The sequence below is a fragment of the Falco cherrug genome, chromosome 3, assembly GCF_023634085.1.
Source record: "Falco cherrug isolate bFalChe1 chromosome 3, bFalChe1.pri, whole genome shotgun sequence".
NCBI lineage: Eukaryota > Metazoa > Chordata > Aves > Falconiformes > Falconidae > Falco > Falco cherrug.
In genome coordinates, this window is record NC_073699.1 from 113,219,212 (window position 1) to 113,785,368 (window position 566,157).

At 44.2% G+C, this 566,157-nt stretch overlaps 11 protein-coding genes and 2 long non-coding RNA genes across 45 annotated transcripts; 5 read left to right on the top strand and 8 right to left on the bottom strand.

The window, feature by feature from the left end:
• The first annotated feature begins 23,144 nt into the window (after positions 1-23,144).
• CASZ1 (castor zinc finger 1) lies at positions 23,145-231,287 on the top strand. 7 transcript variants are annotated; one of them, XM_027802272.2, is made up of 22 exons: positions 23,145-23,354; positions 59,335-59,478; positions 120,242-120,301; positions 160,105-160,265; positions 179,244-179,813; positions 186,590-187,430; positions 190,225-190,293; positions 195,148-195,238; positions 197,295-197,459; positions 200,017-200,189; positions 200,960-201,828; positions 203,659-203,803; positions 205,010-205,073; positions 207,623-207,783; positions 211,218-211,340; positions 212,703-213,038; positions 214,769-214,967; positions 215,511-215,682; positions 218,448-218,596; positions 220,445-220,679; positions 222,087-222,380; positions 225,795-231,287. In XM_027802272.2, exons 4-22 carry the CDS (start codon positions 160,247-160,249, stop codon positions 227,042-227,044), a joined length of 5,925 nt encoding a protein of 1,974 aa, XP_027658073.2. In that variant the 5' UTR covers positions 23,145-23,354; positions 59,335-59,478; positions 120,242-120,301; positions 160,105-160,246; the 3' UTR covers positions 227,045-231,287. The 7 variants fall into 7 exon arrangements, with proteins under 7 accessions (XP_027658073.2, XP_027658075.2, XP_055560024.1 ...); XM_027802274.2 differs by lacking the exon at positions 160,105-160,265 and having other exon boundaries at positions 120,242-120,327; XM_055704051.1 differs by lacking the exons at positions 23,145-23,354; positions 59,335-59,478; positions 120,242-120,301 and adding an exon at positions 136,101-136,228.
• On the bottom strand, positions 203,743-236,115 carry LOC114015322 (uncharacterized). Its single transcript, XR_003559175.2, has 5 exons — positions 232,547-236,115; positions 224,769-224,846; positions 223,608-223,746; positions 204,042-204,221; positions 203,743-203,870 (listed from the first exon to the last, which is right to left on the bottom strand). It is a non-coding gene; the product is annotated as an uncharacterized LOC114015322 (long non-coding RNA).
• A 6,506-nt stretch (positions 236,116-242,621) lies between these two features.
• On the bottom strand, positions 242,622-322,978 carry PEX14 (peroxisomal biogenesis factor 14). Its single transcript, XM_055704075.1, has 9 exons — positions 322,430-322,978; positions 315,324-315,371; positions 285,286-285,370; positions 260,979-261,101; positions 253,994-254,079; positions 251,306-251,408; positions 249,939-250,036; positions 246,647-246,738; positions 242,622-244,444 (listed from the first exon to the last, which is right to left on the bottom strand). The coding sequence occupies exons 1-9, from the start codon at positions 322,463-322,465 to the stop codon at positions 243,979-243,981; spliced, it is 1,137 nt and encodes a 378-aa protein (XP_055560050.1). The 5' UTR covers positions 322,466-322,978; the 3' UTR covers positions 242,622-243,978.
• Positions 322,979-323,238: 260 nt separating this feature from the next.
• On the top strand, positions 323,239-326,934 carry DFFA (DNA fragmentation factor subunit alpha). Its single transcript, XM_055704076.1, has 6 exons — positions 323,239-323,398; positions 323,656-323,817; positions 323,933-324,063; positions 324,524-324,713; positions 325,106-325,260; positions 325,981-326,934. The coding sequence occupies exons 1-6, from the start codon at positions 323,302-323,304 to the stop codon at positions 326,182-326,184; spliced, it is 939 nt and encodes a 312-aa protein (XP_055560051.1). The 5' UTR covers positions 323,239-323,301; the 3' UTR covers positions 326,185-326,934.
• A 4,062-nt stretch (positions 326,935-330,996) lies between these two features.
• Positions 330,997-334,766, bottom strand: CENPS (centromere protein S). Its single transcript, XM_005437076.3, has 5 exons — positions 334,590-334,766; positions 334,213-334,336; positions 333,827-333,860; positions 332,536-332,602; positions 330,997-331,558 (listed from the first exon to the last, which is right to left on the bottom strand). Exons 1-5 carry the CDS (start codon positions 334,626-334,628, stop codon positions 331,403-331,405), a joined length of 420 nt encoding a protein of 139 aa, XP_005437133.1. The 5' UTR covers positions 334,629-334,766; the 3' UTR covers positions 330,997-331,402.
• Positions 334,767-336,545: 1,779 nt separating this feature from the next.
• Positions 336,546-348,545, bottom strand: PGD (phosphogluconate dehydrogenase). The gene is made up of 13 exons (XM_055704074.1): positions 348,417-348,545; positions 347,868-347,943; positions 347,249-347,428; positions 347,050-347,115; positions 345,798-345,916; positions 344,374-344,443; positions 343,887-344,021; positions 342,946-343,135; positions 340,195-340,325; positions 339,571-339,704; positions 339,117-339,216; positions 337,462-337,584; positions 336,546-336,834 (listed from the first exon to the last, which is right to left on the bottom strand). The coding sequence occupies exons 1-13, from the start codon at positions 348,422-348,424 to the stop codon at positions 336,715-336,717; spliced, it is 1,452 nt and encodes a 483-aa protein (XP_055560049.1). The 5' UTR covers positions 348,425-348,545; the 3' UTR covers positions 336,546-336,714.
• Positions 348,546-349,646: 1,101 nt separating this feature from the next.
• Positions 349,647-446,494, bottom strand: KIF1B (kinesin family member 1B). 20 transcript variants are annotated; one of them, XM_055704058.1, is made up of 51 exons: positions 446,167-446,494; positions 440,578-440,765; positions 423,999-424,075; positions 421,822-422,001; positions 419,679-419,744; positions 417,645-417,823; positions 416,840-416,951; positions 415,715-415,792; positions 415,406-415,471; positions 414,615-414,632; positions 413,015-413,090; positions 412,634-412,712; positions 411,958-412,100; positions 410,763-410,804; positions 408,156-408,289; positions 406,979-407,058; positions 405,515-405,590; positions 402,543-402,622; positions 401,040-401,146; positions 400,476-400,559; positions 398,720-398,900; positions 398,230-398,302; positions 385,592-385,682; positions 384,674-384,822; positions 383,920-384,098; positions 382,806-382,943; positions 381,799-382,047; positions 376,247-376,365; positions 374,376-374,461; positions 374,103-374,232; positions 373,617-373,776; positions 372,888-372,978; positions 372,189-372,307; positions 371,286-371,341; positions 370,566-370,766; positions 368,482-368,590; positions 367,796-367,862; positions 366,292-366,376; positions 365,924-366,029; positions 364,418-364,444; positions 361,512-361,626; positions 360,814-360,947; positions 360,233-360,294; positions 359,386-359,531; positions 358,773-359,012; positions 358,304-358,375; positions 357,573-357,694; positions 356,626-356,775; positions 355,936-356,128; positions 355,198-355,316; positions 349,647-354,390 (listed from the first exon to the last, which is right to left on the bottom strand). In XM_055704058.1, the coding sequence occupies exons 2-51, from the start codon at positions 440,681-440,683 to the stop codon at positions 354,348-354,350; spliced, it is 5,595 nt and encodes a 1,864-aa protein (XP_055560033.1). In that variant the 5' UTR covers positions 440,684-440,765; positions 446,167-446,494; the 3' UTR covers positions 349,647-354,347. The 20 variants fall into 20 exon arrangements, with proteins under 20 accessions (XP_055560033.1, XP_055560029.1, XP_055560030.1 ...); XM_055704054.1 differs by having other exon boundaries at positions 408,156-408,367; XM_055704055.1 differs by lacking the exon at positions 414,615-414,632 and having other exon boundaries at positions 408,156-408,367.
• Positions 446,495-451,222: 4,728 nt separating this feature from the next.
• On the bottom strand, positions 451,223-491,874 carry UBE4B (ubiquitination factor E4B). 5 transcript variants are annotated; one of them, XM_055705985.1, is made up of 29 exons: positions 491,621-491,874; positions 485,969-486,155; positions 481,319-481,454; positions 480,691-480,778; positions 478,185-478,329; positions 477,145-477,373; positions 476,274-476,684; positions 475,288-475,401; positions 471,976-472,117; positions 471,377-471,477; positions 470,145-470,259; positions 468,191-468,274; positions 466,564-466,620; positions 466,074-466,190; positions 465,864-465,962; positions 465,269-465,382; positions 464,101-464,299; positions 463,727-463,865; positions 461,468-461,567; positions 460,612-460,739; positions 460,174-460,272; positions 459,127-459,362; positions 458,274-458,400; positions 457,831-457,975; positions 456,622-456,756; positions 456,044-456,235; positions 453,575-453,749; positions 452,941-453,087; positions 451,223-452,523 (listed from the first exon to the last, which is right to left on the bottom strand). In XM_055705985.1, the coding sequence occupies exons 1-29, from the start codon at positions 491,642-491,644 to the stop codon at positions 452,462-452,464; spliced, it is 4,047 nt and encodes a 1,348-aa protein (XP_055561960.1). In that variant the 5' UTR covers positions 491,645-491,874; the 3' UTR covers positions 451,223-452,461. The 5 variants fall into 5 exon arrangements, with proteins under 5 accessions (XP_055561960.1, XP_055561958.1, XP_055561959.1 ...); XM_055705983.1 differs by lacking the exon at positions 475,288-475,401 and having other exon boundaries at positions 491,621-491,873; XM_055705984.1 differs by lacking the exons at positions 475,288-475,401; positions 476,274-476,684 and having other exon boundaries at positions 491,621-491,869.
• A 317-nt stretch (positions 491,875-492,191) lies between these two features.
• LOC114015313 (uncharacterized) lies at positions 492,192-508,718 on the top strand. The gene is made up of 3 exons (XR_003559164.2): positions 492,192-492,273; positions 495,321-495,392; positions 508,626-508,718. It is a non-coding gene; the product is annotated as an uncharacterized LOC114015313 (long non-coding RNA).
• On the bottom strand, positions 495,745-499,438 carry RBP7 (retinol binding protein 7). The gene is made up of 4 exons (XM_005437073.4): positions 499,314-499,438; positions 496,673-496,851; positions 496,307-496,408; positions 495,745-495,979 (listed from the first exon to the last, which is right to left on the bottom strand). The coding sequence occupies exons 1-4, from the start codon at positions 499,384-499,386 to the stop codon at positions 495,929-495,931; spliced, it is 405 nt and encodes a 134-aa protein (XP_005437130.1). The 5' UTR covers positions 499,387-499,438; the 3' UTR covers positions 495,745-495,928.
• Positions 503,019-510,797, bottom strand: NMNAT1 (nicotinamide nucleotide adenylyltransferase 1). 2 transcript variants are annotated; one of them, XM_055705986.1, is made up of 5 exons: positions 510,646-510,797; positions 507,233-507,407; positions 506,624-506,807; positions 505,794-505,939; positions 503,019-504,498 (listed from the first exon to the last, which is right to left on the bottom strand). In XM_055705986.1, exons 2-5 carry the CDS (start codon positions 507,354-507,356, stop codon positions 504,098-504,100), a joined length of 855 nt encoding a protein of 284 aa, XP_055561961.1. In that variant the 5' UTR covers positions 507,357-507,407; positions 510,646-510,797; the 3' UTR covers positions 503,019-504,097. The 2 variants fall into 2 exon arrangements, with proteins under 2 accessions (XP_055561961.1, XP_055561962.1); XM_055705987.1 differs by lacking the exon at positions 510,646-510,797 and adding an exon at positions 510,308-510,421.
• On the top strand, positions 510,314-518,958 carry LZIC (leucine zipper and CTNNBIP1 domain containing). 2 transcript variants are annotated; one of them, XM_055705988.1, is made up of 7 exons: positions 510,314-510,428; positions 510,994-511,136; positions 512,226-512,361; positions 513,439-513,537; positions 514,210-514,305; positions 516,093-516,174; positions 517,622-518,958. In XM_055705988.1, the coding sequence occupies exons 2-7, from the start codon at positions 511,036-511,038 to the stop codon at positions 517,678-517,680; spliced, it is 573 nt and encodes a 190-aa protein (XP_055561963.1). In that variant the 5' UTR covers positions 510,314-510,428; positions 510,994-511,035; the 3' UTR covers positions 517,681-518,958. The 2 variants fall into 2 exon arrangements, with proteins under 2 accessions (XP_055561963.1, XP_014133776.1); XM_014278301.3 differs by lacking the exon at positions 510,314-510,428 and having other exon boundaries at positions 512,183-512,361.
• A 6,637-nt stretch (positions 518,959-525,595) lies between these two features.
• Positions 525,596-558,094, top strand: CTNNBIP1 (catenin beta interacting protein 1). 2 transcript variants are annotated; one of them, XM_055705558.1, is made up of 5 exons: positions 525,597-525,790; positions 541,613-541,702; positions 544,539-544,660; positions 545,159-545,249; positions 556,457-558,094. In XM_055705558.1, exons 3-5 carry the CDS (start codon positions 544,565-544,567, stop codon positions 556,513-556,515), a joined length of 246 nt encoding a protein of 81 aa, XP_055561533.1. In that variant the 5' UTR covers positions 525,597-525,790; positions 541,613-541,702; positions 544,539-544,564; the 3' UTR covers positions 556,516-558,094. The 2 variants fall into 2 exon arrangements, with proteins under 2 accessions (XP_055561534.1, XP_055561533.1); XM_055705559.1 differs by lacking the exon at positions 541,613-541,702 and having other exon boundaries at positions 525,596-525,790.
• The last annotated feature ends 8,063 nt before the right edge of the window (positions 558,095-566,157 follow it).

A 566,157-nucleotide genomic window follows, 5' to 3' on the forward strand; every position in this document is an offset into this window, starting at 1 on the left:
GAGCACTGTACAGGCTGGCAAAGGTGTAGGCACCTGAAGAAAAAAATTGGCAGTATGACTTTCCTGGGCATGCTCTGTGAAAACAACAAACAGTTATTTAGCTTTGGGTTTAGAGGTTTTTTCCTTTCTTTTTTGAGAGAGAATTGCAGAGAATGTACTTAGACTGCAGGTTTTAATTTATAGACTTCAGGTGACCCTTTTCACCCTGACCCTTTTCCACATCAGGTCAGTCTTGTTCAGATTGTACTGCTCGTTCTGTTTAATCAGAGCACAAAAAGAATCCCAGAACAGGTTGACCAAAAGAAAGCGAAGTTTACAACATCTTTGCCTATTCATCAGGTTTTCTATTCAAGCACAAAACATAACCTGTTTATCTGTCCACCTGAAATGTTTTGTACTGCTGCCCATCAGTGTCAAATCTTAAATACACTGGCGATCACAAATCCTGTGCGGGGTCTCACAGAGGCTTGTTTCCCTACCACGGGTGTAGAGAACTCCACTTTATGTGGGGTTGTGTTGCACTGGCTAAGAACAGATCTGGGAAGATGAGTATGATGAATATAATCTTAGTTATAGAACTGCTCAACCTCACCTCTTTAACAGGGAGAAAGGAAAAAAGGAAGAGGTAGGAAGCAAGAATTCATATAGTAAATAAATAAACCCACAAAAGCCTGAGCAAGTCCTCATCCTATCAGGCTTAAGGAAACGGCAAAGATACACAGGAGAGAGAAAACAAGACAGAAAGATAATACTAGGGAACATTTTCTTTTTCACATTCCTCATTTTTAATCACCCTTCTCTCCTTGATCATTAATCTTGCAATCTTTTCCTTTCTTTGAGACACTTTTCTGAGGTGTATGCTCATGACTGCAGTCAGTGTTAATCGAAACTCTTCCCAGCAGGAGGAGGGGAAAACTTGAAGCTCTCTTTGGTCTCTATAAAAACTCTGTTCCTTCAAAGGCTGTGGGTACAAAAGGGCTTTTGAAGCAAACTCTATGTACCAGATTGCAGACTAGACTAGGACCCTGACTGTAATTAGTAACAATGCTGAGGGAAGGAGATACTATTGTTATATGGTCCAAGTTTAGGATACATCCAGCAGGGCATAAACAGAAACAAACGGTGAAGAGTCTCCTGTGCTAGTACGAGATTGGAGCAGTTCATTGAGAGATTGGACAGGCGATATGCCTTAAGACCCAGAATATCTCCTTTATGTCTTTTCTACATGTATCACTTCACAATATCAGTTGCTAACATCCATCAATGACCCAGATGTCTACTGACCTACTGATTTAAGCCACTGAAATTTCCTCCTGCAGTGTTCAGTGTAGCTCTCTACTCCCATTACATGTCCTCTGTCTTTCATAGTCTTGAATCTTTTTCTTTCTCTCTCAGATTTTTCCCCTCTTCCCTCATTTTTTTCATCTCCTCCCTGTAGCAGATAGATCCAATTCCTGCGGGGGGGCAGGGGGAAACACATCCCACAATGCATGAACCCACCAGCTCAGCAGATTTTACTTGGTACTGTTTTGGCATCCAATCCTACCCATATTTCTGTGAATCATTGTGCCATTCGTGATCAGAGCTCCAAATGAAACTCATCAGGAATTTTTATTACTCCAAGAACAGTGAAGTAATAGTCCGAACTACCAATCACTGGAGTTGGCAGGACGGGGCTCCCAGGGGAGCGCTGGGCAGCACAGCTTTAATTGTCTTTTTTTTTTCTTTTTTCCCCTTTCCTTGACAGTAGGAAAGGAACCCCAACCCCCTTACAACTTTCTCATCATATATTTTCTTCCAAAAGCTCAGATTCTATAATTTCCCTTTCCTGTGAAAAGCATTCTTCAGTTTTGGAATAATGCTGCCTTTGTGGCTGAAAATAGTTGCTGAACTGCTTGCTGAGAGTCTGATTGTTACAAATCATTAATAACATCCTCCACTTGGATTGGCTAGTAAGAACACCTCATGGTTGTTATCCCTAGATCTCAAAGCTTTGTGTGAAGCAGGTCAGGATCATTATTTTCATTTCACAATGATTATTATTTTCACAGAGGTACTAAGAGGTGGGATGTCATGCCTAGGGGCAGAGCCAAGCATAGAGCCCAGGTTTCTAGCACCTTATTTCTTGGGACTACACCCCCTCATCACAAAGATAGTAAAGGGTGTTCCAAACCATTCTGGATCCAGATTTTACCAGGAGTTAGAGGCTGACATAGCAGAGGGCATCAGTGAAGGCTTGGTACAAGGAACAACAGAGAAATGCTGGTTTAGGCAAGCCCACACTGGTACAGATGCCACAAGGAGCTCTGGTTGTGTTGAAAGCCTGTAGCTGCTGCAGGCTGAGGCTCAGCCTCTTCCAGATGAGAAATGCAATAAGGAGGGATGTAATGCCAGGAAGCAAAGGTCTGCTTTGTGCCAGCTATAAGTCTTGGTGAAAAGCACACAGCTCACCTCATCTCTGCTAGAGTCAAAGCTGTGGCTTTCAGGGTTGAGATGGAGCACTGCTACTCTGCAGGGGGAAGGTAAAATAACTGTCAGTAGGAGAGATTCCCAAATAGAAAATGAAAGAGTTAATGAAATATCTTACCACTTGAGGCAGACCTTTCTGGTGAACACCAGAGCTTAACTTGACCCACCTGGTTTTGTCCCCATCATTTATGTGGCTGGGATAGGTAGGTTGCAGGGGAGAGGAAAGCTGGGGAGGATCAGGTCTTCCCTCCACATATTTAGCAGTGAGATTCTAGCTTGGTTTGGTGGTTATGGCAGGGGAACCTCCATCTGAGTGAGTGCTGTGTCAGGAGCTACTTTCAGGAAAAAGAAGACAGTGTGGAGAGTTGGGATAGGATGTTCTTGGAAGCTGATGAGGGAGAGGCACAGGAAAGGGTGCTGCTTTTTGGGTGACTTTCATCACAGCAGAGGCCCCCGCTGTTCCCATGGCCTTCTGGCTGGCAAGTTCTACAACCAGCATCTTTGGGTTAGGAGACAGAGAGAATGGTCTGATGCTACTGCTGTGCTGTGGGTCCAGCTTCCCCTCCTGAGAGGAATGCCCTTCACTCTGCACACAGGATTTTCTCTCGTCCCATTGAGAGTGGGCTCTGTGCCACTTTATACTTTGGAGGATCATTAGCAGAAATCATTAGCTATAATACAACCTCCCCCATAAATCTCCCCTGCACCTGGATCATTTGTCCATGCCTAATTTCCATCTCCCTAATTTTATGATTTGTCCCTCATTTGATGAGGGTTCCTTCCATTAATTGTGTAGTAAGTGCTTCCAGATAAAGGGCTGAGGAGTTGACCCCATCTTGGAAAGACATGGTTTGGGCTTTTTTCCTGAAGGATAGAGTCCCCCTGAAATATTCTTGCTTCCCTTTCAGAGGGCATCACTCCAAATCTTAAAGGCACCACAGCAGCTTCCCATAGGGAAAATGCCTCTTTCAGATAAATCCTGTTCGCTGGAGGCACTGCAAGGCAGATGAAAGCAGCAAAGCTCAAGTCCAAGGTGTCCTCTGCCAGAGTTAGAAAAGTCTTGTAGGCATTATCTGTACAATTCAATTCAAACCAAGGAATAAACCTCTGCGTCCGCCCCTCCCCACCCCCCTCCTAATTATCATACTTTGCTGCCCAAAAGCAATTCTGACCCTCCCACAAAAATCTCCTCTGCTGAACTATTTCATGTTATGTTAGGCTGCAACAGAGATCCTTAGCCTATGTGATAATGGGCAGGGAGGGAATTGGTTGAGTCAGTGGAAGAAGGAACTTAGCACCAGGCCTGCAGAGCTCTTTTTCCAGCTTTTCTGCAGACCTTCTGGGTGGTCCAGAATAAGGCAGCTCTTTCTCAGTGTCTCTGTTGCCATCTAAATAAGATGGTGATACTAGCAGTAGGGTGCCATGAGAGTTTAATTAATTAATTTGCAAACGCTGTGAGATCCTCTGATGAAATTCACTGCATCAGCACAAAGTCATATTTAATCTATATTACATACGGAGATCCCAACAGCAGAAGCATCCCAAATGCACAGGAAAAACGAACCAAAAAAGGTGTAGCCAAACTTTCTGAGCACCTCACTGAATATGTCTCTAGCAAATAGGAAAATTTTTCCAAATCAAAATGCTTGTCCTTGAATTTCTCACTATGCAAGAGTGTGAGGCAGCTGAAATGGCTCACACTGGGACAAACACAACCCACTGGAGCTCTCTCAGAGCCAAGTTTGACACAGTGGATCTGCTCTGCTGTGCTGACTTCTGTGTTTTCTTTCTCCCAGACTAATCTCCCTCATCTTTTCTCATACCTATCCCATACTTGACATGGATGTTAAAAATCCACTGAGATAAAGCTTGATCCAAAACTCAGTCAGAGGGTGCAAAAGCTTCCCTGGAACCATCAGGGCTGAAAATGGTGCAGAATGCAAAGCTGTTGGATTCTCAGCACCTCTCTCACTGCCTGTTTCCTTTAACTGTTGATTTAGACTTGAGGGTCTCTCTGTAACATTCTTGCCCTGGTGCTCTTTTCTCCTGAGTTTCTGTCCACTGTGGGGGTAGTACAAATTCAGAAGGGTACAGGAGTGGGGGGAGGCACAGTGCTAGAAGCAGCTTGCAGATTTTACAGGTAACATTATCTTTTATTGGCATCCTAAAAAGAATGTCAGGCATTAGAGTGGATTTTTTTTTAAAAATTTCTGCTTCACTGCCATTCCGCTGCAAGATTTTTATCACATCGATGATGCCAGCAGAGGCAGGCAGTGCTCAATGACACAACTGGCCGTTCACAAGATTTCCAGAGACCTTTTGGCACATCCTCTGGAGCAAACTGTGAAGGTCTCAACATAATTCCTGTTCAAAAGCTGGAAATACTCTGAGCAAGGCACAGGTCTTTCCAGTGACTCTCCAGCCAAATGGGGCTCTCTGCTAGTCAGCCAGACCTACTGAGAGAGATCCTCCCATTGTTTTACAAACTGAAACAACATTTATAGTAGTTAACCAAGACAGGTATTTCTAGCAGTCATCCAGGCCATGGAGTGTTCTTGCTCTCTCTGAAAGTCAGAAAAGATATTTAAATTGATATCTGGGCCAGCAGGAGCATTTTCAGTGGCCAGACATTGCTTTCTGACTGAAAGACCTTCTCAGAGTCCAAGCAACTCTTCTCATTGATGTATCTCATGTGACAGTGATGCTGATTCTTGTTTTCACAGCAGGTCTGTTCTCTCCGGTCAAAGTTTACGGTAAGATAAGACCTTTTAGACCAGCAGCAGAAACTCTGGTACCAGTAGACAGGCCTTGCAATCTGTTTTCTCTTTCCTTCCAACCTCCTGATTTTCCTAACTGCCTCCCTTGCAGTGGGCAATAAAAACACAAAAATTCTGAGCTCTCCCTTTGCCAAACCCACTGGAGAGCAGGTAAGTCTGTTCTGTAAGGACAGCTGTACTGTTGCCACAGAAAGCAGGAGTGAGAAAGTCTTTGCCAGGTTTTGGATGGCTTGGCTGGTTTCAGTTGTGGCCTGGAGAAAACACTGTATTGTGATTGCCGGAAAAGAGCACTGGTACTGGAGCACTGTCATCTCGGCTCTCCAAGACAGCAAGTGCAGTTCAAAACCTGGGCCTTAGAACCTCTGTGCATTTGCAGAGCCCTGTATGACAGAGCCAGACCACTTCAGTGACTGTCACTCCAATGACTGCCACCCCAGCCCCAAGCCAAACTGTGCTGTGAGTGCTCCAGAACTAGGTTTTTGCTCTGTGACTCTTCAGAGCCTCAGCAGCAGCTGCAGGCAGCCTGCAGTTGAGGTTTCTGGGTGTGTGTAGAGGTGGGCGGAGCTGGACTGTGGGTTTTCATCCTGAGTTTTGCAGTTGCTGTCTGGCCCTGCAACGGCCTTTCTTCTTGCAGAAGACAGCAGAAACAAGTAGTTGAGCACCTGATCCTGCCCTCTATTCTCTCTGCCTTTCAATCTTCCCCTTTTTGCATGGAGCCATGCAATAAATGCTGATGTGTTCCCAATGGAAAGTGCAACGGCATGAGAAAGAAGCTTGTACATGTGGCCATGATAGCACCTCATGCCCTTCAAATTCAGGTATGATTTTTCCCAGATATCAATGACTGCAGGTAGAGACACAGCCAGATAGCTCTCACACAAGTGCCTTTTTGTTTTACCAGTCTTCAGACAAACCTGGAAAAGACACACGAATGGTGTAAGCTAGCGTAGTACTGCATAGGCTTACTCCCACCTGAGAGAGGATCTTAACAGGACATCAACCCAAATTTTTCTTCTCCTTGTTGCAGTTCCGAGAACTGTGGCCATACACTAAATTTCTTTCCTAGATTTCTTTTGCCCGAATGAGGCTATTTTCACTAGCTGATGTTAACTTTTTACTAAATGCCACCAAAATTCACAAAGCACTGAATTTTAGGCCTTGTGGCTATATGTAAAATATAGAGTAATTGTATTGATTCCATTGCATTTTCCCAGAGGATGACTTTGACGCAACAATGACACAGATCAGAGTTGAACTACAGAAAAGTTCAACATGAATACTATCCAGTCTTTTGAAATTAAGCTGAGTGAGTTCCAGGTGAGATATGCAGTGGCACACCTGGTTCTGCAGTAGAAGCAAATGCAAAACCAGCTATAGCTGTACCTTCCATCAAACTCACCCTCTATGGAAAGGATGAAATCATTGTTTTCCCTAGCAGGGAGGGACCCTGTATATTATCTAATGATTATAGTGCGATCTAGGAAACAGGATTTCTGAGTTCCTCACTCTTCTGTGCCACTGCTTTACTGCATGGTCCAAGGGAAAACATTTCCATGTTCTTTTCCTCATTTAACATACTTGTGAAGTAATACCACGCTTTATATAATATTTTCTTTTCAAAATATATGCTATGTCCATGTTCTACAGTACAATTACTTTGCCTGAGATAACAGGCTGGGATAGGAACTTTACCACTGTCTATTTCTGTGCTGTGAGGTGAGCTGGCATGATCTGCTCTTCTGAACTAGTGAACACCTGTACCTCAAGTCAAAATCACTATAGTCAAGGTGCCAAATACATCAGAGAATAAGGCCACTGACTAAGTGCATTGAACTTTGAGGTACTCACACAGAAGGCGGCACAAGAGCAGACAGCATTGCTATTAGCATTGCCAACATCCAGCTAATGTTGAAAATCATAGAGAAGGATGTTTGGCTCAGTTGATTCTGGCAAAAAGAGGACACAGTGGGTAGCCGTACCTTCCAGCTTCAGATATTTAACTGTTGTTAATCAGTTAAACAATCAATAAGTTGTTCTGAATCTCCTCCTTGGCTTTGGTACTTCACATGATCACAAGCTGGATGTGTGGAGTAGCAGCTGGAGGATCGTAGGTGTACTCCCAGAACATGCAGACTGCATAAAGGTGGCCAGTCACACAATCAGAAGTAGATGAGAGAACAGTCTTGCAGATCTGCCCCAGTGTCAGATCAAGGGCTTGATTGCGATAGCAACATCCTGCAAAATTCTGCTTTGGATGTGAATCTCTGCACAGTTAGCGAATCTCCTTAGACAGGCGTGCACCTCTCTGAAAGTGTTGTTAGGATCTGTTGCTGATCCAGACTGCCTAGAAAGCTGGATTTGAAGGGACAGGAAACTGCAAAAGTAAGGGCTTTTATTTTTTAAGTAGTCTGATTTTTAACTATGTAAATTCACAGGATTACATTCTGATGATCCAAACAGTCTGGGTATGGAACAAACACTGGAATTCCTTTCCAAAATAAATTTCAACACACTTAGCATTGAGAAGCCTGATCTTTCTTCTGCAGTTATCATACTGTGTTTGCGTATTATGCTTTGTGTGTGTGCGTGCACATGAGAGTGCTATTGCAAGTGCGGAAAAACGTGTGGAAACATGAATGTGGGCAAGTGCCTGTGCATGGGAACATGTGCAAGAGTCTGCGTGTGTGTGAGAGAGAGGGCATAAGCATGTCTACAAGTTTGTGTTTATGTGGGAGTATATACGTGTGGGAACATGTGCATGTATGTAATTTCGTGCTTGTGTGGGAGAGAGGAAGGGAAAGCATGGTAAAGTTATTTGAACCTGTTTGAAGGTCAGGTCTCCCCAAGGTTATCTGCTTTTTTTCCCTTGAATCTGTAAAGTAATGGTATTCACACTCACTACTTGAGAAGTGTTTCTTTTTATAGCTCTTCCAGATGACAAATAATGCCTGTTTTTTAAGTCCTTTTTAAGTCATTGTTCCCTGGATGCAGATACCATGTTTGGGTGCAGGAGAGGAACAAAGCGCAGAGATATTTCCCCTTTCTGTCTGCAGGGAGCTTTACTGGGACTAGTGAAATTCCAGGCAGGATCACCCGAGGGGCTGCAGACTCACAGCATGTGAGCTAATAGGACATCTTCTCCTTCAAGCTCCATGACACAGTGAGAGAGGAGCCACCACAGTAAGCTGTTCAGGTCTAGGCCATGGAGGCTATAAAACCCAGCTGAAATCAGTGGCAAGTTTCCTGGAGTAAGCCTCCCCCAGTTGGCCCATTGAGAATAAGCCAAATTCAGACTTTGTGAGTGGACAGGTGTCTGGATCAGAGCCACCCCCTGCTGGGGGCTGGGTTTGCTTAAGTTTTGCCCATCTTCAAATATTTTGGGTACTGTTGCCCCCTGTGGGCAGTATAGATGTGTGGGCAGTATGGCTACGTGGGCAGCACATACAGAGTTCTCGCCACTTCCCAGAGAAGTACAACTAGGCTGCTTCCCAGCAGTCTTCTCAGCAGACTAATGCAACGCTACCGGCACTCGATGATACTGTTCTCTGACCACAGTGGCAATAGTTGCGTTTTAAAAACTAGCCCCTTCTTCCTTGCCTTCCCTTAAGCCTAAGTGTTTTGGCTAACATCACTCTGTCTTGGTAGCAGCAACAGCCATTCTGTGCCCAGAAATTGTTCTGTACTATGTAAGTACAGGAGCGTGGCAGGAAGCAGTATTTTGTGCTGCTTTGCCCAGGGACAGGCAACTCATGCACGTCACAGAGCACTCCCATTCCTTGCTGTCGTAGTGGAGATTTTGTGCACTCATCACCGATGGACAGTGAGCTTATCTCCATCTCTGGAGTCTGGCCACTGATTTACTCTCCTCCTTGCAGATGGGATAACTGAGCTTTTTCTGCTGGTCAGATCCTGAGATGTGCTGGGAGCACAGTGTTCCCAGTGGCTATGACAGAAGTTTTCTGGAAAATGAACTGAATGGGTCTCTCAGGATCTGAGCCAGAGGGAGCTGCAGGTGCCTATAAAGGTGTTCAGCTTCATATTGGAAAAAGCTCAGGGGAAACGGTTTGTGGGAAAAATAATGCACACAGTGGGAAAACAGGAACAGAAAAGGGGCAGAAAGATTCAAGAAGTAATCCAGAAGAGGACAAGGAGAAAGCTTGGTTGAATGGATAAACGGTCTGTGAGCAGGAAACGATATCTGACTTAATGTATTAGTCAGACAGAAAAATTAGATGGTGTAAGCTGATCCTTCCTGCAAGGGGTGCTGAACTTTTTTGGTGACTTTAGAAGGCCATGTTTACAGTAACTTCAGCTCGTGACCAGGCTATAAAGGCAGGCTCTTTGGGGCAGGGAGGAAGGAGCATTTCATTAACACACACACCTGCCTCCATGGGCAACATGGCCTTGCAGTTACTGAGCTTTTTATTATTATTATAAGATTGTACTTTGCTTTTTAACATAGAAATATAAAATATGCATGCATATGGCTTATCAAAGATGATAACATTCACAGTTAAGGGAACGCAAGTCCACTTTATAGCAATAAATTATCTTCCCCACCCTTTTGGACTGATTAGAAGCTGCGTCTCACCTAAGCTTTCTAGAGCTTTCCTTTTAATTTTTCACCTGAATTGTTTTCTCCATTTTAGCTTACACTTATAGGGGGTGTTTTTATAAAAGTGCCTACAGGGATTTTCCATCATTGTTCCCACTGAGCCCCTGAAATTACACAGTCAGTTTTGAGATGCTTGCCCTAAGTGTTGATTATCAGAGAGTTTAATTTTAATAACAAGAGGCAAAAGCTACTTTGCACTAGATTTCCATTCATCTGCAGGAAGTTACCCCAGTTTGCTCTGGTTTGCACATTCATTGATTAAGTGTGCTTTAAGTCTTAGGGAGACTTTAGGTTTAAAATTTAGAGCTCTTCAGCTAAAGATATGATTGAAAAAGCTGGCTATATTAACTGGTGCAAGTCTGCTGAGGACAGTTTGATATGCACCATTATATAACCCAGGTTATCATTATAAGCCGTTGAAACTGATAAACTGTTTCAATCCATGGAAAAGCTGTGTGTGTCCAATAGCACCAAACTGAATTTACTGGTATTAGGGTATGATTCAAGTCAAACTTCAGCTTAATAGGTTACCAGTAAAGTTGCTACAGTAATTATCAGTGCAGTTCCAGAGTAAGATTTGCCTGGTTGAACCATGTTGGCATTTGCGTTGGTTCAGACAAATGTATTTTAATATTCCAGCTGGTCAGGAGTATGGTCAGGTGTTGTGTCTCAGCTGGGGAGAGGGGAACATTAAGCTGTAATAATTCAGACACTTGAGATAATTTGTACATACCTGTAGTGTACAGGCAATCCCCAAACTTCTCCTACAAATTTTCATGACATAACTATAATATCTACTTTTTCAACCTGAAGCAGTTATGAACATTCAGATTATTTCGTAATGGTCCCAGAGAGAAACAGTTTAATAACAGAGGATAGGTAAGCAAAACCAAAACTCATAGTTTCCCCCTAAATCTACTGAAAGGAATAGCTGTGTCTGTGAATCATGATCCAGGACTTAAGAATGTGAGATACACCCCCGAAAGCAGCTGGTTCAATAGTTACTCAAAACTCTTTGATACCACTTGGGACCTTTCCAGTACTTCTGGTTAAGCAAGTGCTCAGATACTTTTCTAGTCTGTGGCTGTCATGTGTGTTAGAGTCAATGGAAATATAAAGATGTCAGATGCTTCCCACTTTAAATATCCTGTCTGACTTTGGCTGTATAAATGGCCCAGCCATTTTACGTCTAAGGCCTATACCCTGATTCCTTTGGTCAGGTTTTGTACAAATTCAACTTCAGCAACTTCCCTGATGCCTGAATTAGAGCAAGGACTTCAGAACTGAGCCCAAAACTGTTCAAGAGGCATTTATAATAACTGCTTCAGCACGTGGAAGAAGCAAACCCAAGCTGGGGTTACCTGGGCCTGTGCTTTCACCTTCTCCCAGGACTGAATGCATCACATGGAGATCATACTGAAGCAGGTCCTTGGGTTTGCCAAGTGTCCCTTCTGCATGCGAACAAGCTCTGGCAAACACTCACACACAGCAGCACAGTGACCTTTGTATTCCATAGGTCTCAGGTACAACATGTTTGTGCTGTTAGAACAGAAAGAGAGCTACCTGGAGCCAGAGCAGAGCAGAGACAAGGAAAGGCTGCACAGGTCTGAGTACCGCACAGACTGAGAGTGCACTGAGGTGGCCGCTCTCTGTATGGCATCCCCAGGTGGAGCTAGGACTGGTTACATAGAGCTAGTTGTGTTTTCTCCCCAGGCTCGCAAATGACCTGTAGCTCCAAATACTAAATAGAGTCTGGGATCTAGTACTGTTCGCTCTGCTAGTTTATGTCCTGCTGTTTTCAGAGGCGTCTTTCAGAAGGAAATGGAACTTCTAACGCCAATAGAGCCAGATTCCACGGGCAGATCTGGGTGGCAGAAATGTGTGGCAAAGTCAGAAGGTCTGGGTCTGGGAACTGAGAGTGGGAGTGTGGGCCATGAGTTTTTATGAAGGATCATTTTCTGAAGGTGAGGAGGCTCTGCTGGTATTGGTATCATACTAGAGGACAAATGTTCCTTCCCTTTGATCTGTAGCCTGTTTCACTCTGTAGGATTTTCACAAGAGGATTTATCAGCCTGTACGTTTGTTAAGTTGAAGCCGGAAAGGGAAAATAGTCCCTTCAGTCTTTGCTAGTGGAAATTGCTCTGTATGAAAACCCAGAACACAGTAAGAAATAAATAAATTGAAACCCGGAGCTGAGAAATAAACAATCCCTGTGGGAATAGTGTGATCACAGGAAAATAAGAACAATAAATTGCCCTTCTCTGAGGTTTCAGGGCTCTTAAAAAACATCAAATAAGTCTCATAGCGCCTTCTGAATGTGGTGATGATCTTTTCCCCCATTTTACAGATGAGAATGCTGAGGTACAGATGACAAAACAGTAGAAGTACCAGTTGCAGTATTTAGTACATACATACACCGCACAGTCCCTTTTAGAGATACCTGAGCTAGCTTGATATCAGAAGAGTACAGTTCTATTAGTACAGTGATCTGTCTGGTATAATTTTCCACTGCTTGCTGTACTTATTCAGCAGTAGCTTGGGTATCTTTAACCAGCATTGTACTGTGCAGTGTCGTCATACCTTGTAATCTGATTCATATATTCCTAGGACCAGTGTGATTTTCTGTCTGACCTCTTTAATATCATGGGCTGAAGAATTGCCCCAGCTTCTGTTCTTTACACCAGTAAGCATGTAGCAGAAAACAGTCCTGCCCTGGTTTTAGCAAATGAACCCAGGCGGTATTTAGCAGTGTTTCCCATCTCTTCACTTTCAGGTCCTAGGTTCATTTTTCCAGAGCAAACATTCCAGGCTTATTCTCTAATCTAGCTTCTTTTTGGCTTTACCATGCTACTTAAAAGCAAACATGGTCTGTTTTCTACAAGAGTTAAGAATATGAGAAAAACTTTCTGAAGAAGGGAGAAATGAGTGGCTGTCAGATGAAATCAGAGGGAGGGGTGTTTCCTCTTGTTCCTTGAGACTGGCCTCTGGGGGTCACTGTAACTGCAGAGAAATGGGTTAACCAGTGCATTAACCAGGCAGCAAGGAAAGCAAAGCTTAAAGGTAACGTTTCCAAAAGTCATTCTGGTCTGAACAGGGCTGTTAAACTGATTCTTTGTGTGCATGAAGGTCACTGTCCTCAACCAGGTTACAAACTGAGTCTCTTTCTGAAGTGTAGACGTTTACTGTTGAGGCAAGCAAGCATCTCCCCTGCTTGCAGAAGGCGGCTGTAAGCTTCTTAGAGGGCAGTGATTTATAAGTAAAATAGCCATAAATACATCAGCCAATGGATTAGTAACTTGTGTGTGTGGGTGTAGTACATGTGCATACATATACATATAGACATGCATATACATGCATTTCTTTCTCTGCCAAGCTTATGCTAAGTGGTATCATTGAAGTAAAGTGCCAGAAGAGTTAGGATCTTTGGGTGAAAGTGTATATGTTTGAAAATACAGCAATAACAATATTTCCTTTGAACAGACCACTGTGAAAAGATACAATTCCACTGCAGAGGCTCACCAAAGAGTGGCTTGAATCAATCAGCATGCTGAATCTGGTGAAACAAGTCTACAAAACAGAATTTGTTGGTGAACTGGTGGTAATTACGTTGCAACTGAAGGTTGTTTGCAGACTCAAGGCTAAACTAAACATTCTGAAGCATGTTAATTATCATTATCTGCTGCAAAGCCCCTTTCACTATGAGTTGGTTGCACACTGCTCTGGGAAGGAGGGAAGAGGTAAATTTGGAGACACAGAGCGATAAAGTGTATTGACTAAGAATCAGCATTTTAGACTCCTCATTACTTGGGAGCAGTGGCCTCCATTTTTGAACACAGATTACAGAGAAATGCTGTTCTCATAGAAAAATTTGACAGATTTCAAAGGGAGAGGAAGATCCTATGCGTGCTAGGGAAGAGTACCATGCAAAGATGTAATGCAGAGATACAACATTTAAAAAGAGAAGAGTAGCAAACATCTATGGGCTTGATCCAAATGCCTACTGAAACTGATTAGACTCCTTCCCCAGACTTCAATGGGATCAGGCCCTTGATATTTTATAAACACAGATATATATTTAAAATTATTTAAGAAAGTTAAGATGATAGAGAGATTGCCAACTTACAGCAGTGGTGGTTAGATAGTGTAACACCATCCTCCTAAGAGATGCTACATCAAGATGATCAGGGAATTATGTGCATAAAATAAATCCTCGGGCTTCAAGATAAGAACACACTGCAGTTTCTTGCCATATGGTTCAGACTAAAATTTCTTGCTAGCCCAGCTCAGATTCTCTTCTTTCTCCTTCCTGATACACTCCAGCTGAGCTCAGCTATTCCTGGGCTGGTTCTAAGTATATTAAGAAAAATGTGTGTCAGTGCCCACTGTAGTTTATTTTCAGTAATTTGCCGAGTTTCACGGGCAACCCCTTGTGCTGCTGTTATGCTCTGCTGGCTTCATGGGGTCTCTGTCAGCGTCTTGGGTCTGCCCATGTGCAGTAAAGAGCAGAAGAGGGACCACAGTCTGCTCTTTGTGGTGGACTTTTGCAGAAGCTTAGCCTCAACCTAACTGTGCTCCCACTGGAGTCCGCCAGAGCTTTGCTGTGTGGGAGATTTAATGTTGACTTCAGCAGGGAGCAGAATACTGGAAAAATCTCACAGGAAATAGCTGATTAGAGAAAAGTGGTTGTTTAGGCCAAAGTGAAGAGGAATCTTCTCATTCAGTTAGGATAGATGATTTTGATCAATTTTTGCAGTGGCCAGTGCAATGTGTCTCTATTTTACATGAGTGAGGAAGAATGAGGCGAGGGCGGGGGTGCGGGAAGAGAAAGAGAAAGCAGTTAATTTGACTGAATAAAGATAAAAGAATGCAAGCGCCACCGAGTTTGCTGTTTATCTGGACATTGTTTAATGTTGCGGAATCAGATGTGGCACTCTGGCTTTTGCACAGAAATGCCCAGGGAGAAATCCAGCCTTACTGCTAGCAACAATGAGAGTTTTTTAGAGGAGACTTCCTGATCTCTTTTCTCCACAAGGCATCCACTTTGCAAGCAAACTCATGGCACTCTCGGCTTCCTAAATAAGAGGATTTTTCTTTTGATCTGAGGAATTAATTTCTGTTTTCACCCCACTGCAGGGCAAAAAAGGGCAGGGGAATGCCAGGGTGCTTGAACACAGAGACTGTCCCTGCAGGGGAGAATATGGCTATTTGGGAGAGGCAAGAGCCCAGCTGGTTCAAAAAGACAATGTGAATTCATCCAAAGTTAACCTAATCCTTTTTGGTTGGGATGGAGGACTCTAGGTGTTTAATTTAGAAACAAAGGAGGGAGGGAAAGCTGCAGAGGTTGTAAGGAAGAGCAAAGCCCTGGGATTGCAGAAGGTCTGTGAGGTCCCGCCAGGTCTGGATTGATTAGTATTCAGTATTTATAATATCTCCATAATGGTAAAACAAAAGAAAACAAGCCCAGAGAATGCATTTTTAATCATCAATCATTGTTCTTTGTTTGTCATGAATGAGCGGCGAGGGGAAATAGTCTCCCATAATCACCTCCCTTCACATCTCCTGCCACACAGGCCTCGCTGGGCGTGCTAAAAGGAAAATAAATAAACAAGCAGCAGATCTCAAAATAAATCCCAAAGACATGGGTGCTACGTGGGTTATCACAACAGCACACAGGGGTCTTGTTGGAGATAGGAAGTGAGGGAAGGACACTTAAAAAGCAAGAGACAAAGACAAAGCATAGATAGGGCATTAAATGCAAGGAAAAAGGATTTGAGTTACAGAGGAGCAGCAGGTGAAGGAGGAAGAAGCTTTTTGGAAAATGACCAGTGGTGAAATAATGTGTCCAAAAGCATGGCAGAATAGGGACTTCCCATGGGACATAGGACATTGGGATGGAAAGCTTGAAAAGCCACCAAATCCAAAAGAATTTCAACTTTTTCAGTATCTGAGGATCACATACTTTTAGGATTTCCACATGAAAAAATTATTTTTCTTCAAGGATAGCATTCAAGCTAGAAAAAAATACTGAAAAGCCCATAGTTTCTATTAAGAGCCCCCAAAATCATATCTTATCAGGAACAGCACTATGCTGAACTTCTCCAATGGGATCCCTGCTTTGATCTTGCAGCATTTCTCACAAGGCCTTTATTGTAGTCCCAAATGCCTCTTGGGAGGAAGGGAAACATTATAATTCTCCCTTAATAAGTGAGATAACAGGCTGCTGGGAGGGTAAGGCCCAAATTTTCTAAAGCAGGGCTGGTGACTCCACACCCACTTGGTACGTTTAGCTGAATGTTCTCAGAGAGACGGGAGCCTGCAGCCATCAGGACAGCCTGTAAGAAACAGACATGCTACAACTGAACCCTATTGAAAAATAATAAAAAGGTAATGACTTTGTCATTACTGGACATGGGTTTGTCTGTTGGTGAGGGGGGAGGAAGGGGAGGTTTTCTGCATTTAGGCTATAAATAATGTTTCCTATTATCCCATGTAGTTCTCATGCATTCCTTATGCAGCCCTGGGTTTTCCTCCACCTCACTTGGCCAGCCTATGAAGCCCTCCATGCCATCCCATCAGGCTGGCACACAGTGCTGGAAAAAAAGGAGGGGGTCAAGGAATTCCTTGTGCCCTAGTGCCAGTGTAACCACAGAAGACACTGAGCAAGGCAGAGATAATAAAGTGATCTCCTCTTGCCCAGGACATGGGTGCAAGGTGACCAAATGGGAGCAAGTGTCAGCCCAGGAGACATATTGAAAGGGATCAAATTTCAGAAAAGTCCATAGATAGATAGGCCTTGATAAAAGCCTTCTGTGATACCTGAGAGATAGAGTGTAGAAGGGTTGTCATCTTGTAGTTAACTTAGCTTTGCACACTTAAAACAGAGCAGCTCAGCTGCTTAGTATCAGCTCCTTAAGCAATTGAAACTTGGCGGCAAAGCCTGACTTTGAAGAAGTTTAAACTGTTTATTAAAAGGCCAAATAAATTGCAGTAACTCTGTCTTTAACCAAAATCAGGGCACTCGCCAACATTTGCACTGTCTAGTGAAAGACACTCAAAATTGCTCATCTCAGTTTAGTAGATGAAGTTTACTGGTGAAATGTGGATGGGAAGGACTCAAAGAACTGTTGCAACTTGGGACCTATCTGGAAAATAGCAGCATTTGAACTAAAGGTGTGTTTTTAAAATCAATGGCCTGAAATGTAGATGCCTACAAGGATATTTTTAAAACTGCATTTATATAACTAGCTTGATATAATTAAGAACTGATTTAAGCTCAAACAAAATAACTCCCTCTTGCACCCAAATTGGAGTCTCCACACTGAGAATTGCATCTGTTGAACTAAATTAGTCAGAAAATCAGGGCAGCTTTATGCTGTAAACAGACTTTGAGCTGTGGAGGATATTCCAGTTCTGTGTCCGGCTCCGCCACTGATTCACTCTCTCCCTAGGCAAGACTCTTAAGTTTTCCATCTATAAAGTGTAATAAAACCTATGTACGTGCCAGGTGATGTAGTGCTTAATTAATTAGTGAATTAATATAATGAACTCTAACTTTAAGGTCTGTATCAGCACAAATTAATTGTTAATATAAATTTTTATTATTTATTGCTATTTAGTTGATTATTTTCTAACACGGGCAGGCTATTACAAACATACAACTTCATACTTGAATTCCAATTTTATTATTGTTGTTGCTTATTTATTATTGTTTTCTTCTGCACTTATTTATCGCCTTTAGTAGCCTCCCTTAGGACTAAGCCCCAAAGTGGTGACTATTACCCAGACACACAGAAGAGTGAAGTCACTGGGAAATTTTGGGACAGAACTGAGGTTAAATGCCATATATTTCTTGCTAAATTGCAAATCTTTTGCTTGAACTTTTATACAGATTTAAGGCAAATAAAACAGATAAGGACAGATTCTGAGCTGAGTGAATTCTTGTCTACCCTCATTTATACTAGCCAAAAATCACTATCAGTCTGTATGCCTATAATTTGCCCAACAGGGTTTCAGTGTTTTTATTATATACTTACATACTGATAGTTGTCATATATATTTCTAAACAAAAGTTTGAAGTTTCAAAACACAAGGCCTGATCCTCTTCAATATAAATAAGTCTTGCTCCACTGCTGTCAGTGTGAAGCAATGCCTACACTGCTCTGAGGATTTGGACCAGGGTACAATGGAGATCAAATCAATTTCTTTTTTCTTCTGAAATGTGCATATTCAAAAAAATATTTGCCGTTGAGAAAACATCACTTGACAAACAATGACCACATGATATTCTCTGATTACTTGTGCCACTCTTCTGATGAAAAATGAAAGTAGATACTATTATACTTGCAGCTGAAAAAATGCCTCCTAGTTCTTTGCAATTACTTCTCATTTTCCATTACGAAACTAAGTAAATCCACAGGATTTTTCTAGTGCATGTCTGAGTGATTTCTTCATTCTTCCAGTGAGCTGAGAAGCGGGATGAGAGGTCCTGGATAGCACCTTGGTCTACACTAGGTTTGGAAAATGTCACTCATGATGCCTGCTGGCCATTGTGTAGAGTCTATATGAAATAGCTGACTGTTTCAGTGCAGTTTGGTAGACTGGTCAGCTTAGGCCTCAGCCTCCTTCTCACTTACCAGAGATTAAATACCTCTTTGAGGAATTAATGTGGCATGTAGGCCTCTGTAAAGCATGCCGTCTGGTCTGAGTGGTCGAGAACAAGGCATCTAGACCTGATTCTCTATTGTCATGTGCCTCAGAGCAACAGGAACCCTTCTGCAAGCCTTCATCTTCCCCTCTAAAAAAAGCGATAGCCAGGTCACAGCAGGGTGAGCTGAAGACACAGTTAGAGTCCTCAGGATGTATTTATCTGCTTTTCTAATTTTAATCCAGGCCCTTCTCATGTTGTTTTAGCATCATTTTTCTTGTGTGAGTAATTTTTTAAGGGTATGCAAGGTTTTCTCAGGCTGCACTTACACAGCTTAGCCAGATGGAGCATGTTCAAGGGTATGAACCGGGTGTGAATAAAATACATTAATGTCTAGTCTACAGTAAGGGTGTAGCCTATACTCTTTACCAACAGCTGTCCTGTCATCAGTCTAAATATTCTGTTCACTTCTATTCTGTATGGCTTGTACTACCTCATCATGCTCATATCTCACTGCTGCCCAGCAGCGCAGGAAGGAATGTGACAGATATTCGCTATCTGTGTCCTTGCACCCCATAGGTAATTGCAGCATGCCTACACAAGCTGCCACCACCCCACCGCAGCATGGAAATAAGAGGACCCTGAGCAAAAGGAGGGACCATTCACAAAGTTTGGTTTAAGAGAGAAATTTCTGGCTTTAACCAAGAGTTGTGGACAGCGGACATAGAGGACGACCTAATAATGAGTTTGGATGCTATTATTGCTAATTGCTGAATGATAAATAGCATGAAAGGTGTCCTACAATTTCAGTCCATGGAAATTTATTTGAAATATGTAGTTCAATACAACCAATGTCTTATGGGCAGTAAGCTTGCAGTTAGCAGGATGTCCTCTCCCCAAGGGCAGCAACTAATAATGGTATAGCTACATGCTATGGTAGCTAAAGAAAGACTGGGAATAGATGCAACCTGTTTGAAGATGGAGGAGCACATGGAATCTGAGCTGCCAATGATCTTGTGCAATTGAACTGTTCATTTGTTAACATTCAGACAAGCAGGAAATAGCAAAGACAGGAACCGTAACTGCGTAAGGTCTCACTGGCCTTAATAAATGCTGGTAAAGAAAACCAGGCAAAGGGAATGATAGTGATGTCCAAGACTCCTTTTGGTTTTTTTCCACTGGCGTGTTGTATACATAAAAAAGAGAAGAGCAAAAATGAGAGACATTTTGGTTAGAGATCTTTGGTTAAACGGTCTTCAATCCCAATGAGAGGGAGGTGGTCTGGTTCAAGTCAGATCCTGAGCAGTGGGCAAAGAACCCCCATTGGCAAGAATAAAACTGAATCTGCACTGAAGCAGCCCGCTCCCCAGGTACCTCTCACTCAGTTTCTGTTAGAGATGGTTTCTTGCTGAATTTGCCAGTGCTGTTAAGCCATAGTATAGATTTGTTGAGAAAGTAAATTGTATTTTAGAGGAAATCTGGATGAAATTGGGTATGTCCATAATAAGTAAAAGGCTTTTGAGATTGCTCTGCCGATGGCCGTATTGTTCCTTTCTTAGTCTTTCTGTGTTTCAGACCCACTTTATGATAGATGCAGATGCCAGCACTTATGGTTTGGGGGCAGTATTGACACAAGAACACAAAGGACTTGTGAGGGTGGTGCCTTATTACAACACTAAATTAGCTGGAGAGAGATTACTGCACCACTTAAAAGGAACTCCCGCAATGGTTAAATCTATAGAACATTTTCATCCACTGTTCAACACGGAAGTAAAATTGCTTTGGGTTGATGACAGGAAGATGCTGCATAAATAGTTAAGTATGCATCATTTGCAATTTGCTAAATTATTTTCTTTCTATCTAGAAAGGGCTGTGTAAGGTGTCATTACCTCATGTTCTATCTGACTGAGGAGCCATGCGCTCTGGGGCCTTTACTGGGAGCTAGTACAGCAGACATCAGATGGGCTGAATGGGGCTTTGCACAAGCAAACTTCAGAAAGCAGGGACTACAAGGTCAAAAGACACAGGTTAAGCATGCAGAGTGGGTCTCTAAAACACATGCAGAGAGCTTTTGGGCAAGGTGTGGTTTGGAAGGAGGCTTGAAGCTGTTGTCAGAGGTACAGTTTGTAGGGTGTCTGAGCCTCATGCTATGTTCAGGGGAGCGCAGGCATGAGAGCTCTTTGGCGACAAACAGGACTGCCTCAAAAACACTTGACCATCCCCAAGTTCTCCTCCTAACTAGGCCAAATCCACAGCACTCCAAAATTAGCCAACTTCCAAGCTGAAGGAAGACTATTCAGTCTGTGTTCAGCACCTCAGATGAGACAAATGCAAAAAAGTGAACAAGAAAAAATAATAAGTAAATGCAATTAAAAGCAACGATGCAGATTTAATTAAAGGGCCCTATTCTCCCAACCCTTCATTCTTCAGGGATGCCTCATAAGCAAGAATTCATACCTTGGGACCTGCTCTTTTATACTTCTGTACTCGAAGCTGGGACATTTACTTTCAGAAACACATGGGTTTTAACCTAGCAGTGTCTCTCCAGCATACAAACTCCAAAAGTTTCATCTTTGTATTTTCAGCAATTTATAAATACTTGCCACAGTTATTATAACAGTCTCACACAGTCCTATTTACTTTAATTATCCCATTTTCATCCGTATTTTCCTGCTTTCTTATTGTGAGCAGGTAAAAATAAATAACTACAGAGTGATGAATACCAAATAATATTCAAGTAAACAAAAGCCCAGATTCTGCAAAGACACAGACACTTTAAATACTCTGAGTATTTCCACAGAAATATATCTCTCCACTGTAAATTTGTCCTGCTTAGTAAAAGTCTAGTCTTTACAGGGACCTAAATATTTAACTCAATAGATGTATGTTGTTAAACTTGTCTGTTCAAAATTCATGAGTCAGACTCCCCCCCTCCCCAAGCTGCCAGATCACAGGATTTTCTCAAAAGCTATTAAAAATCCATTTCTTTGGAAGTTTCTTGTTTGTCCTCTGGCTTCCAAGGCTTTGGGGAGCACTAGGCCACATTTCCAAGCTTCCTTGTGTAAACACAAGTGCTAGAAACATGTCATTCCAGGAGCTGGGGATCAAAGGAGAACACCAAATATTGGAAGACTCACAATAAAAGCTCAAGAGCTGGCAGCGGTCCTGCAAACACTCATGTATGTGAGTCACTTTTACTCACATGAGTAGTCACATCAAAATCAGAGGAATTAGTCTATTATTATTAATTATTGTTATTATTTTTGTGTGTGGCAATAGCATGTAGGAGCTGTGATCATGGAGCAGGGCCCCATTGTGCAAGGCACTGAGAAATACAGAGACAAAAACACAGTTTCTGCCCCAAAGACCTTACGGTGTAAGCATCGGACAAGAGGCAACAGGTGGAGAGACAGACAGGGAAGCGCACAGGAAGAGCAAGACGGTCTTGCAAGGGTTTCTGTGTGGGTGTGCTGACGCAGAGCTCCCTACTCCCAGTGAGTAAAGTTATTCAGGAGTTTACAGGTTTGCATGGCTTGGGCCTAGGGCCCAAATCCCAGGAGCTCTGCGATGGAGGCAGATACGCTCACCTGCACGCAGTCCCACAGACTTAATTCATGCAGGGAGTAGGGGGCGGCAGGCAGGCAGGCAGGGAAGCAGGCAGGCAGGCATACCGGCATACCTCCAAGCCCCAATGCAGTACAGGGTGCCAGTGAGCCAAGGCTCTTGGTTCCCATAGAGGGAACCAGGGTATGAAGGAAAGGGTCTCTGTGGAGGGTTTTGCACAACCACCACTACAGAATGTGCACACACAACTATAACATATACTTGCTCTCTCAGTAAGATGGAAGATAGAGCTGAGAAAGAAAAGGTAGAGCTGAACAAAGTAATTTCTTAACGTAGAAATGTGATGCCTGCCTGAATTTCAGGCGCATGCAAATGTATGGGAGCCCTTGGCTCTGATCCTGCAAAGGCATTCCCTGAAACCAGCCCGGTCCCCAAGGCTGCCCATGGCTTGCAGATCTGTTCCTCGACATTTTCTCTAGGATCCAGAACTGCAGAAGTTAGTCCTGTGCATAAATGCCAGCAAAGTGAGTACTGCAGACTACCAAGCCAAGGAATAGTACAGTTGTAGATGTAACAAGACGGTGGTTAGTTCTAAACTTGAGTGAAAACCAAGTCAAGAGCATGAGCAAAAGAAAAGTACCAAAGTTTATAGGTTTGTAAAATAGAAGCTGAACATTGTGCCTAGGAAAACCAGCTGGAGAATAAGGAAATACAGGCAGCCTAGTTATTGTGATCTCCATGGAACTCCGTCTCAGGGAACTAAGGTGGGCAGAGGTCACCAGGCTGCAAAATAGAAAATTTCATAAAACTTCCAGTGCCTCGCTGGGAGGGAGGACAGGCCGGAGGGAGGAACCGCCTGGTGCAGGGACAGGGCAGGAGACAGAAAGCTGCCCGCGCGGGCTGGGAGATGGGGCCGTTTTCTCGCCTTTTCCCTAGCCAGGGGAGGCTGATCCGGTCCGGGTTTTGCAGGCGCCCCTCCCTTGCCTGCCTTCCCTGCCTGCCTGGAGACCGAGTCCGCTCCGTGCCCGCTCCCTCACCGCTGCTCCCCCCTTCCCCTCCTGGGCGGGCCGGGGCAGGCGGCGGCGTGATCCAGGCCGGGTTTTGCGCGCCGCCCGCCCTCCTGTTAGAAATAGGAAAATTCAATAATCAAAGCAAAGGGGAGCGCGAGGAGGAAAAATCCGGGATCAGGGCAAGTTTGATGGCGCATGCGCGCTGCAGCCTCCATCCCAAACACACACACATTTCCCTTGACTTGGAAAGTCACCCAAAGCAGCCCCAAGTGCAGGTAAGCCCGTCCGCTCCCGCCCGGCCCCGGCCCCGCCGCCGGCAGCCCCGGCTCAGCGGCGCCGGGGCCGGGGCGCTGCGCGGGCGGGCGGCCGGCGGCGCTGCCCGGCAGGTGGGCACCGCGCCGCGCTCCGCGCCCGGCTCCCGCGGGGCAGCGCTCAGCCTGCGCGGGCACCGGCCGGCGGCGGCCCCCCGCTCGGCGGGAGGCGGGCGGCGGCGGGGGGTGCCGCGGCGACGGGGCAGCGCCGTGCCCGCTCGGCGGCGGAGCCGGGGCTGCGGTGGCACCCGTCAATTCCCCGGACTTTGGCAGGAGCCCGGGCAGGGAACGGGGGAACACGTGTTCCCGCTCCGCGCCGGGCGCAGGTAACCGCGGCCCCGCCGCGCCGCGCCGCCCGGGGGTCCCGGCGCGGCCGAGCGCAGGCACCGGGGCGGCGCGGCGCGGGGAGGGGGGGGACGGCGGCAGCAAAGTTGGGCGAGCGGCGGCGGGAGCGCTCGGCGGGCAGGGCCGGGTGCCGGCGGGGCGAGCCGTGCCGGGGAACTTTCTGAAAAGTGGCCGGGCCGGGCCCGCCGGTGCTTCACCCGGCGCCCGCGGCGGGACAGTCGCAGCCCCCCGGCAGGGACGGGGTGGGCAGGGGCCGCGGCGGCTGGGAGCGCGGCTCGGGGCAGCCGGTGCCCGGCCCCCCGGGCGAAGCAGCAGGTTATTTTTACCCGGTGGCATTTGCAGAATGCGCAGCTGATTTGCCATCCGGAGCCAGGAAGTGTCCCCCCCCACCGCCTCCTTCCCCTTCTCGCCCCCTTTCCCCCTTTCCCCCGTGCGCGGCGGGGCAGCGGCGGGCGGGGGGGGGCGGGTGGCCGGGGCGGTGGCGGGCGGGGGGCGCGGGCCGGGGCTCCCGAGGGAGCCGCTGCCCGCGTCGGAGGCTCGGGCGACGAGGAACGGGGAACAGGTGTCCGAGCCGTCACTCAGAGCCGGGCCGGCGGGGGGGGGGGGGGCGGCGGGGCGCGGACGGAGGCAGCGAGGAGCGGTGCCGAGTCGGCACCCTGGGCGCCGCCGGGCGTGGAGCGCCGGTCCCGGCAGAGCGGCGGCCCGGGGGCAGCGGGGCGCGGAGGGGGAGCGGGGCTCGGCGGCGGGCCGGGGCGGCGAGCGAGCTGTCAAGAGGCTCGGGCTGGCGCGGCCGGTCGCCTCGGTGCCGGCGCCGGGGCCGCCCGGCTGCGCGGCGGGCAACTTCTTCGGCAAACTTTTAGGGGTGGGTTGCGGCTGGAGGCTGCTCTGAATCACGGCGGTTTCGATCGATCGGCCCGAGCCCTCCTGCCCTTTGGGGCTGGAAAGGTGAAACTTTTCAGGAGCTGCACGTCCACCTTCTGTGTGCCCCCTCCTGTCCGCGCTGCACTGCACAGCGGGTCCTCGCCGCCGGCTCTCTGGAAGAGTAGCTGTCTCTCCCAAAACTTCATTGATGAATTTATTTCCTCTATTGATTTGCTGACTCTTAGCCTGGAATAATTTCCTGCAAAGGTTTTGGACTTCTCGTTTCCAGAAGTCCTGCCTGTTTCCCACCTACCCTTTATCTTTGTGTGGCTGCCACCTTGTTAGCTACCCTAAAGGTGGTTTGGAAGAGTTTATGGGGGAATATTGTTGAACTTCAGTAATCAAGTTTCCAGATCTTATGCCTCCTGTTTAATTTATTAGACTAGTTATTTATTCTGTTGATGATAATCTGTTGCTGGTTTCTATGGAGATGTTAAACTGATCTCTTTCAGAAATCAAACTCCATATGCACTAAAACGTTTAAAGGAGCAGCGTCCCCTTTTGTTTTCAGACTTTGTACCTTTTCAGTGCTTTTATTGGGCTCCTGTATATTTTATATATTAAAGCCTGAAGTTGAAGCTTTGTGCAAGACAGAGCTTATTATGGCTAACAGAAAGTCAGGGCTTTGATCCTTTTTTTGCATCATCATTTAAAACAGATCATTTTTCCCCCTCATCACAGAAGATAGCAGAACCCTTTCAAGATCAAAGAGTCCAGCTAAAAACTATTGTTTAAAAAAAAAAACAGAAAAAGAGCCAGTTAAATTAGGGGGATGTTTCCTTAATCTGCTTGTTTTGTTCTAAAGATTATTTTTTTTTAGCAGTGAAAACAACAACAACAACAGAAACTTGTGGCAACTATATTGTTATTTTTATACCTCCCAAGTCTTTTTAATGTTAAAATAAGTTCAAAGTCAAATATCTCTAAAGATAAAGTGCTTGTTAGGGTGTTTTTATTACTTGGTTTCTAAATGTGGAAGGTCAGAATCCAGAAAGCTACCGCATTAGAGAAGGTTTTAATAGTCTTTGTCTCATCTTAATGAGACAGCAATCTAAAAAACATTTTCCCCGCAACATTTATAAATTATTTCAAAGAACTCTCTCTGCATATAACTCAGTTTTCTTTATTTCTTAACTTATCCATTGCATCATTACATGTGATTCAGTGCAATATCACTTTATAAAAAGTAATTGAGGTGAGAGAGGAAAATTTGCTTTTACGCTTAAAATTTGAGAACTCATGGTACGCTGCTGTGTTGATCAGGCTGACGCATAGTGCACACCAATTGTGGGGTTTTTGCTCATCTTCTGGAGAAAAGTTAAAAGGTTTGCAAAGAAAATAGTACCAGCACAATGCATGTTGAACACAGTAAAAACCTTCCTTGTTGTACTTTCTCTTACTGTACCTTCAAAATGTTTCCACTCCCTAGAGCAGAGACGTTTGTCCTCTCTATGTGCTTCTATACTAATCTTAAAAATAAAAGAATAATCCTAGAGGAAATAGTGCATGGAACTCTTATAACTCATATATGTTTGTGTGTGTATGTGTCTATACATTTATATTTCACAGATACATATACACATACATGTATATGGAAAACACATAGGTTTATGATCTGTCCATACTAGACTTCATCTTTTTTCCTTGTTAATTTTTCTTCCCCCCCCCCTTAATTTTTGTGATTCATAGTGTGATGGATCATTTAAATTTTTTTTGGTAAATATTCTGTTTATTTGTTTGATTTGAATTGCAAACAGAATTGACTCTTGACAAGTAAAAAGAGGAGGGGGGAAAAAAGGAAACACTATGGCTTTAAACTCAGGAGTTTGCATATTCTCCTTGTATCTTTCCCCTTTGCTAATTATTGTGTTGTTTTCAGAGCAAATATGTCATATCCATGGCGACCAGGCAGGTTTATTGTCTTTCAGAAGCAATAGCTCACATAAGTAATTAATGACTTCTTTTTTTTTTCCTCTGGCTTAGGTTAAACAGATCATTCAAGGAAAGTCATATCTCTCTCTTCCTCTCTCTCTTTTTTTTTTTAGCCCAGTGACATAAGAACATGAGTTAGAACAAGAAAATACTTTAACCAAGAAGTCAACAGCTTATTTTTCCTCATTTCTTTTTAAAAGCTCCAAGTGTCAGCTTTCCACACACATGACGTTGTCATTCTTGCAGTTTCAGAGCGAAGCCTTGGTACAGGGAAAAGCCACTGAAGGCTGGAGTTCAGTTGGTGGTTGTACAGCTGAGCAAAGTGTGTGCGTGTCTGTGTGTATATGTGTGGGGAGGTATTATTATTGCTTAAGGGTTTTGCTGTGTACTGGGAAAAATGTTTCCCTTGCTACCCCCCCCCCCATCTGTATTAAAATCAGTGCTAAAATAAAGGTGTGTTTTTGTATCTTGCAGATTGTAATTCAAACAGTTTCCAGGAAAGAATTAGTAATTCATTTTTATATACAGCATATATACACATACGCTTGAGCTCCACCCGAAACAATCAAGCTAGCTGGAAAAAAAAAACTTATTTCCTTTTCTTTTTAAGCCCAAGCAAACTTGCACAGTGACTTTCAAAAGCTTATTAAAAATAGTCCCCTCATTTTTGCAAGGAGTTTGCTGCAGGTATGAATCTTGTCCTTTCCCTTTCCAACTCTGTTTCTTCCTATTAAAGCTGAATGTGCTATCTGTCCAAGCCAGGGGCTGGTTATCCACTATGATTTACTGAGGTGGTGATTTTCAACCCCCTGCCCCCCCCCCCTTCCCCCAGCACCTTCACCCCTGTTTTGTTTTTGCTAATTTCATTTTCAGAAGGATTTACACACAGTCCAGCTATATAAATTCCTTGGGAGATAAAAGCGCCGCACACTTCCATAAACAAAAGCTTTTACTTGCATCCTGTCTTCCTTTTTTTCTTAAAGTAAAAAGGAAAAAACCCTAAAAACAAAACCCCAAGCCATCTGATTGAAGCAGGTATCATAAATGTATGCTGGTAATGATTCTGTATTCCACAATGCTGCTACTTTAACTTTTAAAATCTGTTTCCTTTCTGGTTTGTAACATTAATCAAAGAGCCGCTTCCTTCCAATTTTTCCACAGACTGGGGCTAATTAGAACCACTCGAATCATATTTTGTAAATTCCATGTGGATGTTACTTTAGGTTTCAAGATCGTGAATGCTTCAGGTTCAGTCTGGCTAGACACTCTTAGGGTTATTTTTATTAATGCTTCTGTCTCCCTAACCAGTTCACGGTTTCTGTCCATTTACCCCAAACAGATTTGTGGGTTCACAAATAGGTGTGTCAGAAATAGACATTACAAGTTAGGAAAAAGAAAAGATGAGAGGGAAAGGGATTTTGCAGTGTAGTTTCCGAAGAGCAACAGAGAACCCCCCAAGTAACGTGAAGCTGAGGATTCAACAGACTTGATAATTGAGCCCTTAACCTCCTGATGTCTGTATCAGAAAAACAGAGTCTAGCAGAGGGAGACAAAGAATAAAAGCAAATACTGTGTAGGAGGAAGCTGGGGAGATGACTGAAATATTGAAGTATAGTTCAGGATATGTATAGATCAGTATATTATGTTTCCTTAGGTTCAGTTTTTCCCTCTGGCGAAACGTAGCTGGTTTAAAGGTGGCTTTGGGAGAACCTCATGTTTCTAATGCAGCGGAGAGCCTGGTGTTTCAATGGTGTGAGCAGATGTAACTTGGGAGAGACTTCTCTTGGAATTGGTGTTTATGTTTCCCTGTTTCCTTTTGTTTTTGAAGGACTGATTAGTGGTGGTTGTTTGTTTTTTGGTTTTTTTGGGGGGGGGGGTTTTGGTTGGTTTTTTTTTTTTTTAATCTTCATGGGAAGTTAAATAGCTAGAAGTTGGGAGTTTTCAGGTTGTAATTATTAGGTTGTGCTGAAGGGGTTTGAATCAAACCACTCTGAGCACCCGGCAAGGCGACTGCTTCCATGCTCAGCTACAGTATTTCTCTTCTCTGTATTTGTGTACCTAAATAGGGCATCCAAGAATTAGGGGGCAGTGGGATCACAAGAAGGATCTTAAAGTTAACTTGCTTTTGGTATATAAGACTGCAGCTTCAAAGAAAAGCAAGAGTGCATCGTAAATTTTGCTAAAATTAATCAACCGTTTAAGAGCTCCACATTAACGAGGTTTTCCAGGCAAGCAGCTTTCTTCTCCTCTTCTTCCTCTTTCTCATTCAAAGTCCAAGAGGGTTGGGGTGGAGGGGGGAGAATATGAGTAAGAAGAGGAAAGGGTGGAATTTGAGTAGAAATAGTAAAAACAAAAAAGGCTGGATTTGTAGAATAGAAATCCTCATGTGTCCTTGATCCATATTGTCAGGGTTTTTTTTTTTTTTTTTTTGGTCGGATTTGTCCTGTGTGCCTTTGACGGAAAAGGCACGTAGAGAGAGAGAGAGAGAGAGCGCGACAGAGGGGGAGAGAGAGAGACGTGTCACTGCTTTGGAGCTCATTATCATTCTTAATAAGTCTTAAGGAATAAAGAGGAGCATTGAGTGTAAATGCTGGGTAATCCTAACACTCCTCAAGGTGAGAGGAGTCTCGAGGACACAGAGAAAGAGAGTGAGGAGGAGGGGGCTACTGCGGGGGCAGGAGAGGAGACGTGGATGAAAGTGGCTTTTTAGGGAGCAGGCATGGTTGACTGGGCCTTGTGGCTCTGGGGTACTTTGGTTTTGTCCTGCAGGCCTGTGCTGGTGAAAGTTGTCTCCAAGTTTGCGTACCAGCAACGGTAAGCAACCCAGCTGGACCTTGGGGCTGACACATTGGCCTCTAACGGCGAGGTTCGCTGACAGGCTTCGGTTTGAGGAACAAGTCTGCTGTCCTCTCTTCTTCAGCCTGTGCTAAAGGGTCTCAGTCCCCAAGGGGGAGCGGTGCCCCAGGGCAGGGTGTGAAGCCGGGAGCTTTGCCCTGCCTCTGGTTTGGCGCCTGCTTCCTCTGCTCGGGGTGAGACCTCGCTCACTTCTCAACCTATGCACCCAGTTCTTAGCTCCTTTCCGTTTCTGTCTTACTGGATGTCACAGCTCCTCTTTGCCCGAATTTCCTAAAGCATCTGCCTCCCCGCACCTTTCCTTGCAAGGGAGGACGCACCCCTGCGCGGCTCGGACACTAGGTGGCTTAAAGTACAGGCACGGCTCCGTAAGGCAGCTGCCGTAGACGTTCATTCACTCTTTCTGGTGGGCTCCTTTATTCAAACTTCAGGCTGACAGCAAAACGTGGAGATGTCTTTGAATCCGTTGTGGATTCAGATATCGCACGACCTCCTTGGCAGTGTGTTCACAGTCACGTTGGAGGATTTGAGCCTGTGTGGCAGTAACGAGGAGGACACCAGTGAAGGGAATTCAGGGGCAGGGCTGAGCTGCTTGCGCTGATGATAAGGAGTCAGGAACCTGCCTGTGTTGCTGGGTCCTTCCTTCTCCAGGCAGATTTCACCATATCCATTTTAAAGGGTGTGCGTGTTCTTTTGGAAAGAAACATTTCAGGGTTGGCAGAGCCCTTCTTACTATGCTGATGTGTGGTGGGAGATGCTTTGCCTTCAGTGATGCCCACTGGCCCTTCTTCCTGGTCTCTTATCTCAAGCCCAGTTGCAGGCAGAAGGGACTGCTGGAATTGGGAATTTGCCTACAACATCCAAAGCCTGAGGAAAGGGGGGGTGAATTTTCTCTTTTTTTCACTCCTGCAGTCTGTGTTGCCTCTTTGGTTCAGCCCATAGCTTCTGGCTGGGGTATGAGCTTTGCCTTTCTTTGTTTAAATGACTCCACATACCTTGAAGCAGGTGGGAAGGAGTTGTCAATGTTGAGTTTTGATCACTTGGCAGGAAAAGCCAAATACAATGAGGTGGAAGTGAAACTCTTGCTAAATGCTGGTTTTTCTGGGTCCAGATGCTTGGCTTCAAGGTTAAGCGTTACATTGGTGATATTATTAGGTATTAAGTTATTAGCAATGGAACTGCGGGGCTTGCCTGTACTTGGCAGAGAACCACTAAGAAACTGTATTAGGGCCGTGTTCATCCTGGTTTCTCCAGTAGTGCCCTTCCAGCATGCCTCAACCCTGAGCTGCAGGGAGCAGTAGAAAACACAAATGCAATTTTTGTGCTTCATCTGTCTTTTGAACTCTTTCCTGAGACAGCTAATGAGTTGTAGCAAGGAGGCATGGGCTCTTGTACTGAGGGATCTGCCTGCAACCCTTCATGCTTGCTCTGTCCAATGGCTGTTGATGAGGTGTCAGCTAATACCTTTCACGCGTGATTGAGCTGGTCTAGAATAGGACCGGGAGGTACAAGAGTCTGTATTCCCGGGATGAGCTCTAGAGCCGTCCAGCTGCAGAGGCCTTGTGTGTAATAAGCGCTGTAGGAAAAGGGTCTGTGTTTGCAAAACTGTCAGTTGTTTGGGGCATTTGGCTCCTTGCCCGCCATGGCATGTTGGGGTAGTTTTCTCTCCAGAAGGTATCCTATTTTTGGTTTTCTGCCAGCAGTGATGCTGTTTTGAAACAGAATAGGTTGCTTCCAAATTCCGAGCCACAGGGCTTGTCATTTCAATGACAATACAAGAAGTCACCTCAGAGTTGGTCTCTGAGGCTGGTCCTGAACCTTCTGCATGCAAAGTCAACTGGCAAGGCTGGTCCCAGTGCTGGGAGGGCAACACAGCATCATGTGTACCAGCATCCATCAGGCTTGGGAAGGAAGGAGGTAGATGAACTCTACAGATTCTTCAGGGGCTTTTTAGTTTTGGATACTATTCTTTGGAAGGACGGTGTCAACTAGAAAGCTTAGAAAGAGAATACGTACATCCTCTTGATGGGAAAGGACTATTTGAAATGGCAAAAGGGGTCTTATTTCAGTTACGTAATAAAATGCTTTGTGTAATGTTGCTCAGGAGAGGCCTGTGGTAGTTCTTGTGGAACAAGTGTTAAGTGTGACCCTAGCACAAGTTTGCCCAGTGTGCTGGGGAGAGAAGTTCACTGGCCAATGTTTCCTGAAAGTACAAAATAGTCTGGTTCTGGTCCTGGCTTTGGCTTGAAGGTAGGGATGGCAGTTGGCTCTCACCTGTAAGCCAGTTCTTTTCTTTCCTGGTTTTGCTTCTGCTTCCAATGGTAAAGGGAGTATGACTCCCAGCCCTATGCCTTTCCCAATGTGGCTAGGTAGGCCTTCTAAATAACATGACATGAATGTAGTTGGCATAAATGCAAACTGAGCTGTGTGGTCACAGCTATGGCTTCGAGGTATCTCCCTCCTGCCCTGCTCAGCCCATCCCCATGCCAGTGAGAGCGAGGGCTCCACAGAATCATGCTTGTCTGCTTGTTGCATGATGAGGCTGGCAAAGCAGCTCCGAGGCTGGCAAACAACTCCCAGCCTGGCTGCCTCCCTATGGTGGCTGTGTCTGCAGAACATCCTCTCTGTAGGGCTGCTGGTGACGAGCCCCTCCCTCCACCAGTGCCTCAGGCCGGCCCAGCTTTATACCAGGGGAGCAGTGTCCTTTCACATTGGTGAGCCAGCAAAATCTCTCCCAGGGGTTATTGTAACCTCTCAGCAGCGATTTGCAAACAGGCATTCGGAGATAAAGTCTTGGTGCCGAGCTAAGGGCCAGTAGGGCAGATATGAAATGCGGCAGGTTTATGAAAGGGAAGGTGTATGAAATGCAGCCTGCATCTCCCATTTCACTGCACTATGCCAAAACACACAGTTTCTTATTTCAGTCACTGTGATCTTTCAAGGAGGTTAATTTCCATGACGAACTCCGGGCCACGTGCTTGGAGGATTTATCTAATTAGACTGACACTTTTCTTTTTTAAAAAAGAAAATTAAGCTGCACCTTGGAGGACTTAAGTATTTTAAACTGTGGGAGCGGCAGCAGGCAGTGTGATCCCTGCTCACAAAGCAGGGAGAGAGGAAATCTCCCCTTTTTCAGTCTCCTGTTCAAGACTTCACCAAAGGTCCCCATTTACTTAATTTTCTTACATGGTGGCTGGATGCTAAAGAGTGTTTTATCCTGCTTGAGTCCCTAAAGCCTCAGCTGCCTCTTTAACTTGTGTAAACTATTGATGTTCTGGGCTGTTACGTATTTGGGATGGAGTGGAGGGTAAAGGGGAGACCTGTTAACGCTTGTTAGCCATGTCCTAGAAAAATTGCATCCTCGCAGGGCAGTGAATGGAGTGCCTGCAACTGTGTAATGACTGAGGTAGGTATATGTCCCTCTCATCATGCTTGAGCACCTCATGCTCATGAATGTGTGTACCGTTGAAGCTGGTGTGACTGTCCTTGTCTTGTCTGTGGTCACAGAGAAAAGTGAGCCCTGGGAGAGCCCCCTAGCCCTTCGTCCAGTCTTGCTGCAGTTGGATCATGTTTGGGTTTCCTGCTGAAAATGCCTTTCAGACAAGAACTGGAACCATGCTGTAATAAAAATAGAGGATTTTCAGTTGAGGCTGTCACATGCAGGCAAGCCCTGTACTTTCCTCAGACTGGATAGCTCTCACAATTGCAGGCACAGTGAATGATGCTGAATTTGTTCCCATCAGAGGGCTCCTGGAGTCCTGCTTTACACTCACTGCCTGCTGCCTGCCCGTTACTTGGCAGACTCCTTGTATTGCTGTTTGTGAATCCAGGTTCAGATCACTTTAGGTCTGATATTGCTGCAGCTGTTTATCCTTGCAAAGGAGATAGAAGGAAGGTCTTTGCAGGGCACTGTATTTGCTGCATTAAACTCAGACAACTCAGACCACATTTTCTTGCAGCCTAGGCTGGAACAGAGTAGCATTTGTGGGGTCTGGTACAAATGCAGAGGAAAGTGTCCATGCATAAGGGGCCAGCATGAGAGTCGCCTTGCTAACTCTGGTGGTAATACATTGATCCCCTTGGAGCTGTTCACGTTGCGAGACTCTGCACAGAGTGAGAAAAATACGGTAGCCTTGTCCAAGGAGATGGTCACTGTGTGTGCTGCAGTGCCCAGCTGATATGCTGAGGAATCCATGGTGGATCAAACTTGAGATTTAATTTCTGTTTGTTTTTGGTGAAGAAAGGAACAAAAAATAGATGTTTCCTTTCACACACACACACACACTGCAAAAGAAAAAGAGAAAGAAAAATAATAAAATCTACCAGGCGCTCAGAGGTCTAACCAATAAGAGCGCTGTCGGCTGGGGAGCGATCGTTCTGGCTTGGTCAGCCATCCCTAACAAGTTACGGGTTGTATAAACTCCCAGCTTACAGCTGTAAATTTACTCAATTTTGAATACAGCCACAAGCTGGCTCAGCAGGATCTGAAACAGTCTGCTCCAGTAGTTGCGGTATGCTTGAAATTCACAACTCCTGGGGGCCCCAGCTTCGGACATATGTAACTGTGGAGGGCCAGATCCTGGACCACACCACACATAGCCCTACTGTGCCCTAAATTGAAAGGGATCTCAGCAATATATGCTGCTGTGTTAATTTATCCTTTCTTAGCTTTTAGCTTCTCTGCCTTGGGTGAATGCCTCTTGATCTCCATAGCAGCAGGGTCCACTGCCCCTGTGCCTGTTCCTGTCCCTCACCTAAGACAGGAGCTTGGCCAGGGGAGTCTCCCTTGCAGAAAGTTTCAAAATGCCGCCTGTTGCAGCAGTGAGTGCTGTCTCTGCTGTATTGTGTGGCAGATGGGCAGGATTTGGCCCGTATGCAGTCTGGGGCCCTTTCCTGCAGTGTATACTCAGCCCTGCGCTGAGGTGGAGTCAGTGGGTGTTTGCTGGAGTGACTGAGAGCAAAAGCGTAGTTCTGACTTCAGTGTTCGTTGCAGCAGAAGGGACCAATCTCTCTGAACACCTGTAATGTTGCAATGTGTGATACTCCTAGAAGGTTGAACTTTCGGCTTGTCGGCAATGAACCCTGCTGCAAATAGGAGCGTGTTAGTTGCATTGAAAGGGAATTTACCCCGAGTACGCTGTTAAATTTTGATCACCTCTTATGTGTTCAGAAATTGGACAATTAACAGCACCTAGGTGGAGACAGTCTAGGGGAAGAGGGGCATACCTGCCAGATCCTGATCCCAGCTCTCCTCTTACTGCTGGCTACATTTCATCATGTTTCTGATGGGGAAGCATTTTGTCCAAGACAAATCCTTTTATCTTGGAATGAGGCATCAAGTACTGCCATATTACTGTCATTGACACCATAGCCTTCAGCCAAACTGATGTGGTACTTTCTGTTTGCTGGAATGGACTTGGAAGGTAGAGATGGCTTGAGAGATGGCTAACCCCAGACCTCCTCAACATGCACCTGGCAGCCTCTGCCCTGGGCTGCTATCCAGCTCTTGGAATCAGCTCATGACCATCTTCACTGGAGCGGGCAGGTTGCCTGGTTCAGGCTCCTCCAGGTATGAGAATGGTGAGGGCAGAGGTTATGGGGATAATATGGCTCCAAACATGCTGAGCGTTCACTCCTGAATTCAACTTCCTACAAATAAAAGAAAATGAGTGGATGCAAATGAAAGGTTTGTGAGAGGTTTCCTCTCTTGTCTTCCTCTTCTGCCCCGTGGAATTGTGCTGGCTCTGGCTGCCAAAGGGTTAAGGTGACTCATGCCCCTCTCACCAGATCTGCTGGCAGGAACGCTTCATCCCAGCCTCTAATTGGTGGTGTTTGCTCTGCACTTTCTCGCTCTGGTTTTGATGAAAACATTTAACCAGGAGCTTAGTGTGCAGAGGCTCCCAGCTGACAGCCGCTGCACTGTCTTTACCAAGTTGTCCTTGCTGTGTAAATTTAGCAGCTGGGCTTAGGGGTGGCAGGGGAGGACAGACATACACAGTATCACAGCCGTGGACCCCTTGGTTTCAGTCCTCAGGAGGCTCTGACCTACAGTAATCTTTAGGGTCCAGGCCCATATTTGCTGTAGTCCGCAGGTGCCTTTCTGTACCTGGACAGCCAGCAGCATTGGAAGCCAGTTCAGAGCCTTGAGGCTAGGCTGCAGAGGTGGGAAGAGTGGCCCTGATAGGTTCTGCAGGGCCTGGTCTTACCTGAGCAGGGGGACAGCTCAGTAGGGCTTGGGAGATCTGTTCTCAGACCCTCCAGCTGTGATCTTGGGGGATTCTTTCCCAGAGAACAGGCTCCGACAGGCCCTGTGCTGCAGAGGAAAGGTGAAGCTACTGGTTCTGTTACGTGGAGATGACCTACTCATTCCTTCCTATGCCATTTGGGAGCTTGTGCAGGATTTTCCCAACACAGTCTTTCATTGCAGCTGTTTCAAGTAATAACGTGTTCGTCTATAGGCTCTTCTAATGGGCTTCACTCTAAGAAGTCTCAGCTGATTTTAATTTTTGCCATGCAAGCGGCAGAGAAGTTACCACGTCCTTACGGAGACAGTCTTGAGAGCGGGCATGTCCAAGCTCCTCAGTTCCTACGTCACAGAACCCTTAGGCAGCAGCAGAACTGAAACAGCCCCTGGGGGAGATGCCAGTTTATCTGTGTTGCTACTGGAAAACACATTTAAATTTTTGCCCAAACAGGAGATTGTGACATGCAAGAAATTCATCTGAGCCCGTTGGGGCTGCCACTGCTCTGATATTTCTTTACTTTTCTTTCCTTATCTCTTGGTGATCTACCCTATGAACAGCAAAACAAATCCAGATGGGAAAATTTATAAACCAGAAAATCTGGATTCCCCATTCCTGGAAAAGCATGATTCCTTGTTCTCAGCCGCCTCCGTGTGTCATGGGGTCTGCCATGAAAAGATGCCAGAACTGTTGAAAGAGGCCAGGCCTACGTCTACATTAGAGAAACTTAGCAGCAGCATAACACGCTGTGTGAGTGCGGGTTCCAAAAGGAGATGTGCTGTACTGAGGGAAGCAAGATTTGGCCTAGGTAGGATTGATTGACAAAGACATTTGTCCTCTTTAGATGCATTTGAGGACCGTGCTGCGTATCATTTGGCTGAACCAATTATGCCTATTGAGAGAAGTTTTCTGCCTGTTCCCTGACCCTGAGTATTGGAAGTCTGGAACCAAATACATGTGTCTCATTAAAAACGAAAAGACGGGCCAGGCCCTTGCTCTGCACAACATACTGTCTGTTATCAGCCCGGAGAAAGGGGAGCAAACAGGTGTAGGATAACAGTGCAACTGAGAGAGACCAAAGTGCATCATAAAATAAACAAACAGCCAGTGCTCCAGCTCCCCCAAATGCACCATTGACTTGCAGGGTCTACAGTGTGCTTTTGAAAGTGCTCTGAGCAAGTGCCCGCTCGGGGCACCACTTAATTTGCAGCCAGAAATGGGTTGATGATTATCTGCACTGTGGTAGTGCCTGGAAGCCCCCTGCCCATCTGGTCATGCTCAGCACTGCGAGAGCAGTGTGAGCTCCCTGCCTCAAAATGCTTAGAGCTGGGGGAAGGAGGCTGCTTATAGGGCTGAGCAGCTGTGGGTCTGACTTGTGTTATGAAATCGAAGAAAGTAGGCCTGGGTGCAGAACCAAAGAAGGCATCTTAGCCTTCCCTTGTCGTAAGTAGGGATCATAACTGTCTTTACTACGACCTTCACTGGGAGGAGCCCATCCAGCCTCTTCTGTCTTAACAGTCTTTCCTCCTGAGATTTCTTAGGTCAAGATCTTTGTACCAGGACTATATGTGATTTCCTTGCACTTTTTCTTACTGTGAGAATCTTCCATTGCTGCTTGTGCTTTAGGGCTGGCAAAGCTCACAGTGGTGCTGCTGGCATTTTCATTGCATTTTGTGAAGCAGCAGCTTGGCTTACTTTATCCCATCAGCAGCCAGCGCTTTAGTGTCTTGGAGTGACTCAGCCACTGGAATTATGCTTACCCAACAATACCTTTTGTCCTTTGCCCAAAAATTCTGGCCAAGAAAAAGGGAAAAAGGAGGAGGGAGAAAAGAAAGAAAAGACAAAATTCTGCATTTAGTTGTCCTTTCAGCACAGGTGGTGCCAGTTGGTTTTTGCTTTATTTGTACAGGGTGGGGAGAAGAGAAAAAGAAAACAAGGTGGAACTCGGACAAGGCCCAGGAAATGTTTGAGCCTGACAACAATTTTCCTTTGTTCAGGGGAGCGGGGGAAAGAGAACAGAAAAAAGGGGCAGAAGACCAGCTGAAACCAACCTCAGCCCTGTGCTCTTGGGCAGGTTTCTTCTTCCTATTCTTTATTGTTTGGGTTTTTTTGTTTTGCTCAGGTGTCTTGTGATAATTTTGTTTACGCTAAGGCCTTTGTATGCTCCTTTCTAGAAGGTGGATAGATGAAAGGCTTTCTGTGACACATTTGTTATTTGGATTGGCAGGATTTACCATTTATTCTAGGGGTATCCTATAGACTAATGCTTTGCATGATCCTTCCCGTCAAGCTGTGAAGATCAAGATGGCTAGAGGGGGAGGGTGAAGGACCATACTATTCTGGAGGAGAGACAGATGCGTGGTTTAGGGCATGGGCATGCAAGTAATGGATTAAAGTGCAGAAACCAGAGGGATTTGTTGATGAAAAAAGAGGACCTTGAAGGCAACTGTCAGGGACACTGCCCTAGGGAGTCCCGAGTGCCACCAGCTGCTAGGACATAGGTCTCCCTGTCACAGGAAAACTCTGACCAGGAGGTTCTTGTTGGCACAAAATCTGTTGACTGAATCACCTGCAATGTTCTTCTTTTAAAGTTGAGTTGTGGGATAGCTGCCCAAGGGGCACTAGAAATTGGAGTGTGCTACATGGGACAAAATGCATTCTGGTGGGGTTGGATTTCAGCAGGGTCATTACAGCCAGTTCACTGGTGCTTACTCTAGGTATGATCAAGGCCGCGCAGCACGCCAGGGCTGTCTGGAAGTTGGTGAGAGCAGTTAAAAGTGTTTTCCCATCCAAATGTGTGGTGATGGCTGTCTCAATCAGGCACTCACATGCAGTCCATGTGTTGTATGTTCAGTACAATTGGGCTGGGATTGGGCAGCGCTGAAGTGATCTGTTACTCTCAGGAGATGCTCTTCCTTTGGGTGCTGGCTGGTGCGTTCCCAAATTGCCCTTTACTTCTCCTTAGCCGTTGACTCTGTTCAGTGTTGTAGTGGTCCTGTAATGTCGGAATGGCTGGGTAGTGAGCAGATTGGGATGAAATGGGATGAAAGGCTGTTGAGTCTTTTCTTGGCTAGGTTAGAAAGATATTACACAGTGCTTAAATAATCTCCATTATTTCATTTGGGTATCACAAAGTGTTGTATCAAAATCAATGAACAAAGTTGTGGGTATCACCTGTAAGGCAGGCGCTGGCCATGCTCTCCAAAGAAAGGTTAAATGGTTTTACTTGGTTTGTAAGAGGGAAGGTGTCCAACATTCAGTATGTGAAAAGGAAGAAAAAAGAGCAGAGAATCAAAGTCACTGCATGGAGCTGGACCAGTGCGGCACTTCACTGCAGTATCTTATCGAAGGCTTGCTGTTCTTCCAGTAATGGCCAAAATCACTGACATGCCTCGTATATTAAAGTAAAGCATCCAAAGATGCTGCCAGTTACACCTTTTCCCTGATACTGGGGAATCGGATTCCCTGTATTGCATTTACTGGGATTTGTATCCTTAGCATCCTTTCTTTTCAGGTTCTCTGAGTTTCACTGGACAGTCCTGGAGCTGCTTTTTTCCTGAATGTACTGCTGAGCCTGTGGATCTGGGACCCCTCGGTTGCAGGACAGGATCCCAGTTAAATAGGTCCAGAGCAGAGCAGAGTTCAGTGAATCCCAGGCAAAAGGTGGAATACTTCCACTACAAAATACACTATTCCAGATTTACACTGGGAGCCGCTGCATTCAGTCTTCGGTCCTCAGTCTTTGCCTTAGTATTTGTATCTGTACAATGGAGATAATAAAACTTGCCTGCAACACAGCTTGTAGCTGAAAATTAAGGAACGGTTTTCAGAGCCAGATGGAAGGCAGCTATGGAACATGGGCTGTATTTTTGCTGCTAGTCTATTTGTCTGGAGTTTAGGAATTAAGGCCTGAGTGAAACTAACAGAGAAAGGTGAATGCACTTGCTGCTGAGGCTCTCTGGAGATGCTCTGGGGAAACTTGCCCAGGGATCTCGAGGGAAGAGGCTGGCACTGGGGTGCTGGCACAGGAGCGGTGGTGGCAAGCGAGTGGCTTTCCTGCCGTCCATTCCAAATGCAGGAATGACTGTGGCGAACGGTTTCAAAGCCACCACTATGGAGATTAAGGGGATGAGAATGTAAATCTCAAGTAAAAAGGTAATTGAATGTAATAGCAAACACTGCTCGGTCTATGTTAATTTTAGCTCTTCCCCTGGATACAAGGCGCTGTATTAGTGTTTTATTACCATTTTGTTTGCACTAATAAAATAGTAAAATTTATTTCAAGGAAGTTGAAGGATGGTTTTACAATGCAAATTTGAAGAAATTGGACTTTTCATTTACGCCACTGCTATTTTAAACCCTGAAGGGTGTAAATTAGCCTCCTGTGCATGGGTGAAATCCACTGCTTCCACAAGCAGGGGGAGGATTTGATGTGGGGGAGAAGAGAACAAAACCAAATCATCTGAATATTTCAGAGAGACAGAGATATCTGATGAGGAGAGAGAAAAAACTGACTGCCTGGGCCCACTGAGAGGAAGAGCTGAAGCGGTGTGGGGAGAGCTGTTTGACAAGCAGGTTTCTGCTGATGACCCTCTTCAGCTGTTGTGAGCATCAAGAAGGGGCAGAACAGGCCAGCAGATGTGCCAGTAGGCACAGTGCACTGTGCCCCATGCTGGCTATACAGCTCCTGCTGGTAAAGGAGGTGCCAGTAGTTGGGGCTCAGCTGATTAACAGATGTTGTCGGTGACAGAGAGTTCCTAGAAGTGTGAAAGCCTTGAGCAGGTCTTGCTTTCTGGCCCAGGGGACCCCCACTTTTCATGTTGCCTATGCTTCTCTCTTTCCCTTGCTTTGCTGTCTTCATCATCTTGCTGTAGCCTGGCCCATCCGGCAGCCAGGCATGGCCTGCCTCTGATTCACCACTGAGTCATGGTGCTGCCAGCAGAGGTGCCTCCAGCCCAAGAGGCTGGTTCAGCGACCTCCTCCTTCACTCAGGACTCCTCTTTGGCATGAAATGGAAAGGGATGGGCAGATTATCTGGTCCCTTTCACCTTCGTAAAGTTGTTTATAACAGTGCTGTACTCATCACACTGTTTTGCCACTGCTTGGCCTTGACATAAATGATGCTGTAAAGGCCAAGCTACACAGAATCGCGTCCAGAAAGCCATGTTTGGTTCCAAAGGTCCTGTGCTGAGTTGGCGGCATGCCTCTTGGTGGCAGGTGTTGCAGGGTGTAGAAGCATCCAAAGCTTAGTTTCTGCAGCAGGTCTGAAAATCTCACAGGGTAACTTGGAGAGGGCTTCGTTCTCCTTGTGCAAATGGAGGTGTGGAACAGGAGTCATAGCATCACTTTTTTCAAATTCCAGAAGTCCCATTCTGCTGCTGGGGAAGCCTTTTGAGTTACTGTTTTTGAATCGTGCTTACCTTGTAAACACCTTGGTCTTCAAGCAAAACTGGCATGAAGGGAGCCATGCTGTCTCCTGTATAGGAGAATTAGATGATTAGATGATCTTGCTCCACCTTATAGGATGGGTTGCTTTTTTTAGAGCAAGTCTATGTATTACATACCTCCCCAATCCACATCAGGTTTTTGTACAATGACCGAGGTATTGATTTGAGTGTGAAGTCCTCAGGGAACCCTTTTCCTTCTGATATCCAGTGGACTAATGGGCACCTGAAACATTGTTTGATCCTAGGCAGTTTCTGTCCACAAGTATTAACAATTTTGCTGCCAGCCCAGTCACACTGCTGTGGGCTGCTCTTTCTGTGGGATGTAATTTTTAATGTACTCATTTGGTGTCTGGCCTACTGGTCTAGCTATTGTCCTGCATTCTTGGCCAAGTGGTACAGAGTGAGCTGCAGAGGAAAAACCAGCTCCGGTGATCTGATTTTACGGAGAGGTAGATCTCCCAGCTCTCCTTTGGGTTATGAATATTGTCTATTCATTTTATCCTCAAGAGGCCTTTCAGGACAGAAACCACTGTTTACCCCACGCGAAGGCAGGATGGAGCTTCGGCTTGTTACTATTTATGGTACGGATAGTAGCAAATCCACCGGGAAGGTTGAGGCCAGGCTCCAGATCCTGTGGTCTCACTGCTGTGTAACCTCTCCTAGTGTCTGGGTGTTAAAGAAAGCCTTCAAAAGTTTTCAAACCCTCTTGCAGGTTCAACAAAGCCACTAGACCATGGGTGGTATCAGGCAGCCTTCTTAAACTCCCTGCCCTTCTCCTTTGGTGCATGTAGAGGCTGAGCCAAGACTGAGGGCGTTACCAAAGAAAGCAAAGACTTATTTTTGGCATTGAAATGGTTTCCTATTCCAGGCGAGTCTGGGGAGCAGAGTGGTTGTGTACCCAAGGATTTAAGCAGTGCATTAAGCAGAGGGGTTACACTCCGGGTGGATTTCAATCAAAAACTATAATTACATCAAATAGCAAACGGAAATGGAAAAAGAGGATTACTAACTCGACCCTGAACGCTGTTGGCTGCTGAACCTGCTCCATTATTCACACCCCCTCTATTGCCTGAGGTGGGGTGCGTGTAGGCAGTAAGGCCCCCCCCCCCCCCCTTTTTCCATTTCCTTCATCCATCTGATGAAGTCAGAGTCCCTGTGTTGGTATCAGTGCTTGGAGGAAGGCTGGAATTTGCATGACTTGGATTTGGGACTTTGCAGGGCAGGTTTGATCTCCCTGTGCAACTCTTCCTGGCTCCAGGCTCAGCTAAGGCAGCCGTGGGAACCCCCAGGCCCACAAGCTTTCTCTCTTTTTCTGTTTCGTTATCAGGCTAGTGTTTTGGACTCATCACTGTTCATCCTCAAGGAAACTGGAAAGCTCTGACTGCAAACAGGAGATGCTTTCTAACCATTTAAAACTCTTCTCGAGCTAGTAGATCTGTTCTGCAGCTGGGTTTGGTCTCTGAAAGAGACTGTTTTCCTTGGTACAGTTACCAGCCAGTCCTCCCCCAGCTGAAGACTTAGCACACACCTGCACCCAGAGTTTGGGGCTCCCAGTTTTGCTGTCTGGTTCAAGGTGGAATGTGACTTCTTTGCATTACTTCCGAGATACTTTGGTGATTCCAATTTACCACTTCTGTTGTCTGGCACTGCTGTACCTGTCACCTGCCTCCTGGTCTTTGTCTGCCTTGTTTCATTTGTCCTGCTCTCCTGGTCCCTCCTCATGTCTCCCCTCCTGTCATCGGCAGGTTGTGTCTCTACATGCCTGTCGCACACCTGAGGTTGGGAGGATGTGTAGTGAGCGCGCTGAGGTGGCTGGAAGTGTTTACCAGACAGGGAGGATAAGGTATTCAATCCCCCACTGCCTTCCCAAGCCTGCTTTCTCAGATGGTTTTCCAGATGTCTAATCCCAGATTTCATAGCCCAACCCAGCTCCTGTTTGATGGGATCTCTTCTCTGTTCAAGCTAAATGGGTGAGATGGCGTGCTGGAGCTAGGTCTTAATTTAAGCTACAGAAAAGTACTTACTGCTTGGTGCTTTGCTGTTAGAGCAATCTGCTACATCCTGATGAAATTTGTTGCCCCTTTTTCACTTGTGGCAGGTTTGGATCTGGGGTTAGCAATCTGGTTAGCATAGGAGAGAAACTCCAAGACATTCAGTGGTGTAGGGGAGGCCAGAGGTTCGTGCATGCTCTGGGAAGAAGCATGGGAAAAGGACAGTAGTCTTTCCATGAACTGGATACTGGCAAATCCATGCAGGGTGAGGCTGCCAGGTTCCAGCTGCTGAATCAGAAACATTTGAAAAGCCAGCATCTGTATGATTTTGCTGTGCTTAGCCTTGTGCCTGGCATTGTCTTGTGCTAAGGGATGGCATGGAGATGTGGTCAGAGCAGCAGGCTGGGATGCCTCATCCTCTGGTGACTCATTTTGATTCTCGCTTGGGCTGTCTTTCTCATTTGTCTTAAAAACTAGGAGCTACCCTGTAGTTTTCTTGCAGCCCTTCCTTGGGACGCTTTTGAGAATGAAAGGTCTGACTGCCTTCTCTTGTAAATTGGTGTTTATTCTAATGACTAAACAGGCTTACTTACGTTTCTTTCCTATAGGACAGGCCCCTAGATTTTGACCCAGCCTGAAAGTAGTTACATGGCACTGGCAGTTGTCTGCAGACAGTCACTAGAGATTGTAGGGCTTCACTTCTTTTATTATTTTATAATTTATGAGTGTCCCTGAACTGCTGTCCATAAGGCTAAGCTGGTTCCCTGCACAGGAGGAAATTTCACTCAGCAGTGGGGATCTGTCCCTTTGCCTTTGACCAAAGCTGCGTTCCCACCTCCCACTGACCAGCCTGTGCTGCTTCTCCTGCCGTTCAGAGGTGGCTGGCAGCATTTCCATGGCAGGGACCTTACCTTATCATGAAACACTTGGGAAGGAAAGGTGCTTTGTAACTGTAACATAATATTTTCTTACAGACAAAATCTTTGATTTTGTAATACAATACAGTGAACTGTAAAAAAACCCAAAAAACAAACTAGCCAAATGTAGGTTTCACCAAAAAGCATTTGAATATATTAAGGAAACAGCCTTAGTTAAAAATCGAAATCCCTTTTGGCAGGTAGGGGAAAGAATAATGTTACTGATTAGACCAAACTTTTCTTTATTACACAAACAGGGAAAAAAAATCTTAAAGACTAAAATATAACCAAAATACTTTTCCAATTTATTTATTTTCTTGTGCATTTTACTGACTTTAATTATAAATTTATTTCAGGCTCCCTCTGCAATATCTACAGTCCAGATACAATGGTTTATGGTGCTAGTTCAAGAAAACCAAAGCCTTAAACAAACTGGTTGTCACTGTCCAAAAGACCCACAGTGGGAAAAATAAATGATGACAAATAAATTACATCAAACATTCTAAATTTTATCTTGATTTCAGATTTGGTTTTGTTACACATTGTAGAAAATACAAAAATCCAAACATTAGGAGAAAAACCATAGGAGACAGGAAGGCTGGAGTTGTCTTACTTTGGCATGAGCCTGAATTTACTTCTTCTCACTGTGCTAAGTCCTCTTTCTGCAGCTGTGAATGAACTGGAGCCAGTGGAACTGCTCGAGTGTTTGTGCACACGTGTGTGTGTCTTTTCTCGTCCAGGGCCTTAGTGGTTTTCATGGTCCAACTGTGACTTCTTTCTGCTTCTTTTTTGCCTTTCCTAACAATATTTTGGAAAGACAACCCCTTCCTGTTCTCTTGTCCTTGTGTAAGGCAGAGTTACCTTTCATCAAGGCACAATACGGTCTCTGGAGATGCAAAATAAAAGGTTTGGTTTTAAAGGAATATCATTTGCAGGTGTGGAAAAATATAAGCAGAGGATGAGGTTGAAAAAGAGGAGCAGAATGTCAAAGTTCAGGCACCTGTTTTGGAGAGGTGTTTAAGACTTGCAACTCCAGCTGAAGCCTTCCAAAGCTGCAGGTGCTTAGAAATTTGGAGGAAACGGGTCTCTGCTTTTTATAAGAGAAATATGCATGTGCATGAACATTTCTAGTTGCCATAAAACATATTCTGTTATTCCTGCCTGCACCAGCTCTCCTGTTACAGCACCAAAGGTCCCACTGGTTTTAAGGGCCCAGCTCAGAGAGCAAGGCACAGCGTCTCGGGGAGGAGGAAGGGTGTTAGGCTATAACCCCCTGAGAGCAGAAATGCTGCCAGGAGGCATCTCACCTCGGGGAAGTGATCTTCATGGGTTACTAGTTTTATCAGCAGTACATCCTTTTATACAGAGAGAAGGAAGAGGGGAGAGAAATTCCATCCGGCTCTGCTGATTCAGTGGAGTAAAGAGGTGGAATTCATTAGGAAAAAATTGTTTACGGCACAGCTTTAGTCAGAGGTTCTTCCATTTCAATGTCCTGCTTTTTTTATGATAGATTGAAAGACAAAGCAAGCACCAGGGCTGCTTGGTGTTTTTGTTTTTATTTTTTCATTAAAGTTTAATTGCATGACTTGTTATGTGATGTAACTTCTGGAAATGCCTGTTGTAGTTGCTTGCAAAATGATTTTTGATTTGTTATGTTTGAATCTTAGGTGCAGGAGTGTTTAACCTCAGAGAGGTATTCAGACATGCATATATAGAGAAAAGGTATATATATAGAGAGAGGATAGGTTTTGATTAATGAAAGAAAAGAACTGAAACTGCTGTGAGAGAAGAATCTCCTTTATTTGAAAGCTCTTCTGGTACATCACTAGGACAGAGACTAAAGGCCTTAAAATTAGTATAACTGTAATTTATATCCACCTTAAGGACACACTTTGCCTACTGATCAGTAATGGAGCCTTAAATATAAATGGATCCTCATCTTGCAAACACTCAAATGTTTTCTTTACTCACATGAGGTGTCAAAGGAAGGGTTTCTATAAGGAAAATAGGACATTTGCATAAGTACTCACAGCATCAAACAACAGAGAATTTGTATTGCATAAACAACAACAATCATGTTAAAATCATACTGCTTTAGTAGTTCAGAAAAAATGTAACAAAAACATTGAACCTGTAATAGATGTTGCTGTCTGTATTGGTATCGATTTCATAATTTGCGTTGTCTTAATCTTGGGTGGGTGAAGATTAAGAATCTCCATGTAGAGGTTTGTGTGTGCAATAAGCAGGTAACATCTTAAGCAGCTTTCCTTTGCCTGGAGATGATGATTGGAGGACAAAATGTTTCCTCCATAAAGCCTAGGTTTTGGAAAACAAAAAAAGAACTTGATAAATAAAAATCTGGGAAGGAAAACGTCCATTAAACAATGAACTGGGAGAGAAGGCACTTATTTTAAGCAAGTTTTCCAAACTTCATCTGCGTTGTAAGCATGACAGCAAAGAGACCTCCGAGTGCACACGTGAAACTGACTTTTTTTCCCCACTGTCAAACACATCAGTTCCCAAAGGACATCTGGAGTGTAAGTGCTGAAAATTAAGGTAGAAGATGTGTTTGTATTATATAATCTAAAGCCTTTTATCTATAAAACATTTATACTTGTTTAACTTGAGATATGGTAGTTAAACTGATAGCCTGCATGGAAACAATTATTTTGGCTCAGTTAAAATTAATTAGTAACAAATTTCTACAAAATCCAAATAAAAATAAGAGAGGTAGCCCTGCGTTAAACCAGTACATGTTTGCATGAGGTAGCTTCTTATGCACATTTTTAAAAATCCATATCTTTGAAATACTGTTAATCAAGTAGGAAAAACGAAATATAAGGAAATACACTCTGCAGAACATTTGTGAATTAACGTTAACATGTTCATAAAATTATAAAAAAATTAGCCATGGTCACCTTCAGCTGTGGTTCCTTTGAAAGAGAGCTGAGCTTCATCGAGTAAAAAGCAATTCACTCAGAGCTGGGTAAAGGAATCTCACATAAAAATTTCGCAGCAAATGGTGGGTCTGAACTGCTTTTACCTAAAAAGAAGTAGGGATTTCTTGCTTCCCGTTGGGTTTCTGCTCAGCGGTGAGGACTAGTTTTCACAAGAACTATGTGATGAGCATGTCCCAGGATGTGCTTATGCACCCAGAATGTATGGTTGCTTCCTGATACAGGTAAGTACAGGTTTCTGAAGAGGCATACACTTTTTTTCTCTAGTTATCGTCTCTGAAAAGTTTGTCCCTCTGATTTTATTTTCATGTGGGATTTTTTCAGATTTTATTACTATGCATAATTTGTACATTTGTATTGTCTGTAAATAGTTTGTTCTGGACTGTAAATTACTATCCAGCCCATACACCAGATCAGGTAGGTCTAGAACTGGACTTTGGGCAGTTTTGTTCACAGGGCATCTGAACTTGCGGGGATGTGTTTGCAGGGGTGGTAGACTCAGACTGTCTTGCTATTTCAGGATGTAGAAAATGTTTCTGTTCTTGCTGGCCATCGTTCTAGTGAGTCTTTCTCTGAACCGGATAGTAACCTAAGCATGGTCCTGGACTGATGCCCTGCTGAGCAGCTTCCTTGTTGTAGGGTGTCATTTTTTAAAAGAAAAGCAATTAAAAAAAATTACAAACCAAAATACCAGTCTTTAAGTGGAAATAGCAGTCTCCCTGAGAAGTTTATTTAGCAAAGAAGGAGGTAACCTAGTGGTTAGAGCACAGACAGAAATCTTATCTTCTAGCTCTGACTAATTTGAGTTTGGTCAGGTTACTTTAACTCCTTGTTTTCTCACCTTCAGTGTGAAGAATTCCCCTGTGACATGTCATGCAGGTAAGCTGGAAGTTTGACTGAGCAGCAAATATACCTGCATATGGTGATTTTATGTCAGAACTCTGAGGATGTCTCTGAGTTCCCACGCATTTGCTCTTTTTTTTCAGTGAAATAACTCTGGCTTTTTAAACTAGTAAAAGCAATTAGTTCACTCCAGGGACCAATAGGTGGAAACGTGTCATTTTAAAAAATGGATTTGGTTGTGGGGATCTCTGAGGCTTTACATTAGGTTAGAATATTTCTGCTGCAAGTGATGCCTGTAGACACTGGGTATGCTCTGTGCTCTGAGAAAACCAGGTCTTGTTCAGCCCCGTGATCCTCATGCAGCTGGTCTGATGGCATAATAACGGTCTTAAAGTACTGCACATCACTTCAGCATAAGCATATGTATGAAATGGACCTATAATGCATAATTGTAACAAGTAACTAGAATACTGCGTATGCACTTCTAAAATTGGCTGGGTTAATAAAACGTGCTGATTGCTCCCTGAGGATATCAAGGGACTGGATGATATTAGTAAGGGTCACCAGTTCAAATCTGGGGCAAGTTAGCAGTGGCTGCCAACAGCCATGTTACATCCCTGCATGCTTTTCTGTAAGTTTCTCATAGGCAGGTATCTGTATAAGTACAAGACCTACTTTGTTGGCAGCTGGATTAAAAAAGAAGGATGCCTGTATGTGGTGCTGACACAGGGCTTCAGAGACTGCAGTGCTTTCCCAGTTCTGCTTGGGATTTCAGTCCCTTTTCCTGTGTAAGTTTAAAGCACAAAACTGCTCACCCACGTCCTCTGGATTCACAGTCCTTCTGTCACATATCTTGCAAATCCATCAACTTCTTTATGTATTGGAAGCAACAATTAATTTGAACATTGTGTTGTATTTTTTAGAAAAGGATGGTAGATTTCTAAGTTTCCAAGAGAAAGGAAAGGTGGAAATACTTGGCTATTGCTTTTGCTGACAACTGGTTACAGGGATTTAGGCTGCCAGTCCAGGACAGGAGAGCATTTTCTGCCTTGGGAGGTAGAGTATCACCAGTATATCTGCACAATGCTGCTAAATCAGTTTTGTAAAGGAAAGGCAACAGTAAGATAATATGTGATCACCACCTGCACCTCTTGGTGAACAGAGGCTTCTTGGCTTTCCAGCTTATGCCTCAGGGCTGAGTGCTGTTTAGCAGGGGTCTCGTGAGGGTGTCAGTACGCTCGTGTGTGTAGAAAATTGGTGGTTTCTGGCTGTGCTCTCTGCAACATCCTGCTCCTCCAAGACACATGGGAAGCTGAACAACATGACATGCTGAGCAGGAGGGCAGGTTCTGGTCAGGTGCTTGTATTTTTGCTGCCTTAGCTGCTGTTATAAATTCCTCACTCTGGCCTTTCACTTCTGATATTTTTCCCTTGGCCAAATCAAAGACGGTTTTGTTACCTCCGGCTCCCTGCGGACGTGGCAGCTTCAGGCAATGAAATATGCTCCAGCCTTCAGAGGGAGGACAGGGGACCCGCTGCTGGGAAGCCAAGGTGGAAAAGGGTTCCGGGAACAGGACTGAGGCTTTTGCCTTCATTTCAGCCCTGGCTGCATCTCTGTGTGTGTGCGAAAACAACAAACCTGCTAGGTATGTGCTGGGAGAATAGATGAAGATGCTTGAAAGTGTTGTGGGATTTATAATGTGGACTGAAAAACACACAGCAGCATGTGGAGGCTGGCACTGAGATGTGCTTGCTCCTCCTTGCCACTGCCCACCTGGGGAGGTAAGGTCAGCACAGCTCCTAAATTAATATGTACTGTAGTAAAATGGATGGATTGGGGAGCAGTTGTAATGTTTATGCCTAAAAGGAATAAAGAGAGGTAGGTAGGATTGCCTGACATTCCCCTTGGTCTAGATGTAGAATAGCATGGTCCTAGTGACTGGACATGGATAAGCTGCAAGTGAGAATGTGCTTTAGGCTCCTGGCACCTTTTCCCCCCCCTGTTTTTCCAGTGGTGCTGAATAAAATTGGGGTTCCATATTCCTGTTTTCAAACCATTCAAAAGCTCAAATGTAGCCATAGGGCTAATACTGAGACCCACTTTGACAGTCCCTGATGCACGGGAGGGAGAAGAGATGAGTGTTTCGCTGGAGTCTGAGTGGAGCTATGGAGTTTGCTCATATGGCTGCTAATATTCAGTGTTTGGAAATGGAGAATACTGAGCCCACCGTGACCTCCTGTACGTAACTGTGTTGCTGCTCATGAACCTGGGAGCCCCAAAGTGCTAGTTTGGTCTTTACTGTCAATGGTCAGAGCCCTGAAAGGCTGCAGTGCAGCATGGCAGGCTCTAGACTCACGCTGTTCCTGGGGGAATCCCTCCATTATTTCCCCCATGAATGACTGCCCTCACTCTTGGCTGATGTTTGGGAGGAGCGTGAAGCCCAGCTTGACTGAGAGGCAGTGCCAAGGATTGGGGACTTACTGTGAAGAGTAGAAATAACTCTTCAGATCCTGCAACATGATCATTGTATTCTCTCCAGGGTCTGGTTGAGGGCCATAGGACTCGTTTCAGAGCTGAGGAGTTGAGGGATGCTCAGGAGGTTCCCCAAGGCTGCTGGGTCAGGGGCCTTTGCACTCTGTAGGAACTTCCCTGTTCCTCATATGTACATCTTCAACTGTGGCTTGAGCAGCTGCTGTTTGAAGTAGGAGGGGAGGGCAGGAGTTTCTCCTGGAGTGCCTGTTGGGCGGGTGGGTGGGGGAATCTGGCCAGCAAACAGGCGAACGCACACAGAAATGATGTTGGAAGCCAAGGCTAGTCCTGCTGATGTGGCCCTTTCTCCTGCAGTGGATCATAAAATATGGCTCAAATTTTCATTACGGCCTCTATTGATTATCTTTTGGGACAGATGAATTATAGGCAACATTAAATTAAAAAAAAAAAGGGAAATATTTGAATGAGTTTGGGAGGTCGATGCCAGAAAGGCTGACTCACCAAGCTTTACCGGCACTTGCGTTGTGGGCCTGCTGGGCCCTTCCTATGGTCCCTCTCCAGGGAGAGCCTGTCCAGGGAGCTCCCCTTGTCTCTGTCAGTTGCCCTTGGGGTGCAGCAGGCTCTGCAGTGGCCGTCAGCTATGCCTGGGGACAGCCCAGACATGGAGGCGGTGGCTGGAACACCTGGGTGCCGTTCCCGAGTCCTGCCTGATGCCACATGCTCTGCCTTTGCTGGGAGGTGGCCCTGAGGACCTTCCAGTTAAACAGCACTCAGCGGGTGTCTGGCTGGCACCTACCTTGGGATTTTCTAGCAAAAGGGGAAAACAAGGGGCTGTGAATGGGAGAAGGCCAGGTCACTGCATTTGGAGACAAATTCAGATCCGGTATAAATGTATGTGTGGAAGCCAACAGTGAATCATAAAAGAATCATAAAAGTAGTGATGGGCTTTCAAAGGTTTCCCTCCTTCCCTGCGCCAAGAGAAACATCGCTGCCCTCATCTCTCCTTCCTTGAGGGGTCTGTGCTCCTCTCTCCAGGATTCATTGAGTACAGGAGCCGATTCTTGATGTGGTTTGTGGTCAGGGACCTTTGACTCCAGGTAAGAGATGTGCCAGGATCGAATCATCCCACTGTTAATGTGGCAGACTGAAGTCAAACCAGAGGAAGAGAGATCTGGCTTCCTGCTGGCTCTAGCTAGCTCTGGTTTTGGGGATGATCCTGAAACTTTGTTCTTAGGGACTCTGTGCCTGTTCAGCTTTTCCAGGTTTGTACTCTATACCACATAATGCTCTGTGCTCATCTGCAGGAGATGGCCTGGTAAGGCTTTATCCTCTGCTCGCTTCTCTGACTGTATTCCACCAGTGGGTGAAATCCTGTAACCTGAAATGTCAGCACGCTTTCAGCAGCTGACAATGGGGAATAATGGATGTTACCTCTTTCAAAAGAGCTGCTTTCCTGGTGGTAGCAGGAGAGTCCTGGAGCAGACACTCGCAGAATCTGGGTGGCTTTAAAATCTCTTCTCTGTGCTCTGTTCTGGGGTTGTTTTCTGTCAGTCAGGCCAGCAGCCAGTGCTTCTGAGGAATTCTCTGTTTTCTTTTCCAAGATTGAGAAGAATGCACCCAGGGTCCCTCTCCAGCCACCTGCCTTCACATGCCAGCTTGTAAGACAAAAACACACAAACACACACACCCCAAATACCTGCATCCGGACATGGGGTCCTGCCATGGCACGGTCCCCCCACCCCACTGCTTCAGACTGACCTGGGGAGGCACTCCTCCCCACACTGATCCCCGTGCCTGCCACCACTGCCAGCTTTCCTTCTGCCAGTCAGAACAAACATCCAAGGCGTGATCTCTGCTTTTAAGCCATTAGCATGTGTTGCGGTGGTGCCTTTTATTCACACGTGTGCAGATTCCCATTTGTCTGGTCATGGGGCTGTGTGGCAGGGAGTTTTTCCAGGCTGCGCATCTGTGTGAGCCTGAGCTGCAGGGGCAGAACTGTCTGCCTGTGCCACTGCCCACACTGCCAACCTGGAGGAGCACAAGTGCTCCAGCTCTTTGGCTGCGTGCAAAACACCTCGTGCATTCGCTGGGGTGTTTGTGTGACATTTCAAATAAAACCCCCAGTATTACTGAAGTGTGAACATTCACCCTTGCTTAGGTGCTGGTGGATGGGGCCACCTTTCTCAGTGTTTAATGCACACTTGAATGTATGTGTTTCACTTCCTTGCAGATCTCTGCTGATTTCACAAGCCATCCACAAAGCTTTGGCTTCACCTGGGCAAATGTAAAAGGTGGTGGTTTCCATGGCTCCACGGCCTCACTCGAGCGACACACCCTTTTTGTGTAAGCTGGCTCCCTGGAGTCGATTGTTTTTTGGCAAACAGCTTCATAAACTCCTCCAACAATTAAACTGAAAAGAAAAAAAAAAAAAAACCAACAACCACACAACAAAACCTGTGCATTATGGAGTGAGACAGCAAACAGGTTGGAGCAACTCCCCCAGCCAGCTCCGTCCCCACCAGTTCTGGAGCTAGCCCCAAGCCCCCAGTGTCAGGCAGGGAGGAGAGGAGAGAAGCCTGGGCTGCACTTGCTGGACTTCGTTTTGGGAGGTGCCTGAGCTGCTCCAACCCACCAAACTGCAGTGAGCTAACAAACATGAAGGAAAAGGTCATGTTATTCACTTCTATTTTTTCAAAGCTGCAAACATCCCTCTCTCTGGGAGGGGAGGCTGCACAGATGCCAGCTCTGATTAATTTAAATATTTACCAATCCCATTTTTTTTTTAATTGTGTATGTTTGCGCTCTGTTTGTGTCCCATAAAATACCTGGTGTTTTGGGCGTACCCCTTTTGCAGGGTGCATGAGATCACACTGAAAAAATGCAGTGAAAAACATTTTCATGCCACGACACATCAAATAGGATTTTGAATTAAGATGAAGATTTTTTCCCCCTTTTTTTATCTCTGAAGTTTGGGTGAAAGGGTTTTATTTTTCTTTTTCAAATTCTTTTATTTAACTAGGAGGAAAAATCGCCATGGAAATCCTTTAAAAGTTTCTTTTGCCTCATCTCACCATATCGGACAATGAAGGCAACTGTTTGTGCTGGTCAAAGCACCCATTAGTGTGTATTTCTGTGCTATTGTCTTGATGGTGGTTTGTTCCAGTGGGCAGGCAGTGAGCAGGGGAGAAGTCTTGAGTTTGAAAGTCAGTGCCAGCTCTGAGCTCCTGGGTGAGCGATGGCAGCTCTGCTCCTTTCCCTGCCCGCCGCTCGTCTGTCAGACTTGTTCTGAAGCAAGTGCTGGCTTTTACTGTCTGTGCATCCCTGGCACAGGGGTGTCATCTCATTTGGAACTGTCAGGGTGCTGCTATTAGACTCACAGGCGGTTTGCCTGTTGTGCTTCTCAGGGGAGGTGTCTGAGATGAATGAGTGACCCCTTGGTGGGCTGCCCAGCACCCGCTGGGCACAGCGACTGGTGGGTTTGTGTGTCCCAGAGCTGAGCACAGTACAGGAACCAGTTTGGGCACAGGCACATCACGGCACGTTGTCCTCTTTGGTATGGGAATTTCTATATGCTTTTGGCCACAAGGCTTGCACTCCTCTGGGAGGGAAGTTTTATTTGCGGGTTCAAGCAGTGAAAGCTCTACAGACATTCACCCCACCTCCTTTTAATTGTTTTCCATGCCCATTGGGTCATAGTCTGATCCCAGCTACATCTGGGGAAGTACAGAGCTGTTCCTTGGAAAAATAGCGCATCGCAAAACTGAGAGTAGTGCTGCTGGGATCAGGGTCCAGCCACCTCCTCTCTCTGTTGTATGGCTAGCAAGCCAGGCAGAGTTTGGCCCAAAGCACAAGTCTTTTGCAGGGTTTTTTGTTTTACTGCGCCTATAAAGGACCACAGCTCGAACCTCCCTGACTACCAATAGCAGGTCTTGAAGCTCTGTGTTGGGAGAGGCTTACAGGGGTGAGGGGCAGAGGCAGTAAGGCATCTGTACGGCAGCTGGAAGTTGGCACACGAGCCATATATCTGTGCTGGGAACCAAGGGGCACAGCTGCCTTGTTAAAAGCTTTAAGACTGTCATTGGGGCATGTATGTATGTGTATGTCTGCTGGAGGGGGGTACGTGCGCTGCTAGGGTTTGAGGGAGTCCATATTTCTGCTTTGCTGTGGGGAGAGGGAAAGAGAAGGGGAAGAATCAGGGTGGGTGTGCAGGGAGGGCAGCAGCTGTCTCATCTGAGCCATTAGCCACAATTTGAAATTGGACCTGTTACTTTTGAGGAATGTAGGGCAGTGGAGGAGAGATATTGTGTGAATGTGCACGCGGCTCTTGCTTCAGTGTCCTAGGAAAATGCCAGAGCGTAGGATGGCAAGGAGTAGTAATTACCCCACAGCTTCAGCTCCACCACTGCACTCTTTGATCACTTATTACTTTTCTATTCCTTCTGCTTCTTGCTGTAATTGTTACAAAATCTCTCTGCTTTGGGAGGGGTCCAGGACTCCAGGGCCCAATTGCATCTGCCCTGATTCAGAAAGTGGGTCATGCTGCTTGGTCTGGGAAGAAGATACTAATCTTGCTTAGCATGATATTTATTAGGAGATAGGGAAGGGAATGCAACCGCACTGTTGCCTAGAAAATTGCTCTGGGGGGATAGCAAAGGACTTGTGAGGGCAGAGCACAGAAAGTTCTCGTGCACCCAGTGCCTGCTGAAGCTGTGCCACATTCTCTGCGCCTGTGTTGCCTGCTTCCCTCACAGCGAGACGACGTGGTGCAGATAGATGGCAGGATGATAGTGGAACTGGAGACGAGGAATGGATTTGTAGCTGCTCACTCAGCAGCTGCCAAGTGGTGATGGGATCTTTACCTTCCTTGGAGTAGAGGCTGGTGGGAGTGGAGGGAGGGGCAGACCAGATCTGGTTTGCTCATAAAGACATGCTGTTTTCACAGTAGCAAGTGAAGACCTAACCTGGTTGGACTTTGCTGCTGGACAAGTGACCAGTTCTGCTCCTGCACCCCATCCAAGTAGATGGCAAGCCTGGTTTCTCGGTGTGCTATATGACACAGTGCCCTGAAAGGCAAGAGCTCCCCTGCTAAAAGCAATTAGAAAACCTGGATTCAAAGCCTAGAGTAATTTGCTCTGTGCTGTGTCTATCTCTCATTAAAGAACAGAAAGAAGGAAACTCAGTGTAAGAAACATGACAATACGCCCAGTGTTGCTCCAGCAGGGTCTCACAGTAGGGACTCTGCCACAGACCGCCCTACTCGTGGGGGGTAGAAAAGCACAGCTGATCCTGCCAGTCTGGCTGGGCCTGTGCTGCTGCTTGCTGTGAAATCACCCTCAGGATTATCCAAAGGAAGAACTGGCAACTCCGGTAACTTGGAGGGCCGGATCCTCAACTCGTTTAAATTGGCATGACTTCACTGAACCACTGAAACTATGCTGATTTTACACCAGGTGAGGATCTGGTCCAGAATCTTCCGAAAGAAGAAGACAAAGAGGGCATGGAACAGAGGTTTGATAGAGTCCACTTAGAAGCATGAGGACTCCTGAGTTGTCCTTAGTGGAGAGTGGGTCAGCAGGTCATTTACTTACACCTTGGATAACTTTGAAGGGCTCTGAATTATTGTGGCTCTGGCAGATGCCAAAGCACAGTTCCCTCGGGAGGATGGGGGACCCACATCTTTGCCTGCCCTTTGAAATGCATGTTGGCAGGGTTTGGTGAGAACATCCAGTGTTGCCCTGCCAGTGTTTCCTGCTCATGGCTTTTTAGTGGCAGTGTAGTGAGAGGGGTTGGAGACACAGTAAGGACCCTCACCTTTTGATTTGGTCTGCCATGAACCCTGCTAGGCTTATTCTCGTGGGTGCTTTTAGCCCGACCCATCTTTTCCTGTACGTTCAACACCACTAGTATCCCTTGTGGCATGTGATGCCGCTGGCTGAGGCAGACCAGTGGTTGTGGCTTTAGCCTTACACCGCTACTACCGCAAGTTTGAATTTCTCTGAGCCCATGAGATGGTGCGAGGAGAGTTTCCACTTCAGGGAAGGAGAGTAGCCCGTGTCCCTGTCCCACATGGCTGCTCCATTGGGCGGTATTAAGCACATGCCTCCAGAAATTTTTAGTTCCTGGTAGGGCAGGCCAATTTTATTTTCCCAGCTCTGCACCTCATTCTTAAGTGGGGGTATTATGGGATGTATGTGAGAAGGTACGTTGTTGTGGGTTTCTAGAGGAGGTTGTTTGCTGTAGCACGAGGCTCTTGGGACCTGCAGAGATGCACAGAATTCCCTCCAGCCCCTGGCACGCACTCACATCCGGGGTGGATCTGGACAGAGTTGTAGCAACTCCCAGTGCAGCAGCTCAGGGCCGGAAGTGAAGCAGGGATAAAATATCCAGCTGAAACTCCTGTAGGATGTAATTACTGAGCTGGAAGCTGGCCAGGACAGCAGGTATCATGCATCATCTGCTGGTGCTATCAGAAGCACCCAGCATTGTGGGAGAAGTGGTCAGGACCAAGGAGTGACGCTGTTTGTGCGAGAGACGGGACCGCTCCCTCAAGGCTGCCTCTGTGGGCATTCAGCATAACGGCTTTTGAAGTCACTTGGTGTTTGTTTCCATGGTTGTTCTGTGCACGTACCATGGTGCCTGTAAAAGGCTCTTGGGAAACTGCAGCCCATGGATGGATGGCCCTGTCCTGACGCTCATTCAAATGCTCCTACTTTTCCATTTAAAAGAAAAGAGGAAAAAAGCTTGAACAAAAAAAAACCAAACCAAACAACCAAGGAAAAAAAAACCAAAGGAAATTGACTTCCCAAAAATTACACTAAGCTAACATTTGAGGCCTGGCACAAATCCATCACAGCCAGGAAACTCAGAATTAACCAGTGCACTCCCATGGCTGCCGGGAGGGGCTGCACTCCCAACAGCGCAGGTTGAAGCTTTAGAAATTGGGGGCTTGGAGGTGAAAGCCCTCAGCATGTGTCTGAATTCAGCAGAAGGTGTTCTCATTCACTTCCATGCATGCAAAAAAGCAGCATTAGATGCGGGGGCAGCTTTGGGGAGAAGGTTAATGCCAGGCTTCTGGTGCTCAGATCTGACAGCTGATACCAGCACCTGACCTGGGCTCCTTGCACCAGGACATTCCCCTTGGGCTCTGCATTGGTGGAGCAGGGGCAGAGTGATACTGCAGGTACCTGCAAGCTGCTGCTGAGGAAGCTGGAGAACATACACCCTAGCCCAGGTTGCAAGTGAGGACAAAATTGACTCTTCGTTCCCACTTGCACATGACACAGCATAACATAAATCATTGCGATTGACAGCTTCAGTTCAGTTCAGGTTAGAGGGGCAGGGAGCGAAGCACAGGTCAGGCTGGGGGGCAGTGCTGGGGCTGTGCGAGCAGCAGCCAGGAGCAGGTCACAGGAAGAGGCTCTGAGCAGAAACTGTGGCTGGTGCAGCAGGTCAGAGGTGGCCTGAGCTGGCAGAGTGGGATGGAGGGAGGCTTACAAAACACCTGCTGCATGCGCCTTGCCTTGGGCTGATGCTATCGGTGCTGTGTGTTTGCAAGGACTCGTTTCACTCATCAGTTTTGAAAAATAAAGGAAGAGGCTCCTGTACCTACTGCTGTAAAGAGCCTGGCGCTGTGCTGAAAGCAGGACAAAAGTCCAGCCGGGCCTCTGCTATCCCCAGCCATGGTGGGTTGCCAGCCTGCTTTTGCTGTGAATTTTCACAGCTTTTGGGGTACTGCAGACTGAAGACTTCATGTCAGAGCTTTGATAGTATCTCATTTCAGAGGCTGGGGGAGGTTGGGATGTGTTAAGGCTGAAAATATTTACAGGTTTTGAAGTTTAAATGCAAACAGGAAAAGCCCTTTAAAAAGTGAGTGTAGTGGATATTCAAAACAGGGATTGCCATGGAAACGCCACAATATTTGCTTAAATTGACACAAAGGTTGTTGGTTGCAGGGTTCTGGCTTCTTTGGCTCCATTTTCTTTGGCCCGGCACCTATCACAAATTGATCTCAACAACCCTCTTTTGTTTTGCTTCTTTTATTTTTGTCTGATGGAAATTTAAAAAAACCACCGCCAACAAAACCCTTCAGTCTACAAATCCCACCTCACAGAAGTCTGAAGCTGCTGAGCTTCTGTCAAATGTTGGAGCTAGGACATTTTTTAATTTTGTAAGGTAAAAGTTCTTGTTCTTTCACTCTGCGGGTTTATTCATTTCCTCCAATGCAGGAAATGGAAGGAAATTGTCTTAACTGTCTAGGGAGAACAGGGAGAAGGGTGAATGAAACCTGTTGCAAAGGTAGCAATATGCATCCAAGGAGCACAGGAAGGGAAGTGAGACTTTGTTGTCCAGCTCTTGGTCCAGAATTTGATTTAGTTTTGGTTCCCAGTTCTGCCTCAGATTTGCCAAGTCACTTAATTACTGTGTGCCTCACTAAACTGGAAATAATAATTCTTCCATTGTTTCATCTGGTTATATTTGTAACGTCTTTGGGGCTGAGGAACTGCATTTGATGTGGGGGTGCACTAGACTGACGGTAGAGTCTGTGTTCTACTGGTGGTTGTAAGACAAACACAAGTGAACGATTCCTCCACAAAGGAGGGATAGCATCATCACCTCACGTGTGCAGAAATGCTCGGCTGGCTATGGGGGGAAGCTCTTTGCATTAAGTGGCTTAGTACTGTAGGCTGCTTCTGCAACTGATTGACCTGGATTTTTTTCTGGGGAAAGTTGAAGTGCGTGGCCCACCGGATGGTCACCCAGGTGGTTTGTACCCTGACCTTTGAGTTGCTAGCACCACACATGGCAGAGAAGATCGGGATGCAACGTATTTGTCAGGGTGTGAAATGCCTTGCTTTGCTGGAGCTGGACTGCTGTGTGTGACCAAGGACTGAGGTCTGTGGGTGGCTGTGGCATTTGAGGCCAGCGTCATTGCTTGTGCCTGTGATTCACCTGAGCTCTTGTACTGCTAAGTAGGGAATATTCATTTCCTTTTGGAACTCTCCTCAGGGCAAAGAGACTTCACCAAGTGAAGGGAGGCCATCAGATTCACACAGTCTTCATCTGCAACCACCTCCAAAACAAAGAATCTGACTTCTCTCCTGGCTTTGTACACTGGAATGGACCTTGACGTCTGTGACTTCTCAATGCAAGGTACTGGCTTTTGTTCTGTGATGAAACCGTCTGCTCTGAAGTAGGACTGGAGCGAGTGATTTTGGCTCTTCAGAGCCTCCATTCCAGTTCCTGGGAAGTTTCTAGCCTATAAATTTTAGAAGAGCTGCTGAAAGCCATTGGTTTGGGTGCTAAATGCATGGTGGGCTGTTGGTTTGTCTTGGGCTGGCTTACGAGTAAGATTGGGTTTACGACATTGCTGCCTGTTTCTGCACAGACATAGGCACCCAGCTGACACAGCAGAGGGCTGGTTTAAACAGCTCCCTCTGTTAGCCTCCTTCTTCCTAATGAGCTGGTGTGCAATATTAACAATTAGCTAAGTAGTATATCAGAACAGGCTAGCATGGGAGTCCCCTGGGTAAGTATTGTGTGGGACAGTTTCTGATCAACTTATTTCACAAAAGAGGAGGAGTTTGAGGATGTCTGTGGTCAAGGTGGGAAACTCAGAAAGGTTGTGAGGGGGTGGGACTCTGTGTTTCTAAAAGCCATTTTATTTTCTTCACTGCTTGGCTCCCATCACAGCTTCTCTACAAAGAAAGGTATGGCATAACTTGGCCTAGAAGAAAGCAAGTGTAGGATAAGAACAGTGGGATAATGTATTTCTTCTCAATTGTTTGGGGATTTGGGAGGTACCTGGTGGCACTGCCATACTGCTGCAGATAGAAGGGGCCAAGGAGCCTTGCTGTGTCTGGGGTTTGTGTGATGTTATGTCTGCTCTGCAGGGGCTAGAGGTTTTGTCAGGGGTATCTCCATACTGTATTGGCACCATTAAATGATGATGATGCCTGAATGAAGATCAGCAACCTGAAATGCCTGTGGGGATTTTCTATCACCATGTTCTTCTCTCTTTTGCTGCTGTGCCATAAATGATAGCTGGGCAAAGCAGTGTATCCAAAGAGGTTGTGAGTCACAGGTACAGCTGAGACTTGAATTAGAAGGATCAGGGTGTAGGGAGTGTATTGGCTTAGCAAGAGGGAAGAGAGAAAAGTCACAGGGCTAAGGTGTTGGTCTGGGGCTTCAGCTATCCTTGTCCATCCCTGGCTGCATGTGGCACGGGGGAATTTACTCATGTTCTGAGTGCCCTACCTTAAAGAGCAACAGCCGTGATCCTCTAAGGCTCAGCAGGGCTTAGTGATTGCCACGTGTTCAGAGCCTACAGACCTGAGTGCTTTCAGTAAACCTGCCAGTAAATACAGTATGCTTCAGGATGGGATATGGGTGAACTGTACCTTCCCACACCTTCCTAGTGCTGAAACTCCTCCAGGGTCTGGCATGCATTATTTGGAAAGCTTGGGTTTGAACTATTAATGTAGGGAACCCTGGCCTTTATCCCTGCATGAGCTTCTCTGGTGTCTGTGTCCCCTGTTTTAGAGCAGTGGCACATGTGTTCCCAGGTCTCCAGAGGTGAGGGATCTTCCCAAATCAGAGCTCTGCCCCAGGGAATAAGGTAGTGGAACATGAAGAGCCTTGAGGTTTTACAAAATAAGATACAAATTCTCAGGTTTGACTGCAGCAGGTGAATTTTCCACCAAACATCCTTATGTGCCTCTCCAAAAAGGCCCAACACCCAGGGGGGAAAAACTGTTTAGGAAGCTGCTACATGGGTTCTGATTTCCATCAGAAGGAGCTTTTCCTGTGACCCCTCTCACAGGTTTCTGCTGGTGTAGCTCCTGATATTGAAAGACCTGCATGTCCATCTGACATTGACCTGGGATGAGCAGGACCTCTGAGACAAGAAGGCAAGAGGAGGAGACTGATAAATCTGGAATTCCTGAAGTGCTGAAATGAACCTTAAGGTTCAGGTTCTTGCAGATCAGTAATCCTTTTTGATGTTTACCTTCTCCTAGTACCTGCTGGGTGCGTTACCTGTACAAAGTTGAGTGCCCTTCAGGGGCTGTTTTCTGAGGGACAGAAGCTCATTAGAAACAACAGAAATATTTCCCTTGACGCTAGCTGTTTTCTGAGGTCCCCCTAGTTCTACAAGTATCACTTCAGTGAAGGAGATGCATTTAGCCTTTCAGGCATGTGGCTTTGTGATCGCTCATGCTCTGGACTAGAAATCCCTGTGTTCCAGTCTTCAGCCCTGGAGCAACTTGTATGGCTTCTACTTTCAAAACAAGCTCAATTTACTTTGGGCTACAGAGGCTGTTTGCACGTTCTCCAGAGCCCATCCGTAGGCTGTGATTGCTTTTTCACTCTCTGTTTATAAGCACATGCTGGCTGTTTAGTCCTAGAGCTATAAGGGTTGGAGGGAGTTTTCTTGTTCAGTTGATAAAGGGTAGCCTTTATGCAGGGAAAAAAGCTTAAAAAAAATGTGGGAAAAGGATTAGAAATACCTGTGCTGTCTGTTTGAATTTACAAAATATTTCCCCTTGCTTCAATCCTAAAGCAAACCTAAATTTGGGGGTTAATTTGGGCTGACTGCATTATTTTTGCTAGGATCCTTGGGATCACTGTATAGGCACAACTGCTAAGGCAGTGAGGTGGGAACTCTGCCTTCCACAGAACTGCAGCTGGCCCAGCCCAGCCAGCCCTGATGGCTCAGATCCTGAGCCGGGCTGGAGAATATGAAACAGCCTTGCAAAATCATTGTGGAAATTTACCCGCCTGTGTATGAAATCAACTTGCCTGCCTTTGCCAGGAGGAGTTTAACTTGCCCATTAAAATATACATCTATTTATGTATTACTTGTTCTGTGAGAGAAAATTTTCCCAGGCAGTTACAAAACTCAGTCTAGACTGTAACGTGTGGCATCTGGTGGTAACATGCCATATACATATATCTGAATACAGTATCTACTGTATCACCCTGGTTGGGAGTTAATAGCATGTATCTGGATTATAGCGAGGTCTTTCCGTTTACAGCACGCTCTCACTGGATAGAAGTTTGGCCCAGTTCCTGCCTGCACTGGTCTGAATGGAGCTCTACCCTGCCCGCTTCCATCCAGATAAAGTAAGGCAGGCATTTCCATGCTGCCTGTTCTGACCTGTGGCCCTGAGGTCCACCTAAGCTGGAGGCAGCGGTTCCTGGGTAGAGCTCTTCCGGTATGGCTGAGTTGAGGAGAAGGGAAGATGTTAAAAGCCTGTCTGGGATAAGAGCAGGGTTGTCACATCCATCTGCTCAGGCCCTGACGAGCAGCTGATCCATATTGTTAACATATTGCCTGCCATATGGGCTAGCTCAGCTCTCCAGGAACGCTTGGGAGACCTGACCTCTAGTGTGACAAGATGTGAGCATGAAGGACGGGTTGACAACAGCCCTTGGGTCTCAGAGTGTGAAACCATGTTTCAGCCACTTCCGCTGCCTTCCCCTGCGCTCGCTTGTGTGCTGTCTCTGCATGCCTCTCTCTTCTCTCTCTCTGAGGGTTTTTTCCTCCCTCCCCTGTTTTCCGCATCCCTGGTCTGTGCTAGATCAATGACCTTCACTCATAACCAGACTGGACAGTTCTGACTCCCTCCCGCAGGCCTTCGATCAGATGTTTGGTTGGCGGCTGTGGAAAGCTGAATGGGGGGAAGTCAAAGGAGGGGAAAGAGGATCATGTGCTTGGCAGGCCTTATAGCTGTCCTTACCATATCTGGTCTGGGAATGGGACTGAAGCCTGATCCACTAAGGTCCTTAGCATCTCCCGCTCACTTGGGTAACAGCAGACACTAATATAGCCTCCTAATTGAAGGCCAAGTCCAGCAATGGGATCTAAGCAGGTTGAAAAGGCTCAGAGGTTCAGGGAAGGGCCTTGATGCCAGAGTTCAAGGAGCTGACACTTACAAGGCTTTTGGGAGACACAGAATGATTTTATTTCCAACTAAAGGTAGGTGCAGCCCAAAGCCCTTTCAGAAGCCCTGCTGTGCCCATCCGCTAGTGATTTTGCACTTACAGTCGTCCACATGAGGGGGAACAGTTGTCTGAGGTGCAAAAGCTGAAGAGGTTTTCTGGCAATGAGGATGGCATCTGAGCAGCATCCCTCCCAGGTGTTGAAGGAGGTCTGAGTACAGTTTGTGGTGCAGTGAGGTACAAGCACAGAGTTCACAAGTATGGATATGTGGAGCAGCTTAGCCCTAAAGAAGCCTGGTGCTTAAGTGAGGGCTGACAGTTGCCTGGGTAACTGTCACGCAGGAGACCAGCCTGCCCCAAAAACTCACATGGAAAAAGGATGTTCCTTCAGTACTGGAGGAGATGGGGCTGGGCCAGGCCTTTGTGGGTTCAGACCTTGCTTTCCTTGCCTTCTTCAGTTCTTCTGACTTCATGGTGTTCTCTGTCTCCTAGAGCCATTGCTGATGAAGGTGGCTATCTCTTTCCTAACACTTCTGTCTTTACACTTGAACTTTATGGAGGTTAAATCCTGGCACTATTAAAGCAAGCACAAGTTTTGCTGTAAACCTCAGTGGAGTCAGGATTTCAGCCTTGGCTCCTCAGAAGAGGATCAGGATGTTTCCGGATCTTTCTTACCCATCAGCTCATCAGACCTGCAGGCCTGACTTATTTGTCTTTTAGTCTTCCCAGGTAAGGGCTGCCCTTTTTTTAAGTGCCTGTCCTGTAAAAGTCAATATCCTCAAAAAAGCTGTGATTTTGCCCTAATGCTCTCCATAAAGGTTTTAGACCGGTTTAGGGGCTTTTATCACTCTCCCTCCCCATATAACTCCAGTTGCAATGAGCATTAATAGTGTTTATTTGTAGAGAGGAGCCCACTGAGGTATTGCAAAATAAAACACAATGATGAGTCGTGGTTTATTTACTCAAGCTTCACTGATGTAACAAACCTGATTTTATGCTAATAATGACTCAGAAGCAGAGTTGGGAGGAGAAGCCAGATCTCCTGATTCCTTTAACCATCTGACAGTATTTCTTCCTGTCCTTAGTAGATCCAACTGCAGTTCTCTCAGCTGGGATGCAGGCAGTCATTCTGTGGCACCCTGACGAAACAGCTAGCTAAAAGGGGTTAATAGTGCTCTGTCAGTTCACAGGGTTCCATTAAACATTTAGGAACATCTTCAAATCGGGCAGGCACTGTATGTGGGACTGTCTTGTCTGTCTGTCAGGCAGCTGTCCAGCGAGAGCCAACAGGGACGCTGACCTGCTGGAGTTTCTTAAGGAAAACCAGTTGGAAAGCACTTGGAGCAATCAGTGCTAAGTATGCACATGAGTGTTCAAGGGAAATGCATGTTCAAAATGTAGTTCTTAGAAATCTGTTGATAAAAAACAAAAAATTTGAAAAATGAACAAATACTGTAAAGTGAATGTGATCTGTTCTCTGATGTCTTCTACTGGGGGCTCATTCCAGAGCTGGTGCTCAGCCCATGGAGGTGAGGCTTATCTCACTACTTGAGCTGAATATGGAAAGACTGTTTTAGCATATTGCCTCTGACAAATGATGTATTAATGCTGGGGCTTTTTTTTTGTTATTACTGCAGTTATACATTAACCATTAAGAGCCACAGGTAAGCCATCTGCTGATGTAAAGCAGCAGAGCTGCATTTTCAGCCAGCAGAACTATCCTGATTTTTGCCAGGGCAGTTTATGATCTGTCCCAGTGTCTGTCTTGTGATTCTTGCTGAGTTTGTCTTAGCTGTACATTAATAGAACATACAAGAGAAAAGAGGAGAGGACAAACTAAGGTGAGTTTGAAAGTAAAATGAGCAAACAATATTGCTAGCCTTGTCCTTTCAGAAGTCAAAAGCTACTCCCCTCCTCCCCCCAATTATAAGACAGTAATACTGAGGTTTCTATGTGTTTAGGATGCACACAGATCACATTTCAGGTTGCTGTGCTCTGCTAGTGGGAGAGCAGAGGAAGCAAGAGGGAGGGATAGCACTGCACATACATTGTTGTACAAAACAAAAATCTTACGTAACTTGCAAGATCTCAGGCTTTAAGAAAAACATGAAGCATTGCAAGGTTGACAAGAGTTGGCACATGGGAGCAATTCCTACTTGATTAACATGTCCCTGAAGTGTGCTGACCTAGAGAACAGTCTACTCAGGAACCTGGTTGCCATCCTCCCTCACCAGGGCTAGTTACAACAGGAGCTGAAGTCAGTTGCCCGAAGGCCAGGAATGTTTTGGTAGACTTGTTTTACCTGGGGCCGTTTGGCAGTGGAGCAGTGCAGATCCTACCTGAGCTGGTCACATATGCTGTGGGGCAGAGGGGGCTTGTCCTTTCTGACTTCCGATCTTTGAGGAACTTGGTAGCTGCACATTCTTGATCCCTGAAACAGCTAGGGCTAAAGGTAAAGAGCTGTCCCGGGGATGGAGTGAGGAGAGCTTGGCATTTTCTACTGTAGCAGCACAGCCCAGTGCTGCTGCCTGCCCTGCTTGTTCCCTGGAGCAGCTGGACTCTGGCTTTCCTCCCCAAGAGGCTCCTTCCTTCAAGCATGAGACTGTTGTCCCCTGGCTTTCCCAGCCCAGAGGAGCTGCTGGTCCACGCAGGGTGCTTCCCTTGCCTCTCCCTTACTTCCCAGCACTCCTAACCTGGGGGTGACCAGCCAGATGCCCTCCCTCGGAACCAGCTATCCAAGCAGGGCCTGAACAAGGAACAGGGACCATTCCAGGTGCATGCAGAGAGCACTGAGCTCCCAGGCTTTTGGCCCAAACTTTGAAAATCTGCACAACATTCCCCTGGCAGAGCTGCCTCTCGCCCCTTTCCCAGCTGCAGAGAGAGGTGAAGGTGCTTCCCAGGACCCCACCAAATCAGTCACCCAGCAGCTTCTGGGCTTGCTCTTTTTGAACCCTGCCACGATGGCTATCCTTCCTTTATCGCGTTCTCTTCTACCCACTTCTTGCTCATCCCCCTGTGCTGCTTTTTATGGGTTCACCAGAAAGGAGAGGAGATTTTTCTTTCCCTTGTTTGCTTCACTCCATTACTCCCATCTGTTCATCCAGGCCCTTAGTCCCTTTGCTTTTCAGAGTCGTGTGGATTTGGGAGCTCTGTTTGCTCTCTGGGATGCTCTTCTGGACGAGGCTGGTGTGGGAAGGAGGTCTGGCTCACAGGCCAGCACAAGGGGTGGGGGAAATGTGCCTCTTCAAATTAATCAGAATTTTCTCCTCCAGAAATGCTAATGGGTGAAAAGCAATTAAAGCAGCCTGTTTTTTATTAAGTAATCTGTGTTAAGAGCTTGTAATGAAGTTTAGTGCCGTTGTGACTCGATATTTCAGCTTCATCGGTTTGAGTCAAAACAATCCAAAGTGGGAACGGAGCAAGGAGGTGAGCTGCTCCCCAGCATCAGTCGCGCTGACTCTCATTCCAGCTTGCTCTTGCAGGCTTTCCGCTACGATGCCTATGAGACCGCTCACTCTATCCCACCCAGGAAGGCTGCACTGCATAAAAAAGGGGGCTTTAAACCCTACCCATGCAAAGTGGACGGCTGCTTCTGGTTTAAAATACCTGTTCGCAAGGTGGGGATGACCATGGCCCCTTGGAACAGCCTTTGGTCATTTTCATGGGGTGGTTGCACAGACCACATTTTCTGTAGGGAGCAATGAGTGGACAAGGGACAGCAGGGGCAGGGAGGTGGCAGGGAGGAGTGGTGAGACCCTCCAGCTGAGTGCTGCATGCCTCTTAACAGGTTCTTAAAGCCTTTCCAACATCTGGAAAAGTTTTAGCTGCCACAGGGCAAGGGTGGAGATGGTGTCTGCTGTTCCTCTCCTTTGCATCTTCAGGCCTGTGATCAGGGTGGCAAACTGCTGGGGGTTGCAAGCAGCTGTGGAAGTAGCCTGTCTCCTCCTCCTCTCTTTCCCCCCACCCCAGGAGAAAGAAAGAGAAAAAAGGGACAATATCCCTTTAAACAACTACATGCCAAGCCTCTGCCGTCCTGTTTTATCTGAAGTCCAACCGCATGTTGTTCCAGGGCCGATCCGCTTTAGCTAATTAATAATCTGACAGGAGCCACCCAAGGGATTAGCTGCTGAGACGAGCTAGACCAAACCCCCAGCAAATGAGCCCCGCGCTCCCTGGGGACTCGGAGGTGACTTTGGGGGGCAGGGGGCTGTACCACATGCAGAAGGGTGTCGAGGCCCTGAAGGGGATTTATGGCATCTGGGAGGGTGAAGGGGGAGGTGAGGGGTTACAATTTATGAGATGTAAACTAATAAATCAGTTAGTTGAGGAGGGGAAAGGGGGAGCACCAAATTAAAAGATAAAGTCTTAAAGGAACAGTGTAAATTGATGGTACTCCTTGTGGCGGGGAACACCAGGAGAGTTCCCAGTGCAGACCAGTTGTAGTTTCCTCTGCGCTCGTTTCCTGGGAGAGAGGAAGGGGGAGACTGCAAAGCAAAAGAAAAAAGGGTTTTAGTGGGGATTGAGGGGAAGAGAGATGCATCTTTGAGCAGTTTATGCAAACCAATGATGGGTTAGCTTTTGTGGCAGAGACGGCAACATGAGGGAGGACATGAGGCCACCTCTTTTGATCACAGGAAGCAGGGGCTCTAGTGCCCCAGGCCTGGGAGGGTTTGGTGGGTAAGGGGGTGCATGGTCATCATCTGCACTTCTTCCTCCCATTTGATTAGGCTTCCGGCTTTGCAGGGAACTCTGGTTCCCTGTGTGTTGAATGAGATTAGTGGAGTGGGTCAACTTGGAGCAAGAGAAGTTACAAGAGCTGTCAGAAGACAGAGTATGGTATATTTTGTTCTCCAAATTTGCCTCTTCATTGACTCTTCAGGCAGTGATAGTGTTTGGAGTATGCTCCTGAGGCAAGTGTCTGGTTTTGTTCTGGAGGCTTGCAGAGGTTTGGAACTTCCTGGTGGTTGAAGGTCCATTTCAGACGCTCTTCTGATTTTGAGAGCCGTGTGCCTGCTGGGTGGCCTTGGGCATAGGTTTTGCCGTGCCTCTTCCACTGACCAGTCCCAAAGCTGTTCTGCCTGTTGCCTTTCCATACCAATCTCCTCTGGTGCCTTGAAGCCTCTCCTGGCCTAAGGTTCTTTCTGAAAGCGTGCCCAGGCCTCAGCTCTCTCTAGGGGCTGCTCTAATGCAAATGGTAGTGCAAGATGGGATTTCCAAAAGCCTTCTTAGGGAGATTTGTAATCCCTGCCCCATGACGGTGCTAGACACAAGCTAATGGAGAGGGACCTGTGCAAGCTCGGTCTGCAGATCCAGAGCAAACCTCTGAACCCTTGCCAAAGGCCAAGCTTTTGGCATTGTTCCCTTCAAGAACAGGAGACTCCTTTTTTTTCTTCATCCCCACCTAGCCTGCTGCAGACCCAGGGCAGCATGGCCCTACCAGGGCTGGGGAGTGAGGCAGTGGCTGTGGAGTGGCAGGCAGCCCCAGGAGCCAGGCGAGCTCCTCCTGCCCCACCCCACCCTGCAGCACCCCATGGCCTGAAGCCAGAGCCCCCGCGGCCAGCCCAGCATGAGCCACAAACAGTTCTGAGGTGGTCACTGGGGAACACCTCTTTGCTGAAGGGGTCTTGGTTGGGCTCATGTGGGAGCTGCCCTGGGGGAGCTTAGCGCAGAGTCTGCAAATCGCTCTTCCAGTGGGGCAACTGCATTAAGCAAACAAAACTCATCTGACTTCTTCTACATATTTCCATCTAGAGAGCTCCTTGCAGCTTGCAGGGTCCCCAACACAGACATGTTGGGCCAGGGCAGCTTCTTGTTGTGATCTCAAAAGGCAGAGAGTTGAGAGGGAGCAGTCCTGTGCCTTGCTGGAGCTGAACCGTGATGCTGAGCCACCTTCCTTTCTGGGCAGCTTTGGTGGGCAGTTAGCTTGGGCCTGGGCTGCCAGAGTGGTCTAGAGCTGCTGCAAATCTCTCTCTGCCCTCCTGCCAGCACTGCCCCATCCCATCCCATTGGGTGGAGGTACCCCTCCTCACCCTGCGGTGCTTATGCAGTCTTGTGGTGGGAGTGTGTGGGGAAGCTCTTCCGGAGGCTGGGCTGGCAGTCGCGCCGTCACAGCCTCTCACACACAGCCGTGGTTTGGCCTCCCTCCTGCAAAGCTGCCAGTGGCCCACGCTGCCTCCTGACCAACATCATTAGTGCGGGTATTTATATTTCATTAACAACATTAAGCCAAAATGGTATTAAAAGCAACACCAATGATAAATAGCTTATTAATAAACAGGGAACCGGCTGCACCACGCACAAATTCAATCCCTTCCTAAACGTGTCTCTACCGCTAAAACCAGCCATTTAACTCCTGCTATCCTGGAGAAATTTGACAGATGTTTTGGGGGAGGATGGGGACCAGATAAAAGCAGGGGGTGTGGGGAGACAGTGTCATGCAGTTTGGTTCTTACTGAAGCAGCTGACTGGGGTGGTAAGAAGGTGTAGCTCTCTCAAACTACTGCTGTGTTTCCACTACTGGGTGGGACACCTTTGGTTCTGTGTTTCTAGTGTAATTTTGATTGTGTTGAAACAGCAATAGTATAGACAGCATGAAACAGAAAAGCAGAGAGCTTGAAGATCCAAGTGAGTGTCTACCTTTGATTTTACCATCCTCTGGCCTGTTTCCCCTCCACACTTTCACACACCTCCTTCTAGCTTGGGCAATACCATACACAACAGCCACCAGCACAAAATCTCTTGCCTGCACCAAGCCCAGTCTCTCCCAGTGATCTCGGAGGACAGCCAGCCCTGTCCTCATTCCTCCCTGTGTGTTTATTCTAAGGATTAAGAATGCTAAAAATGTGGCTTTTCTTGTAAGCTTGTCAATCAGTTTATTATTTTTATTTTTTGTTTTTGTTTGCCCCCAACTCCTTATTCTCTGAAATGACTTTCCATGCTCCAGCCCCACCCTAAGTACAAAGGCTCTTTTATTGCTCTTCCTTCTCCTTCTTTCAGCAGTAAATTAATTACCTCAGAAACTTGGATGACTTTGGAGTCAGAGGCCCCCCTCAAACCACCTCTGGGTTTCTCAGAGGAGATGGAGAGGGGAACACAGCTCATGTGCTTTCCCACTGGGGAGAACGTGGTGCAGCGCTTTGCCTCTCTTGATCACTCTCCTGCCGTGGCGTCCCCACGCACTCCCCTGCTCCCAGGCCATGTGGGTGCCCCTGCTCCCCCACATTCAGTGTATGGTCAGCAGCATGTGCAGCCTGCAACCAACACCCAACGTGTGTTATCTCCAGAGAGCAGCTGCAGATCCTGGGTGTGCTCATGGCCCATGCTGCCTATGTAGGCACGCTTTGCATGCAGCTCCCAAAAACTGGGCAGTTCTCCAGTTGGTCATGCTGGTCTGTATTGCTCTGACTGCATGCACCTTGCTGGCTTAGGTTGCAGCAATCGCAGGTTTAAGACAGTAGCTTTGTGGGCTCCCTGCTGTGGATTGTTCAGCATGCATCATGCAAGGGCTTTCTTTACACGAAGAACAAGACCTCTTCCCCTGCCTGATCGTGTCAGATCTCACTTGTGAACAGTGCAGCATTAAGCATAATTTTCTGCACTTCTGTTCCTAAGCACAGTGGTGGTCCTGAATTTAGGATCTGAGGTGCAGCTGGAGTCTTTCTGCCTCTCCTTTCCTAGTCCTTGGGTCCTTCTGTTACAGGCTGAGCACAGGTTGGATGGGAAGGGAACATGAGAAGATTGCAGAGCTGGCTGGACTTATCTCCATGACCTGTGTCTTGCACGTGATGGAGAGCAACTAACCAGAAAGGATGTTTTATCATTTGTTTGCATGCTAGTGTGTGCAGTATCATGGATTGGATGTCTCCTGGTTAGCTGAACTGTGAATTTTGTGTCCTGACAGAATCTATAAGAACCTTCCTGTTCCATGCCCAGCTGATTGTCGCAGGGTCTGTCCCTTACTCACGTGAGCATTAAGACACTCAGCTATTCAGAGCAGGGAGGGGAGGGGGAGAGAAAGGAGAGAAACCAGGCATCAAGATAATCATGATTTCTCCAAAGCCATGTAGGGAACTCAGAGGCTGATATCCAGCAGTGTCTCTTCTGTCTCACTCTTGCCACAGTGTTGAGGATAAACAAAAAAAAACGGGTGCTGCTTACGTTCTCTGGTCCCCAGCCCTCATCCTGGGGCATCCCCTCCTGCAGGGAGCTTGGCAGGGCAGGGTCAGGAGGGAGAATTGGCTGTACTCACACCCTTTCTTGTGGGGACTTGGAAGGGCTCAGAGAGTGGGAGATGCAGCCTGGGAGTTGGCCATAGCGCTGGATGAACATCTTGTCTGTAGATGAACAGAGAACACAGTGGGGACCCAGCAGCCTGGGAGCCTAATTATAGGCAATAGAGCCAGCAGAAAGAATAGATTGGAGAGAAACACCCTGTACAACCAGTAACTGTGAGCTGGTGAGGGGAGGGTTTCTGAGGAAAAGCCTTTCAGATTTTCATCCTGAAGCCATTCCTGGAAATATCCCTGAGGGAGCTCTGTTAAACCCTCCTGTCCACTGGGAAGACCACCCCTGCCTGGTGACAGTTGGTGCCGTGTAAGGATGGTGCCAAGGCTTCTTAAGACTGAAGGTGATAAAAATGGTCTTGTTCCTTAGTTCTTCTCTGTTACTATGCTTCCTTTTCATACTTTTGGAAGGATCTCTATTACATAAATTACTGTTGCCTGCCAGATCTCAGGCTTTCTCTCCATTGAATAAGCAAACAAGGATGTAAGGTCTTGAGTCCTGCTTTTCACTATGGAGAAGACTAGCCCCTATGTAAGAGACTCATAGGTGGAAGGGAGCATAAGCTTTCCCCCATCTGCTGAGGCATATGTTTCATAGGAAGTTCTTACACGCTCCTGGGAGGACCTTCTCTGCCAGTTAGGAAGGAGATTGTTGTGGAAGCTGTCTCACAACACTCTGTGTCTGAGGTGTGAGGGATAGGGGCTGTGTCCTATTTTGTACCCTGACAGTGTGAGAACAGGTAGACCTGAACTGGTGTTCGGTCTCAGAAGAGCAGCCTCTCATGGGGCATGCACCCGTGTTGGGGCGGGGGGGGGGCTGATCTATACCCAGCTCCCAAGCTATTGCACTTAGTGCCCACCCCTAGCAATTTTGCAAACTTCACAAGCTGCCTGTTCCATTGCAGGTCTCTCTATGGAGCGTCTTCCCTTGAAAGGAATTTTAATCAAACTTGACTGAGGAGTGCTGAAAAACATGAGGAAGTAATTAGAAATATGAATTTACAGCCTCTTGGAGTACCTCCCTCTCTTTCTCTCCCTCTGCATAACGCCTGTGTTTACCTCTGTTTCCTACTGTTACCAGTCTCATTCTTCAAGCCCTCCTCCACTTCACTACCTTTGTCCAAACCTGGTGTGTGACCAGATTTGTGACCCTCAGTGCTGCCTCAGAGAGAAGAGAAAAGGGAGAACCTGTTCTGAGGAAGACTATGGCCCTCACCTTCTTGTGTGAGGCAGGAATAAGCCACTGGGAGGACGGTCCCAGGAGGAAGTTGCAGGTTCCCTGAAGGAAATTGGCTGGAACAGCCTCCCTGATTGTCTGTGATTTCCCAGCTAGATAGGCCCCAGGGGAGGGGGTAGGCTGGAGCGGGGTGGAATCAACCTGGAAATTAGGATGGGCCAGATGCTTCCTCAATAAGGTGTTATTTTCTCCTTTATGCTGTTCTTGAAGGTCTTTTATTTTTCATTTTGTGCATGAAACCATTTTTCTGGGAAGGCTCTGAGCTTGGATGATGCAGGATCCGTAACCAGCTCCTAGGGATGGTCACATACTCCAGTGCCATTCACAGGTCACATACTCCAGTGCCGTTGGCTCTTGCTCCCCAGTTCCAGCTTGTGTGTCCTTCTCTTTTTGTCCCACGTGTGCACACAGTGTCTGTATAGAATGGAGAGTTTTGGCTGTCTGCTCAACGCACACCAGAGATGTAAGCCCTTCACAGAGGGGAGAGTGAGGAGAATTGCGTGGGTGAGACTCCAAACCCAGTCCAGTTGCCTTGGGCAGGAATTAAGGGGCAAGGTGTGAACTGTATGTGGGGGCAGCAGAAGAGCTAAAACACTCAGGCACTTCTCTCATCTTCACTTTGCTTTCTTCTTAAAGCAGTAAATGGCTGGCAAGTTACTGGGCACTTGGGACTGTGGCCGTTCAGGCAGATGCCAGCCTGTGTGGGGATTAGGAAGAGCTCTGGCTTTGTTGGTGGAATTTAGCAGAAATGGGTAAATTTGTCTGGATGATCCTTCAGTGCATTAAAGAACAAGCTGCTTCTAACCTGTAGCTTATTTTCTCGCTTTTTTTTCTTCTTCTTTTTTGAGGGTTAAGCCCTAGGGACAGTTTCTTTTCTTTGGCCCTAAAGGGGCCGGAGAGCCAGCTGTCTCAATGCAAATAGTGGAAGGCATTCCCTGTGTCTCCAGCAGGCATCTGGCATGGGGTTGAACGGAAGGCTCTGAAGCCCCTGGGGTCACTAGGTGCCTGACTCAGATCTGAGTTTCCCTGGCTGGGGCTCTCATCTTCTGGACAGTAAAAAGAAACCAGGCCCAAATGCTTTTCCCAAATCTACTATCAAAGAGGCTGCTACCATGGCCTTACCCTGGGCTGTTTGGTGATGAAGGAGAGAAGGGGGAGTAGCATAACTGCTCCCTCGGGATCCCCTCTTACACTCTCATTTTCCTGTAACCACTTTGTTTTTTTGGCTAATTAAAGACACTGAGCAGTTTTCAGCCTGTGGGGTTTCTTTTATTTGGTTCCTCAGCAATTAACATTTTTACTGAACAAAGTTTTGTTTGAGCTGGGTAGGATCTGGGGCCCATGCCTTGGTTTAAACTTCCAGGTCCTTTCTCCTTAGTCCTGTGAATCCATGCCCTTTCCTATCCTGTCCGTGGCCCAGGACTACCTTCTCTTCCTTCACTGATAATTCCACTTAGTGGTGTCCACTGCCTTTGTGTTTTCTTCTCCACCTTTGCTCTCACCAAACCCCTTCTTCTGGAGGGAGAAGGAGGACCCAGGAGCCTTTTTGCCCCACCTTCAGTGGGCCAGGAGGCCTGTTTGCTCCCAGTTGCAGAGGCTTCCCTCTGTGCAGCGGTATTCCTGTGACATAGTTCCAATGGGCTGGGAAGGACCTGAGCTGCTGGACAAGCCTGTCTGTGAGCAGCTGTGCCTGTTCTGCTCCAGGGTCTCAGGGTGTTCGCGCACTTAGATCCCTCCTTGCCTCATGCCTCATCCCTTTCCTCAGCACATCTCTCACTTTCCTCACATTGAGAAGGACCCTGGGCTTCCCCTCATGAATGCCAGGCCGAGGCTGCCCAGGTTGGAGGTTAGATGTCCATGTGCCTGAATCAGCTGGCACAGGTCCCACCTGCACCAGGGGCCCCACAGCACCTCTGTGTTAGCTGAGAGCCTGTCCTCTGCTCTTAGAGCTGTGCTTGCCCTTGCCTGTCAGGGACTTCTGTTTGGATGACCAAGGTCATAAACCTCCACACCTGGCTGGAGGCATCAGCCTCCCCTCCTGAAGGGCCTGATCCTATCTCGAGGTCTTTGCTGACTGCCTTGGCACAGCTGAAAGCACCTGACACACCACACTGCACCAGCTCCTCCATTCCCTTCCCCATGGAGTGAAAAGGTGGCCTTCTCCCACTCGGCTCGGAAGTGCTTTGCCCAGCTCTTTTGGAGTCCTGCAACCCGCTGAGCTCCTGCGGAAGGTAACAAGTGTTGGATGTATTTGTTGTTCTGAGGGTTGGGGCTTTTGTTGTTGTTTTCCCCGAGAGCTGTTTCCTTTGCTGTTGTGTGGCAGTGTAGGCAGCTGTCCCTTTCAATAAGGAGTGTCGGCACCAAAGTGCCGCCCCGTCCTCGGGCTGGTTTCACCCTCCCTCACCCCCCCCAGCCGATTCCCTGTGGTGAGTGTGCCCACGCCACCGGGGCATGCAGGCAGGCGAGCATGAGCTTTGGCTTGCTGTGTGAGCGCACCTGCAGCGCGTGCACACACACGCAGGCACTGGCAGGGTGTGCCAGCACCACCATGCATGCTCCCCTTGGCACTGGTTGAGCTGTGGGTGTGCGTGCCGCTGTGCTTCCCATCCGTCCACCCATCCGTCCTCTCCTGTCCATCCTGTCTGTGGGCACACATGCTCGTGTGCCTGCATGCTCTGCACTATGTGCTCTTGCCCTGCACATGCAGCAGCAGCTCTTCAGCATGCGGGAATCTGTACAAACTTTTTTTAAAAAGGGAAAATGACAGCTGTTTGCTTCCAAAAAAAAAAAAAAAAAGGCAAATGAAACACAAATTAACCCCCCAACCTACCCTGTGTGCATGCACCAAACTTTCTGTCATCTGTAGAAAATACCCAACCCCATCCCCAAATGCTGGAGGTCTGAAACAGTTGGAGTGCAGGAGGGAGAAAAACCGTGGTTTCCAAGGACTGATTAGATGGCATGCCAAGTGTATTAAATTTTGCAGACATTTTAACAGCAATATGCTAGATAGTTGGGTGTCCCCTGAGGCTGCTGGATTTTTTATATCCTTCACAGAAGGTCAAAGCCCTCTTCTGCCTGCCCCCCTCCCTCTCTCTGCTTACTCTCGCTCTGTCTCATTCTGTGTCCCTTTTTCTCTCTGTCACCATCCCTCTTTCCCTTTCTCTCTCTTATTTTTTTGTGCACTTTCTCCTTCACTTTCACTCTGTGTGTGTAAAATAAAAGATCAGTCATTTGTGAGTTCCCCGGTGAGTGGAAACTCTCGCACTCCCTGTGGTCTCCTCGCACAGAGATGGGTATGCTGGGGCTTTCCCCTCGCTTTTCTGCACTTTGTTTTGGGGAAAATATGTTTTCCTCCCTTCGCTCCCCAAACATCGATGCTCCCCCCTCTTTCTTATTTTTGTAGCAAAAAAAAAAAAAAAAAAAGGGCAGGAAAAGAATCCATCTGGCATATGAATAATTGAAATGGCTCAACTCTGTTCCTGTTGCTGTTGTTTGCTCTCAGTTCTTCCTCCCCCGCCCCAACCATAGCATCCCCCCCGGGGTATGGGAGTCGGAGGTAAGGATGTATTGATTCGAGGGAGGAGATATGGGGGGGTCAGCAGCTCATACCATTCCTCCAGAGTTTTGTCCTGAGGACAGTGTGTGGTTTGAGGGGCGCAGGGTGCGTGAGTGAAGGTTGCATTTCCCAGCGTGTGTGAGGCCTCCCCTGTGCCGCTTTGCCTGGCTGGCCCCGGGAGCCGTTCCCCAGGTGACTTGCACTGTTCGCCCCGCAGTGCTGCTGGCCTCTCTTGCAGGCTCAGGCTACCAGAACGTGCTCCTCATAAGCGGTGACGGGCTTTGCTATCCCCACAGCATCTTCCTCTCTGCCTGCTTGCTTCTGTGCCTCCGAGACTTCCCGTCTGATCCCCGCTCCATGGCAGAGCTGTGCCGGATGGGGACCTGCTGTGCCGGCCCTCCCTGCAGCATTCTGCAGCTCTCTCCAGCTGCTCTGTAGAGCCAGTGCATTCCCATGTTGGTCGGTGCGGGGGATCCCAGTGCTGATCCCTCTCCCACAGCACTAGGACAGAGCTGCTGACAGAGTAGTGTAAGGCACTTGCCTGGCACCATGCTCCCGTTGGGTGAGTGCTGTGAGCGAGCTTACGGGTTAAACTTTTTAGGACATGTGTAGCAGTCTAAAATAAAATACCTTCCTCCTTCCAACTTAGTCCAGGTTCTCCAGCGCATGCATGGGTTCTCTGGGCTTGGCCCCAAAATGCCGAACCTGCTGCCTTTTCAGTTTCAAAGTGCCTGAGCCAGCCAAGGTACCCATGCACCTGGCATCCAGAGCACAGCTTCTGCTGTCTCGTTAAAACCATTTAGAGTAAAACCAGAGAACTTTAGTGCATTAATTCTGGATGAAGATGGGTCTCCAGATGACAGCCTGATCCATATTCTACCCCACAAGGCAACTTCCATTTTCCTCCTCCCTATCGCCTCCTGCCCAGTCTCTCCTTACCCTCTCTGTCTGTCTGTCATTTTCCCCACTCTTTAGAAAGGAAAAGCTGACATAAGGTGTTGAACCTTTAAATATATACATTGAGCTCCTTTTTTCTGTAGTTAGTAGTCTGCCTGTAATGAGTTGTATGTTTTGAAGAAGGTATTTGCTGTGTGTATTTGTGATTATACTTGGCACACGTTTAGTGTGCACGGTGTGTTTTTGGGGGATGTTTGTGTATTGTTGGGGAGGAGTTTATATTTAGGCTCTGTTTTTTGTGGTTTGGGTAGGTAATGTATGTATGGGTGAGATGTCTGTTTTTATCAAGCTGTTTGTGTGTGTTTTTATTCTGTCTTGGTGTTTGTTGTGTGGGCATATGCCTGTGTAGTGTGTATGTATATAGACTTGCGTATGTTTTTCCTTGTGTGAGGCCAGTGTAGGAGTTTGGGCTTGAGTCATAAGGATTTTGTGTGTGTTTTAGGATACAGACTCTGTGCATTACTTATGAGTTTTGTATGTAGTGTTGTGATGTTTACTAATTTTATTAATTCTGGTGTTGGGAGGCTTTCATGAGTCCTGAGTGTGTCTGGAATGTGTTTTTCATGAATGTGCCTTTACGAAATTACAAGAACAGCACTGAAGAGATGTTAGAAAAGTGATCAAGGAAGAGAGCCTGCTGGAAAATGCAGAGGTGCAAGCATCTCACTGATAATGTTACTGGAGTGGTAGGTGTTCAAGGCCAGGAAGATCCCTACAAACTGAGAGAGAATTTCTTCTTCTTCTTCTTTTTTTTTTTTTTTTTTTGTCTCAATCTTTATTTTAAAAATACAGGAAAAAGGAGAAAAAGAAAAATATTTCAGATGGCATTCAAATCGGGTTCATTTATATATATGTAGATATGTAGGTCTTTATATAAAAAGACTCCTACACATGATAAAAAAGTTGCATGTAAAATCTTTGGTAACCCAGCACTTGGTAGAAATAATTAGATATTTGTATCTAATAAAACTGGTTTGATGGGGAAATCATTCTCTTCTGTGCAGATTTCCATTTGAAGACAAGTTTCGGTGCTTGTGTTTGTTTTTTCTGACAGCAAAACCTAGGGTTTGGCACTGACAAAAGATATTCCCTGTAAATATCTAAATATCTGTTCTCTGCCATAAACATTCAGAGATGTGCCCAATCATGTCAGAGGAGACTATTTATCCACTTTGTGCTTTCATGTTACTTACAGTGCGCATTGTGGAGAGGAGAAACACGCAGCGAACTGTAAGCAAACAGGACAATTACTGTCCCTGGGACAAAGCAGCAGAGTCCATCGTACAGCCTGTTACCGTATGGGCTAGGTGGAGGCTCTAGGGCACACTCGTGCTCCATCAGCGAGCCCCTTGCAGAGGGCGGCCAGAGGCCCTGAGCATGCAGGCAGATGCCAAAGATGGGCAGAGACCTGTAGATGCGCCAGTGGGCTGGCACCCCCGGCACGTGGTGTGTCTGGCATCTCTGCATCCAGTCTGGTGGACTGTCAGCTGCTTTGCTGCAGCTCCTGGAGGTGACTGGTCGCCGGTTAGCTTGTTGCCATCCAGGTTAGATAAAGAAATCTGTTTTACTTGGGCTTCCGTGTGAGCTGCCACCTTGGTGTGGCAACAGAAGGGGATGGCGAGTGGCATTTGGCAGCAGGGTCCCTGCTGGTAGAGCAGCCGCCTGGCTGGCACAGCGAGAGCTGGAGTAGAGCGGTTGATATTCCCTTGTCTCATCCAGGAAGAACTGTGTCATGCAGCCAGTTGCTTGTTCTGTCTATCGATCATTGTTAACACAGTTTTCACTTGAAAATGTTGTGCTTGGGGCAGTTCGAAGGACGTTCAGCAAGGAGCTGAAGGGTAGGGGCTCGTGCTCTGTGCAGGGACAGGATTCTCATCCTTGCCTAGGCTGTGTAAATCCCTGAGTAACAGTACCATTGCCCTGGGGGGAGGCTTTGATCTTGATTTACTCTAGTGTTGCTGCAAAAAGAGTCTGGCCCACTGCCTTGTGGAGGAGGTAAAATTACCACAGATAAAACCCAGTCAGCAGAGTGGAGTCTGGCTGCTTTTGTTCTCCGAACAGGCCTTGTGGCACTAGTTGTGCAAAGCTGGGGGAAGGGGCTGTGTGGCAGGTACGGCTGGGTGAAGAGCAATTTCCTGCTTCTCATTAAAATATGTGTATAAATATGATTAAAGTTGCTTTGGGTTAAATGGAGGCAACCATTTAGATTTTGCACAATCCCAGACCTTAGATTTTAAAATAAAATTAAATGACAGTTGTAGGTGAAAAGGTGGTAAGCGAAGAAAGTTTTCATTTAGAAAACAGCCAAATGAAATACTTGAAGAAAAATGGTGTTTCTATCTGTAAATGAACAACTATGTAGAATTGCTTTGGATTTGTGAAAAGTTTGACTGATACTTCATTTACATTTTCCATCTCAAGAAGTTTTGGTAAAAACCATGATTCTGCTTGAGTGGAAAGGTTTGTATTTGAAACATTTAAAAAAAGATGAGTCATAGTTTATTTTCCTGTAGACTTTCACAGCATTGCTAACATAATCTAGCATTGCATCTGTTGGGTTTTGGAGGTTTTTGTATTTAACTAAGCTTAAGCATATTTTGAAAAGGCTGGGAAGACTAATGTTGGGATTGGAGACTTCTCAGGGAATGGGAGGCCTGGAGATCCCATGGCAATAGTGTCAGGTTTTAGTACCATTGCAGCCCTACCACCAGGCTTTAATTACAGCTCCCGCAGCCCCCAGTCAGGATATGTCCCTCTCGTAGAATCAGGATGGTGTGTGCATCACTCCCTGCTGCTTTTCCACACCTGTCCCTCAGAAAAGTGAGTGTAACCTAACATGCGATAACATCTTTATGGATGTGATGGGCTTCATTCCGCACCAGGTTTATACTGTTTGAGGTGTGGGGGAGACTATGAGTGAGAACAGGGTAGCTGTACCATCAGTTTTAATAGCTCCTTCTAAAAAATAGAAGAAATTAATTCACAATCCTCCCAGAATAAGAACAAGATCTTAGTAATTGGCACCTGGAAATGTCAGTCAGATTTCCCCTCCTTGTCTCCAGCACTTTGATGGTGTGTTTGCTGCTGAATGTGACTTTAGCGAAAAGTTAAAAAAATCAAAAAATAAATAAAATAAATTAAAAAAACCCCTTCCTTCATGCATATGGAGTTTTTGGGGAAAAAAAAAAAAGGTATTTTAATGCTTTCTATTAAATTGGGACTAAAAGTGGTGTCTTAATTTGCATTCATTAGCATATTTGCATATAGATCACTGAAATGGTGGAAGAGGAGAAGAGCCTATAAATGAAAATTCTTTTAAAGGCACAGGCATCCTTTTATTTATTTTCAATCTCTCTCTCCTTTGCAAACCTCTGTTTGACCACTGGCTGAATAGCATTTGCTGCGCAGAGCGGGACGCAGCTGGGAAGGAAGGCCGTATGGGACAGAGGTGGCTGGGTTCGTGGTGGACAAGTTAGGTTTGGGTATCTGTGGCTGGCCGCAGGCACCCAGGACAGGCTGTGGGAGGAAGCTGTGGGCTCTGCGTGGCTGTGATAGAGCAGGCGCCAGCACCCGGGAGCTGCGGGTCTCTGTTGCCAAACCCTCTGCTTTTATCTCCACATCTGCCGGGGCCTCCTGCTTGAGGAGAGCAGGGTGCTGGGCTGGGGATTCTGGTGAGTGACGGGTTGGGCCACGCAGGTCCGGTGGGTTTTTAATTAAGTTGTTTGGCCCCTTAGAAAAGATGCACTCGTGATTCAGAACTGTCCCCTGGAAATCTGTCACTTGCGCTTTATTTGCTCTGCTCTCACATACCTTTCCATATATTCTCTCCCGCAAAAAGATCTCTTTTCCCATCCTGAAACAAGGGGAAAAGCATTTAGAATTTTCCCCAGGCATTGCGCTGATTTACTGGTAGTCACTTATAATAATAATAGGAACAATTATTCTTCTTAAATAAATTTCCCAATTTATTGGGAAATAATCCACCTGTGATGCAATGTGCCATGCAACTACATACTGTAGTTCGTAGCTGTAGAACTGTGCTACGCTACAGTTCTTGTCTTACAACAACTCCGATGTGTTGTCTGGCTATTGTAAAAAGTAGTTTGAGTGCTTCCCAAGTGTTTGTTCCACGCTGCAGATGTTTGTATTACCCTGTAGATGGACCGGCTAATTTGAGATAAAGACTGTAGTGAAGACAGATAAATCAATAATGAGAAACACTCCTTCCTAGTTGAAAACTGGATGGAAGGGGGGACTAGGAAAGTTCAGTGGGGTGTGACATACCCAAGGAGTGCACAACAGGTCAGAAATTGAGAGTAGAATTGCTCTCTTCCCAAGACAACAATACAGTGGGGACAGATTGGATGTTCAAGTCCAATTCCCAAGCAACAAGAAGAAAACAAGGCAGAGAGAAGACAGTCCACTGAGATAAAAAGTGGAAACTCGGGCTGCAGTTTACACTGACCCAGGCTGTTCTTAACAGCTGCAGTTTGATCCTGACGACAAAGCCCACTTAATAAGATTCTCGTCCATGTCACAGGAGGTAATTTGGCTGGGCAGAAGCATGCCAGGGCTCTGGGTTTGGCTCAGAGGGCTCTGGGGGCAGAGCTCTCCTCCACAGTGAGAGACCCTAGGGAACTGGCCAGACGTCCTCCATCTCTCCCCCACCCACGTACCCATGCATATCACGTGCAACAGTGAAGGTCATGGTGGCGTTAAGCCAGGGTGAAGAAACAGAATGGCCAAAGGACCGTTTGGTCTGTCCTGTTGCCTAGTGCTGACATTCAAATCTTGGCTTTGGCTTAGCTGTGTTTGGGGAAGGGAAGGCGAAGGTGGCCTGAGAGTAGACAGGAGTGTCTGTGACCCAGCCGGGGCTCTGCTCTGTCCCCACCACTGCTCCCATTGCCTCTTGCCAGGACCTTTGGGCGGAGAAAATCCCAGGCAGCTTTTGGAAGGAAGGGGATGGCTGAGAGCGCTCTGAGGTGTCCTTTAGGCTCTAGGCGGTTTTGTTGTGCTAGGCAGCCCCAGCATCCCGGTGCTTGCGTCTCGGGAAGCCTATTGACACAGAAAGGGGAGGGCGAGCAGGGAGAGGCTCCCCCCAGCAGGGCAGGCGCCTGCTGGCCGCGATGCGGTTCCCTGGCCCACGTGGAGGTGAATGGGATCGGTGTGGGGAGGGCTGGGGGACGGGGGAGCCGGCGCTCCACCGCTAATGAAAATCGGAAACCGATTGAACAGCACAAGGTGCCCAGGCAGCAGGTTGTGGAAATGAGGAAGGGAAGGGGGGTGTGGGGGGGGGCTAATGGAAGCTTCTGCGAAGCGGATGTCGTATTGATTGCTGTGTGTCTATATTTATATATTATCAAGTATATAAACTTCAGCAGATGTATGGCGCATAGATAAATAAAATGCATGCTGAAAAATTAATGAAATGTGCATGCAAATCCACGACCATCGATCATACTGGCTGCCAGGACCAGAGGGCTTTTTACTTTTAGGTTTTTCCTTCCTTTCTTTCATATGCTCTCCCTCATTCCCCTCTAAAAAAATACCACAAACCTCCAAATTCCCTTACTTGAGAAATTCCTCAGCCCAGGCCCAGATGAAATGTGGCAGGATTTCATGAGAATCTCAGTATTCAGTCTGAGTGCTGCCGGTGCTGCGAGTTGTGTGGGCAGGAGGCAAGGCAGTATGGCAGCAGAGGTGACCAAGAGGGTTCCTGGGAGGTGTCAAAGTGGTGTTTTACCATGAGCAGACAGCCTGTGAGAAGATAAAGGAGTCTGGGTAGATGCAGGCTAAGTAAAAAAACATTTTTAAAGTGGGAGGGAACTATTATTTTAGGGAAGTCCCCAAAGAGCCTTATGCCTCCAGTCTGGTTGTGGCTGACAGGAGGGTTGTTACAGGCATAGTTAGCGGGACTGGGATGGGATGCCAAACCTGCAGTGTAAGGTTTTGGCCTGAGAGTAGCCTCTGGGAGGTTTGTCACTGAGTTCTGCAAGAGTTGCACAGTGGGAAAGGTTCCTGCATGCTTTGTCTTCAGGGATATCAGATGTCTGAGGAGTTAAACATGGGGATCTCCCTTTGTGCTGCAGTGAGTCCTGCAGGGCTATGGGAAGCCTTGTTGGCTCATGGAGCTGGGAGGGCAGCTCACCCTGCTCCTTCTGACATCAATCCTTGTCTGTCTGTACTGCAGGTATGTCCCATCTGCCCATGCCCATTGCAGACTTTCTCTTGAGGTTTTCCTCACTCTGCTCAGAGAGGCAAGAAACAGAGGACTATACTTGGAGGGTTTGGCTCCGGTGTGTCCTTTCCTGACAGATGATGGCCCCCTTTCCTTGAGTGGACACTTACCATGTCCCCTTTCCTTCCGAGTGCAGTGCTGCAGCTGGCAGGGGCTGTCCAGGTGCAGCACTGTGGGCCCCATGCAGAGCAGAGCTGCATGGTACCTATCATCACCCAGCCTAGAAACAGAAGCAAGGGCCTGAGAGGAGAGCGGCACCTGGCTCTTCAGCATCATCCCTGCTTGGGGCAGGGCCTGTTGGCAGTTAGACTGCAAAATGGTTTTACATCCCTGCAGCGAACTGAATGATTCAGGGCATTCTGAACTGAACGACTACTGAATGACCATCTTCTGTGAGCCCCTGGGAGGAGACCAGCCTCAGGATGAGTGGCTGGAGCTCCTGCAAGCACCCAGCTCCCAGGGGCTGCCAGGCTGCACAGGGCAGGCAGGGGCCGGGTATTTTTAGACACTCTTTCTTTAGTTGTTGTTGGTAGTTAGTTGTGTCCCATTGTGAATGGCAATGCGCTGTGCTTGCCGAGGGTCACCAAGAGTTTAATAGAGCAACCACACAGCTTCTTAGTGTTGCAGCTGGCGACCCACTCCCAGCTTTGCTGCAGCCTCTTCCCATACCAGTCCTGCTGCCCCAGAGCAGAGCTGCTGCCTCCTGCCCGTGCCGCAGCCTTGCGCTTGCAGGGCATGGGGCTGGTATCCAGGCATGAGCAGGGCTTTGCTCTGCATGTATTTGGCAAGGTGCTGTTTTGAGACATCTGAACTGCAGCTGGGCACTAATGCCCTTCATTTACCTGCTGTTATTTCTTAGCAGCATAACGTGCTTTCTCCTGCTCCCTTCAGCCTCTGATTTCAGCGCTTGGTTTGACCTGCTTTTCAGGGTGTGCTCCGGACAGAAACTGCGGGTGAGAGCCGGTCAGAGAGTGCCTTTCTCTCCCTGTCCTATGTCAGGTCAGTCTGTGCCACTCCTCCAGCCAGACACTCTGCCAAGAATGGATTTCCTCAGTTTGGCAGACCACATTTCATGTTGTTGCTGTGAACCAGGCAAGAAGTTAGAGGTTAGAGATGTGTTAGAGCCTGGACAGCTGCAGTGTGACTCCAGAGGTGTAAGATGGCATGTGGTGACCTGCACCAAGCAAGCTGGACTGGCCTCGAGGCTACTTTCCTGGGCACAAAGATCACAGGCAGTTCTGGTGTGAGCTGGCCCCTCGTTTTGTCCCGTGAAGAGGCCGGGGAGGTGCTGAGGGCAGGCAGCCCACGCACTGCTCAGGTCAGCTTCCCCTGGTTCAGAGCTGCAGTGCTGGGGTAGGACGGGGAGCTGCAGCGCCTCGTGGTGCGTGGGCCTGGCTCCTCTCCCTGCTTCCTCCGAAAGCCACCAGGGGAAACTGAGGGAGAGTTCAGATGACAATTAAAAAGCCAAAGAAAACCCCACAGAAAATGAGCAGCAAGGCAGTGCGTTTTTTTCTTTGACACTTTTTCATTCCCCCCCTACTCCATCTTCCTCCCGGTGTTTCCAGGAGACTCTCTCGTCGGCTCAGAAAGCTGCGTAGGCCCATGGCGGCTCAACCTTTCCCTCTCCCCGAGCCCCGGTCTAATCAACCCCTATAATTTATGCAGAAAATATGATTTATATTTAATTTCACCACACTTGCATTGTTAATTTGAGATGTAATTAACCCGTCGCTATGACAACTAATTTCGTGATGCCGTAAATTACCGCCGTCTTTTCATCAAAATTCAGTTACTTTGGCTCCTGTGTGCAATGTACTGATGCAATTAGGTTGCTAAGGGCAACCCAAAAGTGTTCAATTTCTTTTGTGTATCTGCAGTGGGGTAGAAGCTCTGGTGTGTTATCCCAAAGTCCTGTTTTCTTTGGTAAAGAGCAGGGCAGACGAGTCCATGGAGGAATGTGCGTGAGGGAGACAGAGCGGAAGAGTGTCCTGTACTGGGGTTTCCCTGCGTGAGCCTCTCTACCTCTTGGTGTGTTTATTTCTCTAATTGTTTTAAAAGAGCCGGGCTCCTGGTCACGCATGACCCTGTTCATCTTAAGCCAGCGCTCTCCGTCTTCTCCATTCCTCTCCCAGGCTTTCCTCCTTGATGGTTTGGAGAGAAACTAGGCAATGAGAGAAGGCTTTCACTGCTGCTTTCATCCTAAACACCAGCAATGTGCCTCAGTCCTTCCCTAAGAGTTTGTGTCCCTCTGAATTTGTGTGTGTGCGCAGAGAGAACTTGTTTATATAGATCTCCCCCCCCTTCTTTATTTAAAACAAAAACCCTCTGTGTTGCTTTTGTCACGTTAATTCCCATTTTGCCAACACCAGGGGCCCAGGCAGACGAGTTACCAAGGAACACAAAATTTTAATTAGTGTATTTTAATCATTCAGGCTTTCCGAGCTAATCCACATACCCTAGAGAATTCCCGAGATGCAGCACTGCTCTGCTTTACCATTTATTGTTGAGTCTATTATAATTACTGTTAGCAGGTGGGGACTGGGAGATGTTTATTATGAGTTTTTCATCTTTAGTATAATTACCGAAAAAAAACAAAATAAAAAGATGTCGATGCATTTTGTTTTCCTCGAGGTTGTTGGTTGGGTTGTTGGGATTTTTTTTTTTTGGGCGGGGGGGGGGCTGTATTTTTCCTGTTCCTTGTAGGCAGGTGCTCACCAATTAGTGCCTTTTTCTGCTTTTATTTATTTTGTTGATCACTGACTCACCTTTACTTTTTCAGGATGGAAGCTAGAAGCCAGTGGCTCCTGGATGGAGTGAGTTTACCTAATTTAAGGCAAGAGATTAACTCGGGACACCAGTAGACACACTTATGATCCCAGCCACTGTGGGTGGATAGAGTGTGCTAAGGAGGGACGTCTCCATTTGGGGCGAGTTTGTTTGTGTTTTGCTGTCTTGTTGTTTCTTAAGTGGTATTTCATCAGCATGAGTGATAGGGCTCATGAGCAGGTAGGAAAGAATACCTGTGTGCATTGTGTGTGCACACAACTGCCAGTGCCATGTGTGCAAACGTGTAGGGGTGCACCTTTGTGTTCCTACAAGGATGCAGTCATGATTGCATGGATATGCAGAACCCTTCAGTGAGTAGTGGGGTGAGGTTCTAAATCTTTGGTGCACAGGGAGCGTTCAGTGTAGAGATGGAAGGAGGGTGATTCCCTGAACTCTGAAGTATGATACTTTAATGAGGTGAGCCTTTTACTCATCCTGGTCACCACAGAAAAACTACTACTGCCTTTTGAAGCCAAACTTTTCTGAATCTTTGTAATAAGATTCTGGCCTCTTGTTTTGCAGCTGTAGCAGCGTGGGGATTGTCTGTGCCTGTTCTCTGAGACCAGCTCCTAGGCAGGCAAGTGCCTTCTCCAAGTGCAAATGCCTGGGAAGGGAGGGAGGCGGGGGGATGCACAGGCTGCAGGAAGTACTGTTCCACTATTCTCTGTAGTGGCCTGGTAAAAGTTGGGAAAGGTGAGCCAGTCTGAGAGCATTAGTTCCCCATTATATGTCACGACATTAGCTAACATTTTTAATTTTATATTCTATGGCGTTCTACTGGTTTTGTCTCAGTTTGGGGTTCAAACAGACTCTCATACCCCTAAGCAAAACCCCTTCAGAGAGGCTGAGTATCTGCTACATCTATCTCTGCCTGGGGACTTCTGCCTCATTCAGTGTCTGCTCCTGTACCATTTGAGGAATAAGCTTGGTTTAGACCATCCAACCACTAATTGGGCACCCCTCACCTCTGTACTACTGGCTCCTTGAGTTGGATGCTGGATTGTGAATAGCTTAATTGAGAGCTCAGACAGGGTTTACAGCTGTGTGTGTATTTAAGTCTCTCTTTATCCATATCCAAGTCTGCAGTTAAGAATCCCCAAGCCAAACTTCCCATGTTCAGAGGCCTTTCCTGGAAAATGCCATGCTGATTCCAGATGGCTCTGGTCAGGGAACTCCCAGAGCCGTACCTTGCATTCCCTGCCTCTCCGCACCTCACAGATGAATCAGAGAAATGAGCCCCTTCTCCACCTTACACTTTAAAGACTGAGTGCAAACATTTTCTTCTCCTTGATGACGATTTTCAAGTTTTCCTGGAAAATTCCACATCTCTGCACAAGGCCAGGGCCCTGGCTGGGGTGAGACCAAGCAGGATTAATTAATAAAGCTCAGTAGCTTACACAGGAACTACGTAATATAATTATAGCTTCTGTAAGAAAAGGCCCTGGAGTCGGAGAAGTCTGTGAGAATTGCAAGGGGTTGAGAAGAGTGCCCTTTCAGCCCTGCACACTTCCCTGCGCCCCTGGCCTGTTCTGCCCCTTGCTTTCCAGTTCAGGAGGAGTATCTGCCCCCCAGAGTGCCCTAGTGTTCTTTGCTACTGAACCGGTCCTTGGTCTTTGCTGCCGGCTGTTCACACTGCCAGTTTGCGCCCTGGAACTGCTCCTGGGGCTCTTCCCACTGAGAGTGGCATCTGCTCCCAAGCTCAAACCTGCCAGCTTTGGGGGCCTTTCTATCTTCTGGCTTCGGCACAGCCCCGGTCAGGCTCTGGCTGTTGGCAGGGACAGCTCCTGGGAGGTGTGGGGGGGATCTCTCTCTCCTGCCCTGTTTTCTCCCTTTGAGCTCTTTCAGCTGTCTTCGCCCTGCTCTGAAGCAGCCCGAGCTCCCGGAAAAACCCTTTGTGTCCCCTCCTGCACCGTCCCCAGGCTCTGCCATCCTGCTCTGCTGGGCAGCACCAGCCCTGGGTGAGATGTAGGGAAGTGCTTGGAGCAAGCTCCATTGAAAGGGCCAGGGCCGGCTGGGGATGGATCTGTCCCCAGGGAGGCAGCATTTTGAGCCCGGGCCGCGGGGGGAGGCTTTTCTTCTGGTTCCTCCAAACTTTCCCACCCCAGCCGCGGCTCTACAAAGAGGCCCTGGCCCCGTGCGCGGGGCCTTCCGCACGGAGGGGTCTCCCAGCTCCTCTTTATTGAGTCTTCAAGCGCTGGCAGGACACTCCATTAAAAAGCCATTCGCTTTTGTGTCCCCAGGCCCCCAGCCGGCTCCCGCTCATGTGACACTGGCCACAGTTGTAAAACAACAACACAAATAGTTGGCAACTACTGAGGGTTTTTTCAAACCAGGGTCGTCATAGCAACTTTCCCCAGTCAATCATGGCGAGGCAGCCTGCCGAGGGGTGCGCTGAGTGGCAGGTCAGCCCAGCTCCGCAGCGAGTCCGAGGAGGGAGCTCCCAGGGATCCTTGTCACACGGATTCACCAGCCTGCGCTAATGCTTTCCACCTCCTACGTTAGTGAAACGCAGGTGCCTTTGCTGCACAGAGCTGGCACGGGAAGGGGAGAAGTCCAGTTCTCGATCCCAGAACTTACCTGAGCTGGGACCCGGGCTGCAGGGTCCCTGTTCCCGCTGGCAGGGTGCCACAGGGAGAATCCCTCAGCACCCGGCATCGTGCCAAAGGGGGCATCCAACAACCTCCCCCCAGTTTGGCACAGTGCCGGGGGGCATCTGAATCCCCCCATGACTGGCACAGTGCCGAGGGGCATCTGAGTCCCTCTGCCCATGGCGCTGTGCCCGGAGGATCAGAACGTGGTACATTGTCCTTGCATGTGGCTCCGCGCCAGGTTTGATCAGCAGTATCAGCCACTGTCACGTCTTGCAGGATGTAGGACCAGGAAATGACTTGACACTTCTGTAAACTCCTTAGTTTGCAGGAGGCTGCATGAATCCCACAGGTTCTTGTATGAGCAAAGGAGATGGTGCAGCTGGGAAGAGACAGTTCTGCTTAGCAAACGAGCTAGAAGTCTCTCCTTTGTGGTACGGGGGTTAAGTTAGGGGAGCAGGATGGGCTCCCCCACCATGGCGTGGAGTCCAGCTGCCACTGGGAGCAAAGGGAGCATCTCCTGTCCTCCTCCTGTCCCTTGCCCTTGCTCTTTCCCCTCCTCCCCTAGTGGGTCTGCAGGACCGATCAGGTGTCAGTGACTCTCCTGTCACCTCTTCTGGTCTTTGGAGCACCTCAGTGCTGCCAGGCTTTTACAACTCAACTTTTATGACTTTGTTGCCTTTTCCTGTACAACCTGAACACTTCCCCAGTCTTGTGAGATGCTAGCCTGGTATGTGACTTACCCAAGAGCCTATAGCCGGGCAGTGCATGCAGCCAGCTCCCTTGGCTGTATTGCTGCTACCTGTGCAGGTAGCTACCACAGCCTGTGCTCCCGAAGACGTTGCTTGCTGTCACTTCTGTCCTGTGGCAGGGTTTCTAAACAGAGCAGACTTCGGGCTGCCGTTGTTGTCTTCGCATCTTTCTGCTTGAGGTTCCCTGGCTGCCTCGAGTGACTCCTGGAGGGGAGGAATGTTAAAAATCTGCTCTTGTAGTAAGTTGGCACCATATCCAGCCACCGTCTGCTCTGTGCCAGAGCTTAGTAAAATGTTGGCGAGGGCTGCAGCTCTGTACTCAGGCCCCCCCTTCTCCTTTTGTCTCGGTTGGTTTGGCAATTGCACGGTGGTAACACAGTTCAGGGTGGCACAGGAGCTTTGCTGCCCATATGCAGCTGGAAAATGGAAAGGGATTTCCAGGCAGAGCAAGCGATAAAGAGAAATGGGATGTAAGGGTCTGTGGCAGCAAGCCAGGGTCATGCCAGGCATTGTGCTAGCCCTGGCACCTTTGCAGTAGTGGCTAGAGAGACTCTGAGGATGGATGTGCCCCATACAGCCTCAGGAGAAGGTGCTGGGGATGTATTGCACCACACAGGACGCAGGGGTCCCTTGGCTGCTAATGAAGTGAGGCTCCGCAGAGGGCTCGCGGAGGAAGGCAGGGCTGCTGCCAGGTTTCCGGTGTTGCAAATCCCATTAGTTGGCACTGTGGTTAAATGCACGGGAACTGTTGGCCTGGGCAGGGGCGGAATGATGCCGTCTCCTTCACTTTGTTGCTTTGCATCTTTGTCACTCTGTCTCAGTTCTCTCATTCATGTCTTCTTAATTATTTGTTAATTTCCTTCCCTTCTTTCTCAATTTGTTCTCTCAGTCGTTTGCGCTCTCATTTGCTTTTCCTTTCTTTTGCTGCTGTTGTTTGCCGCTTAATTTCCTTCTTTCATTCCTCTCCCTCTTAGTTGTTCTTTCACTCATTCCTTCTGCTTTTTTCTCTTCTTCTCTCTCCCCTCCCCTGGGCATTTTCAGTATCTGTGGCTTTTTTTCTTGTGTTGTTTCTAATCCCAGGTGTGTTGCTTTCCTTCAGAGAAACACCTCGCTCTTCCATGCAGAGCGTCTAGGGCCACTGCCCCTTTTGAGCAGCACTTGGCAGAGTGTCACCTGCCTTTGGGCTTTGGGGTTAAGCTTTGAGGGGGGCCCCAGTAAGTGAACACCTGATGGGGACTAGCGTTTGGAAGGGAGAGAGCAAACAGAGGAAGGAGGACAAGGTGCTGGGGCTGGGGCTGTGACCTGCGCGTGAGCAACGTGTGCGTACACATGGGTGTGGGCAGGCCTCCCGCGCATGCTGGGGTGGGCACTGGCTGCAGGCGCACCTGCACGTGCCGGCACACTCATCTGTGCTGGTGTCAAGGTGCCAGCACCTGCCTCCCACCCGCCTCCGCTCGTGCTTCCCTTCACCTGCCGTCACGCCAAGCCATTTCTCCCAGGCCATGGTGCTTTCAGCCTCAGGTTTGCCTCCCCGCGCATGTGTGTGCACGTGTGCTGACGCCTGTGCGGAGGTGTGTGCCTCTGGCCAGCCCGCGGGTGTGGGGTGCCTCTGTGTGTCCCACTCCTGGTCCTCCAGCAGCTCCCACACACCTCCGCCATCCTTGGCACGCATTTTGGTAACGCACATGCCTGTGCACATCTGTGCTCACATGTCGCCGGCACACATGCTGCTGCCGACATGCGCCAGGGCTGCCTCCCCCATGCATATGCTGCCATGTGCTTTCCCATGCGCTCAGGCTCACATGCTGCCATGCAGTAAATTACCTCCCCCCTTCACCCCACAGCTGCCCCCCTCCCCAATACCCAGGCCAACTAAAGTGCTGTAACATAGTAGCTGCCTGAACTCCGATTCAAAGGTTAATATCAAAATCTGGAGCGGATTACCTAAAAATTACTTACAACACCATTAAAATTCTGAACTCTTTTTGTTGTGGCTGTAAATTAATTTAAAATGTCAGTTTTTTTGAGAAATCCAATAAGAAATTGAGCCAATGGAGCAATCTGTAAACTGTCTGGCACAGAGGAAAGTGTGTCTTTTCAATCGACAAGAAAAAATATGGGGCTTAACTGGAACCATATGGCAGCGCACTTGAGAGAAATCTGCTGAAGAGGAGGGAGGGGAGGGGGAGCCCATGCAGGCAGGAGCAGCGGGAGAGCTGGCGGCTTGTGTGGGAGAGGAGCAGGGGCCGGCAGCACGGGGACCAGTGAGACAGGTGCACGAAGGTGGCCGCACAGGAGGGGGCAGGCCCTGGGGAAGCGGGAGAGCTCTTTGCTGGGCAGAGACCCCCGTGGCTGCCCCGTGGCCCGGCATCCACCGCGGAAAGTGGCAGAGGTGTTCCCAAGTCCCCGTGGGCCGATGCTGCTGTGAGGGGGCATTGTGTTTGGCGACAGGGCTCGGTGGGCTGTGTAGGGAACACTGAAGGGCTGAGCAGTGAGGGCAAGTGGAAAATGAGGTTTAAAGTGGATTTGCTTTGGCATCTGTGCTCCTTGCTAGCTCAGCGGTGTCCTGCCATGCAGTTCCTTCAGCAGCCGCCCGCCCGCCTTGCCAGGAGGTGTGGATGGCGTGGCCCAGGAGTGGCTTCTCAGCTCCAGCCCACAGTAAAGGTGGGCATTGGGAGGCTGGTGGGGAAGGGCTGCAACTCCACATTCCCTCTCCCAGCCCCCTCTCCTTTGGCTCACATCTCCACAGCATTCCTCGTGCTGGTGAGAAACCCTGCTTCCCCTCTGTGTCTCCTGCCTGCCGACATGTGTTACCCATTAGGCCTTAATTTCAGAAGATTTACAACACATTAAGTAATTTGTAGGTTATTTCAACTTTAATCTGCTGAAGTCAAGAAAATCAAAATTAAATTCAAGACACACGGATCTTCAAAGTACTGGGATTGGAGATGGGAGGGGGTTGTTTACCAGCCCTTGCTTGTCTCTTCTCCCATGCCACTGCCTGTGTGTCTCTTGTCCCCTCCTACGATGCTTTCCTTCCTGCCACCTTTGCTGGTAGCAGGGGTGTGAGGGCTGTAAGGATTGGACTCAGGGACCTCCTGGTTTTGATTGAGGGGTCACTGATCATAGGAGGACGCCTTTCAGAGGTCCTCAGACTGATTGACCACGTCCATGGCACTGAACCTGGCAGTTTCTGCACTCCCTGTGATCATGTCTGTCATTAGCTCGAGTAGCAGATGCACCAATGCTCCCCAGGCTCTGGAGGCAAAGAGTTTGCCCCCTGTGCCTCACTCCCTGCCTCTGTGTTGGGAAGAGTGTCATGCCTTGTGAGAGTGGGTGTGCTGAAGCTGTAAGGCATTCAGATGCTATGGAATGGGAGGCTGTCAGCCCAAAGGAGCCAAAACAAGGGTGGGGACCTGGGGACAACTGTTGTTACAGCCTTTCCTGTTGCTTTTCTGCATCTACTGGCCAGGGACATTTGTGCAACTCTGTCCCTCTCAAGAGTACTCCTCTTGCTGAAAAGCGAATGCCATGATCCCCCTCACCTATTCTTCTTCCACCTGCAAGTAAGATCACAGGAATGCTGCCCATGTTGTGGATCTATGGTTGGAGATGTCCCTGTGGGGTTTATCCAACATTACCATCAGCGTACTGAGCATACCTCCTGCCCATAGCAGGATCCGAGCATCGACAGCTTTCAGAACTGGTCTGAAACTGGTCTAATCATTCATTTTAATGATTAGAAAAGCCAGAACTGAGATCTTCCATAAACTCTTGGGGTGGGATAATGAACTAGTTGAATCACAGAACTGGGAGTCTTTTCTGATGTACAGAGGCTGTTAAGGCATTATCTTGGGGCTCAGGAGATCTGAGATTTGTCTCAGCTCTCTACTGTGCCAAGTTTTGTGTTGATCTAAAGCAAATCACTTACCCCATTTGTGCCTCAGTTCCCCGCCTGTGTAGTTGAGATAACACGCTTGGAGGAGAGTTGTGAGGATGGATGTGGTGGGTGTTAAAACTGCAGTACCGAGAGGCTGGGCCTTGTATGGCTCCTAGAGTAGAGTCCCCAGGTGGTCTCAGTGCCTCAGTTCCCCCATGTGTGCAGGGAAAATAATAGCTTTTTTCTCTCCCCGGAGTTTGATGAATGGAAAGTGTATGTGTCACAGCTCTGCTATTTCGCACTGATCTCTCCACCCACATCCCAGACGGTTTCCGGGTTCCCAGCCCACCAAATCCCTCAGGCATCTCTTCAGGGGCCCTTTCCTCTTCCAGTTTAGTGCCGCCTTATCCCAGAGCTGGGTGGCGGGGTGCAGCAGACATCCCATTTGGGAGCAATCCAGAACTGCTGAAAGGATGAGCGTGCTGACTAGTTGGTTTTCATGCGTCCCTGCATTGCAAGGGTGCTCATCCCAGAGCTGACTCTATTGCCTTGACTGTCTGTGAGCCAGATCCCCTGGAAGTCGGCTTTATCAGGAAATGTGTCATTGAGTTACACTTAGGGATACAAGCACTTTTGAGGGCGATGTCCCCAGTTTTGCTCCGGCAAGGAATCTGGAGGTGCAGGAAGTCTTCAAGCACGTTATGCTTCATCTACATCTGTAGGTTTTCCTGCTTCAGGCCTGAATACCTGGCTCTGTCCATCTCATATTCTTGCCTGTGCTGGGAAATTTTTATCAGTACCATCACAGATTTGTATTTTCTCTAAGATTACTTCACACGCCTTACACAGCTGCTCTGACCTGTTTAAGGGGGTAGATGTGAATACAGATGTGGAGTATGGCTCCTGTATTTTATACAGACCACTGGGCAGTCATCAGAGTAGTAACTTTCAGTCCCTTTTGGCCTGGGTTGGTTTTAAACCAGATGTCAAAGCATGTGTGGTTTAAAACAGAAAATGTTTTTCTAGTCTCTGCAGAGTTCATCTCCTGGGTCTTCTGTTTGCGAGGAAGAAAGGAAAGGATTTGTGTAGAGTAGTTGTTTGCTAACCCTTATGAAAGTCTTGTGTAAAAAGGTAAAAATTAATTTTAGGGTGTATCAGCTGGTCAAGCTAAACCCTAGAGAGCACCTCAGATTCACACTAATAAGCTAAAACATGTTAAAGCTGCAGCCTGCCTTATTCGTATGAAGTATGTCTGTTAAGTGGATGGCAGAACTCCTAGCGACTTCATTAAGGCCCAGATTTCACTTCGGTTTTAACGGTGTCAGGAAACTGCCATCTTTCTTTGTGCAGACCTGACCTACAACCCTGCAAGTTAAATTAAATACTTTGGCCCACTGCTCACTCAGCTACAGGTGGTGGTGCAAATCCATGTTTCTTTTTTGGTAGGGAGTGCTGCAGTTGTGGGGGGGTGCAGAGAGATCTCCTCCCAGCACAGGAACGCCATTTAGCAATTAGTCCTGACTATGGGGCTGTGATGTACTTCTGTTATACCCAGGCCTCTCAGCTTTCTCCCACCTCCTGCACGTAAGTGTGTAGGACGGTAATACCCCCTGCCTTGCAGGGGCTGCTCTACTGAGTTAATGGAGATTTGCGGAAAATGTAAGCATCCTCTGGTGGAAGGCAGTATAGTGGAACATGAGCGCAGACTCGTGACAGTCATGATTTAGTTCATGTCTAGTGCCCTTGATCCTCTTGTGAAGATCAGTGAAAGTTCAGACTTTATGCAAGGTGAAGGAGCATTATTGCCCTCTTCAAGCCAAGAGGAAATCAAGTCACAGGAAAAGTTAAATGAATAATTTACAGGTGTTCATGAGCCTTTGGCAGAGCAGGGAGTGGTGCTTGAGCACCCGCCTCTCAGTCCTGTGCTCTAACTTCTACATCAAACGTTCCCAGACTTCTTTCAATGGATGGGAGGCAGCTGAATAGAGAGTTGGCCTGATTGATGCCCTTTCTGTACATAATCACAGAATCTCCCTGTGGCAATTCCAGCAATTGCTTATGTGGGAGGTAATGGCAGGAAAATACTCACAGTAGGATTTGTATGTGCTTTGTGTTTGCCTAAACCTGATCTCCTTGAAGTCCCAGAAGTTTGACTAGCCACTTCAATGCCAGCAGAATTGACCCTAGTGCTGGGCAGTTTTGCAAATTCATGTCTTCTCAGTTGCTTTGAAAGCAGGTTGGTAGCTGGGGATAGAGGAGGAACTGTCCATATGTGAGTAGTCAGCACTCCATCAGGTGATTTTCTAGGGCCAGTATTACGATAAACACCCAGCAGCTGGGAACCTCTGCTTTGAAACCCTGCTGCCCTTGGGATCGGTCATCCCTTGTGCCCTCATGCATTTTGCACTCTAAAATATGGCAATCTTTGGGCCTTCAGCTGACCAAATGGTGCAGGGGAGTGGGATGTGCACCCTTGGTCTCCAGGGGAAGCGCAGCGTTGAGTGAGGTGGCAGCCTCCCACCTCTTCTGTGGGCTTTGACTAAGTCTAAGGCCTCACAGCTCATGTGGGTGTACTGAGCCATGGCTTTCAATGGGCTAGCCACAGTGTGGGCAGCACGGAATCTGGTACAAGCGAATGGCCCAATTGCTTCCAGCTTCTCTGGAAGGTTTTGCAGCCCTCACAGAACTGCTGTGGCTGCTAAGCCTGTGGTACCCAAGCCAGCTCTTTCAAGCTGCAGTGTGGACATAACCTTGCTGACTTGCTGTGCCCTTTCCTGACCTCTCCCTCTTGCTATCCTCTGTGCCTTATCCTCCCTGGTGGATAAAGAGATGGTGCGTGCTGTAACCAGTGCGTGCATTTGGAGTATGCAGGATACAGCTAAGGCTGGGGTAGGTAATTTGTCCAGTTAAATATGTAAGGGCACATGGGAAAGTTTTGGTGTGCTCTTTCCAGTCTGGTGGTGTTTGGCTCAGTGTCTTTGGACCAAAACCACTTCCTGGTTGAACTGCTGAATTAGAATGAGTTATCGGAGTGAAGAATGTGATCCAGAAGTGCTGATCTGGGCAGCAAGCAGCGTTGAGATCCCAGGTAGGTGCATCTTCTATGGGCACCTCTCTTTGGAGGTACAAGACAGTATGATGCTTTCTATGCCCAGTTTGTGATACTGCAAAGAGAAGACCGACATTAGTAACTTCTGAGGCTTTTGGGGAATAATGGAACATCTTGCCTAGAAAGCACAGAAGGGGCCATGAAAAGCTGCTTCCAAGTGACTCTACCAGTTGGTCTGGGGAGGGGTGCACGCTGGAGGGGCTTGGCGTACAGCGGGAAGGAGGCCCTGGCTCATCCGAGCGTGCCAGGCAGGTAGCTGGTTGCCCTGTTTCTCCTTGGTGTCTGCTAGTCTCCGAGTCCTGGTTCACAGCTCCCTGCAAGCCAGGGATGGAGGAGATCCTATGAAAATGATGATATGTGACAATCAGTCACAGCAATTAGTGTTTTGGTTAACAGGCCTTTTTTGTTTTCTCTCACCCAGACAGAATGTCACAAATAAATCCTCGCCTGCATTTGCATATTAATTGGATCGGAGACGTCAAGCATCTTTCATTAAAGAAAATGATCTGCATATTTGGAGACATAAAATAGTTATTTTGATGGGGTTTTTTCATAAGATCAGGGGGTGGGGGAGGAAGGTGATGGGAGCAGTGGAAATTGAGGTAGAGTGAAGGCAGAGAAAGCAGCTTTTGTGGTTAACCCCTTGTGGCCCAGAACTAGCTGGTGCCCAAAGCAAAAAATAATAATATAAATAAATAAATAAATAAATGATGAGGCTTGGAGTAGCTTGTAGAGTACTGCATCATTCTCTCCATAGCTTTGTTCTTGGGGTGATGGTGGTGGTGGGTAGCCACAAATGCACTTCCAAAATTTCTTCCCCTGCCAGCTCTGTCCAGCCAGCTCTGTCCAGCCACAGAGTTGGGTTGCTACAGGGCCCTCCTTGTCATCTCTCTTTCATGAGAGCACACTGGCCATCCTGTTGGCTGCTCCATTTCTGGTCACACCAGCATCAGGCCTTTTGGATGGCTGGGCTGCAGGATCCATGTGCCATGGCCACCGTCAGTGCCTGAAGCAAGCAGTAGCTAGCAGAGAACCGTTGTGTGCCTTGGGGGAGCACCCTGGCTGCTCAGGCAGTGGGGCTGGTTGGGCAGTTTGGTCAGGGAAGGAGACCTTCATGTTCAGGTCCTGCTCCCATTTCCTCCAGCTTGGGTGAGTGAGGTGCCAGAGGGCTGGGGCTGGAGGTTTAGCTCTCCTGTCGGCTGACACAACTGTGACCTGGGTCTCCATCAGCCCTCTCTGTTCTTCCAGAGGCAGTTCTTCTCCTTCCCTTTCCAGGCAGCCCATGGTAGTGCCTGTGGGGGACATGGGAGATGAAGATGTGAGTTGTGGCGGCAGCGGTTTCTCTGCATGCCTGCGTGTTTGTGCTGGACTGGGAGTCAATGGGAGCTGTGCACAAAGCTGCTGCCATCCTGCTGCCCAGGCCTGTGCAGGGGCCGCGGTGGTCCTGTGTCTCTATAGGGGGGTGTGCCTGGTGTCTTTGCAGATAATGCTGCCTTTTGTCTGGCTGTCCAGGAGTAATGCATCTGTTTAAAACCATGGGGCAGCTTGTTCTCTGTTTGTCTGGTCTGCGACTGGCTTAGGGAACCAAAGGCTTGATCCGAGGTGGGGAAAAACTTTCTCAGTGCCCCCAGCCCAGATCAGTGTTGGTGTACATGGTAAATAGGAGGGCTCACTCTTTAACTCTTGGATTTCTATCCCTACCCTAGACTCTGAGTAATTTTTTCCTTCATGTTGGCAGCAGCAGTGCCCGGCAGCCCAGGGCAGGATGTCAGGAACCTGACCCTCTACTTTCGAAACTGACTGGGGAATTTGTGTAGGCAGCATGCAGTGGCTTGAGATGGATTTTGGCCAGGACACTGAGGTTAACACTGCAATGGGATCCAAGGGTACATTCACATGAATGTAAATGATCATGTTATGGCAGATTAGCAAGTTACCGCTTGTTAGTCGTGCTGCGGTATGGGACCGCGAGCACACTCCTTGCCTGTTGCAAATTCCAAGTAAAATGTATTAACTTGAAACCACTGCAAACGTGGTCTGAGTGACTGGGTTTTCCTTTGTGAGTTACCATGGCATCAGTGAGTGCCCATGCCCCCCTAGTGACTTGAGTAGCACCTGCTGACACAGGGGTGTCCCTCCCTTGATTCTAGTCCTGTCCTCGCCTGCTGCTCTGGTGATGTGGGCCAAGACCCTCTCCAGGCTCATTTCACTGGGGTGTCCCCAAAGGCTAGCTGCTCCAAGCTGGCAGGTTGTAGCAACAGCTTTGGTTTTGCAGGTTCCCAATCCCTCTCCCTTCAGAGCTGCCCTCAGGAGTCTCAGCTGAGCATTGCAGAGGAGCGCAAGCTTGGGATTCCCTGCCCAGTGCTGCGGGTGACAGGAGCTGGCAGCCTTGCCAGGCACAGCAGAAAGTGGCCTCTGGCCCCAGGGATGCTTGGAGAGGAGCCCGTGGAGGGCTCCCTGCTGCTTGTGAGCAGTAGCTTGGGTAGCACAGCTTTTAACTCTTCATGGATTTTCCACTCTCCACAAGAGTGCTGCCTAAGGTGGGGTCAGGGAGAAGGTGAGAGCCAGACACTTCTGCAGTCGTGGCACGTCATCTGTGACATGTTTTGCTTGATTCTTCTTTTAAAGGTCAATCCAAGTCAGAAGGATCCCTGAGGACATCTGCTGGGGTCTTTTTTGAGGACTTCCCATTCGTGTGCTTTAGAAAACAGGAGATTTGGTTCAGAAAGCCCACCTGCCTTTTGGGCACAGCACTGAGCTACCAGGGGACAGCCTGGCATGAGCAGACCTCCCTGAGGCTCATTTGCTCGGGGGAGTTTCACCACATGGCAGACGCAGCTCAGTCCTGAAGCTGAGAAAGTAAGGGCAAAGCAGAGGCTCTGGTTAGACAAGTACTCCAGAGTTGTCAGTAGCGTGGGGGCTGCTGGGGTTGGTTTAAGGAAATCAGCTGGGAATAGATGAGAGATAATTCGCCTTATCAGAGTGCAAGGGAGCAGGTCTCTCTGGGCGTCTAAAATGACTGCCAGAAGGTGGGGAAGACAGTACAACCCAGAGCATGTGAGTGCTGGTTTGGGGACACAGCTTCTTTTCTTGGCTCTGAGACAACCCATATAACCTTAAACAAGTCATCGAGAGATGAAATCATCTCTCTCAGCCTTGATTTCCCTTTGGCTGCCTCTTATATTTTAGCCCAGCTTCCTTGGGCGGGGGGCTGTCTCATCCTCAGTATTCACCTGACGCACAAGGGTCAGACCTCTCGGAGCAGCCGTAATGGAAGGTGTAAGGCTGCTTTTCCTCCGTGCTTGGAATCTCAGCAGGAAAGGCTTTGGCACTTGATAAAATCTTCAAGGCACTTCTTCAGCAGAAAGGTTCAGCTCCAGGCTCCAGAGAGCTCTGTCCTAGACGAAGGGACTGTTTCACACCCCTTATACTGCCTTGTTTCGCAGAAAAGCTGCAGTTAGCCATGGTTCCCCTCTTCACCCCACACATCAAGGCATGTTGCTGGGTTTTTTTCAGAATCCTGATCCTAGGAAGCCATCAGTATCCAGGGAACTTTATCACACACACTCGAAATAACCCAGAAAGCTGCCAGCCCCATATTAGGGAATGAATCCCTGTCGGAAAGTAAAGTGAATGCAAAATTTATTGACAGGCTACTGTGACTGCAGGCAGTTTGTGACCCAGCCCCCTCCTTTACCTCCACCCCTCCCCATGGACAACAACACACAAACCCTCTTCAGTCCTGCAGCCTTTATATTTAGCATGTCTGGGTCCCTTGTCTCAGCTCCCAGCACTTGCAGTGCATGCAGGAGCCTTCCCAGGGGAATGAAGTACAAACTGTGGGCAAGGTCTGCACAGCGTCCCCCCCATCTGCCCCACATCCAGTCCCCTCCATCCTCTCCAGCAGCTTAGTACAAATGCAAATATTTAATGGGAAGTAAACCCACACACAACAAAAACTCAGCATCTGTCAGCCTGAAAATTCTTTTCCTGAGCTCAGACTGTAGCAGAGTTTTGCTGTCCTCATTACTCCAGTGCAAGGCAGGATGATTTGGTGGTTAGAGCAGGAGGTGTACAGAAATGAGCTCCTCCCGGCTCTGCCAAGGACGGTGCTATCTCAGTCAATCATGTTAATCTTCAGTGACTAAGTTTCCCCATTTGTAAATCTCTACCATCACTGCAGCCTCCAAACGCCTTTCATGTCTGCTGGTGAGTTTCCTGGAGAGGTTCGTGGAGCGTATGGAGCTTCTGTTTGAGTGTAAAATTCTGCTTGAAGCGGGCATTTGGGATACTTGGTTGTGACTTTTAACAAAAGGTTTTGTTTATGAATTTTGTTCTGCTCTTCCTTACGAGGAGGGACAGGCATTCAGGAATATCTGCTGTAAGATAACATGGGCTTAGGCATGAGTTGCTGTAGAGATGTGAAATGTCGCTGTGCTATATATGTATTAGGTTCTAGACAAAAGAAGCGAGGTGTAGGATGTGTGTTAGCACTTGCATTGCACACAGTCATTTTTCCCTTGCAATTCTCATGAGAGGCAGGTAACTCTCAGGATCACGCTGTACCGAAGACAGAAAGGTTTGGTGTCAGACCATGGCAACCAAGGGACTCTGTATCTAGTGAGGACTGGAGCTGTGACCTGCATTCCTCCTTTCCTGCTAGGCAGTCTGCGTGTGCTGCTTTGGGGCTCTTTGCCCTGCGGATCTCTCTGCTAGAGGCCCCTGCTGTAACAGGGAAAAGAACATGGGCAAGCAGAGAGGGAGCATCTTACAAGAAAGTATTTTCACCAAATTTTGTCCAAAAGGCAGAGAACCCCAAAAGACTCAGTAGAAACTTGTAGCCTGGTAGATAGGCAACAGAAGATGCACTTGGTGTGCAGCTCTTTCATCTGTCTGCTAAGGTAGCCAGAGGTGACAGTCTGTGCTGGTCAAGGTGCCAGCTTCTCTTGGGTGGCTGTCTACCTCCCAGGAGCCGGCCCAAGCCCAGTCCCACCTCTTTGATTCACTTTGCTCCAGCAGAGGACAGCCATCATCTGGAGCTGGCCTTTGCTCTGTTCCAAAGCATGGGCTGACTCTGTCCTTACACCTGGAAGCTGCAGAGGGCTTTTAAGTTCACTCCTAATTTACCCTTCCTGTTATGGATGGAAAGGAGGATCAGCCCTTGGCTAGCATTCAGACAGGTGACCTCCGTGGCCCTGCAGATGCTGCCGGCACAGCCACGTGCCGGGGCTCTGTGTGCTGCGTACCTGTCCCTGCGTCCCTAACACCCTACCTGACGCTTGAGATGTGTGACTTCACTGTCTTTCCACTGATTTAGCCATCCAAATCACCACATGTCAGCACTGGGACAGATACTTTATTTCTTAAAAAACTTGAAAACTAGAAGGGGCAGGGAGGTGTGCTGCTGGAGCATGGGGTCAGCCAGCTCAAAGAAAGGGGTTATGTGGGAGAAGCAGAGAGCTCAGGCGTGAGGGCCAGGTTGGTTTGGGGAGGGCCACATCTCTCTGAGCAGGAGTTTCTAGCAGAAGAGGGTTTTGTGGTTTGTGGTGTGTTCAGCTCAGTGGACGGGAACTACAAATTGTCTCTTTTCAGCGCCTGCTGTCCTTTAGCAGTCGGCCGGCACCATCAATCATACCCAGACACCATCAGGAAATGATTCCCAATCAATTATAATTGCTCTTCACCTACTTCCTGTATAAATCACTGATGTTTTTCTGCAGATGCCAATGAAACAGGGGAGCAAGAATCTCTTCCCTCAACTTTGTGTGTCTTGGGCCACCCACCGAGTTCCTTGGGATGGCCCTGCCACGCTGAGAAACAGCAGGTGATTGGGATTTAAAAGCGTCAGCATGTTTTATTGCTCCTGGAAGCAAGGGACGGATAGGAGGAGGAGGATGCTGTGTGCTCTCCACATCTCTGGGATCCGTCCACAGGTGGGGAGAGGGGCTGGGAGGCAGAGCCCATGCCCTCAGTGTTCAGCTGGTTGCAGAGGTTTTGGGCACAGGCAATGGAAACAGATCTTGTTAGCACTGGATTAGGTCCTAAAACAACCTTTCCCAGTGGGATCCCGTGTGGAGTTTACCAGACAAGTGTTCTCACTTTTTTATTTGTTCTTTTTCTCCTTCCTCTCTTTCCTTGTTTCTTCATCTCCTCTAGGCCTAGTTGTTTGCTTAGCAAGGAGAGGTGCTAGTGTTCAGAGCTGGATTTGAAGCAGAGTATGAGACCCAGCTAAGTCAGCAGAGACCTAATGGTGTTTGATTTTTATGGTATCAAAACATTATGAGCTCTTCTGTTGAAATCTCAGCAGTGTGTAAGATGGGATGAAACGTGTTTTGGGAAGGGGAGGTCAGAGACTGAAATATCCTTTCAGAGAAGGGCAGAGAGCCAAGCTAGAAAGGAGAGCTGCTCAGGGACTGTGGAGGGGGACGAGGAGTGGGGAGAAGGAGGGTGAAGAGGCTGGGTGCGAGTGGTATGGCCAGGAGGCCAAGGCTGGGCACAAAGTGGGATTGCATGCGGCAGTGGAGCCGTGCCAGCGTGGATCCCGTTTGGGCTGGGCAGGAGCAGCGAGGAGCGTGCGTGGCTGTGGGTGTGTGGCGGCGGGGGAGCCCAGCCAGCCGGGAGCGCGCTGGGGCAGGCGCGGGCGGGCGGCTGCAGCAACTTCCAGGCGGATGATTATTTTATGGAGTCCTCAGAAGTCCAAAGTTATGTGTGTTTGTTAAGCGCCGTAACGCTGAGTTTATTTAATGTGGTTTTAACTGCCGCACGCTTTTATAAATCAAAATAATTAAAAATAATAAATTTGAAGGTTAAACAACAGCCTGCGCTGTGGCAAAGAGGAGAGGGAATGTCTCCGGGCTGTGTTTGCGGGGAGGGAAGCAGGGGTTCCTGACGGCTGCCCACACCGCTGTCACACTGCTTAGGGGACGGGGGCAGATTTCAGGCTGGTGTAGCAGGGGAGAGGCAGTGCCAAGGTCCAGGCTGCGGCACCCTGTCAAGGCCGCCATGAGGAAAAGCACATCCAAGGGGCAATGGCAGGCCCAGTTGTGTCTTCGTGACAGCCCAAAATCTGAGGTTCTCTTCCCCTTCTCCTAGTTTAAAAGCACCTATAGACACTTGGGTTTGCCATCCTCCTCATAGGATTTTCCGGCTATCGATATTCTTCTTGTTGCAGGGCATTTCTATTGATGCCACATCTCAGCTTGCATTATTTACACAGAGCTATTGAATCTGTCCCAGTATTCAGGACAGCCTGACAGAACCCAGCCTCCCTCTGTAAAGGTTAAACAGGCCAGGTCCCCTCACAACGTGGGCTTGGTGCTTGGGAAATCCACGGCTCTGAAGAGCTGCCTCCCCCCACTCACCCCCTTTTCATTTTAGCTCAGAAAGGTTACCCTGCGGCGCCTGGGACTGGGAAGTGGAGGGTGGTGGAGAGTGTGTGTGTCTCTTTAAATGCTCTTTGTGTCAGCGTGATAAGGAATTTGATGGCTTTATCAGAAATACCAAAGCTTTATTTAGCAGGGTGAGGCGAGCGCCACTCGGCTCCACACAATCTGCTGATAAATTGGGAAAAAAAAAAAAAAAAAAAAAGGAAAAAAAAAAAGCAGTGGGAGGAGGAAAGTCTAAACTTTCCCTGGTTGCCTTTGGGCATGGCCCAGCTTCCAGGGGATGTGGAGCTGGGCATTCCCTGCCCAACAGCAGCCGCTCTGGATGGTGAGGCCAGGTGTGTATTAGTGTCCTTGCTCAAGACCATGAGGCCAGGGCGCTTTCAAAGGACAGAAGCAACTTGGTTTTATCTCATTTCATCTTTTGGTGTCCCCAGTGTTCACCTAGTTGTCTCTCTCACATACTCCCTTTTCTTATCTTGTCCCCAGTTTGCTGCATGTCTTATCTTCCCTTTCACCTCTGCCTATGGTACTCAAGCATTTTTGGCCAACATCTGGTGTATTATACATGCCTTTGGATATAAAAGCCTTAGTATTCTTTCTGCATCCCTCAGGCAATGGATCTCAACAGGTTTGGGTTTGACTGGTCTCTGGGTCTTACCTCCTTTACCTGGAGTCCGCCTGCCAGATCATATAAGTGGGAGGCACAGGCAGCAAGGCGGAAAAGAGAGGTGTCTCATGGAGTCATTAGGCACGGTGCAGAGGGGACTTTTGCAAAGCATCCCTTCAGCAGAAAGATGAGACCAGCATGGAACTGGCAGGGAGCGCGCAGCTGGGATGAGGAACACCCCCATTAGACCCAGACTAGGTCTCTGTCCCAGCCCAGATTAGTAATCCAGCTGCAGGAGGACAGGGCATATCCATCCACCCTTGGATCTTGCTGTCCTCCCAGTGTCTTGCTGAGCTGTGGGAGGATGTCTGCTGGCGCTAACTCTGGTGCTCCTGCTGGCAGTGGGCATACCTTGGGGGGAGAGTGGGCTTGGTTGAAGGGCTAATTTGGGTGAGCTGCTGCTCTCCCAGAGAAGATACGTAGTCTGATTTAGACTATTGCAGACCACCATATCGCGGGGACCCCCTGCAGTCAGGGCAAAAATGAGTCTGAGAAATCTTCCCTTCAGTCCGCTGTTGATGGGTTTAGGGAAGGCAGTGCTGAGTGAGGAGGCTGGGATGCATGACCCCATCCTGCTAGCACTGTATAATGTTTATGCTGCTTAGCTTCTAAATGGGCTAAACCTTGATTTGGTGGCTAAATTGCAGAACTGGGAGTCAAGCCTCCTGGTCTCCAGCCACAGCTTTTCTACCAGCTCCCCCATGGAAATCTGCTGCCTTCTCCTTGCCTCTGAAAGCACTCCATGCACGGGAGTAGAGCAGCACCCAGGTTTGCAGCAGAGTAAGAAGGAGCATGCAGTTTTTCCAAAGGATGCACATTGCCCTGGCTCCACCAAGGTCAAAGTAATTGCGCTGCCTTACTGAAGCAAGTCTGGCCCCATGTTTCTGTAGCACTTTGAGGTCCGAGTTGGGAGGAGCTAGAGACAAACCCAGTATTTCTCCTGATTTGTGTTTATCATTAACACATGCCATCTATTATATATTGTTACCATGTTTTGTTGTTCATCGCGTGCCTGCAAGCAGGCCACACACATTGTGACAGTTCTGGTCCCTTCCTGATCTCGTGCCTCTACACCTTTTCTTTCCATCCTTCTGTTCATTCTTACTCCTCCTCTTTCCTTTCTCTCTTTCTTTTGATTTTTCCTCTCTTCTCGGCTTGCACGCACGCACACACACAAACACATACACACACAAAGCTCTTTCACAGTTGGATCATCTGTTCCTGGCTCTCACCCACGTCTCTTTTTGATGTGGTTTCTAGAGGGTTTGGGCCAAGTCCCCCATTTTTCTCTCTGTCATCAAGAAGCCTGCTGCAGGCTCTGATTCCAGCCGGATCTGGTTAACTCTCTTAGGAAACCTTGCCACCTACCAGAGTAAGACTGGTGCTGTAAGCTTGGCCGGAAAGGAGAAAGAAGGCTTGAGCTGCTCTAAGTTACAGCCTGATGTTCTGGACAGTTACTCATGATTTACGCTAATGTCCCTGAGCACAGAACAAGGTCCTGAGTTGATGCAGCATGGAGTATCTGGAGGCACTGGCTGTGGAGCTGCTGCTTTAGAAGGTCTGTTTCCCTTGTTGGGGTTGTGTGGTGCTTCTCCTCCACAAAGCTGGCTGCAGAGGGGCAGCACCTCGAGCTCTAGGCAGGGCTGTGGCTCTCAGCTCTCGTTCTGGGGCTTCTCATAAGGATATAAAGCACATTTGGTCTTGGTCTCGGCCTGGGGCATCTTTTGGCTTGCTTGAAGGCCTGTCTAGTGCATTGCTGTCCCTCTAGCTACTGTATGGGAAGGCAGCCTGTTCACTTGCGCACCGAGTCAGAGAGAACCACGGTTCTTGGGACATTCGACTTTCAGTCCTACAGGCAATTCATCCTCCTTTGGAAGGCAGTGTAAATGTGGTGGAATTGTGCATGTGAGGGGCTGAGTAGACAAGTCTAGAAGAGGCTTAACAGCAATGAGTTTTAAATAACCACTCTTCGCTGGAAGATTTCAAAGATCCCAGGTCACTTTTGGGAAGAGAGGCTTTCCTGAGTGCTCCTTGTCTGACTTCTCTCTCTGCGCTGCGGTAGCAGAGCGGCTGCATCACAGCTGGCTGCGCTCCGAAGTGCGTTGGAGTCCCCTGGGGGCTGCTGTTAATAGTTGTGCTTTCAGCACAGAGCGGGTGGATTGGACAAGAGGACAGAGGCAGGGGACACAGCACTCTCTTCTCAACACCCTTCTTGTGAACTGCCTGCTCAAGCTGTTGTTGTGGCTTGACTCAAATCCTGTTAAGTCAGTGGCAGAACTTTCACCAACATCAGCCCATGGGCCAGTAAAGAGCAAATCTTGTCAGTCAGGTCAGTTCCAGGGCCAGGGATGGGTTTAGGGAAGAAATACCTGAGAGACAGTTTGCTTTAATAAAATAGGGAGGGAAGTGAGAGTAGATTGCTTTGGGCATGGGTAATGGGGCATGGAGACCTCGCTGACTCAGCCAGCACGGCAAACTCTGTCCTGGTCACTCAAGCTGTGGCTGCTTGTCCTCTTGTCTGAAATAAGCCCATCATCTCAGCCTGCTACCCAGCAAGCTCGTGTGCCCTGCCAGAAAGCATCTTTCCATGTGGCACTAACTGGCCCTTGCTGGCTGTGCCAGCCAGGAGCTGGGGCTGGAGGGGCTGTGGAACCTGGACCCCTTTGCCTTCCCTCGCAGCTCAGTGACGAAGTGAGGACAGTTTGCCCCATGGTTGCCCAGCGCTGCTCTGTGCATGCAGCCTGCACACAAACCTTGTATTTTCTGCAGCTGGTGATCCTGGACTAAATTTGTTCCTTTCTAAAGGGAAAATTTGCATAGAATGGGCTAAAAGGCCTCGGACTCCCCCAGTGTGGGCCTGGGGTGCTGGGACAGCACAGCTCCTCCCTGAAGCTGGCTAATAGAAATCGGTCCTGATTAGGATTAGTCCAGCCAGCACTGTGCTGGCAGCCTGATAATCTAATAAAAATTCCCAGGATTGGTTTACTCTGGGGAGGATTTGCGCTGGACGCAGGAGGAGCAGGATTAGCCCAGATGTGTTAGGGAAGGGAGGGCAGCTGAGGGAGGATGCAGAGAGGGTGGGGGGAGCAAGACAGACAGCAAGAGTAAGTGGAAGTGACAGGGTCAGACCGGGCCTTTGTCCTACAGCCTGATTAGAGAGTCTGCCCCCAGTTTCTTACACTTTGGGATGTTGTCGGACAAACTGGAGCTTCAGTCTGTCAGAGTGCAGTAGAGATTGGAGTTGACGTCCCGGGAACATATTCCTTGCTGTGCAGAAATCCAGCCCTGCTGGGAAAATGTAAAATGCCCATCCCAGCCCCCTCTAAGCAGGAGGAGGTGTGAGCTCAGCTTCTTCCTTCAGCTATGTTGGGTGATCGGGGATAAGCAGCAGAGAAGCTTGTCCAAAAGCAGATATCTGCCATGGTCCATATCCAGTTCCATACTGGTCTCCCCAGCTTTATCTCGTCATGGAGAGGAAGTCCTGGAAGCCAGATTGTGGCTCTCCAGCTTAAATCACCAGGCTTTGTTTGACGTGGTGGCAAAGGCACCCACCATGTGTGAGCGAGAACTCAGCAGGAGATCCTTGTTCCTCCAGGGAGTCACAAGGTGGGCAGAAAAGCGCCTTTGTAGGCAGGAATGAGGCCTGAGGCTGCAGGCAGTGACTCTTCATACTGGAGGTGCCAAGGACTTCCTTGGCTTTGGTCATTGAGGAGGAGCCTTAGTAGGGAAGGCAGAGCAGGAAGGTCTTTTGCAGGCAGTATTAGCCAGACCCCAGCTGTGCAGGCACTGAGGTACATGCTTCACAGTGTTGCTGGTTTTTAGCAGCCCTGAGAGCGCTCAGTGTCCCACCTTGAGTTGCCTGGGGAGGTGCTGGTGTGTCTGGTGCGGTGCACAGGCATGGGGAGCTCCTGTCAGCCCTCGTCTGGCTGTGCGGTTGGTTAGCAGAGGGAACCCAAACTGCCTTTTTGCTGCAGGGCTTCTCAGCCTGTAGCCCCTGGAATGACTGTGAAAACTAGAAGTAACCCTGAAATGTGCATAACCATTCCCATAATTTTAAAGCAAGAATATGCAGGGGAAGAAGAACAAAGACTCAGAGTTTTCACCTAGGTGTTGCACAAGATGATCTGTGGATTATTTCACCCATGTTCTAGTGCATCATCTAAAGGTGTCTTGACAGTGTGCTCCAGCTTCCTCAGCTGTGTTATTTAATGCTCCCTAGACAAGGCAGGAGAGAAAAGAGCCCCACAACCTTCTGAGGTCATCCTTTAACCCCCACTGTTAGTCCCTTCTCCTCCCCTTCAGCTCATCTGGACTGCCTCATCTGTTACTTGCCTGGGAAGGTCATCACAAAATCCAAGACTTTAAATGTATCTTATCCCTCTGGGGACACTGCAGTTGGGTCAGGATGCCTGCAGAGAGAGACCCTTCAGAGCACTGAGTGAGGAATCCTGCCTGGAGCAGAAGGACCAGAACAGCCATTCCAGATGTTCCTGGACACAAGGCAGTAGCTGTATAGGATGCAACCCCCCTGCTGGTGTCTGAACTCCACAGAGAAATGCCCTCAAAGCTCCAGAGTCTGCAAATTGTGTCAGGGGTTTTTCTCCCCCTTTAACAGCTGCAGCTACTGTGGATGGGTTGGAGCATTTCCCAGCTGAGTGCATCTCTCTAGGGACCAGCATCCTAACAGCTCTGGGGTCTGGCAATTGTTTGGGAAGTACCCCCTAATCATCAACCCCCACCCCCAAAAAGAAAGAAAGAAAAAGGCTCTAAGATGAAACCAAGATAACTAAATAACGAGAGCACTGTCCTCTCCAGGCTCGGGTAGCTGCATATATGATTGTCAACTTGATGAAATCCCCCCGGATGTAATGAGCTGATTTTCTGCTGTTAATATTGCATCTGCTGATGAAGGATTCGTTAGGATAATGGAACGAAGCTAAAATATAAATGACTCGCTGTCAAGAAGCAGCTTTTGCTTGTGTTCTCCTGACAGTTCATCGGCCACGGCGAGGGAGTTTTGTGTGCTCCACACACATTTCTGAGGTGTGTGCGATTATTTGGTCCTGCATGTACAGGAACACATGTGTCAGAGTATGTTCCCCATGAGCCAGTTGCCCTGGTGGCCTGGAAGCCCACAGCATGCACCCATCCTGACTTGCTGGCACACTGCTGGGCAGCTGAGGCACTGGTGTTTTGCTCTGTGCCAGTGACTGGTGCTTTTTGCCTGCCAGTGGGGACCCAACTGTGCTGCTGTCAGCAGCGGTCAGAGAGTTACTCTCTTGCTGGGCTGAAGCTGCCAGGAGAGGTGAGGGAAGATGTGCTGCTGGAAAAGTATCTACTCCTTTATCCAGGTCTTTTTCATATCTGGCATGTTCCTTTTTTCATTTTGTTTTGTTGCCAAAGTTGCTGGATATTCGTTCTGAACAAGAAAAATCAGTTTAAGCATGTTGGAAAGTTAAACTGATCTTTGCTCACAAAGCTTTTTGAAATGCAGAGTATTATTTTCATTGGAAAATGCAAAAAAGATTTTGATAAAAGTGGTATTATTGCTGAGTAGCAATCTGACATCTGTGCAGAAAATCTCAAGGTTCCACTGTATGTTTTGAGAGATGGGATTGTTTTTCCTGGCAGAAAGTAAAATGGAACCAGCTCCGTCACTGAAGGGATTTCCACTTTAATGGAATTTCGCACACTCACCCCAACACTAGTTTGCTCATCCCATTTCAGGGTTGTGTGCACACATCTGAGCGTGCATTAAATCTTTGTTATCAGATGTGCAGGGAGGAAAACCTAAGAATATGCTTACAAGTATCTTTGGTATCTTAGACTTTCTGTACATTTCATGACGGCATTAACCAAAACATAACATTGCCAACCCCTCCTTTTACCCTCTGCTTAAGGACATTTGGTGTTTTCCCTTAAAGCCCGTGTTCCTGGACGCAGGAGACCAAATAAGAATTTTGGCTTTCATTATTTGTTTGGGTTTTTTAGTTTTTAATCACAGTTCTCTCTCTTCTGATTACCAAGGATTAAAAAAAAAAAAAAAAAAAGAATGAAAATGTGGACTGTAATGGCTCAGAAATGAAATTTAAAAAGGCCTTGTTTTCTATTATTATTTTTCAAATTGCATTTTTCAGCCAATAATGTTGGGGATTGGAGCAGTGATTTTTTATTGGCTTTTTTTTTTAATAGCTGGAGCTGACACTCTCAGATGTGCTGTTTTTCCAGAGGTGTGAGGTAGTGGTGTCCCAGCCCCTCTAACCTGCACAGCTTTGGTGGATGCTCAGACTCCTCTCCAGTCCAGCAAAGCCTTGCCTGGCCCAGCTCTACTTTTGGAGAGTTCTTCTCACTGTTCAGACTCTTCTAGCGAGGAACATCGGTGGTTTAATTGAATCATTCTTTACAAAAGACCATGAATATAAATGATGGGGGAGGGGGAAGACACATGAATATGATGCTAGAAATTTTGCATTGAAATATATTTGATGGAAAACAGCTTTCTGATGAAGTGAAATTTAGAGCATGTGCCTGTGTGTGTGTATGAACACGTATGTATCACTTTCTCAGCATTTCTTATGAAAACATTTCTTTGCTCTTCCTCATGATAAACACTACATTTTTAGAAGAAAATTTTCATTTAAAAAATTACTTCCCTCAAGATATGTGGCAGGAAGAACAGTCCTTTTTCCGACCAGTGTTGCGTGCATATTTGAGCTACTTGTGCAAACTTGAGGAGGTGGGTGAGGTGGTGGTTCCTTACACTGGGGCGAAGTGCAAGGGACCGTGAAGTGCAGTGCTGGCTGCATGCATCTTCCCTGGCCCTTTCCACCCGAACCCCTAAAGATGGCTCTGTGGCAGGGCTCTGGCATGCCCGAAAAGGCAGACCAGGGACACTTTCCAGGGGTTCAGAGTTACTCTGAGTGGGAAAAGTTACAGCCAGTGCAGAAAAGGTGGAAAGCTTTTTGTTTCCACGCTTTCTATTGCACAAGCCTGAAAGTCCTGGACTCACAGAGGAAGAAGTTGGTGAACAATTTGCAATTTCTTTGCTGCCTCTTGGCGATAGTAACATAGCCAGTCCCAGGCAATTGAAAGACATAATCTGGGCTCCAGAAATGTGAGATCAGCTTAGAGGTTTTGAGATGGAGTAGGTAAATAGTGAAGGGTATGACATTCTTGGACCTGCTTTCTGAATCCTTCAGCCGTTCTGTGCTTTTTTCTGCAGTATTAGCCTTGGCAAGGGAGAGGAGGTGGGCAGGGAGATCCGACCAGTATCCTTCCCCCTTGGCATCTCTGAGGCTTTTTATACCAGTTGCTTAAAGGCAAAGAGCCAGATCCCAGGCCAGCATAAACCAGCACAGCTCTGTCGGTGTCAGCAGGGCCTCCCTGCTTCACACCCACTCGGGCTTTCCTCCCACTGTCAGGGAAATTCTTTTGAGGAATTTGGTTGCAAATTCAAGCACTGCTTGGCTGGGACAGAGTGCCTATGTTAAGGAGGGAGCCCCTTGGCTCTGGGGGCTTGTTGGCGTTGGGCAGGCTCGACCTACAGCAACCAGCCTGCAGGGAAACCACAGACCCTCTCTCCCCAAATCCTCCACTTTGTTTTTTCCTCCATTACCACTCTTGTCTAGGTACCCCCAGGGCCTAGCAAGCCCCGTCACCTCTTCCCACATACCAGGTCTCTTGGGCCACCACTTGGAGTGTATATGTATGTTTCTGTGTGTCACACTTTTTTTTTTTTCTGGGGTCCCCTGCTTCATCATTATCTTAATCACTGTTGTGTTAAGTTTCATGCTTCCTTTGACCTTTATTTTCGGCCTGGTTATGCTGTTTATCTGCCTCTGACACTTGTCCCCTGGTGCTATTGCCAGGGAAACCCAGCACAGAGGCCTTTCCCTTTTCCCCCACCCCCTTGTCCCTTTCTGTTTAATTTTTTTCTTTCCTCTTTTTTCTTTTTTTGTCTTTTAACATGGTTTTCCTAAAAAGTTTTTTAATCAATCAAATTTGAGGCAGAAAATAGGCTTGGTCACGCCTGGTCCTTGGGTCGTGTGACACTCACTCAGGGTCCTGACAGCTCCTCAAAGGGGGCACCCGGGACGAGGAGGGGGGGCCGGCAGCGCGTTTCCCCAGGAAAGGGCCCGTTTCCATGGCACTGCCCCCACCTCTCCGCCATCCGCCAGCCCGACATGGGCCTGAGGCTCTTCAAAAGGGGCGTTGGGAAGCGTGCGTGTGTGTGGGTCTGGGGAACAAAACGGTGGTGCGGGGGCGGCGGCGGCGGGGGCATGCTGGCTGCGCTGACAGCTGCTGGGGTTCTCTGCCGCTGGAGCTCGTGGGGAGCCAGCGGGAGCGACAGCGATTGAGCCAGGGCCCCAGCCAAATCCGCATAATCAGGGGCTTTTCATAAATGCCCCATTTTTCATCCCCATCTAAAGCATTTGCTCCAAGAGAGCCGGGAGCCCTGACATGGAGAGACAGCGCTCCTGAGTCCTGATGCACGTCCCCGGCTGTGCCCTCCTCACTTGCTCTGCTCCCCCTGCACCCTCCTCCTCCTCTGCGCTCATCTCCGTAGGCTGGCAAGCGCCCGCTCCTCTGCTGAACTGCAGCTGATGCCCCTCTGGGTTTGGTAGGGGCCTGCCAGGGCTGGGACGGTGGATGGAGCGTGGAGCCAGCCACATGGCTATGTATGTGGTGTCAGGTCCCACCACAGCAGGACCTGGGTGCTATGTGCCTTGCCATCCTTGGCACTGTGGCTTTGCCCTCAGGTCCCCCCTGCTTCTGTCACCTCTGCCTCTCCCCACCCTTCCCTGGGACACCACTTACCCTTCTGCTACCTTCATCCGAGGCACTGTGCTGAGGATTTTAAAGCCCTTTTCTTCACCCCCCTCCCCTTCTCAAGCTCTCTTCTTTCACTCTGCTCCCTCCTGTCCTTTTTTTCCCCATGCCCTTTCCAGTGCTCCATTTGTGCAGGGTCTTTTTCTCTCTCTCTTTTTTATAATTAATGATTAGTTTTAATTGGTTTGCTTAGGCAGCCTGACAGCAAATTAGCAGGAGCCAGCCCAGGGCTGTGAATGCCAAGTTTGGGGACTGCTGTGCTTTACAGATGTCAGGGCGGGAGGTGAGCTCCTTGGGAGCCTCCCTCGGCCCCCCGTCTCCTGCTGTGCTTGGCAGTGCTGTGGCTGTGCTGCAAGGTGGGGGGCCAGGGCCTTTCCTGGTCCTGGGTGCCATCAGTGCTGGGAAGCTGGGACTGGCAGTGGACTGGGATGAGCAGAGCTGCTGCTGTCTCCCATCCCTCTGTCCCGTGCCTGACTCCAGCACTCCAGAGGTGACCAACAAGCGCTGAGATGCAGGATTCCCTCCAGGATGGCCACTGTCCTTTTCTACTGCCCAGCACCAGTTTTCCTCCTTCTTTCTGCGTCGCCTTATTGAGCTGGACTGGGCTCTGCTCAACAGGTCTGAGCAGAGGGGGAAAGGGTGAGAGGCAGGGCAGGGTTTCCCTGGGGAGTGCTGTGCCGAGGGGGAGACCTTGGCAGCAATGAAGCAGGCGGCTCTACCCAGTGCTAAAAGGCAGGTAATGGGGAAGGGGTGGGAAGGGAAGGGGGGCTTTGCTCTTTTCTTCCTTCGCAGTGATTTCCCTTTGCTTTGCTTTTCTTTTCTTTGCCTTTTTTATAGCTCCCATTTTTCTTTTTTATGAGAGAGAAACTGCAGGGTTCTCCCAGGGCTGGGAAGAGCGCTCGGTCCCAGGCTGCTCCCAGCCAGATGGAGGGGAAGAGAGGGGGGGGGCAATGGGCCTGTAATCCTGGCAGGAGAGTTTTCCTGGTTAAAGAGGATTGGGGATGGAGTCTAGGACATTTCAGCATGTTGTTTTAGGAAGAAGGGGCAGACCATGACCTATTCGGGATGCCTTTTGCCTTCATTTTCACCACAACTTTGCTGAGAGCACTGGCGACTGTGTAGCCCTAACAGTCAGTGGATGTCGCTGGTTTGTATTGCGCTACTGGCATTGCCTCGTAATGGCAGGCGAGAAAGGGGAAACAGGAGATAACACAAGCTTTCCCTCTCCTTCAGCCCATGCATCTTTCCCTGAGCAGCCCAAGAGCAGTAGGAGATGATAACTGTGTGTGACTGTGGTGAGACTGTGCAGGACTCTGTCCCAGCAAACGTGGGGTGTCCTTCAGCTGCCCCTCGCTCTGCCTGGTTGGTCGTGCTGGTTCCTCACCTTGGCTCACTAGTTTCTCCCCCTGCACAGGCCAGCCTTGGCCCAGTCTGGGGACATTTCTGTGCCACCATCCCATCCCCTCACTCCTGACAGAGGGTGTGAGTGGCATTCCTCTCAGCATCAGCGCCTGGACAGGGTCCATGGCCCAGAGCCCAGGCTGGGCTCACATTGGAAAGAGATGAGGTTTGTATCTGCCTTTTGTTCTGAAACATCTACTCAGCAGATGACAAGGCCCAACTGTATCTATAGAGCAGCCAGGATGTTCCAGCCCTTCTTCAGAACCAAGAAGGCTTGCCAGGCTGGTGACAGTAGTGGGTATTTCTTGTCCTCAGCAATTCTGGACCTTCTCAGTTGTCCTTGCTTCAGGTGTTAATGGGTGCTTTTGCCCTTTCTGGACACCAATCCAACCCTCCAGTTGAGTGCTAATAGCTACTTATGCCTTCTTATGGAATCCAGGGCACGTGTAGAACTGAAATCAGAGGGATCTGATGTCTTCCTAGAATTTCTGTCATGGAGGAACAGCCTTTTTGTCAGTCACAGAGGTCCCTGCTGCATTCCAGATTCATGAAAGATGGAAGCCAGTGCAAACATGTCTGCTGGCAGATCTGTGTGTTGTTCAGCTGTGAGCGTACTGGCAAACACCATGCTGTGATACCTCGCTGCAGCCTGGCCCCTTCCCCAAAGACTCATACATTTAGAACTCACTCAGGTGAAAATACTGATAATGCACGTAGAGACTGATGCTGTGTAGGTGTCCCCTGAGGCTCAGAGGCTTTGGTCGCAGTACTTTCTCGACTGCCCCTGCCCTGTTCAGGACATACTGCTGTGCGCGCACACAGAGCTCAAGTGTCACTCCCTGGGCTTGCTGTGACCTCAAGAGAGAGTCCTCACATGGCTTTCCCAGTGTCGTCTGTTGGTCAGTCCCATGTTGGCTGGTGCCAAGGAGTAAGTCACGCTCAGACTTCATTTGCCGGGTGAGGCTTGGGCCAGGCCAGGCGTGTGACCGTGTGCCCAGACCCTGTGCCACAGCTCCTACAAGGGAGGCACTTGCGGCACTCGGCAGGGAGCTCAGGAACCGGCAGCGCTGTGGTGCTGGATTCCCACCCATACAGCTGAGCTCAGGGTGAGGGGCACTTGCTTTGCTGCTTACCAGGTTTATTGCTGATACTAGACTGATCAGGTGTTGGTAGTGCCACTGGAGCGTCGGGCGCTGTACAAAGTTAAAGGAAGGCACAGCTCCTTCCCCCTGAGAGTAGCCACTGCTCTCCCTGTTGTCAGACCTGCCTCCTCGCTAATCATTGTAGCAATGTGGGTGCCAGTATTTGATCTCGCCCTTTGCAGTTTAGGGGACTCTATTATTGTAGTTCCTTACAACTGAAGAGCAGCTGAGGATCACCAGTTGTTTCACCATAGAGCTATGGGAGGGAAACTGAGGCATGGAGCTGAAGGTGCCTAAAGATGCCCTCAGAGTTCCCAGAGTGACTCGCTGAAGGGTTATCCTGCCTGGGGTCCTTGTTTGCACACCCCACAGGCTGACAACACAACCCATTGGTGCAAATGAAAGCGAGGGGAGCAGAAAGCAGTGATGCCTCCTGCCCTGCCATGCAATTGGCTTGGCTTGCCGCCCTTCCTCTCCTCTTCTTCCCCTGGCAGTCCTCGCTGCCAGCACGTGCCCTCAGTCCTGCCTCGGCCGACAGCCCGAGCCGGCTCCTTTAAGGCAGGCACGCCAGGGAATTGTGTGTGGTGCCAGCCTTCACTGCGAGTGCCTCTCCCGCTTCCCCCTCGGAAAGTTTCCTGCCCAATTGTTATGTGCGATCCGATCTGAAAGTTGCTCTCTAAGCTTCTTGTCACATTTTGACTTAATGAAGTGCAACTGGAGTGGGAATTGGGGTTCATCACGCCAGTCTCACTGCGCTCCCTTGTTGTCAGAAAACAGGGGCGGTTGGGGACCGTAATGCAACGCTGCAAGTCGTTATCATTCCGGTCAGTCTGTTTAACACAAAATTAAACAAAGAACTAATTAGTGCCTCATGAATTAATAAATGCGCAGTTGCCGGGTAGGAAGGGGAGGACGGAAAAAAGGTTGTTGAAGGAAAGATACTGAAAAAGTCGAATTAGGATGTTGTATCAAGGGGAAAAAAAAAGTCTGAGTCCACTTTGGTGAAGAGTTTGGATCCATTGGTTTCCTTGGAATAAGCTTCCCTCCTCATCCTGCATCCTGCTTGTCAGCTCTGGAGCAGTGATGTACAGTCAGGCACAGCGAAGAGGCAGCCTTTCAGTACTTAAAAGGGTCTTATAAGAAAGATGGGGACAAACTTTTCAGTAGGGCCTGTTGTGGTAGGATAACGGGTAATGGTTTTAAACTAAAAGAGGGTAGATTTAGACAAGATATAAAGAAGATATTTTTTTCAATGAAGGTGGTAGGACACTGGCAGAGGTTGCCCAGAGAGACGGTAGATGCCCCATCCCTGGAAATGTTCAAGGTCAGGTTGGATGGGGCTCTGAGCAACTTGATGAAGTTGAAGATGTCCCTGCTCACTGCAGGGGATTGGACTTGGTGACCTTTAAATGTTCCTTCAGACACAAACTGTTCTGTGATTCTGTGATTTCTTCACAACGTTCCCTAGAAGCTGGAGCTGGGATCCACAGGCCAGTAGCCAGATACAAATAATTGTCTGAAGAGCTTTATGCTCAGATGTTGGAGCCGAGAGGTGGAGCTGGGGGGACGCACTTCCTTGGAAAGGAGGGAAGCTTTGAAGATGGTAATGGCGAGCAAGTCTCTTCTTTTTGTCTGACCGCTTTGGAGCTTTTTACTTGCTGGTGATGGGTATTGTGTCATGGCTGGGGCCTGTCCCCAAAAGGTTCTTCTGCCTCTGACTCAGGGGAAAGAACCAGCACTTGGTCTCCCGAAGCAGAGGAGCGGGCTGGAGCACGTAACAGGGGAAGTCCCCCAGAGGAGGGCAAGGAGGCAGGGGCAAGGTGGGAAGAGGAGGAGGGCTGGCAGTGTGGTAAGCGGGAAGAGGGACAGGGTGAGGTGGCAACCATGGCTTCAAGAGGTGGCAACACGTTGCTCATTTTTCTGGAGAATCCAAGATTGTCACAGTAACAGCATGTAATCTCAGATTAACTGTGTCCCAGCAATGCTCCCCCTGCTCCTCACCCTGTCGGTGCTGGCCAGCCTGGCTTCCTGCATGGAGGAGTGCAGTGCCGGGGAGGACGGCCGGTGCTCTCACAGCGGAGCTGGGCGCACGGGCTGTGCTGGGCGCCCACCCGGCTGGCCAGCCCCGCAGGTGCCGTGCCATGCCACACTGCAAGCGAGCGGGCTCTGCTCTGGCGCATTGTCAGGCAGGGAAGCAGGCAGAGCTGGGGGAGGGAAGAGTCCATCCTTAAGAGGACATGTCAAGTACAATTAGCGTTATCTGTCTAAATATGTACTGGGAACACAGAATACAAGAGGAGGCCTGGCTGGCTTTAATGGAGACATATGCAAGGTCATATTGCCTCATACAATCCCCCAATCTGATTTGGGGATTACACATTCTAAGTAAATTGGCGTTATTCCTCTTGCATCATTGATAAGCTGCAGCTGAAAGAAGGGGAGTAAAAAAAACAATTAAAAACTCAGACCCAAGAATTGACTGTGCACAGGGGCGAGGGAGTGAAGCCAGGAAGGCAGAGAGAGTTACAGGCAGAGAGCTCAGGAAAGGGGGAGAGAACAAAAGGGAAGGAGAGAAAAAAAGAGCGTGACAGAATGGCAGAGAAAGCGATGGAAAGAGCAAGGAAGAAAGGGAGAACAAAGGGAAGAAAAAGGTGGGAGAGAGGATGAGAGTGCCAGAAGGACAGAGGGTGCCAGGGTGGGAGAAGGGACCTCAAGTGGGGGAGCTGTTACTCCAGTCATGCCCTCAGCCTTGTTAGCACCAGAATTTGAGTGTGAAAGGAAGGAGCCAGGCTGGTTATGCGTCTTCCTCACCCGAGGGGCTCCCTGTGCCCCGTGTCCATCCATCCATCTGGGATATCTCACCAGCTCCTTCCCACTCTGGGTCCCAGCCAACACCAGGCATCTATCTTTGGCGCAGCATGCAGGCAGTGGTGGAGTGTGAGTGATGGGAGGAGGCCATCCACACACATGGTGCACCAGGGCCCCACAACACAGGGGCAAACCACAGTGGCAGCACAGAGTCCCCAGAGCCAAGTCCCTCTCACTTTTGCTCTCTGAGGGGCTAAAGCTGAACCCCTACAAGTGGCTGAGTCGGAGTCGCAGCACACACTGCTGCAGCCTGGAGAGGGAGGCATGCTGTGAGCCAGAGCTTGATACAGATGGTTGGGGCTCCTGGATTCAAGCAGGGCTCACTGTGTGTGACCTCGGGCCAGTTTTTCATTTTGCTGCCGTATCTCAGGCAGTTGTGATGGCTGTTTCGGCAGGGTGGCAAAACCGAGACTGCAGGAATGGGCCAAGCACTCTTGCCATTGTGCACGAAATCACCCTGTGCTTCCAGCCACCTTCCAGCTCCAGGAGAGGGAAGTCCCTGGCTGGCTGGCTGGCTGGCTGTGGAGCAGTCCTCCCCCTCCTGTGAGCTCTCCTCCCACCCTGCCTCTGCAGGATCACCCCCTCCAGAAGTCTCACAGCACGGCTTTTATGCTCTGTCACATTTTTGGAACATATGGTTTTAAATAATTCAATTCACTTTTCGTGTGTTTTGCTGTGACTTTTTTTCCTGGTCCCTTTTCTCTTTCCTCCTTGTTCTGCATTCTCCAGGAAGGAAGACACATAGTTGACTGGATAAAGGGGTTCAGTGCCTTGGGACCCAGTGTGGCACCACATCACCTTGTGCCCCGTTGCTGTGCAAGGGAGGTCTCAGCGTTAGCCCACTGGTGAACCTCTGGGAGAGAGGGCCAGCAGAGGAAATGGGAAGATTGGAAAGGGAAAAATTTAGCGTGGAGAAGAAGGCATCTTGGATGTGTGGGCAAAGTATGGTACAGACCAGCATGAGGGCTATCTGTGGTACCTGGGAGGCAGGGTTCAGGCCAGTAACAGCTGCTCTCTCTATGCTAAATTATTCCCAGCCCGTGTTAGGAGTCTTGTGCACAGTGAAGCGCTGTGTCTTGTGGTGTGCATGGCACGGCGTGGTGCAGCCAGGAGCAGGAAGGCACTTTGTTCCCGTGTGAAGTCTGAATGTCCCATGCAGCTGGGTTCTCACCCAGCTTTTGTGAGTGTCTGTGCCTTGGCTCGTGGTCAGGTGTGCCCTGTGTATTAACTGGATCCTTTCTCTTTTCCTTCCAGTATGAAGTGAATTTAGAGCTAAAAACGAGGCAAGAAACCTGGTCTTGAAATCTCCGAAAGGTAGGAGAGACTTCAGACTGCAATGGGTATGTCACTACACCCTCCTGGGTTCTCTTTTCCTCTGCGTGTCTCTCACACTTTATGGCCTGCTCACTGTGGCTGTGTCTGCACTAGAACTTCGGGGTTTGGACTGTTATAGAGGTGAAAACAGAAGAAGGTCTAATGCAGACATGGCCTATGTGTGTCCTAATACTGTCTTTGTCTTTGTACACTAGTTGTTCTGGGCAACTGGTTTTGTCACTGTGGGTTTTCTTGTATACCTTCTCTACTGCCTCTGTCTTTACAGATAAAAAATAGTGTAAGGGCTTTAACAAGGAGAGTACTGCTTTGTCTTCATCCATGTGGGCTAGTGGGAGATCAATAAGGTCCTTTCACTGAATAGGATGCAGTCTCCATCTACTGTGAAGTTTTGCTGAGCTCAGTTCATGTAATTTAAGATGGTGATGTACATGCTTTCCTCCTCTGGCACATTTTTAGCTATTCAGGCTGCTGCTAGCACCATGCAGGTAGGGTGGAAGCAGCTCTGTGTCTCCAGCAGAATCCTGACTTATCTGGATTTTCCTTTTACCTAGACCCTCATGGTCTATGTTACTGCAAAAAACCCGCCATCTTCACAGCCTCCTAGATCTGGACGGTCACTTAGTCCATGCCCGATAAGAGTTAGAGGCCTAGAGCCCAAGGAAATGAAAAATTACTGCCTCTCTTAAAAGCCTTGTCTCCATGTGCTGGGTAAGAAGGTCCCTATGTCACCTCAGGTGATGGTTATGGAGAAGTCCGTGCCACACCAAGGCAGTTCCTGCTGCCCTTGCCTCTTCCTCGTGGCCCCAGGGGGACCACAGGGCTCCCTTATGTATCACCCAAAGAGCTCCCACTCTCTTCCGTCTCTGCACTGTACCCTCTGCAGTGCCGCCAAGTCTCACTTCTCCCTTTGCTCCTTGCCCTCCCCAGGCACCAAGGCAAATCTGAGACCAGGCCAGGGCAGGAGTGGCAGTGGTGGTGGGGAGGGGAGGGGGTGCTCTGCTCAGTGAGACATCCCCTCAGAGGTGCTGGGAGCACTCACTGCGGTGTGCCTGTGCTCAGAGCATCCCTGCAGTAGTGGGGACCCCTGAGCCCAGCGTCAGGGAGCTCATGGGCTTGAGTCCAAGTGGTATCAGAGGGGCCCAGGCTGGCTGGGGTGGGAGGGGGCCCCAAGCCGGGCTGGGCAGTGTCAGAGGTGACCGGTGGAAGGCCAGTGTTATGTAAATACCGCTGCTGTAACATGGCAGGCCTGAATGGCCCTATGCGTCCATCCATCATTGCTGGGGAACAGAAGCCTCCCTGGGAGCACAGGGGGCCAGCAGCGCAGGGCATGCAGACACAGGCAGCATGTGCCCTACTCATAAACTGTTTGTTTTCTTTTTGTCTCTCTCATTTCGGGGCACCCCACCGAGAGCAACTCTCTGTTTTGTCCTTGCAACCTCTCCTCCAACCTTCCCCCCACCACTTCAGCCCTTCCTTTTCCTCCCTCCTTCCACTGGCCCTTAAAAAAATGGGGGGAAAAAAAAGAAAAAAAAAAGAAAGTCCCCAGTTCACATTGCGGCTTCTTTCTCTGACTTCAAAGGCTCCCCATCATTGTTTGGGATCGGCAGGCAGTGGCCCTGAAAACGTGATCACAGCCGGGCACAGTGTAGGTCACCACCGAGTGCCATGCTCCAAGCGCTGAAAGGAACAGGCGGATTCTTCCCTTTTCATGCTTCACAACCCTGGTTACAGCGCTCTGCCTTGCCCGCGTGCTCCTCACTGCGTGGCTATTCTTGCTCTTTTCTCCTCCTTTTCCTCCCACCCTCCCTCTCTTTTTCTCTCAGGTCCCTCATTTCTGTGTCCATTTGCACTCGTTCTGCCCTTCTCGGTGCCCAGCATCACACACTTTGCACCCTTTCTTCTTTCCATTACTTTTCTTCCTCACTTTCCACTGCCTGGTATGGCACTGCTGCCCCTCCCCTCCCCCCCCCCCCCCCTTCCCCTTTGGTGCTGTTATATGAATCACTGTTTTCTTTCTCCCTTTTCCCTCTCCCTTTTCCTTTTCCTCATGCTCCCTGTTTCTGTTCAGTAGCAGCCTTCCTCTGACATTTGCCCGCGTTTCTGTCTTCCCTGTGATATCTCACTCACTGTGTCCAAAATTGCGGAGGTTCTGTAATCTCTTGGATTAGCCCCAGGCAGCCTGCAGTCCTGTTCTCCCCACAAGGTGCAAGCTGACTGCTTTCATGTGTAATGGGCTTAATCCCCCAAAATTCAGCGCAGCCTTTTGTGGGGAGGCAGCACACGATGCCTGCCAACAGCGTCAGCTTCCGAACTTGCTCTTTGGCTTTGCTGGTTAACCTGAAAGGAGCTAGCAAGTACAGGTGGTGTTGCAGACAAATTTGTGAAGCCAGGCACTGACTTCACAGACATCACAGGGAAATGGGATACATTTGAATCTTGTAGGTCTCATGTGGAACAGAATGCTGATGGTAGTGCTGGAGGGCAGTCAGGCAGGGATAAGGAAGAGTGAAGCAGGCCCAGCGGTTTGAATGGGCATCCCAGAATACTTTTGCACTGGATTTCAACTGGGGAACATCACCTCATTGTACTGAAACTTGGGCACATGTTGGGCTGCACGGTGAGCCACAGTCAGATGGCAGCTCCTTGCTTGCAGAATATCCCCCCTTGGTGCACCAAGAGTTTTGTTTTGTCTGCAGCAGAACAGCACAGGACTCTGCACCCCTCCAGCACCCACCGGGGTGCAGCTGCCCTGGCCTCCGCCCCCAAAAGCAGGGATCATGGTGCTTGTGCCTCTGGTGATTTGTGAGGTTGTTTTAATGCCGAGGAGCCCACCAGGACTTGTCTCTTGCTAAATAGGCATATTAAGGGACATTGCGGCAGGGGTTATAGAGTAATAATTTGTCCTAATGAGCTGGTGTCACGTTCTCCTAGGCCGAGCTGTGTGTGAGCAGGAGCTGTGGTAGGAAGGGGCTGCACTCGCTGACCTGTCAGCCCAGGTTAATGAAGTACTGCGCTGCTTGGGGGGTCAGAGAGCAGGAGCTGAGCCAGCCTGCAGTGCCTCGGGGGACGGAGGGAAGGACAGGGCTCTCCCCTGAGCTGGATGCCCCAGGGAAAGGCCTGTGCCCTGCAGGACAGAGCAGCAGGATGCCCGTTATAGAATGACACTGGGATCACTGGGATCTCCATGCTGTGCTGGTGGGCTGAGTGCCGCTGCATCCTCATCAGACTGTCTGCAGGCAGAGGCGAACCTGCGGCAGCTGGGGTTTGGCAGGGGTTTGTCCTCTGGCCTTGCAGGACAGCCCAGCTTGGCACACGTGGAGAGAAGCTGAAAGAGAGAGGAGATCTCACCTTTTACACGTGCTCCCAAGACTGGCAGGGCTGAGCTTCCACACAGCCACACTAAAATAAAAATTCCTTATGACACCAGGGGAGAGGTACAGGCCAGTGGCCAGTGGTCATGACTGGTGTCTAGCTAGGAGGTTTACAAAGAGCTGCCACATGTTCATCTTCAACTTTCCTTGTGCACAGAGTGTATGAACAGCCAGAGGAAGCTCTCTGTCCTTCCTGTTCCCTATTTCTCCTCCCCTTGTGCTTCCCCATGGCTTGCTGAGATCCTTGGCCTTGCATGGCAACTCTAAACACAGGCAGTTGCTTCCATCCCTTCTTGGTAGCTGGGCAGCAAAGGCACAGGGAGAGTTCTGCCATTCCCCCAGGTGAGCGGTGCTAGGGAGCAGGCGGGCAGCAGGACATCCTGGGCAGCTGTGGTAGGGCAGGAGGAGCTGAGAAGGGGGAGTCCTGGTCTGCCTGCTGCCTTGGGGATCCATGGCCTGCCTTGCCCCTGTGGATCACACTGCCCCGTCAATGCTGGGGCAGGACGGTGCCCTTGGCCACACCAGTGCCCTGTGGTCTACAACACAAGCCCTGTATACCATCTTCCTCCTCCTCCCACTCCTTTCTTTGCTCCTTCCCACCTCCCCCCGCCCCCGTCCCCTGCTTCCCTTTGCTTTTCTCTGTCTCCATCTCTCTCTCGCTTTCATCTACTCAGAAGGCTTTACTCTACTTCCTTGTCACCCTAATTGATTGCATTAACCTTTCAGCGTATTGGATTTCCCCAGCACCGTGCAGAGAGCTCTGTGCAATATGCTTATAATCTGGGCTGTAATGGACAGGGAGCAGTCAACGAGCCCCTGCTCCGACAGGTTCTGCTGATAACTTCTTCTCGGGGAGGGGGCGAAGGGGTGCGCCCAGCAAGGCCTGGCTGGCACGGCCGTCCTGCAGCCTGCACAGCCCCCGGCCTCGCTGCTCCGCAGCCAGCAGGGCGGTAGTGTTAGCTTGGGAGGAGGGAGTTCTTTGAAAAGGATTCAGCTTGGGAAGCAGAGGGGAGATGCCGTATTTGACCTTACTCCTGTAATTTTTCTTTGTGTTTGAGTCCCCCTCTCCCCCATCTGCTCCGTCTGCGGTTTTGTTCCATCTCTCCAATACTACATTAATGTACACTCTACATTTAGACACTTGTTGCTAGTAGCAGGATGAGACAATATCATGGAATCTGCATGTTTTCACATCATGCTTGCCTTTGCCTTTAATTTCAGTGTATGACGTGAGGGAGGTGGACACTTTTCCTGGGGCTTCAAAGATGAAAGCATAGGAATATTGTGCTCATGAGGAGGACAGCACCAGGGTGCAGAGAGATCAGGAGACAGAAGGCCTGCATTGTATCTCAGGCTTGGCCTTGGATAAATCCTTTCACTCCCTGGTACCTTATTTCCCGCCCAGGATGGCAGAGCTGTGATTTTGGCACTCTGTAGCATGCCTTGTAGCCTGCAGGAGGGCTGCGGGGAGACCCAGGGTTGTTATCTGTGCTCGCTGGGCAAGGATGGGAAAGTGGCTGCAGACAGGCAGTGAAGCTACACGGCCAAGTGTCACCGCTCACGCTGGCTGCAAAGCAGGAAATAAACCTACAAGATCAGTGGCAAGAGCATGCAAGTCTGTTGAAGGCCTGGCACAAACCGCTGGCGGTCAGGGACAGAGCCAAGGGGTGTTTTGGTGTTCGTTTTATTTTAAAGGACTGCAGTGGTGGATCTGCCATGATCTGCTGGCAGTGGTGCACACTTTGAAGTATCCCAGTTTAGGCTACATTTCAGCAAAACGCTTTGAGCACCAGGTTGAGTTTTGCTGAAGTCAAAGTCATTTAAGCACATATTTAGAAGTTTCATTCAACGTGGACTGTAGAATGAGACCTAGACCCATGGGAGGCCCTTTTATAGTTCTCCGTTTTAAGCAGCATTTAGCACAAGATGAGTCTTCATTTATGGTTATGGCTCATAGTGTAAAAAATAGCAATAGTGGAAGGGTTTCTGATCACTTCATAGGTCTTTAGCGCAAGAGTCACATAATCTTGTTAAAAGCAGAGTTACTTCTGCCTCTTTAGAAAGTGGTCCACTCTGCCCTGCGGATGTTTGGAGCTGGCATTTAGAAACTTTGCAAGTTCCTGGGCACACCGGGAAGAGGGGACAGGGCTGTATCATGAAAAGTGAAGGTAAATCCCCAGTCTCTCATTGTTTTTCCAGGAAGAAAGGATAAATGACAGGAGTCAGAGGAAAAAACTTTATTCCAGGTGATCTTTCCAAAAAGCGGGAGGCTCCTTACAAGCCAGGAGGTAGTTGAAGGGAGGGACTTTAGGTAAAATAGAGAAGAAATAGGAGCAGGAAGCAAAGGATGAGAAATTTAAAACAAGCAGGAGAGAAAGAGAGTGAGCAAGAGCAGCACCTCCTAAATGGAAGAGTAAACAGGCACTCGGAGGCATTAACTTAATTGATTGTTCTGCAACAGGCTGAACGCTGTGTTATTCTGTCGCTGTGGCAACAACCCAAAAAAATTGTCAGCCTGTTTGGATGAAGTGAAGCGAAACATTCTCTAATTTGCGGTGATCCGGGTGTTTGTTTTCCTTCCGAAGAGGCGGGGCTCTATTGATCTATTGTTTGCACAGAGCTTTTTTTTAATGGCGATATGGGGAAAGCAGGAGGCTGGGGCGTGTTCCTGGGGCAGGTGAGGCAACGGGGGTGTCTCTGCCATGTTTCCCCAGATCTGCCTTCTCAGGGCAGCCACGCAAATCCAGCAGAAACTCCAGCAGTAGGAACCATCCCGAGGAAGCCTGAGGACAGGGGAAAGTGGCTGTGACAAGCTTGTGCCAGAGCTACTGCTTTGGTCCCTCCTGTTCTCGTCCCTTTGGGCACTTGCAGTTCCTTCTGTACTGTGGTCTCTGGTGTTAGGATAGCTCCAGCTGCCTCAGGGGCAAGAGCAGCCCTGTCCCCCCCCAGTTCCCTTCCCACATCCATGCTATTCCATTTAATATGTGCAGACCTGCACCTGTGCACACCCTGTGCAGTGGAGGAGTCATGTCTGAGTTTTATCCTAGATGTGGTAAGATACCGAAGTGCCCACTTTGAGCTCTTTATTATAGCAGCAGAGGATTGAAATCCCTGGGCCAAAGGATGGGGGGATTTTGTCCCCTGGGATAGGGGGCCAAGCTGTTCCAGGGGACTGTGGGGGACAAGAGGTGGGGACACCCACAGTGGGTTGGGTAGGAAGGGTGAATTGCTGCAGGCACAGCTTGGGCCAGACCCCGGGGGGGTGGCATGGATGGGAAGAGGCATCACAAGTTGTGCAGTGGCTTGTGCACCTCATCAGCTGTGTCTGGCTGTGCACAGCCCTGGGGGCCAGGAAGGAGCTCCTGGGGATGCCACTCGCTGTCAGCACATGCTTGGTTTCAGCGTGAAATGTCGCTGCAGCACTTGCTTCAGCTGGGAACTGTTCAGTCAGAATGGGAAAGCCCAGGAGACCAAGGAGCAAGCCCACGTGGCCAGGGGTGAGCAGCAAGGCCTTGGGCAAAAGACATGATGCCAAGAGACGGGTGCTGTGGCAGTGGAAGGGAGAGCTGGAAAAAAGGTGCCTTATAGGTCTGCAGCAGGGGAAACAGGCAAAGATGCCTCCAAACCAGCGGGAGGGTGGGTGGCAGAGGTGAGACTGGGCCAGCAAAGGACAGCAGAGAGGGTTTCCTCATGATGGGGGGGTCAGTAAGAGGGATGGGCTGCTGGCCGCCTTTGTGCATGGCCCTGCATGGAGGTTTCACCCTCTCATTTGGGGTTTTCTGCACTCCCACGGCCTTTGGGCACCCTGGTAGGAAGCCCCATGTTTCCCATCCAGGCAGATTGTCCTCATCATTCTTCAGCAGTGTTCCAGCCCACGCACAGCTAGTCCGGCTGCTGCGCGGAGGCTGCCTGGTTGATCCCTGAGATTTCAGGGAGAGGGAGAGCTGTAGAATATGTTAGTGTCAAGTGCTCAGTGTTGCTCTGTGGGGTGTGCAGGGGCAAAATACCACAGTACATCCCTGCGCTCTTCCTGCCTCCCTCCCCTGCTCCTTCCTGTCTTGTCTTGGGGGTCCTTCCTCCTCTGTTTGTACTGGGTTTGCTTTATCACCCTTTTCCCCCCTCTCTCTCTCCCTCTCTGTCCCCCTTTCCTCGGTTTCACCCTCTCTATTCGGTTTTTAACTCTTCTGCTCTGTTGCTCTTTCTCACAGTGTAGATGTGGGTGGGGATAAGAGACTGTCACTGGCGGGTGAGCAATGTCCCTAGGCACTGTATCCTGCTCGGGGATCTGTCCCCTGTGCTCCAGGTGGGTGTGCATGGGTGGGGGCACCGTGGGCAGGTGAGAGTGTTTCATGTCTCCTGGGAGAAAGCTGAGCTGCCAGTGAAAGTTTGGTGGTTATCGGAGTCAGGAGAAGCTAAATAACCCTGTAACTGGTATGAAGGTGAATTCACGGTCTAGTGAGCACTGAAAATATGAGAGGGCTCTGAGACAGGCAAAGTGTGGAGGGGAATACAACTCGCCGATGGCTCAGGGCAGTGCTGTGTCTCTGGAGCGGTGCGGGGACATGTGCTGTTGCCATCCTGAGTGTCAGCGGCAGCACACCGCCTTCTGGGGGGCTGGCTGGGATGAGGAGGGTGCCCCATACTGCAAGTTTGGAGACAAGTGAGGCATGCAGACATAGACATGGCAAGAATGCCCGCGGAGAAATTCTGTGTACCTCTGGCTGTGGACAGCCATGCCAACATCTGACTGCGCAGCCCCTGTGCACACGGGTGGCTGCATGCTCACACAGTGCCATGAGGCTGCGCACATACATGTGCACAGACATGTAGGCAGCTGTACCCAAGCAGGATTTCGCAGGTTCACATCTCTGCGTGGCCTTACGTGTGTAGAGGCATCCACAGCTATGCAAACATAGGGGTGCAGGCACACACAAGCTACAAATACAGTCTTCTACTTCTGCATCGGCTCGCAGTCAAGTCAAATTCCTCTCTGGTGTAAGTACAGTCTAGTCAGGCAGCACAGACAGATTTATCCCAGCGTATCTTGAATGTCTGTGTGGTTACCTGCTGTGAGCAGAAGAGTTGCAGGAAATCTATTCTCCTTCCAGCTGGGAGAGGCTGATGCCTTGGAGTACCAGTAGATGTGCAGAGAGGAAACCCCCTTCAGCTTTTCACCTGGAGCTGGTAATCTTCTTGTGCCGAATCCCTGGAACAGGGGAATTGCATTTGAAGCTCAGCCAGTGGTGATTTAGTGTTAGACGTTTGCAGAAGAGGCTTTGATTAATTCATAGTAAAATCAAGTAGCACTTGGGTGCCAGCACCACATTCCAGGGTGAGCCGGCGACCGAGGTGCACACAGGGCGGGCTGCCAGGTGCCTGAGCAATCCCCACGGAGGTGGCAGCGCCATCCAACCCACAGCCTCTCCCTGCTTGGGCTTCTTAATTATTAATTTATTTTTCTCCCTTCCTTGGCAAAAAAATAGTATTTGGTAACGACCTCAAATTGCAAAATGCTGATGATTTGGAGAATGTGTCACAGAAGCTCCAGGGTGATAAAGGGGAGATGAATCCCAGCCAACAATCCGGCTCAGCCAGTTTGCCTATTTATTAAAGAAAAAGCCCAGATCATTAACTTTTTTGTTGTTGTTCTGTTTGCGGGCAACTCCCTGCTGGCAACTTTCGGGCGCCCAGTAAATTAAACCGAGTATCGGCCTGGTTCGGGGCAGCCTGAGCACCTAGTTAAAGCTGTGAAATGCGTTAGAAACTGGCTTCGTTTATGTTAGCGCATGAATAAACCCTTTAGGGTACCACGCAAAAGTGCTCTCTGGCATAAAAGCAGTGTCAGAAAATCCTCACTCGCTGCCTTGTGGAGGGTCAGGTATTGTAACTGAAGAGCTGAGCTTCACTTCTCCTCCCACTGCTTGTTCACAGAGTTAATTGCCCCTCGACACGTCGCTGTGCCGTGTTGGTCCCTGGAGAAGCAGGGCTGGAAGAGAGCATCTGTAGGCACAGGTTTCGTTGGTTCCCCATTTGCCTGCTTGGTTTGGTTGTTGAATAAAGAACAGTTTAGAGATGGGCTTGCCTGCCTGGTGCTTCTGAACTCAGAGAGTTCCCCGTGCTATCAGGGAAGGGTGATTACGTCCCCCTCCTCTGGAACATCCCACGTGTTTGCTGAAGTAGTGCTTCAAGCTAAATCAGTTTGCTGAGGGCTCCAGCTTCCCTTAATTCAGTGTCAGGACCGGGCTTGCATGGCTATTATTCAAGAAGCTTTATCAGAAGCACAAAGCTAGCATCTGCCCTCCTGCTTCCCTCTGGGCATCACCAGCTCTCCTGCCCTGGGTTTGGCGCACAGAGACTCGAGGGACTGCCTCACCGAGCCCATTTGCAGGCAAAACTCGTTTCAACTCCTCGAGAGTCTCGGCTGTTACACTAGCTACAGGAGTGCAGTGGCTTGTCACTAGTCACTGGTGGAGCAGCGCAGAGGTGCCAAGAACCAGCCAGAACTGAGGAGCTCATGTGAGAAAAAGGGAGCAGAGATGCTGCTGAGATTACTAGCCTCTTCCCTTTCCTCTTTCAACCCAACTGAGTTGTAATTAGGGCTGGATTTTAGGTTTTAATCTCAGCTGATGTCTGAGCTCTTTCCCTCAGAGGTAGCCACCTTCTTCCCTAGGCCTGGTTCATGTCCCTCCACAATCATTTCTCTGGTTAAGCCTGCCCAGACCCGTGCTCACGTGGGTGCTGATGGGAGGAGAAGGGTATTTTTCAAGGTTTCTGCTAGGTTTTTTTCTTCTGAAATACAAGGATGTGCAATTTTTTTAGTTTCAATTTAGCATTGGAGAATTTTATAATTTAGTAATTAAAATCTCTGATAGGCTTTAGAAATTGCAGCTAATTGAATTTAATGGGAAGATGATTTTCAATTTTATTTGATTACCCGGACCCCTGGCATTGGTATTTATGGGAAAAAAATGGGAAATGTGCTGTGTGGGCTAAGATGGCATAATTGAATTAGGGCTAATCGGATTTCTTCGTCATGAATTTCACTATAATTTTCCTATAATTTTCCATTAGATATCTAGTTTACAAATATTCACAAAGAAATGAAGCTCTTTCGGAATGGAGATTGCTGGCTAACAGGATTACAGGGACGATAGCTCGGCACTGCCAGCCTGGGCTCCTTCAGTAATGCAATCGCTGCGTCTGCCTCACACTTACCGCCCGCCGCTGCTCCCCACACCCGCTCCGGCCCACTGCCAGGGCTCCCAAGAGGCCACAGCCACGCTTTCTCCGGGGTCTTTGCTGCCTCTTCACGGTGGTGTCCGTGTGCCACTTCACTGCACACATGCCCTTGTGCACAGGCACATGTGTCCCTGTTGGTGCTGTGCCGGCGTGTGTGCACGCGCAGCGTTTGGTGAGACCCGGGCTTGCTCAGAGTCACTTGCGTGCGTGCTTGCATATCCCCTGTGTCAGCACCGACGATGCTCAGGCAGCCTGGTTGCACAAGCAGGGCCAGCGCATGCGGATGCACGCGTGCTGCATCATGGGCATCTCTCTGCAAGTGCTCATCACTGTGTCTCATGCACAGGGGGACACTTTGCTTTCCCTCCCTGTTGCTGTGGTGGGGATGCTGCTGTCACATCCCAGAGGAGGGGTTACAGTCAGTCCCCACCGTGTGCAGTTCATAGTGTCCTCTCTCTGCTCTTGCTGCCCATTTCTTACCTCCTCCATCATCTCCCCTCACTTCTCTGCTGTCAGTCCTAACGACTGAGTGTCTGTCTCAGCTGCTCCATCAGGGACAGTCCCCAGCACCCCTCTGTAGCCACCTCAGTGCCCCCCGCAGAAGCAGGGCTGACACAGCCTCTGTGATGGGGCAGTTATAGGAGAGAGGATAACGTGCCAGGCTCCCTCTGCCTTCCCTCATTTCTGCCTCTCACTCCTGCCCAAGCTGGGTCAAACCCACAGTGAATTTATGGAGGCCATCTCTACTCCACAGCGTCAGAGTCCTGTAAAACCCATCCTGCCTCTCTGCCTGCCCCATCTCTCTTGCTTGCTGGGCTGCATGCTGAAAGCCTTTCCCGTCTGTTGGTGTGACCCAGACCATTTGAGGAGACAGTTGCTGGGAGGGCGAGTAATTACCCTGGGGGCTAAGTAGGGTAGCAGCTCCTCTCGACCCAGAGCCACCTGCCGTCTCCATGGCATCAGGCCTTCCACATATGTCCAGAGCAGGACAGTCTCTGCTAAAACATCTGTGACAGTCCAGCTCTGTTCCTGGGTGCCCAGGTGGGCATCACACCAGTGTGCTGCAGCAGCCATACACAGAACCTCTCGTGTTTGTACACTTACGTGTGACCATGTGTGTGTGCACATGGCATGTGCTCGTGTTTTTGTTTGCATCCAAGCGTGTCCATGCAGGAGCACAAGCTGGCTTGCAGCTCTGCCAGACAGAAATCACTTTTTTGTTTTGTGCTTGCCCCATGATCTGCAGGAATGGGTCTTGCCCAGCCTGGGACCTGCCCTTGAGCAGCCACTTCCTGGTGCGTCCGGAGGCCATCGCAGTGCCTGGTGTGCCGCTCTGGGATTCAGAGGCTTCTCTGGGCAGCTCCGGGCTGGCACAGGGTGGCATTTGCTGGTTTTGCACGCAGAGCGCCAGCTCTTCAGTGCCAGGTACCTTCCCTGTTGGATGCAATGCCTGGGTAGGACTATCCCCTTGCCTCCTCGCCTTGAAATCCCCAGGCTGCACTTTTAATAGCTGTAGTAAATTGTAACTAATTGTTAGTGCATTCAAACCCCTGCCACTCCTTCCCCCTAAGTCTTCTGGGCCCCTGTGGAGCACAAGGACGCACAGTGTACGTTCCTTGCTGTATGGCCCATTCCTGGTACAGTCATTCCCTCTGGGCAGTGGTCAAGAGATGAGCAGCATTTGGCTTCCAGCAGATGCTGGAAGCTGTGGAGTGCCTGGAAGAGCAGCAGCCACATGGTGGGGAGCTGGTGTCAAACTGAGTAACGCCAAGGAATAGTAAATGGCAGAAGCGATCCTGGCAGAGCCCCACCCAGCACACTGAGACTCTGCACAACCGCTTTGGCAATGCTTTCTGGGCGCCATGTGCCAATAATGTGATTGAAACTGAATTGAGAAGGAAGGAGAGAAAGAGAAGGAAAGGGAAAGAAAGCACGGATTGTCTGCTCCTGCCGCCCAGGCCCTGAGGCCTCTGGGCGCCTCCCTTGACGAAACAGAAATCAAACAAAATTACAGAAATAGGGCAAGATCATTTGCCTAATAGACTCCCCAAGCAGGAGCAGGAGGAGGAGCACGGCGCTGCCAGATCTCCAACCTGCAATCTGAGAGCCAGCGCCCTGAGCCCACATGAATCCAGAGCACGGCCCCAGGCCCCGGGGTCAGCTCCAGCTAAGGAGGGGGAAACTGCCAAGAAAATGGGCTCAGCATGAAAAACAAAGGTAGAAGAGACACAGAAAGGGGGATGTCCCACATATCAGCGTGACTCACCCCATGCTCAGCCCTGGCACACTGTCTGCGGGGAAAGCATTAAACTGTAATAATAATAATAAATTAATCATCCTTCCCCCTCCCATTGCACTTTTCATCTGAGGATCTCTGAGCACCTGGCAAACATTAATTACTGAGAGCTCCCAATGCCCCTGGGAGGGTAGGAATGGTCAAGGAGAGATCTCTTCACCTGCCACGAAAGGGCAGCCGTGGCTGGAGTGGACAGGGCAGCTCTTGCCGTGGCACAGTGGCACGGTCCAGAGAAGGATGAGGAGTGCTGCCTTCCCTCGAGTGCTCCTGGGGTCTGGGCGTGGGGCAGGTCTGGGAGCTGCTTCTTGCCAGGGCATGGTCAGAGGCAGCCTTTCCTCAGAGAGCATCCATACGTTGGAGGGATGGGGGAAAAAGGGGGGATGCTGCCCAAACAGGGGGCACAGAGGTCCCCAAGGGAGGAGAAAGCTCCACAGCCTCTGAGAGAGGAAAGAAAAAAACTTTCCTTGGGTAAGAGGCAAAGGAGGGAGTATGGGGAAATAAAACCCGATCCTGTGACTGGAGATCGCTGAGATAGGAAATCAGGCCTTGCCGTTGCGTCAGCTGCAGGGCGTGGACTTCACCTGAAAAAACACCTTGGCAAGTTGTTACTGCAAGGAGGAGTGGGAGGGACAGTGGGAAGTCTGCGGAGGGGATCCTCCGGGTGTGTTTAGGTTGGGGGGGGGTTCATGTGTGTCACGCTGTATGGATATGTGTGTATTTGAATCTAAGTGAGCACAGAGTATAATTTTCTGTGTCGGAGTGCATATGCATGCTGTGTGTGCGTGCTGGGATGGGAGGGGTGGGGAGCATTTGTATACTGATGTGTGAACGTGCTCAGCTCAGTGCATGTGGAAGAACAGGTATCTTTAGAGGGTCTGTGTGGCTCTGTATGTGCTGTGACACATCCGTGTTACAGTGCGTGTTCCCCCTCATAAGGAGTTGGGGATACAGCTGGAGCCGCCCTCTTAGGGAACAGTGGCAGTGAGCAGAACTCCCGCTGGTTAAATATTAAGTCCATAGGAGAAGTGAAAATGGAGAAATCTGGGTGACACAAGGTGCAGTGAACTTACGGGACCTGTCAGCAACCTCACACCTGGAGGAAAGCATTGGGTCCAAACTGAACTATTACAAACCCAGGGTGAAGCAGCACAAACGTTTCTGGCACTGTTCATTGCTTCCCAGGGTAGGATATTCCCTGGCAGGTGCTGTAGCGTCTGACACGGACTTAAGGACCAGGGCAGGCTCTGATGAGGATCGTGGGTAACGCTGGCTGGGCTGGTGTCTGTCTTGGGGCCAGTGAAACGCAGACAGGCAGGATTTTAAAGGCAGCAGTGGCTGATGGTGTTGGTTGGTGCCTACGGCAGGGTTAGAAACCCAGAGGGGAGGTCGGGGCAATGCTGCTGATGTTTTGCCCATCTCCCTTAAAGCAGTAGCATGACTGTTCCAGGTGGGAAGGTGAGCTGCATGCAAGGAGCGCTGCTTGGCTGGGCAGCCCACTAGGCAGGGCACACTTGTCTCCTGCCTGACACTGCCGTCCCCACTCAGCTTCCTGGCTCGGAGGGTCCCTGGATGCCTGCGTTTCACTAGACTTTGTTTAGATTTTTTCCTGGAGAAGCCAGAACACTTGTGGGTTTCACAAACGACTCCCCCCTCCTCTTCCTTCTCCCTGCCCTCTGGCCTGGTGTGCTGCCTGTACGTTTTGACACATGCAAATGCAGTGCTTGCCAAGAAGATGAGTTGCGGTTGCAGCGCTGGGTCTCTGGGCTCAGGACACTCTCGGGGTGCAGCGTGTCCAGGTGCACAGAGCCAAGCAGACCTGGGCTTCTTCCAGCCCCGTGACCAACCTGTCCAGCCACTTTCGGCGAGTCACTTCCCTTGCTAGTGCCTCAGTTTCCCCATCCGTGCAGTGGGGTAATGATGCTGGCCTCCTTTGTCAAGCACATTAAGTTCTGCTTATAAAAAGGATTTAAGAGTTGGTGAGTTCATGTACTGCTCCCCAGCCCCGGTGAGGAGCCTCACTCTGCCAAAATCCACGGAGCCAAAGGTGGTGTGTTCACAAAAACAGCCTACAACCTGCTCAAAATACCTATTTAATCAGGTAAATAATCTGTTCGTTTGTTTTAAAGAAAGAGGCTTATATCTGTGTTTACCCAACACGCCTCTTAGAACCTCCCTCGCATTCTTTGCTACTTAGAAAAATAAAGCAACAAAAAATGAGGAAATTCGCTGCAAAAGAAAAACCACCCCTCCTGTGGGCCAGGCGCTCCCGCGGCGGGGCGGTGCGGGCTTCCTGCGGGGCATTGGGCAAGCTGCTGCAACGGGCAGCCTTGTGACACCGGCGGCTGTGCCGCCACCGCCGCCGTGCCCCTGGGCGCCCGCCCCTCCGTGCCGTGCCCCGCACCGCGCGGCCGAGCCCGCACGCTGCCGCCGCCCCCGCCCCCGCCCCTGCCCCAGGGCTGCGGGTCCTGCCGCGCCCGGGCCCCGCGCTTCGCCCCGCGCCGGCGGCTCCCGCCGCGCTCCCCGCCCGCCCGCAGAGCCGCGCCGCTCCCGCGGGGCAGGCGGCGGCGATGGCAGCGGGCACCGCGGCCGGGCCGGTCCCGGCGGGCGGCCCTGCGCTGCTAGCGCGCCCCGGGTGCGGGCTCCCCGCGCCGTGCCGTGCGGGGGCCGCCGCTGGCTGCGGGGGCCGTGCCGGGGCCGGGGCCGCCCCAGGTGAGCCCGCCGCCCCCCGGCCGGCCCCCTGCGGCCCCGGCCCCGCACCTGCCCCCGGCGGCGGGCCCGGCACGGGGGCGTGTCCGCCGGCTGCCAGTCACCGCCCCCCGCGGCGCCCGGCGCCCGCCCCCGGCCCCGCTGCCAAAGTGACTCGGGGAGGACCGGCACGGCAATGACATCAGTGCTTTAAACAACTTGTTATTCGGGAGCAATCAGCTGCAATTAGGTATTAATTAAGTATTATGAAAGTTGATTATTTAAGTGAATTCGGCTTTCGTCTCTCCGACTATGGTAAGTACAGCACAATTGTCCTTTTCCTGCCCCCGGTCCCCCGCCCGCCGCCCGGCGCAGCCCCCGCTCGCTGCGGCCGCCGGTGCCGGGCCCCCCGCGCCGGCGGTGCGGTGCGCAGCTCCCCAGCCCGGCGGCCCCCGCCGCGCGTCTCGCCCCTCCGCCGCCGCGGGGCTGGGCGCTGCGGGCAGTTCCGCCGGTGCCGGGCCGGGGCCGCCGCCGAAACTTTTACCGGCGCCGCGGCGGGATCGCGGTGCGGGGCGGTGCGAGGGGCGGCCGGGCCGAGCGGGGTGCGGGGGCGGCACCAGGTGCTGCCGGGGGCTCGCAGCCTCTTTCACTTTTCTTTCACTTGTTTTACGGAAGTTGGCTGCCGCCGCCGCTCCGGCCCCGCTCCCCCTGCCCGGCGGGGGCGGGCGGCGAGGTGAGCCGGGGGCTCCGCTCCGCAGGGTCCTTTCCGCAGCGCGGCGGCCCCCGCGGGCCGGGCCGGGGCGGCGGGGCACGGCGCGGGCGGCCGGGGAGGATGCGGAGGGGAAGTTTACGGGGGTTTTGAAATGATGCTGCGTTTATATTTGTTGTGAGTTGTGTGGGCTGTTTTCTCTTTCATTTCTTTCCCCTTCTGAGCTCTGGCGTCTCGTTGGTAAAGGTTGCTTGTCAGGTTCCTGTGCTGTCTAAATGAAAAGGAATTTAATTTATTTGGGACAAGGCAGTGTCAGATGAAGAGGCTGCTTATTACATTTAATGAGTATTTTTTCTTTTTTTCAACCTGGGCATATCTGGGATGGGTTTGTTTTTGTCCTTCCATGTGAGGTGTAAGAGACCTCCCCCACCCCTTCACATCTGGCTGGGAGGAGGAAGGTGGCCAGGCTGGGGCAATGTTATGGTTTTAGATTACAGGCCACGGTACTGGGGCCGGGCGTGTTTTTGGTTGTAGCTTTTCGTGGTGCGTCCATGGTTTTTGGTCAGGTATCAGGACGGGGAACAGGGCCTGGCCTGGTGGTGGGCTGGGCGGGTGCGTGGGCTCAGCTGGGTGGGGTGGTGGCCAGGGCTCCGTCAGGCTGGCCCCGATGGCAGCCGGGCTCCTCAGGGCTCAGTGTGCCAGCCCTTGGCCAGCCTGGGGCAGGGTCTCCTGTGGATTTCACAAAGTGGGCAGATTCAGAGCGTGGTAGGGATCCCTAGGGCCACATTACCTCCCTCTTTGGGACCCAGTCCCACCACTGTGGACCCATACCTGCTAACACAGCCGTATCTGCTCCTCCAGAATGGTGTAAACCATGCTCTCCCATTAAAAAACTAAATGGCAGCGATGGGCCAAACAGGCCTGCACTGGCGATGCGCTGTGGTCTGGGTAATTACTGCTGGAGTGTATGTGTACGTGTGTGTGTGTGTTGCTTTTTTTAATAAGGAGTAAGATGGTAATAAACTGGTTGATGATTGACTGGGCCTGAACTATGTACTCTGATGTTGTGATTGAGAGGATAATTTTGTCATCGTTTATTTCATTTATGTATTTATTTCTATCATTGATATCAGGAACCAAGCGGCTCAGGAGCTGCTTCCACCCGCGAGTGTGACACGCTGGCTTTGGTTGGGTCCAGCCGTGGGCGTGTGGCTGCCTCCCTTCTAGATCAAGGAGCTGGGAGGCTGCGTGGGCAGCCCAGGAGTTAAGGATGTGGTGAAACTGCAGGAGGGCAAATGCTTTAAAGAGTAGTAAACAGTGATTTAGCTAGCCCTGATCTCCATCTCCAGGAGCCGTGGCAGTGCGGAGATGGGATCTGCAGGCAGCTGCCTGGATGCTGCCGGCGGGGCTTGGCCCGGGGCGGCCGTGCCCTCCCGGGGAGCAGTGCCCCCTGCCGGCTGAGCCTGGCGCTGCCCGGGGGCCCCCATGCCCGGCCCCCCAGCCCGGCTCCCCCAAAAAGGGACGGTAGAGCTGGCCCTGGTCCCCCAAAAAGGGACCTTCCCTCTTCTTGGGAGTGCTGTGAGCGCTCGGCCTTCCTGCCACTGCACCCAGGTAGTGCGTGGGCTTTGGGGCGCCGGTATGGGAACCTGGGCCTGCAGTGAGCCATGGAAATGAGGATCTGGGAGATCTGTTTAAGTCAGCATTACGGTCTGTGTGTGGGTGAACCCGTCTTGTCATGATCTTGGGGCAAAGACCTGCCCCATAATCACCACCTCTAACCCTTATCTACTCGGGCCAGCTTATCTCCCGCAGTCGCTGCCTCTTGAATGCTCTCCAAGCCCCATGGCTGTGGCTCCCCCGAGGCAGTGCCCTGAGGGCTGCTCACACGAGCTGCCAGCTGGCAGAGGCAAGTCCAGAGGGGTTTCTTTCCCAGAGGGACTCAGCATGTGGGGTCTGACAGTCTGCTCTTGTGGAGGGCTTTCTCAGCCCAGTCAATCCTTGCATGGACCTTCTAGGGCCAGAAGTGGTAAAGGGCTGGAAAGAATTCATGGACTGAGTCCATGTGCCCAGGATCGTGGCAAGATGTTCTATGATTCTATGTTCCCTACATGTGACTTTCTGTAAGTCTGGTTGTAAATATCTTGAGTGACTGGGCACCTGTCACTTCCTTTGGGAAACTGTTCCCCAGCCTAATTATCCCTGGTATGAGATTGCAGGAACTGATCTCAGAATGGAGACTGAGAAACCTATGGTAAGTGGGTGGAGAAACACCTAATTTTCCACTCAAAGAGCCGTTTTGTGTCTTTGTTCTGTCACATCACTGTTGTTTGAAACACCCAGTGGATAGGAACATCACCTCTGGGCTGGTGCCAACTCTTCTGTTTTAAAAAAAAATAAAATTTAAAATTATTTTTGGCAGCGCAGATTTTTGGAGAGACGTTGGCTCGGTCAAGGTTGGTATTCCTGTGCTGAGCTCATGATCTGCAGAAGGTTCACAAGCAGTTTGTTTGGGTGTTGAGGCCGCATTCCAGTAGTCCTGTGAGATGCTTGTTGGGTGGAAAGCATTCAAGTGCTTAAGTCTACCTAGTGAAGACCCTTCCTTGAGAGAAGGGTTTACCCAGGCAGGGATTAACCTTCTCATCATGGTGGTAAGCAGGGCCCAGCTATTACTTGAAGAAGGTGCTTCAAAGCCACTTGAAGTGTGTAGGAGTGTTTCTACTGGTTTGGTGCTATAGAGCGATAACTCACAGAAAGACCGGAAAACTGATCCCTGAGATAATAAACTTCTGTTTCCCTGCCTGCACCCTGGCTGCTGGGTCCTATTCCTTCCAAACCAGGTCTGCTACCAATGAGTGGGGTCCGCTAATGCGTGCAGGTACTGCATCTTCCGCTGTGAAACACAGTGCCCAAGAAAGGGAGGGGCAACTTGTACTAAAACAGGCTCTGAATGATACAGATACCTCAGCTGGAAGGGATCAAATATTTAATATGTAGCTTCCGTATCATGGGTTTCTCTTTCTGTTTTCCTGGACTATTTATGCTTCCACTCCGAGTCCTCCGTGCCACTATGGGAAAGGCCTATCTGATCTTGGAATTTATTTCAGGGCTTTTGCCTTGTCTGTCCCACTTCTTGTGCTGCCAGAGCGCTTGGCTGCCTTCACAGCAAGAGCCTTTGTGGCCACTTTGACTCTCCCTCTGACATCAGATCATACCCCTAGGCTGCTGTGTAACGTACAGTTTAGGTTTCCCTCTGAAAAGTTGATTGAAAGTATGTGGAAATTAATGCAGAGTCTTGTGGGAGGTGAAGACAAGCATTGCTGTGCTGCATGTCCAACCTCCACCTGGGCTCCTTCCCTCCCTCCCAGGGTTTGAAGACACGGCCGTTCCCAGGGTTTGGAGAGCTCAGGTGCCACCCAGGGCTCAGCTCCCAGAAGCGCTGACATTGCAGAGGCTGCGCTGGCCGATCCAGCTGGGGTTTGGGAGAACCAATGTCCTCGTCCTCAGCTGCACTTTGCAACGCAGAGGGGGCAGAGGAGGCTTGGCTGGAAGCAGGGGAGGGGCAGAACCTACCGCCAAAAGTCCCACACGGCACCGTCTCCTCCCCTCTGGTTCAATGCGGACTGGATCAATTTGGACGTCTTCAGCAATAAAAAATGCCGATGTCGTCCTAATTCACCAGGCCCCGAGATGACAGCAAATTTACATTTTTTAATTAAACTAGCAGCCAGTTTTTATGAGAGGGGGCTGGGTTATGCAAATCAAATGGTTGTGTACGAAAGATTAGGAGAGTTTGGGAATAAATTCCACAAATGCTAATAAAAAAAAAAAAAGAGAAAATGAGAGGGGGGAGAGAGAGGGACATTGTTCCATTAGCCCCTTTTAGACTGATTTCCCTAGGGAGAAAGCAATGGGGGGTGAGAGATGGAGGCAGCTTTCAGAGACAGGTAAAATCCATTTTGAGGATTGAGAGCCCCCTGGACCAGGACCTTGTTGCTCCCCATTTCCTCTCCCAGGGCTCGCAGGGGAGATGGAGGCAGACATCAGTAGCAAAAGAAAAACTTGCTAGCTTCTAATCCCCGTTCCTGCTTGACCAGTGATCTTACAGGCTGAGGCTGGGGAGCTGCCTTGGGTGACTGCAGCCTGGTTGAGGACATGGAGGAGATGCGTGGTGCATAGCTGCTGGAGGGGCACGGGTGGGTCGAGGGCCAGGCCAGGTGATGGTGGTGTTGCAGGAGGGCAGACGTGGCAGGGTAACAGAATGGTCCCTGGATGGGCAAAGCCCAGACTCTGGCCATAAGTGAGCACTGAAGCAGCTACCCAGGGCTGCTTCGGATGGGGAGCGTCCTTGGACTGACAGGTGGGACACGGGGCAGTGCCAGTGGCGGGGATCAGGACCCTGGGGCTTCCCCCTTGCTTCTGTGCAGCGTTTGCTGGTGGGCTCCCGGTCCCTGGCGGGAGCTTGCTGGTTAGGCAGACAGTAAAACCGATCACAGGTGCAGGGCTGGGCTGCTGTTCCACATAAGCACAGGCTTCATCTGTGGAGCAGAGTGTGTTTTGGAGAGGGCTAATGATGCTCTTCCCTCCCCAGACTGTAGGACCCTGTTGCCCATTCACAGGGTTCTCAGTGGCCGAGTCCAGCTGTTAACTTCTCTTCCCAGTGTGTTAATCCGGCACCAGCCTTCTCCACTTTCTCAAGAGACTTCCCATCTTTCTTCATATGACAATTCCAGAAAATAAGTTTGTCAGGCCTTTTTGAGAACAAATAGTTACAATGAACCAAAACCATGTACTTCACTTCTGTAAAATATGTTCTTGTTCAAGTTTCCCAAAGAATTCTGAGTTCTCATTGCCTTTTGGGGGTTAGGTGTGGTGGCCAAGTACCAAAGCAATTGTTTGCTCTGCCACGGAGAAACACAACCAGAAAATGTCTGGAGGCTGGGAAACTGCTTAAAGCTTCCAGTCCTAAGGCAGTTTCATGCTCAGAATAAAAGCTGAACAACCCATGTAGGCTGGCAAGAGAGAGCAAGGGGTGGAGAGAAGGAGATACAAGGGAAAAGGATGGGAAGATGAAAAAGTCACTGGGTGCACTTTATGGCAATCCCCTGAGGATTTGGTGCCTCACTCGAGAATTTTGCCATCCATTCCTGGTTTTGGGGTGTGAAATGATGATTCATCTACATGCACATGTTTTGCTTTGGAGAGGTGACATTTTAGTAGAGCTTCTTGTGAAATCAATAAAAACACCATGCTCTACTAGAGTGTTTCTGGAGGTGTTCCCCACACCCAACACCTACGTCCCCGTCACCCTGTCCTGCACATGCACATCCGCCCCGGACACTTGCGCACCCCTGTGTTCCTGGACACTCGTGTGCCCTGTGTCGGCACTGTGCTGAATTTCGTGTTTCCCAAGTTGCTGTCTCACGACATCGCCTTCCTCTGCACATGGCTCTATGCCCTTGCGTCATCGTGATGATGAGAGGATCTTTCTTAGCAGCAAGGGGAGATTGGTCTGGTCTGTGCCCTGCATGTTAGTGCTGCTGCAGTGTGTCCCCCACCGTTCCTGCTGCCCAGGGGGAGCGATGGCCTTGGCGGTGGGCTTGGTCCGCAGCCGCAGGCAGGCAGGCAGTTGTGCGGGGGATTTTTGTAACGCAAGTTTCTGAGCTGAACTAGTGCCAAGTTCAGCCTAAATCTAACAAAGAGAGTTCCAGAACAGGTCTGTGAGATGTGGCAGAGTCTGAAGATTTTGGTGTAGGATGAATAACTCCTGATCTATGAAGTGGGCATAATCATACTCCCCTGTGCAGCCCAGAGCCAGGGCTGGGCACTTCAGTGATGGAGATAAGTGAATGAGGCCTGGCTGCGGTCCATGGATGAGTGCGGGGGTCGGGCTGCAGCGCTCCTCCCTCCGGCCGGGGTGTGGTGGCTGGGGTGTGGGAGAGCGGAGCCAGCTCCCACTTCCCGGGAGCTCCTGCACCCACCTGACCCGTGGCACCCTCGACGTCCCGGCAGCTGCAGCGCCGCAGGCTGCAAGCACCCGTGGGTCCAAAGTGAGCTGTCATGGACCCGCAAGGGGGGCTCTCTGGCACCTGGGCAAGGAGGTGCAGAGCTCCAGCTGGGCTTTTCCGTTGTAATGGTGCCGTGGTGTCAGCCCCTCTCCCAACACTGGCTGGGCCAGGGCAGAGCAAAGGAAGAACCAGGAACTTTTAGCTTCCATACATGGGAAACTGTCAAAAGCCAGGTAGCAACACCAGCTTTCGTCTGGTATTTCCAGAAAAACCCGGCAGGGCCTGGCATCCCAGGGCATAATTTATTATGGAAAAATAAAATAATAAAGTCCCAATCCCTTTGAGGCCTGAGTCATAGAAGCATCTTCTCATTAAAGCAGCTCCACCTCTCCGCATGGTGTTTGCCAGCACCATCCATGCCTGTAAGAATCCACTCCCTGAGCCGGCTCGCCCAGGGCAGCCCTCCTCCTCCTTGCTGCCTGTGCTTCCCCAGCACCCCTCTCCTCCAGCACCCCTTCCCCTATCTGGAGGAGCACGAGCAGCTCCACACAGCAAGCCAACTTCTCCCCAGGCCTCCCTTCTTGGAGCCAGTGGCATGTTTTGATGGTGTGTTTTGTAGACAAATGTCTTCATCTTTTCACCCACCTTCCACCCCCTGTGCTATCATGTTCTCTGGGCATGGCCCTGGCTCCCGCATCCCCCTCTCCCTGCCACGTGGTGTGGAGGTGTGTGTGGTATCTTTCCATGGCTTGAAGCTCTCTTTCAAGTGGCCCTCTGCAAGCAGGGAAAGGAGAGGAAGCTGCTCCTGGAGTAATTACCATCTGCATGTCCCGAAGGCAGGCAGCAGATGTTAGCAGAGGAGGACCGGATTGGAAGAGGGTGAGGGAACAGAGGCTGGGGAGAGAGGGTCTGATTTTTCTTCTTGATTGCGTATGAGTATTTTCAACAGAAGCTCAGTAGGACAAGAATCAGAGTTTTGCAAGCTGATCCATGCACTTGGAAACTTTCAGAGAAAGTTCCTTTGCTTGCTCTTGCTGTGCTTTCAGTCATTCACCCTTGCTTTTCTCAGCCTTTTTCTATGCTGCACTGTTTTAACTTCTCTTGCTAAATAGCTTTCCTTTATGTCCTCCTTCCTCTCCTCATTCCCACAGACCCGTCACTCTTTGTCACCCTCCTGGACTTCCCATTCTGCCTTTGATTCTGTCTTGGTTTCCCTTTCCTTCCTCCCCCCTGGCCCTCCACCTCCCTTCCATTATCTTACTCTCTTTATTTTTCATTTCCCCATTTGTCTGTGGGCTGATATTCAGATGAGCAAACTTCTTCCAGTTAAAGGAGGTCATGAATATTACGATTTTTCTATCAAACAATGAAATATGGCTCAAATTACTCTAAAGAATAGGGCCCTTTTCATAAACCACCTGCTGTTTTTTTTGAAAGAAAGCACAACCACTCGCCTGTGTGCTTCAAGCAGTTGTCTCTCATCTCCACCTCGCCAAGCTTTGCCATTCCAATTTCTTCCTCTGAATTTGCTGCTCTTGGTGGAGTATGTCTGCTCTTCCCAGACTGCCAGCACCCAATGAGTCTGGGTTTGGGCAGGTTGGGACAGGAAGGTGATTCTGGCAGGATCCTCACTACTTTGAATGATGGTTTGTGATTGTGCTTTTTTGATTGCGGTGTGTTTATTTTGGGGTTTTATTTTTGTTTTCAACAACATTTTGGTCTGAAACTCATTACCTCTCAGCTTGACAGAGAGAGGGATCTCATATTCAGATGTTAGCACTCAGCGGGGTGTGGAAATGCACAGACACCACTGCCTTCTCCTTGTCTTGCTGCTGTGGACCAGCCCTCTCTCCCCATGGTGAGGAGGGCTGTGGTGGAGGTGTCCTGCTCAGGCCTGGACACCAGCCTGGGGCTGTGCCTTCACGGTAAGCCTCTGTGTGTGCCGAGGCTGAGCTGAGCTCTCGTTCCAAACTGATCTGTCAAGGCTGTCAAGGCTCACTGCTGAGGCTGGGAGTTCAGTTTGTCTGGCTGTTCCCAGTGAGGTGAGGGCCATGTATGCAGCACCCCAAGAGAGAAGTTAGAATAGATCAGTGCTGGAGGTGAGCCCCTGAGCCAGGCAGGTCCCCTGGTGGGGACAGGGGTCCGCACTGCTGTCCTCTTCCTCCTGGCCACGTGGCTTCGGAGCAGGAGCAGTGAGGACAGCAGCTGCAGATGCCTTTCCTCCTGAGACCTTAGAAAGCCAGGTATGTGCTCCATGACATCCTGCTTTGCCTGTGGTCCTGGCTGGGCTCAGCCGGACAGTGCCCTGCCTTTGCCAGCACCGGTGCGGCTTGGCCCTTAGCCCTTTAGTGGGGATGAGAGGAGTGGTGGAGCTGTGCCCCAGGGGCTGGAAAAGTGCGGGCAGAAGGGTCTCTGCACTCCCTCGGGAGCTGCTGCAAGGCAGGTGGGCAGTGCCACAGAAGGGGACAATAGAGGACACCAACTTGTCTCAGACTTGCATTTTGTTTTCAGTCCAGCCTATTTATATTCATCACAGTTGCTATTTTTTCCCCCAGTTACATGAATGTGTCTTGCCCTTGCTACCTTCCATCTTCCCTGAGCAAACCTTGCCATTTTTCACATGTCTGTCTGGGAGGTGCATGGCATCCTCCCGCGTGGGCAGAGACCACTCTTCTCCAAGGAAGCAGCTGCCCCGGCGGTGTGCTCCTTCCAGGAGCCCGGCCCAGCCCTCCCGCCCTCTCCCACCTGGCCCCACGTTTCCCTGGACAGAAACGGCATACACCGCCTGGGCTGTGTGAGCACGGAGTTTGTTTTGCCAGGGTGACCTGTTTAATCATCTCATTTTCTGGTGGCCGTTTATTCCTCGTTTCCACGGTTACAGCCCCATTAAGAGGAGAAGCAATAAGGCAGCGAGTCAAACAGGTAATAAAAACATTAAAGCCATGTGCGCATTGGGAAGGAGGGAGGGCGAGCAGCACTCAGTGAGACGAGACAGGCCATGCCAGGGAGACAGAAGGGTTGCAGGGAGCTTGTGCTGCACAGTGTGGTAACACCCAACTCAGTTCCCAACCTCTGCAGGGGCCTGGCTGCCAACACAGCATCCCACAGCATCCTACCCCTCTCCCTTGGATTGTGCTGCCATGCAGGACAGTGTCACTGCCACCGGTGCACTGCTCACACCATTGCTGTGCTGCTAATGCAGAGCTGCGAGTAGCCAAAAGCACTTGAAATCAGAGTATTTTTGCAACTATATTATATCTCAGGGCTGTGGCTGGAAATGAGTCTGGCAAAACTCATAACTTGCTGTTTCTGTTTAGTTACGGTGATGCTGGTGGACCCAAACATTTGCCATTGTAATGGCTCTACCATGGTACTCATTGAGGTACCTGTATTACTGATGTCAGCTGTACTGGTGCCCTGAGGAGCGTGGCTCTGCAGAGCTGTGCTTCTGCACAGTTCCTAAAGTAGTACTAACTGTTAAAAATACTACCCTAATGCATTTACAACTGGCTACCTAAGCCAACACCACCCAGAGTATCACGGCAGTGGTTTGAGGCTTTCCTAGGTAGAATAAGTATCTGTTTATGGAAGGGTGTATTTCTGCAACCTCCAGGAGAAGGTCAGGCTCCATGGAAACAGGATAGCTAGGTCTCTGCTCCGTGGCGGCATGGGGGTTGCCAGCCTGTGACTGCAGTGTGGGGAGCGGTGGGGGATGCCTTATGACCATAGCTAGAAATGAAGGGAGAGCTGTGGAGGGCAGGCAGCATAGCTGTGAATTACCTCTCTCCTGCCAGCAGGAATCCCCAGATTTCTGCTTTTCCATTGTGGGCTCATAAAAGGAAGGTAGCAACATTAAGCAACCTAAAGCAACTACTCTAGAGTGAGGAGAAGGCAAAGAGTCCTGATGTCTCAAGAAAAAGGAGGGAATTGCCTTCAGAGCGGCTCACTTTCCACCAGGCAGTGTTCCTCAGGGGTCTCAGTAGGTGGGAGCCTTTTTTCACTATATGCTTGTTATCCCAAACCTGACTTTGTCCACAAGGAGATTGTGGCCTGTCTCTCTGGGGAGATTGCAGGCTAGATGTGCTCTTGGGCATAAAATCTGACTACAAAAGCCAGCAGAGTTACTTTTCCTTATCATTTCCCAGTGGCCATGGAGGCCAAGCGGCACTGGCTCTCAGGTGAAGAGATGTTAGTGAGTGAATTGACATTTTTAATACTTGTCTTTCATGTGAGGGCCAGTAGCCATCTCTGATGGTCGAATGGAGATTGAAGTGATGTCACTAAGAAATAATTTTAAAACTTCCTTGGACGCTGTAAGCCAGAAGCTTGGATTTTCAAAGTCACGCTGCGTTGGCCAAATTTTGTTTCTTTGGAGCTGGAGGTTTATCAAAATTGCCACATCTCGGAGCAGCAAGGAAGGTTGGGCTCTCTGGAGACCTGCCCTGGGCTGGAGAATATAGACTTTGTGAAGCTGCTCTTCGTTTCAGACAGTCTGTAGGATTGGTCTGTGAGCTGACTTGGTAATTATGAAGACGATTCTCCAGGACTCACTCCCTCTTACTGTAGTGATGTGAAAGGCCCCATCCGTTCCTGAGAGTGGGGAGAGGGGTTTGACCTTCCTCTGTGTGATCTCTGGCTACGCTGTGTTGTGCTGCGTGTTACACAGGGTAGGTACAAACTCTGATGCTTTATGCAAGCTGCTTATAAGTAATGGGCTTAGGAAAAACAAGCAAACTGCGTAGCTGAAAACTCCCCTGCTCCAGATGGGTTTGAGCTGCCAGGTCGCTGTCGTAAAGGAGCAGGTGCCTACAGGCTGGAAGGGTTCTGGCCTTTGAACGAGGGTGTGTTTCACTGTGGATGAAGAGGTTAAATATAACAGTCTCCTTCATATAGGGAGCATATAGCCCTAACAACAGAACAAAAATAACTCAGAAAAGCAAACAAGAGAAGAGAGCAAGAAGGTAATCATGGAAATGCAGGGAAACGGAGTAAACTAACTGAAAGGATGTTTTACCTGCTAGCTTTTCTCTGTGGGAATAGTCTGCCTCATTACAGCCCCACTTTGCCATGCTGGTTTTTTTATTTTATTTATTTCTGTCATTGTTTTGGGTTTTATAGTTTCTTTTCTCTGGACTTTATCAGGAAACATATTTGTGGTGAGTGCCTGTGAAAGGGCCTGGCTTGCTGAGTAAATGTTCAACGTGGAAATGAGCTGTGTGACCTTGAGGGGGGGAGAGGGAGGAAAGCTGAGAGAAATTCATAAAAAGCTGAAAAAGAAAAGAACAAGGAGAAGGGAGGGGAGAGGAAAAAAAGATAAAAGGCCTGGCCGAACTAGAAGAAGTCACACAGGAGAGAAATATTGGTCTTTCTTGTTAAAGCGGTGATTGGACATGTAGTATTAGACATCTTAAAGAGGCCCGATTCTCAGCTGTGCTAAGCACTGACACTTTGAAAAATAGGCCCATTTAAGGTGACTCCAGTTGGGCAACAAAAGTCAGTAGTCACTTTAGATCATCTTGGCCTGTGTTCAGAAGGGTGAATTTTATCCTTGGCAAAAGGCCAGCGGGAGGCCTTTCTGTGTACTGTTCCCGTTCCCAGAATAGGACCTGGGGTGGCTCCTGGGCCTCACGCCGGTCCTTTGGGGCAGGGGCAGGAGCCTCTGTCCCGAGGCGCTGAGCCGAGCCTCGGCCTGCCCTCCCCACGCCGGGGGCAGCGGTCACCAGCTGGCCTCATGTGGCACAGCCCCCGTGTTCTCGGGTTCATAAACTGGGCCTGGATTTATTTGTGGAGTTTTGTGGGAGCTGTGGGTGTTTGGGAAAGGTGCCAGACAGCAAAGGCCCCTGTCCTCAGTGCAGGGCTGGTAAGGAGCCACAGTGCAGGCTTCCCCGGCACGCACAGGGTCCCTCTGGTGTGTGTGGTGGAGGTGTAGGTACTCACTTTTGGGAACTGGCAAGGATCTCAGTCAGAAAAGACCATGAAAACACTGTTGTGAGGAAAATGAGTAAGAAAATTTGGGCAGAAACATGCTGCCATTGCTACTGGAGATCAAGATGTGAAGTCCAAACACACTCTGGAGTTTGGGTTTCCAGAACTGCGAGGTTTGCACTTGAAGGCTTTTACTTCAGTCCCACATCTAGTCCTGGATGATCTAAACTGGATTTTAGAATTGTATTGTAGGGATTGGAGAGAGGCGAGCACTGAGTTTTTGCAGGTTTGTATTTTTCTTTCTGTGTGGGATGTTCTCTAGGGTGTCCTTAGTATCTTGATGACACCAGTGCGGGGAAGCCCCTCGGCTCTTCAGCTGCAGCATTTAGCTCTCGGCTGCCCGTTCCGTGCGTCACAGCAGGGAGCTGGGCACAGGAGGAGCTGGCACCCAGCAGTCATGGGGGACTGGAGCAGAAACCCTTGCACTGGTCTCCGGGCAGCTGATGACTTCAGCTATTTTTTTGTTGTTTGAATGCATGAAAAATGTTTGGATGCGTTTAGGATCCCCTTACAGCTCATCATATTGTCATTTCTTCGGCTCCCCAAATTCTCTTCATTTTCAAGAGGGGAAGTCTAACTTCACTGGCATCAGCACAAAACAAAATAGCTGCACTAACGATCTTTGCATACACATCTTCAAATTTTTCGTCATTTGGCGGGGGGTGGGGGTGTGTGTGATTTCTTTCTGCAAGCCTGAAAATTGTAGAATTAGATTTTCATTGCTCATATGGGAGAGCCCTACTGTGTAGAGGAGAGCGTTTTTTGATTTCTTTCCAGTTGGAGTGTGTGAAATAGTAGTGAAGAGTCTTTTCTAGCGATGACCTCAAAGTAATTTCTATAGCAGTGCAATGTGATGTCAGACAGACAGTATGCAGCTGGGTGGGAAGTGCAGACAGTGGGGGCATGAGTGCCTGACACAGGGGAAAACCAGCATAAATAAAAAACATTAGTCCAAGGCTTTGGGGGGGAACTAGAACAAAGTCACCAGTGCAGGTGCCAGCGCAAGGAACTGTAACTGTACATTTAATAGCTTCGGATGTTTGCTTTTATGTGACAGTTGCTGTTCAAGCAAGCAGATTGGAGAATTCCAGACTTGCATGGATTTCAGGGATTTTATTTGTATGTGTTCTGTACAAGACATTAGTGGGGTGGGAGCACAGGGAGTGCATGAAGCAGGAGGAGGGCCCAGGATCCTGCTTCTCCCTGCCCTCGCACTCACTATCCCACACACCTTGATTTATCCACACATGTTCGTTTGCTGAGCTGAGCCTTCCCCGCATTCCTGTCTCCTTTCTGTCCGCTGAAGTCATTCTTCCCCCAGACTCATCGCACTCACCTGCTCCCTGCTGCTCCTGCACCCCCAGGAGCATCCTCTGTCCCATTCCCGCATAGGCACATCCTCTGCCTCTCTGATGATGGTGCCTGGCACTGACCTGCTCAGCCAGGGAGCTCTGCAGCCTGACCCCATGCTGAAAGCCCCAACTGGAAGGCAAGCGGCTGTGCCCCATGCACCTGCCCTGCCTGGCCTCCCCTGCCTGGCTCTGGGTTCAACTGCAACTGTCCAAAGAGAACTGAAAGGCAGAGGCATGTTTTCACAGTTTATTCTCCAAAAGGAAAGCCTGCAAGGGGTGAGGGGCAGACTCCTTGCAGCGAAGGTGTTAACAAATAGCAGGTGATTAAACATGACAAGCAGTGACATTTCTGTGTGGGGTTCTCAGTACCAGCAATGCCAAGAATGAAGCTATAAACCCTGACATTTTGTGTTATGCACTGAGGTTTTTAATAGACATCTTTCTCTCCCTCCCCCCTGTTTATTTCTTTTATTCCTTTTTTCTGTTCTGTCCCCTTCCCCCTTTCCCTCTCCTCTCATCCTGACCCTCACCCTGGCTCTGCCCCAGCCCAAGTGCCCCACGCCTCCTCTTCCCATACCTCCCTCCCTGCCCTTATCTTTGCTTTCTTGCTTTACCAGACTCATTTGTCTGATGGCTTTCACTTTTTCTTTTGTTCCTCTCTTCTTCCCTGTATTCTTGTTACACTTTTCCAAGCTTTTTTGCTTTTTGTGGTGCCATTCCCCCTTCCTTACTCTTCTCTTCCTTCTCCTAACTCTGGTCTCTGCCATATGCACACACTTGCAGTCTTTCTCACACATATGCACTCCCACACTTCATTGCACACACACCGCCACTTTCAGCACACTTTTCTGCTCTCCCCCACGCACTCGCGCTCTCTCCTGCACCGTCTCTCACATGCGCTCGCACTTGCTCTTTTCTTTCTGTGCTTTCCCTCTCCTGCTCTTCTTTGTCTTTGTTACTCCCTTCTGCTGTCACCCTCCCTCTGTTCTTTTCCACTCTCTCCCCTTCTCCCTCCCTTTCCTTTCTCTTTTTGGGGCCTGATGTAATACGCTAACCATGGGCAGCCAGGCCAGTTGCTTGTCAGGGAGCAGGTGTCCCACCCCTGAGTGATGTTTTTGTTAATAACATTTTTGCCCTGACTCAGAAGCTGGCGTTTTGGAGATCGGTTGTTGGGTTTTTTTTAAGGACAGTAGCTGAGGAGGCTGTGCTTTTGGGAACAGTTGCTGGGTTCGTACTAAAAGGACTGCAACAGTTGCTCTGCTGAGCAGCACACGTTGGAACAACTGCGGATTCTCCCCCCGCCCCCCCCCCCCCCCCCCCCCCGCCCCCCATATCTATCCAAAGGGCATTTGGAGGTGACACCCAATGCACCGTCCCCGTTGCAGCCAGCTCTAATTGGAGCCAACAGGCTGCTGCAGGCTCTTGGCTTTAGGAACAGGGTGCTCCTGCCACCGGAGTTGGCCCTACCCAGCAGCCGGCTGTATTAGAAAAAAACTTTCCTCCTCTGCCTCTGCTGCCTTCTCCTGATGGGGCTGTGGGCCCAAAATTAGCAAAATGCTGGGGGTGACCCGAGCATTCAAACATAGAGCTCTCACAGAGCTCCACATTGCCAAGTCACCTGGTCTCCAGGGCTCAGCGGTAGTGGCCTGGCTGCGTGATCTGAACATAAGGAAGTGGTCTCCAGGCACAGAAAGGTAGAAAGGTTTGGTGGCAGTCGTCTGCTCCCCAGTACATGGCCTGCCTGGCTCACTGCATTTTACCAGGCTGTGATCTCCTTCGTGGAGAGGCCAGGGAACAATGCATGATGCTTCCCACTCAGCAGGATGGAAATTGCGTGGGCTGACCCATCAGAGCCTGTCTTCTCTGCTGAATCAGCCTGGCTATCAGCACCAGGGTCTGAACCTTCCCCATCTGGTGGCCCCAGTGACAGTCACACTGCCAAAGCCATCGTGAAGTGCCACGTGGGGACTTGAGGTATCTCCAAGAGGCTCTTTGAGCTGCACGGCAATTCCTTCTCATCCGGCTGTGGGAGTCTCTGCCTCTCTCCAGGTCCCTGGAGAGGATCTGTATGGAGCTCCTGGAGAATTACCATGCATGCGCTGTCTGTGATGTGTGTTGGTGGCTTACTGGCCCATCGCTATAGCTGGCACATCTGTGCTGAGAGCATCCAGGGCAGGCAAGAGGCTCTCGTGGGCAGACAGTGAGGACAGAGGCTTGAGGCAGCCTCCATATGCAGGAGATCACTGGAGCCCAGTATAAAGGGCTCAGCAGGTATTTGAAATGAGTCCAAACTAAACTGCAGCTTCAGTCCTAGTATTTTCTCTTCCTTGACTCTGCAGTTGCTCTAAAAATCAAAATACTTCCCCCTAAAGGCCCCACCTTCCCATAAATGTGCCTCTCCCTCCCTGTCCTCCCAGGTCTTATTGATCAAGCGCCACAGACGGTGGCTGCAGTTTGAGTTGCCAAGTAGGGCAGATCGATAGAGAGTTGGTATGGGATTTTTGGCAGCTGGGACATATATTTGTCCCTCCTCCCCTCCCACCACCCCTCCAGGAAACGGCCAGCATCATAGTGAAAGCAGGTGGAGCAAAGCTCCGTCCTTCCACTTTCCTCACCTTCTCCTTCCCTGTCCTCCGTGTGCTGCAGCCACCGGGACTGGAGGGCTCTGCAGGAGCGTGTGTGAGGCCGCAGAGAGCACGCAGCACACGGTGCAGGAGTGGTCCACTCCCCTGTGCTGGCTCCACCGGCCCCTCATTGCTGTTTACCCTTTGCAATGGCCAAGTTCACCCTTTTGTATACGGGGGCAGTCCTGTGGGTCATTCTGGTGTCCCCAAGAGCAGGATTTGGCCTTCATTGTTTGCACAGTCCTTTTATTTGACAAGGGCTTCTTCCCTGTCTGGATCCAAAGTAACTCCCCTCTGCCCTTCTTTCCTGCTGTGGCCATCAGTGCTGATGTCACCTTTCTGCAGATGGGGAAAGCAAGGCACGGTGACATGGAGTGGATTCCTGGAGGCCAGAGAAGGAGTCAGTGCTGAAGCTGGGATTAGGGGCCGTGTTTCTGGCTGTCCTTCACCAGCACTCAGCCCCTTGGCCGTGGACCTGGGTTGGTGCTTCTTCCCCACTCATGGGGCTGCCCAGGGCGCCCCATCTGTGTGTACCCAAAAGCTGTGGGCGAGCTTCCAGCATGAGCTGGGAGCCAGTGGCAGAGGGGAGCAGTGGGGGAGGATAGGGGTGCTGTGCAGGTCCTGTCAGGGGAGAGCGGTTAGCTCTGCCTTAAGATGTCCTTAACCCTTGCCACCCCTCCTGGCTGCCGAACCTCTGACAGGTGCTGAGCGCCGCACACAGTGAAGTTAATGAAATGAGTATTTCGGGGAGGGGGGAAGGGAGGCTCTGTACTGCACCCTGGGGCCCTGGGTTTATTAATGGTGACCTGCCATTAAAGACTAAAGTGCTAACCTGGTCATATTTAGCAGCTTTCAATGGTATCCCAGTGGCCTCCGCCTGCAATATCAACTCCTGCCTTCCCCCGGCAGCCCCAGGCCGGCAGGAGCTGACTCCAGAGTTTCTCTGCTAGGATGAGTCTGGTGGGCAGCACTAAGAAGTCTCTGTGCTGCTGCTGCCAGACAGATTTCCACCCCCTCCTGCTGCTCTGAGCAGCCTCCCCCTCTTACTGCCAGGTCTTGCCAGGGAGCACTTGGAAAAGAGGACCAAATCCTGGCATCTTCCTTTACTCAGACAGAGCCTGGGGGTCACTAGGAGAGGGAGACGTGCCAGTGTGAAGCTCACAGGTTTTGGCCATGAAGGAGAGGCATACTCAGGCTCTGCAGAGTGCTTCCACAGAGCTCTCTGAGAAAGCACTGGCAAATTATCCCTCCATCGTGGCAGGCTGGGAAATGAGGCAGCAGCTCTGCCAGACCTGATTAAAATAGGACTAGAGGCTAACAGCTTCAGGTCAGAGCAGTGCTCTCACTGCTACTGTCCCTCTTGCTCTGGTCCAAGAGGGACTTGGAAAACCCAGGCATGGGGGGCAGTCCCCCAGGGGATGACAGCAGTTGGACATTGCAGTGACAGGCACTTTAGAAAGATGCTGGGGGCTGCTGCTGGTCCAGGCAGGCATCAGTGTTAGCAGAAGAAAAAAAAAAGCCCCAGAGTCTCCTTGGAGCTGATTCTGCTCTTGATGCCTCCCCAGAAGCAAGATCCTGCTGTGCTCTGTGTGCCAATTGAGATTATTGCCTTCCCTGATCATTTCTTCCTGGATTAAAAACTCAGCACAGAGTATTTTGCCCTGTGTTATTCCAGGATACCCATTAGAAGCTCTGTGTGGTGTGGACCCTGGCAGAGGGATCGGGGAATCACGGGCCATCTCCAACTCAGGCTGATCCTGCTGCTCAAGATGGGAGGTGGAGATGCACCTGCCCCCTCACACCTCTGTTTTGCCTGGGGTGAGGGCATGAAGACTGAGGCCATCAGGGATTTTCCTCTCTCCAGCAAGCCCTGTGAGGCACAGATCCCTCGTCCTCACAACCCTGCCCTTCATGTGGGCACGTTTGTCAGCGTGGGCTTCGGGCCATTCCCCAGCAGAGCCAGCGAGGGCAGGGGCCTTGTTCCAGCAGAGCTCCAGCCCTCGCAGCCTCCCAACAGGACGAGTGCCGGTTTGGCAGCCAGGCTGGGGGCAATCCTCGCTCTCTCGTTTGGCTCTGTGCCCCACTTGATCCGGAGCCAGGTTTTGCTGTAATCCCTACATCCTGTTGCAGGTCCTTAATCAGCTGGAGCTGGCCTGGAAAAAACCCAAAAACCCAAACCCCAAACTGTTGTGGTTAAATCTCCCCACTCCTGGGTGGTGGGGAGGAGTGTGCAGCAGCCTTCCCTGGCACCAGGAGGCTGGAAGGGCTGGGAGAGATTGCAGCTCCCTTGCTGCGGAGAGAAAAGGATGAGCGTGTGTTTCTGCTGGGGGTCTCCGCAGGACCTGCTAGTTGCTGTTACCCAGCGAAGGGGATGGCGCCGGGTTTGAGGCACTGGTTCCTCCTGTTCCCCCACCACCAGCACAGCTAGGGATGCCGCCCCTTCAGCCCTTGCTGGGTAGGCTTGAAAACTCTCTGGGTTGTTGTTGAGTTGTTTTTTTTCCCGTTTAATGCATAGAATAACACTGATGGGTCTGAACAGCTCCAGCCAGGCGACGAGGGGAAAGAATAACAAGCTCCTGAATGTCAGGCGAAATTATGGGCCATTGCTATTTAGGGTGAGTCTGGTGGATTTAGGGCCTCTCTGTTCTATTGTCCCAGCTGCTCTGAGCATTGGAGCAGGCGAGACACAAGTCGGGAATTTTATTGCAGAGCATGTGCCGGGGAAGGCTGGTTCTGAGCGTTTCCGGAGCTGAACAGCAGCAGTGGGGGTTAGGGGACAGTTTCTGTTGGAAAGTTGGTGCGATGTGATACTGGGAGGGGGTAGGAGGCTGGAAGTCCTGGATAAGTGGTCATCCAGGAGAGAAGAAAGCCCCTTTGCTTCCTGCTCTTTGTCAGGATTCAGCTCCAGATGTACATCAGACTCCCCAAGCTAGCGTAGCGTTGGTCTCTATCATCAGCCCTTGGCTGGCCGTCTGGCTGCGGCTCTCCGCAGGAGCTTCCCTGGGCAGACTCTGCTGGTCCCCGACTGCATCTGGCGAGCACACTGCTGCTCAGCCCCTCGTCTTCTTGCCCATCTCTTGTGAAGCATTCAGGGAGGTAGTTTGTACGAAAGATGGTGCATAAATGTGTGCGTTGGATGGGGATTAGGGGTTCTGGTGCCTTCTCTTGGATTGCTTTTGGCTGGCGCTGGTGATGTAACCGGGGCTGGCACTGCGCTTGCACGGCCTGCCAGGTACTGGGGGGAAGGGCCAGATGAACAGCATAAGAGAACATGGAAAGGATGAAGAAAGTGTTATATAGATAGATGTGGGTCGTCCATGGGAAAGTGAAGCCTGCAGGAGCCGTGAACAGGGTGTATCCTAAGCTTCCAGATTTTGGCAAATATGTTATGTCCCATGCCAGGGTGGGGAGGAGTTGCGGAGAGTAAGAAAGCTGTTCCTGCCTGGCTGTCTTCACAGGCATGAGGCTCGGCAGGGTAAATTCTTTGCTTCTTTGGGGCTCTTTTTATTTGACCGGATTAAAAAGCCTATTTGAGTTTCTTAAACCATTTAATCTAAAATCCCCAGGTAGATGCGCCACTGGATTCAGTTTTAAGCTTATAAACAAAATAGGTCTGTGTTTGTCTTCTCTTCGTTTTGTTCTGAAGAAGCAAGGGTTTGACCTGTCCTCCTTGGAGTCGGGGGGTAGTTGGGCTCTTGGGCTTATGAATCCCCTTGAGCTTTCTGAAGGGCGGGAAGGTGCGGAGACCGGGGTGCTGGTGGGACCTCCTGCAGCTCTGGGTTCGGTGTGCGTGTGGCCTGGGCAGCAGCGGGAGGAGGGAGAAGGGCCGAGTTCCACTGGGCAGGTTAAATGACTGAGGCAGTTCCCAGGGCTCAGAACCTACATGGAGTGCTGAGCGTATGTAAAATCCCATTAAGACCACTGCTCTGCAAGGTAGTGTGGGGAGATGGGAAAGGAGGAGGTCATAGGCAATTGGAGAAAATGGGAGGAAAGCATGCGTGATCCACTGGAGCGGTCAGGGTAATTCTTTCCCGTTCCCACAGCCCTTTGAGAGGAGCTTGTTCTCCTCCTCTGCTCCCAGCGTGCCCAGCTCCTGCCAGGTGTTCCTCCCGCACCCGTCCTCTCCACCTGCTTGAGGTTCTTGTCTCCTTTCCAGTTCTGTATGGCTTTATTGCTGCCACTCCCTGCGCTTCTGAGGAGGTTTCATGGACATGAGACCGGTTGGGACTGCTCTCAGATCAGCCCAGAATGGGACAGTTCATGATTTGTGTTTGGAGAGAGGTGCTAACGATGCCTACAGGAGCTACAGGAACGTTGCAGCTCTGTGGTCCACAGTGTCACGTTTCTGACAGTGGCTAGTGCCAAATGCTCTGAAGGAAGGTACCAAACCCCACAGCAGGCAGATGTAAAACGATCTGCCCCTGTGCCCCCTCGATATCCTTTCCATGTGTCCGGCAGAGACAGCTCGAGTTAGTGATGCCTGCGTGCCTGTGTGGGACGACAGCAGCAGCGCTCGGCCCAGCCCCAGTGGGAGAGGTCCTGTCCCCGGTTCCCCGGTGCTGGCAGCCGCAGCAGAAGGGAGGCCAGCTGCCCCATGCAGCCGTGGAAATGCTCGTTGCAGCGCGGCCGTAGGAAGGCCACGAGGGCAGGCTCTCCTGCTCGCCTCTGGTGGTCCTTGCTGTGAGCAGAGAGGCCTCCCGTGTCTGGGGCTCTCAAGGAGATGCTGTGTGAAGGGGGATGGTGGCAGGACTGTATCCTTCTCCCCCCTGCTTCTCCCAAGGAACTGGGGACAGACAGAGGGACAGGCATCTGTCCGATGGCAGCTTGAACGGGAGGGAGCCCTCTTGGCTTTGCCAAGGGAGCCTCTTTCTATATGGAAATGAAGAATTTAGGCTAATGGAGCTCAACCATCTCTAATTTTGCGATGGCAGGAGGATTTTGATTGAAAGTAATTAAGCAAGCTAGCTGTAAAATTAATTAAAGCAAAAGGGGGGGATTTTTTTATTGGATTGGATAGCGATATAGCGGCTGTCAAATGGGGGACGGATGGGGGTGACCTGAATTCTCTGCCCTCCCTCCTCCCACTCGGGACGTTTATGTCACTTTAATCTCCTTACAGCGGCTGGTGTGCATTTGTTTGAAATAATCAAGGAAATATGGTCAGAAATTGTCAGCTTTCAGATCTAATTTACCTGACAGCCCTGCGCGGACCAGTAAGCCTCTGTGTGCGTGTGTGAGAGCGTGTGTGTGTGTGGTGTATGCGACTGTGTGGTCGTGGAGGACTCCTTGTCTCCCTTCTTCCCACTTTTTTTCATTCTGTCTTCTCTTGATTCCTAGCAAAAATACTTCTGACACATCTGGGACCACCCAGCACCTCGCAGGAAAAAAAAATAAAAATGTTTGAGAATTTTCCTGTGGTCCCTTCTCCACCCCCACCTTCCCATCCCTGCCTCCTCCCAACCTGCCGCCTCATCCTTGCACCATAACCAGCTTTAGGGTTTAGGCAATATAGGATTAGGGGAGGTGGCTGTAATTCTTTATTCCAGATGGCTGGCAACTGCTAAACCCACTGTCACAAGTACTGAGTTACAAAAATACTTAAATTAGGCCCTTTGTTTCAGCCCATGTCCCTGCCAAGCAGGTCTCCCTATGTCCTGCCGGCAGCTCAGCTTGCATGGAACAGGTGGGGGACTCTGAGTCAAGACTATAACGATGCTGGGGAGAGTCTTCTCCAGACTTGCACCTATCTGGATTCCCTTGCTCAGCACCATCTGCTTGTTTTTGCCTTTAGCACTTAAAGAGAGATCCTGCAGTAAGAAAGAGCTAGGCATGACTTGGTATACATGTGCTCACTTAGCAGGTGACAGTCCTGATCCGGGGACATATGAAGGCTGCAGCTCTCATACGTCTTACTGGGGGGTGAGTGCTCTTGACAGAGATCCAGGTTCCCCCCTCTGGACCTAATCCTGCAGGTACCTGGAGACCTGAGCTCAGTGTACTGGAAACTGGGGAGGGAGGGCATCTGCTATAGGGCCAGTGTTCCTCAGAGCTGCCCTGGTGCCTCACATCTGTCTTGCTAGGTTGGCTCTTAGGGTTATTATTTATTATTTATTATTGTTCATTAAGTGCTGACAGAGTTGGGGCTTTTGTTTGTTTTGTTTGGGTCTCCCATTTAGCGGCCTTCGCTGAGGCAGACTTCAGTGCCAAGACCTCAGGCGCTTTTACAATTACAGCCCGTGATCCTATTGTATTGTTTATGTAATGACTCTCAATCCCAAGGGATTCTGCAGCCTTTCTTAGACCCAAGCACCCAGCACCTGGCAGGGAGAGTGCAGGGCAAGTGCTGGCCCCTGGTGCCAAGGAAAATCTCTGGGCTTTACATGCTAGGGGATCATTAATACGTAGGCAGATGAGGCTGGACCTTGCTGCAAGGATCCACATGCAGGGAAGTTGATTAAGCTGCTTCAGGAGGAGGAGCGGATGATTCATCCCTGCCACGGCCTGTGTGGTTGCGGGGTATAGTGGTGGCTCAGACCTGGTGCTCTGGCTGTTGGGTGGCTGCAGCCCGCCAGTCTGTCGCTGATACAGTGAGCTGAGTGACTGGTTTGTGGGCCAGTTTATGTGACCAGTCCCCTGAGTGTCCCAGAGCATCCGGAGCCATCTCAGCACTAGAACTGAAACTTTCAGTTTGTTAAGTAGATGTGTGGAGGGCACCTCGCCAGCTCTGTAACCTGCTGGACATGGGTAGGACATGGTCTAGTCCATGACCGGCTGTGTGTGGCTATGCTGAGGTGGGTGATGAGCTCATCACCATGATTCCCTGGTTTAATTCCAGCTTTGCCACTGATTCACTTTGTATCTGTAGCCATGCGAATGCATAGCTTTGTGCCAGTGCTTCCTCATCAGTATAATGGGTATAATTAGGCTTCCCTGATTGAAGATAGCACTGAACGCTTAGCGTGCTGGCAGATTTTTTTCTTTTGTTTCAAAGTCCTTTCCAAAAAAAGGGGGTAAGACCTGATTTTAGAGTGCTGGTTCCCATATCGTATTTCAAATATATGGGGATTAAAATCTCTGGCACTATCAAACCCTTTCCTTGTGGGACAGGTCTGCTGTGAAGTGTTGGTTTTCCATAAACCTACCAGAAGCATAGTTAGGTGAAGACTTAAGTCCTTCTGAGCGCTCAGTCTCCTCTGTATTCGGCAAAATACGGGAGTTGCAGGATGTGGCACTGCTGATTTTCTGTGTTAATTACAAACATAACAGAATTTTAATATCAAGAATAGTCTAAATAATTTCATGGCCTGTTAACCAAAAGAGAGCTTGAGTTCTGGGATGTGGACCAGGCTACCACTGATAATGGTATCTAGTCAGGGGTGTCTGGAAGAAGGGCCATGCTGGACAGGATGCTGGATAGGATGGGTAGGAGCTGGCTGCTCCTGTTTCCTTCTGTAGATTGCAAGACCAAATGATTAAGAGTGCATTAGATAATTTTCTAACATAACATTCCCTACAGGCAGTTACTGGCATTGCTGTAGAGGCATCCTGAACGACGGTGTTGGAAAAGGAAGTGCACAGGACAGTCATTCTGCATTGTGAAAATGTTTGAGACCCCCATGCAAAGCTGTGCTCTGTTCTGACTCCAAGTCTCCTCAGACATGGCCGAGGAAAATGCATGTGAGTGCTAACCTGGGGGCACCTTCTGTTCTATTTGTACCTGCTTGTACCTGTTCAGCACACCTCCCCTCTCAAGCACTGCCGCTCTCACTGCAGATGGGTCTGGAGATCCAGGAGCTAGAAAACATCCTGTGGTTGGGTGAATGGGATGAAATGTTCAGATTTGGGTGGTGTGTCTTTTTTCTCTCAGTTTGGCGTGAGTGGCAGTGGGAGGGCATAAGCTCAGTCCTCTGGTCACCGGCGTGGTGTCAGCTGGGAAAATAATTCTTCTGAGCTTAGCAGAGTGATGTTAGCATAAGAGCAGTCAGAGAGGGATCAAGCCTAGCAGGTCTGGAAGAGGAGAGCCTCAGCGCTGGTCTGAGAGTGTCAGAGATATGTGACACATTGATTTTGCTTGCTTGTGCTCAGGACTGGAGATGAGCCACTCATCCTCGGTCTGTGGGGCAGGAGAGTCCTTCAGAAAGCAGACTGGCAGCTCAGCTCCCGTCAGTTCAGAGAAGCCACGGGAATGTGCAAAGGGATCCCCAGGAGTGAGACATGGCAGAGACACCTGTATCTGCCTTTCCTGGGGAGACACTTCAGGCTGTGGAGCTGCTGAATCTCACACAGCATCTTGCTCCAGCACTGAATCCTGGCTGCTGTTCTGTGCATCCAGCTGGCTTGGGGCAGTGAAGGGAAGAAAAAGGCAGAGCCAGCGACTCAGCTGATCGGGGGTTTCAGGCAGAGGTTGCCTTGCCTGACTTGTGATGGATTCGGGGGCTTTCTGTAAAAACTGTCTCCAAGGGCAAGTCCGAACAAGCCGGTTACTCTTAATTTCCTGTGGAGGCAGAAAAGCCACCGAGAAAACAAAACTGCTGCAATAGAAGGTTTGGGGATAAAAGGGCATAGTGTTGCTGGGCAAACAAGACTGTGTTTGATGATATATCTGTCATCCCAAATGCCTCCCTGGCAGCGGGACCCAAGGACCTCATGAGGATTCAGGACAGGCTTTTGGGAAGACATCCCCAGCAGTGAAGTGGGATGCTGAGTGGGGCATAAGGCAGTGGGGGAGGCATGGAAAGCTGTATGTCACACTTCCAGCTCATCTGCTGGGGCCCAGTTAAAACACAGGTGTAATGGAAAAGGGTGTCAGTATGTCTCCCACTCAGCCTCTCCCTTCCCCCTTCTTTCGATCTCATGCCATCCTGGGGCATGCGAGTTTATCAATTTACACCAGAATGCAGTAAAACCACTGAGGTTGCCAAGGTCTTGGTTTCATTAATTCTGAACCCTGATATGCCAGCCCCTTGCTCTGGCACTCGTTTGCAGGGCTGTTGCTGCTAGTGCAGGGTCGCCTCACAGCTTATTAAACCAGCACCTTTGAAACCTACACTGAATGCATAGAATCGCTTAGGTTGGAGAAGACATTTAAGATCATAGAGTCCAACCGTAAGCCCAGCACTGCCGAGTCCACCACTAGACCATATCACAGTTCAGATTCATAACATCAGATTCTGCCATGTCCCTCACTCCCCTAGAAAACAGCTTATTAAAAATCACCATTGGTAATTGCCTGGGAAGTCATATTTTTAGTGCTTTCCTTCCGTTCTTGGGAGTTGAGCTTTCTCCTTTCCCAGACCATGGAGTAAATCATGACCATCCTTGCTATTTACTTCAGACTACAGAGGACTTGAAAATGTTCCTGTAGGGCCAGTCTGCGCTCAGGAAAGCCAGTGGATCCATCACAGTTGTCTTTGGGAGGGAGAAGTTCTGCATGATGCTGAGGGTTAACAACTCAAAGGCAGTGATTGCCCATCCTGGGCACGAGCTGCTAGCAGCTGCAGTGTCAGCAGGGACCCTCAACCCACCACTGCTCTGCGGTTTCAGTGCCCACAAATCCCCCTGGTCCATGGTGGCTGGAGGTGACTTCTTCTCCCAGCCCTGGTGGAAGAGAGAGCAAAGGCTGAGAAATGGGTTGCTCAGCAAGCGTGCCTGTGCGTCCCCACAGGGACCCGACGGTGTTTGTGGTGGGAGGGCAGTGCAGGAGCAGCAAAGTAGTCCCAATCCCTTGTCAATGTTTGTGTCTTTTTGCATGTTGGTGGATATTTGTCAGTAAGTGATAGTGCTGAGCTGGATACCACTGAGCTGCTGGAGGCAGAATGAGAACTGTTGACTTTGAGGAGCTTGAAACGTGTCTTTGGTGCTGGAGGGTCTCCTCATGCATCCTTGCAGCAGTGGGGCTGCTCCCCAGCCCTGGTGAGAGCCACACTGCTCCCCAGCTGGGCTGGCCAGCCCAGAGGCTGTGTGGGAGAGGGCTCAAGGCAGCGCTCCTGGAGTTCACGCTGCACAGGAGATACACCCTTACGGAGCTGTCTTTTTATTTGCAAACTGAGCAGTTGTACTGGAAGAGATTTAGCAAACATGGGACTGCACAATGCTATGTGTACTGAGTCACACATCAGGGCTAGAGCCAACTAGCACTGTGAGCTACTGAGGCAAACATTTGAGAATTGTTACAATAGGCACCAAAAATATCTTGAAGTGAGATCTTTCTGCATCGCTGCATGTTGGGTAACAGGGAGGGCTGACAGCCTAAGCTTAAACTCTACCCACATGCTCTAGAGCTCATCCTGGGCAAGGCAGGCAACTGGGGTGGGAACAAAACAGAGAAAAAGCAGTTTTGCTCCTAAAAAGGGAGCCCTGATTAGCCAGTTTCACATAGACTGGAAAGGTTCTGCTCTGGTGGGGGGACAGGGTTGTGGTCCTGCACAGCGAGTTAGGCTTTAGTGTTTGGCCCCGTGCTCCTGGCTGACTGCGTTTCAGGGCAGGATGACCCCAGAGTTACTAACATGTTGGATCTGCAGCTCAGAGCTCCCCACACCTGCACAGGGCCAGGGCAGGACCAGTGCCTACAAGATGTTTTCTCCTGTCTGGTTTTGAAGCTCCCAAGCAAGGGGGCTGCTCTTGAGGTCTCTTGTAGAAGCTGTCCCTGTTGCAAGGTTTTCTCAGGGGGTTGCTCTGTGGTCGTCGTTTCCTCCCTGTCACTCCCTTGTAAAGGAGCTACTTCCCCAAAGCCCAGGTCTGGTTTCAGAGACGCAATCCCCCAAACTCAGATCTTGGGGGCTTGTCCAAGCCATCTCAGCAGAACTGGAGAACAGGCAGTGGAGGCTTTCAGTGCTGCTGGTACATACTCGCGCAGACTGAGCGCAGGGCTGGTAGTGAGCGCTGGATCTGACTCAGCCTCCTGCCAAGTGACCTTTCAGCATCCTTCCTCCAGTCCTCCCATACCCTTCCCTCGTGTCCTGCAGCCTGCTGCTCTCCGCAACCCTCGTGTGGGCTGGGATCGCACCTCGGCCTCGCCGCGGCCCCTTCCTGGCTTCGAGCGCTTGCTCTCTCCCACTGGTTTTGCAGCCGTTTTTTCTGCCAGCGCAGGGCACTGAAAAGTGCTGGCACTGCCAAAAACCCTGTGTGCACTACGACTCCCCAAACATCCCTTTATTTTTATTGTTCTGTTAATTACTGTTTAAACTTTAATAAGTCACTTCGTCAGGAGGGGGGACCTGCAGTGAGGTTTCTGTGCAAACACTGGGCCCGGCAGTGACTCTAGTGTAACATAACCCTTTATACAATGTGGGAATGTTTAGACTGTAACAGAAACTTGTTATTTTAATGACAGTTAAAGGGGGAAAAAAAAGAACAGAGCGAATGAAAAAGGGAAGCAAGTTTGTTGGGGAAATGGCTCATCTCAATCTCTCTGTCTGGCCTCTTTTCTCTTGGCTTTAATGATAGCTGGATAAGGAGGCTTTATGGCTTCTGTTGAAGCAAGTCTTGTTCCCAGAGATGCCCTATACAAGGCAATATGTCGTCCCCTCTGTTCTGCGGGGTAAGGCTAACAGCAAAGAGATGCTGATGGAAGCAGCATGGCTTGATTTTGCTCAGAGGCAGCAGCAGATGCCTAAAGCCAATTTGAGCTCAGTCTAATTATTCTGACCCACACAAGAGACTTTCCCCTTCTATTCAGAGCTTCTTCCACTGTTAAGTTTTTAAGTAGCTATGCTGAAACAGATGCTGGCATGCCATAGGTAAGAGGGTCCAACATCCCATGGAAAAATGGACCTTGAAGCTAGAAAATGTTGCCTGATTTTGACTGGTCACCACTCAGAAGAAGGAACCATCGTGGATGCTGAGTGAGGGAAAGGGGGAGAGAGAACCTGGCTCATACTCTCAGCAGTGGGAGGGTAGAGGGTTTGCAGACATCCTCGATTTTAGATTGTGACTGTTGACATCTGTATTGCTCTGAGGTAGCAGAGGATGCCCGTGCAGCGGCTGATGTCCCTGCATCACAGCACTGAAGTCACCTCCAGGTTTGGCTTGCCTTGTCTATATTTAGCACTCACTATAGACAAGACCATATAGAGTGATATATATGATCTGAAAACCTTCAACTCATGCTGACCTCTCTGCTGCTACAGCGAAATCCCCAAAATCTGTACAGTTTGAATGTGGAGTGACGCAAGGCCGGGAGAAGGGAGCGCTCCCACCTTATCCCTGCGCAGGTTTTGTGTTTCCCTGTCCCCAGGCTGGTCCCTGGGGTGCTGGTCCCCGGGCAGCCCAGCTTTCACTGCCAGCGTGGGTGGTGGGCCCGAGGGACTGAGGGAGGAGAGGTGTGAGGGGAGTCAGGGTACGGGCTGGAGCAGAGGCTTGGCAGATGTTGAGGAGGAGGAAGCTGGGATGGTGTTGGGAACTTGGGGGAAGAAAAGGGGAGAGTAACAGCACACTAGGGCAGCTGGGAAGGGAAGGGGGACACAAAGGGCAAAACTTTGGAGGGGAGGTTAGGAGGATGTGTGGTGTAAGGAGCACTGCTGGAAGAGGAGCCTTTCATAGCATCGAGAACCTTCCTCGGGCACCAGCGCACTGCCAGGACTCCTGTTCCTCTGTGCAGAGACCCTCTGTCCTCTCTGCAGAGTTTCTGATCAAAACAGGAGCCTGGGGGACTTGCACCCCCCTAAAGCTTTTTGGTGAGGGCGAATGTAGGGTGGAGCGGGAGAGGATGAAATCATGGGCCTCCGGGGGACTGTTTTCCCAAGTGGGTGAGCGTGCAGGGAGCAGGCCAAAACGGTTCACGCTTTCCTCGCCCGCTGCTGGGGTTGTGATTGTTATTGATTGGGTTTGCTGTTCTCGGCACTTTGTGTTTTTCCAGCTGAGCACTGGCTGCCCCTTGAATATTTTTTTTTCTTACCTCTGCTTTAGTTCAAACACCCACAGAGGTTGCAGATGGGGCAGGTGTGTGCCCAGCCCTGTGTGGCGGGGGTGAGCCCGCACCGGGGCTGCACGCAGTCGGGAGCATGCGACGTCTGTGTAAGGTACCACTAACATGCAAGCCTGCTGTCAGTAAGATTAAATTCACAGGTCTGTGTTATCTCTGGAAGTGTGTCATACAAAAAGGTAAAGGAACGTGCTCTTGTAGAAAAACCAGCGTCAGGGCTTCGTGTTGAAGCACATAATAGGAACATGCACAGGGACTTCCCACGCTTGGGCATGTATAATGTATATCTGGCTCAGGGTGCATAAGCTTCAACCTCAAAGACAGAGGGCTAAGGGAACTGCTAGCTGGAGAAATAGTTTTATTTCATTTCCAAGATATGGTCATGACTTTCAGACCCTGCCGAGCCCCTCGTGTTGACCTGCTCTCACACCAACCGTGTGGTCACGTCCCTCCTGTGCCTACTCATGGGGCCAGTGGCAGGAGCCGTCCCTTTAGGAATGGCATTTTTCAGGTTCCTCTATGAGGTTGAACATGTCCCAGCTGCAAAAATAACTAGCCTATATACCCTGTGGAAACAGGAGCAGCAGCGACACATCTGTCTGGTCTGGGCAGAGCCAGCTTGTAACTAATGCCCCAAAGGGGCATCGAGCGGCTGCAAGCACTTGTCAGTGTGGAAGCCCCACATGGCGACCTCTGGGGGGGACTAGCCCATCGGAGGGGCAAAGCTTCATGGAGGGCAGAGCAACAGATACCTCTGGGCCTCTTGTAGGACCGGTGGGTTCCAGCAAGACATTAATATTGACTGGCTGCTCTAGACCAGCTGCAGGGCATGCAGGCTGCTGGCGGGGCGAGGCGAGGGGCCGAGGCTGGCACTGCTGGGCGCCCGCGTCCCCAAGAGCAGCCCCAGGCTCTGCCCCCCCCCGGCCCCTGCTCCTGCCTCCCCCGTGGCCGGTGGGGTCACTTTGGTTGGAGAGCGCAAGCTGAGCTCAAGGATAGAGCCCCCTGGACGGAGCCAAGGAGCCACTGTATAAAAAACGCTGAGGTTTTCCTTTTCTGTACAGCGCGTTTCCCTAAATTGCCTTTGACTGTGTGCATCGCTAATGAAAGTTTATGCCCTTGTTAGAAGGACAGGCAGGTCCGTTCCAGTTAGGGCTGGGTCTATCCTTCTGCCAACTGCCCTCCCCAGCACACACACACGCTCGCTCGCTTGCTCGCTCTCCCTGGTGAATAAGTGGAGGCTGTTATAAAAAAAAAAAAAAAAAAAAAAAAAAAAAAGAGGAGGGGAAAAAAATTTCCATATTTGTGTAAGTTGCTTTAAAAGCATTTTATCATGTCATAAAAAAAAGGAAAGTACTCTCGGAAATTGATCCTGCACACGAGCCCATTGGACAGAAGGACGTCGGGATGTTAATGGCTATTTTGCTCCAGGGTGGCTTATTAAAAAATTTATACATAAATGCTTAAAATTGCATAAATTATTTAAAAAAAAAACATAGTAAGCAATTTGCAGTCCCGATCCACTTTTCCTCTTTTTCTTTCCCTTGTCATCCTTTTCTTCCCTTCTTTCCTACAAAAAAATTCCTTCCCCCTGTTCTCACCCTTGTCCCCTCCCTGTCTGAAAATGTGATGCATCCAAAATTACACACGTATGTGTGTAAAATAAATATGATTTTAAATGTGACCCGCCACTGGCCAGTGGAGCTGGCTGCGAAGGGGAAATAAAAAAAAAAAAAAGAGGGGAGAAAAGAAAAGAAAAGAAAGAAAGAAGTTTGGATATGATGAGTGTTTCTCGCAGGCGTGGAATGTCACCCACATATCCTGGAGATTGTACTGGGGAGGTTTATGATGGTTTCCCATTGATTTGTTTCCCCGACGCAGCTGCCGACCTCTATTGAGGGACAAACATAATCAGCACTGACGCAAATTAGATGGTTATTCGTTTTGAAAATTGACAGAAAAACAATAAAAAAGATGAAATGCTCCCAAATCAATAGATATAATGAAATTCAAATAATCCGAGAGATGAGGTCTCCATGGCAACTGATAATGTGGAAAAGAAAACAATTTAATAAAGGACAGACACACTTTGAAAACAGATTGGGCAAAGGGAAGGCGGGGGGGCGAGGGAGCAAGGGGGGCCGTGGGTTGGGTGGTGGTGGGAGGGGGCAGCGGGAGGAGGTGGTGGTGGGGAGCCGGAGCCGGCTGCCTCTCCGGTTGGTTAGCGGTGCTGTAGTGAAGGATCACTGTCCATCCCAAGGACGCTTGCCATAATTAAGAGAGGCTTTCGGTCCAGAAAGTGCAGATTCAGGTTTTAATACACAAAATTATTTCAGGAGCACTGAATCGGAAAGTCGTTTGTTATGACCTTCCTGAGAGGCCTGGAGCAGGGCATGTTGGAGGCGCGGCGGCTGAGCCAGCTGAGTTATGGCATATTTGTGTTTTTATAGTGCGGAGGGGAGGGGGAAGGGGGGAAGAAGGTTAAACAGTATTTACAGCTCAGTTGTTTTCAGAAAGGAAAGAGAAATAGAGTTCATGAAAAGATGCGAGTGGAAGCGAGAGAGAGAGAGAGGGAGAGGGAGAGATCCCCTGCCCGGCACAAACACTCCGCTGGGACGCCAGCTCCAATGAGACACTCACCGATGCTCTTTTTGCCTTAAGGTGTGAGGTGCAGACGGGCTGGGGGTAAAGAGGGGCTCTGTGGTGGGATGGGGAGTGTGGCTGTCCCTGCTGCCAAGTCTGTCTGCAGGGTCCGGCTGGGAGCCCACTGTCTTCTCACTCCAAGCTGCAGAATAAACTAGGCATGTGGGCTTGTGCTGAAAGCGTGCATGCGAGTGTGTGTGTGTGTGTGTGTGTGTGTGCGTGCAGGGTGCTCTGCGCTCACACGGGTGGCTGCCTGTGTGCGTCTGCATGTGTGGCTGCTAGTGGGCTGTATGTATGTGGGTGCTCTCCGCGTGTGCAGGGCTGAGCAGAGCTCGGTGCATGCGGGTGTGCGCCTCTGGGGAGGTGCATATGCTATATATCTGTCTGTATTGCAGAGTGCGGGTGTAACACTTGTACGGTCACAGGTACATTGACGTTTGCATGCATTAGCATGTGTTCTGTGTGCATACTGTTTCATGAGCACATGCACGGGCATGCAGTTGCGTGTGTTTGTGTGCTGGGTCATGCGTGCCCCTGCATGTGATAGTGCACCTGCATGGCCACGTTTCTATACACGTGTGTGTTCCCACTGATGGGTGTTTGTAATTAGTGATAGCACTAGCGCATGGATGGGCTCACAAGGACAGGAGAGATAAGAAGATGAGCTCTAATGACCAGAAGAAAGAGCAGCAAAAGGCAAGATGGAGAATTAGTGTTGGTGTGAGCACTGGGTAGCGTGGGGTGAGTGCCCGCACAGCCCGACCAGTGGGGTTCCTCTCCCAGCTCTGACAGGACTGCTGAGTTAACAGGCTCGGGGATGACCCGCTGCTTTCATGCCAGAGCTCAGCTCTCCTCTGGCCAGACTGAGCCTTTGCCACACAAACAGGACGGACAAGCATTTCTCCTAACCACATTGCACAGTAAGGGCAGGTGACAGGCATCTCCGGGGATTAGAGAGCCCTGAACTCCCGGTGCTGCATCTGATGGGTGCCTGCTTTGTGGGTTCACAAAAGACTCCCGGCCCCACTTGGGGATTACAGAAACCTCTAAGGGACCTGAGTGCCCCCTTTGCATACCAAGCCCAGAGCACTTTCGCCTGCGCACACACAGCTCAGGCAGCGGGGCTGTGGGGAGGACATTAACACAAGCTGGACAGCTAAGATGCTTTGGTTTGCTCTCTGTCATACAGCTCTTGCTGAGGTCTCACTTACATTTGCGGGCTAACACACTGATTTACTTTGCAGGACCTTGAAAGACCACAATAATGAACTTTTTCTGGCACTGTGTTTCTTAGTGATGCATCAAGCATTCAGGCTCCCAACTCCCATTTAGCTCCTGACTTCCCACTGCAATTAATTAGGGGTCTGCATTCTTTGTTGGGTCTGAGCTTAATAGTGCTGAAAGGGATTGCAAATTGCTCTTAAACTGCCTACCAACTACCAACAGGGTTTGGAGGGACCCTTTGTAGGAGGTGGCTCACTTAACCCCTGCCCTTGATTAGGGATGACTCTTGAGGCCAGCCTGAAGCCGGAGCTGCTCTCCACTGACTCGGGTCACATTGTGTTTGGATTCTCTGTGAAGTAACTCATTAAAGACAGTCACCAAGAGGGACTGATGAAACTTTGAGCAATTCCCTTCCTCATCTGCGTCCTTTAAGAGACCAGTTGTCTCTCCCAGGTCCTTTTTATTCCCCCAGCATCAGGTACTCACAGCTAAGTCTGGTTCCCTCTCTGCCACCTCGATGTCTCACCGCACCCCCTGCCCCATCAGCGGGGTCTGGGCAGCGTTTTGGAGAGGCTCACACCTTGGCCTCTGCCTCATTCCTGGGGAGCTGGCTCCCGCATGGGCTGGCGGGCCCTGCTCCAGAGGCTTTCCCAGACCTTTTTGCTCTCCACCAGCCCTTCTCTCCCTCTCTCTGCATCCACCATGTCCTCCTGGCACAGCACCCAGTGCATCTACAGAGAGGTGAAGTTTGGCACCGTGTTTGCATTTAGTTGCCCTGGCAACGTGTCTGGCTTCATAGGGAGTTTTCCAAGGGCCACAGCTAGCCTGCAGGGACCTGGTGGTGATAAGCTATTACTCTTCACCCTCCCTTTTGCGTCTTTCCTCTTGGTTTTCTTCACAACCTGTGGGGAGATTGATGGCAGGATTGTGATGTAGATGTTAGCAGTTCTGGTTGATTTATAGAGTTACTTAGGCTGAGTGAGGCCACTTAGGCTCATCTGGATAGTAAACCTTTTAACTGGACTGAAAAATTAATAATAAATAAATAAATAAGGCAAGAAGGAGAAACTGGATCAGAAAAGCTGATCCTCTTGGCTTTATGTTATCTGAAAGAAAGACTCTGAAGACAGAAGGCTCTGAGGGAGCAGCCCCTCTCAGCCTGGGGAGCAGCGAGACCCTGCTCTGAGAGCTCTGAGAGCAGGTTTTTGTGGGACCAAGAAGAGGAAACTGTTGAAATGTCTTATCAAAGATCCTGCATTGGCAGATGAACTAGAAAGTTGGCTGCATGACTCAAGGGACTTCTGAGCTTCAGACTACCCTGAATCAGTGCTTTTCCTCTGCTGTTGAACTGCAGTAGCACCTAACATTGCAAGCGAGATACTGGGCCTGCTAAGCTAGGCAAGAAATCTTTGCCCAGATGGCTGACTATCTGAAGAGACCCAGCAGGTAAAGGACAGAAGGGCAGCCTGCCTGATGCTGTTTGCCCAAAGAGAAGGAGCAGGTCAGTAACAGAGCAGGGAGCAGAACCAGAGTTTTGACTCCTGTTACTCCCTTTTCCCCCTCTTCTTTCCACTCTGCTCCTTTCGTTAATTCTGGAAGTTCCCTGTGTTACTTGTGTGCAGAAAAAGGGGCTTGTTTCTTGTCTTTTGAAGGTTCAGGGTACGTGAGTGCAGAGCGTGGCAAAGGGAAGGGCAGAGGAATGGAGCTTTGTCTCGGCATTCAGGGGTGAGCAGCAGAGCCGTAGTGGCTCTCAGAGTAAGGAGGCTGGGGGTAGACAAGATCAAAGCACGTTTAGGATCATTTTTGAGATCTGCTCAGGAAAAGGTTCAGACGTGCGTTACTAAAGAGCTGTGAAGAAGGATTAGTCCTGTCCTTGCTCGCAGTTGAACCACTTTCCCCACCAGCTGTGCCAAATGCTTGTGAAGAGCTGGTCGAGCGGCGGCAGAACAGGTCAGCAGCAGGTGAGAAGGCAGTGTCACAGAGGAGAGTGGTGCGGTGCAAGGGAGTGGGGCCAGTGTGGAGGCTGTCACGGTTCAGCCATGCAGGCGACAAGGGCCCCGAGTGGGGCTGAGCTGGGGTCGGGTTGAAGACGGGTTCCACGCAGGCTGGGGTGGTGCAGGTGAGCAGGTCTCTGCAGTGGGAGAGGGTCAATGCAGCAGCCGAGGCGGCAGCGCAGTGCTGAGTATTAGCAGGTGTCCGTCCTGCTCTGCTGCCTGCCAGCCGGGCTCGGCTCTCCAGCGGGGACTCTGCGGACTCTGGAGGACTTTGAGTTGCAGCCCATTGCACCATTGCAGCAAAGAGGCTGTGCCTGGGCTGTGCTAGGGCCAGCTCACTCCTAGTGTGAGGTCTGTGCTGCCTTTCTCTCCCTGGCCAGTGATATATGGCATAAATTAGGCCTCTGAAGGGGGATACTGCATCCTTAAGAAGAAATATGTCCTCATTTTTCTTAAACACCGTTTGCACTGAGTGAAATGTTTAGAAGGGACGCTGAGGGATAACTTTATTTCTTACTAGGGAGTTCAGAGCCGTTCAGTTAAACCCATAAAACACTGGGAGTAGGGAAGCTGACAGCCTGCCCGTGCATTAGAAAAGCCATTACTCATCTAGGGGAAATTCACCCCATGCCGGAGCCTCACGTTACCAGTGGGGTGGTCCAGGGGAGGACACAGGATCATCTCCCATGGCCATCTAAGGGGTCAGTAGGATGCTCAGGGGTTGAAAAGACTCAGTAACAATCCAGCACAGTGACAGAGTGCTGATACAGAGATCTCAAAGCACAGAGTAAACATGGCTGCGTTCATCCCGCTGGGTGGGCAGTCATCTTCATCCCTTCTTCTCCTCCTCCTCCTCTGCAGGGGGAAACTAAGGCACAGAAAGCTGAGGAGACTGATGGTTACACCGTGATTGGAAACCAGGCTGGAAGCCAGCATTCCTGGCTTTTAACCCCCAGCTTAAATCACTAGAACCAAATTCCCTTCCAGAGCAAGGAGTCTTAAGTCAGGAGCCCTGACCCCCTGCTCCGTTTCTGCCGCAAGGCCATGTTCCCAGGGAGGCGTCAGGAGCCCTGGCTCCACCTTCATTGCTCCGACGTTCAGCCCTTTCTTCCCAATGGGATTTAGAAAATCCGCTGGAAGACAAAGGCAAGGACTTGCAGGTGGCAGTAATGGGAATTCCTGTCTCGGATGATGGTTGTTGGTGCAGTGGGCTGCGTTACAGGTGTGGCTGGGTGGGCTGCTGCTCTTGCACAGGCACCTGGCCGGTGCAGGCTGCCATCGCTCCCCCGCAGCTGGCTGTCTGAGGGGACAGGGCTGCAGGCACCCAGCATCGTGGTAGGCAAGGCATCAGCCACCAAGAGGGTGGTGACTTTCTATTTGATATTTATTTTGGAGGCTTGACACCAAAAGATTTAATATTTGTTGGAAATGAGAAACAGTTCTCAAATGAATTTGGAGAGCCTGGGAATTAATGTCAGCCACCCTCCCCTCCCTAAACACCCCTCCTCCCCGTCAGCTCAGGCCCCCCCTTTCAATTTCTGAAGCCTGCTGATTTGAATATTTATAAATATCAGTAAATTATTTATTGTAGCAATCTGCTGTGCCATTTCACCAATCGCCGTTAACACTTTAGGGCTCGCTCTTCAGGAGGACGCGACTGGAGAAAACGGGCACCTGGGGGCTGGGAGCGTGCTCTGGGGAGAGGACTTTGGTGCCAGGGCACAGCCTGTGTGGCTGTGATGCCAAGAGGGGCTGGCTCTGTATGTGACACAAGAAGAGCTGGGGGTGTTTGCAGGAGAGGATGGGGACCCTCTGTGCCCAGTACTAGGGGAGACTGCAGGGGGACACAGGGAGAAGACGTGGCTGGAAAAGGAGGCTTGTGTTAGCGGGGGAGGGCAGCAACGGGGACAGCCTGATGGGGTGGGCTGTTCGCTGCAGCACCCTTGCAGGCTTTGCCCTGTGGTGCGCAGGGACCTCGCTCTGGCTTAGTGCTCAGCACTAGCCCTCTCGGCTTAGTTTCTGTTCCCTTGAGGAGGAAAATTTCTCTCGGTTTCTCCTGTCCTGTTCCCCTCTCTCCATAATTACACTTCTGCACTGAAAATACACATCATTGAGAGATACTGTGGCTGTTTCCCATTTGGGAAAGAGGGGGCTCCCCATGTTCACGAGCTGTTCTCTGGCGAAACCCTGGCGGTGGCACCAGAGCAGCCAGGTGGCAGGGTGGGAAGCAGGAGCAGCCTGGCTGGCCAGCAGCCCCAGTGCAGGGCACCAGCATCTCTAGAGCTGATGCAGCTTCCCCCCTCTTTCAGGATGACTGCTGTTGGTCGCAGCCCAGTGCGTACACCGCCCCTCACTATCACCAGAAAATTACAGTTTAACTCTGTAGCTGAGAAGGTTGAGCAAAGGGAAGCAGGACAGGCTTGCTGAAGGGAACCGGTGCTGGTCTGTGCCCATTTGGGCCAGGGTTGAACCAGGCTCTGGGAGCTGGAAATAGGGAGAAAAGTGGCCTCTTGTGCAGCTGGAGATGCCAGTGTGGCAGGCAGGAGAAGGTCAAGCAGTGCTGAACGCAGGCAGCCTGCACTCTGACAAGCGCTGGCCACGGGGACCAGAGCAGAGTCCCCAGCTTTTCCTCCACAGTTTATAGATGGGTTGTGTGGGGAGCGCCCTCACGGCTATTGCAAAGCAGGGAGTACAGCTGGCGGTGCTTCAGTAAGGATGCCCTGGCTGCTCGCTTCGTTTCTCCTCCCCCGTCTTTGATTCTCCTTCTCCTCCCTGCCCAGTGCTGAGCTGGAGCCTGTCAGGTCCGACGACGTTCTCACTGAGGGCTTTCCCCGGCTTCACACAGACACACACAGGCGGGATCCATGCTTGCAGGGCAGAGGAGGTTGTTAAAGAGCCTTTGTGAACTCCCCAAGGTCAGCCAGAAGAGACAGCATCCACTAATCCAAGGTCATTTCCTGGGCTAAAAGCTATAAAATGTTTTATTGATAAACTGAAGAGGGGAAAATATACACACTACATCCACTCGCACACACTGTGGCCATGCCTGGGCTGTTGCTGCCTTCGCCTTGGCCCTGCCTGGGATAACACACAAGTCTTCGTGCTGGAGGGGCAATGTTTTCTGGAAGGGGCTGAGTGTTTGGCTGCCTTCTCTGCCTCTTCCCAGCGTGTGGCTGGGCATCGCCAGGGCATTACTCCAGGGAAGCATGTTCCCAGTGCCCCAGTGGCCTTCTGCTGTGAAGGTTTGGCTCCATCTTAGGGACCGCAGCTCAAGTGTGGAGAGGCTCTGGTGTGCAGCACCCTCACCCCCCCTAGCCCAGCAAGCCGTGCTGCTCACCCTGTTGGGGCTCCTGGGCAGACTGGAGTCTCTCCAGTCGAGCTTGCACCACAGTGGTTAAAAAAGAAAAGGACTGTGCAGCATGTTGGCCCTCCCCCCCCCCCCCCCCCCCCCCCGCCCCAAATAATGCTGTTAATAATTAATCGAATGAGAGCTTGCAGCTCCTGGAAAGCTGGCACTGGGACCTCCCTCTTGAACGGAGCTGCTCAGCTGGGCTTAAAACTCTTCAATAGGAATATGAAAGCTCCATCTGTTCAACGTACCGGGCTCTCTGAAGTGACAGTGCGCTGTCCCTCCCCAGCCAGCACCCCTCTCCCCGCAGCACGGGCCCTCCTGCCCCTTGTCTCCTACCCCTCCTCAGCCCCTGCCCCCTCCGGCGAGGGTCCCCTCTGCACCCCTGGCTCTTCCCATACCAGTAAGCTCCTGCCGCACAGCCAGGGCCCCTTCTCCTCCATCTATGCCAGCTGGTTCGTCCAGCTTCCATGCGCCCCTTTTTCACAGCCGGGACCCTTTCTCCCCACTACCAGCATGTGCTTCTGCATGGACCCCAAGCCAAAGCCAGACTTCGGCTCTTTTCCTTCCCCTACAAAGCCAGGATTTCTCTTTGCCCCTCGGCTGGGATGCCCTATTTCTGTCTGTGCCACAAAGCCCTTTGTTCCCACACATGACGTGCCCCCCCCGCAGCCCCTCTTCTCCCTTGGGCGGGGGCAGAGCCCACCTTGGCAGCACCCCACCGCGGAGTTCATGGGTGAGAACGTGCAGCTTCGGGATGGTGTGGAGGGAGAGCGGCTGAGGCTGCACGTGGGGCACTGGCAGCACAGAGGGACCAGGGAAGGAGGGGCAGTGGGGGCAGCACCCTGGGCTTGTAAGCAGCAACTGAAGCGGTGACAAGGCAGCAAAATGGCAAGGCGCGTTTTGTCCTCCTCCTTGCCAGGCCTGGGTCCAGCAAGCCTTGTCTTCACAGGGAGGTTTGCTCTCACGATGCCACGGCGCTGGGTGCGGAGCGGAGGGAGCCGGTGTCTCCTCGCAGGGTGTTGGGAGGGGGCAAGCGGAGTAAACTCCCAGTGGCATTGTTTTCAGAGGAAGTGCTCAGTGTAAATAGAGCATGTGGGAGAGTTTGTCCTGGGCAGAGATGAAAAGTCCGAGTGACAGGCTCAGGTTATAAACAGCTTCCTCAGATTGATGTGAAATCAAAACATTTCTATTTAGACGAAGAAAATGAAGGGGGATGTTTACTTAGCCTGGAATCTTTAAACAGTGCGATGGAGACACAGGGTGATTTGGGGTGGGGAGCTCGGCCTGGGGGAAAGGAGCCTCTGCCTGGCTTCAGGGATCCCCCGGCCTGGCATCCCGGCCTTGGGCAGATGCAAGGGTCCCTCATTCAGCCGCTCAGTTCCTCTCCCTCTGCCCCAGTGAATGAAGCACAGATGCTCTGGTCCCCTCTGGCCTGATGGCCATCTTCAGTGTTTCTTTGTAAGAAGGGTTGCCCTTCTGCTTTAGAAATTGACAGGCTAAAAGAGGGGAACAGAAAGGCTGATAGAGGTAACGCCCCTCCCGTTCCATAGAAAGGGAAATAAGGCAACGGAAAGATAAAATTATGTGTCCGGGCTTGCGGAGAGTTGGTTGCAAGGTTGGCAGAAGCAGCTGAGATTTCTGATTCCGTGCAGCTGTACGTGCACAGGTGGGATGGGTGGAGATGTGTAAGAGCCCTGGTACTACAGAGCAAATCCCACCTCAGGAAGGTCTCTGGGAGGATTGGTTTTATAGATCAGGGAAAAGGTGCATTTTGAGAACTTGCTTTATTTCTAACTCAAACTTTAAGAAAAGATTCTCAAAATGTTAAAGAGCAGTGTTGCTGTGCTTGAAAAAAATCCTGAACACAAGGAGAAGGGACAGGAAAGATGCAGAGGGGAAGGGCAGGAGCTGGGGGCAGAAGCTGGGGAGGCAGAGAGGCAAAGCCGGGCAGGAGCAGGAATGAAAGACAAGTTGCAGGCTCCCTGAAGTTGCTGCGTACGCAGCAAGTGCAGCCTCGGGAACGTCTGTTCCTCTCTTCCTTTGAATAAATATTTATATATTCATTTGCTGGCTGGTGCACACACTTGGCTGCTCACCTCCAGACCAGAATAATGGGACCTGCCCTCACTGCAGAAAGGGGGAGGGCAGTGGGGATCTGGGCTGCCGCGTGTCTGCCTCCCGTTTATCTCCAGCTGGGAGCGGTGCTGATCTCACCAGTTAAGCAGGGCTGGGGGTATTGTGACAACGTGGACTGGGAATCACCAGGCGGCGTTGGGAGAGCGGGCTGGTGATTCAGTGCTGACCCAGTGCCCCGGCCCTGGGCAGGCACCACACCACGCGGGAGGCACCGTCCTGACCACCTGCAGCCGTCGAGGCTCCGCTGGCCCCTCGCCCGAGCATACAGGCGTGAGCTGTAGGTGTCCTGGCCGGGCTCCAGTTGGAGCTCACAGCAGCCTCCTGAGATTCCCTCTGCAGTACCAGTTGCGCACAGGATCGGGCTTCGCTTTCTGCCCTAAATAGAGTGGGAATGTGGTGGGAAGGGAAGGTGCCAGCACACAGAGACTTCTGCAGCTTCATGGGTGTCTGCCTGTGCCCATCTGTATGCGTGAGGACTCTGTGTGTGTTGGGGGAATGTGTGAAAGGGAAATGCGTAGGGAAATGTACAGGAATGTATTTGGGGGAGATGGGACTTTTTAACCCATGCATGTACGACTACATTTATGGAGCATGCCAGCACATACATACAGCTCTTGAACAGCTATAATTTCTATATGGTGAGGTACGTGTTTAGGGGCAAAGTGTGCTATCCCTTCAGGAAAGCATGATTGCACGTAGGTGTTAGTGCCGGGGGTGTGTGCGTGTTTAGAAAGCCCAGGAGTACGTTTTGCCTCCCTTTGTGTGGGGGGCTGGTATATTTGTTGGGGGGTTATTTTTCTTGCACTCCTTGACAGGGAAGCGTGTCTGAAGCTGTCAGGAGTTTATGCTAAGCAGCCACTCTCTGGCTGTTGGACAGCAGGTCTAAAGTTTCAGTCTGTTTGTATTGGGCTGTCATGTTATGGGATTAGGGTCTGTCACGATGGCTTCTGGACGCATTGTAGGGGGTCTGATTAATCTCACGGTGCTCCTGTGGAGCAGCACCTCTGTGCTGGTGACAGGGGGGTGTGGGCTGAGCTGCCACAAGGGACTCCTGTGCAGTGGAGAAACCCATTCTCACCATTTGGGGTTGGGAGATGGTTTCTGTTTGCTTGTGGTCTGATGGGCTTCTCTTTCAGCACAACATAAAGTCCAAGAGCACATTTTGAAGGGACCTCCAGTAGTGTGCCCACAGTAACTCCAGTGGTGTGTGTGTCTGGCAAGTGGTTTTTTGTGTGCTCTTCCTGAGCCCTGGGACACAGGGCAGGGTCTGCCTTGGCAGTGTGCACTGAGGGAACCAGGCTGTGTGCACATTTCTGGCCTTAGCACCTTTAACCCTTCTTAGCCTGGGTGGCTCTTGGAGGCATCATAAATAAAGAGGGAAATGAGACAATGCTACTGCTTTAGAGTCAGGTTTTTGCTTTTATTTGCAATTGAATCTTGTTAATTGTTGGTGCAATAATTATGCAGGTGACTCTGATAGGGACCATTTAGTTCAAGATTCTCCATGACCTTGAAGTTAAGACCTTACCTTCTTCCTTTTTCCCCCCACTTTCTCTTACCCCTCCTTTACTAGCTGTCACATATGAATAAACTACATTAAAATAACAAACCCACACTAATTAGCTGATTGTGCTGGGAAGTGTGAGAGCAGAATTTCCTGTATGTGCAAGAGCGAGCAAGTGAGTGAGCAGGCAAAGGGGCCCCATCAAGTGAAACCAGCCCACAAGCGATTTTCTCCCATATGACTGCCTTCACACCAGTCTGGCGCTCCAGCAGATGCATTTGCCAGGGCTTCGGTCCTCCGTACTGTTCTTTCTGGTGCATACTGGTTTTCTTCTCTGAGACTATGTGCAAACCCCATTAAGTGAATTCCTCACTGTCCCTAGGGTTAGGCTTGGCAAGCTGTTCTCCCTGCTGCAGGTGCTTTGGTGCAGTTACTGGCTGGTGTGGTTTTGGCAGCCAACACACCTGGGATGGAGCTGGGGACCTAAAAACAGGTGGTACTGCACTCTGAAGGAAAGAGCAAGTCAGGTTTTAACAGACCTCATATGCTGCCTGAGCCAGGAGCAAAGGCTGGTCTGTACGACGTTTACCTGTGAAATGTCTGGGGCCTTTTGAGCCTGGTTCAGTCCCAGCAGAAAGATGTGGCTCTTTCTTGAGGCCAGTGGCATCCTTTGGTACCGGCAGATTTGGTGTGCCTCTCACCAGGCTCTCCTGGCTGGGCTTCCACTCAGAGCTTAGAAACAGAAAGCAGTCCCACCTTGCAGAGGATGATGTTGGCCATGCCTGAAGGCCTGTTGGGTTGGGACCAGCCATTTGCTGTTTGGGTTCCAGTTATCTGATCTCACTAATGCCCTTCTTTGCTTCTTTCCCGTCTCTCTTTCTAGCTGAAAGAACTATATGCACTGACGCAGCCTCAGGAAAACCCACAATGGCTGCCAAGCGCAAAGGCGGCCTGAAGCTAAATGCAATCTGTGCCAAGCTGAGCCGCCAGGTCGTCTTTGACCACGGGGGAGCCGAACAGGCGCGAGCGGACAAGGGGCTGCAGCGGGAGAGCAGCAACAAGGACCTGCCTCAGCCTGGGTCCAAGGACCTGGGAACGGAGTTTTCAGATGGACTCAGCCGCGTGCAGAAGATTGAGGAGGACAAGAGGAGGGAGGTGATTGAGAAGTGGGTGAATGGGGAGTACAACGAGGAGCCCTTGCTGGGGCGAGTGGAGGGCAAGGAGTGCAAGAGCGCCGACAGTACGGAGGTGCCCCCCGAAGGGGTTTACATGGTGCAGCCCAAGGGCTGTAGCGAAGAGGAAGATAACGGGGATGAGGCGGATGCGCTGAGGGGCTCGCAGGACGGCACCTTCTTGGACGACAGGGATTCGGATGGGCCGGCCTCGAAAGACGATGCCTACCGGTCCTCCAGTGGTGAGGCAGGCTCCAAGCTGGGGGCAGGAACCGCCTCAGGTAAGGCCTGCGCGCCCTCCGCGCCCCCGCGGTGGGACAGACACCGCCGCTGCTGGCACCCCGGGGCCAGCCAGGGCCGCGGGTCCGGCGGGGGCCTGGCGCTTCGTGCCCGGGGCCGCGCCGTTGGCCTCCGCCTGAGCCGGCCCGCGGGGTGCGCAGGGGCTGCGTGGGGCACGGGCACGGCCGCCGTGGCGGGCAGCAGCGGCAGAGCGCGGTGTTGCGGCCCCGCCCGCGCTGCAGCCGCTCGGGGCCGGGCCCGCGCGCTGGCCACGGGCGGGAAGGGGCTCGCGGCGCCTCGCGGCCGCACCTGAGGGCACGGGCCCCCGCGCAGCGCGGCCGGCCGGCGCGAAGGATCTGGCAGACGCGGCCGCGGCGCAGGCAGGAGGTAGGCGACGGCTTCCCTGGTGGCAGCCGGGCCGGGCGGTGCCGGGAGCGTGTCCCGAGCAGGGCCGGGCGGGGAAGCTGCCGGTTCCCGGCCGAGCGCCGCCGCTTCCTCGGGCCCTGAGGCCTTTCCCGCCGCGGGGAGCGCGGCCGGGCCCGGGGGCAGCTGCCGCCTTGTTTCTGCGGCCCTTCAAAAGCCGGGTCCGGGGAGAGAAGCTGCAGAAGCCCCAGGTGATTTTTTTTTCTCACTTTCCGGTCCTTGCCCCCCGCCCCCGAGATTGATTTTGGGGGAACATGAGTGCTAAGCCTTGGTGATAGCTTAGGGTAAATTGAATTCTCTCCATTAGGGCAGAGCAGCTCCCTCCCCCGATCTGTCACTCAGCTGGGCTGGATCTGTAATTGAAAGATCTCCCCCTAATCCGCTCCACCTGCACGCACCCCTCCCCTGATCTCGGCACTTTGTGAATCCATCAAACTTTCCTCCTTTTGTGTGCGCGCATGTTTTCCTCCTCCTGTTAATAACGCAGCTGAAACTCATCTCCGTCTGTCCGTTCCCCTTCTGGAGAGGCACATTCTCTAGTCTTCACGAGTTCAGTGGCAGCGCACATAATTATGCATATAAGATATAAACAGAGCTGTTTAATTATCCTTCGCCACATCAGTGACAGAGTAATTAACAAACATTGCAAGATCAATGAGGAAAAGTGTGACCTTCAGTTTCCTTTGATAGGAAAGCCCTTGTCGTTCCCAGACACAAGGTGATTGTGCCTGGACTCTGTTTTTAGTTTGTTTTAATCACACACACCCCCCCCCCCCCACCCCCCCCACACCCCTTGCAGCTTTTATTTGCTACGAAAACTGAAATGTAAAAAAATACATTACCGAACTGGGGAAAATGAAAAGGAACTGAGGTTTCTCACTGAGGTAGGAGTTCTCAGTAAAATGCTGTTGTAAGTCTGTATTGTCAAAGGATTATGCAAAAAATGTATAAGCATTCACGGGGGGCTGAAGACTCATCTGTGTTGAAGGCAGGTAATCGTACATGTGGGGTCCGGTTTACATAGATGGCCACATGGGATTTGACTTGCAAACAGTCCCGCTGCCAGGTCTTGAGTGTCTGTTTCAGGAACCTTGTTGTAAATGTTGTTTGCAACATTTCCCTGGAAAGCACAAACTGAAACATCCCTTGCTTTGGAGAGGACAAAGTTCTTTTCCTCGTCTGTCTTTTTATGTCAGTGTTCTAGAAAATTGATTTTAAGCTGTTCATCGAGTCCTCTCAGACCTCGTATTACTGGGTGCAAGTGAAATTTATTCCAGTGAGATCTGAAACTGGCTATACCAAAAAGGAGCATTTTTTTCCAGGTAGCAGGAGGCAGTCAGATCAAAGGAGAGGAATAAGCCCTGTCCTGGGCAATGCGGCTTTGGGGGAGTCATCGCAGGAACCTGGTTTTGAAGGTTCTGACCACCAGTGGCTCCCTCTGAGGACACAGAAGATACAGAGCTGGCAGTGCTCAGCAGCATTTAAAGTTGAGCCTGTACTACTTTGATCAGCTGGAAACTTGGGTAAAAAGCAGGAGTCCCACAGAAAACTGGATCCTGTCTCTAACTAGCTTTCTTGATCAGTGGGGAAAGTGATCCTAATTGTGGGGCTGAGAAAGGTTCCTGCTTCCTGGAGTCATGATGTGTGCACACATGGCCTGCTTTATGGGACTTCAGCTACTGCTCATGTCCTCCATCTTCTCCTGTAGTCTTAATGCCAAATCCCTGACACCTTTGTCTCCTTCCAGGGTCAGACAGGCTTGCCATGCATCAGGCAGCAGTTTGCAGAGACTTGGTCCATGCTGTTTAATCCTCATGCTTTGAAACAAGATGGAGAACATACATGTATGGCATCCCTGTTTCTTTTTCTGAGCCACCCCTTGGAAACAAGGGACTAATGAGTTGGTGCTCAGTCTTGCCTTAAGTGCCTCCCTCTCTGGTACAGCTAGGAAAGGTGTTCAGGAATCACAAAGGTGGCGTCTGTTGGGAGATGGTGTCAGAAGCTGACCTGGGCATACAGATAGGTTTCTTCATTCATTTGTGCACCCTCTCCTGCCTACTGACTGACCCATACTTCTCTACACACATTTATATATGGCATTTAGATTTCCCCAGACAGTCTCTGAAGAGATCCCTTTCCACAATCTCTGGCTGACGCACACATACCCAAGGAAGTTTTCCTATACAGTCCCATGTTCCTTACTCTGCCTGTTTCTTACATAGTGAGCTAAAATAGTCACCAGGAGCTTTGCCCTGTACAAGCTTTCAGAGTTCTCCCCTTTTCTTAGCCTACTGGCTGTGTCTCTTAGGAAGGGAATATTGGCCCCGTTTTCAACAAGGGGGGATTTATCTTCATAATTTCCTGGGGAGACCCCACTTGGGAGGATGTGCATGGTGAGTTCCAGTTCCTTGCATATTATCCTATAGCCCCCTAGTCTACATGCTTTCCCTCCCAAGCAGAATAAAGGACAGAGCCCTGGCTGGGATGTCCCATCCCCCAGTATCCAGACCTTGCGCTCCATTTGGGCTGTTTGGCTTTTCCTTCCATATATAGTGTGCTGCTGCAGGCTATTTTTAGCCCCTTTTTTGCTAGCTTCGGATCCTTTGTGATACGATAGCTGCTCTGAGACACAGAGATCTCTGCTCTTTGGCAATGCCCACAAATGGAGAGCAGCGGCAAGGGGAGAGGGAGCCCTTTTATTATCACTTAGAAAAGGAGAGAAAAATGCTGTGCAGGGGAGGGGAGGAAGACCCAGGGACAATGCTTCCTGTGGCTGCCGGGGCTGTGCACTTCTCACAGGGATTTGTTTCCCAGCCGCTGTCCTGCTTCACTTCTGTCTGCGTGTGGGTATCAGGAGGGTTTTCTGTTGATGAGGTAATAATAATTACCTCTTTCTTCACTGCTGTTTGAAAGTGTATGTGAAATGAGTTGGCTGGTTCTCATACTATCTTTGTGGTGAGACAGCTCCCTTCCATAAGGTGCCTCCACCTCCAGAGCCTCTAGCCTTCTGGTTAGGTGCCTGGGCAAGTAAGGGAGGGTTGCCTTTGACTTTAGGGGATGTGTCGGCGGGCTCACACTGGGATGAGTGAAGGTGCACTTGCTAGGCAGCGAGTGGTGGGAACTGGCCAGGGTTTCAACTCAAAAGTGGATAAGGAAAGACTGAGCAGCACTGGCAAAGCTGTTGATCAGGGAAGGTATTGCAATCATCTGGAACCAGATTTGAGCAAAGGAAAAGCAGAACGCGAAGTGTTTTGGGGGGTGAGGGGATTAAATCGAGGGTAGTGAAATCTGAACTCAAGCTCAGACTTCGTAAAGATCAAAAAGAGGTCTGACGACTCCCCTTTTCCTATGGTCTTGGGTTTTGCATCTAATTGTTTGCACCAGTTGAGGTCTGGCTACATGGGTAGGTAGGTAGGTACCAAAGGTGCTTCCAAGAGAGGTGTGCAGGTGAGAGAAGTTTAAAAAGGAGGTGGTCTCCTACAGCATTCCATTTTCTGCAGTATTACAAGGAAATACTAGGTTTCCTTGCATCTCCTCTCTGGATTTGTATTGTCTGTGGTGCTTGAACTGATCTGAGATTTGTAAAACTGATTGGAGATGTGGCGTTGAAAAAGAGGGTCTCCTCTCTTTTTTCATATGCTGCAGGTTAGGATAAAGAAGGAAAGGAGTTGGCTGGCTTTCAGGGCAGCTGTTAAAGCTAGTAAAAATCACACTTAATAGCTTAAATTTCCTATCAGGTCCTCTCTGTGGTATTCTTGGAGTTTGGCACAGGCTGGCTAGAATTTTTCTGCGCAGTGCTTGGAAGTCAGGGCATTGTGAAGGAGGCTGGGGGATTGTTTTACAGGTCCAAAAAGAGAGGAAAAGCAGAACAGGGAAAGCAGATTTAACAGAAACATGGAAGTGTTAGACCCAGTAGGGATTTCATGGGTTTAATCACTTTTGTTGGGTCATTGGGTTACACTGAAATGGAGGTGGAGAAGTGAGAAAAAGAGGTAAAAAGGAGAACTGCTTTAAAGCGAGATGAAATTATTTAATATGTCTGTGTGTGAAAGATAAAGTTGATGGCTTTGGTAGGGTGTTGGAAGTGCCGCAGGAGAGGGTCAAGTGGGGAAGCAAGATTAAATGATCCTACCTCTGAGGATCGAGTAATACAGCCTTTCCTTGTGGTTTCCTTCTGACAAGTCTTGTTATTGAACACTGTGGGGCATGATTCTGCATTTAACATCCTTTAAGATTAATGCTGACCCATGAGGTTGTACTACAAAGAGCTACAATCCAAGCCAGACACTGCAGGGGCATTGCTACCCATTCTGTAAATAACAGGGTGTTTATTCTGAAGTCAGGCATCCCAAAATCCCATGCAGGATGCTGGGCCTAAGTGCTCAGAACTGGAAAGTCGTTTTGGGCTAAACCAGGTCCCAGCGCTTAGCAAGTATGTCTTTGTCCTTCTGCTTGCAGGCTTCAGGCATGTTCTTTGCGTTGCCTTTCTCACGTACAGCATACGCAGGCAGCTAGCGCAGCAGCACTTCTGCTAGGTGAACACTGCTATACCAGGCAATACTGAAACAGGAGTATGACTTTCATGGCCTTGCGCAATTTACTGCCCGTTGCAGGCAGTCTTTTCCTCCATATAGTCCAGTGGAAACATTTGTGGAAGCTGATGGCTATTGAACTTCGACCTTGCTCATTGACTGGGTCTTGTGTGCGCAGGCGCGCTCTCCTGTCTGTGCATGCCTGTGTGTATGGCATCGTTGGCTGTCAGATCCCCCAAATTGTAGGGATCAGTTTTCATGGTTTGGATTTGTGGATCTCTTTTGTGGCTGTGTCTTGGTGCCTTCCTTTTCCACTGCGTTTCAAGGTGGTGCTGATTTGGTTTGAGCTGGACCCAGTGCCCAGAACCTCCATTCTGCAGCCAGTGTACCTGCCTGTGCTGGCTCCCTGTGAATGAGCGTGCTTGCCCGTGAGAGCTAGAGTGAGTGATTGGAAAAGATGACGAGGGAGGTTTGAAGGACTCCTGCACACAATAAATCTTTACTCTGCAGGAGAAAGCAAGAGGGAGAGGAGGAGCAGCGCTGTGTCAGGCTGAAGCCTAAATGAGTCCAAGCCGGCACATCAGAGCAATCTTTATTTCCTCCTTTACACTGATATTGGGTGACCTCCAGATGTGTGTTCTTCCCCTCCTGGTGGCCTGTGAAACTGCCTGAGGAAGGGAGGGAGAGACCCAAGGAAAGACAGCTTTTGCGCATTTTTCCTCCCTTATTTTTCCTATGCTCAGGTAGACTAACCCCTTCCTTGCCCCTTCCCCATCCCACACTCCAGAGACCACATCAGGACAACAGCTCCTTCTGTCCTCAGTCCAAATCCTGAGGAAGAGAAGGCTGTTCCTGACCTATTTTGCACCTGTGTGGACTTTTCCCTTTTGTGGTCTTACTGGAAGCTGTTCCGGGCTGCTCAGGAGGCTGTCTGTGGGTTTCTGCAGCCTTCACTGAACTGTGGCCCCTTTTCACGTGAAGAGTAGTAGCTCTCTGGTCATTGGGGTTGAGAAGGAAGGGAGCAAGCTGGGTGAAAAGAACTCTTGCAAGATTGACAGGGAAGAGGACCGCAACACCTATGGGGAACTCTCCTGTCTTTGTCTTGCCTTCTTTTCTCCACATCTTCCCCTCCTCTCCTCACTGCCAAGCTGCTCATACATGTAGCCTTTGCTGCTCTTCCCCCATCTTAATTCATCTCCACCTCTGCTGCTTTCCTGCTCTACTCTGCATTTCCCATTCTGCCCTCCCCCTGCTCCACCCCATACATCGTCTTGCCCTGTCTCCCTTACCCATTTCACACCATGCTGTCCTGCCTGCTCTCAGCTGGGTTGTTCACCAGCACACGTGGCATACCTTGCGTGTTTCTGCCCCTCCTTGTGCACGCAGACACACTGCTTGCTGTCTATCCTCTGTGCACCTCCTTCCATATACAAACATACACAAGGACAGAACTGTACAAACCTCGGCATATTGGCATTGGTTTCGCTTCCAGTAAAATTACTTTTTCTTCATATTAGGCCAAGGCAAGAGTGCAGAGACATTTATGAAACTTTGTTTAATGTACTGAAAAGCCATCGGCTAGAACATTTAGGAAATTGATTTTCCTGGCATTGATGAACTCTTTTTATTTTACCCCGGTATTAATTACTTTTTTTTTTTTAAAACAAATTAATTTAAGAGTCGTAAAACCTAACAAGTGAGCCAAACGTCAGTAGATCATGTTCCCCTCTCCCCTTACCTCCCCCTCCCCGCTACTCGTGCTGGTATGGGAGGAGAAGAAAAATCAACGCCTTGCGTGACTCTCTCACTTTGGTTCTCTGTAGGGGAAGCTTCATCGCTGCGAGATTATGCCGCCACCACCATGAATGAGTTCTTGGGCATGTTTGGCTATGACGACCAGAACATGCGGGATGAGCTGGCCCGCAAGATCAGCTTTGACAAGCTGAATGCTGCTACCTCAGAGGCCACTGCGACCGCTGCCTCTCTCCCTGGTGAAGATGCCATGAGCAAACGAGCCCGCTTCTCCAAGTATGAGGAGTACATCCGCAAACTGAAAGCTGGAGAGCAGCTCTCTTGGCCCATGCATTTGGCTAAATCTGAGGAGTTGGGCTCCAAGCTGGGCAAAGAAACTTCCTCAGTGCTGGCACAGCCCATTCGGGTGCCAGGTCCAGATGCCTCCATGCTGACGGAGACCAAAGCCACCATCCTGCCGCTGCCCTCTCCCAGCAGTTCCCAGATGCAGGGCCTGATGTCACGGGCCTCCAAATATGACTTCTTCATTCAGAAGCTGAAGACGGGTGAGAGCATCAGGCCACAAAATGGCAACACTTACAAGAAGGCCTCCAAGTATGACCTAGAAAACGTCAAGTACTTGCACCTTTTCAAGCCTGGAGAAGGAAGCCCAGATATGGGAGGAGCCATTGCCTTCAAGACAGGCAAGGTAGGCCGACCTTCCAAGTATGATGTGAGGAACATTCAGAAGCTTACTCCAGTTAAAGCTCCAACACCCAGCCTGGCCCCGGCTCCTCTCGCCAGTACCCCCAGCAGCACTCCCGTAGCTGGGCCAGAGCAGTCCGTCTCATTGCCATTCAACACTCCTGAGTACCTGAAATCAACTTTCTCCAAGACAGACTCCATCACAACTGGAACAGTCTCTACAGTAAAGTAAGCGTCCTTCCACTTTTCTTACCTTTGTATTAATGGGGGATTGTACCTAAAGTCTGTGTGTGAATCAGTGGGCAATTCCAGTTTGTGTGGTGATAAATACTGTGCTGTTCATGTGATGTTTCTTTTTGCTTTCTCTGTTGGAGTGTCGGCTCCTTTGTTGCACCCTGCACCTCTATCTTATTTGCCCTAGGGATGTGGCCTGCCATCAGCAGTCATAGCCATGAGTGTAGAGCCTACTAGCTCTTGGGTTTGTATGTTAAAATGAAAGGTGAGGCAACAGGGTGCTGTCAGCACTCTAAGGGACAAGGTTGTGGCCACGCTACTTTCTCTTTCTTCTGGTTCCCCAGGCGTCCAGCTGTGTCTGTAGGGGAACCTAATCCTTGCTTCCATTTAACTCAATGGTGAAACTCTTCTGACTTTCCTGTTAGCAAGATGGGGCTTCTTGTTTGTCCCAGAACTCAGAAGACTTTCCCATCAATTTTCATAGGAGTTAGGCATACACATACTTCTGTGGGGCCAGGCCTGGGTCTTCTTAATTTGCTTGTTCTTTACACAAATAGAGGTGATTCAATTACCCCTCAGACTGGGCAAACTCATTAGCCCAGTTACCACTTATAACCTCCCACAAATACATTGCTGGCAGTCTCTTCAGTGATGCCATTGACTGAATGGAGATATCTGAAGGCCTTGCCAAACCTTGGGTTACTTTTTAATGTGGCTTCCAAAGGTGATAGCTGTGGAAAAGCTACATGTGGACATGAGGCTGCAAACAGGGCGGAAGGCAGGGACTTCTCTGCTTGCTTGTCATGGTTTGGATTTACTTGTTTCTCCCTGTGGACCTGGGGCTGTTGTGAGCTGTGAATACTGTGGAGTAATTTCTAGCAAGTCTAGGACCTCTGTCCTGCACTTCTGTGGGAAATATCATCACATGCACCCTACTACTTTGCCCCCTGGTAAGGAGGAAGGCTGTTTTGTGTTTAATATGCAGACCTAGGAGGCTTGGGGCTGAATTGTCACTCAAATGCTCTTTGCCGTCTCAGGCGAGTCTGCATCCCCCACTTTCTGTGTTTCCCTGCCTGTCTTCCATGTGGAGCCGTCATTTCCCAACTGCTGGACGACAGATTTAGGAGCTCTATGGTTAAGGTGTATGAGAAAGGGCAGAGGATTATTAACATTTGCATCTGGCCCCCAGTCAGGGTGCACCCTGTATGTGCTCCAGATGGCAGGCAGGGACTCCTATTACTAAAAAACACTGTGTTGTAAATATTCCTGTAGGCACAGTGCCTTGTTGTGATGGGTGACTTGGCCAGGGACTCTGTGCCTGAAGAGTCTGCAGAACACTGAGCTGCCTGGAGTTCAGCGGCCAGCCTACAGCTGTGCTTGGGGGGGCTGTGAGCCTCTTCTTACCTGCTTTAGTGTTGCACTTGGATCCCAGTTTGATTTCCTTTCTCTTGCTCATTTCCTGCCACTTGCAGATGTGGGTTTGTAGCACTGTGGTGATCCCTCCTCTAGCCACAGGACTTCCTTAGCTGGGGCATCGTCATGGGGCTGCAACAGGAATGGGGGTGACCAGGGCCTTCAACCTGGCAGTTCGCAGTGTCCCAATCACATGTTGGAGTACAGGAGGGGCTCTGGTCCCTTCTCCTTTAGGCTGCTTACTTAGGTACAGGCTTTCACGATAAAAGAAAGCAGCCCATTAATTGTGCTGGTGGAGGAAGCGCTAACTGTGGTATCTGGGACCTGGCTTTCCATTCACAGTCCCCATTGGGACCAAATAACCTGGCAGGAATTACCCCTTACTCTCACACATAGGCATGTATACTCTAGCCATGGGTTTAGACTCTCCAACGCCTAATGCTATTAACCCGACCTGAACTAATCTACCTACTTCAAGTGAACTCTGTGCGAAGGTGTCATTGTTGAAACCAGGCTACAGAGCTGTCACGAGGAGGAGTGGAGGTTGAGTGTGGGCAAAGCTGAGAAGGAAGGCTGCATGCAGCCTGTCTGGGGCTGTGGTGCTATGCCACTGTCTCTTAGGCTGGAGTCTGGTCCTCTGTCTCTTCTTCCTCTTGCTGAACTCACCGAGTATGTAATTTTCATCTGCTTGCTAATGATGTTAAGTAACCCAGGCTTATGTGACAGTTGCGTGCAGTTGGGTTGATTTTGTCATTGATTAAAATACATAAATACCTTTGCTGGGCCACCTGTCTATCAGAGTTAGGCTATCTGTGTGAAAGCAGAGGCAATTAAAGCCCCACCTAGGGGGCTGTAGCATTGCTGCCAGTACCCCAGTACCAGGTAGCAGCACGCTGCACCTGCTGGCCATAGGAAATGTGCAGTAGCTCACAGTGCAGCTGAAGCACAACTGAGCCTGGGGCAGATGTGTCTTGAAGGCCTTTCCATGCCCATAAGGGCAGTGTTGCAAGGTGCTTCAGGGAGGTGTTTGTTTTCATGTGGCCATCACTTGTTTGTAAACGGGTATTCAGTTTTTTTCTGTGGAAACAGGTTTTCATGGTTGGTCTTCTCAGTGTCTCCAGCAAACTGAACTGAGTCCTGCAAAGAGGGAATGTGCAGGCAGGGTGGTAGGCAGACTGTATGGTTCCCTAGGAAATGAAGGTACCGGATTTGAAGGGAAAGGGGGAGCGAGGTTAAACCTATGGGTGTCTTTGCTGGGTACTCCTCGCTGGACCCTCTCTCCCGATGTGTCAGTGGTATGTGAGAGAAATGAGGAGCTTAGACTGTGCCCTGTTCCTGCCTGCTAACCAGCTCTGCCGTGTGTGTTTCTTATTAGGAATGGATTACCCACTGACAAACCAGCTGTCAGCGAAGACGTAAATATTTACCAGAAGTATATTGCCAGGTAGGCAAAACTCTTGACTTTCTTGGGGAGAGGGCTGGAAGTAAGAGGGTGGAGTGGTGGTGGGAGAGATGAGGTCTTGCCCATCTGGATCAAGTGTTTAAACCAGTCATTGGCACTTCCATTTCCCTCTGGCATCTGTACTTGCTCTGTTCGCTCTGTTCCCTTGCTTGGGAGAGCGGTAGCTGAGAGTGGTATACAAGCATGCCAAGAGCATGCTCGGGTCCCCAGAGCTGTGAGATTTTGTGACAAATAGTGGAAAAATATTTCACTGCAGAAGCCCAGGATTTAAATGGGTGTGCTGTCTCTGGACTGTCCTTTCTGTCCATTGCTGTGCTGTCACCAGCCTTTTCCCCCTACCATATTCAGTGCCTGCAGGAGGCAAGCAAAGAACATCTCACCTCTGAGAATTAGGCTGGAGAATTCACAACTCACTCAAGTTTAGGCAGGTCTTGGCATCAATCCTAGAAAATATCCTAGAAAATTTTGCAGAAACTCTCACTGAATAAGGTGCAGATTAGGGCATCTTATCGCAGCTGTGGGCAAGCTTGGGTCAGGAATGAGTTACGCTGAGAGGGAGCCCAAGGCTGTTGTGGTGAGACAGTCAGTAATGCCATGAGAGCCAGAGGAGCAGAGGAGATCAGTGCATAACACCTGCCTGTTCTATAGCTCATGGTAGGGCCTTTGCCCCTAGCCTGTTGAATCCTTCATCTGCACTATGAGAAAGCTCACTACGAAAGCCCCATGTATACAGAAAGACACCAGACAGGGAAGCAAGCAAACACTTCTCTCCAGAGACAGAACTGAAGGGTTTGTTCCCACCAGCACTTGGGCACTTACTAACAAGAGGGCGGGGAAATGTGTACTGTGCCTTCCCACCTTGCCAGAGTCTACAGAGAGCCTCCCTGTGGGAGGCAGTCAGCTGCTAGGAAGGTGCAAGGGAAGATCTTGGCACATCAGCAAGGAAAAAGTGTGGGAACAGTGCTCTCCTGAGTTAGAGAGTGGAGCGAGAGGTGATTTCTTTCCTCCCTTTTGCTCAAATCCTCATGTAGGAGAAGGAGGCAGAAGACCACATGGGAAGAGAGGACAGCTGCACCACCACATGCAGCTCCTCAGGCAGCAATGCCTCTGGTGCAGGTGGCAACTCACTGCTTCCTGGGAGGGTACAGGAGTGAAAGCAGGGGTTCGAGCCCATCTTTGCACGGGTCAGGAGGGGCAGCATCCTTTTACTGCTGAGATTGCAGGAATTGTAGAGTTTGCAGAGAGAGGAGATGCCACCCTTTCCGTCCCCAGTTCCCCTCTCAAGCAGAGAACTGCATAAACACTTCACCCACATCCACTCTTTGTAGCGCTCTGCAAGCCCCTTCCCCTGGGTCAGGCAGGTAACTGAGGGAGGCTTGTGAGATAGCTAAGGGACACCACATCCTGCTTAAAAAGCTCCGCAAGCCGCCCGTTGGCAGCACAGCCACTTCCCTTCAGTTTACACACAATTTTAAAAACAGTCTAAAGCCTTAAAATCAAGGGGTGGTGGGGGGAGAGAGACACGACACTCTTATGTCTGTACTGCATAATTAGCTTAATGAGTTTGCCAAAGCCACTGCCAAAAGCTACCCAGGGATAATCCATTCTCTCACACAACAAAACAAAACCTCTTACTTGGCTAGTTTGGGTTGGGTTGTTTCCCCCCACCCCCCGTATATTTATAATTAAAAAAAAAAAAGACCACAGAAAAAATTATTATTATTATTATTAGTGCCTCAGCAGATGGTGCTTCTGGCAGCACTTACTTAAATATTTATTTCTGTGTGGGTTTCCTCCCCCCTTGTAATTGGGGTGGGTTGTTTTTTTTCTTCCTTCTTTCACATCATCGTTACAGGGTAATGAGTCTGTAAACACTCTTTAAGCATGCTGACTTCTTTATTTATTATTTTTATTATTATTTATTTATCAACTCTTGCCAGATCAAGACTAGTTCTTTCTGGCCAAAAAAAAAAAAAAAGTGAACAGATTAAAGTAAAGGAAGGGGGAGGGGGTTGTTCTTGTGAAAATGAATCTATGTGCCTAAATGTGGACAATTTAGGAGTCTGCATTTGCATATCAGTGTGATTAAACAGTCTGTGAGTTTGCTTGTTTCAGGTGCGTGTGTTTGTGTCTGTTTGTGTGCATGGAAATTGTGGGTACATTCATGTAAATTAAGAGGGGTGTTGATGTACCTTAGAGTATGTGCATGTAAATGTGCGCGTGTGTATGTGTGTAAGTAAGTGTGTGGTGTGTAAGCTTTCGCTGTTATGAAAAAGCTAAACAGATGCTGTGCTTTAAAAATTAATAGCTTTGAACTGTTTCAAGTGTCAGAAGAAACACAGGATAAATATAACCCTTTAGGAGCCTAACCTTACAGACTGAAAGAGCAGAATTTCTCCTTTGTGCTGTGTTTGCCGCTTCCCTCCTTCCCCAAGCACACACTCTGGTGGAACACTTGCCTCTCCTTTCCTGCACTGTAGACACCCCACACACACACCTTTCTGTGGCACGTGGAAGGGAAGGTAGGAGTTTGAGGTGCTAGAGTGCTTGTTTAGCTATTGCTTTTAAAGCTGAGTCTGTGAGCTACTCCTGCTAGGATGCTTCAAGTAACTCATCCCATGCAGGCATGGTCTCTTCAGCCTCTGGCCCTTCTTCTACTGCAGTGGGCATCTCTGGTCATTTTGCATCCTCACTTTTGATAATATTTTGGACTGCTTTGCTTCAAAGGTGTGTATTTTTCAGCAAGGTCTTTATCTTCCTCTTCTCTCTGCCTAGTCTGCACTCCACAGTTCTCCAGCCCTGCACAGCCCTTTGCTCTCTCTCTCCCCACCATCTCATCAGTGGAATAGGGAAGAAGCTTTCCACAGAGCAGTATTTTTTTCCTTTAAAGCTGCTGGTGGTTCTGCTGCCAGAAAGCCTGGGACTAGCAGGACCAGTTGGTTCTATCTACTGATGAGCTGCGTGTACCTGGTTAATGTCACAGTGACTCAGGCTGCTGCCCTGTACTAGCCTCACAGTTGCTCAGGTGTTTAGCAGGAATCGCTTCCTCTGCTTGCAGTTCCACACCTTTGTTTGTGCAGCCAGCTTTGCTGTTTGCCTTGTGGTTTGTTTCTTCTCCACTGCTGAGGTTTGTTCCAGTTTCTCAATCACCTGTTCTGACGTGATCCTGATTTCCTGCAGTATTTCTTCTCCTTCCCCAGGGAAAGGCATGTCTGCTCCTGGCATCTGTCCCTGTCTCCCTTTGTGAATGCTGAGGCAAAGAAGTCACTTAATTTTTTAGCAATGTCTACCTTGTCTGTCAATTAAGTCCCCTTTCCATCTCCTGGAGTCCCTGCTGTCTCCACAGTTGACCTCCTCTTCCTTACTGTGCTTCAGAAATGCCTTATTTAGTACTGCTTTTCATCCTAACTTTTTCTATCCTGTAGCTTAGCGTTACCTCACCTTATGGTGATCCATAATCTTCCCTGCTCCTGCTCCGATCCTTGGTTGTGGTGGGACACCCTCACTCCTCTAATTTTTCTTTTTTACCCGTTGCCCGCCCTTCTTTCTTTCCCATGCCCTTTATCATATGCACTCCTGCTGTGTTTAGCACTAAGTGACGTGAGGAACCTTTGAGGAACCTTTGAGCAGATGGTACTTTATCTTTGAATGTTTCCCCTCTGAGTCCCCTTCTCTCCACTGCTTTTCCCTTTCAAGCACTTCCAGGGTCCTGTAAAGTATACATCAGAGAATTCATTGCACTGATCAGCCCGTTACTGGATCGTCTCTTTTTGCCAATTACTGATGAGTCTCTCAGTCAATACATTCTATATACAGTCTGTTTGTATGTAGATATCATATGGCATTTCTGCTATTCTGGGGTTTTTTCCACCCTGCATATCAGGAGTTTCCAGATTTGCTGTGTGGAATACTTGGTAGTGGCCTGCAGAAATGGGTTGGGTGCATGTTGTTGGCTGTTGCTTCTTGTGTCCTACTCTTAATTGCACTCAAAGGCAGGCTGAAAACCCTGTTCTTTTGCATTGCATTATTTTTTGTTGTGAGCAAATCCTGTATCCACATGGAAAATGAAGATTAGCAGGGCTGTCATGCATGGGAGAAGATGCACGCACAGGGTTGAGGTGGTCTGCCTGTAATGCTTTGTTCTGTTCCTGTTGATCCATCTCACCTATCTTTCCATTGATCAGTCCATCTTATTGAAAATTCCTATGTCATCTTGCCATGACCATCATCTCTGTGTGGCTTTCCATGTAATCCACTGGTTTACAATCTTCCCTGTAGTGTGACACCATGCTGTGATTAAAAAAAAGCCTCGAGACCTAACTTGTACAAACAAGTGAATACCTGAGCTCTTCTGAGGTCCTGCTAGACAAGTGTATAGCTAAAATTTGGAACCCGTATTTGACCGATGTTTATTTGTCTCCTTCTGGCATGGGAGATTTCTGAAAGTCACTGCTGTGGTATCTAAACTCACACATGAGAATTTCAGAACTGTATGATGTTTAATTCAAGGATCCCTCCTTTCTTACTCTTCCTCAAGTAAGCAACTTAGGTAATTGAGATGCATTTCAAAGGGAAAGACAGACAGATTAGGGATGTACAAGACCCAAATGATCCTGCTCAAGAAGCACCTTTAAGTAGTGACAAATAAGAAGAGAAAGGCAGGAGGGTCACCATCCTTGGAGGGGATAAAGGAGGTGGGGTTTAATGCCATAAACATGTGGGGTGAAAGCAGGAATGGGACTTACTTTATTTGTACCTTGCTTACAGGCACTATTGTCAGGACACTGTTTTATTCTTTCTCCTTTTCTTTTTTCTGTCCTCCTCCCATGTTTGCAGGTTCTCTGGCAGTCAGCACTGTGGACATATACACTGTGCATACCAGTACAGAGAACATTACCACTGCCTTGACCCAGAGTGCAACTACCAGGTAAAAGAATGGTAAAAAGTTACCAGCACAGCTACCTGAATGTAAAGCGGGGGGAGATGGCTGTTGTCCTCTGCTTTCCTCCCCCACGTATACACATGCCTCTTCGCTTTTCTGTTCTGAAAAAGGGCAAGATATATTTTGAACTTACTAGAACCCTATTTTGTTCCCGTTTAACCCATTCTAACAGTACTTAACCAAACCCAGACCACTGTAACAAAGAGCAGAATATAGATCAGCTCGAGTCAGTTAGAACTACTCCACATTTATATCAGTGAAACCAAGAGAATAAATTCTGCTGTGTTACAAATTGTGCCCGAAACCAGGGAATGCTGATCTGTTAGTCTGTCTCTTTCCCTCCTGCTGCCCCAGTGACATTGGAGCAGCAGTAACTGCAACAAAACACCCAGTAAGACCAGCAGCAGTCCGGGATTTGTGGGGAAAGCATGGGGGCAGGAGCATGTGCGATGCTGTAATTACTGGGAGAATTGCCAGGGTAGCAGCGTCAAGCCAGCCGAGTCACGTGCTGTGTTTGTTTACCCTCTTCCCAGGTCTGTGAGTTTGACACTGCCATTTCTGTGGTCAGGCTGCATGTGTGTGAGCCCCAGAGTTTGACTCTTACTGTGCATCAGACACAACTTCCAGCCCTGCCCCAGGAGACCTTTGGGTCTCAAAGGAATGTCTGACCACAGCATAGGAAGTTGATCTGGATCTGCTGAGCTTGACTGTGGGTTTCTGTTGATCAAAGGAGAGTTTGTCTCTAGGATGTATGTAGTGGTCCTCCTCGCTCAGCGTTTGGTGATTGAGACGAGTCTGTCCCAACTGTGACATGGGAATCTCTGCATCAGAAAGAGAGAGACACAAAGGATGGAAAGACAGAAAAACCTATTATTATGATTGGCCTCATGATTATTTCCTAAGGAGTCTGGAAGCTGCTTGCAAAGGAGCTGTCTGGTCTCGCAGGGAATAAGGATTTAGGCTGCTTTTTAAAATGCAAATTATTTTATGGCTGAGATATATTTTAGAATAAGTAACGCTCTGTAATAAGTGGGCACAAATTAACGATGATTGGCAATAGCAATCCTGGATGTACGCCCTGGGAAATCATACCTCCAGCCTCCAAGGGATTCCTGTTGAAATCTATATCCATATATTCCTGTGCCAATACCAACAGGATTGATCAGGATTGATATTATAGGAGGAAAGAGTGGAAGCGATAATCATTTGTTTCCTGTGAGGGAGACTAGAAAAGTTGTTAAACATTAGAATACAGGCCTTTTCAATTACTCCTCAAAATAAATGGATATTGATTTCTTTTTTTAAAAAATCAGATTTACTTTCCCACCTTCACTGTTAAATATTGATGTCTGTGGGAAATAGAAATGAAAAGCTTCATTTTAAAGGCACTTAGCCTGCTCTGACAGTGGGGTACCCCTTCATTACTTCAAGTAGGTAGAGGATGAAAAGGATGTTCTGGTCATACAGATTGAGCTCTGAGCTCTGCTACCATCTTTTTCTGTGACTGGAAGCAAGTTCTGTGTCCCTGTTTCCCTAACAAAGCCATCCTAACTTGTAGGGGAGGCAGAAGACTTACAATGGGAAGATACTGTAAGAGAGTAGAGTGTTCTTCCCAGTTTCTAGTCTGACATGAACGTGGCAGCCTGTGTCTTGCTAACCACTACAGTGAGTGATTTGGAAGCTTGGATTACTCTCTTGTAGGCCAGTTCGTTCACTGGTTTGCTTTCTAACTATAGCAGTTCTTGAGATAGTAGCAGCTAAAATTACGTTAGAAGAATTGCAGCCTTAAAGCTGCAGGGAATGTATTCCGGACACCACCCCAGTGACATGTTTACCACTTTTCATGCATAGATACTTTCCCTTTACCAAGAAGATCCATGCACACAGTTCCCCTTTAATCTGACTCTTGGGGTGATTAGCGCTGAGCTTTAAACTCCTGGTACCATAACTTGATTAACAACAACAAAAACCTCTGTGCTCCCAGGATTGCTCACCCACTCCCATCACTTGTGTCTCACTGTCTGTCTCTGTATCTCCCCAGAGATTCACTAGTAAACAGGATGTGATTCGGCATTACAACATGCACAAGAAACGTGATAATTCCCTCCAGCACGGCTTCATGCGCTTCAGCCCCTTGGATGACTGTAGTGTGTACTATCATGGCTGCCACCTGAATGGGAAAAGCACACACTACCACTGCATGCAGGTAACAGCTGGACTGGGGAAGGGATGGGAGCACAAGGCAAATGAAGAGCCATTGTTTGAGCTGTGTTGTCCTTTTTGGGGTGGACTGAAAGGATTCTCGAGTTCAGGCAGCCCAGCACTTCCTTGTTAGAGAGTGGGGGGCTGTCTTGAAGCAAAGGGGTGACATTCATAGCTTCTCCTGCTCGCTTCTGATCCAGGCACCTCTTTGAAGAGTCTGTGCCCTGTCCTCACTGCGCTCGCCCAGCCAGGTGTGAGGAAGGGTGAAGGGAAGCACCATTCTCTGCATTCATAAGCCTTGTGCATGCAGTGAGGCAAAGCAGGTCTTCAGGTTTGCCCTCAGTCTTGGACTTCACTTGTTCAAACTAGTCCCATTCTCTGAGATTCAGGGAACCTCTCTGCGATGCCACTGCACTGCCTCTACTCAGATCTGATCTGTCACTCCCTTGAAGTCAGACTTTTCAGTGACACATTTGCCTTTTAACACTGGGTTAATTTCCTCCATAATCAATTTCTAAAGTAATTAAACTTTAATGTCACATATCTAGACTTAACACCCCTGGTTCTCCATCTCCTTCCCTGGTGGCATCGGTCTGTGGCACAGGCTGGGAGCTTTGTTGCAAGAGCCAGCCAGGCTTCAACAGCAGTGTAACCAGAGTTGGAGTTGCTGCATAGATGCCACTCTGACGCACTTACTGTTTTTAGACACGGACATACCAGATTGTTCAGGTCTTACCCTGATCATTCTTCAGATTAGAGGGTTTGATACGTGCTTGTTTCATCAGAATTGTGGCCTAGACCAGTGCCATGAGAATGTGCGGTAGTTACAAACAGAATAATAGGACAAACCTAGGGGAAAGCTTTTCTGTTCTGAAAACTCGGGTCTTGCCTCCTGCCCTATCCCAACAGTTTAAGACCCCAAGCTGAAGTCACAAGGCCTTAATCACATGCTTAAATGCTTTGCTGGGATAGACTTCAGCGTATGTTTAACTTGAAGTCAGGTGAGCTTTCTGAAGTCAATGGGGCTTAAGCACACACTTAAATGTTAGGCATGCACTCGAGTACTGTCCTGAATAGGGGCTGGTTTAAACACGTGCTTACAACATTTGATAAATTGGGAACTTCATGTGACTTTCTACTGAGGACATTTTCTGTTATGCTTCCATAATATTGATTGTTTAGTGTCTTCAATTGACTAGGATGGCATTTGTTGAGTTTTTCTTTAGAGCACGAGGAGTGTTTTACAGCTTTAAGCCACACCAAGTTTGAATAGAGACCCTCGTTTACACAACTATATATGGCTAATTCCATCCTGTGCCCACTGTCTTCCAGTAAAATAATGCCCATGTAAGCAGTGTCTTACAGGAAAGGTGTCTGAATATAAACACCCAATTAAAGAAAATACTGCTTAAATGGCAGAATTTGTGCCATCCATCTCATGGGCTTTTTTTTCTTTTTGTCCATAATTGGTGTGGATAAAATTCAGTTAGTTGTTTATATAAACTGACATTTTTTTAGGCTTTAGCACCAAGAGCTGTATTGCAAATTATTCCTAAGGAGGTTTTTGTTTAATTCTTTTTTTTAATGCCATGCAGGGTCTGTCTTTTTTCAAGGTGTCAGTGTGGAGAGAGAAAGGCTGTTTTATATTGGAAATAGCTGGAGATCCTTTTTTTTTTTTCCCTGGGTATTTGTCATGGGTTTTGTTATTGCCTGTTTGAATCAACCTGGGCTGAACTAAGAGGTGGTGTTTTCGTTCTCCTCACTTCTGAGATGGTGCAGGCATTGGCACACGTTGTGCTAGAGAAGAAAAGGAAAAAAAAAAAAATCCTCCCTCAGCAGGGCTGAGGACATTTTCAGATTCCAGTGTTTTTTTACTCAATATGGCAAAGTTGCCCGCTTTACCCAGAGGAAGGCAGGTTTTCAGCATTCTGTCCTTGTCACACTATTCTTGTTTGCTGCATGAGTTTTAAAATTATTGAAGTGATAGTCTTGAACAGTGATGGGGACAAAAAGTCACTGGTTTCCTAAGATCAGCTGAACATAGGGTTTATGCTTTGCTAGAATGAAACCCTTATGTTACAAGTTCAAAAGATTTGCCTCGTGTTGCACCACCCTGCCTTACCTCCCAGAGGGACTAAAGAGGTAAATAACACATTCCCACTCAATTCTATATTCTCCAAACAGATTAAAGTCCTAATTCATTCCGTGTTGCTCCAAGATAACAAGGAGTAATGGCATCTGTCAGTGTTCTGGTCTCCTTAAGAGCAGGAACCCTGCTTACTGCCTCCCTAAGCAGGAATGGTTATCTGTAGCTGCTTTTTTAATCCCTGTGCATCCTTCCATTTTTTTCTTAATGTTTCATGCCCAGAGAGTTGGGTTTTTTCACAGCTGCTCTATCAGTCTTTAGGTTGGGAATTAAAGTGATGCTTAGTACTCCTAGCAGAAATGCATAAATGGAACTGTTAAATGTATATGTGCTCCTTGTGTGTTTATTATTGCTGGTAATAATGGTAGGCTGCTAAAACGCTGTGCTGACGACTCCTTGTTTTGGCCTGGGGTAGGTGGGTTGTAACAAGGTCTATACAAGCACCTCTGATGTGATGACCCACGAGAACTTTCACAAGAAGAACACGCAGCTCATCAATGATGGGTTTCAGCGGTTCCGTGCCACGGAGGACTGCGGCACTGTAGAATGTCAGTTCTATGGGCAGAAAACCACTCACTTTCACTGCAGGTGAGACAGCAGGGAAGGGGAGGAATCCTGCCTCAGAGTTGCATGGTCTGTTTGCCGCCTCCTGCCGAGTCATAAATTCAGGAGTGTAGACAGGGACTTGATTTTTTCCTGCTGTGACCTTCTCAGTACTGCTCTTGAGAGAACTCATGTTCCAGAGCAGATATGATTTCCGGGATCTTGCCACAGACCACTCTGAAGGCAGGAGTGTGATCTGAGGTGATCTGAGGGAAGGGTACCCACTAGAAAATATATCCTAGAAACATTTGGGAAAGAGATCAGAGGGCTTTTCAGAGTGCGGCTGAAGTAGGCCATTAATACACTGCTAATGGCACTTCCATGCTAGAGTTCTCTCCTGCCAACAGTCAGCCAGCTCTTCCCTTTCAGGGCCAGACTCTGCCTTCTGTACACAAATGCTCTTCTATTGATTGCTCCTGTTCTCAGGAAGAGTAGGAATCCAAGCACAGTTTGTACCTTAGTCCCCTTCAGCTGCTATTTTGATTGGAACTTTCCATGGTGGGTGCCTGCATCCCCATGTTACCGTGGCTGTTCCTCAGAGCAGAGTGAGCTTCCCAGCTCTCTCACACGGCAGCATTTTTGCTTGCCTTGGTGTCAGTGGTTAACCTGCATAAAGCTCCTCAACCCCTCTGCTGCTGGGGCCATTGCCTCCTACTGGCTCTGGTCCTTACCCCGGAGGGAGGCAGGTGACAGCAGTTGCGTTGTGCTCCTGGCCCACACAGCCAACCACCCTCTCCTCCTCGATGCCCTTGCAGGCGCCCTGGGTGCACATTCACCTTCAAGAACAAGTGTGACATTGAGAAGCACAAGAGCTACCACATCAAAGATGATGCCTATGCCAAGGATGGCTTCAAGAAGTTCTACAAGTACGAGGAATGCAAGTATGAGGGCTGTGTCTACAGCAAGGCCACCAACCACTTCCACTGCATAAGGGCAGGCTGTGGCTTCACCTTCACCTCCACCAGCCAGATGACCTCCCATAAACGCAAACATGAGCGCCGGCACATCCGGAGCTCAGGAGTGCTGGGCCTGCCTGCCTCTCTCCTGGGGTCCAAGGATAATGAGCAAGAGGAGTCCAGTAATGATGACCTTATTGACTTCTCTGCTATGAGCTCAAAGAACTCCAGCCTGAGTGCCTCCCCCACCAGTCAGCAGTCTTCCGTTTCTCTCATAGTCCCAGCTGCACCCTCCTCTGCTGCTGAGCTTGCTTCCTCACAGGCCAGCAAGTCTGCCAACAGCTTGACACCAGCCACCAAGATCTCCGGCCTGCTCTCCCAGGCTATTCCCAGCAATATACCCTTGGCCCTGGCACTCTCCAACTCAACACTTCCTGGAACAGCTGGATCCTTCTTCCCCATCATCCCCAGTCGGGTCTCTACACCGCTTCCTGCCAGCTCAGCTAATATGATGACTGCTGGTTCTTCTGGCACCAACCCAACATCATCTGCTCCTACGGATTCCTCATCCCAGGCCATCTCAGGATCTGGTGAGCCAGCAGCTACTTCTTCTCCAGCTCCAGCAGCATCTATAATGGAAAGGATCTCTGCTAGCAAGGGATTAATCTCTCCTATGATGGCCAGGCTGGCAGCAGCTGCACTCAAGCCCTCTGTGGCACTTGAAGCAGGTGAGTTACCCTCATCGGTTTTGCTAGTGGTGGGAGGAAGAGCACTGCCTGATGGCTTGGAGAGGAGTGAATGAGAAGCCACCCAGTTGTCCATGGGAATGGAGGTGGGGAGGAGGCAGCAGAGGAACATAAGTAGGAGAATAAATTTAGTCGTGCCCAGTGAACCCGTGAAGAGGTCAGCCTTGGCACGGCTTCCTGGGGAGCCTGGTTGTGCTCGCACGGCCAGAGAGAGGCAGGGAGTGCAGCTTTGCCCACAAATGGAGCAGGCGCTTACCAGCTGTGGAGGAGGAGTGTTGCCGTGTGTATTGCCTGGCGTGCTGTAGGCTGAAAAGAGAGAGGCACTGTTTTTAAAAACAGAAATGAAGATGCCCGGCCAGTACTTGCCAGCTGCACGGCAGCCTAAGTTGTCTGCAGGCTGTGTTGAGTTTCAGCTGGGCCTAGCGGTGCAGATCCTGTAGCTCACTGCCGGTTGTATTTCTGGTCTGCCGGGTTGGTTCTGTGCTGCAGCTCCTGTCCCAGCTGTGGGTTCGGAGACAGCGCTGGTGCAGCCCACAAACTGGACCTTTCTCCTGTTGCGTTCCTGCAGGCTGTGCTTCTCTGTCCCTGCAGCCCTGTCAGCAGGGATGCGGGGCTCTCTCCAGAGCAGAGGGTACCGCCACAATCTCCTGCTGAACACGGGCAGCTCGCGGTGGGTGACGGGGCGTCACGGAGGGAGGCTCTCCCTGGCAGAGCCCGGTGGCTCTGGGCTGCCCCAAGCCTCCCGCCCCAGGGCAGGCTGCTGGCCCCTGGCCCCGCGGGTGCTGCTTGTGTCCCCTTCCTACCCAGAGCAACCGAGGGAGTAGGATGAAGTGATCTGATTAAAGAGGGAGGGGAACTTTCACATACTTTTAAAATTATTATTTGAAAAATTGTTTCCTAAAGCAGAGAAAGGTCATTGAGGGAACTATTTTCCTTTATTCTTTAATAAAATGCCACTTGCTGTCTGAGAAGCAGCTCGCCGTCAGCTGTACTGCCGGAGGGTAAATTAATATTTTAGTCACTTGGGGATTGTGGAAAAAAGCTCTGCAGACATGTTCCTGTCAGCAACTTTTTTTCCCTCCTTTTTTCTTTGCTGTTCTTCCTAATTTTTTTTTCTTTGATTTGTCCTCCTGGTTCCCCCCCTTCCCTCTTTTTCTCTTCTGTTAATTTGAATTTTTCTTTCATGGGCTCAGCACTAAACCTCCTCCCCAAAAAGAAGAATTTTGCGGGGGACGGCGTGATGGTGGTGGCGAGAGGTCGCGCAGTTTGAACTGATCCCATTGGCTGTCACCTTCGATAGCCCGGGCCGGGCAGATGCTCCTGCTGGGCAGGCGCAGTGGCGGGCCATCGCTGTCGCTACGGCAACACTGGGGTTGGGGATGAGAAAGGGGGCTTGACTAGCAGTCGAAAGCTGCCACATTGCCTCAGCATTAACAGAGTCTTTAATAAACGCTTAAGAGGCAGCCCCGCAAATTAGTTATGACAGTTTGTGCAGAGAATCAGGTCTCCCCCACGCTCCTTCCGCCCTTCTCCTTTAAAGGGCCCATAGCCTGGACAACTTTGACATAATTTTGCAATAATTATCACTTGAAGAATTTCCACGCTGGAGTGGACGTCAGAACCCATCATGTCAGCTTGGCAATAAACGCTGACCAGCAATCCCAGCACTTCCCTTCCCCCACACTTCTTCTTTGCTTTTTCCATTTATGCACTTGTGCTAGTAATTTAACTTACTTATTTGCCATTGTAACCTCATTTTAGGCCTACATTTTTCATTTAATTTTTGCATTTAATTTTGGTGTTTTTCTCAAGCAGGGAATGGACAGCCAGCAGCTACCGGACGGTTCAATCCAGTTCAGGTGAAGCAGGAACCTGTGGAGGCCATGGGATCATCATCTGCCACCAGTCAGGACTCCTTGCAGGAGCACAGCTTGGACCTGAGCGTCAAGGATCACGGGTGAGAGAAGTGCAGAGGCAGGCACACTTAGCTCTTCCCAGCATCAGGCTCTGAGAAGTTTCCATACCTGTAATAGGAGAGGACACAACGTGTTGGTGAAAGGCAGTTTCACAGTGGCTGAGTCGGATGCCCCCAAACTGAAGGCAGGGAGGCTCTCTTTCCTCCCTCTCAAGCACATGTTCTCCAGATGTTTTTTTGGGCTCACAAGCACCTACTGATTCTTTGACAAGAGCCTTACCTCTTGTGCTCCCCTCTGCAAAACGAGCTACTGGCAAAGCTTCTTTCACATAGATATTCCTGCTGTCATCACCAAGAGCTGGTCGAAGGCTTCTCCAATGCTGCATTTCAGCATGCTCCCAGCAGGAGCATTTGCATTGATGTAACAGGGCATTGAATCAGGTCTGAGAGAGGCACCTTCCTGAGAAACGGGACACACAAAACAACTGAGCGTCAGGCTGACTCTGGTCTGGCGGGTGCTGACCTGTGGTTACAGGTGATGAATCTGCACTCGCGCAGATGTGAATGCATCTGTCTCAAAGTGCGTATCCCCCTTGTCCAGCATCTCTGCTCAGGATAGGAGTGTTTGGGGATTGTCTTTTATGGAAAAACTGTGGAAGAACTGATACTGGGGTTAAGCGAGCCCACTCCACTTTGACCTTTGTGTCATACGTTCCATTTAAACAAGCCTCAGTTTGGGACCCCAGCACTTGTATCAAATGTAACTGTTATTGATGCACGTGCAATACTAAGGTTGCCTTTCAGCATGCTTTGCTGTGGCCCTAAGGACTGTTGCCTTGCCTTCTCTGCTGCCGAGGGGGCCTGTGTCCCTGGCGGTGTGAGTCTTCCATTGACATCCCCCGGGTTTTGTGGCATATTTCTGAAAGTTCTAGCGGGATGAAGAAGTAAAACATGGGCTGGGTTGTGAGTCAGCTAATGAGAAAGTGTGATGGTGTGGATACTGGAGAAGGGGTCTGGACTATGCAAGAGCTGAACAAACTAAATTCTGCAGACTTGGGGCCCTCTTGCTCTCCATCTTGGCCATCACGAGTAAATGAGTTTGGCCTGCCCAAGGGAGGGTGGGCACCATTCTCTTCCTCCGGATGTAGCAGGTGAGGAGTGAGGCAGCTTGAAGGGAGAAGGATTAATCTCAGTGCTCATAGTCCCTGTGCACATCTTAACTAAACCCTGTTGGTTTGTGTGTTCCAGTAATGAATCAAATGGCCACACAGTCTCGGCAAATTCATCTCTTTTATCCTCGCTTATGAATAAGGTAAGAGCCATCCATCAAACGCCTTTCATTCCCCCCACCAAGAGAAATTAAAGCTGCGATAGCGGGGAGGGGGGGAAGAGATGCGTTTGTTTTTTAATGTTTTGCCTCTAATAAGATGAGTTTGTACCATTTAAATTTTGAGACCATTTTTCATCGGGTATAATTTCAGAGCCACTGCTTACGAATTAATTTAATGAACTGGCTGAAGAAATATATTGCAGCCTCTGACACCTTTTTTTTTTTTTTTTTCATTCCTTTCTAGACAGAGGAGGGCTCCGAAAGATATTTTTTTTATTATTATTATTTTTTTCCCTTTCATTTTTATTTCCAGAACCTGGCAACTTCTGTCTTTTTATAGTTACTCGTTTTGTTTATTTACTCAAAAACATTTTTTTTCACTGGGGGAGGATAATAATTTGTTTTTATGAAAGAGATGAAAAAAATTATAAGTTTTGAGCCAAAATCATCAATTTCTGTCTTTCTGGTGTGAGTAATGGTGTCCAACAGAGCCTCCTTTACCATGTTCTAGAATATTTATTTTGGATAATGCACGGTTTCTTTTTCCTTACTTTTTCCTTAAATTATACATCATCTCAAATATATATTTCCCTTTCACATGATAAATTCTACTGTACCAAGATTAATTTTGCCGTTGTATACAACTGCAGTAGAGATCAGGGCAGCCTTTGAGCCATGCTTTAATATTCTGCTGTGTGATAGGTTTTACAGGCATAACTATTGCCATCCCCGTGGCTCTGGGCATTACATGCATCGAGGCCATATAACCCTCAGGAGGGGGCAGAGTGACTTTGCCTAGTAATCTCTCACCTCCTTTCTCTCTTATTTCATCACTCTTTTTTTTTTTCTCTGTGTTGTTTAATTTCTGCTTTTATCCTTATGCCACTTTTCTCCTCCATTGGCTCTCAGTTACACTGGGGTTTTGATGTTCCCTTTTAAACTTAAATTCTTATTCATTCCTGTGTATTGTCCCCTCAGTGATTCCAAATATGCAGCTCTTTCTCTAGTGAGTCTGGGGTCCTGAGTCATTTTGAAGGTCCTAGCTCAGAGAAGTCCTCTTTCGATAGATACATCACTTGAAAAAAAAAAAACTCCAGGAGAATATGAGATTTAGGCATATGCTCAGAAATAAGCATTTATGTGCAGTCCCACGTAAGACTCTGTAGTGCAAAGTAAGTGCAGCACAGGTACAAAACAAGAGTTCTTCAGGCCTGCTCCTTTTTTAAAGGAATGGGATTAACCGAGGATGTAAACCAGCAGAGAATAGAGCCCGCTGATTTGAAGGAGCCTATTTCAGGACTAAGGATTGCAGAATCAAGCTCACTGTGCTCAGGAACACATCACGCTTGCTTCTTCCTCTTGTTGCCCACAATTTCTGTTTGTGGAGGAGCCCTTCATTACTTATCAGGAAAAAGAACCCTTTATAGGAATTGAATGCCCAGCAAACACCAATGGAAAAAAGACGAGCTGAATTTCTGACTCCAGCCATAAAGAGCTGCAGTCTCCACATAGCAGCAGGGGCTTTACCTTCAGGGGGCATTAAGAGAGCCTCGAATAGCCAAGGTTCCTGTAGCGCAGTGCAGTTTATTTAGGGGGTTGTCAGGCTTAATTAACTGATATTTACAAAGGGCTTAGAGATCCTCAAGTGGGGTGGAGTTTATAACACAAGTATTGGGCCAAATCCTGCATTTTATTCATGCTGTGAAATTCACTGTTGTTACTGAAGGTAACTGAGAACACAGCAAAGCAAGAAAGGGTCTTGGAAATTGCGTTTTTATTCTGAAAGAAAATTTTCTCCCTAAGCACTCTTTTCTGTCCTGCACATCATATGCCTGGACCTCTAAACTGTCTCTGTGCAGAATCTATTTGAAGCCTTTCACACAATGCAAATTGTGAGTCCCAAGTCCTGCTTTGCAGAGGGTATGTCCATTTAGCACAGAAAGTGACATAATTTCTTTATTGAAGTTAGTAAGAATTTTCCAGGAACTTCAGTGGAGCCAGAATTTTTCCCCAGTTGAGTGAGATACCCTGTGCCCCCCCTAGCCCAAGACATACCTGACAGTCACTTTAAAGAAGGAGACATCCTTGTGGCTGGGATAAGATGATTTGAAATAAAAATTAGAGCTTACTAGTTCTATCGCTAGCTCTGTACTAAGAGATCAGCATTTTATAGGAGCTGTGTAGGGCTGGTAATGTTTAAGCCTGCACACCTTTTCCATACGCCAGGAGGGTATGTCTCTCTGCACCTCAGTTTCCCCATGTATCAAACAGACAAGTTGTGTCACTGCTTTACACAAGAGCCATGAATATTAGATGGGCAGCCGCGTACTTTGTGATATTTGGGTGGAGGATGCAGAGGTGAGGTGTTACTAAGTTTTGCTGATGCAGTTGAGGCAGCCTGCGCAGACTTCTTGTCTTCTCTCTTAATCTTTGAAGACACAGCTTTCTGTGGGACAGTCCTGAGGGTATCCAGACTGGCAGTGTCCACGCTGTGTGCTGGGCCTGATGCAGTGTCTGTGTTCTTGTTCCAGATGTCCAAGACCAGTGCCAGCCTTGGCAACCTGCTGAACATTAAGACAGAAGGAGATGGCAGCCAGGCTGGGGCTGGAGAGCCAACACAGTACTTGGGCAAGGCAGTGAAGGCACTTGTCCAGGAGAAGCTCTCTGAGCCATGGAAGATGTACCTGCGCCGGTAAGGAGAGCATGGAACTGGGAATAGAGGGGAGGGAAAATCACTTCCTTTGCAAAGTGTCTGGCTCATTAGTTCTCACTTGAATGCAGAGTTCTCTTGAATGTAAAAGCCTTATTCTGTGACGTGCTGATCACCTTCTGGAGTGCATTTAGTCCCTGGTCCCAGCTAGCTGCAGTAGGGGTTAACATCCTGTAAGAAATATCTATCCACATAGAATAATTTTGCAAAGGGATCTTGAGAACCACCTATGAGCATGGATCTTCACGTTAACCTCCACTGTTAGCCTAGACATCATCATAGGCACCTCTTTACAGTCTGCAAGTCCAGGGGACCCGCTGCACCTGGCTCTTAGCACTGAACTTCTGTTTGGCCATGTTTAGTTATTACACACAGATCACAGAAGCCTTAACATGCTTGCTGTGGCATTTCCTCTGATCATGGGAGCAGCCCACTGGAACTGAGTATAAGGGGTATGGGATGGTTTCTGCTGGTTCTGTTGTAGAGGAGGAGGCTCAAAAGAAAAATGGAAGAGATACAAAACTCACCCACACACAGACACATGCACATACATGCCCAGACAGACACATGCTTTGAGACAGACACAGATACACCCAGGCAGACATATAAGGGTTTGTGCTCTGACACAGATAGTTGCCTGCAAATGCCTGTGGACACTTTGGAAATCACAGACTTTGATAGGAAGGCTAGAAAGCCTTCTAGTCCATCTGCCTCTGGCCAGTGTGAGATCCTTCCCTGCAGTCAATTTGCATTTTGTCCAGCCTAGTTGTAATTATGCCAAGCAGTGTGGCTATTTTCTTGTCTCTGGGAGCATTATTCTACCACCTAATATGTTTCAATGTCAGGATTTTTTTCATGGTATGCAGCCTGAATTTCCCTTTTGTAATTTTGTTGCAGTTATCCTGGTTATATCCCCTTGAACCACAGCAGATAATTCGTCTCTGCAATTGGAGTTCACCTCGGTCAGATAGTCGCAGACTTTTAGCATACCGTTTAACCAAGCTTATTTACTTTAATCTGACTTTGTAAATTACTCCCTTCAGCCTGCTGATCATGTTGTTGCTGTTGTTGTTCTTGCTGTTCCCTGGATGGGTGCAGAACTGGGCTGTCATTCCTGTATCGCCAGACCAGATAGAACAAGCTTTCTGCCCCCATAATATGCAGTTTGCAATTGTGCTACCTTGTTTGCATCTATACTGCATAATGTATATGTATCATGTTTACCACCCCCTGTTACACAGGATTGCTTTTAACGTTGCTCTCATGAGTCCCCTATGTGTAAAAATAGACCCCCACCCCCAGATGTATTAGCTGTGTGTTTCAAAAATGACTCGTGTTCTGAACCTTCTCCCTTGTCTTGCAAGGCCTCTCAGTGTTATTTTCTCCTCTTGCACTGGTGTTGCCAACTCCTCCCAGTTTAGTATCTTCTGTGAATTTCATTAACATGCTGTTTACTCCTTCTCCTAGATTACTAATGAAGATGTTAAATAAGCTCAGACCTAACCAAAGTCATCCTTGCAGCACTCACAAGATGCCTCCTCCCAGCTCAATACGTTGCTGTTTGTCATTAGCCTTTGTTTACAGTCCTTCAGCCAGTTTTCAATCCATGAGGTAGCATTCACATCCAGGCCAATTTGAATTAATTCTAAGCATATGTGAGACTGTATCAAAATGCTTTACTAAAATCCAAATATATTGCATCCCTTCATCCACTAATTTTGTAATTCTATCAAAAAAAGCAATTAAATTTGTCTGGCAAGATTTATTCTTTATAATCCTGATGCTGTTTATTGCTCATGGTTCCTTTATCCTCTAGATGTTTAATGATTTTCTCCTCCCTCTTAATATTTGTTCCATTACTTTACTGGAAGGAGAAGTTAAGACTAGAGGTATGATAATTGCCAAAGATCACTTGTGTGGGGTTTTTTTTTTTTTTCCCCTGAATGAATCAGTACCTAGATTTTTGATTTTTCTTTTTTTTGTCAGTTTCCTAGTACCTCCCTCTTCTCTATGGCTTAAAAAATAGCAAATAGTAATGAATCAGTTTGTGAGTTAATTTCCATTGCACTTCAGGACATACATCATCCAGACTGGCTGATTTGTGCATATTTGTATTTTCTAACCAGTCCTTTTATTTGCTCTTCTAGAAGCTCTTCGTTTTATCCCCGATTGTCTGCTTTGTCTTTAGTTTTCCCATCCAAAGCAAATTTTATAAGGCAGTCATTTTTGACTCATCACCTCCAATTTTTATTGGACCCTCCTCCTAAGTACAAACACTCTCGTCCCTGATAAAACAACACCTTTGGCTTGCAGTAGCTTGGTTTCTTATCTCTTACCACACCTTTGCTTTCCTTCCATCTTCTCCCTGCAAGCCTTAACTGACTGCATGTATTCTGTATCCGCTGACCTTCCTTCTCCCGTACAAGTTTTATTTTCTTTTTCCTTTACTCTCAAATTGTTAAGGGGTCCCTCCTGGGACCACACAGGCTGCTGTTTGTTTCTTGCTTTCCTGCTCATCGGAGCAATTGTAGTTTGTTGTATCTTAATTATGCAAGAGTCCCCTGTTAAGTTTCAAATCCTTCCTACCGGTGTTTTTTACTTGACTTCTATATTCCCTGTGATTCTGGAGTTTCCTGAAATTACAAGTGTTTGTGCTGTTCTTACTAAGTCCAGAGAATCTCAGCAGTGGATAAGCAGTGAAACGAGGCTTAGTTGGTTTTGCCCTCTTGATCATTTCCTCCACGATGACAAGAGGCAAATCTTAGACAATGGATTTTGCTCTGGTTTTTGCAGGGCAGCATTGTTTATTCTGTACTTCAGGGATCGTGCTTTTCAGTATTTGTGCATACTAGACTGTAATTGTTATATAGGTGATACTTTGTCTCTCCCATCAGTGTGATAACCCTGTTGTTTCAAGGTGTGGGGGTGGGCAGATTCTGGGATCTAGATTCCCTTGGACCTCTGTTGTTTCTTCCTTTTGCTACTCTCAGTAAATTGAAAGGGGGAGAGGGGGAAGACCTGTAATGTTTCAGCAGTGTCCTTTTTGTCTGGATTGCCTTTAATTTGCTAACCTTCGATCGTTCCTCAGAACCTTGGCTTTTGTATGTAGATGTTCAAGATCACTAACGATTTTCATCTTTTGTTTCAGAGTAGTTCTGTATTTTGTTCCCACTAAAAGTGAATGGGAGTTTTTCAGTCAAGTTCAATTCGAGAGAAATTAGGTTCTTGTTCTGCATGTTCAGATCTATATAACAGGCAATAATCAAGCAACAATGCCAGCAGTGCCTTTTGTGCAGCAGGGACAGTGGTGTTAGAAAAGAGAATGGTAGTAGTGTTGAAAAACAAAATCTGTGTGTTCCAACACTGCTTCTCTTCTGGGGCCTTCCGTAAGATGCCTGCTTGTCTGCTTTGGCCAGGTTTGGTACCAAGGATTTCTGCGATGCACAGTGCGACTTTCTTCATAAGGTGCATTTCCATTGTGTCGTGGAGGAATGCGGTGCCCTCTTCAGCACCCTGGATGGAGCCATCAAGCATGCCAAGTAAGTAGGAGAGTGCGAGTCTTGGGAAACCTTGAGAAAACCGTACAAGACGCACACTGCAGGACAAGAAGAGCCCTTACTGAGTCACTATTCAAGAGCAGGAATGGGGGCAGTCCTAAGGGCAGCAATTTGGGCATCCACATGCTTCCTGGGCAAATGTGCTCAGCTAAAATTTTTGCAGAACACTATGTCCTCTTCAATTTTGTTTTACAATACATGTCCTCAACTTGTGAAAAAGTGTTGGCAAGGCTGGGAATTGGACATTTGTGTTTGTCTATAGCCTGTTCGACAGACAGTGTGTTCAAGGAGACCCATATTTCTCACAGCACACAAATATACCATACAAAGAAATAAGCAGGTACGGGAGGGAGAAGATCCTGTAAACACAGCCATTGTCGCTGGATACAGACTTTCCGTGGAGCAGACAGCTCCACGGTTTAGAAAGCATTTTAGTGTTCTTTGTCTTGTCATGACAAATGTCTTTTAACAAGTTTTCCCTAGCCCTTAGTTTATATGGTTTTGTTTAAGAGGTTCATACCATGTGGCTAAGAATCTGGAAACGAAGCAGTCAAACTGTCCAGCAACCTCCTTCTCACCTTGCCATGTTCTTATATTGTAAACCCTTTGCCATTTCACATCATTTTGGAAAGTAGTAGACAGCGCAGAGTTTAGTAGCTGGAACTGTAGGTGAGGTGATTTGGCCTATATTACAGAGGCTGTACAACAAGCTCAGAACTCTAGATGACTCTTGGGTGAAGAATGAATTTAAGATACGCTCCCACTGTTACAGTGAGGGGACTAGCAAAGGAAGGGTGGGATACTGGAAATTTCCCCTGTTGCAGATTTCTACAAAGCATAATCTGCAGTTCAGTACCACGCCAAGTTCCTTTTACAGGCAATGGAAGATTTGCCTGAGTAAAGAATGAGTAAGGCCTTCACCAGCTGGCCACATGACTGATTCTGAAGGGGTTTAAAGGGAAGGAGATGTTGCAACAGAAAGATCTGTTGGCACAGTTGGTCTCTGGCATTGGATGGTTCACTGCAACAAACTGTTGGCTTCTCACAACAGCTGTGGGAAGCTGCCCTCGTAGGCATATCGATCTTACTGACTGCAGCAATTCTCGCGTCTCTTATTTCAAAACATGGTTTTTGCACCTTTCTGTCTCCACCCCTCTTAGTGAATTGCCTTCTCTTCACAGACAATCTAGGAGGCCCCTAAATCAAGCCATCAAGTTTTCAGGGCCCTTTTAGAATTTAACCTCACCTAATTTGTAGACTCCTGCCACATTCTTTTTGGTGCTTGATCAAGTTGAATGCAATGGTCAAGAATTTATGTCTGAATTACACTGTCTTTTTTTGCAGTTTTCACTTCCGAACTGAGGGTGGAACTGTGAAAAGTAACTCTGAGTCTCCCTTCTCAACTGCTACTGAGAATAAAGCTTCACTGGCCCCTTCGTCACCATCTGCTACTTCTGTCACCATGGCAAGTGCTCCTGCCCTCGATGTGCCCACTCCAAGTCCAGCTACTGTGCCCTCTGCCCCCACACTGCTAGCTTGGAAGCAGCTGGCTTCAGCTATACCCCAGATGCCTCAGATCCCAGCATCAGTGCCTAACCTGGCAACTTCACCCTTGGCAACAACTTCGCTGGAGAATGCCAAGCCTCAGGTCAAACCCGGATTCCTCCAGTTCCAGGAGAAGTAAGTTGCAGTGCTGCTCGCCTCCTTATGCCCTCTCCAGCCTTGCAGTCCCCTCTTTACCACTCCTCAGAGCTGTAGTACTACCTCTGTATTCGCCCACTGAGAGACCTTCTGTCTAGAAAGTGCTCTGGGTTTTATCTCACATAAAATTTACTTCTATAAATTCTAGAAAATACCTTCAGTTATTGTAGGAAAAAACCAGGATTTTCAAGCACATCTGGGAGCACCTTTAGGTATGAGTTTAGAGAGGAAATAAACTTGCTGACATACCACTGAAGCCTTTCTCATACCTCACGAGATGTGTAAAGAAATACATGCATCTTTGCAGTATTTTTGACACTGAAGGCTACAGAGGAAGCATAGCATCTTCAAAGTGTTCAGCAGGACACCTGACTAGCCCACCTCCATCCTGCTACATGTCTGAGGCATACCATGAGTTTCTGTGGTTGAGCAAACTTTGGTGGGCAACGGAGTGCTCAGTCATGCAAAGATGAGGTGTTACTGCAGCAAAGTATACAGAACTAACTAAGAGTAGATCTTCACAGATTGCTGAAAAGGAAGCTTGCTGGATTTCTGCTGGATTTGTCCCCAGTAAGCTCTGTGACCTTTTCCTAGGAATGCCATCTGTATCTCAGTATAATGCAGCTTCATTTTTTTTTTCTCAGTGAAGACAACTAGGGGGGTCAGATAGTACAGGGGGCATAAGTGCTTGACTCTGCCATACTAGCCACGGGTCTCTCAGCAGCTCAAGGAACAGAGAGTGATTCTCCCTTTACCTCAGATTTGTGGAATTTTGCTGTCCTGGCTGAACTTCTGTACAAGTGTAATGCGTCCCCTTAAATTCCTTGCCGCTGGTTTTGTAGTGTTGGTTTACAAAGTAATTCACAAGGGAGGTGTCTGGCAGAAGGTAACAGACCTTGCTGCACTTCTTTTAAAACATTAACGAAGTTCCACAGTGTTGCTGTGATGTTGGTGTTATTTCTGTTACACAGAAAGAGGCACGGAAGTTACATGGTTTACAGGAGGACACGAGCCCATGATCAGGTTAGGCATTACAGCTCAGTTAGTTAGTCAGGCTGGTGGATTATCAGTCTCTGGGTGGTCTACTGACAATGGTTTGTCTGCTTTCAAAGAAGTACATTCTGTTTCACGTATCTGAGTAGGTACCATTGGGTAAAGAGCTTGGCATCCAAGGGATCAATGTTCAGCTGCCTCCAATCTGGCCTCTGTTTGTGCAGTCAGAAATCCATGGAATGGGTGGGGGGAGCAAGGTACCAAAACCATTTAGCTGGTTAAAGAGGCCACTGCTGATTTTTGTCTAATCAGGGGGAAGCCCTGCCATCTTGCAATTGTGTGTGCCCAAAAGTTTCATTTCAGTTACACAAGATTGAGTTGGGAGAATCCGTTGAGGTAAGTACAGGCAGAAGGGGCAAAACAGCATTGATCCAGATCTTGAGAGAGCTTTAAATTGGGAGTGTGGCCCTCAAAGAAAGACTACAGAACCCACCATGCATTGCTGTATTGTAATAATCTTAAGAGAGTGCACTAGCTTGGTGGAATTGCAGTAGTGTTGCCAGCATCAATTACTAAAGAGGAAGGTGGCTATGGGAGATGTGTAGGCCACGTTTGGAACAGAGGCTTCAGCTGGGCTCCCCTTGAATTAAATTTTGGCAAAGAAACAAATGTGTGAAATGAGTGAAGGTGATGATTGTATTTTGGATGTATTCCAGCGATCCCTGCCTGGCAACGGACTGCAAGTATGCCAACAAATTCCACTTCCACTGTCTCTTTGGGAACTGCAAATATGTGTGCAAAACCTCTGGCAAAGCTGAATCCCATTGCCTGGACCACATCAACCCCAACAATAATTTGGTGAACGTGCGAGACCAGTTTGCTTACTATTCACTGCAGTGTCTCTGTCCAAACCAGGTAAGAGCATTCAAAAAGCAGTGTTCTAGCCGGACTGTGTGTGGGGGAGAAGAGTAAGAAAGATAAGTAGACCACTCAATAGGAAATGAGGCTGAGTGTTTCATTCCTCATCTAACTACAGAACCATGGAAGGGTCTTAATTACGTGATCAAGCAAAATGCTTGGTTTCCATCAAAATGAAAATTGCAGTGCTTTTGTGTTTCTTTGACTTGGGTGAAGTGGACAAGGCAACTGGAATGATCTAAGAGACATGAGATGAGATAAAAATCTGTGATGAATACCAGGGAAAGCCACGAGTGAGTGAGTTAGGTTTGGGATATGTCGATGTAGAACAGTGCAATACAGAATACATGACAGCAATACAAAATGCACAACAGGGAGCAAGGTTGCGCTGCAGAATGTGGAAGATAAAATGGATGTGATCTAGAGTATCAGTTCAGGCCTCTCTCTCATGTCTCAGAGGGACAGCGTTAGGAGCAAGCAGATGAGAGTGTATTTGTTTTAGATATGCTTAAAGCAACCTGCCTGTTTGCTCCTCTCCAGCACTGTGAATTCAGGATGCGAGGGCATTATCACTGTCTTCGTCCTGGCTGCTACTTTGTGACTAACATCACCACCAAGCTGCCCTGGCACGTGAAGAAACACGAGAAGGCAGAGAGAAGGGCAGCTAATGGCTTCAAGTATTTTACCAAGCGCGAAGAGTGTGGCAGACTAGGTGAGTTTTCTTCTTTTTCCCCTGTCGCCTCTCTCATGTGGTCTGTCCCATGTCCAGGCTAAAAATGCCATGAGTTAGAGCCTGCGAGTTATGCTTAAGATGTATTTGGTCATTAAATCACTGAACAAGAAATGGAACAGAACAGAAAGCAGTTCCTGATCTGCTTGAGTTGAAGGATGTTTTCCCAAATAAACCCACGTTAAAGGGATAGAAACTGTAATATAGAGGATTTTATTTATATATACACATCTTGAGGTGCAGCTTCCCCATCGTTTTTCCTTTTTATCTATTTGACAGTACCTTTTCTTGTACTTTGTAGTCTTTTGGGCCTACTGCATGTGTTGGGTAGAGTTTAAGGGTGAGCTTAGGAGTAAAAAAATGCATAGGGGTAGTGCCTGTTCTGATGAGTGCCTTGTGCAAACGTTCTTTCTGTATCAAGGAAGTTGCTGCTTTGCCTGATTCCAGGCAGTTTCAAATGAAACTTCTTTTTAGCCATTGCCAGTGCAGTGTACTGAAGGGCAAAGGGCAGATAACTGGAGCCGCAGGTGTGGAGAAGAGCGTTCAGTAGCCTGCTCCCTCCTCCAAGACGATTCCCGCAGCCCCCTGTGAGCAGCAGGGAGTGCGGCGCTGTGCCTTTGTGCCGGCCTCCCACCAAGGCCCGGCCAAGGAAGCGCCTGAGATGCAGCAGCACAGCCTCAGACTAGGGCATGCCCACTTGCCAAAATTATTAGCAGCACTGCAGTAGTTATTAAAGCTAGGTGCCTCTGGTGTAAAGATGGCAAAACGAATTTGTAAGAAAAGAAAGCAGAATGCATTCCCAGGGAGGTATCTAGAGCTGAAATCTCACAGCTCCAGCAGAGCTCTATCCTGAACTGCCTGGATTCACTTAACCCTTCAAGTTGTGTTTTGGCTTTACGGTATCACAGCCCCAGTCCTCCCTATCACTCCTGGTTGGAGCAAAGGCTGAACCAAAGCAGGGTTCAGAATAACACTTCTACAGCTGCTGTTCTCTCACATTGCAGGGAAACAGCCACAATAACCAAAACCAAACTTTTCTTTTCAGCTTTGACTACATCATGAATGTATACCCAAATGGTAGCTTGTTTGTGGTAACCAGGGTAATGAGTGTCAACACACCAGAGCCAGTACTTACCTAGGTCTCATTTACACGTCAGTAGGTTGAGCAGTTGCTGTTATTTACTCAACTTTAGGTGTTTCAGGTGATAGCAGGGGCTAGACAAAGCAGGACAATGATACATGACACCCAGCCTGCTCGAATGCCCTAGCAACAGGCGAGCCTTCACCTGCCCTTTGCTGATACTGTTTCAGTCCCGCCAGCACTGTTTGTTCTCCATCCCAAAGAACAGCACTACGTGATGGGGAGGGCACATGAGGTGGGGCTGTGGGGGAGTGCAATACCTAAACAAACATAAGCTTGGCATGCGCGTAAAACACTATCTGTGAGCTAAAGATGGGCTGGGTGATTCAGGAGTCTTTTGGCAGCAAGGCATCTACAGGCTGTGCATGTGTCAGCAGTGTTTATTTTGGGGAGTGATGGGGCACATGCATCCAGCAGTATGTAAATATGCCTATAGGCTGGGCTTGCCATGCAGTAAACATACCAGGGGTCTGCATTTGCCTACGTAGATAGAGGCAGCATGATGGGCTGCTGTAGCTGGATGTGTTTGTATAGGTGTATATGGTCATACCAATATATAAATGCATGTCTGCTTCTCTGTACATCTCTATGCTTCTTATGTTGCATATGTATATACAGCAGGTGCAGAAAGCACTGGCCTGCTTTAAGGGCTGTGAATGTGTCTGAACACAATAGATTTTTTCGTATGTATGTCTGTGCATGTATAAATACATACACACGTGTATGGGTGGGGAGGGAGAGGTTAAAAATACATACATGTGGAAGTAAAGGTGGATGGATGTAGTCAGGTGACAGACGAGTAAAACTAAGCCTGACTGTAGGTCTGTACCACTGTGTATATAAGGATACAGCCAAGGGATGATGGACAACCCAACGATTGATATAGCTGCATTTTAACTGTAAAAGGCATTATTTATCAGCTATAGAACGTAGCTCCCAGCATGCATGGTGCTATCCACGAGGAGCAAAATGTGTCAAGTGCTGTATGCCAGAACCCATATAAATTGCTTGTTGTTTAGTAGCTACCCCTATTACACAACAAATTTGGAGTGGCAATAAACACTTCCTGGCTCACTTCTGTCTGACCAGAGAACATACACTGTCCAGAGCTAGAGCTGTTAAGGGACTGCTTTTCTGAGAGCACACAGTTAAGGGGGGGGGGGCAGGGAGGAAAAGAACTTTTCATTTCTAATCTAATCATGAGCGTGCATTTTTTATTTTAACTTTATGCTATAGTTAAATATCTTGGGTTTGTTCTCTTTGTAAAGGAAAAGGCACTAGCTAAGACTGGAGACCATTAGGCACTAATAGATGTAATGTTCCTTTCTAACAAACCAAAGAGGGATGGAACTAGTCTGCAGCTCAGGCTCACTTCTTAGATCTGTGTCCATTGTAATAGTCTCTTGCAGTTGCTCACAGGCCAAAGGTCATGTTTCTTTCATTCAGGACTGTTCCTGAAGAACCTGTGACCATTTATAAATCTTCAATCCACCAGAAATTCATGTAGGAGCAGCCTTGTCGGGCCCATCTCCATATCATCTTCCCTACAGTCCCTTTCCCTGTTGGTACCTTTCACGTACTACATACAATGGTTTTGTGTCTGTAGGTTGCAAATATAACCAGGTGAACAGCCACTTCCACTGCATTCGAGAGGGCTGCCAGTTCTCCTTCCTGCTCAAGCACCAAATGACATCCCACGCCAGAAAGCACATGAGAAGGATGCTGGGGAAGAACTTTGATCGTGTTCCTACTCAGGTGACTCACTGGTTATTTAAGTTGTAGATCCACAGATAGCGTTGGTCCCTTTGGTTGCTTGATGCAGAACTGCTTTAGTGCCAAGACACTTGTACCCACACTGTTTAAGGATCTATGTCTCCACTGGGGGACGCGACTGGGGTATGTGAGTTCAGCCAAGGTAGCTTTACCTGGTTGGATTTCTACAGTACGAGGCGAGATGATGAAACATAGACATCAAAGCATTACTTAGCGTAAACAGCTTTTTGTTATGAATTATGGAGAAAAAGAACTGAGAAGGATAAGACTAAAATACTCATATTTACAACTTACACTCCCTCCTGGCTCTCTCAGTATATACCAATTGGCTTATTAAAATTAAAACGCTTAGGATGTGGAACAATTGAATGTGCTGGGTAAAGCAGATGTTTCCTGTTGTACATAAAAAATTATTTGCTGCTTCTACCTAGGATGGGAGAAATACCAGCCTCAAAATTTCTCTTCCCTTACTGATTTGGAATTAGTTTGGGGCACTCCTTGTCCTCTTTCAGGAAGTAGCAGACCAATGCAGCTGCATCTTTTCAACGGCAGCACTGAGCTGCTTCTCAGAATAGCAGCAGTCCTGCAGCCTCCTGCTTCTTCTTACTCCTTCGTTGCTTTAACTCCTGTTGGCTCTGGAGATAAAACAAGCTAGCTTTATTTAAATGCCTGTGACTGATCTGACCCTAAGGACGTCTTCTCGTACATGAAAAACAAAAGGGGCCATCTGTAGAAGCAAGATGGGAACCCCCTTCCATTTCACAACATGGGAATGAGAGGTCCCTATTAGTTATTAAGTACTGCCAGTAAGTTAATTGTTTTAGTCTGCTGCTGTGGCATGTAATGAGTTCACAGATGCCAAGGAACTGGTGTTACTGTTGTGGTAACTTTTGTTCTTAACAGATAAGCTTAGGTAGAAGAATCAAACTTTGGAGAGATTTAACAAATAGGTTTGTCTTCACTACTCTTCCAGTACGAGCCAAGTCTAGCTCCAAGAAATCTAGTACATGCTGAGCAGAAAATGCTAGTTTTGACCTCCACCTCCTTTCTCTGGCAATCCTGTGTTGCTTCAGCAGTGGAGAAGTCGTGATCGTGGCCTGAGCAATCCTGAGCATACAGTGCTAGTCGTACACTATTGCTGGGCTTAGCCTGTGGAGCAGTCCAGCAACAAAACAGGGATGAAACCACAAACCAGGGCATGTGGCAAAGCTAACCACATTGCTGTACTGCCACTGCCTTTCTGCATTTAAACTTACTGCTTCCAGTTTTTCCCATGCCTTCGTGGTGTGTTTGGATATGTGTTGCTCCTGGGTACCTGCCCATGTAACTCTCCTGAGAAGACCAGGCCAGGCCAGGCTGCAACAGCTGCGTGTGAACACCGCATAGACATGTGTCACTGGTTTCAGTCTGTGCTCCCCTGTTGCAATGTCTCAGCATGCAGGCACTAGGACAGTCATGTCAGTAGTCGTATTTCCAGTCTCTAAATGCAGCAGGACCTACACAGTAAGGTAGTAATGCCAAGATTAACACCTCCTGTTTTTGAATGCATCAGAATCCACACACCAGGATACTGGTGCCAAGATTAACACTCCCAGCCTCTGAGCGCATCACAATTTACATACCAGGATACATGTGCCAAGTTTAATGCTCTGAGCTCCCAATGAAGGAAGATTCATGCTCCTAGCCACGGTGCCATGGGTTCCACTCCCGAGCATGTTCCAGCTATCCCTCATGAACAGTGACAGAGAGAAATAAATGTGCAGACAGATGGTTTTGGTCTTGGCATCTTGCTTTTGGTGTTAAAGTCCCCATCCTGTTTTCTTGCTGCAGGTTATTGGCCACGCTCCAAGAAATGAAAATCTTCCCCAGGTTGGCAGCATGGCACCCAGCCCAGCCTCATCAGGAACCCCAGCTTCCTTTCAGGGACCCCCAAGCATGATGGACACTGAAACAGATGAGTACATGGATTACACTGGCTGTAGCCCTGGGGGTATCTCCTCTGAATCTTCTAATATGGACCGCAGCTGCTCCAGCACTCCAGTGGGCAATGAAAGTACATCAGCAGGTAAGAGAGAGGGGTGGGGTGGGGTGAAATGAATCACCAGTTGTCTGCTGTCTTGGGAGATAAACTCATGAAGGGAGGCCAAAGGACAACTGCACCTTAGAATGTAAACTGTACCAGCTTCGCAGTAGTGCCTCATACTAACCTAGCTCCCTGCATCATTTGTGAGAAGAGATCCATCAAAATCTGTGCCTCAAGCATCCATGAACTAACAGCGTATCTTTTTGCTCCCCTCAAGAGAGGTTTTTACCCTGTGTCTTGGAGTTGGATCTATTTAATAACTGATTTTTTTTTTAAAAAAAGTTGTGGGCCTCTCCTGTACTTGGCATTTTCCCTGGTACTTTTTTGTATTTCCTTGTGCAGCATCTGGAGTCAGGCACTTGCCTGTACTGTTGAGTTACAGAAAGACTGTACAACAGCAATTATTATATATAGGGGAAAAAAACCTACCACATCTTTAGAAAGCAACATATAAAGCAGCTCATTGAGCTCCCTTCCTCCTGCAAAAACTCTTGTTCCACTTTGTGCAGTGTTGCACAGAGACCTCCATCATCCCCTCTTTGGAAGTAAGTTTCTGCTGTTGTTTCCTGTTTGCCAGGGTCACGTGTAGCCATCTCCCACTGACCTGTATTATGGGGTTATCTTTTCAGTAGTCAGTTATCTTTTATGATTCTGTTATCATCTAGTGGTGATCCAGGGATCTCTTAGCTGTCCTTCCCAGGGTTAAGTGTTACATTCCAGATAGGCTGCCTCAACTGAGTTTGCTTTAATTTCATACACATTTTGCTACTTTCCTTTCCCACACCAGTCAGATGAAGGTTATCAGATAGCACATCTAACCATTTGTCTGAACACCACTGGGTCATGACAGTGGTTGCCCCATGACATTAAAGCTCCTCCAAAGAGTTGTGGTGGGACAGTGGTTCCTGGTCCTCCTTGCCAGTATGCCGTCTGGTCCAAATCATGCTTCCTAGGAAATGGCCCCGCCACGGCTATTCAGGTAGTGAGCAACTCCACTGGCCCAAAGCGTAAGGACCACCCTCACAGCTATTAGTTGGTAGAAGCTGGCACCATATAGATTAACAAGGACCAGACAAGCAGGAATTTCTGTGTGAAAGCCTGCGGCTCTTGCCCTGTGCCACTAAAGCCACCTTACCTTCTGCAGAGACAAGCTGCCTCTTCCTGATGCTGTCAGTTCCTCACCTTCTGTTCCTTCTCTGTTACAGTTCTGTTTCATACATTTGTGAATGTATTTTCCATTTTCATCATATTGCTTCTGCTCTTGGGTTCTCATTTCAGTTCCTTTTTTTTTTGTTTGTTTGTTTTTTGTTTGTTTTGCTTTTTGTTTTTTGGTTTTTTTTTTTCTTTTTTTCCTTTTTTTTCTGCTTTTTTTCTCTCCACATTCTCCAGGCTGCCTGGTTCCTTCTACTGCTACCGCTGCTGCCGATGATGCTACCCACAATGCACCACAACCTCAACCACCATCTCTGCCTCCATCTTTCTCACAAGCCCTGCTTAGGTCTCCTCTTCCCACCCTCCCCTGTCTCTTCTCTCCATCTTGTCTCTCATACTCTCTGCTCAGTGCCACTCTTGGATCCAGCAGAGGCATTGTCATGCCTGCCGCCAGCACCACTGGGTTTTCGCCCATCATTGCCACTCCAACTCCAGTAAAAAGTGACGTTCCCTTAGTTCAGGATGCAGCAGGTAACACTTCTTTGCTTTCTCTCTTAGTGTCCTGTGCCCATCTCCTTCCCCACTCACCCTGCCCACACTTTTTTCTCTGTACCTTTGGGTCAGTAAAAAAGCACACGTCACTCTGTGTCTTATTTAACTTTACCCAAGGGCCCGTCCATGCCTACTCCTCTTGTTGGCTGACACAGTAACCGCAGCTAAGGGTAACCAAAACTGCAGCAACCCACTGAGACACATTCAGATACCTGAGAGCAATTTCCACCAGTTCTAAACTGTGAGAAAAATCTAACAAAAATCCTTAGTTAAAATGCGCTTTCAGCCTCTTGGTAACAGCAGGGTGGCCACAAAGCAAACTTCTGCTCATGTAGCATTAATGGAGCTTGGAATTCTTGTTTAGATTTTCCAGGCCACCCAGCCCAGTGCCCTACCATAGGCTGCTGCACACATCTCAGCAGGTAAATGAACCCAGTTCCCATATTTTTATCGATCTTGTAAGCTTCACTGCTTCCTATTCATATACAAAGCCATAAAATTCAGGGCAGCTTTCCCCAGCACAAGTAACAAAAGAGTGAAGTACAGTCAGTGTCACTACGATGACATCATCAGACAGCTCAGGCTGTTTCTCACACTCACTGTTATTTATATCTGCTTTTAACAGCTGCAGAAAATACATCTAGATTTTTAGTTTTAAGCTGCCGTGTTTCCCATGTGTGACTAAGATGAGAGATGTCTCAGGCTGGGGATTCTCATTCCAGCTGGGAGTGTTTTTTAGGGTGTGTCTCAGTTTTGGCTTCTTTTCCCGACTCCCAGCTCTTTTCTAGTTAATTAAGGGCATATTTGTGCTTAAAGTTCACACTTAAAAGAGGATTCTGGCAGCCTACAAATGTCCCAGTCATTCTTCCTGCCAGTTTTAGTAATGCACAAATCCAGGGTAGATGGTTGGGAGTGCAGCTGGAGGGCCATCTCCCCTTGGAAGTTTACAGGCTTTTCTCATGGGACTTGGCAGAAGGAGGAGTCTGTCCGGAGGACTGTGTTCAAATGAACAAAATTCACAAGAAACTGTATTTTTGCTGGGTTGGTTTTTTTTAACTGATTTGCATGTAACCTGAAACATCTTAACCTTGTGCTGTGCTTTCCTCTATATATTAATATATTTTTCTTTTTACCTTTGTATAGTGACATCATTTTTTTGTTTACATCATTAGCAGTTGAAAAGACAAGCTCATGGCATGCACTTACCATTGAGATTTCCTTGGGATTACATCTGTTGAGGCTTGTAATCTTCACTCGGGTGCTAGGGACTGAACGTTGTCCAGTGGCTAAAGGAGGAGAGCAGACCAAGTTACACCTCTTTCATGCCCTTGCTGTGAAACTTTGCCTGTATGAGAAAACAGAATTGGTTTAACTAAAGTTTTAAGCACATCTGTTTGAACTGTTGTAAAAGCTAAGCAGAAACACTGAGTTTAAACCAGGTAAAATGTAATTTGTACTTATTTCCCATGCAGAGTCTTTCCCTTAAGATGGCTTATGCTTATTTCTGTCTGAAGGCAGACGAGCTGAGCATTCATACTAATGATAAAAGATGTGATGTTTGGCTGTAATTTTTTTTTTTTTGAAGGAGGAGTTGATCTGGTTAGCAGCAATTTGTCCCAGCAGCGATGCACTTACACTAGTCGCCTGGAAGCGGACAGCTAGGTTTAACAATCCCAGATGTTTAGAGGGGGAGCAGACAGTTAATTGGTCACAGATTCTGTAGCTAAGAGCTTGCTAATTTAAAATCTACAGTGACAGAAAGCTATTCTTTCACTGGTAGCTGGTTAAATTAGCCTTAACGTGCAGTTTCCACCAGCTCCGTATCACTGAGATGGTCGCACCATAGATGCCCCAAGCCAGCATCCTTATTTCAGTCCAAGCAAACGTGCCGTGTAACAAATGGCTGTGGAAAAATCTTTTGTTCTTTGCTTATCCTGCAATCTGTATAGCCCAGCCATGCAACGATGTGGGAGATTACGTTGCTGCTACCATGTCCATTGACTTGTATCTTTCCGTACAGTGCCAGTTTAACTTCTGGGGGCTTCTTCAGTGACTGCCACCTTCTCTTAAAGGGTTGTCATTGGAAGGGCCAGATAATGCAAAAGTATAATTAATCTCTTTTAATACCTGCTTATCGGCCAGAAAAAAAAAAATTTATACAACAGTCAAACAGATGACTGTTTCTTCAGTCTCCTAGGCAAGGATGCAAGCTGCTCTGGATTCTCAGGCCCCAGGCACTGCATGTCACAAATCATGCCTGTTTTTAGGAGGATGGCAGTTTCAGCATGAAGAGAGGTTTAAAAAAAAAAAAAAAAAGAGTAAGTTTTAGGGTTTTAGTTGCGAGCTATAATTTCCAATTACACTCACAATTCTGCACCTGGTGAAAAATTCTTGCCTCCAACCTTGTCTGTGCTGCATGTTGATACTGGAGATTGTAGTTTGATTCTGGAAATAGCAAGCAAAGAAGAAAAAAAAAGTTAATAGATATAATGAGGTCGAGTCCTTGATGTCAGCTTGATCCTAGGGGACGTGAGCACTAGCCAGTTACGCTGGCCCCGTGAATGAAAGTGGAAGATAGATGAGGGCTCTTTATTTACTAGGGGCATCATGTGATTTTTGAGACCCAAGGGAAAGCTGTAGCACTGGTATTTTCTCTCAGAGTCCACTGGCTAGTGATGATGAGAATTAGCCCCATTGAACATCTGTCCATCTGTCTTTCTAAGTGCACTCATCGTAATATGTAGGCTCATTACAGTGAGGGATGTTGCAGTCTCCTGGCCAAAGTCCATCCTATTTCTATAAATTCCCCCCCTTGCAGTTTTAATCACGCATGGGATCTTCCTTTACTTCCTGCCTGTCCTTGGCAACTGTAGTGTATTACAAGACCCTGGATAGGGGAAAGCTGCATACACGTACCAGTTTTTAGCATGCTTAAATGCTTCTACCACTTCAGCCCAGGTGAACTACAGTAATACACCTCAGTCCTTGGATTGGAACAAGCCAGCTCGTCTGTATTAAAGTCTGAATTGAGGAAAACAGGACTAGAGACTAACTAAGCAGCAGGAGAAACTGTGAGAGTAGCCAAACAGAGAAGCAACAGTTAGCATTCGGGTAACAGGAGGTACACCAGAGCAGCAATTAGAGGCCAGGTGGGATACACGATGTCCGGCAGGCATCAGCCAGCCCACGATCCCAGGGTTCAGGCTTACTTGAGGGATGTTCCTTTAATGAGCCATTAAAGCAGCCTTGAGAAGTTCAGAGCTGAAGGGATGAGCTGCTGGGTGGGAGCAGTTGCAGCATTGTGTCTTGGCAAATACAGAGCTTGCCGGGCTGGTTAGGAGTTGAAGAGAGACCTGGCTGCCAGCAACATCACTCTTCGCTTTTTCTCCTCAGGGAATACCATCACTATGCCAACTGCCTCGGGGGCCAAAAAGCGCTTCTGGATTATTGAGGACATGTCCCCGTTTGGCAAGCGCCGCAAGACCGCATCCTCACGCAAGATGCTGGATGAAGGGATGATGCTGGAGGGATTTCGGCGCTATGACCTCTACGAGGACTGCAAGGACTCCAGCTGCCAGTTCTCTCTCAAGGTTACCCACTACCACTGCACGCGGGAGAATTGTGGCTACAAGTTCTGTGGCCGTACCCACATGTACAAGCACGCCCAGCATCACGATCGTGTTGACAACCTGGTATTGGATGATTTCAAACGCTTCAAGTCTTCACTGAGTTGCAACTTCCCAGACTGTCAGTTCTCTGGCAATAGCACACACTTCCACTGTCTGCGCTGTGGCTTCCGCTGCACTGACAGCACCAAGGTGACAGCCCACCGTAAGCACCACGGCAAGCAGGATGTCATCAGTGCTGCTGGCTTCTGCCAGTTCAGCTCAAGCGTGGACTGCGAGGTGCCTGACTGCAAGTACAAACTCAAGTGCTCCCACTTCCATTGCACCTACCCTGGCTGCAAACACACGGTGGTGGGCATGTCACAGATGGACTCGCACAAGCGCAAACATGAGAAGCAGGAGCGAGGGGAGCTTCCTGCCATCTCTCCTGGCCCCGAGGGCCTTGCCCACTCCACCCTTGAGTATGACATCCAGAACTCTTCCATCAACCTGGACAGTTCCCTCAACCTCAGCACTGACAACAACAGCTCCCTCTTCTTCCTGCAGAACGCGGCTGGTGTGGGCCTCAATGATTCCCTGGACCTCAGCAAGAAGCAGTCGGAAGTCACTGAGGGTCCCTCACCGAGCAGAGCCGGGACTGCTTCTCAGGAGAGGGGGGCGGTGGCATCTGCCTCAGGTGATGTGGAGGATGAGGATGACTCTTCCCAAGAGGATGAAGAGGATGATGAGGAGGAGATGAATGAAGAAGAGGAGGATGACGAAGAGGAGGATGATGATGATGATGACGAGGAGGAGGATGAAGAGGAAGACCTGAACACAGATTCTGAAGAATCGCTGCCTGACCCTGAGGGCCTGGCCACTAAAGAAGATGGAGAACCAGAGGAGGCTGCTTCTTCCACAGACCATGGCAATGCTTCCAGGCCACAGGGTGAGCCAGCCCTTACTCCAGCCCCAGCTCCTGCTCCAGCTCCAGCTGCTGCCCCAGCCTCTACTGTTGCTCCAGCAGCTTCTCCTTAATCTCAGAGACAACAGCGGCAGTGGTTTGGTTTTCCTCTGACACAGAATTACTAAGAGGACCCCATATGAGGCAAGAACAAGGATCAGGATGGCAAGTGAAAAACAAACTCCGTGCCACACACATGAGAGAGAGAGAGAGAGAGAGAGGAAGGAAGGAAGGAAACCCACGCTCCTCCACAGGCCCCCTAAGAGAGACAAGTTTGCAGCAGGACTGGTGCTGCATCACTTCATTCTGCAGATCACAGAACCTGGGGGCAGGACACAGCAAAAAATACCCTTTTGTATGGACACGAACCCTGAGGGTACCAGCTGCTTTTCCTTGCTCCCTGCATGGTGCGTGGGGCCTGCGCCCATCTGGGGACCCATTGTTATGGGAGGGGCTCTATCCCCCCATTTTTCTTTCTGGTTTGTTTTTTTTTTCCATGTTTTCAGTTGTACGATACTAATAATAATCTCCACTTCTTGGAGGGGGGTGGGTGGGAACAACAGGTAATGAATTTTAGAAATATATATTTGTGTGTGTGTCTCTCTATATATAATGTATACACACACACACATATATAAAATTCAAGGAATTGGTGTCACAAAGACAGCTAGCTCAGCTTTTGCCAGTGGGAAGGAGGGGGTGAGGGGTGCGCACTCTCTCTCTCTCTCTCTCCCCCCCTCCCCCCCTTCTTTCTCCAGCATTAAATGAATGGCATCAGACAGCAAGGGTGGGAGTGGGTATTTATTGTCATATAAATGAGGATGCATTAATGAATGAGCAGGGGTGGGAATGGGACACTCCTCTGTTCTTCCAGATCCTTTTTAATATTAATGATAATAATTTTGAATGCTATTTATATTGTAAAACTTTCTCAGTCTACACTTTCTCTGTAGGATGCCTCTCCTCATCCCTGCTGTTCTGCCTGTAGGGATTTAGCTGAAGTAACTTGGGAAGAACGCAGCGGGCAGTTACAGGGTCTGTCACACTGGAGGACTGGGGTTAACCTCCCATCCAGTTCCATCTCATCCCAACCCCGCAGTGCTTCCTCTCTGTTGAGGGCGAGGCGTTTTTGTGGTGCTTCAGTATCCCCATCTCAGGAGGTTGTGAGCTGACCTCTGTCCCACGGTGCAGCACCAGGAGCACCGTGCTCACAGAAGAGCGTCCTAGCCATTAAAGCAGCCTTGAAAATACAACTTGCTCTCTGACCAAGCAGTCATACGATGACAGGTATGTCCCCACTCCCCGAGCCCTTGGCCCCAGCCTTTCACTGGGGGCGGGCAAGTCTGTCTTTCCACGTGGACCGATACAGATCTCTGGTGACATCTGGGAGAGGGTGAAGGCACCACTGAAGAGGGAGGAGGCGGCAGGCGAACATTCAGGATCCCACTGTGGGATGTCCTGCTCGGCACGGGGCTGGGGGGCCACAGCTGCTCCACAGCACGGGGGCAGCTACCGGCCCAGTCATGACTCTTACAGCTCCAAAGCCTAAGGCTGCCGCAGCCCACGCAGCACAGAGAACTCGAAGATGGGGGGAGATGCTAGCTGAGGCCGGGATGTAGCCAGCTAAGAATTAAGGGATTTCTGGGTCCATGCTGATAAATTTTGACAAGTAGGGCTAATAGCTTGGGCACTGCATAAGCAAACGCAATGATACTGTGTTGAGAGCTACAACATTCAGAAGCTTGGGCTTTCCCCTGGCTACAAGCTCTTTCCTGCTCCCTTTTCCTAGTCCAGTCTGGGAACACACACTACAGAATACTGTCCCGGACTCCTGACAGGTGGGACAGTAGCTTTGACCCCAAATCCTCACCTGAGTCAGAGAGAGGAGGCTTGTCTACATACACCTGCACTCCAGAAGGACTAGCCATATGAATTAATTCTAATAAGTTATTTCAGTGCCAGTCTGTAAGTATACCAGCCTAGCAAAAGGTTCCTTGTGTCTGAAGTTTGTCCCTTTTTAAAAAAAAAAACCCTAATTATTTTTTTCTAATGTCATGCAGGCGCCCCCTCCCCCCCCAATTCCATGAGCACTTCAGCTCCAAGGGATCCCCATAATTTGTTTTTACCCTTAACAGATAAAAGCCTCGAGAAGTTTAGGTTGGTTTTTTTTGGTGTTTTTTTTTTTTAATTATTTCCCTAAGGAACTGGTGCAGATCAGGTCTGATTTATAAACAAGCAGCTCAGCTGTGTAAATGTGGGGACAGAATGTTCAGATAATGTTTCAAAAGGAAAGGCAAAAAAAAAAAAAAAAAAGTTGTACAGTATTTTTCCTGTAAAGGTTATTACTATATATAGAACAAAAGAGAAACCACCAATGCCAGAGGGATGGTGTGGGGGGGGGTCACCTGCCTTCTGGGTAGCCCTTAGATTATGGTTAATTGTGTGCAAATTTTTTTTCTCTCTCTTTTTTTTTTTTTTTTTTCTCTTTTTTTTCCCCCTCCTTCAATGTAGTGTTTGTTTGTAGGGGGTGGCAGGGGATGGGGGGGGCCTTAATGCTGCGGTTTGAGGCTGACTTCACACTCCTAGCACTGACCGGAGCTGCACGATTCTGAATTCTAACTTGAATTTTGTAGAGATGAAACAAATGAAAACAAAACAAATGAAATATTGTTATTACTAGTTTGTAGTTTATTTAATTCTTTGGAGTTCTTTTCCTCTATCAGCTATTTGTGTGGCTTTTATTTTTATAGGGGTGTTTTTTTTGTTTGTTTGTTTTTGTTTTGTTTGGTATATCCCCTGCCCTCAACCGTGTGTTTTCTAGCACAACCCAGTTCTTGCATATAATGAAGCTCATGTTCCTGGGGCAGAGTGAGGGAATGAGGCCCTGGAATTTCGAGAAATTGCATGGGGCAAAAAGATTTTACTTTTAACGGCATTTGCTGCAGGTTCTGTACTTGTACATTTTCCCCATATTCAACTATTTAGATAGTACGGTGATGGGCTCCAAGAGGAATCCTTGGCTGTAGCACAAGCCACATCTTGCAAAGCAAATGTGTTTCTGTTGTACCGCTGCAATCAACATGTCTGTCAGTGACTTTTGTGGGAGCAGGATCGAGCCTACTGCCTTCAGTACAACACCCCGCGAGGTTCACCTGACACCTGCCTGGGCCCGCTGCTGGCGCCGAAGGCGAGGGGGGGTCTGGTTCCAGGGGCGAGGCACGGGGCTCGCGAGGGCCCTGGTTCGGTGCGGGAGAGACGGGCTGTTTCCCTGCTGTTAGGAGCTGGGAACCTGCACCCTGACATAGCGGTTTGACCTCTCCCCTTACACATCTCACCAGACTCCACTGGCTGAATCACTGCACAACAGTGGGAGAGAGCAGAAGTGTGTGGAGAAAGGGGTGAAAGACCTACTAGGTAGCGCTGCTCACGCCAGCCTGGCGTGCTGGGCGCTGGACGCAGCGCACCGTCCCAGGAGGCAGCCTTAGGCAGGTGCGGTCCGTGCTGGATGGGGCCCTGTTCCACATGTCCTTCTGGGTGGCTAAGTGTGCCAGAAGGGCCTGTGTTTATCTATGCACACCATTTTCTCCCCCAAGGCACCCTACTTCTCCCTAACATCTCAGCCTTTCTCCCAAACTTCTATTGCCTCCTCTCCGGGAGCTGGCACAGGGAACGAGCTTGCTTTCCCAACAGGCTACTGCTGAACGTGACCAGCGAGCAGGGCCTGACGCGCAGAAGGTCAGGCACCCTCGGAGGACAGTGGCCACTGCCCTTCCAGACAGGGCCACCCAGCAGGCTGGCCCGACCCCCAGAGCCTTTGCCAAGTCTTGTTTCTGTAAACCTCTTACTATGTCTCTATTCGCAACAACAACAACAACAACAAGTCAGGAAAGTTAAACCCGTCTTTTTATTCTGCTGTGTTCAGGCTTTAATCCAGCAAAACTCTTAAGCAGATGCTTTCTGAACGGGCACAGGTCTGAGCCCATGCTTAAGTGCTTTTCTGAACAAAGCCTCAGCAGCACAGAGATCCCTGTTACAGCGAGGTGGCTTTTCACTTCAGGCTATCATATCAACAGGACTGTTAATACAACGCTATTGAAATATGTGCTTAAACGAACGACCAGAGAAAGAGAGGGATCCCACTGTGTATGTGTGGGGGATCTGTATGAGGAGGGGGAAAGAGGAGAGAGGAAATGGAACTATTCTGTCCAAAACAAGATAAAAACCAAACAAAATAAACCTTCAGATGGACCCTCCTGATTCTGCTACCATTCACTGCTGAAGAGCAAAAAAAAAAAAAAAAAAAAGAAAGAAATAAAAACTATTGACTAGATTGTTCATTCTAGCCACAAACTCAACTGGATTAAAGTCTGCGTGGAAGGAATTTTGTAAAGAAAATAAAAAATAAAAAAAAATTTCCAATGTAGCAAAAAAAAAAACTTTAAAAAACAAAAATAAAAAAAAAGACAAAGAGGGAGGATTCTAGCCTTTTGTAATATCCATATTGCACACTAGGACTATAAGCCATTGCTAGCTCATTTTGAATTTTAAATGTGTAATTTTTTTTTGTTTTGTTGTTGTTTTTTCTTTCCGTGGGGGAGGGGGGGGAAATAAATGCTTGAACCACCAATGCTCTTTTTAATGTTTTATAAATATGTATGTGTATATATATAAATATAAAAATAATATGTATGCACATATATATGTGTGTGTGTATATATCTATATGTATATACATATATATAGATATATAGATATATATATAGGTTTTGAGACAAAAATGCAGAAAGTGAAAAAAAAACACCCTAAACAGGATGGTGTGCTCTGATTTACTTGAATCTGGTCTCTTCAGCACCTGCGTTATTAAGAACTGAATATTTTTCCACTTGAATTTAGTGCTATTAGAAATTTAATATATGTGTTTTATTTATTTGATTTTTTTTTGCATGACTGATGCAAGGTTTGACATTTTCACTCAATAAAAACTGGAAAAAAAACCCCAAAGTTTTAAGTGATCGAGTTGTCTTCTTGATTGAAGGGTTTTATTTTTTTAAGAACTAACAAGTCTTGTAGCGGCTGGGGTCTTTTAAAGCACTGGAGTCCTATTAATGCCTTGCACCCATTTTAATATATATGGACTCTGGCCTCGAGCTTTTTATGCAGCCCTGTAGCTTTACTTGAAGCGCTCACTGGGGCCCCTGACAGAAGCGATACTTACGTGTCCATGATCTGCTAAACTGGGACCTGGAAGGAGAGAAGTGACTACTCACATTTTGACTTTTCCCTTCCTACCTTGGCCTGCAAACTCAGGGTGGTGGGTTGGGACCGTGGTGGAGCCGTGCTTGCTGTAACCCACCTGAAACCTTACAATGACATTCCAAGCCCACTAAATCAATCGACGGTTGACTGTCACCCTAACGAGAGAGGTGAGGCATCCTGTCTGCATAGAAGGGCTGGGGGGCTAATAGACCCACTAGTCACCAAAACGCAAGGTTGAAGCCGTATACTTTGGCAGAACTTGGCAAGAATGCACAAAGCTGTATGCCATGCATCTAAGATCTGAGAGCAAGCACCCCTTACCTGGCCACTCCATAGGTTTTCTCCTGCTGCAGAAACTGGCATAGCCCACGCGGTTGTAAAGTACAGCGAGGCCATCGGGGATGAGAACGTCTCTCAGGCAAGAGCGTGTCCTGACAGCCAGAGCATGACACAACACTGCCTTGGTGCAACTGATCCAGCAGTCACAAACGCTGACTGTAAAGGAACAATAGATTAGATAAAACCACTGCACGCTTGCGGCAGCTTGTCCCCACCGTTCTCCTGCCCAAGACTCACCCCAGGCCTGGGCACTTCCACACTGGAGCTGGGGCTAGAACAGCTTTCCATCACCAGCATCCCTGCTCTGGACGAGGCAGCTGGGGACAGGCAGTAGATGCCATTTTTACGTGGAACTAAGCAAGTTACTTTGCGGGGGAGGAGGGGGGAAACGTGCATGTTCACAGCACTTCATGTGCTCTAGAGCAACTGCCCTCGCGCTACCTGCCAGGTCCCGACATGTCCCCGAGTACTCGCCCCCTCAGTGGGAGCCCACAGCAGGCACCATCCCAGTGGTCCTCGGGGAAATTTGTAAACGGATCAAAACTGCACAAAAGCTGCCTCTGTGCCGACCCCCGCCTTCCACCCTGCCCACTGCTGTTCATCCACTGGTGAGGCACCGAGACTGCACACAGGGCAGCACGCACCCAGCCCTCCTGACAAGGCTGGGCTCGAGCACTCGGGAGCTGCAACTGGTTCTGCACCGATGGCAAGTGTCAGGGTGTCTGTGCATCCACGCCCGCGCAGCCGGTCGCGGGCTCTGCGGTGCCAGCTGAACTGCTCCCAGGCACTGGCCTGGCACGAAACACTGCCCTGACGCCTGTCCTGCCAAAGTGCTCCTGGGGACCGGGGGTGGGGGAAGCAATGGCAAAGTTCTTGTTCTACTCAAAGAAAGCAAAGAAAACCCCTCCTGTGTGGCTCTTCCCCTACTATCTCAAAGCAGCTGGGTCTTTGCGCCTGCCACCCGCCAAAAGAACCCAGAAGCAGCAAAGTGGCGCTTGCCAAGCCTGATGCACTGGCAGCAGCTGCCTTCTTATTAGCAGAGAGGATTAGACTCCTCTCTCTTTCAAAGCCCCCTCACTGCTCTGCTGCAGCTCCCAGCCATCCTGTTTTCAGATGTCATTATCTGAACACGCTCCTAATCCGACCTTGGAGCACAGAGGTTTGTTCTCACTGGAGCTCTGCCCACAGCACATGGGATATTTACATGACTCTGTTTCCGGGGCGGGGGGGACCGACAGGGGATGTGAACGACATTGACATTCGCTGCTTGAAAGCTCTTGCTGGAACTTGCCTGCTCCCTGTGGAACTCTGACTGCACTTCATAAAAGAACGACTAAGTCATGGGAGAAGCTGCAAGATGAACAAATTGAAGCCTCACTGTTGCATACATTCCAAGCCCTCACAACTGGTGACACTGCAGCTGTGCATCTGCGGCTCTGCACCCTGTCCCTGCAGCTGGCGAGCCATGGAAAGCAGCAGATGCCTAGCGAGGCTGCTCGTTCTAACGTCAGGACAAGAACTGGGCAGTTGTAATACTTTGATTACATCAAGCGTACTCTGTAACAACATTTTTTTTGGTGAGACCAGGACCCTACGGTTACACACAGAGCCACAAACCTACACTGCCTGCTTTACGTAAGACACTGGATATCCGCTTTTCAGCACACTACCAAGTCTCCTGCAGCACCCACCAACATATGCACCCACAGCAGGAGTATCCCCTGGCACCAGCCCAAACATGAAACTCAAAAGGAGCAGCACTGCTTTCCCCTCTCCGAACTACTCAAGACTTTAAACCAACAGAGGCAGCAGAATTTCAATTGCCTCAAACATAAACAAGCAGCATTCAAGGTATTCTAGGACACAGACCAGGAGACCAGATGGTTCTGCTGCTGCTTCCAATCATCCTGGTTTTTAGATGCCATTAACCAAACATGCCTAGTCCAGCCGCAGCACATGCAAACCTGTCCTTGCAGAAGCCATAAGAGCTGCCCAACAAGGACAGAAACAAAGACAGCAGACTGTCAGCGCTGGCTACAAATGAAGGTAATAGCCATCACAGTGGCTCAGAAAGACTATCATCGCTACTCATCCGAGTGCTTCTCACACACAGTCTAGCAAGCATATTTTTAGAGATTACTAGGAAAAAAACCACTGTGGGTTACACCTCTCCTTATGTCCCTGACCTACAAGGAACAGTTTTTGTACTGTTTTGTAGGCATTCATTTAATTTGCAGGAATCTTTCTTACTAGCTCTTATTGGCTCCAAACCTAACTCCTCTTCAGTCCAGCCACCACCTCCCAGGGAGCTGTGCAGACCAGGACGCAGCGCGGCCGGTGTGGGGCAGCCAGCGATCATCCCTGAGCCACACCATCAGGTGTGCAGTGCTGGCGCACGTGCCCAGCAAAATGCTCCTCACAGCTTGCTCAGCTGAGTACAGAACACAGCAAAGCATGTCCGACTGGGAGGATATTTACTCTAGTAGCACAATGCCTCCTACACCCAGACAGAAGGAAATTCAGAATTCTGATGCTTACTGGTAGAGGAAAAGCAGCTGTTATGATGCACAACATACACAGGGCGTAACTTACAGCTTCCAAGGACCAATGCTCAACACTGCCTTCCTAAGGCATGACGCCATTAACAAAGACCTGAAGACTTGCTAGGGAAATAGGTCTGTTAAATTAGCCCATATTTACACCTCTAGACTTGAGAAGCAAATTTGCAGCTGAGCAGGATCTTAGCATAGAAGTGGTCAAGTCCTTGGGTATGAGCGTGGCTGAGATGCCCACAGGAGCGCGGTTCCAGGGGAATCCCTAGGGCAGGAAAGGGGAACCACACATGTGCTGCTGCAGCTTTAGAGAAACCTACTGCTGAGAAAACAGGGCACGCCTCTGATCAGGTGGCAGGACTGGCAACTCCTAACTCTTAGAAGGCTCGCAAGAGTTAATTCTAACACATCCCCTTCCCTGCAACAGCACAAGAGAACAGAAGTAGAAATTTTAACAGAACACAGACAAAAAAGGGGAAAAAACATTCAGACAATGGAGAAAAAAATTAATTGAACCAGCTTTTGGAACTGTCCGTGTTGCTCAGGTATGGGAGCCAAGACAGAAACCAGCCATTAACAGGTAACAACTAGCTAATCGATATAAACGCCTTGAGACTTCCTGGGAAAAATATTTTCACTGGGCACTGGGTGTAATAACACAAAGCAAGAGAGAAGTACTATGACATAGAAGTGAACAAGAGACTGTGGACAAAGTGTTTAAAGCTAAGACTTTCACTTGACCTCTAAAACTTCCTTCACAGTCCTGCACAAGCCCTTTGCAATAAGTAAAGTTCTGAACCATGGATCCTGCTACATGGTACATACAGACTGCATCGACTGCTTGTGTCACAGCCACTCTTTGCATTTGCACTTCTGGGCTGCTGTGCACAGGCGCAAAATTGTGTTCACAAACCTGCAGGTGGCTTATTTGAAGACCATGGGAAGCCCTTTTAAAGAAGCAGCTCTTGGGAAAAGGGAAGGAGAGAAGCTATAACCAAATATCCCCACCCCCCACCCCCAATCTGCATGCAATCTACACAGGAGGCTGAAGCTTTCAAACATGACAATAAAATCTCACATTATCTTCAAAGGGAACATGAACTTTAAAGACTTCTCTGAAAGTCAACAACCAGCTTGTACCTATTCCAAACAGCAAAAGCATGTAGGTTGTTGGGAATGGTTTTTGAGCTTCACACATGCATGCACACACACACACACACACGAATAAATAAATAATTTCTGCCTTTCTCCACAAATCAAGGCAGAACTTAAGTTGAATATGACCAAACTTGGAAAGAGTGAGAGTGTGCATGAGAGTAAGACCTGCACATGCATAGCTACAGCAAAATACACAGCTTTGCCTAATACTTGTGTGGGGACAAGAAAAGTGTGCCACTTTCGGTGAATGCACGCGTTAGCACGAGAAGGAATTGCACGTGTGGTATGTACTACACCTGGTACATTTTACGGATATCTATAAAAAGGTAAGGAAAGGCAAGATGCTTTTGAGTCCTTCTGTTGCTGACACTGTTACGTGGAAATACAACATTCAGGCAGGAAGACCCTGCTTTTTGGGTTTCTTGTCTGCTGTCTAGACGAAACTTCACCAGTACCTGAAAGCTGGCAGCACCTAACTCCGGGGGCCACAGTCTCTACCAAAGGGGGGAGGGCAAAGAGGGGACAAAGGCACTGAACAGCATTTTTAGGTACAGTAGGTGTTAGAAGGGATGACAAGTTCTTCATGCCAGCTCTGGGGCAAGCAGCGGGCTCTCCAGAGCCCCTAACATGCATCTTCCCTTTCAAGGGCCAAGCTTTTGCTCACACAGCCCCTCCAGAGGCAGACCCCTTTATCCCACTGGGGGGAGGGCTGGGTGCTGTGGCCCCTAGTCCTGCTCTTGCCCCTGAAGTGCCCCAGGCCCATCCTGGCTGAGGAGGGGTGGCCAACGGAGGCAGCTTCCCTCCTTTCTTTTGCTCTTTTTTGGCAGGGAAACTCTTAAACAAACAAATGAAGAAACACTGAGGATTTAAGTAAACAGATGAAGATTTATCTGACAGGCAGACTGAGCCTTTCCCTGCCCCCTCCCCTTCCCACAGGGCAGGGTGCTGCCTTGTGCTCTCCCCATGAAGCCAGCTTCACCGTTTGCCGAGCCCTTGCTGTCACCTTGCTGTCACCCTGCTGTCACCGGCAGCCCCTAGGAGCCTCCTGTGGGTCCCAGCCCACAGCCAAGCTCTGCCTAAACACCACAGCTCTACCGTCCGACGCACTGAAGAGGGTAAAGCAAAGCCGTTTGGTCTGTGGCCAAAGCAAGCCAGAGCCTCTGGCAGAGAGGCAAGCTGGTTTGTTCAGCTGGGCTACCAGGCTCCAGCCCCGCGAGTCACATCTGGGCTAGAGCCAGCTGCGCCCACGAGATGGAGGGGGACCAGCTGTGGCCTGTGGCTGGGGGCAGCACCGCAGCCACCCCCGCAGCCACGGAGGGACACCCACGGCCGGGGCAGTCACTGCGCTTCTCTGGTTTATGCCAACCAGCCAACCCCGCCCATGGTTTTTAGAGCTGGGGAAAAAAGTAAGTAAGAAAGAGATGCAACAGTGTGATGCTCCAGTTTCAGTCAAACATCCCCAGCTCGTTCTGGGGCACAGAAGACACTGGGAAGCAAGCGGGAGCCCCAGCCTCCCTCTCACACCCAAAACCTGCTGGCTGCTGCAGTGCGAGTGTTGATACTATTGCACAGCAATGCACACACACAGAAACATGCAACTAAGCGAGCAAACAGGCGTGCAGAGATGAAATCTACTGTAGATACTGTATGAAGGCAGGAAGCAAAGAGTAGTTCATCTGTGTAGGAAAGCTGCAGCAATTTAGTCCATGGCCTTTTGTGCGCACACCTCAGCTGAAACTGCTTAAGTAAAGCAAATCCGTTTAAAGAGATGGAAGAACATCCGCCCAAGATTTTGCTCTGGTTTAAAGAAATCAATTAAAGAAATTCATTCTAAAGAGGTAACTCCAGCTCCAAACAGATAAAACCACAGTACTAGCTTACAGAAGCAGAGGGATAAAGTTGGAAGCAGTCAGTTTCTGAAGTGTTAGAAAAAAACAGGAAACTAGGCACTATGAGACAGGCAGGCATGACGGAAGACTGAAAAAACAACAGGGATGCTGCACAAAACAGGCATGCCAAGCAGACAAAGTGACTGAGAGACAGACAAGCAGGCTGGCAAAGTGACAGACACAGAAAGAAAAACAGGCAACAAATAAGCCAGTCGTACTTCTAGATCATCTGAATCAGCCCTATCCAGCTAATCACCTTTTCACTCAGGAGACAGAGGCCTAAGGAAAAGCCAATATTTTACCTAAAACAGAAAAAAAATACAATGTCAGATCCTCCCCTACTCCTCTTCAGGCATGTTCCTGCAGCCATCATCATAAAATCTCTCTCATTATTTGTGCAAATATAGAATTAAAAAAAAAAAAATCCTGAAGGGTTAAACCCTTCAGCAGATGCAGAAAAGAAGGGCTTGGTGGGAAAACAGGGGTGTTCTAAGATGCTCCATATTGTAAGTAACCCCTGAGAAGTCCTTGCGAAGCATTTGGGGAGATTTTTAGTCTGAAAGACACTTTACAAAAATAAATTGTAATTGAGTGTAATAATCTTCCCCTTTTCAGAAAGGGCCTGACAGATGCTGCCTAGTGCTCACTTCTGCCCCATTTCAAATATTTTTACCTTATTTGGATGAAATATATTATTTTTCTAATGAAAGGAGGTTGGTTTTTTTTTTTTTTTTTTTTTTTTTTTCCAAAGAGCTGGTTTTCCCTTCGTCCAGCTGGTGCCTTTATTAGGTTAGTGCTTGCTCCCTTTTGAGGATGGGATTGTTTTTTTCCCTGAGCTGGGAGAGCCCATGCCAGCCCCTCAAATCGACAAGTGCGCAGTTCAGAGCTTCTACTACACAGCAAGTGGAGGAGTTGGGCCCTGCCCTCCATCTTCCATAATACCCCAAAATTCGTCTGAGGTACATTTCCATTATGTTATTTCATTTGTTTAGAGTTACATAGTAGTAAGAGCCAGCCTTTCATGAGCATAATAGGTGGACACAGCTCTAGAGATGTGGCTGGCTCTGGAGGCTGGCTCCTGAGGAAGCAGCAGTGTGGGGATAAGACAATAAAAGGGAAAATGAAGAAAGCTGGACACTCTCCTGTGCCCTTAGTAAATCACTGCCTGTGCTTCACCTCCCAGCAACCCCTTATTTACGTTTTCAATGCCGGGAGGCCAAGCCCCTCGCTTGCTTTGCACTTGCACACGACCCACCAGGATGAGAAGTCCAGTCCTGGCTGGCAGACTCCAGGTTCAAGTTTACCCCAGGTTGGGGCGTGCAGGTTCACCACCACATACAATTTGGGCTTAACATGAAGCACCACTAACAGAAGGGACCTTACAAAGCTTCCTGTTGTCAAAGCCCTTGGGAAACACATGCCCCACAGCCTGCTATGTTGTGGGCTATGGAGGTCTAGCAAAGCACAGAGACCCTGAATTCCACACAAAAGGGTTTTCCACAAAAATCTACTCTGGACCTGCTGTCTAGCCTGCTTTCCCCAAGCATCACACTGCCCCACCAAAGGAAAGGCAAAGGCAGCCTCCGTTCCTGCAGCAGGCACTGCAGACAAAAAGCAGTGGAGCAGACCCAGACCGGGTTACCCCAGCCCCCCCCTGCGCCGGGCAGAGCCCAGCTCATACCGTGCTTCCCTCCACCGGCACCCACCAGGCCAGACCCGGCAACCCTCCCAGCAAACCCCAGACCGGGGTGAGGTGGGTACTGGAAATGCAGCCAGGTCCCCCACCCTACTAAAGATGAAATCAAGAGGAGAACACAGTCACTACAAAGCACGCACTTGCCCGAAGAACCATACCTGCCCCCCTCCGGCGCCGGCAGCCCCTCTCCCACACCTGGGCAGGCTGGGCTATTAGGGGACAGTGGCTACAGCTGGGCGCTGCAGCCTTGCCCGGCTCTCCCAGCCCGCAGCGGGGGATGGGTTCTTGCCCCAGGGTACAGCAGGGTTTAGGTTTTTGTCTGAGCTGCAGGACCCGGCATGAAACCTGGTGCCCAAAGTTGGCTTTCTCTGCAACTTGTCTTTATCGCATCTCTGTATTTACCAGCCAGTGTTTTTTTACCATCACCTGTGGAAACTGAGGTGCACACATAAGTAAAATACTTTACAAAACATCGTGCAGCAAAGCAGCAAGATCAGAAGGGATCCCACAGCCCATCCTCTTCCTTCTGATCCCAAACACTGTTAGGTTACACCCCCAACACACAAAAGGCAATAAAAAAAATCCTTCCTGCTTCTGACGAAGATGCACATAGGACTTATTTATCACATCTGGGCATGAGGAAGGCTGGACAAAGACGACCAGGAGACATCTCTTAACCCTTTCCCACTTCATCACATTTTTTGAGTTCCTCACATTTCTCTTGCCGCTATTGAAAAGGGAGCTTTTATATCCTCAAATGACTGGAAAGCACCAGCCTGATACCGTTTCCTCTTGGACAGCACAGGCTCACAGGGTTTCACTGAAACATTTTCAAATGACACCATTCAGAGGAACTCCTTCCGCCTGCTTTCTGTGCGCTATCAAGGACCTATAGAAACCACATTACAAACCCACTGAACTTACCAGCCAGGGTGTTGTTATTCTTCCTGTGTCAAACCAGAGGCTGATTACACAGTAAAATTGAGTACCTGAATAAGCCAGACGGTGTGTAACTGCTGCTGCCGTCTGTCTTGTTCTGCAGAAAAAAGGTTCGCTACCTGCTAATCTTTCAGCTAATGTGATGCCATTCTCAGTGCCTACTGGCCAGTAGGCTAAACATTTCACAGGGCAGCTGACCTAAGATCTTTGCTTCTAGGGGGAAAAAAACCACCCAAAAAACCCCAAAAGAAAAAAAAATTACAAGTTAGCAGTGAAGCTACACTGTTCATAAAAACCAAAATACTCACCCTACAACTGTTGCTATGCTGGAAAGACAAAGAACATGAGACAGAGGAACAAAATTTGTGATTCACGACAATACCTGCTGGTAGGAAGGTCTGGTGTCTTCCAAATTCTCTGCTGGTGGCTTAGGTCTCTTCAACAAAGTACACAAAGAGCCCATCAGCAGCCAGAGGCCGAGAGACTTTTTTGAGCAACAACAGCTATAATGGAGTTTTCTGGGATTCATCAGGTGGGGGAAAGGAAAAACTGTGACCTACCGAACTGGTAAAAGTTGTAAAAGGCAAAACTAAGGGAGGGAAAAGGGCAGCTGAAGAAAACTGCCTTTTATGCTGCACCAGAAATCTTGAGGTAAATGAATTGAACACTGGCAACATGGAGGAAAAGGGGGGAAAAATGAACCCGCGGGGATGCTTGTACTGTAAACCTCGTAAGTCACTCTGCAAGGCACATACCTCAGCAACATATTTTCCACATTTCACCAACTGCTGTTGTCCAGGCACTTTCTATTTTCAAAACCTTCTATGTATATAAAATGTACACAGGCAGGACAATACTTTTTCATCACATCTCTGCGTTCAGTTGTGTTTTCTTTTCACAAGGATTCTTGGCTTGGAGAAATGAAAAGTGCCATCTCTTAAGAAAAGCCTTTCCTTTTAAACACTTTCAAATTTGCCCTGTTTTAGCTAAACGTGACGTTCTTTCTGAACGTTAAACAGTGGAGAGAGAGACTGAGAGGGAGAGGGGGGGAGAGAGAGAGACACACACACTCACTCACTTACTCCTGGGGAAGATATTCATCCATTTAAGGCATGAGAAATCATCACATTCAGCAGCAGGTCTAAATACAGTAATATGAAGGTCCCTTTCGCTCCCCCTAAGCAGGAAAATGTCACTGTGTACCAGACACCCAAATACTCAGGAATCAAGTAAATCCCTCATTTTTAAGAAGGGAGCCAAATACTTCTGTTGAGCAAAGATGGGACTGCAGTAGCTACAAATTACTTGCCGAACGCCATTTGTTTCGATGGCTTCAGTACTGACATGGCAGGGTCAGCCCAGTCATGGGATACTGCACAGCATTCCCTGCTGGAAGATAAGACCAAGGGGCTGTGGGATATCTCACAGGCTCCCTTCAGCACCTCCTGCTGCTGGGGGTGGAAAGGAGCGGGCGCTGCATTCCTCACCCAGGAGAGCCTCCTGCTGGGAACGAAGGAACCGGAATAGCTGCATTTTACTCACTGGTTTATAGATCCATCTCACCTTCTGCAACATCAGAGGAAACCGAGCACTACAGTGCTGCTGGAGCTACGCGCATGCACCTGGTATTGCACTACGCCATCCTCTACACTGCCTCCTGCTGACAGAACCTAGTATTGGAGCAGTCAGAAAATCAACCATAAATGTCCATCAGAAAACATTTTATAAGGACTCAATTTCTGGAATAGTTCCTTTTCATGCCTTGACCACCCTGCATGCATATTTCCTCCCCAAAATAAGAGCCACAGTAATCCAGTAATAGCTTGGTGTTAAATAGTGGTAACTCATATTTATTACAATTATATACAATCATATTTTATATTTGAAATCTATACATGATCACACGGACGAGCACACTTGCTTGGTGAGGACAGTGAGACTCAGTTGTTACAAGAATTGCTCTGCTAAGAGGCTCTGATGCAGTGAATAATATAATTGGATACCACCATTTTACCAGCTGAGAACACAATGCTGCAAATGAGAGGTCTCAAAATTCACCGATTTAATTTGTGTATAGCCCAATGAGGGGGAAAAAGGCTGAACTGGGCAAGAAGGGCCAGTGGCTAACCTCAAAACTGGAACCGTTCTCTGTTCTGTAAAGACTGCTTTGCTGATCACCAGGTAGGTGCAGGTCTCAGCTGATCATTTAAGATGGGTTTTCTCCTCATTTAGGGAGAAAAACAGGCTAAAAAACATTGCAAAGATTCAGAATTAACCAACTATTTCAGCATCTGATATCACCTCGTTCATTCATTCAGGGCAGCTACAAATAAAATGTAAGATGTCAAGAACTGATGTGAACTCCTTGTCTTTGGAGGAGGAAGGGTAGTAACTGGGATGAGTGGACTCAACTTCTTTTAAAGCCGTCTTTTACTGGGGAGCAATCAGTAACAAAGCCACTTGTTCCCATGGATTTTACTGTGGGCATGAAACCTGGACTTGGTCCCTAGCAAGAGGCCACTTGGATGAGCATGTGGGGTGGAAATAGTGTTCTTTGGACCCCACAGAAATTTACTGGTTTTAGATGCTAGGTAGTTTCAGTAATTTGAAGCTTGATATAAGGCTTGGAAGAGCCAAGACTGAGATCTGGTGAGGAATTCAGGGTTAAAACCTTCTTTTTTTGGCAACAGAATATCAAGTAATTTGAGAAATAAAACAGAGGGTTATTTTGGGAAACAGAGAATCAGAAGCCTTATGTGGGGATTAAAGGCTTCTGAAATCAAAGAGCTCAGGACAGACTGGTTTCTGAAACTGGACAGGACTCTAGGATGCAGCGAAGAGGCTGACTGTTTCAGCAGTGATAGTGTTTTTGTAAGAGGGATTATTCTGTAGCTGTGGTGCATGGTAAGGCGATTGGTCTTCCAGCCTAGGCAATGACCCCAGCTCATGGGGAGAAGGTGGGTCTGGGAGGGGAGAAGAAGCCACTGCAACACTGCAAAGCCCTGTGGTGAAACAGGACCCACCTTGTTCACTGGGCAATCATGACCCTGCTCAAGGTCAATCATGGGAAAATCACTGGAGGGGATGGTGGCACCTCTCTCCACAAAATGGGAGAGGCACCAGGGACAGTGCAGGAGGCTAGGGAAGATGTACAGCAGCAGCAGCAGAAGTCAGAGTGCCTTAGTCAATCTCATTCTCGTTGCTGGCTCCCTCAGGTCTTCGTAGCTTTTCCACCTGCTCATTAATCTGACCATCCCCTCCTCGCCGGTCCTCAGTCTGGACACCCAGACATTCCTCCTCATCCACATGGCTAACATCATCATCCTCATCGTCCTCTTCCTCCTCTTCATTCCTTTTGGTTTCTCTTTTCTCCTCCTCACCCTGCACTTCCATCCGCACTTGACTCTTGACGTCGATCACTGCCTTGTTGCCCTCCTCTGTGCTCAGCAGATGGCAGCTGACTTTCGAACCCTCGGGGCTATGGCTCTCCTTGACTGGTGATGATGTGGTCGACTCATTGCTGACAGGTGAGATGTCACTGCTGCTGTTATGGTTGGCAACAACAGGGTTGGAGGGTGAGCTCGGCTTCACTGGGATCTGCCATGACGGGATCTTAGGAGCCGAAGGGGAGGGAGGGAACTGCCTCCTTGGGGGAGGGGAAGAAGGGAAGAAAAGGAGAGAAAGGGGCTTTTATTAAAAACACTGAGGGGTTATCATTAGAGAGAACGGTATTTGCCCTGGGGAAGTCATGTAAGGGAAGACTGAAATTGCAAGGCTCCTTTGCCATAAATGAACAAAACCAAGGCCACTTCACTTCTTCAGCCAGAATCTCAAAGTGCTTTACAAGCACTCAGTTAATCGAGCCTGCACACAAGGAAAATACCACAGCTGGGCAACCTGAAGTACTAAAATGATCTGGTTTGGCCAATTTCACAGAGTAAGTTAGCACTCTGAAATGCTGCCTGTGGAAAGACATGGTGTCCCTTTATAAAACAATCACTAATTAATTGGTAAAGAAAATTCCCACCGGAGCAAGCAGTCAGACACACCAGGTCCTTGTGCCTCAGCCAAGGAATTTCACCACCTGGCTTTCACCTCCACTGTGATACACAGCTATTGCATTCCGGCTCTCTACAGTCCAGGGCCTATCTCCCAGTCCCAGCATGCACTTTACATGTTTGGGCCAGGTCCTGGCTGCCGCAAACTAGTTCAGCTTCTCTGACTTGAATGGAGTCATTACTTGCTTGCACCAGCTGAGAAAGCTGGCTGCTCTGTCCTCAGGTCCCTTCCAGGCGGGCTTTAAGGATCTGACAGTGGCAGTGGCCCAGCCCTAACAGGAGAATCCAAGTACCAAACAGGACAAATGAAAGTGCCGTGGGGAGCACTGGTGCCCTCAGAAAGTCATCAATCATGAAGAGCAAAGGAAAAAAGCACGTCTGACCTAGTACTCCCTCTGCATACCCTGCTTGTGTATGTGAAAAGTGGAGTATGAAGAGGTATCAGATCAAGCTCTGGAAAGGACGTTGTGTGGCTGGGAGTCCTTGTGCCCCTCAGGCGAGCTGGCTAGTGCCATGGACAAGACCAGAGCCGGTGAAAGCCGGCTGCTGTCCTACAGCAGGTACTCAACCCAGCAAATTACGTTTCCTTAGACTGAACTAGGAACAGTAGTTGCTCTCACCTCCCTCTTCCTGCTGCTAGCACCAGCCATCAAAGAACTCTGCTGATCTAACCCCCACCTCCTGTGAGTGCAATAAGCTAATGTCTGCATTATTCAACCAGTATCATAAATGCAATCAACAAGTTCAATCTGGAGACTGAGGCTTTCTTGGCTCCGGTGTTGCTGCTGCCTCCTCACTGCAGAAAGATTTGCCTTTTTGTTAAAAAAAACACCCCCACAGAAAGTTTTCTTTACTTCCAAAAAGCACTTACCCTCAACTGCAACCTTCCTACTGCTGAAGAGGTGTCATTAAGTAATGCTCTCTCCCCAGCAGGAATGCTAGTAGGACCCAATTTAACAGACAGTAACTTAAAACATGTCCTCAGTCCTTCAAAGCTTTCTACTGTGACTCCTGGGAGTAATGGGAGGTGTAGCAAGAATTTAAAAGGATGTTAAAGACTTCTGAAAAGCCTGCTTGCTGAGATCCAGAACATGTCCAAGCCAATCTTAGATACTTGAAGTCCATCTCTTAGGAAAAAGACGACTCGAGACTTAGTTACATGTAGGAGGCAAGGGAGTTTGAATATCAGAGTGAAAGGATCAATAGCTGGAAAGCTAGATAAAGTCTTAAGTAATATACTTGGAAAAAAATGAACTTCCTCAAGAACTGAGATCTGATCTCTGTTCTTAGGACTGTCCCACAGACTGGGATTTATATCACCTCATTTCAGACATCTACACATTATAAGATGTCTATACCTGACCTAGCTAAGAGAGAGAGAAACAGGCTATGCTGAAGTGTGGTTCTTTTCATCCTGGTTATGCCCTAACCATGAACAGGTCAGCTGAACTCTCTCTGTGACAGAATACAGGTGCAGAGGCAGTCAATACCTCAAACTAGGCGAGAGGCATCCTGACTGTGGTGAATGACAGAGGATTCCTCTATCGTAAACAAAAATGAAAAATCTTATTAACTACCCAAAGCAGTCTGTGATTTTAAAGCAAGTTTGAAAAGCATTTTGAGACCTGCAAATAGAAAGCGACAGTGACATGCAAAGTGTTGTTATTATTAAAATAGCAATAACAGGGTATAGAGCTAGCTCCTGTTGGAAATGCCTTTCCATGACTGAGAGAATCCCAGAAAGCAACCCTTTCCCCACACAATAATCTGTTCACATATTCCACCCATACCGGTTCAGAAGAAGTCCTTTTAATGAGTAGATCTCAGATTTCAATTCATTAATATTCTGCGACTCCAGAATCCAATTGGTGGAAGTTGTGGCCTAGAACATTAAAAAGACAACATAAAGATCCAAGTATGAACTGGGAGATAGTACACAAATGTAACTTTTTTCTGTTATCCTTCTCCTCCTCGCATCTGGGAATCTCAAGCCCTGGGGATAACACATGTAAGATCTATCATCCAAAATCTCGCAGATCTGAGCAAAACAACGTGCACAGTAAAGAAGGACCTGAATGGATCCCCATGATGATCAGAGATAATAATTGTCTCAAGGCGGCAAGACTATTCAAACATTTGCTTTCTGTTTGGGGGACTAATTAATGTTGTCTCCAACATACCATGCACAACCATTGCTGAAGCATCTCAAGGGGACATTTCTTTTTCGATTAGAAGGAGGCCAGCACTTAGAAGAAAGTTAGTCTACATAAGATGTTTTCCACTAACATATCAGATGGAGACCAACACACAGAGAGGTAAACTAAATCCTTTGACACTGACCTAATGAACGATTTCTAGAGAAGAACTAGAACTAGGATCCTGAAAGGCAGTGCCAGCTGCACTGAATCAGGTCCTTTACTCTTCTTTCCTGTGACTGCACTTAGCTGAGGCAACAGATTCAAGTATTTCATATTAAAAACTTTGTTCATTTCTCCTACATCATGAAATAAAGAACCTACCACCTGCACTCTGTGGTGTTTAGAGGTGGGCTGATAAATCAATGCTTGAAAGTCACAAAACTTTCCCCTACTAGATCAGAAGAATTAGAGCTATACTTGGGCTACCAGATTGTATCTCCAGGGAGCAGCTGGACTGGGCACTGTCTCTCGAATATTTCAAAGTATTGAATGCAATTTGGCGGGGGAAGATGGTAACTCACCCACAGAAGCCTGGCGCAGCTGCTGTCGGCACTGTATCACAATTGGTATGGGATATCAGGCAAAATTAGAGGAAGAACATCCGAGAAGAACATGCAGCAGATAATACTTTTGGCAGTCTTTCTTTTAACCCTTTTGGGAATTTGAGAAATGGGAGGAACGTTCTGAAAGAAGTATCATGGCCTATGGTTACCCCATCCTATCACTCTAGTGACTCCTGTAGAGATGGGCTGAATATGGGACCAAAGAACACTCATGTCTAGCACTTCCCATAGTAATTTCTGCTAAAAGCCATCAGGAATGAACCCATTTGTGCGCACCGCTCCAGAGATACTACTAATAAATCCCCTGTCAAAGGAAGCCACAAAACTCCTCCTCAGCAGTTCCTACTAAATGTAGGCAGAACTGGTTGTTCCTACTCATTCTTTAAACAGACTTCAGCTAGTGCTGAGTAACCCCGAACACCTTCACAGCCGGCGCTCCTCAGAGTGACTTCTGGGCTGTGAACCCAGTGAGCTGGGAGAGGCTCAGTCTGTAGTAGCTGTGATATACACAGATGCGTCCCCTTGGGATTCACACTCCCAGCCCTCAGACAGCAAGAATCCAGGAGCCACTGTTCTGGCTTTCCAAGACCTTGAAAGCTACAGCAGCACATTAACAAGGGAGTGATTTCCACTCACTGGCCTGCAAAGGACTCAAATTTCCAAAACACATATGGTGCCAGATGCCTAGGATTCGGAAATAAAATCTGACATCTGGGGCTTTTTAGCCAGTCTCTTTAAAAAACATTTGTAGAAAATTCAAGCCTTGAATTTTTATGTACATTTTTTAATTACTTAAAGTCCCTCTTTTTAATTTTTTACAGCATGCCAGTAGGAGTTTGAAAAGCAGATATAAAAACTTACATTACAGCTGAGAAAACACAGCTTTTATTCTTTGGTTTGTGGGGTTGCCCAAGTTTTTCTTTGTACACATGAGGTTTAGATATCCTAACAATGTGTGCTACCATTTCAGTGCAGGGGGTAGAGAGGGGGGAGGAAAAAATTCTTCAAGACTCTCTAAACCACCAAGTCTCTTATGCCCTTTTTCCTTCTTAAAGCTCAACATGTGGTCTTAATCTTAACACTTAAGACCTGAAAACAGTTTTCCAATTTCCGGACTGGCTCCAGGCCACTGACAGGCCACAGTTCCCAAGGAAAATTGAAGTAGAGTGTTGTGACCATAAACTGACTTTCATGGTTGGGTTTACAGCTGTGCCACTGAGGGATTCCTACTGTACAGCGCGCACACCACAGAGCCAGCTGTGGCCCACCAGTTACACACCATCAAAGGGTTTGTATGAGACTAAAGTATAGGTAAGGGGAGAAGACAACAGTTCGTGCTATATGTAAAAGACTGTAAGTACAATCTAAGGGATTTTACACTAAAAAGAAAAATCTCTCCCTGTACAGAGAATACCACAAGACAACTGGACCCTGAATAATCACAAGTTTGTCAGTAAAAGCAAGGCTTCATCTCTGTGTGACTGGTTCAAATCCATCCCACCTCACCTGTAACCACCACTTACTGACTGATAGAACGCTTAGGCCAAAGGCTGCAAAGTACTTTGGAGATGAAAAGCACTAACTCTCATGGCCAGAAAGAAAATCAATTTTGGTTAAAAGTGGTTACTTGTAGTTACACTTGTAACAACACAAACTAGTCAGAACTGATGGTTTTATTGCCAGGGTCAAGTCAGGAGTGAAGAGGAATGGGCCACTGTGCACCACTAATGTGGTTGTGATGAGGCCAGCTGTTACATCAAGATGACCAAAAACATTGAAACAAGAAACCACATAGTAAGAATGTTTGGCCTAGATCGGAACAAGTGACTCAAATAGAGTATTTCCAAGTGTGTGTTTGGCTGAACAGGATTAAGTGATTGTTTTGACAATGTACAATGGTACAGGAAAAATATAAACATGTAAAATTACATACGACACACAAATAAAACATCTGCACAACTGGCCTTTACTGCTTTTGGTCAGCGGACTAACAGCACAAGCCTTTCATCTCAAATGCAATGCAGAAGATACCAGAGCTGAGAACAGGTCTGAGGCCTCAGGCATACAGGCTGCACACAAAGCGATGTAGCAAAGCCCTCTCAGAAGTCAGATACATTTCACTGAGTACCCAGTTAATATCCAGTGCTTTAAACAGACTGCCTATGGAGAAGTTAGGTGCAGAGACACCGGCTGGGGATATCACAGAGCTGAAGGTTGGATTGTGAACCTAATAAGGTGCTGTCCATCTGCCCACAAAAGAAGCCATGCATGTTCCGAAGAAAATAGCGATGTTCTAAAGGTGAAGTGTTGGAAGTGGATACCTTAGAAGCAGCCAGTTCTTGGGTGAGCTCCTGGATTTTCTGCTGTTGCTGGATTAGCAGTTCCTGGACAGCTGCTAAAGTTGTCTGTAACTGAGTCACTGTGAGGGAAAAAGCAGGAGAGTGTGTTAAACTCGGATACATGCACATATCCGCACTCACACACGCCCTTCCTGCTGTCTAGCTACAAAGATGCCTCTATTCCTACTATATTTAATTTATCTACACCCGCCTGCTCACTTTAATCCATATGATTTATCTGCACTATGGGTAATCTACCTGCACTGCATCTAACCTCCAGTATTTCTAGTTTATCTTTCCATTGTATAGATGTCTATAGCCCACAGTATATCCGTCCAAAACCTCTCCCTTCTAATTATATTGGTTTATGATTTGTACATCTCCCTGAACTTACACAATGTTTGTATCATTTATCTATCTTGGGCCTCACGCAGGCAAACACCAGGGCTAGCTCCAATCTGGGAAGATGCTGGTCTCAGGATTGACCTCAGGATATCATGAGAAATGAAAAATGTTTTTTTGCTCACCCTCCACTAAAAAGTGTAATTAGCATCCTCCCACTCTCAACCCACCAGCTCCTTCAACCCCAACATCTTTAACAAACTTACTGCTGAAAATCACACTTTTTTCCATCCTGCCAACTGAATATACTTTGCACTTTTCCCTTTTCACATTTCAATAGAATGTCCTGTACTCCCCCCTCCTACACCCCAGCAAACATTGAAGAACTTCTGCTGGACTCCAACTCCAGCTGTAGAACTTTTTCTGCTTTTAGTACTTTATCCAAAGCTTCCAGGCGGTAAACAAGCTGATAAAATAAAATTAAAAACTCTATTGCTGTGACAGGTAACAGCTAATCCAGACCATCATTAGGGCATCAGGTAATGAACAGACACCCTATAGAGTCAATAACAGAGAAGGTGGCTAAGGTCAGGAAGGCACAGTAATTACAGACTCTCCTGACCCTTCCTTGGATTTTCAGATGGAAGGTGGGGGGAAAACACTAAAAAAAAGCCCCTGAAAACATCAGAGAAGCAGAAATTAAAAATGAACTTTACAGCCCTCCGAAAGGCTGTCATTTTATTCCCCTTATTAATATTCTGAGGTTGGGAGCCTTTCCGTAAAAACATAATTAATTGAGGCCGCGCCGACAGTAAACAAGCAATTTCAAATTAAACCGAAATGACGGCGGCTTCATTTGCAAATGTGAACAGATTCTCAGAGCAGATAAATGAAGTCACCACATAAAGTGGAGATGGAGGGAAAGAAAAGGGTGGGGGTCTTGGCAGAATGGAGGATACAGGGAGAAAGGCTTTGAGGGGTGAATTGATGGAGTCATTAATCTTTACCTGTCTGTGTCACACTGCCACTCATCTCAGAAATGTTTGACTCAATCCTCTGAAGTTGCTTCCTGTCTTCTTTGCCTCCCATGATGAGAGGAAGCAGGTATTTCTGCATGGAGTACAGAAACTTTTTTAGGAAAATAGGGATATGCAAAGCTGTCTTTCTAACCTACCTGAAACATCCTCAAAGCCCACCACCCAAACCTCAGCCTTTATCACAGAGCCAGTGACCATTTACCCACACATCTGGCTGAGAAAAGAAATTCGCTCTACAGTTAAGTGTTAAAAGAAGTTGCAGAAGAGAAGATATGAGTTCTGTGGTTTCATTTTTGGGGGTCTTAAAAACCAGTGCCTAACTCCATTTAAGGTTTCCTGGGCCCAGCTTTCAGTCCAGAGAAACATCCATCACACACAGAGTACAACGTCAGACCTTCACACTGACGTGTCACAACATCTGAGCTACATGCACAAGGCAAGAAATGCAGAAGTGGGAAGAAGAGGAGAACGGCCCAGGAAAGGCCAGAGGAAGCACAAGCTGAGGAATAAGGGGTATTATAAAAACCTTCTGAACCTTGGCAGGGGAAGGATTACAAGTCATGGAGGGGAAAGTGGAGATCTGAAGCACAGGGAGAAGAAAGGAAATGGAGCCGTTAACAACAGTAGGAGAGAACTAAGAAACCAGGGCTAAAGGAAGTGAGAACCAAGCTAGTATAGGATGGGAAGCACTTCAGTGACACCTGTACACAGTCACGAAATCCACCTCACTCTGCCCTTGCAGAGGATGGACTGGATGTAATAGGTCACAATGCTCCTCTAACTAGCACAGACCCTTCCGCAGCACTGCTCCTACGAACTGAACATGCACTTTAACAAGGGCACATCCAAGCACAACATGGCAGGTGAAAAAAAAGTGAGAGAAGGATGGTCTAGGGTGTGGCAATAGCCCTAGTAATGCCTATCAATTCTTTTTCATCCTGGCTTTTGATCCATGTACACCCACTGCAGGGGCATATATACTGGATGGTTCCTGAGACAGAGCTGATTATCCAAACTGACATGCATGGGACAGCCTTCTTTTACACTTAATAGCACTGGTTTAAGATTTCTGTGTTGCTGTACACAGCTCTTACCCTCACAAAGCACATGTGCACGTACCTATTTACACCCAGACATTCTGAAAAGCAAGTAGCTTTTGATGACTTTCACAGAAGTTCTCTATTATCTTCACAGAACACACATGGACAGCTATGTTGCATCCTAGTATCCTATCTTTCTTATATATCATATTTTTTTTTTATTTACTGCTTGCAAACTCCCTCAAAATCCCATGAAGGGCAGAGGGAACTTATCAACTGTTTCCTAAGATGCCCTAAGAGACCCAAAAGAATATGGGTCTCTGCTAGGCACATAATATGCCTTATGATGTTTGGACAGAAAGCAGAGCAAGTTCTGTAAACAAAGAATACAACAGTAGGATATATTAACAGCATCAGTGACATTATGCCAAAAAATTTATGTAAATCATCAAAAAGTGTTAGATATGTGTCATTTACTAACAGCAATATGTTCAGGTCTGCAAGGCCTAGCAGCTGTTGTCTGAACATCTCTCTGGACACTTACCAGCTCCACCATTCTTTGCAAGAATGAAAAGATCAGTAAGGTTAGCAACACTAGTTTAATATAAAAACATAGGGAACATGTATCTCAATAAAAAGCCATTCTCTTTAAGTCATGTAAATTGCAGAGATGGAACGTGTTGCTTAATCTGGCCTCTCTCTCTTAGCCTGAGACCCAGAAAATTAATGACAGGATAAGCAAAGTAGTTTTAAACTAGGAGGCTAACAATTTTACTTGTAAAACAGATTTTACTAAACAAGGCAGTAACTGTTACAGAACAAACAAATGTGAAAACCATCAACCTCTTGCTAAGTCTTCACCTCTGTCCCTTTTTCAAAAATAAACCACAACTTCTACTGGACCAAAGCTCTTTACACTCTGCTGTGTTGACCTGAACCACTTATGTCTTTCTATGTAGCCACAGAACATGATTATTTACCAAAGACACCTAATTCACTCACCACACTGCTGGAAAGCAAATCCAGAGTGAAAGAATATGTTCAACTGGAGAAACATCGCACAAGAAATAAGAAGGGGCTGCTGTCTCTGCAATGCACAGACAGACAGACACACACATGCCTGACCTTGTTCTAAGCACACTGGAGCAGAACTACAGGATGTATGGCAGACCTGGAAACTAGCACCTTCTTTCTGATATTCTGATCAGTCAAAAAAGATTCTTTTCTACCCACAGTGCAGGATTACCAGTGGACCAATCATTAGTCTGAGGCTATGACAGCAATGCTGGCAGAATGCCCTTACTGAACTGTGCTCAGTTTCCCCAATTTAAAAAAATTCCAAAACATATACATGATGAAAATGACCTTGTTTCTAGCAGTTTGAGATCCATTGCCAAAACCCAGCAGTTTGAGACTCACTGCTAAAAACTAGTTTTGCTTGCTTGCCACTTTTTGACTCTGCATTTTCATGTTGTCCACATTTCTCAAATATACCAGTGGCTGTGCCAGTAAGAACAGAGATGCTTTGCCAACTTGAAACCAACACGATCATTTGGACACAAGCAGCATAACATTGTTCTCTCAGAGTACCGTGTAAGAGTAGTATGGGAGATACTACCTTGTAGAGTTGGTGGAATCCAAAGGCAATTCCTGCCATTATGATAGCCAAAGCCCCATAATCTCGCCATCTGGAGCCAGGTGGACCTAAAGGCCAAAATCAAGAAACAACCATAGTCAGAACTGCAGCTGACAACATTTTCATACACCCATTTTGTCAGAGGAAGGAACAATGAACAATGCCAGTTCTGCTGTTTCTTAGCAGACATCGATTTACTGAGCAAGGGGCATTAAGATGCTGGTAGTACCTCAGGTACAGCGTGCAGGCTTCTGGCCCTAGGACACTGAAACATCTGTCCCAACCTCTAGCACTGACACTGCCTTGCACAAAGTGTCCAAGGGAGACAAATCAAAATGTTTTGCCCTACTCTTTCCTTGCAGAAGACACTCTGAACCCTACTGCACTTTCCCCAGATAACTGTCTGTGGTGTTAGTACTAGCTAAGGTTAACTCATAACTTGAATACCTATTGTTCTCCGCTGTCATAATTTTTGAAAACGGGGAAAGAGCCAGAAACCCAGAGGAATGCAGCAAAATAGAAAGAAGGAAGTGTTTTGAGAAAGAAAAGAAATCTGTCAGGGCAATAAATGGGTTTATGAACACTGTCAGCAATTATAGACCATTTCAATAAGGAAGGATCCAGTGTCTTTCAACCCTGCGTTATGAATAGAGACCAAAGCACACAAACACAAGACAGCAAATATGCAATTAAATATCTACCGAGAGAGGTAAAGAAGTAGATAAAAGCTTGAGATATTTAAGACATAATTCTGCACAGAAGCTTAGAGCCTCCACAGCGCAAAGCAAAGATATAGTATGCTCTGCTCCTTCAAGCAGAATCAGAAGACACCTGTAGTTTTCCACCAGCTTTATCCTTTCACCTCCCTCGCAGTTTCCTTAATGAATCTTGTACTGCCCCCGGTTTTCTTTAATAATAAAGAGGATGCAGAGTGATCTTTCCTAAAGTTCAGTGGCAGGATGTGGGCAGAACTGATGAGGTGGAGGCCGGTGCACAAACTCCAAACAGACAGAACCAAATCTGCATGTGACCTACAATGTCTTGGAAATTCATTCTGTTCTCCAAACTTTCAATTCAGGTTTTCAAAGGGAGGCTTAACTAACTCAAATGGCTGGAAGCGTGTCTCCTTTCTGCTTTGCTCACCTACTGCCATTTTTCCTGTTGCTGAGACCTTCTACAAGCATTGCATTGCAAGAGTTATTCCTAATCCTAGCCCTCAGGCTCTACAGACAGGCACTGACTCTCAAACGCTGGCACTCATCACTTCTTGCTACATTTTACGACACAACTCCTCAAATTATCCACTGGCTAGAAATCTGAACAAATTAAAGCAGCTCTGTCAGAATTGGTGAATAGTGTCACCAGGAGTATTTTGGCTTGCTGCAGTTGCAGTTTTGGAGCTTAGGCACATGATCAAATTATCATAACTTTTTAACTTAATGAGTTAACACACATCAGCTAAGCTGCAGTAACTGGCTGTGTACATGTCAGGATTTAAAATGATCTCTGACTAATCTTGCTGCAAACCCCAGTCATTCATCGCACCTTCCCCTCCTCACCCTGCTCCCACCGTCATCTCTGGTCTCTGAAGTCTCTTGGTTGTCCAGTTTCTGCCCTGAACTTCTGACTAACACATCCTTCTATGACAACGTAACTCACACCAGGCTGAGCTGCCTATTGTAAGGGGTTAATTCATCTCAGAGGGTCTGTGGGTCCAGCTGTGCCCAGCCCATGGCAGCCCGTGACTGGCTGTCCCCAACTACCTCCCAGCTGGGGTGACCTCTGAGTCGACAGAAGAAACACCTGTAGGACCCTGTCCGCTTTGCCCTCTCACCTCACTCATCTCTCCCCTCCATTCCTGTAATGCTCGAGCTAAGAACATTTTATTGCCCCCTGGTTTTCATTATTAATGAAAAGGGACCAGAATGATCTTTCCTAAAGTTCAGAGAGTCTATAAAGACAAGAAGCTGAAATGCCATTTTACTCATTTTAGAGATGTGTGAAATAATTCTGTCTTGTGGCAAAAAAAAGTGAGGCGGGTAGAGAGGGAAAGTGAGTGAGTGAGGGATGCAGTAAAGGCTCTGCATTGACCACATCAACTTTACAATGTTATGAAGAATGTCACAGCTCTACCTAAAACCCACACTCAATCTTCCTTTTTCTCTGCAACGCTCTAATCTATAATGTGGGGTGGAAAGGGGGTTAGAAGTTTCTCAGTTGTAACCTCAGTGCTCACACCGACTTCTTTGCATATCCTCAATTTCTTCCCTTGTAAAACCAGACCAAAATTCAGAGAAAGTGAAAAAGCACCAATAGCCCAGTTACTCTTCAGTTTAGACACCGGGGAAGCAACAAACCATTCTATGTAAGAGACCCTCAAAAGGCAAACGGAAGGGATACAGACATCTTCTCCAGCTGTAACTCTGCATTTTATGTAAGTATATTTAATTTTTGCAGCAGCAACTGTAAATTGCACTGCCAGAGTAAAAACACTTACTATTTTTAAGATCCCCATTCATCTCAGAATTAACTTTCCTGACATCAATTAATTAGGCCTTATGCATCCACTAAGGTCAGACTCACTAGTATCCACAATTAAAACTGTAGAAACCGAGGCTGGAAGAAGTGATTTTCCAGGAGCAAACAGTGAACCCATGGAAAGAAGTTGGGGGGCGGGGGGACAGCAGAAAGAGTTTGGATTCTAGTTACCATTTCTAATTGTAAGAGGAAACAGTCTGTATTCCACAGCCTCCCACATTATGAACACCGGGGTGGGAGAAGAAGATCCAAATGGCAAGAAAAACAGTCACTGGAGCTGATTTTTAAGCAGGTGTAAAATCTTCACAAAACCCCGTAAATGGAGACCGTAAATACCATGGGGAAGAACACAGACAATACCTGGATGATAAGCATGCATCTTTGCACACCTTGCTCAAAAACTCCCCTGAGTTTGCCTGTAATTATAGGGGTTAGAAAGGTAAAAAAAAAAATAAACCCAATTAATCATTTAAATATTTAAAGTCAGATTTTTGTCCTCACTGCTGGATTAGTATATTTCATAACGCCAACAGCTGACAGCCCTGGTTTTTTACTGGGGGTTCATTTTAGAGCATGTTTAAACTAGTCAGATTGAGTGATGCTTCCAGCAACTAATCGCATGTCAAATAAAAGATATTTTATGTAATAAATTACTGCTACAAGTAATTCAAATGTCATTTATCAGTTTTATTATCAGTCAGGCAAAGTCTTGTTTCTCTATATTAATCAAATTCAAGCTTTTTTTAAGCTTTTTTTTTTAAAGCAGTTTTGACACCTCTTGGCAAAAGTACAAACTGGAGGGAAGGAATTACTCCTCCAGAACAGGAGGAGAAACAGTAGAGATGGTACTGAGCTAAAATACAGTGCACAGAAACTTAATTCCTGTCTCTTTCGCCCAAAAGTTATTATTGTTTCTCTTAAACCAAACCCAGGAGTTCAGCATTCAAGAAAAGAACTATGCTACTCTGAAGGCTTAGAAGTATGTTTCTTTCTCGTTAACTCTTCATGAATAAGGAAGTACTTACATAGGTAACAGCTATTTCCAACAAAACATTAGAACCTTAAGTAATACCTATACTAGCAGTTTAATTTGTACAAAAGGAAGTATTTAGGTGGCATGAATTATTTCCTGCAGCTTCAAAAATCAGAACAGACTGAGTTTACAACAGCAGGAGATCAGGCAGGTAAAATCAAAAAGTGTGCACAGGATTTATTGCTCTGACTCACTAAAGTGGACATCTTACTCTAGTGTTGCCGCCCAGATCACCAACTCAGCTGTTTACTTCATTCCTGCTGAATAAACTCTTGAGATGGTTCTGAAGCCATCCTGAACTTCTGTACTCACAACCCACTGTTTTAACGTAATTTTTAAACATTAAGTGGCAACACCTTGCGGGGAGGGAGGACAGAGAGAAATTAGGTTTCTTAAGACACTAGCCACTGCTTTTCAGCACAGTACCCTCCTCAACTGTTTCTCCTTTTTGCTCTGTGCGGGGTAATTATCTTCCTCTAGTTTTGTGATTCTGTATAGAGGTGTCAAAAAAACCCAACTTAAAAAGAGTCAAAGATATCAAGCACAAAGTGTTTCACAGTCTTCGAGACCTAAACTCCAGCAGATTGGATGCTGCTTCATAAGAAACTCAGGTGTCTTCTTTGGGAAAGGCAAATATAGCTCATAGTCTTTTTCAGTATAAGCTCTTCCAATACGAGTTGTTCCCATCAACTAGTCAACTTACAGCTTCAGCAGTTTACCTATCTCATTAGTCCTTTAGTACTTTTGAACTTCAAACCTTGAAGCATTCCAACACTAGCATCATGAATACTCTGTAAGAAGATGAGCATAACGGATAGAAAAAGTAGTATCTGTCATTCTCTGTACGTGACAACCCCTGACAAACCTGTGAAAGATAAATTGACTTAGTAAACTATCAGAGAAACAACTGTCCTGGAGCAGATTTGGACCAATTCAGAAATAATCATTACAGGATTAGCATCCAACTGATGAAATAACCTACAGCAAACAAGGCACCTTGAAAGCGCACTGAGCCTTCGCACAGTCTCATCCATCAGCTCTAGAGAAATTCACATATTCTTTTTGCAGTTCTGATACCATGAGGACACAAAGATGGTTAACAACATAATTAACAACACCAGAACTACACCAGTCAAGGACTAGAACAGGGCACAGACAACAACTAATCAAAACAAATACTTTGGTCAAAGGAATACCGTGTATATTTAGCTATTTATTCTCTTTATACATCTATTTAAAGGTTACGCTTAAATAGGTCTAAAAAGAACAGCTAGAGAGGGGAGGAACAATACCTAATGAACGTATTGTCATCATTTCCCTAATTTTGGAGGCTGCTAAAATGGACTTGCTCACAGGCAAAAGCTTTTGGTTGAAATTATTTAAAAAGCACCCACCAGATCACCAGGCTAGAGCACCAGTTTACAATTACAACCCCTACAGCTTTACATTGGTGGTATTTTTATTCAGCTTTGGTTTCTGAGCATTACAGAGTGGTACTTTCAGACTTCTCCTTGGAGCTGTTACTGGGAACACTTTTATGTTTAAATATTAGTTAAGAGTCTTAACTAGTAAGAAAAAATTGGGAGCTGGTGCTTTGAGGAAAGCCAAAATAGTAAAAGGAAAAAAAACCCACACAGTAATAAAGCTGCAAGGGTGAACAGTGATGACAACGTTTTCCAGTCTGAATCCCATACTTCTTTCCTGCCCTACTCATATTAGTGGAACACTATAAGGGAGGATTAACTCTTCCAATTTGGGTTGTCATAAGGGTTAGCTGAATAAGCAATGAATAGCACTACGAGGGATCTAGCACTGTTTCTTCGGCAAGAGAGCAAATTTTGCTTTTCTGGCATTTTCTGTGAACTACAGCAGGCAGGTATTAGCCCAGGAGGCAGAATTCAGTCCTGGAGTTCACCAGCACACCAAACACAACAGTCTGAAATGTTGCAGTTCTGAGCCCAACTTCATCACAAATGCTTTTCTTCCCACACTGTGCCAAACCAGAGTATTTAAAAACTCAGAAAGCAAGTCTAGTATTTTCTATAGCAATAGCAAAACTACGTCATAAACTAATAAACACAGCCCTAAGTGGACTGTTACATCAGTCAGTATCTGACCGAGAGCTGTTTAGGAGCAATATCAAAATCCTATTCTTAATACTTGGCAGGTAAGTGAAGTGATTTTCAAACTGCCACACACACATGTGAGCTGAACAGCTTTTTTTGATGGATTTTTAATGGTGTGTACTTTGGTTTTTATTGTTTGGAGCTTAGATACTTTTTTGCGAGGTTTGTTTTAAAATGCAAATACATATGTAAATTTTGAGTCTACACAGATTATGTTGGGACTTTAAAAATTCTTTGAGAGTGTACTTTGTACACAAAATCATACAATCACATCCACACGGTCTACACAGAATTTCTGTTGTCACCCTCAGATTATTTAAGATTGGAGAGAGAAAGCCTGTTAAAATTAAGGACACATATTAACAGTTTATTATTATTTGTAACCTGACAGCGCTCTTAAAACTCATTCAAACTGGGGGTCCATTGAGCCAGACCTTCAACTCACACAGAGGAAGTAACAGACTAAGTCCTGCAGACCTTGTATTCTAGCTTGCTGTTTGTGCTGAAAATACACCTCTTTCAAGTAACTGCTCAAGGCATTAACAGAGTTCAAGGAGCATCTGGATGACACTCTTAGTCATATGGTTTAGTTTTAAGTAGTCCTGTGAGGAGCAGTGAGTTGGACTCCATGATGCTTATGGATCCCTTCCAACCCGAGACATTTTATGATTCTGTGAACTGATCAGTTGCCTGACTAGTTAAGAAAGTAAGTCCTCTAACTAAAAAACTAAACTCTGTGATGCTGTCCAACAGTTTCTTGAACAGAGTCTACCATTGCAATAACTAAAGACGTAATAGTGTTGCACTTTTATAATACCTTCTATCCAAGAATCTATCAGCTCTATCATGTATTAGCGAACTAAATATTAGAAAACCCTACTGATGAAGGGAAGCATGACCTGACATTTTAGAAGGGAAGACTTAGTCCTGAGTTGACTAAATGCTTTTTTCAGGTCCTTACAGTGGGTCAGAATCTAATTCGTATTGACTGTACACCTTCAGGTCAAGAGGTGTCACAAGCTAGTACTTACAATGTTTGTTTGTAGATGATGATTGATTGTTTGTATCTCATTTTCCTTGCATAGTATGATCTTGTTACAAGCATCAACAACCATGAAGTGCATTCAAAAGTAGCACTTGGTGTCCAATTCTGACAAAGTATGGCGTTAGCCGAATTAAAATCTAGGATCTGGCACAGAAATCTGTGAAAGTGCTGCAGAAATCACTGCAGAAAGCAACAGGACCAGATGTTTTTCAAAGTATTACTTACTGTACACCACAGGATGAGAGGGCTGAGTTGGCACCAGCTGTGTAGAAGGACCCGGGGACTGTGGCTCATCGGTGCTTGTGCCCGACTGCTGGAAAGCCAGGTCAATTTCTTCATCTGTCAGGCCTGGGGGAGCAGAGGAAATGAAATCAGTTTAGCACCTTTACCCACTTGATGCACGCATAATTAAATTCTGAAGCCAGGCAGAACCCTTTCAAGCTGCAAAGAATTTTGGCAATGACTTGAGCAGTAATGCCTCCCCAATTTTGGATTCACTGGAATGTCTCCCTCTCTCTTTCTCTGTTGCAATTTAACCTTAAGCGACAGAATATTAGCCTCAACGCTGCTTCCAAATGTGGCTCATTCAATTTCCTTAATTTATCCTTGAGTTTATTGCTGCTTTTGAAGTAGCTTTCTATTGCAATTCTCCATTCTTCCCCCGAAAAAAAGATACCATCAACTGCAAATGTGGCTCATTTTAATCTGTAATGGTGTAAAAAAAAAAAAGAGGGGAAAAAACTAACAATAATGCATGAAAACAGACAGGGAAACAAAAAACTAATTATTGGGTTAGACGACTAATTAGTCTAGATCGTTTCCGAAGACGGGAATAATTTGCTTTATTTTATGACAAATGCAGAAATAAAAAGAAAAAATCAGGACTGACTGTGATTAGTATGAATGGGACACAGAATGTAAGGAGGAAATAAAACTATAACAAAACAGATCAAAACAAGGCCAAGCCCAAACTTTCAGCTTAGCATTGCCCCGGCCTATTGCTGCATGATTAGATTGCCCTAGGGCAGCCTGGATTTTATTTCACGCAGAGCTGTAGTAACACTGCACACATGGTACATGTTGGTGCAGTCACTCCTGCCATCAGGAAATGCCAGGATGACCATCTGCAATTGGCCACAACATACGGAAAGGATTTGGCCAACACGGGGGAAAAGCAAAGCAGCTAAAGGATTCACGATGACCAGCATCTGTGAAGAAGGAAGCACAGCTGGATTGTTTTTTCCAACAGAAGAAAACAACCTCTAGAAAAAGAATTTAGTCCTCAGATGGCCACCATGCTGTGGGGCCTGGACAGCTCTGCATCATTTATTATGTTATTCTCCTGCACAGAGGCAGACAAAACCCAGTGTCCCTGCTATGAGGAACACGTGAAGTGACCCAGCACCTTTAACTATACATGCAGCACATATGCAACAGCATTCAGAAAGGCTGGAAGCGAGAATACAGATTTAAGGAAAGAGATCTAGAAAAGACAGACCACTTGATCCTCACACAGTTGTTGTAGGGACTGAGCACAGTGAGGAAAATGGTATGAATGTGACAGCAGTGGGAGAAAAACGGGGCATGCTTTCTCTCCATCCCCTCTACTCCAGATCCATGCTGGTAGATGAAATTCCTGAACTTAATCCTTTAAAACACTCAGCTTTTTAACATTACAGAGAGATACAATAAAGACAATGGCCAGGCTTCTGGGCGTATTACCCAAGTTTCAATAAATTTGTTCAGGATCTTAAACTTCACTGCATACTGGGGGTCTAGACAGAATAATCTGTAGCACAAACAATATTGCCAGAAATATATATATATACAAGTCTGCCTCAGAAGTGTTATTTAATATCATAAAGCACTAACACAGTGTTTCTGGTATTCACAAGGCTTTATAACTATTAACGGGTCTTCTCCCTATTCCTTTGAGTACATGAGATACTGTGAGTTCCTGTGAGATAGTGTTCTATCTACTCTACAGTGCAGATACTGATGCACAGAGAAGTTAGGTAATTTTTCTACTGTAACAGAATATTGTCAGTGTCAGTATCAGAAATCTGAATTTCCTGATCTCTGGTCCTGCAATCTGAACAAATCACTCCTTTACTTGCATGTGATGCATGCCTCAAATAGTAAGGAACCAAAACCACACATAACAATATGGAACAAGACTTGCAGTCAGAGTAATAAAAGGCACATGACACAACTCAGCCTACTGCTCTAGTCAAAAAAAACCAGTATTTATGGTGTCTAATCCATGTTAAAAGCAAAGTCCTAATCAGAAAGAAACCATTTTAGCCAGCTCCTGATTATCCAATGTTGGAGAAAGCATAAACAGATGCCAGCACTGCAGGTCACTAGCAACTATGGAATGTCATAAAGATGGAGACAACATTAGCTGCTGGGTGCAAATGTGGCTCCCAGTAGAGCAGGGTATTTTGTTCTGTTTCCATGCAAAGATAGCAAATCTGATAATATTTAACATTCTGAAACGTATAGAAGTTATGGAGGATCCTTACCTCATTCCACAAAAAGAGCAGGAACCAATGCTTATTGTTTCCTAACCATACTGCCCCTTCTATTCTCATCTTGCTTGAGAAAAAAAACAACTTAAAGCCTTTTGCAGTTAAAATGCACTTCTGGGACTATTCTGGTCTTGCCAACTAGGCACACTCAGGTATCACTGTTTCCATTAAAACCTTGCTGTACTGTGAACAAAAAGGTGATGTGAATGACAGAGTCATGAGAAACCTTTCACATTTGAATTCCTGGCCTGAATCCTGTGCAAAGTAGTGCAAATTAAAATTGTTATTACTTCCCTGGACTATTCTGCTGCCTTGCGAAGTGGTCTCGTTCATGGTACTAGTAGCATTACACAAAAGAACACCACAACTAACACCCCTTCTTAATTATCAGAGCAGAACACTGGGAGTGCCATCACCTCAGAACACCTCCTTTTTATTCTTCTGGACAAGATGTTTTTAAGGCACTGTCATCTTGGCCTCCCAAGCATCGAGGGAATAATCTCCAGGAGCCAATTCCTTAAGCACATATTTGGAATAAATCTGCACTGCAACTAGTCATCTGTGGATTCAGAAATACACCTCTCTTCATAGTTGTCATTTCTCAGACACAGTAACAAAAATACACAAGATATTCTAAGACTGTCCTCAGGCAATTAGAAACTAACTCATCAAAATTCCCTTTGGACGGAATTTTTTTCATATTCACCACCTACACACATGTATGCACACCGTACGAGTTTTCCACGCCCCAAATTATTCAACCGTGATATATTAATTGCATAGAAAAGTGGGCATTTCTAAACCAGATCAAAGTGTCATCTGTTCAATATCTCACCTTGCTTTATTTTACCACAGTCCTTCTGTCACCACATTATATAAAAAAGTATCCATGGTCCATTCATTGTTCTAATCTAGCAGGATGTTGGTAATCCAAAAATAATACCTTTTCCCTTGGATGAAAAAGCAGTGCCATGAAAACTGGAGCTTTGTGTCGAATATAACTCTCTAAGAGGTATGTGTCAAGAAAATCACCTCAGTTTAACAGAATTGCTCTAAATCCACTTTCTCAACACTTCAGAAAACAAACATTTTAGTTTATCTGGAGTTGCAGCAAGATCAAGACCATACAGAATGCAAAAGGTTAAAAGGAACAATAAAGGAAACTGCCAATTGTAAGTGAATTATATTTGGCTTTGAAAGCTGAGCCATGGCTATATTATAAAAGGCATCTCTTTGCGTTGTTTACCATCACCCTGACTAATGCAGACCTTTTTTTTTGTTTTAAATAATCTCATGCAAATTAGACACACACTTCCTTCCAGTTGATTGCTATCTGCAAGGAATAATCTAACCACAGAGGGTACTGAGCAAGGACTGAGCTGAGGAGAAGGATGTGAGGAAACTGTCTTCATAGCCCTACAGAATGCAAACCTATTCCCTTCCCCCAGCCATCCATTTCATTCCTCCACAGCACCACAGCCATTGCAAAGAATTAGTCATAATTTTCACAAAGCCTTAAAATTTCCTTTCAGGCTTCAGGGTGCTGATTTGAATAATCTAGCACCCATGACTGTTTTACACTTGAAGGTTCTTGCTGACCCTCTCCTGCGATTGTCACTGCTGCCATTCAATTTTCAGGGATTGCTCAGCCTCTGTAAATTGTAGTTAAACACAGAATCAGAGCAAGTCAGAGAATAAAATAGGTTGTCACATGCATCTCTTCGTGCCTGTACCTCAGGTGTTGTATAAAAAACTCCTTCACCCAAGAACTTTAAGACCTGACTGTCTGTTTAGGCACTTCTATATAATATCTACTATTATTTAATATAAGGACCTCATGTACATCCAAATGCTGTTCCTCTTACAACCACTCTGAAGTAGAGGAGCACTTAGAGGAGTACTGTTACCCGTATTTCAGAGATGAGGAAGAAGTGAGACATACAGGTATGAGAAGTGCTCCAAGGTCAAAACCAAACCTCTGACAGTCTGAAAAACAAATTCAGATGTGAGCCCCAATCTATAGTTTTACCAAAAACCCATTCTTCTCTATTTTCTGGAAACACAGTAGCAATAATTGCAATGCAAAACCCTTGCATGAGCTTAACAAGATGAGCCACTAAGTTTTTCCTTCTCCTTCTCTGACACAGGCTCTGACATTCCAGTGACAACTCTTTTCCCTATCCCATCCACTGAGTGTATCGTATACTTAATTATATTCTTCCTTGTGTTGCTCAATCCAGTAATTAATGCAAGATTTTCACAATCTGAAGGCAACATTAGTTTTAGGGAGAAAATTTCTGGTTAGGAAGAAATTAAGAATTCTGCCGTAATAGGGAAAGGTGGTGGAAAGAATTAAGTTACTTTTGTGGGTTTCCAAAGCCAGCTTTATTACCACTCTGACAGACCACCCTGAAGCAATCATCACACCTATCCTTTTGCAGGGACAAAAGGCAGGGGAGGGGTGCAGGGCGGCGTGGTATCTACTGTTGTTTTTCTCAGACATGCACACACTTTCCATGAAGAAGAAAACACAACAGGACAGGACAACTTGTTTAGCTACAACAAACTATAAGGCTACCCGAAATTAGAGCATGGTATTATATGACTAAAAGGAAGATCTACGGGTAGACACCCTGATATGACATTACACTCCTGTTCCTGGAAGCCACTGAGTCAACTCTGCTCAGAAAGAACATGGCCACATTTTAAAAGAATCATCGTAAAAACCTTCTGGGATCTGATCCAGACTAACGGTTCCACCTGTTCCGTCAGTTACACACAGTGCTGGGTGATTCTTTCATCAAATGTTTGTCCTATATCCTACTCTGTGCTTAGCTGAACACACTGCAAAAAGGTCAGAAAGGCACAGTCTCCTGATCCATTTTCTTTCCCATGTCTTAGTTCATAAAGCATTTATAAGGCTGAGACCAACCCAAAGTTTTAACAAAACCTATGGTCTCAGAAACATCACTCTGATTTTTTTTACCCTTCATTTACATTAATACACACTATTTTAATGTAAACATCCTGCTGCTGGACTTCCAGCTCAAACTTTGTGTAAAGGAACCCAAACATCAAAGGCAAACTGACTAGCCTCAACTGTCAGGCCGAAAAATGCAAAGTAAAAGTAATTTGATAAGCTACTGAAAGGGCTTTGAATTCTTACAGCTTTATTTATCTACGAGACTGTTAATTATGTAATTGCAATCTTTAAGAGACATTATATACTTTAACCCATCAGGGTGACTAAGCAGCAATCAGAACGGATAAAGGTGCTCTAACCTCCCGTTGCACGGCACTAGAATAAGTAAGGGAAACCTGTCTGACAGCACAATGCTAACTACGAATTACAGAGAGGCAACCAGGAAGGAAAAGGTTAAAATAAAAAGTATTTTGGCATAACAAATGTAAATAAATAAATAAATCTGGCAGCAGTTTCTCTTCCTGGGCAAGCTTTTTGGAGTCTATAATAAAATGAAGTGTAATGGAGGAGAGGAGGGCAATGTCAGAGGGTGAGGGTTTGGGAGAGAGGTTGTTAAGTATCTCCCTCTCCTCAGCTGTGTTTACTCCATTTACAGGACCCCAGGTGATTGATAGACAGACAAAAGAAAAGCAAGCAGATAGCAACCCCCCTCTGGGAGCATCAGTAGAGGGGATAACTCCTGACACCATCTAGAGCCCCAAACTCTCCTTAGCCACTTGTAATTAAAAAGACAGAGCAAGATATGCAAACCAGAGAAAAAGTAAAAGAGGGATTTTTTTTTTATTTATTATTAACATTTTGTTGGAACAGTAGAGTGCAATAAGGACTCTCAGAGCCGTTAAAAGTCGTCGGGTGACCTGCAGACCCCTATTTCCCAGAGCCTTGTATAAAATTGAATTTTTTAAACATAAATTACACGTAATGACGACACTGTAAAAACTAACAGTAATGGAAAGCTGTGCTGTATTTCATTAGCCTGTATTATTCCGTGCCACCTGATCCAGCCGGGCCTTGTTTATGAGTTAGTGTGTTAGCAGATGCCGATGGAAGCATTTGCTTCGACCTTGCTCTTCTCATTGGGGCATGAAATTACGACGGCAGCACCTTGATATTACAGCCATAAATACAGTAAACTGCAAATTTAAGCCAACGGCTCCTATTGTCTCTGAACATAAAGCTGATCGGTATTTATTTAAAAGGAGAACGAAAAAAAATATTATATATCACCTTGTTTATGGGTCCAGTGTCCCCCCCCTTCCCCTAATCTGCCTTATTCACTTGGTTAAATACTAAACAAACAAACTAAATCCTCCCTATTTTCTACTGATTAAATATTCTTATGAAATGAGTATTGTCTTCAGAAAACTGGATCAAAGTATTTTCACTCTGCATAAGAAAGGGCAAGCAACTTGCTTAGCATGTCTTGGAATGCAAAAAACAGGAACAAGTACCACAACTTTTCTTCCCCATTTTCTATATATGAGAAGTTCAAAATGTAAAATGAAAAAGTTGCTTCTGGTCACTCATTCAGGTTTGTGTGTAACACATAGTAGGTGTGTGTACATGAGACAGAGAAAGAGAAATATGTTTCCTTAGAGTTGTTTTCTATTTAAAAATATCTCCCTTGTTAATACTATTTCAAAACAAGGAGGAAAGATACAGAAAAAAAAATTTGCAGTGATATTAATGGGAGGGGAAAAAAAGCAGAGGATTCTTTCTCTAAGGCAGCAAACAGCAGGGAGAATGCCTCATTCTCCTATGGGCATTTTGGGTAAATACCCCCATTCACTGACAACATACCCACTAAAATGTATTAGAGGGGGGGAAAATCAAACACAAAGGCGAAAGGACATTGTAATATCACAAAGTATATCACAGCATAAATCACAGCATTGTAAGTCAGCGCAAAATGTATTTCACTGGTAGTTTCAAGGCAGGGAAAATACAGTTTCACTTGTAGTAAGAGAGGTCAGGTCTCCCTCTTCTAATGTAAAGTAAGCTCCTTGCTTCTATGAAGTATGGTATCTCTGTTCCACATAGGAGACAAGGAAGGGGTATCTTAAGTAAAAGCTCCCAATACTAAGTTATATGTTTCAGGGGCCAAAGCACTAAGAGCAGAATACAAGGAACATCATGCAGGACAAAATGGCTGGGTAATGGGACTCGGACTCAGGATCCTGAAATGCAAAAGTCCTGCTAGATGCAGCGCTATCACAGCCTTAACGGGATTTGGACACCTCATTTCTCAATTAATCTACAACAAATCTTCAGGTAGCAGACAGCATAATTCAACACGCATAATTTCTGCTTCACAAAAAGTTCAAATTAGAAAAAAGGCTGACAGCAACATGACTCTAAATCCAAAAAGATGTGTCCAGAAGTCCTCAGTAACCTGAATTACAGCACCAGAAGTTTTATTACAAAGCCCAGTTAAATTCCTACACAACAAGCATAGGCAAAAACACAGCAAAAATTCAGTCCTGGGTGCCTTCTTCTGAAGACCTGTGTACTGCAGAGTTATTCTAAGAATACCATGATCAGCAAAAAAGACGGAAGAAACAAGTCTTTCTGTAACATAAATAAAAATATCTCCTTCTAAAAACAGGAGGAAATTGTATTTTATCATCATCTGTGGGTTTTATTTTTAGTTCTCTTGCCTTCAGTTTTTCCTTTCTATTTTCATTCAAGCAGAAGAACAGTACCTGATGGAAAACCTCCTTAGCATGGACAATGGTAGAGTAAGTCCACCTGAGGATCATTCCATCCACTAGGGGTGAAAAGACAACACATGTGACTAAGCTGGAAGCCAATGTTGTAACACGGGAACACAAGACATCCTATTCAGCCAGTACATGATGTGAAAACACTACACAGAGAACAAAAACCTCTGCATATTTGAAAGGATTTAAAATTAATGTCTATGCCAGGATCTCTAAAATTAAGACTCTATGCCAGGATGCCAATTCTAATGCAGTTTATCAGGAATAGAACATAACCAGGGCTCTGACATTTGTTTAAAAGAAGCCCATATAGGGCAGAAAATCCAGATAATGGAAGAGACACTATTCTAGTAACCATAGTGCTGTCATAATTTGTTACCACAGCTGACAACCTTCCTATGAATAAGACTATGCTTTCAGAGAAAACCAGTATTAGATACACTAAACAGGTAAGTTTCCAAGCACACCCAACCTGTTATCTGCAAATGCTTGCTGTTATTCCTTCAAAGAAACAAGTCTCATGGTGACGTTTCCTGATCCTCATTACTTGTATTATAATACTCTTTAGAGACCCCAAAAGGCATTCACTGTGCAGGTATTGTGCCAGGTACTGTGCAGAAAAAGAGCAGAAGGCAGTCAGACCCAAAGCATTCAACAGTCTATGTCAAGGAAAGAAAAACACTGCATACACAAATGAATTAACTTACCCAGGGCAAACATCAGGTCTATGAAATTCCCCTTCCATTAAATTGGGAACTAAAACAAAAATCATTCTATAAAGGTGAAAGGCTATTAATTTCTTCTACAAGTTCATTTCCAGAAGTAGAAGAGTTTGGTACACAGCACTTCAAAAACCTAGAAACTAAACTTCATTACCAAAACTTACCACAAATTTTAAAAACAGCAGTGTCAGAAAACATTTGTGCTTCAGATCATTTACTTTGCGTGGAAGAGAAATACTTCGTTAAGCAGCTTGTTGAGCAAGAGTAACAAAATGATTGGCCTTTGGCTACTCTTTGATCTGTGATATTATCTTCAGGAGCTTCTAAGGAGAAAGCTGGAGGTTGTCTTAAATTCAGGTGAGGTAAACACTCGCTATACACTGGCTACATAAGAGGTTTGGTTTTGATCTACCTTCGGAACTCTGTGTTAAGCTGCATTTTCAACAACTTGAACCAGCACATCACAAGAATTCCATCACTGAAGTAGAAGGAGCTGGCCTGGAGGATCTGCAGTCATCCAGACACCTGGGACTCCAAGCCCTCCTTGGTCAGCGCAGCAGAGGAGCGCCTGCGCCAGGGCCGTTCAGTGGCACGGCCCAAGTACAGTCCACGTTCCATCTGACCTAGCAGCCTGGCCCTAATGTGGAATTCCTGCAGGTTAGAAGTCACTGCTGATCTGTTGTTACTGGACTAGGCTGGCCTGCAATTCAGAACCAGCCTCTCCTTCCCCCCAACTCTGCATTCAAAAGAAAGGAATTGTGTAAAACAGCAGCAATTTCAAGCCATTTTAAGGAATTCTTTAACCAAATTTCTTAGAGTATCTGGAAGGATGACTTTGTTTTATATATAAGAATGAGAAAGTCTGTCCTGATGCACCATTCCCAGTTCCCTATATTACTCTGGAATTACTGATTGCCCCAAACACACTACCAAGAGCATGTGGATTATTTTCTACACTAGAAACACCTGTCAGAGAGTAGCCTCTGCAGACTAAGATTAACTGTAATCTAAAGAGCAATTTGCCTCAATGTCATTCCTCTTTTACTTTCAAAACTTTGAACTTTAGAAAGGAAGAAAAGAAACCTGTTAGTCCAGACTTATCACACGAAAAAAAAACATATAAAATGTATACTAAATGAAGTTTTAGTGTTTGAAGAACGCACAGAACAGAACATCGAATATGCAGTACAACAGTGCATACTGTACACTCTCTCAGGAAGTTGCTATAAGGAGCGTGGAAAACAGTCACTACAGCTGCATGTTTCTAAAAAAAAGCAAAAATACATGCAAGTATGGTGCAAAAATATAAGGAAACGTAAAGAAGTCAACACTGGGTGAAGGAGCCACGAACGCATGAGTAAGTCCTTTTCCTGACAGCTATTTTCTCACAACCTTATGGCATGTTTTTGCTCCTCTAACCTGGTTTCTTAAAGTGGAATCGATGTTAGACACCTAGGAGTCAGGTACCCATACTGAGAAGATAAGCTCAATTAAGAAAAATACATCTAAATACTAGGTATTTGATTACTATAGTACAAATGTTTCAGGTAAATCTGGTTTGCACTTCCCCCAGAAAGACAGAGACGCTAATACACTATTATAAAAAGACATGTCAGCAAGTATTCATTACAGATTATAAATCACCCTCGTTCTTCTTTCGTTTTAGAGAAATTTTTTTACATGCCATTAAAATATTGTTTGCTGAATGCTACTACAAAGCTAGCCACCTGTAAAATTAAAGGCTGATGCTGCCAATAAGTGTTGAAATACCTTCTGTTTAAAAGGCAAACCTACTTTGTAATTTTTAACACAACTGTATAAATATTTCTCCACCCACCCTTCACAATTTTGTTGGTTACATCGCGTCCACTTAGACAACAACCATCTATGTCATCACACAGGATGTTAATCTTGGGTGGAGAAGAAAGAAACAATAGCAAACGAACTTTTAAGAAACCAAGATTACACATTCAAGCATGGTCCTTCGTGATAAAAGAAGAGCTAAGACAAAAACATTAGGGGACAAGTCAACAAAATAGCAGAAGTTTCAAAAGATCATTTTTCATCTTTTGGTTTGTTTATTGTTAATTTTTTCTCCCCATGTGCCTTCAACAGGTCTTCAGAGTTCTGGAGAAAATTAAAGGAGTCTGGATTAAATGCCCAAAGGACGACTAATGCTAACAATACTAAAAATAACGAGGTTAAGTGGTGGAAAAACTGTGGTGACCACACACAGAGAACTGGAGTGGTAAGGTAGGAAAGGAGTTTCATCATTGCTCCCTCGGGACATGCACAGAACATACTAACTGCTTCTAGTTCTCTAGGGTTCCGATTACCATGCCAAACACACCTCCAGAGTTTCCTTATTAGTATAATAAAAAGCCTTTACACATTTGTGTTCTATTCCCAGCCTTGCTATTGACCTTGTGTAGGTCATTTAACCTCCATCTGCCTCAGTTTCTACATCTGTAAAACAGGAATACTATTACACAATATCCTTTGTGAAATGTTTGAGACTGACACAATTATCACATACAAAGACTAACTGACAGTTTTGAGAAGCTATACCTACATCATATGCATTTGAGCTAGGTAAGGCTTTTACAATAAATGATTTATTCAAGTAACAAGTTTGTCCTTTTTCTTTTCTGGTGCTTGCAGATCATCTTTGGAAATATTTACAGATTTCTCACTCTCACCAAAGTACACAAGGACTCAAATTCATGTTTTGCTTTGACTGGGTGCTAAAACACATGGCATTTCTCTGGTCTCCTTTCAGCCAAGTGTTGCCCTCAAAATCCAGTCACTGGGATTGAATGTTCAAAATGGAAATACTAAAATATCTTTTTTTTTAACACTGTCTGCTGTCTTCTGGAGCCTCACAAAAGCTCCAGCCCAGGAGTTAAAATGGGAGCGGCTACACAGAATTCACACAGAAACGGCAGTGAAGATTAAGAAACATTTATGGGCATGTTCCTGCAACGTAACGCAAGTCAGATCAGTAGGTGAGGCAGCTGAAGCAGCTGAAAAACTTGCTACTAGCACGAACTCATACTGTATGAGGATAGCTCTTGCGAGTTCCAGGACTAGGAAATATCCCCTAAACAAAGGAATTGCCTCACAGATAAAAAGGGAGTGAATAAAAATGGGAAGATATTCCCTTCTGGGCACTATATAAGAACGTGTCTCCTTTCTGAGGATGCTCCTCATCAGCACCACTACACAGGGTTGCTCAAAGAGCCTTTTGCAGAGTCGGGGTCAATGATGAAGGGCCGAGGATGCACTTTGCAGATCCCTCTCTCCATGTAATTTTGCACACTACAGTCTTGAAGCACAGAAATCATGTCAGGCACAGGCAGAACACTGTTGCAGGGGAAGCAACTGTTTGACGTGCTGTGCAAGGGGTAGGTCTCTGAGCAGCAGCTTTGCCCTTGGTCCCCCAGGGATGACAAAGCCCCCACATTCCTGACTGCCAAGTCCAGCAACCAGACAGAACAACTTACCCTTTACAGTCACTGCAGCAGATAAAGCTCACCCAAAAGGGCTTTGATTCTTTTCTTCCCCGATTTCCTCCCTGGTTTTCTTTTACTGCCACTCCTGTCTGTCTCAGGTGGCCTAGCGTGAAAAAAAGCTCTCCTTTTATGATGCAATATCTGGGACCAGGTGAGGCCCTGACTCTGCAGATAACCTAATAAATGGGCAAGAGCAGCTTGTGTTCTTACTGACAGTGCACGTGCTAGTTAATACCAACCTCCAGGGTATTCTCAGTAAACACACAGCCATCCCTAGCTTCTAAGATACACACACACACACACAGGCACTTGCTTTACCCTACACTGAACTCACACCTCACAAACAAATTATTTAACTACTCTATCCCCCAAGGAAGACAGTGATCATTTCAAATGCAGCTCCCTGCTCGTCTCTCACATACACGCAACGGCCTGATAGGTTAAATGCTGCCATTTAATTACAGTAATGGAACCTGCTATTTTTTGGTTCCCTTGAATCCTCTCTCGCTCTCTTTTTTAAACACATACAGAGTCATCTTTTAAACATGTATTTTACATTTCTGAGTTTAACAGCTGCATTCTCCTGGTTACTTGAAGAGCAGGAGGAATGATATTCTGATATGCTTCTCTGTACCTCTGAGCAACTAGCCTTTTAAATACTACCTAACAAGGAAGACAGGCTGGGGGAGATGCTCTAGAAGGGATACATGCTAACACTGCAGAGGCCAATCTGCCCCTTCATCTACTTAGATGGTTTGTGTTGATTTTATTGAACAAAACTTAAGTTTAACCTCTCCCACCCTTCCAAAGCAGCTGGGGCCTGGAGAGGATAAACACAAAAATGCTTTGAGCAATTTTACTGAAAATGCTATAAACATCAACACATCACCTTCACAGTATGGTTATATCTATTTTTATTTATATATATATATATATATATATGACTGGGAGTTAGAATTATCTCAGATCTAACTGTTCTTACTATACCTGACTCAGCTTCTCCATCTAAAATGGGGATGGTATTTCCTCTGTTACCCACTGAAATTCAGAGTTTGCAAACTGTTCGTAGAATGTAAAGGTCTAACAAAGAAGAGAAAATGTAATCAGAAATACATTAAATTAATCTTACAATCTTGCCATTCTACAAAAGATGTCACAAGCTTAGTAAGTTAATATTTGCAGACTACTTTGAATATTCAAATTGGTATAGAAATATGGGATATATGTTTGTTAAATTCTTGCGCATGCTGCAAAACCCTTTTTTTCTTGAGTGATTTCAGGAAGAGGGCTGTAGGTGGCCACAGACTAGATGGTTTTAAGGTTAGTTATTAGTGAAGGAGGACACGCAACACCGTATTACATGAGTAGCACAATAACTATTTGTGGATTTTACACTTTGTATCGCATGGCAATTAGAAGAAGTACAGAAGTAAAGCCTAAGTACCTCCAAGCCAAAATAAATTCCAACTTATGCTAAGGCCACAACACTCCTAGAAAAATACCCATATTACACCTGTCCTCAGCTTTATTTATCCTCTGAATCTGAAAAGCTTATTTATTTGTTCCATGGCAGCTGGCTCACAATCAGCCAGCCAGCCATGCAGGGATATTGCCCATCTTCATTCTCTGGTACAGATATCCACTGGTGTCTCTTAAGGATGGAATCTTAAAAGGTGAGGCAAGGCAGAGACAAAGACAAATTTAATTTTATCACCATAAAAAGGGACATTTCCACATGGGCAGCAAGGACATGAATATCATGTGTATGCGGGGGCGGGGGGATTATAAACGCATTTTTGGCGAAATTCAATAAAGCTGATTCCACTGCATAAGGTCAGCAATTTACTTTTAAAAAATGATATGATTGCAACTTTTAATATAACCCATGTATTTGCTGCAAGATGCTCTAGAAGATTGTGTAATGTAACCACCCGACCTCTCCACAGGAGCAGAGATCACCCCATTTACCCTTTATTGTCTTGCTAAAAGCAGTGCACATTTGCACGGTATGACAAAGTCAACAGCTTTTACTTCAGAGAGCCTCAGATTTCATTGAGAATGAATTCTCTGCTCTGCTCCTAGGGGAGCGGAGTCTCGCCTGGACTAGGTTCCATCAGAAAGAAAAACTAAATTCCCCTTTTAGCTAAGGAAAGAATGATTGCACTCCAGATTAAAATCAAGAGGGAACAGTGTGTAGCAGAAAAGCAAACAGTAGGATTTCATGTTCATGGGTACCCAAGACATAGTTTTAAACCGAGCAGAAATGTTGTCTAAGAGAACCTAGAGAATTATCTCGTACAGGAACTTATTTTATCTTTCCTAGCAGGAAAGTATCATCAAGTCTGAGATGGATTTCAGCAGAAGAGCAACACCGATTATTCTAATTACACTCCTTGTTTTAGCCCCAAGAGAGAAAGCTGTCTCTTTAGACTTAAAATACCAGGCTCATTCACTGAGCAAATCAGGAACTGAATTCCTTTACTTGCTCCAGGAAGACTGTGGGGAAACCCTGGGCTGGATGACCATGAAGAGCAAATTCCTTCTATCACAAAAATATTTTATACAAATGAACATAAGATTCCCTTCAACTGTCTCAAGGTGAATCTTGCTTCAAAGGTCAGAGCTGCAGGGCTGGATTAGGATTGCACGCAATCTGCCTGAGCCTTGACATTGTGACATTCTAAAGTTTGTAGCTCTCCCATACACAGCTGACAGAAGTAAATTCTCAACCTCTCTGCAAGTGTGGATTTTACTGCAGCAAGCAGCTTCAAAAATCACACGCTGTAGCACCAAGAACTCTGAAACAAGCATATCAAAGCAGTTTATAACCATAGCTAACATAAATCTTACTAAGTCCATAATGCAAAAGTGGTAATTAACCCCATTTTACAGATGGGCAAGCTGAGAATGAGTAACTTGCCCAAAGCCAAGCAAGCAGTCATATCTCAGATCTCCAATGCCTGCTCTTAGATTGTAAATACAGAAGTGACTTTCTTTTGGCACTCCACGTTTACTTTCACTTGAAATCATGATAAATAAGTTACTAAAATTAGAAGTCAGACTTAGGGCCTGGGTCTTTTTTGCCCATCACTGAGGCTAACAATTTCAGGACGCAGAATATAACTGCCTACTTTAGCACTGTCTTCTAGAACAGACTTCAACTCACTCTGCTGTAATCATACTGGTTTTTCAATGCTACCAAGAATGGAAATATTATTTTGACAGTAAACAAGGCAGATATGACTCAAAACACACTCAGTGAGCAATAGGAGTTAATTTTGCAAAGCCATTTTTAACAGCTCTTTTACATTACATAGTTACTGTCAGACGGCCAAGTGGAGAGACATCATTAAACCCATGACATTCCAATTATTTGTTAAAATTAAGCTTACAACCAATATTTCGTAGCATGCACAACTTCCTGGGCACTAAACCAGTCTGTTCAATTTATCAATAATTTCCAAGCTACAAAAACATGGCAAAGGTGATTATGGACTCTTCGCTGAAATACTGAGGAATTTCTGTGGCCCAATGGAAACAGGAGATGTAGCAGACTGTTCACCCAATATACTCTAAATGAATCACCTCTCTTGTTCAGTGGAGTACAGATCTAAATGGTTCAAGATCACTATGGGTTGGGTTGAAGTGAGAATATTACCGCTAATGTGACTTGTATCCTCCATTACAGAACATATATATAGCAGTTAGAGGGTGTAAAATTTGAGAGTTGCTTCCTCAGTCTTCTTCACAAGATCATTAAACACCAAAGGGGTGCCTCTTGTGATACAATTTCTCAACACTTCACACAGAAACCAAAGAGAAAGTCACTGAGATTTTCATGTTTTTAACATTAAATAGCAGATCTTGTATCAAAGCCCTTTAAAATAGTCTTGCTTAAACCAACACACTGTCCTTCTGTATTCCATGACTTTTCTTCTGCTCCCTTTAAATGGGCCCAAGTAGGACTTTTTCCCTCATGCTCAGAAACGTACTGAGTAGTCTAGAGTATTCAAGCCAAATGTGCAAGTACAAAACACTGCATGATGACAAGCTTGTTGGAACTATCCAGTAACAACGATACATTTTCCTGCTGGTGAAAAGCACTTCTATGAGAGAATTCTTTAGTTCCAAGCAGAGCTCATCAGCAAACTTCTAGGACAAATACAGAAAGTCTTTCTTCAAAAACCCCCAAAATGTTCTGGAAAAAAGTAATGATTTCAAAACAAACAAAAAAAATTTCCAAATATTTTCACTGTAATATTATGGTACATATCATAATACTTCTCAATCTCTTTTAATATCAGTTACAATATTAAAGACTCCGGTCCAATCAATACAGACTGATCTGGGCTATAATATTTCATTTTTTCAAAAAAATCTGTGATTTTAAATGTTAATCACTATCTAATATAGAAACAAATTTCCAAATCTCAGAATTTCCAGTGGAATGGAAATGTATTGTTCAACCTAGTTTCTAGATACCACTGAGCTATAAAAAAAACCCTGTTATAAAACAATGAAATGTACACCGAGTACAATGTTATTCTAAAATAACAAACTCACTTGGAAGTAGTTTCTATCTAACACACACACACACACACTTTTCTTAAGCATCTGGCTATTACAAATATAAAAAGGTAGGAAAAAGAAAGCATTGCCTGCCTTTGTACACTGCATCACTTGGCTAGTTATGCCTAAACTAGTGTCAGGTGTTTTTCTGCCCTCTCGTGAATTACTAGTGACAGGGACAAGAGTCAAAGATGAGATATGAACTGATTTTTCCACGTGGACAGGGACTAGATAGATTACGTTTTCCAAACCTCCTTCCAAATCTTGTGGAATGATAGTGAAGGCTTTCTATCAACTATAAAGATTTTCTTCTAAAAACCCCGACAACCCCAAACGATAGCCATATCTGATTCTCCAGGTTGTCATAAGGTTGATCGGTTTATTGCGTTTTGTTAGTGCTAATGCTGCAGGTCCCTTCTTGCCAAAGAAGCTAAGAAAAATCCGTGAAGTTTATGACAAGTTCAAATATCACAAACAGTGGTAAAATTGATGGGGGGGAAAAGTCAGCATGATGAATAGGCTGGTACTGAACAGTAAGTGACAGATATGCAGACGGAAGACTGGCAGGACAGGGAGACATCTCCTTCACAGCACATGGATAGGGATTCTCAATAATTTTCAGGAAGAAAAAAGAAAGCAACTAATGCAAAATACAGAAATGTGGAACTAATTTCTGGATTGTGACCACATCTATTCTTCTGGATTCTAAGGCTCCAGCAGTGAAAATCTTCCCTGTATGCTGAACATTATCAGCACTGGGCAAACACAGCAGAGCCAAAAACGGATGTGACTACTGATAACGCTGATTCAGATAGGAACTGCTGTGAGTTTGTTAGCAACAGAAGCATTCATTCTCGCACTCTTCATTTTTCAGATCCCTAATAAATTTCTTGGGAGACAACTAGATTTCCCCATTCATGCAGGGTTGTATTGACCCAAAGCTTGGATGGGAGGCCCCAAAAGAACAAACTGGTTGCATGAACGGTTTTAGGACATACTTTTCTTTAACCTAAGCAAAACATTATAAGGCACATTAGCTGTCTTGCAGTCATAAACAGAGGCCTAAGCATCTTTGGTAATTAAATATCCCATAGTGCTTTTCAAGAATCTTGGTAAATTTTTTACTCAGTAATTACAGTCTGTATCCCTAAAGCTCCCTCTCCCTGCAAGATCACTTAGGTAAAGTATTCTTCATTTCCTCTCCTAAAAACCACGTAGTGATGTTAAGCCACTGATGTCCTCTGCCTCAGAGGTGGATGTTTTTTAGTGGAAAGCACAGTGAGATCTAGATAACCCTATACACACCATCAACCATTCTCCATGCAAATAGCTGCAAAGTTTCAGTAGTTAATGGGTACAATGTGCTCTAAGATCCTCAGATGAAAAGTGTTATGAAAATGTAGAATGCATGGACTTACGTTTAACCTGTACAGTCATTTCTGCAAGTCTACACAAGCTGTTAGACTGACTTTATGCCACCTGAACACCTGTTGCAAGCTTCCTTATTAATCAGAAAGCACACCCTCCCTGGTTCTACCTAAGGCAGTGAACTTTCTCTTGTGTGTTAAACTAATCTGTTCAAGGTGCTTAATCACAGAATCATAGAGTTTTGGTTGGAAGGGACCTTAAGGATCATCTAGTTCCAATCCCCTGCCATGGGCAGGGACACCTTCCACTACAGCAGGTTGCTCCAAGCCCTGTCCAACCTGGCCTTGAACACTTCCAGGGATGGGGCATCCACAGCTTCTCTGGACAACCTGTGCCAGTGCCTCACCACTCTCATAGTGAAGAATTTGATAACATACTAAGAATATTCTTGCAAAAACCTGGGAAGAAGGAGGAACAGAGGAACATTGGGAGTGACTGTGTTTGTCTTCGCAAGCAACTTTTATGCATGATGGAGCCCTGCTTTCCTGGAGATGGCTGAACAGCCGCCTGGGTGGGAAGGGGTGAATGAATTCCTTTGCTCGCATGCATGGCTTCTGCTTTACCTGTTAAACTGTCTTTATCTCAGCCCACAAGTTCTCTCACTTTTACCCTTCCAATTCTCTTCCCATCCCACTGGGGGCAGAAGGGGGGTGTGTGTGAGAGCAAGCGGCTGTGTGGTGCTTAGCTGCCAGCTGGGGTTAAACCACTCCAGAAAAGCAGGGCTTCTTCCCCCAGCTTTATAGGCTGAGCATGATGTCATATGGTATGGAATATCCCTTCGGGGTCGGGGTCAGCTGTCCTGCTTGTGTCCCCTCCCAGCTTCTTGTGCTCCCGCAGCCCTCTCACTGGTGGGGTGCTGTGAGAAGCAGAAAAGGCCTTGACTCTGTGCAAGCACTGCTCAGCAGTAACTAAAACATCTCTGTATTATCAATACTGTTTTCAGTACAAATCCAGACCACAGCCCCATACCAGCTACTGTGAAGAATAGTAACCCTATCCCAGCCAAAACCAGCACAACAGTGAAATCTTCACTCCTTTTCTTCACCATCCCTTAAATCCATATCCTGTCAGCAAGGTTGAGGAGAAGGGCAAGTCATCTAGCATTCCTTGAATAGTCTACATTCTTGGCCCAATCACACATTCATGTATCAAACACGGTCATATCTAGAAAAGCATAAGGCTTGGAGGGCCACAGCAGTTTGGCTCAAATAGGTATTTTGACAGCATAGGTTACTAGCTATATTTTTTGTACAAGTTGTCGCTGGACTCTATGGGCTTGCATTGTATTTTCTTCTCAAGGAAAAGCTTTGTAAAAACTGTTCAAGCTTCACTGAGACATGTTAAAGAATTAATTACAAAGTAAAGCTGAAGGAGAAAATTAATTTTGGAAACACAAGAGGTTACTTTTCTTTTCCTCCCTTTTCTGGAAGTGGGGGAGGAAAGGCAGTTATTTTCATCTTCATGCTGGGGGCAGGAGTTGGGAGCTGTCCAGTCGATAACCTGGCCATCAGAACAAGGTTTGTAATTAAAAGGTCAGTGACCTGGAAAGCCAGGGCCTCACTCTCAGGGCTTCTGAGTAATGATGGCGCTATTAAATTAAGACTGTTATGAAATCAATGCTAAAAAAGCTTTCATGGTAACGAGATTCCATTCAAGGACATGCAAACTGCCTCATGAAATGGACTTAAATTATAAAAAAGAAAAGTAATAAAAGAGGGTTAAATTGAAATCTGCTGAAGAGTTTAGTTTCTTTAAAGCCCTCCAGCAGTGGGCTGTGCCCCCTTGTCTCGGGTCCTTAAGGTGATCCACTTGGGTTTCTTTAGCCAAGGAGAAAAGCCAGGGGTTCAACTTCCACGAATGCAGACTACCGAAAGAGGAAGAAAATTATGTCAGTTTTCTACTGGAGATTCTAGGGATGACAATATTTGTTTCCAGAGAATCAAGTGTCTTTCAGCTTTGATTGTGGAGGGGTGTGTACAATTAAATAATTCATTCATCTCTTCAGTAATCACCATAGCCTGGCATCTTGACACCGGCAAAATTTTCTGGAACTCTGATGAGCTGCAGAATACTGCACAAGTCCTACAGGAAAACCTTGTGCAGTAACTCATTCCTACCAGACAGAGTAATGAAATAGGTTAGTAGATACAACACGTAAAAGAGCAACGCTTCCCACTACCTCCAACTCATCTCACCAAGCAAGAGTGTGACTGCATTTGGAAGCATGCAGCCCCTTATGTTGCATATATATATATGAAAGACTGATCCAGACAGTGTATCTTCTGAAGACTGTCCAACCTTCTGGGTGGACATTTTCCCAACATAACTCAACAACTACACATTTACTTGCCCTAATGCACTTCTGTTCTCCCATCACCATTATTTCTGAGCTCCTCATATGCTTATGTCTGTTTCCACAGTCACACTCTGGGAAGGCATTACTGTACTTGTTATACAGATGAAGACAACTAGCAACTAAGAAAAAAGTTCTTCATCCAAGATTACACAGTAAGTTTGTAACCTAGCAGTTTTTCTCTTCCCTGCCCCAAAAGACTAGTACCCTGAAAAAAGAGTTCCACATGTACAGTGCACTTCTACCCTTTTTCTCTATCTTGCCAGAAGTTACAGATTCAGAGTACGCAAGATTAACAACAAGCCACATGAGTTACCGGATGGGTAACTGAACAGTACAGGACATCTGAAGCACACCAGTTAGATGACAGACACATTTCCACAAGGGTTTAAACCCCACATGCTGTCTAATTATTCCCAAGGCGCCGCTGATTCTGTGGCATGTCATCAGCAGAATCAGCGAGTTGGACAAAAAACAAACAGCATCTTTTTTTCCTTTCTTTTCTCTGATACTCTGAGGGGAAACAGCTGTTTTTCCCTTCATCTGAAGAAGTTCATGATAAAAAGGAGGAAATGTCATAAATTACACAAAATGCCAGTGTAAGCTTCAAAGAAAATGATAAATGATTCTAATAACTTCATGTTTCTCATTAATGCCTCTGTATTTGGGAGTTTAAAACTGCTTAAGACAACAGAGAAATCTCATCCAACTTCTGAAAGACCTTTTACAAATCCAGGACACCCTCACTCTCCCAACTGTCATCAACACTATCACCCCGTGTTCTGGAGAGCGCAGTTCAGCAAACCCCTGACCTGCAAGTAACCAGGAAAGCCTACTTTCAGCCTCTGCAACTACTGTTTCACAAGAAACCAAACACTGTCCAGTTCATGATCCTGCATAAACTTTAATTTCTCACTGCACTGAAATGTATTGAACAAAATCCAGTTCCTATATTAAATAATAATAAACTGAAATAAAATGTTATTGGCCTTTTTTAGGAAGAAGATACTTAAAAAAGAAAAAAAATATAATTCAAGGTGGAACCATCTCTGCAAGTCTCAGAAGTGAAATTTCTTAGGCAAAGTCAGGATTGCAGGACCTGAAAGCTCAGCCACAGCTAATGCTCCAGTCCTATCCCTGCAGCCTACACAGGCTGTAGCTGGGGTAGTGGAAGGCTCCCACAGGGGTAAAGCGCCTGGTCTTTTCCCACTGCATTCCCAGACACACGGTGATCCACTGCAGGAGTTTTTAACCAGACTTAATGGGGAGTCATACATCTCTCCTGTACAGTTCCACCAAAGTAACTACAAAAGACAAGTCCATACATGGTTCAACTACGTATAGATAGGAAAACTCCACTGAAATTCTTCCGGGGTCCATAAAAAGATCTTCCTACTCCAATTTCTGTTTGAAGAAACGTGGATCAGAATAACTGTGGAAAAAAATACAAGGGTACCTCTGCATTATTTCCTACAAAGATAATTTTAAAAGAGATTCTTGTAACTGAAATGGTTTCTCTACAGAAAATGCTTTTTTGACTGGCAGTGAGGACTTCTCTACCAGACAGCCTAACTATCTGTAAACCGGGGATGCACACTGTCCTGGGGATGACAATGACTGTATATTAGAGAACAGGGGAACAGCCTACCAACCTGTGCAATCCTTCACTTACCCAGGACTAAACTAGCCACATCTACATTTCAGGAATGGCTGCCTCCATCTGCTAGAGCACACAGGTACCATGACAGTACGTACCTTCTGCTCTCCAGCACGGAACAGAGGTCATGTTGTAAGCTCAGTGGTCAGATCCCATATGGACATATCTCCAGTGACTGCTGGCTAGAGGCACTACCGGACCCTGCTCCCTCCTATCTCCTACTGTTAAGTTTTCAAACAAACAATTAGCACAAAGGGAAGGAGGGCTAATTAACAAACAGGAACAAACAAACAGCTCTGCCAAACCATTTCTGCTCTTTAGTAATTATTAGCCAAGTAATTCATAAGAAGTATTAGTCGGGCCACAGTTTCTCTGTGCCTCCATCTCCCCACCCTTGCTCTTCTCCCAGTCAGGGATTTATTAAAATTAAACAGATTAGATGAAGCTCCTGATACTAAAAACTGTTCAGTGAAGCCTGCGGTGGGGAAGTGCAGAACAAACACCAGAGACATTTGTCTCTAAATTGCTCTAAATACCTTCTGCAAATGAAATTCTAACCCAGCTGTGTTGAGAGAGAAAATGAGGAATAACTGGTCATTGTCAGCACAGAAGAAGATCAGGCAGTTATAATATTGCACGATATACTGGGGGCTAAGGATCTCTCGGCAACAATAGATTTTGTATCAGGTTACCCCGGGTAATCAGCACAGCTTTTAGGCTCAGCTTTCCCTTGCTTCATTGCTTCAATGATAGAGTTGAAATCCCCAAGCTTTTATGATTAATTACTCCCCATAGGTCCACATATTTCAAGGAAAAACTCATGCAGCACAGCGGCCAACAGTCTCCAAATTTTAATGCCATCTTGATGGCAGGGCACGGCAAGCAACATACCTATGTGACTGGAATGTTCTCTAATTGGCACTAGGACAAGCAGTGAGAGGATCACACAAAATGATGCACCCATGAAGTACTTGTGATGACATCATTGCTAAAACACAAGACTGTCATTGCCTTCTAGGTCCTTTGCTATTCAAAATGAGCAAAGTGGTGCATATATTTGGACCCTCCATCTCATGACGTCAGGTCTCAGGCGTCTCCAATAAACATTTCATAATCCCAAACAGAATAATTTATATTTCATAGGCTTCCCTACTTTTCAAAATTCAAGATCTTTAGCTATCAAATTTGATGTACCCTGAAGTACTTAGGACTTCAACGTATAAATGGGTCGCTCCCCTCTGAAGTTTGGAGTTTGTATTTTCAGTATCATTCCATCTGCTTAATGTGCTCCATAGTGCACGTAATTAACTCCGAGGTAAGGCTGTCATTATTTACATCTTGCGGTAAGGATCTAAGCAATATGGTCCTGGGAGGGTAGCATAATATGGAGTGAACTTCACCTGAAATGCACTGTAAGTTGTGGACTAAAAACTTTAGAAAGAAAAAGAACAAAAGATAGATTCACTGTGAGTCAGAAAGTAAAATAAATCCTCAGTAGGCAATGGCCAAACTATGTTCCATCTGTCTAAGATGATATAGGATCTGTCAGGATCTGTTCTATCCTTGCTATAGAAAAGGGCTAAACTCAGTCAGTAGTTTACCATTTCAATCTGAAAGTCAGGCTGCTCCCAAGCGTGACCTTAACCTGACCTTGTTTACTTTCACCAAGTCCTTTGCCCTTCATTCCTCTCTCTCACTCTTCAGAAACATTCGACCTTTTCACCTAGGTGGTGGTCACTCTAAAGCCGTTGTCACTAAGGTTAGAACTGACCAACTAGTCCACAACTCTAAATTCATTGCAAAAAAGATATGATAATAGTTAACCCACAAACTTCCAATGTGTCTTCTGTGTTCTGTAACTCCACATCTGGTGCCAATATTGCTCTAGTCAGTTTGGAAGAAAAGAGACTGATATTTCTTACAAAAGTCAATTTTTTTTTAAGACAGACTGCTTGCCTTGGCCTTAACATACAGTCTTCTATAGCAACACATTTTGGCTTTACACTAACTCAAGCTCCCTCATTATCACTGAGACCACAATCTTAAAGAGTCCATACCTTTCTTCTTCAGAAATGCTCTTCTGGTTGCAAGAGGACTTTGGCGGACTCGTGGATTCTGTAAAAACTTCACTGCTGTCACAATCTGATGAGGGTAGGAGGATTGGAGAAACAGAAGAGAGAAAAGATCCGTGTTAGGAATGGTCAGATTCCTATTTTACATTATGCATTCTGTACTGCAAAGTAAGGCATCGCATCCAACACATGGAGATGATCTGGAGCTGACACCGATCCAACTTTTAGAAACAGTTCAATCAAAGTTTGTGGCTCAACTTTAATCAGAAAGCACAATTATGGTATTCTAACGTAGGAGTTTCTTGTTGAATTACTCTTGGAGCATCTCAACCTGTACAAAGAACTCCATTAAGATTCCTAGGGGTTTCTGTCATTTATACTGTGATCTTCTCACTTAATTTGGCTCCTGTAGTTGAAAGCAACCTTGAGACAATGCACATGATCTGTAACAGTAGACTCACTAGCAAGAACGCTTCCTTTCTATCTTACTTAGAAATCCCTGCAAATTCTAAGAGATTAAGGCCTTTTCTGCCAATATTCTCATTTACCGAAAGCCATAAATAAACTTCAGCTTGCCATGACTGGAAAGAAGCAACTTCACATGTTTTGGATCACATAACAAAAATATCAAAAAAGTCACTTTTCATGACATAAATAGGCAGGTGAGTAGTTAAATTTATGTTCCATACCGGCAGAAATCAGAGATTACTTTTGTCTTCTAAAGACTTCTTCATCTTTCTACATCCTTCTTTAACGTGACAGTGCACTTAAAACCAACCACTTAGTCAAACAAAGGGTAAAGCATGGCATAACACTCAATGGCATCAATGACAATGGCACTAGTTTTTTACACTTCCATTTAGTACCAATGAAAGGTACTTGTTTTTTTTCTTTGTATGGTAGGCCAACTTTCCACACGCTCTCCTCTACTATTGCACACATTATTGCATGTTCCTGCACTAGTGATTCACTTTACTTTTACACAAAGACACAAAGACATCTGTTCTGATTGTGAAGTTAGCAGCACTTAGGAGATGGACACATCCATGTGAACTAGTGGAAGAGATTACTTCTCTCCTCTAGGGCCAAAAACAACCACGGATATGCATGGAAGAGGTTTTTCTCCCCAGACAGTGGCATAAACCTTCTCCTAAAATGGTGGTATATGCTAGACCTATGTTAGGTAGGTCTTGAAGAGTTTACCTTAAAATATGGTTTCTGGAATTCGGTTCCAAAAAGCTCTTCAAAACTTTTCACAGCCAAAAAAGAAGGGGGAAAATAGCACCACTACTGAAATCACCAAGTTTCACTTTATGTTTGAATCAAACCCTTCGAATATGCATTTCTGGTCAGAGAGCAAAGTTCTGATGGGTTTAATGGCACTTTCAATGTACTCCTCAGTGCATTCCATCAATGGTTTTTTTCTTTTAAATTGCATCTCTTATTTCTTTAAATACATTAATCAGCCTAGTGTAGGCAAAACGGATCCATTGGACAATGCAATAAACATGAATTATCATCTATCCAACACGCATAATGGCTTAAAAATACATAATAGCAGGTGTAGTTTAAATGATTAGTTATTACACCTGTGGTGGGTCTGATTCAATTGGGGAAAATCATCTTTAATAGGTTAAAAGGTTTAGATCACCAGGCTTCCCTTAAAGTGGCTGTAGAGAGGGTATGATGGAGTACGCTGTCATTACTAATTCATTTAAGAAAAACATGGGGGATACAGCAAAGAACAGCATAAATGAGCGAATCCAATTTAAACATCAGGTAAAGCAGAAAACACCTTTTAAAAAAGCATGATAAATGAATTTGGAAGAGAGATGAAATTGACATATTTATTTTAACGGGAATTTGACAAAGTCCCAGCACACTTCAAAGTTGGGAGGATAAAATGAATGGGGTATTTTTAATTCTTCTCCTTTTCTTATTTTCCTTCATTTTTTCCCTTAAGTTTACATTCAGTAATTTTGAACCATAAAATACTATAGCAAAATGCCCCGCATAAAGTACACTTCGGCTTCATTTATGTGCACTTGATCTGTCTCCAGCTGAAATGCAGGTGACAGGCAAATCACAGATTTAAACTGTGCTGATATTGCTATGCCAGATGCAGAAATATAAAGCGCCCAAACTAATAACCTTAAGATAATATGCTGAATAAGAAAGATGCCCAAATGAGCAGACCAACAGATATGTGAACATATCAAAACCACTTTCCTTCTAACAATAATTACTTGTTTGTTTCTTCAGAAACTCCTCAACACTCCCTCCCACATTTAGTGAGCTACAGACACAGACACAAACGGCTCTGCAGACCTGAAATTCTGCAGGCTCTCGTATTTAATTATCAGGTTTTAAGCATTAAAAAACCTGTAAGAAATAAGCAGTATTTTTCATTTTGCTATTTCAATCATAACCCTGTGAACATTTTATTGATTCTAACCCTTTATTAAAACTTATTTTTGCCTTGTAAAAATGTAAACATTTCAGTAGTAATTTTCACTCCAAAATAAACTTCTGTTTTATCTCTCCCCTGCATCACTTCCTCCATTATTCACAACATTTTTAATCTAGAAACAAAGTAAAATTACAAGCAACAACAGACTTCATAAAACAGAATCCTGGACATTATTCCTCTTCCCAATAATCCATGTTTCTCATATTTGTGTTTGCATTTACCTCTGAATATTCCTCCTATAGGCTCAGCCGAAATGCCTTCATTTTTATAATTCATCTTGTATACATGAGCAACTTATGAAGCAATTTTGGCCATGTCAAAATGCCAATATTTTCAACAAACATACACAAGAACTTTCCTACCTTCTATGGATCGTTTTCTTTGCACAAACAAGGGCAACTGCAGCGTCCATAATTTAAACAACAGAAAAAGGAGGAGGAAGATGAGAAGACTTTGCAGTCCTGTGTATAGCCAAAAAAATCATGCAGCAAATAGCACTCTGACTCAGCTGCTAACATTGTTCCATACTATTTCTGTATCGTTTGTAACTGTTCTCCAAATTTTCATAGTATTAGGACACTGCCAAATAACGTGCATTGTATCACTACTCTGATTCTTAAGATTGTCAGCACACGCTGGCCAGCAAACTAGTTTTATCTAGGGGATCAGGTACATCACACTCATCATGAAAGACAGCATACTTGGCTTTTAAAAGTCAGTCAGTTCCACCAATTTGCTATCCCACCACCACTTCTCCTGCAGCGATACAATACACAAAGATGTATTTCTGACTGGGTGGTGATGGGTAGAATCCTGCAGCAGGTCCTGTCCTACAGTTTGATTTTCTAATCAGAAGATGAATATAACTATTCATGGATTATATTTGTGTCTGGCCAAATTACATAAATTCAGGCCAAATATTATGCTTCAATGTCAAAGATATAAAACAGAGACAGGAACTTTATTGCAGATGTTGTGGGAGTGCAGCAAGCTGGCAAAATTCTGGGCCAAAGCACAGCACTGACATTATAGCCAAGGTCCCTCATTCCTAATTTCCCTCCCGTTTATGTTAATGGGGAAGGTAGAGCCAGCTTTATTTCTTATTATGCTCAAAGCTGCAGAGTTTCCAATGAAGCAATCTAAGCTACTTTTATCAGTTACTGGTATTAGAAAAATAAACCATGAAATTTAAAATACTGTGACAAATGCTCACTTCCTAAGTCTCAAAAAACCCCCAAACCCAATCAATTAACAAAAATGTAAAAGAAAATGACCTTCACCAATAAAAGTTCCACAGGATTTGGTGGCAGGGTTCCATGTGGAAAACAGAATCAAAAGGCACCAGGAGCACAGCCCATAAGAGCTCTAATAGATTTCCTAATACTGGGAACCCTCGGTAGGTTATTACTAAACAGCATTTGTTGATAGACTGAGACTTTGAGATGACCTGTGATGTAAAGGTTGGGTCTGAATTATACGTTGCAAGGGATGGTATTTTGTCTTTCTGAGTGGATCTGTATCTGTTTAAATGCAACACTTCTTTTCATTAAGCAGAGGCGGCACAGGCCATGAACTATGCACAGACAGTTTACATTACATGTGCGGAAGCAATCAACACTGGCAATATACATGACGTATGTAAAAGAAGTTGGAATTAATTTTTTTCCAGTGTATTAAAAAATAATAATATGGCAGTATCAACAAACAGTCAACCTATTTCAGCCAGAGCAGAAGGCCACAGCTATAGGGCAAATGGAACTGATCAATATATTAGCCTACAGCAACACCCCCTCAGTGTACGGCTGTATGTTTGCAAGGCTCAGAAGATTAAATTGTCTGTGAAAGGTTTCTGCACTCCTACTCTAAAGGAGATACCCAGAATCCTGTTAACAAGCATCAGGCTAAAGCCAACTTACATTTTAACAAGGGCTGACTTAAAAGCCTGGCACTGCAATGAACAAGAAACCCCCTTCTAACAGAAATGCTGCATTTTAGTGAGAAATCAGTGCTCTGCCAGGACTAACTTGACAAATATGGTTATTGGTGGCACAGGGAAATAGTTGCAAAGCAGCTGTTAATCAGGGAAACACATCATAGAACGCTGATGCTAGCACTCGCAAAAAAATGCAAGGGGCTAATTATGAAGCCATATATCTCACTAAAGAGGCACTGTTCCTTGAGATTCTAAGCATAGCTCTCTGAGTCGGGGTCCTGGGACACTACGTACACAATGTTCTCTAACACAAGTCTCCTTCTCCCAGGACAAACCTTTTCCCAGTTCAGTGTTCTGGGCCACAGGATTCTTACGAAATTCTTCTTTCACAGAAACTGCTTGTTATTTCTAAAGAAATTACCTGCCGATCAGTCAGGAGACAGGAAAGCTCCTATGGTTTCATTGACATTTGTATGAAACCATACAGAACCCCAAAAATTATTTCTGTTGTGAGAGAACCTGGACACATACAAAGTGTGGTAGATCTCAAAGTCAGATGAAGAAAAGTTTAAAAATGCAGTAACAACAATTTAAAAAACCCTCATGTAAAACAGAGCAAAGAAAAAAATACAATTTAAAGCAAGATTCAAAGGAGTCAAAATGAGAAAAGGACAAAAGCAAGGAAGAAACAAGCATCAAACCTTATCTGAGATTAGAACCCAGAACTTAAGGAACACAGAAGCATAACCAAAAAATGGTTATACAAGCTCAAAAGGAAAAAAAATCCCAGGTGCCTGGAAACTCAGACAACAGAGTTCCATGAACGACATGTAACTCAAAATAATCGATGTCAACAGCAACCAGGTGAAAGGTAAGAAAGCAAACCTTAGCCATGTATTTATCACCCAGTTTTCACTAGCAAGGCTCCCGATGGCACAGAGGGGTGAAGGCTCGGGGCAGGCGGATTTCTGCACAGGCAGCCAAGGGAAGCCAGGGCTGCGCCAAGCCAGAGGCAGCACAGAGCCAGAGCCAGTGCCAGTGCTGAGCCAGTGCCAGCGCTGAGCCAGTGCCAGCGCCGAGCCAGCACAGAGCCAAAGACGACAGCGCAGAGCCAGTGCCAGCGCCGAGCCAGCGCCAGCACCAGCGCAGAGCCAGCGCCAGCGTAGAGCCAGAGCCAGCGCAGAGCCAGCGCCAGCGCAGAGCCAGCGCCAGCGCAGAGCCAGCGCCAGCGCAGAGCCAGAGCCAGAGCCAGCGCCGAGCCAGCGCAGAGCCAGAGCCAGCGCCAGCGCCGAGCCAGAGCCAGCGCCGAGCCAGAGCCAGCGCAGAGCCAGCGCTCCCCCTGCCGAGACCCGCCGCGGGCCCGCACGGAGAGGCAGGCTTCACCCACCGGCGGAGCCCAAATTAAGTGTTTTCACTCAGTGGAAATGAAATGTTTTGCAAGATGAAACAGAAAGAAAATTGAGGTTTTAGGTAATTACTAGTTGGCATTTACATATCACAGGCTGGTTCAACACCTATTCATTTTCCTCTTTTATTTTCAATTTTTTAAAATTGCTCATTAAAATGAACACATGACAGGGACAGGGGGAAAAATTACTCTTCCTCTTTTTCCTGAGGACTACAAAATCCAGATCTACTTTAAATACATTTATCTATAATTATCACATACAAAAAAGCCTTACTTAATTTACATTAATAGGGTGACCCAAAAAAAAAAAATTGATAAAAGCCAGAAAAAATCCAAGCCAAGCTGTCTTCCTGTCACCTTGTTGTGCCTACTTAGTTCCAGGGACAGCCTCCACGGAGCCAGGACCCCTGCCACTCCCTACACATGCTGGAATGAGCAGAAATGAAGAGGCTGAAAAATCTTCAGCATACACTGCTATCCTATTCCCACTCATTTCACCCACCAGTTTAGCTACAGAGGCATGCTTTCAGATGCGTTCTTTCCCTTCGACATACTTCTCCCTCATTTCTTCTACTATTCTCACTATAAAGCAGTGGCTCTATATAGTCCCTATTCTCAACTTCTTTGTTCCAGCAGCCACTTCTCACTTCCTCCAGCTGTTCATAAAGGCGTGACCTTTCCACCTTCTTTATTCACACAGAACCAGTCTTTCCTCACGTAACCTTACCATTTCCAGGGATCCTGATCTGCAGCTCGAATCAGACTTACAGGCTGTCTTAGCTTGGTGGCCTCTCCATTCAGATTCCCATTGTTCAGTTAAATAAATATTTTCTATGCAAAGCCCTTAATTTTCCTGTGTCCTTCAGCTTTTTTTAATTTTAACCTTGTGAAAGTCTTATTTAACCCCACAATGCATTCTAGGATACAATTTGTATGAAAAATGCTATATAAAATAAAGTTTTATTGTATCATATGTTAAGGACATAAAACATCCCTGATAGAAGTGTACAGTAGCTGACATGATAGACTAATATATTTTAAGGTCTATTGTGTAAATATGTATTTAGGGAATTCTAAAGCATGGTATTATTGACCCAAGTCTCTCTTAAAACACATTGATATATGGAGTAAAAGCCCTTATGAAAAGTAGCAACTTCGTCTGTGTAGTAGTCACCTTTCAAAGTGAAATATCTCTGCCATCTTCAGTTTTTTCTGATTCAATTTAAAACATAGTGGACATGTTGACAAAATTCCCGTCTTTTTAAAAGGAATAATATACAAGTAATACTTATATGCATACAACTACGAAGAACAAGAAACTTTTAAACAAGCTTTAAAAGAAACACATGATAACTATTTTTATAGACAGAGAAAATGTGCTATCTACGTATTTATTTGAGGAAGAGATACACCTTCAAATGAGACTTCGCACACATTTAACACAATGCAAACCTGCAGGCAAGTGAAAAATGCTGGAAAAACATAAGAAATATGAGCAGAAGAACAAACTAAATGTATTAAACTGATAGTGCAACCATAATAAACTTTAACCAATGAGTAGCATGAACCTTTTTTTCTAGAGTTCAAAAATGTTAACTTTTAAAGATATAATCTCACTTTCAGAGGAAAAACAAACTTTACAAATCCCCTTCTTGTACTTCTGCCTAAGCTTAAGTTGCAAGCTGCCTATAATCACCACTACCACCAAAGAAGGTATTGCAGCAAGATGAGCAAGGTGGGGGCGCGGGGGACACACACTAATATTTGCAATCCAACTGGCAGCAAATTATTTGAAGTTCTGTTTACATAAAAACAGCAACAACCTCAGCACTGAATGTACTGTATCATTGTGGATAATATATGGACTAAAAGGTCAGTGTCTCATGCAAGTAGGTAAGGTATCTAGCTTTCAAGTATGGCTGAAGCCAGTGTGCCATGATAAGGTTAACAAACCGATTCAACAGGACCTAAGAAAGATGCCAGAGAGAAGGTAAAGGGTCAAAACTTATTAAGGAGAATTTTATTTTTATAACTTTTCATGACAGTACCCAATTTATACGTCTTGTTTCTCCCTTCTTATAGAAGGAGGCTCAGGGATCACTGAGGCTCTGTGCTGTAAAATTAATGCAAGCGTCAAGCTTTTGAGCTGAATCACTCCAAAGGAATGTAATGACTCAGTGTCCAAGATGCTCACTACAGCAGAACTAAGATCATTCCATGGCTCCACAACTAAAAAAAAAGTTCATGATACAGCTTCCAGGGGAGTGGATGGCAGCACTTCCGCTCTTACCTTTTTAACTCCTCTCTCCATATTGCCATTACTAAAGAGTTAAAATACAACAGCTTTTGAAAGAAATCTCTTTTACCCTATTATCTTCACATGTGTGGAACATAAAAAACAATGAAGCTGTAATTTATTACATTTTCATTCTTTTAACTACAGGGCAGACAAGGACTGCTGGAGGTTCATTCACATGCTAGGGAGCTAGAAGATGACGTAAGGATAGGAAGTCCGTGTCACATCTAACAATTGTGCCTGAGTACTTAAAATCACTACTGAATGGTAGACTCCAGAAAGCTAAATCAATCAAAGAGATGCACCAGAGCAGGATCATTGTTCAGACTTACTTAGATCCTTCTAATTCCACAGTCAAGGGATTGGAAAATAGTAGTAATACAATGGTTTAGATTGAGTGCAAGAGGATCAAAAGTAGAACCCATCTGTGGAAGATGCTATAAAGATGTTTCAGACTGAAATGACTGAAACTGACAGGAAAAATCAGCAATCTATTATTCCTTGAACTTGCTATTTCAAGAACATTTAACAGAATTCTTAATCCATGGGAAATGTAGATTAGAAAGCGAGGGTTTTCCTTGCAGCAATAAAACCCCAAACAATTAGGACTGAAGTCAGGGGGCTATGATGGCATTATTACATGGAAGATCTGAACGATAGAATGAATAAGGAGGTACTGGAGGAAACTGCTTGGATCACCAGAACCTAACAAACAAAAGGTTTCATGCTGGAAACAATTTAAGAAGCTGGAAATCGTGACAGGTGCACAATAAATCATGCAAACCACAGCAGTTGGCAAACAATAGCAAAAGAAGGACTTCGAACACTGGAAGACCTTTATATAAATTTAGTGTTTTACTTAGAGCTCTTTGGGACAAGAATCATCCTTTTACTCTGTATTTGCACGGTGCCTGGTGCTGGTCTGCAACTGGCCTCCTAGACATTTATTACAACACAAATAATAATAAAGACTGAGCAGACCATGCACTTTGTTCCTGCTGTTAATTGCCCCATTAAGGGAAAAACTATGTAAGGGGCAAGAAATCTGATTGGCCAGAGCTGCTTAGTCTGTGGGGACTGCAAGTGGAATAATTTTATAGATTTGAAAGCAGCTGCGTCCCTTGTCTTTGTCCAGTTCTCAACAGGAAGAAGCTCGCATCACAGAATTTCTCCTTCATATGTAGGAACTTGCATGAACAGCCTCAAAAGCAACTGGGCTTCCCTGCAAACTCTTAGGATGCTTCCTCTACAACAGCAGTGAAACCCAATATAAGGGTAAACACACGGAACATACCCTCTGTATCTGTCCATACCATAAATATTCTGCAAGCAGTGGGTCCACTTCATTTTCCCCTGGAGTCAGTTTGGCATTTTTCATGGATGTTATATTCACTACTTAAAGAAACAAAGCATATAGGTGTCGGGACAAATTCAGGATGCTGCTCAACCAATACAGCACTGTATGTACCAAAAAATCGCATGTACTGATCACCAGCTCCTCTCTGTTGAAACACTTGAGTAAGATCCCACCATTCTAAACTGAGTCAGAATGTCCAAGAGAATTACTTCTACAGAGAATTTTACTCAAGCCAGAGTGTTCCTGCCTAGTTTCTACACAGAAATTTGGGTCCACACGAGGAAGGCCTACAAAATCAGAGAAGGTTCAAAATGGCACTTTTACTGGTTTTTGTTCTCCTTAAACTTTGGCATAGCCAGCACATGTCAGGGACTATTATAATTATACCCTTTAAATGCTGAAAAATTAATAAACAATTACTCACTTCAGGAAAAAAAAAAAAAGAAAGCAGCCATTTCCTTGACAAATACCACAGAAAGCATCAACAATCTCTTTGAAATCTGGGTCCATACCACAGCAAGGGATTAACACCAATGTAAGAATGGCCATTGTTGCTCCGGAGAACTGGCACAACCAAAAGCTTGAGCCTGTAATGTTGCAGTTTTCTTAAGAATCTGCACCTGATCCATTGGAGCTACAACACATTTATCTATCTTTGAAACAGAAGAAAGTAGATGGACTCTTTAATGCTGCTTTGGCCCAAGTACAGGCTGTTCGATCAATTTCTACTAAGCTACAAAGTCCAAATTCGGGGGTAAGTGTTTGAAATGCGCTAGTTTCAAACCTGCTAGGCCAAAAAGGGCTTCCACACTGCCTTTGTGGCTGGAAACTAAGGGTGGCCTCTGCTGTGGTAGGAAGTCAAGCTCAGCTTCCCAGGAAACCATGAGAATGGTGAAAAACACAAGCTTTCCGGAACAAATAGGTGAGACAGCAAACGTGTGAGACCTTGATAAATTCTTACTGAAATTTATTTGCAGCATAAATCTTGACTAAAATCTGCCATTCAATTAGTTCTTTCCTAAAATATTGGCAAGTTCTATATTAACTTCCTTGAGAATCCAAAGGGAACTCAGTTGCACTTGCACTGAAAGGCTTCCAATTTTCTTTAAAAAATTAAATAAAGTTAAATAAAACCCACATATCTCTTTTTAAGCAGACCCATGCTACTCAGTCTTCTCCCCACCTCCAATCAATGGTAACCCAATTCAAATGCCTTACAGCTCTGTCTGAGAACTAGTGGAGAGATCAACGCTTTTTATCTTAAGGATTATGGATCACTATTTGGCTGACTAACATACCCAGCAGCCCATCAGAAATACCACAAAGGGCACAGTGTTTCTCCTTCCACCCCTCAGACTTGAGAAAGCAGCATATAAAACTTCACCCCTTCATTTGCAGTTCTTAGCCTGCCTGCCTTGTTTCATACTCTAAACATACCAAGATTTATTAACCTTTACAGTAAAAACAAATAAAATAATGATGAAGTAAAAACACAGTGATGTAAGGGCTGCAGCTAGCACCGTTTATCTGTGGAAATCCAATTAGTGCTCAAGTGGCAGAGATACCTGGAAAAGTGCTCACAATCAAATAAAAAAAAGATACAAAAACATTAACCTGATGGCTAAAAACTCCACATTTAAACATTTAAAGTAATAAAGGTGCTTTTATTGAGTATTTTCTATATTTCATTAGGTCCCAAATTGACGAGGAGCCCTAGAGATGCATTTCCTGGGCTTTTGGATCCTTAGACCAAACGCCTGCCTTTGTTATTGTTGTAAAAAACAAAAAAGAAAGAGTGTTTTTTGCTAGAATGGCAAACTTCTTTCTCCAGTAGCAACTACAGCAACAATTGCATAGGCAGGAAATGCTGAGAAGCCTATGAAGATATACTTCGATCTGACACGTTCATTCTGTACTTACCATGATGTGAGCAGAGATGTTGTCTGAATTACTTTTGCATGTAAGAGTATCTGGATTTACCTCTATTATTGTGCTCTACCAGAAATTCTTCTCTCAAAGCCATCACCTCCTGTCCCTTGGCTGGGAAAGTGACCATATTGATGAGACAGTTGCTAGAAAGTCAAGTACCTGCTATACACCTTGACGGTCTCAGAAAAGAAGATGGGAACTGAATAAATAATGAGATTAGCTGAACCCCTTGCAGCAAGGCCTGCTTACAGGACTTAAAGAAAAAGCATGCAGTACAATGTCGCTGCTCTATCTTTCCAGATACGGTGACCTGGCTGCTTTTTGTCAGCATTAAATTAACTTAAAATTTATTAAAAGAGAAATCAGGGGAGAGTCACTGTCAATGAACAGAAGACCAAACTTCGGAGTAAAAATTTTCTTCATTTCTCTAAAACCACAGAACAGGAGACAATAATACTTCATAAGTTTGGGAACATCTAATAGAACCCTACCCACTGGTTTGCTTCCAGCAACATGTTACACTTGCTTCTACTATCAATTTATGCATGCTGCTCTTAAGCTTTACACACAGGAGTTGAACATACACATTCAGAATAAACTGCATTAAATGCAAAACAAAATGCACTTAAATTCCATTCCAAGGTCAAATAACCGAGTTAAAAAAAGCAAACTTCCTTGAACTATACAGAAAGTACATTTGTATTTATATTACTGATTTTTTTATTTTGTATTTTGTCCATCTATTTTTAAAAGTCCAAAAGTCTTTACTACCCTCCTAGGGAGATTTCATGACAGATCACTGTCAGGATTTCTACCTAATGCTAACCCTTAACTTCCTTTTTTTTGTAATATGAATCCACTGCTCAGAAATAAATTTAAGACCTAAGAATGAACAGCTTGGATTGTACCGGATACCAGAAAAATAGTTATTTCCTGACTTCACTCTTTCATTGGGCTGCTATTCACACTCATGTGTTCTGAACTGACTGGCCCTATGTGTGGTATTCTCTTTCTGCAGAGAATATTCATGAATTAGCTTTTAGATGCCAAAGAGTACAACTTGTCTTCAGGGAACAATTTTTTCGTCTCTTTAACTTTTGTGCTTGGTATGTAGCAAATGATAAACAGGAATGTGATACCTAGAATTCGCACACTGAAATGTAAAATGTTTAAAATAAAAAATTATGGGGAAAAAAATCCTGTATCAAACAGATTCAACATAGTAATGTTTAGATTCCCCTCCTCTCTGTCCCCTGTAATCAACAGTGATGAGTACTGGGTAAGAATCAGTGGTGAGAGACCTCCTGCTCCTGTCTGGAGTATAAAGAGTCCTGGTTTATTATTCTGCATTTGCATGTGGCAGCAAATGTGTAAATGTTTTAATAATACAAAAATCCCAATAGAGTGGTGGAGGAGGATATGAAAGAAAGAAATACAAGGACATTTACTTTCTTGAGAGTGAGATAGAAAGGAAAAGAGAGAAAGAAGATGACATGATAAGGGACAAAGCAAGCTTTCTGGGGTATATCTGGAAAAAGCTAGAAGAGAAATCATTAGGAAGTCCATAGTGCATCTACAGTGATACAGTGTGGATCAATTCATTTAACACTGCCCTGTACATTTACAGAAAAGTACTTTTGATATAATAAAGGCTCATAAACACACAGAAATTGGGTTAGACCTGTTTCGAATTCCTGCCAAACAATGGTTCAGAAAAATGAAGCTCTATTTTAATTAGCTCGACTCAAGAGTGATTTGATAACAGCAGATGCTGTCTGGATGCTTTCAGCTTGATGGGCTCCACATACATGAACTTAGGAGTGGCTTTGATGCAATTAGATATCTCTCTCTCCTTTAACATGTGTTAAGCTGAACCAACGGCTCGTGTCTATTTAACATCTTGAACTAGGAGGATATTGACACTCTTCCTCACTCTTCTCCAAGTGAGTGGAGCTAAAGCAAAGAGAAGGCAGCTCATTTGGGGCTTATCCATTCAGTTTCAACTTGAGGACAGAAAGGACAGGGCACCAATATACTACTGTCAACATAATATTAAGGTCTTAACATTAGATCTGTTTCTACCACAAACCACATTTCCTGGCATGTAATTTTTACAGGATTGGTTAGTACCAGTCAAAAAAATTGCTGCTTCAACTTATGTCTTCTTCTGTAAAAACAACAGGGACTCAGTAATAATTCCATACATCCCTTTCAGTCCTATATTCCCAGGAGATACTCCTTACACACACTGTACCATTAGAGTAGCTTCCATTCAGCCACGGTACAGCTCTCCCACCTACTGCCTACCATTTTCTTTCAGAAACAACTTCACCTGTTCCTGGAAATATTTGTGCATTGACATCTTAAGAGAACCCTTTGCCTTTCTAAAGTGATCTACCTACCTCACTCTGTAGCCATCAAGTACAAGCATTTGCTAAAGGACACATGCAACATAGGAGCTGCTTTAATGCATCAGGGACAAGGCTAATAGGAGGTCTTGATTTGTTAATTATCTGTCAGTTTGTCACAGCTGGGCTGCAAGGAGTGGGTGAGGGGGAATTTTTCTGCTTGGTTCTTTCTCTAAATGCTGAATTAGGCTGTCAAAACCTTCATCCCACCACAAGAGGCTGTGAAAAGAAGAGCCAGACTACCCTTTTCTTCCTCCTTTTCCCAGCAGGATATGTTGCTTCACATGTCCTACCCTCCCCACATGTCTACGGAAATGTATATGGCATATCTACAATGACCTTCACACCATCACACCATGCCCAGTTTAGTCAAGGGACATTAGCAGACCTGAGCATGATAAATCAGAGAGGAAATCCCAGTGCCAGGGGAGCATGCAGGAGGCACTTATTCTGCAAGGAGTCCTAAAGTTGCTACCTGCTTGAATCAGCAGTTCCAGAGCGGGATTTTGGAAGGCAGAAAGCTTGGCCCCAGTGAGAGCAGACAGATAAATATACATGGAGTTATAAAGAGGTGGAGTAGTGGCAAGATTCCCTTTCTTTTTACATCTCTGCCCCACATAATCCTCTACGTAGAGGAAAAAGTTCAGGCTGTGAAATGGGATAAAGCATGGAATACTACCATGGAGACAAAGCTAGAAAAGCAGAAAGCAGGCCGAGATGTAGCAGTAGAATTTACTACAAATGCTAACACCTCTTAAATCCAGCTAAATGTTGCCATTAAGCCATGAGAGCCTAGGGAGATCCCCACCTGCTCCTCTGTTCTCCCTGCAGGGCACGTCCAGAGCATCCCACCTCTCAAGCCCTCTCCTCAGCAGGCCCTGGATTATGAAAAATCCCCTGCAGGAGCTTCCCACATGCAACAGACACACCCCTTTTCTACCACCAGCGATGCTTCTCCTTTCACGTGTGGGAGGCTCAAAATTTATTCCAGGTACACAGGGGTACTGCCCGCTTGAGATGGGAAAATTGAGGGCATTCAGCTCTGGCTTTGTACAGGTGATCAGAAGCTATAAAGTCACCTGAACTGGAGAAAAAAAAACCACCATAAGCATTCCCCTAGTCCGCTACAACATACATCTAAAAAAAAAAAAGTGGTGGGGGTGGGGCTAGTGTCTCAAGTTAACAGTTGGGGTTTTACACTTAGGACAGCCAAGGAGCACATATGTATACAGTTGGTACACAAATCAAATTCTCAAAGCAGTTTTCTTCTGTGGACCATCTTCTGTAGTTTGACAAAACTGGTGCTTTTCACCTTTTGACCTAGAATCCCCTAGAACTAGCATTTCATTTCCTAGTGTGATCCACCTACCAGTACAGTACCTCAGCTGTAAGGGTAGAACAAGAGCTACAATCTCCTTGCCTCATTAGTTAGATCTAAGCACTAAAGCAAATGATACATTTTTGCACAGACAGTCCTACCTTCCCCAAATGGGGCCTACTGAGAAATCCACTGGGGACAAAATAACTGTCTTCATCATTCCTCAGGTAAAGTTACCAGATCCATTTTGGGCAACGTTTGCAGAGCTTTTCCCTGGGAAACAAGATTTGCTAAAGCACTGCTTCTCAAAACTCCATGCAAACTTGACTCCCTTTTGCACTCACTCATCTGTTGTGGTGGCTCATCCCACATTCCTCAGCTGAGATGGCAGCAAGTTCCTTCAGGAAAATGAGAGTTACTGGAATAAATGCTAACTCTTCAAACTAGGAGGAACAGAACTCCTGAAAGCAATTACAAGTAGAAAGCTGTTTACTGGCTAGTGACTTTGTGACTTCCTTTGAAGCCTTTTGCATCCCTTTGGGGGTTATAACCTAAGTTCGAGAAACACTGCTTTAAGGAACTTAACTATCAAGAGACATTGCATTGGTAAGGACAATATGATGACACAGCATTGTTCCGCACCCCACACCTACATAAGAGTTTAGAAGCAATTTCCCAGCAGGTCCTGGTGGCCTCAGCCCCTTTGCCTTCAAAAGCTCTGCCCTACGGTGATACAGACTCATGGGTGTTGAGATGCTGCTTGAGATAAAGACCCAGTAGAATCGGTAATACCACTAATGCAGCAGTCAGCATTAATTATTCCAAACTACTATAGGGCAAGGCCTGTGTCTCTTAAAACATCTGTCTCTCAATCTTCTGGTCTTTAATAAAATCACCCTCCCAGCCATAGGGTGTAACTGGAATTGTACATACGCATGTGCATGCAAAAACATAAATGCATAGGGAGAGATTCAGGTCCTCATTAAAAAATGGAATAAATAAGAATTCACCAAGGAATTCTGCCAGAGTCTGATTTCCAGATCTGGTTTTGCTGCATTCTTGCCCACAGCTTGCAGAGTTCTGGGTGCCTCCCTATCCTTTTCCAGCTGCGCAGTCCTCTTCAAATTCAGACTTCTTGCACCTATAATTACTAGGTGCCCTGTGCCAGGCTCCTTTAATTAACCAACCCAACTCTTCTCCCTTTGGGATCAGACTAAGCTCTTTTTTATTAGTTCCATCAGTATTTAGGCCTAAGCAGGATACCTTATACCACTTTGTGAGTGGGACTGTAGGGTGCAAATGACCTCCAAAGCACCTGCCTGCAGAAGAGGCAAAGAAAGCAAGACTATGAACCACAGAGAAAAGGCATGAGGGGTTGATACACCACCAGCAAAAATGACACAATTCAAAATCCTCAGGAAAAGCCTTGCATGAGAGGGACCTCGGTGTGCCAGTTAGGTGCTACTGCAGTGCTGAAGGTGCTTCAATCCAAAAAGCAGAGGCAAGCACAGAATAAAATCCCTTATATGCCAGTGCGCCAGAGCCAACCTTGTGATTTTTAGGGCTCCAAGAAAAAGCTGAGCATTCCTGGAAAGCACTATTTCCCCAAGCCTCACTGTCTCCAACTGACACTCTTACCAACAGCTAGGATGGAGTCTGAATGACAGGTCCATGCGATGCCCTAGAAGAAGAGGATTCCCATTCCACCATTTGTACTTAAGACTCCATGTTCCTTTCTCCCAGGACAACAGCTAGATCGGAGTCCACACAGTGCCCAAACAGTTCATCTTCCTAATCTGCATGGTACCATGGAACCTCTTGCAGGCAGTTTCTTTAGCATTTAATGGTGTTTTACCTTTAGCCAAGACACTTTCATTCTCTGAAGCTGTTTCAACTAACTTCTAGACAAACTGCAGCACACATGCAAAAAAGAAATGGCAAAATGCACACTGGCCTTTTCTGGACCATGAGATGTTTTGTATGTAGTGTTCATGCATATGGTGAAGAGACAATGGGAGGTGAAAAGCGAAAGAGCTGGCTAATGTCCTGGGATTTCTCAGGACAGGCGGTCACTCTAGTTGCACAGCTTGACTTCCCCAGAGAGTTTTCTCAAGGAGAAACCAGCCATCGATCTTGGGACACACAACTTCCAGGACCGTTCCTTATCTCAGAACAGCTTCTGCCACGAATTCCTGAATGCGCTTTAATGTTTAAATTATTAAATGCATTAATGTATTTACATTATTCAAGTCTTACGTGCATTTTTCTAAGATAATTTATGTATAAGAGCTTGAATGTCCATGACTGTTAATGTCTACAACCCTTCCTGTTCATTATTGATTCTGGAAGGGGAAAAAAAAGGCAGTGTTTTAATGCCTTATTTTTAATGTATTAAGAGTCTGAATAAGTGCATTCTCTTTTTTCTTTTGTAATTTCATAATTTAAGTAGTGCATTTATTAAACTGACACAGTATGAATTGTGGTGAAGTCTGGCACAGGTCCATGCTGCCAATGCAGCCCAAGCGACCATCATGCTACTCTGCAAATCAAGTACAAGCTCAGCTCCTCTTACTCCAGCTTCTACTCCCTACCTGAAATCAAAAGGGACAGGGACTACCAAGAAGTCTTTTTAAAATACAGTTTCTTTGCTATTTACATGGCTTTTCTCTGTCATCTCTATTTTAAGTTGGTGAAAGTTTTCTTATGCTATTGATGAGCTGTTTTAAAACAAACTTGTTTTTTCAATGAGCTCTGACACGCACACTACAGTTAAAAAATTTCTACAGTACTTTTTAAGCCCACTAGCGCCAAAGCTCTTCAAAAACCTAAACTGAATATAATTTTCTTATTTCTACACTACAGTTGTGCACATCATAAAACCAAAAATTTACCTACAGCTTAATGTTCACAGGCAAATTATCTACAGGGATCAAGTCACTTTCACTGTTGAACCACAGTCACTTCTAGAGCAGAATGCAACAGCTATTCAGCAGTAGCTGGCCACCTTGCATGCCAGTTTGGGACCAGAACACTGTAATAGGCAACAGAAACTGCAAAAAAAAAAACAGCTAACACACAATAGATCTACTACCTCTGCTCACTCCACCCACGCATAAGTGGTGTTGTATGGACATGCACTTTATATATAAATTATGTGTAAATGGCTTACATGTTTATAGCCAAAAATACTACTTTCAAAGTCCAGTTTTTACTGCCAGACAAATCCACTGCCAGCTGAGCCTACACAGAGCAACAGTGACACCCGATGGCTTTCAGCTTAACCTTCAGACATGCGCTCCCTGCAAGGAGAATCCAGGGGCTCCGTTTCCTCTCTCAGTGCGGTAGCCCCAACTCAAATCACCTATCAGAACAACTCATCAAGAAGCTGAACTGCAGAGAGATAAAACTTGCTGTATGTAGGCACTGTATGTAATTAAGAGTGTGTGCATAAGTTTCACAGTGCATTCTGCATAATTACAGCCTTGCCTGGCACAGTTGCCAGTGCGAGCATGAACATACACGCACACACATAATGTATGCACAATATTGTGCATATGGACTTGGGAAAAGACAGAGAACAGTGAAAGTTGCTGGCTGTTGTTTTAAGAGCTGACTCTGCCATTTCTAAGGTTAAGTTTGTGTTTTTTTGCTACTCATTACCATTCTTTAACTGTTACAATTTATATCAGCATATAATGTTAAATAATTACAGGGAGCGGAGCTCACTCTAGCGAGGATATAAATGCGCTGTGGGATTCTACAGATTTAAACAAATAACACTCACAGCAGGGGGTGAGCAGATGAATTAGCATTAATATCCTGCCTGGGAGATCCCAGTGCAGTGTTATGGCTTAAATACAGATCTTTTCTGTAACAGTCAATATGACAGCTACTAGCAATACAGCCCGGCACATTCACTAGTCAATATAGCAGCTGCAGCTAAAAGAATGCCCTTGTAATAATCTATACAGCAGCCAGTTAAAATAAATAACTTCCCTTTAACAGTCTATATAGCAGCCAACTGCATTAAAACCTTCCCTTTTAAGGTCTATACAATAGTCAGCTAAATGGAAAAATTGGCATCCTTCTTGGCAGCTTCAGAGAGAAGCCAAGCATCAAATGGCCTAGAGACTGAATTCTCCTCTTATCTCTCAGGGGATGAGGGGGGTCCCTTCCATATCATGCTCGTGGGGAATCCTGCAATACTGCTATTACAGCTTGCAGTTTAATTTTTTGAGATGATTTAAGCCTCCAAAGCCATCAATTCACTGTCTTTCACAAGGAATTACATTCACTTTAAAAAATAAAGACCAAAACCTATTTCTTTCCTGATCAGAATAACTGATCAGGCAGACCACAGCTGTCCAGGAGTAGCCAGCACATACATCTGTACTTCCTCAGAGTAAAAGCACTATGCTTTTCCTGTCACCTTTACCATTTGAGAGATGCCCCATCTCAGTCTAAAAGCAGAACCTGAACTTGAACTCTCTGTTTTACATCAGTGGCTTCTTTTTTGCTCTCTAACAAGAAGCAACAGGCTGAGGTAGGCTAGGAGTCTACCTCCCTTGGACTATACCCCAGCACATCATTTTGCAATAGTAATTGCAAAAGGCCATAATATAAATCATAACAGAAATGGTTATAAAGCATCCAAATCTGAAAACTGAACTGTAGGAAAATCCATGACCACAATGAATTCTGTCATAAGGCCACTACATAATGTTTTTATATATGCAGGGTCAAATTCTGATCTTGCATACGTAGACTTTATACTGGTATACATCTGTTCTTCTGTGATGGACTGATGTAGATTTACACTGCAAACTAACTGACCTGCAAAACAAACCTGTAGAACTTCAACTAAGTAAAACAATGCTTCTTGAGGCAAATTAGAAAGTAAAACACAAAAAACTCATAAAGCACTTAATACTGAGCTTATAGTTTACAAACTGTTGTACAAGCAGTAATAAATCTCCAGAAAACTAAATGTGTAGCTATTTTCATATTTTCCATACTGCCGAGAGATTTTATTGACAGGGGATTCTGCCACTAAAATAATACATTTGCTAGCTTCTTATAAAAGAGATAGATGACTATTTTGTTAGAAAATGGAATGATAAAGCAGGAACGGCATTTATTCTTTAAAACTCCACAAATGAAAAACATCTGCCTGCTTTCTTTTTAAGAAATCTGTCCCTTTGGGTATATATTAAAAAACATAAACATAAACCAGGGGCCTACAATCCCACCAGATGTTTGGCACCTGGAGCCTTTTCAAGTAATTGATCAAGAAAATAAATATTTTCTCAGGTAACAGGAAAAACTTATCTCTAAAATCTTTCACATTGTCAATGCTTTAATTTATTTTATCTCAGATTTTAAGGGAAGACTGCAGCTACAAACACATTCCAGCTTATAGCCTCCCAAATTAAAAATAAATACACACCACCCCTACTGCAGAAGTCATGGTTTGAAGCTTTGACCATATTTTGCAAAATGACAGTTATTAAAAACAACAAACATGCATCACAGTGAGTCATCTGGTTTCCAACTTCTGAGTCAAAAGGGGCTGATTCCACACAAACTGAAACCTGGCGCTCTGACTACTTGCATGTTTAACGATTTGTATCTCTGCACCACAGCTTCAGAACAGGATGTGGAAGAAAAGAATGAAAAGGAGATGGAAGAAAGGGGAGGGGAGGGGAAGAGAAAAAAACCACTTCTTTACTGGTCCCAGTGTCATTGCAAATAAAGACCATGTCAAGATTTAAACCATAATAATGGAAAGGCTATAAAGGTCTCTGCTATAATGTTTCCTCTGATATTCCCTTTCATAAATGCTCTCTTTATGTTGCATGCTTTGCAATAATACATGTAATGTTTGTGAACTAGCCCCGCTGGGGAAGCTGTATCATATGAAGCTTCACAGAATACAACATTACAAGCTAAACAATTCATTTACCAGTTTCTCAACTTCTGTTAGCTGCACCTATCTTCTTCAAGAGAATGCAACAAACATGAGGAGACAAGTAATCTAAAGCAACCTCCAAATATGTTTAGCTGGAAACAGATCTGTATGTACCAACACATGGACGTGCAGTATGGAGTTACCTCTTCCTCCAATGCAATACCTTTCTGCATAAGACTAAAAGCCTCTTCCCAGATCCTACATGTATAAGCAAGATCCCCAAACTTGTTCACATCTATGCCAATCGGATCAATAGCATCCCGAGCTTCCCCTTGGCAGAGACAGTGAAGAACATCAGTGCCAAAAGTATCTGCACAGTAGATCCCTGACAGCCTCCTGACAGCAGTGCATAATATATGTGCAGGGGGTACTGGCTGCAACACCTCTTTCATTTTGCACGTGCATAGCAAGACCCACTCACTTCAGGTAACACACTCAGCTACACAGAGCTCAGCCCTGCCTTCCAAAAGGAAGGACCATCAGCAGCCAGAGGCACCTGCATGCCTGGCAAGAGAAGCTTGCAGAGGAGCACCGCCTCTCTAAGAATTTAAGGTCAGGCTGAAATCCCATAGGGCTTTACTACTGAATTGCACTGAGCACTGAACACCACTACTTTGAAGCATACTGGGTGCTCGGCAGCTGACCACTAGAGTGAGAACCAAGTTCATCTTTATGGGATTGTAGCAACCTGATGTTGAAAAGGGTGGTGTCAAAAATATGGGGGGGTGGGGGGGTGGGGTGTGTAGCTCGTCTCACTCTTGACTGTAATTCTCAATCACTGCACAGAAAGTATTTATATCCTGTTGGCAGCATGTGTAACCAATGTGACTCTTCGTGTCAGAGCTGTCAATTACGGGCTTGACTTATGAGGAAAGATTAAATGAGCTAAATATGTAGAGCTTGGCTAAGAGACCAGGATGGGGGTGGGGGAAAGCAGAAATGATGTGATAACTGTCTGCAAACATCTGAAGGGTGCAGATGCTTAAGGAGGAAAGGAATCACTTAGGGTGGCACACAAAACAAACAGGAGAAGCAAGCTGGAAGGAAGACACAGGAAATTCTCACTGTACAGCAAAGAAACTCCACTCCAGCAAGATGTACTCTGCTGTAGAATTGTATCCCAAGGAATACTATCATTCAGGCCATTCACATGCTTGACAAAACACTAGGAAGTTGACAGCAGCAGAAAATCCTGCTCTGATCAAAAGACAAAACAGATCATGTAAAAAAGTGGGGCATATTGTGAGTGTGGCTGATGATACGAAGCACTCCCTCTTGCTTCTCTCCAGCTGTAAAATCCCTTTACTAAAAAGCTATGCATAATTCCATTGTTGCTTTTCCAGAAATGCAAAATTGTCAAAGTAGTAGTGGTGTGTTATGGGATTACAACTGGGAAGAGGACATGGTCTGTAAAATTATAACATGGAGAAAAGCTATGTAAATACACATACAGAACCAAAATAACAACAACAAAAAAACAGCAATTAAGATGTTCAGAAGGATTTGCAGTGTAAGTGACACAGGGAGAAATACAAGAAACATGAAAAGCAGGGCAAGTCTCTTCCCCAGGTAAACTGGTTAGGAACTCCAAATCCAAGAATTATACCAACTCTCAACCTCCTAGTTTGGCAAATATTGGCTCTAAGGTTGCTGGCACTGGAAGTATCTGAAGGATGTATTTCTGTCCATCAAATTTGGGGAAAGTTCTTTCAAGCTCTTCAATAAGCCATTCTGCCCTTTGTGCCCCAGCTACCTTACTTAAGACACAACATATCCTTTGCTCTGAGGCACCGCAAAGATGCCATAGACATTGCAATTTTTTTCTTACAGCATGATCTCCCTGGAGGAAACCAAGAAGTGAAGGAAGTTAGCACATGTAGGCAGTTAGAATCACTTGTAAGAATTACTAGATGTCACTAGACTCTTTTTGATTGCCGTAACAACAACACAGTCAACATCTAGACACAGGTGAAAGGAGTCCAGCTGTTCAGTGATATCAGAGGTAGGAGAGGAATTAAGAATCTCTGGCAACACTTTCCAGATTAGGGATTTAATAATGTGGAGTCAAGAGGCACTCCGAAGAACAAGTCTCCTGCATAAAGTTACTTGAAGAAACTAGAAAGGCAGACACTTCTGTAAAGTTCTTAAGCTGGCCCCTCCTCTCCCTAAGCAGAAATAACTGTGGGCAATTGCTGCCCTCTATAAGTTGTTCTGCACATAGCATATGTTCCACACACGTGCAGCTGAAATGATACTATTATGTCACCTTGATCACATAACCCATCATTACCAACGTGCACACTGTGCAGGCACCTCTCTGCTGTGTGCCATCACCTGTCTGAAATTAATAGGGACCCTCTCCAACAGCTGGGATGCACACAGCAAAGCACTCTCAATCTTTCTGAACAGGCAAAGAGCTGGGCTGTCAGCCCATACAGGACAGCCAGCTGACAGCAAAGCAAGCCATGATCTGTGAAAAATTGTTTGTAGGTGTAGCAGGTTTAGACCTCCAAAACACCACGTAAACATAAACAAAAAAATTAATTTCTCTCAAAGGGAAAATATTAAGCAAAGTATTTCCTAAACATGTGCCGGCGTTTTTTTTCAAAGTCACAAAGCACTGTAGCTTCCATTTTACCTTCAGTGAGAGATCTGGGATCTCTGGAAGGCAAATCATACCTAACATTAAAAAAGATTCTACCCTGACTCCTAGAGCTCTAATTTCCTTGCACATTTTGTGAAGCACAACCTAGAGAGTTACAACTATTTCAAAACCTTCTTAAGTCTTCTGACCAATAATATTGCATTGTCTGAAAAGCAAGTAGGAATGGCTTTCAGAGCTCTCTTACGCACAAGTGCACAGAAAAGATTATAAGCTGCTAACTCACCACATTGTTAGTAACAGAAAATGACTGTACCTGTCCTAGTTGTTAAGCTGGCTCTAAAGTGTCGTTTAACCTGTAAGCTCTTAGGGACAGGCAAAGCCATTATTACATTTTGTACAGTCTGGTAGGGTCTCTACCCGCTACTACAGGTTTCTAACTTTCATACATGAACATATAAAGCTGCAACAGAAGTTATATCCCAAACTGTTATAGCCCACCCTCTTTTAAAATTGGGGTTTAAAGGAATTCCCAGAAAACTTTCCCATTGACCTCAGATGGGCAATTTAACTTGACATGGCAGTGCTCCTTTAACCACGTGCACTAAGTAAATTTGTACCTGCGTGCTTTGCACATGTTAACATACTTCTCTAAATCAACAGAGTAAAAGGAATTGACAGATTAAGCAAGTACATTTTGCATGAACAAGAAAGTAAGTCAATGAACACACAGAAGTAAGAGACAAAACCACGCAAACCCCTAATAATACCAAACTTATCAGAAGGTCAAACACAAGAAGAGGTCTGCTTAGTCAATAACAGAATTCTCTTTCCAGCAAATCAAAAGATACTGTGCTAGGCAGCCACTCATCTCTGGCTCCCTGTTCATGGCCCAATAAAACCAAAATCCACACAGCAGTTGCCCTCCACACCCTGATGGAATTATTGTCCAGCTCTGAGAATCCACAGCAACACATTCAGGACCTCCCCAAACAAGCTGAAGCATTATCACCCGCTAAGGTTACTGCCCATATGGGAGGGCACAGAGCTGATAGCCTCTTTCTCGCCTGCTGACAGTGGTAAATTATCCTGACTAATGTTTCGCTGGGGGCTGTAAGTTAGTTGCCTACTGACTCTGGCTGTCTGGAAAACCCCTCTGGATAGATGTACTTTTAGAGAATCATTCAGTGTAGGCCACCATTCCGACAGACAGAAAATTTGTACAGTAAACAGGTAGAAATCTTGTCTTAAACAATATAGGGTGGAAAAATGGAAAACAAAAGTGTAATGGGGAGTGTCCATCCAGTACACTCCAGTCCATCACATAATTTCTGGAAACAAAAGTCCTTATGAAAGAAAAAAGACATTTTTCTACAGATCTAGACTAGGACTTCTGAACTTTAAAAGAAAGGATAAGGATACTACATGGTGCCTCTTGCATAAGAATGTGTTCCAGAACACAAAGTATGAATTTTTCAGTGAAAATACTGTTCTTCTCTTCATTTCAAACAACAATTTGAGGCAAATGAGAATCTTCTAAAAATTCCGACATCTCTCATTCTCTGTAAGGTTTGATAGGGCAGAAAGTGTGCCTACTACTTCCTAAGAAGAGGGACACGGGCTCTCCTGTGTCCAAAGACTTGTTAATAAAAACTGGATTCTGAGTGCTCTCAAAGTAACATTAGCCCCAAGAAGCTCTCTCAAATCTTATGACATAGTTCTGTAACCTTTGCTCATTCCCACTCAGGGTTTTGTTGACATGGTTAAAGACAACCATGTTGTTAGTGTTAGGCTCCATCAACTTCTAATTACACCAGTTAGAGCTAAAAAAAAGTCGTCAAACTTAAAATCTCAATTGCAAAGCTCCTTCCTCAGAAGCCTAAATTAAATTCTCTTTAACCACAGTCTACATAAGAGGAAGCTTAACACAAGAGATGAGGTTTAAAAGGAGGCCACAGAACAGAGGATCTAATAATTCTATTGTCTGTCACTGAATGCCAAGCACCCAAATCCAGGCAGCAGAGAGAAGGGGAAGTAACTGTCCAGTTTCAGTTTCAATAGTTTTAACCATTATAAACACATATCCTAAATGTAACTGATTTACTTCCAAGGAAACCTAGCAACTAAATACAAAAGATGTAGAGGAACTAAATATGCCCACAACCAAGCCCCAGTCATGGCTTCTATTTGAGATCTCAACTGATGGCTCAGGAAAGCAAAGGCAGATGCAAACACCAAATGTGCTCAGCACAGACATACCAACTGATGTGACTTCGTGCTGGTGGATATGCAATGGATATGGAAATGTCAAGTCTCTTAATTGCTCTCATTTTTTTTCATTATTCCTTGATTATCAGGAAAGTAGTCAAAACCAGAAAAAGGATGAACTGAAGAAGTAGCAGTATACAATAATCAGTTCTAAAAATGTACACGTGCAAGGCTAGAGGCTTTTCCAAAGACATAAATGGGGCAGAATGAAGCCCCTGAAAAAGAACTTACCTCATTACCCAGGCCAACAGACCAAGTCTCACATCTATGCCACCAACTTGCTGGATGAACCTGTCTAAAAAGTTAACCTGTATATCTCAACCAACTTTTCTAGAAAATGGAGATAAAACAGATATATTCCCTAAACACAACAATTAATGTCTGCAGCGTACCCTATGATGTTTGCACAAAAAGAGGTGTTACAAAGTATCCTGATCATTATGATGACCCTTAAAAATTTGAAAATCAGTTTACCAAAGGGGAAAAGCCATGAGGGCTCTGGCACATCCCAACAAACTACATTAACTGCTATAGAGGCAGCAGTAATTCCTGTCACTTTGTCCCATTCAACAGCCTGTAAAAAAGGGAATAAAATGTCCGTATTTCAGTGCTAACTGCTACAAGAACAGAAAGAAATGGCACATGCTAAAAATAAAAGAAAAGTTAAATAATCCTGTTCCTCTTACTACAATCCAGGGATTTTGTAACTTAGTGAGAAATCCAGAGAGTGTTTTACATTTACAACCAGTACTTTCGTATTTACAACTAGTACTTCTTCCAGATATAAAGCACCAGCAAGGGAATGAGTATGTTTTGTGGCATGAAACAAACAAATGAGTAAGCAGCATGTGGAAAAGCCTCACTTGTAAGCTCTGCTTCCTTAGGTTCTTCCTACAACCCAGGCTCATGTTAAGAGGCTCTCATATGTATAACCTTCACAGCTGTACTGCAAGCAGATTCGGCAGGAAGCAAGGAGCAACAGCAAACATATTCAAGCTCTTGAAAACATGTCAAAAGCAGCACAGTATAGTTAAAAAGCTACAACATGCTGCTAGAGAGAGACAAAACAAGCTAAAAAGAGTAGAAAAAAGATGACGTAATTACACTGAAGAGAGAAATTAGACCAAAGAACTAAATATTCAAGAAGAAAAGGGGATTTTCTAATGCTTTGACCTCACAGAAACAGTTTTGTCCTATGTAGTTACATCCTTTGCACAGCCCAGGACCTTGCTTTGAATGGCTACAAAAAGACAAACCTATTCCAATTCCACAAGTGTTCGGAGGCTTATCAGAGGTGGCTGCACATACAAGCAGAAAGGGATGCAGCAGTGTTCACTGATAAGCTGGACTCAAGGAGAAGCTGATCCCACACTGACGATGACAAACGTGGCTGTAAACAGCAGCAGAGCGAGATGCTGACACTCTGCTAACACAAGGTTACACTTCCCACTATGGAGCTAGATGGCAAATTTTAATGGGCCAAAACCGACAGGTAGGGAAATGAGTGTCCGCTCTCTGCTGCAAAAATTATAGCTTTTCCCATCCCCCTTCAACTCACTCTCCACAGTACTACAACTCAATGACCTCTTACTAATGAGTATTTTTCAGTTGGGACAGTTTATTGTAAGAACACTGGATAACTCAAGGGATTAATGCATGGACGTGGAGACCCTTATCTCCAGTTTAGTAGTTCAAAACATCAGAAGTGGGTTGTGGGCTGAAGAAAGAGCAATTAGGAGTATGACATGAGCTTGCACGGCTCTGTTCTGAAGGCCTCAGTAAGGCCATAAACCTCAGCAAGGTGTGCTCTAAAGACCCAAAATGCATTACACAATATGATGTCAGACTGCTTCTGCTACATGATCTGGCATGATCATGCTGAAGCCTTCTGCAGACAACTAGAAACCATTGCTTCTGCTGGATTCCTGTTGAAAGCAGCAGGCTGAAGGCATACAGAGTATACAGAAAGAGCAGAAAGTATTTAGCACCTTGCATGATACAGTGCCCATTAGAATCACAAATGCAATATAAAGACAGTTTGAGTCTATAATGACATCTGCTGATACAATGCAAGATGTTTTAATTCTATGGCTTTCTCATATCAGTGGTGTGTGTAACAGTTCTATGTTCTAAACAGGTCTCCCAGTATTGTCAAGCACTAAGTACTTTCAGTCACCAATTAAGTCAAAAAAGTTGAGGGGGCACAGAGAAGAATTTGGTCATGACAGTCTCTTCTCCCTCCTCTGGATTCTCTAAGTCTTCAACTGTTTAACACCAGATTTGAAGTCACCAACGATATGCCTGAGCACATGGCTTTCCCATACAGAGCCATTTGCTGGATTCATGGCACAGTTTGTTCTGGTGTTTCTGTAAACTTTTTTATGACATGGCACCATGTGCCAACAAGTCTGCTTTATGGACCGAGATACTACATACATTAGAAGGCAGTATGCATGATCCTAGCTACAGAGAAGCCATAGCAGTGTGGTGGAAGTTAGGTCATCTGGCTCACAGAACTAAACTGCTCATTTAATAAGACTTCTACAGACACTCAGCTGGAAGCAATAATGACTCCTCAACAAACGTGACAAAGACTGTGAGAGTTTAATATAAAAAAAAACCAAAAAGCAATTAATGAAAATAAAAGGAGAAAACCTCCACCTTTCAAAGATCTCTAATTAGCTCACGTGCTAGACACACCATTGTGAGAGTAAAGTTTATGTAAGTGTATAAATATTTTTATGTGGTAGGAATACACACCTATAGAGAAAGACACACAACCGCTATGTGCTTCCTCTAAGCAACTCTTCAGTCGCTTATACAGTAAGAAATTAATTAGGTCAAAGGTAATGTTAGAATCTGCCTTGAGAAAGAGAACAAACTGTTGACCAGCATAATCTGCTGCCTGCTATGACATTCCAGGGCGGGGGGGGGGGGGGAACACACACCAACCCCCCCAAAACTAAACTACCTAATCCATTACAAAGCACACGGCATCAGTAACAACTTCAGGTAATCTCATGTACAGGTGTCCACGCAATTAAGGGATGGCACAGCGTTACTACACTAGAGAGATTTTCACTTCAGAGCTTAACAGAACTCAGGCACAGCACCTTCATTAGAAACATTTTACTGACCCTTCCCAGGTCACAGTCCTTACTCACATCTCTCTCCTTTAAAAATCATCTCTTGGGTTCTCCAGATAAGAGTTACAAGGTAAAAATACTTCGATGCGGTCAGTGCCACACCATTATGGAAAATACTTGAGTCTTCTCGCTGCAAACACTTGTATTCACTATGACCACTGAATGAAAGCCAGAGAAGAAATTAAAGTAGATTTATATGTTTAGGACAATAAACATGGCCTAAGAATTTTGGAAAGGTTTTGACTGAGTTATAGATGGCTGAAGAGGGAGGAAAACGAGACGAAGGTTGTAAAAAAACCCCACCCAAACCCATACTGCAGCTCCAGAGAGTGGTAGCTAACTTCCTGCTCTGTGTCACCATAAAAAAGAAAACAGAACAGGGCTCTCTTAGTTATCTTCAGATGCAAAAATTCCCAGAGCTCTTTCCAAAATGGTTCTAGAGTGAAAACATTGGATCACATGCACTGCCAGCTGCCAGACACTTCTAAGCTCACTCTGAGTGCATCTGAACAAAAAGACAACTTCGATGAGGTCTTTGAGCAGCAGAGGGGTTTTTTTATTAGACAATAGCACTAAGAATCTCAGTTTAAATTATGCTGCACAGGTCTTTCTTCAGACTACTAAATAAGCACTGATCAAAAGCATACATTGCACACACTTAGGACAGGCAGTCCATGCTCAAGGACAGCTCAGTGGCCTAGATGACCTATGTCTAACCCCAGAAATACAGGAGGTTACAGCTACAGGTCAGAATTCAGAGGTCAACAGCAGGGCAACATAAGGTAGTTTACACCTTTTTCACCAAGCATGAGCTCCTTAGAAAAGCAAGACAATGGATGCAAAATGATGCCACAAAGAGAACAACTCATGTATGTTATATTATCAGCAAGAAATTATATGCTGCTTCTTGAAGAACTTACCAGTGGCTCCCGAGATGCTGCATTTTCAGTGGCAGGGCAGGAGCCAGCCTGTAAAATGAAAAGAAGAGTGAGGTTACATTGCCACCCGATGGACACAACTAGAAATACTTAGGATTTGGCAGACATACTTCTGCTATCGGCAGCAATTCTGTGATGGACTGAAGACAAAAAAGGTTAGAATCACAGAAAAAAAAATTAGTTCCAGCAGTTCCCATTTAAAACAACAGAATCCATAGAATCTTCAGAACTTGCTTTAGGTAGCCAGCAGTTAAGAGCCAGAGAGACTACTGTGAGAGATGTCATGAAAGAAATGTTCACCCCAACTCAAATTCTGAAATACCTGGCATAGTGAACCAACAGGGCATGAAACTGGGAGTCCCTCTGCTAAACTCTTGGTTGCAACCCTTGTCACATTGCATGGTATAATACAGGACATATGGTATATATACAGGACATTTTCATCATGTATGAAATGATAATAATTTACTGGTCTCAAAGGGACCTGATGAGTCCTCGACATCTGCAAGGAATTGTGCAATACTAAAGGGAAGAAATGCTGCAGAAGCCCAAAGTACTGCTATTGATGTAGATGCAAAAGTACCTCACTCCGATTCCATGGTTCACTTTTTCCTCTCTAGAAGGACTAAACCTAATTTGACACCCAGTTTCTCCCACTTCCGTGATCCAGTAAAGCACCCTTTGTCTTCTGCACTATTCTTCTAAAGATTTCCAAACAACTAGGACTTAATGCCAGTAACCATCCTTGTTTCCTACACATAATGAAGAGACATAGTTGAAGGGCAGATGCTGAACACCTCACCTTGCGCACTAGGAAAGGGTGGTACACGGGAGGAAAGCAACTGTTTGTTTCAAGCAGGACAGCAAGCCAAAGGCTGGACTGGACTTAAAAATTCAGGAGCTACCACTCTCCAGGCTCACCTGAAGTTTTGCTTATATTCACTCACTCATCAAGAACAGGCATAACACTTTAGCATAGTCCCGTGTTTTACAGAATTACTCTCTGGGCTTCCTTCACCGCCAAAAACCAGCAGTCTGATTTCTGTGTAACTAGCATGTATCAGCTCTCCCAAGGTAGAGACACCTAAGTGTTACCATACAATAAACTTATCTTGGTCAACCAGCTACTTTCAAATGGGAGTCACAAGATGTTAAGATGGTCTAAACCATATTGCCCTTCACTGCATGTTTTTTTTATCTTAGCAGAGGTGACACATACTGGTTACCTCAACGGTAAAAAAAAAAATATGCAGTTTTATTAGTAATGAAGACAAGTTTTAAGGCTCAGCTAGAGAAAAAGGATCTTATTCACTGAGTATAGGGAAAGATAAAACTCCCAAGTGATAGATAGCATCAAGGTCCCTAAGTGACTTTTCATTCTCCAATTCTATTAAACACTTCTATGCAACATACCACACCCTCGAAGTACCTCAAGACATTTTTTTCCCCGCATCTACAAAATATGCAAGCAAAAAAATATAGCTACAAGTAAGTATTCACCACAAGAGGGTGCCAGAAACTCAAATATACTGCAACCGGACTGCCTCCATGCAGCAGCAGCACCGCCAGGCCCGGCCGATCTCACACCCAGGCAGTGACTCTCCACAGAAGCCCCTAGCCTCTTCCTGTCCAGTCACCACCATTTTTGTAACTCCAATATATATATACGCAAAAATTCCAGCCACTAAGAATTCACCTGACATAACCACTGCAAATATCAGCTTCAACACCATACTGGAAGCCACACTGCCCAGTTGGTCTGTAGTGGGGACAACGCTATGTCGTACCAAGAAAAGGGCACTTCTCTCTTCAGCCTTGTCACTGGCTTCCCATTTTTATACGCATAGTTTATCTGCTTTCAAATCCTTTATAGCTGGATGAAGGAAAAATAAGAGCAATCTCAAGATCCACCCACTCCAACAAAAATATGAAAAACATGTAAGAATCAACACAAGAATATGGCTTCCTTGATTTATTAATAAGTTAACTGAACTTGTTTAGGTTGTGGATAAACTTATTTGGTGCATATCTCTACTTCTTTAGTCAAATCCCAGGACTAACACAGGTATCTTACTACAGCTAGTACTCTAAAATACTGGGGCCTGATTCATAGCACGCTGAAGTCAAAGAAAAGATTCTCATCAGATTCAGTTAGCACAGGGTCAGAATGGCTTAGAAGAGGCAGACAAGAAGAGCACAGATAAAACTGTTGAGAACTTCAAAAAAGTACCTATAGCTGTTAACTACTATTTCCATGGAATTGTACCATCAAGCCACTTGTGTTAGGTGTTGAGTTTTCTAAGAATGTATGTATTTCACTGTTCTGTAGCATGTTTCAAGGAATATTCACAGCATTTTAACTACTTAAGCTGACTTTGCAAAGAGAAAAACTACAGAAGCATGGTGCAAACAGTAAAAAGTCACAAAGGCACAAAGAAAGAAAGAAACCACCACAGAATTCACCTCAGAAAATTCCCAGAGCATCCTAAGTACTAGGGCTTGTATGTTCTTGCCCTAAGGAGCTGCACTAGTATGTACGGACTGTCACTCCACACAGAATTTGTCCAACCCGGGAAAATGACCGATGGAAGATTTGAAAAGCAGCCTAGGTTACTGCAAGAAAACATGTGTTATATCGTCAGGTAAGAGAGTCTTTGTCCTGAAGACAAATAAGCAAAAATTCTGACGTTTCTGTAGATGATATATGAGTTGGATAATTTATGGTGCTTCGACTGCATTGTCCAAAGATGCCAACATTTTACATGAGATCTGCATTTTCCTTCCAGCAAGATTTCCAAGTACAAAGCACACTGTAACAGCAAAAGAACTAGTCTTACAGGGTACGGGACAGTAACCCTTTAGAACATGTTAGCTCCAAGACAAGTCAAGGAAGATTGATTGCATCCTTTCCTCACAACAGCTGTTCAACAGCCTGTATTTAAGGAAAACAATGGGCATCACAGTCCAGAGACCATTTATCTTCAACATAAAAATCATCCTTCAAGGCAGAGAATCCAGTGGCTTAACAGGCAAGAGCTCAGGCAAGTGAGGGGAGGAATTTCCCTATATATTGACTAACAATGCAACTAGGGAATTAAGTCTCTGGAGCAACAAATCAGGCATCTTTCAGCATCTTTGAAATTTGCTTTAACTCCTTACATGAAAAAACACAGCTAGGTGGCAGACTACAATCCAAAGTGGGCATAATGAAGCTTTAGAAAGAAAAGTAAGATTCAGACTTTAGTACTCTGCCTGTTTCCCCACTAAACCACATATAAGAACATCACCAAGTACAGATGATATTGGAACAAAAATGCATTCTGTTCACCTTATCATCTCTCCCTTCTCAGTCTCTTACATTAAACTTAGATGTAGTCTGTTTTTAGCATAGTAACCCTTCCAGTGTTATGAAACAAATAAAAGAATCCCACATACAGAACCCATTCTGCTTATCCCACCTCAATGGCGGTGCTGCCATTTTGGTACCAAGTCCAATTCAGCCATTGCCTTTAACAGTTTCAAGCCTTTTATGACTCACGCAGACCAGCTACATACCAACCTCCAGGCTACAGAATTCTCAGCTTCTGCACGTAATCGTACAGATAATTAGGTATCATTTTGTGCCCCAAACTAAGCAGCTTCAAAAAATTTAGACATATTTATTTAAACTAACAACACTACTGCCAATTAACGTTAAAGAATTTCAATCTCTCACACTACTGGGATTTACAGTTAAACGGAATGCTGGAGGGCTGGGTTGCTGCTGGCTGGCTGAGCCAAGAAGACTCACCAAATACACTGCCGAAGTATTCAGCATCAAAGAAATACCGAAAGCCAAGAAAAATAAAAAATCCGTTATTCTGTTCACAGGCTATTCCATCACCTTGCTCTTCCCTTTCTTTTACTATAAGGAACAGTAACAAAGAGTGAGATCTTTTCTTCCATTTATTTTTTAATATAGACCTTGCTCATGGTACCAAGGAACATAACTTCTAAACAAAACCAAGTATTTCAAAATCTCTGGTAGAAATGTTCATTGCCCTTAGAATACAATTCTATCTATGTAAATGATTTCATTTGGGCTGCAGCACTCCCTCCTCCCCACAATCCTTAGGGCAATATATTAATTCAAAAGAATCAGAAAATTAAACAAAGAAAAAAAGATAATAAGCCAAAAGATATCTGATACTCCCTTTTCAGAATCTAAACTGACTAGATTTCTAATCGAAAACATGATAGGGCCCAAACATTAACATGTTAAGCAAGGCAGTGCTACCACTCACAGCCTTACGGTGAATGCTTGGCAATAAAAAACATCATCAGTGGTAGACTGTAAATATTCTGTAAAATTCTCTAAACTTTTAGTGTGCAATGGGGACAACCTTTTACACGCATTGATACAGCACCAAAACTGCAATGGCTGCCTAAGAAAGGTGTCATTTACATTCTGCTAAACTAATAAAGATACTTTAATTGTTTTGTTTTATTCCAAAATTGTCCCCTTAAGAATTATCTACTGTGCTATATATTCTTCAATTACTACACCCCCTTGCTCCAGCCAAAGCTGCAAGTTGCTCTCAAATCCCGTCCAAGCCAACAGAATTTGAGAGCAATGAACACTGCTCAGCTAGAGTTCTGGATGAGGAATGTGCAACTAGTCTAAGACACACACTAGAGGGTGAAGATGGGGGTATCTGTCAGCAGCAGCCACCGATAGCCAGAACGACCTTCTGTCTCCACACAAGCACACAACGCGCAGAAGGAGGAAAGTTAATACAGAAGAAGGACTGCTCTGGATGTGTGAGTAGAGGGGGTAGATGTTTGTGTGGTCACCCTTTAGCTGAACTTGAGCACTAAAGGCAGACCCCCAGAGCTGCCCTTTAAACAAACTCTGCCACTAATGAAGTCATGACAGGCCAGGAGCCAAAAGGGGTGCAACCATTTTGCTGTTGCCGGAAAATCCAACATGTCTACGTACAACATGACAGAATCCAGCAGAGGAACAGTTAATTGACCATTTTCACCCACAGTGGCTTCAGACCACCTCCCGCCTCATCAGAGCTGACACAAAATAGTCTCTCTGTGGTGAAAAATTAACTTTGTGGCCTGGGTATTCTGCCTTATCTCAGATTCTTCCTGATCTAGAAATTAACTCCAAGCATTAACTTGGATTATGTTAAAAATCACAAGCATTGACTGCACTACGTTCTTTACAGACAATACCTGGAAAACTCTCCACATTACATGTAAGGTAAGAGTTACTGCTCCCATTTTTCACTATGGAGACAGTGACAGAGTGACTTTCCTCATGTCCCTAATTTTAAAACCCAGGGGATGCTCTGGCTACACACAAGACTTTTAACTTTCCAAACATCAAACCTTCTTTTGAGGTAAAGCTACACTAAATAAATGTTAAAAAAAAAAGGGGAGGGGGGGGGGGGGCAATGGGAGGATACTACATCTGAACAAGAGAACTTCAAAGTTTCTCAGGCAACCAGATTTGCCAATTAACCTGATTTCTTTCTCAGAAACCTCTAGTCAACTGCCTTGCAGACTGACTGCTCAAGCGGCTTATGGATCAGTTGCAGGTTGTTTCAGGTTTCCTCATTCTGAAAGCATGAGGAATGGATTGTAATGCCTGCACCTCAAACTATGGCTGATGAAAGCACATGGCTGAGGCACAACCGCCCAGCAAGCTGAGTGTGAGTTTGGTAACTTGGCCTTTCATAACCTAGGAGGAGATCTGGTTAGTCAAGAGTATGAATTTTATGGAATTGATTTCTATTTCAGTTTTGTTCAACAACGTTCCCTACAAACTCAGCCCCCTCAGTCCAGAATAAAAGGTTCAACAGGGAGATTCACAGTGATCTAGTCAAATGCGGGCAGATTTGAATGATAGCATACCAAAGCGTGTCAGTGGCAGACTTTGCTGTTTTCTAACCTCTTGCTGAAACAGCCAGGCCTTTCATCTCCTGCAGACTGCAGGATGGCCCTCTGTGCCCACCTAAAGGATTTTATAAAACTCCTGCTTGGGAGTCTGTCCGAGATACAGGTAAGGTGAGAGAGCTGCCAGGAGGTCCCTAAACTTGAGCTAGGTGGAGTTTGCAATTAAATACAAGTTACCCTGGATCGTGAGCAGGCCAGTGAAGGGAAACCTATGCTGCATACAACTACCTCATAGTTCCATTTTTCCCTTTGGCTCCCCCATTCATTTCAGCTCCCAGTTTAAAAACATTTTAAGCTTTCAGTATGTGTCTTGAGCACACACTCAAGCCAGCACTTACATTTCTCTTTTACCCTCCCCATTCAGTTTTTGACAACGCTTTCACTACATCCACCATTGCTTTGCCCTTTCACGCTGCTGCTTCGAGGACCTTCCCCCCTCGCAGTGGCGAGGCAGAAACATTTCTAACTGGTACTCCACCTCACCTCGAAATCCAGCCGCCCCCTGCCCTCTGGCTGCACTGCCCCCCCCCCCCCACGCTCAAGAGCTTTACTGAGCTCCAGACTGACCCCCAGGATGGAAGCGCGCCTGCAGCCCGGGCCCGGCAGTCAGCACCCCGGCAAGAGTGGCTGCGGAGGGGCGGCCCGCACCAGCCCCCGCCGCCGCGCGGGGCAGGCAGCCAAGCGGCGGACCCGCACCCCGGGAGGAGAGGCTGCGCCCGGGGCCGCTCAGGGGGGCGGCCTGCGTCCCCCCCGCCAGCCGGCCGTGAGGAGGCGCCGCCGGGCAGCGGCCCTTGACTCCCTCTCCCGCGCCCAGGGCCGCCCGCGGACGGGGGAGCGCGGCGCGCAGCCCAGAGGCCGCCGCCGCCTCACAGGGCCGGTGCTGCCGCCCGGGCGCCCGGGCCCCCGCAGCCAGCGGCCCCGCGGCGGCGGCGACCGTTACGACAGGTGCGGGGGCGGCACGGGGAGCGGGGCGTGCGCGGGGAGGCGGGGAGGGCAGAAGACAGGAGGGACAGGAGGGACAGGCGCGGTGCCCTCCCGTCGCCCCCCCGCCCGCTTCCCCGCGGCAGCAGCGGCCTCACCCCACCCCAGCCCGGCCCCGCCGCCCGCACCGCTTCGCTCGGCAGAGCGCCGGCCCCGTTTACCTGGCCGGGCTGCTCCGTTTGCTCCGAAGCGGCCATCTTCCCAGGCCCAGCTAATCCATCCCCGCCCAACCGATGGAACGCCCTCGCCGCCGTTCCCCCGCGTGGCCCCACCGGCTCGCACTGCAGGCAGAACGAGTCGAACGCCGGCGCACCGATGAGGCCCGCGGGGACCCACTGCCGCCGTGAATCCCCGGCCTCTGCGGCCCCCACCGCCGGGACGGGAGCCAGCGGGTGGGGCGACTCGGGGCAGGCGTGAGGACGGCACGCCTGGGACTGCGAGACCGTGTGGGCCGCAGCGTCCTGCCCAGCCTGGCCAGCCGGGCCATTGACAAAACCGGCGCCGCTCTGGGCGGCGCGGCAGAGCCCGCCGTGCGCGGCCTCGGCGCGTAACCATGGATACGGCACCGCGCATTGCTGTCGCGCTACTGCGGCTGCCGGGGCCTGCCCGGGGGCACAAACAACGGCAGGCCCCGCTCTCAGCCGCCCGAGGGGCGCCCTTCGCTTGGCAGCGCGGGGGCTCGCGCCCCGGTACTGATACACGCCGCGGCGGCGTTATCGCGTGCCCGGGCTTTTTCTGCTTATGCTACAACTGCGCCGCACCTATACGGGAGGGCCACGGGCAGCACAGCGGTCTGCGCGGGGCTGGGCGCTCTGCAGACGCCCAGGCGCGCTCCTCTGCCGTGCTTGGCACGCGATCCAGCCGCTGCCGAGGCTGACGGGATTTGCCGCGGACTCACGTTACAACGGCCCGGCAGCGGCCGGGGGGCGGGCCCGGCAGAGCGGTGACGAGCGGCGAGGCCCCCGGCCGCTCCCCCTCCCGGCCCCGCCTCCCCGCGCGGCCCGTCCCGGCGAGCCCCGCGCCGCCCGCCGCCATGGCCGTGCCGCTGAAGCGCTGCCTGGTGCGGCGGCGAGACGGGCGGCAGCAGCACGGCGTGGCGGCCTCCTGCCTACGGGAGCTGCGCGACAAGGGTGAGGGGAGGCTGCCCGCGCTGTGCGGCGGGCCGGGGCCCGGGTGGCGGCTGCCGCGGGCGGAGGCGTGGGAACGGCACCGCACCGCGCCTTCAGCGGGCTGCGCGGCTGGACGGGGGGCGGTGCGGGCGCAGCGCGGCCCCGGCCCCTGCCCCCTGGTCCCGGCTGCTGCGGGTCGCGGGTCGCCTGTGGTGGGCGCGGCACCCGGGCGGCGCCTGCCTCGCTGCGTTCTGTTACGTATTTTTTCTGTTCTGCAGCTAGTGGCGTTCTGGCTATTGACAAGGCCAGGGAGCCCATCACCCTGGTCCTGGCAGAGGACGGCACCATTGTGGATGACGAAGATTACTTTTTGTGTTTGCCGCCTAACACCAAGTTTGTGGCGCTGGCCAAGAATGAGAAATGGTCTGGCAAAAGCTTAGGTACTGTGTGGATGAGGGAGCAGGGAAGGGGAGGGCGTCTGCAACACACCTGGTGACATTAGGCTGTCTCAGGTGGATGAGGAATGACCCACAAAACTGATGGCTCTTGTGTCAGATAGCGGAACAGCCTGGCTCTCGGAGCCTGCAGATGAAGTGGACAGTGGCACAGAGAAGTGGAAGCAGTTGGCCAGGCAACTGAAGGATGACCTGTCTAATATCATCTTGATGTCTGAAGAAGATCTCCAGGTACAGCAGGGAAACCTCTAATTCATACCGTTGGTAGTTTCCATAGCTGATGGATTTGAGCGTCTGGCAGCTTAACGCCTTGTATGTGGCGAGGCATGGCAACAGCTGCCTCTTGTCCCCCTGCAGCACACAGCTTCCCAGGCGCCAGGCTATCTGCTTTCATTTTTTTCATTTTCCCGTGCACCCTTAAGAAGTTGTACTTTGATTGCCAGGAGTTAAAGGATTTCGTTAAAAATGCACATAATTTGACACCTTCCTGGATGCTTTTGGCTTCTGGCTGGTGGAGTGCCACTACAGCCTCTCATAACTAGGCTGGCTTGCTATGACAAGAAACCTTGTGAAACAAGCTGGGTTTCATGAAGGTGGAGGCTCTGTTGTTCAGGTGGCTCGCTGTTTGTTCTGTAATCAGTGTAACGGAATGAGTTAGTCTGTGTAACAGGAGCACTCCCATTTTTTAAAGGTGCTTATTGATGTACCACGTTCAGACCTGGCAGAAGAACTTGCCCAAAGTCACACCAAAATCCAAGTATTGCAGGACACCCTGCAGCAGGTGCTGGACAGGCGAGAAGAAGAACGCCAGTCAAGACAACTCCTGGAACTCTACCTAGAGGCCTTGAAAAACGAAGACCATATCTTAAGCAAAGTCGCAGGTAGGGAGCATTAGGATGCTAGAGAAGGAGCTTATCAGAGATGCCTGAAATAGTTGAGTGGAATAAGCAAGGCAGAGTGAAGGACTGGAGTGAGTCACTTGCTTAGCAGCTGTTAATGTGGATGTAATAGCTGGCATTGCATAAGAATTCTCTGACTGGGTGAGACCCAGAGTCCTCTCACTGCTGTGTCACATTTTTCACAAGGCCTGAAAGTAGAATACTGGGGGAAAAGCTTAAATCATATTGTCATCCTTAACATTATGGATTTCTTAAGTCAGAGAATGCACATAGATCAAATGCGTATTTTATTAATCTCAAAATGGTCAAGCAATCCGGGCCACTTTTCCTGTCCTGTGTTTGTCACGGGCTGTAGTGATTCTGCTACTTTTCAGAATCCGAGACTGTACCAAGAAAGGAGATGGATGTGGTTGACACAGGTACAAGCAGTACAGGCACTTCAGCCAAAACAGTGCTCAGTGACCAGATCCTTGCTGCCCTGAAAGAGAAGCCTGCACCAGAGCTCTGCTTGGACAGTCAAGATCTAGAGGTAGGTGAGAATGACATAACCATATTCTGGCAAATCTCTCCCTCTGGAGAGAGAGGTTACAGGGGAAGCTGTCCTTGCTTCTGGAGGTGCTAATGTCAATATATCTCAGTCTCAAAAGTGGGGAGCTTTAATCTGTTTCTTTTCCTCAGTAACACTGCCCCCTGCTTGGAGCTCTGAGTACTCCCAAGTACTCTAGTCCAACCTCAGAAAAGCCACAAATATAATTTTGATCTCTGCCAAATCACTGTCAGCCAGTGCTTCACACAGCCAACTTAGCAGCAAGGGGATTTTTTGTACGCAGATGCATCTAGCTGTATTTCCTATATACATCCCAAGTCAAAATTAAAACTCATTATTTTGGAAAAACAGTGTAAATAAGCCCATAGCTTGGAAAGGAAATTCTCTGTAAACCTTAACCATTAGAAAGTGTATTCTTTCTAAGGCTATGAACTTGCTACTCTTGCTTTTCCCTGCTGTAGAAAGTACATAACTGCTTTCTATTCCTTTGAATGTCTGAGTATAGCTTCAAGCTCTAGGTGTTGGTAGAATATTGAAAATCCACTGGCCCACAGGATAGATGATGAAAGCTGGGAACATCTTCAATACCAAACGGCCCGTACTAAACAGGTGTCTCATTATGGGTGTTCTTAATGTGGGCAGAGGGGTCAGTGGTGGAGGAGCATCAGTAGCAGAGACTGTTAGAAATCTGTCTTGCTACAGCTGGTCTTGAAAGAAGACGCACAAGCCCTGGCCTCGGCTCTGAGATGGGACAAGCAGAAAGCTGAAGCGCTGCAGCAAGCCTGTGATCAGGAGCTCTCCAGGCGTCTACAGCAAGTGCAGACTTTGCATTCCCTGAGGAGCATGTCAAAGGGCAAGAAAACGCTACCCTGGGGAGACTGGCTTAGTTCAAAACGCAAAAAATAAGACTGTAGTGCTGCTTGCAATTTGAGTTGAATGCAAAAGAAAAAACAATACAAGCAAAGGTATATGCTGGGAGCCGTAGTTTGCTGGTCATACTGTGGTCTGGCTATAGAGAACTAAAATCTGGACATTGTCCTGAGGCTTAAAATCCTGTGATGATTCAAAATCATGTGTAACAAAAAGGATTTTGACTTTTTGCGGAATACTAGAACAATGGTATTGCTAAACACAGCATGTAGGGATTCAGCTTTGAATGCCTGGTTGGGAGCCAGAAGCTTCTATCTGATAATGATGGATCTACCTTCTGAAGCCCCAGGCAGTTTGCTTACTTTGTCCTCCCATTTTGCATGTGAAGGATGGAAGACCTCTGGAGGACGCTTTGAGGCACAGTTCATGAACAGGGCAGAGGGGTTAGCCAGCTGCTGTCTGGCTTTAAGCTCCAGCCTGGGGTCTAGGAACTTGAATTCTTATGCCGATTTAATCAGTTAAAGTAAATTCAAAGTCCCATCAACTTCTGTGCTTTTTCTGTAAGGAACTCTAGCCTCTTGGGTGCCGTGTAAGCACTAACTTGTAAAATACAGCAAAAGTGGAAATACTTGCTTTCTAAGGCTGTGGGGAGAAGACTTGTATTTGGCCTGTCTGTATTACTCTCCTAATCATTAGTGTAGTATCATGATGCTTTTGTATTAACTGGCTTATTTTTAAATGTGTTGAAGTCATCTTTTCTAATACCATTAAAACCTTTTTACCTTACTGTTGGGACTAGGCTTGATATTTCCACCACCTGCTATGATTAAAGAATGTGCTGGTAAGTACCGTATTACCTTAAAGATAGAGGAAGAAGAAATTAAATACAGAAGTACTCTATATTTAACCTGTTCAAAGTATTTAGGTAGAATGCATATTTGTACTGGTTGCACTGCACCAGAACTCTCACCTGGCACAATCTCTTCTTCCCTTGTGAGAACAGAAGATGTGTATGAAAAAAATCTGAAAAGTGAGCTGAAACTCCTGAGACGGTTTTAGTAGGTGCCAGTGTTTTCTAATATCATGCAAAACCCTCTGATTTAACGTGACCTTAAATGGCACGGGATGCCAACTGATCGGTATTCCTACAGCAGGCATTCAGATGAATGCACTGCATGGAGACATTCTGGTTGAATTACGGCACACAAAGTTAGACTGCCAGTGTAACTAATAAATATTAAAAACAGTTTAGTGCCTTTGAGCAGGTAAGCAAAAATACTGGGTGTAACTGCAGATGAACCTACCCATATGGGAATTGACTGGCTTTAGGGGGGAAGCTTGCAGGCAACTTTTTGGTCCATCGGTTTTGCTAGGGCAAGTAATTGCTTCTTAGAACATACACTTCTGCCTTGCAACATTATAGGCCATGGCAGGTAAAACAGTTTCCTGCTGCTTTAAATAGCTACTTATTACAAGCTTTTTATGTTCAGGTCTTTCTGAAATAGCATACATGTCTGTGCATTAACAGAATTTTTGAAGGACACTCTATTGCACTCAAAGCTAATTATGCTGGCTACCAATTGAGATAGCACGCATTGAGCAGACCAGCTGTCAGCAAGCTTTTTATGTGAGCTTATGTCTCAGCTTGCGGTTACTGTTCCCTCCATTGTAAGCCAGTTTTTCAGTCTTGCTCAAAGCTGCAATGCTTTTGCTTTTTTCAAGCTCAGCTTGGCAATGGAAATCCTACTCCTCAAGCTGTACAAAGAGGAAAGAAGGGTTTTACCTGTGGCTTTTCCACATCTACTTAATATAGCAGATAGCATAATTATTTCTATCCTGTGTTATTAAGAATATTTAACTCACCTAATTCCAGGCAAACTCTGACATGGAGTTAGAGGGACCGTGCTGATCGTTGTTGTTAGGAAGGCAGTGGTGGTCCTTCCAGTCTAGCCTTAAGGAAAAAAACAAATGCAGGGTTTTCATTGCTGCTTTTTCCTCTTTTATCAAGGTTAGAGCCCTTTAGTTGTCTGTAAATTATTAAATGTTGCCGTTCTTATGTTACAGAATTCAATTTGTCAACTGGACCTAGCCCAGTATGATTTAAAACTGTTACTTTTGTCTTAAGTGTTCTGTTCTAATAGAACAAAAAATTTTAACAAATCAGATTTTCATAATCTGATAGGGGCTGCAGTTTTACTCTATCCTAAAGCTGAGCTGGCAGTTTAATAGTAATATTGACTATTATTTGCAAAAAGAGCAGGTATGTAATACTTAACTCTCTTTAAAGCTCAGAAGTTTCCATGAAGAATACGCAGCAATTAACTACTGGCTAAGAGACTTCAATGCTGCATATCACCTTGTAATTTCTATCAAAAATCCTTTTTGTTTTATGTTTTGGGGTTTTTTTATTTATAGACTATGTATTGCTTCTTGGATCTCTCTTAATAGCACAATAAAAAATGAAAACTGCTAAAACATCTCCATTTAATGAGATTTTTAAATTTTACAGTTACCTGTAAAAATTGATCTTTTTTTTACCGTAGACTTTACTATAGATCTTTAGATCATTACATTGGGAAAGTTGGTTCATAACTAGAATTCCCTGTTGGTGATAACAAGGAGATGCTGCCAGACAGAGTATTTCCACAGCAAATAATGAGAAAGCTTTTCAGTAAACTGTCTTTAGCCTTTAGCCAGCACCTTCTGTATTGTATACCATTAGCGTATGTGTATTTGGAGAGGAAGTTACAGGAGATTTAATATGAGGACAAGTGAGAACATCAGAGCTAACAAACTTGAAGACATGATCTCTCTTCCTGTGATGCTGGGCGTAATGACCTCAAAGAAAAACCCCACCAACAAACAGCTGTGTAACAAACATCCACTAGGCCTTCCTCTTGAATGATAGTTACTATGTTTTCAAAATGCTTGATGCTTTTAAAAGGCCAAGGAGTCCTGTGAAATAAATACCAATTTTCTACTCAAGAAAGGAATAGGATGAACAATAGAAGCAACTACAATAGAACTATGCATGTCTTAGTAACCAGATCTCTACAGAAGTTGCTTCTTCAGAGACAGAAGTGGATAAGAGCAAAAGATACTCGATCATATTTTGCTTATATTACCTACGCAAGTCAGGAGAAACCATCCACCTAAAACATGCTCTGTAATCTAATTTAACCTTAAACTAGATGTACATTTTGTAGACATGAAGTATCTTTGATTCACTTGAGCTTATTTAAGCTGCACAGACACTTTTAACTATGCAAAAATTAGCATTTCCTTGATTTTATTCCTGTAGTACTTAAGAAGCTGTAACTTTTGAACAGGATGACTGACCTGCCTATGATTCATAAAGATAGATTTTGTATAGGTGTTCAAGAGGGAAGGACACACTATGAAAGGTCTAAAACACAGCCAGAAGATGTGTGAAAACCTGGGGTGGCTGCCATGACGTTTTTCAGGGTAAAACTTTTAGAACATCAAAGCCTTGAGTCAAAGTCTTCATCATTAATACATTCAAGTAGACAAAACTACCTTGTAACAGATTCCTTCTTCAGCAACAGATTTGCCATGAATGAGTATCCTCAGTTAATGATCTTCAGCACTGCATTAGTGATTCTTCCCTTAAAGTACCAAGAAAAACCTTTTGTATCTCCTGTGGGATTGGGTTGATAACCAGGGCATATTAATGTAAATAAAGGCTCTTTATTTACATTAATACATGAACTTCAAGAAAGCAAGTAATGTATAGCAGCATTAAAACAATTAAAAAAATAAAAATTAACAAACAAACCAACCAACCAAAACCACAACTCAACCCAACTAAACCAACCAACCAAAAAAACCTAAACCCAAAACCTATATGAAAACTGAATAATGTAAGCACTGGTATGCCAAGAGGATTTACTTCCTGTTGATTACAAAATTACTGGTTTATTACCTACCTAGCCTATATCAGTCAGTAGAATTCTAAAAGATATCTCATCCCTGGAAGTGGAACAGGTTGGGATAGGGGAAAGGGAGGGTATTTAAGTGTCATTGTGTAAGATTTTCTGTATAGAGCCAGACACAGAGATTCGTGCCATTCCTATTTTCCTCTATGCAGTAGCACTTGATCGATATTGGATAGTTACAGCCTACAAAAGGCATAGGTTTTCCCCCCTATCCACTACTGCTTAACAGCTCAAATACAGAGCAAGAATAAAAGAGACCACATGTAAGCAGACCAGAGCATTATTCTTTTTCTGTTGTGTCATGTATAGCTGAGTGACTCTACTCTAGAAAGTGCACTCTTTCGAGAGAAGGGCTTTAAACAAGGAGCAAGGCTACACCGGTAAGTTCTCAAGGGTGATAAAAAATGCTGTCATCTGGTACCTTCTTTATCTTGGGGTAGTATTTACGGTACAAGTCTTACTAAAATTAGAACCTGATGATTTTAAACTTGGTTTTGGGGAATTGCCCCAAGCTGTATCCTTCAAGGAGGAACAAGTGGCTTCAAGGAAGAGCTTGTCTCATGAGTCAAGGGCTGAGCAAGAAAAACAGTGCTTGAGTCTTTCCTCTCTTGCTGCCTATTTTAGACTATCCTTGGCAAGCATATTCTTGCTTGATAAAGTTTGCCCATGCAGTAGCTTCAACAGTCTTCTCATTTCACTTGGCTGTATCTGTCTAAATAGCTCGGGACTTGAAATCTGCTTCATTTGAATCAACAGCATTTGGTAAGCCTCTTTCAGTGCAGCAGAGGGCAACGGTGATGCATTTCTGACCACCACCCCAGAGCCATGTTACTATAGTAAAATCAGAAATGTAATGCAACTTGGTGAAAGCAAAGATTGTACACCAGCAGTGTCACAGGTGAAAAACGGCACAAAACTTTTAATTGTCAAGACAGTGAGAAATATGGCTATTAAAACAAAAATGGAAGGAAGAAGGAAGTCAGACTAGGAAGGTGTTGCACATACTGAGGTAACATGGTCAGTGAAAGTGTTCTGCTTTAAACTCTTTATTTGAAGAATTTTCTTTTTAATAACAGCAACATACCTTTTTGTGAGCAATTAAGGCATTTTGGCTGTAAGCTTTACTTAATTCTGGCAGGCTTTTCATTTTTGGAACAAAAAAAATTTAACTAATGTTCACCTAAAAACCTAAAGATTCATTACTGTTACTAACCTGCAAGAGGAATCTCTAATAGACTAACTTCAGTTCCTCTATGAGAGTAAGAGAAAATGACCAGAAACTTTACTTGAAAGGTAAATCATGCCATGTTGGAATCTTCACTTTCATTCACAGCTGCTTCTTGTTCCCCAGGAGTTTTCCCTCCCTTAGCTGCACTGGACTTCTTTTTCTTCTTCTCCTTTTGCTCCATGTTACTTGATGCAAGCTCTTCACTCTTCTGGGTGATATACTTTAGCTGAGAACAATAAACTAATCGGTCATCTACTGAGGAACTTCATGTGAAATTAGAGAGAAACATTTAAGAGACATTAACAGGGCAAATTCTTACTACAAAAAAGATGACAGACACTCCAAAAAGGCTTGACAAACATCAATTAGTTTTAATTCTTGCACAAAGCTCTCAGTCTAAGCTGAATATCCTCAGATACTGAAATGCCCTGGCGAGACTAGGATTTATAAATTATGTTACATCCATCTCTACTGCTGAGACAGCAATGTTAGCAGGTACTCAGAGCTGTAGTTTGCAGAGATACTATGTAAGTACAGAAATATTGCAAGACTACTCTGCACCCACTTGACGTAAGAGCACACGATAGTTAGGAACATAAAATTCAGCTCCAGCGTTTACTGTGCCTTCTCAGACAAGTTCACACTGCGTATTTCAAATCTCATGGAAGGAAAAAATCTCACATAAAATTAAAATTATTATTATTCATGGAAGCATTTACAGGTATGTTGTAACAGACCAGTGAATTTAAGTCTGAACATCATACAGATCAGCACGTGAGAGAATACAGTAACGTGAATTATCCCTGTATTAATGTTGGCAGACTTAGCACCTCAAGGTATTCCTGACCTTAGGCTAAAACAAAGGAACACAACATCAAGAAAAAACGGAATCATTTACTTCCAAGACTGGCAATGCTGTAATGTGTCTGTTTATTGCTCTTTCGTACTTGGAACCCCAGCAACCCTGCTGCAACCAGAACACTGCTGCTTGCAATCAGATCTGCATTCCCACACTGAAGCAGTGTCATGAAGCAAAATAAGACGAAAATTTAAAAATCACTGGGTTGTACCCATCCATCATCAATAAGCTAGTGAAATTACTGAAGCAACAGTTGCTTCATCTATAGCCTTCACTCAAATGCTCTTAGGAATTAACCAATTGATTTAAGAATGTTGCAAGACAGAATATACAGTGAATCTTACCAAAGAATTGCTCCTTCTAGCCAAAAGCTTCACATCTTCTGTAGTGACTGTGCTTCGTTTAGCATGCCTGCATAAAATTAAAGAAATACCGCTTAATGGGTTTGCCAACATTAGTTGTAAAAGGCTATGCAGCATCTAATTAAGAACACTAACTAAATGGGCTTAATAGGGACCCAGTAAACCAAACATGCCTAACTTTTCCAACTGTAATGCACAAAAACCTTTTTTACAAATTTGTGCATGTATATCTAAATTTCCACACTTCTTTGTGAAAACCCTAGAATTTCAACAACCAGAACTTTAAGCACCACTGTTCCATTCCCTTTTAATTGCCAGTAGGTCACTGTGTTAAGCTCTGACTCCTTAAAACATTCCTTTACCTCCTTGGAGCAACCACATGAAACACAGGCATGCTAGTAAGCATCTGTCACTCCCAAACCATCCAGTACTGCTAGGTATCAACACATTTAACAACTATATTGTGGTGGGTTGACCTTGGCTAGACGCCAGGTGGCCACCAAGCCGCTCTATCACTCCTTTCCTTAGAACAGGGGGGGGAAGAAAATAGGATTGAAAAAACCCTCATGCGTCAAGATAAAGGCAGTTTAACAAAGCAATGGCAAAAGGCTCACACACAGAAGCAAAGGAAAACAAAATACGTTATTCTATACTTCCCATCAGCAGGCCGTGTTCGGCCACTTCCCAGACACCAGGACTTCAGTATGTGTAGAAGTTGTTCCAGAAGACAAACATTATACATAACGAATGCCCCCCTATTCCTCCTCCTTTCTCTTTGCTTTTCTATCTGAGCAGACGTCATACAGTATGGAATATCCCGTTGGTCACTTTGGGTCAGCTGTCCTGGTTATGTCCCCTCCCAAGATCTTGCCCACCCCCAGCCTACAGGTGAAGGGGGGAAGGGTTGGAGAGACAGCCTGGATGCTGCAATCACTGCTCAGGAGTAGCCAAAACACTGCTGCGTTATCACCACCTTTCTAGCTACCAACACAAGCACAGCCCTGTGAAGGCTGCTATGGGGCTCTGCCAGACCCAATACAGTCATTAATCTAAACAATCACTTGTACCACATAAATGAACTTCCAAGATCGGGGAGAACCTGCAGGGGAGTATGTTTCCTAACTTCACAGCCACTACTTAATCAGCCAACAGAATCCTTTAAAACTTGAATTACAAGACATATTTTAAAGATTATCTAGTTATTGCAGCTGAACACACACACACACACAAACAAAAAAAAGCCTTTGTAAGAACTGAGCGTTACAATACCTACCTTGCAAACATTTCAAGGTCTTTTGCGAAGTTGTCTGGAGAAGACACAAAGACATCACATATTTTAAAATGCTGAGTAGGAAGAGATATATTGCAGTTCTAGCTGTCACAAATGTGTGACCGTAAACTATCCAAGTTCATTAGGAGAAGGGACCACAACTTGTTATTATGTGCCACTTGCACAGGCAGGTGGCCCACACAGTATTTCCACACACATTTAAATACTTTTCCGAGGTCTGAAAAAGCAAATCACTATTTCTTGTACTTTTAAAAGGTGTAACAGAAGAAACAAGCACCAGTGATACCTAGTTCTAGTGGTATCTTTTTAAAGTATCATTCCTGTGGCAACTACTCTTGAACAAATAGATAGAATGCAAACTTCTGTACCGCACTGCCTGAAGGTGATCTCTGAAATAGCTGCAATGGTTTGTTTGGTGAATTGCACATCTTTGTCTTCTGCCACATCCTGACACAAGCAGCCAACCGTGTAGTGAACTGCAGCCTTCAGCCTCTGAAAGGAGCCAAGGCAGCGAGAGTTCAGGTCTCTGCAGACTGATATGTTAGCTCTTGCATAAATCGTCAAAAAGGACCCAACATAAGCAGCCGTTTACGGACCCAAACACACCCCGCAACACCACGTTTATAACTCAGGGCCACATACCCCCTCACACACCCCCGCCATGGCTCCATCTTGTCCCGGGCGAGCCCCATCCTGCTGGCGCTGGGGACCCGGGGAGGAGGCGGAGACGCCAACGCCGTCGTACCTGAGTGAGCAGGAGCCGCTCCTCCTCCGTCGCCTCCATGGGGCGGGCTCCCCTCAGGGCCGCGGGCTCCCCTCAGGGCCGCGATCCCCCCTCAGCGCCGCGGGCTCCCGTCAGGCGCGCGATCCCAGCCGCCAGCCCAGTTTCCCGCCCAGCGCGGCGGGGCGGGGCCGCACCGCCGCCATGTCGGGAGCCGCCCCGCGCAGGGCCGGTTCCCGCCCCGAGGGAGAGCCGAGCCCGCCCAGCGGGCAGAGGAGGCGGCCGCCGCCGCCCCGCCTTGTTGCCGAACAGCGGCGCTTTGCAAAGGATTTTCTCCGGCGAGGAAAGGCAGGCGCCCAGGCAGGGACGGACCGGCAGCGGGCGGGCTGCGGGCGCCGCGCACTAACCGGCGTGGCGCGGCTGTCGGCAGCGATTCACGACACCCGGCCTGTTCAGACGCCCTGCGAGGTACCTGCACCACCGGATCGTCCCCGTCAGGAGTTAATCGTGCCCGGCAGAGATCAGACACCAGCCAGCTGGTGCGCTGCGGGCTGGCCAGGCTGGGCCCGTGGGGCAGGGCCAAGCGTACGAGGTGCCACAGGGCTGAGTGCCGGGCCCTGCCCGCGGGGCACGGCCACAGGCACCGCCACAGGCTGGGGGCAGAGGGGCTGGGGAGCTGCCGGCGGGGGCTAGCTGGCCGCCCGGGTATGGGCCAGCAGGGTGCCCAGGTGGCCAAGAAGGCCAGCAGCATCCGGGCTTGTAGCAGAAACAGTGTGGCCAGCAGGACCGGGGCGGTGACCGGCCCCCTGTGCTCGGCCCAGGTGAGGCCGCACCTCGAATCCTGGGTTCAGGTTTGGCCCCTCACTGCAAGAAGGACGTTGGGGGCTGGAGTGGGGGACTGGGCACCAGTCTGATGGGGAGCGGAGGGGGGGTTCAACCTGGAGAGGAGGGGGCTCGGGGGGGGACCCCTCACTCTACAGCTCCCAGAGAGGAGGCTGGGGACAGGTGGGGTCAGTCTCCTCTCCCAAGAAGTGACAGGACAAGTGGAAACAGCCGCATGTTGCACCAGGGGAGGTTTCATGTTCATCACCCTCCAGTTATCAGTATTGTCTGCAATTTGTCACACATTTATTTTATAGAATTCCTAAATCTTACAACATAATCTGCAGAAAAGTTGCTTTAAACGCAAAGCAATCTTTTGGTAATTATACAGATACCCAACTAGGTAGCTGCCCTAACAGAAATAAATGGGGAAAAAAACACCCAGAAAAACTGGTGCACAGCACAAAATGTAACACTTGAGAGGTTCTGAGAAAAGCAGAAAAAAAAGCTACAGGCACCCAGGTGAATTTTCAGAAATCCTAAAGATGACTGGCAGTGGGATTGCAGGAAGAGGATCTCAAACAGGGCCAACTTTGCATGCTAATGCAGGTATTTTTAATTGCCCCATGGAAAGAAGAGGCAAAGAAGCAGGGAGATTTGGGGAAAATAGTGCAGGTGCACAGCTAAGCCAACAGTTTATGCCAGAGCTTAAAACTACAAACAACACTTAGAGGAAGAACAGCTTGGTGACAGGAATATCCATCTTGACACCCTCTAAGCTGCATTCAAGTTTCTTCTCCATGATCCATCCCACCCTTCACACTTTCACAGAAAACAAACAGAGCTCACAGTGTGAAAGACTGCAGGTCAACACCCAGGAATTAATCTTTAAGCGCCAAGCTACTGCCTGTTATGAATAAATAGCAGAAACAAAAAAAAAGGCCCTTACCTCCCTGGAATCTTGGGCAGTGTTACTGTGCCATCTCCATTCTCCATTTTAGCAATTACTGAAACGCAGTCATCTCTATCTTGATCCCTATAAGTTTATGCACTATAATACAATAAAAATATTATCATTATAAAATGTATTCTATTAAATACTGCACAAAGACATTTTAGCCGGTTTTGCCCAACAGCAGTGGAAAGAAAACACTTCAATGCGTTCATAAGCAAATTTATTTAGCTTTCTTATAATATATATAAGTATACCCACAAGTTATTACAAAAGTGTCCAAACACAAGTTCTAGCACAGTACAGTAAAAAGTGGTATTCTAGGAGGAATATCTGAGATCTACAGTATCTTGGCTTCAAGAGGAAATATTTCCATTAGACATTGTAGGCAGAAGAGGACACATTTCCTCCATGGCCTGTCCAGTTAGTATGGATAAATACACCTGGCTTTGATAATAATTCATATGTATGTGCACCGAAGTAATCACGCTGAGCCTAGAATAAAAACAGACACACAAAATAGACACATGAATATCACAGTCATACGAGTACTAGAAGTTGCACCTACTGATACTTGACTATAGGAATTCTAGAAGTAAGATCCGACTCCGATATTATAACATTCAAACTTATTTTCTCATTATTAGCAAAACCACTGCAATTAAACACTTACTAATATCTAGTAATCTCAAAAACAAGTATTATTTCTGCTAGGTAGTAATCTCAAAAACAAGTATTATTTCTGCTAGGTAGTAATCTCAAAAACAAGTATTATTTCTGCTAGGTAGTAATCTCAAAAACAAGTATACATCCAAAGGTTCAAAGATACCTACTTCTTTATAAACTGTTTTGATTCAAAGATATCTTACCCTTGGTTTACAGATGGAGTAGTAACACTGTCATACCCATATCTCTGATGTTCTTTATCCAGGTATCTCATAGTATTTTATTGCTGTGAGTTTCAGGTTTAATAGAATTATGTTAGGCAGTCTATGCCTTTATCTTTACAGTGTTGGAGTGATTAGGACATATTGCCATTAGGGCCTTTAGACCAGTATTTAAGTAACAACATGATGGTATTTCAGTAGGCAGAAGACTGGCTACACTATTTCAGGCACCTACCTGAAGCAGGTTAGCTGGTAATATTTCATGCCTGTATCCATCATAAAAAGAAAGTGCTGTAGTGAAGCAGGGCATAGGGATACCAATCTGTATTCCAGTACTGATCACATGTCGCCAAGAGTCCTGGAAGAAAGGAAAGGGAGTGGGGGGGAACACAGAGAAGAAAGAAAGAAACTAATCAGTGCTTGCTCAGAGGTATGGGCAAGGCATATGAACTATTCTAGTCTAACAGGACGTGCTATTTCACGTTATATGAAATCTATTGACCAAGTCTGAGCAAATGCAGCAGTAGATTCCTGATTTTACATAAATGAGTTCGATCCAAAAAAATGGCAAGTAAGATAGAGTTAACAAACAGGACATTAAGCGTGCAAACATATACTTCACGTGCAGTCAAACCACAGCCTCGAGCAAGGATGCTATTCTTTCATATAAACATAATCAGTGCATCCCAAAAACATGAACACAGTGGGGAACATGCTGAGGAAACACTGAGGCACTTTTAGGACCCCTAATCAAGCACAGTACAAAGCTCGCCAAAGGGCATAGCAGGTCAGCACAACACTTCAAAGACATGTGGGTAATCCCCGTTTCAACTGTACATCTGATTTAGTAACCTGCATGGAATACTCAGCTTCAGTTAAAAGAATTATTAATGATGAAACTACTTCTTTGTTGGTCAGATAATGTGATTTTAGTGCTGCCTGTCAACTCCATCCAAAAATCAGGACACTGTTTGAACAGACCTAGGTCAAACAAACAGCAGGTCTGGAACACTTACTTTGGTGCTCCTGCAAACAGTGGTAATAGAACAGAGCTTTGCACTCTGTACAGCTTAAGTCCAAATGCACAGTAGGCACAAGATGCAGGGCAGTGATGAGAACGTTCACAGAGGCTAGACATTTTTTCCTCATGTCACAATTCTTCTGAATGGCTAGATCTCTGCCTAAGGCTCTTCCGTAATACTAAAATGGAAACCTCCTAACAGCAGCTTGGCTAGCATCGGAGAGAAGAACCACGACACAACAAGGACTCTGTGTTTGTTTGTATTATCTTTAGGTCAACAGTACAAATATACCTTGCAACATTACATGAGATCTCAGTTCATCACTTGATGTATCTGGATGCTGATTTATAAGGCAGCGCTTCAGTGCTGCAACCCCCTTTTTTTCCTTCATTTAGAACTACCGTTCTCCAACTTGCTGATGAAACGGAGGCAAGAAGCATTTTTTCAAGAACAGGATGCTAACCCTGGTGTCTGGCAGAATTCTAGTTTGGACCTCAGCATAGCCTGCCTCATCACAGTAACTTTCTTGTTCAATTTCAGCCAACTCCAACTATGCAGTCTTACAGGATCAGGATGGGAAAAAACCCGATATGTTCTACTAAAGAAGGGTACCTTGAAGCCATAGATGATGAATTCCTGCACCCATACCTTATATGCGTACAGATATACATACACAATCCCAAAGAGCTTAAAGATTGTTTAGAAATCTTTTAGATTAAGGATGCTGTATAAATCAGTTTCAAGGGTGTTCTCTGCCTTTTCATTTTTCAGTCTAAATAGACCTGTAAAGGTAACTCCTAAGAAAGCAGCTGAGTAAGTCCAGACTGTAAACTATTGCTTTTATGTTCTCCCTTCCTTGGAAACTCACCTGGCAGTTTTCAACAGCTGTCTTAAAGAAATCATCCAACAGCAAATTCTGGAGCTCAGGGTTTCGATCAAAAGCATCTTTGATTTTTCCCAGGAACACACTAGGCAGAACACATGTAAACCAGGAACAAAATTTCAAAGCTTCCAACAAAGGCCCAGAACAAAAAACTTACAGTGCCAAAATTTGATTCAGCCAGACTCACATTCCAAACATTGAGAAAAATGCAAACAAAACAAAGACCAAAGAAAATCTGCAGTAGCTAAGCCACCAGAAAATTGGCTTCATCTGGTGACCTTTAGTGCTGTCTACAGAAACAGCATCTCAGTATCTTAACAGCAGATTGACTCCATAAATTTTCCAAGAGAGACTCTAGACCTGTCAGTCTAGAACTGCATAAACTAAATTGCCTGCTTTTCTCCCCTCCGCACCTAAGTTACCTCATTATCTTAATTACCTTCTGATGATGCAGCCTCCCCTCCACATCAGTGCAATGCCACCATAATTCAGTGTCCAGCCAAATTCTTTGGCTGCTTGTCTCAGCAGCATGAAGCCTTGAGCATATGAGATAATCTTGGAAGCATACAGGGCCTAGAAAAAACAAATTCACATTCCCAGTGAAGTCCTACAAAGCTGAATGAGAAACTTCAGTGTCTGCATGCTCTGTTTAGTCCACATCTCATCAGGGATGAATACAGTAGGCACATCTCTGCTATTTGAGAACCAAAATATCCTTTCTAATTTTTGGAAAGTCTGGTCTCAACAGAAAGAGTTCAAGAGCTATTACCCCCACTACAGAGTGTTGAGGAGCGAAAAAGTAAGCTCCTCTGCATGAATTCTGACCTCCTGCACCCCAGCTAGTTGTCGCTGCCCACTGTGCCTTTGACTTGAATTCCTTCTTTGGTCAGGAAAGGAACTGGTCGCACTATGCTCGTGGACATCACTAGACAATGCACAATGGGACAGCCGAACCACTTGTCATGAAGTGTAAACACAGATGCTCTTCGCCAGGGTTTCACCATCCAAAACCTGCTTTGATACACAGCTTGAATAGAGCACCCTGGCAAGCAGAGTGACTCACCTTGCGTATGTCCTCCAGAAAGGCCTTCTTGTTCCCACTGAATTGGGTCATTTTAGGCCCATCCAGCAGCTTACTGGCCTGTACTCTCTCGTCCTTGAGGGAAGACAGGCACCGTGCAAACACAGCTTCACCTTTAAGTATGGCAGGAAAGGGGAGATAATTAGAAAGTTCAGCATCGCTGTAAAGGCCCGAGATACTTGTCCTCAAGCACTCAATGAGCACGTCACTGAATGATGAACCACATACATAGCGAAACAGAGTCACACAGGAAGAGAGGTGTGCAAATGAATTATTTTAACAGCATTACTGAGGGACCAAACTGCCTGTCAGCATAACCAGTGGGTAAATATTGACTAATACAGCTTTCAAACAATGAAGAAAACAAGCCACAAGTCATCCACATGAAAGTTTATCTTTGGGAAACTTCAACAGCCCTTAGTTTTAAGAATTTACTTTAAAATCTCCTCTGATCTACAAAAAGACAGACAGCGCTGCATGACAGTCTAGGGACAGGCAAGGTTGAAGACTTCACTCAGTACTGTATCATGTTTTGAAGATAAAAAGCTGCTGCATAAATGCCAAGTGACATTAACTAAACGTGCTTTGAAATACACACATGCAAAATAAGAGCAATTAAAATCAAGAATAAATTCAGCAGGTTAACTTATAAGAGGAAATAAGTTTTACAAATCTGGTAGGCCTGTAACACTGGTATTCAGAAGCCCATAATGAAGTTTTATAACATCACTGAGCAGGTTACTAAATGTCATTTGCCAGGGCTAGGGTGTTAGCCAAGTAGCTCCTGAAGAGAAATCCCTTGATCTGGCTCAGTCAATTCCTAATCATGGTGGTTTAAGCTGTACTTACTTGCAATTGAAGACAGTATTGTTAATGGTAAAAAAAAAAAAACCAAAACCAAATCAACGCCACACTCAAACAAAACAGTTTCCAGGGTCTGATGGAAGGTAAGTAATCACGTTTATTATAGTCTTCATACTGAACTTTTCTTCCACCTTTTAAGTGAGTCATGAATTACCAAAAAAAACCCCCACACCCCTCAAAACAAACTAACCAAAACCAAGATGAATGAGTAATGTTTTCACAAGATCCTGAATCTTCCCTGCAGTTCGATTAATAGATTGTTATCAAAATCAGAACTGCCTCCTCTCCATTTCTGCAAAAACTTCCTTCTGCACCGGGGAAGAGAAGTGGGGGGGGGGGGGGGGAAATGAGGAAAAAGCAGGAGCAGCGTGACTTGCTTTTACAAGCAGAAGTCTGCAAGTCATGCTTCTGCAGTAAAACCACACGCACAGCAACTGCCCTATGAACAGCCAAGTTTGCACAAGGGCTATTGCACATACTTCCTTATTAACACATCATTACCTAACACCACTCCCCTGGCACTGCAGAGGCCTAATTAGGGAGGGTTTCCTCCACCCTTAATCTTCGCAAGAACCCCAAACGGGAGAATATTAACAGCACAAGCGAGAAACACACTCTCAAGCCTAGAACTGAAAGACTATAGCTGTAGTAGAACATTAAAACCATTTACAAAACCTGTTTTGTAAAAATACATTGTTGAAATGCAGCTATATTTCTCTGATAGCTGTCACTGCAGTTACTCTTTCACCCTACTGAATACAGTTTTTCTTATCTTCTATTACAACACGACTCAACCAGCCAAGGCAAAGGAAATAGAGGTAGAGAAAGCATGAAAATTAAAGCCAATTTGAGAGCAAAGAACCTGTTGAGTCACCTTACTTACTCGGTGGGAAAGTCTACATTGGACCTGTGGTAAGAGAGCACTCTAAATGCGTTGCAGATGTATTACAACTCCTATGTCACACTTCCATTCAAAAGCCAGGCTAGATAAAAGGGTAAGCACCCAGACCGTTAGGTCTGTAGGTGAGCTGGTAAATTCTCACACGTTAGGGATACAATTCAAAGCAATTACAAAATACATGTCCATCACCTTAGTTTGGTTTTGGGTCAGCAGCCTTATTAGCCACAAAACAAAAGCCAGCAGTAGTCCGGAGTGCATGAAGAAACACCACAATTAACTGTTGTATTGGAAAAACAGCAACCATCATCCTAGGGTGGTGGTCTGCTGCTAGCCTCAAAAAAAAAAAATAATCTGTCTGTGCTCCTCAACCCATAATACAGTCCAACCCTCGTGTTTCTGTTTAGTCACACCAATGCTGGGGCTAGCCAAGTTATAACAAAACACCGAAATAGAAGACTTAGATACCTGAAAAATAATCCTTATGCCTTCAGAGAAGTCTAAGTACTTATCAAGCAATGGTCAAGCAACAAGGTTTTCAGAGTGTCCTGCCCCAACTTTTTTCTTTTTTTTTTAATATTTCTAAGACTATGATGTGATTTGGAGTAGCAGATAAGGTGGAGTATTACTGAGAGGAGCTGACATTAATTTCATCAATCTAGTGTGACACTTCTAGCACTGCACTTACATTCACCTGTCACCGAGTCATCACCAGCACTATGAAGATACCACGGACGAAGGCATGATAACACTACTGCCAACATTTGAGAAACAAGGTAAAAACCAAGCCCAGCAAGAAAAACAGTAACGGCTCTCATGGGCAGAAAGACTGCAATGGCTACACCTAGAAAAGCCTCTTCGAGCCAAGCCCTAGCGTGGGCTTATTTCTGAGATTATCCGTTACCGTGCTCCTTACTGTGATGTGGTACATGCCAGCAGGAAAGACGAGGCCAGATCAAAGAACCAGTTACCTATGAGTGTGACGGGGACCCCATATTCCAGGGCAGAAATGGCTGTCCACTTTCCTGTGCCTTTTTGTCCCGCGCTGTCCTTGATCTTTGGGAGGAGGTATTTTCCATCGCTGTCTTTGAATTTGAGGATATTGGCTGTGATTTCGATCAGGAAAGAGTCTAACTCTGTTTTATTCCATTCCTGAAATACCTGGAAAAGGAGAAAAAAGCATATATATATATATATATATATACACACACATATATGTACACACACTGATTTACTATGTATCTCAACCGATTTACTGATGTATGTGTACACAGACATACATATATATATATACATACAAAAAGGGGGTCATACTATCTCAGTTACTGGTTATTGGCACCCTGTCACATCTACCAACAATTTCAGCGCTGCTGGAAGGCCATTGTGCAGGAGCCCTGCACTGGAAGGAGCACAGCTCAGAGTCGGAGCCGAGAGCACCCATCTCCAAGCAGGAAGGCAGAGGCATAGCCCGTCCTGCTGCCTATCATCACAGGCACTGAAGGCTGGAAACAGAACTGCCATTTCAAGACACATCATACTTATTTGACTTGCTTCAACAAGGACTTTGCAAGATTTGCCAGCTTGATTATAACATTCGATGTTTTACTAGCTTTTTTCAGGCAAGATCATTCACTTCTCTCTACAAGAAGCTGCTCCCTGGGGAGAAACCAGCCATAGAATGGGAGATTTTAGACAACATTCAGGTGTACATGCTTGCTGCTCCCCGCCTCATTTAAAGCTCAGGAATATCGTGCTCTGCCCTTGGTAGAAGGCACATCAGAAAATTTAACTTCATGATGTACAAGCAGCTTTACCTTCAACCTCATGATGTACAAACAGCCCAGCTGCCTCCTTCAATGGCAGACACAGCCACTTGGCTCAGGAAGGCAAGACACCAAAAATGACAGATCACCTTTGACATCTCCTCATGCTCCATGCCCACCACATCTTTCATCAGGTGATAGGCCTCACAGATCAGCTGCATGTCTCCATATTCAATCCCATTGTGCACCATCTTCACAAAGTGTCCAGCACCTTCATCTCCTACCTGTCAGGAAATATCAAAAAATGGCATTGGCAACAGCACTGTCACCACTTCCAGTGTTTAATACCTGCCTATAGCTTCCTCCTGCCTAAAAAAAACCCATTACTAGCTGAAAACACTGTGGGTCACAGTTCCATTTAGCTCCCCCAGCACATGATCCAGCCAAAGAGCTTTTCCCTTCTGTTGTATGGGCTAAGTTACCAGAGATGGCAGATTTGAAGTGAATGCAGCCAGACAGAAAATCAACCCACTGTCGCTGGCCTTATTAAGGACAAACGTGCATGAGTTTCAGCAACCAAACTATCTTAGCCTGGATCTAACCACAAGTTAAGGTCAGTATCAGATTAATATTTACCCAGTCACAACAAGGTTCCCCAGATCCCACTTTAGCAGCAATGCTTTGAAATATGGTCTTGATGTGGGGCCTGTGGGGAGAAATAATACGCCTCAGCAGATAGGCAGAGGTCACAAACACCACACGAAAAAAAGAAAAAACAACAAAAAAAATCCACCAGTATGATTCATCCTTCTGTAACCTGCCAAAAAGCAGTTCGGTGTGAGGGAATCCTGGTAGGTTGATAACCTACCACACAGCGATGTCAAATAAAACGTATGCTCTTCCCAGAACAAGACACTGTTCGCAAGAAATGAGGACAACCCAATGTCACACTTGCAGCCCTGTGCAACAAGCTTAATATACCTAAAGGGACCCAAATTTCTCTATTTTATTCTCTATATTCTCTATTTTAGAAATGGAGAAATAGAGAGGCAGGTTATGATACAGGCTCATACTCATTAAAGGATTAGTGGTGGAACTGGAACAAAATCCCATTCTGTTCTATAGCCGCAAGAAAAATCCAGGGTGATCTGGTGGAATAGAGGGAAGGAGGAAAGAAACTCCACAAATGCAAGTGAGGATACAGTTATCTGCATTACTGCAGGAAGCAGGAGCTTTTGTCATTGCCAGGCTCCTCAAGCGTACTGAATTGCTTAGCCAACAGGACAGCGTTACAGAATGTCGAGTTTGGAGCAGCACTGGGAAAGGAGCATGGGTGGCACACGGGCCGCAGGTGCTGTGAAAAGGGCGGGGGACAAAGTTCAGGTAAGGGTGGCAAATAGAAGCTGTCTTTACTGAGCTGCTTATGGCAAAAAAATTATCAGACAGCAGATTACTGTGATGTTGTTTCTGGCTTTGCGCTGTCAAATTTGACCAGGCAGATGTTCACAGGGAGGAAGTTTAATATGAACATTGATAGACAGACCTTTACAGTAACATGAGTGCAGAAGAGCACAGCAGCATGGCAGAAACTTGAAAAAAAATCATGTATTTAATAGCCAGTACAAACACATACTGAGGGCTCTTTTTATGGTGTCTATCACTGCAGGGATATTTGCTGCTGCCTGTTTCATGGTTAACAGCTTTCCAAGTGCATAGGGCCTCAAAAGAAAAATCATAATCAATAAACAGTACTTGTTTAAAATTTAAGCAAACTTCCTTTCTCCCCTGGCACACATTTCTCCCTTCAGATCTGTGCAGGTCCTACTTTCACCTGTGAATTTCTGGAAGAAAAACGTGCCTTTGTTTTGCCTGCTATCGAAGCTCAGCACTGCCCCATGGGCCCAACTAGGTTGAGAAATCTTGAGCCTTGAGGAAGTGAAATGGCAACATATCTTATTCTCTCCACACCCACGTCCTCCTCCTCCCCTCCTTCGGCTCTCAACGTGAACAGAAGATGCTTGTTACAGATCATATCGAAGAATATTCTAGCTCATGCTTACCAGGCTTCTTTAGCTCCTCCTGGCATGAGTGAAGGACCGTATCTGGCACCCTCCTCTCCACCACTAACACCACTTCCAACAAATAAGATGCCCTTTTCCCGTAGCTCCTTACAACGTCTCTGGAACAAAAAGCAGAGCAGCATTATTTAATTTCTTTTAATGCCAGAGCCCTACAAACAAAGGTTAGAAATTTAGAGCTAAAATTAGGTTTCAGTGCTGCTCTGGACATGCTAGAAGAGACAACCTTAGAGGAAGTTTGTACATGCACCAAAGCGAACATTAGGAAACGTGCAGTTGCTTTGACATGGGTCCCTGCAAAACAGACATGCTGAGAAAACAAAGTCCTTGGAAGCACCGAATAGAAAAGAGCAGCACTGAGGCTGGAAAAGGCTCGGAATTAAGTATCAGGTGATACATGCTGTGTGCAAAGATGTGGGGGAGGCAGATTAGGCCCGAGGTGGAGTTGCCGAGTTCATTGCAGAGTGAAGGTGCAAGCATGAACAACTGTAAGAGCAACTAATTCCCTCTGAGTGGGAGAGGAGCACAGGCTGAGAACCTTAAGGGAAGCTGCAAGCTCCCCAAGTATTAATCCTTATTTAATACCTGTTTTTTACTCTGGCATGGCCAACTCACTCATCCAAAATCAGGATGCCAAAGCAGAAAGACTAATATCGGCACCCCTTCTAAGATTCAGAAGTACCAATCTGAATGCAGTATTTTCACAGAACCATCCCAGATACGCTAACGGAACTCCTTTAACTTCTATAGGTCAGCCCTATTGCAAGCTTTTTTTGTTGCGGGTTTGTTTGGTTTTTTTTTTTTTTAAACAGATAATTACTCTGCTGTTCTCGTTACTGAGACAGCCAAACCAGCAGTTCTGTCTTACAGGCTTTTCCTGTGGTCATGTAGGATTGAGATAAAACAACAACTCTACAAATATCTTCAGATTTTCAAATCTCCCTGAAAGCACCTTAAGATTGTAACAGGAAATTGTCTAAAGACCATCACTCTTTAAAAGATCTCAATAAAAATATTCTTTGATGATTCGAGCAACTTCTATAAAAATATACTTACATAACAGTCCTTAACTACTGTAACAATTGCATTTTAATAGGCTGCATGATCTGGTTTTGTAGAGATCCTTCCCCAAGCAGGGGGGAGATGGCATCTTATCAGCTGACTATTCTGATGATCAGAGGAGACAGAATCATGTGTATTTCATTCATCCACTTCAGGCAGAAAACAGACTTACCGTGGTATCTCTGTACTCGGAATTCCCACCATCAATTATGATGTCTCCAGTCTCCAACAACGGCACCTGCAAAAAAATAAACTGGCAGTTTGGTTTTATCCATGCATTCCAAACCTCATTAGTGATGAATAATTGAGATCTTCTAAACATAACTTCTCCAAAAAGACAAAAGGAATCACAGATAGAATATTTGCCTCACCAATTTATTGATGAAGTCATCCACTGCACTGCCAGCCTTCACCAGCAAGATAACGCGACGGGGCTTCTTTAAGTGGGAGACCATCTCTTCCAGGCTGTGAGCACCAATCACTTTGGTTCCCTTGGCTTCACTGGCCAGAAAGTCATCCACTTTGGAAACTGTCCTGTTAAAAGCACAAACCTGGGGGAGCAAAAAAACCACGTTAACAAAAGCTGCCGACAGAGCAGTTACTTTAGCTTGGAGTAGAAATTAAGTAAGGTTCAACGCTACGTGCTCTCCCACTTCCACCTTCCCTACAGACACAAAGCTGGGATGAACCTGCAGCATGTCCCTGCACGTGCCTTGGGAACCTGCGGGTCGTGGCCAAGCCCTAAGCAAACTTCAGGGAAAAACCCTACGTAACTAACAGGCCAGGCGGCCGGCTGAGCGCGGCACGCACCGCGGGGCTGCTCTGGGAGCGGGACAAGGGGCAGCCTCGGTTGTGACTGAAAGGAGAAGCGATACCCGTTAGACCGATACTCATTAGACCGTCACAAGGGAAAGGAAACCCCCAAACCCCGTAAAGTGCTTGGCTCCAGCCCCAGGCGCTAGTGGCTCCTGAACACCGTCCTGCCCTTACCACGAAGCCATGGTCGTTCATGTTCAGGATCAGGTTCTGGCCCATCACGGCCAGTCCGATCAGAGCGATGTCAGCCCTGCAAGGCGGGAGAGAAGCGAGCGGTGAGCGGCTGCGGCGGCTCCGTGCTGGGGCAGCCCACCCCTCCGCGGGGCTGGGCAGGGCGCTCCGCCGGCTGCCCGCGCCCCGGGGCGGCCCCGCACGCACAGCCGCGCCCCAGCTCGGCGGCAGCTGGCCCAGCCGCCCGGCACCGGGAGGCGAGTGCGCACGATACCCGGCCCGGGCGCCGCCAGCGCGTCCCTGGTGGACCCAGCTCAGCCACGGCCCCACCGCCGCGGCGCGGGCTGCCCGGCACCGGGACGTGCCGCCGAGGGCTGCCGTGCGAGGGCCGCGCCGCGCCCCGCCGCGGGTGCCGGGCAGGGCGAACTCCCCGCTGCCGGGCCCGGCCGCCGCGCGCCCCCCCCCCCCCGCGGGCCCACCGCCTTCCCCCGCCGCGGGCCGCCCGCGCAGCGCAGCTGGGCCCCGCGCCCCCCGCCCGCCCCCGGCGCTCACTGGGCCATGGCGGCGCTGGCGGCGGCGGAGCTCGGCCTGCAGCGCGCGCCGGATAGCCCCTCAGCCGCGCGGCCGGGGCGCGCCCATTGGCTGTTCCGGCAGGCTCCGCCCCCCGCCCATGGGCCGATGGCGGGAGCGCCCCGCCCCCTTAAAGGGGCCGCGCTCGGCGTGAGCCCGGAGAACGGCGGCCGGCAGCGGCCCCTTCGTCCGCCCTGCCTCGGTCAGCGGGTCGGCGCCGCCAGGCCAGCTGTGGACGCGGCCCGGGGGCGCCAGGCCCCCGTCCGTCTTCGGGGCATCCTAGAATGCGCCCGGAGGAAAACTTAGGAAGCTCGCGTCAGCGTCGAGACTAAATGAGGCTCCAGAGAAGCTGGCTCGCTTCATGCCGCCGCTCCTCGACAGTCGGTCCACCATCGCGACAGGCCAACGCCTGGGCGCGTTGTCCCCGCTCAGGGCACGCTGCGAGCACGCGGCCGCCGAGCCCCGGGGCGTGGGGCAGGGGCTGCAGGAAGGTGACCGCAGCCGGGCAGCGCCTCGCGGCAGCGCCAGCCGGGGGGCAGGGGCCACCCGGGGCAGTCGTTACCCAGGTGCGACCGGAAAACTGTCGGGGACGGGCGACAGCAGCCAGAAGCCGGCAGGGCACCCGCGGCCGCTTCCCCCGTAAGACCAGATGTCGCCAGCAGCCTGACAAACGTCTGCCATGGCGCAGCGCTTCGGGGGCAGGAGCCGTGTCGGACAGCAAGCAGCGGCCCCCGCCCGCGGGACCGGGATGCTTTGGGAAGGCCCCGACCGGCTTCCCGCCCGTGACTGGTAACACTACAAAGCTCTGCCTGCAGACGGGGAGGAGGCGCAGGGACTCCCTGGCACACCCTTCTCCACAGAGCTGGTGCCTCACACTCCGCAGTTACCTGCCGTGGTTTGATTTCACACGCTTCCTCTCATTTTTAACAGCCACACCCAGATAAGCCAGTGTTTACTGGCAGCTCTACGACAACCTTATTTTATCTTTCCATCAAAAGAATCTTTTGAAAGCACCCAGAAACTACTTCTAAATGCTGTGTAACATAAAGGGAAAAGGGTGAGGAAGGAGAGGGAGGGCAGAAGGGCCTCTCATCTTCCTCAAGAACAGCTGAGGCAAATTTCACAAAAGAGTAAGCTTATTCAGGACAGGTTTTGAAAACAAGTGATCATTATAAGGTCCCAGTAATTAAATCATAATAAAAGGAGTACATGTTGTATCTGCTAATGCACTGGTTGGGTTGTACCTTTATTGTTTCACCTCGTTCACTAACAATTCAGTGGTGCAAGGTTACCATACACAGTTAGATACCTGCATTGCACACCTAAGGCTATACAGCAAATGGATCAGAATTAGTACAAATACATGAACTATATTTACATTTTGTATACTCAAGCTCCAAATATCGGATATATTTACAAAATAAAATAAGAAAACGAAAACCTGAAATTAATGTACAGTGTTGCTGATACACTCCTTTGCTGGGATGAAGTCAGTTTGCAAAGAGATTTGTTCAAGAAGGCCACTTATACAGCATATACCTTGTATACTTAGTGTACAGACAGATTGAACAGGGAGATGGGGACCGCAATTAAAAAAGTATGTATTTCAGTGCAACAGCATGTCTAACGTCCCAATTCAAGAACCTTAATCAACTACACGTGAAGTAAGAACAAGCGGAGTGGAAAATTAAGAACTGATCCTGGGAAGTGCTGATCTTTTGAGACTCCCTCTGCCTCTAGTCCCCGGTTTCAAGGCGAGCCAGAGGTACTGGGTGCTGCTCAGGATCAGGCCATTAACATGGCAACATGAAGAACCGAAGACCTGGGAGCTCTGTACCCTCGGTTTTCTGAATACACAGCTGAGCCCGGCAATTTAAAAACTGTTCCAAATAACATTGGACACATCCATCTGGTTAGTGTTGGACTAGTTTTGATTTCAAATACTTAGAACGCATAAATGGCCTTCTGAACAAAAAAGTCAATCCTGTTCTTGAACAGCTGATGTTTTTAAACAAGGAAGCACAAAATTAATACATTCCTGCTACATACAGTACAGTTCAGACCACACATTGGGGTTAACAACTACAATGGAGAGATGCAATGCATACATGTCAGAGACCCACTTAACGTACATTCCGCCAACCGTTCCAGAGCAGCACCGTTATCCTTCCTCCAGCAGCAGGGTAACAGCTGCATCTCCAACAAAAACACCCACCACGGTATAAACTAACACAAACTAAGGCTGCGCGAGAGTACCAGGAAGATGCGTATGCATAGGCAGTATTAGTTGACTGTATAGTACCAATGGGTGTTATACCAAAGCTAATCCTCTTATCTAATGTGCAATTAATTACAGATGTATAAATATACAATACATTACATAAAAATAAATCCCTGTAAATTAGATAACAAGCAGCAAAAAGTAAAGTCTTTGCTTTGAAATACCTTTTTGCTAATCAGTAATAAGGACTATAATATAATAAGGACCGACCAAAAAAAAAAAAACCAAACCCCACCCTTTCTCAGTCTGGAAATAACATTCCCTTCCCTTCTGCATCCCAGAATACAGGAATCTTCTTTAAAAAGGTACTTAAAGTGCATTTCTAAAATACAGTATAGGAAGTTTAGTTTAGTTTTAAAATATCCAGGAACCTCCAAGACCAACAACATAATTTTCAACGGACAAAAAAGATCATTTGCTCCTTCCTTTCAGTGAGGAACATAAAAACCCAAGCTATGGCACAGCTTCGCACTGACTCTCTCCAAGGAATGCCTGTCAAATTTACTACCAGTGCTTGTGCTCGGCGGGCTGGCAGGCCCACAGCACCGTGCCTCGTCTCCAGCGGCCGCGTCCCCAGAGCTGTCTGACTCCAGGACTGCACACACACGCAGCGAGTAACCAGGAGCGGGTTTTTCAACGTCAAGAGGAGGCAGCTTATCACATTTTCCCCTGCTTGCTTTCTGTTGCTAAAAAGAGATTTCTAACATGTTGGGCTAGATCAAAAAAAAGCTTTACAGTGAATGGAAATCCACTTGGTTATCCTTTTAAAGAAACCTTGAATTTATTTCAGTCCAGTTTTAAGCAGGGAAACCGATGTCTCAAAGTAGGCTTCAGTAATTGGTGAAAAACTGTAACTGTGTGCCCTTGTGTCAGACCTGCAAACAGTAACATGCCCATTTGAACTCCACACAACAGCAACCTGTTTTGTCACAGATTATGCAGCTTTAAGAGATACCGATGCTTGAAAACAGGATTTTGCTCTTCTGACGATCTGTTATCCACCTAGACACCAAATCATCAGAAGCTGCTCGGAGTCTTTAGATAGAAGAGCAACATTTACGCAACACGGCTGTAACACTTCCAGCTCTGAATAAAATAAGCATCTGTCTCTTCCTACTTTTAAAGGAAGATCCCTTAATCATGTTTTTATGCAATGCCTATATCCCCTTAGTCAATTTTCTGGCTTATCCAAAGCAAAGACTTAGCAAACTAGTTTTCTTCTAGTTAAAAAAAGAAAAAGATAAAAATTAAAATGCTCTCAGTGTGTTACAAAATGCCTCCACCTAAATTGCTACGTCTCCTCAAACTGGTTCCACTTTCATTACAAACAGTGGTGATGGCAGCAACAACTTAGTGCTCGAAATAGGTAATTCTTGAGATCAGCTTAACTCCAGCTTGAGGAGCCCTCCTGCAGCACTAGCAGTCTTACTTATCCGCACACTGGAAGTGCATTATCATCCATTGCATAACAAAAGGAACATTACCACTGTATTAAGTCACACACAATTAAACACGACAAAACCAGAAAGAAGAAAAAAAAAAAAAACCACCAAAAGAACATTGCCATTACGCTCCCGGGTCCCCAGGATGCTCCCTCACTTTGGATTCCAGTTCTGAAATAAACCAGAGGACCACAGGAGATCGCATGAGCAAGTGCTTTAGCTTCAGTACTATTGCAAAATATATAAAGGTATGTCCTAGCAAGTGTCAGACTCCATCTCCCTGCTCCTTCACCAACTGTGCTTTTAGGAGGCCTCATTATGCATTGCACTTTGGAGAACAAAAACCCCATAAAGCTAAAAAACTGCTCAGCTGATGCCAGTCCCACGCGCGCTTTTGGCCACAGAATTTCCAACGTGTGACGTGACCTGCTGATGGAGCCAAATCAAACTGACTCTCTTGAGCTGGAGTGTGCCCAGATGTGGGACCGTCACAGCGGAGCGAAGCCCTTGTACCTCTCCCTTGAGGCGGAACGCAGGCTAACACCCCCGCGTGCTCCCCAGGCCCACAGCCAGCCCTCTCGGTGCCCAAGGCAAGGCAACAAACCGCAGCACAGCAGCCCGAAGCACAGCCAAAGGAAAAAGAACCACCACCCCCTCCCCAGCCTCCCTGAACCTAACCAAGGGAGAGGAGCTCACTGCTCAGAACAAAAATTCATCCTGCTTTCCCTTCGCAGGGCAAGGACCAAAACTTCAGCCACAAGGAGAACTACACCGGAGGTCAAGAACCAACACCACCCAGCTCATCTCCAAGCCGCCAACTATTCCACCCCACCAACCAGGACCAGAGTCCACTTGATACATCCTCCAGGAAGGATTAATTCTGAACTTAAAACTAACTGGGGGGTTTTAGCTGATGAAAATTGTAGCAGAGAAATCAGGAAACATTCAAAAGTTATTCCAGAAGAAGTGAAAACGTCCTGCTGTTCCCTGGAGAACACTGCAAGTGCAAGGCCTGGGGAGTGTTCTGCAGACAGAGGATGCTTTCCCCACCAACAGATGGGGTGTCACCGGCGTGCTGCAGAGCGGGGGTGGACACACGAAGGTAGAGCAGCCTATCCTGACGTACCGATGACAGCTGTCAGTCTCTTCCACTAGAGGCGAGAACTGCGCCCATAGGAGCTGGGGGTCAGGACTAAAAGCGGAATGAGGAGACGCTGCCCTCCTGCGCTGATCTCCCGAAGGAGCTCTGGGGAACGGCCACACTTCTGTTTCCCTGTAATGACACTCTCCATCTGCCAAACACAAGGCTGAGCATCTAGAACTTCAGGGACTGTACCTAACATTTCAGCGATGTGGTTTATGTTTCCTCACATCAGCACGAGTTCCGTCTCCCCAGCTCAGTTCAGAGGTGGAGCAGGGAGTGTCAGTGCTTCGGGAAAGAGTTAAAGCCAAGCACTGTGCACCCGCAACCCGACAGCAAGCGTTTTAAGACAGATTATTCCAGCCAGCCGTTCTCAGTTTGGTCCCTACCTTTTTCCAGCTCATGCCTTAGCCTGTTGGACCCTGCAAACTCAAAAACTTGCACCAAGTCCAAAACTCAGTCTGCCCAGATAGATTTGTCCAATATCAGCTTTCCACAGAGTTTAAATTAGAGGCTGGATCCAGAAAGCCTGAGGAGCTATTGCAGTTCCTGTCTGGGTAATGTCTACATAGGAGAAGTTATCTTTCCCTGGCATTAGAACTTTGCCCTGAGGGAACCAACGACTACTGCCAAGTCACAAATCGAATGAAAAACCTGCAGCAGTCTAGACAGACAACAATGGACAGTGGGACAGACACCAAAAGGTCAGTTGAAATGGGAAAACAATTGTTATAAGAAAAAAAAAAACCCACACTTTTTTTTTCTTCTTTTTAGTCGTGCATAATCACTCGGGCGTTTTTTGATTTTTTTTTTTTTCTTTCTTTTTGTCTGGCCACATGCTACTAGTACGATTCTCAGTACAAGTGAAAAGAAACAAGGTAGGGTTAGAATGCCTAGAAAATGTGCTGAAGGAGTTGGGAAGGTAGGGGATGTTAAGCCACAGGATTACATACAAGAGAAACTGTCAAGAATCACAAAGAGAAAATGAGAGGTAACACTTAGTCTATCAGAAGGTGAGTGAGGAGAACAGATGAGAACATTACATGGACTCAGTACTTCAGCTGGCCCGTGCGTCTTCGAGCCAGTTTTGACCTGTGCAAGAGAGAAGTAGAAAAATATTTGTTGAATTCAGGAAGTTTATTTTTCTTCCCTCCCCACAGTTTGTCCACTTTTTTTTTTTTTAAATCCTTTCATATAGTCCTAGTTTACTCCATATGTTTAGAAAGGAAAATGTATCAAGGGCTGAAATGAGAAAGACTTCTCACTCTCCTGCTGTGCTCCTTTAAAGGAAGATGGGATCTTTTAAGGACTGCATTGTGACAATATTATTTGATGCTCTATAGTAATAGCTTAGCTTTTAATTTATTTTTTTTTTTTATTGAAAGGAAGAGCTACCGTAGCATAGTAAGACAGAGTAGAAGACAGTAGTAGAGTAGGAAGATAGCAAGTAGGGGATGTCTGTGACCTGTGTTAAAGGGAAGGCTTCTAGAGAAGTTTGAAGAAGGGAAGGAAATGAGAACTTCTACTCCAGCTCACCATCAACACAATGAAAAGGCAGTCCAGACCCGTCTGCACAGAGGTAGCAAGAAGCTTTATAAGTTTGTAAAACAGCAATACAAGAAAACCATTTTGCAGCCTCCAAAGGTAGTGCTACATGAAGCATACCACACATGTTCAAACTGGATACGTTTGTTAAGAACGTCACAAGCCAGTGCAACAGGCGCTGCATGCCCTGAAATATGGGGCTTGTTCAATTTTCTATTTTTTCTTGTTGTGCGCCCTTGTCCCTCCTTCATTTCACCTGTCTTGTCAAATTCTTCGAACAAGATTAAATTCTGTGACAAACTATCGCACTACCTTTATGCTTTGCACATTGCCCACCCATGATCTGTCTCTCACCGTATCGTGCCAGCAAGAAGTGGATTGAAGGCATATAACCAGTCATTCATGTCTTTGTCGTTGATGGCCTGCAGCAGGACCCCACGATGCTTCGTGCATACACCAAACGTGTTGGGTGTCTGGAACATGAAGGACAATTTAAAATGCTGAAGCCTCCAAGCACAGATGCTGATGCACACTCCCTCCGTGAGGAAGAATTTGCTGCGTCACATTCCTAAAAACCACCAGACCTAAGGTCTTTCATTTAAGCTCCACTGCTCATTTCCAGGATAACATTAGACGGTCAAAAGGGACGTCTTTTACAAAATACAGTTTTAACTCACAAGTGTGGACTTTAACCAGTAAAGTTAACCTGATTCCTTGCAGGATGTTTGTGTGTGTTGGGTTTGTTGTTTGTGTAAAAAAAAAAAAAAAAACCCACAAAACAAAACACACAACCCCAAAACACCACACAAAAAGGAAACTGCAAAAACCAAACACACAGGGTGGTGGTACCCACACATGCTCACTAAAGCAAACATGCAGCGTCACAGCAGTCTCAGTCTCTTGTACAGCTGCATCCAAAACATAAGAAACCCTGAACAAACTGGCGACCTTGTGGGCGGAGCCATCAGATGCCAGCCATCCTCCAAGACAAAGACATCTCTGACCAGAGATGATGCACAGGATGGTATGGGTGCACTACTACCTGCAGTGATCCTGTTCTGTGGGTAAATAAACAACAGATCTCAGACTGACCTTTACCATTGCCTGTTGATCCTCGCTGTATTCCACCTGAGCTGTGGATAAGTTTATGAGTCCTCTTTCTACAGGATCTTTGTCACTGTTGTAAATAAAAACATAGGGACGGCGAACCACCACAAAGTGCTTGGCCCAGGAGCTGGAAAGTGGCTCCTTGAAATGGAGGTATCCTTTCTTTGAGACCACAGAGCTGGAAAACAAACCAAAACAAACCCACAAATAAACAGGAATACACTGTCCCCTAAATAAGGCACCCAAGTATCCGTATTAGCTGCAAAACACTGCATAAGATTCTTGGTCCATAGCGTGTTTTGTGCGTAACAGTATTATGAAAAAGTTCTCCCACAAGCAAGCTGAATTTTGTCTTCAAGAACAACGCAAAAGTCTGATGAAAAGGACCCACAAAGATGTCTACGACAGTGAACTTCAGCAACAGTTTTGATGGTAACAGGTATGTTTAGGTCAATGGAAATCCTGTTCATTAAGTGGATGTGGGGAATGAGTGCTGCAGAGATCAAATGCCAACATGACCTCCATCAGTCCTGCCTCCATTACACAGGACTCTGCATTTCTGCAATCACCCGTTTCATTTACCTTCCTCAAACGAGGCAAAAGAAACTACAAGTGCCAGGCAGTCCCCGTGACAGCTCTCAGGAAGCCAGGATCACACAACAGTAGAAAACTTACCCTGGTCTGATTTCCTCAATATCAGGAACAAGGTTTAGAAATTCATTCTTTCCAGCTCTGGCAAGACAGGAAGTTTCTACCGCAGGAATTAGCTGGAACTGTTCCACCTCATGACAGGGACTGGAGGCACGAGAATTTGCTTCTGGTGTCCTAAAAAAAAAAAAAAAAAAAATAAAAAGGGAGAAAGAAAAGTAAGTCACAACAAACCAACTGAATGTGACAATGGACTTGAAAGTGCATTTACAGCCTTGCCTGTCTCACAGGTTTCATCCTCCAGTCTAGGTTGTTTTGTATGACACTGGGATGCTTTTGTACGCTATTGAATAGCATTTCCCTTGAAATCTATGGAACAAAACTTGTAACTGCTAGTAGGTTTTTTCCCCACTGCTTGTCCCTTGTTTCTCTTGCCAAACACTGTCACAACACAGAAATACATCTTACTATGGTTTGATGTAAAATGTACTACTACATTGGCACGCCTCCTCTCAGGGATGTCAAACTGAGAAGGTACAAGTTACATTATCTTTCATTAAGTAGTTTTTCCAAATGTCATCAAAAATATTTTCTAGAGATACAGCTGAGAACGATAAACAGGGATTACTGGCCAAACTGATTTATTTTGGGTTGTTATTAGAAGATAATGTTTTTTAACAGAACTGAAAAAACCTTGTGGACGCTACACACTGACGATGCACTGGTCACTGGAACGACAAGCTGACTGCTTTCAGCAAAAAGCGAAAAAATACACAACACTTCAAAAGAACAAAATGGGGGAAAACAATTGTACCGAGTATTTGTAGAGAATAAGGCAGGGAAGCCATACAGAGAAATATCTGAAAGTAGGGAAAGGGAATAAAGGGGGAGAAAAATATGCAATCAGGAAATACAGGAAAGAGATTGTGAAGCACCGAGAAGTAACGTTTTTCTATTAACACCCTATTACTTACTTCTGATCAACTGAATTGCATCTTGAATCCACAAGAGAAGGGCAGGTAGATGAGGGCGTGAGGGTAGCACTGCTGAAACTCGACACAGACGGGTCGCGCCCAATGGGGGAAATATCTGACAGCTACAAGGACAAACAGGCAAGGTGTCACAGAGGCGGTTCTTCTGCAGCTGGTGTCCCGTCCCGGGCAGCACACAGCATTCAGCCTGCGGGAGGCTCAGATAATTCCTATCAGTGTTCCTATCAGCCATTTCTCTGCTCCAAATTTTTGGACATAATCATCATAAACCCACCTGGGGGTGAAAATACAAGGGCACTTCTATAGACACCGCTTGTTGTTAACCTCCTACACTTCTGATGGTTCACATCCTGACTTCCTCAATAGAGTATTAGATTACACAGTTGCAACTTGGTGACTCCTGTGCCTACAGTCAGAATTTCTAAAAGAGCCAGTTTACCCTTTTACACAGGGCAAGTGTACACAGAAGGTGGGAGCACTTCCAGTCTGCTAATGAACTAGAAGCTATGCTACAGTCCAAGTTCACACCATTTCTAATTCCTGCACCAGTCTACAGAACCTGATGCTGACTAGCCAAATGCCTCCAATAGACTGAAAATAACAAATTAACAGGAAGTGTTTTGTCTCTTCATACTATCAACAGATTCCACAGACCACAAATACACTGCTGTTGTACTACAAATATAGCGTATTATATTGTATGAAATATTTACCTTACAATCACTGATGCTGTTGTACACCTGGTTAAATTCCCGATTGAAAGTATGAGTAAGAAGCTGCAGACACTGAGGGACACGGACAAACGAAAAAACAACACAGAGAAAAATTTTACATTTAGATTGTCAGGGAAATTTGAACATATGAGGCAATTTGTCAAGACATATTGAGCAGCTCAGGAAAGAACAAACAAATTCTAAGCTGCTGTGAAAAATCCCAGAAGGGAATAATCACTTCCAAAGCTTCATTTACAGAATTACTAATGAAGGGGAATGAGGTACAGCCATAGCACAAACCCAGCCACCAGCACGGGCTAGTGAGAATGGATTATTTCATTATAAAGCATATTAAAATGAAACTCATGCAACACTGGATATTCGCCATACTATCTGAAAAGCTCATCATGAATCTTTAACTGGTTTTGGCACCTCAGTTTAGGCCCGTGATGCTTTTCCCATGTTATACCTTGGTGGCCAGCTCTTTCTCCCGATCCACCAGGCTCTCTATATCTGCCGAGTCATAGCCACTGCTCTCACTGGGTGTCACAGCACTCTCGAACGTTGTAGTCGAGATCTGGGAGGAAATGCTGGTGGAGGTACTGAGGGTTCCACTGCTCAAACTGGGAGACAGTGAGTCACTCAGGGACTTGGGGATGCTGTCACCAAGCTTTTCACGAAGCAGAAGGAAATGTCGGGTTTTTTCCACCTAGCAAGGAAAGAAATGAGTATCATCTGCTCCAGGATGTTGCCTGCTTTACAGGCACTGAATTCTTACGCATTCTTTTAAGATTCATACACTGAGCATTCTCCCCAGGTAAGTGAGTTTGCAATGGCACAAGAAGTAGAATCTGCCTTTGTTGAACACACTGAGATTCTGAGCTGAAGGTTCCATGCAGCAGCCAGCCACACACCTGCCACCTTACCTTCTCTGTTGGAGAATTTAATTATATCTCGACTTTGAGAACAAACTCCAATCTGGGAACTCATTCAGCTCAGAAGGTCTCACAGAGGGTAGACTAAAGGCAAATTCAAAGGTACAGTTATGCTTTTTCTTTCACTTCCCCGATTTCTTTACTCACCTCATGCAGCAGCTCCAGTTTCTCCAATTCCCACTGATGCTCGAGAATGAGGCTGTCACCCCTGGGCCTCCAACCTGCCAGGTTCTCTTCTCCTCGCACATATGCCACAGATGTATCCAGGACTTTCCTCCTCCTCCTCTGCATTCCTAAGCAGTTAAAAAAAAACAACATAAGATGCGTTAAAAATACAGCCAGAGGCTTAGCACTAAGAAACACTTAACAATTAGCAAGCTGTGAAGTACCAACCCGTCTGTTTGGCTGGAAATACACAAGGCAATGATTTCATTGACAGAAATCACACATTCCAAAGATGTGATTTAGTCCAGCTTTCTTACTTGATTCAGATACTTTCCATTGACCACGATATAATGCAAACTCCTGTTCAGTCTAATTCAATACAGGAACTTCAATTGCTAGTTCTTAGAGGAAAAATACACTGATACCACACAATCTACATTCCTTCCAAGTTACCAAGTTTGCATCAGATAGCAGCAGTATCTTCAAAAGACCAAGAGAAAACTGCATTGATGCAAAACCAAGTCTCAGCTGTGTTAGTCATAGGCCATGTATTATGCAACCTAAGTCTATGACAAAGGTCCAGTTTCCTGGTATGTCAGAAAACGTAAAGTTTTCAGTGAATCCTTGGTTCACCACTGGTGAACACAGACCCAAGTTGAAAGTAAAAGCTTGCCTAAGTTTTTTAAGCAATAGCAGTGTGCCACTGTTCCCATGAAACACAGGAAACTCTTCCCACCAGGACAGAAGATCCACAGAATCACTCTCTTCCACCTACGAAATTTTCTGCAATGTTTCATATTTATCACTTGAACACCCAGTCACTGCTTACCTGGACTTCCTGTGTCTGCCATTTTGCATAAACTTAGTTCATAGATCCCGGTCACTCGATTGCTGTTCACAAGAAACCAGAGGGAAAAAGAAAAACCTATTATCTTCAAAAATTGTGTGCATTAGCTTTAGTAAACCGGTCCCCAAATTAGAAGTTCAAGTATAGTTCTTAGTTAGAACTACATCTGAATTCTAATCTTGACAGAAAATAACCAGGAGAGACTGCAAGATCTCTAAAAATGGCTTTTCCCCCATGTTCCCCCTCACCCCCCTCATCAGATTCAGAGAGCAGCTGCTGCAGTAAATTCCAGGTCGAGATCAGGGTTGTCTATGTGCAAGTTTGAACAATGGATCTCTCTTCCCAACCGTTCAGTCAGAAGGCCGGAAAAACGATCAGTAAAGAGAAAAGCCACCAGAGTTTTACTGAAATAAATGCAACAAAGAATGCTCAAAACCAGACTGGAGAACTGTAGGTAGACTTTCAAGGAAGAAATAAAGAAAACTAAGCTACATTCTCCCCATGCCCTCTAAGAGAAAAAGTATATGCCGACATAAAACTTCAATACCAAAACTGGAACTTACGAATCTGGAGATTTGGAGTAGCCACTGCCAAAGAGATTGCGTAGTGATCGCGGTGGGGAGATCTTGGCATCTCTTGAGTAAAAGACCATACAAACATCCTTTGTTATAACAGCAGGCTGGATGCAGTGGTCAAGCTAAGAGAAAAAAACAATAATGAATGACTGGCTGCAGACAACTATACCAAGTTATACTGCTTCCCTCTTGTGGGGGGACAGCTTTTTGAAATTTATTCTTATTTGGGTCTTTGGTGGAGGTTTTTCACATGTGTTTCTGTGAAAGAGAACTGTCAAATTTCTCAATGCATCTTATGGGTGAATTGTACTATACAAAAGAACAGTGACTTGCACGCAAAGCCAAGAGCTAGGCCAGCATTTGTAAGATAAGCAGGACTTACACAGCAACGTTCACTGATTTCAGTGGATTTTCAGATACAAAAATAGACAAAACGAGGCACAGAAAAGGAGATCACCAGTTTCGCTTCACATTTGGTACAAGGCAGTAATACCTTGACATCAAGATGCTAACTGTGAATTAATTTTTCCACCCTGTTCTCAGAAAATTAATAAAGACTTTCACTGGCTTCAGGATTCAAAATCATTTAGTCCGGTAAGTATCTTGGCTACATACTGTCTGCTGTCTCAAAATAACTCAAGTTATACTCGAGTCCACAAGCAAAAAGAAAGGCACAGGTCTCTAACCTCCAGGTAAGCAGAAAGGGTCATATATATCTTCTCTCCATACGGTGTCACTCGATTGAGGAGAAGGGAGTTATGCAAGGAGCTATCCCAAACTGCTTCAAACCGATAGAAAGTCCTGAAAAAAAATACAGTAAGAGCTCCTCTGCATCCCTCTTAGCCCTCAGTGTACAGCATCTTTTTCTTGACATCATCCACTACAACTCTCAGCGGCTTAGATAACAAATAAAAAGCAAAAGCAAAGACCTTCTTTTCTTTCCCAAGATCACTTACTTCTACCCTCAAATACCATGGCATAAGAGAACATTGCCTGTTATGAAAAAAGACTCATGTAACAGAGTCAAAAGTAAATACAGAACAGAACAAAAGCTGTCTTAACACTACAGGGAAGTCAGCACTACAGAACAGTGTTTCTAAACAGTAGAATTCCTTTCTATTGCTCCAGGTGCAATTCAGCCCAGTTGGACCTCCAGAGTGCATGGCAAGGTTCTTTTCTATAAGCACCGCTCATTCTACACCATGTTTTAGGACTAATGTATAGCAACAAAACAGATCCCTCTAACACTGAGTCTTACAAATCCAGCAGCTTCTGATAGCAACCCTACCTATCAATCATTGTAATTTAAGTCCTATATTCAAGCGACAAAGATTTCCTTCTATGCCCTTACTAGCTTCAAGTAAAAACTTGCAGATCTAACACAAACTTTTGTAAGAAATTTCTTCAGTTTGGTACATGGAATGAAAGGAGCTGAAGTTTCCACAGCTCTACCCCCGCAATCAGGAAAGTTCATCTGTTAACTAAAAAAAAAACACCTAAAAAAGTGAGAGACAGCATCATACACAGGACAGCTAAATCATTAGACCCTTGAGTCACCATGACACTCTCCCCTCTTGTAACAGCAGCTTAGGGAAATGACCTCTCTCCTTTCTCACAGGCGAAGACCGATTTCACGTAGGCTCCTCTGGAAAGAAGTCCTATACCCTTAGTCAGGAATACAGCACACTTCTCTACACTGATAACAAAAAGATGATACCATTTCTTCATCACCTCTATAAAATTTCCCTCCCAAAGCCCCTTGCCACTGAGGTTTTCCATCCTATTTTGAGTCCAAATGATGTGGTACTAAAAGCAAGAAAGTGTGTCATGTGTATTAATTTTTTATAATGTTGTATCTCCAAAGAGCTTCTGCACTAATGCCCAAGGCCAACTCAGAAAAATGGAAAATGAAACCAAAGACAAACGACAAAAAGTAGGGTGGGGGTGAAAGAAAGAAATAACAATAACGAAAACCAACCAAAAAACCATCACAAACAGCCCAAGAGCAGACATATCAGAAACCAAGATCCCAAACAGAGTTCCCAAGAAACCCCTTCTCCTGATACCAGTTGCATAATTCTGAGCTAATACATTGAGACACCATGAACTGTGCAGTCAAGTAGTGTAATTTGAGAGTATTGCTAAATACTGTTTCCATTGGAAGTAGCACATTTAAGAATCTTATTACTTCTACATGTCCTGCTTCTATTAAAAATGCTACAGAGAAAAATATTCTGAAGGCGAAGTAATTGGTAGCTGCCAAAGCACTGTAACAGAATCATCCTTATTTGGGTGAGGTTAGGCAAGCAGCACAGGTTGTCCTCTAACCCTTTACAAATCTGTGTTGAGTCCCTATGTTTAGTCTTTCATCATGTCTTAGGTATGGGATCAATTTTTTTAGCAAGCTCCAGATCTACTCTCTGGGTGGAAGAAAATGTGGTAAACTGGCTCTTCACCGATGCGAGAGCCGGCATACCTGGCCCCTGAATCAGCTCGCCACCATTTGCCAACCAGGACTTCTCATCACAAAGAGAGAATACAGATATAGATGTTCATCAGCAAAATGATGACTTTTTCATGAACACAAAGTTGAAGTACAGTTGAAATACAGTTACTCTACTGGATTTTGTCTAGCCAGGGAGTTAAACACAGAGTCTGGCCTAGTCCAAACCAGAACTTGCTAGAATAGTTACAGAGGCGGACAAAAAAAACCAGGAGTGAGCAAACTTCTTTCAGCATAGCTAATAGCACAAGGAGGGAAACGGAGTGCAGAACAAGCGAAGCATGAAAAACAGGAGAAACAGGTTAAAAGCACCAACGTGTAGTTGGGACTGATTTTTAAGTGGATTTTAGTATTAGTGAGAGGTGGTGAACCGAGAGCACTGAAGACTTAAAGTTTGCTCTTTTTCAAAGAGGCAAACCACAGAAAGCAGAGTGCAAATTGTCCCAGACTGTGCTGCCAGCACACCTGGCCATGCCCCGGTCTGGAAGGTGAAGGAGGAGTCCAGTCCCAGCAGCTACTGCACCTCTGCGTCTTTGCACACTGGTGAAGTAAGTAGTAGCAACCACATGGTTAAATTTCAGATGCAAATCCAACCTAAGAACAGAGGTTGAATGCCAGTCACATGGCTGCCACTGCTTTTTGTTCAGTGCAATTCAGAGCTGGAATTTCAAGTAACCTAATCATTCAGTCCTTGACTTGGTACTTCAAACATGGCAAGCATTACAGAGTCAGAGGCAGTAAGAAATTCCAAATTTAGTTCTTTGATACAGAACGAAGGAAGAAAATAGCAAGGGCTACAAATAGGGACTACATTCTCATGGCACATTTTTAGAATCAGAAAGACGGAACCAAGAAGGCTATTTCTTACACGTGAAGGGAAGTTTACCTTCTCAAGTCCCACACTGAATTGTACCCAAATAAACCCCTGACACAAAGGAGGAGGAGGAGGAATACCACTTCTGCAAGAGCAAAGAGGTGTGCTAACAAAATTCAGTAAAAGCTAAAAGGGAAGTGGGGGCAAGACAAATGGGACATAAAGATTCTTGAAAATAGAATGCTTTATGTACAAAGGAAGCAACCAGAAAATACCTAGGCATATCCTTATCAAGAAAGAGCCTGTAAAAACATAGAAAGAGCTTCAGTTAGTGCAGCCAAAAGCAGAACAGAAAAGCAACAGCTGAGAGGAACAGAACAAGTAGACTTAAAAAAAACCCAAAACACACAACACACCAACCAGAAAACAGGTCTGCAGACAATGAGCAAATGTAAGACACATCCTTTACCAGGGATTCACTTCCAATTCACCACCCTGCCACGCACTCATCCCACAGCTTAAACCTTGGCATTCTGGCAAGAGGTGGTCAACAGCTTTACTTTACTTCACTCACACTAATCCTTCATCCAAGTGGCCAACCTAATAGAAACTGTAGGGCTATATAGGAATTTCAAGAAATTCCTGTACAACATAAAGTATAGGACCTTCCAACTTCAAATACAATAGTAATCAGACTGGAAACTAGCAGCAATCCCCTTACATCCCAGTTATACCGACCCATTAATTCAAACACACTAACACACCCACTTCTCAGTGGGAGGCAGAGTAACTGCCAAGGCCCTGTCCCTGCGCCTGCCGCAGACACGAGGTGGCAGGAAGGATTCAGCAGGCAGAAGCAGCGTCCTGGATGCACCTTTAATATCGCAGTGGTATTCAAAGTCCAAGCCTCTAACAGAAGGAAGAGGCCATTTCAGCGCCTGGGATACCGCCTCCAGCATTCAGCAGCTGCAGCAGAGATGGGCTCCAAAACAACCCCTCCGGAAACACTCATTCATAGTTAAATTTCCGAGATATTCCTGCTTTGCACCAGCTAAACAGAGCCATGGAGCGGTCAAGTGACTTGGCTGATGTCAGAGCAGGGAGAGGCTGTGCCGGCAATGCAGCATTCTGCTTCGCTGCCCTTTTGTTGCAGACGCTGAAGCCAAACAATGCAGAATCCGCCTGATCTGTACAGCAATGCACCCTAATGAGGCAGCGCACACAGCCCCAAACCTCTCAGACAGGGGCCCGGCCGCTGCAGCAACCAGTTCCACGGAACAGACACCCCCTTCTTAGGGCCGGAGTCCATCTGTATAAACCCACAAACCATTAAGTTCAATTTACAAAGCATGGCTCTTGCTTAAACTGTCACATCCTTGTTCCAGGAATAATATAGGTATGTACACATCCATAAATATATCCCCCGAGACTGCCCTTGTACTTCAATGCTGTATTCTAGCAACAAACTTTGATGTCAGTAGAAAAAGTTCTGGGTTAAATTCCAAGACTCCCTTAAGCTGTTCCCTTCTGTCCTCCCTTTTTGGTGCTTACACATGGAAAGTAATTCAAATGCATTATCAAGAAATCCTCCATGTAGACCAATGGGCTTCACCTTTAGCAAGAGTTCATGGTAACATTGATTCTCGATCTGTATGCCCTGTGCCCACAGAGTTCTACATTTAACAATCAGCAATATTCCCAGCTTTCCAAACATCCTGCCAGTATCTCAGAAGTCAAAGAAATTTCAGATTCCTCCTAGAGTGCTCACTTCACTCACTTACCTATTGGAGCTGTGAGAGGACTTCAGGTATTTTGCAGAAATAATATTCAAAGACAAAATAGCATCCACAGCAGCTTCATCTACCTCTGGTTTATTTCTTATACGCCCTGAAAAAGGTAGAAGGGGGAGTCAACTAAAATTAAACTTGAAACACAGAATGAATGTGTTTTCCCAAATATAATTTCAGACTATATGATTAACAAGCAGCTTTAAGTGGAAGTTGCACAACTTCAGTTTTTCCTCTGGATATTTTTCAAAATTCTCCCCTCACAGCCAATATTCATAAAGATGTCAGAATCCAATACAAAAAGAAATTACCGTTAGTACTTTTTCTTCCTTACACAGCAACATGCAAAACAATACACTCACCGACAACCAGCTCTCGCACATCTTTCCAGTGCAACTCACTGCCCTTCTCATGGATAATGGTGACTGTGATTCTACGCTGGATTCCCTGGTAGAATTCAAAACCAAAACATTGGTGAAGCATTCCCCACCAACACACATACTCTAACATCATTATTTTGCAATTATACTGCAAAAACGAAGCAAATAAGATCATTTAAATTAGTCTGAAACTGTGAACAAGCACCTATGTTTCAGGACCCTAAAACTGACTTAAGAGAAACATTACACTCTCCTAAATAACAGAATTTACAGTTCTCCCTCCTCATTCCACAAAGGCAGAGGATTTAACCTAAAATTGTCCTTAAACTGTTGATACACTCTCAAAGAAGGTATGTATGGTCCCTGGGATGTATCAGTTGACCACAAAACCAAGCAAATCCTTGAGTAATGTGTTCTTATGTACTTATACGTTACATTAAAGTGTATATACCAAAACAGAACATATATACCAAAAGAAGTTACTAGAAAAGAGAAACTACTCATGCAGATATTCTCCTCCTTTGTCACATGTATCTGTTATGAGCCAAAATATTGTAAAACTCTGTAATAGCTGGAAAGAAGGTACAACTGTAGAATAGAAGTAAACACCACATCTAAAAAAGAAAAATTCCCAAGTGTTGGTTGCAACAGGTTTCACTCTTCAAAACGTAGAGGACAACTATCCAGGGAGAAGGTGCTTTGCATGCAACTGTTTCCAAAGAAGCTGATAAACATTTGCCTGCATTGTGGACTTGGCAATGGAACTACACAGGTTAGAATTACTCTGGTTTGAACTGGGAGTAACTGCTGAGCACATTAGTAAATCTAGAACTGAGCAACATTATTTTTTTTTTAAAAGGAAATTATTAGAATACGATTATTATTCCTAAGCTATACGGACTGTTCCTATCATTTTAAGAAAGAGGAAATGCAAGTCAAAGTAAACTCCATGGAAAAGAACTGAGAATTTGAGAGTAGAAGAAAACCATAACAAACTTATAAACAATATTTAACTGAGATTTATCTTTAGAATCTAGCTAAAGACAAATTATTATTAAGGATTATTACAGGCATTTAAAATGCACAGAGACACAGTCATTTTGTAGACTTGTCTCACAGCCACATGCAGTGAGAAAGAACCAACGAAAACTGAGTCCACAAGATCCTTCTGGGTCCTTGGTAGAGATGCTGGAGAACACTAAAGGCACAAATCTGGTTCCAAAGGTTCCTGCTTTTTGAAAAGCTTTCATCTTTCATGAGTGGGATGCACACTGATAAGGAAACAGCAATACACTAGGGGCCAAACGTACTCTCTTCGTAGCCCAAAGCTAACAGACTAAGTACAGACTGAAGGATGGCTGACCCTACAGCTATCATTAGACAGCTGCGTAGGAAAGGAAGGGACATGGAAGATGCAAAATCCAGCCATTAGCATTCTAACCCCCCACAGAGATGAAACTTGCTGCTCTACAGCCTTCATTAGTACCTGGTGAAGGAGGAATGTCCCCTGGCAGGGCAAGCCTCCAGTGTGGTCCACAATAGCAGGAATATACCTGTGTGAGAGAGTGAAATCAAGAGGCAGGAAAGATATACTAGTACAGTGACTGCCAACAGTTACCTCTCCATATAGTACCTGAAGAAATGAGTGCTTCTGCTGACTCCCAGACTAGACTCTTTATTCACCAGAGCATCAGTAAAATACAGAAGTATCATACACTGCACTTCCAGTACTTCTGGAAAACTCTGTGGAACTCGCTTCTCAATATAATCCCTAAAACTTGTCAGGGAAAAACCTTCTCTGTAGCAGAGGTGAACATAAAACAGGGCCTGGTAGATGACTTCTGGAGCATAAAATCTCTAGTGACCCAAAGAATCTAAACTCATTGCCTGCATCGGGTAAGTTTTCCCAGTGCCTGTTCAGCTGTTGTGCACGGGCTTTCAAAATGGAAAGATTACTTGAAGCGTGAAAGAAATGTCATTTTATCTCTTCAGCCCTTTCAAGTGGGGACAACCAATGTCACCAGAATTTACACCCGATCACTACAGACCACCCAGGCCACTGCCCAATAACGACTGCTGAACATCAGCCTGGTCTGACCAGAACAAAGGGCAAAAGATCAAACTCCCATAAATGACTCTTCTTAAAACATAAAGGATTAATACTGGACTTACTCCCCTGTCGGCTCCAATTCGCTGATTTCAAACCACACAAGGAGGTCGTATTTGCTCACACTCTGGCCCAAGCTGGGTTTGCTCATAGTATTTAGTTTTGTAGCTGGCACTTAAAAATAAAAAGAAAGAGGAAAAGGAATGGTTTACAAAGACTGAACAAGTAAAGCTTACCCTAGGGCTCACAGAAACAAGTCATTTCAGTGATCCTACGTATTCTATGTACATACGCAGACAACATCTTTTTCCATGAAAATTATGTTGCTTACAGCAATCATTTCTCAAAGTGTTGTTTTTTTAAAATGTAAGTTACTAGATGAAAAGAAAAAAAACCAACACAAATAAAAAACCAAAACTGTATCCAAAAAAACTTGTAAAAATAGGCAGTCTCTCTAGATCCACAGAAAAAGTTTCCACAAATAAGCCATGAAGTAACTGACGTGCAACAGTTTGTGATTTGGAATTACTTAGGTCTGTTCTTCTACAACATTACTCACCAATAAAGTACATTTCCCCCCCCATACACAAGGTGGGGGGAAGAATGGGGGGGGAGGGGGGGAGGGGGGGAAGAGGAACTTAAAACTTCAGTCTTTGCTTCTTCATGTTACAAATGCTAGTCTCCTGAACCACTTTAGATAATATGTAAAAAGGCTGAACAAGACTTATTCCAGAGCCATAATCCTGCCAAGATATGTTTCTGGGCTCCTTACATTTTAGTATTAGTGACTACTACTGGCCAGATCCTCTCTAATTCCTTTCATACAAATGTAGGGATAAACCATGTTAAAAAAAATAACAGGGTAACTGAAATCTAGAAATAATCCGATATCCATTCACATATACTTAGATCGGATCTTTTAGCTATCATTACATGACCTCTCTTATCTACTCATTCATTTAATTTTTGTGAAAGGGAATATTTTAAAAGCCTAGTTCCTGTGTACTCTGACAGGTATTTTTGTAACTCTGCAATTGATTTTCCTTTTTTTTTTTCCTTTCACATACTAACTTTATTGTTTTTATTAAGCCAAATAATTATTCTCCCTTCTAGCCCCTCCAGCCCCATTCTTCCCTTGCTCAAGTATTCTTCTAGGTTCTCTGATCTTCACACCTCTGTGTATCCTTCAGCCTCCACCACAACTTAATTTCCAGTGCAGCGGAAGGGCTTAACAGTCCCCAGTCAAGAAAAAGTCCTTATACGTGTGCCTGTGCAGTCTCTTTTGGAAAAAAAAAAAAGTGAATTCTGCTTCTTCTCTGGGTAAAAATCGCAGCTACCTCAGATGGACAGATTTATAACAGACAAGAATCTGTTATTTACAGCACTACAACTCCATCACACTAGGCAGCAAGCTTCTGTGTCACCATTTACTCCTCCCTTTCATTACTCAGGGCACTCACTCTCTTACATGCATATCACATCACATAGCTGCACATGAATTCATTACAGCTGGACTTAAAGCGAGAGGTACATCAAAGACAAGTCAATCAAGTTTATTGCTAAGCAGAGCAACCCAAAAGATTCAGAAGAGAAAAACAACAGAAAGACACATTTAACTAAACACGAAAGCCAGTTCTAAAGGTTCTCATGGACTTGCTCTGGCAGAATTAATAACCAACGAGTTGTCTTTTTTGTGTGTTTGTTTTAAATAAAACCAAATAAAAATGTAAACGAGGAACGGCAATGTTAGTAGGAGAAAAAACCACCACAACATGATGAGCAAAAAGGAAACCTATATGGAACACAGCAGAATGTTTCTCTACATAGCTGTTTTTTCATGTGCAGCATCTCTCATCCCAGTATCAGAAACCTATGTACAGAACACACCAAAAAAAATATCAAGAGGTCCAGGAAGTTTCAAGGAATAGATCCAGCGACACAGAAAAATCTGCAATACCTAGCACTGGAGTTCATAGACTATATGGTTCTCTCTAGAATAGCCCTAAACTTAAGCACAGCATCACCTTCCATGACTGCAGTCATGGCTGTTTCTAGTCCCAAGAACGTTACATGATAAAGGAAAACGGAATTCTGCAGCACATGTTGGAACTACTTCTACATCTACTACAGATCAAGTTTGGCTACTAACCATCTCGTTTAGGAGCCTGCTCACTCTGACAACTGGGAATAGGCAGAAAGAGAAAAGGTGGCAGCTGGTCAGCTCCATCCTGGAAAGCAGCCACAGCAGAGGATGCAAGCACGTTGGCATGCTCGGATAGCGTGTTCAGCACATGCACGTTTACATAGCCAGACATAAGATACCTAATCAATTCAATTTTTCTTTCATGGTCTGCAAAGGGAATGGAACACACACAAAAAAAGGATGTAGAAATGGGCAGGTGAGAGAAAGCTGGAGGAGGCGGAAATTAATAGGTGAAATGGAAAAAAAAACACAGGAGTTCAGCATGCATTATTACAATTAAGCAAAGAAAAAAAAAGGATCATTTCAACAAGACTGACTCACTAAAGAAGAATGTTGAGAGAGCAAAAAGATGAAGCAGTTAATGAATAAGCAAATTTCCAGTCAAGTGCTCAGTAAGCACATAAAGAGCCCTAGCCAGAGCTGATGGAATATGGTGAACACCTAAGGAATGAAGTTCTACCCTTTAGTGAACCAAGAAGCACTTCCTGCAAACAGAGGTTGAAAAGAACACAAACAAAAGGAAGACTGCCAGCAAAGACAGACTAATGCCCTTCACAACATCCACTCCACTGCATTTCTTGGTGTCCTGAATAGCTTATGAATACGCTACAACCTTCACTTTCGGTAGCAGACATGTGATGTACTGAATCAGAGAACTGTTCTCACCTGGCTTTGAGAGTGGCATAGGGGGAGGAAAGAATCTTCGGGAAGGCTGTGGAGGACTACAGAGAAATGAAAAGAGTTATCAGTATAGAGGCAGCTAATCATGAAAAACATATACAGATACACAAAGATGCATCTATGTACACACACACTCGTAGAGTCCCTCCACCCATTTTTGTCTCTAAAAATATCCTCACAATCGCATGAAGACAGGTAAATACCACCTGTCAGGAAAACAAGTGGAGTCAGCACACTCCTCAGACTAACCTATGTCCTTTCTCTATCTTAATTAATCCTACCTGTCAGTAATAAAAAATAATAAATTTTTAAAAAAATTACAATTTCCAACTGCTCTACCCCCATTCTGCACTGAAAATTTAAGTAGACTACAGACATTTCCCAAAATAACTTAAAAGAAAGAAACGAGTCTTAGCTGACATTTCCTCTTAAAACCAGCATGTGCTTCAATAGCCTCTTCCCTTATAGCTATGAAGATGATGACAGCTAGGGGCCCTTTCCCTGATTCCAAAAATTCAAATGCTCAGGCATGACTATGTCAAGGCACTGCATCTTGGGAACACTGGTGAGGTTTACCCAGAACTCACCAAGACCACTGCTGAAATTCTGAGTACAATGTTCTATCACCACAGTGTTTGTAGCATGGATGCAACTGTATTGGCCAAACAGCTTTCCATGTTTGAGAAGGCAAAGCAATTCCATCACTCACTAACAAAACATACTGCACTGGGCAAAAAGGTGCCTGCCAGCACTCTGACCTTGCTCAGGAATCCTAGTCGTGAGGGTGTGACTATATAATTTCAGGAGTATGAGAAAGTACTGCCTGAACTGCAGAGCTAACGCGAGCGTGACTGCAGGCAGCCTTCATGCCAGAGCAGCGAACAATACCTGTTGAGATCCTGTCCCTGCAGATGGAGAGGATGTTGCTGATAATGCCCAAAGACTTCAAACACAATAGGCTTTGTTTTGATGTACTCCACAAACGATTCTGTCACTTCAACAGCAATCTATTAAGCAAAGTAAGAAAGAAAATGAGACTTGCAAAAAAGAAATCTAAGCGTGAATTTTAGGAGTTTGTATTTTTCACATGGTTTAATGCCACTCACAGTAAAAGTAATTGCATTCCTTTTTGATTTAGGCATTAATTCTACTCTCTAATACAGGAGAAAATGAAAACCTCAACATCAGGCATTTAAGCTGGAGGTGACTGCATGTAACCAAAGGATTACACAGACCATAAGAACAGTATGTTCAGTTCATCTGAGATCAAGAACACTGCTATTCACACATATTTTATTTCCTGAATTCTAGACTGCTTTTATTAAATACCATGGAAAGGCAACAGAATTCAAAGGCATGAAGTAGAGGTGAAACAGCAGAGTTAAATCTGCCACACAGAACCATTCTGCATTCTGTTCTCCACTGGGCACCATATCAGTCACCTGATCACTCCTCCTACTGCCTGTTCTTAATCATTCCCCTTGTCCCCCTTATCCCCATACACCTCTCTTGAGATTAACAAGAAGGATACACACAACTCCCCAGTGCTAAAACAGGCACTTACTATTCCTGTAAAGTTTTACTTACATTCTGAACATGGTAAAACCCAAGGGGAGTCCCTCGACCATTGTTTTTGAGAGGTTCTGTTGAGAAAGCTTCATCATGTCGATGTAAAAAGCTTTAAAAAAAGCAAAAACAAAACAACAAAAAATAAAACAAAAATAAACCACTACATAACAGTTTAGCAAAGATTGCTGTGCTGTGAACCCAACACTGAAAGGAAACCCATTAATTTATTCTGTTAGAACTTTGCAGGGAGTTGAGTGATGACTTAAAGCCAGGAATACCCTAGCCTCTGGGAGCACAATTCCTGTACTTGTTTTATGTCTTTATTACTCCCATTTTTTCTTCTTTCTTATGAAACTAAGACAAAGAACCCTTTTACTTAAGAGCTACTGATATACTCAAGGGTCATGTAGCTTTCATTGCAATTGAGCATATGTACAATCCAATATTGTAGTTTTCACACTAAAAGCCATTATCAAGCAAAAACTTAAAAGATACATACAAAATAGTAACTTAAGAGTCCACTCTGACTCTTGATTCCCTTCTGCAAAACTATTCCTTAACACCACGCTAACACAAAGCGGGTACTGCTCGTATAAGGAATTCCAGTAACTGACAAGGCACTTTTCTCTGCTATACCACACTGCCACTCATTTGAAAAGCTCTCAATCAGACCCTCCATTGCCCACTATTATTTGCACTCTCTATCAAACCATTAATTGCCTAATGTAAATAAGGATAAATTCTTACTTGAACTGGCAGAAAATATCTGCGTATTCAGGAAGGATGCCACTGGCCTGCAGCACTGTCACACGAAAGGTAAACACACTACCCAGTTTCAAGTGATCACCAATTTCCTCGGTGAATCCTTCCATAGTCATCTTTCCATCCAGAGTGGCTGACTTCAAGTCTTAGGGAAACACAAACATCCCACATGAAATCATTTGTTCTTTTTCTTCTTTTCTTTTCTTAAAAATATTCCTTCAGGCAACAGTTTAGTCACATAATATTGCGGGTTTTTTCTTTTGAGCCCAAATTATTTGCTGATAGTCAAAAGATACAAATACCTGGGAACAGTTTTTCTGCACAGTTCCTCAAATTAAGAACTCCAGCATCTATGGTATGCAACCCATCGGTTACACCTTTCTGTACCTATCATATTCTTGAAGGACACTTAGAATCCCTATCACTGATTTCCCTTAAGTTCCCCAGAGCTACTACCTATCTCTTACTTACCTAGCTCATTCATTCTGTTGATCTCCTCCGGAGGAGTGGTAACCTCTGAATTCTGTCCTTGCCCTTCCACAATTCTTAATTCTTCCAAAGACAGTCCAGACCGAGTCATCGTAACTGAAGAAAAATCACTCTGAAAAATTAAATGAGGTAGCATGTAACAGATTCCTGCAGTTTCCAGTTTTGCCATCCCCTTCTTCCCCCACAACACTTATTTATTTAGAAACAGAAACTACTGCACTCAAAGAAACCTAACTCAATTTTAAGACTTCTTACCTTATCAAAATATTCATTGTCAAATGAAATTTTAGCTGTGCCAGACTGTCGAATACCAGATCCATAATCTGGGGCTTCTTCATCAGCTAAAAAAAAAAAGAAAAAGGAAAAAAAATTATGGGGAGGAGAGCGAAAAACCCTCCGATTTCTAAATGGAAATTCTGATTACAATGAAAACCAGTCCATAAAGCAGAAGAGGCCTGGTTCCAGTCATCCAGCAACAGAGTAGAGTAAGTGCTGGAAAAAGTCACAGCAGAAATCTATCCATCATGGACTTGAGTGGTAAACCAACAAGACAAATTTTGAAGTTTCATCATGAATAAACTTTAGAGAATTTTGAATGCAAAACAACCGAGTACTCATTTTGATTATTTATTTACTCTTGATTATTATACCCAAGGTAAATTAACATACCATAACAACCCACATAAATTCATTTAAACTGCCATCTAAAATTCTGTAGCCATAAACTAAGCAGTAACACTAACAAAGCTTCACAAGTACACGCTGTAAATTTGAAGGTGGTTCAGTCTGCACAATCTGTCCATTTAACCCCCTCCTCTTTGTGGAGAGTAACAACAAGGCCTGGTTAAACGCCAGATATTTCTTCCACAGTAATTGCATGCTCGCAGAAAAAAAGATTCAGAATGAGTTCCAAAGCTTCACTTAGGGACCAAATAATGCCACGGCCCTTTTTCAAGAGATATCCCCCGTTCAATTTCTATTAGCCACGGTGTATTCCATTTATTTGGGTGGATGAATAGAATATTTATTTGGAAATATTTGGCCAGTGCCAAGGAGACCAAACCAAACTAGAAATGAGACTTCTGTACAGGTTAAAGCAGATTTTATTTCACTTGTTTAAGTCCCTGCCAGAGTGATTCTTACACATCTTCAGAGTCTGAGATTTCATTATACGTTCCCATGGAGAGTGAAACTTCCAGGGTTACCCTATCTAAACAAAAAAGAGATGTTGGCAGTTAGCCACTGCTAGAAAGGACAAAACATGAAAAGTATCTGTGCTCTCACCAGGATGGGTAAGACATGGCTAACCACCGACAGTATAACTCAACTGGCTCATCTCATATGGGAAAAGCATAAAATATTAGCAGCTGACTAGCGGACTGCAGTTAAACTCTGCATGCCTACAAAGGTAGTTCAAAACTGGATGAGGCAGCTACCGTCCCCCATCTATCTACCCTTTTCTTCGGAAAAACTGACAATCCTTAGCGATGAAATAGTATGTTAAAGCAGCTTCCAAGTCTCAACACATTTTAGCGTGGCAACAAAAAGGAAAACTGCTCTGATTTCTGTTTATAGTACACCAAAAACTGTCAGTCCAGGAAATTCTACACATGCTCTTCAGTCAGACAATGGAGGAGCACATTATTTAAAAAGATAGTTTGAGAAGAGCAAACACTTGGTACGTTTAACTTGTCTGCAAGTCATCACAACTACCAAACTTGCAAATACCTTTGTCCGCTCTTAATTCTTGGTGCCAGAAACAAAAAAAACTTTGCTTTATTTTTAGTTTTTATACTGACTGACACTAGTTAGCCCTTTCACTATCTTAAAAAGCAGTGTTGCATTAGCTGCCAAGTATAAACTTCAGTGGTCAATGTCATCATTTTAAAACCTTCTGATCAGTAGCATCATTTCAAGATTTATTCATGCTTGGTCCACACGATTCATGCCAATGAAAAAATTTCAAAGACAAGTTAATAATAAAGAACAGGCACTATTTGCAACACTGCATTATTCAGATTTGACTATAAGAGAGAATGGTTTGATTTGTTTGCCTGTTTTCTTAAAGCTGCAGCTACTTACAGTGTACCAAACAATTGCAGTGTAAAGCTCTCAGAGTATCTCACCTGCTATAGCTTGCACTGCTACTCGCAGAAATCCTCGTACTTCTCCCTTCTCACTAACAACAGCCACTCTGTGAATAAGAGGCACCGGGTACAGTAGATTGCTCAGGTATACAAACGCCCTGGTAACAGGAAGGAAAGAAAACACAAACAGCATTAGGCAATCGTCTGCAAAACCAGACTGCAGTATTTGGTTGGCTAATGGGACACTCAAATCTTCAGTCTACTTTACTCCACCTATTAGACCTGCACTGTGGTCATGTATCCATCTTGTCCACACAGGGCTCTGCAGCAGTGTCAAAGCCAAGTGAAGCCACAAAATGCACCATTATCAGAGTATACTAGAGACACAGGGCTGACATTAGTGAGTTATAAAACATATGAAGGAGACAATTTAAGATGATGGCTTTATAGAAAGTAACTTCAGGTGCACTACAGTTGCAAATGGAGCTGTTAGCAAGATGGTAGAAGTCTACTAAGGAGCTACTGATTATAAAGAATTGTTTGAGTCTTCCACCACATGAGTGTAGTTTGAAGTGATAAATTAAAAGGGAATTGATCTACTGTGTTCACACACCCTCAAATGTTGTAGTGACCACATAAAAACCACTCTTCAAACCAGATGGACTGTTTTCTCTCTTCTATGTTCATTTGATAACACTGTATACAGACTAATCAGGAATCCCCAATAAACCGTAAGTCCCCTCTTAGGTTTCTTGGAAGATTCAATGAGTAGTCTTCACAGCTAAATATCTTTAGGAATGTTCTATTCATTTCTTGAAAAAAACCCAAACCAACAACAAAACCAACAAAACACCGCAACAGTACTCTAACAGCAATCACTTAGAAAGTACAGTTCACAACAGGAAAAGCAGCGTTTAGGCCCAGTACTGGATGATCCTGCCATACACTAACTTTTAAAGTTATATACAAGCAGGGTCTATTTTGGAACAGTAAGTTAACAAGTTTTATTGTACAGATTTTTAATTAAGAGTTAGACTAAAATTAAGTTATTTTATGTTTCTGCAATGAATTGCAGAAGTTCTTAGAACTTCAGTGAGATTAGCTTGAGCAAAATCTTAGACGTTGGGAAGCCTAACAAGTCAGGAGAAGAATGGCTCTCAAGAAGAGGAAAAAAAGGAATGCTTTATTTATTGAGCTGTTTCAGAATTTTCAAAAGAGTACTGAGACACACAGAAGTTTAACCAATAGTTTTACCAGTCATTAAAGCGACTAACCAATTATGTATGTAATTTTTATAAATTTATGCATATTTAATTATACTAAACACCGGTCATTTGTTTAACTGGATTTCCTTCTTGCAGTCCTTTTTATTATTAAGTATATTTTATATAATTTTATATAATATATATTATAATAGATATTTATTTATAATATATTATATAATAGAAATATATATATTCTCAATATATATTATTAAGTATAATTAATTCCTTGAATTTATAACTGTTACTGTTTAATATTTGTAGGGAAAGTCCTGTGTGACACGAGGGCCGAGACAGAAATGCAACATTCGCTGCCTCTGTCTGGAGATATTAGCTGTAGAACTTGTTCTGTGAACACAGGGAGACTGATCCAAACTGAATTCCTTGACACACAGCTAAGGACCAAAGTTTAAAAAGTAAGTATTTCTCCTTGGGTTCACATGCCTGTTCCCAGAATGAATGAATTGCCTTGAAATGGCAAGGTAGTCAAACAGGTGTCAGTTATGAGCAGAAGAGACAAAAATGATGCTACTAAAGACCAAAGTGATGACAAAATGCAATAGAGAACAGAATGATTAATAAGGCTATCCAAGCAGCAAAACAAAAACATTAAGAAAACAGTACAAGAACAACAAAAAAAAACCAACAAAACTGCAACATAACACTTGACTAAGATTAGGATCTAATTCCTTTCAGTCTGCTCCAAAGTGAGGTAAGCACTGATAAAGCAAGGGAAGGGAGAAGAGACTACATTTAAGTAACAAAATGGGAAGTTTTAGTATTTTTTTTTCTCTAAAACCACATTTTCATTTTTAGCTTTCAAATTTCAGGTGGTGCTCATTTGAGAAAGCAGCATCCCACCATACAAGAGAACAGTCACTCATAAACTGGAATTGTTCACTTGGACTGGACCAGAGATGGAGTTCAGGAAGGTATGGAGTCATATGCTCAACACTAAAAACACACGCAGTTTGAAAACCACATTTCAAGCTAGGGTGAACAGACATTTTTCCCCCAACAGAAAGGAATCTAAATGGCCTCGCACTGGTATGTACACAGTAAGAGACAGCTTCACTAAGTAGAAGAGGCAGTCATTACGGAAGCTTTCCTACTTCAAAGCCAAACTAGTGAAAAGTGAAAGCATTACCTGTATGAAAAATAAAAATATATTTTTATTTGCATGGCTAAAGTCCTGAAGCTGCTGTTCAATATATGACAGCCAAAGCATTCAGTTTTATTAGCAAATACAATTTTGTGACCTTGGTAAAATAACCATCCCAAAGAAAAAAAAAAAAAAAAAAAGTATTTCTCAACTTCCTTAACTTCCTTCCACTCAGTCGCTTAGGTCACTGGAATGATTTTAACTTAGAGAAAGAAAAGCAGTAATACAGAAAGTTTTAAGCTTCCTGTTTGGTGACGAAAATGCTGGATCTCTTCTGTAGAATGGAGAGCAATGGCACATTTGCTGTACAAAGAAAAGAACTGGTTTATGCAGCAATACTGCCTTCCAGTGCCATTCCACCTGCTTCATTACAAGACAGTACCAAGTCAGGAGTGGATGAAATCTTAAGGTTATCCTCCTCTTTCCACATCTGGGAGGACTCCCACTCCCCAAACACCCCGTATGCAAGTGTCCCCTGCACCTTAGCCCAGCAGACTGAAAGAGGGGGAGCTATATTAGCAGAAAGATTGGTGAGGTAAAATGGCATACTCAACAAAACTAGAAATTAAATTTAACAAACAATATTTTTAAAAAATCAAAACAAAAACAACAGAACTTGGAATGATGACAGATATTTTTTAAACACACAGATCAATTCAAGATGTAAATAAAATACCCCATAGTCCTCTCCCACCTCCCCTAAAAACATAGCAAATGCTTGATATGTCAACACCATTAAATAGAATCAGCCTTAAAAACAGCCCAGCATGCCAGAAGAGATGGCTAAAGGGACCAGCTCTTTTTTTTTTTTCTTTCTTTAATAGTTATAGTATAAATAAAAGACAGTCACAGCACAAAGAGAGAGAGAAAAAAAAATACTGTGATGTCCAAGGAGTTGGATAACTACAGGATCAATTTCTCCTTCTCTCCTTAGTGACCTGAACTCATTATTGCTGATGACACACATCCTCCCCCGCAAAATTATTTTATCTTTGTCCTACACATTCCACAACATATAAAACAGTACACAGAAGTGTTAAGGAATTTGGGTTTTGTTATAAATTGAACACTACCTTGGGCTCAAGACAGTATTTATGTAGTGTCACAAGTATCAAAAGGTATTTTCATCTGTTCAAAAGTAGAATTCTCATGCCGGATAACACTGAAGAATCAAAGTAATTTCTACTCGGTGGTGCTAAACCATCTAACAGCTTTCTGCTGACAGAATCAGCACAATAGCAGAACAGAACCATAAAAGAATAGAAACCAACAACTGGGAAAAAGTCATTCAGCTGTCTACTCCGAGATAATACAAACTAAGTTTCATTCCTCAATACAATTTACAACCCAAGCTGATTTTCTTACTATGTGCAGCTTACATGGCTCAGGGTAGTACCCTTAACTGCTGCAGCTTCATGTATCTGCCTAGAGACAGAGCTCAGTATTCTTTTTAATACATGGAAATGGGAAGCAAGTTGTGTAATTGCCAGGAAGCACGACTGTTTCCATTATGCACTGTATTTGCTCAGCTTGTGCTTCCTGAAGAGTCTGTGAAATGAAGATGAATAGCTCAACTTTTTCCCAAGGACTGAAGGTCTCACTCTGAAAGAACATGCACCACAGGAGAATGTGCTGAGTATGCCAGCACCATTACAAGAAAGCAGTCCTAGCTGTTGCAAAAAGATCACATATGCTTTAACTAGCTGACAACCACTTTAAGTCAGTTAAGACAGCTTTCCCAAACTGACTGTTATAGATCAGATTAACCTGAAAGAATTTGATTTTCTAAAACACATTATCGGACATTGCACATGAGGACACAAATTCAGAGATCAAAGAGGACTCATGCAATTTCTTGCATCTTTATAACTGTAATTTTTTGTTTCAAAGACCAGATCAAGGAAGTGCCAAGTTTTAATCACAGCTTGTAAACAGGTCTACTGAAGACAAAGAATGAGGTCACACAGCACAGCTAAACTGATCTAAAAGCTTGACAAAACACTGACAAACTCAGTCCCTCATTTTCACAAATAATGCAACCAAGTTTCCTGCATTTGAGGAAACTGTCAAAAGATCCCACCTTCCTGGGCATGGAAGTCTTCCCTGCTTACAGTCACAGGAAAGGATGAAGTCAAGCTCCAGTCCATTCTTTGTTGCTCCTCCCTTCCACCAGCCATGGAGTCTTACCCCCTCTTTTGTACAATGTCTGTGGTAACCACCTCTGTTACTGCTTTAACAAGTAAATTGCCTTACAGAGCAATCAAATAAGCAGAACTGGGGGAGTAAGAGCAGAAGAGAGGGGTCACAAAAGTCACTGAAAATCTTTCTGTTTCTGGTCATAGGTAACATGCCTGAGCAAGGCTATCTGTGAAGCAGCAGCACAAAGTACTACATCTTTCTGATGCAACTTGCTGTCCTTAGGGTCTACACCAAAAACTGGTATCTGATAATGCCTTAATCATATCTACATTGGAAAAATAGATAATATTCCAAAATACGTTAAGCAAACTTGTTTCAGCAGTTCAAGTGTAGTGCACGGGGAAATTGCTGATAAAAGACCACCAGCCAGTGAATTTTAATGAAGATGACCTTCCACTACGTAATACTTCCTACTGAGTATCATACATAATCCAAGAAGCCAAATCATCTCAAAGAATGCTCTTTTCCTCATACAGAAAGGATCATTCTTCTTTCTCCTCATGCCATTTTTTCCTCTTAAAACACAGAGGATGTTAGATGAGTTTTCAGAAAATGGATTTATTAGACTGGACTGAAAGACCCTCCACCATACTCTGAGATTCTCTTCTATGGGAAAAAGTCACATACTATAATATCGCCTTGGTGATCTTGCAATGGCTAAATACAGCATTCTATAAATAATGCTTAAATACTGTACATAAGCAAACCCACATTCATTCTATGTTGTGACAGCTAAGTTACCTTGAAAGAGATTTACTCACATTGTCACATTAAATGTTATTTTCCCGATTATTATTTAGGTCTTCCTGGCCTTAGACACAGGAATTTAAACTTAATGTTAAACCACACCCATTCTCTGGCAATTCCAGTTTACATATATAGATATTCTATGCAGCACAAGGCAAAGCCATTGCAGTCTACAGCAAGAGCTGGTCCCTTTTGGCCATTCTCACAGTAACCTCACCAACCTTCCCACTAAAATGAACCAAGGGGATCGGTCGTAAAACGGGTCGCGCCCATCATTGAAGAGGTCTGATCCCTCCTCAGTTCCAACGTCGGAGCCAGTATCATCCACAAAGGCCTCATCATCAAAGTCCTCCATCTCATCCTGCTGTTCATCAGCCAGTTCAGTGATGTCGGAGTCAGCCGTGGAGAAAGTGGGGGAGGGCGTGCGATCAGCAAGACGCTCATTCACGCAGCCATGGAATATGGGGGAGCTAGATATCAGTTAACGGAATACCAATTAACAGAGTGAGGGGAAAGAAGAATGCTTCATTTAACAGCCGTCTGTTGCCATCAGCAGAGACCACCTGAACAACAAGCAAAGGCTTCAAACTGCTATCTGGACTGCAATGAAACGTAAGGGAAAGGATTGCTAACAAAGGAAAAAAGCATCCTTGGACTGAGCAGAAAATAAATAAAAAATAAATATAAACATGGCTGAACATACAGATATTGAGAGCACATCCATTTAACAAAGCTACAAATCTTGTTTACAACACAACATTTTTGTAACTGAAGATACTGTAAAGGTGCAGCTGACATGAGGACATATTAAAGAAACCCATCAGATAGTAGGTATTTCCATAGAGTATGACCAGACTATTCGAACCACACATGTAAGCGAGGCCCTGGGCCGCTCTTCCCCTCAGTTTCCAGTGTTCTTCATGTTCTCAGAGCCCTACTCCAGTGACTTTAGACAGAACTTAGCTAGCTACATTTTTTTTAAATAAGCTTATAACTTACCAAGTGTTCAGTCAAATCAGATTCTACAACGTTACACCAGAACTGGCAACATTCTAAAGAGCATTTTCTGCTCTTTGCTGTATTTTATGTCTATCAGAAATCCCTGAAAGACAACACACACAGCTAACACTAGTGGCCATACAGTTTATAACCACATTAAAAGTTCAAAGCTCATCCAGAACTGACAAAAGTTACCAATGCACCAGTGGCTGAGATTGTCATCACATACCTTCCAACAAGCTTGAACCAATGAAAGCGATCATAAAAGGGGTCACTGCCTGTCATTGTGTTTTCACTCTCATCCTGTGTATTAGAAGCTACTTCCCCAGCTCTGTCATACATTTCACGCATCAGGTCCAACCTCTGCCTGTGCAGAAGAAAGCGGGATTAAAAAAAACTTAATAAAGAACGAGTCATAAAAAAGCAGAGAACACAAAGTGGGGTACACTTATTTCACCTACATCAAATTACAAACAGGAGAGGGCGGATAAAGACCAGAGAAGTCTGTACCACTAAGTCTGGTGCTGTACTAGTTCTCCGACATGCTAGGGATTCTGGGAAAACCCACTATGCGTGAGGCAAGGTCACTGCAGAAACTTAGATAAACGTCAGATTTCATTCAAACTTCTACATATTCTTCTCCCACATCTAATCCTGACATAATGTTGTTGTTGAGTAATTTATGCAGGTTTTCTGCATGCCACTCCAGAAACATTGTCATTTTGATTCAAAATTTAACTGATGCCATTAAAGACTTTTATTTATTTCATGGAAGAAAACAAGTGTTTCATAATGCAAAATAGTTTGTCTAGAAGTTATTAGTGGACAAAAGTTACTCAGTCAGTATTTAGCGAATGTGGAAAAGACAAGTGTCTTTTGCCTATTTGGAAGAATATCATGAAAATCTGGATTACAGGCAGAATTTGTGTAACTTTCATTGAAATAGAATCTTCTTTATTTAAGCTTTTTATTGTAAATTATGCCCTATAGTACCAAGTTACATAAAAGCAGGCGGCAAGGAAACTATTGCAGTGAAAGGAATGTGAAAAAAATGAATGCAGAGAGATGAGCTCTGATGAGCCTTATTAGATTTAAAAGATAAAAATCTAACCTCAAGTTACAAAAATTAAATGCGGAAGTGAGGTAAGATCCTGGAAAACAAATGTACTTGCTTAAACAATCTAGAAAACTGTTATTTAAAACATACCACACTGTCCAGAAAGTTGGCATTTGGGAAGACAGAATAAAACCAAGTACAACAGAGAATAAACAGCAAAGGGTGAAATTTTTCAGTGAAGTTGCTTGGATATAATGAAGTTTGTTCTCCAGTAACATTAACATACTTGAGTTTTTCTAAGGACCAGTAATGTGTTGCTCCATTCTTCAGATCCTGAACTTCCACAGCTACCACTGTACGAGGGAAAGGCCTATTGTCCCGGGTCTTCTCCAACTCGGTGGGCAAAAGCTCTGGTGGCAGTGGTGAGTAAAGCGTGTCTGTCAGCAGGACAAATTGGAACTGCACCTGAATGGGAAAAGAAAAGATACTAAACCAGCATCACAAAGGGAACACACACCTAACCTAAGGCAACATATGAAGCCAGTTTGACTTTCACCTCTGTGAAGAGATTCAGGGTTTTTTTAAGTCACTTTTTTTTTTTTTCTTTTTGGTCTCAAAATGGCATAAAGCATATCTTTCAGCTGGGTACAGATTTCTTGCCTTTCTTGTCACAGCCTGCAGAGGTGTGGAAAACTATAGACCTAGCACATCCTGCAGCATGCACTTCTGGAAAGATGAATGACCACTTAAAAGTTAAAAGCAAAAAGGAAAAGACAGGGCCCTGGGCAGATGTACCTGAATGTACGTGTACAATATTGACAGGAACAGCATAAGGGAAATGAAGAGAAGAATGTATCACCCAGATTTGCATAGGATGTTCGTTCAGCCAAAAGTCTGAACCAGACTCACGATTTTCCCAAACTAGTAAGCAAGAAACATAACTTTAATGACTACAAGTAACTCCTGAGTGTTTGAAGCAGGATGATACAGTAAAAGTTGATGAGTCAGAAAATACAAGAAGCTACTCTGCATGTCCCTACCTTTTTCTTTAACTCTACGCTGATTGCATTGGCTTCTTTCAGATACACAGCATTTCCCCAGAGCTGGTCCCTCAGTGAAGTAAATTGGTGAAATTTCCACTTTCTGAAAGCCCACTGTGCGAGTTCACACTCGTGTCTTGTCCAGGGCACTAGGAAGAGCAAAGAAACAGAAATGAAATGCTGTGGCTTCTTCCCTAGACAATCACATGCAGTTCACTAACTGTGTCATCAAGTTCTCAACACCTTTTCTGGAAGAGAATAACAGAAAGCAAAACCCTGCATTTTTATTATTCAGTGAGCAAAAAGTGAAGTCAAACTTCCTCACCACTAGCAATGAAGATACAATGATCAAGTAAGGAGATCTGGAACAGCAAAAGCCAAATAAATTCTACTCCTGTTACTTTAAATTAGTTAACAATTATTACAGCCAAATGCTGAAACAGTGGAATGAAACCAAGTATCGTGGGAATAATAAACTGTATCTACTGTCCAGAAATGGGGTTATACTGCCACATCACAGCATGAGTTCTAAGAATTCCTACCAAGGAGAAAAAAGAAACTTTGAAGTCAAAACAAGGAAACAAAGGCAAAAGTATTATTTTGGTTTAAGACATCTGAACTCTGTTAGTGCCAAAAAGAAATCAATTCCTTTGGATTCAAGAGTACCAAATCAAAGCTCATAGTTAAACTAATCTAGTTTGTGCATCAATTGAATCTGGGGATGCATATCTGCTGTTGATGTGGAGCTTATTCTACGAATAGGTATTTTACATCTTTACGCTGTGAAGATCACAAGTCAGGAAGTTATGAAATATTTTGCGTTTTCCAAAGTGAGTTTTCTACCTACTGCAAGAGATGCTGTAGCAACTGCTCCTTTAAGCTTGGCTTTATCCAAATTATTTTTAGCTTCAAACTCACCTTCTTCCTCCTCCTCCTCCTCTGTTGTTTCAGCTGCCAAGGATCGTGTCTCTACCTGCTTCTGTAAGGCCTGCAGTTTACTCTCATAGTCCTGTGGGGAGAGAGAAGATACCGTGTAGGAGGACAGACAAAAGCAAGGAGAACAGTTAAGAAAGACTAACGCCTCAGATGGAATGACAGACAGAGAACAAATACATCAAGACATTTCCATTAAAGCTCAGAGGTCACATACCAACATGTATTGGTTTTGCACAATCTGTCCTTGAAAAGTGAGAAGACAGAGGCCAACACAATTAAGACAGTAGTGTTTTTTAAAATTGTCAGCTATACATGCTCATATTATCTGTAAGAGGGAAAGGTTTAGGAATTATTTTTTAAGTAAATTTTTGCTAAAAACTGGAAAAAGGGGATTTTTGGGGGGGAACCTGCTTGCTGCTTTCAGGTAGGTAGGAAAGAGGCAGAAATAGAGAAAAGCACAGAAATAAACTTTAAATGGGAGAATTATTCACCTTCATTTTCTCAGACAGAAGGATTAACAGCACTACTGATTTGCCTTTTGATAAAAAAAAAATAATCAAGATTTTCCTCTTTGAATGTAAGTACCACTCTCTCACATGTGTATTTAACATATCACAAGATGACAAAAAAGCCACCACCCTGGCAAGTGGGCAGAGAAGTTGTGCAGAGGTTTCCCCACAAGAAGCACTTCAAGGACACCTTCTGATGTAAGAGCATATTCTTCCTGTTCAGCATAATTGTGCCTTGAAATAAATGCTACTAAGACTTAATGATCCTTTTATTATTTGCCGGTAAACGAAATACAAATTCAAGTTATTTAAAACAGACACAGTCTCTGTGCTCCTAGTCTCAGAGCCTACCTCACTACTCTATTTTATTTTTTCTTTTAAGATAATCCTTTGGTATTTATTACACAAATTAAAACTGGCTTCTCAAGATTTTTATACAACAGTTGCAACAACAATTCACTGTTACAGAGTTCTTAAGGAGAATTCTTGAAGCCACTTATCTTGTACTCCAACCTTCTCTCTTCCACAGTTTCAAATCCTAAAATTGTTCTCCAATGCACTGTTTGCAGTAATGCATTCTGAAATCTAACAGCTCTAGAAGGAAACCTTTATGCTTTCTTTTAAGCATCCCATCTAAACAGCCACAATACTTCGGTTTTGTACAGCAAGTATAGTACCTAACATTGCCACAATGTGATAGCACCAAATTTAACACAAGTTCAGTCAGAACAGTGTCTGGAAAGGAGATAAACATGAAATACATTATTTTAAGTTTACAAGTAATGTTTCCTGGAAGTAGCATGTAAAAACAGCAGCTGTGCTCTTAGAAAGTGCAGGATTTTCAACACCCAGGACCTTTAGGGAAGGGAAAAAAAAAAAAAAAGGAACTATTAAAGATATATGGTCTTTGTATGAGGGCTGTGTTTTAATTTTCTGATTCCCTCTTGAAATGTTATTTGGCTAAAATGCTCTTTCTTCAACTGTGTCTGCTCCATTCACTCTTAAGATAGCTACATACTCACAGTGTAAGTAAATCTTAGCTCACAGCAAAAGAACTACAGACAAAATATACATACATCCTTCCTTTTGATATTCCTTCTGAAATTCTTAATGATTCACCAAAAAAACTATTCTAGACTCCATGAGGAGTTTCAGACTTATCTACAGTTCTTCAACACCCAGCATACTATGAGCAATTCATTAACATAAAGGTACTCTCTCTGATATTTTTCCTCTACGTCCATCTAGACAATGCTATTATCTTTTAAAGCAAGATAAAACAGGTCAGATGCGAAGTGACAAAACCAAGCTTCTCTTATTTGCAAAGAAGGGCAAAATAATTTATTTTTCTGTAGTTTGAAGCTGATAATCTGAGGATGTCAATTTGAACAGCCAGATTGTAGAAATGAAAAGCTCTTCAAGTAGTGTTTAAGTAGAATCTTTGATCAGATTCTTTTGGAGAAACTGAGAAGCTGCAGGGGGAATGGTCAAAAATCAGGAGCATTCCACTGTCAAAATTCTACTTCCAGCATGAAAAACCCAGGCACATTAAATTCATTCAAACACAAAGACTTGCTTCTTGTCTTCTCTATTTTCAGATTTGTGAGCCAACTGTATCTTCTGTACATTTAAATACATAGATAAATAAATGCTCAATATAAGCAGACACTTTTTATTGACTCCACACTAACAAACATTACTTTTAAAACTAAATAAAAAGAGTTGAAGTTTGTTTTCCCGTATCAAAAAAGCAGCAGGTACCATCTCCCTAAGCAGAAAAACAGGACTAAATTGCCTCCAGGCACTTGATACTATGGTAGCATTTTAAAATAATTGGCACTGAACAACAGATGAGGGATGAATTTCAGGTTGGTTCACACAGAAGTGCACTGACTGCACTGTAAAGGGGTTGGTCTGCTCTACTGAGGACTGGTCAGCTCTCCATGTAAACATTTCCAGATCCGATTAGTGGTAACACACACATAATCGTTAGTACCAAGGTAAAGGTGCCTCAACTGCTAGAAAAGAAAAAAAAAAAAAAAAACACCACCAACCAACCCTGCATCTAGAAGCTGCTCTGAAGGTCCATGTCCCAGCCTCCCCGGAACACAATGCATACTGTTGTACAGCTTCAAACTGATTGATATCATTAGCTCCACAAATGTGGAAAAAAGGGAATGTAAAGTTTATTTTGCCCAGGGGCATGGAAATATCTGAAGCTACAAACCAACAAACGAAAAAAAACAACAAATAAACAAAAAAACCACCACCACACCACACCCCCCCAAAAAACCAATGTTTTTGTTAACAAAAAAAACACCACCACACACACCCAAAAAAAACCCAACACCCCCCCCATATCATACTCTCGGATCAGACTAGGCTAAGCTTTTCAACACCAGGATGGACCAGCTTCTTAAGTAGAACACTATCATAACAAGTTAGATTCTATCTACATGTTGTCTGCAAAGGTACTGCAGTGTGTGATCCTCTCCTGGATTTGAGGTATACAAAAAAGTCAGTTTCTTTTGTCTTCAATGAGCAAACAAATAAGAACAGCCAGCACTGTATTTTCTTCCAGAATTTAAACAAATAGCATACAAGATGGTACGATGGGAAAGCACTGAAGAGTATGGCTTGTATTCCTTTGTGCTACAAAAAAGCTTTTTTTAAAAAATAAAAATAAAAATTTTAAATAAGCTACGTGACAGTAGACACACAAATCTGTGTAGGCTGCTTTTCACTTAACAGCAGAAAAATCAGGGTGGACAAACTTACAACAATCAGACTGAGGAACTATTAATGAAACCTTTTAAACATTGATAGAACAATACCAACCCCAACAAAAAAAAAAAATCAGGACAAGCCTGCAATCAAATTTCATTTCCATTTCACTGAGACAAGTCTGACACTTACAAGAGTATTTCATAGTTTATTGAAAGAGCACTTGTTACAATACAAACCAGTTCTGCTTTTCACAAGGCAGATGCTTGCTCTTAAGACAATCCAAATCTTGTTTTTTCTTAAACAATGGACAGATCTGAAAATCCCATTTAAATCAAAGGCAGCTCACTGATTTCTTTACAGTACAAATGGGTACACAGCATGGATTTCTCATGTGGCAGCTCTTGAAGTGGTTCAATGGGAAGTATCCAAGTCAAAATTTCAACATATAAAGAATAAATTTCAACATATAAAGGATAAAGGACAAATAGTGAAGGAGATACTGAAACTAAGCTGAATGTACTGATAAAAATAGCATCCTCTAATTTGACAGATCCCTAAACTCAAATTGCTTGAGAAAGTATGTTGAAGTCAATCAGAGGAGCGTTAGTGGCATGCATTTCCCCCCACCCCCCTCCCCAAATCCACATGTCCCTAGTGAACCCTAAAGGTTATTTAAGAAATCATCACTAAGGCACAGGTGGATACAAGCCAGCTGTCAAAGCACACAGCACATCAGCACTTAGCAATGGCAATTAAGCTTACTAGAACAGCACTCCCATCATGGATGCCTCGTTTCCATTAACCTGAAAGCCTTTTCACACAATCTTCCATGGAAGCAGCTGTACTACTGTTCATTAGCTCCATTAATACAAAATCTGCAGTGAGAGGTGTGTGTACTTCCAAATAGTGCAAGAGGATCATAAATTTCTCACATTGCTCCCCTTATCAGATGAGGCACTGCAATCAATATTCAAGTTTTAAAGTGGGCAATTATTTTCACAGGAGCTTCCCCCTCCCCCCCCAGTTTCATTTCTGTAATACCCTCCCAAAAGCCAGGAAGAAAGCTGCTTCCTCTGAGCTGGTTGGACTCACATTTTGACACTGACTATCCTTTTGGGTTTTTTGTCGAATCATACAACAACAGAATAGGCAGGGTTGTTTTTCTAGTGCTGCACTAAAACAGCAGGGTAAGACAGATTGATGGCGACCTACTGTTCACCATCATCACCACCACCACAGGCATTTACAGATACTTCTTCTCAGATTTCGAAGCCGAAATAAGTTGGCAAAAACTTTTTAGTGTCTAGTATTAAAATGTCAAGCAGCAGGAGCTTTAATCTCATGTCAGTACATGTAGTTGCACAGACTTAAAATTACTCCATGCTCAATCATGTGGTGATTTTACAAAGGCAGCCAAAATCCTCAACAAAAATAGGACACAAGATAAAACTGGTTTGGTCTTCTCTCATGACCTATGCCATGCAGACTAACTCTGCTCGGCTCACTGATTCCCACAGAATTGAGAGGATTTTCCCGAGCATACATTTTTAAGAGAGACCAAGCCTTTCCGATGATATGAAAGAACTCATTACTCGACATGCATAAAAACAAAGTGTAATGCAGTACTAAAACAGGATTCTAAAATAAAGGCAACAGCAAAATATTACTTTCAGCCCAAAACTAATTTTGCAATTCTGACTCAAGCTCAAAGAAAGTATTGCTCATCTACCAAGGCTTCTTTTTTTAATAATAAAGACATTTTTGGACATGATGCTTTATTTCCTTCATTCAAGTAGGCCAAAGCATGACACAAATGCACGTTACAAAGCTATATTTGGACACAAAATTAAACCTGCCAAAATACAAAATAAAAGTCCCAAGTGATGGAACCAGCTCATTCTTTTTGGACAGTTAGAGGACTGACGTTATCTCCTACATCAGAGGGCCATTATGCTATCAGTAACATGTGTAGAGACTTAAGGGTTGACACTTGATTAATCAATATTGAAATGCTGCATGGCTGCCACATAATGTGTGTTGCAACCAGCACCTACATCACACACAGCTGGGGGGGGAAGGTGGGGGGGGGCAGTAGGACAGGAAAAACAAGATGGAAAGTAAGCTTGAGGCACTTCCTACTCACCTACAGCTAGGCTGACACACACAGAAATACAAATTACCAGTAGGTCTTACATTTTATCAAAAAATAAGCAACCTCAAGTAAATGAAGGATACTTGTGCAAAACAGCACAAATCATTTCACTGTACAGGCACACTGCAAAGTGGACCTATCTTACCAAGTGTGGTACAGTGGCCAATTTTGTTTCTAAAATCATATTCAAGTTTTAAATTTAAAAGCAATATTAAGTCCTCAAAGCTTTAGATCAGCACATACTTAAGTCCACAGATTTTCAGAAGTGCGTGCAATTTTGTCTTGCACTTTAACAAACTCAGAAAGTATATAATTATAAATGGGACTCTCCAACTGAGATAAAACCCCAAGGTTATGAAGCCTATTCCTTAATCAGTGTTCTTCTGTAATTTGTCTGAAACAGTCTGAAGTAGGGATTGCAAGCATTTGTTTTATGGCACATCACCTGCAAGTATACACCTCTTCAGATCAAAACAGATACTAAAATTTTGAAGTCTCATTTTGAATGTGGGGAAAAGGAAAATGAATCCTATCTTCTGCTCAAAATGACCTTCTTTATTAAAGAAGTCTTGAAACAGGGGCTTAATCCAAGATCAGAGGCACTAACATGAGGTATCACATTAAGATGAAACAGTTAAATTCCCCTATCTTTGTGAATTCAGCCAATTCACAACGGTTATCTGTAAGTCTTCATAAGAATAACTATTTCAATAACATCTCCCAGACTCATGCCCAAGAAAGCTGAAAACTTAATAAAAAAAATTGCTATTTGAGGCTTCTTCCTGCACCAGTGTCAAAAAATCCTAGTTCCTTTTTACACAATCTCTGTATAATAATTAAAAACTATTATGTTGAGAGAGACAATGGGAATTAGAAAAACTTATTTCCAACATACTGTTTCAGCAACATATATATATTCTGAAATAAAATTCCATTCAGGCAGGTTTAACTGTCACAGCAATTTCATACCAGTAACTATGAACTTAGGCTGAAGGAGAAAAGACAACTACTTGGAGAGTAGGTCTGTTATGACCCAATGCTCTTCTTAATTTCTCTATAAAAAAAAGCCACATATCTTGTCAGCCCACAACTTTTGGTTTAAAGATTATTGTAACTATTAAGAATTTTAGCTGAGTGGAAAATAACTGTTCTGAAGAGCCAGATCAATTTTAAAACAGATGGTCAGTTTCCTTATTGCTAAGAAAAAGCTCACAAGAAACATTCAATGCTATAACTAAATTCCTCTTTTGATTGTCTACATAGATCACGGGAGGCAGGTAGCATTTTGTAAGTTCCAGACAATATTTTCAGCATTAGAAAAATATTCAAGACACACAAAAAAAACCTGGTAAATGAGCTAGCAGGGAAGTTCGCCCCTCCACATCCCTCCCTCCAAGTCTTCTAGTCTATGAAAAAAGTTCTTACAATTTTACAGAATGTTCTTCCAATCAATGTTGTTAAAACCGCAACAAGTCACATGCAAACTGAACGGGCTGAAGGGCCAGTACCTTGTGTCTGTATGTTCAATTATTCAAGTTCTACCTGGCCAAACAAAACCCAAGACATAAGCAAAGCCAATCCTGGCTGTTTCTCAGTGATAAGCCAGAATTGCCCCTGCTTCCCTCCTCCCCCAGACTACTCTTGGCCAACTACTCATACTGTAGTTTCTCTGCCCGCTTTGAGGTTAGGTGCTGAGAATTGGCGCCTCATCCGTGGGGGCGTCACAAACTGGTTATAGTGGTTAAGCCGGTCCGTCTGTTTTGGGTGGGAGTTAGCTGTATTGCCTTCTGCACTGCCTCCATTGTTCTGATTGCAGTAAGGTTGCCGGTGCTGGTGGATGTGGCGTTTTTGCTGGAAAGTCTGCAGGTCCGGATTCTGCTGCCCGCTGTACGAGTGCAATGATTCAGATGAGCCTGATGTCTGACGCCGTAAGCTTTTCTGAGAGCCATTATTGAGAGAATTGCTTCTCCAGCGCAACTGAGGCGATGGCTGCTGCTGACTGCTAGGCTGTGACTGTGTGTTTAACTGCTGCCTGTTAATTTTGATATTATCTTGATTCCTCTGGGGGCCATAAAGATTCCAGAGCTGCTGAGGGTCTTTAGAAGCAGCTCTACTTTCTTTTTCTTTGTTTTCATCTTTGTTCTTATCATCTTCTTTTGGAATTCTAACCTCAATAACTTCATCTTCTGTGATAATGATATGGGTGCCCGGACTCCACGAGTTCCTATGTTTGGGATTGCTTTTGAAAGGAAAGCGGGGCTTGCGATTTTCAGGCGGAATAAACCTGTGAGGCATATTTTGTCGACGAAGTTGTTTTGCTATTTCCTGCTGCTGCAGATTTTTAAATCTAATCTGTTCTTGCCTCATCCAACGTAATCGCCCACGTCTGAAAGCTGGATCACCTGCCATTAACTGAGAAACACGCTCTTCTTTAGCAAGATCATCGTTCTCACTTCTTTTTAAGTCATCTGTGGGCTTTTTATCCACATCCACTACACTGGCAGAGTTTGGAGACTTAGCATTGGCTAAGGTTGACTGAGCTTTCTCTGGAGACCCTATCAGAGGTAAAACCTTCTCCATTTTCAGCATCTTATTTCTAAGAACTTTTATCTCCTCGTCCTTCATGTTGTTCTGCTTCTTCACTTCTTGCAAGATATCTTCCAATTTATCTATATGCACCTTAAGGTCATCCACATCAGTTACTCCTTTACCATTGGCCATAATATCTTCAATTTTCTCATCTCCAACTCCTACTGTATCCCAGACATCACGAGCAACAGCTCGCCAAGATTCACGCTCATTTGGATCCTTTTTCCCATACATGGCACAAAGCTCTTTCATTTTAACAATGGCCAGAGCCTCAATCTCCTGCCTAGTGTGCCTGAAGTCATTGAGTGCTACCTCATAGCATATCTCTTTCACAGCCTGAATCTTTAAGTCTGAGATGGTAACCCATTTGGAGTCTTTGCTAAGGCGTCGACGTTGGGGTATCTGGTACATTTTAATAGGCTCTCGTTTCTTCCCACTGCTGGGGAGGCCACACTTTTTTACAATGGTTTGGAGCTTGCTGGGGGGCAGCTTCTCTCTCAAGGAGGTGATCAGTCTCCAACTCTCCTCACACGATCTCTTGTCCGAATCATCCCCACTATCAGAGTCTGCATCCTTTGGAAAAACAAAAATCAAGAAGTGGCCCCAAAATAACCAAAATTAAAATTGTAAGAAAACGGAAAAGCTAAACAAGAAGTAGCAGGCAAAGAAAACTAAATAAAAAAAAAATCAAAATAGAACAAGTGATAAGGGAGTCCCTGAAGACTGAGTGTTAGGACATTAAAATGTATCTTCAAGAGGCATGGACTGTCAAAATTGGAGCTCTTCACTAAGTTAAGATTAACATTATATTTATAAGCCTTATTATCTCAAAACAGCAGATAATCTAAACTCTTCCCTCCCACTCCCTTCCAAAAAATCTTTAAAAAGATCAACTAAAAGCAAGTTCCTGATTTAAAAAATGAAAAACCAAATGTAATCTGCACTTCACACATGCTACAAAGACATGCAAATCCCCGCCACACACATTTGCCTTGGTGACTGCTGTTGCTTCTTTCAGCAAATCCTCCCCACGTAGGTGAACACAACAGCCATCATAGAAGATCTCATGAGCAGCCAGAGTAAGTCGGGTTAACACTGGTTAGTAACGTTGCACGTGGTTGCAGGAATGCTCAAGTTTAGAATCCACTTCACTACAATAGCAGCCAGAGAAGTGTTAGACGATAAGAAAAAAATGAAACAGAAGCAGCCGAAAGGTTCAATGTTAAAAGGACTGTAAGTGCCACTACGACAGGTGAAGACAGTGGTTCATACTCCAAGACTTGCTACAAGCTAAAAGGATATCCAGAATCAGAGTTTCAGAGGTGGGCTGTGGTTTGTTTTTGGGGTTTTTTCCCCCCCATTTGTCACCTTGTTGCTTAGTTTAAAGAAAAAGAGGCATTAATAGTCTTGTCTGTCCGAAGAATGAGTTTCAGAAGAATGCTGCAGTAATGACTTTTTTTTTTTAATTGTTTTAGTATGAATTCTCTATTTGATATCCTTGATTTGTCCTCTTCTCAAACCCTAGAGCCTGGAGCTTCCACACACTTGCTAAGAGTTATGCGTGTTTTGCTTCTTCATTACAAGTTTTCCACCTTTTGCTAAATGATTTTTAATGAGCAGTGCTTCAGGTTTCCATATGCTAGGAATGTTTGTTCAGGTATACTGCCACCAGAAGTTAAGAACAACCATTATTGCTTACTGCAACCAGGAACTAAAGTCAGACTACTTTTCTTTAAAGGATTATTAAGTTAAGATGTCTCTTTAACAAATAAAAAGTCCTATGTATTACTGTCATCCAAACATCTTCAATAAAACACAGCAGTCTGTCTCTAATGAACCCCTACCTAACACCCTTATTTTTCACATAAAGAACTATAATACATGAGAAATCAGGAACCGTAACAGCCAGTTACTCTAAAACCAAAGGAAACCCAGGTCATTGACTTAGAACCACAGGCTCCTAGACTTAAGACTTCGGGTAAAAGACCACAAAGAACAGGGAATACAATATAATTTGTTTTGGGAATGATAAAACGGAGTAAAAGAAATACTGTTCTGCCCTATGGTCAACAAGCTCCATAGCCTAAGAGTCACATTATCTGAGCTTCTTGTGACCTTATGTATTTCTAATATTTAAGAATAGCACTAGCGAATCAACTTTTCCTAGTTTAGGTCAAAAATATAGCAAAACATTGTTTAGAAACAGAATATAAACTCTCTGAGTTTACAGCTGACAAAATTTGTGGCCTAAGGAAGCAGCGTCTAGCAAACTGCATATTGCAGTGGAAACAGAAGATGCCCAGGAGGAAGACACTGTACAATCTACACATTCAAGGTTACATCCAGAAAGGCAAAACACGACCTACTCAAACATTGCCACAAATTCCACAGGATTATTCTTATAGGTTACAAAATTACCATATTACTACTTATGGGTAAAGCAGGTTTTGTGGATAAAAAGCTGATTAAGAGACACTATGTGGTCGTTGCTCTATGTGCACTCAGAGGTTAACCAGACCAATTATATAGGTATATACCCACATTCTAATAGCAAGTGGTCACTGCAAACGCATTATGACCAAGAAAATCAGGAAGATAATTTTAGCTCTATTAAACACATTTTCACATTCAATCTGTAAAATGGAAAATTATTATTTCTACTCCCTAGTAATACTAGCAAGGCAAATATATATTAGCTGGAAATTTGGGGGGACAAGAGCTGTTATTTATCTTTTTTGTATAGCACATCTGACAAATAAACACTCAAATTGGTGGGAATCTCAGCACAAAACCAAAACCACAAGGTTAACTGGATTAGCCAGCTTCTTATAGCCAAGATTATACTCCAATTTAGAACAAGAATAATATTTATATTTCAATATCAGTCTGAAACAGCAGTAAGTTAGAAAACCTGATATTGGAGCTGGATATCACAGCAACACAAAAATTTTTAAGGTATACAAGCTGAAATGCATCCCCAGACTTCCCAGTCATTATTCAACTATTGTTCTATGAATGCATTAATTCTGTCCATTCCAGACTGTGTACAGTGACATAGAAACGACAAAGTGCATCAAGAAGTTTTGCTGTCATCTGAAATATTTTTATTAATCATTGCAATAAGCAGGGTACTGCTTAACTGACCAATGATCTCGTGTGCTATGATCCCTTACAACTAGGAAAGGTGTCCTTCAGGAATAACACTGGTAATGCATATAGGATAGTCTTCCACTTTTGTCCACTAACTGAAATCAGCAAAACCAAGCCAAAACAAGCTTAAAGAAATCAGCAACCTTATTACAGTATTAAACAACCTACTATCTAAAGAACCTTCCCTTATTCTTAAGTATATGGGGAAACAAATTCCCTTCGCAACTCTTTCATAAGTGCAGCCTTATTTATTTGAAGCAGCTCCCCAGACAGCCAATTCTCACGTCTTTAATTCATACAATAGCTTGGCTTATGCCTATCAGCTAAAATTTAAGGGACGGAATTCCCATTACTTGCATCTCCCTTTGACACGTAGCCAAAACTACTCTCCATCCAAGAAATTAGTCCCTTGCAATGAAATAATCAGAGGTGCAGAAGTCTCAGTGTATAATATAAATAAAATTTTAAAACTATGTAGCTTCTACCTATAGAAGTCACAGTACTTTGCTCCATTCTGGTTTTGGGAAAAGGGGAAGGGCTTTACAGTTTAAAACCCAGCATGCATTTAACCCACAGTTTTCAGTGATCTCAAACTCATATTACAGACAAATGAATCACAATTCTGAAATTTTTATTAGAATTCAGGTACAACTATGTTTATGTTCTGGCTAAAAACAACCCCATGTAGTTAAAGCAGAATCAGGAGACTCCGGTTTCTTAAGGAAATCTAGATTTCATTCCTGGGCTTGGTCTTGTGTTTAAAATTCACAGGGTGCTTGAAGACTGCATACATTTCTATTTGTAATGCACTTCAGAAGATAGTTGTTGTGAGAAGACTGAAGTCTTCCTATATCAAACTTAATTTATCAGACTTCCTATTTAAGAAATAGGTGGTATGGTGGAATTCTCATTGCTCTGAATGAATTAACATTCCCTCTGCACACTGCTTCCTAGTCAGAACCCCACTATCAGCATGTGTACCATTAAGACCCTTACAAGGAACTCCATGCAGGGGAAGGGAGAAGGGTTAAAACATGCACAATGCAGCAACATTTTAGACATCATTCAAAATAATAAACCTAGTGTATCAATGTTCTAGGAACCTCTTTGGCAGCACAAAATTAGTATGTTCTGGTGATCCAAGACAAAAATAAAGGCAAACATCCCAAGAAGTAGCTGTTTAGACTACTGAAAAGGAACTTCAAAAAAACCAGAGCATAGAAATGCCCTTCTTTCAGGTTAAGTTGCCAGAAAACGAACCTGTCCCAACAAAAACTGATAAAAGCTACTTCATTGTCAATTACAATCTCTGAATTAACACGAAGGAGCTCACTTACACTGACAATAATTTACTGTAGAGACAAAGTATTTGAAAGCAAAGGGAGAACTGCATTGTGCCGACAACCCAAGCAGGTTTCCTAAACTTTCAGATAAGCAAGGACAGGAATTACTGTTTGCTGAAGGTATAGTTAATCTGAAGTAAGGACACGTACCAGCCTTTGCTGCTCCAACAAGAGATCAGCTTCCTCCTTCTCTTTCTTATATAAAATCTCCATTTCTTGTAATCTGAAGATGAACAAAAGAAAAAAAAAAAGTAGTCAAAAGAGGTCATTATTGTCACAATGGCATTACTCTACACACACAGCCCACTGAACTACAGCTACAAGGATAAAAGTCATTCCACTTAAAAGGAACCGTTATTTGTCTGTTATAGTACTACAGAACTGAAACTTCCTCTAAGTTTCAGTTTAGTCCTTCACCCAAATGTGCACAGGGTTAGTGGCAGGTTCTTACCTGTGATTTTTAAAGGAGCTAGAGAACTGAAACACTGAAATAAAATAACGAGGAAGCTTTCTGAACTGTCAGAACAGGTAGCAGAGATGCTATGTGGCAGAACCTAAGTTTAGGTTTGCACGGACACCAGCCAAATAACCAACATTTGCCTCCTCCTTGTTTCAGATTGAAATCGAGTTATTTTGTTACCTTTTCTCCATCTCCTGCTTCATGTCAATGCCCTGCTTCTCCAGAAGCTCCCTCTGAGCAAATGTCCAGTCAACTGGCTCAGAGGGAGTCTCAGCTGATGGTGTTTTCTCTCTTTCTGCTCGTGCTTGCTCTGGGTGGTTGAATCTGAAGACGTGATTTTTACCCATGATGATACGATTTCCTAAAACATAGGAACAGAAGTTAAGTCTTTCAGGTAAGTATTCCAAAGCCATTGAAAAACATCACTAAATTATTCGTCCTATCTATCCTCTTGGGTGACAGCATAAGAAAAGATTGCCCTGTAAGGATTTCTGTGTACACTGAAGTTACTAGGTGTCAAGAAAAAAACAAAAGAATGCCTGGTTTGTAAAGGACAAGACGCTGCTGATAAGAAGCAGTGCTCACAAAGGACATCATCGTCCCAGCAGAGTTTATAAAAAATAAAAGGACAAACTTGGAGACTGACCAACAGTGGCAGTGAATAAAACATCACTAAATCCCATTCCTCTCCTCCAGTGACAGAACATGAGCAAAAGCCACTTCAGCAAAATTTTCAGCTTGGAAAAGCCTAACTTCAAACACTGGAATGCATGGTGCTTACTTTTCTTTAAGATATGGTTTACATGTATTGGTTTTATTGGAGTCCTAATCAGTGGGATTTTACACCTTCTTTTACACTCATGTAAAAAGAGCTGAGGAAATCTCATATTAAGTCTTTTAGATAAATCCTAGAGATATCAAATGTCCACAAGGCCTGAAACATGTGCGTGATGGAAGACAGTAAAATGCCTCTGCTCTTCCAGAGAATATATTAATGTAGTTAACATTTTAAAAAGACATTCCAGTAAAAATAGACCAAAGTAACCAAAACTGTCCTTATAAATATATTACTAAAATATAGACTCTTAAAGATGTCAGAGACTATGTCTATATTCTTCTAGTAACTCAATCATGTAGATGCAGGGGGAAAAATAAAAAAACCCAACATCTACTTCAAGACAAAGTAATTACTAAATGATAAAAGTCATGCTATTTAATATGAGCCATATGCAGGCACAGAACAGCAAAACCTGTTCCTCCTTCATTGTCCAGACTTGTGCTGAAGTCAGTACACTTGCTTCCATGAAAATGCTCACTTATAACTTGACACAAATAACTCAGGAGGTGGGGTTTTTTTGTTTGGTTTGTTACCAGTAGAAAAGTGGGGGAGGGCCACAAAAAGCATGATATCTTGAAAGAGATAGGTTAAACCCCGTAATTTAGGGAAGTCTCTCCCTCCTCTAAATCTTCGCCCACATGTCTTTTTAAAGGAATGTAGGGGACTGAGTGGGAAATCTAATGAGAGCAAAGAGAATCTGTTGTATTCCCGCAGAGGGTCATATCTAAGCTTTGCCAGGAAACCAGGAATTTTCCATCAGCAACTGGCAGTCTGTCTGCTCTGTCTCACTGAGACTGCCAAGGGCAATAGGCTTGGGCAAGAATGTATTTGAATAATATCAGGGTAAGCAGAAGGACAAGCAGGATGCTGTGTGGCGGTGCATATTTAAGTACACATACAGCTAGTGCAGGAAAGAATGAAAGAAAATTAACTGCTGTCAATACAAAAATGGTACCAACTTCTGTTTAAAAGCTACGCTCCAAAAAAGTAACACTGCTGTCCTTGAACAGCACCCAGCATTCTCTACATATGATGCAAATATCACATATGGACAATTCTTAGGTACAGAGTCTACCAAAAAATCCTAACAATTCTTACCTGAGCGCAACTGCACAGGCTGCACAACCCTCTTGCCATTAACATAAGTCTCTGATCGTTCACAAGGCTCCAAAGTAACAATAACTATGAAGAAAACAAACAACATGGATGAATGAGACTTTAGAGAGCACAGTATAGAAACAGAAGTGTGCAGACCCTACAGGCCTCTCATTTTCTGCCTATCTTCCTACTAACACCAAAACAAGATACAAATGAACCGCTCCTTGATGCCATGGCTAAAACAGAAATAACGCCCCACAAGAAGAATCAATACTACTGACAACTCCAGATATTGCAGCTGGAAATTATTAATGTTTTTTCTGTTTGAATTTTCATGTTTGTAGTTAACGAAGATCAGAACTTAACTCTTATACTGACTGCAGCAATTGAAGCTAAATCTAAATCTAAATCACTTAAATCTAATTTTCTTCGCCTAAGACTCAAAAAACCCAGCGAGTCAAAGATGATTGTTTCCTTGAGGTAAGAGAAACTTACAAATACCAAGCCAACTATTAAGTAATAGGGGAAAGATTCAACAATACTTTGCTAGAAGTAGGTTTTTACCTTCACCATTGTTGTTCCTCTCACTTCGAAAGATACAGTGTTCTTCTTTGATATGAGCCCCACTCAGTACAATGTCTTGCCTTCGCTCAGCGTCAGCCTGGCCAACCCTGGGTCCAAGAGAAGATATTTCAAGAGCAAATCAGACACTTCCTACAACCCTCAGAAATACCCTGGAAAATGGTCTACACTATTAAAACCATCCTTCAAGTTCAAAGGGTAGAAATAGCACTTTGCATTGCAGAAAACTTACCAGATGCACCATAAATTGGAGGATAACTGCTTGACAAAAGAAAAGAGATGTTTCCTCTCTCTTAAAACATATAATTTAAAGAGAGAACTGAAATGTTAAAACACCTTCGGATTTAATGTGTTTCCTTGTCTCTTGTGTACCCCCTTCTCCCTTTAGCAAAGGCACACAGAAGGAAAAAAAAAACCACAAAACTAACAGGAACTTCCAGTGGTGCATTTCAGCTGGCATACAATGATCGTGCCTTCCAATAATCACCATCTGCACTTTAACAAAGCAGTAAAAATGGCTCGGGAGACTCTTGCTGACTAACATGATGCCACACGCAGTTTCATCCAGCTTCCAGACAGTGAGAGGCTAGGAGTATCCCTGGAGCTTGAAGATTTATGTCCATTCCAAACTCAAATATTTGAGGAACTCTAGATACGGACAACTTAGTTTTCAATCCTAATGTTTATGAACTTCTTGCTCTACTTATTACTCTATACATTTCTGCTGTCCACTAGCTAGGCTCAAAATTTAAAATGGTTTCTTAAGCCCTAAGCTATTCTATTGATTGTTCTGCACTGAATTCTCTACAAGTTTGATATTCTTTTCAGTGGGTCCAATGCATATTAGAGTAGTACCATACAGCAGCACCTGTCTGTGTACTCTTCCCCATCTGTTCCCAAAGAATATACAAACTAAGCAACCAAACATGGCTTAGTGCTCCAAAGATAACAAAAATCACCTCTATTCTTCCAGATGTCTTGAAACAAGTTTTGGAATAAAATCCATTTTAAATTCCAAATCTGGCTATTAAATTTAGTCTCATACATGTGAATACAGAGTATGTTAACTGTGCAGAGGCAAAGATAAGAGTTTATTTTAAAAATGAAGTGAATGCTCATCCATATTCTAGTTGCTTTTATCAAGTTTTCAATCCTCCACCCACCAGAATCTCAAAGGTATTTTCAGGAAGTTTTATTATTTTTGGTTTGCGGTATCTTAGATATCATGCTTTCTTTTATTGCCCAAGTGTAGTAACGAACTTGTTATAAAGCTAAGTGACTGCACCCATTACTCTGAAAGCAAAAAATCAACCTAAAAGAAAAAGCGTTTATGTACTTTTTTCCACCTACAACAATCTCATGCTTTGTTTGTACCTGCAAGCTGAATAGTTCAATGCACAGTTACTTAATCTCACGGTGTCTCCAGCATGGGGTTTTAAGCAAGCAAAGAAGCAGACCTCAGAGTGTATTAACACCAATCCTCACCTAGTAATACCATCTTTGATGTAGTAAAGCAGACATTCAGACATGAGAGGATCTTCATTAAGGTTTACAAGATGAGGAGTCTAAAAGAACAAAAAGGAAAGTTAATTAAGAACGGAAGACCTATTTTCAGGCTTCTTCCCACAGCTGTGGAAGATGCACATTAATCCAGCAGCCTTGCTATGTATCTTGAGGTTATGCCATAATGCATTTTTTCAAATATAACCTCTTGCGGTACTGAAGAGCATAAAAAAGGAACAGCAGAAATAGAGCCCAGATTGCTTAGTTATCTGAAATATCAATTGAGGGAATAAAGGCTTCAGCTGGAAAAAAAACCAAACACCACAATTCCTTGTAAAGTCTCTGTAAATTTGTTAAGGGAAGTCCAACAGCAGAAAGAAACAGTAAAATTTTTAAACTGATGGGGAATCGACTTTGACTTTTCTTGGGCAAAACAGGTGTGATGCTCATTTGGCAAAGTCCATTAACATCCAAAGAAAATCTAAAACTACTAGCATTCTTCAATACAAACAGCTAAAAAGCTCTCCATCTAAAGTTCTTCTAAATTCAAATCCACTACAATTACTAAACCAACCTTCTTTGGTGAAAAAACCCCACTGGAATCAGCAAACAAGTCACAAGGCCTTGGTGTGAAAACCTAGCCAGTGAGATCACAGTAAGCACAAATACAAAAGAAAAGGCAAAAAAGGTTAAACAGAATTAAAGAAGAAAGATGATAAAAGAGATGTAAAACTTAGTAAGCAACTTGTCCCTTTGTTAACCTCAAACAGAATAAATTCAACAAAAGGAAATAAATTTGACTAAGATTCCTTGGGAACATTGCTTCCATCCATTTATTATAGCTCCAAAAAGTTTACTTCAGAGAGATGTTAACAGCACTCAGTTTACAGAAGCACAAAAACTACTGGATGTTAAAAATGAAATCTGTCTTTGAATGAAGAAGTCTAATTGTCAATTGCCCAACAAAGATGTAACTACGAAGACAGAAAAGGGGAAAGAACAAGACACCTTTTTCACCCCTGAAAAGATAGGGGCCACCTAAAACTGCAGCTAAGGGTGTCCCATGCCATCATCGCTATTCACTGCATTCAAATCAACACTGGGAGCTGTATAAAGCTTTTAAATCAAGAGAAAACTGGTAAGAAACTAAATCCTATAGTCAACTACTGTAACACCACTATGACTTGCACCACTTGGACACTCTGAAAATACTGCTGTACCCTATACAAACGTTTCAGCATCCAAATTCATTTATCACACTAAATTAAAGTCTGAATGGGTCTTTCACAGGCAGAGATTTTTGTAAGAAATAAAGCTCAACAACTTGAAAAATAATGCTAGCAAAACCGACTGTTCACTCATTCTATTATTCATACACAAAGAGTTATATCTTAAACTTTCTCCTGTCCGCATTTCTCAAGCACGAGCTGAAGGACTTGCCCTGCTCCCATCTTTGATGACAGCACCAGCAATTACATTTCCACAAACCATTTAAGAAGTTTCCTGCCAAAAGCAAAACTGGTAGATACAGCAACAACTGCACAATGTCGTACCTTTTAATTTGTAAAGTAGGCAAAATATACCTTACAGAGTTCAATTTACAGCTCAGTGGGTAAAAACACAATGCTGTCCTAGTAGCATACAGTTAGATTATATATTGGTACTTCAGAAGTGTAAAGTCTTTATGAAAAAGATTTCAAATTTGCTATCTACGTCTCAGGTTTTCACAACAGCAGCCACAGTTACTAGAAGGAGAACTAATGAAACTCAAGTGCAAGGATAGTAAGAAACAGAAGCAGAAAGGACTAGGTCAAGAGTTTTACTTCTCCTAATAAATCCTATATGGGTAAAAATAAATACTATCTATTACCAACACAACTACTTAATCCAGATGGCATTTATACACGAACCTGATCAGCTGAAAATGCACCAAAAGAGTCATCAAAAAGAGCTGAGGGCCTCTGAGGGAAAATCTAAAAGGAGATTAGGATCCATAACAAAAGGACATGTAAAGAACACTCAACAAATTGCCGTCTTTACAAACCTTAGGCACTTCTGGAGTTGATAACAAAACCAAACCAGACTTCTACCTACTGCAAACATAACAGTTTAACACTACTTTAAGCAAAGGATTAAATATTTTAATCAGTTCTGCTGTCCCATGTTTCTGTACAATGCCTCTAGATAGGTCCCCATTTAACCTTAAATCAGGTTTGTTACATGCTTGCACATAGAAGTTTCAGGCTAAAATATTACCCTGTGCTCCTTGTTCAAAGATTTTTGAGATACAAGTACATTCTTCTCCTTGTACTTCTTCAATAATTCTGCTTTAACTGCATAGATAGCTTCTTTACCAATTTATCATTTTATATTTACAGCACTGATTTATGACCTTTTCCTGCATAGTCCTGCTTCTTTCAACTTTCAGAAAATAGAAGTATTGATATATCCTGAAAGAAATATTCCCCTGCATCCCGTGTTCAGTGGTTCATTAGATAACAACCCCTTTTTCCAACAGCAAAAAGGATTAACAAAAAAATTCAGGGAAAAGCATCTAAACAAGACGTCAAACTTCTGTGAGAATCTTAATGAGGAGTAGGTAGAGTACCTGAAGGTCACACACAGATACTGCTGAAAACAGCAACAACAATTTATGAGGCAGCATTTCTGAGCTGCTAACGAAACAACAATATGCAAGGAGCTACAAAAAAAATGGGCAATAATCCTTAGATGTAATGTGTTTTGATAGATTCTAACAATAAAGCCATTTCCAAAAAGACACTGTAAGAAGAACTTACTACTAGGGGTCCAAACCTCACTTATGTTGTTACGTATCTTACATGAACACAAGCCCTTGTATGAATGGTAGCTCCTCATCACCCTTTCCTCCCAGGTCCACCAGCCTTTTGAAGACATTACGCAACTGTTACTCTTTTTTTTTTTTTTTTTCTTACCTTTTTAGGTGAGAAGACTCCCAGTGTTCCTCCATCTTCCCGAATGGCAACTCCCATTTCTGCCAACAATGCCTCCCTGAGAGAGAAAAGGTATGCATTATATTTTGAGCTTCTCAGACAAAATTAGAGAAAATCTTAGAAAAAAAAAATAGACCTTAGTCTAATGAAAGCCATGTAATATAATACATTAGACTTTCAACAAGCCTATCAACTGACCATACAGCCAGGACTTTCACCACCTCATAACACAACAGGGCAAGTTTCTAAACTTTAGTCCTAGAACTTACAGACCTGCGCAACAGCAAGAATTTTTACAGAGATTTAACAGCATTTTAGTGCAATAACCTATCACAAGGTCAGTACATTTTAAGACATTACATTCGTTGCTTCTTTAAGGAAGGTTAAAGTCTGTTCTAAATTTAAAAATTTCATTTAGTTAAGAGGAGCTACTACTATCCACTAATTTACAAAGACTTAACTGGCTCTTCCTGATCCAATATAAAAAGTACTTTCTCCTTCTTAAGACATAAAAAGGATTCTATTGGGTCAAACTCTTCATGTAATACAGTTTCTTGGCTTTGACAAAACACAACAGTGGCACCAACACAGAAGAATAAGAACGTGGCAAACACTATGCTATTTTCCCCAAAGTATTTTCACAGTCCCCCAGTTTCTTCCTAAAGAATTCCCATAATTAACCATTCCATTTCTTTTAAACAGCTATCCAAAATGTTGGGGTTTTGATGTTTTCTCCTTTGTTTTTCTTTTTAATTCAACTCCTATCATCATCAACATAACGTAGTGAAGACTTTCACAGCTTACCTATGTATTGCGAGAACTTCCTATTGTTTCAAATCACCCGACAGCCTTAAAGTCCCTTAGCTCTGTCAGTGAATAATCTATCTCGATCCACTTTCTTCATACACCTCTCACTGGTTTTACAGACTCAGTCACACTGTTTCTAGGCAAATATGTTCCACTTAAGTATTCTGCAAGCTTTTAATATTCTAGTAAGTAATGCTCTGTTTGGCTGCACTCACTTTCTGACAATTATTAAGCATCTCGCTCTAGAACACAATTCAACCAAAGCTGAAAGGTAAAGCTGCTTCGTAATTTTAGATACTCCAACACTAAAAACTCAAATCTTTTCTGCTCAACTTTAGGGCCAAAATTTTTGGAATGTAAAAGAATGGTGGAAAGGGGAAGAAAGAGACGAGGACTCCATGCTGCTCTGCAGCAGAAGCCAATGCAGCAGGTTAAGATTTTACCAGAATTACAACAGTACACTTTAACTGTAGGAAATACAGGAAAGAATACAGCTTCCTCTCAGCATTGCCCCTACTGTTTATATAATGCATAGGTAAACAGAATTGTCACTGAGCACTATTCTGCTGTTCCATCGATTCGGAACAGAGTAACGTTCTCAGTTTTCCACACTTCTCCATTTTCTGGACACCATCCGACCTTTCCATCCTAATGGCCTCAGTTTTCCTCAGCTTCTCCTCCCATGTTTCATTCAGCTCTGCAATGATCTTCTCAGATTCCTGTGTGAAAATCCCAGAAGCTGTTTTACAATTCTCCTCAAAGTTCTTTTCATAATACACAAAACAATGAAAGTCTGTGCTCAGTTCTAGGCCTCAAATTAAGTTTGGATATAAAACGTACTCTTAGCTCTTCAAAACTAAGTTGTCCTCCTTAATTTCTCCAAGGGTAAACGGCCTTGATGGCAAGCTGAGAAAAGATTACTTTTTATCTAACCACAGTCAGACTTTAATTTGAACACCTAAATTTTTTTCTTTTGCTATTTTTTTAAAATCTGATTTACAGACATCATTCAGTAACTAGATGCCAAGGAACTGCAGAGGCCACACTGTTACTTCCATGGCAACAGAGGGTTTCCAATAGGAAAGGGATTTGCAGTGTGTGTTCCAGCCCATTCCAATCCCTGTAGCAGTGTGTCTCATGGATAAGACATGAGAATGAAGCAGAGATTCGACACTGCCAGCTCTCCCCACTCATCCACCCATGGAAATTGGGAGGGGGGCTTTCATAAAAATCAAGAAATACTTCACTGTAATGCACTTTTGATGCAGTTCAATTTTATGCAGTATTGGGATAAGGCCGCTATTGTCTGGATAAAGCATGCTATTCTGTGTGCTTCACATTTTAATCTGTGGGGGCTGGGCAAATACAACAGTGGCAGGATTATTCTTCCTCCTTTTTTCAACTTTGGGATAATGTGGTTTTCTGAAAGCTGAATGCATTTGCCAGTCAGATTTTGTCCACACTAGTGCTGACCAGGCCTCCTGAAGTCTATACTTATGACCAAATTTTCTGCAATTACCACTGCATCAGAGAACCTGTAAACAACAATCACGATTTTCATTTATAATTTCCTTGTAGCTCCAGGCTACAATTAAACCTAAATAATCCTAACAGGAAAGGCTGTGCATGAACACAGTTTCTAGCCCACAACACAGTTAAGTGCCCTTTTCAAGGTGCCGAGGAGATTTTCAACAACTTCTTATATATGCAGTGTGCTACTGTTTCTCTCTGTGAAGTAAAGTTCTCCTGGGTTCACTGCTATTTAGCCTTGGAAAAGACCAAAAAAATGGCCCCCTTAATCTACAGCAAGACCTACCTTCAAACGCTCAATTGCCTCTTCTCCTCCAGGTGTTGACATGATTCTTTCCTGTATACTGGACACAGATGTTAAGCCCACCTGACTACTGAGAGAGCAGGAGGATGGAGATGCAGTGAGGGACCCCATGGAGGCTGTGGAAAAATTGCCAGGACGTTGATTCTCGGAGGCTAGCAAGTATCTATGTTTATTGTTCTGAAAATCTTTCAAATCTGGGAGAGAGACACACAGACAGAGGGAAGGCAGAAAGATGGGAAAAAGGAAAATAGGAAGAGGGAAGAAAGAGGAAGAAGGAAAGGAAGGAAATACCAGCATAAGAGGAAAGCATTTAAGCAGCAACAAGACAAGTTTTGTAATTTTTTAGATGGCAGTTCCGAAACACATCTTTTAATATTAGTATCTATAACATAACAATAACTCATTTCAGACCCTGAGGATTACTAGTTGCATCATAAACCATCTTCATAAAAAATGCCTGAAAAAATAAATTACACACTTGCCAAAAATAAACCATCTTATTCCTAACTGAACACTGAAATGAGCCCCACGGAGCTCAGATGAGGAGCAGATTCCGTTCCTCATGAGATTAGTGACATTTTGGGCTAAAGTCTGAATAGACACCAACCCTTTACACTCAGAAAAACATTCTCTTCCAGGCTCCTTTAATCTAAAATGATGAAGTAAATCTTTATTACAACACTGGTTCTGCTGACGAGCCACCCAGACCACACAAACAAAGAACTACTCCTCTAAATTCTCACAGGAGTGTATGTGAATCACCTGTCAGTCCATGACGGGGAGAGGAGAACACAAGTTCGCAGAAACATTATTATGTTACTTCTTGACCCTCCTTATCTGAAAAATGGAAATCTAAAGATACCTGACCAGTGGAAAAGGTGATAGGTGGTGCTCATACTGCAGAAGGTGCCTGAAAGCTTTTTGGTCTTAATTTAGATGAGGAAGGCCTTAAAAAGCCCCAGAATTTAATAAGGCAGCTTTTGTAGCCTGAAAATCTGGAGGCCTGAAAGATGCCTCCTTCAAAGACAGAAAACAAGAAAAATGTGCATGAATGATTTAAGAACAAATATCCAAAGGTAATTTATTTTAATCTTACTTAGCTTCTCAGATACGTCTGTAAACCATATCCTTGGAATAAGCGCACAAAAAAATCTTACATGGAATTAGACAATTAAGTAGCTCAGTATTAATGATTTTTATAGTTTTAAATTCTATTTCTAAAATAAATCCTTTAAAATAAGCATCCTTATGAAAGAACCAAGTCAAATCAGACCTTGCAAGTTATAAACAAGGGCTTCACACTTACAAAAATGAGATGCTCACCCAGACATTGCATAAATTTCCATGTCCTCCTACATCTCCTCTACTCTTATCCTGAACAATTCTGCTATTGTCAGCCTTATGCCCTAGTTCACTCCACATTCAGCCTGCTGTTTCAGCCTCGTGAAACTGGTGATTGCATCAAGTCAGTTTGAAAACCACCATCTGCAAATCCAGGAAGCAGGGGTGGGAGTTTAACAGAAGAAAAGCAGGTTAAGGAAAGGGAATGCCATCGGGATGAGGAAGGCAGGCATGACAGAGCAGGGAAGATGAAGTCTCCAAAGGCCAAGACGCATGCAGTCCTGAAGATAAAGGACGTGGTGCTTGCAATAGCTTTCGCAGTTGCTGTGACCACGGAGAACCAAAGCCCTCAGCATCATGCACGCTTTTCCTGGAGGCTGCAGCTTTCACACAGATGACATATGCACACGCTGGAAGCAGCATCAGAATGTAAGACAAGGCCAGAATGAGTCTTTACACCACCAGTAGTTTTAATTTTAGGAAATTTCAGACAGATCTCTTCCAGTTGATATTGTTTGAGCAAGGGTGAAGACGACTGACTGAAAGAATTTTAAAAGTCTAGCAACCCAAAATTTACATAGAATACATTTCTCTTGCAACAGACTACATATATTTCCCTTTCATAAAAGCACACAGTAGAACAGAAATAAAATGCTGTTTGCTGACTGCTTTCAACCCTATGAAGTTAATAATCTACAACCAAGTATTTGAGCTCAAATGAGACCGTCAGCAGTATAGGATGTTCAACTTTTTTTTTTTTTAAGAAACTATATAAAATAAAACTCAAGCCTCTCCAGGAGGAACTGATAACATTTCACCTTGAGTTAATCAATTACGGCATTTAAAACAAATACTTTTAGCTGAAAAAGAGATATTAAAATGCCAGGAAGCTAGGTGACCGGAAGCTGTTTCATTTGAATAACTTGAAAAAGGTTCGAGAACAAGATTTTCTGGTTCAACTCTAAATGGCTGGCTGTCATGAAAACAGACTAAAGAACTTCCACTATCCCTTCTATATTCCGCCAGAAAGGAAGAATGAACGTATGTTGCATTTTAAACTTTGCACTTTTTTTTGACTGCCAACTCAGTCTAAGGAACCGTGGTTAAGCTAGTTTCCATGAAACTGCACTGCATTCCACAGTGAGTGTTCTGTCTGGGATTTCCCTGTGAGAAATGCTGGCATGCAAAGCTCAGTTAAAAGCTGACCCAGAGAAAGCAGGTTAAACAAGAGAACCACACAATACACACATTTGCCTCCACTTCCAGAGTATTCATCTCCCATTGGATCAACTGAAAGGAAGCAGGAGGGAAAATACAAGAAGGATCAAAATTGAAGGTTCACTAGCGACATAGGAAGGGAAGAGAAAACTACTTGATGTTTAAAGAAACAAAAGCACAATTTTCAGTAACACAGTTTTTTCAGTTTTGATTTAGAACCAAAAAACAGACTGTACCAAGCATAAAAACACTTGTATTTCATTGCCTTCTGGCCCCATTCTCTTGAAAACAAGTAAATAAAAAGGTAAATACATACTACACATCTTTAAATTGTCTGTGACTAAGTCAGAACTTCTGCTTCACAGGCAAATAAGTTCTGACAAATCAGAAACTGGTGCAATTTTTTTTTTTTTTTTTTAAGTCCAAGAATCTTTTAATTCACTGGAATACACTCTGTTTTTATAGGCATTTGCTTCACTAGGAATTAAATCACTGTTCATATTATAGAAGAAAGTACCAGCTAAAATTTTAGTTTATTTGCTTTATTTAGAATGAGGACAAAGTAATCAGGCACAAGTGTGTTCTGGTGCTTTAAGAGGTTGCTGGCAAAGCAAATCAGTACAATACTGCTCTGCCAACCTAACTCAAAATCTCGCCCCAAAAGAATTCATTATTTATTCACAGGCAGCTGTTTCATGGCTAGTTATTTTGAAGTGACAAATGGTTTGTCACTCAGGACATTTTCTAACAGGAATTAGCCGTTGTTTTCTTTCTGAGCGAGGACAGCACTGAAGCCAGGTATCAACAAATAACCTTAACCCCTTAACGAGGAAGAAAAGATGCTTTCTTTCTCAGTATGAAATTAAGCTTCTATACCTCAACTATCCTTTTACTGGCAGCTAGACAAAAAGTCCTCCATAACTCAGCAGAGCAACTCCTGAATGTGTAAGTTCTATTACACAAAATCATTTCTACAGTAACAGGAAACTCAATCCCCACGTCTTCCCTTGAGAGTTTGAAGGTGGTCTGTCAAGTCTACAGACAATCCTAAGGATGCATTGTTTAAAGACAGAAGAGGCTACTATTTTTAAAACCATGTTCAAAATTTAATACCAGCACCTACATTTAACTTCCATGTTTCTAACCGCTTCCGCTCACAGGCCCAGCTCTCCCTCCTCTATAAAAGACACCAACCTCAAGATGATAGTCTGTTTAATCCACTTACTGTCAATAATATCTCCCAGCCCTTGAGCACGCAGGAGATCCTTAAGCCTTGTCACCTCCTCCTTCAGTTCACGCACGAGCTTGGCATTGGGATCTTCATTGATAACAGCATTGCATTTAATCTGTTTTGCACGATCAGCATATCTGGAAACAGACAAAACATTGAAACCTTACAACGAACATGTAAGCGCTTATATGGAACACAGCAATATAGGAGATGTTTAGCTTGCAAGTGTACATCAGAAGAGAATTCTGGATTACAGTCAATTATGCATTTGAATTCATATTTAATACAGGGTATTGCTGCTAAAAAGACAAGTCCTATTCAATATGGATTAACAGTATGTACAACAGACAACATTTTTTTTTTCTTTATTCAGTGCTTTGAAACCTCAGCTTAGCTAACATGCTCGGCTTAGGGACCACACTAGAAAAAACATAGGAACACAAGAAGGTTAGTTTGATTTTTCAAGTTTAGAATCAGCAATAAATCACTAGCTCCCTATTCATATATAATAGATTGGTTTTCCTCTTTCAAAATAATCGAGTTCTTGCCAGCACAGAGTCGTCTTCCCCACAGATTTTCTCAGAGTATGAAAACCCAAAGGTTTGAAGGATAGAATACAGCCATTTGAGCTAACAGCTATCCATATCCATCTCAGATAAAAAGACAGTACCTTAAAGTGCTCAAAGTTTCATCATAGTTTATGTCTGCTGGACTCAAAGCAGCAACCATTGCAGTTCTGGAGTTACCGCCTATAACAAACAGGCAAGATTTTAGACGGAACTAGAATGCACAGTCTAGGCTCTAACTACTTACTAAATATCAGCATTTTCACAAAATTATAGAATTCAACTATATTCTACCTTACTGAGAAATATTCAAAAAATCATAGGAAAGAGAGTTGTAACTTTAACAAAAGATGGAACTATTTGACTCAGATTTGACTATTAAAATTATTTAACTTAACATTTGATACAAATTTAAGAGAGTCAAAAGCAGTCAGAGAATTTAGTGATAATTTCTTTCCATACTGGCATAGGCAAGTCAGCCATACCTAGATTTTCTCGAAGAAGCCATGTTAGTACAGAATCCCTGTATGGTATAAAGTCTGTCTTCTTCTTTTTTTTACTCTACAAAGAAAGAACACACTACTAAGAAACAGACACCAAATGGAAAATTAATACTTAAAACATAAAAATCATAGTATAGGTACTAAAAGAACCATGACAAGCATACACATAAGCTATCTAAACAGAGGGGTGGCCCGTGGTTGTACAAGTGGTTACTGAGTTTGATATTAGGTAGCATGCAAAATATTCAGCTATCTAAACAGATGATGATAAGCAGTCCAGAGAACTCCCTTGACACACTATGTCCAGAAAGTGTATTCTGTGTATGAAGAATATCTTCCTGACAATTAAATTCTGTGTTTTAACACCATTGCAAGTGAATTTAAGAAGTAAACCTTACTCATTCAAAGGAAGATTCACTTTTCCTTTGTTAGAAAAGTTATGGCTTTTTAGAGCAGTCAAAGGTCTATTTACAGGAGATTGCACAGCTACAGAGATACAGGTACACACGTAAAAGGACAACTACCCAATCTTCCTGGGCTTCTGTAAGCAGTTATTAGGAAACTTGAGGATGGAAGAGATGAAAGTACTTTCACGCTGAAATTAGAAGTATGAGTAGAAAGGAGGTGGTTTAGGGGTTTGTTTTGGTGGTTTTATTTTGGGTTGTTTTCGTTTTTTTCTTTTAAAAAAAGGACAAAAATATTACAGAGACTACTCAAACTGAAGCACAAGGCCACGAGATGTGTGTCCAAGTATTTAAGTACTTCATCGCAAAATCAGTAGTGATCAATGAGGAACTTTCACAAAAGAGAAGATGGCCTTCTGAGCACCTTTGGTAGACTTCCCTCCAAATTTCATTAAAAAGGCTTTGTCTGGCTTATTTGGTCTAAAAGAAACAATTAATTTCTAAAGCTCTGTAACAGAACGTGAATCTTTGGTCATTCATTTACTTACACAAATAGGAGGCAAACACGTTGCTTTGAGAGATGTCAAAAGTCTAATTCCACACAACATTCAATACATGGCTTTGCAATAAAAGGCCTGATTATAATTTGTGTGAAACTCTTCTTAACACTCAAAAGGTGCTTAAAATGTGAGCATTGGTCTTGGAACAGTTCTATTGCCCCTTGCCAAAGGTAAGTAACCTTACAATGGATGAGAAAAATTACTAAGGGCAGGTAAACACCAGATATTAAAGCTGGAAACTAGAATTGACTATTAAATCCATCACATGAGGTAAAGAAAAAAGCATGGAGAGCAGAAACACGAAAGCAGAGACAAAGTTATCCATACTAAAAGTAAATATTCCTCATGTAAGTCACCAAATCAGGAGCAGGAATGTAATAAAAGAATATTCCTAAATACGCACCTAAATGTGTACTTTTCATTCATTTATCCCCAATCTTATAACATTTTAAAAATTTTAGTACGGGTAATTCTAAGGCTTCAAGACTAATTTATAGTCACAGGAACTTCTCAAAGATCTGACATAAAAGGTCCCTGTTCTTTGATTCCAAAATGAAGAGAATAAAATCTTACGCTCAAGCAAAAAAAAGACACCATCCCCTACTACTCAGACCATACCTTGTTAGTGCAGTTATCCTAAGTTGAAAGCATTAAAGAAAGAGGAAGGAGATACAAAATGAGCTTCTTAACAGAGCTTTATATATAAATTCCATCTTAACTTGGACAGCATTTTCTTTTCTTGAGGAGCCCAATAAATGAGAACAGTTTTCATGGGAAAAAAACCCTAAAAAGCATGTAAGTATATTCAACCTATCCAAGCTGTTGAAAACTCATTTAACTCACTTTTAAAAGGAGCAGTAATAATTTACTTGTTTTTTTTAAATAGTAGTTGAGTGTAGAAAGGAAAAGACAAAGTACTTTTCTAAATGTACAATCTTATGTTTGGATCAACAGATGCTCACTCAACTCAACACCTAAGTCTTGCCATTGCAAAAAAAGCCAGTGATAATCAAATTATTACATGGGTACTTCTAAAATTTTGTAACAACAAAACTGCAGTTAGCTTTCTAAAGTTATTCTTTCAGATAAAAATAAAAATTACTGCTCTGCAGAACTAAAAGCTTGCTACCTGAACGCATCTTCTACACAAATGCAGGCTTCTTTTGCATGGCTTCTTCACAGCTAAATAAACCAATGCTTCAGTCTAATGACACATCAAGTTTCTACCAGGCTGCATGCCATTCACAGAATACTATCCGCACTACTCATTTATCAAAATACACACAGCTAATTTGGCTAAGAATGCTAGACCAAGAACAGTGAAAGATTCTGCTGTACTCCGTGGTTTTTACTGTCTCAGTTTTACTAGCTATGGAAAGGTTGTTACAAGAAGTAAATGCTGTACTTACCACTTCGGCCAATGCTGATATAACTTTGCCCAGAGTTGTAAGAGACTTGTTTATATTTGCTCCTTCCTGTGAAAACATAATCCAATATTATACAGCAATTAAAATTGTTCAAACGAACCTCTGTAGACTAAATGAGCCAAATGTGACACCCATCATCAGACGGGAAAAAAAGCGCCTTCAGTTATGCCATTATTTTTTCCATACTTACAATACCAATCCTTTCTTTTCCTATCATTTTTCAAGCAATGGCTCCATGTGATGCTTGCACACCCACTTCCCTTTCTTTACCCTACATCAATGGCCCAATACCTTTAATCGGGTTCCTTTGGCACCAGTTGAATCGGCTCGCTCACTGCCAGCTAAATCCACAAGACTAATCTTGCTGACCTATAGAGCAAAAGCACATTAACAATGAGAACTAATTCTTGGTGAACGAGAGCAAGAACAAAATTTCAAAGAATTCTATGGCATGAGATGAATTCTACTGTCTAAAAAAAAAAAAAAAAAAATCATTGTACTGTGCTTAAAACTACAGTCAAACAGCATTTTCACAAGCTATTAGCTTAATACTGTTACCTTATGGATAAGAAGTGTCTGGGATTATGCACTGTTTTAAGTAGCACTATGCTGTACCCAAAAAGACAGCGAGATCTCACATGATCAGACCAAAACAGAAGTAAAAAAAAAATCGTTACTGCTACAGACCACACAAGAATCTCAAAGGAAAAGAAAAACTCATGTTTCATCCTGACTCTAGTAACGCCAGCAATAAAGCACTGGCGTATCAAAAGCTACAGAGTCCATGTCCATTAACAGTAACTTTAGAGGGTCTTATCATTTGGTGGGTAGGTGTCTTCAACACAAATTTTTTCAGATCTGTCCACAGTAGTCAGTTCAGAAACATGAACATTACCTGTGTTTCATCTACTATTGCATGCAGAGCCTGTATTGCAGAGTAATAAAAGCCAGAAAACTGTTCCATACTAAACAGGGTACCTCCTTTTAACATGAAAATTCCAGAAAGTGCCTAAATCTCACTCATCCCAATCCCTGTGCCCAAAGGAAAGAACTAACAAGGCAAACATTTTGCACTGACAAGCAAAACCACAGAAAGTTCTGGGAAGACGACTGGGGAAGGTTAACTTATTTTATTTCATACATCCTTCCCCACAGAACCTAGTCCTTACAGCTGTATTTTCCTCACATCTATATATTCTCCTCCTGCACATATTCCCCATTTAGTTGTTTTTTAGACTACAATCAAACAAAATTCCATAGAAAAATAAAAGGGCTCCATCAAGGCACAAAGCAATTCACCCTTATACAGAACACCAGAAAAAACATTTAATTCTCATTTTCTTGTCATACTGCCAGTAAGTTATTACAGGGAAGATTTATGAAAAACAGTTGGAAAGCCACTTATCTGTAACATACCTTCTCTGTAGAAAGATCAGTTTCTGTGTCATGTTTCTTCTGAGTAAAGACAATTGTAAACACAGCATGAGAGCGGCTGCTGGTTTCATTCATGTTGGTAGCTGCCACAGTCCTAAAATATGAAGAGATACAGACATGTTTAGAAAACAGTAGCCTCTCTGCTGCAAGCACAACTACCTGCAGGGCTGCATGCAGCTGTAGAGGAATGACACCAAGAGACTGTACAGTTGATGCTCTGCCCTGTAACCGAGACCAAGCCATACCAAATACCATTAAGAAACCCCTTGATTTTTCACTCCTGGATTAGTCCCACCTTCATCACAGTTTGAACAGAGCTTTCTCAATCTGTGTACTCAATCTACCTTACACCCAAGAAAACATGAGCAGCCTTTATGTCAATCTTTCCCACACGTTGTTAAAAGAAGCCTACAGCTGACACGTAAACGACTACTAATGAACCAGAACCTAAAGCTAGAATGCCAACTTTAGTCCTGAACCACTTGAATGAATAAGGAGACTGTGATGATACAGTACACAAAGGCAGGAACAAAAGCCAGCAGAATTAGTCACATACTTCATCTCAAGCCACTACAAGCTTTAAATATCTATACAGTGATTTGCAGCACTATTTCACCACACAAATCAATTTCAGTCGTTTAATAGCATTGAACAGTGCATAGTGCAACAATATCCCTCATGTGAAATGAGTTTTTAAGAAAGCATCACAAAAGGTATTTTAAATTTGCTGCTATATGCCATATATCGCAACTGAGATAAAAATATGTAACACACTACCATCACTAACCTGGCTTTGTTCCCGGCATCCATGAGGTCTGCAATGTCTGTATAAGATGTGACTGCTAACTTGGACAAATCTTCCACATATGGTCCAAGCAGAGGATGTTCTCGCACCCGCAAATTCCCTTTGTTCTTCGGGTTCAACAAGTCTCTGACTCTCTCACAGTAAATCTCCATGTAACTCACCTGAAAACAGGAATTTGCATGGACAATTTAGTGCTTTGCAGCATTTTAGAGTGCCACTGGTGCCAACTCCCTCAGTCCACTACAAGAAAGCTGTAGGCAGGCATCTCCATTCATGTAACAGCTTGACACAATGGCAGAAAGGAAAAGGAGTCACTAGTCTCACACATCAGATCTCCCACATATACTGCAGACCTTGGATCCATGTATAGGTGTCTCAACCATTTCAAAAAACATTGGTGTTTAATTAAACATGAGTTCACAATCATCTTAACAGCTTTAATATGACACAGCAGAAAAACTATCTTTCTAAAGAGGCAAAGAAGACAGGTGGTAAAAGGAGTCTGCTTACAAGGAATCTCTTATGAACTTCCCAAGCAAACTTAAGCAAAAAAGTTTAATTTCTTTGTATGCAGAAACAACTTTTGATTCTGAGCTGTATCCACATCTTGCTGTATTCCTGACTCATCAGTACAATTATTCAAAGCACACTAATCTTAAATCTGAGCCCTTTGAAATAAATTATAAAGCTTAGATTTGTCACGGCACTATGCTTATCCTGATCCAACAGCAGCTGCAGCAGTCCAGATAGTAAATATTAAAAGAGACAGTAAGTTACTCACTTTCATTCTGTGGATTACAGATGTAAGCAACAGCCTTAGAAATTTAGAGATTGAAGATCTCTTTTTGTGTAAGTGCAATGCAGAAAAATGAATTCTACATCCAAAACAGATCATAATACACTATTTATACATTTCCATCACTACTTCTGTCTAACTGCCTCCCTTCTTTGCTTTTTTTGTCAGATGCTCATTCTTTTGGAGAGATGATTTCTCTCTCACATGCACAAATCTATGCTTAGAGACATAATCAGGACCATAAACAAGTACCAAATAGAAAAAATATCATGAAAATGTTAGAATATTCGCACTCACAATCCTAAATGCGATACTCCCATGGTATTCAAACATTAATTCATCAAATGTTAATAAAATACAAATAAGTGAAGTGTTAAAATGGATTGATTCAAAGCCTAATAGTTTTCCAGTTCTGTAACTTAGAAAATAGTAATGATAGGAGTTCACATTTATTAATAGCAATCACATTTGACTTCCACCACTTTTGGTCTTCCTTTCTTTCAAAGCCTGCAACATACTTGCATGTGAGACTATTAAAACTGATTGGGGAGGGCGGGGGAGCACACAGGTGGTAGACAACACTACTGTAGAAGAAAGGAAATACCATTTCTGCAAAGTGGCTGCTTTTATTTTTATTTTGGAGCAGAACAGGAAGACAGGAAAAGAAACGGTGCAGTACGACAGCATATGAAAATGACTTTCTAAACACAAAACAACCTAAGGATAATAATTAAGAAAAATTAAGTACTGACAAATTTCTTATGTATGCACAACTTAAACATTTTTTTTCTGTAAACCAACCTTACTAACAGATGTCAGGTAAGACTCCATGACTAAGCTATTCTAGACAATTCCTGTAGAGAAACAAGGTATAAATTATGACTATTCTAATTGGCAAGAAATATGTAATTTTCCATCCAGCAGTCAAAACAAAAAGTTAATCTACAAATTCATCTTCAGGTTTTTCAGCCCATCACTTCTTTCAGAACTGCTACACAGGAGGGGGGGGGGGGGAAGTGTCCCAGAAATGTTTTATTACATTTGGCTAAAACATAAAACGGCAAAAAGACACAACGCCAAAAAACCCCAACACCCACACACAACAAGAAACCCCACACACAATCAAAAATCACCATCTTAATGCAACATCAAGAACGCAGCAACTAAGCTCAGTTTGATGTTCAACACACAGATATTCTTTGATCCCTCACCATACTCACCTCTACGGAATATGACATTTCTTCATTGCTGTTGTCATTGATTTTCTCAAACAGTTCTTCGCATAGCTAGAACGGGATTAAAGCCAAGTCAGAAATTAATCTTTACCGAGTAGTAACAAGTACCACAATATGTCATTAAACTGGCTTCAGAGTGAGGGCAGGGGAAGAAAAAAACCCCATTACATCAACCACATACACCCTCACTGGGAAATTCTACATCACCATCATTCAACCTTGTTTTATAGACGACCTGAACAATTGTTCTAGGTTTACTATTCTGTACTATAAAATTAGAAAAAGCCCTTAACTGAAACTGGAAATAGTAATTTTAGAAAGGAATGATGAAAATCTTTAGTCCTGTCCTAGCCTCATAAAAACAACAGCCTGTTTATTCAGTGTGTTGAAGTTCCAAAATCCAGATTCAAATCAGCAGGCAGAAATTATTTCAAAATTTGTTAGCAGTATTTTTGTGTGAAGGATACTTTAACTACCAGTGGTCTACTTCTCTCAATAGTGCTTGTCTAGAAGTAACAGAGACCCAAAATTAAGATTATAAAAGAGGAAGAAATGAACAGTGGGCAAGCCATGAATATACATCTGGAGATTAAAATGAAAAGCATGGGTACAGAGAGGAATAATTGTAAAAAGAGGTTTCTGGAACACATATCTACAAGCCACTGTATGAAAAATGAACAGATAATGAAGAATATAAGCAATTTTGAAAGCATACACTCTAAAGTATTCAGTCAACACATGGTTTAAGTACCATAAAGTGTCACACTAGGTTGGCAAACAGGGAACTTGGCCAAAGCATAAGAATTTAATGTCAACAACCTATACTACTTGGAACATGATTGTGCTGTACCTTCTGTGTATGAGACAAGAAAGACAACAGATGCAACAACATCTCCCTGAACAGATAATTCATTTTGTACTTTATGGGCAGGCCTCCCAGTGAAACTGGAAGGAAAAGTTTTTGTTTTAAAACTGTAGTAGATTACAGGAGCATTATTCAATTGGGAGCAGGGGTCAGGAAAATGTTTAATTCTTATGTATTTGAAGTTTCAGAAAAAACAAATAGAAGTATCCCCATCACAACAAAAAAATTTAGCACAAAGCTGTTGTCACAGATTTTCAGTTCATTTCACTTATTACATCGTTACTTTGTATTACTGTAATAACACCAAAATGCTTAGGTATAACAATTCTGTCCTTCATCACATTAGTTCTTTCAACATTATTTTAAGCTGATCACCAGAACACTTGCAACCTATTTCAGCACATATGCCCATGCCATTAACGGAGAACAGCGCTCCGTGTCATCTATTTCATACCTGTGGCACAGGGCCAATGTCTACTGCAGACCTGCAGCAGAATGAGGACTCAAGCTGTTCAGCATTTTTTTTTATTAAGACTGAAACCCTGCCTCAGATTTCTATTTTGAGAATGGAGGAACACACTGTCTTCCAACAAACTTGGTCCACTGTCAGTGCCTACACACTGAGGAAGGCCTGCACATAGAACAAGTGCCACACAACCAACAGCTACAGAATGCTAAATTCATGGTGACAAACTTCTGCCAGCCAGAATTTCTTGTGTGGGTATCTCAACTTCTTCAAATTTCATGGCAAATGTCAAAAGAAATTTCAGAGAAGGAAATAACACTGGGCTGTGCTCAGTTGCCCTATTTTTCCCAATTTTTTCATTTTGATGAGCTTAATTTCTTACAAAGATATATTATTCAGTTTGTACCCTTGGGAAACTTATCACTACAAAAAGTTCCTGACATATTCATCAGTAATACCACCTTGTATTCAGTAGGAATTCAAAAAGTGCTTAAGTGCTATCCTAGCTAAAGTCAGAGAAGGGGACAAGAAACCCAGTGACTAAGACGTCTTGATTTACTAGTTTGCTGGGGAAGTGGAGAAACTGGACGTACAAAAAAAATATACAGATTTTACAGTACAATTTAAAAAAAGTCACAGCAGGAAAATTACTAAAAATGCTTTTTTTCCCCCAGTATCCTTTCACTTCAGAAGTAAGCTGTGGTTCTCTTGTTAACCATTATTGCAATATAAAAAAAGCATATCCACAAGCACGTGCCTGAACATGCTATAAAAAACCCAAACGGGTTCTGCTCTACCTGGGGGATTATGCCTGCTTGGCTCTCCTCCTGCTTGCCCATCATTGTGTAGGATTTCCCAGCTCCAGTTTGTCCATAGGCAAAAATGCATACATTGTAGCCCTCAAAGGCATGCAGTAACATCTCCTTCCCAATATCATTGTACACGCGGCTCTGAGATGCAAAGCAGGGATCTTCAGGCTGAAAAGACATGAAAGCGGCACAAATATAGTCTTATCCTATCATTCAAGATCACCAACAAATGTCATTCAGGGTGTTTGGGAGGAGGGAGTCAAGGGGAGAAAATCTAAAGTAGAGTTCAGAAAGTCAATACAAACAAATAAAGGACTGGAAGCTACAGAAATCCCACAGTGGCTGGTCTTGACAAGGGGTCTGAAGGGTAGCAGGGGGAAGAAAACCAAAGTTGCTCACATTTATTTTGTTTCCTTTTTTTAAGATTAAAAGAGTAAACAAATCATTAACATGACCAATTTTTTCTTGCAGCTGATTCTACTGTCTAATAATCCAGGTTTCGATTTACAACCTCCAGTGACTACAAAATCTTTATGTCTGTCAATACATATTTCGAATTAGCAAGTACCTGAACTGGTCAAGGAATCTATCAGAACATTTTTCTATGGCTAAATACAAGGTTAGCAATATAACATTAAAAAAAAAGCTACTTTAAAGCAATTTAGCCCAGTGATAAAATAAACAACACTCTACTGCAGATGCACCCTATGACAGAAATCTGTATATGGATAAAGCAAGTGACCACCTCCAAACACTCAACTGAAAAGTTTGTTACATTTTGAGAAGAGGCACTGCTGCACATGCAGTGGAAAAAAATAACCACAAGTTATTGATGTCAAAAAGAATACACTTGCCAGATCTCAAGGCAAATACACAACTTGTACAAAACAAAACTTCATGAATAATTCTCCATTTTTTAGGTAGTGCATTTCAGGTACTCGGGCACTGTACCGATCAGACTCCAACATCCAGTCATGAGAGGCAATCCAAGATGCAGCTCCAGGAATGGTACAGAATACAAAAATGCTGAGAGAAAGCTGGATTCAGGGTATATGCTCTTTTTTCTGATGTCCTCTCTTGATCATTTAGGCAAGTCCTTAGTAAATACACTTGAAAAAGTTATAATACTAACGATTATCTATGCAGATGTTTTAAGTTGCACAATGTAGTAGAGATTGCATAGATAACATGCTACTGAAACTTAATTTTGTAAGGAGTATGTCACTACATTGTATGTGACTACATTATTCTTGATCTATCATTCTCTCTCTCTTCCTGAAGCGTCAGATTTTAACATTACTTGCTCTTGAAATCAGGACAGATATAGCTGTGCTAACATTCTAATGTCGGGATCAAGGTTTTATCAGACCACTTTCTTTCCTGCTAGTTTTCAGGAATTACGTTCATAATGTTCCTCTGACTGATCCTGTAATCTACTTGCACAGGTGCTCTGGAAGATTCGGTAAATGAGCTATAACAATCCAAGTTTTTCCATCATGAAAACAACCTCATTGGCTACAGATTTGCTCAGAAATATTAATTCTTATTTGCACCATCCCAGTAACTAAAATTAATCTTAGAGAAACACATTATCCTTTCTTTCTATATCTTTTGAGAAAATAAGGCAGGGGAGGGGTAGATGGCAGAACACCACAGTTCTGCTGCAAAACAATTACTGGAAGTCAGCAAGTCCTTAGCACCAATTCGCAAGAGGGTGGGGCAGAGATGCTAGATGAGAGTTTATTGCTTTTCCAGCTATCAGAAACACGTATCACTACTCCGTCTTTTCCAAATCTGCCAAGGGAATCCACACCACATTTCTCCTTGATCTATAAGAACTCTAACAACTTTCACTTGTCTAAGAACAAAACTGAATTAACTGTGGTTCACAGCCATCCTTAAAATATTTAGAACAGAACACTGTTGGAGAATACTTTTCAGTAGTCTTTCAAATATTTACAACTTGTTATTGAACTCCAGGATCTTTTCTTTCTGCTCTCCCCCAAACAGGAAAAGACTACATACAATGACAAGCTTTTAACCTGAAAGAGGGTGAGAGACACAGTGCAGAAACATCTCACAAGGATCACATGAACAGAAGAGAACGCAGTTAGTGTCAAGCCAGTCAACAAGAAAAAAAACAGTTTTTTTGTAAAAGAACTTACCGATGTGTGGGACCAGTAAGAGTAGTCAAAGCTGAAGGACTTTGGTGCTTCCTTAGGATTCTTTGGGTTGATAATACCTACAAGAAATAACATTCAAACTCAGCTAACTCAACATTTAGGAGCATTATTAATGAGCTTGCTGACCCTCAACTTAACATGTGAATCTGAGTATTCACAGAGTTGCCACATTGCACAGGAGTAATAAGATTGAAGGAATAGATGCACAGCTTCCTAACACAATGTTTCTGTAGGCCTTATTTCAAATAAATCAAGGGGGGGAAAAATCCTAGAAGGAATGCTGCTGCTAAACAAAATTCTTCTGTTGGACAGAAAACCAGAAGCAGGTCAACCTGGTCCCCTGCCTTTTAGAATGGTACAGGCTTTTATCAGTTGAGGGGTATTAGCAAGGAAGACAATCTGAAGCACAAGGAGTTCAAGAATCCCTGGAGATTTCACAGCCGCACAACTCAAGTCTGTTTTGACATACATGTTACACAGAACAAGAGCTCATTGCAGAAGGATTTGCTTTAAGAAGCTTAGTATTTTCAGGGCATGGAAGAAGATAAAAAAAAAGCTGGATCTATAGACATTTCAGAGATTGTCTGCGCAGTTTATTTCAATGCTCTTTTATATGCACAAAGCCTACAGACAGATTTTTATTAGGGCTGACATTAACTGAACCAACCAAATAACTGGTAAATGTTCTTAAAGCATACAGCCACTGAATCCCGTAGTGACCCCCGACCAACTTGTGTACTTTCTCTCTCTGGAACTTCTGTATAATATACAATGCCCCTATGACGAAATTCACACACGCACACACAAAAAAAAAAGCCAGAATGAAAAAATGCTTGTGTGTAGTTCCTATGTGATAGCCTTTAAATCCCTGACTTAAGATCAAAAAGCTGATCTCCAACTGCCTTTTCAGCTCTTGCAATCCTTGACTTCATTTTCTTTCCAAGGCATTCATACCTAAGAATCTAAGAACCTTCAGTGAGTTAGTCACTGAACACTTTACAAATACCAGAATAAACGTGCTTTTTAAAAAACCCTTTTTTCTCTTCATCTGTAAATTTTATGCTCTTTTCCTTTTCTCACATCCTCTAATTCTTTCAATATCTGACCCACAGATGTGCATTCCCCACAATTAACAAAAGCTCTTCCAAATACCTTTCAGGTTGTTGGTTTTGGTTTGGTCATTTGTTTTGGGTTTTGGTTTTGGGGTTGGTTGGGGTTGTTTGTTTGTTTGTGGTCGTCGTCCCCCCCCCCAGCAACAAAACAGCTTCCTATAACCTTTGCTGGGGGCTGGGGAGGACGGGACCGACAGACAGGTAGTACAGAACAGATTCAGCTGTCATTTTAACGGCATATGGAATGTCTGTTGTTTCTGTATTCCAGTGAGGGTTCTGCTCTTGCTGCAGAAATGAATCTCTACTGCTTTCTTCTTTTCAGTACTACAGCACTGGAAATACTTAAATCTATTCTTTCCAGCAGCTGTTTTCAACACCATCTGTGTAAGGACAGACCGTAAAAAGGCATACTCTTGAGTATATCAGAATTAGATAAACCACCTTGGATTTACACACACCTATTTCCATCTAAACCAGCAACTTGCCTCTGGGAGCGATACACAGATTATGGTACGTGCAAACAAAATCCATAGAAAAAAAAGCTATACAAAGGTGGTGACAGTTTTCCTGGGGATGATTTACATCCTGGTATCAGTCATTCTAAACAAAGGATGCTTATTTCTCACATATTTGTGCCAGTTAGACTATGCTTTGGGAGATGGAGGCTTTTCCTTTCCTTTCTGCAATAAATAAGACTTCTAACACCCACATCTCTTATTATTTCAAACACGAACTTAACATCATGTTGCACCGAAGTCTCTGAAAATGTCGTTAGAGAATCCCTACTAAAATTAAATCACTCTTCTACCAGATGCTGTGTCCCTGAGCAGGGCTGTTGTCCAAAATCACAATGTGGAGGAAAGATCACTGTCTGGATTGCAAATAGCAACAGTTGCTACACTATTTCTTGTGGCCAACTCCATCTCATTTGGATGCACCTTGAGCTGACATTCTTGCTTATAAAAGCTGAGAGACATGCAAAGCCAATGAATAATATGCCTTGCACCAGTACAGTATCAAATGGCAAAAGTGCTTGTGGCTTTGGAGAGCAACATGGGTATCAACACATAACAAACTGGTAAGCTAAGCAATCATATATGGCTTTAGTTTCCTTTGCTGGTTTTAACCAAACAGCAGTACATCTACAGCATGCTATTAAACCAGTTCTAAAGTGCGTAACAAACCCCAGAGAACAACCCCCCCGCCCCAAATCTGAATGAGCTCTCTCCTTCCAGTGTATTACAGACTGCTACAATTCAACAAATCCTCGTTTCTTATTCAATTACTTAACATCAAGCTCTGAAAGGTAAGGAAGAAGTAATGCCTTGTACCTGAAGCTCCTACCCAAAAAAGCAGTACAAATAAAAACCAAGCTCCACATCAGTTCAAAGTAACAACCTTTGGGGGTGAACATTATTTTCTTCAGTTGTTTTGGGTTATAATGTCAAGGGAAAGCCATCTAACCACTGAAAGCAGAAAAAAAGCAGCAATAAACAGAACCCATTCCTAGGTACTGTATAACACAATTCGAAGTAGATACCTGAAAAAAAATGTATTGTCGGCATCTCTCCTGACAATATAGATTCTGCTGCTTAATCTCAACAGCAAACCTTTGTAAGCCAAATTTTTGATAATAGTCACGTGAGAGGAGTCACGGCATTGGTTACCCAAATGTCACATTGATGCCGTTTTATTTGAAGGTGCAAATGCCATCAGAAAGAGCACTTCAATCTCGCTTATCTACCTCGTGGCACAATTGATTTGTCTCAGAATCAACAGTGAAGTAGCAAGTATCCATAACTTATTCTCTTCCATTTTTATATTGTTGTCTATAAGCAAAACGGACATTTCTCTTGGCCAAGGCAAAGCTGCACTTGGTCTCTCCAAGGAAACAATTTAATTGCCTTCTAAGATTCTGCTGTGTCAGAAACAGAAAACAGAACAAGTAGCATAAATTTCAGTATTATACAAAACTAGGTTTGATGTGAAAATACATGCTTCCCATTAACTGTTTTTTAAAACACCCTAAAAATCTCTAGGAAGTCTACCACTTCCAAAAAGAAAGCAAAGAAGCCAAACATTTAACCGAAAGAATAGCCAATTTTTCCACTAAGCTCACTAGACATAAAGGTACATTGAACACCCATGAAAGACAAGATCTCTAGCTATGCAATAGGCTTGGTGTTTCGAAAGGCATTACAAGCTTGCCATTATAGTTTCATCCTACTTGCTTCAAGCTTAAATTTGATCCACCACACTTGTGATGTTCAGGCACCACGATTTGCGCAAGTGGTTCCACTCTGCCCCACTTTTCTTTTTTAAAAAAGACATATTATTATTTTCTCAGACAGGCTTTCCTTCGCGCCTTCACACAAAGTTCCATGTCCAGGTCACTATTCTGAAAACTACTTTCTAGGATGCATGGTTTTTGTAAAGCATATCTTCAGAATCATATCAGGAAAGATATTATTAACGTGCAAGAAGGCAGCTCTGTCAGAGGTTGGGAATGCAGCTGCCTGGCCAAAACCTTCCACTGCAGCAGGAACGGGTAAGAGGAAACCTCTCCTGGCTGCCAGAAAATCTGCATGCTATCCCTCACTAGCGTGATCCAGTCACCGGCTTTTCACTCAGCTTCTAATCCAAGCCTGAAGTCTGTTTATGCCCATTCTTGTTCCTTACACAGAGTCTTACATCCTCCCGTTTCAGAATCACTGGTTTAACAGAATTCTCAGTCTGTCTACAAATAAATCCAGCAGAGCTGGCTGAATTAAGAAAATGTAAGATTACAACCTCAACAGATTTCAACTGGACTGAAACCCTCTTCATTTGGAACACTGAGCACCAAGTAAGTAGCTATCAGCATCAGTCATGTCTCACTGGGTCTGAGTTTGAACCAAGCGATCAGATATACAATAATGTGAGAAAAGACACCTGAAAGATGACAGTGAGGCAGCTAAGAAACCAGGAATTCAAGTGGAAGTAACTGACCTAACTTGAAGGTCTACTGCACCAAGCATCATCTTTGGAAGGACCAGCAAATCCATGAAATCTAGCTGCTTTTAAAAGGAAACTAAAGGATATTTCTGAAGAAATTGAAAGGCTTCTTACAGTACAGGTAAGCTTTATCCTAAATTCATACACAAAATTGGAAAAAAAGGAATGATCATGAAGAAATTAGAGTGGAGTAGGCAACACTGATTTTATGTACCATGTTATTCAGCAAGCTGTGTTTTCACCTGGAAAAGGAAACAAGTAGAATTTTAAAGAAAGGACTATTTCCAGTGTCTCCAATATTGCTTTTCAGTTGTTTTGTTTGTTTTTTAAATCATGCAAGGCTAAGATGAATTGTACTAGTGAATCATGAAATAGGTCGTCATCTATCTCCTCTCACCATAGCAGACTCATGGTATGGTAGCAAGCTAATGTTTTAATTACAGAGCCTCAGGAAACGAGAACAGCAATGAGGCAGACAATCACAGCAGGAACACATTAATGGCCTTTTTATCTTACAGAATAAATTTGTTTATCTGCTGTTTCAAAGGTCCAGTGTGGCAATTAACTCTTCTGTTTGCAAACTGACACTAAAGCTTTGTGCTGCAGCTACAATTAGTTACCATCAGCATGGCACCGTAGCAACTTTGAATGTTGGAGCTAGTCTAAGCAGCCAGTTTCTGAGAAACTCAATCCCTTTTTCAGGCCCCTTGCTTCACCAAGAGCCAACTTCTTAGGTCATGTGGAATCTTTCAGCTTTCCACAAGTTAAGTATTCTGCAACAGACGGGATATTTTACAAAGTCACCATCTCCTATACTGTTGCTACTGAAAAGGGTTACATGCATTAACTCAAACGTGGAAAGGATGAAAAAGTTGAAGATACTATTTTCTGACTGCAGCGTCTAAAACACTCTTCTGGGATCAAAGGAGCAACCACAATTTGGGTTAATGTCCACCATTTACCTTTGGAACAGAAGGCTGATTAAAAGGCATGAGAACATGAATGCTTTAAAAATACACTCTACAAATTGTTAATTTGGGTGAGGGAGATAAATGCCCATATTATTCCTTTTCTTTACATAAATTACCAATTACCAGAAAATTTTAATAATATGCTTCACCTTAAGGCATAATATGTATATCCATTTTCTATCTTTGTAAGCAAACAGACTAAATAGAATGTGTGAACAGCTATGCAGCATTACCATTTTATTTGAAGCTGTGTATTTAACACCCACTGCCATCCCAGCCTAGAGACACAGCTTGCATTTTAAAAGTTTATTTCTCCTTACGGTTCTACAGCAAGTCATACAGAGCTGCTGTATGCCATCTGAGGTGTCTCTAAAGCAGCAGTCATCCATATATTCCCTGAAGCTCAAGTTCTTTAAACAATTCTTTTTAGTTGCTTAGTTGTTTAAGTTCAGTGGTGGTTTTCTCATACCTGTAACTACAAACATATGAGTTTTACATATCACTGACCAACAGTTTCAAAACAAATGTCTTCACACCAAACAATCTAAAATTTCCTATCATTATGAAGACCCACGTACTTTAACTAATTAGTGTACAGGACAAGTATATAGAAGGAGCAGTACAACCTAATAAAAGATAAGGAGAAAACAGGAGCAAAATTAATGAAGGAACTATAATTTTAGATGTGCTGTATCAACAGTAAGAAAATAATCTACACATAACATTTAGATTTTAACATGCATTTACTTAAACAAGCAACTTCATTTCTTGGCATAAGGTACTTCCACAGTCCATCCTACTTGTTCCTTAATTAACATTTTTCATACCATTCACCATCTGCTTTATCAGCTAGCACAAAAATAACATACACTTTCAACCTTTCAAATCTATGAGATCAAATTCATTGCTAGTTTTTACTTTTCGCAAAAACTGTTACCAGACTTTTAAAATAACACTTCACTATTGAAACAGCACCCATGTATTTTGTGATCTGTATTATTTTGCATATTTAAACTTTTTTGCCTTACAATCCAATCTTGATTTGTTGAAGCTCAAATTCAAAAAGCAGACCTCAAATATGTTATTTATTTTACAATTATAACCTGAGTACGGAACACAACAGAGAGGTGATGCAAAGTTATAGTCTTCTAGGACACTTCTGGAAGCAGTGCTCTGTCTTCTCACCCCTTCCTAAACATATACATAAACACATTCCCACTTCAAGCCTTCATTTCTGGACTTACACTTCCACTCCCAATTAAAACTAACCAAGTCAACAGAGAGTGTGAAACCTACAGAGAAAGAGCTGGGGGGGGGGGGGGGGGGGAGCAAGCAAACTTATACAAGAACAGCCCCCTCATTCCATTCCCATCTATTCAGCCACATCAATATTTTTGCAGACAAAAAGAATGTCCAAAACTACTTCTTAACCACTTAAATGTCATGTCAGATTACAACACTGAATTCACAGTCCAAAACTCATCTGTTTCCATCCCAGTCAGCACTGCTCCTCAGCACGTTACAGATTTTGCAGGTTAGAAATTATCTGCAGTTCAGTATCTGGAGATGCAAGCAATTCTTCCTAATAAGCTCTTGGAATATAGAGACAAGAGCACAAAGCACACAGCAAGTAAGAATTGGAATTTACTCTTTTATCCCTCATTGCATTTAAAGTCAAGTCACTAGATTCAATAGCTCCACCTCTCTCTGTTAGCGATGAGAGTCGTGTTACAGGGCATTTTGCCACTAGACATGCCACATATTAGTCACTGTAGGGTGCTCCAGTGAGGAACTGACTAACTGCAGTTTGCCCTTCAGACAAACACCAGCAGACAGAATTAACTTGGGCTAAATCCTGGGATTAGCTGATACACAGTCTGCGCTGGAGGGAGGTGACAGACTAATAGATTAATATTAAAAAAAAAAAAACAAAACACCAAAACAAAACAACCCCAAAAACCCTATTGATTGCCAATCAGAAATGAAACCCAATAATGCTGTAAGTCAGGTATGGAACTAGAGAAACTAAGCTTCCATCATTTGTTCAATACAGCCTGCTTTCTGTTGTTTACATCTTCCATTCCCATCCATACTGCTACCACATCTGTCAATGCTGAAGACACAAAGCCTCTTTAATTTCTATGTATGAAATAAAATTAGGTTTCATCTCACAAGAGGCTTCACATCAGCCTCAATAATTCTCCCAGTGGTAGCAGTAACCTACACAGAGTACACGTTCCTACCAAACGCCAACTTACTAAGAGGTAATAGCTAGTAAAAAAAGGCACTGTGCTGTCTTCACTTTTCTTCTCATTAATCATTGGTAAAGGAACAGAAAGAAGATTTCAAAAAACATGCGAGTCTAGACAGAACTTAGAAAGGGCTAACATTCAGGGAAACAAATACCAAGTAATTTATTTCTGTGCCTTCTTCAAATTATTTGAATCAATGTAAGCAGTAGTTTCATTTTATGATGTCTGAATAATCAGTTTAACCAATATAAAAGATCTGGGGCTTTCAGAACTGACTCCACAAGACCAAATTAACATTAAATATACAGTCTCTTAAAAAGCATGGGTATGGAAAATAAATCTGCACCATCTGTAGACTGGAACGACAACAATGAGAATATGTTCCTTACCAAGAGCAGGGTGGAGCAGGCATTCTTTATTTGTTGGAATGTGAATAACACCCCAAAGACACGTTTAATACAGGCTTCTTTCCTAGGCATACGTTGCAATCAGATATATGGCTATACTGTTTTTATAAGAGAGACTTTCAGAGTTGTTATTATAAGAGATAAATTAAGGGAAATGGACACTTCCAGCTTGTAAAGCAGTGCTTGCTTTTCAAAGCATTGTTTGCATTTTTCAAATCATTAAAAGGGAAGGAAACCAAGTAGAAGCTAAGAACAGCTCCTTTGGAATTCAACCGGATTCTCTCCCTACTGTGGAATTTCAACCCTGTACTGGGAGAAAGGTTGGATGGGGGAGGGAGTTAGGCTCAACAGCACCAGAGCAAGGTAAATGCTTGCTCACAGAAGCTGCTAGAAAACCACTCTCATCCTCAGCTGCTCTTACAGATCCAAGTGCTATAAATACCATCTCTTCAGCTGGTGTTCTTGGAGAACAGCATGCCAGCAGGCTTTGCACCAAGTGAGAGCTAGTCGAACCATACTGTTCTACCTATCAAAAACCTGAACTAAAACCATTCCAAAACTTCCATTGTCAACTGGTTCCCTGAAAATGGTCTATTGCAAAATATGCTTATCAGGTCTATGCAAGGCTAAGTATGTACGGCTAAGCACTCTGAGTTGAGATGAATTCTTTCCTCACATTTTCTGTTTCAAGGCAAATAAAACAGTATCTCCCTCCACCCCCTGCTTTTATGTGACTACATCTCCAAGAGCCAACAGCCTTCTCCAAAGGCCATTTTGACCTTCAGACACATGCCAACACTACATTAAGAGAACATCATGTAGCACTGGAATCCTGGGGAGTCAGTTCTGCCAGCCTCAGTATGTTAAAGGATTCATGTAGTGAAAATACCCAATTCTTACAGTAGTTCCCATTGACAATTTGCATTTTCTTTACTTCCACTTGCATACTGAAAGGTGGCACATTATTTAAACATTTCTTAAAAAGAATCAGCTCTAAAGCCCTAGTTCTACATGAGCAGGCACTAATTCTGAAGGGGCAGCATTTCTGTTTACTCACCACTGACAGAAAACTTCTCTGGGTTCATTAGTAATATTATCTCTCAACTGCAGTTCTATACTAACTTCATAACAGTTTTTTTAAACTTAGTCCACCTGCTTTTAACATTACCCAGAACATTCTAGCCATCCCATGGTCTTGCTCCAGGCCCACTACTTGTCCATTAAACAAAAATTAATAAATGATAAAAAACATTAAATATTCATGTTCTCCCACTGCCCTGAAGTAATCTTCCAAATAGATTTTTTTTCCCCTTTTTTTTTTTTTAAGCGTGCAGAATTAACACTTCTCAAGTTATTTTGATACAACCATGAGAAAGGCTTTAGGAGGAAAACCAAGCACCTAGAAAAACTCAGGTTTTTTCTTCTCCAAAAAAGTATTCAAGGCTTGTAACAAAACATATCAACAGTCAATAGTGTAGGGCATTCAGAGCCAGCGATTAAGACAGACTTATGGACAAGCAACAGAAATCCCTAACCCTGCACAACATTGAGCTCTGATGTTCATGTATAGAGTCTTTGCTTGTTGCCTGTATCCAGCGTTACCTGTTACCCACTTATGACTCCCACTCCTAGAATGACCCAGTACTATTAGAAAAACACTGGAGAAGCAAAACAAACTCCCCATGAAATTCCACTACTGGAGCACCTATTTAAAGAGAACAGCAATTGTCTCCATTTTCTCTTAGAGACAAACTTGCATTTAAGCCTTCTGTCACCTGTTACAGGACTTGCAACAAATAATGTAATTGGTAACAGCACAGTCAGGAGATGAAGTTGGGCGACCTCTACTATTGTGACTTCTTTCACTTCTCTTTCAAACCAGTTTCCAATTCACCCACCCTCCACACAACACACAATTTATCCTCCCATAAAAGAGCCTGTTTTGATAACACGTCTACCACCAATGCAATGTACTATTAACATATTGGACAAGCATTCATTTAGTTTTAACCCCAGTTATGAGGATTTACAGACCAGAGAATCAGGGCAGGGGTTAAGTGACTTTCCTCCAGTGCTGTTTATTTCCCCAAGACAACCTCATCATGCAAGATACAAGCATAAAAAACTGGAAACACTTAAAAAAAAAAAATAAGAACAAGCTGTTTGCAGAAAAAACACTACACAAGACATCCTTCTAGAACCAATGCTTTTTGTCAGGCACAAATCATTAGAAATGGAGTAAGACTTTTATGTATCTAAAACTCTGCATTTTCAGAAGACAGATGGAGAGTTTGAGATTACCTACAAAAATGAATCCACCTATTCTATACTTCCATTGAAAATGTCTTACATAATAACTTAACCTTTTTTTATGCTCCTGATGAGACAACTACAATGTACTCTTTAACTTGCCTTTAACATATAAAAATAGGTAAAGCTATATAAATTCCCATTACTTTACAGTCTACATGTACACAGTACTAGTCTAAATTAAAAAGTTTCTTGTAAGGACTTATCAGCAATTTAGACCAAATTGTTTCTATGATACAAGTTCCTTTGTGAAACTATCCAAACTATGCTTACAGAATACTACTACAGAAAAAAACAAAACCAAACTTCTTCTCCTGAAGGCATACACACACACAATAAGGTTTCTCTCCTATTCGGTGTGTCTTTTCATTACTGAAGCAGTTAAAAATTAGGTCAGAAAGAAAAAGTTCAGGAAACCATACTTTTTTCCCCCCCTTTAGGTTTGAGCTTCTTTGAAAGAGGTTACTAAAGTTTTAGAGCCACATAACAACAAAAAAGGCAAAAATTAACAATATACCCATCAATGTATACCAATAAAGTACTGCCTGAATTACTGATGAAGTTACCTTGCTCTATGAACCTCTCAATACTTTTGACTTTTGTATTATTTTTCAAATATCAGCAATTTTAGTATTATATTTCAAATATCAATAGACAAACACACCATAAATCAATAGCCTTTTAAGTTAAGGCCTGCTTTCCCACCCATTTTTATTTTGTTCCAGAACAATCACATAAAGCAGGACACATCTTAGAAGGAAAAAAACCAAAACCACCAACCAAAAAAAAACACAAACAGAAAAGGAATTCAAATTGGATGATACTCTATGAACTTTTTTTTTTAATTTAAATACTGAGGTTTAGACCAGAGCTTTATAAACCTTAGAGAGAAAAAAACCAACCAACCATTAGAAGAAAAATACTTTTTTCCTCAACAAATTAACTCCAGAACACCTTCTGAAGTTTTGCCGATGCCAAGGATGCCTGCCTGAGAACCTAACTGCCATGTGTCTACAGCAGCAGCTGTGACTATTGTTACTGGCAGATGGGACCGCTCCACTGTGCCTGTTTTCATTAAACATCCAATACCTTAAACAGTCCACAAAACAATCCTCCAACATTACCAAGCCACAGAGACTATCACTGAGTTAAAATCCAAATAGGTAATTTTCAGTCCTAACCTGAGGATCCAGTTGCACTCATATCTTTCAAGATAACCTAGACTGTGCAGGCACATTTCTACATTAATATGGTTCATGGCAAAAACCAGAACATACAACAATCTCAGGTGAACAAGAATTTCCGAATTTTCGTTTTACTCTGTCACTGGCACCCACAAGATGCTGAAACCTATCTATACTCACCTAGTGCACAATTAATGTAACATCAATTGCAGAGGACATATTCCAAGTAGGATACTTTATTTCTCTCCTTCATTAATTCAGTTTTCTACACATTTACTTAGCTCTTTAAGAGTAAGCTAGTGAATATCTAAATGCTGTCTTGTAGCTACTAGCTTGAACTTCTGCTTTATTTTCATATGGTTTTATTTATGCATTATTTATTTACATACAGAATTATCAAATCACTTCCACACAAAACAAACCGCCCAAACAAGGAAAAAAAAAAAACCACCAGAAAAACCACAACACTAGGGAAGTCTTTAGGCATAGAATAGCTTAGCTTTTTGTTTCAATAATCCAAGACAGCAGCTGCCAGCATTGTTTTTATTTCTTACATTTTGAAATCTGATACAAGAATGATACAAAGTCTACTGACACACAAAATGCTCTTAAGTCTATAGTTCACCTTCATCTCATGTTATTACACAGCAGAATCTTTTTCCTACTCATCACAAAAACAGTAACTAATTAAGTGGACAGGCAATAAGTAATTAATACATTGTGGGTAAGATATTGTTGTAAGTCATTCCAAACAAAAAAGTGAAAAAGCAGGAGTTAAAGACAAAACATATTTGACCAAGATATACTGCTGACCATGATCTATCTGTTCTTGAATTATTCATTTCAAAAAGCTGCTTGTGAGTTTGACCCAGAGCATGATAAACCACCTACCCAGTAATTTAAAGAAAATATTAAAGCAGATGAATTTTCACATTTATATAAAGACTGGAAAAATTAAACACAGTTATCTCAAAGACAAAAGTATTCTTTCTGAACTTTACATGTTTCAACAATAGGTGAGGTTTTATCAATAAACCACCACTGCAAAAAACAACTTAAAGGTCCACTGAATATGCCAAATATGAAACAGGCAGCATCAAGCTAACATAGTGAGGACTGCTGACAGAGGGATCACCCTAGGGAATTAATTACCAATATGAAAAGCCCTCAGAGCCCACTGATGTTTCCCTTCTCTCACCAGGAACCCTGGCACTGCTGACTACACTACAGGCAATGCTACAAGCACAACTATACCGTGCTTAGGCCTGAATAGGTACGTGCGCCTGAGACTTACGGGCTTATGTTCATATCTACTAGCGACCTCTGTATAACAGACAATATAGATATGCTCATAAGAAGGTAACTCCAAAAGAAAACAAAGCATTTAGGTCAGTTGAACCCACTTAGCTAGCAGATGCTTTTGGAAACAATCTTATGTTCTGTAATATCATATCTAAGTGACAATAATAAAAAAAAATAATGGTCATCTTTATAATCCTACTCAGTTACAGTAGGTTTTTGATTAGTGATTTGATGGTGACATTACCTTTTCTTTGGAAAGCATTTTGCATTTCCAAATTAACTGAAGTAGTAAGATTTTGCAGCTTCTAACTTCTCCTGTCTTTAAGAATTCCTCTGTTATCATCTATTCTCCTACCCCCGCTTCTCCAGTTTCCACTGAAGAGCTTTTGGCAGTATCATTCAAATGGATACCATCTGCAATTAGATATGATCTGAGCAGCACAGGCTTTCTGCCAAAATACCAGCCCCTTAATGCAGTCAGCACACGTGACTTCAGCTGGACTGCAGAATTTCATTTTTGCAATGTATTTTAAAAACATAAAGACTGACAATTCTTATAGTGCAAGCTAGTGTATTACTGCAGATCAATACCTTTGCAACCATAAAGTGGAAAAAAATTTGTCTTGTCATCTTAGTATAGTAGCAAAAAAAAAAAGAAAAAAGATACACAAACAGTATGTTTCAAGTACCAATTTCAATATTCCCATATTTTGCATCCTTCTGACACAAAAACAGAAGTCCTAATTACTCAAAATAAGTGCCATTAACATTGAGAGCTAAAAACCTTTGTAAGAACTCCCATTTTCCTGAGATTAAAGACTTATATAAAACTGTATTCAGCTACACTGTCATTTTTTAAACACTGAGAAATGAGAAAGATGGAGATCTACTATGGATCTTGATTAAAGGTCTTGATCTTCTACAAGGAAATGACATAAAAGCCAGATAGGATAACAAGTTAATTCTGTAGAAGACCTCAAGCCCACAACAAAATTACACTTGTTTTGCTTCTAAGGCAAAGTTAAACTCAATAACAAAACTGAGAATAAGCTTTCTAACCCAGGAGGATGCACTGATTTGCTGGCAAGCCCACCATGAATGACAGGCAATCTCAAAAGCTGTAAACAGCCAAATTCACACAAAAGCAGACAAACAAAAGCAGCGTGTCCGGCAGCAACCCTGGTGACATTCTGATTTCAAGAATATACCCTATTATGGATGTCAAAACACACTCCTTTTTTCATACATTCAATTAAAAAAAACATAAATGGAGCACACCTGTGATAGACTTCATTAACTGTATCTCTATAGTATTTTCCTTAAAATAATGCGAAGCACCTAGCCCCAGTTTAACTAGGATGTAGTCTCTGCCTGTATCAGCCAATTCATTTACAGAACAGACTTGGACAAATTTATAAACTCGGGACCCACAAAAGATTTGTAGAACAGCTTGGCCAATCAACGCTTAAAGAAGTAAAGTTTAAGTAACAGTCAAAAGCCCTTCTTAGCTACCAGACTTCACACTGTCTCATCAATCCTGTCCATCACAATAGTCCATTAGGCTAAATTCCAAGACAAGGGAACTGTTAACTGTCTTGAAGGCTTAAAATAGTCACTACTCAAGATATCACTAGCCTCTTGGATTTGCCTCCTTCCAACTTGACTAGTGTTCAAATGAAAAAATAACCTTCTCAGAAGCAAGGTATGTAAGCCTTGATCATTTCACCAACACTTTTGAAAGTATGAAGCAGAACCTCCATAGGCTAGAATTACTACTGAACTCCCTTTATTTTGAAATTGCTGCAACAGGCACAAGAGTCAAATACATTGTCACTTTGTGTAGTCGGCTTTTAGTCAACAACCTCAGACATTAATAATGAGTTAAATAATGCTAACTGTGAGCTGCAAAGACTGAGGGATCATGAAAAAGAATCCTGACAGAAACAGCAACAGCACTCAGCCCCCAAACCTAACACGTAGCCTAAAAGCACACCAGAACAACTTCAACTTGAAGTTATGTGCATCAACTTCATTAGGAAGATTCTTTGGAGAAAAGACTTCCGCTCAGGTTTTTTCCCCACCAAACAATTCCTTATTCATATATTTTATTAGATGATCTTCTTCCACTCAACAAGTAAAATTACCCCTGTCTGCTGCTTCCTTCTGTATTTCTCCTCTAAGAGAGAAATACAGGGGGAAAATAGCCCACAGATTGTAAAAACATGTAACTGATGATTCCTTTCCCAGTCTGTAATGGCCCCTGATGACTTAAACCTGACCATCTGTCATATCACCCTTCTTGTATCAGAGCCACAGGACTCAAATAGAAGGCTACAGATTAGAACATTTCCAGAGCACAAAATATAGCCAAAGCTGTGAAGAAACTTCCAACTAGGTAAGTCTGGTAACATTTTTCTCCTTTTGAAAGCTGATGCAGTTCCTTAAAAACACACCTTTGTAGTGCAGCCCTAGCATTCAGTAACAGAACCAATGTCTTTTGACACTGGTCAAGAAAAGGAACCACATTTCAAACTCAGACAGCTTGCCAGAGATTCACTGGTCACCTTTGTCACTGTACCACAAACAAGCAGCTTCCACAGGCTCCTGGAGTTCAAAAATCTTAAGCATCTAAAATTACTGCTGTCATGTCATGACAGCAGCAAGAAAACCTATTACAGTGGCACCAGTAGTGCTGTTGTAGTTCACAGCTTGGTGGCATTTCTGTAACAAATGCCATCTAATGAAGTCTATAGTTCTTTCATTCTGCACTGGTTTGGTCTGAAAGTTGGCAGGCAATGGTGGGATACAAGCACCTGTTTCTACATGAGATGATTTCTAAACATCCCTCCGCACCAAATTAAGTGGAAGTTTTGAGATCAAACTAAAACAAGTTTCTTTGGGCAATATTCCACATAAGGTCTGAAGATAAGAATTTACTGCACTGAAAAGCAAGCTCTCTTCTGTATGATGCCTCTCTTCCAATGAAACCATAAATACTGTATATAATTTAAGTGACCACAATCAGGACTTAAATTCCTTTGCAGAAGCAGGCTGAAGTACAAGCTTGACTAAAAAAAAAAAAAATTAATATGGAGGAGCTTGTATGAAACTTCCTTTGTATTAACAAGCATAAGTAAATACTCAAGTAATTGACAGCAAAGTAACTCTGTGTTCTTGGAACCTTATTTCCTATAGCTATATAGACAAGATGACTCTACTTGATTACCTAACAGTGAAAAACTACTGTAACAGCAGCAGTTTATAGGTAGAGCTATTAGTCAACACATGAGCAATGATGCTGCAGCAAATGGCATCAATACTGTCTTTACCTTAAGAAGCAGGTAAAAAATAAAACTAAAAAAATAAAATAAAAATCAATAAATGGTGTGCCCATACTCATTTTCTCATAAAAGAGTCTTCTCCTCCAAACTACACCCACAACAGTTAAGAACCCTAACAGTTCTAATGGGTTAGAAAATGAGATGATTTTATGTAGTTTGCTATTGTGACATTGTTTAGACATCTGATCTATAAAGCATAAAACATCCTTTTCTCCTCAACTTTCTCACTCAAATTATGCTCCTCAACAAAGGCACAGAGTGCAGAATAAGCACACCAAGAACTAAAGCACCAGGCCCAAGCAGGAGTTACACCACAACAATTCGCATGTGGTGGTCTGCAATGTCTCACTGTATCTATCAGTCTACACGATATTCGCACACACTTAATAAAGTTAAAAGAAAATTTTCACCTTGGTATTACAATCTTTCTGTAGAATTCTCAAGTCATCAGAAGCAAACACCATAAACTGCATCAAAATCAAAATACTCATCATTCAGTCAAAATTTTTATTCAAATTCAGAGAACACCCAGTATGCAACAACAGCCTCAGAAGAGAAGATTCCCTAAAAGAGTAATTCTATATAATATAATGGGCACGTGTTCAGTTTACTCTGACAAAAAGAAGAGTGTTAAGCAGGAAGGGAGAGGCGAGAGAAAGACTCCCTTAGGAGATTAAAAAAAACTTACTGGTTGAGTTGCCTTGCATCTGGATGATACATTTGGATTCTTTGCTGGTTTCTCGAGAATTGAAGGGCCGGACCCGAACAGCCACCTTCACTGAAGCCCCCGACATTCTGGTTGCTTGTATTACAGTCAAGAAATTGAAAGCGAAGGGATCAAGAGTGTTTCAGGTTAATCCTTCTTGTTGGTGTTTTCTGAAGAGAAAAATATAATTTAGTTATTTACAGCTATTGCGTTAAAGACGTTGATACAATTAGGGAGGTTCAAAGTTGTTTGATTACTTCAATTTCTGCTCTGCAATCACCCCCACCCCACCCACCTCCCTGAAGGCTGTCACTTCAAAGACAGAACTGGAAATACACTTAACAGCACCAGTACACTGTCTCCTTAGTCACTTCTGTCACCTGAAGCAGCTTTTTTGAAGTGTACAAACATATTTGTTTTCATTACTTGGTTTTCCTCCCAGAAGGTAGGGATACCAATACCAAAATGAAGACCTGGTTGCAACATGTGTTAGGCTTAACCTAACAAAAGTTAATTTTAGCAGTAAAGATACAGCTACTTAGATTTCAGCATGAGGTAGCTAACCGTATACTACATATCTAGGTTCTCTAGCTGTCAACCCTTGCTGTCACAACACATTAGCAATAACATTAACACAAGCGTGATGGGCCATATCACACTGACTTTCAATACACACACCATTCCAGAGAAAAAGGTGTATCCAACAATTTTAAAGAACCCTTTGCATTCCTGGGAAATTCCTCTTCACAAAGGAAATAAAAACTCATTTCCTACTCTATATCTAGTGATTAAAGGACACAGCACTCTAAGGAAGAAGAGGAATTAAAGATTATTGCCTTCAGGGTAAATATTACTACCTATCTTCAGAAAATGTTCACTAGTAAATTCATCTTCATTATCAAAATACTTGTTCAAATCCTACTGCATCCAAACGATGAAGCATCCAAACGATGAAGCACTTGAGTTAGCAGGAAACTATTCCAAATACCCACAATCCAAACTTCAAGACAGATCTGAGACAGTATTGAAACATAGGGTTAATAAAGATTGGTTCAATTGCATTGTCCTCAAGGAACTTTTTCCATTAGAACAAAGTTTTTCACTTGGTCTACAAGTAAGCAGTTTAACTACTGTCACAGGAGTCAGTACTGAAGCTAAAGATGCTCAAAAAGCAGTGAGATTCAAAGAAAAAAGCCATCCAGGTCTAGTAAAAAGCTACCACCCTTAGCCAGGAAAACCTCCACGGCACAGACCCTCAGAACCTGGAAGACTATACTGAGAACAAGATGACATGGTTGATTTATCCTTGTATTTTAAACACCTGCTACGGCCACTGCTGAAGACTAGATGAATCTCTGGTCTGACTCAATGCAGTCATTTCTATCTTGAATCTGAGGTAATGTGGGCCGAACTCTACCATGCACAAGTCACTATGCATGGGCCAGAAATCTTAACATCATCTTTTCTGGTTAGCTACACACCACATATCTAATGAAATGCTCTTTCCATGGTTGTAATCACAGTGCCACAAAAATACAAAACTACTAGCAGATCTCAAGTAGCAGCATTTCAGCTCTAAATTAAGTTCTACAGCTGGTAAAATTACTTATACATGCTTAATTCAGGTTATGACACAACTTCACACAGTACAAGAAGTTCTTAATAAAACCGCATTACTTCATTAATGCCATCCCATGGTAAAAGGCAGACACTCAACTACTCCAGGTAGAAGTAATTTAAAGTGTTCCTTATTTTAGAGGGTACGCAAAGCATCCCATCAGACCAGAAGAATAGGAATGCCTTTATGAACAAGCCAACCGAATTTCAATGTCAGTGGTACAGAAAACTGCTAGAATAATGATTCATGAGACAGCCACATAGTCAACTTCAGGTTACTATAGGATTTTAAGAAATTTCACTAAAAACTTAAACACATAATAGAGCAAAGAAGTAATGGGAATAAATTTGCATGCTCTTCAAAGTTTAATGGAGATTCTGGGTTGTTTTAGAGGACTGCTTTACTCACTCTTGCCAAGAAGTGCCTGCTTTTATATAACAAAGTGTATCAAACACGCAGCTTCATTATAAACCTTCTTCTTTAGTATCTGCTGTGCGGAATTTCTGCTCTCCCTTCTTAGCATGACCCTTGCATAAGTACCTGTGCCCTCCCATGAAAGCTAAGTGACCAGACTAATCCTGATACATCCCAGACATACTACTTAACTGACCCTGAATACTGCTACTAGAAAACAGGAATGTTACTGTATATGGCCACTAAACATTCTGTTTCTGAGTGCAAAAATCTGTTATTATCAAGTTCATAGTAACACAGTTTATAACTTGTCAGATTGCAAAAAAAGTTAAGTCAGTGGAATTTCATAGGGTGTAGCACATCACAGAAGCTCTAACTGACAGTGGCTTAGTGGTTCTCATCTTTCTTTTCCTCATCTAGACATATTAATGTGCAAATCATAGTTTTGTCAACTTTCCACAAGGACCAATGAATACAGGTTAGGCCATTAATGACAGGGATTTTTTAATATTTTTTTAAGAAAACAAAAATACAACCAATGTGTTCTTATAATATTATTTATGAAACAGAGAGCTCATTTTCCCTTCTTACTGAAGAGTCCCACAAAGAAAAATTTTTTTTCTGATGTTTTCACAGAAATACCTCTCAGAACACTACATTAATTTCTGCAGGTAACTAGTATATCTAGGACACTGGCAAACAGAAGATGGAGTGAAAGAATCATCTACTTAAAAAAAAATAAGTAATTCCTGAGTACCTCTGAGCATCATATTCACAAGATTAAAACATGAAAAGCACATCGCCAGTCTCCATGTGTACTAGCTATAAGATAGCCTTCTTTAAGACATAGCTATGAAAATACTCTTACAAAACAGATCACAAAATCACCAACTACAGCATAAAAATTTAACTGCTAGATTTTTGCGATTACAAACTTTTCCAAACTCTTAACTTTTGCGCTCAAAGAAAATCGGATGTGGAGCAATTTTAAATCTCATTCATTCTCAACTATGCTATTTTTCATAGCTGAAGTAAGCAAAATGCCTAATTGTAGTTGCACACGGATTTTAGATGTTTTGAATATAGTCTCACTATGCAAGATTTAATTTTCATTAATAAGAAAATTAACCAAAACAAATATATCTTTCCAATCCATAAGTTTTTGGGGTCTTGAAGGATTTTCCCGCCCCCCACTCATCAGTAATTTTAACTGGTTGGAACATTTTAGAAAGGTAGTATTGCCCTCATCATACAGAACAATAAAATAAAGTGAGACCAAGTTGCATAGCTTTACAGATAATAAACTGCAAGTAATTTTTCAGGGTTCACATTTCCAGTAGTATCAGTTACTACTACAAAACACTGTCTATAGAGTGGTAAGAGGAGATGTAACTTGCAACAGAGCAAAACAAAATGTGCAATACAGTCTGTGGTACAGATTTGGTCAAACAATCTTTAAAAAGAAAAAAAAACCACCCTGTATTTTATATTTTCATTATATACTTACTTAGAAGGCTGCCATCCATGCTAGAATGAATCATTCTGCTAACGTCCTGGAAAGAATCTACTAGCTATGTATCTTTCAACGTTTAGTCCGTATGATTCCAATCAGGAACCAAGTAAAGAAGGGAACTGCATGCTTGGGTCTTTGACATGGTATACCACTGGCTCTAAAACAGGTGGTGGATAATATTTGAGTTGTTTAGTGAGCTCCATCAGCACAAAAGCAAATCCTACATATTAATTTCACACTTATTTTAAACTGTTATTAAAAGATATCCACCATCCACCCTGCGAGTCACACAGTAAGGCTCAATATTAAAGCATGTCATTAAACAATCTAAGTATCTTGTCTGTTTTCTGTTATTCAAGCTGACAAATCCAATGATGTTGGTCAACCACCCTTCACAATCTTAAAGCACTTGTAACTGGATTTGGACTTTCACACAAACATTTAAGGAAACAAGCTCTTACTTGGATCCTTGGATGTATTTGAAAGTTCTGACAAACCAGTTTTTAAGCAAGGTCAAAACACAGAGCATACTGCTGTTTTTTGAAATAAAGTTACAAGCAGAGTAGGGATTACGATGCAAATTATTATTTATATATTCAGAGAAATTGCAACAAGTCCAAAGCAGTTACAAAAATAACATCCAGAATCCATATCTCTACAGTGAAATAAAAAAAAAGAAGAAAAGAAAAAACCACCACCACACATCACAAATGAAGAAGCATCACTTTTATTTAATGTAGCCAGCCTTGCATTGTGTTTGCATAGGTATGCCTACCAGAAGATATGCTAACTTTTACACAAAAAAAATTGCTTGTAACTTAATCGGTACAACAACTCTAAAGAAAGAAAATGAACAAGGGGTAGAGATTAGTATATGGAAAGTTAGCAAAACAGCTGTTAGGAGCAGCAGGGATTTATGAACGAGAGGACCCCAGCAAATCCAATTTTAGGTCCTCGACTACGGATCTGGTAGTGATGACAGTCTGATATATCAGCTGAACTCATACACTTCCAATTGCTATCTTTGTACTCAGTGAAGATGCCAGATAAAACAGTGGTGCAGAACTTGGCGCGGCACTGAAAACCTGATCGTATAAGCATATGGCTAGTTACCAACATGCCAATGTACTGGATTGTGCCATGACAAAAAGAACTGAGCTAAGAAGGAACTGGAAGTGAAGAGAAATATACTTTAAAATTTAGTGGGAACAGATTTTAAGCTTCAGAGAACAGATACGAACCCACCATCTGCTTCTGGTGAATTCTAGTTCTCCAACCTCAATTTAATACCCATATTCTGCCAATGACCCCAAAACTACCAGGCCTGTCATCCCGTCTCCTGACGCCTGCCTCCTGACTCCGCTCACAGAGGATTGTCAGATCATCATCTCAACATGGCTGCCTCAGTAATTGTTCTGTACTGAATCCAGGGACAGAGCCACTACCCACAGGTCCACAGAAAACACCCTGAAAACCACAATCCTTTCGAATTCTTGCGTCTTGCAGCTGGCTGAGGCACTGTGCCTCTCTCCTGGACAAGCAATTACCGCCTCCACCTCATCTGAGCTAGAAAAGAGAGAAAGGACGGCGAAACGCGGCGAAATTCGCGACCCACGCAGCGGACGGGATTCGGACGAGGAAAAGGACGGGAAACGGCCGCACCGCCATAGCTCGCAACGCCTGGGGGAAAGGGGAAGGGAGCGTCCCAGGGGACAAGTATATACATCGGGCAAATGAGGAGGAAAGGCCGAGTCAGGCCCCACGCCCTTGTACCGCTGCCCTGACAGCTCCGGGCCACCCCGGCCAGCCAGCACTGCTTGCTGCCCCCGCCACCTCCCAGGCCCCATCCCACCCGCGGCGCCCCCCTCCCCCCTCGCCGAGCAGCTGCGCAAACCGGCAGCCCCCGCCTTCCCCCACCGCATTACGGCATCCACCCCACCCCCGCCCCGGCTGCCAGCCGGCCCGGTCACCGCCCCCCGGCCCCCAGCGCCGGGCCGAGCTGCTCCAACGCAGACCACCCCCTCACCTGGGGACGCGCGGGGGTATCCGCAGGACGCGGGCGGTGCGGGGCCGCCGACGCTGTCAGCAGCTGGGGAAGGCGGCGGGGCCAGGGAGGCAGCGCAGCGCGGGGCGGACCGGAGAGAAGAGTGCGGCCATCCCCATCACGCTTCGCCGCCCCCACCAAGACTGGGAGACCCCCCCCCCGCCGCCAGGAAGGGAGCGACAAAGGCGAGGGAGGGCAGAAACGGGGAGGGAGGAAGGGAAAAGACAGCCCGCGCCAGGCAGAACGAGCGCAGCGCGCCGCTCCCCTCAGCGCCGCTCCCACACTGACAGGATCGCGGTGCCCCGTGCCCAAGCCCGCCCTCAGGGAGGGGGGGACGCCAGTCCCTCCAATAGCTGCGCGCCGGTGCTCCCGTCTCCCTGGATTCCACCAATCGCCAGGCGCAGAATCGGCGCGTGCCCGCCTCCCGCCGTGCCAATCACAGGCTGCCACAGCCGCGCACCAATCACAGCTCGAAAATGCCCGTCCGCAATGACGAGCCTCACTCCTCCCGCTGAGTCAATCCCTCCGCCGAGCCTCGGTGACAGAGTGAGTCGGCTCTGCTCCATCCCCAGCCAATCAGAGCTCGGGATGGAGGCCGGGTCGCCCCTCTTTCAACCTATAACGAGCGGCGTAACCACCTCGCCGCTGGGCCTTAGCGTGTGCGTGCGCGGCGCAGGCCAGCCCGCCGCGCGTCCGTGCCGAGGGAGTGACTGAAATCGAGCATTTGTGACTAAAAAATTCTCTCAGTGTACGCGGCTGGTCGGCGCCCCCGACTGGGGGAGCCCGTGCGCGTAGCTAGGCCTGCTTGCCGAGCCGCGGCGGCCGAAGTAGCGAAACCGTTAGCTCCCAGTGGAATTCCGGGTCCTAAACAAGGCCTGACGGTGGTCGTCCAGAGGGGAGGGATTTACTTTCCCTCCCCCCGCTCCAAAAGGTTATTTGAGCAGCTTATTTTTTGTAGATCTCACAATATAAGTGATTGCATTAGTCAATGGTGGTGTATTAACTCCTGCAATTTCAGTAATTTCACACAAAGTAAAAATGGTGTGGCAATAACATCAGCTCTAAAGTTCCTCCTTTCCATTAGTACTTTGATAATTCCTACTGCTAGAAACAGGGTTGTCTTTAAGTTTATAAGCATTTTAAAATAATAATCCATGAAATGCTTTAATTATGTATTTTCCATAGATGCACCATCATAAACAAATTGGATTTAAGCTGTTGAGAACATTTGGGACCTGAGATTTCAAGGTTTATTTCTGTTCACAGGCCCCTGACTATTAACTACATTAATCTTCACTGAGTCCCTCACGTTCCCCATCAATTTCAGGTTTTGGTGAGAATGAGATATTTATTACTTAGTTAAGTGAAAAGTGGCTTTTCTCCCTAACCCATCTCACTAAATGCACCGCATCAGCAGCTGTGTCGATGGATGCAAAAGCTTAACAATACATGCTTGAACTGTGGTGGGTAGCGAAATCCTGCCACAGAACCAACAATGTAAAAATAAGTGCCTTTCTTATGTCCTAGAAAATACCATTATTTGAATTTTGGAAGAGTTCCCATTGATGGGACATGTGATTCAGGGATGTTTTTAGTGTGGTATAACTGTGCTAACTTCTATCTAGGGCCATGCAGAATTAGGTCAGCTATAATTTCTCTGGAGAAAAAAAAACAACAAAAAAACCACCTCAAAAACCAAAACCAGTTTCAAAAATCTCTGTAAACTGTCAGAATACTGGGTGTGTGCTGTAGTCCTTCAGAGTAACAGACAATGTGATTAATTTTGCTTCAGCAAAGTTGGTGTAGAGTCTCTTCAGAACAATAGTTCCTGCATCACTGTCTTATGTCCAGACTTGGAGAGTACTCAGATAGGATAGATCCAGTATGTTCATTCAGTTGCTTGCTTACAGTCTCTTGAAAAATCTGGAAATGTCCAGAGAAAGTCTGGTTAAGTATTAAGGATGAAAATGGTAAAGGGTATGTGACATACCCTGCATAGCATCACGGAGGTCACTCACTGCAACAGGAGACAAGAGGAAAATTCCCCTTTAAATATCCACATATGGAGTTGAAAAGTGGTCAAGTATTAAAGCAGTCATCTAGCTGGTTGTGATGCCTTTTTAATTATATAACTTAAGCATTTTATCTCCATTTAATTAGACTAGCCTTCTCAATACCATTTTTGAAAGTCAGGTCTCCTTAGGTAATTTATAATTAACTTACTAAAAAAATGTACTGAAGTGCAATTCTACTGCAATGTTCTACCAGTGATTTCTCTGTAAAGAAATGTGTCCATTCCCTTATAGGAAAGGGACCCGTCTTACTCCTTTTGTATGTTTCTGATCAATACCATGTAACCCCACAAAACAGCAGAAACAGATTCAACTCCCTGCAAGCACGTGTGCATTTAAAACTAGAATTTAGACATTTCTTTTCAAGAAAATATTCACATAATGAAGGTCTCTAGCACAATAAACATGTCCTTGAGCGTTAGTATACCAGAATGAAAGGAAGTAGTAGTACTGTGAAAAAAAATTTTAAAAACACTTCTTGCATTTATATGGTACAAATAAATACAGCTGGTTATCAGATCACTGAAATACACTACCTGAAATTGGGAAGCCTGTTTAAATACAGGGGAGAGGGTAGGTTTAAGCTAAGCGATAACGATGACTGCTACATTGTAGTGCAGTGCTCCTAGGGATTGTTAAGAGTCAATCTGCTGCTGGCTAAAGCAGCATCCTCATCCTGCTATTAACAGAATTAGGCTGTCCTTGCTGCCAGCAGGGAATAGTTGACAGGGATGTAAATTGTGCTATTACATAAGTGTAGATTGTGATATAATAGAATCAATTGTACCGAATTGTATTGCTGTAACATCAGCACTTGCCCTAGTAAATGCTCTAGTTGCATTCCTAGAGGGCAAGAAGAGACCAACAATACAATCTTGTGACTTCAAATTTTCAAAGAAAAGCACATTTTGCAACATTTATGTAAATTAGTCATTCCTAGGATGAACAAGTCACAGCTGAAAGCCATTCAGATTATCTGCAGATACATGTCAATGTCAAAGATAATTTGATCAATTGATAATTTCTGTGATCTTTTAATATAAAGTCTCTATTGTAATAAAGTTACAGTTGGATTGGACACTTTAGTGGAGGGAAGGGAAATCACAAAAATCAGCAGGTAATGTTTTTGTATGAATTTAACTGTCACACAACTGATATGCTTTTATGGGAGGTTTATTCTTAATCCAATACTAACTTCAGCTTTCCTTTTCAGTTACTCAAATGTCCACTACCCACTGAAAGACAGGGTTTTGAATCACTTTTGTACCAAGATGACAGCAATATAATGGCACTTTCAGTTGCTTGTATTAAAATACATTTCATAATTCTGCCCATGAACAATGAATTCAGGAGAGTGTTTGTCTGAATTCACACCTTTGAAATACTTGACACTAGTTCTCCAGATAAAATTGTTTTAGCCACTTAATGTTAGCCTTCATGTCTTCTGTAATACCTGCATTGATACATTTTCAAATGATAAATGTATACCATAATTAGACAAAACAGTTCAGTAATGCACTTAGCTATTTATATTCCTCAGGTCAAAGTCTGATATGATGGCAGAATAAAAAATTCAGTTTCTGTCTTAATACATCCTACACCAAATGTAAATATTTCTATTTCCCCATCAGTCAAGGTTAAGGGAAACATCTTCAGTTTGTTCAAACAAGTCTTCCAGTTGGTACAATGGAATAAAAAGAAAAATTAAAAAAATAGGATTTTCATTTTATAGTTGTATTAAAGAGCTAGTTCCATACAGATTTTCTGGTAAAACGTTTACAGTCACAACTCTTTGATACTAGTTATAACACTTCAAATGTGAGACATCAAGAACTATTAGAGAACAGCAGACCTCAGGCCCTGTACAGGCTACACTTAAGCAGCCAGCTTTTTTTCATTTAAGGATGGATTATTTCTGCTTGTGCTCTTCTCATTTTATAACATTGCTCACTGATTCCACAGCATCCTTATTTACAGAAGGTGGTGGTGTGTCTTATTTGCGATAGCTGAAGAAAATCAGAAGAAAGCATTTCTTCCATCATTCCAATACATGCATAGTCTGTCAAGAAAAGTAAAAGCTGTTTGATATTAACTTGCAAAAACAAAACCAAACCATAATGTGAAACCATAGCAGTTTAATCCTCCCCCAGTAAAAAAAAAAAAACCAAACCAAAAAACACACTGCTGAACAGCTGCCCTCCATCATATGAAGCATAAGTTCTGTGATGTTTCTAGAGATTTCACACTATTACCCTTAAAAATAAGGTGAAACATTTCAGAGTTCTTCTTCATGTAGAGAGTAATTACCTCTTCACTAAAAAAAAGAAAGCACACCTAGAAAGTTATAGCTCCCTGCATGCCCTTCTAACACATTCAGAAACCATGACAGATGTGGATGGCGAATGCCAGCTTGCAGATAAAAGCATAGCAGACTTCAGAAGGGGATTTGAATTTATGGAAGGAGTGAGTGAAGGGTTAAGGAACTATTAAACCAGTCACACAAGCTCCTCTGTTCCAACAGTCCATGCATGCACAAACTTTGGAATCTTCCTTCCACCCCTGGAGAACACACACACACACTCTCTCTCTCTCTCTCTCTGCAGGGGGGAAACACAAACAAAAAAACACCCAAAAAAACCCAAACCCCAAACCCACTACCTCTTCACATTTTAATTTCGAATTACTTGCACATCTCAAAGGTCAGCACTGGATTATATATAACCTAGCCAAAACTCCCCCTGGAGCCTGCACCAACTGTCACGTAGCTATGAATAGGTACAAGAGTCACCCACTTGGGAACATTCAGTAGTTTGAAGTATTACTGCTATCTGTGTGCACAGGAATTTTTCACATAATGTACTACCTCTAAATCTGAAATCACTGTCAGCAAACCTTAACAAAGGCGCCCAACAATTTGTATTTTCTATACTTTACTGACACACTTAAAGGAAAGACAAAAGGAAACATTTTGTGTGAGTGTGTATCATTTATTGTAGTTCAAGAGAGGAACTGAACAGAAGACACAGCGAAAAACAAATAAAAGAACAACCTTTTTTCAGACTTAATTTTAAAACACTGGTTTCAAATCCTTTTTAAAAAGGAAATTCAAGTATCATATGCAGGGGGCAGTAATACAAAAATGTTTGTGAATATTTTTTTTTTTTTTCTTAAAAATGTAATTCTACATTTCCTGCACCCTTTCTGCTTTGGTAAGGCCAAGCCATGGATACAAATTGGTATGCAACATAAAAAAAATGACCCCTGCCCCAAACTGCAGCCTCTAAGAATAAAAGGATCTGCTCTCTGCAGACAAGCTCTAATGGCTCAGAACTGTCATTTAGCATATATCATATCTGCAGCATTGAAAGAATGAATTTTAATTTTTAAATAGTCACTGAAATCCTGGTATTCCCAAGCATCTCTTTCATGGCAGCTGTTTTAACATAGTCCTACCTCAAGGCTTTTCAAAAATACCAGAGCATCTAGATAAACACAAAGAAAAGGGACATTCCAAAGAAGAGGAATTAAAATCCATGTGTGAAGGCTTTGCATTTTTTAGATTATCCTTGTGTCTAACACCAATTAAAAACCAAATATGCAAATATGTGTAATATAAAAAATACGATCCCGAGATTAACACTTTGTTGCAGGCACAGTTATCGCACAGAATATGTTCTTTTGAGGGCAGGGGAATGATTTTGTTTTTCACAGGGATTTTTTTTTTTTGCATTACAAAAAAAAAGTCAGCAGTGCAGGTTTGATGGGTGGAAGAGAAAGAAGGGAGGGAAAGAGGAAGAAAAGTTACTTTAGCAGCAAAACGTCCAAGGTTCTAACCACAATCAAATTAACGGATATCTGGCTGTAAAAAATAAGGTTGAAGGGATGCTGCCCTGATCCATTCATTTCTGCTAAAATAATTCAGCTGTAAAAACTCCAAAACGTGACATATTGAAGGACAGTTTTGTAACATAAGCAACTTCCTAGCTTGTCCTCCATGTTATTGACCATCATTATCACTTAAATATATGTACAAGAATTAAGCCGCTTTTCTCCTTGTCCACATGCTTCTGGTCACTACAGCAAGTCAGTGCCAGTGGGCGTGCTAATCCCATCAACAGCTTTCAAAGTGTATCTGCTCCACTATTACCAGAACAGCCCACGCCCTTTTCTTCCCATTGGTGTTGGCGTGCACTGCAAGGGAATTTTTAATGGTCAGCATTCTGCTTGTCTCTCATCCAGGCTTGGATTTGCTCTTTAAGTTCTGGCACTAATAGTGTAAAAAAGAGAAAAAAAGAATTATTAACTTGCAGTTAAATTACTGAGTAATACTACTATAAGAAAGCTCTTAATGACCAACAGCAATTTATTTTCTAGAAACCCGATCAGGAATATCTAACTACTATTTTCTTCTCTATCAGTGTATTTTCTGAACAGCTTTGAGTAAATGAATGACTCATTTACCCACCATAGTAACTTCCTTCAGTTCAGTGGTTATGAAGGCAAGTATGTGGGGCTTTTTCCCCCATAGAAAGGGAAGGGAGAAAGAATGAACTTTTCTGTGCAAGCTGAGATGAACGAACCTCTACTGTGGCCTCAACGCCATCTTCTGTAAATATACAGAACAAGCTGCACACAAATCGCTTCCCCCAGTCAACAGTTCCGTTGCTGACTGTTAAATGCCTACCTGGTTCCAGCATATTTTCTGTCAGCGTCTGACGATTGAAAGGATCAGTGGAAGAATTCAACAGATGCCTCAGTATGATTGACCTGTCCATAATAGTTCCGGATGGCAACCTCACAGGATCAGTCATCAGAGTGTCCATAAGTGGATCTGAGGGCACAAGGGTCTCCTCATTAAACCAAGGACAACAGCTACAGATTTTATCTGCATACAAAACCACAGCGCAGAACTGATATTCAGGGTCCCCAACCAGGTATATTGCTGAAGTTACGGAAAATGGTAAAATGAGCAGCAGACTCTGGCTTTTATACTGCTTTTCCCTTTCTGAATTGGGACTAAGCATTAGCTATTTTCACCCTATTTTCAGATTTTGGGTGGTTTTGTTTGTTTGGTTTTTTTCTGTTTTAAAAGTACACATAAGCAAAACATGGATAGGAAATGGACAGCACAATCCCAGGGAAAAAACAAAGAAACTGAGCTCTCTATGTTTACTTAACTATTTAATTGAAATAGAGCAGGATGCAAGGCTTCATAAACAATACATAATTGTTATTAATACATACTAATTTAAAATCAAAGTAACAAAACGAATTCCTCTTCTCCAAAAAGAACTCAGTATTTTGAAAACTCAACTTGCCTCTAAATTCATCTGGAGCATCGCTGTAATCAATTTCTGCGCGGGCATTCTTGGCAACAATTTCCTCCACTTTCTCTGCCAGCAGTTTGAATTTCTCTATTGCTATGGTTGACTTGATTCCAGCCTTTCTCATCTTTGAGATAACCTCCTCAAAGAGCTCTTTACTGTAGGACCTCTACAAGCAAAGCATTCAAAAGAAAACTTTGCTGAGTTGTTGTATCCTTATGTGCCATAAAATTTCTAAAGATCTTTTAATGCGTTTTTAAGACTTCAGAAAGATGGATCAATAAAACCTCAACATTACATCAGACAAAAGTAGTACGAAGATAACATTTCATCTAGGACCAAAATGTCAACTTTGGGAGAGATTTATGGGTTTTGTACGGGTCATCACTACTGTAGAACTGTTCAGAACAAAAAAAAAAAAAAGTATCATCACCTCATGTAATAAGTAAGAAACTCAGAGAGACTGACTATAATTATTAGGACTGTTCTTAAGACAAAACATCTTGTCTTGCTGCTCCTGTCTGTATTCTTGTTCTTACAAGTCTTGGGTGAAAATACAGCATAAAATGAAGAGGTATATTTGATTCTTAACTTCTCTGATAACGTGCAAGGCAGTACTAGGAAAGAAGTGATTCTTTCTCCTAATCCAAACAAAAAACCAAAAAAACACCCTACTCCATGATGTTGCAAATACAGTAAGGCAACTCAGAGGGAGCTAATACTTGCTGGAAGCTTGCCAACTGGTACAACTACACAGTATGAAAGAGACCAAATGCACATCCTGTAGTTTCAACTGAAGCAAGCATTGCTTTCATGTAAAAAAAAAAATAAAAAGTTAGGCAGGGACTTCTGAAAGCTGCTTATGGTACATGGCATAATGCACAATGCCATGTTTTGATATAAGGCTTTTAATAAACATCGTTATTTACACTGCAGTGCAAAGTTGAATTAAATGACAAAACAAAACACACCAAGTCTCTCAGATTTCTATTTTCCTTAGGGATTTTAAACGTTTCAACACAGCCCTACTTCTTTCCATCCACACTACATTCCACTAAGAAATACTACTCGCTACTTAGGACACACAGTGCCCACCCAAACTCCTTTCTAGTCCAAAGAGAACAACCATGGCAATACGCCCGGGGCTTTATAAATGTTTTCAGATTCATTCTAATACGTGCTAGGATTTGCAAATGGGAGCTGTATCAAAATGCTTTAGCGAGACCCTGCCATGATCAAGCAACTTTTTGTTTGTTTTGGTTTGTTGGGTTTTTTTTCTCCTAATACCAGTAGCCATTAACCAACTGTGCTTATCCTTGGTGTTTTTTTCCTGTCATTGACAGTTTCCAAGATACTATTCAACACGCTACCACCACCATTTTTCATGAAGGGCCACTTTGTTAATTAAGCTTTATTCCAGTTTCCACGCCAGAAGGCTTCTTTCTTTTTAATCCCTCTGTCAGTACCGTGCATTTTGCCATGGCTGCTATTGGTGAATGAATGATGGATAACATCCTCACTTTTTTTTTTTTAATATATACACACACACACACACTGAACAGCAGAAAAAAACCCCACACTGCATGCTCGTTATACACATGCAAACACATAAGGTCTGTTTCAGAAGTGTTAACCAATATTATCTGCAATTATCAGAACTTAAATAATTCAGAAAAAAGATCATGAGTCACTCTGATACCTCTGCTTCACTAGACATGCAAAAGTCAGCTTCCACTAGAATTTCAAGTAGCCACTGAGAATATTTTTTTTCTGTAGATTTTGAAAAAGTTTGTATTGTAAGACACAGACAGATGTGATTCAGTAGTTTGTCAGCTTTACAAAAACCAGACATGAGGGATAGCTTATCTACCTTAAGAATTAACTTCTGCTCTGAGTACTACCATGAGGAGTTCAAAGGTGTCTTTGTCCCATATATGCTGTGTTTTGCCGCTTTATTACACAGTCAATTAGTAAAGTGATATAAAGGGAATACAGTTTGGAAACTGTTAGACTAGAGAATGATCTTTGGACTGTTAGATGAGGCTCACACTCAGTCCCACCTCTGCCCATTTCACAAGTTCTTGATGAAGAAGGGGGAGGGACTCAAAACTCTTCAGTATGCCTCAGTTTTACCACTTGCAAAATTAGGACAACGTACTTCTGCAAGTTTACAGTGCAGCTGTAGCTAAAAAGCATCTAATGCTCAGGAAATTTCCTAGATGTGTGAAGTGCTATAGATACTTATCTGTCTATAGGCTTGCAAAACACTTGGAAAACATACCCATCTACAAAGGGCAGACAATATGAACAGAGATGATCTGCTGAAAGAAAACTTATCACAAGCATATGTGATGGAAACTGGGTGGCAGCATACAGGTAAGATGAAACTCTTCCAGAGTATTCTGCAAAGTCCTGTGTCCACAGTGTTTTTGCCCTTCCCCCTCTCATCTTTTTGGAGCTCACCTGATCATCAGCAATTGCTTTAGCAAAGCGAGCACAATCTAGCTGTAGATAAATGTCAGTCAGTTGGTCCAACAGCTTCTTTGGTTCAAACCCGTATTTCTCAGGGTTTTCAACTTTCAGGTCACGGCACTTGGGGCCACACAGTTGCTGTAAGTTAAAGTTCAACATAGCAGCCAATCGTGGTCCAAGTTCCTACAAGACCAAAGTAAAACATAGATGACAGCATGAAGGCAATGATAAAGAAGTTTATCACTAGATTTGCATACAGAAAGATCACGAAATATTAACTAATAAAATTATCATTTTGTAGGCTTGCAGGAAGCATTTTTTCTCTATGCATGCTTCTGATTTAGAAAAACAATATCATGCAAACAGCTTCTGTCTAGAAGCATCACACTATCTCAGTGACTCAGGCAGTGCTCTTAGCATCAAGTAACTTCAACAGCAATTAGATTTCAGTGAGTGGGAGAAAGGGGAGGAGAGTGGAAACAAAGGGCTACCAAACATTTCCAAGTTATTATCCAACAGCAGAGGTGTTAGAGAAGCTAGAAAACAAGTTCATTCTGAGCAGGACTTACAGGTCTGAGAAAAGGCTTTTGAACCTGCTTGGTAAGGATATGGAACATATCAACAGTTTCTGTTGCCAGAGCAAGATATGAACGAGACACACGCTCATCCTGAGCTAGCTGTGATTGCCGAGCCTGTTGCTGATCCTAGAAAATAAACAGCCAGTGGTTACAAGTCCACAGAATTTCCTACATCATCAGCAATCAAAACCTTAACAGCGATAATGCTAACATGATCTAGACAGACAAAAGAACAGACAGCAATTTAAATCCAGATGAAATACATTTTTTTAAGGTACTTGCTTATTTAGTAGCTTTTACTACCCAATATGAAAGCCTGCACCAATTTTCCAGAATTCTGCAACACTAAAATAATGAATGCAAATGATATCACAGGACTTCATGGTTATCAAGTCTGTTTACATCCTGCAACTGCTCCTCACAGCTGCAAAACTGGGTTATGCTTCCTTTCCATCCAAATGCCAATACTTCAAAACCAGCCTGGGATCTGAGAGTCAAGTGAAGTTCTCTAATTTATGCACCATCATAAGTCATAAACATTCCACACTGGAACAATCTGTAGATGATGTACCAGCTCATTTTGTCACTACAGTAATGGCTTTACCCTGCTAATAGGCACAAACAGGAAGAAAGGCTTCAGAAGAGCAAACCAGAATAAGTTAAACAAGATCATTATAGCTTTTCTTTTCAAGCTTTTTTTTTTTTTTTTAAATCAGTAATCTTAAAATAGAAATACTTGACATGGATGGCTCAACACAAACAATCATTGTTTAATCAGGTTAAGGTCTGAGGAGTAGGACTGTCTGCATCGAATCTACGCAGAATCAATGCATTAACAAAATAAAAGCTTCTATTCCTTGACATCAATTCAACTGGCGAGCATCTTCCAAAACCTCCTTCGGGAAGGTTTAAGTCTCAATTTCTGCCCTTAGAATTACATGCAGAGTAATTTAAAACTTGATACTATTTCCATTTCGCACCACATTCTTTGCCAGCCACAACATAGCTACGCAGAATGATGTTTTTTGCAGAACGTCATCCAGAGTGACCACGGCCATACCGGCAGCAAGAAAAAGCATTGAGAACTGCTTCTCACAAGCAGTTCTTTGTTGCTGCCCCTTATTAAAAAGTTTTTTTAATGGTCTTGTATTAAAAATTTAAAAATAAGTAAAGGGCACTTTGAAAAACAGCTCTGTTCACCCTGGGCAGCAGGTCCCATTGTTCTTTATTCTTCATCTCCTCTTGCACTTCATGGATACGTTTTAGGGACTCCAGACTCTCATCCAGCAAGAAAGTGGTGTCATTTATCAGCATGTTGATGTAGCGAACAAACTGCTTCCCAGAGCTGAAAACATCGAAACACAGTTATCACGGCAGAGTAGATGGGTGTGCAGACCAGACTGCAATCCCAGCAACACTCCTTCTGCACTGTATATTTCAAGTAATGATCCCATTCCCCAAGCCAAGTTGATGGTGGTGTCCAGAGCTCACTTTAGATACATTCCAGTTCTACTGGAAGGGGTTGCCATTTAAAATACAATGGAAAGCAGCATCACCCATTCCCAATGGTAATGACCTCCTCGGGTCATTGTCTGAGCAGCCTGCATGACAGTAAGCAGCGCTATATACAATTTCTTACTCACTTGAACTCTTCCATAAATGTACCATGGTGAGCTATATTCTGCCAGAGGCTTTTGAAAATGGTGCTAATGTGATAGCGGATCGTAAACTTGTCATAGAATTCGCTAGTGGCTCCAGTATGTTCAACATCTGAAAAGAAAACAGATACCAGAGCTGGAATCAAACAAAACTCTTTCCCCACCAGGACTGCCCTGCAACACGCTACATCTCTCCCCTACTGCCTCCAATAGCATGGGCTTCAAGCACCAAGCTTCCCATTCAGAAGTCTCCATCTTAATCCTCATTAAAAGAAGCAGCACAGTCCATGTTCTAATCCAGAACTAACCTCACTGCTGAGGAAAAACCCTGGAAAACAAAACACTGCTCTTCATCTCACAGCCTAAAATTTCACTAATAGGAACTCTAGGAACACTACAAAAATAGTTCTTTCTATGAGTGCAAACCCCTTTTGAAACATCTGAATCTACAGGACTAGCAAAACCACAGTCAGAAGTTTTAAAATCCCAATATTCCTACTCCCTTACAAAGCAAAGAAAAAAACTTCCAGTCTGGAATCTAAACAGGACAAAAACCATGGCCAGAATCTACAGCGCTAGAGTTGTTGGTGCACAGCAGCTTGTGGAAATGCTAGAATTCTCAAAGTTCCATGTAATGCCATTATTTCCCCTGATTCCTGAGTACAAAGCCTCACCTTTACAAGACCCAAGATCAAGATCTACCTGGGTTTTAGGTGGGTTTCTTGGTTTTAGGGGTTTTTTTGTTTGTTTGTTTGAAAGGTTACAACTAACACAGCCTTTTGTCTTGTAACACTCATTGCTTACTGTACACTCAATGAGCTATAGCTGAAGCACTTACCTGTGTAAAACTTCATCAAGGAGGGAACTAACAATTTAGTGGAGAGAGGATGATTCTCAATCATTTCAAAGAACTTTTGTGTCCGGGGCTGAACAGCTGGATTTGTCATGAACATCACTTCCACCAGCTTGGCTACTAAATAAGGATTTCGGATGTAGTTCTGGTTGCACAGCATCACAACAAGGAACATCACTATGTCCTGAGTACAGGGCTCATAAAGCACCTGAGGAGCATATCTGAGAAGAGGTGGATAAGCAAAACAAAATGAAAAACCCCAACCTCATGTTGTCTACAGAAGATTTACCACATATACAGCAAGTAAGTTCAGATCACTAATTAGCAACCCATAAAGTACAGTCATTGTATCACAATTTCCCATCTTTCTCTACAGAAACTAGATTCTTACTCTTCCAAAAGGTTTTGCCTCCTGTTCGCTTGAAGCTGAATTTTAGTGTGAAAAACTATCATATTCTTTTCTTGGGTATACTAGCAAATTTTCTATGAAGTACCACTATAACAGCACCTCAGGAAGGCAAAAGCAAACATCTCATCATGCAACACAGTGAAGCCTGAATGTGAGGGCAAATTTTCAGCAAGAAAGTGACCAGCTTCAGAACTCGCATTACATCTGAGTAGTATTCATGCCCATCTAAACTGCTAAAACACAAATGCATTTCATCACAGAAAATTCATAAATGGGGGAATTTTCTACTTATTAAGCTACAACTTTAAAAAAAATATTCTTTTAGTGATAATTTAACATAATGAGATCAAAAGTCTCACTCCAAACCACAAAGAAAATTCTCGCAGGGAGGGAGCCAAAAAACCCTCAACTTTCTTCCAAGAAAAAAATCTGATTAGAAGGGACTCTGGAGCTCACCTAGGCATTGTATGTACTTCGTTGCCTACCAATGCCATAATCTTATGGGTGCTATTAAAAAACAGACTAAGCTAAGAAACTACTTTCACACCCTAAATTTATGTGCATGCCACCTGTTATGGGGGTAAGTGGCAGTACAAATTTCCTTTAGATATAACTTTACTTACTGTACAATAAAAAATAAAAATTCAGCAACATCTTCCACGTAAAACTCCGGCAATGCTGCAAATACCTTCGGAACTTCAGGAGTTAAAGGCAATTTAATGCTGTAAAATAAGAGACAACAAACAGGACAGTAAAATAGCAGGGTGAAGTAGAAAGTGTCACAAGCTTTCTTACGGAATTCTCCTATGGGAGTGTTTTACAAGAGTTCTGAAACTGAATTTTTAGAAATTCATGCCAGTACTTCAAGTGTACTAAAACATACCCAAGGGCTGCTCCCTACCCCCATAACTGAACCTTAAACTATGTACGTCATTGACAAAGTAACAATCACATAAGAAAGCAGACACTAAAAAAATTTTAAAATTTAAGTTCTATAACTGGTATCTAACGTGATCTGAAATATATTTGATACAATTTACAGAGATAATCCTCACACTCACTTGGGATAGCCAGGGTCAAGAATGCGAAGCATCAGCTGTATCACCATGCCATAGAAATTCAGGCATCTCCTGAGAAAGTTTTCATCCAGCAAACCAGCATCTGCACAAGCCTTGCACCTCACCAGTTTCTGCAGAACACACATACAAAAACTAATCCAGGGCAAGACAACATAAAAGGAAGGTCAAGCCTATCCAAGCTAGTCAATATATCTGTGAATTATGACAACTATACAATGGTGTCTTAAAATATGCTCTTATTTGAAGAAAATGGGGCGCTTAAGCCCTAATATATCAAGAAAATCACACACACAATTCAGAGCTGCAGGGACAGAGGAGCCTTTTAAAAGCTTTATGGGAACAACAAAAGAAACAGAGATAACAGAAGTGATCAAAAGATTGATACAGCTCAGAAATTTGTGCCCATTTATACTAGAGAAACTTAAGCAGGACAGACCTTCAAAAGAGGGGACACCAGCATACTTATCTTTGCAAGAAATACACATGAGATTAGAGACTTGAGAGTTGCATCTCCATCCTGGGCATGGAATGTGCACACACAACTACCCCTGAACAAATCACAATCCCTTTGCTTGCTCTCTCTCCCATAAAACCAGTATTTTCTTCTTTCTGAGTAATGCTACCCAAGTTAATCTTGGTGCTACTTTGACTTTTAAAGTCACCATTAATACATTATAACACAACTACCATTTAGTGCAGTACTCACATGGTTCATAGATTTAAAATCACTGTTTCCAAGAATCATCAGTAGGAAGTTGCATTTACACATTAAGACACAAAGTAAACATACGGAGAGGTTGACAAAGGCATTTAATTGAGAACTGAATCACTTACAAACCTTAAGCTGTGTCTTGCAACGTTTCAGCATTTCTCTATGCCTGGTAGCCAGAGGAGAATCCTTCCATTGATTTTCATTGTTCTTCAAATCTTCAACAGTCCTGAAAACCATATGCAATGATTGGTTATCATGACAGAGGGGATATGTACTGCCATCTACAAGGCATTTAACCTACTTATCTGCTAAATACCAAGGAAATATTGAGAAGTGGGGAAAAAAGCTAATCATTTTCATACAAGTTACCCATCATCATAACAAGAAAAATAAATTGCTTTTGTAAATACAGACTGAACATCTGCACAGTGTGCATTCAAAGGCACTACATACACCAGCTCAAGCCTACACGGCTGCCAGATGAACAGAACACTGAAAAAAAAAATATTTATCCACTATATTAAAAAGCATTTGCCTTTTTTCACACTGAAGTCTGCAGTCACTCTAAAGGAAGGTTAAAAGTATGTCATTAACCCCAAAAATAACCCTAACACAAGGAAGGGTTGTCCAGTTAAAGAGATATTTAGACATATAATTCATTTTCTAATATCAGAAAGGAAAATGAAAATCGGTTAAGGAAGAAAGAGGTGGCTAACAACAGGACTTGTTAGAAACACCTTCCCTTTCCCAAGAAATCTGCAGGTCTGCATCCTGTCTGTCTTCCCACTTTCCACTGTTGTGAATGAGCATTTGCAGTTTTGTTCTACCCTTCTCATTCTCCACTCCCCATAAAATTCAGGTTTGCAGAGGAGTACAATATATGAATATTCTATAGTCTCCCCATCAGCATAAGGGCCAGTAAATCCAGGTGGTTGATGTTACTTCCCTTCCCTTCCTCATCTTCTCACTCTGACCTACAGAATAGAACACACACCATTTACATTAAAAAAATCCTACATATTGCCATATCATAATGCTTTTTAGGAAGGGTAGCTGATTAGAACAAAACTCAATATACTGAACTATATGAATACTGACCCTTTTCATCCCCCTTTAAACACAAATTCTATTCCACATCAACCTCTGCCTGTAGCAGAAAAGTAAATAGTGTAATGTCTTTATTACCAACATCTAATTACATTGCCCAGTGTTGCAAGCAACCAGGCAATTCATGGAAAATGCTGAACACTAAACTGCTATTGATCTCAGTAAAAGCCAAGAACTCTTCACTCAGTACCATTAGATCAGGATTGCTGCATAAGCAACTCCTTTGTGACAATTCTAAATAAGGAAAGAGAAGCAATTCCTTTTCCAAGCCAAAGGTATGGCTTATTTACAAGTAATCCACAGGCTGTTTATATGAAAATATTTCTCTCTTTGAAATATACTGACTCTTCCTGCTCCGCTCTCTGGAGCTTCCCAGGTTCTTGGCCTGCATGTGCTTTAAAAAGTTAAAGATGAAATCACAACGAATGCAATCCAAAAATCGTGTAATGGGCTCATGAATTACTGCCAATGCAATGAGTGCAATTATAAACAATGGAAAATAGTGATGATACAATAATCTGTTCTAATTTTAACAGAGTATTCTTCGAGGTTTAGCAACTATAAAAGTCTATTTGAATTTATGCAAAGAGAAATGGAAAAGAGCAGTGTTGTCATGTCAACAACTTAACTTTTTAAAGTAATTTTTTAAATGGTAAACCACGTGCTGAATTACATGTACATCAACAATATTAAGAGTTTACTGCTGAAGGCTTCCCTCCCCCTGCCCCTAGAGTACAAGTTATCCCACCTCAGAAGCCAAGGGGGAAAAGGTAAGTATCTTCTCGGACATACAAAACAGCTCAGGCACAACTAGCAAGGCCTTGTTTCTGAAATCACAAGTCATCTACAATGACATGATTATCAGGAGAGCCTAAGGCACTGATGTCCACACACCATCAACCACACCACAGATGAAGTTAACATAAACAGCGTTAAGTAATGTCATGAATCCTAAAATGCTCTGAAGACAGTTGAATTATCTTTTAAATAAAATGGACTCCTCACCACTTTGAGCCGCCTTTGCACAACCAATATCCTCCATCCCACTATTATCAGAATCCCTGGTTCTAGCCACAGTCCCTCAACACAAGGAAAAATCCATAAGGGCCAAAAGCAGCAGTTTGAGAAATAGTTAAGATAGTCTATACTCGGGAACAGTTCCACCCAAGTTATTATTCTAATGTCATTAAGTTGATAGGACTTGCCATCATGGTGAGAAGAGCACATTGCCAGGATGCTAGGACTATCAGATGCACTAGATAATTAACAACTTCTAACCTGTTGAGCTCCCTGATGGCCCGCAGTCTACGTATGTACCGACGGCAGCTTGGCAGGATTGAGAGATGATGGGCATGCAGGGTTAAGAAGAAACATTCTGTTGGGAATTTCGGCTCAGAAAATGGAGACGGATCCCTGCCTAGAAAACAAACCAAGAGAAGAAGTATATGTGAATAAATTAAAAAATGAACTGCCTTAGCTAGGGGCAAGACCTTGAACTTAACTGTCTTTAAAACAAGAGAAACAGCATCAAAAAAAAAAAAGCATTCAGGAACAGAAGAATTATTTGCTGGAATCACTTACTTCCACGTACCTCCAGTATCAAAAAGGGAAGGTATAGTAAATGCGCAACATAGCTCAATCAGAATACTCACAAAGTTCAGCAATCCAGGCTGTAACATCCTCCATTGTTGCTTTCACTCTGGTCTCATCTGTTGGGAGGTCAATACGACACCTGGGATGAAATATGTACATGGGATCAACAGTTTCCAGCTTTATCTTCGTACTTAGTTGCTGTAGTACCCATAGGAAGTTGAGCATAAAGCCATCTGTAGATACCAAACGATCATCTGTCTGTGGGGTAAGAAAGTCAACAGTTGGAGACATAAGCGTGTAAGTACAAGGGTATTTTTTGCTGTTTCAACAGTATTTAACAAAATTATGCAAGTTCAAGAAAAGGGAGAAATCATGAAGAATGCGGATGTGTAAGGAGACCTTTGTGATAACAGGAAGATCACTTTTTTTTTACCTTTCTCTGTGGTTCAAGCAGTCATTCTCAAGAACATTAAACAAAAATACAAACAGAAGAAGATGACCTAAGAAATTAAAACGATTTGAAAGGGCCTCTTTCAAGAATGATTTGCCACAGAGACAGACAGCAACAGAAAAGTTTCAAATAGTTGCTGAGCTTCAATTCATAATTTTTATCTTAAATGTAAAGTTTCTATTTCTTCTTCTCTGGAATTTCACACAAGTATTCCTAGTAACAGTTCCAAATGTTTCCTTTTGAAAAGAGGACTTAAAGACAACAATAATGCAAACTTCAGTTGTTCAGGATTCACACACTGATTTTTGTCGCAGGAAGCGAGTGCAATGCATAAATTAAACAATGGCAAAACAACATCCCTGTTGTCTCACTGGAACTGTGTCAGTTTCTATCTGCATTACGCCTTTTACAGAAGCCACACAAAGTCTAGCAACTTAGCAGCTGGGAAATAAGTTTTTTTAAACCTAGATGATTGGAATGAAGCTCCCATAGATTTGAGGGGGGGGTGGGGCAAGAATGGCTGTTAATGAACTGACATGTCAGTACTAAGAGAAGAAAAAACATGAATAGATCAAATAGGTAAAACAATTTCTGAAATGGGAAAAATATTCAAAGACGTAATAACTGATGACCGGGCTTTTTGCCTGCTGTAGCAGGCATTTAAAATTCTGTTGTCCTCCATTGAAGAGTCACGTTGCACAAGCCATCTAGTGCGATTTGTGCACTGACTAGATCCATGCATGACAGGAAGAGCATTCCCCTTCCCCTTTATTTACCTGCATTTGTGCCTTTTTCATGTTGGCGTTGACAACAGCTGCCATGTAATTGAGAGCGGCTTCTCGAGTTTCACCATTCAGTAAAATACTATGTAGAATCTTGAACAGCTCTTGCTGGAATTTCAAGGAAACATTCTGTCAGGTTGCATATACTTCTCAACATCACATTCCTGCTTTCTGTTGCTCCGTATTTTTTATGTTCTACAAATTCCACAAAACTAACTACAACTTCTGTTATGGTCTTGTTGCAAATTTTAAATGCATATAATAGTTACGACATTAGTTACAGAAAAGATGTATTCAGAAGATCAGCCAAACACACACACTACTAATCCAACAAATATTTTTTTAATCATCCTTTAACATAAACTATAACCCATGACTAACTGTTTTGATATTTTCTGAATTGGCTTACAGCCTTAAGAGAAATATTTGTAGCACTATTTTTTTTTTTTGCTAATTCCCTTCAGCCATATCCTAATAGATCTGTTGTTTAACACAAGCTATTTTTTTTAGATTATATTCTTCATCTATGCCAAGACCAAAAACCCCACAATATTTTGCTTTTATTTTCTCCAAATATGAGAAAACTTACCCTTGCTAATTCCAGGTAATGTTGCAAAGACTGGCTAACAACCCGGGTGTTTTCAAGAGTAATGGCAGGTCCTGAGAAGTACTTTTCAACTACTTTGTTCTGAAATTAGAATGAATATTGGCAAATGTATTGAACATATTGGGGAAGGGGAAAAAACCCAAACAAAAAGACCCCACCATGCAACTATCAACATCCTTCTTTAACACTTACGTCATCTTCAGCAAAGACAGAGAGACTGAAGAAGGCTCCTAGATAGGAAAGTCTTTGCAGCTCTCTTCCTGCACCTGTGCTTAAAGATTTAGGCAACCACAAGGGCAAAGAGACAACCTAGAAAACAGGAGAAATAGCAAGTTAGTTAAAGCTGCCACAGCAGCCATACTACTTCCTCTGCACCGTCACCTTTCAGTGTTTGCCATACACCCTCAATTCTTCAACATTCTGTCATGCTCACAACTAAATGGAAACATCTCATCGATATTTCAGCAATCTAAGCAAGTCTCGTTTGTCCCAGTTCTCCTGAATCCTCAGGGAGGACTCCCTTTACCGGTTTACTGTTTAGCATGAGATACTACAGTAACCCCTGTTGATACTGTTCTTCAGAACTCAAAAAGTGGATCATAAGAAACCAAAGTTACATGGGTCTTTTAACTTGGGGGGTGTGTGTGTATGTGTGTGTGTGTGTCAGACTGCATACACTTACCAAACTGCACATAGGGTGTGTTTTCCCAAACTTGATTTCACAAAGTTCACATAGTGCCTATAAAGAAACCCCAAGAACAATTAATTTTGTGGGTAATTCTTAAGTAACCTGCCTGCAAATAACAAGCTTAAGGTGAACAGCTGAAAGAGGCAAACCTTTTTCCCTTAATCAGTGGAAAAACTTCCACCTTCTACAATGGTGAGGACGTCCAAACAGAGCTAGAGTGCACCCTGCTCCAATTTTAGATTTTACATCTGTTCCAAGTTGTCTCAAAAAAGTTAACATGTCTCACAGGATAGCAAATTATTGCACTTATTTCACAAATTAGCTGTGCAAATTGTTTGTTCAGAACATAACAATGCCTTTGCTGGACTCCTGAACTGCCACATGAAAGTCAGTAACAATAATAAATAGAGCAATTGTTCTATACATACACCAAGGCCTTTGTCTTTTGAATCAGAGTGGAAAAATGTCAGATGAACACAGAAGCCTGAAACAAAGAATCCTATCCAAGATCTCTAACACACTTTCAACTGCAGCATAGAAAAAAGAAAGCAGTTATAATATATGATTCTGAAAACACAGTAATACTGCAGGGCTGTCACATATCCCACTTCTCCTGTATAATGTTTTCATTCTTCAATTATACTATATAGCTACTAACTACTATTCCAGCCTTTTGTTGCACATTGTGCCAACTACAAGACGTTCAAAATGGGGTATAATTTTCAAGAAGCTGTTACTTGTAGGCAACAGTCAAATTCGTAACAGTTCGCAATTTACATTGGAGGGAGTAACAGAAGAGGAGGAAAACACAGAACCAGCAAAAATTGTTATTTTTGCAAAAGTACCAGAGTAACTTAGTCAATTTGATTTGTAGCACCCCAGTCCACCTAATTTCCTGAGGTACAAATTAAACTTGAAATGTAACAGCCTTTTTGGGCGTCATACGCCGAAGACCATAAAATTTGAAGGTGTCAGCCGACAGTGCTCAATTTAGCTGAGAATTTAGCTTGGTCTTTTGTGGCCAAGCATGCTTTTCAGAAGACTTTTTTTGTTTTGTCAATAAAAGCAAGAGGAGGGATGCAGATCTAGGACTAAAGTACGCTCTAAAAACCCCCACAAACAACTAAAAATAAAACTCTCAACGTTTCAGCCAGGGAACTTTACAACGTTTTTCTACAGTAAATACTCACCAACTCAAATCATTTTGGGTTTAAAATAGATTTTAGTTTCCCACATACAGAAGTGAGTCTAAACACTGGCATGGATATCGGACCTTATCTCCCAGACTTAAACTGGGAGCAGCTCAGCAGGATTTTTTAACGATCCACAGCGTTGTAGCTAGTATGCATCATGAAATCCATTTGATTAATCTTATGAAAAGTAATATATATATAAACATTTGGATATCCCACTATACAGATGCTGTACATTACACTTTAGATATTATTTAATGGTCTTTTACACATCTCACACTTCACATTAAGCTTCCAACATAGAGTTTTATAGTAATCCACTAATCTAAGAAATCCCCAAAACACTGAAGAACATTTTATCTTGTATAGAATATGCATAAGTTATCATTAATCATAAATAAATGCTTCTAGAAATGAACAGTCCTTACCATAAGGGGGTATTTAAAATTGTCACTATCAAGGGAGCACTCTTTGGAAGCTACAGCCAAGCCTTGTAAGATGGGAATAAAGATCTGTAAAAAACAAAGGTAGATTACTTTGTTCAAAAATAGGAAGCAATCAAACGACACTATTGCTGTACACAGCGTGAAGTGCCTGTTCATTCTTCAAATACTGCGAGTTACGCAGAAGAAAAATTAAGACCTTTTATTTAAATTTATATCAGTTAGGTCTAAAGGCTTAAACCCAACTTGTTTGATACAGAGTGAATGACGTATTGACTTGATGCCTGGGCATAATGACTTAAGAACTTCTTTCCAAGCACTTGTATGTATTTTTCCTAATCGTGTTCTAACTTGTTTCCAGACAGTTACTTTGCAAACCAAAAAGCCCCAGAGACATGGGTATCTAGATTTGGACCCAAAGCTAACAGATACAAGCTGGGGCTGACAAATCGTAAGGTCAGCATGCTGACAAATACCAGGTGGTGTTCCGTCAGGTTGTCTGCACGTGGAAGCACACACACATTACGTACAGCATCGCTGCAGATACTGTATGCATGTGTGCAAGCACATGTATCATATACACCAACAAGAGCACAAGTTCTGTAGAGAACTCCAACAACTTGGTTGCCCAAATGGGTAATCATGTATTTGCCTACACAGTTGGCGTAATAATATAGCTTTAAGTTTGCATCTCATGTCAGCAAGTTGGTTTTGTGCTGTTAAGTTGAACTGTGGTAAGAGTAAAGATAATAAGCAGCAGTCAAGAACTGTTACAAAAGAGGAAGTGACATGACAGGAACTTATTAATCAAAAGTAATTACACCTGATCAGCCAGTTCCAATCACACACATCTGACAACTATACCCTCACGAAATAAACTCTTACAGAAATTTTACAACAGGAGGTCCCACTGAATTTTAAGTATATTGCATTGCTTCTATGAAGAGACAAAAATATTACTGAATTATATTATACGAAAAGACTATAATGAGGTTGTTGTCTGCTTCAGCTAGAGGAATAGTTCTCTCCTCCAGGGCAGGTAACGTTTAACACTTCCTATAACCACTTTTTCACAGTCTTAAATGTACTTTCAGTTGCATGAACCTCTACTAAAAGGTGTCCAGACAGAAATACAAATTATTAAAAGATACTTGCACTACAAAAAAATTAACCAATGTCAGGTTTTTTAAAATTGGAAGGCTCAAATGTCATTCTGAAGGCCCCTTCACAGCTAAGTCACATAATACTGCAGGAGTGCTAATTAGAGATAATCACAACCTTACTGATCTGCTTTAACTTTATACAGGCTAGAAGCAGTTTGGTAGCTTTGTGTCTTAATCACTACCATCAGTTCCAATTTTTTATCACCTCAGTGAACTACACTGACACACAGAATAAACCATCTAATGTTTATCAGTCATCTCCTCTGTAAAATATGAAGACTTAATGGACTAGGATTTGTAAAATGCTCTTAGCACTTCAGATGCAAACTATTAAAAATTGCAAAGAAGTATAAAGTATAAAGACAGCAAAACCAATAAATCTTTCTGAGTATGATTATAGAGGATTGCTGTATTACACACACATTTTTAGGTTATTTCATAGAGAAGCACAGAAGGATGAAAACCCAAGATCAATCCCATAATACATGCCTGCATGTTCTGTGCAGTTCACTTCAACATTACGTAAATGTATGCTGCTTGTTAACAGAGGCACTTTTAGTAATTAGAACCAGCAAACAATGAAAATTGGTCTTTTTCACAAAATGCTAAATGAATTTAAAAAGAACAAACTCCAACTGTTTAACACGTTGCTAGCCCCTGAAGTAACAGATACAGAACCGTGACATGCAGAATAAACCTCTCGAAATCCACCCTCCTGTATATTGCAAGTAGCAGAATTGTACAATATAACATTTATTTTTTTACCTATACCTTACCTGTTTGAACACCTCCTCATCCTGGTAAGTTGTTCTCACCAATTCCTGGATGAAGCCAAATGGGAGGTTCCTACACAGCATATATGGTACCAGCAAAGACTGCTGCTGCAATGACCTTTATTTGTATTTTAAAAAAACATAAAAATCCAAAACTACTGATTATTTGCATAGTATTTGCAGAAGTGTCACAGTAATCACATTTAAGGATGTGCCAAGAAAGCACATTATCAATATGTAGACACACCTACTCCTTTCAGAAGTAACTAACCTTGTCTTCTCAAGTTACTTGTGGAAAGGTTATTCTGAAACAGACTGTGCTGCCAACATCACACCTTAGTTTAATGAGGCTGGAAAAAAATAACAGCTTCTGTGTAGTATTTGGTTCTCCCCTCTACTCCTCTCCAATAAAAAAAACCCTTTGTTAAACTCAGCTAGTGAAGGAACAACATTTTTTTATGTTTGTTTTTCCAGATTAAGAGCAGAGCATAACATTAGTCTTTTCTGAATTAATACAGTAATTACTTTTAACTGCTCCCTCAGATCTTTTTAAAAGTATCTTTTCCCTTATTATATATATAAAACTTACTCTGATGTCAACATTGATTCATGTAAAGACAAAACAAATCTCAAAGCATAGTGGAAAACTGGTGCACCTTTGAAGATTACAGAAGTATCATTTGGAAACACAAATATAAAATTATGCAGATTTTAATAAATCACATATTTTTTTAAAAAATTACCATTCCAACTAAACAGGCTGCTAGTTAACCGCACTTGAAATCTGAGAGTTGTGACGTAGCTAGAATGTCTACACACAGATTTACGTTACCAAATCTGTTATGGTAACCTCTCTGAAGTAAACAAGTGCTATGGCACTTCAGCAGGTTTTGCTACTGTTTTGATAAGACTGTTTCTCAGATGCAGCTCTACTCATTACTGACTTTCACAGGAGCAGTGCCCCAACAATCTGCAAGTAGAACAGTTTTTGCTTGAGGTAAGGCAAAAAACAGCTTGGTTAACTCAAATCCTCCACTTAATCTGTTCAAATTAACCTGGATGATTTTACTCAAACACAATCAGAAAACACAAATTGCTCTCCACCAACATATCAGTGGGAAAAACAGCCTCCCATGGTAAAGCAATAAACTACTTCTGGCACGTAAATTTATCCTGCTCCAACAAAAAAATCCCAGAGCAGTCTAACTTTCGTGATAAACATCAGCTTTATTTACCTTGGTTGTGTTAAGGATCCCTGTAGCACCAAAGCAGCATGTGAAATGCATTGTGATCGGATGTTGCTCAGTAACTGGCTAACTGTTGGCTGGCTACACATCTGATAAAAATAACTTTATTTTAATACAAACTGGAAGTGTTCAGAGACAGAACAGACAGGAAATATGATAGTATTCTTTATTCATGCAGTGTGAGTATAATGTGCAAACTAAGAGTAGTACTACTCCAGCTAAAAACCTTTCAGATTATATATAAATAGTGTTGATTATTTGGTTTTTCCCCAGAGACAAGAGATTAAAGCACAATATAGAATGCTGATAGGGAGCTGGTTTCACAAAAGTATGTTTTACATGGAATGAACTTGGGTAAAACGCAGTAAACCAAAAGGGGAAGGACAGTTTCTAACAGTGCTTAGAGATGCAAAACAGATGTGATTCAAATATGAATTAATAACAGTCAAATGGACCTTATAAACTCTATACATCTATTTCTACAACGAAGCCATCAAGAAACAACTATCAATTTTCACCAACTTTCCCCACTAAATAGTAAAAGGAGTGTCTGTGACAGCACTGATAACTACTCAACGGAAGTATACCTTTGGTGCTTTTCTCTCCTCTATCCCAACTCTGTCAAAACACTCAATGAGGTAGTTCAGCATCTCTGTCTCCTTACAATTTTCAATGGTGAAGTGGTCACTGCAGGAATCTGAAACACTTGAGCTGCCAGAGCCTCCCATACTTTAAAACACACAAGAAGAAGAAACAAAGCATTAGGAGCAGTTCTTCACTTGTGCACAATCAAACAATTCATGAGCTCTTGACTTCCTCTGCCAGTTTTCTGAAGACTCCATCCCATCACACACGGCTCAATAGTTAAGAACATTTTGTGATCTATGGAGAGCTCTCCATTTAACAGTTTGACCAACTCTGGAAGTTCAGCTGTACTGTAACATGACTGTAGAATCAGTTATCTTATTAAAGGAGTAAGTATCTGAAAGACAGCAATGAGGTGCACGACTAATGGGAATCCAGAAATCTTGTTCTCACATGGCCACACTGTAAATGAACAGCCTTTAAGTTGTACCCAATATCAAAACTGTTCAGATGCTCACAGCATCACACCACTTCCATGCCACAGTCTCGGCACACAGCATCGGCAACAGCAGATCCTTCACCAGCGGCGTTACGGCTAGCCAACCCATGGAGGGCAAGATGCCCTCGCTGCAGGGAAGAGACCTTAGCTGACAGACAAGGCTACAGACAACAACTTTATATGTTCTAAGGAAGCAGAATAAACAAAACAGGAGGCAATACATCAAAGCAACTGCTGCTTTTAAAATTTCCACATTAAAGATCATTTAACTTCAACTCGGCTCATTTCAATTCCCTTACAGTAAAATATGCCATTTCATTAAGTAGCACAGCCTCAGGGTGGAGGTGAGGGAGAACACTGCTATTGTAAACACAAAAACTAAATCCACAAAACCAAACCATGCTTGAGACAAGAGAGAAATTTAATACAAAAGTGAGAACAGACCCCACAACTCTCAATCTCAGACTTGTTATCTCAACAGAATTCTTCTCTAACAGCTAATTAAAAACAAAATCCTCATTTTACAGAAAGGAATTAAGACAAGACATATTCACTTTATGTAAATGGAATTTAAAAAGTAGCAATTACGTGGATGGTCTGCTGCTATTCCTCAAAGTCTGTGTACAGTCAGGGTGGATTTAAATGAAGACCAGTTTAAGCCCCAGATCTTAAACTGGAAAAGAAAGAGTATTTGTTTCCTTAAATGCAGCTTTTTTGAAAACACATTTACAACTATAAACTGTGTCAAAACTGGAATTTCCTTTAAACTATAAGATAATTTACATTTTAATAATAGAGCTGCACTATTATGCAAGCTTTATAGTCCAACCAATAGATCAGGGAAAGGTTATTACTGCTAAGCATCTGGTAGCTCAGCACGTTAAGAAACATAACTTCTAATAGCAGCAATTCCTTTTTGCAGAGGTTTTTTTTTCAGTTATTCAATTAAAAATAACCCATGTAAAACAGCTCTATTAAAACAATACTCAATAACCATGAAATCACACACATTCTTTTCTGTAGTCTTTTAAATTTCTTGACTTCTCATATTCAGCTTAAAAGTTACCCTTTTAAGAACCCTAATTTATGTTAAAAAAATCCGACTACTTCTATACTTAGTCATTCTGTTAATGATTTCACTGCAGCACTAACTGAAATCATTCTAATGCAAAGCTCATACATCCTTCATATACATATTGAATGCCTTGTTATTTTCAGAATGCAAGTTGTTGCATAAATATACAGTCACTGTGTTTATAATTTAACAAACATCTTACTGCTGTCTGTAGAATGCCAGGACATGAACTAAGACTCCAGAAGCACAGCAGGCTCAGAAATCCTTACCAACTCAATCTAACATTTGGATTAAAATGCCAACAGGATAAAAATGAAACAGTGGGCAAAAATAATCCTAAACTTCATGTACACAAAAACCCCTAAACCTATGTTACCAACTTCACTCTCCTGAAATTAGACTGGAAGGGAAAAGGGGAGATGCTACTTGAAAGGTCTTCTAGTCAACAGTCTGATTTTAGCCATAGCATCCCAATGTACCACTGGAACAATCACAGATGGGAAAGTTAGAGGGAGAAAGACCACCTCACACCAAGTCTTTCTGGGCATTCCCTGACATCACAAGATACTTCCTGAATTCTTGAACTAGCTCAGTTTTAGAAGGCTTGAGCAGTTAGATTTCCCCAACTTTTGCTTTAACTAAAATGCTTCAAAGAGGACTGAAATTCTTGAAGGAACTCTTTTCCTCCCAGTTGTTCAACATACACACAGTCTTACTCAGAACTACCATCAATCATAGCCAGGGGACTGAACGCTCACAGAAAGTGTTCAAGATACTAGCAAGACTACAGAAGTACAGTTTTTCACAAAAGCCTTCCTATAATACATGTTTTCTATAAAAGCCATTTATTCCTTTCTCCAATTTGGGTTAATACAAAAGAACAAGGCATTTCTTTGGGAAAACATTTCTGTATCAGCCAAGACATTACAGCATCACTCCGCAATGGAATGTAAAACTAGAGAAGATCCTACCCTGCGTTTACATTTCCAAATGCTTTTTTCCCCCCTTGGCATATCCAATGTTGTACGGGGGGTTCTGCACAGCTATCCAGCTAGTTTCAAAACAGAACTCACCCATATAAAGTCTCATTTTGTTTTCATATATCTTAATGTCACACAAATGAAAGGGCTTTGCTGTAAGATTTGTAAGTCTCCGTTTTACAGTAAAATATTCTGCTCTTTCCCCTCCATTCTTGGCTCTTCCAACTACATCAGCCTCTACTACTTACGATGTCAAAGGAAAAGTTTAAACTTTCAGGTCTCTTTACAGGCTAGATGGCCTCAGCTGCCAAGCAGCAATGAATCTTCAACAGAATCATACTGTTTGCATGAGCTGGCTATTTGCCACATCTTTTTCTACAACCTTTGTCCTCATTTTCCAGTTTTTGATAGGAAAACATGCACATGATGTAATACTGGGTTTATAATTATAATCATGGGTGAATAATAGTCCTTCTACTCACACAGTCAATGATGAGTTCCACTGAAACACCATTTCAGAAACTATGCTCATTAAACCTAAAAGGCAGTATGATTAACATTTACTTTATCTTAGTCATCTCTTCAAAAAAGAGCCAACTAGCATTCATTATACGTGTTTATATGCCATCTTAAAACCCCATCCAAGTTATGTCCTTGGCTTTAGTAATTTCCCAAGTTACTCTGAAGAACACTTGACACTACACAGACTGTTAGTTCCTAAGCAACCAAACATGCAGGTTACGTTCTCTTTCTCCAATACCTGGACCCAAACTGGACACAAGAAAAATCATCATCTTCATTTTCTTCATCACTACTGTCCTCAGACACATCAGAAACGGCAAGAAGAAGGAGGGAGAAAGGGTTGTCGTATATACTACCACAACAAAAATGAAAAAGGCCATCAGATTTTTTTAAGGCAAAAGAAAAAGAGAATGGTAGCTTTTCAAGTCTGCCAAAAATCATCTTCTCTAAACATGCAGACAACTGATAATTCCATGTTAGTAAAACCAAGACTATACTAACATGCTCTGCTACACTACTACAAGTTAGTCACGCATCAAAACACTGCAAGTTCACAAACTGAAAATTTTAAAAGAATTTTTGATAAACCTAACAAAAATTACAGCTAAAGTGGGAATTATTAGACATGACCAAATAGTAGGTATTACAATTCCAAGCTACTGAACTTCCAAGTAATGGTCTCAAAACCTTGCACGCTCGTTTCTCCCTCCTGCAGGGACTAGGGATTCCAGGAGCAGCCAACGAAGATAATGCAGTAGTACTTGGCATGGCACGGTGAAATAGGCTAATCTGTAATTTAAATCTACGCACTAGGGAATCAAAGCTAACACAGTCCAGCAAGTAGCAGCTCTCAACAAATTAACTAAAGTCCTACTCAGAAAACTGATTTCAAAGCAGGAGGTCTGTTTGGTTTACCACCCAGCAGTAGCAACTGAACAGAAAGCTAATAGTTTCACTGGAACAGATATAAGAGGAGGAAATTCAAACAATATTGCTACCTTTAAAGTAATTACATTACATCTCAAATGCTCACAGAAGCAGGTTTAACATTTTGGCAAAGGCAGCTTGTTAGCAAGTCAATGTATTAGCACAAACCAAAACACAGAAATCAACTCAGGGTAAGTAGGGTAAGCTCAGCACAAACATAAGTTCTTTCAAATTGCACGATTATGCCACACCCTGCACAGCACACATTAAACACACTCTTTTGCTCTTGTGAAATACCTAGAAGGAATCCTGTTCAGTAAAGAAGAACGCCTGCGCAAGGTACTGGGTGAAGCAGTAAACAAAGGTGGACCCACTGCTGTGGGTCTCTGTCTGGATGTGATGACTGGCATGGCTGGAGGGCTAGCAGCCATGGCTGGAGGACTTGGTGAACTAGATGGGATGGAAATATTCAAGGAACGTGGGATGGAAGAAGCTGAAAAGCCTCCAGAATGGGCAACGGTGTATGGCCGGTACCTCGGAGAAGCAGACTGCATCCAAGAAGGGCTTGTTGCTGTGAGGTGAGAGCTGACAGTAATGGAAGGCACAGATGCAGTGGCAACTGAACTGGCTGGTGGGGTAAGAGATGAACCAGTCATTGGTACATAGCTTGTGAAATTGGTAGTAGGAGCTGGACTAGTCCCATAGAGACTAAACCAGTTACAGGGGAAAAAAGAAAAAAAAAAAAGCAACAATTTAGGATATGCAGAAAAAGGGTGAAAAAGAAAAAATGAGCAAGAGAAGCCCTTGCCCTTCTGATGACTCTTCAGCAATAATTCTGCAGCTCACACACATTACTCCTTTTTACTGTTGTTTAATAAAACTATGTCACAGTCTACACACTTTTAAAGAGTCATAGCCTTCACTGACACAATTTAGGGATACTTCTCAGAAGGAACCAGCTACATGGCTTTAACCTATCAAATACACTTACAACCATGGCAAAGTAATAAAAAATGGTGACATGGAGGGTCCTTCACATGAAAAAAGAGTGAAGATCTTCAAAAATCTATTCTATTTACTGTTCTTGGGACATTTCTACACCCCTCTCTCTTCTAGTCTACAAAGAATATTCAAGTGAAATCAGTATTCAGTTATAATCAGAAGTCACCTGGATAACGAACTGGAACCAAAGGAGCCCACGTTACAGAACACAGGGCTGTTCCCAGGGTTAGAGCCCATGTTTAACATCAGGCTTCTGTCAGGAGACCGGGCAGCGGCAGCAATCGGTTGCGATGTAGCCGTCAGGCTAGCAAAGGGGTTTTCATCCCTTGACTGGGTGGACATCATCAGCACTTCCATCAAAATCTGCCCAATCAAGTCCTTAAAATCTGAAAACACTGTTAAGAATAAGAGAGTTAGTATCCTCAGCTACTGTCTTCATCTGCACATGGTCTGAGATTTCAACTAAAAAGGACAGTAATTTACTGCTGTGATTTAAGTGCTGCTTTTGGCAAAACCAACAGACATGTCTATCACTGTCTATATTAACTAGGTTCTGGAATTACAGCTGCACAAAAATATAACTTTTATGGGAAGTACAAAAGATCATAGATGACCTAATGTTGTTATTGTTGATTATTAAAGTTGTCTTGTCCGTCCCTCTCATGTTTTCCCACCTGCTGTCGAGTTAGGCAAGTTGTGTCATAAAGAAAGGGAAAAAAACCCCATGCATGCACCCCCACATCCCCCATGCATGCCTACACATAAAATAACAATTTTGATTTTGGTTACATCTTGTAGCAGACATAGGAAATATAATTTGTTATATAAAAAACCAGGAATGTTTAGCTTATCGAATTAACTGCTAAATGTCTATTATGATGAAAGACAACCCATTAGTTCAGTAAAGGTTTCTAAAAAAAAAGTAAATACAGCAACACTGCAATATCAGTACACTAGTTTGACAACAGAAAACCTAACCAACAAGAGCAGAGCGACTGACTACAACGCGAACTACAACCAATCTGTCCATGCTCCTTTTTGGGGATTCCATTTCCTGCTACATCTGCTGACAGCAGATGCTGAAATCAAGCAAAGACCTCAAGTGGGTGACTAAAGCATTGTAGCAAAGGGAGAAAAAGCTGACAGTAGGGAACACTCCACCCAACCGAAACAATCTCTACCAATGGTGACGGTTCATATACCTACCCTCCTTTGGGTTCTGCTTAAACTGGGCAGAGAGTGAATTCAGGAAGATAACATCTCTGTCTCGGTCCTTCCAAGAGACTCTGAAGATCTTACAGACCAGCTGTAAAGCTTGCTCCTCAGATACTTCAGACCCAGACAGAGGTTCCTTGGTTGGGGGAGTTAAAAAAATAAAAATCAACTTATTTGCAATCGTTAGTCAAGACACAATCAGATGCAGGTCTTCTTTAAACAGCTTCCAACTAACTCTTAATGCCAGATTTTGTGTACTTATGAAGGACTATAGATATATTTGTGAAAATCTATTTGGAAAGACCCCAAACAAACACAAGAGATGCAGAAAAGATGTAGCAGAAATACACAAATCCCATAGGGAGCAAATTCCCAAAACACATTTGAAAACAGTATACCAAGAAAAAAAAAATTAACCAAGATACTTCTGCTTTAAGGAATTATTTGGGGATTTCATTATGCCCAGGTATTTTAAGAGTTTCTTGTAGAATTGAAAGCACAGGAAGGAGCGAGCTTCCCCACATCTCTTCTGCTTTCTTTTCTTTGCCCAAGATAAAGACATCTTTCACTTGAATGAAGTCAGGACAGGACAAAAGACTCAAGAATTTGCCTTTGTTCCCCTTTCTTCCAAAAAAGGAAGATCACGTAAACTGTGCTCAAACTGAAAAACTAGTTTCTCTAAAAAGAATGCTACCATATACTATAGATACTATACAGTGGTAGCAAAGGCTGCAGGGGAGCACTCTTGCAATCCCAAGGCAGCTTTAAGCACGCACCTGAAAACATGGTGGAATACAGAAAAATGAAACTCAAGTAATTACCCCTGCAATGTGAGGAGAGGTAGCATTGAAAAACATTCTGTAACATTCATGACAAGCCAGCAACATAACTCTGTCCTGCCCTATGCTCTTCTACCAATACTGTAAAAACAACATAACACACAGAACAGACAATTCAGCTGCAGAGAATTTCAAAGATGGGGAAGTTTTAGCTTCAAGGTGATTTTTCTCCCAGAGTTCTCCTGCAAGAGTTGTAGAGATTTACAAGACAAAAAAAAAAAAAAAAAAAAAAAAATATTCTGACAGTTGACTAATACAACTGCACACTGTACTGCTATGTATCATACTTCTTGAGATAGTAATACTCTTTTTCCTTTAGAAAAAATAAGTCAATGAGGAAGAACAAAATGCAGACTGAAAAAAAAAAAAAAAAAAAAAAAAGGTTGCCACTAAAAAGCTCCCTTTCTTCCTTTAATTTGAGACCTCATAATAGCCACCAGGTAAGCCTAGATCTACCAGAGATTTCCAGCAACTACCAGCACTATACCCTTTTCAAAAGCTTTCCTTCAAACCATTTAATAAACCATAAATTTTGGCACATTCATATATTTTTATTGACTTAATGACTCTAGTATTATTCTACTGTTTTCAAGTACTTCTGCTCATTTCTGCAAAGAAGGCTTATTATTGACATCATCTTCAGTGCAGATAACCAGGCAAAAAAAAAATTTGCCCATAAATGAAGACTACGCTGTCTCCTATCCACTTAACATTTTGGTATCTCCAAATGAGTAAGTGGAACTGAACCAAGTTTGCAAAGCTTTATTTTACTTTCCACTGCTCTCCCCCTCCCCTCTGCTTCAAGACTGTCCTTGATTCCAAGCTATTTATTGCACAGTAGCACAATACAAGCTGCCCGACTGCAGCTAGGAATTGGCTGGAAAGGATTCTGCAGCGGGGTCACTGCTACGTGGCTTTAAGCCAGGCTTTTACCAACTGACCTTATTACTGACAGTGCAGGAATAAACAAAGACATCTAATGAGCACTGCAAGAACTGTAGAAACTTCTCTCCACTACAGTGTCATCCCATTTCTTTATGGCTGTATTTCACGTGAGCCTTAAAATCAAATGACACTGAGGACAACTTCAGGAGTGAGTTAGAGCTCTACACTTGCTTGCTTGCTTCTTCTACTTTAAAGGGTTCTACCACCTGTTTAAACCTTGAAAGCCAAATATTATTTATTTTTCTTATAATATCATTTAGAAAACCTTATTACATAGCATTACGCCAGCATATGTAACACCTGAAGCAATGCTTTGTTAGGAGATGTCTAAATGCTATACAATACAAATAAGCCGCAACAATCTTCAGTGTGTTAAGAAATATTTCTTCAGGTCTACTGCGCATTAAGAAAATACACCTGGGCATCAACACATCACTGCTGTAGGATGTATAACAAAAACATTTTCTTCGGAGTTTGCAAATATCATTGATAAATCAATTTGAGACAACTGAAACGCAGCTTTGATATTGGAAGTTTTAACTTTTCCTTCCCACAAATTTTTATGAGGAAATTAGTGAAGAAATGGTTCGCAGATGACATGAGAGCTAGTTCCATCCTCTCAAAAGCATGTATTCAAAGTAGAGACGTAACTGAACTCACTGTAAGCTAAAGCTTCGTATTACTGCTCCATCCAGCCAACACAAAACACTAACCTTATCCGTCAGACTCCTTTTCTCTCTGCGATCGCTCTCATCAACCTCCATGTTTTCAATTCCTGAATCCACATCTACCTGGGACATACTGTAAGTGGAAATAAGAGAAGCCCATTAACTTGTAGAAAGCTGCAGCCAGTCCTCTGTAAGATGCTGACTGAAAGAATGTCACCTTAAGTAGAAGCGGCAGAGGAAAACCAACTCAACAGAAACAGCCATATGTACAAACAGCAATTAAAATCACCAGCTGATAAATGCTTCTCATATTACATTGAGTTCAAGAAACACAATTCTAAATTTCTTCAGCAGGCAATACAAACTATACAGCCATCACATCCCAAAAGCTTTTCTTTTTTAAACAGAGTAGCTGAATTGTCCCCCACCAGAAACACTCATCACAATGTCTAAGACAATGCTTTGTGTCTTTTATCACTTTAGGTCAGGAATTCCCATTAAAACTAGACTAGACCATTGTAACGCTTTTTCTAAAGTGGGTCATTTTTAAGCATTAAACCCTATTGCATTAACACAGCTGGTAGTGAGAAGTGGCCGAGTATTTTCCTGTGTAAGTTGTTTTGATGATTAGCATTGTGCAGTATTTGCCAGCTTATACAAGCTGCATTTTTACCTTTTCTCACAGGAGACACTATCAATATCCATGCTCTGAGATCGAGAGAGAGACTGAGATTGTGTTTCAAGGCTGTTAGATGGAGAACTGCTGAGTGAACTCACTCCTTCGCTGCTCTGGCTTCGGTGGGCTACTCCTAGAGAAAAGGCACCACCAAGATTACTACTAGAGAGATGAGAGAGCACTACACAATTATTTGGATAGAAAAGGAGAAGAAATACTGCTTTTCAAGACAGCTCTTAAGCATTCTCAGTAATGCATTAGGAAATAAACGTTACTAATATCCACATTTGACTACAAATAATCACATTTTCTACCTGCCCTTGCAGCAACAATACAGGAATGCTTACCTGCATTACAAGGCAGAAGACGGAACTGAATTTGCATCCATGAAGTGCTCAGAGATTCACTGCCATTAAAAAAACCACTAGCAAAATTACCTCTTTTAAGATTGCTCTGTGCACTACCTTAAGACTTTGTCAAAGCCCCACTAAAGCCTGTCCCATCAGAACAGGGCTTCACACTGGGTCATTAGAATGGCGTTAACTTGGGTGAGGATACAGAACAAGCTAATGTGAGCAGTGCCATCTTCCACAAAACCTCCCACAATTTATTCTGATATTACCTGTACTTTTCCCTCGCCACAGGGATAAAGTAAGCATCCAAGAAGTCCTAACAACATGCACCAAGTGGAACACCAACAAATGGAGACTGATGTAACGGCCCTGGAGCAGGGCTGATAAGCATCAGGGTATGAACAGATGGATTCACTTTGCAACAAAGACTTCTTCAGAGAAGTAGTAGATACTAGTGTGATAGGAAAAAAGTTATATGCATAATTCCAAACAATGCAGAAAAAGCCTTCCATCCAGTAACACAGCAAGTTGAATGAGTTCTGAAAGCACCTAAACAGAGAGGGCTTTTAAGTGTAGTAGTCTATTCCTAAAGTTTGTGCCTAGTGACACTGGTTTATAATAAATAGCATTACTTGCAAGCTGCAACTGTAGTTTTATCAATATCAGGTATTTGCATATCACTAAACAGACTTCTTGAAGGGAGAGAAAAAAGGTATTATTCACCTGCCTATTTAAAAAGAAAGCAGCAGTGAATTTCACTCCTTTTAGCTCTTCTGCCTACAGTTTACTAAGACATTCCCCAAACAGTATTAGGTTTCAGGTGAGAAGTGTAAAACCTGAATGACAGCCTATTTTTGAATTCCAGCACTGGCTGCACTGCAGTGTTACTACTGTCAAGTGCAAGTTTGTCCCACGTTTATGGTGGCAACACATTCTGAAGTTAACAGTGGGGGCAGCAAAACAGAACAAATCAGGATTATGCTCTCTGACACAAGCTGTTTGTTTTTGCGCACCCTTCCCAAAGCTTCCCTAGGTCTTGAAACAATTCATTTTTACAGGAACAAAACTGCAGAAGGCAGGAAAAAAACATTTAAAAGACAGCTTGCTGAAAAACAACGAGATACTCGGCATAGGAGGCCAGAAAAGTCATGTCATTCTACTGCTCTGAAACTCCTATTTTACTTCCCTGGGTACAAAACCAGTTTATATTTAACTCCTTATATTACGCTGGAAATCACACATCACAAAATATTTACTACATGTTAGGTTTTACGGAGTTTTGTTGAAAGCTTCTACGCTTTGGTTAGTAACTTCAGGGCTGTATCTAGGTATTATCATTCATTTGTAAACAACATTCAAACACCATCGTTCAGCCCATTAGGTTTCCAGCATATTTCAGTATCAGTATTAAGTATCTGCAAAAGATTTCACCCAGGAAGCAGAAAAATGTCAAGGAAAACTCCATTTCAGTTCTAAATGGCCATTTCCTCTAGTCCTGGAATTTTAGTGATGTATAGTACAGCTTTGACACTGAAACCCCTTGCACAAGGTACAGGCCAAAAGCTTAGTACAGTTTCTCCACAAAACCAAGGATACAGAAATATTAAGTATAGCATCTGAACAAAGCAAAGCTGCTCAGGTCAGTCAGGTTAAATAAAAGCAATTGTCAAAAGCAGAACTGCTTGGTGATGCAGCTTCCCTAGAGAGAACACCCAGCAGAACCAGGCTGCCCATGGCAGGGGAAGGCTGCCTTCAGCAGGGCACCCAGCACGCGGGAGGTCAGGTCAGGCAGTCCCGGTACAGCCTGGTTTTCCTTCAGTACCTCATCAACCACAACTGGGCAGCCTTCCTTGAGTCCTCCCTCTCCTCCTCCCCCTTCCCAAAGAAAAAGCTAGCTAAGGCAGTGGATAAAGAGACCAGAGCAAACATGGCTTTACCCGAGTGGAGAACTGCCTTGTTCTACATTTCCTTGGGGTCTTACTCCCACTGCCAGGAAAACATACTGTAACAGTTACACTGCAGCGCTCGTAAGCAAACTCAAGCAAACTGTCCTACCTACCACCTTTTCCGGGATTTAGTTGCATCTGTACTTTGCTGAATCAGGTATACAGTAAAAATTACCTGACGTGAAGTTCCACTTTGCCTTAAAAAAAAAAAAAAAAAAACCACAAACAAAAAACCAAACAGATAGACAACAGCATAGAGATGTGCAAAAATTATGAAGACCGCATACCCAGTGTGTGTGGCTGTCACTGATACAATCTCTTCAGGCTCCTCGAAGTATTTTCAAAATACATACAAAATAAGGATCGTATTTCTCACTAAATTCGTGCGTAAGCCTGATCTCACCATGACGTGCAACTTCTTATAAAAATGGATGCTTACAAGGACATTATTCTGCTGGGACTGCTCTCTGTATGTCCAAATGAATTAAAATCCTCTGCAGTCATTTTAGGCTACTGCTCAAATGAACTCCTGCAAACCACACAGTGTTAGCCAAGTCTTCATTTATGCTAAATAAATACAGCAGAAAACATTGTGAGTGTTTTTTTTCCTGATCTATTCCCCAACTTAACTCTATCTCTTACCCTGGTGTGAGAGACTCGCATTATTAAACTGCTGCAATGAATGGCAAACACTATACAGACCAGATAACTTCTGCTTCTGGTCATCAACCACCTTTGTATGGTTCGGTACTGTCCAGTGCAGACAGATGAATTCTTAAACGCAGAAGTCTCTAAGGTCTTCGCCATGTGACCACTTCAAACCATGATAAACCGGTCTGCCAATACGCAAACATACAGGTGCATGCTTCCACACCTCCTTCTCTGTCGGCATTATTGTGGATACAGCTGTGCAGTGAGATGGACCAAGACCCCATCTATTTGAAAACCAACCATTTATTTTTCCTAGGTTAGTTTTCATCTGGATTAAGTCCATGACCCAACTCACCACACAGTTGCTATGGTCAGCAGAGGGAGAGGCAGTGAGAAATGCTCCTTTCAGCAGGAGTCAGGCGCAAGACAGATTAAAACAGTCACATAACCACAGACTGAGCAAACACAGTAAGTGAACTCTGCACTTCTCTTAAAAAAAAAAGAAAAAAGTCACGTTTGCTTCTGGGTCACTGTTTATAACCATGAGCACAATACAGAGTATTAAATTCCAGCCGCAATGAGCTTTTCTGAGGAAATGTTTTTGACAGCTTTTCTCTGTCCTGCTTTGGATACAAGGCAACAAAATAAGCAGGAAGGAGTCACTTGTAGGTGTTTCAAAACAGCGCTGTAATTAAAGATTTACGCCTGTAAATTACTGTACTTGCAAAAGGGAAAAAATAAAATTTCAGAAAGCAAACAGGTAAACATGAAGAATTCTGCATGCTTATCAAGGAGCACTGAAAAAAAAAATTCTATCAAATTACAACCTCTTCAAAACAATCATCACATTTGTTTTGAGATTGGTTTTGTGAACCTCTTGGCTTAGTAACACAACAAGCAAAACAATTTAAATTTTCATACAAAAGATCACAATAACTGGAAAATATGCCGATTTGTTCTGATTTCCAAGATAGCCAATTTTAAATCAAAATTACTTTTTTTTTTAGGTCAAAGTGTTATTATATATCAAGAATATTGTCTTTGCCTCTCTATAGAGGAACTCTCCCAACTTTCCATGCCTTCTCTATTTGTCTGATTTGAATAGATGGGGCATTATTTGTGTCATCTGAAACAAACACCATTTGTACATACCCTACTTGCATTCACTCCTGTGAACAGTGAAATTTGCAAATACAAAGGAGAAAGCAAATACTTTATTCTTACCTTGACAATGCACAGTAGTAGTCACAGCCTACTATTTTCAATTGTGCCAAAAGCTAGCAATTAAAGGTCAAAAATGAACTTGGGACTGATTGATAAAATGTACCCAGAAACCGATCAATAAAAACTGTGTCGCAAGACTGAAAAGCGTTTTTCCCTGTCTCCTTCACAGATTGGCTTTCTTTTCTGTAATATTAAACTGTATTACGAATGTCTTCAAGCTTTGGTAACACACCTTTTAAATGTCAGTAGTTTACTTCTACCTGGAAAACAATTGTATCTAACTTTATTATCTGGGAAAGGAAAACAGCCAGTACTGTAATTCACCATTTCAAAATGCTTCTTTCTGAAATTTATTTTTAGTTAACAGCAACAATAACACCAATAAGAGCATCCATATCCTAACGGTGAGGAGTTGCATGACAGCTTTCAGCAGACATACGACAATAATCTCTGTCACCGACACGCCAGCCTACCTGATGCACCAATTGGAGAGGTAGCTGGGGTCATGCTATGGACATTTAGGCCTAGACTATGGGATGGCCCGGGGGCTGGAGCTACTACAGGTGGTCCTGGCGGCGTCTCTCTCTGTGGCGACGTAAGCGGCGTAGTGGGTTGGGAAGATGGTCCACCAGCCAACCGAGCAAGCCGCCTTCGACGAATCTGCACAAAGGAAATAAAATAACAACAAATAAATAAACTTGCTTGCACGTACATATGGGCACGCACTCTGTGGTTGCCCTTTGGCCCTCCTGCCAGCGCAGGTGTTCACTCCTGCCAAACTGCAAACATAGCGGCTTTACTCGATAACCAGCTAAGCACAGCCCAGTCTTACTGCCACTTCTCTAAGGCAACACCAAGGTACCCCTGATGTTTAAATTTTATGTATGCATTTCCTGCCTTGGAAAACCGTTTGCACTGGAGAATACAGCATCTGTCCCTCCAACAGCTCTGTAAGACACGTTTAACATTTACCGCTGAGCAATTTCAAAACCTGTAACACTCCTCCCCATTTATTTTGGCATTTGCTAAAACAAACTGCATTAATCTGATAAAAGGGACAATATGAACATGACCTTTGCCTTAATTTCACACCATATGAAACTAATAAAAACACCCACACTAAAGAAGATCCAGCTGAAAGATATTAAGAGGACCACTCTGCAAGCTAATCTGAAACAGACCTGCAGCAATAAAAGCGTACAACTCGCCTGCCGGACAGAAGCACCTTGAGAAGTACAGACATCCTCTCATCTTCCACAGACATTCCACCATACAGAATTTAAAACACCATTTTTCATGTTGCTAGTAAGACAGAGAAGCATCTGACTTCAAAATCCAACTTCAGAAAGTGTTATGAACCTATTTATTAGATGTAGTATGTGACCACATCACATTAATATTCTACATGAGAAACAAATGGACAAAATAAAACCCATAAATTACAAGTGGTTCAAGTGAAACCTGAGGCCCAAATGGAAAACAGGAAAGAAAACATTTATTATCACAGGCTGTCTCAGAGGATCTGTTCCCAAAGCTTACTCCTTCACCTCGAAATAGGCCCAGTACAAAATAAAAGTATCATATTTAAGAGTGGCCACTCCCTGCAAAAATAAGCAATTCATGTTATTCCCTCTTTGCGTGATGACACTTAAGCATCGCATCCAGTGTACCAGTTTTCATTTCTGCTCATAATCCTAAAGAACTGCCAAGCAAGTGAAAAAGCGAACAAAAGATTTGTGTCAAGTCAATGTCTACACCACGTTACCATCGTCGTTAACGGCCCCCGAAACCTACTCCAACAGGAAAAACAGATCAAATCAAATCAGACTTCAAAAATGAGGGAAAACAGTGTCTGGAACTGCATCACCCTCCATGACAGGTGTCACTACATGAACGTGGAAGGCAGTTAGGAATACTTTTTTTTCATCAAGACACAAAAAAAAAAAAAAGGCTACGATTAGAATGTCTTAATCCCTTGTCAAGCAAAACAGGGGAGCTTATTGCATAGATAAATTGTTTAGATTTGCCCTAAGTAGAAGCTGTATATATTAGGATCTCCAAATAGTTTATTTGGTTTTTTAATTCTTAATTTTTCTCCACTTCTATTTCCCACCTTAATTTTTCAGCTGTTGTTTACCTGAAAAACCCACAGAACTGCAGCACCGCTCTGAGGCACACCGGCCAGACGCCAGGGACGTGGCCCCATAGCACTTCTCCCAAATGAATCCAAATGAAGTGCTCAAGCTCAAAGCTACACCAAAAAGATTATCAGTAAAACCACCCAGCTGAATTGAAATCTCTTTGAATTAGGAAACTGAATTAAAGTTTTAAAAGCTGCTTCCTTACTGTTCAACTGATCAATAACCAACTTTTTCGGATAAAGGAATGGCAGGGAGGAATGGAGGAAAAAAGTACAAATACATGCACAAACAGCTCATATATGCAGAAGTAGCTGAGGGAGAAAGATGAAGATTAACTACATAAAAACCAAGAAAAACAAATGCAATATGAAACTTTTCCACAATTGTTCATATTCATTCTTGCTGTCTAGTTCCACGTCTGATGTTAGGAAGGAAATACGCAAGGAAAAAAGGCATAGACAATAATCAATGTATTTATCAATGTATTGTCAAATACAGTCAAACGTCGATTACTCAGACAAGGTCATATCCCTTAGAAGGTACGAATTGCACAAAACCTCTCTTCATCATCGCCCAGTTTCACGCAGATCACCGAGGTCCCTTGTGCCCCTCGGCACTCCTTCACCTACAGTGCTAGGCCAGATCAACGCCGAAGGTGCATCAAAACCAACTCAGTCACCACTGCTGAAACAGGAGGACATCGGACAAGCTTTCTGCCTTGCCTTTGTCACTCTTAGCCCACCAGCCACCCATCCTTCCCAGGGACCAACCCCCCGGGGTTGCAGCCTGCCCTGAAAAAAGTTCCAAAAAGGGCACGGAACCAAGAACCTGCACAGACACCATGCTGCTTCTAGATAAGGCATTGCGGTTAAAACTAATACAAGGTTTTCCCTGCCCCTTTAAGTATGATAGGCAAGTTATACTTATCTTCCTTACTGCTGAACAAATTGACATTAAAACAAAAACAAACTGTGAATATTTTTTCCACCGAACGAGACAGCCTTCACAACAGAGGGTACATTCAGCAGTGGGTAAGGAGCAGGTTTGGTTCTTGGGTATCCTGAATTCTCACAGTCCTCTAGGTTTACGTAAAATCACCACAGAAATTTGAAAATTGATCTGAACATTAACAAGTTTTAAGTAAGAGAGGAAAAAAGGGGAGAAAAAAAGACGTTATGCTAGAAAGGCAGACGTGCACGCTGAAACAGACATTTGAGAACACAGCATAGCACCAGCACACGCACTCTACCCATCCAGTTAATTCCCTCAGCACCTTCAGACTAGAGAGCGGAGGCTTCACGCCCAGGGCACGAGAGAGGCCATCGGAAGCCGCGGCTTGTTTGCCCAACACTGGGCACAGCAGAGCCCCAACCTGTTGCCTTCACGTAACACAAATCACACATTAGTGTGCGGGAGTTCACAGTGACCTGGCTCTCGTTTCAGACTGGATGACTCTCCAAATCACCATGAGGAAACACATAGCTGGTTTGGTGGGTTTTTTTGTGTGAATATTTTCCTAGGAAATTTTAGGGTACCTCAGTAATACCCAACCCTTGATTTCAGCAATAAGTACTTGCAATAGGACATATGACACAGCTATCACGTATCATTACGTTACCTAAGAGTGACAAGTTACTTGGTACTAATGAGCACACAGGCTACAGAACAAACAATGCTCAGCTTCCTTACAGAGCGCAACTCCATAATATACAGCTTAAAAGCTTAATTAAAAAACAATGTGCTTTTTCCATTCTACCAATCAGATGTACTTTTTTTTATTAGCACGGTTTTTGCTGGACACACCTAGACTACGTCTTTGAATAGTAGTTTTCAGAAACATTTTTGATCTTACTGGATGTCTTAAAAGCTGTTAGCTGGACACACAACAAACAATGTAAAAATAGCACCCTGTTAAAGGCTGTTAACTGATACTTTAATTTTGCAGCAGGACGATAAAGGTACAACCAGGAGGACTAGTCCCTCAGGCTCACACACTCTCAGTTAAAAAATAAAATCTGTATCAACATCTGCTTTAGTGGCAACTGCTTACTGAGACTCTAAGGCAATTTTTTATTCTCCCATATCATACATGAGTTCCAAATCTGTACAATAAAGAGTAATTTGCTTGGATAGCTTTTTTTTTCTTGTATTCATTAAAGCATGTTGAATTGGTTTAAGAAATGCTTCATTTTCTGGTGACGCTAGTCATGTTCTATGCTCAGAAAACACTATTCTAAACACCTTGTAAATGTTAAAAGATAGTAAGTTCACATCATTCTTCCCCATTTTTGTCTCTGCGTCTCTTTTCGAGTTACAATCTGTTAATGTTACAGTTAATTTTGGTTCAATATAAGAAAATCATACAATCTACAAGAGGCTCACAATTAATTTAAGCTTCAGTTAAGTGGGGGTTTACCTTCAGTCACTGCCAGATAAGAAAGTCTGAATCAGACAGAAGTTGCACATAATGTATTTTAGACAACTATTTCTCCATATAGTCCACTTCTGATTCAGGGTCCACCGCACCAAGTAACAGTAAAGTGGAGACTTGCAGGAATACAAAAATAGACTTGCCTCTGACTTTTCAATGAGCGATCTATCAACAATAGAAAGTGACAGCGTGACTCTCTCAAAATGATATAAGATTGTCTCAAGCAATCATTTAAAAGACCAGTCAGCTTTGGCCCTAGCTGACCTGTCCTAGGAAGACCTGAAAAAATTTGAGTCACTCGAGACAAACATTTTGCCAGAAAAGGCAATGAGTCCCTACTGGAGAACTCATTTTCTGCAGCTTGTTCCACAATGCAGTGCTTTTGATGATGTCGGTAATTGGCTGAAGCAGTGACACAAGCAAGCTTACACAGGTCAAATAATTCTGAAATTAATCATAAAACACCTCACAACCAGAGGTAGTTTAACCATCAGAAGCATTGTGTATAAACAAAGTACTCAATGAAATATACCTGTAAAATCAGCGATCCCTTTTCACAGCAGAAATGAAAGCAGCAGCGTCCCACCCCACTCTCCCCAGCATGGGAATTGCGCTCCTTTCCTCAATGCTTCAGTAGAGTGTGAGGACCCTCAGCAAGTGATTAGCATGAGGTGTTTCCTCCTGACTCCCGCTGCAACATTGCAGGATTGCTAAATCACGACACACAACATAACCAGGAACATCTCAACTTTCTGGAAACAAATGTGAGTGACAACAGCTGACACCTTGTTCTGCAATCCCACCTGAAGAGATGCTACAGAACAAAAATAACTTCTTTTGATGCTCCCTAGAGTATAAGCACATCCACGAGCCTACACTGCAGCTGGTCCAGTGCGATACACGTTATCTGTGTGCGATGCACATTATACGTGTGCGATATGCTGTAACATGAAAATGGTATTTCAAACAGGTAAGAGAAAACGTTAGGTTGAGCGTGACCTGGGCATTCCGCTGGGGGAGCGGGAAGCTCCCTGCATCCCAGTCACTGCCACAACAAAACTCATCTGAGAGCGATCCAATACGTGAGCAAAGCAGAAGACCTCGGTCTGCACTAAACCCAAACCCCAACACAGACAAACAAGAAGCCGCCACCCTTTAGAACGGGAGAGAGAAGACACCGGCTGCGCTCTCGCTGTCCCGCGCCAGATGGGTGCCCACCGCGACCCCTGGGCGAGAGCAGCAGAGGCCGCAGGAGCGATCCGCAGGGACCCCGGTAAGGCTCCAGGCAGGCCCGGCACCAAACCCGGGACCCCCGGCCCCCCCCGGGCGGCGGCGCCTTGCCCGGCTCCGCCAAACGGGGCTGCTCGGGAGCACGCGCCGTGCTGGGCAGCGCCCCCGGCCGAAGCCCCCGGCCGCGGGGGCCGAGGGGGCTGGGGCCGGGCCGCGCTCCTGCCGCACCGGGAGCCCCCCGCGGCGGGCACAGGCCCCGGGCAGCCCGCCCACCCCCGCCCCGCGGCACAGCCGCCCCCAGGCCCCGCGGCCCGCAGGCTCACCTCGTCCGCGCTCAGCTCCTCCATCGCCTTCCTCTTAATGGTGGACGGCGGGAGGGCGCCTTCCCCCGCCCCGCCGCGGGGCAGCTCCGAGGACGCGCTCTGCGGTCGCCTCTGCGCCCCGGCGCGCCTCACAAGGGCATCTCCGGGGCGGCCGCGCCGCGCCTCGCCCGCCGGCAGCCGGCCCCGCCGCCGCCGCCGCCGCCCCTGGCCCGCTCCGCGCCGCCCGCCGCCGTGGCCCAGGGGGAGCCACCCCCCGGCTGCCCCGGCCCGCCCGCGCCCCTCAACCTCGGCCCCCGCCCGCGCCGCGGCCCCTGCCCCGCGCAGAGATTATTCATCAAAACAAGAGGGCGGCGGCGGCCATCTTGGGGCGGGATCACGTGAGGTCGCCGGGCGCCGCGGAGGGAGCCGGGCATGCCGGGCCCCGCGCCGCGCCGGCCAATGGCAGCGCGGGGAGGCGGAGCGCGGCAGGGGCGGGCCCGGGCCCGGCGGCCCGTCGTGGCGGCGGGGGAGGGGCGGCCCGCGGGCGCCATGGCAACGGGGGCGGGGCCGGGGCTGCGAGGGGCGGCAGCGGGCCCGGGCGGAGGGCGGATAGGAGCGGGTTGGCCGGTGGCGGGTGTGTTGCTGCTTGCGCGGAGGCGGGACCAGTGCTGCAGGTACGGGTCTCCCTGCTGCAGCTGGGCTGCTGAAGCGTCCCCGGTTTCCCGGGGCCGTACGTGCTTCGCTCCCTGACGGTGTTCGCCCGCCTCCCTGACCGAGCGGTTTCTGTGTAACCGCGGCGGTCTGTGAGGTACCGAGGGACAGCGAAGGCGCCAAGCCCCCAGCGAGCGCTGGCCCTTAGCCTTTGCTAGGTGTAGTTTCAACCCGAGGTATTTTTCTCCCTTTCTTCTGTAAAAACACAAGCTTTTTTGCACTAGATCTTTCATTACACCACTAAATATATTTTTGTGAAAGATAATGATCTTTTCCTCCTTTTTTACCTCACACTCAAAATGAAACTCCAGTAAGAAACAGCTAGGGTCTGTGTTGATTGTAAGCAGATGTTCACTAGCAACTCTGCCTGTTTGATCGGTTGTAATGCACGTAGCTGACAAAAGGATTTTGAGAAGTTGCTCTTTCGGAAGAGAATTAAAAAAAAACGGAAAAAAAAATGGGTGGCAGGGTGGGGAGTTGCATCAGCAGCTTTTTTGCCCCTGGATGAGCAGAACCTCCGACTCAGGTTTGAGTCAGGTGTGAAGAGCTCCATAGGAGGGAAGAGCAGCAGGGTGTTAGGTGGGAAGCAAACTGGTCTGTGTGAGCAAAGGGTAGAATTAAGACATATTTCCATAAGCACTGCAAATAATTATAAAGCAATAACATCGGTTGGGGTGGGGTTTTTTTGTTTTCATGTGTATTTGAGGAAGATAGGATGTTTGATCTTGTGTTTCACTATACATTTTCTTTAATGTACTATAGTGATGTAAAGGTGTTTGAACAGAAACAATGTTTTTGGTGACTTAACCAAGGTGCCCAGAATGGGAAACAAATTATTTTATAAATAATTGGATCACATAATTGCTGGTCTTTTTGTAGAATGCATTCTATTGTTACCTTTATTTTTTAGCTTTTGTTTCATTTTGTGTTTCTTTATCTTCTTGGGATTATGTTTCATTTTGTCGTTTTTTTCCAGCAGACTTGGGGCTATAAACAAAGTTGGGGCTATAAAAAAAGCACAGGCTTATGTGATTTCATTTGCTGGTTTCTTCTTATGCTAAAATGTTGGCTTGTTCCATATTACATAGTCATTGCACAGAATAGCATGCAAGAAAATTATTAGGAGGCTACACACAAATGTATGTCTTAAAAGCCTTTGAGTAAAAGTTAGTAACCTTAAAGGTACTGCTGATGATACCAGGGGAAAGTGTTACATGCTGTTTAGAAGTACTCTGTGTAAGTCTGTCAGAAAGACCAACTTTTAGAAACAATAATAACAAGCTAATACAACGCCTTACATTTTTATCTATGACTTTTATAACTTTTCTTTTTTCATATCATCATTAGAGAAAGTATTTGAGAGTTTGTGAATCCTGGCTGTTCTTTTGGTTTTTCATTGTCTACTTGAACTATTGTAGAACCCAGAAGGCAACACATTTCTTCTATTCACCTAATTATAAAGTACTTTCACATGCAGCTGGCGTACCTTAAAAACATTATAATGCACCTGGTCTGCAGTTGCACTAAAAAAGCCTCAGAGGCTGGTTTATGAAAAAGTTTCACCATCAAAGCAGTAGTGCAAGATAATTGGTCTGAAACACCTTTGAGTGCTTCTCTGGGGAGGTTTGTTGTTGTCCTTCAGTTCTGTAGTTCAAGTACGTATCTTCCTGGCAAAGGCTACCTCAAAGTCCCTGTCTGTCCCTGTCCCCCGGCTTCCAGAACATGTGACTGCTCCCTTTCTATTTCATCTTTTCATCATGCATTCCAAAATGTTTAAATTGTATTTTGTGAAAGCATGTGAATAGGTTACCATATAAATGAAATTAGGATAAGCAGTTTTGGCACTAGTAGCTTCTCTCATCCTCAAGATCTCCAAAGCATCCTCAAGCAAGTTCTGCATCACATTATCTGCTTTCAGATTGGCAATTTGAAGGAGGAAAGTAGCAATAAGAAAAGTAGTATCACTGCTGATAATAACCCTTCTATATTTCTAACAGTAAGGACTTAGTAATGCATTATTACACCTCTAGTCACACAGGTTTCCAAGCATCAGGTTTTCCTGGTTTCTACTTGGACCCTTTCTTCGTACTCACAGAGTTCTTAAGGTCACCATTGCCTTTCTGTATTGCTTCTCATGCATATCTTATGGAGCGCACAGCCTAAAAGCTGTGGGGGTTGAGACTAACTGCAATATTTAACGCTTTAATTACTGGTGTTAGGAACCTCTACAATTTAAATAAAGATGCAGTACGTTCCAGAGGTGCCATCTAGTGGAACAGCAAAGTCTGCGTGGTTGTTGCTGTGTATTGCTGAGATGCGACAGAGCAGGTCTGCTGCATGGATTTGTTATTTATATTATAATAACATGGTAATAGTAATTTTGTTTTCGAATAAATGAAAACTTATCAGTTCCAGAAGGAAGACACTGTCAGGATCCATAAACACCAGGCATTTTACTGCCAGTGCCCCAAATTTCCCTAACCGTCTAAAAAATAATAGTTCTTTTCTTCATGATTTGGCAACTACCTTAAATTTACATAGGCCTGTAGTAATTGTAAGGAGTATGCCCTCCACACTTCAACAAATTTTGTCTGCCTCTGGTGGCAGCTTTAAGAATTTAGAACTGACACCAAGTATCAGAAGGGTAGTGCTACTAATGTTTTTAAATGTCATTGGTTACGTTAGAATTTTTTTCCTCATAGAAAGTAATTAAGTTACTAAGATTAAGCTAGATTAATCACACTCTCTTTCCACTAGCAATAAGATACCTGCAATATTAGTGTTACCAACAATAGGCAGCAACTCATTTCACATGTAGCTACCAAGTTGATCTGACCACTTCCATGTGTTTACAGGAGACAGAATAAAACTTACTTCTGTATGCAAGATTACACAAGGTCAAAAAGAAAATCATTTAACCTAAATGAACAAATGTATGCAAATAAATCTTAAGTGAAGAAGCATTGTTTTCACTCTGTATATGTGCTTATAGTGTTCAGTTATTTTGCAGACTGGAATCTACATGGATTACTCTGACCCATCTTCACTGTTCTGGGATTTGATCACAGGCTCGTTTCCTCTGGTAAGCTGAACTTAATTTTATTTTTGAGAACAAAGCAGCTGTGGTGCAATATAGGACCTTACATTACACATTTAAGATACAAGTGGAGTTAACTAGTAGTCTGCATCTTAAAGGGAAGCATTTTGAATAATAAATCTGTATCCTTTGTAGTCATCTTCACTTCTCTGCCATCATTCCTCCTCTGTTTTGTTTGATGTTGGCATGCCCCTTTAGAAAAGCCACCTTTTCTTGGTTTGAATTACAGTTGGTTAATTAGAGACCCAAACCATATCACCTATGTTTTGGGTTGGGTTTTTTTTCCCCATCCAAAAAGACATTCAGAAGTCAGGTACTTAAGACTGGTTTAAGGCATTTATTAGCAAAAATCAGATCTTTAACACTGGCAACAGCAGACTTATTTCCTGAGCCAGAAACATCAGCCCATTTAGGTTAATAGGTGCAAGGAATCAGTTCTTGTCCGTACAGCCATCACTGGACATGAGGATGTGTAGTCCTAGTATATAGCTGTCTCTCCATGTAGGAACTAGTACACATACTCAAGCTCTCTTGAAGACCTGTTTACATACTTGATTCTCACAACGAAGCTCCTACCAAAAATAAAACCAGACAGAAATATAAATGTTTATAGTAATCAAAGGAACAGCTTCTAAAGGTGAACACAAATCCCTTGCCATGACTAGTGACCACCACTGTGCCACCATGCTAAGTTATGCTTAACATTCTGAATTTAACTATATGTTACAGTGAAACAATGAAGTTGTTCCAGGTAAACTAAAATCAAAGTATCACGTACTCACCATGTACCATTCCGTTACAAATACTACAGAACTAGAAGATGACTTGTGCACGCCATGACCGCGTTATAGATCTTATTTTTGTCAGAGACCAAATTAGTAGAAATCTGAAGTAAATACCAGGTGGAGGTCATCTCCTTCAAGCCAGTGAGTCCAGCCCCTGTTCTTTTTCTCTCCAGTCTGGATACAGACAAGTCTGTCATTTTCCCAGGTAACTAGGCTCTGTGAAAGAGGAAACAAAAAAGTGTATCTGTAGGTCTTGGTCTCAGTTCTGCGGTATACTCATAGACAATGTCCTTTTTTCTTGGATAAAAGGGACGTAAATACTGCTCCTGAGGGAAAGTGAGACTCTTTGTCCACCTTGGGCTCCTACCTCTGCATTGCATTACAAGTAGTGTTTTTGGAACAATTTCAGCTCAAGTAGCTGGACTGATCATGGCATCTTAATTTTGTCACAGCCTCTTCATTTTATATATTCAGCCTTACCTTGCATTTTCTGTTATCCAGGCCTTTATTATCTTCTTCAAACTCTTCTCCAACTTTGAACTGAAGCAAATAATCTCTGAATGTGCTAGTGGTATGGATATAAAATGAATCACCATCTTGTTTGATCACTTTCTGAGGCTTCAGCATTTTTGCTATCTTGCGTGTTGCAAAGTCAATACCTTGGACAGGAGGCAAAAAGGTCAGAGTGGTATTTATCACCAGCCATTTTGACAGCCAGGACTTAACCTTTTTTTGCCACTAGAAGCATTTCTTAGATAGCGTGACCTGCTATGCACAGTTTTGTTGCTTGGTTGGGTTTTTGGTTTTGCTTTTTTTTGTTGTTGTGAGGGGTTTTTTTGTTTAAAGCTGTATTGTTACAATGACACAGTCACATTTTGTACATTTTACTCTTTGGAAACCAGTTTACTCTGTTGTTACCCAATTCCTATGCAAGATTTCTAAGACTTTGAATCAGAAGAATTCTTTTAACATTTGGGGAGAGTTGGTTTGCCCCCCACAGACACCCCAGGCTTGATCTCAGATTTACCCCCTGCTTAGCTAGAGGGTATAGTTAAGGGCTGTCCTCATCCTTTGTCAGAGGAAAGGCATGATGTAAATTCACAAGAAATCTTTGCACACTCTACCTTAAAAAGGGTAAAATGAAGGGCAGTCCTAAAATGAATTACTTGGGCTTGTTTTCAGGACATGCCACTTAGACTTTTTAAGTGCACCTAGAAAAGTCACACCTGTCAAAAGATTTCCTGGTTATCTGTAATGATCAGTCACCTGTAACAGAATCCTTGTGTTCTTGGTAATACTGAGCTAAAGTGCTTGTAGGTTTTTTCTATTTGTCTAACAAATGTTTGTTTCATTAAAGGAATGGGCCTTTGGCAGGCAACTGGATTACATTGCATCCCAATAGTATGCTCAGAGTTAGGGTTTCAGGAAGGGGAATGGGTAAAATGGGAAGCTGTGTCTTAATTTAGTAGTTTTCATCACCTAGATTAAAACTGACATTTCATAGGACTGCTAGAAGTTTCTCGCTTTGTGCAGGCTGGGCTTGTGATTTTCTTAACAGGGTGCGTTCAACGACCATGTGTTGAACCATCTGGCTCACGCAGGCTGTGTTTGAAGTGGGACGTCGTTACTGTATGCATTAAAGAAGTGCCAGAATCTGTCAGTCATGTTTTTACAGGGTTACCAGTTTATTTTAGCATAGAGTACTGGCAACAGCCACACACATTAAGCCTTAACATGGTCATAAAAATGTTTAAATATAAACTACTTACAAATCTACTTTTTAGAGGTAGGTATTAAAGTGAAGGAGGGACTAGGCTTGGAATAGCTATGTCCTTATCCATAATCCTCTAGTTACTCAGCTGGTCGGATATTAGCCTCCTCACTCTACCTACCCTGGCAGAAAAGTTTTTCATTCTAGCTCTAACAATATTGATTTCAGTCCTTGTTTTTTTCAGGATCCTGGCAACCAAGCAGGAATAATTAAAGATGGGTTGTAAATCATCAACAGGATTCTTTGCCTTTACTTCTAATAAGTTCCCCCAATTACATTCTGAAAACAAAGTACATTTTTCACAAGATTGGTAATTGCATTTCACTAAAGAAGCCCTTTACTTAGTTCGACAATGTTTATTATCAGGGAACAATCAGAATCTCTATTCCATTTGAAGACAACACATTAAGAGTTTATTACTTTGTATTCAGACAGAGGAATAAATTCTCATTATGGGAGCACCCTTTCTTTTTTTCTAATTGCTAACACAGTGGGATTAGAAATAGAGAAGAGTTCTTTCACCATGTTAAAGACACCAGCTAGACAATTGAAGTAGGTCACCCAGCGTCGCCCAGCATAGATAACAGCCAGAAAACAGATTTCATTCTAGTTGTGTATACAATAACCAGCAAGGGACACTGGTGGTCATTAGTTTACGTAAGTCAAAAAGGTCGAAAGGGGTAGGAGAGGCAGGGAGAAGAGAAGACAGCACACAAGGTTGCCTGCTGTTGCAGTCTGCAGTGAGCTTTGTACAAGAAGCTAATAAAGTACCAGTAACTTCCTTAGTTCCCCATAAAAGCACCGTTAATCTCTCTCTATAAAACATCTGAGCAAGGTAAGAGGTTTGCTTCAAGCACTGCAGGAAAGGGACAATTAGAGAGACTTATCAACAAGTCACAGCAATGAGAGAAGTATTTTGTAAGCTGTTTAAAGATAAATGACACCAAGCTAACCAACTGCCTGGAAGTGGAAAATACCCAAGTGCTTTTTTGTTGTTGTTGTTCCTTGGCATTTAATTAACTGTAGATGTAGGTTCTTGTATGTGCTCAAAAGCAAGAGAAATTGAGTGGACAGGGCAAACTCTTCCCTGGCTCTGTTGAAAGCTGTTAAAAATTCCACTTTTAATAATTATTAGGCTGAGAAATTCCTGAGAGCTGCAATGACACTTGGGTAACATGCTAAAGTATAGTTAATGCTGGCTGTTTATCAATAAGCAAAGATCCTTCCATTGTTTTGCAGAGGAAAAAAAAAACCTCAGCAGTATCTAGGTTTTAGAACTCAGACTGTTAAAATTCAGGAAGACCCTTACAGGGGAAGGGATGAAGGATAGAACTGGGTATTTTCACCTACCTAAGGCCACCATGTAACCTTCAAAGTTGTCATTGCTGAAAAGGATCCAGGTTCCACTGAAATCCACAGGCATTGCCAGACTGTGGATGGAAGTTGCAGTTAACCTCTGACCAAAAAGCAAAATGAAGGAGTGGTTGTCTAACCAGGCTTTATATAAGGAAGACTGTGGGTGGGATCACATCCCGGAGCCTTTCTGATGGAGGGGAAGGGTACTCTTGCTGGCCCAATAGGTGAGAGGGTATTTGTAGATCAGCTTCTGTTGTGTTGGAGGGAAAAGTTCACAGTTTCTGAAATCTTTTTGTGGAGCAAATGTTAACAGCCCAGGAGTCACAATGCGAATGAAAAACTGGTTTAAACTGTGTCTATCTTGTATGCATTAAAGGGAATCATGGTCAGATGTCATTACTAGAATTCACTGCATGTTTATTAGATCTGTGGCTTTATGCTCTGAAATCTACCTATTTGTAGAAAAGGTGATCTACCCGTGGTAAATACATGCTATATTTGAACAGGCAGGGATTGACTTAAACTGTGGATGGTATAATATCAGCACATTTTAAAGCAGTACCTATGACACAGTGATAGAGATAAGTGTTCTATCTTGTTGGTTTATGTCTGGAGCAAATAGTAGGCAACATCACTGTCTAGTGGTTGTAGCAGAAAAATGAAAGACAAAGCTTGTTTGTGTATGTTATTCCCTGATGTGACTCTTAACCCTGCTCTGCTATGCCACAGTTTAACTATTTGTGTTCTGGTTTCTTTAATGCTGTTAGTTGTGTCCTAGTTAAATGAACATACATGTACAAGATTCTTTATTTTCTCAGATGCCTTACCAGCCAGAAAGTTTGTGTAACAGATGGGCTTGAAACAGCAGATCCAGAGGCCTGAGCTCTGCTCCCAGTTCTGCAACTCTGTATTAGTCAGTTTTCTTAGATGGGAAAGAGGACCAATACCTGTTCTTGCAATCCACTTTCAACTCCTAAAAATGGCCAATAATAAATTCAAAAAATACCCTAGTGTATACAGAAGACATAGCTCCCCACTTCATTTTTTACTCTTGACACATACAGTAAAGGAGAGATGATACAGAAGTTATTCCCATTGATGCTTTATTAGATGCTATGCATTGTGGCAGAGCATATAGGGAGTAGAGCACCAGATGCAGCAGGCAAGTTTCAATGTTGGACTTTTATCTTCGCCTAAGAAGTGAAAGAAATCTCTTAAGTGATGACTCAGCAATGTGTTTTAAAAAGTGAATAAAGAACGCTTGACTTCAAAGAGAAAGAGTATGTAAGGAATTTGGAAGTAAGATTTTATTGGAAGATACGTGACTCTCCAATCTTTTCCAATTCCTCCATATGTGGCTACTTTTTGTAAACTGTATGCCTTAATGTCACAATTTACTAAGGGAGAAAAATGAATTTCATAATCCTGGACAACTAGACACTCTAGAATTGCTACGTACAGGAGAGCTAGATAACTTTCTACCTCAGTTTCCTCATCAATAAAATGGGGAAAACAATCAATCCCGAAGTCACAGGCATGTTTTGAGCATTAGCTTGATCACACATTTGAAGTGTGGAACAGTAATGAGCACCATAATGAAGGTTATATTAAAAGAAAAACCTGAAATTGATGGGCAAGGGAAGTCTTATCTGTGTTGCTACCATAGTAAAAATGGAATTTGGTGTTCTGAATCTTGAATGAGGACACTCACCTATGGCTACTACATTTATCTGTTTACTGACTTGGGTTAGGCTGAATTAAAAAGACAGTATTTTGCAGAGAGAATTAAGCTTCCCTGAACTTTAGCTACATTTTTGGAGCTGACAGTTTGACCTGTATGACTCACAGAATCAGGCGAGTAGGAAATTAGGACGTCAAAGCTTGTTTCCTGTTTGCAGATGGGTATTGTTCTCTAACCTGTACTAAACTAGGAATGGCACAGGGAAATGCAAATTAATGCTTCCCCTGGTCTCAAACAGTAACATTTCACCCATAATTTGTTATTACGATGTTATGGTAGTAAAGCACTGTTGCAACACTGACTGTTCCAAGTAAAGAGAAGTCGGTACTTGGATAAATCCTGTGTAAAAAGCCTGGATATTACATTTTAACTAAAAATTAAGATTATGCAAACTCTCTGGGATGTGGTGCTGCTTTCTGTAAATCAGTACTTAACTAACCAAGACTTATAAAGGGTACTAGGGTTACTATTTCAAGGCTCAGCTGAAGAATTGCCTATGGGACTTTTTGTTAGAACTGCTGAGTGCACTGGCCACATCCTATGATGTTTCATTTCTTTCTCCCTTACAAATTCCCAATTTTCTTTTTCTGGAAATAATTTTTTTCTATTTCTATCTTAATTGCTGTGCAGCACTGAGCATCTAACACATTCCATTATGGATATGGCCTTGTTACAGAAGTAGATGAAGTGTTAAAACTAGTAAAAGAAAAGATCCATATTCAGCAGTTAGTGTAATCTTTGAACAATGTTCTGTTTTGTATAGACATAACTGTACTGACATCACTCTACCTACTTCAAAATCACGGTCATCAGGCATCAGATTTCGCTAATAACAGATGACTCAAATTAGCATGTTACATGCAGTCTGTTTTATTGAAAGACCCACCACACATAACTACATTAAAACCTAGTGAAATACAACTGTTTAAAGAACAAAGCTTTATAAAACCTCCTATTGAATTTGCAGTTTCTCTAGAATTACACAAACTGCACCAACACACACCAGCATCATTATTTAAAGTGCAGTTTTGCTCCGAAAAGTGACCACATAAAAATAGGGTGCTTTCCCATTAGAAGAATCTGCTCTGTTTATTCAGAAGCACACAGGCTGACTTGGTTGCTGAAAAGAATTGTCAGTCATAAGACAGACAGCAAGCAAAACAGATCTTGTTCTTTCCTGTGCATCATCAATAACACAGTTATCTTCAATCAGCTATGGCAATTTGATTGCTAAGGTGTCACAGGGGGCATAATTTATCCTTGGGTACCTGTATTACTATTGATGATGAATGAACTCAGCCTCATTATCAAAGGACAGTAAGCTTGCCTGTACTCCAGGGGGGGAAGTGGCAAACCAAGCACATGTGATACAGGAATCAAGAAAAAAAAAATAACCTAAGGATCCTTGATGCTATTTTCTGTCACAATGCAGTTACAGATGCACTTTGAAGTTGTGCCTTGATTTGACTACACTAATCTTGTAGATTCTCTGTAGATAGTCACATTCATAGGCTGGAACTAGTAGAACACAGAGTTTTAGTGTATGGTAATTGCAGATTTTCATGTGGGGCTCCAAGTTTGCTTGCCTGATGCTATCTCCACTGTGGGTTACAGGTTGTCCCAACAGCATCACCATTTCCCTGCTGGATTTTATATGAGCCTTGCAGGCCCTAGGGCCACTCATGATGTTCTGTGTTTGGCTTCTGGCTTTCAGGCTCCCCCTAAGCTCCTAGGGAAGCTCAGACCTCTGCCTCGGCTCTTTGGGGATCTTCTGCCCAGGGAAGGATGACAGGCTGTCACAGGTATGATCCTGGAACTTGTCCCAGGTTCTAGACTTGCCCAACAGCATCTAGGCTTCCTACCCTGAAAGTCTCATGTTCTGCTGGATTTGTTGATCTGAAAAATGTGAACAGAGTCATCTCATGGAGATCGTACAAAAAGGCTGTTGATCCATTAGGTAGCATCTTGGAAACACTGACATTTTTAATAAGGCATGTGATCCAGACAAAAATAGGATGACGGCAAATATAGGGAGGTAGAGTTCTATCACATGACATTCACAGTGCCTCTAGTTTATATTCAGATAATACAGACAATATACCATTAGACTGAAACCCAAGTTTCTAGCAATGGAAAACATTTCACTGATGTACAGTCTTAATATCCTACCATTTCTTCTCAACTCCAGTTACAGAAAACAATTCTGCTATACACATTTGTGTGAAATATTTTTTTGGCTCAGAAGTAAAAGCTCATTCATCACTTGAAATAAAGGGACAACTGTCTGAGAATCAGTGCAATGATACTATTAATTTATATCCATTAAATCAATGGCTCTAAACCAGTTTTCTGAAGTAGGTCTGTCCTTCCACGTGAAACAGCGCTGAGCTTAATGTACAGTTCTGGAAACATGACTTGCAAAGTAAAGCACAAGGCATTTCTGGGAGCAAATTGCATGATGGCAGACAAACAGGCTGCATATTTGAAAGGCAGGGGGCTCAAAGCATGGTATATCTACCACCACTTCACTTAGGAATAAATTTTTCCCTTCTAGGACAGAGCTAAATAATTTCTCTGAGGTGCACAACATGTTGGCAAATAAAAAAAAAGTTATATAGGCTTACTATCAGTAAGTGGTACATTTTGAAATTAAATTACTTTGTTAAGACACTGCAAGTAAAAATATTTGTGTTAGTATTTTATAAATAGCAGAGCAGTCTGAGTGAAAACTAATCAGAACCCTTTTGTTTGTTAATTTGTAATTCTCATATGCAAGTGTGAATTCTTATACTTAGTTCACTGCACTGTGACAAAATGTTTAAATGTGAAAATCTTATTGAGTTTAAAAAAAGACTGTGTAGGTCCAATTATTAAGTGCACCAAACCTCAACAGCAATTAGGTATGTACTAAAGCCACAGAATTAGCCCACTATCTACTTTAAAAAAAGACAAACAGAACCCCCAATCCCTAAACTTGACATTTTCTGGTACTGAACTAGCTTTTTTTCACAGCTGAAAGTGAGTTGTATAGTGCCTCTTAGTTCTTGGAATCACTTGCATGTTTCTGTAAGGGAGCCAAGATAACCCCAGCATTCCTGTCTTCACTCTCTAGACTATACAGATTGTTTTTTTCTATGTATGCTTGAACTACATCAGGTACCAGGTAACGAATGCTGTGGCCCCTCCGCAGTGCTCTTCTAATCTTGGTGGATGAAATGTCATTTGTGATCCATTCTTCCACAAGGTGAATGTTGTTCTTATGTTTCCACAAAATATCAGATTCATAGATGAATTTCTGAACGCTGTTTCCAGCCCTACTTATGCATACAAGGCCATGATTTTCCACAATTTCAGTGATGTCCTCCAGCTTCCACAGATTGGGGATCCCAAATGATTCCAGCATGTCACTTCCACAAAGCAGTTTAACCTGTGGGACACCTTAAAAAGAAAAATAAGTGAGCAACAGGACTTGGTTTAGGCCACTAGATTTCAGCTAACTTGATGGGGGCGTTTAATTTCTAGGCTACCTCAGTGTATCTTTGGTTAAGATGAGACAATGGAATGAAATAAAAGATTCAGAGTATAGAGTTTATAATTAGTAGTCTCAATACAGGAGTTCTCTGAAAAAAGGTTATGGGATTCTTTTCCTTCAAAAGGACTGGAAAATAAACTCTCATATGCTTATTTAGCCTTGGGCTGAATCAATCACTATGATGATCAAAGTGAAAGAAAATATAGAGAAAATTCCAGAATAGGTAAGTATAAAAGGATACCGTAATGCTTGTAAAACTTTTATCTGATATTCCATAGAACTACAGAAGAGGCGCTAACTTTCACAGGACAGGGGGCATAGGGGATTATGTAAAAGGGAAGAAAATATGACTGAGAAAACCCCAACCCATAGACTAGGTGACCTGACTTCAGCGGGACTCTGTTCCGTACTATGTTTTAGAGGGAATCTAGAGAAGCACGTTGACAGAAACTGCTTTAAAGTAATGGAAGCAAAACAGACTGCTACAGATTTGCAGCTTCCAGTAATGTCACAGGGTGGTAGGAATATAGTAAAACACCTGTCAACACAATACGAAAAAAACCTGCCTGATGCTGTTTGTCTTTTCTTTGAAAGCATTTTCATTAAACAGCTATCAATTAAACAGTAGAATTTGGAAAGGTTCAAGGGAAGAAGTCAAGAGAGAAGTCAAGATTTCCTAATATAAAGGATTAAGATGGTCGTTATGCAAGGCCGTTCAAATATTGTACAAGTATGTGTAACTGTACACGTCAAGCTAAAGAACTAAAATTAACATCTAAAAGCAGTATGCCAAATAAATGCTACCTAAAATTACAAGGCCAAACTGTTGTATAAAGTTTAAATTACAATTTTAAATGATCCTGTACCCAGATAAATTTTGAATTTCAGGTCTTAATCCTGTCCTTTCTTCAGAAAATTATGATCCAAAATTCTCAGCTGTAACTGCAGTTTAGCAAAGTTCTGTAGCTAAACAGATGGCTTAGACCTTTCGAATTTCTATTACCTTGACTATTTTTCATGTCCTATATATTTTACCCTTACAGTCATCTTGTTACGAAGCTTTATGCTGTGGGATCTAAGGGAATAAACTTACTCAGTGAAATCAGAACCAAGAACTAGCATAAAAAAAAGTTACTCATCAGTGCAATTCCCTGGAAATAGCAAGTATTGTTTAAGCAGTAAATTTGCAAACAGACTTAACTTTTTACATCTGGACTCTGATTTTTCTTTTTAATGGGGTCATGCCTATTTGGTTCCTGCTTCCTCTTCCGTCCTGGCTTTGTTAAAGGTATAGCATTCTGCAGACTGTTGGTGGGATCAGGGGATAAAAGCTTTTGATGATGGTACCTGCAAAACAGACGTATTTTAGGTATTTTAAACATGTTGGAGAATACAGAGAAGAGTATGGCCTAATAAATAATCTATCAGTACTTCCTCCTGCAGTACATTGGCAGACATTCATCCAGGAACTGATCTGCTGGAAAAGGGACTTATGAAACCTGGGTCATAAGATATTCAAAGTGCAAAGATGTCAAAGCAACAACTACCAGGTTGATTTGATGGGGTTTTTTTAATAAAAAATTGTTTTAAAAAGAACCACCTCAGTGAAGTAGCAGTGACCGAAAGTAAAAACCATAAAACTTAAAAGATTCTCCTTCAGACAGTTCTCATGCCAGCCTTTGAATACACGAATGGGCAGCACAGCACCCTCGGAATCAAATGAGGGAACCGCGTGCAGTGTGCCTACCCTATACTAGTCTCTTGCCATTCCTTGTGAATACCTTCTCAGCATAAAAACTGACTAAAGCCTAAGAAAACATGTATCTTAAAAACTGTTCACAGGCTTATTTTTTGTACATTTATGGTAGACTCTTTCATTTACAATGCTCATATAAATAGTACTTCTGAATTCACTGAGTCTATTCGTATGATTTGAGGTTAGCCTGTTATTATTCTAATTTGTTAGAGCTAACGTCATTCCTTATCCTTCTATAGGTTCTTGAGACTTTTTAGAGTTTGGCTGAAGAATACCTTAAAACTTTTAGTGTTTCCAACCACTCACTCTGGCTGCTTTCCCAGTCATCAACTTCTACCCAATCTGAGTTTTTTGTAGCTAGTTTTGCCATAGTTACTCGGTGATATGCACTGATCAGACCTTTCTTCTTATATGCATCGCCTACTGGTGAAATTATTCCTTTGACTACTTTGTATTTTCCTGTGGAAAAAACACATCACACAAGAACATGAGAAGTGGTTGAGCAGATGTTACTTCCACTGTATTGTATTTAAACTATTACATAATCATTATTCACTGCAATCTCTAAGAACCAGCCCAGTGGAAAAGTACAGTACACTTCTGCCATTGTGCAAGGTAAAGATCTAGTAAGATACATTAGAAAGACTACAAAACTCACGCTTTAGCTCATTAGAATCAGTAATAAGCAACACATATATAAGACTGTTCTCTCACATATTTGGCCTGCGTGATTTTGTATGATACATACATGTGTGCTAGCTTCAATATCTAATTAGTATTTCCAAAAAGATCTGTCACTGTCAAACAGGCATTCATATACACAACGTATTCACCTTAATTCTAGTTATCAGAGCTGTTCTGAATTATATAAATTATCACCCTACCTGTTTCATCGAAGTAGTCTTTAGCCAGCTCAAATAGCCTTAGATGCATGTTGGTAATGGGATTGAAGGACCCACAGGCCAGCAGTACTACTTCAGTCTTCTTGTCAGGTTCTTCCATAGCCATTCCTTGCAGCTACAGAGCCAAGTGGAGAATGTTGGTGCTCATTACCAGCCACTGCAAGAAGAGATGAGATCAAAAAGTAGTTAACACTTATCTGTTCTGCCAATAAGCAGATTTTAAGGTAAAATTAAACAGTGTATTTTCCCTCCATCAACATCGAGCCTGTGATTGTTCATGTGACCCTGCATTTTTAAGAGATTAAACCTACCACCTCTAGTTCTTTCTGCTTATCTCTGGATAGAGGGATAGGAGCAAGGAGCTGAGACAACGGTGGCATTACATTGCAGAAAGGAGGATAATTCTGTGGGCTTCAGAAATCAAGGATGTAGAGAAAAGTGAGCATGCTAGGAAGAAAACATATGTAATAAATAAGTGAACCCAAATTTGCCTTGCCCACATATTATCACAGTGGCTGCAATTTCCTCCTAGATGCAAGAGGAAACATCTTTAAAAATGGAATCACTGAAAACAGGCTGCTTGCCTGAAGAGAGGACAGTGTACTGCCCATTCTGAAGAAAAGCAGCTCATGCAGAAAAACTTCATGAGGAGAGATTATTTGTCCTAATTGCAGGACAAACTTTGTTAGAACAGTGCAGGTTTTTTAAGATGTCAGCCAACTGCCAAGAGACACATCTGCAGGGAACTTTCTTAACTTCCTTACTTCTAGTGCTTGCAGGGGGGAATAGAATATCCTATGACAGTTCCCAGTGCTGCTACTATAAACTGCAGTGAATCTATACAGCAAAATCTATAAAATTACCATTATATTTTATGAAATTCTGGAGGAGAGGAGGGGTAACATTTCTTCATTTGGGATTTATTTACATTTTACATGCTTTTGGTATGTGGGAAGGGAGTACTATGGACTAAATGTGAAATCTACTTTGTGTTGCAGAAAGTAAGTGGTAGGTATACTAGTGGAACAGATGACAGAAGAATAGTGAATAAAAAAAAGTTCAGTAAAAGCTGCAATACCGATTATTATTTTTTTCTTTTTTAAAAATACAACAGCGCTGTTCCAATTTTGAACTTTACTTTCAGAAAGCTGCTTAACAGTTGCTGAAAATAAGGAAATGTCACTACTCTTTCATTTCTCCTCACACTGCATGGATATTTTTTTTTTCTCAGTGTTCTTTTCTTTCATGAGAACATTCTGGCTTGGCAAGATGGTTTCCCTTAGCAAATGAAAACTGGAATATGTTATGGGCCATTCTTCTGCTGTGTTTGAGACATCTGTGTCTAGCACTGAATAGTCTGCCATTGTTTCTACAGCAACATCACTGGAAAGATCCCACAAGGTCACCCTCGGATTCTGTCTCCTTTACAAAGAAGCTGAGTGAACTTTGCAGTCGCCACAGCGGTGAGGTATCACAGCTAAACCTTAACAGCTACTATGTACTAACATCAAATAGCCCTTGAATAAAAAGAAGTCGTCCAAGGCTTCACATCTTGCAAGTGTTAGTACTTTTCTGTGCTTTCAAGAGTTTCACAAACTTTTAAAATATTCTTTATTACTGCAGAGTAGTTCAGCATTTGAAGGGTTTGGTGTTAACTTGGAATGCAGTCTTCACAAGGGCATCAGCTAGAAGAGTTACTATGGGAACAGGCAAGGAAAGGAGTTAGACTTGCCTTTGTAATTCATAAAGCCCTACTTTCTAAAGAAAGTGGCTCATGCTGCAAATTTGAAAAGGGCTGATTTTTTCCTTTTTTAAAAAAAAAGCAAGGGCAAAATTAATAGTAAATTTTAAGATTAAAATATATAGGGCCTTTTCTGGAGTTAGTCAAATGTCCTTCATGCTGCTAGCTAGTCTTACAATCTTCAGAAACAGGCAATTATTGCATCATAAACTCACCTTGTAGTGCTTCATATCTGCATAGAAATTGAGAATATAGATGTAATAATTTGCACATACCCTCAGTTTCCTAATTTGTATCGACATCCTCTGCCTATCGCTGTTTTCACAGAAAAAAAAGCTGCATGGTTGATGGGGAGAGCAGAGGAAATGGCAGAGGCATCATGACACGGGTACCTTTGCTGTTATGCCATCCCTGTAACCAACACAGCACCATCAGGGCCAGGATCTATTTTGTATGAAATGACCTTCATAGAGCTCCAACTTTTTGGGAAAGGCTATAAAACTTGCAAATCCCAGGAGAGAAAAAGACAGCTGGATTCCAGTGATGAGTGAAGCCCAGACACTGCCCGAGCTGTGGGTACACAGAGATATGCCTATTCTCACTGTATAATAATGTAAGTAAGTTTTGATGAATTATCTGTAATTTGGCACTGCCTGACACAGCTCTATTGCAGTTCAACCACAAGGTCCAAACTAGCAGCCCAGCTCCTACTATACAGAGATGAAGATCTGCATGCAGGTGTTCAGTTTTACAAAACTGAGCAGTCTTAAAATAATTAGTGCTATCTTATGCCAAATCCTAAATGAAATAATAGTAACGCCTCTCTACAGAGACTTAAGATGGAGAAACAAAGTAAAGTGGCCTTCACTCACATTCTCTCTAAGAATGGGACATCCTGGATCATTTTCCCTTCTTCTTCAGAAGGAAAAATGAGGTGCCCCGTGATGTACTCCTTTATGTAGATGCTTATATATAATCTCTTCGTGCTTATACCTGATCTTACCGGTGTTTAGTGTGTACTACTTGCAGTCCAGCTAGCGCTTAGCTGGATTTGGCATGCATTCGCAGCAAGAAAAATCGGGTACGCCTACAGCAGGTTTTGGGGTGGCTCTGGAAACCAACCCGCGCTCCTGCGGGTGAGCAGCTGCGGCCCCTCGCTGAAACTGCCGGGAACGCCACACAGCAGACCTGCAGCGCGCAGGCCGCAGGCAGCCCTGGCACGCTCGGCCCGCACGCGGCCCCGCCGCCGCCGCCCCCGCCCGCCAGGCCCCGCCGCCGCCCGCCAGGCCCCGCCGCGCCCCGCCGCCCGCGCTTACCGCCGGGGCCGCCCGCCAGCCGCGCGCGGAGGGGCCCGCGCTCCCATTGGCCCGGCCGCGCCGGAAGCGGCGCCCGGCGGAGGCGGCCGCTGCCCCTGGGCTCCCGTAGCGGCCTGCCCGGGTGAGGCGGCGCGGCCTGCGCGGTGGGCGGCTCTGCCCGCGGGGGCCAGCCGCGGGGAGGGGGGGAGCGCTGGGGGTGCCCGCGGCCCCGCTGCTCCTGCCCGGTGCCGCTCTCGCACCCTTGCGGCGGGGCGGCTGGCGGCTATGCCGGCGGCTGCGGGGGGGCGTGGGGTGCCCGCAGCCGGTGGGTGTCGAAGGTGTCGGTGTGTTTCGGGCACCTGTCTCCGGGTGGGGGCTCCTCAGCAGCCCCCCGAGGGGCCCTGGAGGGGCAGACACGGCTGTTCCCTGTAGCGGGGCCTCCGTATTTCAGCGGGCGCTGCTGGGGGCGAAGCCTGCCGGGCCGTACGTGCTGGGGCTGCTGGAGTGGCTGCCTCGCGAGCCGCGTCGTGCCGCCGGGGCAAGCGCTGTGGAGCAGCCGCACGGTTCCGTGCCCGCTGCGCGGATTTCCGAGTGTTGCCATCAGCCGTGCCATCGTCAGCATAACGCATTATTTTCTTGATACTTGGAGTGTTTTAAAGTAAGTCTCAAGCTGCTGACACACAACAATAAAATGTTCTTTCTCCTAGGAATGTCACATAACAACTGAAAATTTCGTGTGGAAACAGAAAATGGCTTCAAGAGGAACAACAGAGACCAGTAAACTGAAACAAAACTTGGAAGAACAGTTGGATAGGTTAATGCAGCAGCTTCAAGATCTGGATGAATGCAGGTAATAAAAATAGATGCTTTCTGCTTACGTGGTAGTGTTTTCCTTAAGTGGTTGGCAGAAGAAAGTGGTACCTTTCAAATATCTGTCGGGGTTTCTGTTTTACTTTATGTTTTTTAAATTAGATAGGATGTTTGTGTTAGATATTTAAAAATTGTCTTTAAAAAAACTTTTTATTAAGATCGTTCTATTATCTTCTTGAGGAAAAGGCAGACAGAAATACTCTTACTGTTTTGAAGTTCTGTACTTCATTGGGATTTTTTAACTTAAGAGCTGTTCACAGAATTCACAACTTTCATATGGGCTTTTTTAACAGCAGTTACCAAATAGCTTTTGCTTCTGTTTTGTTTTGTCTTGCAACTGTGGATGTTTGGATTTGGGGTTTGGTTTGGTTTTTTGTAGTTTGTCTAACATTTTCACATGGGTTTTTTGTATGATTTTGTGTTAGGTTTTTGTGGGCTAATAAAATTTAAGACAGACAATTACCAGAAAAAAGGATTTTTTTTCTATTTTAGTATTTGTACTTAACTTCTCGTGTGGTCTTAGATACTTTCTTTGACTGTAATTCTAACTTTTCCAAGTAGTATGGGTTTTTTTCAAGAACAGCTATACCTGCTAAGGGTTGATAGTGCCGTTCTTTGAGTTGGGCAAGGTTTAGACAGCAGGATCAGTTGAAGATCCTGAATAACTTGGTGGTTTCTGGGTGAGGAGGTAGAGTTCTCAGATAATTTCACTCATTGCAACTTTGAGCAAAACTATCTCTCTGCATGTTTTTATTGAGATCCAAAATACACTTTTATATATTGCACCAAGTGTCGAGTATCTCATAGTTGTCAGGGCCTTTTTAATGTAAGCGACTTCATACAAACAACACAAGTGCATGGGTGGCTAGGAGGTAGTGTAAAACCAGGAAAACTACACATTAGATTAATAACAGCTAACAGGGCTAGAGCAGAGTAAACTGAGGCGATGCGAATGTTTTTATTGCTGTCTGAGGAAGCATGCTTCATGGTATTCCCTGATGTTCTTTTCTCCATGATACATCTCAGGTTTAATCCTATCAATTAATGTATCTTACTGGATCCCCTTTAGAGAGGAACTAGATGCGGATGAGTATGAAGAGACCAAAAAAGAAACTCTAGAACAACTGAGGGAGTTCAATGACTCTCTGAAGAAGATTATGTCTGGAGATATGACTTTGGTGGATGAGCTCAGCGGGATGCAACTGGTAAGGATGATGTGTGACTAGAAATAGTTCACGTTCTACCTGGACTCAGTGAAGAGAATAGTTACAAGTGGTTCGTTATAATTTTTAGGCAGGCATGTGTTGGAAGCTAGATAGATTATCTATCTAATGTTTTTATTATTTAATATATGTGTACATATAAAGACCTGGTTAGGTCTCTTCATTTTAAAAGGAAAAGAAATGTTGAGGCATTATAACCATAACATTGTAGAAGAAACTGTGGGAAATTGCAGGGACTAGATATATCGGATCCTTAATATTAGAAATAGTACAAATTAATATAAAAGGTGTGAGGGATGATCCAGGGCAATATATATATCATGAGAAATAAAAGTTCATGCCTGTTCGTTAGAAAGCATAAAGATAGCATTTCCTGTGTCCTTACTGCTGGTTTGCATTTGAGAGTCATACCAGTCCAGAGGAAAAGGCTGTAGGAGTGACTGTGTAACTTGTAAGTTCTGTAGTGAATTGGTCTTATTTTATGCTGAGTTCCAAACTTTTGACCTATTTTCTCTTTTCAAATGTTTAATTTAGAGCATGATTTGTTCCAAGTTTTAGGGTTTTGTTTCCAGAGAGATCTTGGATTTGTCCAAACATGATTAAATCTCACCACAGTTATAATAGCTTTGGTACTCCATACAGGGTTTTGAATAACAGTAGGAGGTTTGCCTCATCATTACTTACATTCTGTTTCCCTTTAGAAGAGCTGTAGTCATCAGTGTGGGCATTAAAACTGCAAAAGATAGCATAGCACATCCACTTGTGATTTGCTAATACCAGGAAGACATTGGAAATTATTAGAAATTAAGACCTGGACTGTAATGAAAAGTTTCACAGCTCTTTTGCAGTGTAGTTGCACTAGTTAGTGGATTTTTCAAGCTATGCATAAAATTAATTTTTTTTTTCCATCTCACTTCCATGGTTATACACAAAAAGAAAAGCTCTGTAGCAGATAATGCAGAGGACTCTAATGATGGTTTCCAGCCTTCAATAATCTTTGTCATTCATCTATAACTTGAGACGCCATTAGTTCTGGACATTCTTGCTCTTTCCTTGTAGGCAATACAAGCAGCCATCAGCCAAGCATTCAAAACTCCGGAAGTAATTAGAATGTTTGCAAAGAAACAACCAAGGCAATTGAGGACAAGGCTGGCAGAGGTAAAGGTTTCTGTTTTACTGTAAAAACTGTTCATTTGAGCTAGACTGATGTAAATATGTAATGATCGCAAGGAGAGCACCAAGTGTTTTAGAAAACTTGGTGCAGCGTCATAAGGAGATAGAGAAGTTCTGTTTCAGAATTTGGTGTTAAATGTTTATTGAGGTAATGGGAACAACGATGTGTATTTCTGGAATTATATTCTGTCTTACTGCTTCAAAACAAAAATGGGATTAACAGATAATGAACTAACTGCAAATACAAAATCTGAAGAGTATGAATATGTACTTGTGCCGGGGCTGGAGAGTGCACTTGATGTTTCGGAGGTCTAGCCTGAACTTGAGATCCAGATAAAGTTAAATGAAGTCTGATTCCTCCATGTATCAGTGGTATGTGAATACATAGTTTTGAATGAAGAGCAGTCTTTGATTAAAAGGTTTCAAGTTTGGAGAAAACAAGAATGCTAAGGTTAGGTGCAAAAAATATTTGCCGAACGTTCAGAAAAACTTCACAGCTATCTTTTAAATTATAGGTAGCTTCGTCCCTTATTTCTGTGGGTACCTTGCTAACTGATGGATGATATTTTTAGGCTGTTGCATTTCTCATGCTGTTGTGTTGAGTGAAACTAACAGGAAGCTTATAAATCCTGACTTATTTTCCCCCTTGGTATACAGATGGATCGAGACTTAATGATTGGGAAGTTGGAACGAAACCTGTACACACAGCAGAAAGTGGAAATCCTGACTGCCCTCAGAAAGCTTGATGAGAAGGTAAGGTGTTGATGTGATAGGTAGGTGTGTAGAGATTTCAGTCTGTTGAAGAGGAATTTGAAATCATTCAAGAAATTACAACTTCTGTTTATCAGCAAATGATAAAATGCATCTTGCTTTTGTAGTACATAAATGTCCTTCCATTTTCATGCTCAGCTTTCTGAAGCACTCACTACTGAACACATATCAAATAGTATTGTACGTTTATATAAGGTTATTTCTACTTTAAAATGCTCTCTGCGGTGGGTCATGTGAATGAATCACATATAAACTGATATGAGTATGGTATTTATAAAAGCTACAAAATAATTCTTTTACTGGCTAACTACCACTGCTGTACCTGGCAGGAACTATCCAGGGCTTTTGACATACGCTGAGCTTTACTTAGGTTTGTATTAGTGATAATACACCTCTTGGTGTAAGATAAATAAATTGGAGAGGTGAGTGATAAACCAATTGTTTCCTCAATGAGTCCATCAGTGGCAGAAGAGTCCCTGGGTTTTACCACTAGAGGGAGGAAGCGAAGTTGTTATTTTTGTGGCTGGTATGTGAAGAAAATGGGTTCCTGTGGATCTCTGTACTTAGATGTCCTTAGGAAATGAAGGATTATAATGGAAAGGATCAAATGCAGTACTTAAAGGAGTTTTATTCCAAGTAGATGACGTGAGCAAATGCTTTCCTTCAAAATATTTTTATTGCTTGACTGTCAGAGAAAAAAGTATTTTGGAAATAGGTTAAAAGGCTAGTTAAGATTGTGAACTGCATGCATGAAGATACCCTGGCATGAGTTCCTTGCATCACTTCAGACAAGCCACTTTACCACATTTTGATGTAATCTCTTTATCTTTTAAAATGATCAGTAACGTACTTCACTGAGGACTGCTAGGGTAGTAGTTTTACATCTGTACTGAATGTGAAAAATTGTAAATGTTACCTGTTTGTCTGCACAATACTGCAGAATGTTGAGTAGTTAGATGCTTGCTTATGAAGCACAGAAAAGGCAGGTAATTTAATACTTTTTCCTTCATTCCAACATAATTCTGAATGCCTGTACCTAATTTTTATATTTTTAATAAATAAACTGACACAAACACTGTGGACAGTGTGACACACTTAGGCTTTGATTTAATAAGGATATATATCTGAGGCTACTTAAATGAGCAAGTTTTAACTTGGAATATCTGAACCTCCCAAATGTAGGTTACTAGTTCATTATTGTAAATACTTTATGGGCATCTGTCACAAGGCATCAGAGCACATAGTAAAAGCAAAACATACATGTGCAAAGAGAACCGTTTCTAGGTCACTGACTCTTAACGTGGTCAGAAGCTGGTAGTGACTGCATATTTTTGCTTTCCTCAGCTGATGATAGGAAGTGAGCTTTGATCCTCATTGCTGTATTGACCACATGACAAAAAAAGTAATTGACATCCTTTGCATAATTTTGGTACAGAGGTACAGTGTGACCGTTTAATCAAAAATTGTCACTGGAGATCAGCTTGAAACTTAGTGCTGCATGTAGAAGCATGTCTGACGTTGCATTTGCTGTCCTTCCTGGGCTGACAGGAACCATTGAGGAAAAAAACCTCAGTGGTAGGGGAGTAGCTTGCATTTTTACTTTGGCTTTTAAAATGTTAGGTAACAGTGCTGCTTAAAAACTTCAAATTGATGTAACCTGTCATAGTTCATGTATATGCCCATGTAGACAGTGGGGATTACAGTGGTGGGAATATGCACACAAAGTTAAGGTACTGAGTTCATAGTTGGTGGCCTTTTTTTTTTTTTAGCTCACTGCAGATGATGAGACATTCTTGTCAACAAATGCTGGTACAGCTCTGAGCCAGTTTGAGAGAGTCTCAACTGACCTTGGTAAGTTTTCCTTCTCGTACCTTCCAATTTCTTTGCCTCATTGAACAATGACTAATAGGAATACTTGTGATTCCCCTATGAAAGAGAAAATTCAAACAAAAGATTTATGCCATTAAACTTGGTGTACATTTTTCTGTTTTATTAACAATGAAACTCTGATACACTATCTACAAGAAAAAAGTAAGGCAGCAGATCCAGTGCCAAATGTCCATAAAATGCCAAGTGTTGCCCTTAATGCTGAAGGCTTGAATGGTCTGCCTCAAGCAGAGATGCTGCTCTTAGTTAAATACAGATCTTTTTTGCATTAATGACTCTCTTAAGGAGAGCCTTCTCCTTTGCTTGATGCAGAGAATTCAGCAATTATTGGCATGTTGTCAAAATGGAGCTTCAAAGCACTGTTCTTGCCGTAATGGTGTCATAACTAATCATATTTACAAGACCAAAAGCTTAGGTATAATATGCATTAAATAAACACAACAATTCATTCTAGCATTACAGTTAGAACTGTGATGAAAGAACTATGAATGGCAGGAATGTGCCAGACTAGGTCAGAGTACAAATAAACTGTCTCTGTGACCTACCTTTCAGTACCGCTCTTCCTGAGAGTGTAAGAACCCTTTTTGTTCAGAAGGGTACTTCATTAGAAGCTCTGCGTGTGTGTGGTGGGTTGACCTTGGCTGGACACCAAGTGCCCACCAAGCCGCTCTCTCTCAGTCCCCCTCCTCAGCAGGACAGGAGAAGAAAATAGAACTAAAAACTCATGGGTCAAAATAAAGGCAGTTCAATAAAGAAAAGCAAAGACTGTGCACAGAAGCAAAGGAAAACAAAAAGATGTATTCTCTGCTTCCCATCAGCAGGCGATGTCCAGCCCACTGTCTGGGAAGTAGGGCCTCAGCAGATGTAGCGGTTCCTTTGGAAGACAAATGCCTTAATAACTAATTCCTCACCTGCTCCTTTCTCCTGGCTTTTATTGCTGAGCATGGTGTCATGGTATGGGCTGTCCCTCTGGTCAGTTTGGGTCAGCTGGTTGAGTCACAGCAGGTCCTGGCTATGTCCCTTTCCAGCGTCTTGCCCACCCCAAGCCTACGGGCCTTTGGGGACAAGACAGCCTCCATGCTGTGCCAGCACTGCTCAGCAGTAGCCAGAACAGGGGTGTGTCACCAGCGCTCTTCTAGCTACTGATGCGAAGCACAGCACTAGGAGAGCTGCTGTAGGGAAAGTTAACTGCATGCCAGCCAGGCCCAGTGCAACATGGCTGGTTTCAGACCTGTCAAGCCAGTATGTCTCCTTTTTTTTTTTTTTTTTTTTAATTAGCTCAAGCGTTCTGCTTTTCACATGGTAGGTTTGATTTTTATTTTTTTTTCCATCTCAAATATTTTGCTGGATTCTGTATACAAGGGCATTTGCAATTTCTACTAATACTGACAATGTTTTTCTCCCCTCATAGGATCAGGAGACAAAGTCTTTGCTCTAGCAAGTTTTGAAGTAGAAAAGGCGAAGCAATGAAGAGGTGCGTGAGGCTTGTGTCTCTCCAGTTATCAGCAGCATTGGACTTCTCATAGTGCATTTGTTTTTGATATGTTGAAAAAAAGAAAAGCAAAAAATACCCCAACAAACAAACCCTAAATCTCTTGGGTTCTTAACCAGAAGATATGAAGTAAACAGCCTTAAGTGCACTTTGGAACCTTGGTGTCTGTACTCCTTAGTAATACGAGTTCTGAGGCTGAACACTAAGTGGTACTCTAAAAACAAAAGCACGGTATGACTGTCTTGGGAAAGGATCGGCTATTTTGAACTTACCTAAATGTGTATTTCTCTAACTATTAAAACATAATCTTTTTGCATGTGGTTGTAGCAAGCAGATCTTTCTCAGGAGCAGTCCTAATGAGTGGAGCGGTTTTTTGGGTGATTCTTCACATTGCTCTCAAGTTGTCTTAATTTTTGTCTGGACTCCCTACTAAGTAGTTTATAGTAGGAATGCATTGAAGCTTTGAAAAATTGACGTAGTTTATTTGAAATGCCATCTTTCTACAAACTGTTTGCAGAAGGACCAAAATGAGTCTGTGTGCTGATCATTGGCCCTTAGCTGCTTGTTTGCTGTGTGTGTGAATGGGCACCATTGTGTCCTAGCCTTGACTGACAAACAATGGAAGCCCTGTAGGGAGGCTTCTGGAGTAATTTAACCTTGCATATTGAAATGGCAGGGAATTGCTAGGAAATGGCAATGAGAAGCCCTGTCTGTGACCTCTTACTTCAGCTCTTGGTGTATATCTACATGCTACCATTATTTCCCAGTATTTCTGAGAGAGCACAAAACAGCTTGCAAGTAGAAACAAGTTTCAAAAGGGGTGAAAAGCTCTCATTACATGATCGGTGCAAGTGTTGCTCGTCTATTTATCAGATGGTGGTCTTGTGGAGAGGGGAGGGTCTGTGCCTCCACTGCGAAGTTAGAATCCTGAATAATTTCAGGGTGTAGGAGGATTTATAATCTCATTTTGTTGAATTTTTAGCTCCTGAGTGTGGAGAAACTACTTGGGACTCTAGATGTGTGTTTAACTTCCTGAGAAACTATTTTTTGTAAAATCAATATTGGGTATCTTCAGTTCTTAAAGTAGTGACTGCTTCACACTGTAATTCAGTAGGTGTTAGCATTTTGTCTGAGCTAATTGGAAGCCTGTATTTCACTGAAACTTTTTTAGCTTGAGAAATGTGCATTTCAGATCTGCTCTACCCTTGGTATATATTCAGGTGTTGATCTAATGATATTGGCACACACCCCCCCCCCCCCCCCCCAAAAAAAAAAGGCATTTCTTAATTGAATTTCATACTTGTTCCCCTTCTTATTTTACTACCAGCTAGAGAAAAGGGGAAAAGTAAACAACTTCTAGATGTAAAAAAAAGGTGAGGGGGCAGCATTAAATAAAACCCCACCTTCATGCAAAAAAAATATAATTTCCATCTATTTCTGTGCAAAAATAGTTCAAACATTAGCAGTTTTGGGTCCTTTGGACTATATGTTTTAATAGGGAGTTAGCACTTCCTTTCTTTGCAGAGCTTCAGAAGTGGAGGAAGCGTTATGAAATCTCATTGGCAGAAGAAGCATTTGGCTGTGAGTGTGTTGATGTGCTATTATTATCTGGCACCCCTCAGAGAAAGTGTGACTTGCCAATCACAGATGCAGTTCGTTCCCCTTCCTGTAAGATGGAGCAGAAATGTATCAACAGAGGGAAGCTACCATTTTGCTGCTTGAACTCCACAAATTATCTAAGTAATAATTTATTTTTCCTTAAATGAGGGCGAAGTACATAGCCAAATGCTGCAGTGGTTTATGCTAACTCTTCAGCAAATGACTCTATAAAGAGGTTAAAGAGAGATCTGTACCTTTATTGCTAAGGGGATAGGTATATCTTCATGGCAAACAGATTTTGTGATGGTTTTAGTCATTTGCTATTTTTTTGACAATGTGCTTATTTAGGTTTTCAGTGTGTTTCTGAACTGATTTGTGAAGTGTGATAACTGCCATCACAGTAAATCTGTTGCTGGAAAGAAAAGGATGGTCATAACACTGGGAAGATCTGAAGAATTCCTAGGAGAAAAGTGATCTTATTTCTATCTTGTTAGTGCTTTGAATTATAAAAATTAAGAAATACATGTACTAAAAGGATGATAGTGAATTATTTTAGAATTAGTAATGATTTATAAACCCTCTTTTAAACCCAAATGTTGGGTAGATTCAGTTCCAGTTTATGGTGGCATGGCTGGTTTTGGCAACTGGAGTTGGACCTGCGTTTGTCAGCAGTGAAGGTGACCCACTGTTTTGAGGAATCCTGTGTTTAATTGGAGTGGAACGTGTGTGTTTTACCTATCTCGTATACAAATATCTAGCTGGACTTGAGTTTCTGTAAGAACTGCCATTAAATTTAGTGAGTGGAGTGGAAATAATCTTAAATTTGGGTAGCCTGTTGCAATGTTAATCTCAGTGTCACACAGTGGTCACTTAGAGACAAAGTGGGTAGCACAGACTACAAACAGACAATTAACATGATTGGTTGTAATTTATATTGCACTTATAAGGCATAAATACCCTATAAATAGTTTGTTTAATTGTAAACTAGGACTGGAGTAAATGAGAAAATGTGGGGTTTAGAATTTATTTTGCTTGAATAGGTATCCTTTTGAAATACAGTATTTCAGAAATTAAAGGGTACACAGTATAGAAAACATAATTTATGTCTTTCACTGATGGAAGTTTTTTCCTTTTTTTTTCTTTAAGAAGCTCTTATTTAGATGGAGTCTTTTGTCCATTATATCAGAACTATTTTCCTGTCTGGGGCAGTATTATGTTCTCAGCTTTATAGCTGAGAGCAGCTTATTAAAAGGTGTTATTAGACAGTCTAAAATTATTGAAAACAAAACAGTCCATGGGGACTGTAGCTGCTGCCTTTTCCTTTCTGCTCATTACTGGTGCTAAGTAACTCTTCTCCCTCCACACCCCTCAACCTGCTTGCGGCATTAATATGTAAATTAAATCTCTTAGCGCTCCCACAGATCACAGTAAGTTTACAGTGCAATGATATGTAAATGTTTTTCTTTGGAGTTTGAGAGGTTCCAGGAAAAACTTTTTTTTTTTAATTGATTAGCAAAAATTTCTGGATTTTTTTCAAAGTTTCTGTACTGCAGGCAGTTGTAAAATTCTTATTAAACTGATCCTTGACTGAATATCTTTTTAATGTTGTGCTCCTTCTGCTTTTGAAAAGATCTCTCGTGATTTAGATACACAAAGGTGAGCTTGAGATCAATCACCAGTATTGTTGCAAGATTCGTATGGCAGGTCAGACTTCCCTTTGCAGAAGTTGTGAAGGGTCAGAAAGCATAGCTCTAACCAGAGGCTAGGTATGTCCTGCAAAATGCCCTGACTACAAAGGTTATTTAACAAGGAAACTGTTGCCAATGTGAAACATTCATATGTTGACCCTAGCAAGTAGTTACTTAATGCTTGAAGTGGTTAGATTAATTTCACAGACATAATTGGTGTGCTGTGCTAAATGTTTTGCCAAATAATCCTGGGACGTACCACCATAGGTATCTCAAATGTTTCTGCAGGGGCTGGAAAAAAGTCCATAATCTATTTATTATAATAATAATTTCCTCCAATAAAAAATGGTAACAAAAGAACAACTCCTAAATGAAAGTATGGTTTTGTCATTTAACATACAAGTTTGTGATGTTCAAGTTCCATTCTCAGTTCAGCATTAGACCCAGGCAGGTCAGTTATTCTCTATACATCTTTCGTTCCTGGAGTGAAATACAGATTATGATACTTGAATATCGAGTGCTGTGAAGTTGTTATTGATCATACCTGGCTTTGAAGATTAAAAGTGCTTTGTTTTTTGTTTATCGTTTTACAATCCTCATTTCAGAAGTAAAGTACAGTAGCTTTAAGCACATCGTCAAAGTTGCCCAGAGTTCTTTGTGGCCATATATAACCTCCCTTTTTTTAATCTTCTTTGTCTATAGGATGAATCTAGTGATTGTAGTGATCTAAAAGAAAAAAAACGTTAGAAAGAAAACTGAAGCTTCAAACACTCTGTCTCTCTTTCTTCTGTCTTTGTCTCCTTGGATTATTTCTCTCCTTTGATCTTGAATGGAAAAGTAGCAAGTTACCTTTGTCTTAAAGGAAAAATACAAGATTTCTTAAGAGATCCCTTAGTTTGTCATGTTACCTTGCCTGTTAAAATCAAATTCATTTTGATAGAGAGTTCTGTATTAATGATAACCCTACTGACCAGGCATTTAAGGCTGTATCTTTAGTGGCTGAAGTGGTAGGCAAATTAAATATAACTATTTGGTTTTGCTTCCAGTATGGCTGTTCCCTTCTTATATAAGGGCAGATAGAATTTTTACATAGTAAAGAAATAAAAGGCAGCAGGCATGTTTTAGTTTCCCCACTTCCATAATTTTAAAATTATCTTCACTGAGTTCTGGGGAAGACACTTCTATTAGGAAAGTAAACTTATTTCAATTCTGTCTGCTTAGCTACCCACGAGAGGGTAATAGGAGTACTCATATTGGAGTTCTTCTTTAGGAGTCATGGCAAATGTGACACCTTGTCTTGCTATGGGGTTGTAGGGGGTTTTAACTATACCTTAATACAGGGGTTTACACCTGTGAGACAGGAGGATAATTACTGGAGTTCGTGGCCCAAGATTTCTCTCCCATAACTTTTAAACATCAAAAATTACCACCTCTAGTCAAATGGGAGCTGCTGATGTTCAGAGCATCTGAAAAGGTGGCCTAAAGTATCTGATACTCTGACAGGATAAATAAAAAAGTTTCAGAACAAGTAACCTCTAAAATAAGGTCTTAAAAGAGGAAATACAGACATAAGTTTAGTGGATGTAACTATATGTAAGGCATTGCTGTATTGTGCACTGAAGTATCCACTGTAATTTGACATGCCAATGTGTTAATGATCTATTTAATAGCAGATTTCTTTTTAAAACAAGTTCTAATCATGGACATCTCTTTTTATGTTGCTATTGTAATAATTTGCTGCTTGATAATGTTTAGGATCATGTTATCAACACGTCTTCAAAAATGGGTTGGTAATGATTGCAGATGTACTGAAAAGCGTCAGGCAGAACCACCTGCAGATCCTGTGGACAGAAGCGTTAATGTTTGGGTAAATAGCTTTTCTCGTGATTGTCCAGTTAATGTCCTTCTAAATTGCAGATTGAAATTAGGTTCTGTAATGTTGTAAAAGTGTGCTTTGCAATTTTAAAATGCCAGATTTAATCTGGGAATGCTCTGCTTTTCAGTTGAATATGTGGCCAAGAAGGTTACTTACTGTACAAACTAAGTCTAGATTAACAAAAAAAAAGACTGTCATAGCCTTTTTTACACTAAAGGGCTCTTTTGTTCATCCCTCTAAAATATCTGCATACCTCCTCACTGCAGAGTCTGTAGAAACCTTAAATACTTAAACTAGGGCAGCTAAAATATTTCTTTAGTTTTCTAGTATATTCTCTATAACCTATGCAAGTTGTGCTCGCCACTAGTCATGGAAATTTCAGCTGACAGCTGTGACCCTACATTGTTTATTACAGCATCCGAGTACGCAAAGAGTCGATTGGTTGAACTGCATTTATTTTTTTCAGGAAACACTGTACGGTGTCTGTATCAGAGCATGATTTTGATGGATTGGAATTGTCGAGTAAGTCTGAAATATAAAAGATTACAGAAAGAAAAAAGGTTACCAAACTAAAACCAGTTCCCTCACTGGGTACCGTACACATCTTAGAGAGAAACAGTTTTCATTACTGTTGCATATGGTTAAATTGGACAGATAATGAAAGCAGGGCTTGTGTGTACAGATGCTGCTGGAAGCCCTGAATGAGAGGGAGATGCCAACAGGTACAGAGGGACTTGGAGGGTGGAGGCAGCTGGATTGTAACGGAGTCCTAAATGAATTTGAGAGCTGATTAAGAAGGAGTTGGAGATCAGAGAAGGAAAGAGTGAATTGAGACACTTAGTTTCTAAGTCAAGCAGGGATTCAGATGAGAGGGTTTCATGAAGTTTTGGCTTACTAGAACAAACAGCAGCCTCATTAAACAGAAGAGATTAGAAGTTATTGAAAAGAAAAATCCCTTTAATCTGTTAGATTTTTACAAAATAACATGCCATCTTCATACAATACTTGTACAAATATTAGAAAGACTTAAGCTTTCAACAGTTAAACCTCTTCACATTCCCCTGATGATGATAAGCTGTATTCTTACCATTTTGTGGTTGGGGCAAGTGAGGTGGTGATTGGTAAGATAATAATTTGATCAAATGCGGTGCACTTGCATCTTGTGTTTACTTTTTGAAGGTCTCTGTGTTCCTGTGAGACATGAACAATCTTCTACTAAAGCTGTTGTGGAACTGGAGGTTAATAGGTCTCTAGAGCATCCACATTTTATGATGATACAGGTGACTACTATAATGCAAAGTGTCACCTTGCCAGATAGCTAAACATCACAATAAGCTTGATGGTAGCAAACTGAGGTGGGGCAGAAGCTGATTTGGACTCAGTGTTTTAAGAAAATAAATCTAAAAATTCTTCAACGGTAGAGGATGCCTTATACTATCTCTCTGCTAAAACCCTTTCTTAATAAATGCAGGATGTTAAATTGATGCTAGATATGATTACATTGCACTGTTACACAGTCAGCCAGCTAAATAGGAACAGGAGAGCTAGACAATACTTAGTCATAAAATGGTGTTTTGCCCATGATGTTATCAGTAAGAAAATTCATACTATTGCAAAGATGCAAATGATGGCTTAATTATACACTCCTACTACCATAAGATGCTTTTAGATCTTTCCCTCAGACTCATGTACTGTGCTAATTAAGAGTAATCCGACTGGAGGATCCCAGAGCAATGCTGCTGCATATTTTTTCCAGCTTATGCTGGAGCTCTTATGTTCTTTTCTTAAATAATTAATGATCATTACTGCCTGCTGTGCTGTGGATATGTGCTAGTGATCTCAGATCCCAGCATATTTGCACCATTCCTGTTCCTGTCAGCAGCTTGGTTTTGCTCTTTGCAGAGGCTTTCATGTTAAGACCTTCATTAACTGGCGGTGGGGTGTGGATTTCAGTGGCACTGGGCTTTCATGTCAGTAAGTTGCAAGCTGTTCGTTACTGTGACTCTTTTTATGCAGTTAAGTTAAATACAGAGTAAAAAGAACAGGTGCTTTTTAGTAAATGACACTTAGTACACAAAGCATTTTTATCTTCCGGGGTTTTATACATGCCTCGCTGGCCCCACCGGTGGGTGCGCTGGGTGAGCAGTGTTGCTGTTAAGCCCGGTGGGAAACCGAGCTGCAGGTCCTGATGGAGCAGGAGCGGTGAACCTTCCATGGCTTCTGTCTATTACAATTTGATAATTTTTTTTTTCTTTAAATTTGTAATGTTTTAAATGAATTTCTCTGTGTTCACTGCGGGTTTACTCTGCTCCAGCCTGTCTAGGGGGAGGATTACATTATTTTGGAGTGCTTGCATGGCCAGGTGAGTGCCCGTTCTGGGGGGCTCTCGGAAGACGGGCTTCCCTGGGTTTGCGGATTTGGCTTAAATTGCGCTGGCGGGGGTCGTGCAGCGCCCCGGCGCGCCCAGCAGAGCAGCCCGCTGCCGTGGCGCCGCCGTGGCTGCCCGGGGTGCCGGGGGGGGCTGCCCGGGGTGCCGGCGGGGGTGCCGGGGGGGCTGCCCGGGTGCCGGGGGGTTGCTCCGCCGCCCGCTGCGGTCGGGGGATCCGCGAGGGGGCGAGCGGGGGCGGGGTCCCTCCCGCGGGGGCGGGGTCCCTCCCGCGGGGCCGCCCCTGCCCCGCCTCTCGGCGCCGCGCCCCGCCCCGCCCCTTCCTCCCGGCCGGCCGGCGGGAGGTGCCCGCGGGCCGCCGCTGCCCTGGGCGCCGGGACCGGCGCGTCCCTCCCCCGGCGCCGCCCAGGCACCGCCCTCCCCCCGCCCCAGGCTGCCGCGGTGAGTCACGGCGGAGGAGGCGGCCGCTCGGCTCGGCTCGGCTCGACTCGCCCGCCCGCGCCGCAGGACCGCCGGGGCCGGCGCGGCCCCGCAGGCAGGTGAGCGCGGCCGCCCTTTGTGCGCGGCGCCCGGCCGGGAACAAAGGCGCTCGCCGGGCCGCGTCGCCGCCGGCCGCGGGCCTCTCTTCGGCCGCCCCGCCGGGGCCGGCGGCCGCTCCCGCGCCCCCCTGCGCGGCCCGGCGGCGGAGCTCGCCCGGGCGCCGCGGCCCCAGCCCCCGGTGGGCGCCGCCAGGCCGCGGCCCGGCCGCGCAGGTACCGGCGGCGCCTCGGCGGCCCCCGGCATCATCCCCGCCTCGCGGCGGCGGGTCCCTGCCAGCTATGGCCGCGCTCGGGCGGCAGGTGAGGGCGCTGCCCCGCGAACGCCGCGGTGCCCGGCGGCTCCCCCGGGAGCGGCGCGCCTGGCGGCTGCGGGGGCGGCCCGGGGCGGCGGCACCCGGCGCTGTCAGGAGGGCGGGGGGTGGCAGCGCCTCGTGGGCCGGGGCCGCACCGGCGCGGTGCTCCCGCTCCCCGGGTGCGAGGGCTCCTCTCCGGTGAAGGGGGTGCTGGCTGTGCCGTGTCTCCAGGTGCGCGGCATCAGCGGGCGTTTGCCTTCTGGGGAAGAGAAGGCTTCGCTCTGCTGTGTGTCATCTCTGATTTGACCGTCCCTTGGCTTGGCACACCGAACAGAACAAGCTTTGATGCTCAGCGAGATGAGAGCAAGATATTCTGCAGATTTGGTGGTTTAAAAAAAAACCCACCAAACTCCCAATAAAAGAAAACAACAGGCAGAGGAGACAATGTAGGTGTGCCTGTTCAGTGTTCCGATTCGAGTTGGCACTAGTGTGGCGATAGGCCATGCCTACTGAGTGTTTGAAGAACATAATTTTAAAATACATTTGAAAAATCAAAATTTCATGCTTAGTTTTGGTTGGCTGCTGAACTTGTAAGCTGCCGGCTACTTTGCCTTTGGTATTTTTGGAGCTCATCTATGATGGGAGGTAGCATGCTGAAGGAGAAACTCTACATAAGTGGTGATAAGAGGCTAAGCTGCGTACTTCAGGGGGTTTATTTTGAATGTATGGGTATTCAAGGTGAGGAGTATGGCTACAGAAAACGATGCGCTACTACTTTTTTAAATGCAGGCTCATTTTCTTACCGATCTAAAAGCTGCTGTTTGCCTTGACAAACAGATTCAGCTGGAAAATGGTGGCAGGTGTACTTCAGGTACATGGCAGTTGCTTCACTTTGCCATTGCCTGAAAAAACATCACCTCATTCTCCATCTCCACCATCTTGGCAGAAATTGGCAGCTGCTTCAGTGTAATTTAGAATCATTGGTAAATGGATTTGTGTGCTCTCTAGTTAGGTGGTGCATGTTAGACAGTGTAAATCTACAAGGAAGCCTGTAAGACTGAAGAAATGCAAGAGCAACGGCCATTTTCAATGAGTTAACTGAAAATTGGTTGGCTGAAGTTTTATGGCTTACCCAAAATTGCTTCAAAGAAGTAGTTCTCTTGTAGTTCATTTTAAGCATTGCAACAGAGGTTATGAAAAGTTGTATAGAACATAAAAGTGCTTTCAGGATTCTTTTTGACATCCAGGTGGGAAGATTGTGAAATCTTCACCAGGAAGATTGTCCCATAGCCTGATAGGAGTCGTCGTAATAAATACGGATCAGATACACCGCAGTTGTCACTTGCCAGCATGAATTGCGTAGAGGAGTTGTGGGTACTGCACATCGGTGTAGGTGTGGGGAAAGAGGGCTGTTTGCTCACCACATGAATTGGAGCCCCTGCCTGTTGTCTTAACAAGAGTTAGTCACACGTTTCACTAGGTATGTAACATCATAATGTTAAGTATTAGGGCTGCACAGAAATCAAGTTCTGAGTCCCAGTTCTGTGGGAGGTCTGTAGTTGGACCAGTTTCTGCTCTCTTCCATCCTCTGCCGTTTCCCTCCTTCCCCCATCCTGGGTCTTAGATCACTTCGCAAGAGGAGAGAGAGTTTTCCTGAACAACTTCTGTTACATTCTAAACAGAAGCCAAATTTTGTTATAACCTGAATTTTGTTATTGCAAATATCGACTGTGTTATACACGCCTATTGCTAAAAATTAAAAATCATCCTGCAGTTGCGTACAGGCAAATAAAAACTAATGTCTGAATGTGTTTGGTATGGTGCCGCTCATGTCAAAGGTTGATGCTTTGCCTAGGAAACAACTTGTGCGAAATCGATGTATTTATGTTAGCTTGAGGTTTTTTCCTCTCCAGAGTATTTGTCATCTATCACAGTCATAACGGTTAGGATTTTTAGTAAGTATAGAAATTCATAAGTTTGTTGTTGACTGCAAAGCATGCCTCCTGAGCATCTGACCTAATTTTAAGTGTCAAACACGCACCCAAGTGCTGTGCGTACAGAGAGGCTTTTGGAGGCTGCTGTTGAATATGCTTGGGGAAACTTTCAGCAATTTTTTCCAGAAAAGGAGAATTAGGTATCTTTAGAAATATTTCTATATGTGCAGATGCAAAACTGCATTTCTTGTTATTACAAGCTGTCAGCAGATTGGATTTGCTGCTGAAATACAAACAAGGACAGTAGCAGCTGTTACAGCTGTACCATACCATTGTGTACATCACACAGAAGTCATTGAACCTGATTTGAACCTGTTAATGTTAATAGGAAAATTTTAATCTTAATAAATACGCCAAATGTTTATGTTCTGGGAGCTGACATAAGTATTACATCTAGAAGCTGATTATAATTCAGTCTTCAGATAGTGAGAGTAAAGCACTTCTGCTGTTTTGAAATGTGTTAATAGTCATGAGGGTAAAGCTGGTCAATCACGTTCTCTATTTAAACTGTCAGCACGGTACTTCTGGAGCAGTATGGTAGGATATTCAGCCAAGAATAAACCTTCATTTGTAATAAGAAAAATGTTTAAAAATCATAGTGTTTGATAGTTTTCACTGAGCCCTCTTTAAACTTGGTCCTCTGTGTTTTTCTGATAGACTAACTGAAATCCATCATGTCTTGTAAGGTTCTGTCTGAAAGTATATGTATGTAAGTATTTTTGATAATATTTTTTTTTGTCTTTGGTGTTAAACCATATAACCAGAAACTGTACATAATTTGAATTCATAATGCCTTTAAAAAATTTCTTTTAAAATAACTCTGCATCACAGGTATTAGATTTTTTTGGTGGGCCTTTTTTTTTTTGTTTGTTTGGAGTTCTGATTTGCTGGAAAAGTAATAGTATCCATTAGTTTAATTCCAGTAAAGCTATTGCAGGTATGTGAATAGTCCCAGAAAATGCTTGGTTTGATGCTGCTGTACACCAAAGATGTCAATTATTGGCATGAAAACATTTTGTCACCTACTCCACATCCTAAGAAATGTTGGTAGTCTAATGGTCTTGCTTCTAAGTGCATGGGAGAAATGATAAATAGATAGGTTTTAAATGTACTAAAAACTTAACAGCAAACTTAATTTCATTTAGAGAAAGACCAAAACACTTTGTTTACTGTTATTGATGCGGTTGTATCTGTGAGAATGGATGAGACTTAAGTTCTTTTTCCCTTTAAAGAGCCGTGGCCTGTCTGTGAACTTCGGTTGGCATAAGAAAGCGGACAGACCAGAATGAGCAAAACTATGGCGTGTTAATAGGTGAGAAGAAGCCAAAGATCAGAAAAACAACCAAAAAAACATTAGTTGGCAATTGAATATGAGAACACTCTTCTGACTCAGGGGTTTGTTTTCAGACTCAGTGTTGGGGAAGCATATGTAACAAATGCTTAAAAAAACTAGGAAAGTTAATTTCTTACTTCTGCTCACTACTGGTGATTTGACAGAATGTTACAGTGGTTACGCGTGGTTTACATGTCAGTTTGAATATGGAAAGCCTGGTTGTACTTCCTGCATTTTAGTAAGTATTTTGAAGGTTTAACAGAACATGAGATCTGCCAAGCCTATTTTTTCTTCTTAAAAAAATAATGTGGATACATAATAATTTCTAACGCTATTTTAAAAGCAACAGCACCTACCATCTCCCAGCCTAAAAAATCATACCTGGAGATAAACTGCCATGAAAAAAAAACCTAAAAATTTCAGCTTCTTGCATTGTTGGAATTCCTGTGACTGACTAAATTAGCTACTGATTGGGGAACAGAAGCAGCCAGTAGATTTGTATGACTATTACACTTGTCTTAGGATGTTCCATTTTGTTTCCTTGCAAATATGTAGAACAAAAACTTAATTGAATTTTCAGAAAGTCAATGTTGTCGGTGTTAGGAGGGTAAGTAACAAATATGGAAGCAACTTAAGTAATCATCTCTTGTTTATGACCATGACCAAGCTCTGAAACTTCCTGACTCAGTTTATCCGTCTATAAAATTAGTTGACTGCTTCACAGGAATGTTAAGATGTTTAATTAAAGTGTAATTGTTTTGCCTCTGAACTCATCCAGGTCCTGATTCAGTGCACATTGAAGTCAGTGAGGAGCTTTTAATTAGTTTCATTGAACTTTAAGTAAGTGTAGTGTATGCCCACCCATGTCCACTTAAAGGAAATGTGACCTAAATTTTCGCAGCGGAGATTCTGTAAAGGAGCAGTGAAAATACTGAAACAGTGTAAGGGAAACTACTGATGGAAGGCTTTTGTAGCAATGAGAAGCGCATAGTGCAGCTGCGGTCGTCTCTGGTGCCTGTTGTCGTACTAACATAATGTTAATAGACTTTCCTAACTTTGCCTGTGCTGGATGTTATACAGAAAACTGAAATTGTCATTGTGCCCTGGCAGCTTGCACAATTGGTCAGTCGAGGCAATATCAGACTTCAAACAGTAACTGAATGTTTATGTGAAAATGATCAGCAATAACACACTTAAAATACAATTAACTTTAAGAGTTGATGCCAAATTGAGAAAAATACGAGCATTCACATCTGCTTAGCTGCTTTTTTTTTCAGGAATGTCTGTAGATGCCAAATAATACGCATTTGTTTATGTGGAATTCATGAAAGGTTTTGCTTAACTTCAGAGGTCAGAAACATCAGGTTTTTTAAACGGAACTTTTGTCACTGAAAATTTGGTCAGTGCCTACAAGGGGAGTCAGCAAAATAAACCTTCCACAACTCATGTAAAACTGCAGCGGTTTTCTTAATGTTACACTGTCATGATTCTTAATTCATTAGCTCTTACAAAATGTGTTTTAAACCTTAAATAAAATTCTGCACACGTAATAGTGTGCATGAGGAAATACAGTTTTGGTACCTCATTTTTGATATGTCCATTTCGTTGTTCGTTTCTTGGTAGCTGCAATTTTTGACATGATTGCTACAAGCTCCTTTTGTTGAGAAACTAAATATAATAAAGGTGTACTGTAATTGTGCTAACGGTTTGGGAAGTGCAAAATCTGTCTGCAACTTCAGTAATTCTCATTGCCCATTCTGCCTTGAACCGGTGGTTGTCACATGCAGTCCTGCTCATGGAAACTTTCTGAAGCCGTGTGGAATCTTACAGGACTTTTAACTTGTAGAAGGATCAACCTTGTCTTGAGCATCGTTGATAATGGTCTATGGACTAACATCTTTTGTTATTATTGGTATATATTGGTGTTTGATTAATCAAAATTCATATTGTTGCATCTTTGTGATGCCTCTATTCTTAGGGGAGTGGGTGCCATTTATCCTATAAATGTGCCAAATTTTACATATATAGGAGATCTTGAAAGAATGAGTTTTAAGTACTTCACAGATCACCACTAGTGAAGTTAATAATCAGACTTGCCACACAATTCCACATACGGTTTCCCATGCAGCTCAGCTTGGTTGCCTCTAACATATGTGTATTGTAAGTCTTGTACTTCTACTTTTTCTCTGTACTCTGAGCCTAATCGGTCCCAGCACCGACTGGGACTTGATATAACCCTTAAAAAAATCCTGTGGTCAGTAATTTTATTTCTGTTTAGCCCACGCGTGTGTGCGTACAGTAGTGCTAAAGGGAGATTTCTGCTGTTAAACCAGTGACCTTGTACAGGTTTTTTTGCAGTTCAAGGCTAATACAATTCAGGTAACACTCAAAGTCATGGCTAGGGAGGAAGGAAATTGCATCCTTTTTCCTGAGAATTAGGAAGTCCCATGAAAGCAAGATTTCTTTCCTTGTAATTCCACTTCACCAAAAAATGTGGAAAGCAAAATGCCTATGGTGAAATTGGTGCATAATTAGGAATTTGTTTTAAACTTGCGAATGTTACAAGTCCTCTGTCAAAATTTTTTCCTTCCTTCCTCTTCTCTCGATCAGATGTCTTTGCAGCATGGTATTGTTTAGTGAGCTAAAGAAGGTAACAAAAATCCTTTTTGTCTGCTTTTTGTTTTTAAGTAGTCCTTCAGAGAAGAGAGGTACTGGCATACTTTTGACATATGATTAAAATAGCTATTTAGACCAGTTCATTAAATAGTATCAAGGAAAGTTCTCAAGGAGTATTATTTTGTGAAGGCCCTGGGAGTAGGGGTCTCTTGCCCATATTATCCTATAATATTAATGATGCTAACAGATCACTGGGGAGGCAAAGGTTTTGTGTGGTGATTACTGCAAAAAAGATGATCAATTAATCTATTCATATTAGACAAATAGCCATTAATTCTTAGTTCAACTTGCAGCAAGAGCTATTAATAAAATACATTTTAAAATAGCTTAAAAATTAAACCATACATTGATTCAAAACTGAAACCACTTTGCTTTTTGCATTATGCAGAGTATCCATGAGGAAAGCAGCCCAGAAGATCAGGGGTTTGGGTGTGGTTTTTTTTGTTGTTCTTTGTTTTCTCTAAAGAGGCAAGATAAGTAGGTGTCATAAGGCGTGTATTTATCACTTTGCACAGCAAACTTTATTGATGTATGAGGCCAGAACAGTATTTCATGTTGTTGTCCGATGGTTAGGCAATTTTGGTAGTCAAGAACTATTAATCTAAGAGTCTGGTCCTAACACTGTGCTTTGACACAGTATTGCAAAATACTAAAATGCTAAGTAGTCACCAACCTAATAACAGCTCACATTTTAATTGCTTTAAAAAAAATATCTAGTTAGCCATAATCTCTACTATAAAAGATCTGTAGGCATTTTCAGTCTAAAATGATGTTCGGATGTCAGTATAAATTACAGGAAAGCATAGGTCACATTTTAAATTGAAAGCTCTCTCTAATAATCCTAGGCATCTGTAGAAAGATACTGTGTCGATGAGTACCAAAGAAATGCCCATAAACGTGCTGGTGCCTCAGTGCATGGAATAGTGAGAGAAGCCGTTGCGGTAGGCATTACTCACGATGTCTGGTTAAATATAACAATGCAGTGTGCTTGAGCTGCTGAGAAGTTGTCACTAGACCGCAGGCAGCTGGACTCCAAATATGGTACTTTTGGGTTTTGGGGGCTTTTACTGCATGCTTGTAAATTGAAAATAAGTGTTATTGTTATTTTAACTGCTTACAGACACTTACTGGAATTTTGCCTGTTCTGATTTTGGGACTGTCTGTCATGCTTTAGGATTAACAGTGTCATTTTCCTTTTTGTGGAAGTTGACCGAGGCATCACATTTTTGCACTAGGCATAAGTTTAATTTCCAAATGGTTTAATTAAAAAAAAAAAATTGGAATACAGATACAGTTTTCATGAAACTGGTTGGAAGCATACCAAGTACTGAAGTGCTTGTCCATTAGCAGAGCTGGTAATTCTGCATGTGTGCTTATTCGTGCCTATTTCTGTTTCCTGTTCCATTTCAAGCCACTTGAGAGTAACTGGAGAAGGTTGAAAAAACATCCTGCACCTTGGGCATACACAAATACTTGCATCGGTGTTGACATTGTACTCCGTTGTATAGGCATGGTAGGCTTATTTTAGGTTCATTATGAAGACCAAACCAATTTCTTGCTTCTACAGTCAACTCATTCTTAATCAGTGTTTATGCTTCGTGAGTGTAGCGTGTTTATCTCCTGTGTATTAAGTTATCTTTTAGCCTGTTGAGTTTAGTTTCTGTGATATAAATGGCAACCTTCAGTAAACCCCAGTTTTAATGCTAATGATCTATAAGTCTTCAGAGGATTGCGAGTCTGGCGTTACCACTTCTTACAGAGCTTCTCAGAAAACGTGACTTTGGTCATAAAGCTGATTGACATGACAAGAAAATGAAGTGACCACAATTAATGGTCTTGATCTTCCTTGTACGTGTTTGTGTATTGGCTTTGGTTCAGTTTCTGTGATGATCACAGAACAGACATGCTGCAGGAGGCTGTCAGTGTCAGTAATTAATAGTCAAAAAATATGATACTGCATAGGTGGAGGTGTTAATATGGGTACATATTTGTACAACGTGTGCAGCGTGCCTACCATGTAAAATGGGATAGGTACATTGGAAATAATTTTTTGATTCTTGTAGACAGTTGTTAAAATGTTTACCTGTTACTGGTGCTCCTTTTTTCCACTGGTTTATCATTCAAATTAAAAACAAACTTTGAAAATAAGCTTCCTAAGAGCAAGAAAGGCGTCTCAAGTTTGTTATATCTATGTGCTGGAAACTTCACTTTCTGTTTCTGAAAAGGTAGATTGTTTACAAAGATATCCACAGAAAGCATTACCATACAGTTTTGTTTTGAAGATGTATGCGTAACACTTTTTTTTACAGCAGTAATTCTGTTGTGTGGGATACCTGGCAATTAAAATCATTGGCTATCTATCATTAGTGCCTAATTTCCTGTCTAGGAGATTTGTAGCTTTGTTATAAATAGGGAAGAGGTGTGTGACCACTGCTACAGCAAGAGCAGCACCTGTCAGTCCAGCTGTTGAAGACCATCTTGAGTGAAGTATTGTAATTTTCTTTTAGAATTGTTTCTTGGACTGGGATAGAGTTTCTGTATAAACTGCTGTAGCTGAGTGTTGTTACTTTTTCAGAATTTTTGACAGTTTTGTCTTTGAAGTGTGAATACCTTAGTGAAATGCAAGTCTTTTTTTAAGGTTTTGTTGCTGTTACACATCTGATTTCAGAGGCTTCAAGTTGACTGACGTGAACTACCTAAAAAGCTGTACTGCCTCTTCTCACTGTATGAGACATGACAGATGTCTTCTCTTTGAGAGATTGCTGCTGTAGTATGGAGAAAAAAAATAATCATCTGGTTTGTATGTCTCTGCAGGCCAGGAGGCAAGCATAAACTTCATAAAAATTGTGATTATAATGGTAGAGGGTTTATTTTTTTTCCAGTTAGCTGGAACATTGATGTAAGGACTGTTTTATTATATTGGGAAGCTTTTCTGAATGCACTTCATTACTACTTTTGAAGTCCTTTTGAAGCTCTGAAAGGTGCTCCAGCACTGGGGGGGGAAAAAAAACCCTACTTGTTTTTATAGATTTTTCATATCTAAATGACAGTGTTTGGGGCTGTTTCCTGTCCCTCTTCAAGAGGGAGAGGACTGTACTGTTTTGTTAAAAACTTCTGCCTAACATTTAAGAGATGTGAACCTACCACTGGAGTTCCAACTGTAAATTGACCAAATTCAGATTCAAAAGTCAACTGAAAGAGAACACTGAACATAGAAACAATGGGGGGGGGGGAAGTATTAAATATTTCAACTCCTACTGTTCACCTATAAATAGGTAGCTGTTATGAATTCTTCATTGTTGTATCTCTCTGGAGATGGGAATTAATCCAATCTCCAGCTGCCTGTGACTGAAGGTCACAAGTCAGGCTGAATTAGAGAAAAACTTGTAGCAGGATTTTGCGGACTCTGGGTCCTGACTTCAGGTTTCAGGCTCCATCTTGGAAGGTTTGTAGGGCTCTAGCTGTTCTCCGTAAAATGTCATTGGAAAATTAACAAGGCTTAAAGGTGCAGCATCCCCTTGCACTTAAAACTTCCCAGTATGACTGTGTTTTCACCACTGAAGTACTCAGTAGTGTAACTGTGGAGGCTAATAGCTTAACCTCGTATAATGATGCCATGGAGTTTCTTCATGCTGGCTGTTAACTCCATTTGTGTAGTGCAAAGGAAACCTGCAGCGGTTGGTTTTATTCACTGTAACTCCTTATCTGAGCTTTTATAATCCTATCCCATTAATTGAGGTTTTTAGCTGCCTTGAACAGAACCAGCCAGACTCAAGAAAAAAAAATAATTGTAGCTGAACTAACTCCTGTTGATTTCTTTTGGCTGTAACTGGAAATGATACAAGATATTAAAGAGGTAGTCAGCTGTGACTTAAATTTAAGGAGCTTGATAGATGGCCACTTAAGTACCCTGATTTATTGAGGCTGAATTTGTAAAATATTACATTTGCTGGCAGCTTACTGCCTTTTTCTGCCTTTTTCTCTCCCGCCCCCCCCCAGTTTAGGCTGTACAAATTGCTCAGTTTCAGGTTGTTTTTTCCTATACCAGTAAAATGTGGAATTTAAGCATTATAGAAGACTACAGTATTGGGGAGAATATGTATGTAATCTGAAGGAACAAAAGCTCATGTTTTCTCATTGCATTAAATAAGCATGTCTTTAAAATTAAATGGCATGCTTAAGTAGTTTGCCTTATGCAAAATTTATAAACATACTGATTTTTAGTGTGTTTTTTTCTTTTTCTGTTGCGTTATGTAATATTTTGGGGGTTTCTGTGTGTGGTTGGTTGTTTGGGGGTTTTTTGTTGGTGTGGGCTTTTTTTGGTTTTTTGTTTATAAAGGAATGATGGGGGGTGTCAGTAATTTAGAAGTTCTTTATTAGGAGCCCATCTGTGGCATTGTCCAGCGGAGAAGCCCTTCCAGGTTTTGAATTCCTAAGAGTATAGGCGGAAGTGAGGGAAAATCCAGTGACGAATCTGTAATTTTCAGTTGCTGTGAGTTGGAATCCTCCTCTACGGAAAGCATTCAGTCAGCACACTTCTTGCTGGTGAGCTTGAGTTTCCTTGGAAGCTGTTCCATCTGTTTGTAGAACAGACTAGTTAAGCTGAGTTTGTGTGCAGATTTCTCCTGTCCACATTTATTTTTTTAAAGTGAAAACACAGTAGCTGATGTTCTAAACTTAGTTAGGAAAAAGGGGGAGGCTAACTGCAAAGACAGTATTTTTTCATTACATGCTGTTGTGTCCAGGGTTAGTAGCTGAACAGAAAGCTGGTACAGTCTTTTAGTTAGTTTTTGGGAAGGATTATACTGTATTGTCTGTCATTATAAACTTTTCAGGACAAGTAACAGTGTGGAGAGGTAGGGCAGCATTTCTTAGTGCTACCGGAAAAGTTAAAAACACTTAATCCCCTTCTGCTTCGGTAACATACTTGTAAAGTAGCCCAGCGTCCTCAGTGCAAATGTACCTACACCTTATGGTTCCAAACCCACGTCCCGTTTACTCTAGTCTCTTAACTTATTGCCTTGCTAGAAAGTGTAACCTCCATCTGTGGTGTTTTGCATGAAGGTGATGCTGAAACTGTCTTTTGCCGAGGGGACGGGAGTGCACATACTCTCTCCACAGCCAGAGATGGGTTTGGTAGCAGACAAACAGGCATCAGAAGGGGGATGTCAGGCGTGCTGGACTCTGCCCAGTCCACATGTTGGGCCTTGCAAAGCAGAAGGCATTCCTGTGATCCTCACCCAGCCCTTCTGCAGGCAGCAGGGGAGCCAAGTGCTGTTGAACAGGACAGCTTTGCCGTTTGTTTGCTGACCGGCCTCATTTACTGCTTGGAAAGGGAGGGAATGTTTTCTAAACTCAAATTTTATTGCTTTGGCAAAACTGGGCTGGCAGTTTTGGCTGTCATGTATAGATCTTTCTCATTTATTATTCTGTCTTGTGAATCATATTAAAAATAAATGAGAACTAAATTTTATTCCCTATGCCTGCCAAACAAGAGAAAATGAGGTGACCCAATTATGTCCATTTGCACTGTGGTGGATGCAGCAGGATGAGCGTGTAGAGTTTAGTCTTTTAACACAGTTTATTGAAGTATGTAGTCATTCCAGGCCGAAGTACAGCTTTCAAAATGCACAGGTTAGTCTTTTTTGCAAGAAAGGAATCGAGTAATGGCACTGGAGAGCAGAACCATGCCGAGCTGGAGGATAGGTAAGGTATTGGCAGCCCACACCTTCCTGTTGGCTTTGCACATCTGCCTCACCTCTACCTGCAGAGACCAGTTCCAGGCTGGATACAACAGTGCATTCTGTACGGCTTCATCAGCCTGTGGCATCTCTTCCTTTCCTGCTAGTAATTCAGGATACAGTTGCCAGAGATTCAGCGGAGACCCCAGTGTTTCTTCACTTGGGCCAGTAAGTACCAGTGAACGTGTACCTGGGCTTCTGAATAGCTTTGACTGTCCCTTTTGCATGAACAGCTTCGTAGGTGAGTTCTGTTAACGCTGTGGGGACTCCATGAGTCCACTCACAACGGTTCTTGTTCTTCTACCTCTCTGTTTGGCTTTTTGTGCTAAAAATACAGATTGAAATGTTATCTTTCAGGTTTCTCGTATGCAATATATCTGGCAAGAACACATCAATAAATTCTGTGTTTTAACTATAAACAGTAGGTTTCATTAGCACTGTTGATAAAAGTTTGTTTGTGATGTATAGGATGTGCAAAATTTGTTTTTATCTTTGCTGATCAGCAGACCTGCCAGCATCCTACGTTTGGCATGTTGCATCCTGATGCTGGTTCCGTTTCCTTATGCTGTTGTAATTCAGTGACATGTACCTCAAAAGCATGTTTCTTTTCCACTAGTGTGCCTTACATTCTCGCTTAAGAACTCGACCTAGTGATGTTTGGGGAAGCAGCATGATCTCTTAAGTGACAGAACGTAAAGCTAAGTCTTCGACCTTTATCCATCTCCCATATGGACGTCTCTGAACTTGTAAACATCGCTTCACTGCCTCTGAGTTTTCCTGTATGTCAAAAAACACTCACTCCTTGTAACCGTCTCTGACCCAAGTGTAAACCGTTGTAAGGATGTAGAATTATTTGGGGCAGAAGGATATGGATGGATTGAAACTGGAGTCTTTGTGCTTAGGTTTTCATTTCATTTCCATGCTTTTATCTCTTCTTGCCCCAGTGGGCTTACATTCCCAGCCAGGATTTAAGAACCATTTTGAGTGTTAAGTTTGAGAAATGGGTTTATGTTCTTGTATTCTAGTGACACCTAAGTTGGAGAGCGTTTGGGAGGTGGTTTTTTTCTCATACTCATGAGAGTACATAGTATGAATTAAGCTTTGATGGAATCTCATGACTGAATCTTGCTTTCCATGGTGGAAGTGCTGATTGGTGTGAGGAGCCCGAGCAGCTCTTGTAGTGCCTGTGTGAGGGTAAGGTGATACAGACCTACCAGAGTTAATAGATTAAATTAAGCATATTTATAGTTACCATTAAAATTCCCCAAGTGCACCCAAATTGCAAATGACAATAGTGTACACGTTTGTTAAGACAGAGACAAAAAATTGGAGCCGAGCATGGGCAAAATAAACAATGTTCTGACCTTGCAGGAATAGAAGGTGAATATAGGTGAGCAAAGCAGCAGAATTCAGAGCTGGTAATTGCAACTGAGGCAAGGGATTTCCTGACCTGGAAAGTGCTTCAGGGAACAGATCATTGTGTGGCACGCAGGTCTGTTGGGACTCTGAACATTGTGAGCAGAACTCGTGCTAGTAGTGATTCAGCTGTTCCTCAGCTGTCTTGCTAAACTCTCATACTTTGCACTTCTTCCCTCCCACCCCCAAAATACACAGTTGCAAAATATTTTTAGATCTTATTTCTTAGGGTTTGTTAGAAATGAATGTGGAAATGTTGATGTGTAGTTAAAGATGCTGGAAGCATGAGCTGCTGTTTAGAACAGATAGGAACAAGTTGGTAAGAGAACCCTTGTGTGACTTCAGACTGGTCACTTGGCATTTAAGCCGTAGTTTGTTCTCATACTTTTAAGAAAAAGTAATGAACCCGATTTCATTTTTTTTTAATATATATTTTATTTACTGCAGTCAATTTTGGAGCCTTTAGCCGTAAAGGTGCTTGTTACTCAGAGGCTGTGCCCTATGGTGTAGCGGAGTACTCCTCAAGCTGTGGTGTACAAGCTTGATGTTCCACCCGTGTGTTTGTGGTGGTGATGAGGATGGTTCAGCTGGGCAGCCACATGGATTGCACCAAGGCGGCATTTTTGGTTTCAGTGCTGCTGCTGACTTGTAGAGGGACTAGGCTTTTCCTTGCCTATGGTACAAGCGTTCTGGCTGGCCATGAAAATGTTTGGGGTTTTTTTTGGTTCTCGGGTGAATTACTCTGAATTTATAGCATTAGGAAAGCATTTGATCTTTCTGGTTTTATTTATATTTTGTGTTAAATATAACAAATGCGTATATTACTGCCGTTTGCAGTTTTGGGTGTGCATGGGGAATTTTAATGGTAACTATAAATATGCTGTTACCATCAGAAGGACAGAAGTGCGCCTCAGAAGTGGTTACCTCCCATTCCCTAATCCTTTTCTTAAGGAAGGAGTTCACACAGTTGTGTGGTGAGTATTTGTACAGCGGTGGTGGTGGGGTGTCTTTGAAGTCTATAGAAATGAGAACAGCAATTAGTTACTGCAAATGGACCTGTTGTCAGTGCTGTAGATAATCTTTCTTGGGACCGCATTGCGTATTTAGAGGGCAAGAACAGTGGGAACTAATTAGCGAGGCAGGGCTTAAATAATCCTTTCAGAGCAGGCAATTTCTCTCCTCTAGAGAGGTGAAATGATTCTTTTAAGCCATTGATAAAGCTCAGCTGCTTCCAGCACTTGTTAGTAAGAGAGGCTGTTGAGAACCTATGGGTGAAACTAGCGGGTATTTTGGATTCAGCATTTCTCTGATGAAGCTGGTGTACGGAACAGTTGAGTAGCTCTTGCTGCTCCTGCCTTATTTTCCAGCTATAATGACATCTGCATGGGCTGGTGAACAGCCATGAAAGAAATTGAATTAGTCTAGATCTGCCTTCACTTGTTCATGACAAAAACCCAAACAAACAAAAGAAGAGAGTATGTTTGGTACATTTAATTGGACTTGATTAACAAGTGGTGCATGTCTTCCCTAATCAGAAACTCTTAATTAAGTACAGCAGTTTATGCTATTTATTACATGATTCTAACTGCAATGCTGTCCTGAGCAGCGGGCACTTGCTGTTGCATTGCACATTACAGAGGGCTTGGACTGACTTCATTTGTGAGACTGAGCTGGTTGTCTTAGAGGCCAATGTGATGGATCAGAAGACGTATAAATTCTTACTGTGCCCTGATACCCAGTGTCAGTTGTAAAATATGTTCAGAAATATGTCACCAGCCTTACAAAAGTCTTTAACTGTTAGCTGTTGGTGACTGACCAGTGAGGCTGGTCTGAAAAATCCTGCGCAAAGGGTTTTCCAGCCCAGCTTCCAGCGCCAGTCTGTAATTGCTATATTCAGATAATATACGCATAGTTGAAAACAATAATTTTGGTCAAAATCAGCATGCTTTACATTTCTCCCTAGTTTTCCTCAAACCTTTGGTAAGCTATGCCTATTTGTAATACTTTTTTTTTCTTATGAGAAGAAATTACATGTCGTGATGTTTATTGGTTCTTCCAGGGAGTCAGGTTTTATGCTGAAAGATTCTTAAAGAATGTGAAGCTTGAATGCATTCCATTCTCAAGTGATTGGGAATGTCGTTGGTATGGTCAGGGTGTAAATCTTGCAGATGAAGACTGGCTTGGCCTTTAAAAAACTTAGGCTTTAAATATAAAAAGGGTCTACAAACTCCAGACAAGCCTACAGCTTGATGAATTTTGGCTAGGCTGCATTCTAAAGCAGACTGCAATTCAAAGCATATCGAATAAAGGGTCTTTCTAGTTTTCAGCGTTGTATATTTCTGTAATGCCTTGCTTATTTGTTTTCACAGGGCAGTTTCCTCATACATTTTTTCCAGCCAGGGTCATTAATTGGAACTGAACACCTGGGTTATCTGATCTTCTGTGGTTTTTAGAAGCAGGTACGTTGGCAGGGAAATCTCTGATGTTTTCTTGGTTGGGGGTGGGGTGATATATGTGCCAAAAAGAACTGTAGGGTTAGGGAAATTCTGCTTAAGTAATGTTTCATTATGTATAGTATATTAATGTAGCTTTCTTGAGAAGGCAAAGTTAAGTACATTGATAAAAGAGTTTTTTCAGCACTTCGTTTATAAAGATGGATTGTGCTGTCTTCCGGGCATACAGACTAGCTTTGTAAGTGGTTTTGGAAATTTACTGATGTAATATATGCTGGTAGTATTGTCATCCTAAACCATGCCTAATAAAAGCTCTGTGTAACAGGAGCAGAGGTATTTTAAATTTTTTCATGCTGGGGTCTCAGTACTGTCTTAAGACTTTAGTCTTTCTACTTTGATGTCATCAAGTAGGAAAAGCTGTGGTGGCAGAGGCTGTCATCCGAAATAATTGTGCAGTGTATGAAGAGCAAAGTGCTGTTGCTCTGTTAGTCGTACTATAACCCTCCTTTATACGTGGAATTTGATAGCTTTGAGCCCTATTGAGTGCTTTTCCCCCCCCGTGTCGCTTACTGTCTGAAGCATTCCCTGAATGGGCAGGCTTTAGTAAGTATCCTCCCTGTTAAGCAGGTACCTTCATGATAAATCCATCTTGGCTGAAGTTCACTTGAGCAGAACCACGTTTAGGTAGCAATTTCCATTGCTCCTTTTCAAGGTCTGAAAAATCAGTAAACAACTAGAGGACTATTATGATGGAAAACAATTATTGATGGCATGTATAGACAATAAATCTCTTCTGATACCTGATGTGTAGAGGAATGCTAAAATGTGGTCTTCCTAGCTGGCATGGGGAGCAGCCGTGGCATTTTCTTGGTGTTTGTGTATGGTGCCACCTATTGATATATATCCTATATAGTCGGTTCCATTTTTAAACAGTAGGTGTGTTACCCCATTTCAGGTATTTGCTGTTGTGCTTTTTCTTTTCTAGATTGATTTCTTTGGCTGTTAGTACGGCACCTCCCTCTTAAAGTAACAATATTAAAAAAAAAAAAAAGTTATGTTTTAGTATAATATTAAGAACCAGTCACAACCTTTCAGACTTGCTTGGTATCTTGATAAACGTTCATTGTTTTATCAGTCTCTGAATATGCATAACTTAATGACTGTTGCTCGCAGACTTGCTTTGTTCATTGTCTTGCTGTTGACATCACTTGTTAGCACTCAGTAAGTTGCTCTGTGGAGTACATGCTTAGTAGCATAATCCAATCTACTTAATTGAGTTGACACTAACAAAAATACAGGATCGTTTTATTTCCCCTTCAGAAAGCAGTTTGCTGATTATAGCAAAAAAATACGATCACCTTGCCCAACTACAGGCTGCAAGTTTGCAAGCAGAACCCAAATGAGCATAATGGAGATCTTCCCGCTGGAAACGTATTCAAGTAGGACTAGTGATGTATCTTTCTCCACTTTTTACTACAGTTACCTTCATGCTAAGTAGTGTGTGTGGTAAAACCTAGCCCAGCAGCTGCTACTTAAGTTTGCATTACTTCTGACTCATGCAGGAGGGCCTAGGCATAATTTTAAACTGTTTCCACACCCAGATTACTTTCCCTTAAAAGTAATAATGAAAATGAAGTGATGGGAGAGGTTTGGTTATGACTACCGGAAAACATTACATGGAAAACAGTGCTTGAACCGGCTGTGATACAGACTTCACTAAGCGTGCCTGTGTATGTAGTGTGTTCCCTTGGTTACTAAGGTTTCAGGAAAGCAGATTAGTAGCTTAGTATAGGACCAGACCCAGTTCTGTGAATGAAAACTAGTAGGAGACCTGTTCTGGAGTCACTTCATGGAGCTGTGCGTTGTGGAAGGGTGCCTGGCTTACACCTCCACCCATAGATTCCGTAGCGGGGATTAAGTTCCTGCAACATGCAGTACTTCTAAGAAGTTAGTTTAATTTGTTCCACTGCTGTACTAGTGTATTATTTGAAGCACAGTTATTTTCTAAATTCGAAGGTAAGGGTTTTACTATTGTTGACTTAATAAACATGCTCCAAGATAATTTCTAATGGCAGCTGCAGTGTATGTCTGAGCATTTTTTTTGTTTTGGTAAACACCCTATTGTGGAACTTAATTACCAGATACTCGGACAACAAAGTATAATCATGCTCTGTGCTATAGAATTTAGAGAGCATAGTCTGTTTATTCCATAATGTAATTATTTGCTATTAAGGCAGGAAAGCAAAACTACAGCTTTTAAATGATAGGAGAAAGGATGATAAACTCTGCTCCTTCCCTGCTCCTCTTAGCTCTTCTTTCTCTCCAAAACCATTTAATATGTTTTATTAACTTTTCCAAGAGTGCGGTGGCCTCTTTTATATGATGTAAAAAGAAAAGAGATAAGAGAAAGAATGAAGAGTTTATTTTGTTCAGCCATTGCAGGCTTTATGGCTGTGCACCCTGCATCCTGTTTTCATACTGGTTATGTTGATTTATGGGAAAAACCCAAAACCCCAGACTCTTCTGTCAGGGCAATTCTTTCATCTGTGTGTTAGAATTCTCTTTTTCTATTCCTGCAGTAATGTTACAACAGCTAATGAGCTAGTAGGGATGTGAACATCAGCCTCTTTGAATGTTTGAGTTGCATATGTAAGGCCCAATTTAGCTGTTCAAATTTTTAAGGATTTCTCTGATGAAGCATGGGATTCTTTATTCCCCCAGGCTATTACGTGGTCTGCCCATCGGTGAAAAATGGGGGGTTTGGAAATCAAACCTTTCCTATTACTCTTATTATACCCCATTACTTATTTTACTTTGTCTTTTTCTGATCTTACATCTTCAGGAAATCCAGGAGCTGGCAGGAGGGGAATGAACCGTGAGGGCGTCCCCGGAAAGAGTCCGGAGGAGATGTATATTCAGCAGAAAGTGCGAGTCCTACTCATGCTGAGGAAGATGGGATCAAATGTAAGAGGCGCTGTCATAGCCGATATCTGTGGCTTTCCAGACAATTTTGTAGTAACTGGCATAGTGCTTACTGAGATGGGCAGGTGATGGTCTGGTTTTATCACTGAATTGTTTTAGCTGTCATTGATTTAACCATTATCTGCAGTTAAACAGAATTGATTATTTTTTTTTTAATATTTATAAGGATTGCGATGCCTGAAACGAAATCTGAGCATCTCATCATTTCTCTATATACATTAAAGTTTTTTTCATTATTGGAAAACCAGCAAAATAAAGCAGCTGTTTTGAGGGGACTTTGCATCCCTCCACGAATGCATGATGTACCAGTTTGCTGCTGTGTCCTTGCTGATGGTATAGTTTGCACAGATAACAGTTGATTAAACTGTTGAAGAGGAGAATAGAGGCAACTGTGAAGTTTCTTACTGGGAAGTGGGAGATAATATCTTCAGTCTTTCTTCATTTTCCTTTTTTGCTGACTGACTCTCTGTGCATTTCCAGCTGACTGCTAGTGAAGAGGAGTTCTTGCGCACATATGCAGGTGTAGTGAATAGCCAGCTTAGCCAGCTTCCTCAACACTCAATTGATCAGGGTGAGTACTACATTTGTTTGCCTTGGGTTTATTTAATCTGTGAGAACAGTCTCGGAAAATACCAAATTTAGGTTCCTGTATTTGTCTAATAATATGCCGCGTACTTATACCCATCCTTCCATCTGGGATGTGCAAGTCATTGCCTGCTGTAATCTTTAGAGGAGGACTAGAGTGTATGTCGAGCAGGCGGTTTTATTTTAAGAGGTAAAGTCAGTCTTGGCTACACCTGAGATTCATTAGGATTAAGAGCACTGTGAAACATTTTATTCTCCATGATAACTCAAAACACTGATGGCCAAAGTCCTGTAAACTGAATGCATTGTATGTAGCTTCTACTCGATGTAATATGTGACATGATTGATTTTTTTGCTATAGGTGAAGTTAAAGTCAGGTATGCATAGGTCCCTGTAGTTCTGAGTGTGTTTTGCTGTATTCGGTATGGATCCTCTCCATAAGTCAATTTTGATCTAAATTTTTATATTTATTCTTAACCTGGACGTTGGTACCTAAAAAGGAACAAGACTGGGGGTGGCAAACACTTTCTTTGTAGGCTTCAAACTGGGAGTTTTGTAACAAAATAAAATGTCAAGTAGATGCAGATTTCTTGGGTTCAAAAGCAATTTTCTACACGGATGATAATTTAGTTACTATAACTCTAGTTACTTGATAACACTTCTCTCACAAAATAAAATGGAATAGTCTATCAACATCTTTTGTTTTTCACATTTCCATGAATGTGGAAGTGCAATGTTGCTATTTCAGCAGAGAAGGAGGGAAAGTTTAGCAATAGGAGGAATTTGTTTCCCATTGCATTTCTTTAATTTGCACAATGTAATTAATTCTTGGACGGCATAGTAGATAAGAAGTAAGTTTACAAATCTGCTTTGGTTTGTTTAGATTCCCATTAAGGAGATGAAGTACCTGTTGCTTTTGCAAATCCTTTGCGGAAGTCTTGGTGAACAATTGTGTGGTGCTACTCTGTATCTACTAATCTCTTCTGAACCTGAATATTTCTAAATATTTTTTTTCTCCCCTTCACCGGCCTCATGCTGGATCACACCGACAATGTAGAATTTGGTACTGAAGGAAAATTGTTAGACTCGTATGCCAGAAGGCACTGAGTTGAGCAGAAATTCAATAGAGATCTAAGACATTTAGAAAACCATTAGAAACACAACCTGCACAAACTTGCTCTTCAGTTTTAAGCTTGTGCGTTCATTCCTCACATAGCTGGGGGTTGATGGAGATGGATATACTTGTATGTATTGGCTCAGAGTACTTAAACTTTTCTGCCAGTACAAAGTGAAAATTTGCTGGTTTCTCATAAAAAACCTGAGGCAGACATTCTCAGTTAAGACAGACTGTGTCTTAGTTGCAGTTGGCATTTTTCAGCATTATCCCTAAAGTAGTTTCATTTCTCACAAACACGTACGCTGAGTGACCTGTACTTTGGCAAAGGAGAGAGAATACAAAGCGAAGTCCCCACGGATGCTTTGTACAGCTATGCTCCTGCACCGCTTGATCTGACTTTGTTGTCTTAGTTGTCTGGTTTTATTGTCTGTGAAATTATATTTTCTCACTTTGCAGAGGGCTTTGGACACTCAAAAAAAAAGAATTTTGACATAAGTTTTAAATGTAATCAAAGGAGACACCAACAGTTAACTTAGTCCGCTTCTAGACTCGCTAGTCATGCAATGCAGGAAATGTAAGAGCTTCACACATTGTTCAAAAAGTTGTCTTTATCCCATGTTTGAAGAGATGCTAACTGATTTCCCTGTCATCACTTTCTTAAAGTCCTTGAAGCTTCTTAAAGCTTTTTCCATAGGGAACTGAAGCCCTCCCTGTTGATACTTGCTGTGATCTGATCTGAGACACTGCTGTCTTTACTGGGAGACTTGACCCCACATCTGCCTACCCACATTGTCTTGAAGCTGGTGGCCTGACCATTAGGATTTTTCTTGGTAGGGGGAAAAAAGAACAAAGAAAATAGATAAATATTTAGAGACGTGGGAAAGGATGTTTGTTCTTTTCATATTTGGATATGCCATCTCTCTAAGTTAAGAAGTGAGTAGCGTGACCAAATAAATGAGGATGAAGAAAGCTAGCCAAACCTAGCTTCACCTTTGGAGAAAGGTGAAGCTGTAGTATGCTGTATAGACATAAGCAACTATAATTTATTGTTCAGGACTTTGAATTCCTTAGAAATCTCTCCAGACTTCTAAGTCAGTTATGATAATCTTGCTCTTTGCTCCTAGGTGTGTGGCTCACGCAGCAGCAGTCATTGCTGTCTGCCTGCACCTTCTGCCATATCCTGGTGGTGGTGAAACAGGCAGGGTCGATTATGAAGGTTCTGGAAATAGAGAATGCAGATTGCTTAGGTGTCCAGTTTGCCATCCTAGGGGAGATTCCATCTCCACTAGATGGCATTACCTTGCGCTGAAAAACCCCGTCCCAGCCCACACACTGAGGTGCCAAAATGTTCTGGGTTCTTCAAGACTGCTTGAAGGAATTTTGTTCCCTGCTTTTCTGCTCTATCATTTAATCTCCTCTGGAGGATTTTTTTTTTCTCCTTTATGCGGCTTGCCTTACACAACAACTAAAAGGTATGTTATTTAAGGAGTAACTTACAAAGAGTTAGTATGTTAGTGGATTTCAGGCTTTTCTTCCCGTAGTAGGACAGATTGCCCTCGGCCTGACTTGTTCCAGACCTATCTTTACAGTCATTTCCCTCCAGCAGGCACACAAAGAGAGAAAGCTGATTTCATACCCCCATTTTGTTCCAAAAAAAAGGGAATGACAATACTTGGCCTCAGCACTCTAAAAGCTTTGTTACAGACCTGCAGATTTTTGTGTGTCCCTTAAAAATGCTGTAGTCTGGCTCCAGAATTACAGGAAGGTTGGTTGGTTGGTTTGTTTGTTGAAAAGAGTATAGCGAATGGATGGTCTAGTATTTTTAAAGTGTATCACGGTCTCTATTACAATTTTTATGCTTTTGTTTGTTGTGCATCCATGAAATACTGTCTTGGAACAGCTGGCTGCTGCCCTCGTAGTAATTACCTGAGGTAGGACTGCGGAGCTTATTGCTGTATGGTGCTCCCTACTATGGTTTCTAGCAAAGATTTGTCAGCTTCTTTGTTGAGTCTATTTGTTTGACCACAGGGAGTCACTGCAACCTGCGTGTCCAGTATGTATTTGCAGCAGCGAAGGTTGTGCTTGTCTCTGCTGAATTCAAGTGCTTGTGCCGTAAACCTTCAGTGAGCCTCTATTGATAACAGTATCTCTGACATTTGAAGTTCCTCCATGATACTCTGCTTATCATCTTAGGGTTTAGCAGTAGAAGTTAATTGCTGATTTTGATAAAGAAGCATCTTGGCATACATCTGTAATTTTTAAGCAAGTCTGAAATCTAAGACTCCCCTCAGCTTGTGCTTATTTTTATAGGAAAGACAAGAAATGAAACTATCTTTTTATTTCCCATCTTGCTTTCAAAAGGAAGTAATCAGTTCAGACATACAGAATCACTGTGGTTTGGGATTGTTTACAGATCTCCTTTTACATTTGGAACACGTTCACTCTTGAAGCACCTACCATGTACGATGTACGCTGTTGAAGTGAACCTGTTTTTTCCTGATGGGAAGCTCAGAGTCACTCTGATTGCGTTACTGAGTATCTTTGTGTTAATCAGGTAATCGTGATAGTGTCCAGGGCTCTCTAATGTGCTGTAGCAGATACCAAATTGAAATTAGTACAGATCTTCCTAGTATGTGTTCTAAACTCTTGACATTCATAGTCACAACATATGCTAGAGCAACAGATCTCTGAAGAGATCTGGCATTACCAGAATCTGTACTCTGCATGGTTTTGTTTCCTTGGTTGTTTTTTTTAATTCCAGCTCTATTTGCCCTTTCTTTTCAGTGTATTCTGGCATCTCAGGAAGTGCTTGGTCCCTCAGTGTGCTGGCTTTGAAACACCTCTCTAGAGATGCTGTTTCCCTAACATGGGATGCAGCGCACCAAGAGCAAGGAAAGTTTAGGCAATCTGGTTGTCTGGGTTCTGTTCGTAGCTTGGTATTTTCACTGGTTTTATTAGTACTTCGGCCTGTTCACCCATTCTTTTTTCCAGCTGATCCAGTCAGTCGTGCTGCATCCTTGACAGTTACAGCGTGTATCTGATGTATTAAGAAATACTTTTATTTATCCGTTGAAAGGTGAGCTGCTAGCAGAGGGGATGAGAACTCAGTAATGCAGGAAAGCCTGAACAACAGTTGGAAAATTCTAAGCTGAAGTATTTAATACTTAAATTTGGTATTGAGACTAAACGTTAATGTCATGCTCACATCTTTTTTATAACCATTTTTTTTTTATCATTCCTGTACTGTTATTAACACCTATATGAAAATGCAAAATACAGGGCATTTTTCTTTACTCAAGGAGCTTTTTAGCTGACATCTGTGGGTTGGTTGTTGTTTTGTTTTTCTGGTTCCAAGGAACCTGAAGGCATCTCTGTTCAACCAGTGTATATGCTACAGAGTGGACATAATCATGAGCTTTTTGAGATATTAACACATTAGTTGTCTTCCCTGCATTGCAGCAGGAACTGAGGCAGCTCAGACTCATTAGGTTTCTTGAGCTTGAAATTATGAAATTAAGGCTTTCTCACGTATTTTTAATACGAGTGAAATGCCTCTCGGGAAGTTACATGCACAGAAGTATCTCCTGCATGAAACACATATTTCCCGTTTCCCAGTTCCTTACACTTGTAAATGGTAAGCTAGCACTTGCTTTCTTAAGTCACTGCTCTGGCAAATCTGTAAGTGGAAGCTGTGCAGCTAGTAAGCGTGATATGTGCATTATACTAAGACGGTGGATATTACAGCTCTGTTGTTCCTATAGCAACAGGAGTGTCGTGCTGGTTCTTAAAGCAAGCTGGTCCCTTGGGGAGGGCAAAGCCGAGATGCAAACACATGCCTCAGCTAGGTCAGATGCATTCTGTGGATGGTAGGGCGTTAAAAATGAACCCAGGCTGCTTGTGGAGTTAGGAGGGGGACCATGCTGATGGAGTATTGGACAGTGGTGGAGAAATGGAGATAGAGCTCTTCTCAGTGTAGCTTTACTCTTTTGAACTCAATGCTCATTTTAACGTGCCTTTCCTCTCAACAGGGCATGCTGTAGTTTTAGAATGCCAGACTAGGACACTAATGCTGGCAATTTCAGAGAAGAGTTAATGTTCAGAAGATAGTTGCTGGGAGGTGATGGAAGAAATGTGTGTATACAAAGATCTTGAGGGAAGTAAAGAATTATTTTTGTTTTGGCAGTCTTCAGAATTTCACGACAGGCTTAACCTCCTGATCTCTAAGGGCTTTTTGGGTTCAAATAATTTTGCAGGTGACTACAAACAAATCAGGTGTATGTATCTATTCATCATTCGAAGAACACTTGGGAATAGCAGCTGTTAGATGTCAGTTAGCGTCTTCCTTTGTGTTAAGGTAGCGTGGTTTCAATCAAGCTTGTACCCCGCTGGCTTGATGTCACTGTAGCTGCGTACTTGCTGTGGAAAGCATTACCTTCAGTCATCTCGGTGAAATTTTCTGAAATGTAGGTGAACTGGTTAGCAGCTGCATGTGCTGAGCTCAGTGGCTATCTATGGTCTTTGCTGCTGTGCGGTAAAGTCGTTTGACCTTCAGATCATCTTGGCTTGTGAGGACAGAAGTCCAGGTGGCATAAAAGAACTACCAAATTCAGCAATTCAGGCTGCTGCAATTAGAACATAATTGCAGTAGGATTTTTTGGGGAAGTTAGTGGGATAAGGCTGTCGCTATTGCTTTTTAAGATAGGACATAGGCCTACCAGTTAGTCATTGTTAATTTCTAGGAAGGATGAGGGTGGGAAAGTGTAGGCCAGAAGAAGTGGGAGAACTGTTTGCATGTCTGAAAGCTTGTGGCAATTGAGGCTTTGCTCATGAAAGAAGATAAGGGGATATTTTGTTGTGTATATGCAAGTCTCTATTTCAGAGCAGAAACGTGTGCCTGGAAGAGGAACAGCTGTGGAGAGAGAAGTTACACGTGTAGAAAGCAGGAGGTCAGGTATAAGTTTCATTGTTCTATACATTAATTACTGGAAGTGCAAAGCTCAGTAAAGGATGTGCTAAAAGTAAACATGGTTCACCATCCTATTGTCTTAGTTACAGGCTTTTGGCAATGTGCAGCTTAACTTTATAACCTGTGCTCTGCTTTTTAATTTTTTTTTTAACTTGATTAGAAAGGAAACATCTATAGTGGGAGCCAAGTGAGACTGCAGCAGAAGTTCGGTTCCTAAGTACTTTAATCCCTGCTTTCCTTTCACCACACAGAAACCCCTGCTCTGTTCTCTGGAAATGAGCACAGGTGGCTGTAGAATTGCTTAATGAGCAGTCTTGTTAGATTGGTTTAATTTAGCTCTGGATAGTTTGGGGTTGTAGGACTGGACCTGAACAAAACCTGCTTTTTGTGCTGATACATGTGGATGTGGACGACCTTTTTCTGGACAAAAGTTTTGTCCAGAAACCCAGGGCTTTTTTGATGCAAGACACCTTCAGACATAATCATGCTCCCGAAGTGGCTTCTGAAAAGTTGAAAGCACTAAGAGTATCCTTTTAATTTGTCTGCCGTGCTCTTACCCTTACTTGAGTTCAGCAGATTAGTTTTCCATTCTGTTTTCAGATCATTGCAATGCTGAGCTAAAACCAGTAGGACGTAGTGCCCTTCAAGAGATTGTGGCATTGTTATATTATAACTAACTTCTCGGCTTGTGGACGTGAAGGTATCTTCCCTTTTTGCAAGTCCCCTGAACAAATGGGTGCCAGATCTGGAAAATACAGCTGCCTTTTATGTCCCAGTCAAGAGTCACGGTGATCGTGAAGAACAAAGAAGTGCTGAATAATGAGCTGTCTCTTTCACTAGTGAATATAAAATAAGGCCACGAGGTACAATACCCAGAGGGCAGTGATACGTGCGTTGAAAGTGCCTGGGCTGACGTCTGGGAACCATCAGTTTTGGTGTGAAGTAGATGGTCCTGTTCACGCTAGCATCAGGTTTGATAGCCTGCGTGGCTGCTGTTTGGGTAAAGGATGTCTTCCTCCTTGCAGTGACGTGTCACCTTGCTAAGGGTAAAAGTCAATCTTTAATGTGGGAATAAAAGAAATCGACATAAGGTTGAGTCTTTGCTGCAAGTTGTTGTTCTGTTGGGTGTTATGCCCTTGGGTTACCCACCCGCTTACTCATCTACCTAGAAGGTGGTATTATCTTTTATTTGATAGATCAAATTGTCTTTTTAAAGGCAACTGCCTGAAGCTCTTGCAGATGCTGGGTTGCATGTAATTCCTGCAAATGAAAACAGTGGTGGTTCTACCAAATAACTAAAGGAACCAAGGAGGGAGCAGGAAATAATATTGTTCAGAGTTGTGTATAAAATCCATTCTTTACTAAACTTGTTTCAGACTGTACCATGATACATAGAAATATATTACTTCTAATCTTTGTCTTTTTTTTTTTTTTTAATTCCTTTCTGAAATTAATAGCTAAACCCCCTTTGCCACCTCTGGTCTTCACTGCTATCCTGTTTGTTCCTGTATATTGTTTTGCTGCTCCCTGGTGTTCTGGCAGAGCTTTCTAACTTTGTATTGCCATCAGATTTCATCGGTATACAACTACTTTTCTGTTCCAGGTTTGTTTATGAAAGTGCTAAGTAAAATCAGTGCAAAGGCCAACTGTTGAGAAAGTTGTAATCTCCTTTCCAGCCTGATGATCATCTTTTCAAACACAATTCATAATCTTTCCTTAATGAATTGTTTACCCACCTTGCTCCTTGCACTGATTGCCCATCTTAATTTAAAAGGCACCATATGGGAAACTATGTTTTATAAAATGCTAAAAAATATCGGAGAAGGAGCATGCTTTTTGATGATGATATTATTCTAAAAAAAAATATGCACTTTGTTCACTAATTCAGGTAACTGAAAACTGTAGTTACTGTAATTACATCGGTGGTAAAACAAGGGTAGTGCACACTGACTGTGCGGATAGCTTTGGCTGTGAAAGACCAAAACCTTGAATTCTAGACCCATCCACTGTTCTACTTCTTCCTTTAGGATGCATGTAATAATAGTTCAGTAGTACTATAGGTATTCGAGAATTTTCCACACTTCTGTGTTCTTTATCGTAGTCTTGCTTTTTCCTCTAAATAGCAGAACGCTGGTTTAATATTTGGCTTTTTCTGGTTACCTGTTGCAATGACAAGCTGTTTCTTGTGCTCCCTTCTCTTTCCCTACTCAGAGGCCAGGCAAATGGCAAGTTATCAGAAGTTCCTATTGACACTGGTACCAAAGCTGTGCCAGATGGGCCTAGAAAATTAGAACAGGAGCTAGCTGAGTGTGAAGCCGCTCTTCAGTGATAGCTGTTTTGATTGTGAAGGCCAAAACGAACTGCGGAATTCCCGGCATCCTTTGTGCCCAAAGCTATTTCTGCTCATCATGTGTTTTAAACGGCTGTGTGCTCGCACAGAGGGCTGCGTGCAGGAACTGTGCTGAAAGCTGGAATTGTTCAGGACGGGCAGAAATAGTGACCTGGCTGTTTGTGGGCTTGCAGGAATGTCTGGAACGAAGGTCTCTTTTCTGCGTGAAGCTTGCAAGGATGCTTGTAAGAATATTTTTTCATATTTAGACTGTAGGAGGGGGGTGACCCCAGGAAAACAATCAGCATCTGTTAAGTAATCCGGTTCATCGTGTGTGCTGATGTGACGTCATCTGTGATGCTGCGGTTGCTAGGCTACCCCAGCTGCGTGGGGCTTGCACAGCAAAGCCTCTGCTCTGGAGGGGATGCATGTAAAGTACAGCGGCATAGGTTGTGCTTTATGTGCGCTTGCTTGCTTAATGCTTCCAAGTGTCATTATGCCCCCTTTTTATATCACAGAAGTGTTTCTCAGAATTCCCATAAATAAATCCTTCTTTTTGTAGAGTCTAGTAGTCCTTATGCATTTAAAAAAAAAAAAGTCATCATGGCAGCCTTTTAATTCAGAGCTGGATCCTAGTGCTATATATCATTTATGTTTTGATCAAGGAAAAAACAGTTTGTGGAGGAGATGAAAAGGGAGATGACTTCAGGGCTTCTGGGTGCTGGCAAGAGAGTGCATCAGAGCAGTTTTTGATGTAGTTGTGTAAGATGGGGGCCTGCATATGAAAAACAAACTACTGCTTGGTCCTTAATATTTTGTCCTTTTGAGTACGTATAACAAATAGATTGTGAAGCGTATAAAAATAAATGTAGTGGCATTTAAGAAGCATTGGTTTGGTTTTTAAGTATATCAGCGAGGGCAATTTACAACCTTCTGTTCTTCCCTGTTTTTTAGCCACTTCTCCTTTGTGCAACTAAGGAGCAAATTAGATAACCGAGAAATGGAATTCATATAATTAAAACAGATGAGGAATTTTTATTAGTCCTCTCTCTTTCACCTTGCATGCAGGTGTAGAGGCAGAATTTGCTTGGGGCACAAAGTTGAAATCTGCTTCTTGATACGCTTCAAGTAAAAGACTTGAAGGAGAATTTTTACATGCTGGTGCTCCGTCCAAGTTGCATTTGAACTTTCCAAACACCAATAAGAGAATTCTGTCAACCCGATATGAGTTACCTGACTGGGACGGGCAGTCAGTGTTGCTTTTGGCTTTTCCTACTTCGTTGTCTAACCCTTTAGCTTTTTCAGAAGCTTTGAAGAAAAGCTTATTAAGCAAAACTATCCCAAGTAGATCAAATTAATTAATGAAGGGGCAAAATGGTCGTTGTGAGTCATCTGTTGCACTTAGAATGGAAGAAATAATTTTTAGAAATTATTTACACTGACTGGAGGATTCTTCATATTTTCTAATCAGTTATCTGTTAGGGGATCCTCAGATGAAAGAAAGCATTTACTCTTATCTGACTTTTTTGGGAATCAAATTTTTACCAGAAATTAAAAACATTGCACTCAGCCATTCAGGGTTGTTTTCCAGTTCTTGTCTAGACTGGAGATACAGATTTAAACCACTGCTTTGGCACTACTGTATGATGTATTTTTATTTCCATATTGTCCTGAAGATGTTTCTCATTAAGTGCCTGTTAGGCACTATATGCTCTATACTTAGGAAGTCCAGAGACTGGATTTTTTTTTTTTTTTCCTGAAAATTTCAAGGTATCTTTTTGAAGAATGAGAGCGTAGCGTGGAATATTCTTCACAAGCCTTTATCACATTTCTCAAGCCATTCAGGTCTTTCTGCTATAAATGCCCACTTGAAAGACCACACAAGTTTGCGGAGACATGAAGATGGTTAGGAGAAGGTAATTAACATCTTTCTGTGCTTAGGGGACATGAGTTTTGATGGTAATTATATGCAGTTGATAGCCTCAATTGGAGAAAAAAAAAATCCAATAACTGCGAAAGTCCACACACTGAATTCTTATGGAAAAGATTTCTTCAGGCTAGGATAAAGGCATTACATAGCAAAGCTGTGTCTGCTCCCTGGGCCAATGGAAGCCTTTAGTTCGAAAGAAAATACTGCACTGCCGTTAGAGAATGGAACATTTTCAAGACACTTTAGTTTATAATGGGTGTTTAAGTGATTTTCAGTGGGAGGAACAAGGCAAAAACCTTTCAGCTGGCCTATTAAAAGATTTTTTTTATTCTTAAAAGTAAAGACTAATGAATATCTACATTTAAAGATAAAGTAGTGAATATCTGGGTGTCACTTAAAAAGGACAGTGTGATGTGTAGAGCGGGCAGCACAAGGTTTATTGAACAGCTGAGTTCCTCATAGCAGAGGAGCTCAGTAAGTCTCTCAAGCAGTGCCAGAGTTTGGGGGGTGGGGGAATGCTATCTGCATGCTTGTGATGACAATCCTATGAATTATTTTTCTTTGTCTTGCTGCTTAGAAATATGTGACAGCAAGGAATTCTTGGTTTTCTTTAAAAACAAACGGGTTTCCTTAGGCTTGCAAAGGAAAGTTTTAAACCTGCTGTTCAAATGTTTAGACTGCTTCAGGTTGCAGTCCCAGAAGAACACAGCTTTCTCTTCTTTCTGTCCTCTCTTTCCTTTCCTCTTGATTTTATGGATGTGTAGGATGACAGTTTGGGTACTGCATCTATCTGCTGTTCTGTAAAGGAAGCAATTACGGCACATGATTTCCTGTATCCATTGTTGTTACAGGTGCTGAGGATGTCGTGATGGCATTTTCCAGATCAGAGACAGAAGACAGAAGACAGTAGCTACAGGATACGTGAACAACACAGAACTGGAGAGGACAGTGAGATTCCTGAAGATAACAGAGGAGGATGGCTGAGCGTTAATGTTTCTTTGCCCACCCTAATTGTTCCTTGGTATTCCTTCTCCTTTGTAATTTTGTTTCCCATTGCCCAACCCTCAGAATGCATCTCACAGCCATCTGTTCCTGTAAGCTTTTGCTGCTCAGCTGGGCTGTGTTAATTAAGGACAAACCTAAAGGTGTAGTTGTGATTGGCTTGAAGGGACAGGCTGTGATTGGCTAAAGGAAGACGATTTTTTCAAACTTGACCAATGAAAATCTTTTACCTTGCATTTTATTGTATATTTTACGGAAAGTCTCTTGACATCCTACTTCTAAAGCAGCTTTTCATGCTGTGGTGCTTATTTAGGTCAAACTTGTGAATTTGAGGAGGGTTTGATTTGGCTGCCTAGAATTGGAAGCAACTTGTGGTTGGATGGCGATGCGAATGCTTTCTCTTCAGTTGGCTTGCAGGTATTTTGCTGACTTCAGCGTTTTCACTGCAGAAAGCTGATGTTTTGGTGCATTGGTTATTTCTTTATACTTACTGACTTGGGGGAAAAGACAAATGTGCTTTGCAATATTTATTACACCTACACACCTATAAATGCTTGCTTTGGGGGGTTTGGTTTGGTTTTTTTGATTGGCTTTGAAACCATGTTCTTGATTTCCTGTTGGCTGCAGTGTTTCTGATGCAATCAGTTTTTCCATGCTCATCTGCTCTGTGGCCTCAAGCTCTTTCGGGAGCATGTGTCGAAAGCATATTTAGTTCAATAAGTCTACCTGTTTAAGCTGGAACACGGAGATCACCAGCCGCTCTGTGCTACTGCGTGGGCTGTACCATGAACTCCTGGTGGACCTGGCTGTTCAGGTGGCTTCTCTCTTTGCTTCTGACAGAGGAGCTGTAGATGTTTTGCAGGAATTGCAAGAATGAGGTCTATGGCTGTGACATGAATTTGCCAAATTTGTATAGAGAATATGTGAACTTGTTTAAAATACTACATATGGTTCCACTTTAACCCTTTAATTGCTGCACAAGACTAGCTCTCACGTAAGGAAAAAATAACGGTCATTAACTTAAATCCAACTTGCACTGGGCTTTAATAAACTTAAGTTTCTAGTCACTTGAAAAACTGGATGTAGTTTGGCTCCTTGCAGCTGTTTGGTGATATGGAAATTGTCTGGATCCTAAGATAATACCATGTTCTTTAGGCACTGCTCCAAGAGGCAGTGGTGCTGTGTTAAGCTGTCCAGTAGTGAGTGTACAGGTAACGCTCAGGTTAACGCTCCTAGTTGCAGGGCCTTAAAACACACACGCGCCATTTACAAACTGAAAAACCTGCAGTGAAATTCCCGAAGTGCACTGACTGTTCAGGAATCTGCACATAAAATTTCTCGCACTGCTGCCTAAAACCTAGGACTTCATTTTCTCTCATATGTGCAGGTAATTTCTACAGTACTTCTAAGATATTTTTTTTTCTTGTGGGTTGCACTGACTTTAAGATGTTTGCAAAACTCTATTAAAATGAAACTCCATTCACCTGTTTCTGCTTTCTTTCATATGGTTGTTAATTATTTGAAGTAACAATTCCAGAATCTGAGTGTGACAACATGACCGTTTTCATGGCAAGAAATTATGATGACAGGATGCTGTTATGGTCTCCAAATGGGGAAAAAGCCTGAGAGAAACCATGGAATACGTATACAAAAGGAAGAACGGACTTGCAAGCACAAGGAGGGAAATTATCTTGAACAAATAAATTCTGTGTAATCACAACAACTGTACATCTATTTATGAAAAAGACCCTTCTGCTTCAGGTGCAGCTTTGTAAAGTTCAATGTGAAAGTAAATCTTTTACCCCTGTTTGTTGTGGCCGGATAAGAAATTTATTTTTTACCAGGAATGAGCCCAAAAGATTCTTTGAATTTTGACCTGGTTGCCTAAAAGGCACTTTAATTTTATCTTCGGTGCAATGGGGGGCAGCCCTTAAAGGGTTAATTTAAGGGGATACGTGTATTTCTGCTGGCTGGGATGAATGGGCTGGATTGTGGTGGCCTGTCAATTGTCAAGCTAACATGCATCCTCCGTGTGTATCTATGGCATTTCTGAGCTGTTAAATCTTTTCAAGGAGAAAAGTGAAGTGTTTATGTCGTTTGATCTTTTCACTAAAAATGTAACTGTTGGGGGGGGGGGGAAATACAGTTTTTAATAGCTACTCTTGTTTCTTATTGATTTATTATACTGTTAAACCATCAAATGGAAAGAAAATACTTGCTTCGCCTCTGTGGAAGACTTCCATGTAGACTCCAAAGTTGGACTCTGGAGTAGTATGTTGAGAAGGATATATTGAAAAAAGCCACGTGTTGTATGACAACATGATTTGGGATTCAGAAACTGGAGGAGATGTAGTCTCGTGGGAATATTTGTGCTTGCTTTGTTACCGGTGTGCTCTCCCCCTCCCCACTGGTGATTTCTTAACTCTTCTAGCCCTGGTTTGAAGTTATCATAAACCATTTGTGTATAAATCAGGGAGAAATTAGTGGCAAAAGGGGCTTTCCAATATTCCCTTGTTTTATTCTCAGTATTTATCTTCTTGCTGTGAAAACTAAACCTCGATTACAACTGCCGAGCCCAGATTAATTGGGAGAGTAACCTGCACGCAGTACATCAGCATGGTTGACTTATTTATTGCACATACAAATTTCTCTTTACCTTTGTGCTTTTGTTTTCTCAAGCACACCATTACTAATAAAAATAAGGAATCCATTGTTTTAGAGGTCAGAGGTGTAAGTACAGGTCTAAATTGAAACACATTTGTAAATGGAAAAGGCTGTATGGTTCAACTACCAACCGAATGGTGCTTAAGGCATTCAGTAAGGGAGCATAAAAGCTTTAGAGGCATCTTCCAAAAAAGTACACATCCTTTGGGTGGTCTTTTTGGGAGACATGGTCCTTTAGATACTCAAAATGTGCTGTTGTACTTGTTTTCTTACCAAGCTTATCCCCTGCCTCTCCTAACACGCTGTTTTTGACAGCTTGAGGAGAAGATGCAGAGCCCAGTCAGGTCCTCTTCTGCCTCTCTGCAGATGGGTAGCGATTGCCAGCATTGCCACTGGGATGCCACCAGTCTTTAGGCCTTTAGATTGAGTCTCCCAAGTCCTGAATGAAGTAAGCCGTGGAGTAAGAGAACATGTGAGCTGGTGGCACCGGAACACTTTGGAAGGAGCTATTGCCTGAAGGAAGCTGGACCACTAACAAAATAAAACAAGCCTTTCAGGTTTTTTTGTTCCTGTTCCTAAGGTGAGTAGTTACTGTGAGTTGTCCTCTTGGCTGTTCGGTGGCCTGTATGAAAGTTTCTAGTGCTTTGCCATGAAATCTGTTTCAATTCCCTAACATCTGTGTTTCTAATTCAGCAGCAGCCTAAAGAGTTCTGGTGAAGGCAAAAGATTAAATGGGCCATGAAATTCGAAGACCCCTGTCACCTATAGGAGAGATTGTCCTAAATAAGGCTTCAGGGTCGTATGTGGGATAAATTTCTACAGCTATTGAGAATCCGCTGTAAGAAGAGCGGTGCCATGTCTAAAGTTATCAATGTTTTATAATGCAAGAAGAAGGAAAAGAAAAAAAGACCAAAAGTTGAAAGCTTTGAATCAAATAGATATTTTATTTATATATATATATATAATGTGTTAGAAATTATTTTATGAAAGACATACTGGGTGTCTGGGCAATGAGGGGAATGTATGATTTGGAGTAGTTTAACATGAGTCCTTCATCTTTCTTTTTCACCTCTTGCCTCCTAAAGGACTGTGTGGCAGAGCCGACAGCAAAAAAGGCTGCAGGGCACTGGGACCAGCCAAAACTAACAGTGCAGTAAGCACAGTTTCTGGAGGTTTAAGAAATCTTCAGTTGTATTCAGTCTCTACAAAAGAAAGAGTCCTTAGTGAGTAAGCATCTTTTCTTCCCTGCTACTCATTAATAACAAAGTGTTCCAAAGCTCAGTTATTAATGAAGAGTTTTTAAGAAGCTCTGTTAAAACTGCAGAATAGTTGTTTCGGGTGTATGAGTAACAGGAGCACTACAGTTTTGCACAGCTGCTGCCTTGGTGGGACATGTGCTGGATGCAGTTGATTTTTCATCTGACAGCAGTACAGTATACATCCAGCCTCAGCATCAACCCGTTCAACACTTGAATGCAACTGGACCTATTTGTTCCTCGGCGGCGCAGTCAGAGGTGTGTGGTGTATGCCAGGCAAATCCTTCCCTGTTCGCAGCATCAACAGGAAATAAATTTTATTTTTAAATTTCTTTTAGGTGAAATGTTTTCACTTATTTCACCTTCTGCTGCGGTGTAGCCTTAAGGATCCTGTCCGTTAGGCCTGGATGAATTATTTCAGTAAACTAAGGCAATATGAATGGCCTCACACAAAACAAGCTTTTAAAGGTGTTAAAATATGTCAGATTTTTGGTAATCGTGAGCCTGGCGTAGTGCTGATGGGTGTTTCTTGGATAGACTGTTTTTTTGCAGCCTCAGGTGTAGTGCCGTCAGTTTGCTTAGTGCTTGCATCCTGCAGATGTGGTGCGCTGCGTATCTGACTCTTTGGAGCTGCGGGAAATGGGGCACTTGATCGCTGTGGTGGTTCTGGACCTGCCTTGGACCTGCTGCGTAAATACAGCAAGTCTGTACAGACCCTGTGCGCTACAGTTGCCCTTGAGCCACCTCGTTACTGATGCTTCTCCCAGTTTTACAGATACAAAAGTGCTGTATAACAGGGAGGAGCATTGTTACTACTTACCAAGGTAGGAGAGGAGCTTGGATCTATCCCCTGTTGGACCCGTAGGTTCCCATACAAAGACAGAAAAGAAATCACCTACTGTCCTCTGAGCTCTGCTTTCATTTTCTCTGCAGCTGAGTTGCCCTGAGCAGAATTCCTGCGGTATGCTATAAACAGCCTGGCTAGTTTCCTTTGCAGCCTGAGGCACTTCAGTTTTGGGGATTGTTTATTTTGGAAAACAGAAGAAAAAAAAATGTGAAGCTTATAATCTGGCTTGCTTACAAGCTGCCTCATGTATCAGCATGAAATACTTATATGCGCTGAGCATTTTGCTGTCTTGACATTTTCTAGGTTAATTCCCCTTGCTACTAAATGCTAATCTGTGACCAGGGGCCCGTGAAACTCAGAAAATAAACTTTCAGCCTTTGTTTTAACAGTGATAGTACTAACTCCAGGCCAGGTGTGGACTGATGCATCTCTACTTTTCTTTATCATCTTAGACGGTCATTGCTGCCCTTTTCTGATGCAGCTACAAAGAGAGCAATCCCTGCAGGGTCTGATGAAGATCCTGTCTGTGCCCGTGCCAGGAGGTGCTGGAGGCGCTCAGCACAGCTCCCCCAGTGTGTCATGCATGTGCTGACTACACAGCACCTGAGCTCTTTGGACCTTCCCAGAGAAAAAGTCCCTTTACCCACTCTGTAAGTAATAAGGGTGATGAATAACTAATTATTTTTCCAAGGTTGTATAATACTTCTGATTAACCTTGTTACTTTAAGTTGGTTGAGCTGAATCCTAAGTCTCTATCTGCGTTCTAAGTTGAGACAAAATATTAGGGACCCATTTAGCTAGATTTATGTTTGATTAGGTATTTGTGTTCTTGGCATAACTGTTAGGTTTTTAGCCCCAAGCAAAGTGTCGGTTTTCTGTGTTTTACTTGCATTACATGCCACTTCTGTATAGCTAATTTCAAAGTTCAGAAGTCACAAATCATAATTAAGTTATTCAAGCATGCAGAGTTTGCTGCTTACACCACAGTCCACATGTTACCACATAGAACACATTCCTGTTTTACAGTGAGGCGAAAGTAATTTTACTACTCGGATAGGGCCATAATTCGGTACTCTCCAGATGCTTGCAATATTCCAACTGATGGAAGAAACAAGAGTGATCTGAAAATATCTTTCCTGAAATGAGGGGAATTTTTTGAGATGAGCGTGGTTAATAAGTTCATGTCAAGGTTTGAGGGAGAGATACACCAGAATGAGAACGTGGCTCCGGAACCTTGCTCTCTAGCTATTCTATCTGTGGGGTTTTGTTTCAAGCTGCCACAAGAGCTCAGAAGTTGCTTTTGTTTCCTGCCCTTGGCCTGTTCCTTCAGGGAAGCTAGGTGCGTAATTGTGGTCCAGGAGCGCAGAGCAACTTATGACTGGAACTGAAACAGCTTCATCATGCCTAGTATGGTCTCCCTGCTTTGCCACTGCAGGTTTGAGGGTTTGGTTTTGTTTTTTTTGACTGTGAAGGCATGGAAAGTTTCCGTGATTTCAGAGGAGGGATACTGCCTCAGAAGAGAGCAGCTTGGGATGTAATTTACAGCCATACATTTGTCCCATGGAGTAGGAGCATGCATGAAGTTAGTCCATCATGGAATGACATAGAGGTTTGTGTTGCTGCTGACTGTGCTCAGTAATTCATTTTCAGCTTTACTTGCGTGACCTTCTAATTGGAGGGCACGGTAAATTGCATTGAAAGTGATTGGAGTGGGCAGTGGTAGCCAAGCGTTTTCCTTCAGTCTTTTGTCATGTATCTCAAGTGCCTGCAGCAGAGGGACATTAGCTGTTTGTCGCCTGATGGATGCCTGCAGTTAATGCCTGAAGTGTGTGTCTGATGCCTGGTCACAGTGAGGCATGGAGTTTTCTCATGCAAGCAGAACAGTCCACAACATAGTCTGTCCTCTGTGGTTTGTTTTTTAATGGCTGGATTCTGCTAGATCGCTGGTGTGTGTGAGGAGGAAGATGGGGGCAGGTCAGAAATGGATGACTTTCTGTAGGTGGAAGCATAAGTGGAGGATTCAGCCTCTCTGTTGTATTCTTATAAGCTTCTTTGACCCTGGAGAAAGATGATAATTAAACCAGACAGAATCTTAAGCTTTTGATTTGGCTTGTTAGCAGCACCAGACTTCACAGTCTCCCTCCCAAAGGAACTGTGCTGCATGCTGGTTCTGTAGCATGCTTAGCTGCTTGTACCATATGGGTGTACAGTACAACCTTTTGTTTTAGTCTGGCCTTGACCTTGAGGTCATAGTCTTCTGAAACTAAATGGGACATATGGACTTACCCTGGCTGGTGTAGCTACATGATCATTTTTACTTGATTTTTTTTCTTTTTCTCTCCTCTCCCTAAATGTAGCAAGGTCTAGATGTCAGAGGATTGGAGTAGTGCAGGGAATTAAATGAAGTCTTTTCACTTTCAGTGCCATTGTCGAAAGGAGGAGGAAAGGCTTAGATAACTGAGAAGTGTTTAGATTCACTACATACTAGTGACAAACAGGAAGGGCTTCCTAAGGGTTTTGCAGACCCCCAAAACAGCAGAGCTCAGAGAAGTACCTGCTCTGGTTAGTAGAGTGGCACGGTAAGCTGCTATGTAGGCAAAGATTCACAGCTCTTTTCCTTCTGTAGAGGCTGTCCTTTTCTCTGTCCTTAGAGGTGTAAATAAAAGCACTGTGGTTAAGTACTGGTGAGATGGATAACACAGAATGAGGTCTTTGACAAGTAAGATCCTAGACTTGGTAGTGCTTACAGCTTAAACCCAACACCTCTAATTCAGCTCAGATGGAAGGAATGTGAAATTAAACTGTGTCAGGTTGCTGTAGAGCAAAGCCGCAAAAATGCCGCTGAAATACAAGTCCTGTTAGGTAGATGCCACTTAGGGATCATAAGCAATGTTCAGTCTGCAGGATTGGGCACTGACTTGGTTGAGCTTCAGCCACAATTAAATTGGTTCTGTAATTCAAAAATGATGTATACTAACATCTTTGCAGGAGAGGCCACGCTGCTTTTGTGATCTGGTGGATAGTGTGTTCTGCCACCTGGGTAGCAAGAAGGGGTCATGTGTGGTGTTCCTTTAGCTTCCTGTCTTGGCAGAGTGCAGAGAGTCGGTTCCTGCCTGGACCTGAATAAATCTCTATGAAGGTTGTTAGCACCATTCTTGCTTAGAGCTACTAAAAAGAGAGGGGGAGCAGTAAGGGGGGAAAAGAGAGAGATTAAAGGGGAAAACCCAGTAGGTTATAAATGCGTTTTCCTCTGTGCTGGAGGTTAAATAATATTTTATGCATGTGACAGATACTGTGATTAAGGAGCTGTCAGGCAGAATGGGAGCTGGGCAGCAAAGGGAACAGAGATGCTTGAGGGAAAAGGCTATGGAGATGTTCTAATGCTGAACTCTCTTGTGCATATCTAGTGTATGATGTGTGGCTTTGTGTGCCTTTCACTGGAAAAAAAATGGCTGTTCTGCAGATATTTAGGGTTTTATTTTTTCCCTCTCCATTGCTCAAGTGCCTTTTCTAACTGAGAAGTCTTGCTGGTTACTAATGACATTACTTTAGAAAATGGTCAAAAACTCTAATCCACACTGCTACCTCAGGGTCTAGGATTGAGGCTGTAGAATGGCATATGATAATCTTCTACATAAGCCATGGCTTTAACAAATGGAAGAGATGGCCCATTGTTCCATTTATCCTGTTTACTCTGCTGCAGAAAGACAGGCTCCTGTGCATCTTGCTCACTTGGAGGACTTGGTCATTGCAGAGCCTCTGGAGTTTTAGCTGTCGTCATATACCTCCTGTTCAAATCAGCGAAAACTGGGCACTCAGACTAATTTTTAGATCAGGTCAATAAATACTTGACCTGTAGTGAGTTGTGTTTTATTGTAATGTTACACAGACACCGGTTGTTCCCAGAGGCTGCTCCTCGCACTGCACGAAGCTGCCTGTAAGCTGGGCTTCAGACAGGATGATATGCCTGTCTCATCTCATAAGCTTTTTACTTCCACTCCATGGGCAATGTGTCATTGAAGCAGCAGTAAACATGGAGAAACGTGTGCTGTTAGAATGCAGGGCAAAGCGCTGTACTTCAGCCATTTAGCACAACGTGGGATTTACAGCCCCCTCCCCACTGCCTTTGCAGATGTGTCATTCCGCTTGTGCAGCTGGTCCACTTTTGACAGACGTAAAAGAACAGCAGGTAGACTAGAAGGAGAAAAGTTCAGAAGCCTTACATCAGAGGCTCGCTGTCCATACCGAAAACAAAAGAAAACCTGAAATGTTAAAAGGTACAGGTGGAATGGGAATTCACAGCAGCTGAATGTTTGTCTAGGTAGTAGGGTGCTCCTTGAGATCATGTGGGGTCCAGCACAAGTTGATCCCAACAGAAGAAGTGGGCACGCAGCCTTTACGTAAGAACTCACTAGAAATGTCTTACCTTCCTTTACTCAGTGAAGGAAAATGTGGGTTAACAATCTAGTGGATACATCAAAGCAGTGTGCCTTGGGATGTGGTAATTATTCTGAATCACTCAGATTGACTTGGATGCTTCAGGTTGGTTAGGACATCCTTACCTTCGTGCTGAGTACAGACCACAGTGATATTGGCTCTGCCGGGTACACAAACCTTGGCTCCAAGTGCCTGTCTCCTGCTTTGTTAATACAGCTCTTTGTTGGCTCGCTTTTAAGGTTAATACGTTCATAACACCTGTTCAGCCTGTACAACCTACTGTATGGAATTCTGCTGGTTTCCTACTGGTGGTAGGTCTGTGGCTGAGACATTAGTGATAGAAACA

What these genes read in the sequence shown, in the direction of transcription:
- CASZ1 (XM_055704049.1), top strand. Translation starts at nt 136,180, where the DNA reads ATGAAAGTTGATTATTTAAGTGAATTCGGCTTTCGTCTCTCCGACTAT. An exon ending in TTCCTCCAGTTCCAGGAGAA is followed by an intron (nt 213,039 to 214,768) that starts GTAAGTTGCAGT and finishes GATGTATTCCAG; the next exon opens with CGATCCCTGCCTGGCAACGG. An exon ending in AGTGTCTCTGTCCAAACCAG is followed by an intron (nt 214,968 to 215,510) that starts GTAAGAGCATTC and finishes GCTCCTCTCCAG; the next exon opens with CACTGTGAATTCAGGATGCG.
- PEX14 (XM_055704075.1), bottom strand. Translation starts at nt 322,465, where the DNA reads ATGGCCGCTTCGGAGCAAACGGAGCAGCCCGGCCAG. An exon ending in CAGCATCTCGGGAGCCACTG is followed by an intron (nt 285,371 to 315,323) that starts GTAAGTTCTTCA and finishes TACCCTCATCAG; the next exon opens with ATTGTGACAGCAGTGAAGTT. An exon ending in AAGAACTGGCTGCTTCTAAG is followed by an intron (nt 246,739 to 249,938) that starts GTATCCACTTCC and finishes TTAATGTTCTAG; the next exon opens with GCCACAACTTCCACCAATTG.
- DFFA (XM_055704076.1), top strand. Translation starts at nt 323,302, where the DNA reads ATGGCCGTGCCGCTGAAGCGCTGCCTGGTGCGGCGGCGAGACGGGCGG. An exon ending in ACGGGAGCTGCGCGACAAGG is followed by an intron (nt 323,399 to 323,655) that starts GTGAGGGGAGGC and finishes TCTGTTCTGCAG; the next exon opens with CTAGTGGCGTTCTGGCTATT. An exon ending in TGGACAGTCAAGATCTAGAG is followed by an intron (nt 325,261 to 325,980) that starts GTAGGTGAGAAT and finishes GTCTTGCTACAG; the next exon opens with CTGGTCTTGAAAGAAGACGC.
- CENPS (XM_005437076.3), bottom strand. Translation starts at nt 334,628, where the DNA reads ATGGAGGCGACGGAGGAGGAGCGGCTCCTGCTCACTCAG. An exon ending in GACCTTGAAATGTTTGCAAG is followed by an intron (nt 332,603 to 333,826) that starts GTAGGTATTGTA and finishes AATTTTATGCAG; the next exon opens with GCATGCTAAACGAAGCACAG. An exon ending in CTAGAAGGAGCAATTCTTTG is followed by an intron (nt 331,559 to 332,535) that starts GTAAGATTCACT and finishes TATTGTTCTCAG; the next exon opens with CTAAAGTATATCACCCAGAA.
- PGD (XM_055704074.1), bottom strand. An exon ending in TGAACGACCATGGCTTCGTG is followed by an intron (nt 347,429 to 347,867) that starts GTAAGGGCAGGA and finishes TTGCTCCCCCAG; the next exon opens with GTTTGTGCTTTTAACAGGAC. An exon ending in GGGAACCTTGTTGTGACTGG is followed by an intron (nt 344,022 to 344,373) that starts GTAAATATTAAT and finishes ATTTCCTGACAG; the next exon opens with GTAGGAGATGAAGGTGCTGG.
- KIF1B (XM_055704054.1), bottom strand. Translation starts at nt 440,683, where the DNA reads ATGTCGGGGGCTTCAGTGAAGGTGGCTGTTCGGGTCCGGCCCTTCAAT. An exon ending in GCAGGCTCCTAAACGAGATG is followed by an intron (nt 368,591 to 370,565) that starts GTTAGTAGCCAA and finishes TTTATTTTTAAG; the next exon opens with TGCCAGCTACAAAACTAAAT. An exon ending in GGCAGACACAGGAAGTCCAG is followed by an intron (nt 359,532 to 360,232) that starts GTAAGCAGTGAC and finishes TTAACTGCTTAG; the next exon opens with GAATGCAGAGGAGGAGGAGG.
- UBE4B (XM_055705985.1), bottom strand. Translation starts at nt 491,644, where the DNA reads ATGGAGGAGCTGAGCGCGGACGAG. An exon ending in TAAGCAGAACCCAAAGGAGG is followed by an intron (nt 477,374 to 478,184) that starts GTAGGTATATGA and finishes TATTCTTAACAG; the next exon opens with TGTTTTCAGATTTTAAGGAC. An exon ending in CACACCCTATGTGCAGTTTG is followed by an intron (nt 466,191 to 466,563) that starts GTAAGTGTATGC and finishes CCTGTTTTCTAG; the next exon opens with GTTGTCTCTTTGCCCTTGTG.
- RBP7 (XM_005437073.4), bottom strand. Translation starts at nt 499,386, where the DNA reads ATGCCTGTGGATTTCAGTGGAACCTGGATCCTTTTCAGCAATGACAAC. An exon ending in AGGTTACATGGTGGCCTTAG is followed by an intron (nt 496,852 to 499,313) that starts GTAGGTGAAAAT and finishes CTCCTGTCCAAG; the next exon opens with GTATTGACTTTGCAACACGC. An exon ending in AAGGAGATGACCTCCACCTG is followed by an intron (nt 495,980 to 496,306) that starts GTATTTACTTCA and finishes TATTTTTGGTAG; the next exon opens with GAGCTTCGTTGTGAGAATCA.
- NMNAT1 (XM_055705986.1), bottom strand. Translation starts at nt 507,356, where the DNA reads ATGGCTATGGAAGAACCTGACAAGAAGACTGAAGTAGTACTGCTGGCC. An exon ending in GAAACACTAAAAGTTTTAAG is followed by an intron (nt 505,940 to 506,623) that starts GTATTCTTCAGC and finishes TCTGTTTTGCAG; the next exon opens with GTACCATCATCAAAAGCTTT. An exon ending in TCAGAGTCCAGATGTAAAAA is followed by an intron (nt 504,499 to 505,793) that starts GTTAAGTCTGTT and finishes TTTCTTTTTAAG; the next exon opens with GTGTCCCACAGGTTAAACTG.
- LZIC (XM_055705988.1), top strand. Translation starts at nt 511,036, where the DNA reads ATGGCTTCAAGAGGAACAACAGAGACCAGTAAACTGAAACAAAACTTG. An exon ending in CAAGATCTGGATGAATGCAG is followed by an intron (nt 511,137 to 512,225) that starts GTAATAAAAATA and finishes GATCCCCTTTAG; the next exon opens with AGAGGAACTAGATGCGGATG. An exon ending in GAGAGTCTCAACTGACCTTG is followed by an intron (nt 516,175 to 517,621) that starts GTAAGTTTTCCT and finishes CTCCCCTCATAG; the next exon opens with GATCAGGAGACAAAGTCTTT.
- CTNNBIP1 (XM_055705559.1), top strand. Translation starts at nt 544,565, where the DNA reads ATGAACCGTGAGGGCGTCCCCGGAAAGAGTCCGGAGGAGATGTATATT. An exon ending in TGAGGAAGATGGGATCAAAT is followed by an intron (nt 544,661 to 545,158) that starts GTAAGAGGCGCT and finishes GTGCATTTCCAG; the next exon opens with CTGACTGCTAGTGAAGAGGA. An exon ending in TCAACACTCAATTGATCAGG is followed by an intron (nt 545,250 to 556,456) that starts GTGAGTACTACA and finishes TTGTTGTTACAG; the next exon opens with GTGCTGAGGATGTCGTGATG.